At 38.4% G+C, this 576716-nt stretch overlaps 5 protein-coding genes and 1 long non-coding RNA gene across 17 annotated transcripts; 2 read left to right on the top strand and 4 right to left on the bottom strand.

The window, feature by feature from the left end:
• Window positions 1–10053: 10053 nt before the first annotated feature.
• On the top strand, window positions 10054–394052 carry LOC131682531 (probable nuclear hormone receptor HR38). 4 transcript variants are annotated; one of them, XM_058964072.1, is made up of 5 exons: window positions 10054–11749; window positions 374866–375113; window positions 391316–392227; window positions 392288–393386; window positions 393459–394052. In XM_058964072.1, the coding sequence occupies exons 1-5, from the start codon at window positions 11470–11472 to the stop codon at window positions 393713–393715; spliced, it is 2796 nt and encodes a 931-aa protein (XP_058820055.1). In that variant the 5' UTR covers window positions 10054–11469; the 3' UTR covers window positions 393716–394052. The 4 variants fall into 4 exon arrangements, with proteins under 4 accessions (XP_058820055.1, XP_058820053.1, XP_058820057.1 ...); XM_058964070.1 differs by having other exon boundaries at window positions 391316–393386; XM_058964074.1 differs by having other exon boundaries at window positions 10054–11118; window positions 391316–393386.
• Window positions 394053–406960: 12908 nt separating this feature from the next.
• Window positions 406961–470083, bottom strand: LOC131682533 (carcinine transporter). Of its 2 annotated transcripts, none has more exons than XM_058964076.1 (6): window positions 470065–470083; window positions 445697–445921; window positions 443363–443536; window positions 432235–433085; window positions 431947–432166; window positions 406961–408645 (listed from the first exon to the last, which is right to left on the bottom strand). In XM_058964076.1, the coding sequence occupies exons 1-6, from the start codon at window positions 470065–470067 to the stop codon at window positions 408226–408228; spliced, it is 1893 nt and encodes a 630-aa protein (XP_058820059.1). In that variant the 5' UTR covers window positions 470068–470083; the 3' UTR covers window positions 406961–408225. The 2 variants fall into 2 exon arrangements, with proteins under 2 accessions (XP_058820059.1, XP_058820058.1); XM_058964075.1 differs by lacking the exon at window positions 470065–470083 and adding an exon at window positions 469356–469959.
• A 19364-nt stretch (window positions 470084–489447) lies between these two features.
• Window positions 489448–490429, top strand: LOC131682534 (uncharacterized). The gene is made up of 2 exons (XR_009304098.1): window positions 489448–489654; window positions 489710–490429. It is a non-coding gene; the product is annotated as an uncharacterized LOC131682534 (long non-coding RNA).
• A 10355-nt stretch (window positions 490430–500784) lies between these two features.
• On the bottom strand, window positions 500785–526891 carry LOC131682535 (importin subunit beta). 3 transcript variants are annotated; one of them, XM_058964078.1, is made up of 6 exons: window positions 526514–526890; window positions 526388–526448; window positions 517723–517964; window positions 516630–517658; window positions 515243–516567; window positions 500785–506741 (listed from the first exon to the last, which is right to left on the bottom strand). In XM_058964078.1, exons 2-6 carry the CDS (start codon window positions 526425–526427, stop codon window positions 506675–506677), a joined length of 2703 nt encoding a protein of 900 aa, XP_058820061.1. In that variant the 5' UTR covers window positions 526428–526448; window positions 526514–526890; the 3' UTR covers window positions 500785–506674. The 3 variants fall into 3 exon arrangements, with proteins under 3 accessions (XP_058820061.1, XP_058820063.1, XP_058820062.1); XM_058964080.1 differs by having other exon boundaries at window positions 500785–506752; window positions 526388–526891; XM_058964079.1 differs by lacking the exon at window positions 500785–506741 and adding an exon at window positions 514918–515075 and having other exon boundaries at window positions 526388–526891.
• A 15083-nt stretch (window positions 526892–541974) lies between these two features.
• On the bottom strand, window positions 541975–543812 carry LOC131682536 (methyltransferase-like 26). 6 transcript variants are annotated; one of them, XM_058964086.1, is made up of 4 exons: window positions 543341–543678; window positions 542965–543040; window positions 542781–542815; window positions 541975–542724 (listed from the first exon to the last, which is right to left on the bottom strand). In XM_058964086.1, the coding sequence occupies exons 3-4, from the start codon at window positions 542786–542788 to the stop codon at window positions 542061–542063; spliced, it is 672 nt and encodes a 223-aa protein (XP_058820069.1). In that variant the 5' UTR covers window positions 542789–542815; window positions 542965–543040; window positions 543341–543678; the 3' UTR covers window positions 541975–542060. The 6 variants fall into 6 exon arrangements, with proteins under 6 accessions (XP_058820069.1, XP_058820065.1, XP_058820067.1 ...); XM_058964082.1 differs by having other exon boundaries at window positions 542876–542970; window positions 543263–543678; XM_058964084.1 differs by lacking the exons at window positions 542965–543040; window positions 543341–543678 and adding an exon at window positions 543745–543812.
• A 4663-nt stretch (window positions 543813–548475) lies between these two features.
• LOC131679963 (uncharacterized) lies at window positions 548476–550080 on the bottom strand. Its single transcript, XM_058960705.1, has 3 exons — window positions 549360–550080; window positions 548672–549295; window positions 548476–548614 (listed from the first exon to the last, which is right to left on the bottom strand). The coding sequence occupies exons 1-3, from the start codon at window positions 550010–550012 to the stop codon at window positions 548476–548478; spliced, it is 1416 nt and encodes a 471-aa protein (XP_058816688.1). The 5' UTR covers window positions 550013–550080.
• Between the last annotated feature and the right edge of the window lie 26636 nt (window positions 550081–576716).

Consider the following 576716-nt stretch of genomic DNA (forward strand, 5'->3'; position numbering starts at 1 on the left):
AAAATTATTCGATCATTGAGGAACAATTAAATTTTATCTTAAATCCAATTTAAAAATGCATCATTTTGATTCCACTTGGCAAGCGTGGAATTATGAATCGTTTATTTTTTCACTGCGATATTTTGATAAATTTGAAGTAATTTGAGATGAACTAATGATTCTGAGATGTAAAAGCAACACGAAGAAAGTAATCTAATTTGCAGTAAAGGAGATAAATGTCTGCAAAGTGTCCAAAATATGAAGGGGTCCTATCATTCATTCTTCAACATTGTATTTCTATCTCTTTTGATTATCTGCAATCCATTTTATAAGACTCTTTGTCAAAAACCATGTTACATAACTTTTTTTCGCATATTTCCACTGGAAAGCTGGGAAAATTTTCTACCAAATTAAGTCCTAATAATTTAAACCATTTTGCGACTTTTTTGAAGTAAAGTTATTCAAAGTTAATATTTTTATAAAGCTGTTTTTTTGTTATTCTCAAAGGCCCTCTTCATACCGTTACAAGTGTCAAAGTCAGCTCAGACACCAAATTTCACAAAGCTTTGACAATTTTTGACCCCAGTCCCCTTCAATTGAAGGTTTTGCCATTAGCACTATGGGAAAATAACTAGTGAAATTACATTAAATACGAGAATTTTAGAACTAGCCTTTAGAAAATTGAAGTTCATACATTTTGCAAAGGGAAGAATCTTAGTATTTCAATATGAGAACACATCCGTTACTTGAAAAATACGGAAGTTAGGGTTTTGGGATTTCTGTTCTTAAAACCCCCTTTTTGCCTTTCTCATATAAAGAAAGGCTATGCAATCACTGTAAAAATCGACTTCTTAACCGAGGCACGTCAAGATCGGAAAACGTCTGTATGTGTGTATGTCACGGTGTCTCTGGTAGAAAATATTTAAATAAAAAAATCAGTATCGCTAAACTTCTCACTAATCGAAAGCTTAGATACTCCACTTACGTCTGAGCATAACTTTGAAATGTTCTATCGGGGGGTATAGAACTTTTTTATACTATTTTGATGATCAATTTTTTTGGTAACAGATATCTCCCTTTTAGGAGGTTTACTCAGTGAACACACACTGTCAATGGAACGGACCTGAAACGTTAATGTACACCTTCGAAGACATTATTCAGCCAGTTTCGCGTTGGTGATTAGGAATCTGGAAATTCGCAAAACAAAACGTTTCCTTCTATTTAGTTTTCTTAGAAATATATTTTTGCTCGGGGTTGCTATGTAACTAATGATACATTCAAAATTCTAGCCTTATTCTATAAATCTTTGAACAATTTTATCTCAATTAGATTTGTTTTTATTTTTTTTTGTTTCGTTGAAGATTACGAGTTTAAACACGATCGAAAGATTATCCCTTTAGAAACACATAAGATCAATGGTCCACATTTTTGTAGAAAATTATATTTTCCGCAAAACCATTTCATGTTCTATTTTGTAGTCAGCGAGAAAATGTTTGGAAGCAGCAGGGTTTTATCTGTTTTTAGAGATTGTGTATTTGTTCAAAGTAGCAATCCTATTATAGGAACTATAAGAAAGTTGAAATTTTAAAGTGCACTTTATCAAGTATTTCGATTTGATTATTCGGATCTAAATACATCAAAGGTAAAATGGTCTGAGAAATCCGAAAATGACATAATTTTGAATAAGAAAAGGGTTGGAAAAGAATCCAGAGCGAAAAGACTCTAATATCATAAAACATGTTAAGCCGATGAGACACAGCGAAGGCGAAACTTATTTTGGCTTAGCAGGCCAAAGCGAAAGCATATATATTTGTCCCGAAGAAGAAAAAAATGGATTATTTCTCCCACAGGCCAATTTTTTTAGTAAAACCATTATTTGTACGCAAATATTTCTCCCAAAGACGAATTTTTTTTGGTGAAATCACTCTTTGTACGTGAACGGCACAAATCCTAACTTAATAAACGCAACCATTGAATTTATTAAGTTAGGATCTGTGCCCCTCACGTACAAAGAGTGGTTCCACCAATAATTTTCGCCTTTGGAGAAATATTGGTGAATATAGCATAGTAGGGGAACTGTGGGTAAGACGGACAGGTGGGGTAAGACGGACACATGGTTATTTTAGGGATATAACATTAAAACTTCAATTGCATTGTATGTGTACCCTATCATTATGGGTAACCTTGAATTAGGAAACACTTAGTAGGCCTTGAATACTGCTAAACGTGTGCAATTTAAGCAAATATTGATAATCAGTAGTGCAGTTTCTTGCGGATGTAATTTTCAAGTTTCCGATTTTAAGGTTTAGCGATGAAAAAATCAATTCTTTCGCGGATTTTTTCCTTTATTTCGATAAAGTAACTCTTAAGTGACACCTTCGTGGAAAATAGCAGGTAAGTTTAATTATGCGTGAATAAGTACAAACGTTTAAAAAGTATGTGTACTGGTGGGGCAAGACGGACAGTCTTGGTTAATTCTATTGATTCATCCTTTTTATGAATGTCTCGCCCGTAGAAACGAAATTAAAGCAGTCAAACGTGAAGAACCATCAAGTTAGCTGAAGTCTCACATGCAATGGACTGCAGGATATACGTTAATGTGCCCGAGGCTCAATACGGAATTCCTAGAACCTGGTAGACGATTTTGTGCAGGTCCCATACTCTGGCTGTGTGTAATCGAGGAACTAATGTTACCAATTACGCGTTTAATATATAACTTTCCAGTTTTGTATAAGTGATTGTGACTGATCATTGGAACTGATTGTCTAGCTCTCTTTATGACAATGGCAAAAACGATATTAGAAAATACATCATTTGCTTCAACTCTAAATCGAACCCTAAAACGTCATTTTTCACCTCGAATTGAACATATATATTAAGAAGAACCACAATCTATTCTAAACATCCGCAAGAAACAGTAAATTTTAATATTTTGCATTGTGATCATCCTTTCTGCAGCATGTCCGTCTTACCCCCACCATGTGTCCGTTTCACCCGCAGTATGGAAAAAGTGCAGATATTTATTCGTTTTCCAGTTCTTTAAAAAATGCTACTTATGGATTTTTGTAATATAATTCCTCTGGGCACTCCAAAGCCAACATATGGAGCTACAACATAGAGTATTACATGTTGACAAAAACATGCTCTTACTATGTTATATTTCAGTATATGCTTAATATGTCCGTCTTACCCCCAGTTCCCCTACATTAGCGATCCATTTGAAAATATTTTTTAAGTATCAGATTTCAGATATATCTCGCACATGAATTTACTTGATAGACTAATTAATTGATAGAGAATAATACAATTATTCGGACATCGCATAACGACCGACCAATTACCGTAAAGATGCGAGTATGGATTTTTCTTGCTTAAATTCCAGCTTTACTTTCTCGGAAATCATTAATTGATTACGAGAAACACTTGTGTGAGGGCAGAAGATCATTCAACTGACAAATACAACTTAATGACGTCATTGATGTGGGAGTGAAGCCACACGGAATCACTCAAGCTCAAAGTAGACGAAAAAGAGCAGGAAAATTCTCGTTCGCCTACCCTGGTTCTCATTGCCAAGGCCTTTCGTCCCGCCAGGATTTTTTGTCCCAACCTACACATCGCCACCAGGCCGGTCAACATTTTCAAGTTCAATGCGGCGACGAGCGGGTACAGACGGGCGCTGAACCCATGTGGAGTGGCATGGTTGCTATTACCGAGGAAAGCTTGACGAATTGATCGATATTTCTCTTCTAACTGCTGATGCTTCCATAAAACTGCTGGAAAGGGAATGTGGGTTTGACGGTTCCATGAAAAACTTAACTGCTGCCGAATGCGCATGCTTACGTTGGCAACAGGAATGAATGAAATTGCTTGTACGCGAGCTTACAATCATTGATTGCGGTAGAAATGGCAGTGGGCGGCAGGTGGGCGTCAAGAGGCACGAGCACCGAGCATAAAGAAGGGTCTCCCAGGTAAATGTTACACTCTCCGTGAGCACACACGATACCGCTAAAGTCGTGTGCCACAGCGGTGACGTTTCCCGGTACGTTCGGATGCGAAGCGTTGAAAATATAGTGATCTCTCTCGCGCAGGTTTGCTTGGATCGTTCGTTCTTTCTTGCACAGAAGTGACGTCATTGACTGCGAACTGCAAAAGCGTGCTCCGTAATGATATAGAGTCTTTGGTCCCCTGGCACGATAAAAAACATACAGGTAAAAGCGCGAGAAGTGAAATCAGACTGAGAGACCGGAGCATCGCTACGGATTTCAGAGAGTCGACGTCGTCGGTATGGTTGCGAAGAGGATATCGTTTTAAAACCTACTAATTAGATTTGTCTTTTAACACTTCTATGTTCGAGGCTGGTGGCTAATATGTACTCTCTGTGCTCGTGAAAATCGAAGTCTATGAAAAATAGCGCTATCTTTTAGATTGCGTAAGGTTTGAATGTTGGATAAGTACAATTTTGGAAAGACAAATAATACAATGCTGTTGGCTTGTGCCGCAATTTTCAGATTTTTTTGGTGCAATTTGTTTAAATCCACCTAGTGGTGCACGACGGCCACGAACCTGATTAGCTACAATTATGAGTATAAAAATAGCAGCACTGGACCAACATATGATTGACAAAACCATTTTCTGGGACCTTCGGCCCCAAAAAAATTGCTACGGTGCCATTTTCAGCCGACTTTCGATTTTTTTACAGTTCTGGAAAAATGAAAAACATACCTTTCCAATAGTTTGCTGCATTATGCTGTGTTGTAAAAAACACAGTTTGTCACTTTTAGAATGTAATTTGCGATTTTGGTAAAACAATACGAAAATTGAGATTTTTGCGATACGTTCAGGATTATTCCGAAGGCTTGTCCTTGCATCAATAATGACACGAAGGAACATTTAATTCCGCGCCCCATGACATATTAATCGTCAAAATGGGTCGATAAATGGCGTAGTAATCAATTTTTACCAACTTAGGAATTGTCTCCCATAACACTTAAGGGGTTTATGTGGTATTTTCCAACTATGATCAGAGTTGCACCACAGTGGTTGTTTCAAAAATGCATTTTCCGCCCTAGAAGTCCAAATGCGAGAATTCCTAATCAGGGAAAAAAATGCTTAACTCAGCCATTTTCTAACCAATTTTTATTATCAAAAGGCGTGAGAAGCGGAATTGAATGTTCTTTCGAGTTATCGTTAGAACTATGAAAAATGGAAAAATGTTGAACCATTTCCATATTTTGCATGGGAAATTCGCAATAATGTTCATAATGTCGTCCTCAAATGGCACAAACTTCCTTACAAAACTGTAATATAGTGCAGCAAAGGTCTATTTCTTTCTTTTCAGAACTGTTAGAAAATTGAAAATCGGCCAAAAATGACAACGTAGTCAATTTGTTGGCCCAAGAAAATATTGTTTTGCTGGAAATCAGGATTTTAAGCGAATACATCAATTTTCAAACATTGTTTTGATTTGCATTTGAAGAGACCTACAACCTCTACTAGATCACTTGAAACGTACAAAATTACTGCAGCACTCTGAAAAGCCATCGATATGCTCCAACTCTTTTTCATGTTCACTTATAATATCGTCTTGCATATTGCGTTCATACTTCGTGTTGATCACCCCTCACTAGGCATTAGGACCCACCTAAAATACTTTATATCCACTAATTATTCAACTCTCATGTTCAATAAATTTTGATAACTAAAATGGTATGGTTTGATTTATTTCGACTTCTGGATCTAGTAGAAATTACCAAAATGGTGATAAACACAACTGGATAGGTGTCACTGGTAAATTTTGAACGTAATTCATTCAATTTATTATACAACTTTTTCGCATACAAATGTTCTAACTTGTATGCTTGGTCTGTGTGCCAAAAAGAGCACTACATACACCAAAATTCGCTTGGGGTTAATTATTTTCGATCACCTGTGAATTTCGCGTTTTAGACTACGAGTTTTTCCTCATTATTTAATTTATTCGTTTCAAACTATGAATGCGTTCACTGAGCATGTAATTCGAAAATTTTCAACCCCATGTTTCTAAGGTTTTATCCATTTTCAATTCGTGCCACTTTCACCGGAATTTATGTGACCGCCAAAAGACTTCAACGATATTCTTTTAGTCTATCAATGATCGAGGCAGTTATAACCAAAACTGTTATTATAATTAATGGTCCCATTAAATTTATAGTCTACGCACTTTAAATTCGAACTTTTCACGAAATAATGCTATTTTTTGGTCGTCACTTTATTTATTTATTTATTTATTTATTATTATTTTTCATCTGACCTACACGATCTACATGAAACAGAATGAGGAAAAGCCCATTCGAAGTCCGGGTTGAAATATCCTCCAAATGCGCGTAAAAACCTCATTATCTTTTCGCATGTACATATTAAACAATATGTAGTATACACCCCTCTTTGTTAGCTACGGTAAGTTTTCGAAAATGCAATTTCAAACAACTTTGTTGAAGACATGAATACTCCATATATTCAGTAATCATTCAGTACCCTCTGAAACTTACAAAAAAAGTTACGTCGATGAAAACGAGTTTTGAAATTTTTCCCTAAATGTTGTTTTTTTCTCGATATGTTGCATTCAGGTAGCCTTCACATTTTCAACAAAATTGTTTAAAACAACACAACTTTGCTGAAGGCACCAACTCTCTTGCAATTTTTGAAGAGTTCATTCTCCGTAATTATTTATAGGAGATTTAATCACTAAAATTTTTATATAAAAAGACGCGCTGTTTTATGCTGGAAAATTTCTTTAAAGTTGTTAAACTTTCAAAGTTGATTATTTAAAGGTAACATTCTTTGACTTCATTGATATATTATTCAAGAAAATAGTTTTTGAAAACTGTTCCATGTTGATACTCTTGTTTGTAGACTGGAATAATATTTGTTAGTCCTTATGGTTCTGTATTTTCAATAATTTATCAAACTGATATTAAATTTTAGCATTTTTGAAAAATCAAAGATTTTCATCAAACCGCCCCACAAACCAAATTTATCGCTACGCCACGTTTGTATTTTTAAGCTCACATTTACTTAACAAAAAGTCTTTTAAATGTCGAAATAAATAAAAATGGCGAATTGATTCACTCCGTAATTTTTACCTGAAACAAAAAGTGGAAAACTTCCTTATTCGGGAGGCTTTTCTGCTACTATGCACTATGGTCCCAACCCTAGTAACAATTGAGCTTTTATGACACTCTTGAAGTCCTTCTTAAAACTTAGAATGCACATGTAGTATGCTATAAAACCAGAATTTCTACTTAGGAAAGCTGTATTTAGGAAGAAAAATCTGTTTGCGCCCAAACTGTTGGCTTTAGATATAAAGCATCTTCGGAGAACTTTCTTAGAACTTTCTTTATGTCAGTTGAATTAGGGTGGTCCTTGTGTTAAGGGTGTTCCAAGTATCAACTTTTTAGATGTATAAAATTCAGCTACATAATTTTCTTCAAAGTTATAAATAAATCAAATTGAAGTATCTTTTCTGAAGAAACAATAGAGCCAGATGCACATAAAAGGAGCGTCCCAATTGACATAAAATTACATTTAATTACATGTAAAAATGAGAGTTGTTCGGCTTTTTCAGTCCGAGTTTTACTTCAAAAGGGCGACAATATTTAATTTTACATATCATAACATGTAAAATTCTATTATCATACAGAAAAAAACGTCGCTACGTTGTTTACGTCAAATGTAATTTTCAAAGAGTGTATAAATGATTTTTGTTGAAAAATACACCATTTTTAAAATTTCACTATTTTTTTACAGAAATAACGCTCTCGCAGTTTTTTCCACAAAAACCTAGAAATGTTCCGATCTTTCAAATGCAATTAAAAGATTGAAAAATCATTTGCAATCTTGGAAGATATATGGCTTTAAAAAAACATTTTTGTTTTGAAAATCGCCTGTAACTATGCAAACATAAGAGATATAACTTTATTGCTTCGGAAAAAATGTGCATTTATAAAAGTTCTAAAAACTGCTAGAACAAAGTATTTGCGATAAATTAACACATAAAAAGATACCATACCATAAAAACCAATTTTTCAAGAGCCACCCTACCTTAAATATTGCAAAAATTATAACGCATAAACCATTAGAGATAGCCATATAGTTTCTTCAGAAAAATTGCGTCAATTGAATTTAGCACCTCTAAAAAGTTGAAACTTGGAACACCCTAACCACATGGACCACCCTAATTCAACTAATATAAAAAAACCGGTAATAAAGTTCTAAGAAAGTTGTCCGAAGGCACTATATATCTAAAACCAACAGTTTGGGCGCAAACAGTTTTGTTTTTCAATATTTTAGTCATTTTAATAAGTACCGTAAACCGGGGTGACATTGATTACTTTTTGAAGTAATAATCGCATATTTTTAGGCGCAACACATCTTTTTCAAGTTTAATATTTTTAAACCATGTACATGAAAATAAGATTGGATGGTTTTATCTAAAGTTGCCGCATACCACTATTTTTTCAAAAATGATTTTATTTTGAAGTCCGTTTTCGTATTCCGGGGTGACTTTGATAATCTGTATGTTCACCCACATTAAGTTCATGATATCAATGTTTTTCATTCAAACGGTCGTTTAAACTAGTTCTGAAAAGATACTCATTGTTAAATCGGTTAATTGGTATTGTACAAAGTGTTTCTATATACTGTAACATTCGAGTGACCAAAATTCGTATAATTCAAGTCTAACTATAATAAAAGAATCTGAAAATATTTTTTAACTACTAGATTTGTTTTATTTAAGTTGTTTATCAATTATCAAAAAAATTTCATCCATTTTAACACGTTGGAGCATTGAATATAAAAAAATAACTCGAATTAAAGCTTGAAATAATTTGAAATTATTGCGAACTAGTTTCACAAAGAAATGTTATTAAAATAAGCAAGCTTTTAAAAATCAATTTGGCACATCCGATTCTAAAGAAAAATTAACACTCTCTTGGAATGTATTACTCTTTTTGTACCCAAAAATCGATCAATACATTAAATAAATATATCAAATCAGTACTATTTAAGTTTAAAGTGAAACTAATTCCAAATTTAAAGTGCCATAGTAACATTATAAAATGAGATCTTTGATACATTTTTTAGTTCAGTCTGGACACATTTAAATTATCTAAAAAAAACAGTGTTCTACTTGTATAAATAGCATTTAATTTTTTTTAGTAAACTTGCACGGAATTTTGAAAATAATGGTTCTCATAAAATGGGCTTTGAAAATTTTAGCAAGCAAGAAATCAAATTAAAAGAAACTTATCGACATGAAATGTTGGTCAGCTATACTTTGAAACTTTACAGAATTATTTTCTGATAAAAATTCTGACGATTGAAGCGGAACAAATCGATTTTTTGAAGCTGACTGATGTGGCTGACTGAGACCCCTTTAAGTCGCAAAGCTTACCTTTCCGTAATCTGCTGGAATAACTCTGTACTTTAAACAATTTTGAAACGGTAATATCCCTAATAGTAGGTGTTTCGCAGTATAAAATTCTTTTCTGATCACTAATGTTATCAACCGTATTACTTCGCCAGCATCAAAAAGGCACTCAAATCGCTCCAACAACGGCGGTGGAGCTTTTTTGGTTTTCCTTTTTCCGCGTCGCTACGCGATGAGCTTCAAGCAACATACAAGAGCAATACCGTTCGCGCGCGGCATCGGAATCTCACACACTGACACACTTATGCTGCTAGCTTGCTGTCCGTGCCGCACGGGAAGCTACGCTACCGTGTCGGATCAGGAGATTTGTTCTTGTGTAAGGTTAGGTTCGGCGTCACGGAGGAACGTGTGTAACGAACGAATTGGTGTAGGTGCTGGGAGGGAGATTTTGCTTTCAGTCTTCCTCGTCGTTGCTGTTTCCATCTTCACATTTGGGCCGGTTGCTAGACGAGAGTGGGCTGGTGGGTTGCTTGGAGCACCTCGCGGTTTATGACGACAGCATTGGCAGCGAAGAGTATTCGAAAGGAGAGACGAAATTTGTACTCTTTCCAATAATATAGTCTTATGCTGCGAATACGATAAGTTCAGTTGCGTCCGAGACGCCGTGTTGTTTAGGCTACAGGTGTGAGTCTTCGTTTTGCCAGATTTTACTTCCTGTGGCCGGTTTGTTACCCAAAGAATTGGGGTATTGTAGTGCTGTGGTTGTCCTGTAAATCAATGTTAGTGCTCACTTTAGGTTTTCCTGAAGAGAATCTTCAAAATAGTACGAAGGTCTGCCGGCATGGAAAAGTAAGAGTTCTTAATGGACCATAAAGCATGGTAATAGGCTAGTGGTATGAAGTTAGCATCCTTTACTCAGCAATACGATGAAAGGAACCCACTAAGCCGCCAGCTATTGAAGTTTGGGAGCAAACGAAAGCGAAAGTGCAAGTGCAAGTGAACGAATCAATCCAGAGGCGTCCACCCCCGCCGCTGTCTCTGGGAAACGGAGTTGTTTGACGTTAAGCCGTTTGCCTGCTGACCGCCTTGGAAACTTAAACTCTCTTTGGCACCGCCCCGTACTCCCACCAGTGACTTAAGCCACCACCCGTGGTGGAATACACTCTCACGCTCTCCGTCGAGGATAGCCGCCACGCTAGTGCTGCTGCGGTGCCGCTGAAATAACTCTCCGGCCAGTCTGATTGTCTCTCACGTGCGCGATCGGAGTGGTCAACTCTTTGCGGACCCGAGAGGATCGTGAAGATCTGTGGTGCTATCAAAAGCTTTCCGGATGCGAACCGCGAAGCTCCACTTGCGAACGCTACCACGGTTCCATGCTGTGTAGGTTGTGTTTTTGCAGTGTGTATTCAAAAAAAGAAGAATCGAGTCGAACGAAACTGAAAGTGAATATGCCGGGACGGGTTTGAAAGTGAATCTGCTGGTCCTGTGAGTGAACGAACTTTTTGGTGGAATTTAGTGCTCCTGGAAAATGTTGGATTTCTAGAACGCATGATTCTAAAACTAAGTTAGTGGATTTGCTTGGAAAGAGTAGTGAATTCGGTAATAGTGCGCATCCGAAAGTAATCAAACCAAGTGCGAAGTTGTGGATTAGGATTGTGACAACGGTGAAGTGTTTTCCGTGCTGGAGGAGGAACAAGATCAGCACCAGAGGGTCCTAGCACCTTCAACAGGTCTGAGCTATAGTATAATTGTTGTTTTTGATGTTGTGCCGCTTGCTCGCTTTAGTTCTATGAATAGTGCTTGTGTGAAACATTTCTTTTTTTTAGTTCTAAGCCTGACTTTTAGTAATTCCTTATGAGTTGCCTTCAGTTTTTTTTCTTCAACTTTTATCGGTAAACATTTCACGCAATAAACAACTGAAAACTGGGAAAGGATGCTGCTCATCTGTATGTGTCCTGTGAGAGTTCGAATGCAAACCACCTGTTGTTGGCTCGCGATGGATGCTGCGCCAGCCCCGGTGAAATAGTGAGCGTTTCTGTGTTGGACTGAGCGGCAAGTGTTTGAAACGAAAGTTAGAGGACATGCGAACCCGTTTGGCTTCGTTGATTGTCGTGAAGCAGGAACCTTTGTCGGATGCGGGAGACGAATACTACGGAGGTTTCGGTCCGGAATCAGAAAACAGAGCTGCCCCCGGTGACGAACTGAACAATAACAGTACTAACGGTAATGATTATTGTGAACAGCCTGGTGCACCATTTCTCTATGGCCGTGATTTCCCGACGGGGGCCGTTCGTGGTCGTGGTGATCTGAACAACAATCAGTACTCCGGACAGGATTTTCAGTTGTTTGACGAGAAAAAGTGTATGTATTATTTTAATTTTTTTTTGGTTTTGTTTAATGTTATTCCCTTATTAACTTTAGGTTAGCAGTATTATTCATTTTTTATGCTTTCTCGCGAACCTCCTCGCATGAGTTTTGAATGCGTATTGATATATACATAATAAACTGGAAATGGAAAAATTTGCATATTTTTATATGAATATTATTGCTAATCCGCATTACACACTTCACACATTTAGCCGAACGACGGGTTCCGTTTCGGATAACAAAGCACACTACAAAGCCAAGTTCAAAGTAAACGGTGTGTCTAGATCACCTATTGTTATTCAAATGATATGCAAAAAAATGCCAATTTTTAAAGTTCAAACTGTAAAGTGATTCGAAATCGTCCTGATAATTCAAGTTATTTTAATGAATTCTATATTTTTTCGATATAATTAGTTGCAATCTAAATGTAGACCGTAATAAAACACTACGTTGTTCGGAAATGTATTCTGCTTTGTATTTTAGATTATGAGTTAAAAGTTTTGAGCTTAAGTCAATTCGTTTTTGCAGTTCAATACAATTTCACATGCTATTAAAACATCTCGTTTCGGCATTCACTCAATCTGCAAAGAGAATATTGTACGAGCAGCGGAGCGTAGCTAGGAAATGGATCGTGTTGAACCCCGACCAGGAGAAAATTACTGTCCAATAACCCGAGCATACAATTTTCTGGTATCACACCAAAACCTGGTATTAATTGATTATTAATACCTCATTGAGGTATTAAGCAATACCTGCCTCAATGAGGTATAATACTTTATTTTAGTATTATTTATGTATTCCAGTGATTTTTACAAATACCAAATCAATAAGGTATTGAACACCTCCATACAATGAATTTTGTTATTGGAAGGTTGAAAAGGTTTTGTTATTATTCAGGTATTATTTAACTCGTTTCATTATCAACTACATGTCTCAGTTATTATTTTAGGTATTCTACCTTTTATACAAGGCTCCTCAATACCTTATTGTGGTGTTCAAGCATTAGGTACAGTATACCTGAATTTGGTATTCTGAAGTTATTTTCTTCTGCTTCTGGCGAGTGACCCTAATGCTTAAAACCTCTATAATCAGAACAAAAACAAAATTTCACAGATCAACAGGCTACCGTAAACCGGGGTGACTGTGATCATCGTGGTGACTTTGATCACTCGAAACTTTTTTCCTAGATCGCTTATTAAACCAGAATAGTCTACAGAATCATTTCAATTTGAAATGATTTTTACTCTAAACTTATAAAATAATGATTTGTTGTACTTTTTGAGTATATTGTTCTGTTTTTGGGTACAAAACTACAAAAAACCGAAATTTGACTTTACCTTATTTTTACGAAGCTTCGTAAAGTGACTATTTTTATTAAACAAATAAATCTCAGATTTGAGCAAAAGTAATAAATTACAAGCGAGTTTTTATTTTCCTTTAGATTGGGATGTACCAAATTTAGTTTAAAGAGTTTGTTTATTTTAAATACATTTTTTGTGAAACTAGTTTGCAATTATTTCAAATTATTTTAAGCTAAAATTCGCAACATGTTTTTTATTGTTCAATATTCCAACGTGTTAAAATGGATGGAAAATTTTTGTACATTGATAAAACACTGAAATGAAACAATTTTAGCAGTTTTAAAGGTTTTCAGAATCTTTTATTCTAGTTGGACACAAATTATGCGAATTTTGGTTATTCGAATTTTGCAGTATATTGAAATACTTTGTGTAATACGAATTCGTCGCTGTTGTGCTATCTTATGACAAACGCCATTTTAGGGTAAACTGAGTTAGATATGCCACATTACTTTTGAAATTTTGCTTGGTTATTGAAATATATCGAGAAAAGTAATTAGAAATTGAGCGTTTTTTGCTTCAAATCATTATATCTTGGAATTGGCTCAAGTTATTATAAAGTTTTAGTTGCTTTCAAGTGTAAAAATGTCTTAGGAACACAATGACATAATAATTTTCAAAAGAAAAATACATGTATTGGGAGAAAAACGCAGTTTTAGCTTTAAACTGGAAATATTGCCTATTTGGCAACACTGTAACCAAAAATAACTATTTTTTCTAAATTCCCTGACTCATTTCCTTCAAAATGCATCTAACAGATTCTTTATAGACCAAATTAAACCAAAGATATGAATAAACGTTAATAATTGATGCTTTATTTGTATGAAAAAATTTCCATGCACGATTATGACATGTCATACAATTTTTTCATCAATACACACCTATGACACGTGTGAGTGCGACTTTTGTTTACATTTTTAGTGAAAACTCGCAACATAGTCAACCGATCTTCGTAATATTTGAGATATTAATACATAATAGGTATAAGCATCAATTGTCTTCTCTGAATTGTTTCTACCATTTATAAGCTTCATGATATTCAACCTCAAACTTTAAAAATCGTTTTTTCTCGAAATGTGCAAAATGGCGCTTGTCATAAGATAGCACAACAGCGACGAATTAACATCTATTTAACAATGAGTATCTTTCCAGAATTAGTTTAAACAAACAATTGAATGAAAAACATTGACATCAATAACTTAATGTGGGTGAACATGCAGGTTGTCAAAGTCACCTTGGAATACGAAAACGTACTTCAACTTGAAATCATTTTTGGAAAAATAGCTGTAAATCGGACAATTTTAGGTGAAACCATCCAATCTTGTTCTCCATACATCAGTACATGGTTTAAAAATATTAAGCCTGGAAAAAATGTATCATCAATGTCAATGTCACCCCGGTTTACGGTACGTATATTTGAATGAAAGCTGATGTTAGTTGTTTACCCATTCTTATGCACTACTTGCACGTTTACTTGATGATAATTTCATTAGTTATTTTCATCGCGTAACGTCAGTATTACTCGTTAAAGTTTTGAACTGCTGAAAAATGCACACAGGACCGTCTTAAGAGCACTCGGGGCCCCTGGCCACTATAGAACTAAGGGGCCCCTGTCATTAAACAGGTGCAAACAGATGTATTGTAGTATTGTTCTCCATGCCACTCTAAGACTTTTCCAAATTTGAGGCAAGCAGCCCAACAATTAAGTTTGTATGGAAAAAATCATCGGAATATATGAAGAAAAGTCATTGTTTTAGAATACGCCACCAAATGGTATTATACATGCATGATCCCGACACCCTGACATATCCCGGACCCTTTAAAGTTAACATCGAGGCTACACACCAAAAAATAATGAAATTTAAACGACATGTAAATCAATACGAATGTAAACATACAAAGATTGAATCCAAAATTGATTGAAAATTACGTTAAAAGCAATTGAAGCATCAAACAGCACACAATTTTACACTTTCATTCGTGTAATATTACATGTCATTCATTTTACAGTAGTATTCGAGTAAAAATACATTGAAGTGCATCGGTTTTCCGTTTAAAGAAACTGTAATTTTCAATCCACGTGTAAACTTATAATAAAATTCGTTGAAGAAAGCACGACAAGTCGTGTGTATTTGTGGTGGAACTTAATTTTACATTTATATTCATGCTCCAAATATGTGCATGAAAATAAACATAAAATTACAACATATTTTTTTCTGTGTATTCTATGTCAATGGTTACCAAATGTCATTAACATATATGCAAACGTTGCTATTTTAAAGGGTTAAGTAAAGTGTCACACATTTTAATTTAATAAATGCTGACTAAATATAAACACAAGTATTTGTTGTTGATATTGACCGTTGTTCATTTGTATCGCCGTTAAATTTTTGAGAGTTTTTTTCCCATAGCTCTAAAGTTATAAGAATGTTAAATAGAATGACAGGAAAAAAATAACCCCTATCGGCCCATCCCTGAGTTGATTGCTAGTCCCACCAGGAGTACTTGCTCCAAATTTGAAGCAAATCGGACAAGTCTAGCTACCGGACCAACGTCTCTGAAGTTTGAATGGGATTTTTCGACAATTTGCATGGAGAAAACCCACTAGCTTGCATTTTCGCCGCTAGGTGGCACTGTATACATCGTATTAGTGAAAATAGGAAAGATAATTTAATTTCATACAACTTTGTTGAAGATTGCTAATGAATCCGGCCTTGTTGAAAGAAGTTATTAAACTTTTAACGAAGTGATGTCTGAGTCAGTTTTGAATGGGGCCTAACACCGCATGGTTGTGTATCAGTACTCGATTCGCACAAACTAAACATTTTGGTTTTGGTTAGAAATTTTAGTTACACCTGTGACCGCATAGAGGGCGCCAACTCTAACTTTTCAATGGAAACAGATTCGAATTCGAATGCTCTTCCTCTTGCTACGCGATGAAACTCCAGAAAGCATACATTTGGGCTTGAGCGTGTGCGACCACACCCCTGGTCGCTACCCTATTATCGATCTGGACTAGCTCAAGTTGCACAGGGAATCAGTAGATAAATATGCTTGGGAATAGCGAAACATCTTTCAATGTGCAACTCCTAATAATCCTAGTGTTTTATTGATCAATACCGGCGCCGACCAAGCCCGAACGTAGATCGCGGAGGGAAAGGGAAGGAATGTTAATCCGATACTTACTTTTGCTAGAGGCTGTATATACTACTGCGCACTCAACAAATATCACGGGAGGAGGAGATATTTGTTAGTAAGTATAGATGTTGGATTTTACATCTTCTTTACCGACGCCAGAGAGGTGACTTCACTATCTGGACTAGATATCGATCCATCAACTCATGGACCGGGGACCAACGGTTTTACTTCCCTTACGAAGGAAGACGTGAACACAGATTTATTCACCTCAGAAAAATCTCAACGAGCTCGGTTGGGATTGAACTCAAACCAACTGGAATGAGTGGCGGTCACGCTTACCACTCAACCACCGGCGCCGTCGAAACTCTAGAAAGCATGCACTTGCATCACACATACTCTTAAACACGTAATTACACTATATCACACATACACAACACATTTTTAATTGAAAAAATGGACAAAAAGACAGTTAAAAAGGATGCCGCTCTTGCCCCTTTGGGATGTCGGTCTTATCCGCAGCGTTTTCAAAATGTCATTTTTCTCTATTTTATGGAAACCAATAATTTGCTAATGAATCCAATTTTTTGAAACGCTGAAAAAATTATATCTTGTTAAGAACGATCCAAACAAGGATTTTGAATAAAATATACGATTTTAGGAGCTTTGTGAAATTTTAGAAAAATGATTGCGCTTAAGGTGTCGGACTTGCCCTCGGTTCCCCTAGATTGAACATTTGACTGCTCAAAAAAATGAATTTTTGAATACTCAATCGGCCCACCCCTGAGTCGATTCCTAGTACCACCAGGAGTACTTGCACCAAATTTGAAGCAAATCGGACAAATCTAGTTACCGGACCAACGCGCCCGTCCCGGGCTTTCGAGGGCCCCCACTTTGGGTGTATATTGAATCGTACTGAAGGCTATATTCCGAAAAATAGTAGCACTCAATTGTTTATAACTCTTCAGCGTGAAGGTAAGAATGGATCAGTTGCTCGGATTCACACATTGCATCTTATCCCTTGTGACGTTTAAAGAGCATCAGATAATCAAGCGGCGTGATGGTAGCGGTAACTAGGCACTGCATGGCAACGATAGTATTGGACCAATTCAAACGTCAATCCAACATTTCGATTCAAGCTTCAATTAATTTTAAGAAAAAAACAATGAAATATTTTCTACAACACGTATAGAAAGTTCGAAAGGCACCAAGCAGGAGCAGCAATTAATAGGGTTGTAAAATTTGCACATGGAAGCTGTACAGAGTGTGGAAGAAGATGTCGAAATTCGCTACACAACCCTTGTTTGGCAAGCGATCCGCGCATGTGGCAAATTTTCATTTCTTCGTCACATCAGGGATTCTACATATACACAAACACCTTTAAAAACATCTCCTGGACTTCTTGAGTTCTCACGATACTTTCGCGGCCATATTAGGCATTTTCCACTATGCCGTCGTAGTCTGGTACAGAACTAATTATGTTATTTTTGTCCGACACTCCGCTTTACCAAAAATATTTTAGGCCGTCAGAATCAGGAATCGGAATATACTGGTTCAAATGGAACGTATCCCGTGCGTAGTCAAGGATTTGTGCCTCACGGCAGCGTGTATTCGATGTGTTTCTTATTTCGATTGTTTTATATGACTGGTATTGAAATGAATTTTTTTTAACTTAAATTTTTAATCATTTGTGTTTGAATTCACATGTTGCATAATATTGTAGTTTAAGTGATATAGCATTTGCTTTTCGCCTTTGGTGAGCTTCGTTGGTAGATGGTTGCATTTCTGTTTGGGGCCGATTATGAATGCTTTTCTAATAGTTGTGAATTATTGAAATGAATTGTGTAGCTCATATTAATAGGTGCGAGTAATTTCGATGTTTATTTGTTTACGTATCAATGAAGGTATTGATTTTGTATATCAGTACTTTCGAAAGGTGAAAAGGCTAATTATTGTTGTTATTTTTTCCCTTCGGTCTCTTTCTGCACTGAGTGCCTATCACCGACACCAGAGAGGCAACTTTACCATCAAAACCTTAGACTTGCCATTTAACCCTCCGGCACTCGCGCCGTTGTATTTTGTACAGCACATTTCGAAACTCTAGCGAAATCTTCTTCCAGCACCAACGGCTGCTCACTCGGGGAGTTATTTGCGGGAGTGCCGGAGGGTTAAATACCGGGACCGTCGTTGAAATACTAATTCGTTGAAGAAGAAACATGTTAATATTACTTATAATGTACTTGTTCGCTATAATTCTGTCCGAATATATAACAAAAATCTACCTCCCAAACAATTTGTGCATGAAGAGACACTATTTCCAAGAATCGTTATATTCCTGCAGCGAAAAATGCGAGTATATAAAATGAATGAATATAGAATCACGCATTTAGATTCGACATAATATCGATTGATTTCAATGACTGAAATAGTCAATATTGTCATCTGTAAATATAGTTAAACTACGATTGAAAAAATGTAGCTTTTTGTAAAGCTGGCAATTGACTTTTTCCAGCTGCATCATAACAGGAACAGTAAGAAATTGAGAACGACATTGTATGAATCAATGTAGCTTTTGTAAATCGCATATTCGTCATCTATTAAAAAGTTGAATTTTATTGGCATATTGCTAAATCTTTTTCCTAGATTGTTATAGTGTAAGAACAATTGTTGAATGAATTGTCGACATTGAAGTGTTGACGTTGAACCCGCCTTATTCCATCATTCTTCATTATTGACGGAGGCACTCTTCATCCTCAAACGGCGTCTTACAACTATCAAGTTCAGATTATATCATATGGGGGTATAGAGCAGCTGGTAAGCCCATTACACTGTACGCAGCTCACCTTGAACTTTCACAATCGCATACAGTTAGTGTGTTAGGCTCTTTGTCACTTTCGATCAGATTGGTCAGAAATGCTAATATCTTTTTAAGATCTATCAAAATCATCTTCCGTTATTCGACGGTACCAGGACATTCACAATGCCACCTATAATGGTGGAAATCTAAATCTCTTTCTCCATATATTTTGATTTCTACAGTATTTTTAATACTCTCACATGGTTGAATGATTTGGCTTAAATTTGAAAAATAAATCTCAAGGTGATATAGATGACTTCCTGATGCTGGGGATCATTTCTTGACAATCCTACTCTACAGCAGTTTATGCCTGTTCAATTATAGGGGTCCCTCAGCTCAATTGTGCCCAGGGACCCCGAGTGGTCTTAGACGGCCCTGACTTACCCCAACAGTGCACATTTTTGTTAAATGCTAAATTAACGGTTTCGAAATACTCAAATTTATCTTACACACACACACACACACACACACACACACACACACACACACACACACACACACACACACACACACACACACACACACACAATAATGATATGGAGAAGAGATTAGAATGTGCGACAAAGAAACTAGTAACTTTCAAAGCTTTTGTGCTGTTAGAACCTTAAAAAGAATCAACAAAAAATAGCATCCAAGTGCGCCTTTACTTTGCTTTCGCATCTTTTGCTTATTTTGTTGCCGTCTGATGAACTATATGGCAACCTCGAAATGCTCAAAATAATAGTACTGTCCTGTCATTATTGTACGATTTAAAATTTGATATCTCGGAAAAGTTGTGGAATGTTGGGCTTACCCACGGTGTCGGGGTTACCACCAGTTCCCCTATAAGAAATGATGTATTTCGCTTCGAACAGAGATAACTGAAATCCGAAATGTATTTGTCAAGGATTCCTTTCAGTACGCCCTTTGACCGTGCGTGGTAAGTTGAGTTTAACCAAATCATTGGGAAAGCGGGAAAATAGCCCATAAAATAGTCGGATAAACTAATTATTACTAATGCTCTGTTAATAACATATCTAAGTTCTTCAATGTCATTAGATCTATCTCTGTGCTCGACATCACTTCGGTTAGATTGCACGTGGAAGGTTGTACCTGATCCTCACGGTAGCGATCATTTGCCAATCGTTGTTTCAATTAACAGTGAATTAGGCCTTACGAATTCAATCAATGTCCCTTATGACTTGACACGAAATATTGATTGGAAAACATACGAAACATTAATTTCCACTTCTCTTGCTTCGACAGAAGAGCTACCCCCTACCGAAGAATATGAATTCCTAGCGGGTTTAATTATTGAAGCAGCAGAACAAGCCCAAACGAAATGCAATCCTGGAATGACAATAAATAGACGGCCCCCTAATCCTTGGTGGGACAAAGAGTGCTCTGATGCATATGAAGCTAAACAAGTTGCCTACAAAGAAATTATGAAACAGAAAGGGGGTATACGTGAGAACTTTGAAAATTATTTCATTTTGCAAAACAAATTTGACAGTATACGTCGTGCCAAAAAATCTAGTTATTGGAGACACTTCGTTAATGGCTTGTCAAGAGAAACATCAATGAGTACTCTTTGGAACACAGCCAGAAGAATGAGAAATCGAAACGTGACTAATGAAAGCGAAGATTTTTCGAATCGTTGGATATTTAATTTTGCCAAGAAAATTTGTCCCGATTCTGCTCCTGCGCAGAAAATCACTCGCGATGCTCCCACAAGTAACGATTTCATAGATTCGCCTTTGACAATGATGGAATTCTCAATTGCACTCCTCTCATGCAACAATAATGCTCCGGGACTAGACAGAATTAAATTCAACTTGGTGAAGAATCTGCCTGACCTAGCAAAAAGACGCTTGTTGAATTTATTCAATAAGCTTCTTGAGCAGAACATTGTCCCGCACGACTGGAGACAAGTGAGAGTTATCGCTATTCCAAAACCGGGAAAACCAGCCTCCGATCATAACTCGTATCGACCGATTGCAATGTTATCCTGCATCAGGAAATTGTTGGAAAAAATTATCCTACGACGTCTCGACAATTGGGTTGAGGCGAACGGCTTGCTATCAGATACCCAGTTTGGTTTTCGGAGGGGAAAGGGAACGAATGATTGTCTGGCGCTACTTTCGTCAGAAATCCAACTAGCTTACGCAAAAAAAGAACAAATGGCGTCTGTGTTCTTAGACATAAAAGGAGCATTCGACTCTGTTTCCATTGATGTTCTCTCAGAGAAACTACATCAATGTGGTCTTTCACCAATATTAAATAATTATTTATACAACTTATTGTCAGAAAAGCACATGCATTTTTCATATGGCTATTTGGCAACATTCAGAATAAGTTACATGGGCCTCCCACAAGGTTCTTGTTTAAGCCCCCTTCTCTACAATTTTTACGTGAATGATATTGATAATTGTATTGTCAGCCCATGCACTCTAAGGCAACTTGCAGATGATGGCGTGGTTTCTGTTACAGGACCAAAAGCCTTAAATTTACAACAACCACTGCAAGATAGTTTGGATAATTTATCAAGTTGGGCTTTGAAGTTAGGCATCGATTTCTCTACGGAGAAAACAGAGTTGGTTGTTTTTTCAAGGAAGCGTGATCCAGCTCAGCTTCAGCTTCAGTTGGTTGGTAGAACGATAGCCCAAGTCCTGACTTTTAAATACCTTGGAATTTGGTTCGATTCTAAAGGCACATGGGGAGGCCACATTAGGTATCTAATAACGAAATGCCAACAAAGGATAAATTTTCTGCGAACAATAACTGGATCATGGTGGGGTTCTCATCCAAGTGACATGATAAGATTGTATCAAACAACAATACTTTCAGTAATGGAATATGGGTGCATCTGTTTCCGTTCAGCTGCGAACACTCACATTATTAAACTGGAACGGATACAGTATCGCTGTTTACGAATTGCCTTAGGTTGCATGCAGTCGACCCATACGATGAGTCTTGAAGTACTAGCGGGAGTTCTTCCTTTAAAAGACCGATTCTGGGATCTCTCTTCTCGTTTACTTATTCGATGTGAGGTTATGAACCCACTGGTAATTGAAAATTTTGAAAGACTTGTCGAGCTTCAACCCCAAACCAGATTCATGACAGTGTATTTCAATCACATGTCACAAGAAATAACGCCTGCTAGGTATGTTCCCACATACGTCAATATACTAGATATTCCTGAATCCACTTTATTCTTCGATACGTCCATGCAAGCAGAGATTCGTGGAATTCCGGATCATCTACGCTCGCGGGAGATCCCTAAAATATTCACAAGTAAATATCAACACATAGACTGCCTTAAAATGTTTTACACTGATGGGTCACGAATCAGTGAGGCCACTGGTTTCGGTATTTTCAACAATAATTTTTCAATTTCTCTCAAACTTGCAGAACCCGCCTCTGTTTATATAGCGGAACTAGCAGCAGTTCACTATAGTTTGCAAATAATTAATACTTTACCCCCGAACCATTACTTTATCCTCACTGATAGTCTCAGCACAATTGCAGCTCTACGCTCAAAGAGGATTGATAATCACGATCCATTCTTTTTGGGGAAGATACGAGAATCTCTGAGTAACCTGACAAGAAAATGTTATAAATTTACCCTAGTGTGGCTCCCCGCCCATTGCTCTATTGCGGGCAATGAGAAAGCTGATAATTTAGCCAAGATTGGTGCACTAGATGGTGAAATATATGAAAGACCCATCGCTTACAATGAATTTTATAGCGCTTCTCGACAGAGGACACTTGCTAGTTGGCAAACATCTTGGGACAATGGAGATATGGGACGATGGCTACACTCAATTACCCCTAAAGTATCAACGAAGGCATGGTTCAAAGGATTGGATGTAAGTCGGGACTTCATCCGTGTGATGTCTAGGCTCATGTCCAATCATTATACTTTAGATGCGCATCTCCGTCGTATTGGGCTCGCTGAGGGTAATCATTGTGCTTGTGGAGAAGGTTACCATGACATTGAGCATGTTGTTTGGTCCTGCACTGAATATCGTGAAGCCAGATCACAAGTAGTAGATTCTTTACAAGTCCGAGGAAGACCAATCCATGTTCCTGTTAGAGACATCCTGGCGTATCGCGATCCTCTATACATGGAACTTATCTATCATTTTCTAAAAACAGCGTCTGTCAAAATTTAATTAAATTCATCTCCTCATACTCTCATCCAAGGCTAATCATTCACCAATTAAAGGAACCTAGAATATTTAGTTTTTAAATTTAGACAATAACAGAAAAAAAAGTAAATAAATACACCCGAAAATACTAGATCAGTATGAAATACAACAATGTAAGGAAAAAAGCAAACAATAAAGTGATTTCAGTGTTAGTTTTAGACAAAGTACTAGTATAGTTAAAATTAGTCTTAAGGATTTTTGTAACGTGCTATGTAAAAAAAGAAACTGGCGTAAAAAGCTATTGCAAATGCCGTGTCAAATAAACGTATGAAAAAAAAAAAAAAGTTCTTCAATCAATACATTGTTTAAGAAACACTGAATTTTCCTAAAGTACTTGGCCAAAAAAATCGATTTTTTTGGATCTATCTAAGTGCATACTCTAAATAGCTTTTCTTCCAATTTTCAACCTGACTAAGAACTAAAAACTGAAATCGCAGGTCTTGATATCACGATACCTCTGAAGTGCATGCGTGCATAGTTAAAACTTTACTTCGATATCGACTTTTTTAAAGTTACATCCTAGTGGTATCTTTGATTTAAATTATTATTATAAGAAATGATGTATTTCGCTTCGAACAGAGATAACTGAAATCCGAAATGTATTTGTCAAGGATTCCTTTCAGTACGCCCTTTGACCGTGCGTGGTAAGTTGAGTTTAACGTTACGAGTTCTTCTAATCACTTTGATCGCGGTATAGAAGTTAAGTCCAACATACACACAATAAAATTCAATGTCACTAATTAATTGATGATAATACCTTGGTGTAACACAACAACTTTCAATGCAACTCCTCCTAACCCCAAGTTGTTTAGGATCAACAGCAGTGCCGGCTAGGCCCGAAAGTAGATCGCAACATGAAAGGGAAGGAATATTATTCCGACACTTGGTTTTGCTAGAGGCCGTATATACTGCTGCATACTGCAGAAGTGTCAAGAGTAGAAGGAGTTTGTCAATAAAGATAGGGATTCGAAATATTGTGCTGGAGTTCGGACGCTATTCAAGATCTGAGCAGACTATGGGCGTGCTACCACTAGGAGACTCTTTAGGTGCTTAAATTCGTTTTAGGAATATCATAATGGCGAATAACGATACAATATCTAGAATTATACTTAATTCAAATATTCTTTTTATAGAAAACAAACTAGCTAAAGAAAAAACAACAAAACATTTCTAATAGAGTAAAAAAATAAGAGTGAAAAACAAGCTGGGACTACAACTAAAACTATCCACAAGGAGATAAAAAAATTTGGCTGCGCAAAATAAGCATTACATTGTTGAAAACCATACTTTTTATGACGAACTTACTAGCAATTTCACGCGCTCGTACTATGTTACTATCCGTACTACTCTACTAGAAAGAGAAACAAATAAATTTAACACTAAATTACTAATTTAGCACGAAAAATAAAAAAATCCAAAAAATGCTGGAAATGAAAGAGAGAGAGAGTTCTGTTTTTGTGGCTTCATACTACATGGTAGCAGGAAAAACGAATTCACTAATTTAAAATAGCAATGTACCAAAATCATAAAATGCAGAAGATGCGAGAAATGAAGAAAAGAACTCCTGGATTTGCAGCCATTCAACACAAAAATCTAACTATAATATAATTATGCTCTCGATGATTTTTTTTTACTTGATGATTAATAATAATTACATAGTGCATATCAGAGCTGCAAATTTTCAACAGTTTGTTTTGAACTTGAAAGAGGAAAAATTCTCAAATCATGCCCTACTATGTTCAATTCGCAGTTGTTCGTTTCCATTATTCATTCAAACAAGTTTGGTTGGTGAATGAAAAAGCATCAATTTGAAATGAAGACGTACGATTCAGTTATGAAAATCCCGCCAACTTGAAAGTGAATGATTGAGGGAGGCTTTGAATTTGAATCATGGTTGGGTTTGATTGAACTGAAAGTTGGCATTTGAAAATGAAAATTTGCACCACTGGTGCATATACCATACAAAAGTATATCAAATTACTCAATATACTGAAAAAAATATGTAATGTTATGTACTAATGTAAAATATATGTAAATTAAATAACTAAAAGCAAACCAATGAACATGATAATAAAACATTAGTTCTTCGGGCTGATATTACTGAAAAATGTTGGTAACTGGTTTTCGTTCGTTCTCGCGAATTGTCCATTGTCAATCCTTGTACATGATTGAAGTCATCATTCCACTCAGATAAGACCATGCGTTTTCCCCACGTATATTTAATAATCTGTGGATTAGCTCCCTACTTGGTTAAATAACCACTAAGCATGCATAGAAATTAGTTTCCTCAGTCCAAAATAAATGTCAGCTCGATTGGCATCACCCGGTAAATACGTGTTCCCTTTCAATGCCAACAAATCAACGAACATACAAAATTACTCACGACCAAATATGTGCTATTTTGAAAATAATAAAATGAAGACTACTACTTTTTTGCAACAAAATGCGAACGAAAAAAAATTGTTGTCCACCGCAGTAAACAAAATGATACATTTTAAATAATAAAACGCTTTTAATCCACCCAACAGTGTGATGAGACATTTCTTATAACTCTTATTACTTTCTGCGGATATTATATCGATTGAGATCATTTAGAACTTGGTGTTTCGCGATATTTTTGATAACACATACTTTATGGGGCAGTAGCAGGACTCAGAGCAACGTTCAAATCAGTATAGTATAACATCAGTGCTATCTCAAATGCTAAACCAAATCAATGGAAAAGTGGGAAAATGGCCCATAAAATAGTCGGATAAACTAATTATTACTAATGCTCTGTTAATAACATATCTAAGTTCTTCAATCTATACATTGTGTAAGGAACACTGAATTTTCCTAAAGCGCTGGCCAAAAAAATCGATTTTTTTGAATCTATCATAGTGCATACTCTAAATAGCATTTCTTCCAATTTTCAACCCGACTGAGAACTAAAAACTGAAATCGCAGGTCTTGATATCACGATACCTCTGAAGTGCATGCGTGCATAATTAAAACTTTACGTCGATATCGACTTTTTTAAGGTGACATCCAAGTGGTATCTTTGATTTAAATTATTGCTAATCCAAATGTCAAAGAACATATTTAAAAACTCTCAAATCTCGATAAAGAAAATCATTATCATTACTGGAACAGTTTTTTCGTGAGAATTGTGAAAATTTGTGTGAGAATTGAACGCTTAGTAGTATGCGTAGAAAAAATCGTGTTCAGCTTTGCCACAGGTTTATCCATATAAAACGTTTTCAAAACTCTAAATGAAGAATATCAGTCGATTTATTAGATCATCACGATTCAAATTATGCCAAATAATTGGTGGAAAAACAATTGATGGATCGGGATGGTGCTTTTGAAAAAGTGGCTGTGACTTTTTCTCACACTACCACACTGGGCTGGGGCACGAACACAACTGCGTGATGAAAAAAAACCACAGCCACTTTTTCAAAAGCACCATCCCGATCGGCCAATTATTTTTCCATAAACTATTTGGCATAATTTGAATCGTGATGATCTAATAAATCGACTGATATTCTTCTTATAAAGTTTTGAAAACGTTTTATATGGATAAACCGGTGGCAAAGCTGAACACATTTTTTCTACGCATACTACTAGGCTTCAAATCTTACACATGCTCCAGAAAGGTTTCTTGAGCCTTAAACGAAATGTTTCGTTAGTTTTACCAGGCATCTGTAGGGTAACCAACCTAATTTGGACATCTACATATTTTGGACCCTGTTAATGTATTTGCCTCCTACACTGCCAAGTTTCTCTGCATTTGCTTGGTTTGACGCAGCAATTACATTCGTTGGGTTGTCTATTAAGTTTCAATATCATTAGTTCATCTCTAATTGTTTAAAATTAAACAGAATCCACAGTTTTCAAAAATATCACCGAAAACGTTTGATGTTTCAACGATAGTCAAGAGGAACCGGTGGAAATGATACATTTTCAAATTGGATTTAAATGTACAATTATAATATTTTTATCGATTTAATTAGTTTGTCTGATTTGGTGTTATGCATTGTCCGTGTTTGAAAAGGTTTCTTCGTAATGTTTTATCTAATTTTTTTTAAATAAATGGTGTCCACAATATGTCCTAAAAAATGATATCAACTTATTTTGGACACCCTTCGATTTTCTTCCTTGACAGCTATTTGTTTATCGAGTTAGAATAATCAAAAAGTGAAAAATTTCGTAACGGTAGGTCGCCTGCTCTTTTTGGTCAAATTATTTAAAAATGTTCAAACCAATGGATGTCGAAAATCAAACAATTGAGGAACATTTCATTGAAGACCATAATATGACCAAAAAGGAGACTTCTGAAATCCATGTTGAAGAACATTTGTAGTTCGAATTGGTTGAATTCGACGAGCTATATGTTGACAAATCTAAGAGACATATCACAGCTAAATAATGATAATAAGAGTGTGCTTGCTGAATTCCTAGAATCGCCTGAAAGACTCACACGAACAGGAACATCACGATTCAAGCGACGTAGTCCTGCTGTTTTAACATTGCGCCGAACAGTTGAATACCACATGGCGAAAACTGAAGAAAAAAGGAAAGTAAAGGAAGAGAAACAAAGAAAAACTGAGCTTAGAAAGAATAACAAGAAAGCACCTCGTAAACAAAAGAATTAATTTATTTATTTATTTATACTGATCTTCGATTTTCTCGTACAGACAGTTCCTTAATTAATAATAATTCTATGTTTAAAGGTAGTCTTAGTAATGTTAAAATCATACTTGTCAGCTACATCATTAAAATTACGACATCATACATTGAACGGATTGTTTTGCGAAAAAAGAGTACGATACATCGGTAACCGAAAGAAATCAGTTCGTCTGGTGGCTCCAGGTGGTACGTTGAATCGGAGCTGGCTCAGCAACTCCGGGCTATCTATATTGTTTCCCAGAAGATCGAACACGAAAAGCCGTTGCAGCATTATCCTCCGACTTGCAAGAGTAGGCAAACATAGAAGATTGCATCGATGTTCATAGGGCGGTAGACGAACAGGATCAGTCCAAGGTTGTAACCGCAGAGCGTAACGAACAAAGTGACGCTGAATTCGTTCGATGCGATTAATTTGAACAGCATGATAGGGTGCCCACACAAGCCCGCCGTACCGAGGATGCTACGCACGAGTGCACAAAATAGCGTTTTTAGGCAATAAATATCGCTGAATTTCTGCGTGTTTCGTTTAATGAACCCCAGCACGGGCCTTGGCTGTAGTCATTGCAATGTGCTGCGCGAAATTTAGTTTGTTATCGATGAGAATGCCTAGGTCCTTTATCGTATTAACTCGGTTGATGCTGCTTTCTGCCATTCTATAATCAAATGTCAGGACGTGCCTGTTTCGACAGAACGATATCACATTGCACTTTTGCACATTTAAAAAATTTCAGATCATCAGCAAACATATACTTAGGAGACTGTATAGCGGAGCACAAATCGTTTACGAATAAAATAAACAGTAGCAGGCCCAAAAATAAATATTTAGTACAAGAAGATTCCTGACGAACTTTGAACCTTGATTTATCATCCACTGTAGGATGTTACTCCATAATACTGCTACAGATGAATTGCTACACGAAATATATTATTGTTAACTCTATTGCATAACATTTAATGCTGCTTTGTTAAGTCTGCGTAACCTAATTGTACCGAAAGTTTTTCTATTTCTCAAAGTGATAGAACTAAAAAAATACTTCGTGCAGTCAGCTTTCCATATAAAGATTAATGTACCATTTTTAATTGGTAGTCACTTATTTGCTTATGTTCTTCTTTCATGCATTAATTATACTGCAAAGAGAACGAGTCAGTAGGTCAGTTTAGTAGAAAAAACTGTTTCCAAAATATATTCAGTCACATTCAGTGTGTCCAAAATATGCTTGGAACACTGTCCAAATTAGTGTGGAAGGGTCCGAAATGTGAAAAATTCATGCTGTGAAGAAATGTCATTTTCGAGTTTATGTCAATGTATAAAACATCCATTGACAGTTTTCTTTCAAGAACAGTAATTTTGGAGCAGACTTGTGCATGTATTGTATTAAAAACGCTTTTAATCCACCTAACAGTGTGATGAGACATTTCTTATAACTCTTATCTTATCTTGATAACACATACTACATGGGAGGACTCAGAGAATCGCTCAAATCAGCATAGGACAACATCAGTGCTAGAAATCTCAAACCAAATCAATGAGAAAGCGAAAAAATGGCCCATAAAATAGACATACAAACGAATTATTGCTAATGCTCTGTTAATAAAATATCTAAATTCCTCAATCAATGCATTGTGGTGGGAAAACTGAATTTTCCTAAAGAGGTAATGTATATTGTACTGAGCCAAAAAATCGATTTTTTTTTAATCGATTTGAAGTTTATACTTTACTCAAATTTCCAACGCGACTGAGAACTAAGAAATCAACGCTTTTTCTTGAAACAAAAGCGATACTAGCAGTGACACCATTCAAAGAAAATCAACAGTGAATATTTCCAGACTTGGTTTTATTTCCTATTTAAGAACTATTGTGTTTTTTACATCCTAGATTGCATGATTCAGTGATCGAAACCCAAAACTTCATGAAGTATTTGAAATTATTAAATTAAAATTCTTGGACGATATACCGTCAAAATTATTTTAATAAATGATGCGCTGTTTAACGTTTGTAAAACTCATCGAAGATACTAAACCTCCGAAATTGGCGGTTTCGAAATGATTCTATCTTCACCTTAAATTGCTGTTTTTAAACATTTGACCTATACATATAATTGGTCATGCAACAAAAATCAAATGCTCATCAAAATCGATCAAAACCTGCTAGAGTCGAATGTAAATCGTCATTTTTCATAAATTTCTCTCTGTTATCCTCGTAATTAATCATATTACGTTTTCGTTTCAACTCGACGCATTCCCAAAATAAAAACCTGTTTTAATCCACCTAGTGGTGCAATTGTGCTTTTCTCATTTGTCCAGACTACGATTCCATGGCTGGTTATGTTCAATACAATGGTGGAAATGAATATTACATGTTCAGTACGATTTGCACATACATTAAGAAATTTTAAACTAGTTTTAATTTTAAAGTAGCAACCCCTCACTGCCTACTCCCTCCGGGCCGGTATGATTGACGATTTTTAGAGTGATTGCATAACCTTCTATATGAGAAAGGTAAAAATGTACCAAAGTCCAAAAAAGTCAATTTTTGTCAAACATCTCAATGTTTCATGCAGTGAAGCCAATTTTCATCAAAATTAACACTCATCACCCAATCAAACCTGATAGTAATCCATGGTTTCGATGCAAGAATATGTGTACAGCCGAAAACCTTCCATGGTAACCTATTTTCAAGTTGCAAACAAATCAGTATCGATGAAATGCGTAACCAAGTTCGCTTGTTTGCATTCTCTCCATTCATTCATTCCGCGTGATCATTTTTCAATCTGAGTATGTTTCACTATGTTCGATTCTTATCCATTCAGAAGTGAGACACGAGATCCATAATATTTTTTGGATTCAATCGAAGTGATTGAGACAGTTTTGATGCTCTTATGTATAAGAGGGGGGCATTTGAAACCTATAGTTACGGGCTTTTATGGTACTAGAGCCTCGGATAGTACTATTGATGCCAAAATATCTTCATTTTCATGCCCAAAAAATTGCAACGAATGCTATTTGATTCATTCATCAAGCATCGAAAGTTTTCGATTGCGATGAGAAAATATCCATATTGGACCGATCTTCACTCAATGCTGAGTTGCCTCTGACAACAGGTAGTACAGCATTTATTGACGAATGAAAAGCTCTATTTGGCGCGTTATATATTTGGATTTTATCGCCTACTACAAATAGGATGACCTGATAAGCAAGGACAATTGGTTCAGTATACAACATTCAACGTTAATATGCATCATTTTAGATCAACAATATTTTCATCATGTGAAATTTTTCATAAATATTTGTTCCCCCTTTTGTGTACCAAACTATATTGTTAGTTTTAAGATAACTGTAAATATTTCCTAAAAAACTATTACTATTGAATTCCTTGTTTTAAAATTTTTCATAAAAAAAATCTTTTGCCCCCTCTCTTATATATAGATTTTTTTTCTAGTCTTAAGATAGCTGTAATTTTTTTCTCTTTTATAAAAAAAAAATATTTCAACATTGTAACCTCCTAGTTTTAAGATATTCAAAATGTAAAAACAAAAGAATTCGGCACCGCCAAGCTAACGCATTTGTGCCTATCAAATAAACGAAATGAAAAAAAAAAACAATATTTTCATCAATCACCATCACTGGTTTCATGCATTTCAAAGACATTTGGCATCAAAAATACAAATTTGATTTTGAAAATTTTTCATTTCAGTTTATATGGGAATTTGCTGTGTGATTGCACTCTTCAACTCGTAACTCCGGAACCGGAAGTCCAATCAATAAAAAATGCAATAGCAGCCGATGGGAAGGTTGTACCTTTCATTTGAGACTAACTTTGTGCAAATCGGTCCAGCCATCTCTGATTAACAGAGGTCACATTTTTTTCCACATACACACATACATACACACACAGACATTTTCCGATCTCGACGAACTCAGTCGATTGGCATATGACACTCGGCCCTCCGGGTCGGGATTAGATAGACGAATTTTAGAGTGAATGAGAAAGGCAAAAACATTTTTAGCAAATGTTGAAAGTTATGCATTTTTTGGTGAGCAGTTCTATGTTTCATAGACATCAAATCAATTTTAACTTCGCTTCCTATTAAATAAAGACCCTTATTACAGTACATTTCTACAAAAGCGAGCTCAATTTGAAAAGAAATCTGAGGATTATGATTTATTACAGAAATCTGACATTTTCTATTGGAATGTTTTCAGGCAGGAATTTGATATTGATGCTATTAGACAACTGTGAAATCAAGACCAATAGATCAGTTACATATCAGGACCCCATTCCGACAATTTATCAAAAGTCCTCCTGATGTTTACAACAACAGGTTATCAATGTACGGATCAGATAATTGTTATTGTAATATTGAATTAAATCAGTCAGCATCAATAAATTTTCAACTTCAATCCAATTTTTTTGGGTGTGGTTGGGAGGGAGTTGTATGGTGTTAAACTCCAAAACCTTCTCTTGGCTACGCCGTTGCTTGGAGATATTTATTTCACTTTTCATTTTCCGATATGTTTCAGATCGATCCGATGGTTATAAGTTAGAAAAATTGCAGTCAGAAGGTTCGCACAAATGAACATTTATGTACTGATAAGTTATCAAGTTCCTTCCAGACAACTTGGAAGTGTTCGGTGATTATTTCTAGCGGTTGTAGATAGTAAAATGAAACACAAAATTCGTTTTATCGAAATAATGTTTAGCTTATTTCAATGGATTATTACTATATTCAACAATAAATAGGCGACAAAGAGTAAACAACAAACAACAAGCCATAACTTTTAAAGTATTCAAAATAGATATTTAAAGTCTTTAGTAAAATATCTCACTCATAGGGGGATTAATCAGCAAAAGCACAATACCAAAAGAAAGGGCATATTACCTCCATCAAATTCTCCGAAGATACTATTGACCTAAAATAAGCCGTTATGGCGTTAATAATAGATTACATGTTTTTGGTCATATTTCTGGCAATGGGAAATGATAAAAATCTTTCGTCCGCATTTGATGTTAAATATCTCTTTTGATAATAGTCCGATTTCAACTATCTATAGCTTGTTCGAAAGGTATTCGTTAAAGCTGTCTAAAAACATATAAATTGTTAATCTATATTTTCAATTTCGACAGATAATTTGAAAAAAAACTGCAAAAAACGCCATTTTTGCGCATTCAAACATTCATATCTTGGAAACTAAACATCAGAATCAAAAACAAATTAATAGCGTTCATACTATTTTTTAGTTCTTTCACTAAAAATTGGTTTGGATAAGATCGGTTCAGCCATTGCTGAGAAACACGAATGAGAATTTGTCCGTTACATACATACACACAGACACACACACACACACAGACATTGTCCCAAATCGTCGAGCTGAGTCGATTGGTATATAAGACTCGGCCCTCCGGGCCTCGGAAAAAATCTTGAAAGTTTGAGCGAATTCTATACATTTCTTTTATAAGAAATGTAAAAACATAGGCAAGCAAATATTTTTTGACGTTCACGTAATTTCACTTCCTCTAGGGGTCCAAAATTGGTTGGTTACCCTATATATATCACGAATGTTTTGTTAGTCGCACAATTTCATTTTTGTTATCCGAACAAAATTTTCGTATATTTTTTCATCCGTATGGTACCGAAAATACCGGTACTTTTTGTATGCACTACCGGTGTTTCGGTACCAAAAATGGGTCGGTATTCCCGTGATTTTCGGTGCCGGTATATAATGATTCGATTAGGGGAGCCCGGGCTAGTTGGCGGTTGGGGTAAGTTGGCGGAATCCCTTTTTCTCTGTTTCTATTAGACATATAGCACTGCCTCTTCTTGTGTACCTCAAGTTATGCGAAACCCGTTATCCATTGTGTTTTGTTGCAAAACGATTTGTTTGGTGGAAGTTGTGGGTGATATTGTGTTTTCGAGCATACCAAGTAATTTTTTTAAATTTTAAATACTTTGCGTTATTTACGGTGATTTTCAATCTATTTCCTGAATGATTATATTTTTCGATAGCGCGTGAAAAGAGCTTTCAGTATCCGTATAGATATTACATCTATCCAAAAACAAAGGTTATTTTTTAAATAGTTTTTAATAAAATATGCGGTTTGGGCAAGTTGGCGGTACTATTTACAGTGCAAAAAAGTCATCAAAAATTTTATTTCTGGAATTCACTCCAAAGTAAGAAAATCTTTTTCTTGTGTATTTCGCCAATGTAGAAGACATTTATTCCGGCCAATTGCATGAAGAATTTCGAAAATTTGCTCTTGAATATAGAGTACGCGTCAAAGTCAAAATGCTGGGGTGTGAATACTGAAATATAATAGCAAATGTCGGTTAATTCTTCAAGTAATTGAATCTCCATTTGATTGCTTAGTTATTGGCGTATCATCACATACCGCGAACTTATCCCGGGGCCAAGTTGGCGGGTTTTCCGCGTCACATATTTTTGTCTCTAAAAATGGAGACAATACATCAAACACTTTAAAAAAATCAGAGATGTTGCCAACAGTCTGCTCTTTCATGCCGCGTGTTCTATTTTGCAAGATCTAGCTACATCAAAGCAGTAAAAATTGAAAACTGAAAACACCGCCAACTAGCCCCGGTCTCTCCTATATCATGCTTAAATAAATCAAATAAAACGCATTACGCTTATAAGCAGATAGGTCACATATTTAAAATTCAACATAAATTGGCCAATTTTCTAAAAAAATACCGTAACCGCACCAACGCTCCACAACAGATTGTATTACCACCTCATTACTGTTTGACGTATATAATTAACACGTCCTTATGTCCATGACTTGGGTTAAGTATCCGAAACTTACTCTTAGCATATTTAAAAGACGATTGAAGAAAAATAGTTGGCTTAGAATGCGACCTTGCAGGACGTCATTTTTTATTTTGACAAGACGTAGCATGTAGAAATACTTGCGCATGTAGTATCGGTAGTAATCTATATGAATTGCGAACACCTACTAACGCTTCTCGATGGTTAGCAACATAGAAGATAACATTCATATTGTAAAACGACTGTTTCCCTCAGGTGAACAATCCTAAATCACGATTGGAATCAATAATCACTACATAGTATATTTTTCAAAGAAGTGGTTTTCTATTTCTACATTCTAGCTTGTCTTGGTCTGCCTATACGCCATGGCTCCATCTCGCACATTCCGGAAAACATGTCCCTGCCAAAATTCATGAATCAGTCCGCTTGTTTGGCCATCTCCTAACTATATTTTAATTACGTTACATGTTCAACACAACTCCTACACTGCCTGTGGTCACCTTCTTAAACCAACAGAGTCTAGCGGATGTGGTAATTAGTTGTCATCGTCACAGGGGGGCAATCCAAAATCAAGAATCATCTCCATCTCACTGCGTTTGCTATGGTAACGCTCCTGTATACCTAGTTGTCGACAAGCGTAGCTAAAGCGCGTAGATTGATCAACGGATGCCAACTGCTGCTGCTGCTACTACTGCTACTCGGCTAGTGCCCGGCGTCAATCTGATTCTGCGGACGCCTGTCAATCTAGCCCACTGACATCGGGCATAATCCATGGGACACCCGAGCGCCAGTTGAAAATATTCCCAGTTCTAGCGGGACGCCAACTTGGTCACTTCCCGTAACAGAATCGGTACAGTATCCCAATCGCCATGCGAGTAAATTTTATCTCTAATTAAGCAGCAAAAATCACATTTATTTCTGGTGATAGGCCACCACTGACTGTGCAGTGATAAACGGCTTTGTAAATAATAGAACGAAGGAATTAAAGCAGAGTCTTGATTCTCAAATATCAGCATGGATGAAAAACGGTGCCAATTAATTAGACTTCTTTTACCCTAATTCTTACAATTATCGGGCGCCTTCCCTAGATTATGTCAGTGTCGGGACAATAAATTTTAATCCTCGATATGCAGAAGAATCAAATATCAACCCATCAGAAAAAGTCCTGACAGTTGGTTTTATATGCTCGTAGTCAAAGAGCAAACCATCCACTGCTACCGGCGGGTAGGGCAGCTGTGAAGCGCCATCCAAATTTATGAATTAACTGCGGTGCAGTGCTAAGACTTAACGAACACCGAGATCGTAGACGCGTCACGCGTGCATGGCTTCAGAGGTGATCCAGACGCTACCGCGTACTGTCACCAGCGACATTATTAAGTTATTTGCTCTTTCGATAAGGTTCTTAATCTCCCTCGGTGTGTGCCTTCATCAAAAAGATCACCTTCTTGGCCGAAACCGAACCGCGCACGACCACGGCAACCTAACAATGACGACCGGTGCTGAACTGGCGCCAGGCGTTTACGGCCCGCATTTCGCTGCACGTAGCCGTCATGCATTGGGGCAAATAGAGCATCAAATTTAATTGCAACGCACCTCCCAGAAACACACGTCGTTTTTCACCAATCGCGTAATTATCAGAATCATTAATGTCATCGAAGCAATCAACGACGCGTTCAGCATTGCTTAGGTGCACTGGTAATGCCAAAGAACTGCCAACGCACGCGTGTTATTTTTTTTTTTTTGAGATCAATCTTCTCGATGGTAGGCAGCAAGTGGCGCCAATGGACATTCGTCATAATTTGCTGTTGATATCTACGCACGGAATGTATTGAAGTCGTTGCGTGCGAACAAGAGGCATTTTCTTCGGCAGGACAAGTGAAAATTAATCCCATTTGGCGTTCGGTACTTTTGTCGGTGTCCGGCGTGAATGCCAGAGGGTAGTCGGCGGCTGCAAGGGTAATGCGACACCCAAGTAGCTAAATAGCGATCGTACCAATGTGAATCGCCATGCAGAAGGCAAATGAAGCAGATCAACAAATTAGAGACGGTAAGCGTTGGAATAAAGTGCAGCTGTTTGGTTCGATAACGGTGGAGTTGTATGTCCAACAAGGTGCCAGAATATGAGGATCAGTTCTATTAAATTGATCAAGATCACCCAGGTTCTGGTTTGTGACGATTTATGGGTTTCGTTTTTTTCAAATATATCCAGTTTGTCCAAACCCAACTTCATGTAGTTTGCGTAACCACATTATTATTAGGTTATTAGGTTTTGCAGACAAAGGAGCTCATTTTTTGAAATCAAACAGAGCGATTTTAACTGTATCATTGAATCTCAATCAATTTTTCATTTCAATTACAAAGGTTTTAACCTTTGTAATGGAAATGGAATGAGTCGTAGTAAGCTTTGACAGTGCACACCAATTTTTTACGTTTTACAATTGTGAATTTTTAATGTTTCGATAGGAGCGCAGTTATTTCCGATTAAGATTGAAAGTAAGCGAAAGAGGAAGTCTATACTACCCAAGTTCGCATATTTGTCCCATTTTCTATGGAATTTCCTATCTCTATGGGACTGATTTGCGATCATAGGCAGTATAAGTCTGCTGAAAGTCAGGCAAGTATCATAATAGCGGTACATAATGACCAAATTGCACTTCCGGAAGTGGCAATAAAGTAGTTTGACGACACAGGATATTGATAGAATTCGTCGTTCTGCACATCATTCATCAAATCGAAGTCGATATTAAGTTTGCTGGTTTTCTCCACAATTGTTGATTTCCGCCTTTTTATGATGGAAGAGTGGGATCGCTTGTGACGATGTTGGATATACGGTAGAGCTATCACCTTCCATGTTCAGTATTAAACATATTTACATATATTTATTTGTTTAACACATATATTTTTAGATTGGGGCAAATAAGTTTTTTCAATAGAAGCTCTGACATCCACTGGAAGATGGCGTGTATACATGCATACACACACTATTGTACCTTTATCACACTCCAACAGATAAATTACACTTATAACTTTCCGGCAGCAATGCTGAGTGCACGTCGCTTTGATACATTTGCTGAGCGTTACTGCGTTTTACAGCTTAAAGGTACCAATGAAAATGAGTATGCAAACATTTTCTAAAAACTACCTGAAAAGAATTTTGCGAAAAACCAAAAAAAATGTATCCAAAAACCTTTCATTCCTTGGCTTCAAGCCAAGAATAGTGTGCGATATATTTGCGACCATGGACTGCTTTGAAAAACAGCACACCAAAACTTTTTCATTTTAAGGGATAGTCTCTATGCATCTTTGCCAAATTTTTTTCAAATAGCTTCGTCTATGAACTTTCGATAGACGACTAAGAATTTGAACAATAAATGAAAGTAATTTTTTTTTCTGAGTTCTGAGTAAGACCCCCTTAACTCGAAATCTTTAACCATTGTATTAAAGTACTTCAAAAATGTAGAAACATATCTAAAGGCGTCAAAGCGCCTTAACTAATAGTTTCGGTGCAAACATCAATGATCGGCTTTTTATTATTTCGTCCATCTTGTTATAAAATTACTTGAAAACAGTTTTGTGCCTCATTATCATCATTGTGGACGAACAATCCAGGTCTTCCGAATCCTGATGGTAGCTATTTTAAATTTCCATCTTACTCGATCTTGGGCCACCATTTTCCACTGAGCTCCAGTGGGATGGACAAGTAGCGCGCATGCCGTATGATGTTACACTCGCTGACTGCGTCCAAGCTTGGGGGTTGCTCTAGACTTCGCACAGTAGTCTTCCGTATTTTATCTGTTTTTCGATGCTCATATGGCCTGCGTTAAGCCAAACCGAGCTAAGCGCCATAACTTTTTCCGTGTATTTTTCGTACCAAAATTAATTTTTCGATAACTTATCATTTACATAGAAAGTTAAAGAACACTGGCTTGCTTTCGTTTGCTATTTGGGTTCCCAAAACATAACAGATATTAGAGTTCCTGGTGCTACACTGGATGCTGGGGCGATTTTAGATAAAGTACCTCAAAATGGCGCTTGGTCCTCTTTGGCTTAACACAGGCCATATATTTGGAATTTTCGATGTTTCAGCATGTAGTTCTTACTTCTGCACCATTATGAATTTTCTACTGTTATACCAGGAATGAAACGCAAAATTTTTCTCTCAAAGACACAAAGTACTCCATAATCGGTTCGCTTTGACGCCCACAATTCCCTTTGACACCCATGCCTCATGGTCGGATGAGGATTATTAGCTATTTGTACGGAACAAGTTTTGGGCGCATTTGTAGGGGCTACGGGATTTTAACCATAACAAGCCATATTGAGCAAGAAGCCTTTTTACCTCGCGGCTAACACCGCTATCACTAGTGTCACTAGTTTTTCTAGATATACAGGGTGTTTGGTTCATGATTAAGAACCTCTGGAGGAGTGATTGACTATCATATTTGGAGAAAAAAATCGTTCAAATCTCAACTGTTACAGAGTTATTGAACTTTTGGTGTAAAAAACTTACTTATCTTAAAATACCGCTAACTGGAAAAGTATATTTCGTATTTTAAATCTTTTAGTTCCATTGGAAAGTTGAGATAATTTTCTATTGAATGGTGTCCTAATATCTTTCAGTTAAATAGTTTTAATCACCTTTTAGTTGTAAAGTAGTTAAAAGTTAGTATTTTTGATGAGGTTTTTGATGATGATTATAGCAATATCTTTTATCCAAAAGCTAGGTTTTAGGACGATTCATAATTTGTTCTTCAACATCATATTTCTATCTCTTCTCGTTTCTTTGTATTTTTATTACTAAACAATTCCTGTAATCGACTTAAAAGTGTTTAAAAGTCTCTAATCTAAAAAATATGCTTCATATCGTTATTTCCAACATTTAATTGGAAAGCTAATAAAATTTTCTTTCGATGTATGTACAAATATCTCTTAGTTAAGTGCACTAAATGACTTTTTGCTAGTAAAATACCTCAAAATTGGTGTAGCTTTGTAATTATTATAATTAATAATCATCTAAATTTATCGTAACTATTGTTCATTTGGTGCCCCTTTACATTCTCTATAACTTGTTATTTGAAACTTTATCCCTATCGCTTTTCATTTCGCTGCAATTTAATAGTTAACACAGCATGACCTCACCGCAAATGTAATGGGTTCGAAATCGTTGCTTTTGCATATGAAAATGATTTTGCGTCGAAAAAAAATAATAATTGAAAGGAGTCAACGTAAGAATTGTAGACCTTGCTGAGATGCATTAATTCCATGATAATAATGGTGATGTTTATTATTTACTGTTTTAAGAAATCTAACGAAAATGCTAATAATAACACTAACTTGAACCTAATTTACCTGTAAAAGAATACTAAATTCACTTAACTGAAAGGTATACATACATTTTTCTCTGCAAAATTTTCCTGGCTTTCGAATAAAAAGAAGAAAATGTACAATAAGGACCATACTTTTTCAATTAGAGCTAGTATTAGTGAAAATAAGATAAAAATATCCACGTACAATAACCCAAATACATGAAATCAAGAAAAGATAAGTGTATTATGTCGTAGAAAGAATTATGCAGTTTTTCAAGACTGACAATCTGAATTATTAAAATGATGGTGTTAATTATTAAGATTTTCAAGAAATGAACGAAAAATCAATCAAAATTGTTAAATTTTAAATAAATTACTTTAAAAAGGATACTTAACCTCATTAGTTGAGACATGTGAGGACATCACTCAATGTGAAATTTTCTCACCTACCCAATGGTTCTAAAAGATACTATAAGTATACTTTTTGAGTTAGAGGTATTTTAAGGTATCTAAGTCTTTAACACAAAAAATTCAATAACTTAGAAACGGTTGAGATTTGATGGTATGTGTAGAACGATTTTTTTCTCCAAAAATGATAGTCAATCACCCTTCGAGAGGTTCTTAACCATGAACCAAACATCCTGTATGATTCGTCGACAATCACGTATTGCATCCCATCGATTTCAATTTCGGAACGTAAATCATTTGGAATGTTTTGCTCTTGTATGTTTTCTTGACAGAGTTTATAGTGAATCAGATTCCCGCCTTTTACAAAAACTCTTCCACTGCTCTGTGATCAACACCAGTGATGTCGGTGTTGTTCGCAAGCTCTAGAGGCATATGGGATCTAGTGATGATGATTTCTTTCGCAACTTCGAACACTATGTTGAACGGTAGATTAGAAAATCCATCACCCCGCTACAATCCATCGAATGTCATAAACGAGTCCGATGTTTCTCCGATTATTGTGACACTTTATTTCGACCAACCCATCGTCATACGAATCAGCCTAATAAATTTTTTTCGGAAATCCATGTTCAAGCATTATACTAGTTTACAAAAAAATAGGTTGCGAGAAAAAGCATGAAAAAGGCTCATTTTAGATAACTAAGCACAAAAACAATATATTTTTTTTAAAGAAGCGTTTAGGAGATTTTTTCGTAAAACTGTTTTGTCGCCTTTTAGTTATTGGTCAATATCTCGAGAGAAAATCATACGATCCATACAAACCAGTTCAAAAATATTGGTATGCCTTTTCCAAAAATATATAATATGTATAGATCACATACACATTTTCGGGGTTACATGTTGCTAAAGTCGAAATAAAAAAATAATTTAAAAAATTGGCAATAATTATATTTGTTAAATTTTGATCGCTTGAAGCCTTATTAAATTTATATTTTTGGTAAGGGTAGATTATTACCTTTCAAACTGTGAGTCTGTTTCGTCGATCGGACGTTTCACGACATATTGACAAATAACTGCAAAGAGAATCCAAAACATGTTTTTCAAAAGAACGCTTCATTGGAGAAGTAAATGGACAATGTTTTGGTGTGTAGCGACGCAAAGTTGGCTTAGAAAACGTCTTATTTCCTAGCTTAACACGATTACCCCTAAATTTGAAAACCACAATTCGTTTGGTTTCACTGAATCCACACACATATGGTGTTACGCATAATGCGAGCACCTCTCTTTTTTACCGTCTTGAAAGTATCAAACGGCTTGCGCTGTCATAATTGTTAGTTTGTGATAAGCATTGGCCGAGATGGACACGTACTAAATGTAAGCCTAAATGTGATAATTTTTCTTGTAACCTAATATAAATACTGTTACAGGAAATTTATAACATCTGTTGTAATAAAAACCTTTATTGTAAAACGGTGTTATAAATGCAGAAATGACATCCCGGTCAGTTGCGAAACGCAACATTATAAATTTCATTTACGGTAAACTAGAATGACGGTAGCTAACAAAGACTAAGCTGGCATGGAGAAGTCAGCGTCAGCTGCGAAACAATAGCTACCGACGGTAGTCCTAGCCATTGTGATTCCATCACTACCATGCATTGTGAAGCGAAAGTGAAATCTTAAACGGGACTTAGAAGTCGTTCAACAAGGGTGGAAGAAACTTCATCGTTGCGAGAGGTCGGCTGGAAGCAACTATAGCTGCTTGGACTATTGAAAACGAACTGGGTACGCTATTGGCGATTCTACGTTGAAACCGCTCACAGATAGCGCTGGAAGCAAAGTGTTGCTGATTTGATTCTGTTCTGTGATAGTGCATATATTTTCTGTAAACATTGTTAAAAAAATAACTTTTAAACACCAAATCACCGATCAATTTGTTGATAGTTGTTTATGAAAATGATGGAAAACCATCATTTTATAAGATGATGAGTAAACATCTTGCGAAAAGGTTGTAAAACATAGTGGTTTCTAATATTATTCGCAGAGCTATATGTGTGCTGTTCCAAAATGTAATTTGTTGAGCATCGTAGCCGCCGCAACATCATTTCCAGTTTCTCCTAAGTTAAGCTAAACCTTCATGAGATGGTGTAAATTCATGCAACTCTCCGGATCACGCGAGGAAAGAATAAATCTGGTTAATAGGAAAGTGTCAGCTTTGTGTCATACACAGCCGATCCTTCTCTCTGATAGTCTTCACTGAATCTCCTACATAGTCCAAAATATGAAGGAGTTTGACATTGGTACTGATTGGGTCTCGGTTTCAAGTTGGAACTTTATTTATGGAACGATTTTTGATAACCACAATAAAACCCCGAATACATTTCGAAGAAATGTATGAGCCAAATAGTTGCAAATGGCTGTAATTTCAGAATAATTGCAAATAAAACTAAATTTCTTACTCGTTTCATTCATATTTTGGCAGTGGTAAGCTTTTTCCGAGAAGAAAATTAAGTTTTTGTTGTAAGCTACGACTCACTTGCGGGTGAAAAAAAGCCAACTGTATCACTTTACCAGTTCATGAGCTGAATCATAGGTGTCACATGACTAATTTTGGTTTTGCCGCAAATCGCCAATAAGTGTACGATTCCAAAATGTATGTGTAGTCTGGAGTAGCACTAAAAGCAACCAGTTTATGCGAAACGCGGATCGGTCCAACAAACGAAATCTTTACCAACTAGGAACATTTGTTTAGATTTAAATAGCCTATATCGCCGCTGTTGTGCTATCTTATGACAAGCGCCATTTTACACATTTCGAGAAAAACGATTTTTAAAGTTTGAGATTGAATATCTTGAAACATATAAATGGTATAAACAATCCAAGGAAGACAATTGATGCTTCCATCTATTCTGCAATAATCTCTCAAATATTACGAAGATCGGTTGACTATGTTGCGAGTTTTTACTATGAATGTAAACAAAAGTCGCACTCACACGTGTCATAGGCGTATATTGATGACAAAATTTGTATGACGTGTCATAATCGTGCATGGAAAATTTTCCATAGAAAAAAATCATAAATTTTTAACTTTTATTCATATCTTTGCGTTCATATGGTCTATAAACAATCGGTGAAATGCATTTTGAAGGAAATGAGTTAGGGAATCTAGAAAAAATTATTATTTTTGATTACAGTGTTGCCAAATATGGTTTATTTCCAGTTTAAAACTAAAACTGTGTTTTTCTCACAGGTCGTGTAAATTTCTTTTGAAAATGTCTATGCCTTTGTGTTCCTCAGATATTTTAACACATAAAAACGTCTAAAACTTCAATATAAATTGAGCAAATACAGTGATTTGAAGCAAAAAACTCACAATTTCTCATCATATTTCTCGCTATATCTAAGTAACCAAGTAAAATCTCAAAATTCTGAAAACGCCACTTTGTAGAGATTTTTCAAACAAGTAATGTGACATATCTAACTCAGTTTACCCCAAAATGGCGTTTGTCATAAGAAAGCACAACAGCGACGATATGTAAGATTTATCACTGTCGAATAAGCATTCAGCGCGTCGCAATCATAGTCGTGAAAAAATCGGTGCAATGAGAGTAAGATGAAGCTCCTCAACTTCATAATACTGGGGGGGAGTGTTACGCATAATGCGAGCACCTCTCTTTTTCACCGTCTTGAAAGTATCAAATGGCTTGCACTGTCATATTTGTTAGTTTGTGATAAGCATTGGCCGAGATGGACACGTACTAAATGTAAGCCTAAATGTGATATTATTTCTTGTAACCTAATATAAATACTGTTACAGGAAATTTATAACATCTGTTGTAATAAAAACCTTTATTGTAAAACGTTGTTATAAATGCAGAAATGACATCCCGGTCAGTTGCGAAACGCAACATATGGTAAACCTGCAAGATGTGTTGCCGGAATTTATTTACTATTTGTTGTAGAATAAACATTTGGTTCGTCGTTGATCGTCCTTCTCGAAACCTGGATCCGGCGAATGGGCGTAGTCTGCTAAACAGAACACGGGAGAGTATAGGAGTACTGAGCATCATTATGCCAAGATATTAATTGAACTCGAGTTTGTGCTCAATCTAGTAAATAAGGTTTATGATGCCATCCTAAACAAAGGCATTTTTTCTTCCTAGATTATTCAGATCACTGTTTTGCAGTTATCGAATAGCCTTTCTCTCTGCGTCTTGAGTAGGTGGATCTGAAGCTTGTTCATCTGAACCTGATTGGTTTGCACCTGCTTTACTTATTTGTCCGTTCAATAGCAACCTAAAGTGTTCCTCTCATCTGGGAGTCACTCCTGTATGATATATAGACAAATTCCCGTCCCGGTCATTAATCATAACCTGCGCTGGGGTATTTTTCCTTATCATGTTATTATTGGTTTTGTTAAACTTTCGAGCGTCGTTTCTGGCAAAACATACCTCTACCTCAACCGTTTCATCGTACCCATGTTTCATTAGCCAGTGCAGTTTTTTTATTGACTCCACTGCAAACATTTGGCTTTTGGACTGGTTTTCATCGTCCGTCGCTCTTTGTCACTCAGAACTGAGCCAGCCATTCCGCTAGTATTACCTCTGTGGTGTCCGTGTATTATACATCCGAGAGCCCCAAAATATGTTTAATGTTTCATTTAGTGTAGAACAGTATCTCAAATTTTAACAGATTTTTTTCTAATGCTGAGATGTTGCCTGCTTTTAGATTAAATTACTTTTTAGCAGCGCTGCTTTTTTCGAAATTGAAGCTGATAGAGACTAGAAACTCTATTTTTAATAATAAAGTAACAGGATATCCTCAGTTTTCTCGATTAGAATTTTATCTCTCTTATCGCCTCTACTAATCCTCGAGTATAATTCAGCGCAATTCACTGCACAGCATCCTAATGCAACAGTACGGTTCTCTTTTGCACTCAATGGCTCCTCCTTTTTGTGCACTCCACGTCTTCTTCCGGGCTACTGCCTTTCCCAATCGTCAATAAATCCCAATGCTCGCAAATTGGAGCGTTGTATGCGGTTGGCATCCCAAATAATTGTGTGTTAAATCGTTGTTCGTTCTGTTACAGGTAAAGATTAAAAAGCAATTCAAAAGCAGATGTGAGCCATAAACTAGTTATGTCGGCACACATCGAATAATAGGAACTAATCGGATTTTCGCTTATGAAGCATTTTGAAAAAGTCATGTTTTCCATTATTTTTCGTTCGTGGTAAATGTTTTGGAATTTAATACAAGTCCGTTGCCATTATTTCCTACCAAATAGTTCAAATGTGGCGTTCAATACGACAGGAGTTATATATAATCATTAAACTTGTCATACAACCTCAATGGTCGATATTTTAAAACAGGTGTCACCTCTTCAGACGCATGTTGTTTTTAAACAACAACGTTTTATATTTCTTATAAAAGAAATGTATAGTATTCGCTCAAACTTTCTAGATTTTTTTCCGAGGCCCGGAAGGCCGAGTCTTATATACCAATCGACTCAGCCCGACGATTTGGGACAGTACCTGTGTGTGTGTCTGTGTGTCTATGTAACGGACAAACTGTCATTCGTGTTTCTCAGCAATGGCTGAACCGATCTTATCCAAACCAATTGCAAATGAAAGATCTATCACCCAGACAGAACGCTATTAAATAGTTTTTGATTCTGATGTTTAGTTTCCAAGATATTAATGTGTGAATATGTAAAAACGGTATTTTTTGCAGTTTTTAAAAATTGTCTGCCGAAACTGACGACACAGATAAACAATTTATATAGTTTTAGACAGCTTAAACATTTAATGCGGGCAAAAGATTTTTATCATTTCCCATAACCAGAAATAAGACCAAAAACATGGAATCTATTAACGCCAAAACGGTTAATGTTAGGTCAATAGTTTTTTCGGATAATTTAATGGATGCAATATGGCCTTTCTTCCGGTATTATGATTTTGCTGATTAATCCCCCTAAGATTGAGATTTTTCCATAAATTTTCTTGGAACTGATTGTATTGAAATGATGCCTTCAGCAAATGCTGGTATTTGATATTACTTTTGCGAATAACTTTACTGAAGACATCAAATGTCTATCTTGAATACTTTAAAAGTTATGGCTTGTTGTTTTTGAATTGCCCTTTGTCGCCAATTTGTTGTTCCATATAGTAATAATTCATTTAAATAGGCAAAATATTATTTAGATAAAACGAATTTCGTGTTTTATTTTTCAATCTACAACCGCTAGAAATAACCACCGTACAATTCCAAGTTGTCTAGATGGAACTTGATCACATCGGTGCAAAACATTTTATTTGCGTGAACCTGATGAACGCAAATTTTTCTAACATATAACCATCGGATCGATCTGGAACATATCTCGGAAAACAAATAACTCCAAGCAATGGCGTAGCGAAGATAAGGCTTTGGGGTTTAACACCACAATGACTTCATTCAATATTACAATAATAATTATTTGATCAGTACATCGATAACCTGTTGTTTTAAACATCATGAGAACTTTTGAAAAATTGTGGGAATGGGATCCAATACTGAAACTGATCGGTCTAATCACATCAATATCAAATACCAGCATAAAAAATTTTCAATAGAAACTCATCCCAGAACTCCGAAATCAATTATAATCTTCAGATTTTCTCTTATATTGAGCTCACTGTTGAAGGAATGTACTGTAATATGGATTAGTGACAGTAAGTTCGATTTTCACCAAACCGAATTTATGATTACGCCGCTGATTTCAAGTAAGTAGAATCAAAGTCGTTCTAAACGCGTCCACAAGTAACTTCTTTGAATACTGTTAATCTATTATAATACATTGAAGATCCGATTTGATCAGCCTCCGATTTTATCAATATCATATAAAAATATGATTGATGGGGTCTAGCAGACGTACAAGGCTGAATTCGAGTAAATTCTTTCTTGAGCATGTTTTCCTTATCTTAAAGATGCCTAATGATTCGCGCTGGAAGACTCCTTTAAAAGAAATTTATATTAAATAATCAGAAATAGCTATCAGACTACAACAAGGAAAGGGAAGAATTTTTTTAACAGCTTCAGTTTATTATACAGAAAGAAAAAAATATGCCCCGATTCAGTCAATGTTCTCATTTTGTCAGCCTAAAATACACCATGGGGCGGATAAAAACGGGCCTTTACTGTATTTATTATTCACCGTTTCCCACATTAATAGTTATTTTCAAGGATACTTTTTTTCAATTACGTCGAACTACACCAATTTTATTTATTTTATCGACTTCTTCGAAAATTTGGAGAACCTATTCCCATTTGTGTGATAGTTTAAGTTACAAGGGTATCCTACATTAATTGGTATACTTAAGGGTTTATATGTTGCGGATTGAGAAAATACAGGGATTTTCAGTTTTTATCTTACACAACATTACAAAAGCTTATTAAAAAACTATCCCTGATAAGGTTGTGAAAATTATAAAGTATTTGGGAATTTTTAATTGCATTATTTTTTTTAATAAACGTAATAATGACCGTCGCTCCACAACGCAGTTTATTTTGAATAGCTAGAGGTGAGCATGATCTCTAGAATTGTTGAACTGAAAAATGTTGAATTGAAGTTTTTAGAATTATTTACAGATTTAACCCGCAGAAAATCGCACAAATTGCTCTGAATATGACTCGCTGGTGCCCTAAGACGATTTCGCTAGATTTACAGAGCAGCGTGCATCCAGTGCACTAACGCAAGTGATGGAAGGTTATCGAAAAGTTTCGTGAAACAGAAAATTCCCGTAATGATAATGCTTTTTCATAGCGGCTTTCGAGAGTGTTTTTTATTTGTTCTTTGGCATTAAGATTAGCGATAATAATTCCAATCAAAGAAAAAGTCGATATCGTAGTAAAGTTTGAACTATGCACGCATGCACTTCAGAGGTAGCGTGATATCAAGAGCTGCAATTTCATTTCTTAGTTCTCAGTCACATTGAAAATTTGAGTATGAGAGTATGAACATCAAATTGATCCAAAAAATTTTTTTTTTGCCTTAGCACTACCCTTAGGAAAATTCAGTTTTCTCTACACAATGCATTGATAGAAGAATTTAAATATATTACTAACAGAGCATTAGCAATAATTCGTTAGTATGTCTCTTTTATGGTCAATTTTTCCGCTTTTCCCTTGATTTGATTTAGCCTGATGTTGTCGTATGCTGTTTTGAGCAATTCTCCGAGTCCTGCCACTATCCCATGTAGTAGGGTAACAACAAGGGTATTTTGGACCGCTTTAGAAAGTCATGAGAAAAAATACGAAACAATACGGTTCGGCTACTTAATCTAGATCATTTAATAGGCTAATATGTACGGCCTTATCTTTATTTGCTATGTAGTGCTCTAAATAGTCAAATAAACGTAAATACTTGGGAAAAAAGATATATAGCGAAGACGCATGTTTCTTATTCTGGACAACCCACCATTATTTTGGACCGTAAACGAAGCATATTTTGAACCATCGATTTTCCTTTATGCCATTGCTGCAAACATACTTTGGACCAATCTTAAAAAAGATGTTTTACCATCTAAATGTTCACATATCTTACTTTGTATGACGAATTTGACAATGATTGACTAAGAAGTGCTTTTCTGGGAAGAAAAGGTGAACTTTTTTTTAATGCAGAGTAGATATGCAAAGAGATGTCAGAGTGAATTGGGAGCATGGCAATAATATGTTGTCTTTTGGACGTAGCTAACAGATTGCGAACATTCTTATAATAATAATTTTAATACATCTGATCGCTTTTTTCAACCAAAATACAAAAACCTAAATCATGTATTTTATAAGCATAATAACGATATTTGCATGTTTGAAATGTATACACTTTAGAAACAATAACTCTTCGATGTTGGTTACAACAATGCCACCTCCTCCTGATTTTAGACCAGTTCAGCTGAAATGTGAAAACACGTTTTAAAATTTTCAATTCACGGCTTCCTATTAAACCATCCCACTCAAAACATAAAGTTATATTGTGAGTGAGATGTGAGTGAGTGCTTTCTATCATGATAATTTCAGTGTTATATGTTATATTTTAAATTATGAAGAGAAATTCATTGAACCAAATTTCCAGTAGGACTGCTCAAAGCTCCCCGAAATGAGCTTTGCCAATCAAAATCAAAAAGCCCGCAATAAAAACCTTGCAAGTTTTGCCATCGAAAAATCGTCCTGAGCTTCAACAAATCATGACTCACGAGCTATGATTCTACAATGCTTTTAGAAAATCTAGTTTCATCGTTAGACCGTAGTTGTTCATGCTTATGAGAGAGCACAGAGTTTCGGCTATTTTGCAACCAACGGTTAAAAACTGCCAGGCGAAGGAACAAATGTTCACATGTGTACTCGCACGGAATATTACCTAAGCGAAATGAGTCAATATGCGACATAGCGACATCCCACCCGACCAAAGCATTCCGTGTCTCTGATGTAAGAGGGAATTTATGGAAATCCTATCTGAAAACCGAATAAATATTAAATTTTCGGAACATTTACATCATTGATTAATAAAATTTTAAAGCCGATAGATCATATAGTGACAGATTCCCATTAATTTGAAGCTAAATTATCCAGATCTGTGAGAAGCGAATCAATTTAGCTTGCGCATCAACCATTCCATCCGAGTGTTGGTAGCAGATTGGTGTTGCGAAAATACTGCCAACTTTCGGCTGATTTGTTTCCGCCTAAATGCTAGCAGTGCAGCTCAAAGTGACGAGTCGGAGCAATAAACTTCGAAGAAGATGAAAATTGCTCGTTCTGAAAAAAAATATATTTTAATACTTGCTCATAGATATCGCCTCCCGTGGTAAGATAAATAATAATAATACATTTTGACACGTCGCCTACCCACCGCACCAACATTCTACGTGACCACGCAAACCACTTAAATTAATCCCAGATCGTTCACGCTCATCTCTTAAGCCCTTTGATCCTCTTGACACAACATTTCAACGCCTCGGTAGCTCATCCGTTGAGATGCCTTTGTCATAATGACCATCGAACGCGTTGAATAACACGACCGATGAGAGCCATGCTCCCCGAAGAGACGAAACCCGCGCACCCGCGTATGCACTGTTGCGTCCATTATTATTATTAGTCATACGCGATACGCACCCGTACGCGTGTGTGAGTCCAATAGTCATTCTTTCAACGCGACCCCCCCCCCCCCCCCCCCCAAACCCCACACCGATAGTGACCAGTGCCCCAGTGACAGTCACAGTCACTCTACGCTTGCAGCACAGATGCGAATTTGATTATGCGTAATGAGCCAAGATTCGGCTCATGTGTTTTGTCTTGTTCCGCCATCTTGAGACGACCGACATCGGCGGCGGTTGTTTTGGGCCACTCTTCAATGTCCGTGATTGTGGCGATTAACTCAACTCTCGCGGTGCTGGCGGCCAACCAGGTCGGCTTTCGAGAGGAACAGCCACGGTGCACAGTGATGTACACAATCGAAATTTTGTCAATGAACAAAACTATATGCAACAGTCACCCAGCAGTTCACAAATTGTTGTCCCCGGGTTCTACGGGATGATTGCGAGTGTCACACTCGACTATATGCGATTCAAGCGAAGAGATTACGCTTTTTGTCATACTTATATGATTTTTAGCGAAGCCTCCCCGGTAGATGACCAGTGACGGAACGAGAGAGGACTGGTGATCGCGTTAAAAGAGGCAAACGTTTCGTAGCACAAGGGTGTGCTGCTTAATTTAAGAATTCAAAGAATTCAATATCTATACAGCGATCATCGGAAATAGTCTAAATTGATAGGTTTTATCATTTTTCAATAATACTGCAAAATAACGAAGATATATGGAAATTAAATTTTACCTCGTCAACGTAAACTGTCCTTTCAGCGCTGCTCCATCGGAACCCAATCAGACTACACTCAGGGTTTTTTACGCGGTTTTTGCGCTGTTTTTACGATGTTTTACGCGGATTCCGCGTAAAAAACCACGTTAATTCCAAAAATCAGTGTAAAAAACGCGTTATTTAAAAATCCGCGTAACAAAAAACCATCAGCAAAAGACATTTTGGAAGTTTTTGTGCACGGCTTTCACAAAAATAGTCCTTTTGAATGCAAAAGACTTTTTCCTAAAAAATTCTAAGTCCTTTTAAATGCAATGAACTTAGAAGAATTTTGGCCGTTCTTTTGCGGATATCGCAATTAACACAGTTTCGAAATGTTCGGAAGAATTACTGAAAAACAACTTTGTAGAACAGTCAAACAACATCAAGTGGGCCTCGAAATTTCCACAAAATTACCGATTTTCATGAAAAAAATTTTTTGTATAGGGAACATGGAGTGTAACTTCTGGCATAAATATTTTTAAAAAAAATGTTCTTTTTTGTTTAAATTATAGGCTTTTAAACTTTTGAAAATAGAGTTCTATGCAAATGATTTCACTCACACTACTTGGGGGTTTGTTTTCCTCCAGCTGTCATATATAAAACTGTCAGCCAATTTAAACATTTGAATTAGCTCTCGTAAAGTATTTATAATGGTGTTGAAATGCTCTATGTCGCTGTACAACTTATTCGTGAGACGTACAATTCCGGTTGGCCATAATCCATCATGAAAATAATCCGACCGAAAAGTTATTTTCGATTTGTTTTCCTCCATCTATGACAGGTGGAGGAAAACAAACCGTTGAACACACCAATACAGTTACAGATTGTCAAGAACTCTATAATTGAAAACGTATTTTTTCTCTTTCCCATTTCTCAAAAACTACTCCAGATAATTGAATGAACACTTACAGAATGATACTTACACTATTATTTAAATATATATTTACGAAATATTCGTTCAAAAGCAGTATTTTACATACCTTTTTAATAAACAATTTAAAATATTTTCGTGTTTTCGGCGCTACCAAAAATCAAATAATATGTCGAATGACGCGAAAAACGTTCACTAGATATTTTTGTCCTTTTGTTCCTGTTCAGAGATATGAAGCGTTTTACCACGCTCCACGCTCTTTTAACATGCGGCGCATTTCGATGATGCCCACGACAACGCACTAGGTACAGCACAAGCGAACTCGATCAACGGGAATGTTCAAACTTGCGTTCAGCACATTGCGGTATCCATCATTTAGCACGCGGCAACTTCTGTTGTATAGCAAATCGTAACTTCTATTGTTTAGAACGCCACTGACTGTAGCCCGGGGGGGGGGGGAGAATTTGGAGTTAAACCCCCCTCCCCCGAAGAAAAAATAATCGGGTTGAAAAAACTGTGATTGATGCTGACTAATTTAGTTAAATATTTTACAAAATATTTTCGGAAGAATATTATCTGATCCCAACATTGAGAACCTATTGTTTTAAGCATCATAACCACTTTTGGAAAATTGTGGAAAGAGAATCTTGTATCTTATCTCTTTGCCGAGATCCCGTAATTGTAAAATTACATCAATATAAAATAAAATAATTGTCTGAATTATTATGAGGTTGCTTTGAAGAGATGTTCCTAAGGATTAGGGAAGATTTTTCGAATGGGAAGCCGAGTTTGAATAGGTTGATTGTCTATTAAACATAAACTTGCTCACCAAAAACGTGCATACATTTCAACATTTGCTTAAAATGTATTTTTTTGATTTTTTGTATTTGCGTAGAGTTGAGATAAAAACTGAATAGGATTAAGAACAAGAATAACAGTCAGAATCGATTTTTATAAGCCTTTGATTGTTATTGTATTATCAATTATATGAATAACCGCTAAGATTGGAGCAGACTTCCCAAATGAACATCGTTCGCTCTAGTTCTGTACTCATCTTAAACCCACATTTCGTGTGCAAACTCGAACGCGCTAATGCGTACCAAAACACGTCCACATGTTCGTCTGCACAACCGAACCCCATGTACGTACGCGGTGTTCGTTCACACAGGTTCTTGACACTAGTTTTCTCTTTCTATCACTCATCATCACTAGCGTCGACTCATTCTGTTTTGTGTGTGCCTTTCTTGTGTGCGCACACGGTGTACGTACACGGTGTTTAAACCTAAGTTTGCACATCGTTCGCTTGGGTTCGGTGTTCGAGGCGAACCTGAACACAAAGGCAAAGATTTGAGGTTGAACGCGTGAACGAAATTTCGTACACAGGTGCAAACTTATCAATGTTCTTGGGAAGACTGGATTGGAGTTAATAAAAATTTAAATATATTAGCACATTTACCCAAAATTCCACGCGACCTTGCCTGATAGAAAAGAACGACCGCGCTTCGTGAAAAACCGCCCCTAGCCAATCTATCATAATATCGCAAATTTGCTTAACGAAGGGCTGAATGAGAACACAACTTGTTCTAAAAATCAGCCCTGCGTTAAGCGTCAACTGCGTTATACGTCAACCTGCGTGCAGGTCGAGTATACCAGATGCAAGTGGTGCCAAATTCTCCACATTGAGTAAAATTCGAAAAAAATTTCAGGTTACATGGTTGATTTGATGGTTGGTACTTATCAATCAAATTCTGTTTTTAAAATTTTCCTTGCTTTCAAACCGAAATGGGAGGCTTATTACTACGCAAATAGCAAATACAAGTATTAGTTACACCAAAAACTTACTGGCAACCTTAGAGTGGTCTTCAGTAAGCAGTTGTTGCGGCGTGTACGTTTTGGTGTATGTCTCAATATTTCAAGTTATTAATGGTGTATATTTGAATGCTGAATTGAATAGCATAATAAACTTTTGTGCACTATATACTAGGGCTCGCTGTCAAGTTGTGAGCTTGAATAGTGAAGAAAAGTAAAATAAATGCTCGATAATATTTTTACGGTCACGATCACTTTGATTCGGAACTGTCAAATTTAGATGTTAAGTATCATTGAAAAATTTAACAATGTAAAACGGCACACTTTCTAATATAATAATTTTGGTGGATAAACTTTCTGGAAGTAATTATAGAGAATTTAATTTTTAAGAAAATTTAGTTCGACACTTAATGTTTTCAATAAAGTTTTCGAAAATGCTATTTCAAACAATTTTGTTGAAGACATCAATACTTTATATGTTTAGAGTATCGAAATATAGTAGACTATATGTAAAAGAAAGCCTTTTAAATAAGTTATGCTGATATTACTGTATTTGATAAATCTCTTCTGCGGTTTACAAACAATAAAGTTTACATTGCATTTAAGGTATGAGTCTCTGAAGTTTACATTTTTCAAGAGGTAATTTCCAACAATTATTTGTAGGATAATTAATCACAGGAATTTGTATATCAAAAGTTGCGCTGTTTTATGTTGGAAAACTTCTTAGAAGTTGTTAAACCTTCTAAGTTGATGATTTCGGAATTATGTGATCTTGACTGTTGAGAAAGATTTCGAAAATTTGTCCCACTTTACAAGTTTACATTCTTTGACTTCATTGACATATTGTACAAGAAAATAATCTATGGTTTGAACAATGATCTTTGTTTGTAGACTGAAATGGCATCTGTTAGACTACTTATGTTTCTGAATTTTCAATACCTGATGAAACAACAATTTTCATTAACCACAGCCCCACCCCAACCCAACCAAAATTTCTGGCTATGCCACTGTCATCAGTTCTATTTTTAATATTTAGTTTAACATGTGTTAATTAAAATTATTGTCATAAGTGAGGTTTTATAGTTGTAAGGAGTACGATACATATACAACATACAGGCACGTAGCTAGAGGGGGGGCTAGGGGGCTAAAGCCCCTCCCGAAATGTTTTGAAAATAAATTTCAAAAACATTATTAGGGAGATATGGGGGAGTTTTGTATTTTGTGATGATGTGTGACGACAGGGGGGTAGGGGGTCATGTCATGCTACGTAGCTTTTTAAAGGGGAATAGGGGTTGACCTGATGTCACGACAATCTTACCCGTTTCATCTAACTAACATCGTTTTTGATTTTATTTAGATCTTTACGGGAACAACGAGGGGGGTGAGGGTTACCTGAAGCTACGTAATTATCAGGGGGGGGGGGGGGGTATATATAATTTTGTGACGAAATGCTACGATGGGGGAGAGGGCTGTTAAAAATCACTCAAAAAATGCTACGTCATTTATGGATCATCCCTTATCAGCGACTTTAGCTTGTAGCTCGTTTGATTTGAGATAAAGTTAGAAGATTGCTGTTTCCAACAACCAAAATCAATGGTTATGAAATTCAGTGTGGTTTATGCTTCTATCCCAGCCTATGGGAAGCGAACGACAAATAAAGTTACTTTTATATTGTGTTCCTTGTCTGAAGAACAAAGGAAACTTCTACTATACTATGCCCTAGTAATCTGTCGAGATGAGTGAGTCGCAGAAGCAAGAAGTGGTGCGCCGGCCAACTTCTGTGATTAGTTATGATTCGTATAAGACAGAGTATTTGTGATGAGGAACATTTTCTGAAAGTGAAAATGGATGCTATACTTACGATAGCCACCTTTATTGAGTTCTACCACCTCAGGTATTCTGCGCTCATAGCGTTTAACAAATTGGATCAGGGAAATCATTGATTTTGAATGATTTAAAACCATTAATTTTTAAAGGTTGTTTGCGACAATGCTGTAATTAAGATCTTCATATAAATGGACGGTGAGAGAATCAATGTTTGGTTACAAGATCGGATACCGCTTACTTGCAGATACATATCACATATGGCAGAAATGCAGTACAAAACATAATGCGATGTACAATTACACACAGTATTCTTTGCACATATCAAATGCAAACTAGTACGTTCCAGTTCTGTGAAAAAACGTCACATTACGATTTATTTACCGCTGAACACAAACAGTTACCAAATATGTGGCATATATTCAGGTAATATTGGCAACGGCCAAAGCTGCGTCAATGTCTCAAAATATACAGCCAGCGCAATTATTGAGGAAATTCACAATCATAAAGGTAACAAGCAAGTATGTTTGCGAACATAAAGGCAGCAACCACGATTATGACACGGAAGTGTTCAATAGCGAGAAAGATTTGAACGACCCCCTATACGCAGTTGGTGAGGAAAAAATATTTCCCTGCTTCATAAACAGGTATCTACGTGCAATGATTAAGAGCTTGCGTGAGATCTGTTGGACAACCAGTAAAACTCATTTTATTATTTTTATTGTTGGAAATAGATATAACTAGATAACAGAACCACTGTTTCGCGTCATTTTAACGCATCATCATTTTCATTGGCACTTAATTTCACTTTCATGCGAGGAGTTCGTTCCGTTCATGCGAGTTCGCAACACTGTTGCGACTAAAATGTTGTGACTGGTTGAATCTATTAGTCCAATAATTTCAATTTTATGTCTTCAGTATATAGCAGTCTCACGATCTGTTTTTTATTCGTATCTAAGAAGCCTCAAGAGCACTTCTTCTATCCTTTCTATGCACTCAGAACGAGTGCTTTTGGAATTTTGCTCTCAATTCGGTTTGAAAAAACGGCATTTTCGAAAACACATTACGTCTTCGTTATCCGCACAACATTCAACGGTAGGGGGAACAACGTTGATTGAAATTGTTTCCTAAATGTTCAGGAATCAGAATATATTGGCTCAAATGGCACGTTCCCCGGACGTAGTCGGGGATTTGTGCCTTCCTAAATGTTGGTAAAACAAACCTGTAATCAAAAAGCATTACAGCTTTCTTCAAGAAGTCATGCATCTTTTCCAATCTTGATGATGATTGTAAAAAAAATGAGCTAATTAAAAACGAACCCATTAATGAGCAGATTGTTCGAATTGACATAGAAAGTGTAACTGCAAGCATCTTCGTAAAACTGCCGCTGACAAACAATTTTGCAAAAGATTCACAGAAATTGGATAAATTACAATAATTTAAAAATATAGAAATCTGAAAGAAAGTCTCTTCGGCACAAGAGAAGCAAGTGATTTGTCGGAAGCAAGTGTGATGCTAAAATTATTTAGCTCACCCATATTTATAGTTTCGAGTAATTCTAGTGGTGTCATCAATGTTATATTCAGTGCTTCGAAATTTCGAAATCAGTTAACTATTTCTGCTTATCGAAACTGACATTCAGATTCAACGCCTCGGTCATTCAACTTTCCAACTGACTTAAATTTCATGCAGAATCGAATGTTTGAGTGCGGAGGAAATATAAATTCCTTCTGCAACCAAAGCATTCATTTGTTATTATGTGGACAGTTCGAGCATTAGTGAGCTGCGTAATCTATGTCTAGCGCATTTTCGCTCAATAATCCCTCACAGAGCTAGCATAGAAACAAAATTCAGTTTGCTTCTGAAACCGAACATATGCGAACCCGAATGCGCTATGTCGGGAGAATGAATGACGAGGGAAACGAATCAAACATATCATTCATCGCGGCCAGAGCCTAAAAAAAGTTACATTTCTGCGTGAGCTTGAAAGAATACGAAATTCAATTCATGCCCGCTGCGATGAATGAAACGTTTGGTTCGTTTCCCTCTTCATTCATTCTCCCGACGCAGCGCATTCAGGTTCGGACGTGTTCGGTTTCAGAAGCAAAGTGAATTTTGTTTTTATGCTGGCTCTGAGAAGGATTATTGAGCAAAAGTGCATCAGATATATATTATGCAGTTCACTTATGCTCGAAAATGTAGAAGATGCCAACTTTTGCCTTCAAACTGTCGACACAATAACAAATGAATGCTTTGGTTGGTGAATGAATTTATATTTCCTCTGCACTCAAGCATTCGATTCTGCATGAAATTTTAGTCAGTTGGAAAGTGAATGAATGAGGGAGGCGTTGAATCTGAATGTCGGTTTCGGTAAATGCAAGCAGAAATAGGTAACTGATTTTGAAATTTCGTGGCGCTGATCGCGGCGGGCAGGAATTGAATTTCGGTTCTCTTTCAAGTTCACGCAGGGATGTCAATTTTTTAATCTCTGGTTACATTTAACAAAATTTACGTTAATTTCAAGATAACAGTAATCAGGGGATTTCCTTTCGATTAGTGAACAGTCCTGTAGTAGATAAAATTCCGGCTAGTTTAATAAATTAATTCATTGAAACATCTCTTTTGTATTGTCCATAAATCCATGAATTCCGAAATGAAACCTGTAAGCTTCGTGTGCTCAAATACAATATTTGATTAATCTAGGTAAATACAGCTATAGTTCTTATTTACGCTTTGTAGAGAAATCAGTAGTATTTTTTGTACACTCTTTACATATCAACAAACAAAATTACTGGTCTGTCTTTTGCCACAGCTTCAAGGATCTAGTAGAAGATTTGCCTAGAAAAATAAGCTTGTCTAATGATATAAAAAGTATCAATTTCCTAAAAGAATAGGATCTGTGAAAAATCTGAAGACTTAAATAGATAAATAATTAGTTGTTCTCACTTGTCTGAAAATAGTCTTTAATGTATTATCATTTAAATTGAAAATTATTATAAATTTGAGTTGAATAGGAGTTGAGCCGTTTCTGCGCATCTACAAATCGCCTGCCTAATCAGAAGATTTGGAGCGAATTTGGGCATTCTCTTGTATTTGTATTTGTATTTGTATTTAAATAATTGAGTCAACTATGCTAAAAAGAAATGACCTAAAGTGGCATGCGCAGAACTAATGACGAAGTCGAAGATGTCGTTATAATCGTTGAAGCGACGGGTCATTTCTAATATCGGTTGTTGGCAGCGTAGTTAGTGTTTTTGCATTTCAGAGTGCAGCAGTGTTCGAGAACAAAGGACCCGGGTTGGTGTGTAGAGGTTAATTTGTGATAGAAGATCGGGAACATCATTTTCAGCCATAAGAAGCTTAGACACGAAGGTAGTTTACGACGCGGGTCTACGATCTTCTAAAGTGTGTAGTCCTAATAATCGACAACGATCTTCGTATGGTTCAGGTTCAGCGGATCGTTCCAAGGCAATTGACGTAACGCATATCGTATGAATCTGCACTGGACAGCCTCACTTCGTTGGCTTCAAGTTGTACATATGATGGGAGCACCCACCAGACCACGTTTGCAAATTCCAACGGTGAAAATGGTTGCTTTTAAATTAATAATAAAACCAAATTCAAAAGCAAGAACTCGTCGATGTACTATACCATTTCTTGTATCAGACAACATATTGTCTATTGTCTTAGTTTTGGAACTGTTTTCACTAAGAAATTGTCAAAATTATATTCAGTTTAAAGAGACTATCTCAAGTCACCAGAATTAACACATTTATGCAACAAGTTTTAAGCCCCTCCCGAAACAAAATGCTGGCTACGGGCCTGACAACATACATAGCTGCTTTAGTGCACTTATTGTAACCTTGAATGTTTCATATTCACGACAAACTTACAAACGCCTTTGCCAATGTACTGTTCGAACTATTCATTCCACCAAGAAGTTACTAAGAATAAATTGCGACTATTGTGAGATATATGTATTCACACATACATACACGCACAATTACACACACAGACAAACTTCTTCCGATCTCGACGAACTGGGTAGAATAGGATATGACACCCGGCTCTCTGGGCCGGGATTAGGTTGACGATTTTCAGATTTTGTTTCTATATGAGAAAGGCAACAAATGAAAATTTTTCACTAATGCAAAGTAGCAAAAACACAATTGATTGTGTTTTCGCATTAGCTGAGAGTTTCTTTTCTTAAACCAAATAATAACCATATTATTAAATTTTATGGTTTAAATTGAACGTGGTTAGATCAAGTTAAATACTTGGATTTGATTTACGATAAAAAACTCACTTTTAAGGATCACATTGAAGGAATCCAAGCGAAATGCAACAAGTATATAAAATGTTTATAACCAGGAATACTCGGCTATAGCTAAAAACAAATTATTAATTTATAAATAAATATTTAGACCGGCAATCCTATATGCAGAGTCCATTCAGAACAAAATTCTGAAAGGGGCGACCGTAGCGTAGTTGGTAAATCGATTGCCTTTTACGCAGATCACCTGGGCTCGTTTCCCAACCTCGCACATAGTGTTAGAGGTTTTTCTAAAAGATTCTTCTAAACTGAAAAAAACGGGGCTAATGACCCTAAAGTTAAAATTTCCATAATCAAATCTGAAAATGGTTTTGAAGCGTCCTACCTGGTATAACACAAACGAATTGCATAGACATGCAAACATAGAATCATTAGGCATTACCACGAACAGTATTATAAGCAATTTCCGACAAAAATCATTAATTGAAGTGAAAGTTCTTTAAAGTTTATAAGTTAGTTTTTAAGATTTTTCTAGCTAGTTTACTAACGTGACAAGTACGCTTAAAAATTCTTAAAAAAATCACATAATTGCGAAAGCTCATTATATCTTAATAATAATTACCCGAATCGTGTAAGCCATAGGGATGAAAAACCCCGTTTGTGGCTGAACCCCCAATATATTGAATTAGAGATGTAATCAGAGCCGTTGTGTGGTCTTTTGGCGCCCTTGGCGGAGTTTCAAGTTTGCGCCCCTTTGACTCTGAATGTAATACAAACTAAACAATATAATTAAATGCAAACACTGGCGCTTAGTCATGAATCAGGATGTCACATTATTTCGTTTAACCCTCAAAAAGGCAAGGGGTCTCAGAGGCCCGGCTGCTTACAGTTCTCTAGTTTCGATGGAATTTTAAATATCAAGTGTTTTCGAGCTTTCGATTCCCTCACTCATAAAACTACAAAAAAGAGACTTTTGATTTCATTGGGTCTTATGGGCGATTCTTTTTGAAGTCACAATTTTAGCTTGTCTTTTTGAGGGTTAAATAGGTATCAGCATTTTTGCATCGTTCCTAAGATGTAGTACAAACAATATGTGGGGGGTGGAGATAGCGTAGTTGTTGAATCGATTGCCTTGTACGTAGCTCACCTGGGTTCAATTCCCAACCCCGCACATAGGGTTAGAGATTTTTATAAAGAGCTCCGATAAAGAGGCGAATGACCCTAAGGTTAAAACCTCTATAATCAAAAACAAAAAAAATACAATCAACAAGCACAAAAATCTGGTCTAGAAAATATAAATTACTCGCGTTTGTACAAAGCGAAAAGTCGAGTACAACTCGTGTGTATTCATCCTACCATTTGAGCTAATGCGTTGAATAAAGATAGCAGATACTGCTCTGACTCGTGTGTTCAAATGGGTGGGATGAATAGAACATGAATTAGATCACCATAACCCTATAAGGTGTTCGGTTATCTGTAATATAGGATTAATTTTCTTATCAACTGTTACAATTTCAGACTCCAAGTACAATGTGATTCAGAATAACAGAGAGACATTTCTATTTACTTATTACAAATATCATAGTACTTTTAATTGATAATTCCATCCGAAATACTTCGAACAGTCTTGACAGTCATTTCTGATGCCAACACCATCAACATTTGCGTCCTTGAATACGAAAGTAGTGCTAACTTCATTGAGTAGAACCAGTCAGCAGCGAAGAGCATTCACGCGTTTCTTAACAAAGTCAATTCCAGGAACTTGATGGCACTGTACGATAAAACAACGGCACTTAGAATAGTACCGTCTTGCACCGAGTATAGTAATGAGGAACGTTCATCTTCGTCGGGGTGGCCGGTGGCGGGTTGTGGTTGGTTGGGAAAATCTGGTACAAATAAGAATGCAGTTATAATCTTGATTCGCGGAGAAAAGCCGCGGCGAGTGGCGTGATCATGGGTGAAAATAAAGCAAGTAAGTGTTAAGATTTATGATACTTGGCTATAAATAGACTAAGAAGATTTGCTGTTTAGTGCGACAGTTACTTACTTGGCCGATCGCCGCTGTCTGAGGGGTTGCGTCTGGCTTCAAGGTGTATTATTCCTGTGCCACACAGTGTAACTACTCAGTCAGTAGCATTCTTATGCCTTTCATTGCGTGTCGAGTTATATCGCACGGCTCGTGCGATTAGTATCATATCTGCGAGACTAATGTGGGGGATGGCTGGGACTAGCGAGGAATGGGATTGATACCTAGCATTACATTTTATGATATGTACTCGCTGATGAGTTCACGAATAACGGCGGTAGCGAATGGGAGTTTGTTCAGATTTTAAGTATGGGCTGTCATTTGACGGATCGTCTCGTGAACCGCCGACACAGACCAAGACCGCACAACAACGACAAGAATGTCTGGATTGGATTTTATTATTAGAAGTTAATTGAAAATTGAATATTTCATTGGGTGGTCTGCTAATCGTAAAGGGAACGGACGACGGCTACTGGTAAAAAAGGGAGTATTAATTTGATTTGCGGTTACTGCAAACAGGAAGTGTTGCGCTTGTGGGCTTGTTAGTCTGGTAGCAGGGTGGAAGAATTTCAAACTACCGATGTCATGTTAATGCTGTTACTGCACGAATAACGAAATAGCGTGCGGCTACAAAAATATGTTTCAATTTGCACCCATCATTTTGTCGGCAGCAACAAACCGGCATAGACACCAACATCGCTCACAAAATACCCGACAAGTGACATGCGTTTGAGAAGCAACCAAAACAAAAGGAAACAATTGCGCCAGCTGCAAGTGCAGAAACCGCCGACGGCACACGCGAATAATAGCTGTCAACTCGTGCTCGGTCAGAAACATGGGCCAGACCTTGTCCGTTGGTAGCGGCTTCTCTACTCGATTCTCCCAGTAAGATGAGAGCTTCTTCAACACTTACTAAGTAATAACAATAACGAGTGTCATTTGACACATTGGGCCTCGTCATTTCTATACGTTTCAACATATGTTGCTTAGAAATTTGTATTGTGTGACACTTGTAACACTCCTCCCCTATCCAATCGTGCGGTTGGGAGTTTTTTTTTCAAACCGGCAGGTGATAATGGTGCTATAGCGAATTGAAAATAATTTAGAACTGAAAGTTAAGAAAAAAATCGCTTATCAACGTATTGCGTTAGTTACCACCTACAACTAATCAATAGAAATTAAGCATTCTTCATCACAGCAATGATTCTAAATAGAATAGAAAGAGGTCAAAATCGATAGTTTGCTTCCATCCTTACGATCGGTAACGGCGCAAGAGTACTTTATTTTGTAGAATACAATATAAAAGAGAGTACACAGATCCGTAGTGTGGTCTTCTGGCACCCTTGGCGAAGTTTCATTTTGCGCCCCTTTGGTGTTTATATTGGCTTTTTTTCGAACAATAATAATAATAATTTAGTGTGTGCCTACATGGAAATGTCACACTTATTTCTACATATTTTATGCGGGAGCTACACCGGTCAACTTCACATAATGTGCCTGTGCTGGTAAAATTAAATTGATGAATGCTTCGGCATTTCGACGCTGTTGTGCTATCTTATGACTAGCGCCATTTAGCACTTTTCGAGAAAAACGATTTTTAAAGTTTGAGATAGAATATCTTGAAGTCTATAAATGTTAGAAGCTTTTCGGATAAGGTGATCGATGCTTCTATCTTTTCTGTAGTAATCTCTCGATTAATGCGAAGATTGGTTGACTATATTGACAGTTTTTGCCCAACATGTGAACCAAAGTCGCTCGCATACGTGTCATAAGTATGTATTGATGATAAAAAAAATGTATAACGTGTCAAAAATATTCACAGCAGGTTTTATATAAAAAGACTCATAACTGATTCGTAAAATTATGCCTTATAGATCACTATGCCCAATGTTATACTTTTCCTTGCGGTAGTAGCAAGTTACAAAATGATGGTATAGAACACCAAATTTTCAGTTCGGGAAAAACAATGAATAAAAATGGTTTCATCATCAATTTAAAGACAATATATATCAAACAAGGCTATTGTTGACAGGTGACTAGACGAAAATAATACTCTTCTAGCATAATCCATCATTACATTTCGGCATACTTTCCAAAACTAGTGGAAATCTTAAAAGGAAATTTGTTCAATAATCTTGTATACACAAGCCAATTCGCAGAAAAAAACTATGGTAGGAAAAGTTTTGCTCCCAAGACAAGAACCTAGCTAATGATTATGGTTGATCTGCATAGGAATTACGTATGTCTTCAGAGACATCTGGTGGCTTGCTAAAAGCTTTTTGGCTTATAGCAAGCCAACACGCCAGGTTTGTTGTCTCTTTTTTTATTGTCACAAGATAGCACAATTCGATCACTCGAGAAATTGGCGCTTGTCATAATCGTGTTTCGCTATATTTCAGTAGAATTTAAAAATTCTGAAAACGCCACATTGTAGAGATCTTAGAGTTAAGTAACTTGGCATATTTAACTCAGTTTACCCCAAAATGGCGTTTGTCACAAGATAGCACAGCAGCGACGGTTTGTTAATGTTAGCAACATTGTCAGGACAAGGACACGTTGAATCTCGACTGAGACAAGTGAGAATTATTTAGAATCCGGACACTTTATTCTATAGCAGCAAATCTAGTGGACGAATTTGGAATGTTTAGACGCGAATTTTTTGGAGTCAGTGGTGAAAATATCGTTTTGATATGATCAGTAATAAGTTGGAACACTTGAATAGAAAATTGATCCTGCACATATCCACGTAGAAAACGAGTTTCTGTAGTCCCTAGGACATAACACCCCCAGCAAATTCAAGTGTGTGCTCGCCGATTTGTCCAGAAACTGATGATCTGGCAAGGAGTTTGCAACTGCGGACTTAAAACCAAGCTTTTTACCCCAAAGAAAGCGATGGACTCGAAGCTGTATATGCAAGATAATGTATACATTCATAAAGGTAATGAAGGTCTGGTTAAATTTTGCAAGCTGTCACCACAGTGGCACCGAGGATTCACCGAGATCTGAAATTCTTTCGCCGTTTTATAAGTATTTGCAAGCGGTATTTAAACGCACCTATTAATATGGCAACAATCTCTTTTTGATGAAACTTGCTCTTTCCGCTAACTTCTTCCAGTCCCCAGTAACTGTATTTCTCAAGTAAACGCAACGTAATTGTGTTTATTGTAAGCATTTTTGCTTATTTTGTTAGTGGGATAGTTATGTGTAGAATTTCAACTATGGGACAAACAGGTTTGGTATTTTTGCAAGTCTTTGAACAAATTGTATGATTTGGATGAGTTTTTTGAAAATATACGTTGAAAGAAAATGTTTAATGAAAAACCTGTTTTAATCCACCTAGCGGTGCAATTGTGCCTTTCTCATTTCTCTAAACTATGGCACGGAGGCTTTTTATGTTCAACATAATTGTGGAAATGTCCATTACATTCTTAGTACACTTTGCACTTATACACAATGGCATGCCAGCCACGAACTTGATGAGCTACGTGTCGACGGTGAAACACTTGAAACAAAAAAATATCATACTCCATTAGCCTAATCATCATTAGATCAATGTTATCTGCTTGCTAACTCATTTCGTCATGCGGGGCTGGGTATGTGAAGAGGGCGAAAGACCCATGAACGAACGACTCCCCAGCTTAAATTGGTATGCTTTGTGATACAGTGGTGGTTTAAAGATGACGGGGTTGAAAGGGAGGGGTATGAGGGCTGGATGGGGTGGTGGTCTGAGGGGTGATTTAAGGAGATTTTTAAAGGAGGGTCGCGAACAGTAGAGGGGGGGGGGGTGTAACCCCTCTCCGTAAACCATCAACTACGCCTCTGTTAAAATCCAGAAACCCTAAACGAGTCGAAAAAAAAATTAGGTTGACGGGATTAGGTTGACGTTTTTCAGAGTGATTGCATAACCTTTCTATATGAGAAAGGCAAAAATGTGCCAAAATCCAAAAAAGTGAATCGTAGTCAAATTTTTTTTTCGAGTTTGCATCAAATCTCGACGTTTCATGCACCTTGAACACATTTAGCATCAAAAATAAAAATTCTATTTTTAATTTTTCCTATAGTTTATATGAGAAATTTCTGTGTGGCCGTACTCTGAAACCCGTAATTCCGGAACCAGAATTCCGATCGATCCAAAATTCAATAGCAGCCGATGGGAAGGTTGCACCTTTCATTTGAGACTAAGTTTGGGCAAATCGGTCCAGCCATCTCTGAGAAAAATGAGTGACATTATTTGACACATACGCACATACATACACACACACACATACACACACATACATACATACACACACACATACAGACTTTTTCCGATCTCGACGAACTGAGTCGAATGGGATATGACACCCGGCCCTCCGGGCCGGGATTAGGTTGACGTTTTTCAGAGTGATTGCATAACCTTTCTATATGAGAAAGGCAAAAATGCTCAAATATTAACAAGGGACAACTATGCGTAGAATGGTAGTATAAATAGGAGACAATTTTTAGGGTTTGTGACCTGGTTGGTAAATTGTTCATTACGGTGCATATCATTAGATTAGAATTACCAGTCCAAGTGCCATTACGACATTTCGAATATGCTTAGGATATTATCCACACATGTTTTGCACATGCGAGTGAAACAAAGATGCTTTTATCATCTGTTTATGATAAAGGTTTTTACACATTCTTTGTGCCCAGTGTTAAGAAACTCGGTAACATCAAGCGAGTAAAGTTAGGTGACACCATGTTTGCTTTACCATTTTCTATGTCGTCTTGTAATCTCCCGTAATTTACGTCTCTTTTAGTGCTGGTGATAATATGGGTGTTGAACCTGATTCGTCATCGAAGACTCCGACTTCGATCGGATCATATCTGCTCTTCTAGTGAATTAGGCTACGTATGCTCACGATCTCGAAAGAACTGACGCAAAAATATTCAGCTATTACAAATATCTCAAAAGTTCTCCCAAGCTTAGATTTGTGATATCCTATCAAAAGCAAGCAAATTACATTACTGGTGACACATCGTATATATAGAATTACCGTACCTTCACACCTGCTCACAAAGTAGAGATCGACGGTATGATTACCGATTCGATGGTTTTGCGTGGATCTACTAAAGCTCGGAATTGGCTGTTTCAAATTTGTATGTAGCTTCAAAACCCGTTTCGAGTGACATGCTTTGCCAAATTACGTCTTGTTTAACACGGTTCGACGCCCTGCTCGGCTGCTTGTATCACGCGTCATGTTTTGCAACAAATACAAGTAAATGGGCTATTGTAGTAATAAAACACGGTGGCAAGTACGTAGAGAATCGTGAGAATATGCTTATTTTTGGGGAGAGTTCTCATGATCTATTACCATTTCCCGCGTAAATGCTTAAAGAATTTGAAGCATTTCCTTGAAAGACACTCTAAGAACTCTTTTGCAGAAAATATAACAGCTCGAGAAAGTGCTGATAGAAATATGAAGCAAACACCTTCAGGTTCTAAACTGTTGAGATGAAACAAGGAGTTTTCGACGCTTCCACAAACATCAAAAATTCCAAGTAGCTAATCACTTCAACCAAGTACTCAACTCATTGCAGAACGGGTTGGGCGACGGTAACTTTGTGATATTTTGGAACTCCTTCGACACCGAGAAGAACCTAAATTCTCACGGTACGGCATGGGATTATCTTCTCGATGATAATCGATCTAGCTTACTCCACGATCTTTGCTACAGCTTTATAGAGGTGGCTTATTGTACTGTCCATGACCAGATTTCTGTCTCATTTGTGTACCAATAAAACTGTTAAAACTAACGATATCATTAACAGAAGACAAAGATTAAGCCCGTACGATATTAAGCCTGTTCTAATGATCCTGCCACTTCTAGTTTTCCGATCTGTTTACTTCACATCCTTGCTCTCACTTGAGTACTATGGCTCTAAGTTTCATAACTTTTCCTACCCAATAATCTCTAGCTAATTGCATGTCGTTAAAATGTAAAAAAGAAAATGTGACTAACATAGTCGAAATAAAAAAAGGGAAAAACAAACGATAAAGTTTGTAATAATTTTCGCTATTTTTATAAGTCTTTGCAGTGTCTTGCAACTCAAAAACGTTCATTCTTTAATCCTTCCTCCACTTGACACTCATTTCCAACTCGACTTTCGAACAATAATTTATCCTGACTTATTTTATGACTTAACCTCACTTATTTTACAAAGAAGATCAAGATTTTAGCGCCCCCTCAGGGATAGCGCGCTTGGCGAAGATTTAATTGGAACCCTAAATCCCTTGCCATATTTTTATTTGTTCCCATGACCAGTTCGGGAAAGTTCGATCAAAAATGCCCATTTTCTTCCAAAAGATGTTATTTTTAAAATTTCCCCGATCGTGTGTTAAACAATTATTTATGCCTAACAGAGTACACCCTCTGGATACAACGAACCGGTTGCCGCTTGCATTCTCCGCAGTGGAACAGCTCTTCGAATTCGGTGAGCCGATCTGGGGACCGTTCATGAATTTCGTAACTCTTTTAAAGGTGGGAGTGGTTGTTCGACAAATTGTGACATGCTTTGACATACGGGGGTGGTGGGGTAAGGGAGAGCATTACTTAATATGGTTTTAATGAAGATTTTTTTTAAAGATTGTGTTATAGTTTGTTACATGGGTGGAGGGGGGAGTCAATTGTCGGGAAATTTTTGCGTTACATTATTTAGGAATGGTCCCTTGTCGCTTCGCCGATAGGATTAGATTATCAATTTCATTTTGATATTATTTTTAATGTTATCTGATAATATATACTAGGACTTCAACTGAATTGAATGACTATTATTTGAGGTTGTTTTTTAATATTTGCGCCTGTCTGAAAATACACTAATGGTAATGGTCCAACTCGGATTAGAATTCTCCCGTCCTGACTGTTCATGTCCGATGTACATAATGATGCAATCGATTAAATTAAATAAGTAAACAAATATTCCAGAGACAAGGTTTCGCCTGAAAGAAGGAACGGTTTTAAAACCGAAATTGTGGCATGTCCAAGTTAATGATTTCGAGTGTTTTCGGGGTATTCCAGGAACCTGGTTCCGTGGGGTCTTTCACTCGGCTCAATGCGTTAGCACGACTGATTTTTTCGATATGTAAAAAATAACTGTCAAAACGAATCAGGTCTTGTTGACGCAGTTTGCTACTGCGTGTTGAGATCCGCTTCCTCGGCAGTGAAACATTAACTGCGCTGTCCGCGCACCAAGTTGGTCATTCTATCTGCCTCCTTGCATCATTCACATCCATGTCGTCGCACAGTGGCACGAAGAGTGACAAGACCACAAAAAATTAATGTCTTGTGATTCATTTGGAATTATTTATTTTATGTTTCTTCTAGCTTAAATAAAAGAATCTCAAAATTTTACCACAATCGGATGAAAACTGAATTTTTCAGATGTCATTAAAGCAGGTGATGTCGAGGATTTCTGTTCTATTCAATTCATTAGAATTGTTCGTACCTTCGAACTTCAAATGGCGATATCTCAAGAACTACACGGCCGATTCGAATTATTTTAAGTTTTTTTGGAAAGAAGAATGAATATTCTAAACTATAAATGTGAGCTTTTTGTGCAACAATGGTTCACGTTTGTTCTGTATCAAGGCAAAGCAATTTAGAAATTCCAAGTCATATCAGTAATTTATCCTTATACGTCTTCCAATTTTTGAGATGGTCTCCCATGGGTTACATATCACCAATCTGACTCAAAATTTGGTGTAGTTTCAAGATGTAAAGGTCTCATCTTGCGCATTTTTGCGCCGAATTTGTTATGTCTATGTTTTCGAAAATACCCATATGGAGACGCGCTGTAGCTCATAAATCTTCTTACTAATTGGTCGCCTAAAGAACATCATATTACTGAAAAATTAGTGATTTTTACTAGTTTTGTTGATTATTTCTGCTATCCGATGTGATTGACTACTATTATTAACGTGTATATTAACCCTTTAAAGTCTAACGCCTTCAAATGGGTTTATATAAAAGTAGTCGAAAAAAAGAATTATGGACTTTCAAAACTGAGAGCAGAAATGGATTCAGCGACCCAAATTTAGTTAAAAACCCGATCTTTAGCCACATAAACCATTTTTTTATAATTTTGTCATAACTTTTTATGAACAGATACCACTGTGCGTCGGTGATGCATTCATGTTGCTAACGGTAGGATTTCATATGTGTTTCTTGTATTTACGGGTCGCTGTTGTAAATCGTTCTTCATCGGCATATGATTCTGGGTTGTGTTGATTATCGGTTTCTATTCGGTCTCCAAAACTGTGGAATCTATCTATCTATCTATTTTTGGTGCCGAAGGTTCCTGAAAACATTTGTTTTTGCTTTCAAGATTTTTAGAGTATGTTAAACTGTTTAAACGTGGTTTTGTGTTATATTTAACGAGACTTACAACCCATACTAATCCACTTGAAAAGTTCATTCTAAGTTTGTTTTTTGTAGAACCGTGTAAAGTGTGATTAGTATGAAAGAAAGAAAATATAGATATGAAAAACTGTTTGCGTTGCCAAATTCAGACTTGTGAATCCCAAAACAAGAAATTTTATCAGAGGATGCAAAAATACATGTTATGTTTATTGGAGAGCTCGATTGGTCATTCGCCCTTGCAAAAATACATATTTGACACCAGAAAATATGACGACTTCAAGCGAATCAAAAGTGAAAAATATTGTTACGGTTAAGGAAACGTTCATTTACTATATTGCAATAAAGTGACTATGTGCGGCGAATAGACATCGGTAAGAAAATGTTGGGTTAATTTGTTTCAAATATGAATGCGAGAATTCTTAATTTGACAAACCCGAAAGTTACAAATTTCAAAAACCCGAACCCAATCCGAATCAGAGTATTTAAAATTTCAAAAATTTTGAAATTTACGGAACAGGTACCAACTCAGGGCCACAAAAAACCCGAAGCTGACCATTTCTAGTCAGAAATTGGACAAAAATCCTCAAAATGTTATCGATTTTGCGTCTCATCAGAATCCAACAATAACTTAGTGGCGGGACTAAGTTTGCTAGCTCCTATTAGCTTAAAAATGAACTTCTTTTATTGTGGGACATCACGCTTGACTAGGAGTTTGCTCAGGAACACGATTAGTGTCTCTGTTTTTTTGGAACTAACGTCAATCCGGCGCGCTAGCGTATTACCGTCACTAAGTTAGTATCAGATTCGGATGAAATGAAGGCGAAACGCAAATTTCCTAATCAATTTAGTTATAGGTTTTGTGCTCTTAACGCGCAAATGTGGTTTAAAACAATTTTCTCCTTAGTTAAGAAAAATTAGTTTTCACCCAAATTTTTCACCTTTAAGGAGAGTGTCTCAAAATGTCCTCCAGTACACTAATTTTGCAAAAGCATGAGTTTGACATATCTCAAAATAAGTTTTAAATGGGGAAAACCATTGTTTATTACTTCTTGGATTTTTCTAGACACTGACTTAACTAATGTGCAACATGTGCCGTGCTTCTTGTATATTGTTCTGCAATTTCTACTTGTGTGGTTTTGCGGATCAATTCCTGAAATAGGGTTCGGAGTTTGAGCTGATACTTTCATTATACTTTATACTTCAGGCTACGTGAGTTTCAGGAAGCCTGGAGCTATGATTAAACGATATAGTTGAATCATATTATGGTTGTATTTACGTAGCTTTCAAATGGTTTACAAGTTCGCCTTGATGTAAAAGGAAAAGTTACAGGAAATTTTTTGGACCTTTTGGAAAACCTATTGTTGTTGATGGGGAAACGCGAATAACTTATTAAAATATCGTAATAAAACAAAATAATTGTGTTGTTAAAACAAAATTTAAAATATCTCGAGAACTACCATATTTCAAAAAAAAATTTTGGGAGAATTTTGATTTGAAATTGCATTTCGAATGATATTCAAAAAGAAAATTGTATTTTTGAATGCAAATAGTATGAATTATGAAATTTGTTAAAAGTAGCTCTCAAGAAAAGTTTTTTATTGAAAGCTTCTCTATGATCCAAATATTCTGAATAAAATTCTTTTACGTGTCTAAAGCGATAAACATTAAATTGTTGATATTTTATGGTGGGGTAACGTGAATAACTTTTAAAAAGGGCATAACTACACGAATTAATTGTTTTTGTTGGCGCAAAATTCCAAATGTCTTAACAAATATTTAAGGGTGCGCGAAACGCGATTCTGGTCTACGCGGTACGAAACGAAACGAATGACTCTTCCGTATTCTCTTAACGATACGAAACGAAACGAAATTGTAATATAAATGTTGTTCGCAACACGAAATTCTATTTTGACGAAAACATTTGCGAACAAAAAAAATGTTTTCAACTCTTGGTAAGCGAGCGGAGATTAAACAAATTTTTCAAAAATGTTTTATTGCATATTTGTAAAAATAGTCACGAAAAGCCATATACATTATTAGAGCAATTATCTCTTTTCTAGTTAGCCCGAGGCTTACTGGGCCACAGAGGCAATCTAGCAAAAGAAAATTATAGCTCATTTATTTTGCATTCTAGCGAATTCTTTATTATTTATTTATTTATTATTTATTATTTATTATTTATTATTTATTATTTATTATTTATTATTTATTATTTATTATTTATTATTTATTATTTATTATTTATTATTTATTATTTATTATTTATTATTTATTATTTATTATTTATTATTTATTATTTATTATTTATTATTTATTATTTATTATTTATTATTTATTATTTATTATTTATTATTTATTATTTATTATTTATTATTTATTATTTATTATTTATTATTTATTATTTATTATTTATTATTTATTATTTATTATTTATTATTTATTATTTATTATTTATTATTTATTATTTATTATTTATTATTTATTATTTATTATTTTTTATTTTTTATTTATTATTTATTATTTATTATTTATTATTTATTATTTATTATTTATTATTTATTATTTATCGCACGCATAAACAGGCCGCACTCGGCCCCAATGATGGAAACTTAAACTAATTACATCTAAAAAACTGCAGGAATCGCTTTCTTAAAGATATCCGAGACAAATGAAAGTCGAACAGGTGCGACACACGATTGAAGAGGCGTTGTAGTCCCGTGATAGCGGCATTAGCTGTTTGAATAGTTCGTCGAAACGGCACTCTCAGAAGAACGTTTCCGCGTAACGTTCTGGACCTTGCTTGGATGTTGACTCGCTCTAGTAAATCTGGGGAATCGATGCGTCCTGACAGAAGGTCAGAGATGAATAAGGCTCTTGCAGTTTCTCTACGACGCTGAAGGGTATAGAGCTGGATGAGTTGACACCGACTCTCGTAGCTTGGTAGACGAACAGGATCGCGAATTCTGAACTGTCACATCTAAGCCTTTTCTATGTTTCGATTATAGAGGTTTAACTTTAGCCATTTGCCTCTTTTACGGGTTTGTTTGATGCTCAAGATTTATTTTTTAAAACGTATGCTTGGCAACCTAAATTTAATGATGGAACAAGTACTCGTTTTCGGGTAATAATTGTTAGATTATAAATAGTAAACTCGAAAAATCTACCTTTTCCGCACATCATAACACCAAATGTTCAAAATAAAATTTCTTAGCATAAAAGGATTAGGTTTGAAGGGCATTTTGTGGAAAATTTCTGCTGGAACTTCTATTACAGTTACAAAACCTAGAAATAGAGGAGATCCAAATTATTTCATCATGTGTTTGTTATTCATATCTTTTCCGAAGACAGCAAATATGTATCATTCATTATAGTAGTATGTTCTAGGTCCATTTTTGGTCACGGAGCAAAAAACAAAATGATTCCGTAATATCCAATTTCATTCTACCTTTGGTTTTTGGTCATTATCTCGTGTGCAAATTGCCCGATCAATAAAATTATTAAACTGTTCAAAGCGCATTCTCTTCCCAATAATATAAAATCACATGTAGAGTTACAAGCGACCACAGTCAAAAGGAAAAAATTAAGAAAGGTAAAAAATTATACTTGTTACAGATTAGTCGCATGAAACCTTGATATATTTAAATTTGATGTACTGCCTATAATCGCAAGTCAGTCCCATGTAGATAGCGAATCCCATAGAACATGGGACTGACTTACGATTATGGGCAGTGTACCCACATTACACGTTTTTGGAAAGGGTAGATCATTACCTTTCGAGCTATGAGTCTGTTTCATCGGATTTTTTTTACGAAATATTGACGAATAAATGCAAAAACTACCCAAAGCTTTTTAAAAAAAAAATCCCGAAACCAACACCCCCTCCCCCCTTTTTTAAAGGAAAACGCGTATTGATTCCATGTTAGGCGAGGTAAACTAAATTAAGACAACTTTTTCCTTAGTTTAGTTTATCCCAAAATTTGTAAAATAGTGTTATTAAATTTGTAAATTAGTCAGCCTATGTTTGAATAGACCGTTACCGCTCGAGATGGAAGGCTTTTCTCTGCGATTAACAAAATGAGTAAGCTGCACTTTGAATAAATTTGTCATTAGTGCACCATACGCATACCCTATCAGGTAAATCGTTGCTCTGATTCGTTATCGGAATCTGTGTAGTCATCGCAAGTCGGCTTTAAGAATTTAGAATAACTGCGGATGCATCGGTTCACCTTTCAATAGATAAATCGTTATAATTTTTGTGTAAAATAGATTTATCCAAGAAACAGTTATACAACTCTAAAATCAGTTGAATGTTGATAAATTTCTAAAAGTTTCGCATACTTTGCGAAACAGGCAAAAAATTCGTTAAATTTCGGCGAAATTTGCGAATTTAATCGAAATTTTTCTTAACGTTTCGTTTCGCAAAGTTTGTGCAAAATTTCGTTTCGTTTCGTTTCGTTCCGACAATTTGCGAAAAAATAAATTTTCGCCCACCCTTACAAATATTGCATTTTGGAAGATCTTTGTTAAATGCATTTGGATTTAAAATAATACTTAGAATCATATTCTGTAATAAAACTACAGTTTCGTATGTCTACTAGTATGAAATTTAAAAACAAGTATAAAGTGATCGTTAGAAAAACTTTTTTACCAATAAGTGCTCCATCGTGCATTCACATTTAAAATGTTTCTTTTCTCATTAAATTTTTTGTCAAAATATAATAAATTAACAAAATAGGTTTACTTGCAATTTAAATTTTTAATATTGTTTTTTGTTTTTGTGAAAAATTTCACAACATTTTTTGCAGTGTATGTATTTTTCGTATCGAAGTATTCATTCTCTGTAACTCGTTCTCACATAGTTTTGCTGTTTAAAATACCATAATCGAACAAAATTTTCTTGAAAGTAATGCAGAAACGTCTACGCCCTTTTGAAAAATTGATCTTGTTTCAAAATATTGCAATTGCCATAGAAAATCATGAAACAAACCGAACACAGCTGCAAAGTTTCGTTCGAATAGGCGATCTACTTCTACTAGAAACCCTCATTATATATTAAAAAAAAAATCGCCAATGGCCAATGCGACTATCTTCATGGTCGACTAATTTCAACGCCTGTCCTGTCGAAAAGATAGGTACCACCAAAAAAACATTCGACTATGCACACCATTGGAATCGTAGGTAATCCCGTCTAGACAGACGATCAAATATCAATTTGGATGCGACAGGTCGCGTGCTTACAATCGCCCTCCCCGAATGTGCCTCACGTGATGCGAACGAAACACTGCAATTTCTTCGGTTTTTAGCTATAAGATCGATCATATGTGAGTTGTGGTGAAACACAACGTATCCCGTGAATTAAGCTGTTTGCGTAAAAATGGCAAAGATTATTTTAAGGCCAGACGAGTTTGCGACCAACTGCTATTAGGTGCTATTTTTCGCTAATTTTAAGGAATCGATCAATCACGGCGTATAGCGATGCTACGCTGTTTTGCGTTTTAGTGATTTTCTGGACATTCACACAGCGATCAGACGTCTTGGACCAACTCAGCAGCTCAGTCATTCATTGGCACCATGGCAGTGGCCAATATAGTTGATGTACGTAGCGAACAAAAAATCAGACGATGATCATTCAGCGTATCGCCGTATCGCGTAATTTCCTGAAATGCACTCCGATGTTAGTCTATGTCAGAATGATTTAGTCTGTCGCTCCGTGGAGCATATTTTTGGCTCCATAGTCAGTGTTGGGGAAAATAGTTCGATTTGTCTATTCATAGCCGTCGGTTTTATTGAACGGAATTTTTGGAATTCAGTGCGCTCGATTTATAGTTAATTGGTAGTTTCGTGGTTGCTGGCGCGATGAGACGAAAACAGTTTCGACTCACCTGTTTCTTCTGTGTGTGCGTTAGATATATCACATGAGTGTATAGGAAATTTCGGATCGATAAATCTGAATTATATTTTCCTAAAGTGGAAATTGTCTGGTAGCATCTTACGGCAATTTTGAAAATAATGTCAATCCATCTTGTTGCATTTCGTCATTTCTTAAAATTTCTGATATTATTCCCGGAATGTTACTTTTTTTCTTATTCTTCTAAAAGATGGGCTTTCGAAAATTTTAAGTTTTATGGTAAGCATTACAACTTTAGAGGAGGATCTTTATATGGAGTTAGAATATATCCATGTATCAGCCGACTGTGACCAATTCTGATTCTAGTTAACATGCTTTGTTTAAATTCCAAATTTTCGAGATCGGGTCGAGTCCGGGTTTTACAAAATTTTCAATCTCGGATTTGGGTTGGGTTCGGGTTTTTCAGTTTTAAAATGGCCGAGCTCGGGTCGGGTTCGAGTTTTTCAAATTTCATAATTTCGGGCTCGAGTCGGGATCGGGTTTTTCAATTTTCAAACGGTTGAGTTCGGGTTCCAAAAAATTGAAACCCCGCCATCTCTAATTGTTACGTCCAACATCCTCGTTACTGTCTCCGATAGCTCATCGGTATTCTGAATTGGAATAAGGGCTGTCAGCACGAAGTGCTTTCACAAAAAGGTCCTTGTCGAAGTCCTTTATTTTCCACTTTCGCTCTTCAGTCTTTATTCTCCGCGTAACGAAACAATTTCGCCGAACAATGGTGTATTGGATTCCTTGATGATCGCTGCTAACTAACTCGCCAATTCTTGTTATCCATCAGCGACGGACTGGAGAATGTTATGTCAATGATGGATACTCGACCGTCTTTACGGAATGCGCTAGCGGAAACTTCGTTGCACAGCTTTACATCCAGCTTCACCAGGGTTTCCAACAAACAGTAACCTCTTACGTTGGTCAGCCTGCTACCGCACTCCACGGCCCCAGCGTAAAAGTTTCCTCGTTTAACAACCGACGTTCTTCAGACTAACGAGTCGTTTCGTGCGTCGTACAATCAGATGCTTTTGTACTGCTCTGGTGTCTAGCGTGGGGAGTATAATAGCTATACATATATGAATACACCGTTGATCCTGGCGATCACGAAGCCTTCGTTTGTGCTATCCACCATCTCTTGGACAGCGAAACTGCCTGTTTCTTGAATTGTCGCCACCCCTGCACTATCCACAACCCAGTTACTGTTATCGGGAGGAACACAATATGGCTCTGTAATAATGGCAACGTCGCACTTCGTTTCTGTTGTCGACTGCTACCACAGATGCTGTACAATGTCGTAATGATTGAGATTAATATGAGTTATCTTCATCATTGTTGGTCTGCCTTCGCCTTTTTGTACTCTGGGCATAGGAAGTCTCTCATATGGTCCTTTCCACCTTCCTTTGCGCAGTCTTTAGTAAAGTGACCCTTTTACCCACATTTTCTGCACACATCAGATCTGTCCGGTCATCTACAGTTTCTTGCCTGATGGCCGAAACCCAGGCACCTGAAACACCTCTCCGTTTGTTTGTGGTTCTAGGGATTAATCATAACGAGCACGCCTTCCTCAACTTGATTGACATTTGCTTTTTCTCCAAGTTACATTGCACTATTAGTGCGTTCCTCATTTCATCTTCCGTTGTGATCTCGTCCAGGTTCCTGCACTGGGTCACCGCTTCCTGAACTAAAGCTCTCATGTTCACTTCTCTTCCCACCGCTTCTGCTACGAGTTCCCGATAGGTCGAGCACCTGATCAGCATTTCACCATCCTGAGTGCGCCTGGTTCTTGCCACGTTCTCCCGTAGCTCTTTCTACTTGGGATCCTCCCTCACCCTCTTGAGGTTCGCAGCGTACGTCACGTCGTCGTTTGCTTTGACGACTAGAGCGTGCCCCCTATACCTCTCCTGGCACGGTCGAAGGTCTTCTTTCTTTTTTCTTTTCATCCTTTTCCTTCTGTTTTTTATCCTGTTCGCCATCAATTCTCCATTTGTCGGCAGTTTCGCTGTCCTTCACCAACTTTTTGGGGTTTCTTCGGGTCCTCCTCCTTTCCTGGTGTTTTCCTTACTCTTTTCACAGAACGGGAACTTCGCTAAATAGATATATAAATAAATAAATAAATAAATAAATAAATAAATAGATAAATAAATAAATAAATAAATAAATAAATAAATAAATGAATAAATAAATATATAAATAAATAAATAAATTAATTAATTAATAAATAGATTTTTTGTGTTGTTTTTGTCTCCTTCCTTGCTTTTTGGTTCTCAACTCCAAGCTCTAAAATCCATAGAAAGTAATCGCCTCTATATGATCCCTTAGTTACCTTTGCAATCAGTTTAGTCACATGCGAGGGTTTCATAGGGTTCCGCGTTCAGAGCCTGATCGGCACTAGTTGGGAACGTTCAACTGAGCCTACTTCCACCGGCTAAGGTGCCGGGTTTCGAACGTACTTGGAGACCTACCAAAGTTTGAACAGGACAGGGGGTAGCCAGTACCATTAGCCCACTCGTCGTTTCGGGGAAGTGTCACCCATCCTTACTAGAGCAGTGGAATGGCGTGGCTATTGGTTCGTTGATCGATTTCGATGAAATCCTTATTCACATCCGTGTTCTGCCGCCAGTACGCCGTAATTATGATCTTACTATCCTACTGTGCCGGTTGGTTCTTCAGTTGGGTTAGGGTGCTTTATGCTAAAGTTTTTGATAAAACCTCACTTCTTCGGAGCTGCTTTTGAATTTATATGGCTTTTTAAAATAGATTAGCAGAGCAAAACATTGCCTTACCCCACAATATCCTATGATAAATGATAAAAAAAGTTAGATTAAACGGCAAGATCCGGCAAAGTTGTTGAAGTTGTATGACAAAACAAGATTCCAGCTACCCAAAAAACATTCGAGCTCTTCCGATCTTGTCCGATCCACAAACTACAAGCGAGATGAAAATATTGAAATTTTTACTAATCTGATATACACCGAAATGCCGTAAGGCTAAATTCTATGTTTGGAAAATAGTATCTATATGAACACGTGCACAGGCGTCCCTTCCCCTCTTGAAATTATTAGTATTCGAGAGGATACAGAAAACTGACCTCTGCACTAGTAGGTGGATAGATGCTAAATTGTTCTAAAAACTAGTTACTGTCTATTTTTATTTCATCTTAAGGAATAATAACAGCAATAGCAGCAGCAAATATTTTTGGCGAAGATTCGATCCCAGTTACACCTCCTGCACATCGTCTGTTTGAACGCAACTTTGCAGTTGTGCTTCGCTTGATTTTCTCTGCCAATTGCAACATTTACGGGCAATAACTTCATTTTTTGTTCGATTGCCGTATTTTAAACAGCAACTCTATCTGAGAATTTTCTTTGTGAATATGATTCTAAATGCCATTTTAAATCAAAATGCTCACAACAGAAATTTGCTGAAATATAGTAGTCTTCGAGATATTTTAAATTTTGTTTTAACAACACTTTTTTTTATTTTGGTGCGACCTTTCCATAAATTATTCGCGTTTCTCCATCAACAACAATAGGTTTTTCAAAAGGCCCATACAATTTCCTGTAGCTTTCCCTTTGACATCAAGGCGATACACAGTGGCTCAAAACAGCGTTTTGAGGTACTTAATTCATTAGAGTCAAAACTGTCCATATTAGCGATTTCACATATTCTACAATGTTTGTGTGTGTAAAAAGCGCCATCTTTTGGTAATATTATTTTTTTGAAAAATTGATCATAGTAGGCTACAGAAAATTTAACTTTTGAACCGAAAGGGATAGCGCTTGGACAAAGTTGTAGAGGAGAGTATTTTTATAAATTTTGCAGAAGACATGTTGTCTCTGTCACTCATATTAATCGAGTTATGATAAGTTCTCTATGGTGAACCCCTTAATTTCCTATTTTTACTTATAACTTTTTATTTCTGATTTTTCGCGTTAACAATGTTTTAAGGTATTTTTTATCATCATAAAACACACAACTTTTCCGAAGAGACCAGATAGCTGTGAATTCTGTGTAAAGACTTATAGCTGATTTTGCTTTAATTTTGGCCTGTTTTTGAACCCGTGTAACTTCACTATCGGCAAAAATTGTAATTATAGGCTATCAATTATTCTGATAACACTAGATTTCACCTACAAAACGAAGGTAAAATTGTTTGTCCATAAGCATCCGTTCAAAAGTTATACACTTTAGAAAACTTTATGTCTGGCCCTCCTGAAGTCGCTTGAATGGCTCACTGAACGAGTAGGCGCTGGTGTTCAAAGACGCTTTCGCTTGATTTCCTGAGTGACGCGCACTCTGTGTACTAGCGCGTCTGCCGGAAGGTTAACACTGATATTGAATGATTTTCCAACGGGTGACATACAATTTCATCTCGGTCCAGATTATCGTATGAATGTTAGCTTCAGGGCAAAAAAGATGATGCATAAAATTGCTGCTTTCACCACAGTCTGAATTATTTGAAAATATCCAGCCGGTTAATGCAGCAATTATATGGAAAATGTGTATCTTTTGCTTCTTTTTGCATATCCTGAAACTAAAATTCATACGGTATAAACCGGACCGAGATGAAATTGTATATCTCCCATTGGAAAATCATTCAATATCAGTGTTAACCTTCCGGTAGACGCACTAGTACACAGAGTGCTCGTCACTCAGAAATCAAGCGAAAGCGTCTTTGAACACCAGCGCCTACTCGTTCAGTGAGCCATTCAAGCGACTTCAGGAGGGCCAGACATAAAGTTTTCAAAAGTGTATAACTTTTGAACAGATGCTTATGGACAAACAATTTTACCTTCGTTTTGTAGGTGAAACCTAGTCTTATCAGAATAATTGATAGTATAATTACAATTTTTGCCGATAGTGAAGTTACACGGGTTCAAAAACAGGCCAAAATTAAATCAAAATCAGCTATAAGTCTTTGCACAGAATTCACAGCTATCTAGTCTCTTCGGAAAAGTTGTGTGTTTTATGATGATAAAAAATACCTTAGAACATTGTTAACGCGAAAAATCAGAAATAAAAAAGTTATAAGTAAAAATAGGAAATTAAGGATGTCACCATAGATAACTTATCATAACTCGATTAATATGAGTGACAGAGACAACATGTCTTCTGCAAAATTTATAAAAATACTCTCCTCTACAACTTTGTCGAAGACAGCCAAGCTATCTCTTTCGGTTCAAAAGTTAAATTTTCTGTAGCCTACTATGATGAATTTTTCAAAAAAAATAATATTACCAAAAGATGGCACTTTTTACACACACAAACATTGTAGAATATGTGAAATCGCTAATATGGACAGTTTTGACTCTAATGAATTAAATACCTCAAAACGCTGTTTTGAGCCACTGTGCGATAGTGTAAATCATTTGAAATCTATAAGAAAACAATCAAAATATTATTCAACCATTCTGATGATTAAACTACCGTAAACCGGGGTGACATTTATCACTTTTCGAAGTAATCATTACATATTTTTAGACGCAAAACGTTTTTTTCAAGTTTAACCTTTTTAAACCATGTACTGAAGTATGGAGAACAAGATTGGATGGTTTTACCTAAAATTGTCCGCTTGCAGCTATTTTTCCAAAAATAATTCCAAATTGAAGTACGTTTTCGTATTCCGGGGTGACTTTGATAACCTACATGTTTACCCACATTAAGTTATTGATGTCAATGTGTTTCATTCAACTGTTTGTTTAAACTGTATCTGGAAAGATACTCATTGTTAAATAGATGTTAATTGGTATTATACAAAGTATGTCAATATACTGTAAAATTCGAGGAACCCAAATTCGTATAATTTGTGTCCAATTAGAATAAAAGATTCTCAAAACCTTTAAAACTTCTAAAATTGTTTTATTTCAGTTCTTTATCAATGTACAAAAAGTTTTATTAATTTTAACACGTTGAAATATTGAACAATAAAAAAATGTTGCGAATTTAAACATGAAAAAAATTGAAATTATTGCCAACTAGTTTCACAAAAAAATTGTATTTAAAATAAGCAAACTTTTAAAAGTAAATTTGGCAGATCTCACTCTAAAGGAAAATAAAAACTTGTAATTTATTACTCTTGCTCAAATCTGAGATTTATTTGTTTTTGTAAAAAATAAACACTTTACGAAGCTTCGTAAAAATAAGGTCAAATTTCGGTTTTTTGTAGTTTTTGTACCCAAAAACCGAACAATATGCTCAAAAAGTATAACAAATCAGTATTTAATAAGTTTAGAGTAAAAATCATTTCAAATTAAAATGATTCGGTAGACTATTCTGGTTTAATAAGCGATCTACGAAAAAAGTTTCGAGTGATCAAAGTCACCCCGATGATCAAAATCACCCCGGTTTAAGGTATATAGTTTCATTATATTTTGGTTGATTTCATACAGCTTTCAAATTGTTTACAATATCACCTTGGTGTCAAAGGGAAAGTTACAAGAAATTGAACTGGTCTTTTGAAAAACCAATTGCAATGTAAGTTGATACAGAAACGCGAATGACTTATGAAAAGATCATATGAAAACAAAATAATTGTGTTGTTAAAACAAAATTTAATATATCTCGAGGACAACCACATTTCAGAAAATTTTTGTTTCAACCATTTTGATTGTAAAAGACGTTTAGAATCATATTCAAAAAGGAAATTATACTTTTGACTGCAAATATAATGAATTATAAAATATGCCAAAAGTCGTTGTTAGGAAAACTTTTTTTACTGAAAGCATCTCCATGATCCAAATACAAAGTGCATAAATACACAAATTGCTTGTTTTTGATGGAGTAAAATTCCAAATATCTTGGCAACTCTCGCATTTGGGAAGATTTTTGTTAAATGCATTTAAATTCGAAAAGATAATTAGAATTATATTCTGTAATAAAATTACAGTTTTGTATGTCAATTAGTATGAAATTCAAAAACATTTTTAAATTTATTGTTAGAAAAACTTAGAACATCATGCAATTACATTCAAAACTATTCTTTTCTTTTTAGGTATTTGTTGAGAGAATCTAAAAATTTTACAAAAATGGTTTTTCTTTGCAATTAAAACTTGTAACATGAATTTTTGTTTTTGTGAAAAATGACACAATATTTTTTTCAGCGCATATTTTTTCGTACAGAAGTATTCATTCCCTGTAACTCGTTCTTAAATAGTTTTGTTGCATAATCGATGTTTTTGAAAGCTCTACAAGTAGAAACTTTTAGGCCGTTTTGAAAAATTGCTCTTGCGTCAAAATAATCTTATTGACTGTGGAAAATGTTCCATGCCGGCGAAACGTGTTAAGTTTCATCGGAATCTAAGATGATCGGTCACTGTTTGAAACATTTTCGGACGGATCATTGTGGAATTCCTCATATCCACATTTCCAGGTTATTAATAGGAAATACATAGTTCTCATAGGCAACTTTACGGTGTAAACTAGGGTTACCAAATGGGCTGAAAGCAAAATAAGGACATCTTGAATTTTGACCGAGACTAACAAATTTTACTCATCTTTGACTAAAATGTGTTTGGTTGAGTGGTGTTAAGAAAAGATTTCAAATATTTTTTTTATAGCAGCGCTTTTTTGTTCTTCCGGGGTCCTAAGAAACTGTGCAGAATATTAGGCCAATTGATTATAGCGTGGCATCCCGTGTTACATCTGAAATTTGTATGGATATTAGTACGAGAAATCTTATTTTTTTCATTTGCATTTCAAAAAATCAAAGTTTTTCCTTAAGTATAGAACTTATTGATTAAAGTCAATGAAGTAACCAAGTAATTTGCCGACTGTGCTAGAAAGTGAAAGCTGATTAAAATTCGATGGTTCGAATTAGAGGACAAATTGTTATTTTCTGTCAACGCTCAACAAGATGAGAAACATGAAAAGTATTAGTTTCTAACTTTTCCTCAAGCAATAAAATTAATCATTGATTTTGAATCATTCATCTGAACATAACAAATCAAAAGACTATAAGGAAGTGAACAACTAAAATGACGACATTTGAAGTAAAATTAAGGACGCTTTCCCAAATCATCGAAATTAAGTACATGTCCTTTAAAATAAGGACGGTTGGTAACCCTATGTAAACCTAAGATAATAAACGAAAAATATAGAACCTAGTTACAAGTTACATTTGGTTCGGACTTAGTATCACAAGAAATTTCATTTAACTTACGATCAATGTGTACAACTTACACATTAAATAGGAAGTTCATACTTTTATCTCAAGCTTTTTCATCAATATGTTATGTTTATTAGAATTACGACATTGCTTAATCCTTGTATTTACGAGTAGCAACATTATTAATTAGGTGTTTCCCGAGATTTACCTCGAACAATCGGCATGATAGATCACACCGCGAACAGTTCAAATTCGAGCATCTCCTGTCGAAACTCAGCCGTGTCATACTTAATCACCTCGAAACCGTACTCACCGTACCTAGATTTGACCGAAAATTATCCAGACTAGACACCCAGACAGAACTGCACCGCTACGGCAGTAGGGCTCATACGTTTCCTACTCCACATGCACGATTTAAACCAATTTGTAAATGACTCTACACTTCAGGTCGCTCGGTCACTAAGGCGGTCGCAGACGGACACATACCTCCCTGCCAACGAACGGTCGACGGCGGAGGGCCCCCGATTTGAACTCTGAAAAGCTGCTGCCCGTTGGTCCAGCCGTGGAGGGGAAAATGGCCAAAATGGACCGTAGTCTGGCTATTTTGTCGTCTGCGAGCCGCATCGCAAGAGACAGTTAGTCTCTCCGGTTGCAGTAGAATGCCGCCGGGTTTACCAGTATGAACCGAAATCGACTACCGCCGGTCTGCGCCATGGCCGTACTTTTGGCCATCGTACATATGCTGGCAACTACGCGAGTCTCGGAGTACCAACACAAAAAAAACAGATCTCCCATAAATACGCGCGCATTCTGTGTTTTTTCCAAGGTGTGGATAGAAAAGTGGTGTCAAACTAGCGTACGTGAATGATGATGCATTTAATAAAATTAAATTTAATTTATTTATGACAATTTATTACAGTTTGCGTTTGGGGGACGGTACGAAAAAGCAGAGCGGTAGATCGTCGTCGAGATCGGATCGTTTCGAACGTCACGCCAGATTCATCACAAGGTTTTCTGCATGCGGAAATTTTTCCCGGATTTGAGTGAGTAGCACCGCAGTGGAGATGCCTTTGGAGAACGAATATCGCGCGCTTCGCTAACACTCGAAAATGCCCCTTACGTAATCACAAATGATCTTTTCCAAGAATACACATGTCACAACACACTGATTGTTACGGTTCGGTGGCATTCAAATTAGTTTGAAATTGGCCCAGCTTTGACTGCTGGCCGCGGTTCATCAAAAGCAACCGCACACAGAAGATAGAAATATAGGCCCTACCGGGTAAGGTGTTGATCTCATTAGGCGTGAATTGCAGGTGAGCCATCATGTACCGAATCATGCACGTCAACTGACCGGGCCTCTGTCACGAAGATTGTTGCCATTTTTCCGCGGTCTCCTACTAAGAAAGGCTGACGTTCGTAAATTAGTCATCGTCCGCAGCGTTCCTCTATGGCCCCGGGCTATTAACATGATGTAAACATGTTTATGCGATGTTTTAGATAACCTAAATTATCACACCACCTTACGCTGGCGATATGGTTCATTGAATGTTTGATGCTCGAAACGTCCAATTACTGAACTGTTTATGTTAAATGTCATTCTTTGAAAAGTTTATATAGTGTTTGTTCGGTGGAATGCAAAGTTTTACTTTTGACGTGATTTATTCCTAAATTCATTAATGGAAGAAAAGTTATAGGCATCACGATTATGGAGATCTGACGTGAACGGTGATATAGCAAAAAATGTCGGATTCAGAAATATCAGTAGACCGATTGGAATCATTCCACTTTTATTCGTTCGCGTGTATATGTTGTCCATTATTAGACCGATTAGAATCTTTCCATTTTTATACATAGAATCGAATAATTCGCAACGACGAAAAGACACAATTAATCATCGTAATTGCATCATACTGTGCGGTTATGAATTTCTACAAAAAAATACACAATTCGTCATGTTCGTGATCATACACTGCAATGCAATTATGTAGAAAAACTTGGTTCAACACAAAATATACAAAAATACATATTTTCCTAATTAAATGCATAACTACTGTAACCATTGCTCAAAATGTATTGAATCTTGGCAAGCCATATTCTTTGATAATCTTTTCAATTCGCGAACGATTGATTCCGTCGCAGAAATGTTGGAAATTCGCGTTCCGAATAAATTATTGTGAAATCTAGTGATAATCACCATTTTGCTTACCGGTGAATCAAACTATTCTTCAGGTGAAAAATATTAAGTTTGTTAATGTACAATTATATTATTCGTTCATATTGTTTTATTATATTTTATTTGATTATATATCTTAGTTACATTTCTAATTCAAGCGGTGGTTTTTTTGATTATTCACTTATGTTCGTATCTTAATTCTCTCCGCATGGTTGAGGGGTTTGATGGTATTGCAAACATCAGGCATATTGCGTGCATCAGCGCTAAAGAACAATTCACGCGTGTTTTTTGAAAAGGGCCAATAAGCATACTGTCAAAATTCACTTTGAAGGGAAATTCCGGACAAACCATTAATCGCAGATTATAGGTCATAGCAGTAGATGACAAAGAAAACTTTTCTCTTTCATAAAATGTTAACATCCATTCTCGGCGAGTTACGGTTTGTCCGGAATTTTCTTTCAAACTGAATTTTGACAGCATGCTTATTGGCCGTTTACAAAAAACACGCGTGAATTGTTTTAAGATGGTTATTGCCTCGATAGTGGCGCATCGAGGAGACCGTCTTATGCGCCTTGTTTATGTTCTATGTATATTCATACTCTGCACCTGCGGATACCGCTTAACCACTGGTCTGTGCGCGGTGATGTGGCCAAATGGCGGGTCGTCGTGCATAGACTTTTGCTGTGTGCCTTGTTTGTAAATATTGTTCCACAATTTGATGGCGGTATTCGTGGACGGGGCTCACAGTGAGAGTCATTGTGTGTCCATTTATCGGTTTAATATTTCATCGTGCATATACTAATTAAATTAATTTAATAATTAAATTAATTTAATAAATAGATAAGTAGAAACCTATTCGATGTCGTTTTGTAATAATTGTAGTCGTATGTATATCTATGTATGTGTTCCTCTGAGTATTTGTGACAGTTGGGTCAGAGAATGGATGCAGAACTGGCGTAAATGATAGAATAGTGGCTAATACTTCTGGTGATCAATTTATGCATTTGATTCTATTCATTCGGAAAAGTCGGATTCGATAAATTAGGGTATATTGAATTTACCGACGCACGTGAGTCATCCATTCCCGACCAGCAAAGCATGATGAAAGTCTAACAGCATGCAATTTTCATTAATGGTAAATATACAACATTCGCTGCATTTAGACGAGTTTGATTGCATGTAACATGTATTTTACTATTCTACTTCGCTGGTCTGTTGATTTTGTGTAACTATTAGCTTGCTTTTCCATTATTGATGTATACCAAAATAATATCGGTCACTTTATACACTTCTAATCAAGCTCTTTAAATCTTTTTCTCTTTATTCGGTATATTATGATTATTTTTATTACTATACGCTATCTATACTCATATAAGTACAAATGCTTGTGGTCTTCGCGATAACACAAACCTGTCCACAAACGCCACCATGCAATTGCAATAATCCACACATACGCCCGCGATTTCGCCTATATGAAAAAAACCCGGTAGTTAAATAAACGTAGCATCTTTAAACATTCAAACGCGGTTCCATGAAACGTTCACCGACGTCACCGGGAACTCTAGTGATATGGAATATCTCACTTTCTTTTAGCATCTGAGCCGTACACCGAAAATACACTATTTGATTCACGGCCCGTGCGCGATTATCCAAGAACACACGCGAATATGCGAAAGGCACACGGTTATAAAATAGAATTTATACACGCAAAGCTACACCTTAACACACGCGACATACAAACCCACACGCGATCGAAGACGTTAACGTACACATGCTCGAGCCCTTCGCGATGATACACGCGATCGCGAGTCCCTACGCCCGCACATACATGAACCGTACAATGAATATCACATTCAGAATCATGGCCAGCTACAATTGGCCTAAAGCAGTGTTTTAGGGGGCGCCATTGCCTGTCTTGTCTGCAAATTGTAGTATGTGATTCTGACGGGGAGCCCTTCCGAGAACATAGCTCTACAGCTCCAGTAGGATAACTCTCGAAAAAAAACTTATGTTCGTATCTTAATTAAAGTATTAGGCGTAGTAAGTTTAACAACCCTGAGTATGACAGTGCAAAATAACCCATAACTATTGTTTCTCTTAAAGGAGGGGGGTGAGGTAATGCAAAGGTTTTCAGCGCAAAAAAAAATAATTTTGTGCTATTTTTTTTTGCAAATTTGGATGAAGCAAATTTATCAAAACTTTTGTAAATTATAATGCATTATTTCAACAACATTCTGCAAATTTTACGATGCAAAAATTTCGATAAGCGACTCGGTGACGAAGCGTTTTGGAGAACGTCTATGGAAAAAACACGATTTGCGGTGTTACCTGCCATTTAAAAACTACTGAACCAGTTCATTTCAAACTGTGCATACATTTTCAAGCAAAAAATACCTAACTCCTACGTTGAGTTTTTGAGATAATTTTTCATGTAGAGTGTTTTTATTCATAAAATGGTAGAAATTTCCGTTCAAATAGCAATTTTTGATTGAAATGGTAATTATATTTTTTCATGAATTTATGAACGGATTTTTTTCCGTGAAGTCTCTTTAAACCGAGAAATCAGCTATTAAGACATTGCATAATTATACCAAAAATAATACAGAATACAGTGATTTAACTGAAATGTATATATACCTACGAGTTTAAACACAGTCGTATACTGCTAACCTCGCTGATAAACCGAATCGTACACAGTAGGCGTAGGACTAACTGATGATATGCTTTTTTTGCTCAGTATATTCTTGCCGATTAGTTGTTTACATCAATCGCTCCAACTATTTTTAATTTTTGACGTGATTTGTAATGTTTTTATCGTTGTTAATCGAATGAGAATTTTGTTTTTACCGTTTTTATTGTGGAGTTTATCTATCTTTTGTGTTGCGAAAAAAACCAGCGAAGAACGCAATCAAATGAACTTTTGTGTCTTAACCATCAAAACTTTCCACCGAACACAGCGCTATCTATATGTCATTGCTCACATTCTCAGATCGGCACGCATTATGGCAAGTACATGCGATCACTGCGCGAAAACCGTCGAATTGAACGACGACTTCATCTAATGCAAAAATGTGGTGCATATGCAATGTGGGAAACAGTTTAACAATCCGTTTTTGAAAAAACTTTATTTTGGATGTGCAATGAATGTGTTAAACTGATGAAGTTCGCTCGCTTTCACACATATGGCCGCAAGGTATACTGATAAGGCAATTTGAGGATAGCCGTATCCAGAGCATTTGGAACCCGCCGACTGATTTTCTTCGGCCTTCAGAAATAGCATGTTCTTCTCTAATGCAAGCCGGCCCATCAATGATCCTGCAGAGGACTCCGCAACGATTGGCAATGCCACTATACAAAGCTACACTGCCATTGTGAAGGAGTTGTTGCTGATCGCATACTGGGACGCAACGCAGTTGGTACTATGGAAGCCCTCGATCCTTCCGCTACAGTCGAGCCCTTGCCGCCAGCGCTCATCAGTCATCCCGTTCCTGTGTGTGGGATGGGTTTCCAACCCGCCACTAGTGGCAAGTTTTTATCTGATCCGAACACTTTAAGTGCTGATGCATTCTTCGTTTCTAGCAATTTGCCTTTTGCTCCGACATCATGTGATCAGATGTCAACCAAGTATCTTGCTAATCGATGATCGCGACGCAATTGATTCGGGATGCCTTGAATCCCCAACACAGTCGATCAAGCGACTGTCATAGAGTTAGAAATTTTTCATAAGAGATTTTTCTGACCCGAAGAGGCGAATGACCTTAAGGTTAAAACCTCTATAATCTAAATAAAAAAAGCGGCGAAAAGAGTCCGGCGTACCATCTTGTATGCCGTTTAATAGAGTTTTAGGTTCCGACACTAAGGAAATTTGCCAACTGTTCTTTGACAAATTTTCAAGCGTTTTTTTCCAGCGGGAGCCTTCCACCACAACAAGTCACTGCCGCCACCAATTGAATTCCTTTTCTAGAACGAACCATCAACCGAATTTGTGTCGATAATGCTGCCATTCTTGCAGCAAATTCCAAGCTGAAAGCATCTAGTTCCCCGAGCCCAGATGGCGTTCCCTCGATTTCTGTGCATCAACGGGCTTCTTGAACCACTTCGATGAATCTTAGTGCAATCACTCACTACTGAAACAATTTCTTTCTGCTGGAAAGCAGCACACGTGTTTCCAGTTCATAAAAAAGGAAACAAATCAAACATTGACAATTAGCGGGGAATATCGTGTTAAATTACTTGAATTGTTTTTTTTTATTTATTAGTTTTAACCTTGAAGGTCATTCACTATTATTAATATAAGAAAATATACATTTCAGTTTTCACTATTTCATTTTTTAAATGTAGCTATATCATTTTACCCAGCTTCATTATTGTATAGTTTCAATCTATATTCGGATTCCCGTGAAGAGACTCGCTGGTTGTTGTGAGATGCAAACATACAGTATTGCAATGAGTCTGGATTGCGGGCTATCTCTCCCACCTAATGATGGTCAGACAGAGGGCCCGCTTGGGTATGGTGTTCTCCGAACGATCAATTGTTGCGCTTCAGTATCCACTTTGTGCTGCTGGTTATACTTTTGCTATTTGTTATCTTATCCCCTAAGTGGGCAATGGGTGACATTCTCAGCATCACTAGTTGGTTGGGTTGAGAGAACATAGTGTACGATTATCTGGGTTTTATCCACTTGCTGCCATAGACGTGTTCTCCAATTTCCACTCGGCGTGCAGCGGTGGGTCCATGATTATATCATTGTGAATAGATTGGCCTCTTTCAGGAAACCTATCAGCTTTTCTTCAGTAGCTGGGTCATTCCCCAAAATGCCTCTAATTGAATATGCTAGGTCATATTTCCTTCTTAATTCATCTAATTCCCTACAGTTAATCAGTATATGCTCAACCGTCATTCTCGTATTGCAGGTTAAGCACTTTGGAGGATCCACCCGAGAGATTGTGTGGGCATGTGTTACACGGGTATGTCCTACGCGAAGTCTGGACAGTACTTTTTGTTCTCTTTTCTTTTCCCTATTTGAATTGGTTGTTTTAGACTCTATTTTCTTTCACTGCAAACACTACATTGCAGACGACCAATAACTAAACGATCGACAACGACCAACTTGCTCTCGCTCACATCATACTCGATGAATTCGCTGACGGATTGCAAACCGATGCTATTTACATGGATCAATTAAAGGTCTTCGACTAAACCAACCATGATATCGCAATGGCGTAGTTGGACAAACTCGGTATTCATGGACAACTTCTGCGCTGGTTTCTCTCCTATCTCGACGGAAGGCAACTCCAAATCAGCATTAAGGGCTGTCTATCTGAACTTTTCTTCGCTGCATCCGGCATCCCATAAGGAAGCCATCTCGGTCCACTAATATTCCTCCTCTACTTTAATGACGTCAATATCAAATTTCAAGGACCACGCCTTTCATTTGCTGACGACATGAACATTTTTCGACAAAAACGGGATAAAAACGACGCGGAGTCTCTTCAGAGTGAACTGGAGAGCTTTAGCACGTGGGGTGAACAGAATGGTTTTAAATCGGAGTAAATGCTCAATCGTTACATTCAAGCAGAAACGCGATCCGATCCAGTTTCACTACCATTTCTTCGACTCGAGCATCTCAAGACACTCTGACGTGAAAGATCTCGGAGTCATCATGGATTCGGCACTAACGTTCAAACCACATACTTCATACATCGTGGATAAGGTATCAAGACAGCTTGGGTTCATCTTACGAATAGCGAAAAACTTTAGAGATGTATACTGTTTAAAATCACTCTATTGCGCTATGGGTCGCCCGACACTAGAATACTGTTCTGCTGCTTGGAATCCGTACTACCAGAACGGCGATAACAGCATCGACGCCCTCCAACGTCGGTTCATACGCTTTGCACTCCGACATCTCCCTTGGCAAAACAGATTTCAGCTGCTGAGCTACAAAAACCGCTGTCGGTTAATACAGCTCGACACTCTAAGCATCGAAGGGACTGCTCTCGAGCCCTGTTTGTCTCAGACTTACTGTCTGCCAGGATGGATTGCCCTATAATCCTCGGACGTCTTCAAGCCCGTGTTCAAGCTCAACACAATAACTCTCTTCTGTGAGTTCCGTTCAGGAGAACCAACTATGGTCGCCATAGCGCTGTAACCGAACTCCAGCAAGCAAAATTTCTACAGTGTGGCGATAGCCTTTGATTTCAACAGGACGAGGAATTCAATAAATGCGAAAATATTAACTATTTTGAAATATAATTAATTTATGTAACCACCATTGGGCCCAAGAGGTCTGTTGGTGAAAGTAATAAACATAAACTGCAAACATAAGCTTTCCATCGGATGTTAATTGATGCTAAACTACATATTAGTCAATCAATCATAAACTTAATGTTGTAACCATCAGCAGTATTTTAGTGGCTTTTGATGGTTTACAATTAATATCTATATAAGTTTGAAAACGATGTGACGATACAGTGAACAGACATGAGTAGGCTACCACGGAGAGCGACTAAAATGTTGTAACTCGTTGAATCTATAAGTCAATAAGTTGGGATTATTGATTCGCTTTCATATTTTCAGTATGTGACAGTCTTTCGTTTTATTTTTGCTCGCTATGAAATAAAATGATAGAGATGACCACAAATCACGGAAAAGAGACAAAAAGAATCAATCAATTGAATCGACTTAAGAGCACTTCTTCTATCGTTTCTATACACCCAACTACGCTCTGACCCTCTCATTTTAGAAAGTCGCTTGCGTCTTCGTTATCTGTAGGACTTTGATGTGTTAGGTGCAAAAGCTTTAATTGAAACTGTTTCTCAAATTGTGGTAAAATGAACCTGTAACCAAACAGACACTACAGCTGTGTTCGAGTAGTCGAAAATTTACTTTTATTAATTACTGAGCAACTTAATTGTTTCACGAAGTGACGAATTGACTTAGGAAGTCTAACCGAAATCGTCATAGCAAATTGGCCTTAGGCCTTACTTACGCTTCCGGAAAGGGGAAGTATCCCCTTCCATGTGTCGGAAGCTGCTGAAATTATTGAGCTTATTCAAATTTTACGTAAACTAAAAGATAATAGTATCAGTGTTAAATGATTTTATTTCGATTTGTGGTTAATTTGCTTTAATAGATTAAGGGTAGTTTCCTCTAGTTGATTAAATCATTGAAATATATAGATTTTAATACTATTGATCTACAAAATCTTTTCTGGCAGCGGCGATGACTTGCCAGGCTGGGGCCAGTCAGAAAATATTTGCATTCAAATAGAATATATCCAAAAAAATTATGTTATCATATGATGCCATAGAGCTTGTAACAGTGGCAAGACGCCAGATTAAGAAAATGGAAGTCACCGTTTCCGTGCATCTATATATCGCCTGCTAAATCAGAAGCTTTAGTGCAGATTTCGCCATTCTCTTCGTTCGAACATTCTAACAATATCTTAGCGGTTTAATTTCGATAATGACACCATATTGTTAACATGAACATCGCACGCACAACTCTTCAATCACATATCATTTCATTACACTAGGTATTGAGGTTAGTTATTTCAATGAGCTGACTGAGAAAACGGGTGGTCAATGTACATATTTGCCCGAGGAACAGAAGCTACAATTCGGTAACGTACTATCTTATCGGCGTCATCAGTATCATTTTCACCTCTAGGGCTAGAGGCATCAGAGCGAAGATAATTATAGTCATTTATAATTTCACTTACGTCCGAGACAAACGCCAACCGGGAAGGATGAGACAATTACCCTCTGTTTCAAGCGCTAATAACTGCAACTATTTCAGCAGGCGATCGGCAGTCGGTGGTCGGGTAATCCCGGTAATTAAAAATAGAAAATCATAAAACGTGAAAATTGTCACACTCACGCTCCTTGCTATATATGCATATTTTACTGACCGTCATCGTAAACACATTACGTATGTTTTGATACTGTGGTACGCTAGCCCGCAGCCCGGTCGGCGAAAGCCGGAAGAGCAGTAGAACTTTTCACGCTAGCATTCCTCGTTTGATATGTGATCCCCAACCTGACCAAGAGAAAGAGGTCTTCATATGACGTTCGTAACTAGTATTCACAGAAAGCGGTGCGCCATGTCACCATCATCGTCCTGAGATGACGTCACAAGCCATGTTTTAGAATTTCCTACGCCGACATATGTACACGGCTCGGGTACGGGAAACAGCTGCAGGCAAGCGTGAGCGTGAGATTGTTTTTCCCACTTCGGCCTCAAACTGAACTGTACGGGGATGAAAAACGGTATCGATTTTCTTCACCTAGCTCTTGAATTTACCTCAGGTCTCCAATCTACACTCTTTCAAATATACCCATCTGTACATCTATCTAGAGATATAGGTATACGTTCACGGTAGGAACACGGAATAACTCGCGCGATTGCAAAGCGGAAATATATGATGTAATGAAATACGAGCGGAAATTGTTGCTTCTAATTTTCTCCCAAGCATTTCCATCGTTCCCGGTCCAACCCTTCTACACCCAACCGGAACAGTCCCCTTTCGTCATGAGTAGAAGAGGCCGGAACAGTTTTTCAACTTTGCGGCGTTTCAAAATTATTTCACTAATACTTAGCGTTTTGTGCGACGGTACATTGCCAGAGACCGCGTCCCTTTCGATATCATCTCCTTGTAGTCATTCTTGTCATGACTGTGCTGTTAAATTAGACCATTTGGAATATATCACTCTTTTGCTGGAAAATTTGTTAGAATCGTATGGAAAATATTAACGGTTAAAATAGTAGCAATATCGTATATGTAATAGTATACAACCAAATTATTAATTACCGCCTCTTATCTCGTTATTCCACCACATCTATATTAAACATAACATTGACACATACCATTATTTTAATTGAATCCGATTATGATGAATTCACTAGTTAAACGATAGGATAGGCCTAGTGTTATAATAGGTCATTTAGAAATACGATGGCTCACATTATCCCCACACTTTTTTCCAATACACTATGACACTCCAAACAAATATTTCACATCCGGCATACATAAACTTGAAAATATATTGTAATGCACCTTCAGGTAAACATAATCGTAACTTGATGAACCTATTGGCACACCCACGTTTAATGTTTCGGGTATATGTGCCACGTCTTTTATCACCAAGGCATCTGACAACATGCTTCTGTAGTTATTTCTAAAACACGGACGGACTCAACTGGATTTGAGTCTACAAAAATGCGGGGATTAATTGGAGATTTCGCTCGGCGAGGAGACTGGGTTATGTTAGAGCAGTTTTACTTTTGATTTATTTTCAAAAAGTTTCGAGATAATCTATAACGTTACTTTGTGGTCAACCCAAAAGTAATGCTATGTGATCAAAAGAAAGCCCTGATTGGTTTTTATCACAGGTTTGCATTATTATTTTATATCGATCGAATTTTTTGAGGCATGTTGAGTATTTTATTTGGGAGTTTCAAAGTAGATTTGGAATGGAAACAATCACTTTTCCAGCATAGCTTTTTGATTTATTATTTTTAACAGTTTTGTTTCGAACAGTATAGTACACGGTGCCTTTTTTCAACAACTTTATGCAAAAAAACATCAGCATCTCTGAAACTTTGGGATTTCCCTTTTCATTTGCATAACAGTTGATTTCGACTTCTTTATCCTAGATTATACGAAATGTATTACTTTTGCAAACAAAATATGATTTGAGTTCGAAGAAAAGCTTGCAGCTTTATTCTCACAAGCATAAAAATCTTCGAATGTATCCCAAAAACATAATTTTAAACCAAAAATTGAAATATTTTTGTTCACTGTCACTTATATTACATTAATTTTCTAAATAGAATGAAGGTTCTTAACCAAGCTTTGCTATGAAATCCGTCAAATATTGCAATGGTGTCAAAAGTTTCATCGAGTTTGTTCAAATAGAAAGGTTGAAGTTCATAACAAGTGAGTTTTTTGCTAAAAAGCTGATACAGAATTTAGAATTATGATTTTTGACTTATAGATGAGACTTTTCGAGCCCTCAAATTCCCCTGAATGTACTGTTCAACTAAACCCAACTATTGGCAAATAAAATATGTTCGTAAAAATTGACTTACAAACCACTAGACCTGACTTTGACATAACATCGTTATAATCTTAACAACATCAAAATAATCCATCGGCGGATCTAGAGAAACTTATTTTTAAAGATTTTTTCGATAAAACATAGGTTTTATACTGGAACTAATTCACATTTCTGCCCTAGATGGTGCTTTAGATATTCGAACAACACTAAAAGTGAGAATCTGATAGATAATTTAATTGTCTACAACTTTGTTAACAACTGGAAAACAATCTGCAATTATTCTGAAAAGTTCTGCACTTCGCAACACCCCCCCCCCCCTTCTCTCACTATCCCCGCTCTCAGACCAACCTCCCTCCTGCATTCCCTTCATCTACCCCGTATACTATAATAAGTTAGACGATTCCCGTTGCATCCTCCCCCTCCCACTAATTATATCCCTTCCCTTCTCCACCATGAAGTTAACATGAATACAACATTGAATTCACCCTGATTAAGCTATATAAATATTATATTTTTGTTTGTTTCAAGTGTGTCAGTATCGACATGTTGCTTATCAGGTTTGTGACAGTCGTGCACTTATATATGTATGTTGTGGAGTGGCTCGACCTACGAGCTTTGATTTAACTCTCGACTCTTCTCTCGCTTCTTGTCTTCATATATTACGTCGACGTTTAGCTTTCGTCCTCGTGACCCGTGTAGGTGCTGCTTCCTTAAGCCATTTAGCTCAAGTTTCCGCGAGTCATTCAGCTCCCGGCCTTATCACGATCTACATGGATAATCTCCAACGGCGAACTTACCTTACTCCGACCGATAGTTCCCCGACGGAGAAATTTCCGCCAACACCGACACTCGCTTCCTTGATCCATTTAGCTCCCGGCTTTATCGAGATCAACTCGGATATTATCCTACTCCGACTGAGAGTTCTGCGACAACGGGATATCTCTCGGTACCAATGTTTGTTTCGTGAGCCAATTAGCTCCCCTTTTCGTCACGATCCTGTCGGATAGTGCACGGTGGCGAAACTACCCTACCGTGAATTCCCAGACGGTAGATTGCTCCCGATACCGATGTACCTTTCTGTGAGCCATTTAGCTCCCCACTTCGTCTACTCAACGGGCCAGCCAGTAGGTGTAGAGATCCGTCCAGCTATTCCACGTGGAGCGTAGCATCCAGGTCACTGGCGCCCCAACGACCCATTGTTAGCTATTCGACACGGTCTACTCGGTCTAATCCCCGGCGGTGGATCTAGCCTACTCACGAGCTACCGGGTAGGGTGTCGAGGTTGGTCCGGCGATTCCGGTTAAGCCTGACGTCCGGTTCACTGGCGCCCCGACGACATAAGTCCGGTGTTATGTCACGTACTACTCAACTGGTCCCCGGCGATGGACCTAGTCCACACCGTCGGAGAGTTCCCCGGTGGCGGAATTTCTCCCAAAACCCGATTTGTGGTTTCCCGGCGGCGTTCTAGCCAATGGCGCTACTTTGTTGCTCCATTCGCCAGTTCCTCTGCAGCTCGAAGAGTATACTCGTAACCACTCTGTTCACAGCGTCCCAGATACGTTCGTCGTGGCACATCTTTTCGACGATATTGTCCACTGTCACACCAGACAACTCCTACGGACTTCTTCGAACCTAGCAAATTCAAATACCACGTGTTTCGGTGTTTCCTGCACGTCCACACACTCCGGACAAAGGGATGACAAAGCATGTCAAACTGATGCAGGTACTTCCGGAAGCATCCGTGCCTGGATAAAAACAGCGTCAAATGGAAGTTCACCTCTCCATGTTTCCTATGTACCCAAGCAGATACATTTGGGATGAGTTGGTGGGTCCACCTTCGTTTCTCCGCGTTGTCCCACTCTTGCTGCTAATTAACCAACGAGTCCGCTTGGGCCAGTTTCCTTGCATTGCGTGTATTTCTCCGCTGGTAGCATTCCACGTCCTCAGCCAGAGTGATGCAGATGAGAATAATCCCGGAAATTACGCAAACCGCCACGAACAGCCATTAAGCGAAACGTGCTTGTTAACTTAGTCCGGTTCCGCTTTGAGTTCAGTGTAACATCCCAGACCGGTACGCCATATCTCAGTATTGAGGATGAGACACCCGCCAGGAGACGTCTCATGCTGCTTCTTGCTCCTCCGTGATTCGGCATGATCCTTGCCAATGCGTTAGTTGTCCTCGCAGTCTTCTCACATGCATAGTCAACATGGTTGTTGCAATTTAACCGTTCGTCGATCATCACACCCAAGTGCTTGGATGGGATGGATTGTCCCCCGACACTGATCTCGACATGCTGGATATTTTTACAGTTGCTGACCAGCACCTCCTCGGTCTTGTAGTGAGCCAGCTGCAACTTGACGTCAGCCATCCAGGTTTCCACGATGTCTATAATCTCTGCCGTCAGGATGTCTATAATCTCGCGGGTTATCGTCAGGACAACATCATCTGTAAAGCCGACGATCTCAACTCCCCTGGGTAGTTCCAGTGTTATACATTATATTCCAGAGCGTTGGGACGAGTATGGAGCCCTGAGATACTCCCGCCGTGACCCTAATCGACCTCTGCCCCATGTTCGTTCCGTAGACCAGTATTCGGTTCTGGAAGTAACATTTCAGAACCTTTCATATATAGCCCGTGGCCCGCATTCTGTGCAGCGCTTCGGCGATGGGCCCCCAGCTAGCACTGTTGAACGCGTTCGTTACGTCTATCGTTACCCCTTCTCTTTTGCTTCAATGCTTTCTCCGCGTTCGCGATGACTGTGCGGATGGCGTGCACCGTCGATATCTCTTTCCGGAACCCAAACTGCTTCTGCGATAGTGCGTTCTCACTTCCAGCGTAGGTCGTCAGCCTGTTGAGGATGACCCTTTCCAGGAGATTACCAAGAGTATCCAGCAGACATATAGGCCGATACGATGCTGGACCTCCTGGTTTTGGCAGCAACACCATGCTGGTTTCCCTGGTTTTGGCAGCAACACCAGCTTTTGGATCTTCCATCTATCCGGAAAATAGCCATCGTCTAGGCATTTCTGTAGGACTATTCTGAACTTGTCTTGAAACGCCAGGATCGCAGTCTTTAGTACCATTTTGGGGATACCATCCGGTCCGGGAGCTTTCTTCGCTTTCAACCATTTTGCCACAATAAGGAGCTCGTCGTTGGAAACTCATTGTCACCAGAATTTCCACCATCTGCATCAACGTATGGTGTAGGCGGCCATGCGGTTGGGTTGTGCTTCGGGAAAAGACCCTCCACGATAATTTTCAGTTTATCGGCGCACATTTCGACTGGCGTCATTGGACCATTCATCCTGACCATAACGACAAGGTAAGCATTGCCCCAGGGGTTGGCGTCTATTTCGCTGCACAGCTCCTTGTAGCAGATGGACTTGCTTAGCACGTCTCGCGTTTAAAAGCGGCCCTGGTCGCCCGGAATGTTACATTACACTCTTCTCTAACTGCCTCAGATCTTGCTCTCTGAACGCGTCTTCTGGCTACTCTGGAGTCCATTTTTTCAGAGATGGCTGAACCGATTTGCACAAAATCAGTTTTGAAAGAACGGTATAACGGTCCCATAAGACGCTATTAATATGTTAAATGATCGGACTTCTGGTTCCGGAGTTACGTGTTGAAGAGTGTGGTCACACAGCAAATTTCCATATAAACTAGTAACCCTATGATATCCGAATGATGTAATACATATTCAAATACGTTCATTACTCGGATTTCCGTGTCTGGATCACTAATGACCAATCAAAGTAGTTTTGACCACATTGGTCACCTTTGACGGATCTTGATGCCCCCTAGGTACTCGCCAAGTTCTCGAGCTAATGTCACACCAATTTTCCAGCAAACTCTTAACCAATGTTTACAAACTTGATTTCAAATGAAAGATATAATACTCCCATTGACTGCTAATGAATTTCATTCAGTTCTGACTTTTGATTCCGGAGTTACAGGTTGGTAATTGCGGTCACATAGGAATTTCTCATATAAACCGGCACAATCGTAATATGTACCTCACAGGTCATAAATCTATTGAAATGAACATCATATTACTTCGATTTGCAGGCCTAGATCACTGATGGTGATTAAAGATTATTGGAATATATTGTCCGCTATCGATAATTCCGGAAGTCACAAGTTCCGGGCATATTCCAGAACTTAAGCCACTTCGGTGAAGACTAAACCAATTTTCACTAACCTAGTCTCAAATGGAAGGTATAATATGCAGTTCGGTGTTGAACCTTCCATCTACTCCTTCCCTTCCGTCGTTTCAACACCCCACTAACCCTCCCCTCCTCTCTAACCAACCTCCCACATGCATTCCCTTAATCCTCCCCGTATACTAAAATAAGTTAGATGATTCCCGACTCATCCTACTCCTTGTAATTATATCCCTTCCCTTCTCCACCATGAAGTTAACATGAAGACAACATTAAATTCACACTGATTAAGCTATATAAATATTATATTTTTGTTTGTTCAACTGTGTCAGTATCGACATGTTGCTTATCAGTTTCGTGACAGTCGTGGACTTATATATGCTCATCAAATGTAATAGGAATGTAATAGACATTTCCACAATGTTATGTTGAACATAACCAGCCATTAAATAATAGTTTGGATAAATGAGAAAGGCACAACAGGCACCACTAGGTGGATTAAAACAGTTTTTTTATGTTGCAACGACATTCAATTAGTGAGGCACTGGAAGGTGTGAAATTATTTTTAACAATATTAAGAAGGAAGAGGAAGGAGTTGAAGGAAGAAAGTTTAGAAACGCGAGCGATAGGGTCATGTGAACAGCTTAGAGTTTACTGGAGACTTAATCCTTTGTCTTCTATGCAGGAGTCACGATATTTCGGCATTTTTAAATGCGAAGCACCTGAGTTAGCGGAATCTAGATGTAACACAGGCTTATTAAGTCTTGTCGCAGCACCAAACTGGTTAAACATTTCATTTTAAATACATTACTTCCCAATGGTAATTTCTATCAGGGCACATAAAGCAAATATTTTCATAATGCCATACCCGGCAGAGTTTGCCTGCTACATATTAACCAAACTTCCCTGCATCAAACTAACCAATCGTCCGGTACCTACACAACACCATTTCACTGTTATTGTGTATGTGTAACAGAATTCTACTTCATTAAAAAATCGAAAATTCGTTTCGCTGCTTAAACAACCCCCCACCTCCTGCTTCCCGCGCCCCTCTGACCATTGTTTACCCGTATGACGTCACTGAACCGAACAGTTTTTCAGCTGATGTGTGCTTGTGTGTGAGAGATCTGGGTCTGCTCACGGCGGCCGGTCGGTTACTCGTTCGATCCTTTTCAGTCCAACGTGTTTATATTGAACGTTCCTTGTCACGCACCGACGCCATCAGCATGTACTCACGCACACACACATATAGGCAGAATAGACGCCCGTGAACGCCAGAACCAACCCCATGCGGCTCAAGGTCATACTCAATCGCAGGCATCACACACGACGGCTGTGGGGCTCCGGTGGGGAATCGATGTCATAAAGTAAGGACCGTACCGCCCGGCAACATTCAGTCTCGCGCGGACAATCGATGATGCAAGGTTTTCCTTCTGATGGTGCGTGGTACCGATTTGTGATAAGGTTAATTAATTAGTAAGCTGTTAGCTAATCTGAGGCAGTCATTCATTTTACGGTTTCTGATTAGTTGTGATCCTCAGTGATTAATGTGAACACAGTATGACGTATCAGTGACTGCAGAACCGCGCTCATATTGGATATTGACCGGAGGACAATTATTAAATACAAATTGAATGATAACAATCAACTTCATACAGAGTGCGCTAAACAACATACATCAAGGTGGGTAAAATCATTATTTCATCTTATCGACACCATCGATGGAGACGAACGGTAGCCGGTGCTACGTAATGAATCAAAATGTCCTTGACAGCCGGCAAGGTAACATTCGTTCGACAGGTTACGCGGTACCATCACCGTGACATCACACCCTGGTGTGGCTTCGTCCGGCTCGTATCCAGGTGGTTGAAGACGCTATTGATTTTTCACCCCCCCCCCCGCAACATGGACAATAGATGAGTAGAGACAGTACAGTACCATCAGCTATGAATGAAAAAAAAACCTTTAGTGTCAGCGGAAAGAGGAGGAGGAGAAAAATGGGGGCTTGTGGGTTGGCTGGAGATAGTGTTTGTAGGAATGTGATTGCTTTCGGTTTTATCAATGAATGTAGTGACGAAGTGTAACCAGGGAGGATATTCTCAGAAGGGAGGATGGATGCTGCTAGCGTTATGACGAAGATAGCTTTTCTGTTTCAAACGCCTACGCGGCTACTGAGTACATAACGAAAAATTCTCAATGCAAGTTTTTAGGGGAGATATTTCTTCACCGGTAAATGAAGAGAAGTTATGTGCATAGGGTTACAGTTTCCTTTTACATTATACGTTTTGTTCCGTATAAAAAAGGCTTATACTTTAGAAAATGTTGTCGCTTTCCTCGTAATAGAACAATCTGATATTATATGAGTGCGTCGAAGACTCTAACTAGGGCCATTAAGTACTAGGGAGGCGTCTTTCCAATTTCCTCCAATGAGCTTGTTTAAGGGGGGGGGGGCGATTGGTATAGTGGGTAAAAAAATTAGTAATAAAAAAACGAAAAAAACCCTCAAACAGCATGGATGCACCTGAACAAACTTGCTAAAAATATTTAAACGCGGTCGTGCGTTCAGCTGAAACAGTGTGTGAACAAATTGGGAAGTATTCTTAATATTTTGAAATCATATCGAAAAAACAATTTAAAACACGTATAGATACAAAAATCGGAAGCTGTACACAATATAGGTTGAACTCTCGTTAACCCATTCATGCCCATGTTGTTTGTGGGCAACAACGTTTATAAACAGCTATAACTTTTGATTGAGGCAAGATTTGCTCACAAAAACAAGTTAGGCTCATTAATATGATTATTGCCTTTAAATTGAGTATTAACAGTTATAAGGATCAGCTCTAGAACTGAAGTTATTGCAATTAGTCTGATTGTATTCCGAGCAGTGCTGCCAGGGACAGTTTACGTTGACGACGGAAAATGATTTTGTCATATATCTTCGTTATTGTGCAATATTATTAAAAACTGATAAAACTTACCAATTTAGACTGTCATTGGCTACGTTTTCCACGTAATTGGACTATTGTAATTATTCTAGGAGAATTGTTTTGAGCATTAGAAGGTAAAAATTGACCAGCTTCTAGCACTGCCATGGAAGCACCAATCTTTATGAAAATAGGCTTTTCGTGTTTCTTGACCCAACCGTTCTCAAAAAAAAAAAATAGTTTTGAAACCCTAAATGCACTAAAAAAAGCTGGGCATGAAAGGGTTAATAATAGCTTCCACTAACAGAAATCATCATGCTACTACCTGTATGGATAAAAACGGAACAGGCTCACCTGGAAATCCGTGGTGTCTGCATATCCTCCGGTGGAACGCATATCATGCTATTTTGTCCATCAAAACAACAAAAGCCGCTTTCACACATTTCTATCTTAAGGTTGGACAGCGAAAGGGTAAAATTCGCAATCGAAAAAAGCAGTTTTTTTCCACACCGTATGTCAGATTTTCATAAAAATCAACCAGCAGTACTCTAACAACATTCTACATACGCTGATTGATTTTTATGAAGATGACATACGGTGTGGAAAAAACTGCTTTTTTCGTTTGCGAATTTTGCGCATTCTCTGTCCAACCTTAATGTCAAGTAAGTCTTCGGTAAATCCATCCTTCCCATGCTGACACTCCCCTACTTCTCCAGGCAGCAGCAGTTTAGTACTAGTACCTGTGCATTTCCTGGCTCCATGTTTCGGTTACACTCACTGACTTCGCGGCGTATTACAGCTTCATATTCCACACATTATGTATAATTTCATACCTACTTCAAATTTCGAAATCAATTTAATAGAAAACTGACGGCAGTGAAAAATTTTCACCTTCATCATCGATGGTTGCTGTGATCGAACATCCTCACTAAAAAGAGTGCTATTTCGCGAAAAACTGAATATCGAAAAAAATCCTACGTACGCCGCTTGTTATTTTTTCGTGCTCTACACTGGTGTAACTCCCTAAATCTTTCACACCCTGTCGAGCCTGTTAGGCCAATGGCAGTTAGTCGAGACTTTGGTCACAACCATAAAAAGAACGATTTCGGAATATTTTACAGCTGCTTCTTCCCTTTTTCGATCAACTGATGTTCGGTTTTGGCAACAAAATTGTTAAAATAGAATCTACCTTTGATTTGAAAAAATTGAATATGTTCAACAAAAATATGCCTAATATTTTAAATGGAATTCTCAAAGTTTCATTTGTAAAAGTTATCTTGTGAGAATATTTCCTTGTAGTGAAAATTGGCGGCAGACCTCGACACCTTCCTGTCGGCTCGTTGTGGAGATTAGCTCATTTGCCGAGGACTACAACGAGCAGTGGTGCAAATCCTCATTTTCAAATGCCAACTTTCAGTTCAATCAAACCCAACCACGATTCAAATTCAAAGCCTCCCTTAATCATTCACTTTCAAGTTGGCGGGATTTTCATAACTGAACCGCACTTCTTCATTTCAAACTGATGCTTTTTCATTCACCAACCAAAGTTGTCATCTGCTCTGTAGAGGCCAGTTTAGGTTAAATGTTGACACATTTTGCGTTTTCAAGCTAACATGAACAGTAAGAAGTATGTTCAGAGTAGTTTTGCTTGAAAAACCTAGTCAATACCCCAGTAGAGAGATATTCACAGGGTCAATGAAATTGAAAATGAATGGAAAATGATTGAACTACTCGGCTGTTTGAATGAATTATGCAAACGAACAAATGCGAATTGAGTATTGAGTTCTACAAGATGACGACACGAATGAACTCATGATGAATGAAGTTCATGTTTGACAATTCTCGGTGGTTTGTTTACTTTGTCAGTTGCGTGAGTGCGAGTGCAACGGGTGCTCATCTGTTACATTCGAACTCACGTAACTTCCATGTAAACAAACCACCGAGAATTGTCAAACGAAGTTCATCCGGCTCATTTTGTAGGGTTATGGCGGTTGGTGTAAAACCTAATAGTAGGGCCTGATTTGAGATTTGTTCTTGCTTCAAGTTCAAAACAACCTGTTGAAAATTTGCAGCTCTGTCAACGAGTAGATCGCGGCGAAGCGGGGAGCTAAATGGCTCCTGGTATCGTGACAAAACTGGGAACTTATTGATTCACGAAACGGATATCTGATGGCGAACATGGACTGGAGAGTGTGCGAGAGGCATCCCCATAGCGACCACCAAGCGATTTGCTAACGCATCGGCCAATGGAACCCTGCTGCGGCACGGAGAAGGATGACCGGCAAGCTAAAATGGAAGACGTCTTTAACAAAAACCTCTTTGTTGAGTCACTTCGGCGAACAGCGGAATCAGGTACGTTGATGCGCCTATGCAGCTTACTGGTTAAATGAGTAGCTTAGTACGCTACACCATGCTTGTCTTAGAGCCAGAAGGCGGGCTCAGAGCGCAAGATCAAAGAGTGAGAGAGGAGCGCAAGCGAGGTTTAGAGACGATCGGGACTCTTTAAAAGGGATATTAAGCTTAGTAAGCCAATTGCCATAAGGGGCTGTGCTGGAAAATAGACGCCCATCCCTGGGGGACGCGTACTGCGTTATGACGACGATGAGAGCCCGTCGACACCAGCTGGAATATGCCCGGGTAAGCTAAAGATAATCGTTGAGGGTCTCTTCCCGAAGCACGATTCAACTACCCGGTCACCGACACCGTACGGCGAAGAAGAAGAAGGTAACACAGCCGAGTGTCAAGCGACTAACGACGAGCTCAAAGAAGCGTCGATTTGACTAAAATCAAAGAAAACCCCCAGTCCGGATGAAATACCAACCGTGGCGCTGAAAGCTGCAACCCTGGCATATCCGGACATATTCAGGATGCTACTGCTGAAATCTTTATTGATGTCAATTTCCCCAAAATGAGGAAGGTACAGAAGCTGATGTTGCTGCCAAAGTAAGGGAAGTCACCAGACCATCCAGCCTCGTATAGACCAATGCCGCAGCACTGCACAGAATAATGAACCAGATCCTGAAGAGCTACTTCCAGAGTAGAGTACTGCTGTACGAGACGAACGAAAGGTAGAAGGCAATGCGAGTCGCAGCGGGCGTTCCTGGACGATGTGTCACTAACGGCGATCCACGTAAGTTTCGTGGACGATGTGTCACTAACGGTGATGAGTGAGACACTTGAAGAAATGGAGGTGTCGGTGACGGAAACAATAGATGCAATCGAGAGCTGGATGAACGGGATCAAGCTGCAAATAGCACACTACAAGACGGATGTGTTGTTTGTCGGCAACTGCAAAGCTGTTCAGCGGATACAGATCACCGTCGAAGGGCATGTGATTGCATCGTAGCGTACACTGAAGCAATTGGGAGTGATAATCGACGACTGGTTGAGCTTCAACAACCATGTCGACTACGCCTGCTAAAAGTCGGCGAAGGCAACGAACGCAATAGTTTAGTTTCGTCATCGATATTCCAATATGGGGTTCCTGTCTGGGGCGCTGCACTGAAAACCAAGCGGAACCGTAAAAATCTGAACAGCACATTCCGGCTGATGGCCGTACGAGTCGCGAGTGCCTACAGTAGGGCATTGCAAAAAAAAACTTTTTTTTGAATTCTCAAAGGCCCCCCCTCTCATATTGTGACAAATGTCAAAGTAAGCTCAGATGCCAAATTTCACATCATTTGGACACAGTGGCGTAGCCAGAAATTTGGTTTGGAGGGGGTTTTGATGAAAATCGCAAATTTTTTGAAAAAATGCTAAAATTTAATATGAGTTTGATAAATTATTGAAAACACAAAAACATAAGTAGTCTAACAGATGTTATTCCAATCTACAAACAAGAAGGATCAACATGGAACAGTTTTCAAACCTCTATAGATTATTTTCTTGTATAATATGTCAATGAAGTCAAAAATTGCAATCTTTTAAAGTGGGATAAATGATCTCTAAAATTTTCAACGTTCGAGATCACCTAATATAATAATCCTTGACTTTGAAGGTTTGACAACTTCGGGAAGTTATCAACATAAAACAGCGCCTGCTTTGATATAGAAATTTTAGTGATTAACTCTCATAGAGGTAATTATGGTGAATTAATTTTTCAAAAATATTAAGAGACATGGTGCCTTCAGCAAAGTTTTTGATAATGTCATTTCAAACAATTTTGTTCAAAATATGAAGGCTACATGAATTCAACATATACGGATTTAAATGGACTGGGCCTGCTATATTTCTCCTTAGTGAAGAAAAATTTAGGTGAAAACTATTTTTTTCTGCGCTACGGATAAAATTGTTTGAAACAATCATTGCGAGTTGAGAACACAAAACCTATAACTGAATTATGGATGGATGGAACTGAAACCTGCGTTTCGACTTCATCTCATCAGAATCCGACACTATCTTGGTGGGCGGACTAAGCCAGCGCCGAATTGATGCTAGCTCCTGAAAATGGAATCACGCTTTGTGTTTTTGAGTCCTTTTAATATCTGGGAATTATTTGTTTTAAATCCAGTTCCCTTATTTTTTTGTATGCTTCAAAGGCACCTTGAACGCAATGTGAATTTATTATTTAATTACCGCAGAAGAGATTTATCAAATACAGTAATTTCAGAATAGCTTGTTGTAAAGGTTTTCTACTAGTATATTTCGATACTCTGAATATGTGAGATATTTATGTCTTTGACAAAGTTGTTTGAAATAGCACTTTCGAAGACTTTGCTGGAGACACCCAAATTTGGTTGAAGAGTAATTCTTGTCTATAATTACTTCTAGGAGGATTAACCGTCAAAATTATTCTATCAGCAGATGAACAGTTTTACGTTTTGAAATTCTTCAATGTTACTTAACATCGAAATTTGGCAGTTTCGAATGAATGTGATCGTGACCGTTAAAAATTTATCGAGCATTAATTTTACTTTTCTTCATTAGTCAACCTCACAACTTGCAGTACTAGTACGTAGCACAAAATATTTTAGTACGCCATTCATTGCATCCTGCTAAGAGGCTATTCATATAGTTGATAATACAACAAAAATCCAATGCTCATGAAACCGATCCTAACCTGCTAGAGACAAAATTACATCAACTTTCAACTAGTTTCTGAAATGTTATTCTTGTTGTTAACCATTGAATTGTTGTCTAAACTCTACACAATCTAAAAAAATACATTTTCAGCAAATGTTGAAATGTATGTTAGTTTTCGGTAAACAAGCTTGTTTTATATGCAATCAACCTATTCAAATTTAGATTCCCATTCGAAAAATTGTCTCTAATCCATATTTTGAAGCATCTTTGAGCTCATAATAATTCAGACAGTTATTTTATTTTACATTGAAGTAATTTGATAACTATGGGATTTTGGCTAAGAGATAAGTTACAAGATCCCCTTCCCACAATTTTCCAAAAGTTCTCATGACGCTTTTAACACAGCTCTCAATGTAGTGATCAGAGAATATTTTTCCAAAAATATTTTGTGGAATATTAAATTAAATTCGTCAGTATCAATTTTTTTTCAATCCAATTAATTTTGGTTTGGGGGGGGGGGGGTTTAACCCCCAAACCCCCCCCCCCTGGCTACGCCACTGTTTGGACAATTTTAGACCCCCGCCCACTTCGCTTGAAATTTTTTGAAACTGGTACTATGGGAAAATAGAGGAAAAATACATTAAATGCTATAACTTTTGAAGTAGCAATCAGAAAATTAAAATTTATACCTCTTTTGGAAGGAAATAATCTTAGTATTTGAATGGAGATATATTTGTTTCTAGAAAAATACGAGAAAGTGGGGTACTGGGTCATTTTGACCCCAAAATCCCCTATTTTTAATGATTTTTCTGCTCCGTGATGAAAATCATACATATTTTGTAGTTTTTCTAATGTAAAAAAATCTCAAAAATCTAACGGAACCCTTTTGACCTTAGTCCGAATACGAGAAGTTGGGGTTAAATGGCCTTTTGACATTAATATTTACCGTCATCATTTTCTCGTGAATATATCTCTATTATTCTTCACTCAATTTTCATAAACTATACCTTGTTGAACGTGGAAAATCCTTAGGATTATAACAAAAATAGATTCGTTACCGGTAAAATTCAGGAACATCAAATTATCTGTCGATTTCACATTTTTATCATAAAATCGCACATATTAACTCCATTTAACAACAAAATTCTTATTTAATTTACTACTTTTAGTGTAAAATATGCTTAGGGATCACATGAGAAAAGTTCCATTCCTGGAAAAATAGGGGAAGTTGAGGTATTATAACAAATAATGAAAAAAATGAGATTTGTAGAGTAAATATCAAAAAGTTTGATGTTTCTGAATTTTACCTTTAACGTTTTTATTTTTGTTTTATTCCTCAGAATTTTACATGTTCAATAAGTTACATTTTATGAAAATTGATTGAAGAATAATAGAGATATATGCATGAGAAAATGATAAAATTTAATATGACTGACAAAAAGCCCTATAACCCCAACTTCTCGTATTCGAACTAAGGTCAAAATGGTTCCGTTCGATTTCTGAGATTTTTTCACATTAGAAAAACTACAAAATATGTATGATTTGCATCACGGAGCAGAAAAATCATTAAAAATAGGGGATTTTGGGGTCAAAATGACTCAGTACCCCACTTTCCCGTATTTTTCAAGAAACAAATATATCTTCATTCAAATACTTAGATTATTTCCATTCAAAAGAGGTATAAATTGTAATTTTCTGATTGCTACTTCAAAAGTTAGAGCATTTAATGTATTTTTCCTCCATATTTTCCCATAGTACCAATTTCAAAAAAATTCAAGCGAAGTGGGCGGGGGTCTAAAATTGTCCAAATGATGTGAAATTTGGCATCTGAGCTTACTTTGACATTTGTTACAATATGAGAGGGGGGGGGCCTTTGAAAATTCAAAAAGTGTTTTTTGCAATGCCCTAGCCTACAGAACAATATTGTCGGAGGCGGTATGCGTTATCACCGGGATGATCCCCATCTGCATCACTGTGGCAGAGAACGCGGAATGCTACCAGCGGAGAAATGCACGTAACGCAAGGAGACTGGTCCAAGCGGACTAATTGGCTAAATGGCAGCAGGAGTGGGACAACCCGAAGAAAGGAAGGTGGACCAACCGACTCATCCCAAACATGTCGGCTTGGGTGCATAGAAAGCATGGAGAGGTGAACTTCGTCACCCCTTTGCCCGGAGTGTACGACAGTGCAGGAGACACTGGAACACGTAGTCTTCGAATACCCTAGGCTCGAAGAAGCTTACAGGGGTATACCTGGTGTGACAGTTTACAATATCGCCGAAGCGATGTATCACGACGAGCATACCTGAAACGCTGTCAACAGAGTAGTTACGTGCATACTCTCCGAGCTGCAGAGGAAGTGGCGAAGGGACCAACAAGAAGCCACATATTGGGTTTCGAGAGAAATTCCGCCATTGGGGAACTCTCCGACTGTGTAGACTAGGTCCACCGCCGTGGACCAGTTGAGTAGTATGCGACGTAGCACCGAGTTTGGGTCGTCAGGGCGCCAGTGAACCGGACGTCCAGCTTCACCGGAATCGCCGAACCGACCTCGACACCCTACCGGGTAGCTCGTGAGCAGGCTAGATCCACCGCCGAGTAGACCGCGTCGCACAGCTAGCAGTGGGTTGTTGGGGCGCTGGTGAACCGGAAGATACACTCCAGCACATACTGGCTGGCCCGTTGAGTAGGCTAGATCCACTGCCGGTGGCATCATCGAATAGATCGGGACGACGCGGAGAGGTAAATGGCTCACGGAAAATTCTTCGAATTCTTCGTCGGAGTAGGCTAAATCCATTGACGGGGACTAGACCGAGTAGTTCGCGAACAAGTAAGAGCGGGAGTTGAATGGCTCATCGGGAAAGTAGAGTGAAATGGAACGAGATGGAGCCAAAGGGCTTAAGAAATTGTGGTGCTAAAACCAAAGAAGAATCGGTATCGGAAGAACTTCCTTCACCGGGGAACTCTCCGTCGGCGTAAGCTAGGTTCACTGCCGGGGACTAGACCGCGACTAGACACCACCAGTCGTGGGTCGTCGGGGTACCAGCGAACCGGACGCCCTGCTTCATTGGAATCGCCGAACTGACCTCGACACCTGGATGGTTGGCTCGGTTTCGGGAGAACTTTTCTCGCCGGGGAATTCTCCATCAGGTCCACCGTCGGGGACTAGACCGAGTAGTTCGTGAACAAGCCGGGAGCTCAACAAGTAAATGGCGCTAAATTGTACGAGAATGTAGTTGCGGTGGTAGTCAAGGGTTCGGTCAATTAGATAATCTGAAGTTTGCCGCCCAGATTGTCTTCGAAGGGGAGGAGCACTAAATCCCGACTCAGAGCTTTCCGATTGACATGCAGAAATTGCCAGTCTGTGTGGATGGTGGAGAACTGGTGGTGTGTCGAGAAGTGGGGCTGTAACCCTACTGAAGGAACTAACTAATAAGTTGTTGAAATAGAGTGGGTGCTATGCACATAAAAACCCCTCCCCGAAATAATGCCGTTAGGTAGTGTTGAGAAGGATTCAGGTTCTGTGCAAGAGCGGTGGTTTTTAGCGGGTGATGGTAGCCCAAACCCGTTCCCTGAGACATTTGGGTTTTTGTACATATTTTCCGTCTCAGGGTTTTCTTAAAAAAATGTATGCTAAAAATAAACAGACATTGTCCGCAATGTTGCTTCAGAATCTTCATCGCGACGAAGCACGGTGAATATGAATCACCTGCATTCGTCCCACATCGTTCTTCGCTGTTATATTCAACTTGCTGTTGATATTCATCCACGAATGAAGCCGACTGCCAATCCGTGTTTATCCGAATGCCTTATCCATACGTTCTTGCCTTGCTACTCATCGAACGACCGAATGAACTGCACGAGGAAGCTATGAAGTGAATGATGAATAAACGAATCAGCAAACCATTCCTCACCATAGCGATGATCGCTTACAACTATTGGCGAAGATGACTTCAATTTTATCTTCGCAGAATGATGGCTCGCGAAGAACTATATTTGTATTCTGATGCGTTGTACTGTTCGGAACAAGCCAATGTGCTACTGGTTCTTCAGTACAAAACTATGGGTTAAATTAACAGCTGAATCAAGGCAATATTTGTTAAATATAGTACAATCTTAATAGAAGCCTTGTGTGTCAAGTATTCAAGGAAGATTGAACCCATGTTTGGTGATAAAACTCGGCATAAGCAAAACAAAATTCTTTTGGATGAAGTTTTGATTTTAATCTGCACATGGTGTTATATCACAATAATTTAACCTATTGCGTATGTTTTGCTAGTATCACGACGAAATCGCTTAATCAGCACGGTTGTTTAAAAATAAATTAGCTGTAGAATGAACAGTGTGTTGTGGGTGGGTGCATGAATGGCTAAATTCAACAAACAACGATGCGAACAAGCAGCGAACAGCAGTCATCAGATTCGGATGTTTTGTTTGTTTGTATTATTCATTTTCGCTGATTCTGTGCTTCCGTGTGACGAACGGCGCAGCGTTATTCGAGGCATGGGTGAATGACACGACGAATATCGCATCGATGATGAACGAATGAACTAGTTCGGCGAAGAATATTTGCAACATTGATTGTCCGATCTCGACGAACTGAGTCGAATGGTATATGACACTCGGACCTTAGGGCCGGCTTTATGTTAACTATTTTTAGAGTGATTGCATAACCTTTCTATATGAGAAAGGCAAAAATATTCAAGCTTGTCGAAGTTATGGTACCTCCCCCGAAGCGTGTTTTTTGGTACAGGTTTGCGGATCGGTTTCCTAATAAAAAAAAATTTCCTGCTAAAAAACACGTTGGCCAAAGAATTTAATTATGTGGTGTTTAAAAATTTAAACAAAAATTCATTGCAAAGAATTGAAAAAATTTTGATGAAAAAGGAACCGTTCAAGTACACGAGAATGTAAATACAAACAATTAAAAAAATATGAAAATTGGATTAATAGTTTTTGAAATATCACGTTCACCGCAACGGTACCTTTCAAAAAACTTAGTTTTGAGATAATTGCGTTTAAAGTTTTTTTTTTTCGATTTTTTGAGTTCCAACTTTATATATAACCCCTCAACAAAATACTTTTTTGGTAGAATAAAGTTTGTGTGAAAGGCCCAATACGACTCATGATATTTTGGCATAGGCATAAATTCTCCAGGATTCGTACTCCGAGCGCTAGAAGTTTTGTTCTCCAGCACCTAGGCCTATTGAGCGGCGTCAATATAAAACATTCCGCAAGTTTTTCAGTTCACAGTGAAAGAAAAAGGTTTTGGTTTACATATTATTTACATTTTAATTTATTTAATTTAATTAATTGATTAATTAATTAATTTATTTGTTTATTTATTTATTTATTTGTTTGTTTATTTATTTAAACCGCTGGAGCTGGACTATGCTTGAACTCTCTCTCCAGCAGGCATACAACCTCCTCATCTTTTATATCAACAGATAACAAACATACAAATGATACAGTTCGACACATATTATTACAATTATACCAAACAGCATAATCTTATTAACTATTAACCTGCACAACACAACAGCTAACAAGAGAATGAGCTCAGAAATGAATTTTTGACAACATTTCGGTACAAATGAAAGTCGAAGACATTGTAATAGTTTGAGCTTGAACTTGAGCTTGTGCGACCACCCCTGGCTGCTACTCCGTTATCGATCTGGACTAGCTGAAGTTGCACAGGGAATCAGTAGATAATTATGCTTGGGAGTAGCGAAACATCTTCCAATGTGCAACTCCTGGTAATCCTAAGGTGTTTATTGATCAATGCCGGCGCCGGTCAGGCCCGAACGTAGATCGCGGAAGGAAAGGGAAGGAATTGTTAGTCCGATACTTGCTTTTGCTAGAGGCCGTATATACTACTGCGCACTCCACAAGTATCACGGGAGGAGGAAATTTGTTAGTAAGTATAGAAGTTGGATTCTACTTCTTCTTTACCGACGCCAAAGAGGTGACTCCACTATCTGGACGAGATATCGATCCATCAAACTCATGGACCGGGGACCAATGGCTTTACTTCCCTTCCGAAGGAAGACGTGACCATAGATTTTTTCACCTCAGAAAAATCTCAACGACCTCGGCTGGAATTGAACCCAGGACAACTGGAATAAGTGGCGTTAACGCTTACCACTCAACCACCGGCGCCGTCATGAAAGTCGAAGACATTGGAACAGCGATTGAAAAGACGACATATACTGACAAAATGGCCGTTATATCAGTGATTTGTTCTGTCTACAGGAATGGAAAAAAGTATGGGTTCGAAGACTACGACGACGAATGTCGATGCTCAAAAGTTCGGAGCAGTCGATTCGAGATTGCAGCAGATCGGCAATGAAATTTGCTTTCACAACAACGCGGCGTACAGCCAGCAGACCGAGTTCAATAAGCTTGCGGCGACCTGTGCTGCTCGGTAAGTTTAGTGGGCCCTTCCATGGGAATCGACGAAGTGCAAAACGAACAAATTTGCGCTAAATTGCTCCAAACGGTTGAATATTGTTTTGGTAATAAGGAGGTCAGGTTACATTGCCGTATTCGAGTGTTTTTTTTTTTCAATGGAGAATGCAATTTACGCACTAACCCAGTACACGTGCAATTAGTAGATACCAAGCTACCACACGGGGTGTACTGGAGTGTCGGGCTCTCATGGTGACACCATGACTAGGTAATACCGACTAATCTCCATTGAGCACCGCCATTGCTCCCCCCAGGGACCACCTCTCGGTATTACTTCTGGAGGGATATTCGAGTGTAGAACGGACCAAAGGCCATTAGTGTGCTTTTAAACAGTGAATATTGCCAAAGTTCTTAGTGACTCTAAAAATGAATCCTAGTAGCTTAGAGGCCTTAGCAATAGTGTATTAAATGTGGTGCTTCAAGTTTAGTTTGCGGTTTAAGTGAGAACGATTTGGAAGATCATGCAGTCGGAATTAACTCTCGAGTGTTTGCGAGTAAACGATATAACAGAAAACTTGGATGCATTTAACATCATTTTATTAACATAGCACTAATTGGTCAATACATCTACCTGCTTCTTTGACATTCCTGTTAAAGTGAACTACTTTAAAGTCGCAGGAAGCGAAAGTTTCATGCTCCTCAGCAGATTTTCTAAGTTGTTTAAATAGAGCAAAAACATACATGATCCGAGATGGCTACCCTGAGGAACTCCCGAGCTGGCGGCAATCGACATCACCTGTCGTGCAGTCTCCAATTTTAACTGCCATTTCTCGTTCGGTTATGTACGAGTGAAACCAATACAGAAAAGAGCCATTAAATCCAAGCCTACTTAGCTTGGAAACTGTTATGATTAATTTTGTCAAATGTGGCGGAGAAGTCGCTGTATATGGTATCTACCCGTAGTCGTGCTTGCAAAAGTGGAAAAAATGGACCCAAAACGCGCTTTTTTTTGAAAAGGTTGAATGTCGTTTACCAGGAAGGTCTGAAAAATTGATTGCTACTATTTACAATGACTGCACGGTAAGCTATCATGCCCGTTTTACCCTAATCCCCCTTTTTGTTTGAGTTTATGTTCAAAACTGAATATATAACTCGGAAGAAAGTTGAAAACGGCTGACAAAAATTAATATTTCTTATGTAAAAAAGTCCAGAGAATCGATTGAAGATAATTAGAATAATCTCACGAAACGTATACACCCATTTTACCCCAATTCTCCGCAAAACTAATGTTTGAAGGGATTCCTGGCTTTATATTTCGGTAAAAGTCTATATGCGGTTGATCAAAAGTGATTACTCGTATGTATAACAATCCAGGTTATCGTTTGAATATAGTTAGACTGGTCGCCCGAAACGTATGAACCCGTTTTACCTCAATTCCTCCCATAACTCAAGTATAATGTTAAACTTGGCTCTATATTTCAGAAAGAGGCTGAATGTGTTTGATCAAAAGTAGTATTTCTTGTGCAAAAAATTCTGGGGAATCGATTGAAGATAGAATGGCTGCACGAAACATGTGTACCCGTTTTACCCCAAATCTTTCCATATCTCAAGTGGAAAGTTAAACCTGGCTGTGCTTCTCGAAAAGAGGCTGAAGGTTGCTGATGAAAAATAGTAATGATTATGTGAAAAAATCTGAGGAATCAGTTGAAGATAGTTGGAATGACCGCACGAAACGTTTGTATCCGTTTTACCCCAATTATTCACATAACACAGGTGTGGTGATACACCTTACTCAATATTTCAAAGAAGCAGAAAGCGGTTGATCAAAAGTAATTTTTATGCTAAATAATCTAGGAAATCGATTGAAGATAGTTCGAAAGACCGGATAAAACACGTGCATCCGTTTTACCCCAAATTTTTCCCATAATTCAAGTGAGAGGTTAAACCTGGCTATACTTCTCGGAACAAGGTTGAATGCCGCGGATGAAAAGTGGTTATTCTTATGTACAAAATTCCGGGAAATCGATTGGTGATAGTTAGAAAAACCGCACGAAACGTGTATATCCGTTTTACTCCAATTCTTCCCATTACTCAAGCGTGCACTTAAACCTAGCTGTTTTTCTTTGAATGAAGCTGAATGTGGCTGATTAAACGTAGCAATTTCTATGTAAAAACTTTCGGGAAATCGACTGAAGATAGTTATAATGACCGTACGAAACGTGTATACCCGTTTTACCCCAATTCTTCACATAACGTGTAATAAAGTTATACCTTACTCATCATTTAAGCAAGAGGCTGAAAGCGGCTCACCAAAGTAGTTTTTCTTATGTAAAACAGTTCAGGGAATCGATTGAAAATACTTTGAAATGACCACACGAAACGTGTTTACCCGTTTCACCCCAATTCTTTCCCTTATACAAGTGTTAACTTATACTTACCCAACATTTCAGAAAGAGGATGAAAGCGGCTGATAAAAAGTAATTTTTTATGTTAAATACTTCAGGTAATCATTTGAACGTAGCTAGAATGTACGCACGAAACATGTGTATCCGTTTTACCGTAAGTTTCTCTCATATCTCAAGTATGAAGTTAAACCTGACTATACTTCTCCGAAAGAGACTGAATGCAACTGATGAGAAATAGTAATTCTTATGTACAAAAAATTCGCGTTCAGCCTCTTGCTGAAATGATGAGTAAGATATAACTTCACACATACATTACGTGAAGAATTGGGGCAAAACAGGTATACACGTTTCGTGCGGTCATACTAGCTATTTCCAATCGATTGCCCGGAATTTTGTACATAAGAATTATTACTTTTCATCAGCCGCATTCAACCTCTTTCCGAGAAGTGCAGACAGGTTTAACTACACACTTGAGTTGTGGGAAGAATTTGGGGTAAAACAGATACACGTGTTTTGTCCGGCCATTCGAACTATCTTCAATCGATTTCATGGTTTATTTGGCATAAACAAATTACTTTTGATTAACCGCTTTCTGCTTTTTTCTGAAATATTGAGTAAGATGTATCACCACACTTGTGTTATGTGAATAATTGGAGTAAAATGGATACAAACGTTTCGTGCGGTCATTCCAACTATCTTCAACCGATTCACCAGATTTTTCTACGTAAGAATTACTATTTTTCATCCACCACCTTCAGTCTCTTTTCGAGAAGCACAGCCAGGTTTAACTTTTCACTTGAGATATGGGAAGATTTGGGGTAAAGCGGGTACACATGTTTCGTGCGGCCATTCTAACTGTCTTCAATCGATTCCCCAGAATTTTTTGCATAAGAAATACTACTGTTGATCAATCGCATTCAGCTTCTTTCTGAAATGTAGAACCAGGTTTAACTTTCTACTTGAGTTATGGAAGGAATTGGGGTAAAACGGATACTATATTCAAACGATAACCTGGATTTTTATACATAAGAATCATCACTTTTGATCAGCCGCATATAGCCTTTTACCGAAGTAGAAAGCCAGGATTAACTCCAAACTTTAGTTTTGCGGAGAATTGGGGTAAAATGGGTGTATACGTTTCGTGAGATTATTCTAATTATCTTCAATCGATTCTCTGGACTTTTTTACATAAGAAATATTAATTTTTGTCAGCCGTTTTCAACTCTCTTCTGAGTTATATATTCAGTTTTGAACATAAACTCAAACGAAAAGGGGAATTGGGGCAAAACGGGCATGATAGCGTACTTTAAGGTCATTTTAAATACTTTCAATAGATTCCCCAGACATTTTTACATAAGAATGCAGGGTATGCATTTTTAATAAAAACACTTAGCCTTCTATCAAGCTATTGAGTAAAGTCGCGTTTTTGATACTTTTTTTCCACAGTGCATTGTCTGATGAATGTAAGATGTGTAGGATACTAAGTTTGTAGTAGTTGCAGTATTATACATACACTAAGTATATGTATAAATGACCAAATTTTAAAGGAAGAGAAAGCGTAAAAGGAAGAATATCTCACCGTTTTTTACATCCTATTGAAAAAATCTCCAGAGTTTTTCTGTGAATTGCTAAAATTTTATTATTCTTTTATTACATATTTTCGACATGCTTGTTATATTATTTGTTATCTTGTTGTCCTCACCTATGTCGCACAGTGCTCGTTCTAAACGATTAACCTAGCTGAACAAAACAATCCAAAGTGAACAGAAATTTCTTCCACTCGACCTTTTTTAGTGAACCTAGTCTATTTTTTTAATGTTTTTGATGAAATATCCACCCACAACATGCAGTCTGTGCAGTCCACGGGAAATTATCATAACTCAAATTGTTTCCTTATTTCCGCTATTTGCCTGAATTACCACGAGCGCTTTACAAAAGCTCCTCCCCCCTCCCATGTTCCGGTTGGAAAATGCAAAACCTAAAATCATTTCGTCCGGAAAATTCATGACGTCAATCTAACGGTTGCTCTTTCTTGCCGCCGATGCCCCTGACCGTGGATACCGGATTCAGCGCGCGGTGAAAATCGATTTTTCGCGCCATATGCCTGCCCCCTATCCAACAACCGCACCGGCATCGGCAGGCACGGCACCAGACCGGGCGAGGAAACCACAAATCAACAATGAGGCTCATGCTTTCTGCTGGTGTTGGTGAAGCCGTTGTCGGTTCGCATGTTTACCAATATGATGTCATGGGCTGACCATGCGTGGTACCATCGTTCGACCGCAGTAGTGATGACGTCAATAGTGACGACATTAAAGTGCGAGCAGGACAACCCCAGTTGGACACTGTTGCGCTCGCCGTCGCGGTTTGGCATCACGAAACAGATGATCTATAAAACTAGCAGAGCCTGAAACGGTTGCCGAATTTTTTGTTTGTAGCAAGTTTGCAACAATTTTCACGTGTGAACTTCATATCAAAAAAGACTGACGGTCACTCTCTCACAAGACCATAAACTGAAACTATCTGTATTGTCAGCCACCGTGTTCAACCAACTTCAGTACGCGAAGGAAAAAAGGTGCGACAGTTACATCTTCATCTCTGCATTTCGCCGGGTAACAATAATAATTAGAAACACAAACTTACCGACGAACATAACTGCCAAACAACAGACATAAAATCCCACGAACACTTTTGCGAATCTGCCGAAAATTGTTACCATAACCGCTGGGCTGGCTCTGGCTCCACATACAGCCAGTTCGGATGAACGCAGCGAATTACTTGGGTGCATTTATTACTTCATAAATCAAGACGTCATCCCGGGAGCCGGCGTGTGCTTCTATCCATTCGGTGTACTCGCAGAGCTAGCCAAATACGGACTTACCAACTGATTGCAGGCTCAATGAGTACACGTTTTATGCCAAACCAATGATCACTACGAAACTGTCATGTGGTTGGTGTCTCCACGCGGATCCCTTGTATGGCGCTGTGTCCGAAGCCAGTCGTTTCGGGATGGATCAGTTGGCTCTGGAAGCGGGTTAATGTAGCTTTGGCGCAATGGCGGCATCTTTCGTGTGACCAGTCCCGATCCTGCGTGAAAATAATTTATTTTCGAGGTTGTGCATCGGTTTGGGTGCGGAGTGACAGCAATATTTCAGAAATGAAAGCATCGCCAATATTTCAAGTTTAAACAATACTTGATTTGATATTTGAATGACTAAGCCAAATTCCTGGTTCATCGCTCATACAAACGAATGAATTTGTACCAACCGCACATCATTTTTTAAAATCAGGACCAAGCAGTTTGGCATCATTGCGGGCACGCGTCGTGCTGGCTCATGTTAAAAATTAACACCACATCATGAATCCCTGGCAGCCACAGTAAATCATTAGCGCCTTTCTGGTACTATAGGCATCAATGCTGAAGCAAACACGTCCAGTTTTTTCATCTTAAAAGTGCTAAGAGTCTCGTAACATTAAATTTGTCTCTCTTTCTCTTTCTTTGTCTTAAAAACATTAGATGGATTTCGGAAATCGCTATGGTTATCTTGCTTTGGCATCCCCTGTCATTTTTAAACCCAAATTGATCGTGGGAATTTGCTGCAAAGATCGTTCAATCGATCGTGTGAGAAGTGAATCAATGCCATTGTCATATCATTGATGTTCTATTTATAAGCTCATTGGAATTCATTTTGAAAAAAAAACATGTGCTGAACTCTTATGGTTTTCAATCACATGTTACTCGCTGTGGTTCATAGTTCCAGGCGCTCCTGCGACAGTGATGCGATGATCGATGGCCAATCGAATATGCAAAAAAGAAACATATAAGCACTGGACAAATCAGCAACTTCCAACGGCGAAGCCGTCTCCAATTCTTACACTTAAGAGACCAACATGTTGGAAACCACAACTACTAGTTAAGATAAAGTTGATCATCTACCAAAAAAAACCGGGAGTCTTCATGGTTAGTGAGTTATTCACTAATAACGTTTTACGAGTAGCACTCACAAGCTAGGTGGTACACCGCTTGTAGATTTGCAAAGATTTCTTCATATAAATAAAACCTCATGCCAACCGCATGAGTGTTACTACATGCTGCTTGGGCGCTTCGAAACCACAAGTGCACTTTGGTTCAAGCAAATCGAACACCGCAAAATACGACGTCTTAGGACCCCCAACTGCGGGCGATTCAGTTTGTGCTAAGTTTGACAATGCCGGAAAAAAGTGGCAGATGAAGATGTTAATTTTGAACAGATAGAATAGCCTAGACAGGCGTTTGATTTAGTGTTTATTTTTGGATTTACACTGACGATTTTTTGTTTGTTTTTCTATTTTCAGGTAAGTGCTGAGTTTTTAAATATCCACCATGCAATAGAATCATTCTGTCTTACACTTTGAAAGTAAGTATATTAAGAATAATACCTAGAAGCACCGACAGAGAAACGGAAATTTGGTATTGTGGCACATATTTTATATTATGCATTGCAACGCATATTAACCCCTTCATGCCCATATTGTTTACAAACAACGTTTTCAAACAGCTATAACTTTTGTTTTAGGCAAAATTTTCTCCCAAAATCAAGTAATGCTAATAAATGTGACTATTACCTTTCTTTTGAGCACCAATAGTTACAAATATTAGCTCAAGAAATGAAGTTATTACAGTTCCATATCAACCTTTGAGTAGGGCTAATAAGATTTGTAAGAAAACTTTTGTTTTGCTGATTTCTCTTAATTTGTTATAATTTTAACACAGAAAACATTTGAAATTTATTCTACCAAGGGTAAAGGTTGAATTGAAATTCAACTCGGCAGCGGAATAGTGAGCGAAATAAGTTTGCTTACAAAAATCTCATTAGCCCTTTTGAATTAATCTGATTGGATTACGATGGAGCAGTGCTGCCAGGGACAGTTTATGTTGACGACGAAAAATGAAATTTTGAGATATCTTCGCTAAGAAGAGGATCTCAACACGCAGCAGCAAACTGCGTCAACAAGACCCGGTGGACAGGCAAAGTGAAAATTAACTTGTATTTTTTGCATATTGTAAAAATCAAAAAAGACCCACGGCTCAGTTATGCGAACGCGTTGAGCCGTGTCAAATAAACAAAAGAACGAAAATCATCCGTTCAATAAAATAGCAATAAAAATAATCAGTTCAAAAGCTGTAAACTTTGTAACGAACAAAAGTTTTGAATCAAGTGCGGTTTTCATGGCTATGGTCCACTAGGAGGTTGATAACAGTCTATTAATCTTTCTCCGGACAAAACCAACCTATAGGCCGTTTGACATCCGGCGGGTTGATGTATTTCAACCAAGAATTGATCCACTGGGTTCCTGTTTCCATGTCGTAAGAGGCGACTGAAAACAGGAGTCCTCAAGTCAAGGTGTTTCTCCGTACCGAGGAATGAATGGCCGGTAGGACTAAAATATGCCAGTCGCGCACGGAGTGTCGTGTGTTACGCGAATCTCTGACACAGTGGACTTTTGTTTCTTCTCAAATCGGTGGATTCTAATGATGGTTATGTCCCTAATACCCATTTCGGGGTTCGCAATAGGCGATTATAAGCCAACGTGTTTGGTATCTTCTAGTAGCTGTATAACAAGTGCTGATGATGAAATGTGTGGTGCTGTAATTGAGTATGGTTAGAGTAGCACAAAATCATCTTCAGCGTAAACGTACAGCAACTATGAATCTATACCGCGTTGTGCAGGAAGGAACAACTTCCATAGCTTTGGTTCAAGAACCGTATTTCCATAAAGGAAACTTCTATGCTGGAAAGCTACTTAACCCCATCTTCGTAGCTTTCAACACAAATAGCAAGTCCACGTGAAATGCCTCGTGCATGAATACTTGCGAATAGCGCTATTGATGCATCGCGATATTTGTGCTGTACCGGTAAATATGGCTGTTATAAACATAAACAAGAAATACGTCTATTGTTAGGCATATTTGATGGAAATGCACACTAATTAATTTATCTATAATAAGATATAAGATATAAGATATCAATTTGAGAGGCATCGAAATAATGGTATACTTAAGTAGTACAAATCTGCACATTCTTAATGCAGGAAACCGCCCAACATTTGCACGAACTGGCAGAGAAAAAGTGTTAGTTGTAACTCTCTGCTCTGACGGTATTACGCATGAGTTGACAAACCGGCTCGTATCAAACGAGCTAGAACCATTTTCTGATCATAAATCCATCGTATTTTATCATTTAAACGTCTCGCTAGATATCGTCACATATTGTAAATTTATATCTACGAACTGGGACCTCTACGAAAAGGGGCTTGGCGACTAGGTTTCATGGGTGTCTTCCGACAATTGAATCTCCAAGTATCTTGAATGAGGTCGTGGATAAAACAAGCTCATTCATAGTAGCAGCATACCAAGAGGCTTGTCCGCTTCGAGTTATGCGTGCTTCTAGAGGTGGTGGAATACCAAACTTGTTCGACTTAAAAAGTTGTGTAGAATAACTTAGAATCGCAGACGCAGGGACGGGTCGGAGGCATTTAAGTTGACTCGCAAAGCATACAGAAATACCCTTCGATCCTCTGAGCGAAGTGGTTGGAAAAGCCTCTGCACAAATGTCTCATGTCTCTACGAGACTAGTAGATTAAATAAGTTACTTTCGAAATCGAAAGACTTTCATGTAAGTACAATTTGAACTGCTAATGGTGAATACTCGTCGGATTTGCACGTAGAATTGTGACAACCGAATCGATCAAATGGGCAATTGGAAGTTTTGCTCCGATAAAGTCTCCGGGACAAAATAGAAATATTCCAGTTCTACTACGAAAAGGATATGAACACGTCAAGCATATTTTGGAAAATGTTCTCACTTGTAATCTTGCAACGGGATACATTCCATAAGCGTGGCGGGAAATAACTGTTAAATTCATTCCCAAAGGTCGCTGCGTCACTTATGAGGAGGCAAAGAGCTTTAGACCGATCAGTCTGATCTCCTTCCTTCTCAAATCAGTGGAAAATTGATTCTACCGCTACGTTCGGGATGTTAGCTTGGGCGAATACCCACTGCATGCAAATCAACATGCATATCAACGGGGGAAGTCTACTACCAACTTGTTACACAATGTTGTCTACAACATTGAAAAGACTTTTTCACAAAAGCAATCCAGTTTAGGAGTTTTTCTCGATATTGAAGGTGCTTTTGTCAACGTGTCTTTCGAATCCATTTCGGAAGCAGTACGAGGTCATGGAGAATCTTCATATATCACGAACTGGATACACGCAATGCTTAGCAGCCGACATCTGTGCTCATCTTTAACCTATTCATGCCCATGTTGTTTGTGGACAACAACGTTTATAAACAGCTATAACTTTTGATTGAGGCAAGATTTGCTCACAAAAACAAGTAAGACTCATTAATGTGATTATTGCCTTTAATTTGTGTAATAACAGTTACAAGGATCAGCTCTAGAACTGAAGTTATTGCAAATAGTCTGATTGGATTCCGATGGAGCAGTGCTGCCAGGGACAGTTTACGTTGACGACGGAAAATGATTTTTTCATATATCTTCGTTATGGTGCAATATTATTGAAAACTGATAAAACTTATCAACTTAGACTGTCGTTGGCTACGTTTTCCACGCTATTGGACTATTGCAATTATTTTAGGAGAATTGTATTGAACATTAGAAGGTAAAAATTGACCAGCTTCTAGCACTGCCATGGAAGCACCTATCTTTATGAAAATTGGCTTTTCGTGTTTCTTGACCCCACCGTTTCCAAGGAAAATTTTTTTTGAAACCCTACATGCGCTAGAAAAAAATTGGGCATGAAAGGGTTATGACAAGTAGAGAAAATGAGTAGCTACGGATGTCCTCAAGGTGGTGTGCTGTCATCACTTCTATGGAACCTTGTCGCTGGTGCGACGTATGGTTTCGCCAATGATTATAATATAATGATCACCGGTATTTCCATTAACACACTTTTTGATTTGATGCAACAAGCCTTATGTGTTGTCGAGCAATGGTGTCCTCATGTTGAACTAGTAGTTAACCCAAATTAAACATCAATGATGCGTTTCAAGCAACGAAGGACTATAACCAGGGTTCGTCCATTGCAGTTCTTTGACTCTGAAATTATTGTCGCTGATACTTAGCTTGGTTTGGGTTAATTCTTCACTCAAAACTTATTTATACAGCTCACATCGATTTAAGGATCAAGAAAACTTCCATGGCCTTCGGCTCATGTAGACACGCTTTCGGCAAATTTTAGGGACTCAAACAAAAGTACATTCAGTGGATCTACCCATCAATTGTTGACCAATACTGGCATACGGGTGCCTTGTTTGCTGACAGAAGGAAGAAGTTATGACAATCCAATCAAAGTTAAACCATCTGTAGAGGATGGTCTTGATGGCGATGATTGGTGCGTTCTCGACAACACGTACTGCTGCTCTAGATGTACCCTTGAACATAAAACCACCACAAGTGTTTCTGAAACAAGAAGCACTTTCTTGTGCATACCGTCGTATGATTACTGGGCTCTGGAACAGTAACCCAATAGATCATGCAGCTAGCCACCCAATACTGTGGCCCCAAATGGTTACTTGGGATGAGTATACACTTGCTCCCGATGACCTTATTCTCACATGTAGTGTTCCTTTAAAAATTTTCAATGTGAAAAGTTCTCCTCACGATGAATGGCTGCCTGTTTGTATGGAGTGACAACTTGAAGAATACGGAGTTTGTTATACTGACGGTTCTTTGTTGGAGTACCGAGACGGTGCTGGTGTCTATTTTCATGAAATGATATTAAACCAATTTTATTCGTTTTGTGGATATTGTACCGTATTCCAAGCAGAAATCTTTGCGACTCTGTGTAGCTTACAATCAGCATTTCAACTGGGAATTTACGGTTATAGAATCTATTTTTGCTCCGACAGTCAGGCTGCCCTGAAAGGACTTAGTTCGGCTGATTTGAGATCGGCCGTTATGGATTACATTAATCACCGACATATCCATAACTACAATACCCATATTATTGCAAGTCATTTTTGTCGCATTTTACTAGTCCTCGAATCAAGATTGAATCGAAAAGTTTCACTATCACTACCACCACCACATTTTTATATTAATTAGCGCATCATCTCTTTTACTTCAACTCAAATTTGTGGATGCTATACTGCCTCCAATCCTGAATTGTAGGTCGAAATTGAAAGTAGACCAGTTCCGTGCACTCATCAGCAGTAAATTGAAACCGAGACCGTATTCTAGGCGACGAACCCACACCGGTCTGCCGCATTTGGCACAGAATTTTGCTGCCGCGATTGTTTTGACTGGCTTGCAGTGGAGTAACTCACCGTACATGTAGGCCGGTGAATTCCTTTCACCAAGTTCATGGTACAGAGAAGCGCGCCGAGACATATGTACCAAGTACGACCGGCTTCTTTCTTGCTTGAAAGTTTTTTTCTGTTTTGGAAACAACCGGCGACACAACCATTTCTTGAGAGCAATTTCAGTTCATATTGTTTAATGTAATGTTGTAGTATTTAAGCTTTTTTATTACTTTGTTTACAAGGGACAAAGCCCAACCACGCGAAAGTGGTGCGCGAATCCTCGAAGGCGGCAGTGACAAACCTGTTCAACTAGGTGGTGAATACTTTTTGCGGTTTATTTGGTCCCATTAACAGCATATAGATGAGTGGCCAATGCCATCCCTCGGGTACCTCCTATGGTGATTGGCTGTACAATGTATGAGAAAGAAGGCACAGACAAGGTTCTAAAATATGGGTTCCGGCTCTGTTGGTCATTCGCAAGCTATGGATATAGTATCCTTGGGTTATTTTAAGCACAGCACAGAATACGAAAAAATAGATCAAGTTTCATCATTCTTTCAGTGCCTTGTACATTCGTGTTTCGAAACCATGATCAGAGTGGGTATTCGGAGGGTTTGCTTTTTGTTTTGAGGCGGTAAATTTTAATTCAATAGGAATACGTGTAAAGGTTTAAAAATGGGAATTCAGTCTCAAACTGTCATAAAGAAATGTTATTCCTGACCTTGACTTTCAAAATGGAATTAACTAATAGCTCCAGAGTCATTTGACTGCAGTCGCGAATTCTAAGACCGCGCCCACAGGAAACCTGTTCTAATGTAAAAAGTCATTTGAATATTCAATCTTCAAATTAGTTCGAAATCATTATCCACCACATCTGTCTTACCGGTTAGCCATTATATAAAATTATTTAACGACTGCCTGCCCTTGAAAGGTAAGATCAAGATGATGGTTATATTGGCAAATTCGGAGCTTCGTGAAATGTTAATGTACGTATTTCACCGACAAGATAAGTTGGATAAGATTGAGGTAGGTAACGATAGATTTTGAGCAATCACTTATAACATCACATAAATACTGGCTTTCTGGTTACGATCCTTCCATCCATCGCCAATTGACGGGAAAGTTGGCCAACTCAGCGGTCTTGAACAAAGTTGCTTGTCCTTTAACTATCAATCTTCCCAGTTTTGATTCGTAAGGATTTTTTTTGTGCGTACTAGTCAAATGATTATTCAAATCTATTAGTTGCAAAAATTTACTACGATCCATCGTTAAATTAACTAGCAGAGATGAGTCAGCCATGTAAGTTTTTTATTGAACATAGCGAATATGTTTTTTGTACTCGAATAGATTCTCAAAGTACCAACACCGTGACATAATGATGAAAGCTTCCATCCATTACGTCTTCTTTGACATTAACGCTCTACGCATAACAGTCCAACGTACATTGAAAATAGAACATGGGACGACTGAGTGTACAACGGCAACACGAGCTTCGTAAAAAAACTAATACAAATCAAGTCCTTAAATAGTATTTGAATATTCAAAGTTCTATTTTGATTTCTCCACAATAAAACTAAAATTACAATCCCATATGGTGAATCCCCCACAAGCAGCTATTTTACATTTCTGGCGAAAATCTACCTCTATAAAGTATCATCCATAAAATTTTCGCATTAATTAATCCTATGTTTGGGACAAAGCCCAGCGATATTGGAATAGGATTGAAGAGCAGAAGATGTTTGCTTATTCTAAATGTTGCCAATAATATTCTGTTAAAACTAGATTTTTGGTTATTCACCTGGTGGGAAGTATAACGATCGGAGGCTGGTAAAAGTGATGATAATCTGACATCTAAAGAAATCAGAACTCGTCCTGATCACGCATACATACTAGTTTTTCGGCTTTGATCTCATCGGCGTATATCAATCAAGCGGCTTTGAATCAGTGTTGAATGATTTAATTCGTTTTAAACAATTACGCGCGATCACAATAAGAATTGTTGTATTCGTACATGAATACCAAAAATGCCTTGGATTGACTATAACCGGCCCTTCTATTCCAGCAGAATCTTAATATTTAAAATGATATTTCTGACATTAGGAAACAATTCTGATTGAAAACTCAAGCTCTCTTGATTGCAGCGGACCAGGACCATAGAGTATGATTTTGAAGTTAAAAAAACGAGTAAAACTTGTTTGTCAACCAGCATTGACGACATTTTGAAGATGCACACCTGACATGCATTTAACCTTGCAGCATACCATTCGTTCAGGCAGAATTAGTCCGTTTTAGAGGACAAAAGCTTATAATTTGAAAATAAGATGGATACAAATGATGTTTTTATCGTATCTTCTACAAAGACATCGGCGGTTTGGGGGTTGAGCCAGAATTTCAAACGAAAAATTGCACATAATATTAAGAGGCTTGTTTTCCTAATAGGTTCCTAGTTTTCTTTTCTTGCATTTTTTGTTTCCAATTTAAGGCGTCGTTATTTTCGAAATCTTGACCTTGATCGCGCGTCCGTCAAACAGTCACACTCGACTTTGTGCCAAACTGTTCCCATCAGGGCCCACTCGATACATGAGGGCTCTATTGAACAGATATATAATTAAACAGGTGTAAACAGATGTAGAGCAACATTCTCGATAAAGTCAAAAGCTATCACAGCACAAAGTATACTGTGTAACCCAAAGTGTCCAAATTGAGACATATTGTAATGACAATTGGAATGATAACCAAATATTGAAAGGTTTTAAATATCTGAGCCGCTTATAAATATTTGCATTTAGCAGTATACTAATATGATTACCACGTGGTAATTCTGTTGGTGACGAAACTCTTGACACTCGATAACCATCTCCGGAAAAAACCTAATTTTCTCTTGAAATAAACAGTAAACACCCACTTTTCTGACAAAGATGGCTTATAGATAATCTGTTGATCACTTGAGTTTCATTTGGTAGGTGTTAAGTCAGACCGGACTAAGTCGCAAAACATCAGTTACTTTCGACTTTTGCCAGATTTGAAATATGTAACAATAAACAAGAATTATGGCAAAAATAAATTTCCAATCATAATGTAAAGGATGCTGCGATTGAAACTTTAAACTCGTTTTTCTCGATATCAATATTTTGTCACTTAGTCCGGTCTGACTTAACACCGACCATTTGTAGTCGATCATAGGGTTCGTTGCTGCAGGAACAGAAATAACGGTTCTTTGTTACGCACTTGAGGCCCCCCTTTTTATCAGTCCCCAATTTCGTCCACCCCCTGTCGGCTTTATGAGCTGAATATGCAAACTATGCAAAAATGAAGAAAAGTTATGGCACCATGTCTAGGGACGAAAGAAAAATTATAGAACCGGTGTATCAAAAAGAAAGCAAAAAGTATGTTACTATTTTGTCAATGTCCTCAATTTATCAGTCTAAAATTCACCAAAGGGTTGATAAAAACAAGTCATCTCTGTAATACATCTTTCTGTACCAAATATTATTTGGTTCTTTGATATTCTTTTACAGAAAGTACAATAATTATAAACTATCATGTAGTATAAGCGATTTTCCCGAATTATCTAAAAAGACGTTAATTATTAGGAATAATAATTTAATTAATTAATTTAACTCCGTAAAATGCACCCATTTAACTAATCGTATTCAAACTTTCAGAAAATGGAATAAAACATATTGTTTACCTTTTTTCCTGTTCGTTTTATTCAATTTCATAGCCATATCCAAACGCATGTACCTTTTTATTAACACGGCTCCGAAGGTCTTGTATTACGTTGGGGTCAACTTTCTGCTTCGATTTCACTTCGTTAGGATGCTTTTGGAGTACCGTCGTGTAAAAAATTGATAAAAAGTGCGCAAAGTCCCTTCTTTGCGCATTTTTTATATCAATTTTTCAATTTTGACGAATTATAACTCCTTTAATAATCGATGGATTTGTATCATATCAGCACAGATTTATTGTCATCGTGTACGTATTATTTATGCCAAATATGACCAGAATTGGTTCACACATAAAAAATTGTTCATATAGCGTTCAAAAATATTTTTTGTGGATTAGCTGGGGGCTACTTTGCATACTTCTTGAATTCGATATAAAATAAAAATTAACCAGTTTTATTTACTTTCATTGAAATATCCTTAATTTATACTAATATCAAAGGTTTTTCAACAATAAAGCATCACGCATTTATCGCATTTTATAAAATAAGGGTTTCATTTTAATTTAACATTTACAACGTTACTTGTCAGAAAAACTTGAGTGGGTTGAGACTGCATATTGTTTTTCGTATACAAAAAAGGAAAATGACGGAAAATGGCAATATCATTTTATTTCTAGTATGTCAGAATAAGTTTTTAAGAGCATTTAAATATTTTTTTGAATTATCAATTATAAAAATAGCCAGGTGGGATTGAAAATTTCGCAAAATAAAAAAAGTGAAATAAGAGGCTATTTATGGCGTAGATTTCAGTGCTAAATTGATGGCGTAATTAGTACACAAAGCCACGTTCTTAAGTTATGCACTTTTTATGTCAAATATTCTGAAATACAGGTTCGAAACCAGTTTTTTCACGGCCAAGATCACATTATTTCGCAACCACCAACTTTGGAGGTTCAATGTCTTCGAAGAAATTATACAACATAATACAGAGCATCTCTTGAAAAAAAAAACAATTTTGGTAATTAATTTTCTTTTTCTTCTTCTTTCCGAAAACAGTATGTGGTCTCGGTACACTTAAGATTTTCTGTTTTGTTGAGCAGTTTTATTTTACGAGCCTCCAATCATTTTTAGCGACCCTTGAAGTGTTTTATTTGTTTTGGTAAACAGTGTTAAGAAAAATGACAAAAGGCATATGTAACATGTTTAGAAGACATGGCTCTACAAATGTCACAGGTATAATCAAAGGTATAATAAAACTAATAAAAGCGCGTCTATTAGTAAATATTGAAAACTTAAACTGTGCAAAGTAGCCCCACATTCGAAGTAGCCCCGCACGACGGTACCTGCTTCACGCAGGCCCACTATTTTTCAATTGGCCGCAATTCCGCGTTCGGGGGATGAAGATCCTTTGGCACAAAATTGTCCTCCTTTACCTTGTATCACTCCTGAACATCTTGTGAGTAATGGCACGAAATATAAATTCTGCCAGGATAGCAAGGTTATCGTGGGACTACGGAAGTAGAAGTAAATGATTTTGGTGGCATTTTTTCAAGTAGTCCTGCCTATCGACCGTTTAGAATGTCACAAAAAGCGGGCTTCGAGTTCCACATGCACAACTTGCCTGCCAAATCATGTGTTTTTGGCAATCTTCTGCTTCCTAACCTCCTCAGGGACGTCGAATGTATGACGGACAGCGAAGAAAATAGCCCAGGAAGCTGCTCGAAATCGTCTTTCACATAAATATGGTCAACGCTTACAAGATAATGTGATTTCCCCCAGTAATAATTGAGGTTTTTCGACGCTTTTGAAGCCCTTCTTAAAACTTATAATGCACTTGTAGTGCGCTATAAACCTAGAAATGTTTCTTAAGCTCGTCAACAGTTGAGTGTAGAGCTTCAAAGCGCGTAACTTCCAACTTGACGACACTGCGCCCACTTCTAGTAGATCTAACCTTTAGTTTACACTTACCGTTTGCAATAGAAGAATCAAAAAGTGAATAAATGAGCTTTATTTTCATTTTCGTCTAAGGAACTTTAATTGTGACAGGTAGAGGGTTAAGTTCAATGATTCGAAATCTGCAAGAATCACAAATTTTCAATAAGATCGATAATGTTTGAAATGCTGAAAAGTGTTATCAAACATCTCGCCTGTCATGATGTTTTTGTACTGCAGTATTGTGCTTGACGTACTCAATTATGTTCATGGCAGTGTGGCCTACTAAATCTTGAAAATAACAGTCGCTGCTGATTACTTTATTCAAATAACTATTTCATTTCAAAAACTGTTAACCTATTACTTTTCAATCTATTTCTATCATTATTGTTATTGCTTATTATGGTGTTAACCTCAAATATCATTCGCTTTTTTCGGAAATAATATACACTTCAAAGAAACAAAAAACTACAATTAATGGAAAGTAAACAAAACATAACCAAACAATATTGCTGCTGTCAATCCTAGATGCATTGCTTTCCGCTCCTTGTGCTGATTTTCTTTCTCGGTAGGCAGCATTGGTCAGGTTTGTTCTCATTCGTGTTCCATGTTGTCGTTGCTAGAGCAGCTTTGGTTTTCACTGTTAGATATTTAGTTGCACTTTTCATGCGCAGCATCAGTATGCCGATCGGAAAAATTGAGGCAGTTATTCAAATGAAAATACTTTTGTATGCGAACTAGCTGATTAAAATTCCAGAATGATTGGTAAATGGGTACCTGAGATATCGTAATCGCACCGAAGGAACTTTTTAAACAAATACTATTCCGAGAAGAGCAAGTTTAACCCTTTCACGCCCAACTTTTTTCTTGCGAATGTTCCAAAACTATTTTCCTTGAAACCATTGTGTCCAAGAAACACGAAAAATCTAAATAGGTGTTTCTCCTGTAGTAAGCTACACAATGTATACCTTCTGATGGTTAATACAATACGATTGTTTTGCGTTATTACCGAGCAAAAAGAGATATTCTTATTACCTACTATAATATACAGTAGATTAGGCACTAATGAGTTAAGAAATATTTTGAGTTATTTCATGTGTTGATATACTAAAAGGATTGCAAAGTTTTTTGCCTTAACAACAAATCCATGGGGCCAAACTAATACAAAACAACTGTCCCTCACCTCACCGCGGTACCAAGCGTGGTACGTGACACCTTAGAGGAGAGTGGGTACACTTGATCCCACTTTTGTTTTTTTTCTCAGAACTATTTAATATAATAAAAATTTTAATTGGAAAATTCGCCATTTTGTAGTAAATTGTAGTAATTGTAAGACCTATGAATAATTTGTAAATCCGAATACTATGCCCTGTCAGTAATATGAACAGTTTCAAAATCACACCAAAACGAGGTTTTCGTAAAAATGTGTGGTAACTGATTCCCTGCCTATTAGGGCTAAAGAAGCAAAGCATACTATGACTAATAGACACGAAAATTGAGCCATTCACCTATACTGACAGACTAATTGATAAGACTACCATTTTATATGTACGACAAACATTAACCATAATAGAAAGTCAAGACAAGTATTTGCGGTAAATCAATGCTATTTAACTGACATTTTCAACCTTCAATCACTTATACCATAATTTGTAGTTTATGAAAATGATGCTTTTCTATTCCTATACATTTCAAAAATGTTTGAAAGAGCTAATGATAAGGATCAAAAATACCCAGTGTTAAAGGGATCAAAGATACCTGTTGTATGAGGTAAATAAAATTTAAATATTTTTTATGTGTTGTGAAACTTTTTATTTGAAAAAGGTATTTTTTCTAGAAAAAAGACCATAGAAGGTCTTTTTTCTAGAGGACTTGAAAATATTCATATATAATTAGTTCGACGATCTCATACAATCGTTCCAAATATTTGCAAAGAGATCAAACATTGTACAACTATTCTAAACCAAATGTATAACATTTGATTTGTTTTCTAGACATCAGAAACGACCAAATATTTCGTTTTCTGTTTATATTGTGATGACTTTTTGTGTATAGATTATAAGATATGACCAGGGAATCAAATATCCCCAAGGATCAAGCGTCCTAACTAGAGTGACAGGAAAAAAATGGGGGGCCACCCCTGAGTCGATTCCTAGTCCCACCAGAAGTACTTGCTCCAAATTTGAAGCAAATCGGACAAGTCTAGCTACCGGACCAACGTGCCTGAAGTTTGTATGGGATTTTTCGACAATTTACGTGGAGAAAACCCACTAACTTGCATTTTCGCCGCTAGGTGGCACTGTATGCATCGTATTATCACTGTAGGTAAAAATAAGAAAGATCATTTAATTGCCTACAACTTTGTCGAAGACTGCTAGTGAATCGGACTTTGTTAAAAGAAGTTATTAAACTTTTAACGAAGTGATGTCTGAGTCAGTTTTGCATGGGGCGTAGCAGTGCATGGTTGTGTATCCGTACTTGATTCACACGAACTAAACATTTTTGTGAGATAATGGTTAGGTTTAGGTCAACAGTATGTTCAGAAGATTTATAGTAAGTAATACGAGTCATGTTTTGGTTAGAAAATTTTAGTTCCACATTCCACCGCATAGAGGGCGCCAACACTAACTTTTCAACGGAAAGAGATAGAGATTAGGTGTCTTCCACAAAGTTGTAGAACAAGCATTTCTAAATAATTCTTCCGAACATCTCGATATTCCACCTCACTTCTATGAAAAGTTAGTGTTGGCGCCCTCTATGTGGTCAGAGGTGGAACTAAACTTTTCTAACCAAAACTTAACTCGTAATATGTACTACAATTCTTCTGAACATACTATTCAGCTAAATCTAATCATTATCTCACAAAAATGTATAGTTGGTGGGAATCGGGTACCGATACACAATCATGCACTGCTACGCCCCATGCAAAACTGACTCAGACATCACTTCGTTAAAAGTTTAATAACTTCTTTTAGCAAAGCCAGATTCACTAGCAATCTTCGACAAAGTTGTAGGCAATTAAATGATCTTTCTTATTTTCCCTTACAGTGATAATACGATGCATACAGTGCCACCTAGCGGCGAAAATGCGAGTTAGTGGGTTTTCTCCATGTAAATTGTCGAAAAATCCCATACAAACTTCAGGCACGTTGGTCCGGTAGCTATACTTGTCCGATTTCAAATTTAGAGCAAGTACTCCTTGTGGCACTAGAAATCGACTCAGGGGAGAGCCGATTGCGTTTTCAAAAATTCATCATTTTTCTGGGCAATCTAGTCCTAACTCTTACCTACTCTATTTTTACTTCAGCCCGGGGCTGAGTCGGGTTCTAGCCTCAACCATATTCACCTTATATATTTTGACAGCGGTTGTGGTTGACGCATGACTCAGTTTTGCTTCGAGTGGAAGCAAATGCTAACGCTTATTTAAGGCCGCTTAAAATTTTTTCATATTCCCTTCACGAATATAATCGGTAGTTTTCCTATTGTTGCTTCAATTTGGTTACTGTTATGGATGCTTTTTTTCGTTCTTTTTTTTAATAGTTTCCCATCTGCGAAAATATTAAAAAAAATCAAATGAGTATGTTTGAACAATTAAGAAATTAAAAATCTCAATGCTCAACCAGAGTTAAATATATTCAAATTCATTAAATGAAAGTTGATCGTATTCAGCCGCATTAATCTTCAATATTCAGTGACGCAGCTGAAAACGTCAAACGAACAAACCGCCCATTCATACATGCAGATTTTGATTCGTCTCCGATTATTACACGAAGCAACCGTGCAGCAAAGAATCAAACGCATCAAAGTAGGCCCTGGCATAATGTAACCGATGATGATTGTTGTTTCATATGCTTTACCGGCATTTGAAAACATTTTCCTAGATAATTAATGATATGAATATATTCTATGATATTCAACTGAATGAATAAGGATAGATATTTGAATGAATATTTTTTTTATTCACCGCGATTCGCGTCAGGTTCATTGTCAGCCATCAAAACAGAGCTTCGATTATTTTTAACTCTGTACTCAACTATTGTACATTAATTCATGAATGTTCATAAAACTTTTAAGTTCAATATTTTTAAGGATTCAACGTAAAAGGCCCTGTGCTCTATTTCTTCCTAAGGAGAAAAATTTAGATAAGAACCAATTTCTCTCCAATAAGAAATTTGTCTAAAACCACATTTGCATGTGAAAGGCATAAAACCTGTAACTAAATTAATTATGGAATTTATTTTTCGACTTCGTCCCACCAGAATCCGACACTAACTTAGGGTCAGGACTAAGCTAACGCCGGATTCACACTATTTGCTTTCCCTGCGTGATATGTCGCAATAAAAGGACTTCTGGTTAAGCTGATGAGAATTGATGAAATCCAAACATGGTTCGGCTAGTCTAGTCTAGTCCAGTCAATAAAATTGTTTTATTTCGTAAGCCATAACCATATTATAATCAATGCTGGAAAGACATCTGCATTTCGTTTTTCGAATTGGAAAGAGACCCTCGCGAAAATCTTTTAACAGATTATCCTTCAGTGTAATCGAAAAGTAACATTTCTCCAGCCTTGCTTCCACTTGATAAGGATTCTGACTGGAATGTTCTATACAATGAGCCGAAATATTGTTCGACAGAGTACCGATTGTGCTTTTTTCTTTGATTTTTATTAAATTTTTACCCATTTCTAAGGCATTGAAAAGCACGCTTATCACAACTGTCAGTATTCAAGCTCGATAATGTGACTTCAATTTTCGATTCACCGAACATCAGAAAAGAAGTGGAAATTATCGTCACGCATCAATGGTTTGATAAAAGAGTGGAAAATTCTAGCAAAGTTCAAACAATTAAATCCAATTTTTTACTATCATTTATTAAAAATTGAATTATTACACAGTAGAAACCTCAAGAGGTCTAACTATACTTCTACATATAGAAGTATAAATGACCAAAGACGATGCACTTATCATCAGCTAACGGCTGTTCGAGCTTATTGGGTACGAATTAGTTTGTAAATTCATGCTTATTACCGTCAGAGCAGAGCGTTACATCTAACACCTCATCTCTGTCAGATCGTGCTAATGTTGTGCGATTTCCTACATTAAGTATATGCAGATTTGTGCTACTTAAGTATTCCATCAATTCGGTGATTCTCAAATTAATATATCCGCTGCACCTATTTCTACCACATCATTATAATACTTTTTTGAATTATCAGAAGGTAATGTTTCATTGTGCGGCAAATATGTCGAGTAATAGACGTATTTCCTTTTTATGTTACGTTTTTTTCGCAAATCATCCTAAAATCACGTTTGAGATTCGGCCTCAGAAGTAGAAGATCCACATAAGCAGACCGTCATTTGTGTCGTTGACCAAATTCTGGGAAAGGTAGAGGTATTTTTACAGATAACTGCACTATGTGTGCAAACTGAGTTATGACTCGTTTATGTTACCTAGACAGGATTATCAATCAGAAAGCGAAGCACAAAATTATTATGTATTCCATGGTGCAAAGTTACCTGAAAGACAGTTGCTGAAGTGGAAAGTGTACAAACCATAGTTTCATGTAATTGGATTGAAATTGAAGAATAAAACCTAAAACTAAATTAGATTTGGAATTTGCGTTTCGACTTCGTCTCATTAGAATCCGATATTAACTTAGTGACAGGACTAAGCTAGCGTCACTAACTAGTGTGTAGTGATTAGACTAAATTAACGCTCGAAAAGGCAGTTAAATTTTTGCAACACTTTGATGACCTCGAGTGTCATGTCTGTGCTTTAAGTGAATGAATATTTGAAAAAAAGATTCCACCAAATTAAAACCTGTTTATGATGATATTATATAAATGAAAACAGCCTTCTTTAAATATTTTTAGTTTCCACAAAAATATCCACTAAACACTGAAATAATATTTTTTGTAAACTATTCTTATTTTCAAAAGACAACAACAGAGAGAAACATTCATTCCACATTAACATTTGAAATGGGCTAAAAAGATTTGTAAACAAACTTTTGTTTTGCTGATTTCTCTTAATTTGTTAGAATTTCAACACAGAAAACGATTGAAATTACTTCCACAAAGGGTTAAGATGTTGATTAATGTGTATTTTTCAGGAAATTTCATTCTGCTGCTGATTAATGAGCAAAACAAGTTTACAAAAATCTCTTTAGCCCTTTTGAAGAATTAATATTGTATTGATACCAGTAAGAGATACAATTGATCTGCGATTATGGAAAACCAGAGAAGTAGGCAGGTAATAAATTCGAGGTTTTTCGCCTACCAGAATTTGCCTTCAGATTCGTTAGAGCAAATCCCGGAAACCGGATTGGCTATGAAAGTCTGTGCAAAAGAAAGGCCGAAAGTTGAAGGTTCCTCTTGTTCGCAACGTACCACAACCAGCAAAACTAAGTCGTTGTCACAAGTCGCTTTCGAGCCTCCACAGACTGCCTCTTCATTGATTATGGAACAAGTGTCTACATTAACGACATAATATTTGAAGCATATGCGAGGCTAAGCTTACTCTCTATTTTTCGCATTTTTGCATCTGCATATCAGTAGCCCGGAATTCATTGGCTAATGCATTTATATTTCTGCGCTAATTTTGGGAACAGAAAGAAACAAGTTTTCGGTGAGCTTCTTTGAAGGTGTTCACTGAATTAACATTTCCAATTTTCTAAAGCTGCCTGTTTATTTTCAGCAAAAATTCAAAATTACACAACAGATCGGAACAAAAAAGTTTTTGCACGAAATTGCCTCGAATCTTAAGAATAGCGAATGAGGAATATTTTAAATTAGGTTTAAATTGAAATTCCGACAAGAACCTTTTGAGCAAAACACTTGAAAATCTTCAGATTTTCACGGTTTCAGTGAGTTAAAAATATATATTTCGTTAAAATATTTCCGAAAGCTATGTTAAAGGGTGAGTCGTTAATTATTGCATCACTTTAGATTGATTGGTAAATTGGCTATAGTTATCGGAATGAAACCAAAGTATTACAGTAGCTCAGTATATATACCCGGATAGAATTTTACAATAGCCTTTACTCTACAAATAATCATAATACAATAAATATTATAATTATTGCTGCTTCAACGTTGTTCGATGCAGAGTTCTCGCAGTAAATTTTCGATAACATTTCTTGTAACAATAAATTTTACTGTTCAGCAAAAAACTGATACAGTAAATTCACAATAAATTTCACTGTTATCGAGAAAAAAATGTATGAAGAAACATCGATTTTTTCAATGCTAAGATACATAACCACCCCCATTTTTTACAGAAAAAGTTTGTTTTACATAGAAATTTGCTGTAAAAACGTTAAAATTTATTGTTTTGCCTTTCTCATATAAAGAAAGGCTATGTAATCACTGTAAAAATCGACTTTTTAACCGAGGCCCGGAGGGCCGAGTGTCATACACCATTCGATTCAGTTCGTCGAGATCGGCAAATGTCTGTGTGTATGTATGTGTGTGTGCGTATGTGTGTGTATGTGTGTGTGTCATTTAAACTCACACAATTTTCTCAGAGATGGCTGAACCGATTTTCGCAAACTTAGTTTCATCTAAAAGGTATAACGCTCCCATAAGCTGCTATTGAATTTTTAGTTGATTCGACTTCTGGTTCCGGAGTTACGGGTTGAAGAGTGCGGTCACACAGCAAATTCCCATACAAACTGGTACCACCATGATGTTCAAATGATGTAAAACATATTAAAATTGATGTAACATTACTCTAGTTTGCGGGTCTGGATCACTAATGATCAATCAAAGCAGCTTTGACCACATTGGCCACCTATGACGGTTCATGACGCCCCCGGGGAGCCCGCCAAGTTCCTAAGCTAATATCACACCCATTCCCCAACGAATTCTCTACCGATTTTTACAAACTTGATTTCAAATGAAAGATACAGTAATACCATTGACTGGTGCTGAATTTCATTCAGTTCTGACTCTTGCTTCCGGAGTTACAGGGGTGTTAGTAAGGATACACTGGAATTTCCCATATAAATCGGTACAATCGTAATACCTCAGAGGCTAAAAACTATTGAAATGGTCACCAAATTACTTCTAATCGCAGATCTAGATAACTGATTGCCAATCAAATATTCTTTGAATATATTGTGCACTATCGACGATTCCGGAAGTCCGGAATTCCGGGCATATTCCACAATTAAAGTCATATCGGTTCTTCGGTGATGACTGAACCGATTTTCTCAAACCAAGTCTCAAATGGAAGGCAAAATATGCAGTTGAGTATTACGTCGCCGCCCCTCCTCCCCCCGCCTTGCCCTTACACCTCCCTCCTTCATCACTCCCCTCCCCTTGGACCACCCTCACGCCCGCATTTCCTTCATCCACCCCGTATACCGAAATAAGATGAACGATTTCTGACGCATCCTCCACTCCCATTCTACTAACCCCCCATTCCCTCCACTTTCAAACCCATTCCACCAACATTTCAAAATGTAATCACATGAAGATAACATTGAACTCATGCTGATTTAGCTAATTAAATATTATTCTTTTGCCATTCTCATATAGAAAGGTTATGCAATTGCTCCAAAAACCGACTTTCTAACCGAGGCCCGGAGGGCCGAGTCTCATGTAACATTCGACTCAGTTCGCCGAGATTGCAAAATATCTGTGTGTATGTATGTGTGTATGTATGTGTGTATGTATGTATGTATGTATGTATGTATGTATATGTGTGTGTATGTGAGGATTTGTTAACAAAATGTTCACATCGGTTTCTCGGAGATGGCTGAACCGATTTTTACAAACTAAGATTCAAATGAATGGTATAATATTCCCATAGGTTGCTATTGAATTTCATTTTCAACCGACATCTTGTTCCGGATTACGAGTTGAAGAGTATGGTTACAAAACAAAATTTGTTGATTTGTCCACATCGGTTTTTCGGAATTTTCTGAACCGATTTTGACAAACTTAATTTTAAATGAAAGGTCCATCAGCTGCTGTTGAATTTTGTGTGGATCCGAGTTCTGGTTCCTGAATTACAGGGTGATACGTACGATCACGCAGCAAATCCCGATTCTAACGAATTCTGCGATGAATGTAAAAAGGTGAAATTTTTTCCAAGGTGTAAACACAACTGTTGAATTTGTATATCTAGGTCACCAACAGTCATTCAAAGTCTCTTTGGCCACACTGGCCACCATCGACGGATCCGGAAGCATCCAAATTCAGAATAACGATTATATTGGTTACTCGAAAATGGCTAGACCGATTTGATCAACTTAGTCTCAAATGAAAGGTGGGAAACTGATATTAAATTCTATCTCCATCCGACTTCGGGCTCCGAAGTTACAGGTTGTGGAGTGCGATCACATAGAAAACTCCGATTCAAACCGATACCGCGATGAATGCAAAAACGTGCTCTTATATATACTTACCAAGTGTAATAAGAATGAAAGACATTTCCATAATGTTATATTGTACGAACCAGCTATTAAATCATAGTTTGGAGAAATGAGAAAGTCACAATTGCACCTCTAGGTGGATTAAAACAGGTTTTTTTCAGTTCAATATTACCGTGGCTCTTTCTTTCTTTTACAAAATTTTAGAACTCGAATAATGATTTCTTTTCTTGTATATTTGTCATGTCATGTATAATAATAAAATGTAACATTTGCATTTGAAAGTTTTTAATGAATATAAACAACACAAACATTCTCGTGTTCATGATTGAGAAAGGCACAATTGCACCGCTAGGTGGATTAAAACAGGTTTTGTATTGTAGCATAACACTAAAACTTACTGTAAATTATTGTAAAATTACTGTATGTTACAGTGAAAATCATGGTTTTGTTACTGTACATTTCCATTCTGGTATTCATCTCAGTTTACATATGTCGGTTAAACTTTATGGTGAGTTTGAGTAAAATACTTGGCATTTGCGATTGGCGCAGTTCACTAGAGCATGCACAGTCGTTTCCGGTACGATTTTCTAAATTTTTTTCACTTCCTCACTAAACTTTTCATCATTGGCCACTGCGTTGTTCTTTCGAAGTTTGCACTTCATCATGGTCCAATAGGTTTCGATCGGACGGAGTTCAGGACAGTTTTTAAATAATGATATGACACCAAATCACTCCAAAACAATGATTGTTGATTGTGCTGTCTCACAAACTACAAAAGTCGTTTTGGAGCAACTCCACAGAAAACTTATCCGTGGAATATTCATGTCCAGGCAACTGCTTAAAACCCACTTTGATGTAGGTCTCGTCATCATTGACGTAGTACCGAGATTTCGTGAGTAGCGTCGTGTGAATTTTTCGGGCACTTTGGTTGAGCTTCTATAAGAGTAGAATGCTTAGTAGTGTGTCTCGGAAAGCTTTATCCTTATGAAGCCGTTATTAAGCTCTCAACGAAGCATATCAGTAGATCAGTTTCATGCATATCTTTGAAGCATGAATATAGATGTAAAGTTAAGTCACACCCGACTTGTCATGCTTTCTTTAACGACTTTTGTTCTAATTTTACACGTTGATTGATTACAGTTTCATTACACGAAAAACAAATTCAATTTAAAGTATTTTTATTCCAATATTGCCGTAAAATAATAAACATCCCACCCATAGGTTGACGGGTTTGATGGTATTGCAAACATCATCAAGCATATTCGTGCATAAGTTTTAAAGAACCTCTGACAGACAACTGCTTTGACATCGTTATTGCATTTCGCCTCGATAGTGGTGCATCGAGGAGAACCGAGAGGGCTTATGGGCCCTTTTATGTTTCGTGTTTTTCATGCTCTGCACCAGCCCTAACTAATAGTTAACTATTAGCCAGTACGGGTTGGCTTGGCCGACTGGCAGGTCGACGTGGATTGCTTTTTCTGTGGGCTGTGTTTTCAGACATTGTTCAACAGCAGGAAGTGTTTGTAGACATGGCTCATTGTGTGCCGATTTATCAGTCGACTTCGTCGTTGTGCACAGGCTAATTAAAAATTTTTTATGTCGTATGTCGTAAGCGTATTTCTATCTGTGTATGTGTTCTTCTGAGTATTTGTGACAGCTAGACCAGGGAATGGATGCAGAACTGGCGTATTTGATAGAATAGTGGGTAATCCTTCTTAGGATTCGTTGATCACTTTTTACCGGTATTTAATTCGCGCATTCGGTTCCATTCATTCAGGAAGATCGGATTGGATAATTACGATTAATTTACCGACGCACGTGAATCGTCCATTCCCGGTCAAACTTGCATGAAAAAATTCTAAGAGAATGCAATTGTCGTTAATGCTAAATACGTATTATTTGCTGGCATTTGGACGATTTCAAATAGTTTAAATGCATGTTACATGTGTTCTTTTCTTTTTCTGCACTAGTCTGTTTTTGTTGTAGTTTTAGTAGTTTGCTTTCCCACTGCTCATGTGTACCAAAAATAATATCGATCAATTTATAGGCTTCGACTTAATTTCTTTTTTTTTCTCTATTCGGCATGTTATTTTTCCTTTTATTTCTATATCATTAATTAGATTAATATTAACACTCACTAACACAATAAATTGCAGATTCTCTCATATAAACTCACAATTTCTCTCATTCCAAAACGTACAAACGCTAGTTTCCTTCGCAATTACACAAACCTAGTCACAAGTGTGCTCGCGCAATTGCGCCCGCGATCTTGCCAACATTGTAACACTCTGGTAATTAAATGAACGTTTTAACTTATAAATCGACACATCGCTCGTGCGATCATGAATCGGTTACGTTTGCAAATCTCTACCCTCGATCCCTGCAGCCTAGACTCATGCCTCTAGTTGGGCCCATGAAAAATGACGCTCATATTCACTAGACAACACAACATGGCGACATGACCGCGAACTCTAGTGAAGCATACAACTTAAAATTAAGTATCAGATTCACGGTCCGCGCGCGATTATTCAAGAGCACGCGAATTTGCGAATGGCCACACATTAACAAGCTCGAGTCCCTCGCGATCTTCTGAATACACATACGCACGCGACCTCGCAAACAGCATAACACTCCGGCGACTAAGTCAACGGCTTAGCACTTGGCAAACGCAGTCTCAAGAGGGAACATACAAATGTTACTTCCGGAAGTCCATATCCTCGGCCCTAATAGCATATGTCCAGTAATGCCATTGACTGGTGCTGAATTTCATTCAGTTCTGACTCTTGCTTCCGGAGTTACAGGGGTGTTAGTAAGGATACACTGGAATTTCCCATATAAATCGGTACAATCGTAATACCTCAGAGGCTAAAAACTATTGAAATGGTCACCAAATTACTTCTAATCGCAGATCTAGATAACTGATTGCCAATCAAATATTCTTTGAATATATTGTGCACTATCGACGATTCCGGAAGTCCGGAATTCCGGGCATATTCCACAATTAAAGTCATATCGGTTCTTCGGTGATGACTGAACCGATTTTCTCAAACCAAGTCTCAAATGGAAGGCAAAATATGCAGTTGAGTATTACGTCGCCGCCCCTCCTCCCCCCGCCTTGCCCTTACACCTCCCTCCTTCATCACTCCCCTCCCCTTGGACCACCCTCACGCCCGCATTTCCTTCATCCACCCCGTATACCGAAATAAGATGAACGATTTCTGACGCATCCTCCACTCCCATTCTACTAACCCCCCATTCCCTCCACTTTCAAACCCATTCCACCAACATTTCAAAATGTAATCACATGAAGATAACATTGAACTCATGCTGATTTAGCTAATTAAATATTATTCTTTTGCCATTCTCATATAGAAAGGTTATGCAATTGCTCCAAAAACCGACTTTCTAACCGAGGCCCGGAGGGCCGAGTCTCATGTAACATTCGACTCAGTTCGCCGAGATTGCAAAATATCTGTGTGTATGTATGTGTGTATGTATGTGTGTATGTATGTATGTATGTATGTATGTATGTATATGTGTGTGTATGTGAGGATTTGTTAACAAAATGTTCACATCGGTTTCTCGGAGATGGCTGAACCGATTTTTACAAACTAAGATTCAAATGAATGGTATAATATTCCCATAGGTTGCTATTGAATTTCATTTTCAACCGACATCTTGTTCCGGATTACGAGTTGAAGAGTATGGTTACAAAACAAAATTTGTTGATTTGTCCACATCGGTTTTTCGGAATTTTCTGAACCGATTTTGACAAACTTAATTTTAAATGAAAGGTCCATCAGCTGCTGTTGAATTTTGTGTGGATCCGAGTTCTGGTTCCTGAATTACAGGGTGATACGTACGATCACGCAGCAAATCCCGATTCTAACGAATTCTGCGATGAATGTAAAAAGGTGAAATTTTTTCCAAGGTGTAAACACAACTGTTGAATTTGTATATCTAGGTCACCAACAGTCATTCAAAGTCTCTTTGGCCACACTGGCCACCATCGACGGATCCGGAAGCATCCAAATTCAGAATAACGATTATATTGGTTACTCGAAAATGGCTAGACCGATTTGATCAACTTAGTCTCAAATGAAAGGTGGGAAACTGATATTAAATTCTATCTCCATCCGACTTCGGGCTCCGAAGTTACAGGTTGTGGAGTGCGATCACATAGAAAACTCCGATTCAAACCGATACCGCGATGAATGCAAAAACGTGCTCTTATATATACTTACCAAGTGTAATAAGAATGAAAGACATTTCCATAATGTTATATTGTACGAACCAGCTATTAAATCATAGTTTGGAGAAATGAGAAAGTCACAATTGCACCTCTAGGTGGATTAAAACAGGTTTTTTTCAGTTCAATATTACCGTGGCTCTTTCTTTCTTTTACAAAATTTTAGAACTCGAATAATGATTTCTTTTCTTGTATATTTGTCATGTCATGTATAATAATAAAATGTAACATTTGCATTTGAAAGTTTTTAATGAATATAAACAACACAAACATTCTCGTGTTCATGATTGAGAAAGGCACAATTGCACCGCTAGGTGGATTAAAACAGGTTTTGTATTGTAGCATAACACTAAAACTTACTGTAAATTATTGTAAAATTACTGTACTGTTACAGTGAAAATCATGGTTTTGTTACTGTACATTTCCATTCTGGTATTCATCTCAGTTTACATATGTCGGTTAAACTTTATGGTGAGTTTGAGTAAAATACTTGGCATTTGCGATTGGCGCAGTTCACTAGAGCATGCACAGTCGTTTCCGGTACGATTTTCTAAATTTTTTTCACTTCCTCACTAAACTTTTCATCATTGGCCACTGCGTTGTTCTTTCGAAGTTTGCACTTCATCATGGTCCAATAGGTTTCGATCGGACGGAGTTCAGGACAGTTTTTAAATAATGATATGACACCAAATCACTCCAAAACAATGATTGTTGATTGTGCTGTCTCACAAACTACAAAAGTCGTTTTGGAGCAACTCCACAGAAAACTTATCCGTGGAATATTCATGTCCAGGCAACTGCTTAAAACCCACTTTGATGTAGGTCTCGTCATCATTGACGTAGTACCGAGATTTCGTGAGTAGCGTCGTGTGAATTTTTCGGGCACTTTGGTTGAGCTTCTATAAGAGTAGAATGCTTAGTAGTGTGTCTCGGAAAGCTTTATCCTTATGAAGCCGTTATTAAGCTCTCAACGAAGCATATCAGTAGATCAGTTTCATGCATATCTTTGAAGCATGAATATAGATGTAAAGTTAAGTCACACCCGACTTGTCATGCTTTCTTTAACGACTTTTGTTCTAATTTTACACGTTGATTGATTACAGTTTCATTACACGAAAAACAAATTCAATTTAAAGTATTTTTATTCCAATATTGCCGTAAAATAATAAACATCCCACCCATAGGTTGACGGGTTTGATGGTATTGCAAACATCATCAAGCATATTCGTGCATAAGTTTTAAAGAACCTCTGACAGACAACTGCTTTGACATCGTTATTGCATTTCGCCTCGATAGTGGTGCATCGAGGAGAACCGAGAGGGCTTATGGGCCCTTTTATGTTTCGTGTTTTTCATGCTCTGCACCAGCCCTAACTAATAGTTAACTATTAGCCAGTACGGGTTGGCTTGGCCGACTGGCAGGTCGACGTGGATTGCTTTTTCTGTGGGCTGTGTTTTCAGACATTGTTCAACAGCAGGAAGTGTTTGTAGACATGCCTCATTGTGTGCCGATTTATCAGTCGACTTCCTCGTTGTGCACAGGCTAATTAAAAATTTTTTATGTCGTATGTCGTAAGCGTATTTCTATCTGTGTATGTGTTCTTCTGAGTATTTGTGACAGCTAGACCAGGGAATGGATGCAGAACTGGCGTATTTGATAGAATAGTGGGTAATCCTTCTTAGGATTCGTTGATCACTTTTTACCGGTATTTAATTCGCGCATTCGGTTCCATTCATTCAGGAAGATCGGATTGGATAATTACGATTAATTTACCGACGCACGTGAATCGTCCATTCCCGGTCAAACTTGCATGAAAAAATTCTAAGAGAATGCAATTGTCGTTAATGCTAAATACGTATTATTTGCTGGCATTTGGACGATTTCAAATAGTTTAAATGCATGTTACATGTGTTCTTTTCTTTTTCTGCACTAGTCTGTTTTTGTTGTAGTTTTAGTAGTTTGCTTTCCCACTGCTCATGTGTACCAAAAATAATATCGATCAATTTATAGGCTTCGACTTAATTTCTTTTTTTTTCTCTATTCGGCATGTTATTTTTCCTTTTATTTCTATATCATTAATTAGATTAATATTAACACTCACTAACACAATAAATTGCAGATTCTCTCATATAAACTCACAATTTCTCTCATTCCAAAACGTACAAACGCTAGTTTCCTTCGCAATTACACAAACCTAGTCACAAGTGTGCTCGCGCAATTGCGCCCGCGATCTTGCCAACATTGTAACACTCTGGTAATTAAATGAACGTTTTAACTTATAAATCGACACATCGCTCGTGCGATCATGAATCGGTTACGTTTGCAAATCTCTACCCTCGATCCCTGCAGCCTAGACTCATGCCTCTAGTTGGGCCCATGAAAAATGACGCTCATATTCACTAGACAACACAACATGGCGACATGACCGCGAACTCTAGTGAAGCATACAACTTAAAATTAAGTATCAGATTCACGGTCCGCGCGCGATTATTCAAGAGCACGCGAATTTGCGAATGGCCACACATTAACAAGCTCGAGTCCCTCGCGATCTTCTGAATACACATACGCACGCGACCTCGCAAACAGCATAACACTCCGGCGACTAAGTCAACGGCTTAGCACTTGGCAAACGCAGTCTCAAGAGGGAACATACAAATGTTACTTCCGGAAGTCCATATCCTCGGCCCTAATAGCATATGTCCAATGCCTCCAGGTAGATCAAACAACAAAATGAATCTCATATCCACTAAACAATATGGTGACAAAAAATCGAATTTATACACGTGACAAGCACGTTAACATACAAATGTTTAAGCCTTTCGCGATCATCCACGCAACTTACACCCACGTTCTTCTAGCAAACACGATAACATCCCGGTGATAAGGTGAACGTAATCAACATAATAAATTTTTATAAATTTTCAAACGCGGTCTTAAGCATGGACCTACAACTCCCGGGCTTACGCGATCATGAGTCAGTTACTCCCGGAAGTCTGATCTCGGTACCAGAAGCCTAGGTCCATGCTTTCAATTGGACCAATGAAAAAAATAAAAGCTATCATATCCACTATACAACACGCTTCATGGTGATATGACCGGAAACTGATATGGGGTAGTTCACTCCTTGTCAGAATCTGAGCCGAATACTAAATATCAGAATGCCGGTCCGCCTCCGTTCAAGAACACACATGAATATGTGAATGGCCACACGGTTACAAAATATAATTTGTACCCTCGATATCACATACACGCGAGCACATGAGACAAACACGTTAACATACGACCGCTTAAGCCCTTCACGATCATCAACGCACACCTACATCCGCGATCGCGCAAACTCGATAACACCCTGGTAATAAGGTGACTCATCGAAAAGTCAACAACACACAAATAGACCGGAATGGAGCTAATTTATCATCGGAACGTTCAACGAGTAGGTTTCAGGGAACAGAATAGATTAACTCAAATGGCACGTTCCCCGTGTGTGGTCGGTAATTTGTGCCTTACCTTGTCTTTTCATCATTTCCCTGATCGGTAGCAAAGGAAAAGGAGGAGGAAGGAAGGAAAAATGACAGAACAAAAACAAACAGCTTGTAAGTTGAACTCACAAGTACTTCAAATCGCTTACGAGAAGGCCTAAAGCTCTTCACTGCCTTGGATTAGGAACTTTCGTTTGTTTTCACAAAAACGAAAATTTATGTTCACAATTAAAATTGTACCAAAAACCTTTTTTAAATTTTTTTATATTTTGCCAACTAAAACCTAAAGAGAAAAGAAATATTTTAAATGTGATTGCATGAAGGAGAACTCATTGGTGAAAAAGTTTTTTTAACAACAACTTTATACATGTTTTTAAATCATTTAAGTTCACATACAACACTGTAATTGTATAACAGAATATAATTTCAAGAATCATTTTAAATTAAAATGCATTTATTAGAAATTTTCCAAAATACGATAGTTTTCGAGATATTTGGAATTTAGCTCCATCATAAACAAATAATTAGTGTAATTATGCCCTTTTTAAAAGTTATTCGCGTTTCCCCATCATAAAATGTCGAAAATATAATGTTTATCGTTCTAAAAACGTAAAAGAATCTCTTTCAGTGCATTTGGATCATGGAGTAACACCAGTTTACCATTTCAGTATTCTCAATAAAATACTAAAGTATTGAAATTCATACTACATAAAGACGCCCGCCGACATTCTCTCATCCGCGCATCCTGATCAAACCATTCAATAATTCTCACCTAGTTACTGTCGAAGTAATTTAAGAACTAATTGCAACAGTTACTGAGATTTAATCATCGAATTAAGTCATTGGCACTGGGCGCTGCAAGCCTTCAAAATCTCTATTTTATTGGAGAGGAAACAAGTAACTAAACTACCGGCATAACATGCAAAACATATGCAAGCAAAGCCTCTCTCTCTATTTTTTGCTTCTTTGCCCACGAACCTGCCTACCTACATGCATCTGCATATCAGCAATCCGAATTCATCGGCGAATTTATCTTTCTGCACCAATTTTGGGAACAGTACGAAACAGGTTTGCCAAGCGCTTCTCCGTCCAAGCTCTTCACCGAAATAGCACTTTCAATTTTCAAAACCTGTCTGCTCATCTTCATCTTGCAATTCGCAACCACCACCACCACTACCAAGCAACCACTGCCGGTGACGATTGTGACGAACTAAAAAAATCGCCAACTCTTCGGCGAAGCAAAAAATTCGGCGCCCCGTTTTCGATTTCGACTGTTTACACTTGTCGACTTCCTTTTCGACCCATCGTCCAGCCAAACCAAGCTCATATTGGCATCGCCATTGGATGCTTTGGGGCGGAAATTTTAACTTTACAGGAAAAGCCTTCGGACAAAACTTTCTAGCGATTTACAATTTTAATGTGATTTATTTATTGAGTCTTCTTCTTTGTTTTGGTATGGACTTTTTCTTGTCTCTATGATGTGCAAAGTGTTTTCGTCTCTTCATTTAGTGATTCGAGTGGGACCATCTTCGATTAGCGTTTGGCGGGAAACTTTCGAAAGTTTTGCATTAGGTTGTGCATTTTTGCGACTAAATAGTATTATGTAACGTTGATTAAAATGTTGAAGCCCCGTTTCTTAAAAAAACGGATCGTAATTGCTGAAAATAAACAATTACAACCTAATATATAACCTAAACCGATAGACGAGTGCTAATCTCTTGTCTATTACGGTGACCTTGCCGTAAACGACGAGCACTTTCAACCCTATCGCTCATCTACACTGAAAAGCTAGGGACAAAAAATAAAGCTCATCAATCAATAAATAAATTACCACCGACTTTCGGAGATCGTCACCTGCAAGCGCAGGTTAAGACATATGAAACTTGCGCAACCGTGCCGAGTAATTCATCTCGTGTGGCACAAATTGCCCATCGAAGAACTCATCTCATCCTCGTGATCAGCTTGGAGAAATGATTAGCCCCAAGTCAACGCCAATGGTCGGTGTATTTATCGCGTAATGAAGATGATCACTCATCGCCTGTCACATCGAACGTTCATCCCTCGCTAGACCTCCGCAAATTATCTGGTTTGCCCCGGTGTGCACAAAATTTAAATCAAACTCTAAAACAGAATTCACCAATTCTTCTACAGAGCTGAGCGGTGAATTACCGAATCCAACCGGTTTCGACGCAGCACATATCAATATCGGACTGAAACATCTCGGCACTAAATAGGCTGAGGCCGCAGCTAGTGAGAGAATCAATCAACTCGAACCGACGACGATGACGATTACCGAATGTGCATGATTAACCATTTGATCACACACACACGCACACGCCGATCACTCCCTTGAAATCATCGGGAACCAGTTTTTAGCTGTCTAGTCAACCAACGTTTCAGTCTCTACGGTGCCGCCAAATCGATCGATTAGCCAAACAGTAGACTTATTGATACTACTGTCGCTTCCAAATTTACCACAATAGTAGGCCTAAAGCTCTTCACTGCCTTGGATTAGGAACTTTCGTTTGTTTTCACAAAAACGAAAATTTATGTTCACAATTAAAATTGTACCAAAAACCTTTTTTAAATTTTTTTATATTTTGCCAACTAAAACCTAAAGAGAAAAGAAATATTTTAAATGTGATTGCATGAAGGAGAACTCATTGGTGAAAAAGTTTTTTTAACAACAACTTTATACATGTTTTTAAATCATTTAAGTTCACATACAACACTGTAATTGTATAACAGAATATAATTTCAAGAATCATTTTAAATTAAAATGCATTTATTAGAAATTTTCCAAAATACGATAGTTTTCGAGATATTTGGAATTTAGCTCCATCATAAACAAATAATTAGTGTAATTATGCCCTTTTTAAAAGTTATTCGCGTTTCCCCATCATAAAATGTCGAAAATATAATGTTTATCGTTCTAAAAACGTAAAAGAATCTCTTTCAGTGCATTTGGATCATGGAGTAACACCAGTTTACCATTTCAGTATTCTCAATAAAATACTAAAGTATTGAAATTCATACTACATAAAGACGCCCGCCGACATTCTCTCATCCGCGCATCCTGATCAAACCATTCAATAATTCTCACCTAGTTACTGTCGAAGTAATTTAAGAACTAATTGCAACAGTTACTGAGATTTAATCATCGAATTAAGTCATTGGCACTGGGCGCTGCAAGCCTTCAAAATCTCTATTTTATTGGAGAGGAAACAAGTAACTAAACTACCGGCATAACATGCAAAACATATGCAAGCAAAGCCTCTCTCTCTATTTTTTGCTTCTTTGCCCACGAACCTGCCTACCTACATGCATCTGCATATCAGCAATCCGAATTCATCGGCGAATTTATCTTTCTGCACCAATTTTGGGAACAGTACGAAACAGGTTTGCCAAGCGCTTCTCCGTCCAAGCTCTTCACCGAAATAGCACTTTCAATTTTCAAAACCTGTCTGCTCATCTTCATCTTGCAATTCGCAACCACCACCACCACTACCAAGCAACCACTGCCGGTGACGATTGTGACGAACTAAAAAAATCGCCAACTCTTCGGCGAAGCAAAAAATTCGGCGCCCCGTTTTCGATTTCGACTGTTTACACTTGTCGACTTCCTTTTCGACCCATCGTCCAGCCAAACCAAGCTCATATTGGCATCGCCATTGGATGCTTTGGGGCGGAAATTTTAACTTTACAGGAAAAGCCTTCGGACAAAACTTTCTAGCGATTTACAATTTTAATGTGATTTATTTATTGAGTCTTCTTCTTTGTTTTGGTATGGACTTTTTCTTGTCTCTATGATGTGCAAAGTGTTTTCGTCTCTTCATTTAGTGATTCGAGTGGGACCATCTTCGATTAGCGTTTGGCGGGAAACTTTCGAAAGTTTTGCATTAGGTTGTGCATTTTTGCGACTAAATAGTATTATGTAACGTTGATTAAAATGTTGAAGCCCCGTTTCTTAAAAAAACGGATCGTAATTGCTGAAAATAAACAATTACAACCTAATATATAACCTAAACCGATAGACGAGTGCTAATCTCTTGTCTATTACGGTGACCTTGCCGTAAACGACGAGCACTTTCAACCCTATCGCTCATCTACACTGAAAAGCTAGGGACAAAAAATAAAGCTCATCAATCAATAAATAAATTACCACCGACTTTCGGAGATCGTCACCTGCAAGCGCAGGTTAAGACATATGAAACTTGCGCAACCGTGCCGAGTAATTCATCTCGTGTGGCACAAATTGCCCATCGAAGAACTCATCTCATCCTCGTGATCAGCTTGGAGAAATGATTAGCCCCAAGTCAACGCCAATGGTCGGTGTATTTATCGCGTAATGAAGATGATCACTCATCGCCTGTCACATCGAACGTTCATCCCTCGCTAGACCTCCGCAAATTATCTGGTTTGCCCCGGTGTGCACAAAATTTAAATCAAACTCTAAAACAGAATTCACCAATTCTTCTACAGAGCTGAGCGGTGAATTACCGAATCCAACCGGTTTCGACGCAGCACATATCAATATCGGACTGAAACATCTCGGCACTAAATAGGCTGAGGCCGCAGCTAGTGAGAGAATCAATCAACTCGAACCGACGACGATGACGATTACCGAATGTGCATGATTAACCATTTGATCACACACACACGCACACGCCGATCACTCCCTTGAAATCATCGGGAACCAGTTTTTAGCTGTCTAGTCAACCAACGTTTCAGTCTCTACGGTGCCGCCAAATCGATCGATTAGCCAAACAGTAGACTTATTGATACTACTGTCGCTTCCAAATTTACCACAATAGTAGTCGTCGATACTTTCAGTTGACTATGCAAATCTTCTTCCAGCGAATGAGAAAAATTGGGAAACTTTTGCAAAATAAATGGCTCCACTGGATCTCGCCGCCGTGCTTGGTTCTTGAATAATATTAACGTAAATTAAGCGAATGGTGTTAGCAACACGATCCATTAGAAATTTTAATAAGTTCTGCGGAAGAATTTACCGAATCACCATAACTGTTTCCTATAGTTGGAGAGTCGAAAATCTTAGTAGCGTTAGATTCAGGGTAGGAAGTGTAAGCGTGCTCGGCTACAGTTGCATGTTTTGCTGCCATTACATAGGAAATGAGTAGATATTAGACCGGTAACAATTTTGACTTTTTCTGAACTCTGTTAAATCCAACCCTCCCGCAACTTGACGTTTAGCCTAAGTTGCATGAAACCACCGTGTTTCGAATGATGTCGCCACCATAGAACGCCGTCCACAAATTGCGATACTGTAAATTTCTATGCGAGAAAATAATGCCGTGGCGTCTTTTACGAACTTGTTTTCTTTATTTACATTCGGAAGCGGTAATCAAGATGATCATTTCAAAACAGCGTAATAATTTAATATCAATATAAACAAGTTAATTCGTCATTTTGGAGTTTCATAAAAGGATTACAAATTGTGCCGAATGTAAAATGCATGATTTGATTTGAGTGCGCTTCTAGTGTGAACTTTTGCTTCTCCCGTCGCCCTTGAAATATCTTTCGCATATAACAATTCTCGAAAGTTTGTCGTTAATCTTAAATACATTTAGTTTTGTGATTATCATTTTTCACTTCGTATTTAACAAAGGCGGGATTGACTTCGATTGTTTATTTCTGACAGCATGCGACATTTACGGTGCAAAGGTTTCCACAAAATTCAGAACTGATGACAGCTCATTTTCTATCGGAGAGGGAGAAAAACAGTCCAGTATCATTGTGTGTGTTGTTTACATTGCAATGCAAATATTACTACCTAATATCTTAAAACTAAATGAAGATGCTCACTAACTAGCATAAGCGCCGCTTGTTTGTATGCTGATGATTCCAAAAAATCATGAATCATTTAAAAATAATGCATCGGAATGAAGATGCATTATTTTTATAATAAAACAACACCAAACCCAAAAAGTCTTCAAAAATGAATTGACCGAAAGGAAAAAAAATCTGACCAAGAAAATTTTCACTGTGGAAAAGTTTACGCTTTTTTTAGAAATTGCTCTTGAATAAAGATTGATCCGCCATTTTAGACCCACAGACCCAAAAAAAGTGGTTTCAACGATTTGTATAGGAGCTGTCAAGTTGTTCCCCCTCTGGTTAAATCAAACGGTAATTGACTTCACATACCATTTGTCAAATATGAACTTTTTCTGAAAACTCTAGTTCACTTACAAGAGTTTTCAAGTATGTATGTACAAATATGTGCAAAATAGGCAAAAGAAACAAATAATTCATTAAAAATGTATTATCATGTGCATTGTTCAATAGTATAGTTCAAGATGTAAGGATCAATATTGCCGAAGATTGCCAATTGATCCGATTTTGCAGTAAAAGATATTCTCATATAAAGTTATGTGTTGCGTCTCTTTCTCGCACATGCTTAGGATAGGCAATTTCAAAAAAATCGGTTGGTCTTCATAGTTAAATAACTCTGTCGGGAAACATCCAATCAATATGCAACCTTCAACAAAGCTGTTAGCTATAAAATAAGCTATAATGCCAAAAATTTTGAGGTATGTTACTGTGAAATTTTTAATTTGATTTTAAGTTTTTATTTCCGAGTTTCCATATATATGACTATAGAAGCTTGAAACCTCTTGTGGGTGAACTAGAGCTATCGGAAAAAGCTCATATTTTGCATATGATATGAATCCAATTACCATTTGAATTAGCAATGCCCCAAAAAAAAAGTCAAAATTGTTGCCGGTAGATATACAGTATGAACTTTTGGGATCAAGAGCAGCGAAGCCAGGTGAGAAGATATGTCTTCAGTTTGAAGACATCTGAAAGGTCGGATGTCTGACTGTTTTTTTTTGCAAAAAAATCTGCAACCGATTCAGAATCCTGGTCGCTGTAGACAAATGAAGACATTTTTTTATGAAATGTGAAGACATTTGAAAAATATACCTGATATCCCTGGTCGAGAGCTACATTTTTGATCAGAATAGTTGTCTCCCCGGCAGAACTAGAAAGGGCCCAAGACTTTTGAAATAAAATACCGGTTTTCAAAACATCTGCTATAAATGATGTTCGATACACACGGAAATCTTTTTAATACGATTTTAGTCGGATGTTTATGTGACTTTTTATATAGATTTTTTAACTTATGAGGTTTTTTATGAGGATCCGTGTATAGTTATATTATCCTCTGTAGCTTTTGCTTTTGCTCCATGACTGTACAACAAGACCGCTATACTGGGAAGATAGTATTTTTAGCTGCACTCTGGTTGTATTGTATCTGTGTTAGCAATAAACTGGAGGTGCAGGATCGAACAGAATGAAATAAAAAATATGCCCAATGAATCCGTGCAGATAACATTTTATGTTAAATTTTCGACAGGCGGTGTTGCCAAAAGAACGAGCCACGTGAGCCGCCATCTGTTGATCGCAAAGTAGTCCAAAGTGTACTCACTGATTACCATAAATAACATACCTAACGAAGAGGATTGAAAATGTGTCATAGTGAGCCATTAGATACGCGAACTACGAGCGTAACAATGAAGATGAACTGTAGCAACGTAGAATCTTTGCTCGCGGACGTTTTTAGCGAAGAGCATTTGAGGTGGCTCACATTAGGAATTTTATCTAATGTTCGAATAATTCTGTTAACAGAGCGAATATAAAAAATCTACAATGGTCGGATAACCAAAAGCTGAAGCTTGCGCGGCTGCCATGGGTTGCAACACCATATTGATCAGGACTTGAACAGAGAATCGATCGATGCGATAATACTTGGGAGTAACAAATCATCATCCAATCCCGAATCAGTAACTTCTGGCTCAAATGGCACGTTCTCCATGTTGATCGGAGATTTGTGCATTGCAATGATTCTTTTTTACATCATTTACCTGATGGGAAGGAATGAGGAAGTGATAGCGTTAGGGGCAGCGATGCCAGATGTGAGGACATGTCTTCATTTTGAAAACATTTGAAAGGTTACGAAGACGGGTTTTTCATTTCGAAGACATTTTTTTCGAATATCTGACTGATTTCTGGCAGAATACTTGCTCAAAATATACAACCGATTCAGAATCCTGGTTGGTGAAGACAATTGACGACATTTTTTTGTGAAATGTGAAGACATTTGAAAATAAACCTGGTATCCCTGGTTAGGGGTGAGGATATTAACGACACAGAACAATTAAAACAGAGCAACAATTGCAATGCTGTCCTGTATTCGGAAGTTGTTCGAAAAAATGATCATGTTTCGCCTCGACAATTGGGTTGAAGCAAATGGCTTACTGTCAGATACACAATTTGGCTTCCGCAAAGGCAAAGGGCGAACGATTGCCTTGCGTTGCTTTGCACAGAAAACCAAATGGCCTATGCTAACAAAGAGCAGATGGCATTAGTCTTCTTGGATATAAAGGGGGCTTTTGACGCAGTTTCTATCAATATTCTGCCAGAGAAGCTGCATCAGCATGGTCTTTCACCAATTTTAAATAACTTTTTGCTAAACCTGTTGTCTGAAAATCACATGCACTTTTCGCATGGCGATTTAACAACATTGCGATTTAGCTACATGGGTCTTCCCCAGAGCTCATGTGTAAGTCCCCTACTCTACAATTTTTACGTGAATGACATTGCACGCTAAGGCAACCTGCAGACGACGGGGTGGTCTTTGTTGCAGGGTCCAATGCTGCCGATTTGCAAGGACCATTGCATGACTTTGGACAATTTGTCTGCTTGGGCTCTCGAGTTCTCCACGGAGAAAACTGAGTTGGTTGTCCTTTCTAGGAAGCGTGACTCGGCGCAACTCCAGCTTCTATTAATGGGTGTAACGATCAATCAGGTCTTCACATTCAAATATCTCGGGGTCTGGTTCGACTCTAAAGGTACCTGGGGATGTCACATTAGGTATCTGAACCATAAATGCCAACAAAGGATCAATTTTCTCCGAACAATAACAGGGACATGGTGGGGTGCCCACCAGGAGACCTGATCAGGTTATACCAAACAACGATATTGTCCGTGATGGAGTACGGGTGTTTCTGTTTCCGCTCCGCTGCGAACATACACTTCATCAAACTAGAAAGAATCTAGTATCGTTGCTTGCGCATTGCCTTGGGTTGCATGCACTCGACGCATACGATGAGTCTCGAAGTGCTGGCGGGCGTTCTCTCGCTAAAAAATAGATTTTGGGAACTCTGATATCGATTGCTCATCCGATGCGACATTTTGAACCCGTTGGTGATTGAAAACTTCGAGAGGCTCGGTGAGCTTAATTCTTAAAGCCGATTTATGTCCTTGTACTTTGACTACATGGCACAGAGCATCAATCATTCTTCGTGCAATCCCAACCGGGTCCGTTTCCAAGATACTTCTAATTCTACTGTGTTCTTCGACACATCCATGAAGGAAGAGATTCGTGGGATCCTGGATCATATACGCCCGCAAGTGATCCCCAATATATTTTATGATAAATTCCGAGAAGTCGACTGCAACAAAATGTTCTACAGTGACGGATCAAATCTCGATGGGTCCACTGGCTTCGGTATCTTCAATAATACTATCACCGCTTCATTCAAGATCAATGATCCCGCTTCAGTTTACATCGCAGAATTAGCTGCTATTTAGTACACCCTTGTCATCATCGAGACTCTGCCCACAGATCACTACTTCATCATTTCAGGCAGCCTCAGCTCTATCGAGGCTCTTCGTGTGGTGAAGCCTTCCCGTATTTTCTGAGGAAGATACGGGAGTCTCTGCGCAAGTTATCTGAAAAATCTTACCAGATTACCTTTGTTTGGGTCCTCTCATTGCTCTATTCCGGGTAATTAAAAGGCCGACTCTTTAGCAAAGGTTAACATTAGAAGATGACATCTACTAAGGGCCAATTTGCTTCAAGGAATTTTTCAGTATTTGTCATCAGAGGACACTCGACAGTTGGCAAAACTCGAGGAGCAATGGGGAACTTGGACGATGGTTACATTCAATAATCCCAAAGGTATCAACGAAGCCTTGGTTCAGGAGGGTGGATGTGGGTCGGGATTTCATACGTGTAATGTCTCGGCTTATGTCCAACCTCTACACATTGGATGCGCATTTGCGGCGTATGGGGCTCACAGAGAGTAGTCGGTGCGCTTGTTGTGAAGGTTATAACGACATCGATCACGTTGTCTGGGTGTGCGCTGGGTATTGTGGCGCCAGATCGCAGTTAAAGGATTCCCTCCGGGCCCGAGGTAGACCACCCGATGTTCCAGTTCGGGATATCCTGGCAAGTCGCGATTTTTCCTATATATCTATATCCTTTATTTCTCGTTTTTAGAAGTTTCCTGTCCTTCCTTTTGGAGCACCAGAGTGCCACATGTGACTCCCGTCACTTTTACCACGCCTGCAAAAATGAAATCAAAGCGAGAGCAGGTCGATGGTCTGATCATGAAGGATTCTCCGCCGTCAACCCGACCTTAGGCATCTGACATCTACCAGCTTGAGGCTGTTCTTTTCTTTGCCTGAAAGTTGCAAGTTTTGTTCTTCTTTCCCCGTCATCGTGCTCGCCCACTCCCCCTGTTCCTGATACAACTCCTGCTGCTGTTACAACCAATTTGTATTATATTCCTAGTTTTAAGATAGCCTTGAACCTTTTATTTTTTTTTTTTTCATTTCCCATCTTTTATATCTAATTGTATTCCTAGTTTTAAGATAGCTGTAAAATTTCTCATAAAAGTTTGTTCCTCTCAATATTAAAAATATTTGTCCATTGTAATCTTTTGGTATTGAGATATTTAAAATGTAAAAAAAAAATAATTTGACACCGCCAAGCTAACGCATTTGTGCCTATTAAATAAACGAACTGAATAAAGAAATGAAAACAGGGCATTCTGCACCCCCGGAAGGATGCTAAACGATCTGCAGGTGCTACAATAGCAACAACAATAAAACTTCCAACCCCCAGAGAAATTTAGAATTTTTAATTAAACAGTGAGCGAACCACGGGATATTGAGACGACACCTCCGAATAGATATTGTCATTCAAATACAGCTTCAACTATAGCTGTTTACGACACGGGGTTAAAAACAATAACATATCCTTGAGTTTTAACTTTCTGTACATAGGTTCATCTATGTATGGAGAACCAAAAATCCTAATACGCAATTGCATTACTAGAGTGCAGTTGCATATCAAATGAATATGTACCGTAATCAGATTTACAAAGATCGCATAAATAATACTCAGCTCGCTGAATAGTAGCCATGTGATAATTGAGTTTGCAATGTCCACTCAGTACCCTGACTAGAAAACTCCAATTGTGCTTGGAAAAATGCAACAAATTTTTTGGCATTTTCGGACTGACATCTGGCAGAAAAGTTTTTGTTTGAACGCAAGTTTGCAACCTACGCCAATTGTTGTAATGTACGGATGAAGCTCACCCGATCAGAAACACATAACAAAAAAGATTTCAAAACTATATCTCGCGTTGTTACTTGTTATAATTTTCTGTTATTTTAACTACTAACGAGACCAAATTTATAACACAATCTGTTACGAAAATTTTATTGTGTTTTAATCTTGTTATTTCATTTTGATCGGGTCTTGTGCTTTATCCAACTTATCGACAGTGGTAGAACTGGTTTTGGACCAACGAAGTCAGTCGCAGCGCCCGCTGTAGCCAATTCATCTGCCCATTCATTTCCATTTGTTTTTAACGGCCCTTTGCACCACCAGGGATGCACAGGAATAAAAGTACGTAGTAAGTATTCATTTCCAGTAATACCGGAATGGTCGGGTACCAATGGAAGGTAGATAGGATTTGAAAAGCAAAGCTCTTCGACTTGAGTTCGACATCCCAAGTAGCACTTGTAACAAGCAACGACAGCGATTGGTTGCATAAGCATAAGCTTTTACACGTGCGCTTTTTTGGTTGCTAAACCAGCTCAATAATCGTTGCCTTACCTTTATGTAACGAATTATGTTGCTAAAATTGCTAGTCGACAACCGGTGTTGCTCGGGATGCGATCACTATTTCAATCTCGAATCTGTCGAACTAAGTGCTTTCAGGGCATCCGGACTGTCAGAGCAAAAATATACGGTACAGTATCTACCAAGCGCATGAGACTGGTTTAATCTCATTTCACGACAATATACACCAGCATCGGCTTGGCCCACCAACAAAAAAACCGTCAGTCTAACAAACTACGTATTCTTCAAGTTGTCGCTCCATCCAACCAGACTACCATTCCCCGCAAGAAGAACTTTTCACATTGAAAGTTTTAAAAGGAAAACTATATGTGAGTGTGAGGTCATGGGGAGCAAGTGTATACTCATCCCAAGTAGTACTTGGGGCCACAGTCTTGTGTGGCTAGTATATTGAGTTACTATTTTAGAGCCCAGTAAGCTTAAGACGGTGTGCACAAGAAAGTGCTACTTGGTTTTATGTTCAAGAGCGTCTCTCGATCAGCAGTAGGTGTTGTCATCGCCATCAAGATTATCCTTTGAAGATGGTTTAACTTTCATTGGATTGTCATGACTCTCCCTTCTTCCACCAAACAAGGCACTCGTAAGCCAGTATTGGTCTAACAATTGTTGTGTAGATCCACTGAATCTACTTGGGTTTGAGTCCCCAAGATTTTCCGAAAGCCCGTCTACATTAGCAGATTGCCATGCAAGCATTCTTGATCCTGAAATCGATGTGAGCAGTCCAATTAAGTTTTGAGTCAAGAATTACCTCAACATACTTAACTTGATCTGCGATAATAATTTCAAAGAACTAGAATGGACGTACTCCGTTTATAATCCTTCGTTGTGTGAAAAGCTCCATGGATGTTTTTTTTGTATTAACTAATAGTCCAACATGAAGACACCATTGCTCATCAACACATAAGGCTTGTTGCATCACATCAAAAATTGTGTTAATGCAAATACCGGTATCTAGAAAATATATTTATTTATATTTTATAATATTTGCAACTATTTGTTTTTTGTAACTTGTAATATTTATAGGAACCAAGGATAGTAAATCACTAAGAAAAAATCAATTGATTGCACATTTTGCAGAAACATTCAGAACTTCTATATAAATCTCCCGATTTCAATTAGCAACCTCAAATTCTATTCGTAATTCCAACAAATCGTTTTTCTAAGTGAAATTTTCAGTCAAACAGAAAAAATCCAATTTGCAGGAAATGTTATTTATTTCATCTAAATGTATAAGTAGTGATCAAACTGTAATTGTGAGCAAAAATGTTATATGAACAATCGATGGACAATGTAGTTACCGACAATTTGGAATGATCGGTAAAGTGGAACTGGAGATATTTGCAATGAAGTGAAGATACATTTTTAAACAAACGAAAAATATTTTTTTTTCTATATTGCAACATTCGCTCAAAATAAAAATGTTTCTACCGCATTTTTCATTTCAGCGAGCCATTTTACTACGAAAATAATATAAAAATGTTCAAAATACAATTTACTCTAAAAACTCAAGTGTTTCTCTCTTTCTATCCGATTTCGATAAAAAAAAAATGGAATCGAAATTAATTCAGTTTGATTTAAATTTCGCTCATTTTCAATGATTCTTCCCGTTTTCATAGGAAGCTAATAATCCCTTCTCAAATTACGACAAACAAACCCTACAAGTGTTGTCGAACCACTAGGTATCTACTAGCGAAAAAAGACCTCTCGTAAACTAAAAGCAATCCCAAACACATTACTCCAAAACACCCGTAACCTCCAAATCAATGCGTTGCAACCAGCTATACTCGTTTTATTTCTCCACTGCATTAACAGAATTGCCACCAACGATGAGACACTGATCGACGCTGACACTTCTAAGCGCTCCCGTGTGCGACAAGAAGATCATTAAAGTGTAAACCTTTTACGGCCTACTCACTCCGACCGTTCCGATTATTATTATTCTTCACGTTCTACAATCGTCGTGCGATCGTAGGACCATCGGGTGCTCGACCAATGGATTAGTCTACGGACATGCACTCTAGCTTACCCCCAGCGGTAACAGATCTTCAAGATCATGTCATGGTAGTTGCCTTCAGCAGCCTTCCCTGGACCCTACGAACGGCCCACCGTCGAACGCCGAAGGATTAGCCTTCTTCGCTGTGTCGCTTTCGATTCACGCTGACGGATTTATAGAATCGTTATTACTTTATAAATCATCCCGCGTCGTTGGCAGCGGTAGTGTGACCACAACAACCGCTGGGAACCGTGTTCTTTGTCAGGCCATAGTAGATCTGATGCACGTCAATTCGGTTCAAACATGCGACGCATCATTTCGCGTCCTATATAGCGTGACTCAGTGATGGAGATCGCGTTTACCAAATGTCTCAATAAGACGCAAACAAGTCGTATTGCGCACCTCGAAGGTCGTTCAAGAATTGCAATCAATTTTTTTTTTCTGTTGAGAATCGAAACTAGCAGCCCTAATGGTACAAATTTGTACCAACACATCAGCCGCGAGGAGCAGCATTGCGCAATCCTTGATGTTCATCCTAAGACAAAGAGACCGCGTAAAGAGGCGACATCAGTCAACACTCCCATCCTCACAGTACCGCATAGCATGCATTGATTGAACTGATGGAATGGATCTCTCGGAATGCTTCCCCTTGCGTTGCATCGTCCGGGTTTCCAGTTGTTCAAGGGCTTGGCTGGTGATGCTGGTTGCCGGTTACTACAGAAGAACGACTAAATTGGTTCGATTGTTTGAAAGTGAATCTGGCCGTGCAAGAATGTGTGACACACTGAGACTGGAACGAACACAAGAATGAGCGAAAAAAGGCGATCTGTAAAAGGCTGGGTCAGTCGGGGGAATTGGGCAATCGTTAATTGGATTTCCAGTTTCGAGCGAAGATCTGCCGTGCGCGTAGAGAAGAAGTGGGTTTGCCGGAAAACCGCCCGCGGCAGGAAAGGGATGGCGGCGTTCTGTAATTATTGGCGATACGTGGATTTGGCTTCGTCACGGTATCGAATTCGAATGCGTTGTAAATGTTTATTGGTGGCATTTGCTATTGACAAGCATATTTAGAAATTTATTGTTTCATGCTAATTTTATGATGACCAACATGGTTTAGCTGATTCTAACATGAAGCTGTATATACGGCCGTTGGAAGCGAAACTTGGACTTTTTTTGGTTTCAGATCAACATGTGATAATGTTTTAATAATCAAAGTTAATGACCACTCGTTCAACCAGCTACAAATAAAAACAACAAAATCTATCAATTTCGCTGAAGTCAATTTATACCTATCGGCCTATACGTATCTTACTACACATCCGTCTTCCCATATCCCAACCCAACCATAAATAATCAACTATTATAGATCGATCAGCAGACTCGATCATTAGACGCTAATAATTGAAACGAACCGGCGAAGGTCACATCAGAAGTCAACATTGCGGTGAAAAAACACAGCTCTCATAACGAGGCGGAACGCCCAGAACATTTCACGTTGCATGCGAAACGGACTAAACTGTGTGTGTGGTATGCTATCAGATTTGTTCCTGAAATCGAATCGAAAGGCCGAAAATGGTTTGACGCACACATCGTACCTAATCAGTGTGCCCGTCTTCACACTTTTCGGAGACATACGACAAAAACAAAGCGGGCCCGACCTTGCCACCAATAACTCGAAAAAATAATGTAAGATAGAGTACACTTATAAAGGTACGAGAAAACAGCTTTTGGTCAACTTCAATGAATTTTTTTTTTGACGACGGTTTCCCGGAAGGAGTAATAAGAGCGTCTAAGTGTAGACCAGAAACTGCGTCAGAATGTCAAAAAATCCAGGAATATTGCGTGTGATTGATTCGTAATATACGGCTTTCGGGAATCATTCTTCAATTGGCGGCTATTTATAAACTGAAGCGAACCCCAAACTGTGAGCCTAATGTTTTGTGGCCGCTAATTTCGCTGACTATGGAGGGTGAAAAGCATGTCAAATTGGATTTCAAAGAGCTTCCCGAACAGACGGTTCATGTTGCCACGGAATCGTTCACAAGCAATATAGGTTTTATTCTAGGGATCAGATTGCCGGTAAGCTGGTGAACTGGCAAGGAATCTGTAGCTGTGGCTGAAAGCTGCATTAAAAATACCTGGTTTTGAATGCTTGGAACAAGTTATTGTGCGCATTTCACTACCAAATTGCTCTCTGTATATTTGTTGTATATCTGCGGCCGAATAGCAGTCCAGACCTATACAATGTCCACTATCCTGCAGTACAACAAATTCTGGATAAAGTTAGTAGTTCAAACAGTGTACTCATTGTAGGTCATAACAACCGTCCCTATCTCAGATGGATATTCGACGATGATCTCAATTGCAACCTACCTGAAAATGCCGCAACCGTACAAGACATAGCTATCACGGAAACGATAGTAGCCGGGGGATTGTATCAAATAAACTCTCTCTCTCTCTCTCTCTCTCTCTCTCTCTCTCTCTAACGCAAATGGTGAAATGAAATTAAGGTAGACGTTCACCATAAACCCTTTGCGCTGAGGTTCAATATGCAAGTTGAAACAGAAGATGCTTTTACCGAATCCGTCGATGGTCTCAATTTTCACTTCAGTCGCTGCAATTTTGATGAAGTATCCGCGGCCTTCGATGCTGTTGACTGGTACGATCTGTTAAGTGCAAACAATCTGGATCATGCTGTTGCAGTGTTCTACACAACTGTATACGAGATACTACGCCGCTTACTTTCTAAGAAACGTATCAACAGAAAGACGTATCCGTGGTGGAATTTTTCGTCGTATACGTAACATTCTCCGAAAACAACGCAAGCGATATTTCCGTCATAAGACCGGCGACAACAAAACTGTTCTTCGCTAAACCGAACTTCAATACGAAATTGCCTGGAATAGTGCATTCGGCGAGTATATAAGTCATGTTCAACCTTCGGAACAATCCCTCGACGATATAGAAGTTTGTAAACCGCTGAAAGCTGGTGGTATGGCAGTAAATGTTTATCTCGGGAATGCCAGCGCGCCGAATCCGTAGATCTTTTTGCAGAATACTTTCGTGGAGTATCCGCCAACCCATCTATCTTTCCGTCAGAAGAGTATATAGACACATTACCATCATACAATATCATTCTCCCTTGTTTGAATATGACCCACGACAAACCTGGAGCGGAGCGTCTGTTCTCCATGTTAGGAGCTGACCACAACAGCGTCTGTTCCCCATTTTGGGGGCGGCTGATCATCGTCCGAATGCTAACGAAGGACTCAAAGCTAAACTATGCACCAAGGTCCCCTGGAAATCTAGGCGGTTGGTGTCAGGCCTTGTAGGCCAGCCATAAAAAAATCAAACAACGAACAATCAACGAGATTATACGAACCGGCACAATCGGCGAAGACTAAGGCAATGAATAAGGACTACCGATTGGAAACACGGGACATGGAACTGTAAACCTCTCAACATCATCCAAAGCACCCGCATACTTTCCGATGCATTGAAGAATCGCGAGTTGGGCGTTACAGGAGGTTTGCTGGAAAGGGTGCAAACGTTTAGAGGTAATCATACCATCTACCAGAGATGCAGCAATACACACGAGCTGGGAACAGCTTTCATCGTGATGGGCAAAATGCTGAAGCGCGTGATCGGGTGGTGGCCCATCAATGAAAGAATGTGCAGGTTGAGGATCAAGCGTCGATTCTTCAACTTTAGCATAATAAACGTACACAGCCTACACTCCGGAATCACTGATGATGATAAGGACGCATTCTACGCGCAGCTCGAGCACGAATACAACAGCTGCCCAAGCCACGACGTCAAAATCATCATAGGAGATTTAAATGCTCAGGTTGGCCAGGAGGATACATTTATACTGACTATTGGGAAGTTTAGCGCACACCAGCTGACGAACAACAACGCCCTACGACTAATTAATTTCGCCGCCTCCAAGAATATGGCCATACGTAGCACCTATTTCCAGCACAACCTTCCATATAAGTATATCTGGAGGTCATCACAACAGGCTGAATCACAAATCGACCATGTTTTTATCGATGGACGGCACTTCTCTGACATTATCGACGTCAGAACCAATCGTGGCGCTAACATTGAATCGGACCACTACCTGCTAATGATAAAACTGCGCCCAAAACTCTCCGTAATTAACAATGTACGATACCGACGCCCGCCACGGTATGATCTTGGGCGACTGAACCAACCAGAAGCCGCTGCAACAAACGCGCAGAATCTGGAAGCAGCGTTACCGGATGAGGGTGCGCTCGATGGGGCCTCTCTTGAGAACTGCTGGAACATTATCAAAGTAGCCATAAACAACACAGCTGAAAGCGTCATCGGGTATGTGGAACGAAGTCAACGAAACAACTGGTTTAGCGAGAAGTGTAGAGAGATAAGAGAAGGACGCAGTGCCAGCATTGGTGCTGCAGCATGGAACGCGGTTGAACGTAGAACGATACCGACTGAAGCGGAAGCAACAGGCCCGCCTATTCCAGAAGAAAAAACGCTGTCTGGAAGAAGTAGAGTGTGAGGAAATGGAACAGTTGTACCGCTCTCAAGAAAATCGAAAATTCTATCAGAAGCTCAACGCATCCCGTAAAGGCTTCGTGCCGTGAGCCGAAATATGTAGAGATAAGGATGGAAACATTCTGACGGATGAACGAGAGGCGACTGAAAGGTGAAAGCAACACTACTTTGAACACTTTAACGGTAATGAAGAAACGGATACAGAAGGCCAAGGCAGCGGAGGAGACTACTACGTCAGTACGGCGGACGATGGAAACCAGCCTATTCCCACGCTGGGGGAAGTTAAAGATGTCATTCAACAGCTCAAAAACAATAAAGCAGCTGGTAAGGATGGTATTGGAGCTGAACTCATTAAAATGTGCCAAGAAAGGCTGGCCATTGGTCTGCACAGACTGATAGTCAGAATCTGGGAATCCGAACAGATACCAGAGGAGTGGAAGCAAGGGGTTATGGAATGTGAGAACTACAGAGTGATCACCATCTTGAATGCCGCCTACAAAGTTTTATTCTTCCGACGCCTATCACCAATTACAAATGAGTTCGTGGGAAATTATCATGCCGGTTTTGTCAACAGGCGCTCGACAACAGACCAGATCTTCACTTTGCGGCAAATCCTCCAGAAATGCCGTGAATACCAGGTCCCAAGGCACCACCTGTTCGTCGATTTCAAGGCGGCATACGATAGCATCAACCGCACTGAGCTATGGAAAATTATGGACAAACACGGCTTCGCCGGGAAGCTCACAAGACTAATCAAAACGACGATGGAGTGGGCGCAAAATTGTGTGAGGTTATCGGGTGAGCTCTCAAGCCCATTCGGATCCTGTCGGGGACTAAGACAAGGTGATGGTTTCTCGTGTCTGTTGTTTAACATTGCACTAGAAGGTGTTATGCGGAGAACCAGGTTTAACAACCGAGGCACGATTTTTACACGATCCAGCCAATTTGTATGCTTTGCGGATGACATGGACCTTATTGGGTGAACATTTGAAACGGTGGCTGAGCTATACACCCGACTGAAACGAGAAGCAGCAAAAGTTGGATTGGTGGTGAACGCGTCTAAAACAAAGTATATGCTGATAGGAGGGACCGAACGGGAAAGATCCCGCCTAGGAAGCAGTGTTACAATCGACGGGGATGTATTCGAGGTTATGGAAGAATTCATATACCTCGGATCTCTGCTAACGGCTGATAATAATTATAGTCGAGAAATCCAAAGATGGCGAAGCGCCTACTATGGGCTCCAAAAGAAATCGTGATCAAAAAAAATCACCCACGCACTACAGAACGCTGATAAGACCGGTGGTCCTCCACGGGCACGAAACCTGGAGCATGCACGAGGAGGACCCTCAAACACTCGGAGTCTTCGGGCGCCGTGTGCTTAGGACTATCTTTGGCGGCGTTCAGGAGAACGGTGTGTGGAGGCAAAGGATGAACCACGAGCTCGCCAGGCTCAACGGCGAACCAAGTATCCAGAAGGTGGCCAAAGCCGGAAGGATGCGATGGGCAGGGCATGTTGCGAGCATGCCAGACAATAACCCTGCTAAAATTGTGTTGTGCTCAAATCCGGCAGGTACAAGACGACGAGGAGCACAGCGGGCTAGGTGGGCTGATCAGATGCAGAAAGATCTAGAGGGTATCTGACGCAGCCGTGGGTGGAGAGAGGCAACCGCGAACCGAGTGTTATGGAGAAGAATTGTTGATCAGATTGTATCAAATTAATTGATGTAACATCATATAAATAAAATAAATAAAACTCACACAATTTTGCTGTTAGAACATTTGATTCAATCTTCTGCAATTTCGTCAATTCCCATTAATTTTTTAGATTTGATAATTAATATGCAAAATGTTTTAGACACAAAATTTAAGAAAATTGAGCTAATTTTGCTTAAAATAAGATATTCTTATAAACTAAAAAAATAAAATTCAGTGGACAAAAATTAAACGAAACATGTTTTGAGGATAACATTCAACTTCAAAGTAGTGCAATACATAGAAAAAAGCCATAATTTTTTGGAATTTGATGCTCCTATGAAATTGCTGGACTAAAACATGGGAAAGCCCACATCGACTCCATGGATAGGCCGATAGGAGTATAGAGATTATCCACGCTTGCCCATAGAGGGAGAAGGGGGGGGGGGGATCGAAAACCAATTAATTTCTGTCCACGTGGTATATGAACAGCCTGTCACAGAAAAAAAGACATTTCAAATCTTCGTAAATTTAAAAATATTAGAACAAAGTTTAAATGGCACTAATTTACTTTGTAATTACACTACTACACTGGTACACTTTTTATATGAACATAATCAGTTCTTCATTTTTTTCATAAACCCACAGCACAAAAATTAATTTTCTCTTCAGAAACGAAAAACGATTCTTCACTACGCTTCCCATCATCGATACATATCCTTGCTCTCTAAGGCAATGTTTGTATGAGTCGAAGCACTATAATCTTCTTTGAGCAAGGAGTTAAGACATTTTTAGAGTAATTCTAAATCCTCTTGACACAATACCACCTTTCGTATGTCTATTGTGAAGAGGGAATTCACTTATGTATGTAACAATGAAATATCACAGTTGTAAAATTTTATTTCTTCAAGACTCCCATCCTCTAATTAAAGCTCTATACTTACTGTTGAAAGGTTTCAAGATATCCAATTGGATGTCAGCGTCTTGTGACGATATCGAAAACATATTTACACCGTTTCACTGACGACGATACATATAGAAGAAACGGAAGACTTACTGGCAGCAATTCGATCCACCTACCTGCTAGGAAATTTGCACTTGATTTACCTCACCAGATGCAGCCAAACCCCTTGTTTCTTACAACAGAATATCCTCACTGCGGGAAATAATCGCAAAGCTACCCTACACCCTCGTCGTATTCGATCGATTCCACAAATATGACCATTGCATAACCGTATCTAAATTTACCGTGTAGAGAAATGGGAAGGTAAGGATTTATATATTTCCGATTGCAATTGACAAGAAATCAAAATAGGTTTATTTGTACTGTCTGCACACTCCCAGGCACGCATATAATCAGCGTGATGACGCATGAGCCCTTCTTTCCTATACGAAAATAAAAAAAAGCTATCCGAAATTAGCTTATTTTGATCCATCCTTGTTTTTTAACAAATATAAATTTGTATTTGTATTTGTATTTGTTTATACTATTGACTTGCTCCGTGTATTATCCATAACCTAGATTTGCTATCACTTCCAGTCAGATTTTCAATCTGTTGACTCGAAATTCTGGGTTTCTCCGGGTTCGGCAGTAATATTTATTCTGCGAAAGAGCAATTTGCCATCAACGCTATGATTGAACAATGTTCATGGGATCTTTAAGAAATGAAACATCCACTGGAGACCCAGCCAAGAGTTTATCTCGTTAGGGGCTTAAGAATAGTCCACAAAAATGATTTAATTCTAATGAATTGCGAACGAAGCTTTGAAAAATAATTATTGAAAGCATTTCCGAAACAAAAATTCTAAAACGAATAAAACAATGGGTAAAGAATACAATGAATTCAAATGCCAACCGAGCATGGTAATACCTAATGTCGCTAGAAAGCACAAAATATTCAAGATATTTTAACAAGGTGTAGACGACTCATCTCAGAAAACTCTACCTACTGTTGCTCTCCAAATCGTGTTCCATCGTTATGAATGACCAAACTTACGACAAGACGGTCGCTAGACACAAGTGTACCAAGATAAACGAATTCTTCGACCACTTCAAATACGTTATCAAGCACTACCTCGGAGCCAACACCACTAGACCTGCCTCTCTCTCTCTTTACCTGCCACCATGCACTTTGTTTTGGCTGAGTTAATGACTAAGCAGGATAGGCTTAGTAGTTTGTCTCCCTCTTGAAAGGCACGAAGGCCTCCTCCACTGATCTACGTTCGATTCCAATTCCTTGTGAGGATAGTTCCGTTCCTTTGCACGCCAGCTCTCCTGATAGCTCCTTCAAGAGGAATATTGAACAGCAAATTTGAAAGTGCATCGGTTTGCTTCAGTCCATCTAAGGTAACAAATGAGGTTGAGATCTCATTCGCAATCTGAATAATTGATTTTGAACCATCCAACTTCGCACGTATCAGTCTAATCAGTTTCCATGGAAAACCATGTTCTGACATAATCTGCCTCAGCTTATTTCTTTTCACTGAGTCGTACGCCGCCTTAAAATCAATGAACATATGGTGGGTCTGCAAGTTGTACTCCCGGAATTTGTCTGAGATCATCCGCAGGCTGAACCTGTGATTCGTCGTTGATCGGTCCTCACAAAAATCAGCCTAGTATTCGCCGACGAAGGAACCCTCAAACGGTCTCAGTATGCTAAACAGGACACGCGACAGTATTTTGTATGCCGTGTTCAGGAGAAATATCCCCCTGTAATTAGCGCTCTTCAGTCTGTGTCCCTTCTTGTAGATGGTGCAAACAGGCTTGTTATTTGCTCACACAATGAGCCACAAAGAGCGAAATACACCGATTGAAAATAGAGCAGCACAAGAACACTGCGATGTGCAGAACGACCGCACAAAGAGACACTTGAAAACGAAAAAGAGTAAGATCTGTGCACCAAGAGCTGCACAATTTCGTTCAAAGAGTCACCTTGAAGAGCCACTCTTTTGTGCCTCCCCTCACTGGAAAGCAGGTCAGAAGGCGAATCAAACTACAATTCAGATAAAGTTTGACCGGAAGAACGTTTTAAAAATGTTTTTTGGTTGCCTTCTCGACTTACGTGCGCGTGGGACCAAGATACACACTAAAGAGCCTCTTTATTTCTACTCTTTGTGGCGTGCAGCCATGGAGTAGAATACATGTGTGGGAGCAACACGCATCGGAGTGAAGAGGTTTATTGTGAAAGAGAAGAGCGGTGGTTCGCATGAAAAGTGCAAAGAGCGTTGGTTTTTTTCTCTTTGTTTGCTCTGAGGTGCATAACATCCAAGGGTGCAAATGAGTCTTCTGAGATTATTTCCTTGTAGTGAAAATTGGTGATGGTCCTCGACACCTACCGGCGGACTCGTTATGGGGGCTATGTCTACCACTGAGGACTACACAGCGTACTTCGCGACGAATCGGGGTGGACATCGTGACAAAACTGGGAGCTAATTGGTTCGCGAACCAGACATAGGGTAGTTTCACCGCCGGGAAATACCCGAGAAGATCGCAACAAAGCGGTGAACTAAATGGCTCACGGAAACCAGAGCTAAATGGCTTGCGATGACTTACCGCTGCGTAATTTCCGAAAGGAATGGAAAACAAAAGTAATTTAAGAAACTAAATGGATGAAATGTCAAGCCATTTCAGGTATTAAGCGAGGCTCACTGTTAACTGCAGAAAACTCTTGGATAAAAGACTTCGTCATCGTCAAAATCAACGGTGCCATCGTGTACAGCGGTTACGCATTTCCAAGGAGCACAGTGGAGCAGTCCAGCTTAATGCTGGAGCAGTTAACTGAACAGTTAATCGACCGAAAGCCGGTAGTCATTGGTGGTGACTTCAATGACCGGGCTGTGGAGTGGAGTAGTAGAATAACTAACACAAGAGGTTGTATCCTGCAGGAAGCTCTAGCGAAGCTGGACGCACGGTTGTACAATTAAGGTTCCGTTAGCACACTTCGAAGAGATGGGAAGGGATTCATCATCAAGGCTTGCCGCGAAAACTGGAGCCACGCAGGACACGGCGTCCAGCTTACTAGCGAAAGAAGAAGTATTCAAACATGAATTATCGGCGAGTGACTAACGATAAACTGCGGATGGAATACCAAGTGTAGTGCTGGGAGCTGCGATCTTGGCATACATGTTCAGGATGGTGCTGCAGAAGTGTCTAGATGAAGGCATGTGGAAATGTGGAAGGTACAGAAGCTGGTGTTGCTGCCAAATCCAGGGGAGCCACTGGGCGATCCGGCCTCGTTTATACCTATATTGCACGGAGGGCGAGCGCGAGCTGCCCAAGATGCAGTTCGGATTCCGCAAAGGAGCATCGACAGTGGATGCTATTCGGAAGAACTCGAGAGTGTTGAGGAGGCATCTAAACAGAAGCGAAGAGGAAATCGATACTGTGCTGTGGTCATGATATATGTGAAGAATGCATTTAACAGCGCCAGCTGGGAAACCATCGCTACCGCACTGCACAGAATGTGGGTCCCTGACTATCCACGCTCTATCCTGAATTGCTACTTCCAGAGCAGAGTGCTGCTGTACGAGGCTAACGAAGTCAATGCGAGTGACAACGGGCGTTCCTCAGGGCTCCATTCACGGTCCAACTCTTTGAAACGGGATGTACGATGGGGTCTTGATACTGCGGTTGCCAAGGAAAGTGAAAATCGTGGGTTTTTCCGACGACGTGTCACTAATGGTGAGGGGTGAGATACTCGACGAAGTGCAGGTGTCGGTGACAGAGACAATAGATGCAATCGAGAACTGCATCAACGGGGTCAAGCTGCAGATAGCTCACCACAAGATGCCAGTATTGTTAGTCAGCAACTGTGAAGCGAATAAAGATCGACGTTGAAGAGCACGTGATTGCATCGTAGCGTCAATGTACGCAAGTGGAAGTAATAATCGACGACCGGTTGAGCTTTAACAACCACGTCGACTACGTCTGCGAAACGTCGGCGAAGGCAGCGATTGCAATGACAAGGAATCATGCCAAACGTTGGCCGACCGGGAAGCAGCACGAGCCGTCTGCTATCTAGTGTTTCGTCATCGATACTGCGATATGAGGTTCCTGCCTGTGGTGCGGCGCTGAAAACTAAGTGGAATAGCGAAAAGCTGAACTGGACGTTCTGGCTGATAGCTGTACAAGTCGCGAGCGCGTACTAAACAATACGTTATCGCCGGGATGATCTCCATCTGCATCACCCTGGCGGAGGATATCGAGTGCTACAATCGGAGAAACACCAGAAACGTGAGGAAGATGGCGAGGATGGATTCGATGGCGACGGGGTAGCATGAATGGGACAATGCGAAGAAGCGAAGGTGGACTAACCGGCTCACTCCAAACCTGTTGACGTGGGTGAATAGAAAGCATGGAGGGATGAACTTCCACCTGACACAGCTCCTGTCGGACCACGGCTACTTCAGCGGTTCAGGCACACAACGAATTGCTCAGCGCTCGAGCACACAACGGAGTGTCAGAACGTCTGGAAGAAACCGGAGCATGTGGTCTTCAAATGTCCGATGTTCGCAGTGACGCGCAAAGATATATTTGATACGAGAGGATCGGATATCAACCCGGATTATGTCGTGTACAGAATGACAAGCGACGTAAACACGTAGAACGCAGTCATCAGAGTGGTGACGCAGATCATGACCGCCTTACAGTGGAAATGGCGTGACGAATAATGAGCAATCACCGCCGGGAAACTCGCTGCCGGAGTAGACTATATCCACCGCCGGGGACTAGTCGAGTAAACAGCAACAGAGCGCCAGGATTGGGTCGACGGGGCACCAGCGAACCGGACATCACGCTCTACCTGGAATCGCCCGACCGACTACAGCACCCTACTGGTTTGCCCGTGAGCAATGACTGGTTGATTCGGTTTCGCGAAAACTTCTCCCGTCGGGGAATTTTCCGTCGGAGTAGGCTAGGCGCATCGTCAGGGACTAGACCGAGTAATTCGCGAACCCGACTTGCTCGATGAGAAAGTATTTCTAAATGGAACAAGGGCTAAGTTATTGGATTGGTGTGTGTGTGTGCTGTGGGAATTAAATGAAAATCAGGTTCCGTGCAAAAGTAGTTGTTTTAGCGGGTCGGTTGGCTGCCTAAACCCCGTCCTTGAGTTGTTGGGTTTTTTACACTTTTGTTCTGCTCAGGGTGTTTTGAACATTTTTTCTGCTCTAAAAATTTTCGAAATCAAGCGCCAACCGCAGATTTAAAGCAGATTTCCGACAATTTCCGGGGCTTCTTCTCTTCACTGCTCAGCATAAGCTTGACGTCCTTGTGGAAGTTAGAAAGCAGAAAATATCTAAGTTTGCCAAAAAATGCATGATTTGACAGGTAATTTAATTGCGTCGAAAGCGAAGCACCTCGTTTGTGAGTATTGGAACGGTCAATGGGTAGGTTATATGAAGGATTCCTTTGACGCATGGAACAGAGCACGTCCCTTTTTGCCTTTCTCAATAGAAAGGTATTGCAATTACTCTGAAAACCGACTTTTTAAACGGAAAAATGCGACCACAACTGCTTCGATTTGTAGTATTAGGTCACTAACACCCATTCAAAATCTCTTTGGCCATATTGGCCACCATCATCGGTTCCAGAAGCCCTGGCGAAAGTATCCAAATTCAGATCACCAGTCACATCGGTTTCTCGGAGATGGCTAGACCGGTTTAACCAAATTTAGTCTCAAATGAAAGGTATTGCGTCCCCGTAAATGACTATTAAATTTCATCACGATCCGATTTTCGGTTCCGGAGTTACAGGTTGTGGCGTGCGGTCACATAGCAAATTCTGATTCAAACCGATACTCCGATGAAAGCAAAAAACAACTTACATTTGCAGTTCTATGTCACCGAAGGCCAACCAAACTTTCGTTGACTACATTGACCACCACAGACGGTTCCGGAAGTGCCCAGGAAAAGCGACCATCTTTCAAAATTAACTCTCATCTGTTTCTCAGAAATGTTTGAGCCGATTTTCACAAACTTAATCCCAAATGATAGCTATAATATCCCACAGTCTATAAAATTTCGTACGGAAGAAATGTTGAATTTTGGAGAATTCTTCTGCTCATCATTCTATAAAATTTCTTCTTCAACTTTTTCTTATGAATTGTTTAGCCCTTAAAGGCGCAAACCCATTTTTTTCAAATTTTGTGAAAATTGTCTCACAGCTTTAATACGTTCCTATGATAATTATGAGGTGGTTTTCGCAATGTTGTTTTAAAACAACATTTCGCATTTAAGAATTAAACTTGACGAAACACATAGACATGAATCTCTGAAGGTGACGGAGAAAGCGATTATTAAAAATAAATTTATTTATCTAGTTAGAAAAGAAAATATCAACGTTATTAAACACATCCAAATCTACACTGCGATTTTTGAAAGGCAAACCATATAGATTGCATGTTATTGGCGTGTTCTATGCAATTTACCATGAAAAGATGGAGATGCTTGTCGCAGTGCGCTTGAATATTTCGTTTTATACCACTGCGATTGCATATTGTTTTGAACATAACACTCGGGGAGAATCGCGTCGACTATTCTTTTTGCTCCTTAACGAGTTATTTAAGGTGGAAGTTACCCCAAAAATATCACAAAATTTGAAATAACTTTTTAAATTTTGACATTTGGAGGCCCCCGCAGCGCTGAATTTAAAATAACATTTAGTTTGAAATATTGAATTGTTACGTTTGCGTGTTGTTGGACTACCTGTTTTGTTATATATTGTTATTGTATATGTTAAATTAATTTAAGTAACAGTCTGTATGGAAGAATTAGCCAAACACGAAGTAATAAATAAATAAATTACTTTTTAAATTCAAGAGATAGGAACTAAATTTGTACAGAAAAAATATGTGTTTCGATACCGCAAATAACTTTGTGGAAGATCCCAAGAAAGTAGGAGAATGTCTAAAAAATTTATCATGAAAAAACTAATTTTAAGAGGTATTCCAAATATTATGTTCCATAACTTTTAAACCATTAAAGCGGTGGTGTCTTCAGCAATTTTTTTTTGTAGTAATATTTGCTACTACTTTGCCGAAGACACAGAGTCTCTATCATAATCAGTTCAGAAAAAAAAATCGTATATCACTTATAGGTGAATTAACCACTGAACGTTATACTCCTGTGGATGCGCAATCATAAGGGTAACAACTTCTCCGAACAAACTATGCTTCTAAAGTTAAAGGTTTATACGCTATTAATTTTGAGCACGAAATCGACGTTTTAAAACACTGATTTGTAGGTTTCACAAAGGAATATACAATATAATTATCTATCAATTAATTTTGCTTTTGGTAGCGAATGACAAACGAAAATCAATTCCTTCATATTCGGAGATTTCAGAGACGCCGATTTTTTCCCCTAAAGTATTTGTGAAAAGATACCGTGTAGTTCCCATACTGTTGGTCATCCTGAAAATTTAAAACAGATCATTGATTCTTAGTGTGCTGCTCCTACAGGTCCAAAAGCCAAGCTAAAGCCATGAGGTACTACACTCCGCCGAAGAACTTGGCCTTCTGTTTCGGCAGACTTCATAGCTGATTCGTAGTATACTTAACACTAAGAATCCGTCTTGACTGGGGTTCGAACATACGAAGACTTATGCAACCATTGCCATACCCTCTACGCCGCCAGACGAGGAGTACTACATTTCCTAAATATTCATTAATTGATTGACGTGATTTTCAATTACAGCCCACGTTTGGGCCACGTGAGATGTCTTTACGATATACCTCTGCCGCTATTACACTAAGAAAGGATCAATCGCCTAGTGTAGATTATAAATAGAAGCTGGCTGGTTGGGGGCGGACAGGCATACCGGCAATGACGTCAACGCGCAATTGAAGCAATTTATTACTTACATGATAACCTCATTGTGCCACCGCCTACCTATTGTCGTGAAGTTAGACTGATCCAGACAGTTCCTGACGCCCTGGAGTGGGGTTTGTTTTCGTCACGAGCGTCTGTTTAGGTTGAATCCTTTGCGGATTCGCTCCCTTCCTTCCGGTATGCGCTGGTACTAGTAGTAGTAGTAGTACATCTGGTATTGATTGCAAGCAGGTGTACCTGAAACAGCCGTGCCTATAGCCAGTTGTATTTTTTCTGAATTTGTCGTGATGTAATTTCACGTGTGGGCGTGCCGCAGTAGCTGCATGTACCCGATAGAAATAGTCGAACTTTACGGATAATTATATTGAGCGTTTAGGGTTGTGGTTTTCTTTTTCTGGATTATATTTATAGTTAATATAAGCATATTGACGTCAGTTGGGATTGCGAAACTTAGTTTGAGCAATGCAGTTTCTGCTCCCTACATGCTAGAAGAACTTAACTATGTGTTCTTTCTATTAATTTAATCAATTTGCTTAAGGTTTTTTTTCCGAAACCTTTACTCAGCCTTAAGTCTCCATCATCTATTATTAAAATTCTCGGCTTCGGATTGGGTTTTAAGAATCAATACCAAAAGATTGTTCTTTCGACGAGTGCTAGAACAATTCTAAAGACATAATAAGGCAGAAGTTTTACTAGAAAATAAACATTTCTTTCGAACTAGCGTTTTAGTACAGCGGTTCAACGAAAGCCGTCTAAAAAGATCGAAGAGGTGCGTGCTTTTCCGTCCCATCCTTGCCAAATATTTTCCAAATGAATTGTATTCAAACAATTGGCTAATTTCTCAATCCATTGAATTATACATCGTAATTTATGACAAGGTAAGGATCGTAAATTGAACTTTGATCTCCTCTGCTTCGGTGCAGTTTGTTCGTCAAGAGATTCAAAACCCCTGATTGTGATTCTATGTGTTAACATTATTCCATCACAATACCGCATAATGGTGCAACCATTCATAACTTGCCTCACCTGCCGCGGCGGTGGGTCTGACGAGTTTTGGGGGTTTTTGTGTCGAGCCACGAGCTAATATTTCATGTTCCTATTCGCTTGTTTTACTATACATAAACGATCGCTTTTTGGCAGTCAAATTCCAGTGTGGGTTGTTCCAGGGGATAAGTCCTCATAAAACATGATATAGTCTTCTAAAAAGACCATGTGCCACGCACATTAGAAGCTTCGGGTTCGGTATCTATCGCTCTATTAGGCCCGAAAGCAAACAGATTAAACCATCCGGTTCGAGGACATTTGATCGCTTGACGAGTTTTATAGTAACTTTGATTGATGACAGACACGAGTTGGTTGTAAACCGTTTTATTGGCGAGACGAAGATGACTCATGGTTTTTAATAATAGACCAAGCCATAAAGATTTTAGTGATCAATAGCTAGTTCAGGAGTCAAGTTCGAGTACAATATTATTTGGGGAGAAGCTTCAAAAATTACATAACAAAATAACGGAGGAAGATTTCATTTGGTAATTTTCGGATACCCACAAGCGCTAGTCTGGGTTTGGTTTTATTCAATGAGTCTGCTCTTCGAAAATGACATTTACAATCAGAGGCCTTGTGGATGCGGTATATGGCAAGGAGAAGGTACATTCCATCACTTTCGGTATTATTAATTGACATATCTGTAAGGAAGAATTTCTTCAGAATTGACTCCTGGCTTTCTTAAAGAGTTGTGTAGGTTCGAATAAGCTAAACAACACAGAGCCAACGATGTCTATTTCGCACCAGAATACACTGAACACAATCTGTTCATATATTCATGAACAAAAAATCGCAATTTCGTGAACTGAGCGATTTGCGAAAAACGTGACCAAATTCCTGTAAATATGGATAATAATACTCGTACTGTGTGTGTTTTTAAATAACTAGTTCGTGCATTGACTTATTTGACGTCTAGGACACCAACACAATTGCAATGTGTATAGACAACATACATATAACGCGATGTTTTCAAATCACCATATAATTTAACCTCATTTGGCGAAAATTCCACCCGATTTAACCTCAATCTCGCACTAACACAACTGCACATGGATTAGTCAATGGCGTACATGGCGTTACATTGCAAGTTTTGGTTGGGTTACTGTGGTTTTTGTTATGTTTCTTGTTCATACTTTGGCTATACATTGGTTGGTAGTATATCATGAGTATGGTCAGGATTTCAGGAGCTTATTCGCGATTTTCGTAATTTCTCATCACGTCACTGTAATGTTTTATTCATGGCTTTGGTATCGGATTCTTCTCGTAGAGTAGCACGATTTATGTTCACGATTCCAGGGTTTTAGTCACAATATTCGTAATTTATATTCCAGTTTTTGTGATATTTTATTCACGAGTTTCGCGTTGAATTTTCCTGGCAGAGTAGTGTGACTTATGTTCATGTTTTCAGAATCTCGCCCACAATTTCTGTTCACGTTATTGTAATATTTTACATGTAGAGTGATTTGTGTTCACAATTTCAGGATCATAGTCACGATTTTTGATATTTTTATCACAAGTAGTGTAATTTATGTTCATGACTTGAGGATCTTAGTCACGCTTTTCGTAATTTATATGCAACTTATCGTGATATTTTATTCTTGAGCTCACGTTCGAATTTGACACGTGCGGCAGTGTGACTACTGTTCATGTTTAATTACTATCGGATTTTGTACTCGTAGTAACGTGACAATATGATTTGTTCAGAAAACCGCAAATGATTCGCGGTATCTTGTTTTGTGAACTACATCACGAACAAGATTCGTAGCTCTATAATATATTTTTGATATGTGCAGTTTTCGTTTTCTGTTCGTTCACATCACCTTATCATATACCTTCAGACATCACCTTATCGAATGAATAATGATGTTCGAGCTCCTTATGGCTTTCTTATATCTGCTGCTCGAACCTCTTACTAAAGGCTGTACATAAATATACGACGTTTCATGACAAACTCCAAATTTTGTAAAATAGTTCACCTGAAAGTTTCAACACTATGTGCAGAGTTGTATGAAATGGAAAATGATTACGAATGTCTTCTAAATATCACAAGCACTCAAGATAGATAGTGAATCGTGTATTACGAGTCATGAACCAGTTCACAAATCCATAAGTAATATTTTATCATTTTTTTAACCATTTCACGGGCACTTATGCTTATGCTAGGAATCATAAACTATTTCACGAACGCATTAACGATATTTTTGATTATGGGAACTATTTCACGGCCGAACATGGTCAGGCGTGACTATTATAGTAGTTATAAATAAGATTTCATGGTTTTGTGAATTATTTCAAGAGAACGAATGGTCAATCACTAGGAATCATAAATCAGTTCACGTATACATGAATAAAATGATTCGATTTTGTGAATTATTCCAGGAGTTCGAATAGTCGTTATTATTATACTAGTAATCAAGAACTAATTCACGAATCAATAAAAATTATTTCATGGTTTTGTGAACTAGCTCATGATCATGAATGGTGAGTTGTGACTAATTCGCTAGAAATCAGGAATCAGTTCAACTATTACTATTTCACGAGCACAAATATTGAATCGTGACTATTATATTTGGAATCATGAACTAGCTCACGATGATTGAAAGGATTCATAAATAATATTCCGGTTTTCGTGAAATATCACGATACAACCTTTGATTTTATAAATGATGTTCATAAAGTTGTGAACTAGTTCACGTACAGAAAATCGTGCCTGAATTTCACAAAGCAAAAAACAAATATCTTTAAAAATAAAAACGTTATTTAGGCGTTACTGACTGAAAGACGGAACATAATTATAAAATACATGATTTTTGTTCATGGTCTTGTTTTTGTAACGCAAAAACGTGATTGTACCAGAATTCACGTTTTTGGGAACAATTTTTTTTTAGGTGTACATTTTCCGACTGAACGGACGGAGGTAGAATTTCTTCGTTTAATCCCTATATGGGAACGTTTGAAACCATCATTTAAGGGGGGTAAGGTTTCAGCGTGAAAAAAACACTTTTATTGTGAATTTTTTAGAACTTTTGTAAATTATTGTGATGATTTTTGTAAATTATAGAGATGATCTCAATAACATACTGTAATTTTTCTATGCAAAAACATCGACAAACGTCTCTGGAACAGACATGAATTGTGGTGTTACCTGCCATTAGGGCATTGCAAAAAATTTTTTTTTTTGAATTCTCTAAGGCTCCCCCTCTTATATTGTGACAAATGCCAAAGTAAGCTCAGATGCCAAATTTCACATCATTTGAACAATTTTAGACCCCCGCCCACTTCGCTTGAAATTTTTTGAAATTGGTACTATGGGAAATATGGAGGAAAAATATATTAAATGCTATAACTTTTGAAGTAGCAATCAGAAAATTACAATTTATACCTCTTTTGGAAGAAAATAATATAAGTATTTGAATGGAGATATTTTTGTTTCTAGGAAAATATGGGAAAGTGAGGTACTGGGTCATTTTGGCCCCAAAATCCCCTATTTTTAATGATTTTTCTGCTCCGTGATGCAAATTATACATATTTTGTAGTTTTTCTAATGTGAAAAAATCTCAAAAATCGATCGAAGCCTTTTTGACCTTTGTCCGAATACGAGAAATTGGGGTTATATGGCCTTTTGTCATTCATGTTAAACTTCATAATTTTATCGTGAATACATCTTTATTTTTCTTCACGCAATTTTCATAAACTATACCTTGTTGAACGTGGAAAATCCTTAGGATTATAACAAAAATAAATTCGTTACCGGTAAAATTCAGGAACATTAAATTATCTGACATATAGTGTCGATTTCACATTTTTATCATAAAATCGCACATATTAACTCCATTTAACAACAAAATTCTTATTTAATTTACTAATTTTAGTGTAAAATATGCTTAGGGATCACATGAGAAAAGTTTCATTCCAGGAAAAATAGGGGAAGTTGAGGTATTAGGACAAATAATGAAAAAAATGAGATTTGTAGAGTAAATATCAAAAAGTTCGATGTTTCTGAATTTTACCTTTGACGTTTTTATTGTTGTTTTATTCCTCAGAATTTTACACGTTCAACAAGTTACATTTTATGAAAATTGATTGACGAATAATAGAGATATATGCATGAGAAAATGATAAAATTTAATGTGAATGACAAAAGGCCATATAACCCCAACTTCTCGTATTCGAACTAAGGTCGAAAAGGTTCCGATCGATTTTTGAGATTTTTTCACATTAGAAAAACTACAAAATATGTATGATTTGCATCACGGAGCAGAAAAATCATTAAAAATATGGGATTTTCGATCCAAAATGACCCAGTACCCCACTTTCCCGTATTTTCCTAGAAACAAAAATGTCTCCATTCAAATACTAAGATTATTTCCTTCCAAAAGAGGAATAAATTGTAATTTTCTGATTGCTACTTCAAAAGTTATAGCATTTAATGTATTTTTCCTCCATATTTTCCCATAGTACCAATTTCAGAAAATTTCAAGCGAAGTGGGCGGGGGTCTAAAATTGTTCAAATGATGTGAAATTTGGTACCTGACCTTACTTTGACATTTGTCACAATATGAGAGGGGGGGCTTTTGAGAATTAAAAAAAAAAAATTTTGCAATACCCTACCTGCCATTCCAAAGCTACTTAGCCGATTTCTTTCAAACTTTGCGCACACATTGTATGTAAAAAATACCTAACCCCTACGTTGAGTTTTTGTAACAATTTTTTTATTAAGGGGGTGTTTACTTATAAAAAGGCGGAATTTTACGTGAAAAATAGATTATTTAAAATGAGCAATTAAATTAAATTAAATTAAATTATGGGGTTTTTTATTCATTTCAAATAAAAATTGCTTTTTTTTCAAAAAATTCCGCCATTTTATGAACAAAAACCCCATGCAAGAAATATGGTTAACGTGACAGTAATACAGTACATTTACTATTTTAAAGCATGTGCAAGTGTTCAATACAATAAGGACCATTAATTTAATTTAATGATGATTTGAAGGACTAGAAGAAAACCAATGAATATAACAATAAAACATTTGTTCTTCGTGCTGATATGATTGCGGAAAATTAGTAATTGCTTTTGAGTTTTTCTTGCGAATAGTTAATTTTTAACCCTCATATTCAAAACTCATCATTCTCTCAGACATGACCATGCGTATTACTCCCGCGTATTAAGTACCCAGTGGATTTGTTTCCTAGTTGGTCAAATAAACACTAAACAAAGAAATTAGTTTGCTCAGTCTAAATAAATGTCAGATCGATTGGCATCAACATACGGATTCGTGTTCCCTTACAATGCACAGTGGTCCAGATCGCTAATTTAGGAGGAATTTTTACTTTCTGACAAACCTGTATAATTTAGCCGTATCATGTCTTAGGATGAAGTTGTGTACTTTTGAAGATGCTTCTTTTTATTGGAATAGTTATTAGGGTGGTTCTAATTTATCTAAAATACGATAATAAACTTTTTACTGATGAAAGATAGAGCTCCACAGTCTTCCACAAAGTTGTAAAGTAACTTATTTTGAATAAGTTTGTTGAATATATTAAAGCTCTATCTCTTTTAGTTTTTGTTATACAAGAAATTAAAAAAAAAAGATTAGGGTGTTCCTGAAAAAACGTTTTTTTAGTATAACTTTCGTATCTTTTACTTTTTGTTAACACAACCTTTGAACAGCTTATTGAAAACTTCAAGCCGAGTATTTTTCTCCAAGACACCGAAGGTCTAACTTTTTTCTTTAAAAAGTTATGGACACTTTTCGTTAAAAAAATAGCCTATTTCAAGGCTCAATATCGCTGATGCGGGCACCTAAAATTGAATTCTGTTTCCACCACATGAAAGACCATACTTATTAGTATATTTGAGCAAAAATTGGCGAATACGATATTTTTTTAAAATTTGCAATTTAGATTTAAAGTTTGTAGTTTTGCAGGTTCAACGCATTAAAGCATTTACACACATATCGTTGTATTATGAAAAAAGCCACTTTCAAATATCATTCTCTCATCGCAGCAAGCTTTGCATAAGTGAAACGACTGTCAAAAAAGGTTTCTGATTTTATTCGTTTTAAATAAAACTAGTAAATATGGATATTAGTCGAAGAGAGTTGGCGAATTTGCTTATTGCTGGTAAAAAGACAGATGAACTGCTTAAGTTCATTCATGTTAGTGCTCGGAAGAAAATAAAAATCTTCATGTTGGAATTTAGAAGGTTGTGGATTCGGAGTAAGCACACGCAAATTCGGTTTGAGCTGGAAAATTTTGTGTGGCTTGAAGGAAAGCTAAGATTCGAAGTCGAAGGTAAAGGTAAAGGCCGAAAGAGGAAACCATTTTCCGAAATATGTCTCAGAGCCAAAATAAAAAGATTAGGAAAGTTGCGCGATAAGTATTCCACGGAAGAACTTGGTTTAGCGTCAGCCGTCAACGCTAATTCTACTGGTTTCCGTTTAGGTGGCAGACAAATCGAACGATTGTCGAAAAGTCCCGTCAGATCTACCGTAGAGAATTTAGGATCTATGGCTGTCCCGATTGCAGAAGCGTTTACTGCGGAGGAGGCACTTAGATTTATTTGTGAAAATGATTTTTCTAAGGCGCAGTACCAAAACATACGCAGCTCAGTTATGCAGAAGGGTTTGGACATTTATCCCGCGTATAATAAAATAGTAGAAGAAAAGAAACTATGCTATCCGATCGGTATGTACTATTCTCAAAGATTCGTCCCTGAATCAACAATTTTTTTCAGGAATTTCTGTTCAGCCTTCTTGTGCGTATGTTCCCCTTCAAGCTCTTGTTAACCATACCGTGGAACGACTCATCTCGTTTCTGAATATTGGAGTTCTACCACTGCATCCTGAGGATAATACGTTTGTTATCTTTAAGTGGGGCTGCGATGGAAGCAGCAACCATTCCCGGTAGGCAACATTATTTTTCTTCTAAACTTTGACTGACAGTCTCTTTTCCACTTGAACATAGATACAAGCAAATGTGCGTTGACGAAGATGAAAATGGAGAACTATTCGAGTATAACGATTCGCATATATTTGCTCTATCTATAGTACCTTTACGTGTAGTTAGTCGCCGGAAAGATGAGTCAAGAGATTGCATTCTTTGGAATAATGATTTTCCATCTTCAGTATCCCTGTGCCGACCAGTAAAATTAATTTTCAAGAAGGAAAATCCTGAACTAACAAAGGATGAAGTTGCCGCGATGAACAAGCAAATCGATGAATTAGTCCCGACTATAGTAAATGTTAATATGCGCAAGATTCCGATTAGTTCAAGCTTCATATTTTCCATGGTTGATACGAAGGTAGTGAATGACGTAACAGGCACACCGTCTCAAGCGTGTTATATATGCAAACGCTCCGGAAAGCGATTGAATGATCCTTTACTGGAAGCCAGCGATCCACCGGATAGTTTATATGTTTTTTCACCTTTACATGCATTAATACGAGCAATGGAGTTACTATTGAATATTGCTTACCGTTTAGCTCTAGCAAAACCGCGTTGGCGCGTAGGCAAAAATACCAGCGAGCTTAAGGAACGACAAATAAAAATTCGACAAGCGTTACGTGACCGTTTAGGTCTTCGTATTAGCGAACCTTTGCCAGGTGGCGGAAATTCTAACGATGGTAACACAGCTCGAAATTTTTTCAGAAACCGAGATGTCGTTGCAGAAGAAACCGGGTTGGACGAAATGTTGCTAGAACGTATGTATGTGCTATTAACAATCATCAACAGCAAATTGGGAATTAACGCGGATGCTTACCGGAGTTACGCCGAAGATACACGATTGCTTTATGTACGCCTGTATGGTTGGTACGCTCTCTCACCAACCGTGCATAAACTCCTGGTCCATGGAGGAAGCATTATTCAACATAACATGCTGCCAGTAGGTATGTGCAGTGAAGAAGTTCAAGAAACCAGGAATAAAAGTATTCGCAGATTCCGAGAATTCCACGCACGCAAATTCGATCGACTCGTCAATCTTGATGACGTTTTCAAGAGACTTCTTGTTTCATCAGATCCTATAATTTCTCTTAAATGTAAACGTCGAATTCAACGAGCACCGCTGGATATACCTGAAAATGCAATGCATCTACTTTTGAATTAATTGGCATTGAATAAATTCTCCTTATATAAATCATAAATTGTTGTCATAGCCAAATTATTTTTAATGAACACATTCTGTATTGTTGATATGTAAGCAAAACAGAAAAGGAAATACAAAGGCTTTAGGCAATTTCTTTTATGTCGCTATGCGATAAAATTTAAAACTTTGGTTAGTAAATTTAAAATTACATGCTTAAAAAAATAATATTTTCCAATTTTTGCTCAAATATACTTAAAAGTATGTTCTTTTCTATGGTTCAATCCGAACTTACTTTTATTTGCCCCAATCAGAGATAATGACATTTGAAAAAGGGCTATTTATGAGCGAAAAGTTTCCATAACTTTTGAAAGAATAAAGTTAGACTTTCAGAGTTATGAAAAAACGTGGATTGAAGTTTTCTAAAAGCTGTTCAAAGGTTGTTTTAACAAAATATAAAATTTCTTTCGAACATTAACAAGTCTCAATTTTACATTTGGATTACTACTTGTAATGAACTTAAGCAGTTCATCTGTCTTTTTACCAGCAATAAGCAAATTCGCCAACTCTCTTCGACTAATATCCATATTTAATAGTTTTATTTAAAACGAATAAAATCAGAAACCTTTTTTGACAGTCGTTTCACTTATGCAAAGCTTGCTGCGATGAGAGAATGATATTTGAAAGTGGCTTTTTTCATAATACAACGATATGTGTGTAAATGCTTTAATGCGTTGAACCTGCAAAACTACAAACTTTAAATCTAAATTGCAAATTTTAAAAAAATATCGTATTCGCCAATTTTTGCTCAAATCTACTAATAAGTATGGTCTTTCATGTGGTGGAAACAGAATTCAATTTTAGGTGCCCGCATCAGCGATATTGAGCCTTGAAATAGGCTATTTTTTTAACGAAAAGTGTCCATAACTTTTTAAAGAAAAAAGTTAGACCTTCGGTGTCTTGGAGAAAAATACTCGGCTTGAAGTTTTCAATAAGCTGTTCAAAGGTTGTGTTAACAAAAAGTAAAAGATACGAAAGTTATACTAAAAAAACGTTTTTTCAGGAACACCCTAATCTTTTTTTTTAAATTTCTTGTATAACAAAAACTAAAAGAGATAGAGCTTTAATATATTCAACAAATTTATTGAAAATAAGTTACTTTACAACTTTGTGGAAGACTAAAGAGCTCCACAGTCTTCCACAAAGTTGTAAAGTGACTTGTAAAGTAACTTTCATCAGTAAAAAGTTTATTTTCGTATTTTAGATAAATTAGAACCACCCTAATAACTATTCCAATAAAAAGAAGCATCTTCTAAAGTACACAAATTCATCCTAAGACATGATACGGCTAAATTATACAGGTTTGTCAGAAAGTAAAAATTCCTCCTAAATTAGCGATCTGGACCACTGTGGCAATGCGATGAAATCAAAGAACCTTCAAAATTGCATACAACAAAATATGTGCAATTCAGAGTATAACGAAATGAAAGCTGCTTAATTATTTACATTACAACAAGATCGAAAGCTAGTTGCATAAGATGGTTCAAAGATAGCACTGCTGATGAATCACTTTATAAAAATACGAACTACGCTTACGAAATCTATTTTTTTAATACGACAAATCAGTTTTCGAAATCACAGAAGATCGTAAGACTTCCTAACTGTCGTACATATGGAAGCGCCATTCTGAATCATTAATTTTGACAGACGAATCTCATGCTGTAGTTTTTTTTTAGAAAAGAGATACAACAAGTTTCATTTTTTCGCCATCCTCAAAACAAAAATCATTTTAATGGTGTAACCGTGATGAAAGCAACCAATAAAAGCGAGAAAAAACAGTTAAGGTGTTTTGGAAAGCGTGAGGCTCCTATTTGATATGATTTGTGTTTGGGTGAAAACACTGATATTTTCATAGGAAAACATAATTCCATTGAAAAAAAAAATTTAAAAAATGACCGTAGGGAGGAAATTGTAAACAGATCGAAAAATATAGAGTTTCACAAATCGTCGCCTAGCGCTGCGATGGAGTGGTTCAAATGAATCGTTGTGGCTCCAAAATGTAGCTGAGGGTCCAAAATAGCAATTAGGACCTTTGATAAAGCTTGAGTTACATCTACCCACCAAAAGGGCGATTTGCTCAGGTAGGTCCGAATAATCCCGGGTTCCACTACTTATAATGTCTCAATAATTTAAGCAAGAGTTTTGATGCATTAAAATAAAATGTTCGGCTTGTAAAACTCTGAAAATCATCTCAAGGATATGTTAATCTATCTTTATAAATAAAGTCAATGTTTGTATGTATATGATTTATGGACTCCAAAACGGCTTGACCGATTTCCGTAAAAAATTATACATAGAAGGCATTTGTTATGGAGCGTGTTTGTGTGCTATTGGTTTGGGATTATCTGCCCGCCAGATGGCTCTTCGGCACAAATTGTGTTTTCCTCCTATTTCTTGAAAGTCGCAGTAACTCGCGATGGGTAGTGCGATGCGCCATGTGATGGCAATGAAATTTAAATATTACAATTCAATGAATGGAGGGCGCCTATATATTGAAACACATCAAAACTATTTTCTTCTTGTGAGGACGGCCATTGCGTTGCCATGCCGGTAGAGGCAGTTGTTACACAGGAAAAAAGTAACTATGGCCATTGTGAGATCACATTCAGATTGACTTCGTAAATAAATAACATCGGCATATTTTGATACTAATGTACACCCGTAAATCATTCGATATGAAACTGTACCGAACGTAATTCATCTCAAAATGGTATGAAGGTAAATATTTTGATGCCGAACGGTATCCACTTACCATGCATTTCCGCAGTATCTCCAAAATATTACCAATTACTTAAACTATCATCAGCTTCCTCACAGGCAGAAGCCGGTGTATCAAGTGCCAACGATACACCTCTGCTCGGTCATCATCGTCAGTGGCTGTTGAATAAAATTAGCCGAAAATTATCTAACGGTCGATATGCGCCGGGCAAAAGCACGTTGACGAACCACAGCGGGGGAAAGAGTTGTCTCCAGATCTGCGTGTCCGGCTGTGTGATTGTTAAAGTCATGAATATTCATCTCAATTTAGTTGAATACAGGAATATTATTTGTTTGAACTTTCGGCTTTCGGCACAGGTCAGGCTCAAGTATCCGGAGTGTTCATCTTTTTCAATTGTCTATGGTTATTCATTAATCCATGCCTACACCTTGCGGTGTTATAAACACGAACAGATATTTGCTGTCAATGGTAGTCAAAACGAACCACCCTATTTAGGAGTGCGGACGTCAGCCGTTTGTAAACAATGAAAATAGGGGAACTGGTGGTAAAATGAACGCGAAGCAGTATTCATTACTTTCGAAGTTCAAGAAAGCGATTAAATCATCCTAGAACAATCTCAGAGCAAGACATATAGAAAAACTTAATGATTAAATGCCGAAACGAATGAAACTTGTACTAAAAATTCGGGATGGGAATTCGGTAGACTACTACATGTAGTGTTAACTATTACTGGATGATTACTTGAATTATGCTTTTATTTAGGAAAAATTAAATTTTTTCTTAGCGAACGTATAAATACAGGAATAACTTTATTCGCTTAAACTGTCATAACAAACAAACAAAACGCACCAAGGTTTCCAATTTTTAAGAAACATCGTTAATTAGGGTTTAAAATAAACTCAAAATTTGGTACAGTTTGTTTGAATGAAAAAAAGATATTCTGAGAAAATAGAGTGAGCGTACAAAAGTGGGACACAACTTTCATTTGAATTGTCTTAACAAACGAACAAGACGCACCAGAGTTTCCAAAATTTTAGAAACATCGTCTATTAAACTTTAAAACAAGCGCCGAAAATCTGGTGCAGTTTGTTTGAACAGAAGTTATCAAAAAAGTGTAAAGTAAACGTAATATGGGACACCTCTTTTTTAATTTAAACTGCCATAACAAACGAACAAAACGCACCAGGGCTTCTAAATTTCGAGGAACATCGTTGATTAAGCTCTAAATCAAACCTTAAAAATTTGGTGCAGTTTGTTTGAATAGAAAGAAAATATCTTGAAAAATTTGGGTTAACGTATAAATGTGGGACACACTGCAGCAACTTGAGGTTAGCGTTCCGACTAATTTTGAGTTTTGGTAGTTGGAGTGGCAAGATGGTTTATATTACCTTCACTAAAACCTGTTCATTTTACCCCCCAAGACATTTTTTTTTCAAGCAGCCGTTCAGATTTAACCATTTTATCCAGATCCCTACTTATTACGGTGAAATATTTGCGAGAGTTTCAATTACTATGATGTAACACCGTTTTCAGAATAAAAGTAAAATTTCATCTCAAAAGTCCTTATATTATACATGCCGAATTTAACATCAGCGACAGACATGAATGCCGATTTTGGTTTATCGTATTTATTTCACATTTGACATCTTTTAATCAAAAGAAATGATTTCAATATCCTTTGAATACTTGGCAGGTCAGGTTTGGGTGAAGTGTGTTCTAATATTATAAACATTGATTTGATTTGGCTGCCATTTTACCCCCCTCCTTGTTTGTTTTACCCATAATTCCCCTATAAGTTTGACCGAACATGCTACATTTTGTCCACTGAATCTTATAGGGTTTTCGAGATAGATTCATTACACCCAAGTTTGAATGAATGTAGCACCGACTACAACGGTCTAGTGTACTGTCAAAAACGAAAATGCCATTAACTTGTTAATCCTTCGCCGAGATCTGAACAGCTGAGATTTCAGCAAACATTTTTTTTCCTTAAACATCAGTAAAAGCACAGAGAACAGACATATAACCTAGAACAAACTTTCCTGAAAAACCTGTGTAAGCATTTAAATGATAATAGGGTGATGAGCCCATTATCGCTTTCTATTATCACGCTACCCATTAGAAGCCGTTGGTTAGAGCAGTGTGTTCCATCTTTGTTTAACGCATTGAGTCAAATGGTATCACAACAATAGGGTCGATTCGTGTTTTCGTTTCGCTCAAACACGAGAATTTCACTGTTTTCAGCGCATGTATGTTATTATCTTGGTACTTAACAACGCAGCAAATCTGTTGATGCCAATTTGTACGCAATTTGTTTAATGGCCGAGTAATTAATGAATCAGTGAGGCGCCCTTCTTAGTATGGTGAAAATAGGCACTTCACCCTACGTTGAAAATCACCATCGCATACAGGTTCGCTTGCACGAATCTTCTTTATATCCAAGTTTGCACGCAACGCTCGTATAGTGTTTGCTTACCGATCCACAGTGGGACGAGCCCGGACTTAAGTCCATATATGAATGTTATGCGATATTCTCGCTAATATTTTTCTCCTATCAGCTGAACCATCAGATACATTTTTTTTGCGAGATTTTAAGTGATTTGAACGTAAAATGAATTTTTGGCAGCTTTTTAAGGGCATATTTCAGGTGTTTTTTGCATAATTTGACCATAGGAACTACATCTGGATATTTTCGTTTTTCCAAAAATGGTTGATTTTATGCATTGCATTACTTCAGCAAAATTATCTGTGTGATAAAATTACATCATAAAATGGCCAAAAATAAGTCACTAGTTGGTTTAGTTAGTGTTTAGATAACCGTTTGTCATAAATTTTTTATTGAATTCGAACTTCTAATGCGATAACAACAACGACGCCCATGAATGCTCGCGATCACACTATACTCATTCGAAAGCTTTTAATTTTCTCTTTAAAATGAGTATATGCTAGTTTTGCGAAAACTTGCGATAAGCAGTCAAAATTTAAAAAAACTGTGAATGGAGACGCATGGTTATTACTGATATTGAATTTGAATAATCACTTTATAGCTAGAATAATGACACGAATACATGCACAACTTTCAAATAGTATTGAGAGCATGATGAACAAGGGTTTTACTAGAGATCAAGAGTAAGGAGCCGAGTGGGAAGTATGTTTTTTAAATGGTAGAGGCATTAAGAATGTTTGAAAATCAGTAAAAAATTTCAACCATCTGAAATAGGTTATAAAATGTTTCTGGAACTATTTTTTGCTAACTTGCGCAATAAATGTCAAATAAAGTGCATACAGTTGAGCTCTAGTCGTTTGGTGAGAGTATTTTGATCCGAATTTGTATAGCACTGGGTAAGCGATATTATCCAAATGAAATAACACCATTTTTAAATATGGTGTATATGGTTCACCCGAAAAAAAGGTTTGGGATTAATTTTCATTTAAGATATGAAATAAGCAATCTAAGTAACTTAGAACACACCTACGAAAAAAAATCGTTGACCATCTTGTTGATTAGTGAATGCAATAAAACATTCCTCTAAGACGCTCAAAATGATTGTTTTAAAATGATAGAAAATGTAGCTTTCATATCAAGTAACCCACTAATGAATTAAATGTTCCAAAATTAGTCGAACACATCTTATTTGAACTGTAAAAACAAAATAGTCATTTCTGAAGCCCCATAATATGTCCATTAATTCGTTTTAATTTGGAAAAAAAAATCCAAAATAACTATTGAAAAAAATATTATAAAAGACAAAATACTTACTTTTGAGCCACTCCAATAAGTAGTAAAGTTAATTTCTATTTTTATAATTAAAATAGAAATTCAGCACACAAAAACTTCTTTAAACAAATTTTTGAACCTTCACAACAAAATAATTTTTGAGCCACCCTAACGTATAATGAATTATTTTTTACAGTTGTAATATCAGAAACGATTTAGCACACGAAAATGAATATACACAAATTTTATTTACGATTTCGAAAAAAAAATATTTTTGAGACACCCTAATGATTAGTAAACGCTTATTTTTGAAATGTTTTAGTATCAAAAACGAATTCAGTGTACCAAAATTACATAAAATCGTCCTATTTGAACCGATGCCGCAAAATTTGGGCTTTAGTCCACCTTTTGTTCTAAGTCGTGCCACTGTGCGATCGTAGCGCCGGCTAGTGGCAAGTTGTTCCTTGCTAGTGACATTTCAAAACGACGGTTTTATTTCTTACACATAATGACTTGTATGTCAGTTCTTAGTAGTAAAGGTGACGTTTATTAGCTGAACCTCGAAGAATATCTCAGTAAATATCAGTAAACAGTGTGCCTCGTAATTCTTCGTAGTTTAAATTTGTTCTTGTTTATTTTCTTTGTTAACTTCACAATTCTTTGATTATTGACATCATTTACATGTTGAATTTTAAAACTTTCTAGTAGCCATAGATGCTGATGTGAATTTGTTCTAAAAGAAATAATTTTGGAACTGTCAAAACAGGATTATTGACTTTTGTTAGCTTTTTACGCTTTTTAGAGACTTGTGTAAAATATTTTGAATTCGTGTTTCGAAATGCGTAGATTTAAAAAGAGAAAAGTTCTAAAACTACTCAAAAATAGTACTTGTGAAATTAAACTGAAACACTAACGATTGCTTTGTTTTAGTAGTGGTTTTTAACTATAGCTTCCTACATAAAATTGAATAGCGATGCAAAAAGCTTTTTTACTCTCATGGTTCTCAAGTAAATATGTAATCAAACCACAGAAAGCAAAAACTACTTGCACAGCAAAACGTCCAATCACTAGTGACACATTCGTCCACCGAAATATTTGCTGTACTCAAGCGCTAAGTTCCCCGAACCGAGCCCCAAAAATGGCACCCTAAATCGCATGATAGCCGACGCAATCCCAACAATGTTTATGGTCGATAATTTGTCAAAGGCCGTTCCGTTTGATGTGGAATCCGCCACTTTTTTGAGCGGCTGCTGAGGCAGACGAATGCGACAATACCGTTACGTACGTCCAGAGTTACTCAGTGACACATCTTTGATTATTTTTTTTCGCATCACGCGTGCGCGTAAACCCGTCGAAAGAGGATTTTTCAGCGGTATTCGCATACATGCCAATCTCTTGCGATGGATTTCGGCAGCAAACCGGCTTTAAATTAAAATCGAATTAATTTTCAAATTGTGGCCCGTCCCCTCTTATCTTGCCGGTTACCAGCGCGGTTCCATACCTTGCGGGTTTCGGACGACCAGCCTCCGGCCTTGTCGTCGTCGTCGTTGTCGTCGTCGTCGTCTTCGCCGGTGTCGTCCAGGTCAGACCATAAATGGTCAGAACGAAACGAAACGAAATAAATTCAATTAAACGAGTGAAATTTTTCACCAGCATCGCCCGGGCATAAAGTACGAGCTGACGAGTTGAAAATGAGATTTCCTTGGCGAAACAAGCAGATAACCCTCTTTTACGATTTTTTTTTGGCCGGTCGGTTCTCCCTTTGCGCTCTCTGATGGGAGGTAGCTGGCCAGCACAGAAGGTTGCGCGGTATGTTACAATGTGCGTAACCTCGTGGCGGTTAATCGCCTCTCTTGCAACTGTCCGCTGATCGCGCACGGTGGCACATTTTCGAAGCTATATTTTTTCTGGAGAATCTCTGGAAATGCTTGATTGTGTAACCAAGGGTCCTCTTGCTTCATTTTTTAATTCGATTCATGCGGTTTCAGGCCCCTTTAATGCATGAGATTGCCTCGAGAATGTCAAACATCCTCAACATCAGCATCGGTGCGTTTTTTGTATGGACTGTGAAATTTTCGCGGGACTGTTATTGCATTTTAATTTTTACTGCGGTTTCTTCTTTTTCGGCCATAATCGGTTCCAGACTTGACTCGGCAGGAGGGCTCTTCAAATCAATTTCTTAGTGTGATCGGTGCCAAACATCCTCTGTCATATAATAAATTAATTGCATGTCGTTGGGCGCGTAACGTGGTGCTTCAGGATAGGGTCCAAATTTGTGTCAAGTGGTGTGTTTAACGATTTTCATCAGGAGTGAACTGTGTGATGAGCTGTAGTTTCAAATTCAAATGCTTCTGCTTACGCCACCAGACTACTGAATTCAGTTTATCTTTCACACTCACGCAACACAATCTAGATCAATTCAGAAGCTGTGCAAAAACCGCGCATTTTGTTTTGGAACTGTTCGTTTTGTAAAAACTACTCTCTGTGTACCGGAGCTGTTTGCCAAGCCGATGATTGATAGATATTTATAACTTTTTAAACTATTTATAAGAATAGATAATGACAAAAAAGCGTATCCATCGGTGTAGATTTGTCAGTTAAGCGTGTCTTAAATTGATTAATTGCTGTCCCGGGTTGTCAGATAACACTAAATGGATCACGCCTGGATCGAATGGAAGATTGGAATCGAATTCGTTCAGTTCAGTTTTTCAGCCCAGTCTGGACTCCAGTAGCTAACCCGGAAGAGCAAGAACGAAACTTTTGGTTAACTCGTTTTACCATATCATCGTTCCTTGCACGGAGAAGTCAGTCGTCGTTTGAGATCAGGTATTTAACCCTTCCATGCCCAACTTTTTGCTGGCGCATTTAAGGTAAAATATTATTTCTCCTTAAATCTGTTGAGGCCAAGCAAAACGAAAAACCTATTTTGATCAAAATAGGAGCTTCTCTTACCAGAAGTTACACACCAAAAAAAATCTGGATTTTATCGTTGAAGTGATTTCAAACTATAGCCATAATCTAAAAACCATAATTGACGAAATGACGAAATTTAACCGTGTTCTGCTTAATTTTACATGGAAGAAGTACTTTCCATGCGCAGTGTCATAAAATTATACCCTTCAGCATTTTAAACAAACGCCAGTGAATCGCTAAATTCAACAACATGTAGAATTAAAATCAAACTTAAAACTAAGTAACTTTTGATTCTCGTATATGTCATGGTCAGGAGATCTAAATTTACACGATTTTGTGTACCCAATCGTTAGCAAGAATATCCACAATAGAATAATTGACTTGAATGACAAAGGCAGTCGACAATACTCTAAATGGTTTTAATTGTTTTCATCAATGTTCCAAAATATTTTAGTCAACGTAGATTCTATTTTCAGCGTTTTTTGAAAAAGTGCTTGGCAGCACTGCTCTGGCGGAATCCTATCAGCCTAATTGAAAGAACTTCCGTTCAGCGAATAATACTGTATAAAACAAAATCTATAGCTGTTTGAAAATAATATACACGGACGGAGGTTTTAGTGGGATGTACGTAACACTTTACATAGGTTTTCTACCGTTTAGTTCCACTATGTTTAGTTATAGTTAAAAGCACTTGCACTTCACTATTTAACACTATTTTTTCAATCTATATAAAAAAAAAAACGAAAACGTTTTTGCTTATAAACGACATGGACATGAAAGGGTTAAGTTATCGTTGCACTTTTCGCCTTTACTGTCACGATTGGTATGTTTAATCTTCGGTGGTCATTTTTCCTGCCAAAACGACTCGAGTCGGAAAGGTGCATATTGGCATGGTTAATTAGATAGATAGTTAGATAGTGCACGATACAAATATTTGCATAATGCATGGGGTGAACCAAGTTCCAGTTTTTATGTGCTTCAAAACTGGCGTAAGACAAAAAGGATTTCGCCGACTGTTGCGAACCAGTTCTGGATTATTAAAACGCCAGATAATAGACGGTCTTAGGTAATTGTCTTATACCGTGTCGGTGAGGATTTAGCAAAATAATTGGCAATGAAGCAGAACCAAGTCGATGGTTGACGAATGAAGTCAACTTCCGTGATTTCATGAGCAATCGTTTGTACAACAGCTTGTTGCCAGTTGAGCTAATACGTCGATCCGGATAGAGCCCTCATTAAAATTTGGATATATTGAGATCAGAAGCGATGCTAAACTAGTACAGGTGCAGTCATTTCCAAAATAGACAGTACACTTGTGATAAAAATTTTTTGTCTATTATTTTGGGTGGAAATCGTTTTCATATAATAAAAATTTTTATATAGTGTTATAACTTATTTATTCGATTAGCTATGACAGCACAGAAGAAGTTTACTAGAAGTTTTCATTTCAAATAAATCCTATTCAACGAACAACTGAAAAACCCGATCCATAACTGAAGAATCAGAATCAAGTAACTTAAGGTGCCATTCAATAAATTAAAAAGCGACGATTTCTCGAGAACTCAGTATTTAAATGTTGATAAGTCTACATCGGTCCGTACAGTCCGGTAAACGGTACAGGGCCCATGGAGTGACCTCAAAGCGTAGATTTTCTGGGATATTTAAATTCGTGGCGAGAGTGCAGGTTGATGAGGAGTCCAGGTAGGAGCTGTGTATCCTAATATACTTCTTTCAAATGAACAAAAGTTTGTCTTAAGTATATAGATATTATTGAAATGTAACGTGCTACGCTGGATGAGTCCCAATATCGAATAAATCTTGGCTATATATTCTCAGTGAAGCGTCTTTAATTGGCATATTTTACTGCAAGGCAAATCGCAGACGTTTGACATGCGCCAGTATATGATCATGCAGAGTATATTCATAATTGAAGTGAATGGGATTGCTTTGCATTTCTTAATGTTCACCTTCGGTACGAATTGATTTAAATATTTTTTTGGTCATCTGTTTATAGTACTTTGCCGCAGTTTAAATGAAGTCATACGGTCCCAGTAAACTACATTGTGAGACACAAGCGGTTAGTTGAAAAAATATGGAGGTTGACGTATTCAGCTAAATTAACGTATCGCTGCTATAGATACATTGAACTAGAATCGGTTGGGAATCAATTTCAGTTAGATTTGATCGATGATTCAGTGATTTTACTATTTCTTAATTAAACAATACATGCATTATGAAGGCAAGTCTATCAACTTATCTTTTGCTTCTGTAAAACTGTTTCGTGTAATAATGACCCTATTCCAAATATAAAAATTGCAAGCTCCGGCAAAGTGACTAAACACCACAATTCGTTGAGTGAAACTGATAAAATACTATTCATTCAAATCTAATCTGTTCAACACGGGCAAAGGCTACACATTTCAATCCCACCTGAGTGCGCGTGGAGATGAATTGAAGCGATCATCAGTTTTCTCGTAGACTACGGCGTACGCATCCCCTCCGGCTATACTGAACACATGATCCGGGCAGTGTTGACTGGTCATTGCAAAACAACTCACCAAAGAGGAACTGACGTAAACCACACAACCGTGAGCTACCTTGACAAGAATGTCTGCAGGGGGGGAAAGAATCAACAAACGACCCTGTCGACTGCAGCCGTTGCTTTGAGCTTTGAGTCGGAACGAATCACATTTCAGGCGGTGCTGCCCCTTCAACCACCCATAATTGCCTTCTAACACTGTTCATATTCGGCATCCGGGCGTAAACAACAACGGCGACTCAATCGTCGTCGCCACCGTCTCCGTGATGCAGCACTTTCGTTTTCGTTGTTATCCAAAACTGACGCCACTAGCACACAGCATCCGAGCCACGCCAGATTAGATTTCCAGTTCTTGGTCCAATTCTCACTAAAACCGGTTTGCCGGCCGGTTCGCACTCTAGAACCGGATCATCACATACGTGTGTAAGTTTGGATCGCTACTCGTCGCCCATACCCCATACTGGCCCGGGAAGGATCTGACATTTTCGCAGGCGACTTGCTTGCTGATCGGCTAACCGTGATAATTGGATCAGCGAACTGAACCGCTCAAGGACGCAAACTGTCCAACGGAACCCAGGAATAAAGGAGCGCACAAAGAAGGAAACTCGTTACGGACCCCACCCATGCACCCAACCAACCACAGCCTAACGAAGGCTCCAAGTAGCAATTTTACGATCCAGTAACGATTGAACAGCAGGTAGTAAAATCGTGAAGTGACACCAAAGCCAACGAGATCATCGGGGCAACAAACAGATTGAACATGTTTCCGTAGTATCATGCGTAAAAAACGAATTGAAATATACGAGTTGTACGTCTGTTTGTCACGGCGTCTAATAACTTTTTTGTCGATGGCCATATTTCGGAACAGATCAAATATTAAAACAGATAAAAAATGCACACAAGAATGCATATAATTAGCTTGATACAAATAGCCATGGTTTCAACAAAACTTGCTCAAATTTCGATGCTGAAAACTCCCCGGTCCGAGACGTTTTTGATAGCATATGATTGGGGTGAAACGTACAAATCAGGTTATAATTTATCTACATAATTAATCTTTTTGAGTTTACTAACTAGGCAACAGATTCTTTCCTGGTCTTTCTACGAAACTAGGTTGTGAGGATCTAGTTTCAAATTAAGCTGAATATCGGGTGGCTGAGGAACATCCTACCTGGTTTATTCTGCTTTATCCGCGTATCTTGAATATATACACTAGGGTGGGACAAAAATTAGATTCCTGCTCCGGGCAACTCTTTAGGTTCCATTTGGGACCTAGAACAACTGCGCAAATTCTTAGCTCGATCAGTGAAACTTTATTTTTGCGACCACTGTTTACAGTTTACATGGGATTTTGTAAGGGGAAATTAACTTTTACAAAATAATTCCTTCAGGAGTCGCCTATTGCTTCCTAAAAATAAATCTTCATATTGCTTTTATGAGACATTTAACAAAGAAAGTCTCAAAGACTACAAAACGATTTGACGCTTGAGAAAAAAGTTATTAAGTAGAAATCGAGTGGTGCTCTGACGATTGATAAAATATTCATTTTTTCTAGCACCACTGCTGTGGGTTGTCCAATTATATGCAATTTTTTTTATCTTCTCTGAATGTGTCCAAATCAATTATCTGTACTTCACAAGAGTTTTGAGGAATAAATTGAGGCTTTTTTTTTCCATAAAAAGAGAAAGATAATATTTTTGTATATAATTCAACCATCAGCAGCTGTGATGCCACGAAAAGTGAAATCCATCATCGGTTTTTGCTTAATAACTTTTTCCACAAGCATCAAATTATTTTGCGGTCTTCAAGACTTTGTTTCATTGACAAATTTCCTATAAAAATCAGATATCTGTATATTTTTGGGAGGTAACGGGCGACTCTTGGAAGAATTATTTTGCAAAAGACGATTTCCAAACACGAAATCCCATGTAAACTTTAAACCGCAGGCGCAAAAATATAGTTTTACCGATCGAGCTTAAAATTTGCAGAATTCTTCTGGGAGCTAAAAGCGACACAAAAAGTTACTCGGAGCAAAAATTATTTTTTTTTCATATAGCCGTATCCCACTCTATACACTCGAAATTATTATAGTTAGGGGCCGTACACTAATTACGTAAGGCTTTTTTAGAGCTTTTCAACCTCCCCCCCCACCAGATAAGAGTTCGTAAGATTTTGGTGAACTCCCCCTCCCCCTACATAAGATCTTTTCATGATTATCGTAATTAAAAAATCAAATAATAAGATAGCGAAACCGATATGTACAGAATTATTACAAGAAAACTCATGACAAAATTTAACTGTAATCATCTGCAGAATTTTAATTGCATGCCAATATCGCCCAGTAGAAAGAATAACTGTTGTAAGATATTCAGTAACTCCAATTTGGTCCACATGATCTGCTTTGCTATATTCCACTTCCTTTGAATCTCTTTTCTTGTGATGTAGAATTTAAAAGAGTTTATAACCTCTTCTGGCATGAATTTATTCTGAGTTCCAGCTGATACGCTTATCGTACGCGTAGCTCCGAGTTAATCATCTTCGAATTTTCTTGAATTAAAATACAGTTCACACTCTGGAAATATTCGACATTCAAGATCTTTGATAATCGCATGTTAGAGCATTTTCCAGATACCTTGCGGGTTTGAATCGAACGTTTGAAAAGAACAAAGTCGGTCTAACAACACGAAGGGTATCAACACTTCTTAAATTGTAAGGCATATTGTGACTCCAGTTCCCGAACAGAATAATGTACAACCAAGAGCCAAAAAATTACTCATATTGTTTGATATACAAGGATTATATGGTACAAATGAAAACAGTTCCCTTTTCTTATTAAAAAGAATATTTTCCTTATGGATTTAATTTTTTAAACTTGTTTTATGACATTACGTAAGAAAGGACAAACCCTCCCTCCCCTTCAGATAAGAATTTGTAAGATATTTTGAAACTTCTCCTCCCCCCATATGCCCTTACGTAATTAGTGTATGGCCCCTTAAATTATCGTAATTCTCACTATGTGGTACCATGCGGACAAATTCTAGGGTAGTTGGTATATCGATTGCCATTGTACGCAGCTCACCTGGGTTCGATTACCAACCCGAGGTTACTGATTTCCTGAAAAAAGGGACAAAACCCTAATGCTAAAAGCTCCATAATCGACAATAAATAAAAGTAGTATCATTCTTTTCTCAAAATTCATCGAACGTAAATATTTCCCATCATTCAACGTTTCATAGATATATGAATTTTCTCTGAGTATATCCTACCGTTGCACGTGGTTCACATTCAAGACAAAAGCTAAATACGCCCTTTGCGTATGTGAAGCAGGGGCATCTAACTTTTAACGTTATCCAACGGTAGCACCATGGGCCACAAATCGATTTTTTTGGTCGAAAATCCAGAACTTATAAACCGTTAGTACTAGACTTTCAGTGTCTTTGGAACAAATTCTCTACAATAAGTGTTCTTTATTTTAGGGAAAACAAAATTAGGGTGGCCCTCTCGATTTTTGAAATAAAAAAATTATCTCCTGAATGAAAAAAGATAGGAAAATATGACCTTCCAAAGAAATGTAGAGAACTCAATTTTGAGTAACTTTGCTGAAGACGTCGAAACTCTATCTTCAACGATTTTTATTTTACAGCGATTTCCCTTGTTCCGTTTAGGGTGGCTCTTAAAAATTCAGTTTTGTTAATATATCTTCTTTGAAGTTGGTTTCTCGTAAATGTCGACTTCAGACAAAAGTTAGCTCTCACAAATGCGCATATTTCTTCTTCAGAGGCCAACTCATTAACTTTTATATAAACAGAGTTATTGACGATTTTATGCTCAAAATTCGACATTTTCTAAGCTAAATAACTCCGAAGGTGGCAAAAAGTGGCAATCAATGTTATTACCATCTGATAGTACTTTAAAAACACTACAAAATAAGGGGTACATGGTTTGTCTCCTAGCGACTATTCATGTGAAATGTTTGCTTATAAACTACCTCTGTTATAGAGAATGTATGCGGAATTCATCTAAATTCGTACTTAAAATATATATTAATCATATTCGCCGTTCTTATATACACATATCCGGATCTCCGATGCAAATCAAATTTAATGGTACTCTCGAAAAATGTTATTCTAAACTTGTTTCGTGGAGTGAAATTGTACATAAAACATGTGGTTTTCGGACAACGGTTTATAAAATGAATGTTTGGAGTATTTGCATGGCATACGTTTTATTCGCATGGCAAAAAAGAAATTATTATCAACGTATTACAATATATTGAAAGCTCAGGTCAGGGGCGGCGAAACTTTTTACGCCCGAGTGGGTAGAAAGCATAGGATGAGGGGTCCTTTAGTAATGATTTTTTTCCCTTTTCGCAATGCACACTCTTACATTACATTCACATTAAGTCACGTTCGTTTATGCAATTGGAATTGTGGTACATCGATGTTTTCAAATGTGTGTAGTGCGAGATACTTGCGTTGCACATCTAAATTTTTTGAAATGGTTCAAAATTTCGAGTGGGTAATTACCCACTCGGTTATTTTCGAGTGGGTAGTACTACCCATACTACCCAGGCTTTCCGCCGGCCCTGGCTCAGATTTACCGTAAAGGAAGCACCCTTTGTTTAGCATTAATGATTTATTTGTCTTTTATTAATTATATCACCTCCTCTGTTTCAGCTCACTGTAATTTGCTCTAATAGTTTCCCAAAATACAATTTTTGTCTTTGGAAAGTAACAAAAAAAATTCCACGTGAATGTACGTTGGGGGACAAGCTGTTCAGCTCTCATTATTAGTATTTTTTACTATTATCAAACGGATAGATTGACAGCCTCCTACTTCAGAGTTATTTTCCATACGCGGCAAAAAAAACTTTATCAATGATGTCAATATAAATTTCGTATTTTCGGAAGTGATTCGAGCTGTCAATTGTGGGTACTTTTCTGCTTCTAACAATGAGTGCTTCTAATTCATTTCATAATAACTCGATGAGGTTATAGCGATGGATTTATTGATGCTAATAATGGGTGCTTTGTGAATTACTTCAAGCGAGATAACCTACATATTAAAAACGGAAGTTTAGACTACTAAGGATGGTGCAAATATGCGATAATTCAACAATTTCGACTGCTCTGGAAGATTCAGGGATTCTGTCAAGTGACAGTTTTTATGTTGATTTTAGGCTTTTAGGATAGAGATTCTATCAGGATTCTTAAACTTTTCACCGAGGGAAATAATGTAAAACTGGTGTTGTATAATATAAATTTTCAGTATTTTTCATTCTGGGACGATTTTCAATGGGTATTTTTTACGTATTTCGTTGTAAGTTTTCCACAAGAAACAATAGGTAAAACGTAACCAGGTTGACGTACAAGCTCTTTACCCATTAAGTGGGTTATTCTACTTTTATTCAAAATGGGCAGTTTTCTATGCATTAAAAGGTATTTTAATTTATCAGAGTAGAAATTGTTGAAACGCGCAGAAAAAAAATTAACGCTAAGAAAATCATTATAGGGACGATCCATAAATGACGTAGCATTTTTTAGTGATTTCTAACACCCCCCTCCCCCATCGTAGCATTTCGTCACAAACCTCTAAATACCCCCTGGTAATTACGTAGCTTGGCGGTAATTCTCCCCCCCCCCCCTTGTCCACGAAAAATATAAAAATGAAAAACGATGTTAGTTAGTCCCCTTTAAAAAAGCTACGCAGCACGACGTGACCCCCTACCCCTCTGTAGTCACACATCATCGCAAAATACAATACTCCCCTCCCCCATATAATGCTACGTCATTTATGGATGATCCCATATTAGTTTTTTAAACTAATAAGTTGGTCTCCAAAGAAAAAATATCCTTATCAGAACGAAATTTCAAATTTTTTGGAAAATTGACTTCAAAAGTATTTTACTGAAACACTATTTTTTTAAAGGTCAAGCTAAACCAAATAATGGAAAATACCGTAAAATAAATGCCTCTGACGATATTACTTAAACATGATTATTTTTTAATTTTCAGTAGGTCTTTATACTTCTATTGTTATTATTCAGGAGAAATTATTTTCATTCCAAAAAGCAAGAAAACCACCCTGTTTTTTACACCGAAATGAAGCGCACTTATTGTGAAGAAATTCTTTTGAAGACACTGAATGTCTAGCACTTACGGGATATAAGAACTGGATTTTCAACAAAAAAAAACGATTTTTGGCTCATGGAACAGAGGTAGTTTATAAGCAAACATTTCACATGAATAGTCACTAGGAGACAAACCATGTACCCCTTATTTTGTAGTGTTTTTAAAGTACTATCAGATGGTAATAACATTGATTGCCACTTTTTGCCACCTTCGGAGTTATTTAGCTTAGAAAATGTCGAATTTTGAGCATAAAATCGTCAATAACTCTGTTTATATAAAAGTTAATGAGTTGGCCTCTGAAGAAGAAATGTGCGCATTTGTAAGAGCTAACTTTTGTCTGAAGTCGACATTTACGAGAAATCAACTTCAAAGAAGATATATTAAAAAAACTGAATTTTTAAGAGCCACCCTAAACGGAACAAGGGAAATCGCTGTAAAATAAAAATCGTTGAAGATAGAGTTTCGACGTCTTCAGCAAAGTTACTCAAAATTGAGTTCTCTACATTTCTTTGGAAGGTCATATTCTCCTATCTTTTTTCATTCAGGAGATATTTTTTTTATTTCAAAAATCGAGAGGGCCACCCTAATTTTGTTTTCCCTAAAATAAAGAGCACTTATTGTAGAGAATTTGTTCCAAAGACACTGAAAGTCTAGTACTAACGGTTTATAAGTTCTGGATTTTCGACCAAAAAAATCGATTTGTGGCCCATGGTGGGTAGGTCGGATTGTCTTGCAGTCTTCGATAAACTTTTTCGGTATACTTTCGAAAGCTTAAGGCCTTCATAATTACATGTTCTGATGTTTACAGCGACCTCTAGTGGAGATTTTGTGAACTGCGAGTGTTTCTCCAAGGCGAAACATTCCTTAGAAAGATTAAGCTCTTGTGAAGCGGGGCTAGGAAAGACCTGCTTCGCTTAAATTTGTAATTTAAATAATATCTGTAATATTGGCACAGTTATTAGGAGATCATTTTAGTATTGTTAGGTAGGATACCGCTCTTTTTCGTTAAATGATTGGCCTACAATCGATGCGATTAAATCAGAACAGTCATTATTGAAAAGCATCCTGGAAAACACCGCAGTTATTTTTTAATGTTTTTTTGTCAACATTAGTATTTGAAACATATTATAATACGTCGCAAATATTAAAACGGCTCGGCCTACTGTGCTGAGTTGGGTTTGAAAATGTTTCAATATTATACGGCAATTGAATTATTCATTTAATGAACAATTCAACCAACGAGTAATTTTGAAACTTGAATGAGGAAGAAACGAGGACAACCGTACCGGCCGTTTCAGTTTATAGGTGGTTAGGATGAAACGTTGGGAGTGACTTTGCTAAGAAGGTTAATGCCACTCATTTGGGATGGGACAGAGGTGTTTACACCTTACTCTGGCTCATCAAGCCTAGGTTAGAGCGTTTTTACTCGCGCATTTCACGTCGTTTTCAGCTTTCCGGGGTATGGGAAAAATAAGAATGATTTTTTTTTTGCCCAATTATCAGAAAATGTCCGTTTGGTACACTGCTAATAAGAATGCAATTAACAAAGCCGGATTCCCTAGCAGTCTTCGACAAAGTTGTAGATAACTAGCGGCAAAAATGCTAGTTAGTAGGTTTTCTCAATGTAAATTGTCGAAAAATCTCATACAAACTTCAGGCACGTTGGTCCGGTAGCTAAACTTGTCCGATTTGCTTCAAAGTTGGTGCAAGTGCTCCTGGTGGGACTATGAATCGAATCAAGGGTGGGCCGATTGAGTTTTCAAATTCATTATTTTTCTGGGCAGTCTAGTGGGCACTCTGGAATGATTAGTAAGTGATGCAACTTGCTGATAACGGCATCAGAAGGCGGTAGGAAGGATAAATACCGGAATTCATGTTAAACCCTTCATTGATTCATTCAACATATTGCGAATCTTTTCTAAAATCCGTATCGAGACATTTCAGCCATGCACCATCAATCACCGGTAGCCGAATTACGCGCATGTTCACTTTGCATTAGTGCAAGCGAAAAAACGGTTCGACGTTTATTTTTGTTTCGTTCGCACTCATGCGTGTCAAATATAGCAACAAATCGACGAAACGCTAGTTTATCTCGGGATAGACAATACACATCTGAATGCGAACAAATTATTCCTAGCAGCGACTGCTATCACTGTTCGTCGCATTGACTCAAATGGTTGTATAAAAAAGAGGTGCTTGATTCGGTGCGCATTGACAAATTGCACTCGCACAATTCAATGGACCGTATTGTTGAATGAACGAAATGTAAAAGTTTCCTGGTGATATGCGGTTTGTTATAGTTTTCAAAAAGTCCAGGTCGTGTACAACATTGAAATCCTCGCCAGAACTACATTCATTTCCATAATTTGGATATCATTGAAAAAATATTCCCACAAATATGCATATGTTGGGGGCTATAAGGCTTGGAATCAATCAGATCAAAAACCGAATATCCGAAACGCAGTACGGATTTGTAAAGGATCAATTATCACAAAGTTATTATAATTTGTCAGCTATTCCCTGATTGTAATGGTCAAGGGCACGTTGAAGCTCATTTTTTAACAAGTCGTTTGATCGATTTGACACACCCATGCTATTGTTTAAGTTTCAAAAACAGAGGATCTAGTCAAATGGATTGAATCTTATTTAACTTATCGCCAACAAAGGGTTAAATTCATAGCATATCCTATTTAAGTCACCTCAGCCATCCGCCAAGATTTTCACTTAAGCCCTCTCATGTTCACCTGATACGTAAATGACATTTACTTTTTCTAAAAAGATAATAACAACGGTTACATCAAGACGTTCCAAGATGAAATACAGAATTTCTACGTTTGGTGCGACAAAAAGCTCTCATAACTAGCTTTACTAGGCTCTACTAGGAAACGAAACATAGCACTGAACATCATCACTTTAGGAAATCATTACTTCACTTCTCCGACGTAGGAAAGATACAGATGTTGACGCTACTGTAGAAACCACGTTAACCACCTGAGGAGTCCATAGTTATCTAGCTCAATATGTTAGCTGGATACATTCGGGAAACTCTTTGAGAGGATTTCCACCCTCAGGTTGGCTACATTTATCGATCACGGTCCTTCGAAGAACCAGTTCGGATTCCAGAAAGGCAAGTTTATGGAAAAGCAGAGCTTTCACCATTCATTCAAGTTCAATCCGAACGGACTACAATACAGTTCAGTATAACGCTTGCCTTCGCCCCAACCGAATGAATTGCCGCTATTGGTATCGAAGCAACAACACGAGGAAACAGAAACAGGAACGAATATATCCACACATACTTGCATAAGCACGTGTCATTATAACAATGAACAGTTGTGAGTATCATTGAGAGAGCATATCAGTATTCTCTTCTCTCTTGAATAGTTGCTTGGTTGGTTATTTAGTAGATGTTGTTCACGAACATTCAAATTCATTGTGCAATGCTGAATATGAATATAAAATTCATCTGAACATAATAGCGGTTTTCAGCGTATTTTGCTACATCCAGATTGCACCCACCCAATTTTTGCACAAGCAAATGAAAGAAAAACGCTTTTATGATCTATTGCTGATTAAGTATTTTACATATTCTTCGTTCCAGTTACTAATAAAATAGGTTGAATCCAGCCATATATCGTGTGAAGATAGATGACCACGTTATTCCTTCACTATAAAATTCAGATTATTCTTCAAATTGTATCGCCAATGATTTCTGTTTCTTCCTTCCTATTCTTCAGTTTTAACTTTGCGTTTGGCTCTAGGTCCGTGCATAAATAAAATCTGCTGAATTAACCAAAATGATTCTAAAAGGGACGTCGAACAAGATTCGTCGCCAAAGACTCCCAGTTTCCATTTAAAATCAAACACATTGAACTGGGTTCGTCTATATCCTTTCTTCTTTCGGATCAGAGATACAGGGTTGCCACATATACGGATTATTCTGTATTTTTTTCTGACGGTTGTGCGACTATTCTGTATATACAGATTACAGATTTTTGCTCAAAATACAGATTTCACAGATTTTTCTAAATTATGAAAAAAACAAATGTTAAAATGTAATGTATATGGTACCTAAACTGAACATTTAAATGTACTGTACTTATCGCTGAATAGTAAACTATATAAAGTATCAACTCAACTTAATGTTCTAAGAAGTTCCGCATTAAAAGCTGCATGAATTGCTGTTAGAAGTTTACACTAAATACGGAAGTTGGAAAGTTCGCATGAGAACTGATTAGAATGCTGTTGTATCCATCCGGATGTCGCGCAGTGCTTGAGTGCACATCGTTATAAAATTCAGACGAAAACGTTTTAGAGTTTCAGACGGTCGCCTAAATGTGGATAATGACGCGACTGCCGAAGAGTTGAAGCCCTTTCATATCATCATTTGAAACGAGAAGCTTCAGATGTCTCGAAGTGTCTCACAACACTGTTTTTGATAATTTTTCTCTTGTATTGCTTAGGCTTTTAAACATAAAATAGTAGACGAGATAACCAAATAAACTTTTTTTCACTTATCTCTAATAGCTAACTGAAATATCTGGTTGTGATTTTTCTATGGTTGGTCTTTATTCAGATATGACAAGTTTATTACTCGTAGTCTTTATGTGTCAAAATAATTTTTTTGTAAAACTTCTAGTTAAACTTCGAATTCAGATTTTTTCACTGCCATACAGATTTACAGATTTTTTTTTGCAGTAAATACAGATTTCAATATTGCAACCCTGCATGCCACAGCGAAGAAAATACATGATGCGCCAATCGACTCACTATGACTAACCAGATTAAGTTGTTATAACGCAATTTATTTATTTTTTGCTTCTTAAGGAGTTTCTTCAATAAATATTTCGTAGGTATACATAATTCCATTGTACAAAATAAAAGTCTGAATTGCCCTGTAAGGAAGTCCGAATTACCCGTTCATTGTAAAAGGATGGAAATCGCAGTGTTTTGCAAATTGCCGCCTAGCGCTGACATGGAGTGGTGCAAATGAACATTTATAGGCCCAAAATGTAGATGAGGTTTCAAACTAATAATTAGTATCTTTGACCGAAAAATTCTTTCACATCTATCCACCTAAAAGGGCGATTTACTTAGGTAGGTCCGAATAGGGGTACTCCTTGGTTAATTAACAATCTTGAGAAAACTCGCAGTTTTGATACCCAAATCCAAAGTTAAAAGTAGCCATTTTTTGAAATTTTATTTCTTACACTCCAAACTCAGTCAACGCTCGTTACAGATAAAGCAATCTGCAATGTGGCAACACTGATAGAAAGACATCAATCATACAAGCGACGAATGCTGGGATTGTGCTCGCACAAAGTTTAGAGGTTTTGGATCTATTAAAACAAATGGCTATCGGATCACTGCTGCTGTAAATTATCTTCTTTTCGTGTCTGTTGATTTAACGAATCTAGAAAGTGTTCAACCTAATGACACTTAAGCCAAAATAAACATTAAAAAATCTCCCACTCTTTTTCCGACGCTCGATCGTACACAATGAAATCCACGTTATCCTAAATGGGCGGCATCGATCACACGCAACCGCGCTTCACGACTTATTCGAGTATTGTCGATCGCAGTGAAATGGAGAATGATTCTGCTGCGCTGAGTTGTGCGCTGATCAGAACTGTAAAAGCCAATTTTACCTCATCAAAGGGATCGTTAATTGGTTCGCGTTCGAATACTTGAATACTGGGGTTGGTATCTATAGCGGTTTTTGGAAATTATTTAGCAACGGATTCTATCATAACACCGTATAACACATGACAGAAACAACTTAACCGATTTCTCTTCACAAAAAACAACAATACTTTTTAACTATTCATTCACACTTGTCTTGTTCTGTCAACCGCGAAGACGCTTTTGTCTCCCACGAAACCGCACACGCTTTACGAGCCGGTAATGCGAATCACACGCAAAACAGCTCCGTTTAATCGCCTCTTAGCCGGTTCGCACTCTCTTCGATGAAGAAAAAAGCAACCCTATAAACACTGCCAATAATTCACCGTAGATTATTGAGGAAAACTCGTACCCGGTTGGAAGATGCGAATTGATTTACCTGTACCCCCAGATTCACACCGTTAACCTGCTCGCACACATGCGCTGGGCGGGCGGCTTGCGCTGTCGAGAACATCTGCTTGGCGTGGCTATCACCGCTCGCTCTGCTGGTGAAGAACTCTATGAACCTTCGCAAATACACGCATAATTATTTTATAATTATTCGATTAGGTTGATTAATTTATAATTGAACAATGATACGTTTGGTAGAGCTACGAAGAGAAGAAATGGATGAGCTTAAGCACTAAGTGCTAAAACGGAGTACTTTTTCTGACATTTAACTTTTAACTTTCTCATATAATAAATGGCAATCTTAAAGAAATTCCACTTTTTGTCGAGAACCGGTAGATATTTTTATTTTTAAATATTATCTAGGTTAGGAAGTCTTAACTAGAAGATTAACTAGATGACTTTTAATGATACTAAATTGAACTGAGTCAAAGGTATGTAATTGCTTCAATAAGTATTGCAGCACCCATATTGAATATGAAAACATCTCGAAACAACTATCATCATCTAAAATGAGAAAATTCATTACGTTTTACCTTCACACCTGGCTATCTGGAAAATTGCTCTCTTCAGCAAAATTACTTTGAAGGCCATTGGTATCCGGATGTTTGGTATTCTGTCAGTAAGTGACGCTAAACTGCATATGAAATAATGTTGTTTAATTTGTTCTATCTAAAAGATCAAGTTGTAAAACTGGGTGATTTAGATGGTCACTGCCAAGCTTGCGACTATATGATACAAAGAATCATGTATCTAGAATCCATGTCCTGTACCTATACATGCTATTCTTTTCGATAATAAAGTTCGTCGTAAATATTCATTGAGCAGATATCACGAAAAATGATAAAATTTAAATGAGAAATAATCTTTCATATAATATTGAAAAAATATTCATATATACACGGAAAATCGATTCATCGCAGCTTCAAACAAAAATTGGTTGATTTTTTGCACTATACCACCTATGATCGCATATTTGTCCCCTTTTCTATGGGATTTCCTATCTTTATGGGACTGATTTTTGATCATAGGCAGGATATTGTGATTAAACCTAAAATTAACATAAAATATGTCTTATTCAATAGTTTATATTTCTGCGGAATAGTAAGTTTACGGAACCCATTACAATACACCGTAGGCATAAAAACATATCGAATAGCTTAAATTATTGAATTAAATGCCAGCCTACTCGACAGGTAGGCAACCGCTAACATACTTCTTTTCGGCAGATGGAAGGCCATACCACTTCATATACCCCTATACATATTCTTCAACGTATGATTGTCACAACACTTGTTCGAGCTAAAAAAATGCTTGCCACATGAGTCAAGTGAACCCCCTGAATATCATCAACTTTCGAACGTCAGAATCCGCTGAATTCACCAGCAGAAACCGCCGTAAGTCTTTCACTTCATAAAGTAGAATCAGTGCTAATGATTAGTATAAGTAATTTTATAGTGATCCTAACGAACATCCGCATTGCACTTTGCGTAGACTCGCCAGCAACACGGCATCTTCATTGTTTATTTCTTTTTGCATAAAATGTCGATTTATAATATACGACACCTCGAGATCAGCGATACCTTATTCGCTCTGGCCGGCAACCCGGGTGTTAGATCATCATGAGTTATCACGTCTGCTGAAATGAACCAAAACTGACGCTACCACAGTCCGAGTCAGACTTGGTTGGATCCCTGCCCGGTAGACATCGCGACACACGTCAAAGAATATTCACACGACGAAACCTACCACACAAATCAATTTGTTTCATTGGAACCTCTGCCAACGCCACGGCAGTCGATTCGACTCGGTCGACTCCAAATCCCACAAAGAATCAATAAGCTCGAAGTTTATGTCTATTTGATTATCGTACATAAAAGTGGCTCTTACGGGCTCGAGGCTCGTTAAACTGCAACCCAAATAAATGCAACGAATAGCATAATTTTTGTTATTATTTTTACGCGTTCATCGATATTCGTTCGGGCTATGCACACAGAGACGCCGACCGGTTAGTCCAACAGAGATTGTATGCAAGTCAGTCCCGCCAACGCCACCGGCTTAGTCGAATGTTTTAATTTTTTTTCTGTGTCACCGGTGCGGTGTCATCTTCTGGACCGACCGCAACTTGTTTTCGGTTGCCTCATGTTCGATGGTGCAAAAGCAGGAGCCAGTTTTTGGTGCAAGTTTTTTCTCTTTCTCATTTTCTCACCGGGTAGTTTGATAACCATTGAAAGTTACTCATTAGAGTTTATGGGACACCTAATAAATTGTGCGTATGTTTTGATTAGCCGGCAAAGTTAATTCTGTAATAGTAAAGCAGTAGTATTACGATACGATTTGCTGCAAATAGTTGGTGCAGATCGAGAATGTATGTAAAGCAGTCCTGGTTCCGATTTCACGATGCAGACGATCGTGTATTTCAAGTTGCACAAGAATACACAAGAATTAAAAATCGGCACTCGCCAAATACATAACATGTTGCCAAACTGGTTCACAAATATGGTAACATTCCAGTTCCTGTTTTGATAGAATACAATGAACAGCATGCATAGGGAAATTTTTTCATTCCACGCTGACATTTAATGTTTCACAAAAAATGCTCTACAAATGATCAAAAGCCTAACCTTAACGTCTAAAAATAACTTCGCTTTAATTGGCTAGTAAACTCCTATAGATTCCCGCTGAGATGTCCAAAAATATAACTCAAAATCGACCCGGTCCAGATGCTTATTATTCGGATCTTTGGATAGCGTATGATATTGGACCCACGTTAGACGATTCATTTCCTAGGGGGTTGTAACTTTAAAAATTCAGCGGTTCGTTCTAAGCAATTCACGTTGTGAAAACTAAAGAGCAGGTGAACGTCTTGAGAGAACCCAATGAGCGACCTGACTGTAGTAGTGAGCTTTAAGTTAGCCTTCCTAAAACTAAGGCTATGACAATGGTGTACATGATTACGGAAAACCCGTTAAGTCATTGATCCACAGAGAAAAATATTCCTTAAACCAAGATGATGAGATAGGTGGGAACATTTGACACTTTTGAGTGTATTAGTTTTAAGCTTGCAAAATAAAACATGGTTTCCGAGGCCCTTGAAGTAAACATAAACACCCGAACGAGCATCCTGATTTTTGACGCACAATGAAAAGAGAGAAAAGGCCGAGCTTCACCTCGGATCTATCGATTCGAACACTAAAGTACACTTTTTACCTCGACAATACCAATTGAAAATAATGATGAACGGACCGAAACAAAACTTATGGAAACAGAAAAGCCCACAACGTCATTTGTTTATGCTTTTCTTCTTCATATCCTCTTGTTTTAATTATCAGATTCATCGAAGAAAACTTACAACCGCTCTTATACATACAAAAAAATGTGCCCACCTGTACACGTCTTGACTTTAAACTACAGGTATACCTGGATAGTACGTACATTTTGGTATGGAAATACGTATTTTTTGTGTTTGATTTTGAGGTTTTTGAAGATTCTGTGGATATCGTTTTCTACAAAAACAAAAATTTATAATAAAAATTTAAATTGCGAAAGAACCCATTTTTTAAATTTTATTTTATTTTGTCAACAAAAATATAAGGAGAAAAGAAACATTTTGATTGTGATTATCGTTGCGTCACGTAAACACGGTATACTTCATAGATTGCAGACTGATGACTCTCATTTCCAGCCAGGCTACTTGAGGAGCCTTGTTTGGGAATAACAATTGATCCAGTCCATTGCGGGCCACGACCATCTTTTCCGTAACTTGGGATATGAGAAAGAAAGTGTTTATGTGGTACTTATTTAACGGAAGGCCTCGACTCAGCAACACTCCCATAATTACCACTGATTGGGTAGTGGGTGGGTTGTTAGTCAGGATTCGCCGCAAGCAAGCGATGCGACTGACTGCATAAGAAGTTTGAATAGTTTATTGACAGTAGGATATGTAAAATTTACATTGTAAATGTTTTAGATGTTATGGTGTTTAAACTCTGGGTAACCGTTTATAAAGAGTTTGTTTCTTTGACAACAACTTGAACTCCGGGCAGCCGGCTGTAAGGAGTGTTGTCGACAATATAAAATAGACCATAAACAATAAGTTTAAACGGATGCGTTAGTCTTTATAAATTTCAGCAAATTGGAAAAGTGGTATTGTGGACCAATCATAAATTATGTCACACAAAGATTGTCCAATACTAACTCTCTCTCTCATATTACCACGTTCTTTATCCACTTGGTCTAATACGACCCAAATGATTTCAGTTTTCCCTTTTTTGTAGGAAAACATTACTGCCGCTACACGCTAAAGTGTCTATGTTCTATGGAATTTCCTTTATACATGGTAAAATCGTGCACAAAACGGCCGAATGCGTCAAAGCACATGACGTGCTCCTCCATCCTATTTATGATTTTTTATATCCTTCGATGGCCCACCTCGCACACCTTTTGTAGTGCGGAAGATTTCCGAGCAGATATCTTTCGATAATAGTATTCACTCATGAGTGATTCCTGCAATCTTACTTCACTTCCGTGTATCCTTCTCTCATATAAATCCAAAGGCTTCTACTTCACAAATATTTTGCAGGCCTGCTTAAACTCTCTTAAGTTATTAGTCCGCTTGGCGTATTCTGGTGATGCGTTGAACAAATTGTAGGCTTTAGGGATCATCCATAAATGACGTAGCATTTTTGAGTGATTTTTAACACCCCCCTCCCCCATCGTAGCATTTCGTCACAAACCTCAAAATACCCTCTCCCCTCTGTTAATTACGTAGCTTGACGGTAACTCTTCCCCCTTGTCCTCGCATTTTTTTTAATGAAAAACGATGTTAGTTATTCCCCTGCAAAAAAGCTACGTAGCATGTCATGACCCCCTACCCCATATCGTCACACATCATCACAAAATACAAAACATCCCTCGTCCCCCATATAATGCTACGTCATTTATGGATGGTCCCTTATACAATAAGGAGTTTTGCATATAAGATTTCTTAGAGCTCAACAATCTCAGATTGTCTGCTTGTCTGGTTTCATACCGGTGCACATCCTTTCCGTACACAACAGTGTTACACAGGTACTGCGGCGTCATTCCATTTATTACTCTGAAGATGCAAACAAATGTGTTATATTCAATACGTTGCTGAACAAACATCCATTGTAAACAATTCAGCATCAAATGTCGCGGCGTTAGTCTGTTACATCAGTCAACATTACTTTGTTTTGTAAGATCTGCATTCGCTTATGCTGTTTCTTAGATGTTAAGAACAGAATAGAAGCACAGTAATCAAAATGGGGAGCTATTATGGTCTTGTAAACAGTCTTTGAGTCAAATGAGAGAAACCTATTAATCCTCCAAAGAACGCCAAACTTCCTGGCAGTTTTCCGGATTGTATAGTTCACGTGCTCATTAAAACTTAGTGATCCCAAGATATTTGATAGTTGCAACTCGTTTAACTAACTCTCCATCTATTTCTGTTGCAGTACTTTCATTCATCTGCCGCGTAGTCACAGTCATAAATTTGATCTTGGAAATGTTCAGTTTGAACTCTTCGTCAAACTTCGTTAGCTCAAGGTTCATTAGCCTGATGCACTCATCGAAACTATTACCGATGATAAACAAAACTGTGTCATCGGCAAACCGGATTATTTCCGCATTTTCCAAAATGTTTCTCATGTCGTTAATGTATAGGATAAACAAAAGTGGTCCTAGTCCTATACCATGTATAGGATAAACAAAAGTGGTTCTACTACCCTGTGGTACACCAGAATTAATTTCGGCTTCCGATGATGTGGAGCAGTTGTACCTTATGTCACAATCTGTCGTTGCTCTTCCCCCTAATAGCGTGGCAGAATTTGTAAATGGTCCTTTACAGATATTATCACAAGCATATTGAGATCCCGCGACTTGAAATTTTCCAGCTCGTTCGAGTAATCCTTGCAATATTACTATGAAGACGCGAATTAGAAAAAAAAATGTCGATGCTGCGTTCCTAAAGAATATTAATATCATGAACGAATCAAACACCCCGCCTCCAAATAGTGCGTATTTATTCTTAGCTCAGCATAATTAATTGACGATTTAATGAACTAAAAGTAAACCATTAAATATAACAATAAAACATATGTTCCTCGTACTGAAATGACTGCCGTAAATTGGTAATTGGTTTTGAACTGTTCTTGCGAATTGCCAATTCTCAACCACTCAGACAAGACCATGCGTATTTCCTACGAGCATTACAGACCCAGTGGATTCGTTTCCTAGTTAGTCAAATAAATACTAAACAAACAAATAAATTAGTTTGCTCAGTCCAAAGATATATAAGCTCGATTGGCATCAATGTGTTCTCTTACAATGCCATCAAATGGAAGAACATTTAAAATTACATGCGACAAAATATGTGCAATTCAGAATATAACGAAATGAGGACTGCTTATTATTTGCAAAAAAATAAAAAAATCAAAAAAAATGGTTGAAGGTGGTTCATTTTCAAAGATAGCACTGCTGATGAATCACTTTATAAAAAATAGGTGATAAGGGACACGGACGAAAATAGCTGACCACCGCCAATTTCGGGATGGAAAAATATTTATATTTACTTTGAAGTTCAGAATGTGTGAAAATAAAAAAAAATTGAGGATCAATTCACTTTTGCTCGATATGGCCATCTTTTACCTTGACTACGGCCATGAGACGATAAAAAAAACGAATCGCAAGCTGCCCGAATGTGACTTGCCGGTATTTTGGCCCTCTGGCGGACAATGGCTTTCTTCCGAGTCTGGAGGCTATTGTATTTTTACTTCGAACCTTGCTTCCCTTTTTAAAAGTCCATTGTCTGCGACCGCAATGTTTAACTGCCCACAGCTTCAAAGCAGATTCTAGAACACTTTTCCGATAATAGTTATGTCGCATTTACTTTGACGTCAGGCTCGATGAAAACAATTGGATAGCGCTCATCTGCGGTTAAAGCGTCCCAAATCATTATTTGTGGTGGCCAAACCATGACTCAAATTCTCATACGGTGGGTCAAGTAAACCCTATCGTTTTGAGTGTTTACGGATTCCTCAATTTAAAAATAAATCGTTCGAAAACATGATGTTCGGAATTTGTTCGCTGCTTCATGAGCCTTTTCGAACTCGTAAGGCTTGACCTTGAGCTCATTTTTACATATGCGTCGGATGCTGTGGTCGAATATTTTAAGTTCTTTAGCCATTTGATTGTAACTTCATCGTGGACACTTCGACGGTTACTTCGACAGGTTGATGGATTGGAGCCTGTGAAGATCGGCTAGGATCTGTGGTCGTATACTGACAGGGAAGGGGAACAAACGACGCGCGCGTGAAACTGTTAGTGTATCCGTAATGCAGAGTGAATCTTTCGGTACAGTTAATGGTTATTTTGGCCAGCTCAAAATTATTTCTTGGTTTTCTTTTGTAGTGTCGGTTTGTATACAACCCTCGAATAATATTTTCTCTCTTTTGCTAGTTTTCCTTCCGTAAAAAATATTTGAAAAAATAGAAATCAAGCACGCGTTAGGACCAATAACTCACTCCGAATAGCCGACTGTTCGTAGTATGTATTTTTTTTTCTCCTCGTAAAAATAAATGAATAGATACCCCAATTATATTTTCTAATGGCCTTGTGTATCTCGGAGTCTGTGTCTCGCACGTACATTTTACAAAATCTATGACATTATCCTTATATGTAACGCTTCGCGGAAAAATAATTACTAGAATGTGTATTCGAACGGCATTCATACTTCTACTGAAGGTCGCACACCTGAAAACTTTGATTTAAATTAAATTGCCAAATGAGTTAAATCATAATATGTACCAAGATATATCCAGATTCATTTCCCAACCAATTAACATCAATCCTCTCCTGCGACACTTGTGGATGATCCCAAAATTGACCTGTATGGTCGTGGCCATCTACGTTATTGATCATACATAATCTTAGTGTCTTTAGGTTGCAAGTTGAGTATGATGTACTACTCCCAAGTATCATACAATTGATTCAATATGCAATTCAACAGGCTTTGATCAATCACGGGAAACTCACGAGCGGTCAACTAAGCTAAGCATTTCACGCGACGTTGTAGTCTTTGGATACCCACCTCCATGGCGTTTTGTGCCGCCAGTAGCATCATTATAACGAGGTATGGTGTGATAAATAAAAAAAATCATTCACATTAAGGTGTTTGCGCTCACAAACAATTGCTGGTTGTGTTTTCCAGCTAAATACAAAGCAATAACACTATTGCGTTTAAATTCCATCGCTGTTCATTATTTTTGGGTTCACTTCTGGAAAAATTCTTTTGCATGCTTGTAAACAATACTCCGAACTGTCATTCTGCCAATTTATAGACAGCTGATGCAAGTGCGACACCTGGGTAATCTGATGTTGGTTACACTTTCAGTGCCGGACTTGAATGCGTTGTCAAAAAAGCAGGGACCATTTAAGGGGGGCGTCTGATGTAGTGGAATAAATCGACTTCTTTTTTATCCGCTTAATCGTTAGTATTAACCATAGAACGTTGCACTTACGTTTTCCACCCTAGAACGTACCCCACGCGTTTGATCGCAATTTTCGCAGGTAAAGATGCATACAAAAGAAATGTATAATACATCATTTTCTTTGTTTTTTTTTTTTTAATTTCTTATACAGATGTATAAATGAAAATACGTAATTTATTGAATAAATGATACATAAATTGGTTTGAACAAAAAAAAAAGAAGTGAAAAATCGCGGGTTTGACTTTTTTCACAAAAACTGCTATAACATTGCGAATTTTAAACCGATTTGAAAAAATCAAATGATTCTGAAAGTTCAAAGAATGGTCTAGAAACATTATAAAATGGAGTTCCGATATTATTGTAAAAGCGCAATTATTTGGTGGGGTGAAATTTCAAAGTTGGGTTTTGGAAAATTCCACGAAATGGGATGGAAATTGAAATGAAATAAAATATTTCTGACCGGTAATACATAGGTAACACGCAACGTTACTGTCACAGCAGTTACTGTGCGGAAATTATACTTGAAGAAATATAAAAAAAAAATAAATATCAGCAAAAATGAGAACGATTTTGTTCTACTTCAAAATAAAATTAAATTAATTGAATAAATGATTAAAAACGATTATATAATGCTAATTGTTACTTACGTAGTAAAACAATCAGTATTTAAACTGGTATTGTTACGAGTCATATTTCCACTGACAGCACGAAACCTGACAAAACGCAAACGGCAACCGTACACTGGGGTACAAATGTACCCCACGCCAACTTTGACACCTGCTTCCACGAAGGCTATAAGCAAACTGGCTATACCACCTTTACCTACTCTTACTATGAACTCTAAATTGAATTATGGTTAGGGTTCCAGGTCGGTAAATGCCGAATTCTCGTCTTCACGCGGGTCCAAAGAAGACGTGGGGGTACATTCGTACCCCAGTGCAACGTTCTAGGGTTAAATCTCTAGAATAGTCTCCCGCAATCTCGGTGGCCACGCTGAACTTTTATAGTTTTAAAGAGCCATGCATTCCTCGTGCGTATTTGCTATACCACACGCAGATTTCAATCTGCCAGGAAACAATTTCCGAAAAACTGACAGCGATAAAAATACAGTGTAAAGAATACGCTCTAAACTACTTCTAGCCAAATTTTCTAGAGAAAATAACCAATGGGTTATTTTCTACAGTGTTTTTTCCGTGATGTTATTTGATGTGCGACACCCTTTAATAGCGTTTTTCTCGAAAGTTTTTCAAATTGGCTAAAATCAATGAATTGACTTAATTTTTTTTATAAGAATTCACAATATGTGCTATCAAAAAAAAATCCCTATATTATGAAGAAAAATGAGCGAATTTTACAATAAAATATGTGATTTTTCGGTTTTCATGAAGCCATTTTCCGAAACTCGAACTTTTTACTATTTATTTTTGGTTTGTCGAGTAACTACAAGTCTAAGTTTTACAAATCTTATTAAATTTTCTGTGTCAGACAATTTCATCAAGAGTTATTGTGTTCGCCGCGGCGCTCCTCAACGTGGAAATGGTTGGACGTCTATTCTTGGAACGCTCGTATGTGTGGCTCTGCGTAACTGAAAATATTTAACTCCTTAAATATTGTAATTACGGTCCCCTTAAAATGTAATTACGGTCAGTATAAAATATTATTTAAAAAAACGAAGCCCACAGATTCGAATACCTTGCTTCAAATAGTCCAATACGCACTTTTGCCCCACCTTACGCTGCATACCTCATTAATCTGACCAACTCTTGCAAAGCTCAAGCGACCCCTTCTATGGCCTTGACAGGGGGTGAGCAGTACAAGGTAGTGCTAGTCAAGAAGAGTAGAAGATACGCAGTTGTTTTTTTGTGCCGGAAACCACACTGATTCGTTACCCCGGGGCAGACGATGGGGGCAATGATAAAATGCCTGAATGATAAATGGTGATGACAATATTTTCTACACATTTCTTTTGTGACATGCCAATTTGAAATTGAGAGTTAGGAGCATCGCTCGCTAACTCAGACTAAGGTGTTGGCACTAATGGTATTGTGACGATTGGGATTTAAAGTTATCAAAAAGCCTATTTTGGACTTTGTATTGGTGGTATTATAGTATTTCATCAATTACGTGTTCTACAACCGATGAAATGCGTTTAAAATAGTATCAGCATCCTTGCCTTATTCTTAAGATCCAATACAATAACAAAAATTAGCTGAGAATGGTAAAATCCATCATCGCACTATCATTTAAGCCAAAAATGGCAGACACTGTTCTAAGCAACGGCCTCAAGTGGGTAGCGTGTTAAAAGAAACAGTGCTCACTACACTATTTTAAATTTGGCGCAAATGAATCGAATATCTTGATACCGATTAATTCACAATTCATCTGAAGTATAGGCCAATAATTGACGATCTTTGGGCTAAATAGCACCTTAGTTTTAATTTTTCGCAAAATTCATTATTTATATTAATTTTGAAGTTCGAAAAATATGTTTTTCAATAAATCGTTTATGGAGGTCTCCCACACAAATACCAATATCATAATCACATCATTCCAATTGAATCGTCATACTATCCCCGTAGGATATTTCGAACTGTTCATCAGATATTGCAATTCTTATACGAGAACACGCAATTGTAATACTGCTATCATAGAGCCGAACTTTGGACTTAGCAGCAAAACAGCATGCCGATTTAGCAAATCATTAATCTCTAACAATGTGTTTCGCTGATAGCAATTCGCTGTCTCTAGGTTGCCAAACTTTGCGCGCCAATTGACACCAAATCGGCACAAACTTAACGTTCGGGTTTCAATTCCTTTTCTTTATTATTCGGAAGATCTTAAGAGCTTCCTGAGTTGAGCGGCTTCACAAACGAATATGAATACCACTCAGAGTAGAGAGAAAAAAAACAACCATCGACCTGACATCAGTAGGTCTTTCGTAAGATTGGGCTGATTCGCGAGTTACGCTGCCTCCAGCCGCCAGCGTATTTTAAAATTCAAACAAAGACGAGCTGTTGTAGCTTGTTGCTAATATTAATACCGGGTGACGACGTAAATCATTACCCCCATCATCTGCCCCAGGGTAACGAATCAGTGTGGTTTCCGGTGAAGAAGAAAAAAAACTACGGCGCGACTTCTACACTCTTCACGGCCGGGGCTTGCACCACTCGCCACCCGTCAAGGCCATTGCTGGGCCGCTTGTGGAGGACCAGAGTTGACGTCTTAGTAGCGTGTATATATTTTGATAATCGTCAACTGTTGAGGATTGATTGAGAAATGAAAATGAAAACCGATTTAGCCAACACTGAGATAAATTTTTTCCTATGTCACTAGTGGCCAGCTCGAAAGTAGATGAGGGAGGAATTTGAATCTTGGTTGAGGGAGAATCAACTGAAAGATGGCATTTGAAAATGAAAATTCACATCACGAGAATTTATTATCTTTTTCGCGGTTGGGTAGATATGAAAATTCATCATATCTACTTAATCGCGATAAAAATTATGAAATTTACAAATTTCTGAACATTCGACAGCAATAAGCTACGATACATTGGTAATTTGTCGTTCAATATCATTTTTGTATGATTTTGTATGGATTTTTGTATGATCTTCAGATTCAAAATTAAACTAAGAAATCATGCTCCTTTAAGCGAGTTCCTAATGTCCTTTTAAACTGTTCAATATACTATTCATAGCAATGATATTATCTAATGGATCTTCTGTTATAGGTTTTCATAAAACCCACAATACTTTTTAAATTCGAAGTAAACATTGTAACACTGTTAAAAATTAGTGTTGCCATTATTTTGAAGAAAATACAAGCCATGGACACCGAGATCTTCCTTGTTTGCACACAACCAGCAAATGCGGGGTCTCTTTCCGATTCGCTGCTGGTCGTATACTGACAGGGAATAGGAGAATCGGAGAGTGTCTGTTCCATTTTAGGAGCAATTCGAAACAGCGTCTGTTCCGCAGCGGATGGCTGAAGGAGAAATGCAACGCTACGACACCTACATGATCAATCACAAACCTAGAAACATAAAAATGAAGATATAGCTCGATAGTTTGTTGACGAAGTATCTTCAATTTTACAGAACTTTGGTGAAAAAATTAAAAAACAAACCACAAAATATGCCTTCAACAGACCCCGATTCTCAAAAGTGAAACATTTTCTGTAGTGTTTAATTATTGATTATAATTTTCAAACGACTTATCATAACAACATGTTTCATTGTTGCTGTATGTTTACCAATATTGAAGAATTATGTACTCTAAATTCAAGACAGTTTTAACTAATTTGAAAATTTGTCTAACATTTGCATTGACTGGATCCATCATACAATTCAAAGATTCAACACGAATATCCCGATGTTTACGTTCGATTCATAAATATGTCAAACTTTTGGAAAGGTATGCTGAAAAAAGTGCCGCACGCCTATGAGACTCAAGATAGCATGGTATGCGGATTAGATTTGTGGATACTGATAAACCGCCTGGCCCAAAGTCGTCACATAAATTAATAGATTTAACGCTTCAGCAGCCGAAGAACTCGGGAAAGAGATTGATACTAATTGATTTAAAGTATATTCTGAATGACTTCATCCGGTCGCTCGAGTGTTTTAGTATATATACAGGCGGGATTTAAATTGGCCACCCAAAGAAGTAGTTTAGCCGCAAATGAACAAGCATTTAAATTATTGCTTTGATTTTATAACATCACAAATTCGACGCATTATACCACTATGTAAATCGATCCAATTTCAAAGAGTTTTAAACACGGGTAATAATTAGATTTTCATAACTTTCTGCCGTGGAAATTAGCATGGTATTAGAATGTTCGTCCTATTGCGAAAGTAAATAAATTACATTTTTACTCTTCGCCCACCAGTCACTCTGTCTAGCCTCGAACATTCTCCCTCAATCCAATTCGCTATAGCAGAATCAGCTATCGCTCGTTGATACCCGGTAGCCACTACAATGTAGTGCTTCTTCGACGTTTCCTCACACTAATCAATTACAAATGATACTCGATTTAATGTGATTATCTATCCTACCTAATGACAGACAATATTTCTCCGCTTTGTTTTAATGCACCACCAAGCATCTAACGCAGAACGCTCCAACGTTCATCAGGCTTTGAAGATTCCAACGGCTAGTTGACACCCCAGTAGTGGTTGAACATTCATAAAACATCTCCGCCACCCGGAGCAACGCGTTCCATCCAGTATGATGCTGAGAAGTAATCAAAATAAAAAAGATTTTAATCAACTCTTTTGCCGTCGTCGTCGTATCGCGCACTGCAGCGAATGTTGTCCTATTAGTTATTTCGAAAAATCAAATAAATTCCACTTTATGAGTGCTTTTGCAGTTGCAACTCCAACTCTAACGGCGGCGGCCCTCATCAGCATCTACCAACTGGCGGTACCGAGTTGTACGCTTGTAACATCCAAAGATGCACTAGAGCCACGATCGAGACGCATCTAGTTGGGACCGTTTTTTCCCTTTAGGGGATCTAATTGACACTGCAAAATGTGTACTAAGAATGGGAGCGTTCCACCTTCGCATGAAGTCGGAGTGTCAGAGACGAATGCCTTATGTACGGTCGCGATGGCATACTCGTTCGAGAGACCTTGACTGTGCTTACGAAACTAGCTAAAGGCAAAATAGAAAAAAGTTTTACAGGACGCTGCACATCTCCCTTCGTCCTAACGGTTGCGATGCTTCACCGCGATCAACCGTTGTGAAATATGTTGTGGAATGGCCATTCAGTTTGGATTAGTATGAGGTACGCTCGCGTTCCATAGAGATGTCGATACGGTGTTCAATTTGCCTCACACTGTCAGAAAATATAGAACGAAGCAATTTATTGTTTCAGCTTCAAATTTAAGTCAAGATGAAAAGTAACATTGAGACTTACAGGTTAACCAGAAATACAGCATAATTTATAACTTCGAAAACATAAGAGCTAATATTTAAAATTTAATGTAGTCAGTCGAATGAGTATCTCTCATTCTCTCAGAGAAATATTTGAGCTCTACAACAAATGGTTATTACCCGACATTTATTACAGGTGAAAACAGCAAGAACATCCCAAATGAATCAAATTACTATTCAATTTAGTTCGATGCAAATATTGGCGCAGATTTTTTTGAAAACTAAATATACATGAAAAGATGGCTTTGGACAGAAATATAGATTTTCTTTTGACATTCCTGGTAAGATTTTTGGAACAAGAACAAATTTTGTCCATGAGAACACAAAAAAAAGTTTGGTGTTTTAATGTTTCAATTTCTCCTCATCAGTAACTGAAACCAACTTAATGCTAGTTAGATAAGTCCAAACCAGCATCAAGTTGTCGCCAATTAGACACTAAAATCCAAAAACTTGGTGCTGGTTTAGACTTATCTAATTAGCATTAAGTTAGTGTTTGTTACTGACGAAGAGAATTCAAAACTTCAACAAACCAAATCTCGCTACCAAAAGAGGATGAGATGAATAAAAGAGGGAATAATATTTCCATTAAATTGAAAAAATCATTTTGACTATTATTGGTATACTCTTTGCTCGGCTGTTCAGGTCTATTTCCATCACATATTTATCAAGTAAAGGAATTTTGAAAATTAAATTTCATGCCGTTCAAGTGCGAAGCCAATATAAGAGAAGTAAACAAAAACTCTGAAATCACAGCCGATGCTGGATCAAAATGAATCAAGTGGCTTATAGATTTTCCCATATAACCACTAAAAACGATATAGTTTATTAATAGTTTGGCGGCGGTGCAAAAATATCTTAATAGCTGAACCCAGCGTGAAACGCCACATGCTAATAAATATTCAGTAGCTCGCGGAAACAACTTAGAAATGATTAATGTGGATGCGGGCATCGACAAGGCCATTCCTAAGCTCAATTCAATGAAATATCTTCATAATGCAGTTGAATCCAAACCACAATTTGCAATTGGTCACCAAATCATTGCCATAAAGGGAATAATAAGCATGTCAGTTGCTGTCTAAACAATGTTTACCTTGATTTTTACTCATAAACAGTTGAAGCAAAGATGTATATTGATTGATAGTGTATGACAGTCGAGGAACTCCATTACAAAGTGGCCGACCATCAAACATGACCATCGCCGAAAAAACTATTAACAGTGCAATATATTTTCGGTTTATAAATGTTTTCCTCGGGGAATTAGACCATTTTGACACAAACGAATTTTTTCAAAAGGGCGCAGAATTTTTTTTTTATTTATTTTAATTATAGAGGTTTTAACTTTAGGGTCATTCGCCTCTTCAGGTTAGAAAAATCCATTATTCCTTTTTTCAGACTTATCTTTCAAATTATACCCCATGATCTCTATCTCTTCCTTCATATCCTACAGTTTTCACTTTGCATCTGACTAGGCCTGCGCATAAATGAACACTCCTAAAATGACCCAAATTATCCTAAAATGGTTGTCGAACAAGATTCGTCATCAAAGACTCCGAGTTTCCATTTCAAATCAAACACATTGAACTAAGTTTGACCGTATCCGATCTTCTTTCGGATCAAAGATAGTCCGCTAAGTATTGTTATATTCCGCAAGACGCAATAATATTTAGCTGTACCTGATATCTCGAAAGTTCGCTTAGATATGCTCAGAATTGTGATATTTTGTCTATAGCAAATAAATGGCGTTACTGGCGACAAGACTTTTATGAAGAACTAACGCGTTTACATACCCGCTCACAAAGTTGAGATCGTTGGTGTAGTTACCCGATCAGAAACACATAACAGAAATACTTCAAAGCTATATCTCGCATTGTAACTTGTTATAAATTCTTGTTATTTTAACTACTAACGAGACCTAATTTATAACACAATATGTTACAAAAATTATGTTATAATCTTGTTATTTCATTCTGATCGGGTATAAATCCAACTTGGCATGCGCGTATTTGTTAAAGAATGGGGCTGGCTGTTTCAAAGAGCCCTTGCTCCAGTAAGCGAAGATTTTTAATGACCCTGGACGGGACAAAATGGGGTGTTCTAGTATCAGTTGACCTTTGGCGAGACTGTTTTGCATCTTCTTCGACAAGGATCGTCTGCATAATCGGTTGTTTATGCAGCGCGTCATGCATGAAGTATTGCACAAATGACAAGCAAATGGGTCTTTGTAGCTATTTGTTTATTTGTATATGAAGCATTCATCTGACATATATTGTCTTATGTCGTTTTCGATTGAGAACCTAGAAACTAACCCAGGTTAGTTGCTTCAAACGAACGTTTTTAATGAAACTGAGTTGGGTTCTCGGCAAACAGCGGTGGTGTGAGCGAACCCGAAATATATTTCAGGTTGGAACCCAACTCGGTTTTCAGTTCAGTGGCGCATAACCTAGGTTGGAAACTGGCTTCAAACAAACGGTTTGACAGCAGTTAGGTCCGAAACTGAGTTAGTTTCTGCTTCAAGCGAAAACGACATTAATGAATAAAAAACTTAAAATTAATTGTCACGAACAATATTAAAAAGGTCAAGTAGTCGCTGATGAAAGACCTTGGACGATACATTAAAATCGAATAGTTCTGCAAATTCGTTGGACCTCGTGCAAGCAAATCGAAGCAGATCATGCTTACCATATTGCGTGTTGCGTGGTTCCAGGAACAGCAGATTACGGCGACAAAGAGGTCTCTCAGGAGCGTACACATTCAGCTGAGTCAACAAAGCAGAGCAGTCGATGTCGCCCGTGAGTAGTTTTGCGACAAATGATGCTTGTGAAGTGATCCGTCTTATGTGCAGTGGCTCGATTCTTAGCAACCGACAGCGGAATTCGTATGGCGGTAAATTGATTGGGTCACGCCACGGCAGAAACCGCTGAGCATACCTTATAAATTTATGTTGAACACTCTCAAACCTCGCGATCCAATTAGCATGGTAAGGACACCATACAACAGCGTTATATTCCAGCAATGAGCGTACAAGTGAACAGTACAATGATCGTAAGCATAGAGGGTCTCGAAATTCTGCTGCAATTTTGAAGATAAACCCCAATTGTCGGTTTGCTTTTGACAGGATATCGTCGTAGTGAAGTCTAAAAGTCATTTCACGGTCCAGAGTGACGCCAAGATCTTTAATGTGCTCTACTCATGTAAGGGGGCTTCCGCCAACTTCATAATCGTACACGATTGGCAAACTTTTCCGATGGAAAGAAATAATGCTGCATTTTGTGATACTTAAACACATAAAGTTCTTTTTGCACCATACCTCGAACATATGCAGCATATTCTGTAGCTCCAAGCAGTCTGAAAGGCACTTGATGATTTTGAACATTTTCGTGTCATCCGCATAAAAGAAGCGACAGCCCGGTGGAATATAGCTATATTTTTTTCTCTCTTGAAAGGCCGTCAATATACCAGCAAGAGGAAGCTCTGTCAGAAATCCGAAGCAGTCTTAGACATTTGAGAAAAATAAGGAGTTTCCAATGCTTCCAGAAACGGAAATCTAATGTGATATTTCAATCAGAGATTCAACTTAGTGCAGGATTGGTTCGACCTAGGTTGGGACCCAGCAACTTTGTTATATTACGGAACTCCTCCCGACATCGAGGAGACTTCAATTTTTACGGTACGGTGTAGGGTTATCTTGTCGATGATAATTAATCTAGCTTACTCAACGATCTTTGCTACAGCTTTAAAAAGGTGGCCTGTTTTACTGTCCATGACCACATCTCCGTTCCCGTTGTTTCTATGAAACTGAGACAACAAGCGGAAAAAGTTTGCAATTATTTTAGCTATTTTTGTTGAAATTAGAAGTCTTTGTCTTGTTCGTTGTTTATTCTGGACTAACAGGACCCTAGCGAAGTCTTCTGGCACTTTTGATAGATTCTCAGTTATGCGCCTTTTTGCAGTCTACTTTGGCTCTCTTTATCAGTTCGACTTTCAAACAATAATTTGTATGTACATGGGAATGATACTCCTATCCTGACCTATTTTATGACTTAACCTCTCTTATTTTATAAAACAGACCAAGGTTTAGAGCCCTCGTAAGGTTGGGACCCTTGGCGTGGGCCAACCTGGCCAACCGCACGCTGCGGCTCTGTATATCGAAACAAAATTTCGACAAATAAACGAGCAGTGGCTGGTGCTCAAAGTCTATTTCGCTAAATTATTACTAAAACCAAGGGGTTTCCAACAGCATTGATTACATGTCACTACCGAAAAAAATTACCTAGATTAATTAAAGGTTATAAAGATTACTAATTCGAAAAACGATTATTAATTAATTACTCGATTACTGTAAAATTCCTCGATTACTCTGGATTACTTCGAAGCAAAGCGAGATCCTGTTGGAATTACTTTGGATTATTCAATTATTTTAAGCTGGAACTGTTCATGCTTAGCAAATTTATCGCCATTTCATTAGATACAGTCTAGTTCTGCTGGATGATTCTCACTGCAAGAATCCCAATGCATGTGAGCCGACAAAAAAATTCAAAACGACGATTCAGATAAATAGAAAGATTTCTTGTTCTTTTTTTTATCATTTCACACAATTTTTATGATATTAAAAAGGCAAGCGGCATGCGTCTTCCGCAGGGTTCATCTCTTAGCCCCCTTTTGTACATTTTGCTTGTAAAAGACATTTATGAATATCTTGTAAATTTTAACACGCTAAGGCAACTTTCAGATGATGGAAAGGTCTCCGTAATAGGATTCAAAGCCAGCGATCTGCAAGGTACTTTAGATAGTTTGTCTGCTTGGACTTATCAACCGGGTATAAGGTTTTCCATAAACAAAACAAAGCTAGTCGTATTTTCAATAAAACGTGATTCAGAACGAGTAAAGCTTCTTTTAACGGGTCAAACTATCGCTCAAGTCTCAACAGTAAAATATATTGTCATCTGGTTCGACTCGACAACCACATTAGAAATCTGAAGTAGAAGTGGCAACATAGGATCAATTTTCCAATTTTCTTCAATTCAATAACCAGAATATGGTGGGGCGCTCTGTCTCATCAAAACTCGTTGAGTCTCCTGGCTTCGGCACATTCAATCAAAATTTCACCGCTTTCCACCAACTGCTTCAGTTTATGTCTCAGAATTAGCCGTTATATAGGATATCCTTGGGATCGTTGACACCCTGCCTGTAGACCATTATTTCATCGTTACGGATAGTATAAGTTGTATAGAGTCTCTCCGTTCGATGGAGCGTGGAAAGCACTCTTCGTATTTTCTGGGGGAAACACGGAAACTCCTGAGTGTTTTATCTGAGAATTCATACCAGATTACCTTCCAATTGCTCCATTCCGGGTAATGAGGCGCAAACTCTAGCTAAGGCGAGCGCATTAGAACGCCTGCTTTAAGGGGATGGGTTGTAATTTAATTCGGGTAATGTCCATGTCAAATCATTATATGTTGGATGCGCATTCCCGGTATACTGGGCTTGTGGAGGACGGTTTTTGAACTTGTGGCTAGGGATTATCACGACATCGAACATGTTGTCTGGTCATGAGACAAGTATTGTGGCGCCAGATCTCAGATAAACAATTTCTTTTGGGTTCTGGATGTGCTGGCGATGAATATCCACACATAAGTTATTTCTTCTCTTTTTCTATCATTCTCTGATCTCTACTACAAGACTAGCAGAAAATCTATTGCTGCACTATTAAAAACGGTATGAAAATAATAGACGGGAAGTCGGGCTCCTAAAAAAAGACCAGCCGAGTTGTCTTCCGTGTGCCATAATGGTGCAAGTTTGTGTTCGTCTTGTTTCTGTCATCGTTGTCCGCTATCTATTGGCTGTCCCTAATATGCTCTCTACTACTAAATTCCCCGTATGTCGCTCTTATGAATGACTCCGTTGTGAATGTATTTCCAAAGAATTGATCCCCGATGTGAATGTCTTTCCAAAGAATACTTTGCACGCCTACCAAATGCCGAAAAGTTTTTCTCCTAATTTTAATTGTTAAATCAAAGTGGCTTTCTTGTGCTAGGATGTATTCAATTGTTTATGATTGCCTCCCTAATTTTTAAATAAAATCAGTAGATTATGTATATTACCGTTATTCTTAGTTTTAGAATGGCCATTCTATTAACATAAAAAAATTAAATTCCAAAAATATTTGGAGCTGAAACGTACTAGATTTAAAAATATTGAATTGTAAAACAACAAAATTGTTGGCACGGACTTTTTAACGTAAACGTGCCAGTTGAATGGAGCACTCAAATAAACACTTCATATGCGTCAGGGGACATGCTATCGATTGTGTTCATTGTTGCGTTGTTCCCAAATGCATTGCCAAAAGTTGTAATTATCTAGAAAAAAATAATAATAGCTTGAAATTCTAAATACACCGTATTGTATATACGTATATGTTGTTTTGGGGTTTTTAAAACACAAACATCTTTCAGTTTGAAATTTTATTAGCATCAGTTACTATGTTGATGCAATATGATCTAAAATTACGGTTGGTGTACAATTTGCGAGAACTGCATCAATCGATGAGTCGAATTTGCTATTTAATCATAAGCTGTTCGTCTTAGGTACAGTTCCTCTAAGTCGCAAGTAAGAGGTATTGTGAAATTCATATGTGGAATACCAAAAAAATATTTAAAAAATGAAAGCAAAAATGTAAAAATCAAAATAGAATTGATCTTGTAGTAATGAATTACTTTGCGACTACTTTATGATTAATTGATTACATTGTATTTATGGTTGATTACGCGAATTACTTTAAGAATACATACAATTACCATGCTTATTATTGATTACCAATGTAATCGACGGATTACCGAATTATTTCGAAAATCGAAGTAATTCTTGGTTAAGTGTCACTATTTTGGCTTGATGGAAACCCCTTGACTAAAATGTGAATTTCAGTGTTATTTTATGAAAATCGCTATAACTTTGTTACTTATAGATTTATTACTTATATATCTTCGACAACTTATCATAGTTTTAAACGTTCTAAAATTTTGCCGAAGTCTCCACATCCCTAACATGCAAAATTAGAAAGTTAGCATCACAGCTTCACGTATTCAGTGAAAATCCAAACTAATTTACATCATCAAAAGAAGGATTCCAGATAAAACAAAGATACTTTACTAAAGACAACTTTTCACAAAATTGCCTATCGAAAGCATTTTGTCTTGCTAATTTCTCAGTGTGCATGGCAATGGACAGACGCATATGAAATAATGCCTCCAAAAGCATCTACTTCCACTTCTGAGGTCTCGCGACAGCGCTACCGTTTTTCTGACCGAATTGAGCCTCGTACCATTACTCGACAGAAATTCTGAAGTGGTACAAGGCTCTGGTCAATTTCGTGCCAAAGGACCTTTATATACAATACTGCATTATGATGCAGGTACTCCGAAAGCACTATAAAAAAAGTGCAATCTGAAGCAGAAATGAGGAAAAAATGGATTTCCGTGCAAAAACCAGTTGGACCAAACACGCAAAAGCTTTACCTATTTTTTCTCTTAATGGAGAAACATTTATTTTCAGCTAAATTTTGCTTCTTAGGAAGAAATATAGCATAATGCATACTACATTGGCTTGCCAAGCCAAACCAACATTAGATTTCACTAGTCCTCATCAGCTTGATTCGACCACCCTTGCGAGATATCACGTTTGAACACAAACTATGCCTCCGCTTTGGAGCTCTGACATTAAGTTAGTGTCGGAATCTAATAAGACGAAGTCGTTTTCGAACACCTTTATATCCCTTGCCTCAAAATGACGGTAAGGTATATATTTCAAAATTAATTATTTTCACAAAATCATTACATCAGGTTGCACTGCACGTTTCCTATACTCATACAGACACCACAATGAAAACTTGCTGAGGGTGAGCATAAAAATATGTTGATCTAAGTATGGTTATATTTATAGATAGATTGATAGAACTATCACAACAATATAACATTGTTTATGGGTATTCAAGGAAATATGACCTTTACCATGCAATAAAAAAAAATCACTGTACGATTTTATAATTGTTGTATTATATTGCATACTTGCTTTGGACAATGAAATCATATTAACCAATTTTTCTTTTTAATTTTCAGGTACGTAATCAACCATGCTACCATGCAGAGAGTTTCAATCATATTTCACATTTTCTGAATCATAATCAACTTAAAAAAGTAAGTCAATTAGGGTATCGTGGGGATGGACCGTATCATTCATTTATAGTCGATGCAATCTTGATAACATCTTTACAAATTTATGAAACTGACACAAGATAATGTTATGACTTAAGGTTCAATAAAGTTATCGAAAGAACAGTTTTCCCCCCACCGTTAGCTAAATTTGTATGTGTATCACTCAGCAGCACTCCCAATATGTCGTGAATATGCTAATACTTTTAGTGGATATTTCGTTTTACAAGATGGCCGCTTTTTGTCTGTTTCTTGAGTTGAGCCTTAAGACAAATTTGCTGCTGTGTACATCTGCTGAAAATTGGAACCCCTGCCGAAATAGTCGTAAATTCTTTAATCGAATAATTATCGCACGCGAGCATCATAATCCTACTTTAAAGCAGGCAGCTCAATCCCAAATGAATGCGCATAATGCAAATTTATTCGATAAATATTCAACAGGTCACCTGCTCTGTTCACCCACAATCAGCCGCCGAATATGTTCAGGATTACAAACCAAACGAATCAATACGACTGCATCGGAGCCCAATTTTGGCATACATTATTTATATTTTATCTTAAAAGTATCGTGAACTCTGACTTGAACGGTACAAGTGTAGCTCATTGTTCACCTCACCTCGAGAATTATGACACCTTGTTGGAATTGTGCGCCTTGAGAAACGGCATTCTTTTTTATGTTCCATAATTACATTTCTGTCGTTGGCAAACTCGTCTCATTTGTACAAAACAGAAACAATTAAGACGAAAAATAGACTTTTCAGTTTTTTTCCAACATCAATCGACTGGACAGGTCGATCAGTCGAGGCAAGGCAATGATGTACGCCGTATAAAGCGGTCAATCTCCAATAACAACTCGCATCACTCGCACCCGATTGCCGAAAGCATTGATTGCCAGAGTGAGTTTGGTTTGGATCTTCATTAGCAAGGCCGGTTTTTTTGTCGCTCCGGAGGAACAATAATCATGCGGGTACCGTAAAGACCGATGAGATGCAAGTCAAGTCTGAATGTTTCTTTTATTCTCCTCATCGCCTCATCACCATGTGTATTAAATTAAGCAGCAGAGCCAGGGATACCTATAAATAATAATCACATACGAGGTGTCCACGAGGCAACCAAACAACCCCCGACGACGCACAGTTGCTATTCAATTCGTTTCGACAACGTGGTCATTATCAATCCGGAGGCTGGTCGAACCCATTACTCGTCCGATTTGCCAATTACACGCTCGTAATGGCATTGAAAATCAATGGCTTGAAGCAATCGGAATCGGACCGATCAGTTCTGGATCACATGGTCTGTACTTTAACTAGCAGTTTTGCTGCTTGCTGTTACCGGACCAATAAAGTTTCCCATTTCATTCGTCACTTAATCAGCGGATTGATTGGACCACCAGCATAAATAAAGTCTTATGGCCTACTCAGATACTACTTGATAAAGGGTATCGTTGTTGAGCTAGTTGCACCACAAATTATGGTCTACAGGAAGGCCGGAGATTTTGTGTTGAAATAACCAAAAAATACATTTATATAATAATATTTTCTCTACTTACTATCTCGTCCAGAGAAACATAATTAAATGGATGATTTGATGCGACACGAAAAGCTGGCTTCCATTGTAATTTTGTTATACGATTAGAACGAGTATTAGGGTGTCTGATTCTTTTGACATTAAAAATGTCTTACTCCACTATCTGGGGCTAGGTGTCATTCTAAAATCTAAACTATCTCCCATGTAACGAAACTATGTAAGGTTTGCACGCTTATAACTCCGATATTACTAGATGGATTTTAATCATTCATACACCAACCGATTCAGAAACACCTAACTTAAATATTGGTAATAATTTAATATCTCCCCAATAAAAGTACTTTTGGAAATTGGTAAAATTAAAAAGTTCACAAAAAACGGGAAAAATACCATTCGTGAGGCAGATTTCTCAGACACAGCCGTCAAAAGAGGGCAGCATAGTTGCTCAATGAAACACGAAAAGTCATAAATAGAAGCAACGCATGTCCGTTTAAATCAGTTGTTGCTCTTATCCCACACGAGCAACGTCGTCTCCGGGCGATGCAATAAGCGCTATCGATTTTCGGTAACGTTAGCATTTGCACACACTCGCACCGCAGTGCGGTAAAATATCAATTTCAAACGAAAATAATCGTTTCAAGTGAAACTTCGAGCCTTTCACTGTAAACATACCACCACTATATCAGTTGAGTTCGGCAGCCGTCTTCATTTGAGTCACTCAAAGTTCACTGTCAATTGAATAACAGGTTCTAGTCATTTGACGTTTTTGCCTGTTTAGTTTCTATTGAACACCAACCTCACATTAGCACGGTCTCAGCTAATGGAAGTGAACCATTCCAATGAACCACTCACACATGAATATGAAGGAACACTCACTGACATAAAAATAACTCCGACCAAGATAATAAATAATATAGGGTAAAGGCTATGATAAGACGAGGCAACTCAAGACGGATACAGGTACGAGCATTTTTTCTAAGGAGTAAGGTTGTATTTTTTTTTCGATGAAGCTGATAAATCAGGAGGATATGAAAAAGAAAAGAATAAAACAAATGACGTAGTGGGCTTTTCTGCTTAACAAACATAAAACAAGTTCACTCAAAAATGACAAATGTTCCGAACCTTTCTTTCTCTTCTTCTTGGAGAGTTTTCTTTCCTTTCTTGTGCCCTGGTGAATAATTGTTGACAGATGACTGTATGCAACTAGCGAGGTTGGCAGTGCAGCCAATTTCTTTGTCATATTTAGATATGTTGCTATAATACACATAATAATGACTGTTTTATTAACTCACATTTCGCCAAAATATATCTGGAACTAATCAATCCAAGATTTTTATCATATACTACATGTTTCTAGCAAATTTGGTCAGCATAACAGCCTATTCATCAGAATCAAATTTGCCACAAACTTTGAAATAGAGATGGACGTACTACCAAAATACAGAAATATACAGAAATCGTATTACTAGTTGCTTTATCTTGTCTTAGGTGTAAACGGGCGAACTCGTTAAAGGTCCAAGATGATAGATAACGGAAATCGATGGTTAGTCATTTTAAATGAAGGCGTAGTTGGTTGAGTGGTAAGCGTGACAGCCACCCATCCCAGTTAGTCTGGGTGCAATCCCAGCCGAGGTCGCTGAGATTTTTCTGAGGTGTAAAATCTTCCTTCGGAAGGGAAGTAAAGCCGTTGCCTAGCAAAAGCAAGTATCGGACTAACGTTCCTTCTGCGACCTACGTTCGGGCCAAGCCGGCGCCGGTTTTGTTCAATAAACACTTTAGGATTACCAGGAGTTGCACATTGAAAGATGTTTCCCTAATCCCAAGCACTACTACTGATTCCCTGTGCAACTTCAGCTAGTCTAGATCGATAACGGAGTAGCAGCTACGGGTGGTCGTACAAGGTCAAGCTAAAGCTCAAGCTCGATGGTTAAAGTCATTTTTAAATCAGAGATGAGGGCAACATGGATACCATTTGAAAGGAGGTTAGGCCATTTTGAAATCCAAGATTGCGGCCTATAGTGACCAAGAAACTGTGAAAACAACTATCAATATGGGTATCATTTAAAATAATCATGCAATGATGGTCACTAGATGACGGAAACTGATGATTGAGGACATTTTGCAATCAATCAATCCAATATGGCGCCTTTTGGTTACCTCAAATCAATAAACCCACCTTCGATATGACCTATTAATAGCATTCATATCGAGCAGAACCTTTTCGAATTCTTTCTGAAAAAAAAAGATTCTCGTAGACTATAGACTGTGCTCGTAATGTGTTCCTATATAACCAGTGTGGAAATGTTTTTTGAGGTGCAAATAAATAGCTGAATTACATATTTGATTTTAGCAATGAATTTGACAGCTTCGTACAATTATGATAGCATACTGCGGCTATCATATTTCTTTTTCAAATTTTCTTAAATTCGCAGTGTTCAGACGAAAATAATGAATCTACTAATAACAGCTTATTGAAACTGGTTGCAATGAAAAATGTTATTTGGTAGTACGTTCATCTCTATAATATTTTTGTTGCAAATTTGATTCTGATAAATAGGCTGTTATGCTGGCCAAATTTGCTAGAAACATGTAGTATGTGATAAAAATGTTGGATTGATTAGTACCAGATAAATGCGAAATGTGTGTCAATAAAACGGTCATTATTATGTGTATTAGAGCAACATATCTAAATATGACAAAGAAATTGGCTGCACTGCCAACCACGCTAGCTGCATACACTCATCTGTCATCTGGCACAAGAAAGGCATGATAACCAAAAATACGAAGCCAGTTGTCTCTTTTTGTCTTAGGTTTACCCGGATCTCATTTGACTGGTGCTCACTGGGGAAATTGAAAGCTGATCTATTCATTTGAGAGGATCAAACGAAGGAGGTTGAATATGAATTGCGACTCATTTGAAAGCAGCAGTGAGTGAAGTGCCATGAGCCCAGCTTCAGATTAACAACAACTGATGCGTTAAATGAATGTGAATGCTACTGCAGACGACTGATTGACTGCGTTCATTCAGTTTCGATTGAATGAAATGAAATTTTACTGCACTGCTCGCACCTAAGTGACTAAACCATATACGGTTAGTTTATAAATAGAGGTGACGTGTACCCCAGAGATGCCAGATTTGCAGACAAGTCTGCAAATTCGCAGACTTTTAATTTAAGCTGCAGATTTTTTCGATGACGCAGATATTTGCAGATTTTTCCGTTTGGTTGCAGATATTTGCAGATTTATTAGTTTGGTTGCAGATATTTGCAGATTTTTGAATATAAAGGCTTTTGGTTACACTAGCTTGCCGCACATTTTTTGTACTTCCCAGACTTTTAAAATTATTATTGCAGACATTTGAAAAAAGTACCTGGCATCTCTGGTGTACCCGTTTGAATCAGTTTTTGTTCTTATGTCGAACGGCTAAGATCATGGCAGCAGCGTCTGGGCACTACAATAAGCGGTAGACGCTATGCATTTTCGGCAGCGGTGGCCGTGTGCGGATTTGTCGGGTACCAGCATGGTGTCACAGAATGATTTGCAAAGTGGGTGGGCGGGGTGGTTTGGATTTAATTCAATACGGTGTGTGCTGCTTAAGAGTGTTGCGTTTGAAAAAAATATATTTATTTTTATGCATGCGTGTGCGTTGTAACTTGTTAATCCATGTTTACGGCGCTTTGTAGCTGCGTAGGGTAAAGAGCCAATTGGTTTTCATGTTTCATATTTCGGTTTTGTTTTTTATCAGTAAGGCATCTGACAACGTGCTTCTGTAGTTATTGCACTGTTCAGCAGCGTAGTATTTTATATACTGCCCTTGTATGCAAAAGTGACGTAAGCGCCACTTTGGTCAAATTTCATTTTTTCATATTTCTAAATTCTCCACAAAAATCCACGTCTTTCAGTGTAATTGTCTTTAAAAAATTATGCAAAATGGCCTTTTAATACGAGAAAAACAAAGTGACGTAGACGCCATTTTTTACCAAAGTGACGTACCGGTGCAATATAGTATTGAAGGTATATTTAACAAGGCAAAACAATTTATTCTTAAGCTGTTGTATCATAAGTAATGTTGAGAGCTAGATAAGCACCATTTTGTGATGAAAATGGCTAGGGTGGTGTTATATTTATGCTAGGGTGGTATTCAAATTAGTTCTTTTAGCACGATAAATTTTTTTTAACTATTTATATTTTATAAAGAAGTCTCCTGTGCAAGTTCGAATGCTTCTTTAAAGCAGCAAGCTTAGTCTTTTTCAACATGTATTTTTCATACCACAATAATGTACGAATGTATCTTATTGAAAACTTTTGTTCAAAACCTTGACCGCTGTTGTTCTATATTTCATCATTGTAGTGCGCAATTGGTACCCAACCAATTAATTTCAAAACCAATTCCAACCAAAACACCTGCAAATGAAATAGAATTTATTCAAGTCTCATAAACCGTGAGTTGAACTGTTCACATATCCGGCTCCAAATTTGCACGAAAATTTCATGGGGTCAGTCCGAGGCAATGTTAAGCTAGTTTCATTAATTTTTCAAAGTATAGCATGAAAACTGGTATTAATATAACATGAACATTAATAAATTGTATATATAAAGGCTCTAAACTAATTTTGAAACCATCTGAGAGACTTTGTGGACTCAAAATGAGTAACCCATACCTGTGAAACGTTTGTACCTGAATACACCTGTTATTCGACACGCTTGATCCACTAAAAATGCAATCAACTCCAGAATAACCGTGTACTAGGAAGACTTCAAATGTGCTTGAATATTTTATAGACAACCTACATGATGTATTTTGATGTGCCGTGTAACAGGAATATTCACTAAAAAATTACCAAAGAAGCGGGAAACCGGAATTACCGGGATCAGTCGTTAAGTGGAACACTGTATCCAAATGTCTTCAAATATGATAGTATTTTTCACAGATCACAGAATTTGATGTGCCGCATGTCAGAAATAATTACTAGAATTGTTTGGTCCGAACTTCCATATTCCAGAATTGTTAATAAAGTGTCCCTAGTTGGCATTGAATTTGCATTGTCCATAAATTATAGAGTTGATATTATTTGATATGTCGCATGACAGAAATGTTTAACAAAAACGTTTCATCCCGGATGACTTTACTTGCTATCACATTGTTCGTAGAAAACCAAGCTGGTGCACCTTGATGTACCGCGTAACAGGAATATTCACTTAAAAATGTGTCCGTTGAAAAGGAATCCGGAATCACCGAATGGGCTGTAAAGTTTCTCCGTGTTTTCGGATGACTACATGTCTGCAGATCATCGTTAATGTGCCGCATGGCAGGTATCTTCAAGTATAAATGTTTCACAATCATGGGTAGCGCATTCCATATTCACTAAGACTTCCAGCCCAGAACTGCTTCCACGTTGCTTGAAAGAGGCCTACATGATACCAAAATGAAGTTATAGTGTTCAAATGTAGGATAAAATATACAATACATTTTATAATAATGCCTGACTTGCAGCTAAACTTTGGAAAATTAATGAAAATGTACTGAATGGCCCTCGGACATAACCCACGGAACATCCGTATAGATCCAAAGCCGACCATCTGACCAGGCCACCACATATAGCCTCGGAAACTTGAAGGAAGTAATAATCATTTGCAGATAATTCAGTTGAAACGGTTGATAATATACGACACGTTTTACCCGGTACTTTTGGTTTGTATACGTACGTCAGAATTGCATAAAAACAGTGAAATGAAATCGCTATTTTTTTGCAAAAGTGACGTTAGCTAAAATTTACAAGGTTTTTGCCAAAAATTGAAAATTTAAGCAATTGGCTATTATCTACGATGGATTGTACACATTTTGTACAGAACAGATAGTTGAAACATTATTCGTGCTTTTGGAAACATCACGAAACACAAAAATTGGTTTCCTGAAAAATATTCCTATTGGCGCTAACGTCAGAATTGCATAAAAGGGCAGTATAGGAGAGTACACTCAGGTTTTTTACGCGGATTTTGAAATTTACGCGGTTTTCATTAACGCGTTTTTTTTAAATTCACGCGGTTTTCATTTACACGGCCTGTATACCCTGCGTGAAAAATCTGAGTGTAATTGCATCGGAAACAATCACATTCCCAGCAGAATTTTTTGTTTTCTAATTTCAAACACTTTTGTTTCGTACTGCACACAACGGAAAATTTTAAAACAGAACTTACCGTCCCAGCAGCAGTTGAAGCGGGTGTTCTTTTTCGATTCAAATTCAAGCCATGTCTTAAGCGTTACTGGACTTAAAATTGTTTTCCCAGTTTAACCAGTCAGAATATCTGTCCTACCCTATGTATTTAAAACACAGTTCTAATTGCGTTTTAAGGTATACAACAAATACGGTTGGGTATACTAATTTAAATTTTAAAATAAATCTGTTTTAAATTATGAAACAAACCGCTGTACTGAAGATATAATTATGTCAGTCCTATTACCACATAAAACACCTATATAACATAAAACGCTGCAGAATTGGTTTAATAATACAATGTTTACACTACAGAGTAATAACACGTTTTAATAATTAGCAACAAGAAAAATGTCACCAAGATAGCATAAAAACCCGTTTTAACTGGTAGTGCGAACGTTGCATAACAATGTAATTTATCAAATAATTTCATTTTTCCACCACTAATCGATCAAGAAATACTTACACTTAAGATTGTTTACTTAAGTTCATTAGTACATTATTGAAAATTCAAATGGAAAATGAAATTTCATATTTTATGGAGAATCTGTATATTTCCGTTCGCGGGCGTGGGTTTTCTCATCACAGCTCTCAATATGGAACTATTCTTTCGAATATATTTTCTGGACAGACCAGCCTATTTTTACTAGATGGATCAGCCAAATAATGACAATCACCTAGTGAGATACTTGATTAATTAATAGATTACCGTTAAAAGACCTTCAATAAATTATGTTTTAATGGGGAGGGTATATAGCAAATTGTAACATATGAAAACAGGCGAGTGAACAAGAACGTGTGTCGATATGTGTGATAGATAAAAAAGCTATATTTTTAATGTCACCGTGGTCGTGTCCTGTACACAACCCTTTAATTTTTTTATTAAATTTTGAATCTTTTGACTATGGATATGATTCTAGTACTCAAAACTTTTTGTTTTGTTAATGAACTTATTAACTTCTCTTAAATTTGAGTATCAAAGCGGAAAATTGCCAGTGAGAATATCTACATAGCCATAACATAAGTCATTGATGTACGGAATGCATACCGATGGTAAGCAGGCCTAACCCCTGGTGCGACAAAGAGTATTCTGAAACTCATGCAAAACAGTTTGAAGCACACAAAGAATCTCGTATGCGTGATGGTTGATCATCAAACATATTCGAGCGGTATGCGGTTTCAGACATCATTTCGTGTACAGAAAAGTGATTAAGCGAGATAAAGTGTATTGGCTAAACAGAAAGTGGTTGTCTATTCAATTTCCATACAAAAATGCAACATTTGAACAACATTCTCCTAAATTTTCGTTGTAAAATGTTAAAATTTGGGTAAGTGACAGTGAATCTTCAGGAGGTACCTTGCAAAAATGCGGTGTACATCATAACTCAAACTCTATAAGTCGTACATAAATCTTGTACAGTTCTTCTTTACGTCATTTCCCATGTAGCTGAAAGAGCTTTTCACATACAGGGGAGTAGCATTATGAATCTCGATTCGATCAAAATTCTGTCGAATCGACCTTGTTTTGCATTATGGATTTCGATCAGAGCTCGAAGGTTAATTTTCGTTCGAGTTCACTCGGGGAAGTACTAGATGATCATACTTCTCGATCATTATGCATTATGAAACCAAAACAATCGAACACGAGAACGAATCGAGTCGAACGTAATTGCTCGATAGTTTTATTGTTGTCGACTGTCGTTCGAGATTATGATTTGTGTATTTATTTTATGTCATTACTTAAATAATTGTTTTGGTTAACAATCGGAATACTTAGAGGATACAAAGTTACCAAAAGCTACTCGATTTTATATCTATTTTCATAATCAGTAGCAAACTTTCTATTTAAAAAGTAATACTAAATAGTGACAATAAATTTCCCTACACCAAGTAATAATAAAAAGGGTTAAAACAAATCGATGTAGGAAAGTGGGGACACTTTGACTGCCTAATCGCTCTTTGCAGAACTTATAGTCCAAAAAATTTTAATTCTATAATAATTCTTGATTTCAAAGCGGTAAACTACACATTTTAAACTCTAATTGATGCATTTGTCCCCGGCTATATTTTCCGGAAGAGCTAAATTTTGTATGCTTTCAATTGTTTTAATTTTCACAAAACTGTAGCCTTGAATTAGATACCATTTTTCCGGTAAGCTTATGCAATGCAACTTTTTTTATTTAGTTTTTTCCATACATTGAATACTGTCCGATTTATCAGTGATTGAATAATGTTCAATTTTATCATCTTCCAAAATTCAACGCTTAACTTGAAAAAAAAATATTATATTCAGCTAAAACAAAAAAAGTCATTTGCCACACGCATTTCTAGCTAAAGAAGGCAAGAAAAAATGGAATGAATTGAAATGTTGATTGTAAATGTGACATGAAATGGCTAGTACGTTGCCTGAAAGTTATCGTCGATGAAGAAACTATTTTTCGTGAATGAAACAAAATGATTCGTTCTTTTACCAATTGTTTTATATAAAAGATGTTTTTGGAAAGTGTGAATTTATTTTTCGTATATTAAACGAAAACAAAATTTCGTGCTTCTACATAATATCGAAGGGAACGTCTATTCAGAATAATTGTTATAATCCGTTCAGTTCCAATTCTGCACAAATTCTGACCAATTTGATGTAACTGGCAACTCCGCCTGCTCTATGTTCGAATTTATCAATAATTCTGACAACAAAATTTATGTTTTCGTTTAGATTTATTCCTGCAGTTATGCAGCTGGAAATGACTTATTTGAATTTTATCGATTACTGAAGCTGTCAAAACGTGCATTTCGAGCAATTCTATTTTTTGAACAAGCATTTCAAACCATTCTCAGCCATTCCAAACGTTTCTCAAGCAATATTGGAAAGGCGAATGCATTCCAAAGTAGCCAATATCAATCTTCATCAATCCGCTCAGATTTATAAATTATAAGCCCATTTCATCAACCAATCACGAAGTGACGTTCTCCTCGCATGGATAGATGTTTGACAACATCAATTTTATTTCAATTGGGTCATCAAGCCATATGCTCTTTTCGACTTTTTCCGATGCAACTGACGTTAATCGCAATTTCAATCGAACTTTTTCACTTTTTTGTACGCAAAATTATAAAAAAAATATTTTACAAGATTGAATTATCACTACCACACCTTCCATTGACCTACCTTGATCCCTATCCTTTTGCTGGGATAACTGTCAAAAATGCTAAACCCTGTGGCTAAGTTTACTGTCAAGAAAGATCGATAGTGTCAAACGAGGACGTGTTTACATTTTTTAGAAAATCAATTAAACATCATTCTGAAGTTTTAAAAGTTGAACATGTATATTGTTATATTTAGCAAGATGAGCTCTATTGGTTTACACACTCAATTCGGCTCGGTAATTTCCCAACAGCTGTGTAATCAGCAAATTTAGAAACTGATATCTCAGTAAAGTCAGATTAGCTTGCCTATGTTCGGTGAAATATTTTCCGAGTCGCAGCACTCAAAACGTCACTTTTACTGAGATCTCAGCAAAAAATAATGTTGAGATTTCGGCAAAAGGTGCAAAAAAGCTGAGGTTCGGCAGAAACAAATTAAGTGTGTATGAAATAAAAGGCGAATTTTATTCTTCATTCAATGACCAAATTAAAGAGATCGATCTGGCAAAATCGATTTTATTGCAAAGTTCCTCTATTGAGACCTAGAAAAAAAACCTATATTTGCGAACATTATTCGCATATATGTAAATAATTCTTATATTTTACGAAAGTTGGTTTTATGAACCTACATTGAAAAAATAAAGACGTTAACATAATGTGAAAAACTACTGAATTCAATCCTCAAACACATGAAATGCACATTTTTTTATATCTAATCGGTTGTCAAATGGAATTCATGCGATCATCGTGTGAAAAGCATACCAACATCATAAGAAATACCACTGTCTAACATTTCCAAATGAATTACACGTAGATGTCACTTGGTTTTACTTACAGATTTAATTGGTAGAATAAAAGGCGAAATCAATTAAGTTTTACATGTTTACGAAATGCACTACATGTTTTTCACGCGAAAATCATGTGGAAAGTTCATACTTTGCGACTCAATATCATGGCATTTAATGGAAAAATATTTCATACTAACGTAGATTTTTTTTAAATATAATTTGAAACACCACATGAAATACGTTTTAATTGATTTTCAAATTAAATTCAAAGGGAAATCATATTTTTAATTTTTAACATGAAAATGAACATGAAATTGATGTTTAATTGCATATAGTTTTGCCGTTTAAAATATTTTCATTGTATTCGTAGCAGATTTACGAATATATTCTCTCAGTGTATACTCTTATTTGACAGTTTGCGCTCGAACAGTTGGTCGAAATCTAGTACCGTAATCTAACAAGTTCGAACGCTTGGTCGAATGCGATACGTAATGCCGCTATTTAGTCGAAACGACTTCAAAACGATGCGAAATGCTACCCAGGTATTCTTAGTTTTCAAATGACATATTTAATAGAAATACGAAAGGTTAAAAAAAACTTACGTTCAACGCTCCTTTGTGAAATGTTCAACCATTTAAGTCAATTTTTATTCTGAGATGTCGTAAGATTTTCTTAAAAGAGTGTATATAAACAAATAGTACAGAATTGAATTAAATTGGAGTTGATATAGTTTTTTTTTTATTTCGATTATAGAGGTTTCAACCTGAAGATCATTCGCCTTTTCGGGTTAGAAAAATCTCTTATGAAAAATTTCTAACCTTATGTGCGGGGTCGGCGTACAAGGCAATCGATTTACTAAATACGCTATACCCACCCCCTGATATAGTTTTTTGGTCACATGCCTTCCCCTAGTGCAACGTTTCGAAAGGATTCGCTTCATCTTCACGAAAAACAGGGTTTGAACATTAACTAGTTATAGCTTTCTCATAATACAAACACTTACAAAAATATTTTTGACTTCCTAAACCTTGGACATTAAATTTTTTTCAGATTAGTAGAAGTTCTTATGATACAACTTAGAAAAGAATGAAGAAATAGCAAGATAGATGTGAATCGTGACAGTCACCACGAACTCGAAGATAGAAGGAGAGAAGAGCGGGGGGACGAATAATGGTAGCTGATGGTTAATGCCGTGACATTATTTTTTTATATTATACGATATTTTGATTCCTTACATCCTTATTATAAATAACACATTTGTTAATCGCCATGGCCAGTATGAATCCTGCAAAAGAAGTTAAATTTTCGCTAGAATTTTGGGCTTCAAATATAGGGGAGAGTGAGGACACTTGATCCTTGGCGATATTTGATTCCCTGGCCATATCTCATAATCTATACGAATAAAGTTATCACAATATAAAAAGAAAATGAAGTATTTGCTCGTTTATGATGTTTAAAAAACAAATCTGATGTATTACATTTGGTTTGGAAAAGTTGTGATATATTTTAGAAAATATGTGTTTAAATCCATCTCGAAGATCTTTTTACAAATTTTTTGAGCGGTTGCATGACATAGTCGAACTAATTATTTATGAATATTTTCATTTATGATTACTTTCTAAGGGCTTATGTCTAGAAAAACACGTTTTGCCTTTCTCAATATTTGAATATAAAATTTCACAACGGATACTAAAAAAATTAAATTTTGTTCACCTTATACAACAGGTATCTTTGATCCCTATAACACTGGGTATTCTTGATCCCTATTATTAGTTCTCGCAAACACTTTCGAAATGTATAGAAATAGAAAAACATCATTTTCATAAAGTACCGGGCACTATTAATTGATCTAAAATGTTTTTTCCGTGAACAAATCATGGTATAAGTTATTGAAAGTTGGAAAAGCCAGTTAAACAGCACTGATTTACCGTAAATACTTGTCTTAACTTTCTACTGTGGTTAAAGCATTTCGGGCATCTAAAGAGATAGTATCATTAGTTAATTCGTCAGGACAGGTGGTTAGCTGAACTTTCGTGTCTACAGGTCATAGTTTGCTTTGTTTCTTTAGCCCTAGTTGGCGGGGGATCAAATTACCACACGTTTTCACAAAAACTTCGTTTTGACATGATTTTCAAAACTGTTCAGATCTACCACATACAACGGCTTGCTCAAAAAACTAAACTCGATAGGAAAACACTCACGTCTCACAACAGCTGTTCAGGGAGAGGCAGCAGATTTAGAGTAGTCAGAAAAGCAACCCAATGGGGAATAGAGGGTAGAATAGCTAGGTGTGCTAAGTGACTGTAAACTATTGTGATGAAAATTGTAATTATGCTTATTTTTTATACTTTTTTGCATAGTAAATTTCTGATGATGGCTGAAAAGAAACAGTAGGCCGAAACGTAAAACAATTAACCTCTTTCCGTTCATTTTCACCGAAAAATATCAATTAAAATCCGCCAAAAAAACTGTTCATATTACTGACAGGATATAATATTCGGATTTACACATTATTCATAGCTCTTATAAATCGAATTGACTACATGATGGCGAATTTTGCAATTAAAATTTTTATTTCGTTGAAAAGTTATTAGAAAAACCAAAAGTGGGATCAAGCGTACCCACTCTCCCCTACAGTTACTCTCGGTTTACAGCATAAAATGAATATAAATCTTTGAGAAATCTATTAGTAGCGAGGAGCGGGTTAACCACTACTTAGGTGCTTGTTTGCCCGGCGGACCCTCGGATTTTCGGCAAACAAGCAAACAAAATGAACTTTTACTGTTTTATTCTATTCCAATTCTTCTCACTGCACCATACACTCTTCAACGATATGCTGCTGATGATGGGCGGAAAGACGACGGGTTCGTCTGACTGGCCGCGACAGCAACCGCCGAGTTCTATTACTCACGTTGACTGTTCCGGCAGCAGTCCTTGGCTTTTAGCTAGGGAGGTGAGCAAGGAATCATTTGTTGGAACCACCCTAGCGACTATGGTGACGAATCACCGAATTATTTGCTCCTCGTAAATAATCCCGGAAGACACCGCAGGGTTCTTGCTAAGGGGAACTGTTGTCCACCCTGCTTCGCTCTCTTTGGCTGCTATGCTCGTTTGGCTTATCCTTCCCAGCGAGCGCGGACTGGTGCGTTTGGATTCTTGTTGATTAGCTTCCCCTGACGGCGATCCAGCACCCCCAAAATATTGACCGATTCATTGGCCTGCACTTTCGACTGGAATCTCTTCCTCACACACGCGCGATTCACTTTCAGCTAATGTGGTGGAGAACGTCCCAAAACAATTGATACTTTTGTCAGGACGTCTGACTATCACCGTATTTCATCACTTTCTGTATTTTCACTCGATGGCCCCCTTCTTCACCCATATACGTTTATCCATTGCTGAGATAATTACATTGACATTAATGTACACACATACACAAAATGACATTGTTCCAATTTGTCGAGCTGAGTCGATTGGTATATGAGACTTTGCTATGTCATTAGTTGCTCTCAGCCATCCGTGAGTGCAGAACTAAAAAATATAAGTAGTTCAATCACAATAGTATCTGCACGGCATCGATAGCTTGGTGACGATTGACTGCATACGCACACGGTTTGATACTAGCAGAAGAAGAACAAGGATCACGTGATCGTTTCTAGGCGAGGAGTTGTAAATTTTTTTTGTCGGCGTCGTTGGTAAAACATGATGCTCTATCACTGACCTTGCGGCGTATTTGGATGTAACACCCAACGCCTACCAACAGAAGGCAAAATATTGTTCACATTTCCTTTCGATCATGTCCGTATGGGCCTGCCTAGTCCTAGTTTTCCGTTCTAAGTTATAACTGATTTGCTGCAGAATACCTATCCGTCTTTCAATTTCATAGCTTTCGTTTCTCTTAGTCTTCAGCATTTATCAATTCAGACATGTTTTGAGTAACATTTTCATACATATAGGAGACTGCATATGGTGGAGAGTATAGATTGAATTGTTAAGAAAAAAAGTGAATTTTTGAAAACTGAATCGGCTCACCCATGAGTTGATTCCCAGACCCACCATGAGTACTTGCACCAAATTTGAAGCAAATCGGACAAGTCTGGCTACCGGACCAACATACCAGAAGTTTGTATGGAATTTTTCGACAATTTAAATGGAGAAAACCCTCTAGCTCGCATTTTTGCCGCTAGGTGGCACTGTATTCATCGTAATACCACTCTAAGTGAAAATATGAAAGATAATTTAACTGTCCACAACTTTGTCGAAGAACTCTGCTTGCTCTGTCTTTGTAAAAAGACGTTATTGAACTTATAACGAAGTGATGTCTGAGTCAGTTTTATATGGGGCCTAGTACTGCATGGTTGTGTATCAGTACTCGATTCTCATGAACTACACATTTTGTGAAATACTAGATAGATTTTGCTCAATAGTATTTTCAAAAGAATTGTAGTACATAATACGTTATGTTCTGGATAGAAACTTTTAATTGGCATTAAAATGAGTCTGCCACATGTCCGGACAAGCGTAAAGTCACTTAGTGACTCATGCTGTCGGAACCGATGTTAATTTGGACCAAATATTAAATTAGTTAAATGCTAATTCTAGCTACATATTACAATTTATTTCTATTTTGAGTTATAAATCCAATGACTCAAGTGTAGTTTCATTACCAGAACCATTGTTATTCATTGCATACAACGCTACAAAATGTCAACCAACCGACATCATCTAAACTTCCACGAACACCCTTGTCTGACTCGTTCGTGCTTCAGTCCACGAAGCAATTATATAACTTAAAGGATTAATGTCACTGCAGCATTAATTTCGATAACATATCGATAGTCTGTATGTATTGTGATAAGCAGATTGAATTGCCATAACAGTATGATGACTACTTATGAACATGTTAACGTCTGATCTCACTATCGAAAGCCCAAAAAAACCATAGCCTTTATTTTACCCCGAAGCAGTGGCCATCAGAAGCACTTCTCCAGCAGCACCGCCGCGGCGAAGTGCAGGAGATGGATCGTGTTATATTTTGCAGATTAATTGATTTGTTACATGTCTACCTTCGCACGTCATGTCACTCGAGTGCACATTCGAAGCATAAGCATTAAGCGATGCATCGTCGCGTGGGACGCAGAACCCGTTGCAAGTTTACCGCGCTGCAGAAGAACGCGTATAATGCGTGCGTTGTCGACCTTCGCTTCGGCGGGGGCAAATTTTGCGGTTTCGGATGCGCATTATAATTGGACCGAATTCGAAGAGTTGTCGGTAATCAGATTGACCGACCAACAGCCGCAAAATCGATCTTCTTGATGGAGACGTGTTGTGACACTGCGGCGAGCTTCGAAGCCTCGGGGTGACGGACCAAAAAGGGATTAATATTCATACCCTTCGTTGAAGGCAGCTGGAATGCCGAAAAAAGTGACACCATTCATGCCGCATTCGCGTGAAATTTTCACCAACCTCAGATACTCTGCAGAAAAAGTTGCATGAATTGTACAGGAGTGTCGTATGTTATGATGAATATGCGGTCGAAAGTGTGGTTGCTGTGCGCTGGATAGTGCCTCTTCTTTATTAGCAAGAGCGTTGGAAGGGCCGAAAATTGATTTCATTTTGACCACAGTATGACAGGTTGAATGCACACCAGGAGTGTTGTGACAGCGAGAAATTTTGCACTTGTAAGGAGTGAATGGGATCACACCCGACCTTACAATTGTACTTTTGGTACTTGTTGTGATTTGCTTTAAAACGTTTCGTTGTGTTTTTGGAATCGAACGTCCATCAGCTTACCAATGCGATTTTTTACTATTAAAGTGGAAACAGCTAACGAAGAAACAATTGAAACAAATGACTCTTAGCTTCAACGGCCTTCGCCCCTTAAAATTTTCACATCGTGCCACTAATCTACTCCGCGCAAAATTTATTAGCTTGTGGTCGAACTTGAACTTTTTCGTAATACCCGATGATCGTGAAAATCGCCCAAACCAACGCCGTGTAACATGCACACATTTCTCAAAACAGGGAGTGCCAACAAAGTGCCGTCTCTGTTTAAGCGCATTGGGCTTAAAATAACCCCAACATTTCGAAATAGCTACAAATTTCGCAATAATACCCACTAAGCCACCAAAACCAGAGCTCTCAGCTGGCGGACAGTATAGGCATATCAAGCGTCCAACATGCTGCAGCAGTCATACCAAGCAGCAAAAAAGTGTTTGCATGTTTATTAGCTTATTACCGATTTCCAGCAAAGCAAAATTAAATTGAATCGTGATGAATGGTTAAGGAAGAAGAAAAATTACCATCCATGCCTGGGTACAGAAAAAATCCAAATACCAGATCTTTAAAGCATGAGTGGAGCCAAAACAAAAACTCAATTCTCGTTTGAAAGCACATAAACTGCCACAGCGTCCTCTGTCTTTGGTTAGCGGATCGGCCGGGTGAACCGAACGAAACGACGCGACCAGAGGAAGTTGAAGGTCTCCAATCTTGAATCCGGCAGACTGAATGGGCTGAATGGTTGAACTTTGAGTGAGAGACGAAAGGGAAATTTAATTTACTATGATTAATCACCACTTTCCGTTTGCTGCTACTGGTTTTGATCGTGCGTCTCCATCGGGGTCTAGCGCTTAGCCAAGACTAAACTAGTTTTGTCGCATTCAATACGAAGATAGAGATTGAAAATGGAAATAAAATGGATAAACGGAGCAAGAGCGCTCAATAGAACACTAAATTATGGCGAAAGTTGTTATTTGTTGATCTTAATAGTAACAAACAATAAAAAAATAATTGAAACCAATATATAAGTTGGGCAAAGAAACATAGAAAAAGAAAAATATAGACCAAAATATATAACAAAAATGTAAAAAAGAATAAATGGAGAAAGTAGAAAGAGCAAAAACCTGTATGAAATGAAAAAAAAACAATTAAAAAGGGAGAAAATGAAAGTATGAAACAATAGAAAAAGAAAATTAGAAACAATAGAATTATATGAAGAAAATAAAATGTCTCCGACGAAAAGCCAAAAAATGGAAAATTTATTTTGGAGTTATTCATAATTGGTTTCTTGAGTCCTATTTGACCAATTGAGTGCTTTAAAAGATTACTGAGTTTTCTTCTTCTTTTTTATAGTTACTTGTATGATTAATTTTGCAGTTACGACGGACTAAAATAAGTGGAAAGAGAAATCCTATCGTCATGAAAAGATAAGAAATCGCAATTGGACTATTAAATCCATTCGTATATCATAAGCAACAAATAAACCACTGTTTTCTGAAACCCATCCACAGATTGCATTGCTCCAAATTATTTAGAAAAATTCGAATCAAAATACGAATCCAAATCACTTTTTCAATAGGTCGGAACTCAAAAACACTTAAAAAATTTAAATAGTCGGAATAAATGAAAAATAAACCTCAGTCTTTCAATAAACGATAGTTTAGCATAGCATGAATACCTGCACAAATCGTAGGTGGAGTTCTAGAATTCAGCATATCTATTGTCATATCAGTTTTCGACACGAACTTCAATGACGTAGACCTGCTTATTTTTACACATCTGGCTACGTCCTTACAAGCATTTTTATTTTGATAATAGTCCGATCATCTACTTATTGAAAACGCTCGGAGCCGAAACACTTTTCATAGATGACGGAGATAACAAAATGGCGAAACGAATGTATATAAAGCTATATTGGAAGTTATATTCATACTAATGAATACTAATACTAATTACTAATGCATACACAATTCTACTGAAAACAATATAATTGAAATAATATGGAAAAATCCCACCGAGAACTCCCTGGTGCCTTCATAACTTCCGGCGGAATGCTGGTCTCCCAATAGTCCAACTTGGGGCTATGGAATACGCTCAGGAATTTGCTTCCTGTACATAAGCTAAGTTCAGCTCCGATAGCATCTTTAATGGATAGATGTATGGTGAAAGTAAGAAGAGATTGCTCGTTTCCTTGTTGATCCTTAACTGCGCGTAGCACCAGGGTTTGCTAGTCGATTGTCGCTAGTGTTTAGGTATGGTGGGAGCGTTTGACTAAGTGGTGATCCTGAAGGTGTGCAGGTCCATGTTGGCGTCGGGAAAGGAATCAGTCGGTTGCTGGTATAGATGATGCTGGCAATATTGATGCGCCAATCTTCTTAAAACGACGCCGAAAATACTCTCTTATGGAAAGGGATTTTGTCCGGAAATTTTCTTCAAGAGTGCTACAAACTGAACAGTATTTATTGGCAACTACCGTAGTTATAGCGAACCTGCATCGAATGACGATGGCCCGTGTCGCTGGGGAAAATTTTCTTCAACAAATTTTCGCTGTTTATGTTTGTTGAGGAATACGCCGGGAAATACGATATTTACACTTCTTCACTCTTAGTGTCACTGGTTTTCACGCATATATGGCAAGTGTAATGAAGAAGAAAACTGTTAGATGAAGACCTACCTTACACCAGCTAGGAATAACGTAAAATCTTTCCAAAGCAAATTTTCACTCATTGCAATCTCTTTAGTACTTCGAATTTATTGTATATGCATATGACCCTGATAGAGAAGAACTAGCATAAATTTGCCTCGAAATTCGCCGACCATTATCTCAACTTTACTTCTCAGTACCACTGAAAGTATAAAAATTGACGCTGATTTCATCAGAGATAAGCACTTCATGCACAATGAGAAACCATTTTTAAGGAATCCATGAAAATAAATAATTAATTTGAAGCGAAGATCGTATCGAATAAGCTAATTGCAAGACTTTTTTTTAACTCCTTCATGTCCATGTTGTTTATAAACAACAACGATTTTGAACAGCTATAACTTGTGGTGAGTTCAAGATCTGCTCACCAAAACATATAATGCTAATAAATGTGACTATTAACTTTCATTTAAACAACAATAGTAATGAGTATTATGCGTAGAACTGTAGTCTGATTGGTTTACGCTAGAGCAGTGCTGCCAGAAGCATAGAACGTTATCGGCGAAAAATGAAATTACTCTATGCTCGTTGTCTTTCAATAGTATTGAAAAATGATAAAACCTGTCAATTTAGACTGTCTACATTTTTCGCGCAATTGGTTTGTAAATATTCTACGAGAATTACATTGAGCATGGGAAAGTAAAAGTCAAGCAGCTTCTATCAATACGAGAGAAACACATATCTTCATGAAAAAAATGTTTTTTTTTGTGATTCTCGACCCCAGCAGTGTTATGGAATAATTGTTATAAAACTCTATATGTACTAAATAAAAGTTTGGTATGAAATGGTTAATTTTAATTATATAGTCATTCGCCTCCTTTTTCGATCTAGAGCAATTTCCAATTCTATATGCGGAGTTTGTTAATAGAGCCTGGATGACAATCGATCTGCCAGCTACGCAATTCTCACTGCGAAAAAAAAATAAATTTATCTTTTGTTCACGTCTTTGGAAAATAATGCAAAGATGTTACACAAACACCTCAAATCTCACCCAAAAACTTAACAAACTTTGAGTGTTAGAAAAAAATGGCACAAATGGATAGAAACAGCAACAAATCAGCGCAGGCTCGGCCCCACCATGCAGCCAATATCGGCCGTGTACGATCTTCGATGAGCCCAGACAGCTCGTCGATCTGATCGTTCATTGCCTCCCATAGACCCCGATCTTGTCATCGTTTTTCCCATGCTCCGATTTCTCGACCAAAGCGGTGCGCGGCGTGGCCGCCTGACTTCTGCTGACATCATCGCCCCTGTCTGACGATGCGCGCGGCGATGGTACAACAACATGTCAAAGAACAGGCAGGCAGCTGAATCAAATTTAAATTATAATTCATACCGTCCGTCTCTTTCCCGCCGAATAGCAATTTGTTTTTTGGGTTGTTTGCTTTCGAACCGGAGGTACCGCAAAGATGCGTGGCTGTGGGTCCCTTCGACAGACTATGATCACGATCTGGCGAGGCAACAGCAGCCCCCAGTCAGGGTGCTTACGTAGTTTGTATAGGTCATAAAAGCTGCTTTGCTTTGTGGCATGCGTTTACGGATCGATTTCAACGGGAGGTCTTATCGAGTGATTTCGATCTATCTGTGACGCCCCATCCGTCCTCGTCGCTCGGCCCGTTCCCGGGCTGAAGATCCGTTGAAATGCAATCTATTAGTGACTGAAGTGTTGTGAAATGAAGGACAGAAAGTGTTTTTCGGCTGGAACGTACCGCCAACCGATCGATCGTGATTGGTGATTGTGTTTTGCGCAAACTTTTTTTTTGGGTGAGATACAGTTTTGAGAATCGTTCCTTTCGGGTAAGTGATCAATGCGGATCTCATGGGGTCGTTAGATGTTTCGATTGGAGGGGTTGTAGGCTGATGTCATTGCTAAGCTGGTGAGGCATAATCGATACTAAACAACTCGTTACAAAAAATTTCACAAAATTGGAAACAGTCGCAGCGAAAGGTTGAAATTTAAAGCTACACGATTTTGCCGTTCCACGCTCTAAATTGATTTCAACGCACCCTTTAAACTTCAGTTAGATTTAGCAATAGATGTGGAAGAATCTGGCTCCCACAGCGAACTTCAAACGAGCGGCGCGCCATTCTCATTGATCATAAACTACTTAGCGTTCTGTTTACCAACCACGCTATGTCAGTGGGTCAATTGAAACCTTCCGAAGTTTCATAATAAAAGTGATGAGATCATTAATTAATAATAAAGAGATTCACCTTGTTTAAAATGAGTCAACGATTTATAGAGTAATACAATAAAAATTGTCGATTGAAGTTTGGAAAACGAAACGTGTTACTATGTTTTAATTGCCGCAAGGTTCTAGTGTATCGATTTTGTTGGCTATTTTCTGCAAATTTGAGACTAAGAGAAACGAAAGCAATGGAATTGAAAGACGGATAGGTATTCTAGAGCGAATCAGTTATAAACTTATAACGGAAAACTAGGACTAGGCAGGCTCATATGGACATGATCGAAAGGAAATGTGAAGAATTCTTTGCCTTCTGCTAAGTAGTAGTTGGGCGTTGCACTCAAGTCTACCGCATGGTCTATGGAAGAACATAACTCATCATTATGTTTTACCGCCGACGCCTTTCGATCATGTCCATATGAGCCTGCCTAGTCCTAGTTTTCCGTTATAAGTTTATAACTGATTCGCTCTAGAATACCTATCCGTCTTTCAATTTCATTGCTTTCGTTTCTCTTAGTCTCAAATTTGCCGAAAAAGCCAACAAAATCGATACAGTAAAACGAAACGTATAAATACAAATAATGACTCTACAAATGTTCGCCTTTACCAATTTCTTTTCCGGGAACGAATACACCTAACCACGAACCACAGACATTTCTAAATGATCACTTTCCGACCTGTTTGTAGGAATCAGAATAAACAGACCAATCACGATGTTAATCGGAGACCTTGTCGTCTCTTAATTTTCATGATGGTAAGAGAAGAAAATAAAAGTAAGGAAATGGAACTTGAGACCTCATCATACAATACATAGTGTTAAAAAAGAATGAGGTCTCCCCTGATGAAGCCTATAGCTCTTTACCACGTTAGGTTAGAAACATCGATAACGTCAGGTTTAAAGTCCTGCTACTAGTAGACATGTTCATCTGGATATAGCAAATGTACTTCATCCATTTAATCGTCAATGGTTGGTCTGGTTCTGGAATTTGATGTGATTCCTAGTTCTGATCATGAAACTGCCGAATTAGTTGGTTTTAAGGCTATCTGATTATCAGAGCAAACATACATTGTTAAAAAGTGGCGATTGTATACTAAACAGAATTGCGAGAACTAACGATTGGGATATTGTGCCATTTTCACCAAGGTAAGAGGATTGGCCTAATCTCGCTGCATGACAGTAGACATTAGTTTCGTTAGTCTTATTTTCACTGCGGTTCGAGAAGTATGAAAATCAAAACCAACATATGTCATCCGTCACAAGTGGTAGTTAGTGAACCATACGGAATTACCTTATTCAGTTTCATCGTTCAAGAAATGCGGGATTGATTTAATCAGAATATTCGCTAGTACTGAAACGATCATTTGTCAAAGCAATTTGAAACATTACAAATGAGACTTGTTAGATTTTTCCGGGTATTGTAGTGGCCGTTTAAACGACACGAATGAAAATTTTTGAGTGTAGCTTTTAGTCGCAGCCTTCCTAGATATCAATTAATATGGCAACGCACACCGCTGCGTAGGGTTCGTCGCGGTGCGGATGTGGGCGGTAAATGGATAGTCCGCACCGCAACCGCAAAAAAATAATAAAACCGCACCGCTTACCGCAACCGCACTTTATTTACCGCACCGCACCGCGCGGCAATGCGGTAAATGCTGTAAAATTTTTATATTTTTAAAAAATAGTGTTGGAAAATTGTTCATTTGTGTAACAGTATATAATAAAATGTTATTTTTATTCACACGAAATTTAACTTTAAGAGACTCCTCAGAATGTATTGTTCATGAAAAAATCAACTTTTTCATTTTCTATTAATAAAATTCCGTTCATTTTAAGGCAAACATTATACATTCAAAAACGTTCTACTGCAGTAATAGGAAAACTTTTATTTTAGCAACCCTTCAGTTAATTGAAAAAGGGGAATAAAAATGTAATAAGAAATGAAGTTGCATATTTTTTTCTTTAAATTTTCATATTTTCAATGCTTTTGACATATGAAAATAAAATGTATGATTTTCGCATTTTCGTAGTAAAATCACCTTTCATTCTTAACCTTTACAGTACCAAGCTAAAATTTTTCTGAAAATTTTGTTTAAATTTTGCTCTCATTTCGTCAATTTTTGACCGAATTGGATGGAACCGGCTTCAAAAGATCTGGAATTTAGTCCAGTTTCTATATACCGAGTAGTGTTCAAATTCGTTGACCGGTTCCGGAATTAATCCGAATTCCCTTGGGGTATATCCGGCATCCCAGTGGGGTGACGGACGAGTTTTGAAGAAACATCCCATAAATTTAAGTAATTGTATTTTGAAATGTGCTGGTTTTCAAAATGGCGTCAATCATCAATTCCCGTCTTCTACTGATCACCCCGTTTCAAATGCCACCCATACTGACAATGGTTTTCATTGTTTCCTTGGAACAGGAAGCCACCATCTTGGTTTTCAAAATGGCGTAAACAACCAATTTTCGTCTTTTGCTGACCACCCGCTTTACAATGACACCATTATTGACGGTGGTTTTCACTGCCTTGTGGAAACCGGAAGCCGCTTTCTTTGCTTCGAAAATGGCGAAAAAATCAATTTCTGTCTTCTATTGACCCCCCCCCCCCTTTTGAATGACACTCATATTGACAATACTTTTGACTGTTGTGGTAACCGGAAACCGCCATCTTGGTTTTGAAAATGGCTTCAATTATAAATTTCCTCCTTCAAATAACACCCATATTGATGGTTGTTTTCACTGTTTTGTGGTAACCGGAAGCTACCATCTTGGTTTTCAAGTGACCATCTCTTTTCTAATGACACCCATATCGATGACGGTTTTCACTGTTTCTTTGGAACAGGAACCCGCCATTTTGGTTTTCGAATTGACGTCAAAAATCATTTTCCGGCTTTTGCCGATCGCTAGCGCTTTACAATGACGCCATTATTGGTGGTGGTTTGCACTGCACTGTGATAACCGGAAACCGCCATCTTGGAAAATGGCGTCAAAATTAATTTCTGTCTTCTATTGACCACTCCCTTTCGAATGACACCCATATTGATGATGCTTTTCACTGTTTTGTGGTAACCGGAAATCGCCATTTTGCTTTTCAAAATGGCGTCAACTATCAATTTCCGGCTTTTGCTGGCCGTTCTCTTTCAAATAACACCCATATTGATGGTGGTTTTCACTGTTTTGTGGTAACCGGAAGCCGCCATCTTGGTTTTTAAAAATGGCGTCAAATGTCCATCCGTACGGAACCGGTGCCGGAATGGCCTTGAGGGAGCTGTAGAACCGTATGATTGGAAGAACTTCGCATTTCGTATAAAGCTATGAACCCAAATCGCTGGAGTGATAGAAAAATATATACATTTTCTTAGGTTCTCCCGGAACAGTTCTCCGGTGGCCAAGATTGGTCCAATTCATGTCTATTGTGAAGGATCAATGGGAAATAGTCATATGTAGCACATTTCAAAATACAATTACTTAAATTTATGGGATGTTTCTTCAAAACTCGTCCCTCACCCCACTGGGATGCCGGATATACCCCAAGGGAATTCGGATTAATTCCGGAACCGGTCCACGAATTTGAACACTACTCGGTATATAGAAACTAAATTCCAGATCTTTTAAAGCCGGTTCCATCCATTTCGGTCAAAAATTGACGAAATGAGAGCAAAATTTAAACAAAATTTTCAGAAAAATTTTAGCTTGGTACTGTAAAGGTTAAAGGAATTTCACCAATAAAAATACCAGTATTTCTATATAGTAGCGCATATATTCCAATACAGTGAAATAAAAACATATTGTATTTCATCAATAAAAACGGCGCCATATTTGACGAAAAAATTGTTCTATACATTACATCTAATCAGGTGTCCGGTCTCAACGGGTACAGAATTATTGAACATTAGAAAAACTGCAAAAAATGTATGATTTGTAGCATACAGCAGAAATGATTTTTAAAAATAGGGGGTTTTACGGACAATATATCTCAAAACTCTAACTTCCGCATTCTTCAAGAAACAGATGTATTCTCATTCAACAACTAAGATTGCTCCCTTTGAAAATGTATGAAGTGTAATTTTCCTAAGGCTAGTTCGAAAGTTCTAGCATTTAATGTATTTTCCTCTAATATTTTGCCAATAAGCCAAAGGCAAAAACTTCAATTGCAGTGAACGGGAGTCAAACTATGTGGTATTTGGCAAAAAAAGCTACAAAATAGTCTCAACTGAAAAATATTAGGACTTAATTTGGTAGAAAATTATAGTAAATTTGAATGGAAGTACACGAAAAGAAGTTATGTAGCATACTTTTTGAGAAAGACTCCATTAAAATTGACTGTAGAAAAATTCACATTGAATTTACACAGCAATCAAAGAAGATAGAAATACGATGCTGATGAACGAATGATAGAATAATCATCCAAATTTGGACCCCTCCTTATTTTGGACGCTTTCATACATTTGTATCCTTCCAATTATTGCAAATTCGTTTGGTTTGACAAAGATAATTATATTCTTTGGGTTGTGTTTAAGTCTCAGCATAATACGTTCATCTCTAATTCCTTTAAATTAGTCAAAATTCGCAATTGAAAAATTGATAGCGAAAACGATTCACAATTCCACGATTACCAACAGAAATCGGGAGAAGTAATGCACTTTTAAATTGGATTTAAGAGTACAAATTTATTGTTTTTAAATGATCTAATAATTTTGTCTCTATTTGGATCTTGCATTTTATGTATTTGAAATGGTTAGTTTGTGAATTTTTACTTAGAAGTATCAAATAACTAGTCCAAAATATGTCGTAAAAATAATAGCGTCAAAATATTTGGGGCACAGCTAGATTTTCTTTTGTAATAGCAGTCTTTTTATCAATTTAGAATAATCAAAATTATCACTTTACCAATTTTTTTTTGCGGTGCGGTTGCGGTAAAACCGCGCGGTAAAAGCTCTTTCCCGCACCGCATCTGCGGGAAAAAGAGTCTCACCACACCGCAGATTTTGCGGTGCGGGTGCGGTAAATACCGCGCGGTTGCGGTAATTACCGCAACCGCGACGAACCCTACCGCTGCGCCACGTCAGTGGAATAAACGCAACGCAAACAAAGCGCACGAAAGGGTGAAAAATTCTACCTGTGTTGGAGGATGAAACGCATTAGGAATGTCACGACATGTAGTCGAAGATAAACTATTTGCGTTCATTCAAGCAAAGATTTAGTTATGTTATTAGACGAAAATACATTATTAAAACAACACACAAGTGTTTATATCCGGTTTTCGAATTACGTGGCGGAAATTTCGCGTAGTTCGTCGGCTCGCCTATATTTATACAGTTACAGTTCACTCTCGTACATAATTTGGTCCATCGAATCGAATCTAAGGTTGTTAAGTGCTCCGACTGTTACGGAACCGGAAGAAAATCAGCATCGTGAAAAGTGGTTACGTAAATATTCGAATACGGGGTTTGTAAAAGGGCCGCCACATTGGAATAGTACCACCGCCATTTTATTGTGAGCTTGAAGCGGGTGTGCGGTCGCCATTTAAAGTATTGAGTTTTTTTTGAGTGTTGAAAAAAGCGAGCATTAGGCGCTCCGGGAAACGCAGTGGACTTCTTTGACCATCTGCGTGAGCATAGACTTGGCCGTGTTCCCAACCATCGTCGATCGTAGGGCTTGACTTGATGTGGTGTTTACGGTGGCATGTCGAAAAAAGTGATCCAAAGCATAAACAGGCAACGAAATTTGGAGCTAGTTCTGCAATTGGGCAGTCTATGCTAGATTCTTCGACCCCTCGCATGAAGAAGAACAAGAAGAAGGTTAAGTTGATGGAGAAGTTGCCTTCCGGAGAAAACGTGGATAAGCTCGTCCAACGCCGTGGCGTAGCCGAAGGTAAGGTTACTCGTATCACCCATACTATATGCCCCGATGAACAGAAAGTCGCTGACAGTGGCTGAGATTAAGGTTTATCTGCGGAAATTAGACGCGGCTCAAAAGGATTACAACGATGTTCTCGAGCAAATAATGGAACTAACGACGGTCGAGGACTGCCAACAATTTGACAAGCAGTATGAAGAATTCGATATCCTGTACGATAATGAAAATAACCGAGTGGGTAATTACCCACTCGAAATTTTGAACCATTTTAAAGAATTTAGATGCGCAACGCATGTATCTTGTACTACACACATTTGAAAACATCGATGTACTACAATTCCATTTGCATAAACGAATGTGATTTAATGTGAATGTAATGTAAGTGTGTGCATTGCGAAAAGGGAAACAATCCTTACAAATGGACCCCTCACCCTATGCTTTCTACCCACTCGGGCGTAAAGTGTTTCGCCGCCCCTGTCACCAGGATCAACGCAGCAACGGCGGCTGCTGCTGCCACAGCGCTCGCAAGAAATGGCAATAACAACGCACCCTTTAAACTTCAGCAAGCACCAGTTGTAATTCATCAACCACTTCGCATGCCGATTCCTACATTCGATGGTCGGTACGGGAGCTGGCCAAAATTCAAGAACAAGTTCAAGGATATCGTCGACAGAGGTCCAGATCCACCAGCAGTAAAACTATACCATCTGTAGAAAGCTCTGATCGCTGGTGCAGCTAATCTGAGCTAATCGATGCAAAAATAATGAGGGCAACTATGCCCATGTATGGCAAATCCTGGAAGAGCGGTACGAGAACAAGCGTCATGCTACCGATTCTCACATTCACGGTCTGCTGAATCTTAAGCGCATGACTAAAAAGAGTCATTTGGAGCTACGCAATCTGATGGATGAATGCAGCAAACATGTTGAGGGTCTGAACTTTTTGGACAGTTCTAAGGTGTTGGAAAGGATTTCGTGATCCAGCTATTAGCCGCAGCGTTACACTCTGACGTGCGTCATCTGTGGGAGTCATCGGTTAATCATGGAGAGCTCCCTGATTACAAATAAAAATGCTGGCGTTCCTGAAGGAACTGTCTTGAAATCAGCTTGAAGCAGGCGCGGATCCAGAAAAAAATTTCGGGAGGGGTCCGAAATATCGATTTTAAAATGAAGATTGTATAATTCGTAATACGTAATGATGTTATGTAATGAACATCAGTTTTGTTGGTCAAATTTGGTTTGAAATGATTTTGGATTTGAAACTAATATAAAATTGAAACTCATTTACAATTTCTCAACAAATAAAATAATTTTGGAGGGAGTCCGAACCCTCAGGACCCTCTCCCTGCATCCGCCACTGGCCAGAAGCATGCATTTCCCGTTAAATCCACGTATGCACCTAGCAAATCATCGGGGCAAAAGGTACATGTAACGGTTTCATCGAGCAATACCGAAATAAAGTGCAATTTCTGCGAAAAAGTACTTGCAAATCACAACTACGCTGATTTCAAAGCTCTACCAGTTCCGCAAAGGTTCGTGAGAGAAGCGTTTGCTTCAGTGGCGTAGCCAGGGGGGGGGGGGGTTGAGGGTTAAACCCCCCCCCCAAACCAAAATTAATTGGATTGAAAAAAAAATTGATGCTGACGAATTTAATTTAATATTCCACAAAATATTTTTGGAAAAATATTCTCTGATCACTACATTGAGAACTGTGTTTAAAGCGTCAACTGTTGGAAAATTATGGGAAGGGGATCTTGTAACTTATCTCTTAGCCAAAAGCCCATAGTTGTCAAATTACTTCAATGTAAAATAAAATAACTGTCTGAATTATTATGAGCTCATTTTTGGAAAGATGCTTCAAAATATGGATTAGAGACAATTTTTCGAATGGAAATCTAAATTTGAATAGGTTGATTGCATATAAAACATAAGCTTGTTTACCGAAAACTTACATACATTTCAACATTTGCTGAAAATGTATTTTTTTAGATTGTGTAGAGTTTAGACAACAATTCAATATGGTTAACAACAAGAATAACATTTCAGAAACTAGTTGAAAGCTGATGTAATTTTGTCTCTAGCAGGTCAGGATCGGTTTTATGAGCATTGGATTTTTGTTGTATTATCAACTATATGAATAGCCTCTTAGCAGGATGCAATGAATGGCGTACTAAAATTTTGTGTGCTACGTACTAGTACTGCAAGTTGTGAGGTTGACTAATGAAGAAAAGAAAAATAATGCTCGATAAATTTTTAACGGTCACGATCACATTCATTCGAAACTGCCAAATTTCGATGTTAAGTAACATTGAAGAATTTCAAAACGTAAAACTGTTCATCTGCTGATAGAATAATTTTGACGGTTAATCCTCCAAGAAGTAATTATAGACAAGAATTACTCTTCAACCAAATTTGGGTCGAGACTTAATGTCTCCAGCAAAGTTTTCGAAAGTGCTATTTCAAACAACTTTGTCAAAGACATAAATATCCCACATATTCAGAGTATCGAAATATAGTAGTAGAAAACCTTTACAACAAGCTATTCTGAAATTACTGTATTTGATAAATCTCTTCTGCTGTAATTAAATAATAAATTCACATTGCGTTCAAGGTGCCTTTGAAGCTTACAAAAAAAATAAGGGAACTGGATATAAAACAAATAATTCCCAGATATTAAAAGGACTCAAAAACACAAAGAGTGATTCCATTTTCAGGAGCTAGCATCAATTCGGCGCAAGCTTAGTCCGCCCACCAAGTTAGTGTCGGATTCTGATGAGATGAAGTCGAAACGCAAGTTTCAGTTCCATCCATCCATAATTTAGTTATAGGTTTTGTGTTCTCAACTCGCAATGATTGTTTCAAACAATTTTATCCGTAGCGCAGAAAAAAATAGTTTTCACCTAATTTTTTCTTCACTAAGAAGAAATATAGCAGGCCCAGTCCATTTAAATCCCTATATGTTGAATTCATGTAGCCTTCATATTTTCAACAAAATTGTTTGAAATGACATTATCAAAAACTTTGCTGAAGGCACCATGTCTCTTAATATTTTTGAAAAATTAATTCACCATAATTACCTCTATGAGAGTTAATAACTAAAATTTCTATATCAAAGCAGGCGCTGTTTTATGTTGATAACTTCCCGAAGTTGTCAAACCTTCAAAGTCAAGGATTATTATATTAGGTGATCTTGAACGTTGAACATTTTTTAGATCACTTATCCCACTTTAAAAGATCGCAATTTTTGACTTCATTGACATATTATACAAGAAAATAATCTATAGAGGTATGAAAACTGTTTCATGTTGATCCTTCTTGTTTGTAGACTGGAATGACATCTGTTAGACTACTTATGTTTTTGAGTTTTCAATAATTTATCAAACTCATATTAAATTTTAGCATTTTTTCAAAAAAAATGCTATTTTCATCAAAACCCCCTCCAAACCAAATTTCTGGCTACGCCACTGGTTTGCTTCAACTGCCTAAGAGAGGTATTGACTGTTTGTCGGACAAATCGTACCAGAAGTGTAAACGTCGGCACTATAGCCTGTTGCACGCAGAGGAAAAACCTAAGGTGGCTCCGGAACCACCTGTAATAGAGCAAGAGAATGCACCGTCAGCGACGGTTCCGACAGTAGCAACATGCACCAATTTGGCCACTCATTCGCAGTAAGTGCTGCTGCTAACGGCGGTAGTGGATGTTTTCGATAAAAACTACAAGCCCCACCTGTGTAGAATATTATTGGACAGTGGTTCCCAAGTAAAGTTGATTTCATGTTCAGTGGCTGATCTGCTGGGATTGACGCTAAATGCTTCAAAGGTCACGTTGTTCGGAGTCAATAGCGCGAAAATAGAATCTGCCAGTTATTGTGTAGTGCATGTGTCGCTGATTTCCACGCAAAAATCAAATGCCTTGTCACCAATAAGGTCACAGCAGCCTACGTCGGCTATGAACATGAGTGTATTGGAGATTCCCGTTGGTGTTCAATTAGCTGACACGAAGTTCTTCCATCCTAGCAATGTGGATATGGTCCTGGGTAACGCATGGTTCCTGAAGTTGTTGCTGCTTGGCGAGATTATGTTGACTAATGATCTACCCATTTTGCGCGAGAACCAATTTGGCTGGGTTGTTGGTGTCGTGAATAATGATGGGGCGGTACTAGATAGAGCAGTTCCCTCGCATACAATCACGATGGACGATTTAAGCCAATTCAACAGTTTTGGGAAGTCGAAGATGTTGCTAGTGCTGATAAATCGTCCAATGATTAGGATGAGTGTGAGGAGCATTTTAAGGCTACCAATCGTAGAGATGCGTCCAGGCGGTACATAGTCCAGCTGAAGAAGTCCGTCAGCGAGCTGGGAGATTCTAGGTAGACAGCATTAAAAAGGTTCCATGGATTGGAATGGAAATTTTTACGGTATTCGGACTTGATGAAGCAGTACCAGGACTTTATGGATGAGTACGAGAGTCTTGATCACTGGAAGTGGATGTAAACAAGGATCAAGTAGACATCATTAAGTGGTACTTACCACACTATGCTATTTTACGACCTTGTAGTGTTCGATGCATCCGCTAAGGTATCTGGTCGATCGCTCAACGACGTAATGAAGATTGGTGCTGTCATCCAGAACGATTTGCAGTCCATTTCACTTCGATTCCGTATTCTGCTTCATTTGTTGATTACTGATGTTGCCAAAATGTACAGGCAAGTCTTAGTCGATCGGCGGCATACGCCGCAATCTCGTATATTCTGGAGGAAAAATCCTTCCGATCCGATTCGTGTCCTAGAGCTGACAACTGTCACCTACGGCACGGCTTCTACCGTATTTTTGGAAACGCCGACTCTCTTGTAGTTGGCTATAGGCGATGGCTTCAGATACCCGCTAGCTGCCGATATAGTGAAGAACAGTTTTTATATCGATAACGCATTGTTCGGATTCAACGAGTTAGATGAAACAAGTGAAGTTCAGGTGCAGTTGATTCATCTCCTTCAGGCTGGTGCATTTACACAAATGGGCATCAAACAATCCTGTACTGCTGGAGCGTATTCCGGAAAAAGACCGGGACGAACTGGTCAGTATTGATAAAAGCGGAACAAGTGAATTGATCAAAACATTAGGGCTAATGTGTAGCCCTGATTTGGACGTTCTCCAGTACATCTCCCTTCCAGTAGTGAGTGAAAAGAGTGTAAACAAGCGTCAAGCGTTATCACTGGTATCGAGAATGTTTGATTCGCTGGGTGTTGGGGCACCTTTCCTCGTTATCGTCAAACTTCTAATGAAGAATATCTGGAAGGAAGAAGTGAAATGGCAGGAAGACTTCACGGGTAATTTGAGGAAGAAATTTGATTATTTTCTGATTGCATTGTCTGATATTACACGCCTTCGTATCCCTCGTCGTGTGATGGTAATTGGAGCTGCTGCTTTTGAGCTTCATGGATTTGGTGATGCAAGTATGGAGGCATACGGAGCTTGCGTGTATATCAGGTCAATTGTGCTTGGTCAAGCTACGGTAGTACGGCGTGCCAAGTCGAAGATTAATCCGAAGACAGTGTTGACCATACCAAGAAAGAAGCTACTAGCAGCACTTTTCCTGCACAGATTGGATAAAGCAGTGATTCCAGCATTAGAACTGTCTTTTCGAGACATTATACAATAGCCGGGTAGACAAGTTGTGCTAGCATGGCTAGCTAAGAATCCGGAACATTTAGAAGTGTTTGTACGCAATCGAATTGGTGAAATTACCGCTACCGGAATGAAATTCAAATGGAAATATGTTCACACGCTGGATAATCCGGTCGATATAGTTTTGCGCGGTTAAACTGCTGATGGTCTTGAGAACAACTACCTTTGGTGGAATGGCCCGTTGTTCCTACGCAATGAAGAATATCAGGTTGTGGTTCCAGAACCGCTGTCCGATGACGATGTTTCGTACTGCGTACTGAGCTACTGATTTAACCAGTAAGCTGCACGCCGTCTACTCCCAAGTAACAATGGAAGTTTTATAGCACGCTACAAGTGCAATCTAAGTTTTATCAGTGACTATAAAACTACCATAAAACCTCAATTGTTACTAGGGCTTGCTTCCGCTGTTCGCCGAAGTGGCTCAACAAAGAGGTTTTTGTTAAAGACTTTCATTTTCCGCTTTAGTTTGCCGGTCGTCCTTTTCCATGCTGCAGCTGGGTTTCATTGGCCGATGCGGTAGAGAATTACCCGGTAGTCGCTATTCGGATACTTCTCGCACACGCTGCAGTCCTTGTTCGCCGTCAGTCAAGGACTACAGAAAATGGCGGAATTTCTCTCGGTACCGATGTCCGTTTCGTGAACCAATAAGCTCCCAGTTTTGTCACGATACCAGGATCCATTTAGCTTGCATCTGCGCCGCGATCTACTCGTTCTAGTCCTCGGCGATAGACCTAGCCTCCACAATGAGCCGACCGGTAGGTGTCGAGGTCTGTCACCAATTTTCACTACAAGGATATATTCTCACAAGATAAATTTGCAAATGAAACTTTGAGAATTCCATTTAAAATATAAAGCATATTTTTGTTGAACATATTCATTTTTTTTAATTCTTCGAAATATTTCGGGGAGGGGGGAGGGTTTGTCCCCAAATACCCCCCCCCCCTCCACCCCTCGCTACTACGCCACTAGCATTTTTGACCGATTTGGTCATTTTGGATTCAGGAACTCATCTATTTTTAGACTTTGTGAAAAATAGCCGAATGAGTTCATCTGGTTTCCAGAAATTCAGATTTTCGGAGATATGTTCCAGTCTGGGATAAATTGTGTGAATTTCAATGAAATGCTGGCAATATGGGTATTAAAATTCTTGGTTATTGGATCCGTAACAATAATTGTTCATGAGCAATCAAGTCAAGGAATCTAGGAAAAAAATTGAATTTTAATTACAGGGTTGCCAAAATTCTGAAAACGCCGATTTGAAGAGATTTATCAGGCAAGTAATGTGGCAAACTTAGTTTAGCCCGAAATTGCGTTTGTCATAGAATAGCACGACCGCGATGACCAAGTCACGGAACATCTTAACACAAAGATGTTGAAACTCTTGAATGAGCTTTTGTTTTTGTTTATTTTTATTAACGTGGCTTTAAATTTGTTTTCATTCGTCACGCGAAGTTTTAAATGAGCTATTTTTCACACCTCACTTAGCAAATGTGTTTTATTTGATCAACAATTATATGTGCCTATGCATTATCAGCATTTTTAGTGCACATAGGGTTTCAAAACTATTTTATCTTGAAAACTGTGGAGTAAAGAAACACGAAAAATCTTTTTCATAAAGATAGGTGCAACCCTCGCAGTGCTAGAAGTTTTTTTTCAATTTTTTTCTTACTGAATGCAAATCTCCTAGCATATTTACAATGATACAATCACGCGAAAAACGTAATTGAAGACATTCTAAATTGATAGGTTTTATCACTTTTAAAAATAACGAAGATAGATGAAAATTTCATTTTTTGTCGTCAACGTAAACTGCTCCTGGCAGCACTGCTCTGGAGTTGACACTTGTAACTATTAGTGCTCAAATGACAGTTGATAGTCACATTAATTAGCGTTACTTGTTTTTGTGAGTAAATCCTGCATAAATCAAAAGTTATAGCTGTTTAAAAACGTTTTTGTTTATAAACAACATGGGCATGAAGGGGTTAAGGAGGCATTACCAACTAACGAGCCAAAACTTTAAAAATATTGAACAATACATAATAAAAATGATATTATTAATTCCTCAAACATGCAATCAGTCCCATAGACATAGGAAATCGCATATAAATTAAGGCAAATATGCGATCATAGGACAGTTTAGTTCCGAAAAAATATTGGTGTCGAATTATATGGATTCAGAATTGTTTAGCATTGTTCCTTCATTATAATAATATCAAATAACTATGTTTTTATATAACTTCAAAAGAAGAAATCATAATGTTACTTTTTTCTTTCGGTGCAATAAATATATTGGTTTTGACTTAGTCCTTTAAAAACTTGTTGTGATTTACTACATTGGGACGGCTTACTAACTGCAACCAAATGGATCAATTCTTGACCGAGATACTTCAATTCTTCGGACGCCACACGGCCTTTAGACTGGTTTTTCTCAGAAAAAGATAATATACAGTTATCAACCTCCGCAGCCTACTCATGAAGAAATTTACCTAGTTGAAAATAAGTTTACGATTTGAGGAAAAAAAATCAATAAAAATAGACGATTGGGGTTTAGTCTTGTTGATAGACGGTATAAACGAATCAAACAAATAATAAAAATAATGACTCAACAAATGTTCGCTTTTGCCTAATCTTCTTTCCGGGAAAGAATACACCCAAACCGGGAACCACAGGCCCGCTCTCGTCAATAAATTTAATTATGTTATCACGAACCGATCTGTTTGTAGTACCTAATAGTCCAACCTAACCTTTGGTGGGTCCGTCCCATGACCGAACACCACCGTTGCCGCCCATTCATAACAACCTTCGACAGGAAAGTGAAATGAAAAGGAATTCCCTTCATCTCATTAAAACGGCATAAAAGGAAGAAAATAGCGCTCAACATCCTAACCTGGATTCATCGATGGCTGACCGGGAAGGCTCGTTAAGCGAAGCCACCACACCAGTTTGTCCCAGGCTTAGCGAAAGGCGTTGAAAAATATGAGTAATCACTAATCAAATCGTGCGCACCGAAAACGCGAAATTCATCCGCGAATGCCGTCTCATGGGAGAATATTGTACGCCGTTGCTGCAACTATCCGAGGAAATATTCAACGAGCAGCACTTATAATTGGTTTTATTTAACTAATCGTGTACGCGATCTCGTGGAGAAGAGGTTTCCGCAAACACAGTTGGATCTGGTTATCAAACTGACTTGTATGAAAACTAACAACTGATATCCTCTGAGATTTTGGATATAAATCAAGTCTAAAATATTTCATTACGTAAGAAAGCACTGTACATAAAACTTGATAGACCTTCGCAACGAGCAATAGTGGGACATTGAACAATAATATCAAACATATATGCACGAATACGATACACATCTAAGAAACCAAGAACAAAAAATTGAATATCTATTAGAAGTTTATTATACTCGAATTACAATTTCGCTGAAATACCGATGCTTTAACCTTAAATCGGATAACGCGCGACTTGTTCTACAAATTAAATTGCACTACAACCAGCATTGGTATATAAAAAAAACCACCGCTAACGCCAACCATGGGAAATATTCGATATATTTTTGCAAGGCCTGAAGAGAAAATAATCATAATTTAATGTTTTAATTAAAATATTATTGCTTAATTGCCACGATATTTTAGTCTGTCAGAGATATCCCACACCCGGTTATCCATCCACCACCAGTCCACCGGGCTTCGCACCACTCCAATCTGACTCCGATCCTTCGCGAGAAAGACCCCAACAACTCGCCACTTTTGGTCATTTCAAGTTTTCCTCCACATGGATGGTATCAATTTCCCATATAACCTCTCAGCACGTATACATTTTTGTTTTAATTTTGCTGGCTCTTCTTTTTTTCCGGAGGAGCTCACGATTGATTGAGCGCACGGTTGTCGGCCATAAAATTGTGCGCATCATCTTTTGAAGTTAGGTTCATGCGAACTTGGTGCTGCGGCGAGTGCAACTTCGCTTTTGCGGATGCCTTCGGAATGACCCAAACTATGAGGAAAATATGCGAGGAAAGTGTTTAATTAAAAATTTACTCTCAAAATTGGCAAGAGGACGGACTGCTGGACAAGTTTGACGCCCCTTATAAATACGCTACAGAGGCGAACTTGGGCAAAATCTATCAACACATGTTTACGAATTGATTTTAAGTAATGACATATGAAAATGGCTTGCAGTTATTGACCATAAAAATGAAAAAAAATCCAACAGTTATAAATCACCTTGGAATCGATTGTTCCTAGCATCTGTTTCAGCCCTGCCTTTCCTTGCTATAATTTTCCGCCAGAGTGATCGGTGGCTGCTGTAGCAAGTAAAAAATTAAACCATTTTTCGCGACACTCTTTTCAGGAGTATCAGAAATGGATTCGAAGCCGCCAAAAAGGGGCATCCGGGAGGGTCGGATGAAATGATGGTCAATCTGGCGATAAGATCTTTAATTTTCGTACGCACTGTGCCACTCATAATGATCTACTTGATTGATTTGCGAAGCAATGAGGCCAGTGGCCTCCGGGGTGAGCGAATTGAACTGCAACCTTGAACGCAGTTTCAAAAATGGACTTTCACATTACTTGAGAATTAAAAAACGGCGGAGACTCGATTGGATGTATTTTCGCGGAAATATGTTCAGCTGTGCATTGAAACAAAACATGTTGAATGGGATTGAGCCGTTTCTGGGATTATTCCAAATGCATAAACAAATTGATCGGAAATATACGAGAACCTCGGAAGAAAATTACTGACTTGAAAACATTTAGCTTCACCCCGATTATAACCCATTATATCCTAGCGTATGTAATGTCCTACGCAGAACCATACATCGTTTCATGTGTATTTACTGTAGAATCTCTTTGTGTAGAGGACAGCTATCGATTTTTATTATTTTATTTTTGTTTTTGAACCGGGTATAGCTGAGGAAAACGGTAGGTGATGAAGGTGGGGAATGTAAGGGCAAGGAGGAGGGGTGGGGGTGGTGACGTAATACAAGCGGTTTCACTGTCCAAGAGGTGGTGGATAACACACACGAAGGCTTGGTGATCGCTAGGATCAACAGTGTATTTTTCTGTAGCTGCTATGCTTCCCCGAGATGGACACCAGAGCGGTACAATTGGATGCTGGACGCACTAACCGACTCGTTAGTCGGACGAACGCTGGTTGTTATAGGAGGAGACTTTAACGCTTGAGTCGTGGAGTGGGGTAGCAGGCTGACCACTATAACAGGTTACAGCTTGCTAGAAGCCTTGGCGAAGCTGGATGTGAGACAGTGCAACAAAGGTTCCGCTACTACATTCGGTAAAGACGGTCGGGAGTCAATCATTCACACAACATTCTGCGGCCCTTCGCTGATGGATAACATGAATTGGCGAGTTAGTGAGCAGTACACACATATTGACCACCAAGCGATCCACTACACCATTGGTCGGCGAAATTGTAAGGTAACACCGAGAGTGAAGACTGGAAAATAAAGGACTTCGACAGGGATCTTTTTGTGGAAGCACTTTGTGCTGACAGCGTCATTCCAATTCCGAGTGCCGATGAGCTGTCGGAAACAATAGCGAGGGCATGTATTGAACAATGCCGAGGAACTACTGGTGCCCGGCGTACTAGTGGAGCAATAGGCTCAGAATCCTCCGGGCTGTCTGCCTAAAAGTCAGAAGACACGTTCAGAGAGCAAGATCTGAGGCAGTCAGAGAAGAGTATAAGGTAACATTCCGGGCAGCCAGGGTCGCTTTTAAACTCGAGATAGTGCTAAGCAAGTCCATCTGCTACAAGAAATTGTGCAGAGAAGTAGACGCCAACCTCTGGGGCAAAGCTTACCGTGTCGTTATGACCAGAATCAAGGGTCCAATGACGCCAGTCGAAATGTGCACCGGCAAACTGAGTACGTTGGTCGCATTTTCTCTCTGCATTATCGCTTTGCTTTCAGCGTGTATGCATACCAAGGCTGCTAATTTCCTATAAGCTATGTGGTTTTGATGACTTTTACGATCGCCTAAAATCACGAATCGCTCCATTCGAAGCAGTTCACCAACTCTAAAATTGTAAGCTACTAAATCGCAAACCAAATACAGCCATGACTTAGGCCACACTCTTATTACATTAGTCATATCCCTAGTGGGGAGTTGTGTTATCACCCCTGCTCTAGTCGCTAGTGGTTGACGATCTTCTCAATGATCTGACTGAAATGGGCTTCGAGATTGTTGGATATGCAGATGACATTGTCCTAAGTGTGAGGGGAAAACATGAATATGTACTAAGCGATCGGATTCAATTAGCCCTGGACTTCATCATGACATGGTGTTTCAAAGAGGGACTCAACGTGAACCGTGTACCGTTTTTCAATAGGGAAAAACTAAAGTTGATTCCCGCAACTCTCAGTGGAACTACTATCAACTACGCAGAGGAAGCGAAACATCTAGGTGTTATCCTAGATAAAAAATTGAATTGGAACTCGCACCTGACATACGCCGTTAATAAAGCAACAACAGCACTGTGGGCGTATAGTAAACTTGGGGTCTCAAACCGAGGTTGGCTAATTGATCCTATACGACCATCGCTAAACCACGATTAACTTATTCCTTCATTGAGTGGTGGACCGAAGTTAAACAAAAGACCGCCCAAGCTAAACAAACTAAAGTTCAGAGGCTAGCCTGCCTCTCTATTACATGCGCTATGAAGTCAACACCCACTACAGCTATGGAAGCCATGCTTCATCTACCTTCATGGCATAAACATGTTATGGGGAAGGCGACCCTAGTAACAATTGTGGTTTTATTATAGTCTTATAACCACTCATAAGATTTACATTGCAGTTGTAGCGTGCTATAAAACTTCAATTGTTACTTGGGCAGACTTTTTTTTTTACAATGGAGAAGACCTTTATGTCCTAGCCCAGTACACGTGCTATTGGTAGGGTCCAATCTACCGCACGGGGTGCACTGGGGGCGTGTCGGACTCAAATGGTGACCAGCCATTAATACCGACCAAACTCCATTGGGCTCCGCCATCATTCCTCCCAGGAACTACCTCTCGGTATTACTTCTGGGGGGATGGCTGTACTAAATGTACTCATTCACTCTCACTCACGCGTTCATACATCCCGTATGAGGCTTACTTGGGTGCTCTCTCAATCGCACTTTGATTCACTCTCAAACACTCCCACATGAGGCTGACTTTTGTGCTCACCTTTTACGTTCCATGCGAGGCTGACTTGTGTGCTCACCTTACTCATTCCTTGCTAGGCTTACTTTTGTGCTCGCCCTACCCATACCATGTGAGGCTGACTTGGGTGCTCACCCTATCACCTGATTCACTCTCAATCGTGCCACTCTATTGTACCTTTGTCACTCCCTCTGGCATCCCATGTGGGACATTTTTCTTAGGCCCCACTTCTGACATACCATGCGAGGCTGACTTTTGTGCTCACCTTTTTCATTCCTTGCTAGGCTGACTTTTGTGCTAGCCTCTACCAACCTGTGAGGCTGACTTTTATGCTCACCCTTAACATGCAGTGTGAGACTGACTTGGATGCTCACCCTTTCACTCCTCTGCCACGCCATGAGGCATCGATAGCTTAGTTCCAACATACTACGCTACGACCCTTCCGTCTTGGCATGAGGCAGTCCACTTATACGCCTATACACTCACTCTTCTGTCTTGCTTCGGGGTGGCTGGGTTTACCCCTTACGCGGTTGCCATTCGCTGCGCCAACCTACCTCGGCATGAACAGACCATTCACTCTCTTATTTTGCGCTTGGCCTTTTTCGCTCCAGCTAACCAATCACTAGTTAGCCGTGCCCGCCGTCTGTTGCTCGGTTCGCCAGATTACCTGTAGCCTACTGGCAATCTGGATGGTAGCAGCCGAGACTGCGTTCCACTTCTACATCGATTGACACATCCGCTGAATAAGGGTATCAGGGGTTGTGTCCCAGCCACAGACGTCAAGCATTGCTCTTCTTTCGACGTCGACCCGATGACATATGAACAGTATGTGTTCGGCAGTTTCATCTACACCTGGGCAGTCCGGGCAGACTGGGACCTCCGCGTGCCCGAACCTGTGGAGGTACTGACGGAAACAGCCATGGCCTGACAGAAATTGTGTCAGGTGGAAGTGAACTTCCCCATGGGGTCTTCCCACCCAGCTCGATATGCTAGGTATCAGCCGGTGAGTCCACCTACCTTTCGAGGAGTTGTCCCCCTCACGCTGCCATCTGGCGACTGAGGTCACCCTGGTGCGCTCGCGGGCTCCCCTATTTCCACGTAGCTCAAAGCACTCCTCATCTTCCCGAATGACCAGCCCGACTGACATCATGCTCGCTATCACGCAGGATGCATCGTGTGATACCGTGCGGTAGGCAGATATCACTCTGAGGCACATCACGCGGTAGGTGCTCTCCAGTTTCTGTAGGTAACTGGTTACCCTCAGTGCTCTTGACCATGACGGGCCGCCGTACCTGAGGATAGATACGGCAACGCCTGCCAGTAACCTACGTCTACTGGCGCACACCTTTGAGCTGTTGGACATCATTCTCGATAGTGCCGCAACAGCAGTCGACGCTCTTTTGCACGTATAGTCGACATGGCTGCCGAAGGTCAGCTTGTCGTCTATAATGACTCCGAGAGACTTCAGACTTCGCTGTGAAGTGATCGCGACTTCTCCCACATGGATAACTGCATGTTGTGCCGACTTGCGGTTGTTGACGATAACTACCTCCGTCTTATGATGAGCGAGCTCCAGGCCTCTCGCGCTCATCCATTCCTCCACCGTGCTAATCGCGTGTTCTGCGGTTAGTTCTACCTCAGGAATTGACTCCCCGTAGACCTCCAAGGTTACGTCGTCGGCAAAGCCGACGATCTTGACCCCAGGAGGGAACTTCAGTCTCAGAACCCCGTCATACATGAGGTTCCATAGCACCGGGCCTAGGATCGAGCCCTGCGGGACTCCGGCGGTAATCGGAACCCTTTCCTGACCGGCATCGGTCTCGTATAGCAGTACGCGGTTTTGGAAGAAACTTTCCAGGATCCGGTACAGACCCACCGGTAGGCTAAGCCGGTGTAACGAGAGCGCGATGGCATCCCAGCTTGCGCTGTTGAATGCGTTCTTCACGTCAAGTGTCACTAACGCACAGTATCGAATACCTCGCCTTTTTCGTTGGATCGCTATCTCGGCAGTATCTATCACTGAGTTGAGAGCGTCCACTGTGGACTTACCCATCCGAAAGCCAAACTGGTTGCTTGACAGACCGTCCGTACCTTCCGCGTACGGGGTGAGCCTGTTGAGGATTATCCTCTCAAGCAGTTTGCCAGTCGTGTCTATCAGACAGATTGGTTTGTACGCCGATGGGTCGCCAGGCGGCTTCCCGGACTTCGGCAACAGCACCAGTTTCTGCCTTTCCATCTATCGGGGAAACGGCACTCGTCAAGGCATCTCTGCATAGCTAGCCTGAACATGTTCGAGTTCGCTATGATCGCTGCCTTGAGAGCGTTGTTTGGAACTCCATCCGGCCCTGGAGCTTTGTTCATTGCTAGGGATTTAGCCACTGCGAGTAGTTCTTCATTCGTCACTGGAGCCACCATTTCGACCGTGCCCGCACTGTCTCGTAGTGCAGGTGGCCAGGGGCTTGTGGCTCGAGACGGGAAGAGTACTTCGATAATCGTTGCCAACCGGTCCGGAGACCGTTCTGGGGGTGAGGAGCCCCCTTTGGTCTTGGCCATCACAATCCGGTAGGCGTCACCCCACGGATTCGCGTTGGCACTCTCACACAGGTTGTCGAAACACGCTCTCTTGCTGCTTTTAATAGCTTTGTTAAGGGCTAATTTCGCAGCTCGAAACACTTCACGGTGGTTCGCTCTTGCATCCTCGGTGCGAGCTCTTTGCATCCTACGTCTAGCTCTGAGACAGGCTGACCGTAGAGCTGCAATCTCGGCACTCCACCAGTATACCGGGCATCTACCGTTTCTTGGCAGTGTTTTTCTCGGCATAGTGGCGTCGCACGCGCGTGATAGAATAGCTACCAGCGCATCCCCGCTTAGACTGTCGGTGTTGGCCTCCAGTCCCAGGGCCGCGGTGAAAGCTTCGCTGTCGAAGTGATTAGACTTCCACCCGCGTACCTGACAGGGATCTCCCGCCCTCGGATGCTGCACACCATAGTTGATCTTAAAGCGGATTGCTAAATGATCGCTATGAGTGTAGCCTTCGTCTACCCTCCATTCCATGCCTGGAGCCAGACTCGGGCTGGCAAAGGTCACATCAATCCACGCCTCCACTCCGTTTCTACGGAATGTACTAGCGGAGCCATCATTAGCTAGCACAGTATCGAGTTTCGCAAGCGCTTCCATTAGCGCTTGACCCCTGCTATTTGTACAGCGGCTGCCCTACTCCACTGCCCAAGCGTTAAAGTCTCCCGCTATTACTACCGGTTTCCGGCCCACTAGGTCCGACGAGAGCCTGTCGATCATCTGGTAGAACTGTTCTATTGGACACCTTGGTGGGGCGTAGCAGCTGCAATAGAACACACCATTGATCTTGGCAATCGTCACACCCTCGGCGGAGGGGTGTATTACCTCTTGAACCGGGAACCGTCCCGTTGTACAGATTGCCACCATTCCAGACCCGTCCGACACCCAATTGCCGTTGCCGGCAGGGATGCTGTACGGGTCTGATAAGAGGGCGACATCTGTCCTCGACTCCGAGACCGACTGCCACAGCAGCTGTTGGGCTGCTGCACAATGGTTAAGATTTAGCTGTGTGACTCTCAAGGCTTCTTCTTATTTAACTCACCGAAGGGACACGAAGGTCCGCCCATAGCATGTTTATGGGTTTGCTTCTTAGCGGTGCAGATAAGGCACTTATATGCCTTAGTGCACCCCCGCTCTTTATGTCCCTCCTCGCCGCAGCGACGACATAGTTTACTCCTATCTATGCCTTTGCATTCGTATGCTTTGTGGCCGGATTCAAGGCACCGATAGCACCTATCCACTGAAGGCGGCTGGGGTATACTAATAGGGCATACCGACCAGCCGATCTTCAGCTTCCCTTTCTCGGTTACCTTTTTGGCATCCGCCTTCAGTAGCCTGAGGTAGGCTACTTGGGTGCCAGAGGGTCCATCTCTCAATCGCACAGAGGCCCGCTCGATTGTGACGTCGCAGTGCTCCTTGACGGCTGCGACGACGTCTTCTGCGGTCGTGAACTCGTCCAAGTGCTTGCACTGGAGAGTTGTTTCCGCACCTAGCGACATGATTTGGGCGCCCTCACCAAGGACCTCTTGGGCCAAGGCCTTGTATACTGCACTTGATTGTGCGCCTCGCTTCAGCACCAGGAGCATCTCTCCCGTGTTGGTGCGTCTTACGTTACGCACATCCTGCCCAAGGGCCGAGAGGCTTTCGGCCGCCTTCATCGATTTAAGGACATCGGCGTATTTGTCCTTGTCGGTTTTTAACCACAAGGCTTCGCCTCTGTCCTTGGCCTTCCTCGCAGGCCGCGGTACCTCCGGTTTCGGTGCCGGCTTTTTCTTGGTGACCAGCGTCCAGGGGTTTGAGCCCCCTGCCCCGGTCGTGCCGGGTTGCTGGTACCATCGCTCTCCACAGCGAGGTCACTCTCGCCCTCGCTTACCTCACCCAGGCGGCGTTTGACCTTGACGGTTGCACGCCGAGTGGTGTCGGTTTTGGCACCCTCGCCTGGCGACTTCCTAGGGCGCTTCGCATTCGATGCCGTCTTGCGATTGCCCTTTCCTTTTCCCTTCGAGGGGAACTCGGTCGCCGCTCCGATCGACGTGGCTGCTCCGTAGAAGGTAAAGGCCACTGTCTGTGAACCTCTATCGACCTTCTCTCTTTCCTCCCTATTGGAGGCCACTGTCTGAGTTTCTCTGTCGGGCCTCTCCCGACATTCCACCCTCTCAACAGATGCCTGCTGTTCCTGTCTTGCGACACGAACAGCTTTCCGGAGCTCCAGGAGGCTCAACTTCAACTCCTTGGCTATATTCTGCTTTGCGCTAGCGAAGTCGATTATAGAATCGATTTGCTTCGCTACTTTGCGCATCGCAGATATTGGCCCCTCCGATACATTGGTAGGGCTATTGCCTACCGCCGCTGGGGGGTCACTGGTGCTTTCGGATGCAGCACTCATCGCTCCACTACTCTCCCCACGGGGGGGAGACCTCGCCAAACCACCTCTAGCGAAGGGGTTGGGCACCTCCGTTTGTTTTGTATATTTATTTTTGCTCTCCATATCAAATCCCACGAGTCGCGCGAGAAATAAATGTCCGCCACGCCAGAGCTCCGCATTAGCGTGGTAAGGGACGCTTACTGTGGGGGTTGCCCAGGTACCCCACAGGCTCCGTTAACGATCGAGCATCTTTTTCACCCCCTCGATCACTCATCCCTCGGCACGGGTCGCTTCACGCCTTGGAATTGGGGTTATGCCCTACCTTGCTTTACGTGGTGATCTCGGCCCGGATCATCACAACCATCCTCCTTTACCAGGGCTTTGGACCTGTAGCTCTGGTTCTCAATAGTTCCATGTACGTATGTTATTACAGACATGCTACTATTGAGATCCGTCATTCGCTAGCGGAGTTACTTGGGCAGACTTGAGAGTACTAAAGGGTAAACCACTATTTGATTAGGATTTAAATAACCACCTGAGTATAATATTGGAACTGAAACGAAATCCTGTCTTGACTACAGAAGATAAAATGGAGGCTAAACCAAACTTCCATGTCTCATATGAGGTCCACATAGCGGATCGTCAGATATGGGATGGGGTCTCATACTACCTCAAGGTAATTATATCATTCTACAAGGATGGTTCTAAAACGGGAGAGCTGACTGGCTTGGAAGCCTACGGGCCAAGAATTAAAGAAGCGATATCAATGGGAAAGTGACCTACAATTTTTTCAGGCAGGGGTATATGCAGTATACACCTGCTTGAAGGTCTGTAGGAAACGAAACTACAGACATGCGAAAATCGCAATCTTCTCGGACCGTCAAGCAGCACTGTTGGCATTAAGGTCGTCAATATGTGAGTCCAAACTGGTATGGGAGTGCATCACATCTTTACAAAAACTGACAACGCGGAATAAAGTAATGATATTCTGGGTACCAGGTTACTAAGGAATCGATGGTAACGAAGTGGCCGACGAATTAGCCAGGCGTGGTTCATCAAATATTAAACTACACTGATAGAATATATTCGTAAATCGCTGCGAATTAGATTCGTACAGACAATTTTCATAAAATATACGAATTTTTCGTACATATGATGAATCATTCGTAGTCCAATTGAAACTCTTATATTTTTTCTTACGAAATTTTCGTGAAAACCACGAAACGACTTTCGTTGGCTTATTACGAAACGACTTCATTAGGCAAACGAATTGTTCACTGCTATATACGAAAGTCTTCGTAATATTTACGAGCATCATTCGTCAAACCGTCAACGTCAAAAGAGAGGTAGAATGGGTCAATAATTGTTGATCATCACGACGATCTCGGTCTGACTATTTACCGTATAACCGTATCCGTATCCTCCGGTTTCAGGAAGATTTCCTGAACCAGTTGATCCATAATCCGGAGCAGTACGGATCCAGTTGAGCCATCGCGAACTGCTCGTTGGTTTTGTATGAAGAAGTTTGAGTTTTTCTCTGCTGGAGCAATGTAAATATAATATGCTATTAAATACGAAAACTCTTCTAAGATGAACGAAATGAATTCGTGCGACCAACAAAATCGTTCGTAATATACACAACCGTTTATTAAAATAAACGAAACATTTCGTTTCATTCCGGAAAAATATTGCCGTTTTCAACAATAACATTCGTGCAATGTACACTAAATATGTAAAATTTACGAAAACTTTCGTACATCAAGTGGCCATTACTTCACACCACAATCTTTCTAGCAGGTTGAAATAAAATCGATTTCGTCAGTTAAAAAAATAACAAAATCGTTGTTGTTATGGATCATTGTTGTGATCCTACAAGAACGATTGAAAAAAAATAGGGTAATAAATGCGAAAACTTTTCTAAGATAAACGAAATGAATTCGTGCAACCAACAAAATCGTCCCTATTTTACGCAAACATTTATTAAAATAAACGAATCATTTCGTTTCATTTACCAAAATGATGTCGTTATCAACGTCAACAATCGTGCAATGTACACTAAATAAGTACATATTACGAAAACTGTCGTTCATCAAGCGGCCATTTCTTCATACCACAATAAAATCGATTTTGCCAGATCGGTTTTTTAAATAAAAAAATCGGTGTTGTCAAATATCGATCCCAAAAGATCCAATGAAAAAAATAATATGCTAATAAATCCGAAAACTTTTCTATGATGAACGAAATGAATTCGTGAAACCAACGAAATCGTTCGTAATATACACAAACGTTTATTAAAATAAACAAAACATTTCGTTTCATTCACGAAAAATAATGTCGTTATCAACGATAACATTCGTGCAGTGTACACTAAATACGAAAAATTTAAGAAAACTTTCGTTCATCAAGCGGCCATTTCTTTACACCACAATCTTTCTAGTCCTCAATATTGATGAGCAGGTTGAAATAAAATCGATGTTACGAGATCGATCCCTTTATTTAAAAAAAATCGGTACTATCAAACATCGATCCTAAAAGATTGAATGCGACCAACGAAATCGTTCGTGATATTCACAACCGTTTATTAAAATAAACGAAACATTTCGTTTCGTTCCCGAATCATAACATCGTTTTCAACAATAACATTCGTGCAACGTACACTGAATATGTAAAATTTACGAAAACTTTCGTTCATCAAGCGGCCATTACTTCACACCACAAACTTTCTAGTCCTCTATAGAGGCGAACAGGTTGAAATAAAATCGATTTTGCCAGATCGATCCTTTTAGTTTAAAAAATCGTTGTTGTCATAAATCGATCCTAAAAAAATCCTGAAAAAAAATAATATTCCAATGAATACGAAAACTTTTCTAAGATGAACCAAATGAATTCGTGTGACCAACGAAATCGTTCGTAATATACATAAACGAAACTATTCGCTTCATTCACGAAAAATAATGTCGCTATCAACGATAGCATTCGTTCAATGTACACCAAAATAGTAACATTTACGAAAACTTTCGTTCATCAAACGACCATTTCTTCATACCACAATAAAATCGATTAGGCTAGATCGATTTTTTTTAAATTAAAAAAAATCGGTGTTGTCAAACATCGACCCCAAAAAATCGAATGAAAAAATAATATGCTAATCAAAACGAAAACTTTTCTATGATGAACGAAATGAATTCGTGAAACCAACGAAATCGTTCGTAATATACACAAACGTTTATTAAAATAAACAAAACATTTCGTTTCATTCACGAAAAGTAATGTCGATATCAATAATAACATTCGTGCAGTTTATACCAAATATGTAGAATTTACGAAAGCTTTCGTTCACCAAGCGGCCATTCTTGTTCATGAAATGAACGAAACCTACTATTTACAATGCACAAAAATACTTCGTTGCAGAAAACGACGAATGAATTCGTGTATTTCATGATCAATTTCATAATATTTACGAATTTATATTATCAGTGTATATAGACTCAAGGCGGGACGGAGTGTTCTAGCAAAAGTCTACGTTTGTCTACGAGGGGGCGGTTCCGACAGCATGCAGTACAAAGTTTCTTTACGCTCGTCCGGACATGCCACAGACTCAGTTGATTCGCATTTCTAATGCCAAATGATCCTGCGGTAGCAGATAAAGGGTTAAGCCGCCGGGAAAATCTAAACTTGCTCATATGACCCTATTTCACGCTTTTCTAAACTTTCTTCCTTCAACTCCTTTCTCTCCTTTGACTACTATGGCTCTTAATATGGAAAAATTTACTTAACCTTCTTCCAGTCCCTTGCTAATTAAATGCCGTTGCAACAGTTAACAAATTGACTCAATAGGTCGTTAACCTTCCGGAAGTCGCGCTAGTGCACTGAGCGCACGCTGCTCTGAAATTCTTGCGAAAGGGACAATAATACTTCTCGTATTATCTGTATCATACATGGGGCTAGTTGGCGGTGTTTTCAGTATTCATTTTTTACCGCTTTGATTTTGGTTGATCTTGCGAAATAGAACACGTTGCATGAAAGGGCAAACTGTTGGCAACATTTCTGCATAAACTATTTAATACATTGTCTCCATTTCTAGAGACAAAAATATGTGCCGAGGAAAGCTGCCAACTGACCCCAGCCCCGGAGTAAGTTGGCGGTATGTATGGGGTAAGTTGGCGGAATGCCAGAAAATCAGCAATCAATTGAAAATTCAATTACATCAGTGGTCTTTACAAGGGGTGAGTCGCTTAGCACAAATCGAATTGTGCGTATGTGTGTATAAAATCCATTTCCCACTGTCCGGCAGTGCTTTTATGGAAGAAACTTGTCTGCATCTATGTAATGATATATTTGTTTTCATCGATAGATGTACACATGTTTGGCCCTGGAAATGAAAGGTGATAGCTCTATTGTACATCCAACGACCCATTTCAAGAATGCCTGTTCCTAGACGTACATTTTGAGGCAGCCTTCATATACAATAAGCCCCGCGCGAATATATCCACGTATCAATTAGATATTTTCAATATATTCGCACTTCCAGAATGAAGAATATTTTTGATTCTGGCACGTATTTACAAAAAGGAACAAGTATTGAAAAAATTACATGAAACGATCTCACCAGCTCTGAATTAATAAACTCATGAGATTTCTGTGAAGAATTTTCCTCCATCCGTGAAATTGTTGCATCAGCTATTCAGGTCTAGGAGGCACTGCAGGCGCTATTCGGAACGAACGGGCGTATTTTTCGCGTCTTGCTTCACATACTTCAATGACAAAGTTGTGACGACAAACAACTTAACAGGAGCAACTGCCTACTAAACGATGGACTTCGTTTTCCTGTTGAATATATTGTATATCACTGAAAAACTTTGAAAAATATTGGACGTTAACGACTAAACGTCCAGTGCTGCCACTTCCATTCTCGCTTAGCACAAATCGGATTGTGCTCACAAATAAACAGTGTGGTAGCTTGTGTCGCAATGTTCCACGATGTGCCATGGTGTTCAGTAAAACAAAAGCAATGGTTGCTATGATTATTTAACTACACTATGTTGACAGTTTTTGAGTTGTCAGAAGTGTGCCTCAATGTGCAACACATTGTGGTAACGAGTGAAATGATCGTGTATTACTGTGAATCGTAATCTTGTATCGTGTTATTGTAGGTGATACACTGTGTATTGCACAAGCGACTCACCCTTTGGGTCCTTATGAAATGTGGCGATTGTCTTTTCCATAAAACTGTATATTATTCGACAATTTCTAATATATTTCCGTCTCAATGCCCCGGCATTTTGTCTTCGACACTGTGAAATCCTAATCGGTACTGCAAACCACCCAGCTGGCTATGTTTCCGCACGTCTTACCTGCTTAAATGTTGGATGGTGAAAGAGGATGCGATAATGGCGGACTTTAAGATGAGCTTGGTGGGGTGCACTCAGTATGAGTGCACACGCACAGTGTTGCCGGTTTATGTTCAGCATGCGTTACACTGTCTTTAAGCATCTCAACTCGTACCACACAGACGCCTACTCCATATTCAAAAGCAAATTCTCGAAATTCTTCTGGCGATTGGCCTAAGCTAATGTTCCCTGCGTTGACGAGAAACAGAAGAAAAAGATTCACTTGCTTTGGAGTGAATTTCTGAAATGAAAATATTTGATGATTATTTTTGCACTGTAAATCAAACCGCTAACTTGCCTCGCGTGCGTCACCGCCAACTTACCCCAACCACATATTTTCTAAAAAAGTATTTAAAAAATAACTTTTGTTTGTGGATAGGTGTAATCTCTATATGAATACTGAAAGCTATGATCATTCTTGAAATAGATTTGAAAACACCTTAAATAACACAAAATGTTTAAAATTATGAAATTTTACAAGGTATGCTCAAAAACACAACAAAATGTTTTGCAACAAAGACACATTGGATAATTTGTTTCACATGACTTGAGGCAAACGACGAGAGGCGGCACTTTATGTCTAATAGAAACAGTGAAAAGGAGATTCCGCCAACTTACTCCAATCACCAACTAGCCCAGGGTTCCCCTAGTGTATTTAAACTTCTACAACAAAGTTTTTACTCGAGTTAATCAGTTTGAAATTCAAAACTGTAAATACCCGTTAAATTTCATGTGTTGATCCGGTGCAATTCCGTGCAAACCGGTTCTTTTACATTTATCTCCGGAAATATTCGGAGGTATGCTTCGCTACTTTGAGAAAATACTTGCAGGTGATATGACTATTAATTACATAAGAAAAATACATATTACATACCTTATTACATCAAAAAAACTTTAATTTCAGTCTACGTGGTTTATGAATGGTTTCTTTTTACAAAACCAAGTTATATACCCATGTGTAGACTACGAAATCTTGGCGAGCTAGATACACAACCCGCTGGAATTCACACTGCTGACATTGTAATCACACGTGTTCCAAGATATATGATCTCTCTTATAACCTCGAACCAACACCATTAGCTAGCAACTGTTATTTTTTACTTATTTCACTTATTTGAAGAAAATTAATCATTAAACATGGAAAATTAATACGCTGTACCAAATTCTCTACATATGTATTAGGTAACAAATTTCATTTGATGTTTTTATTTGTTTTCTTTTAGGTAAGTAAATGTTCAACAACAAACGAGGGAGATACAAAACAGTAAGTTACCATAAAACAGTAGATTTATTTGAATTTCAACTAACCAAAAACCATACCAGTTGACAAATTCCAAACGCATAACATTCAGTTTCATCGGCTTATATCATTATGTAAAAGCTTGCCAATTTCGTCATCTAAACTCGAAACTAACATTCCGCCTTGCCGCACAAAGAGCACCGAAACCTCCTGATCCTCAAAAAAAAAAAGCACAACAATCCAACCTACCACACAATGCTTTTAGCGCATTTTAGGTGCATCCCATCTATGAGCTCAATATGCAAATTGCATTTATTTCGCACAACAACAATTTCCTACAACTTCGCGGCTGGCTGCACCCTTGAAGGATGCTCGCCGAAACGACAGTGCGCGTACCGCCATTCCGGAGGCGCGGAGAGCGAGAGGGCACTCGAAGTCAAAAGCCGTAAATCATGCTGCATAATGAATTTCGATTCGACGTCTCCTCCCCCAGCACGACTGTGGCCACCACCATACAGTGTTCATCGATGGAACCGCTAATGGCAGCAGATCTTACCCTGCCACTCTCCGACCAGGGCGACAAAAATCGTCGGAAAATTTGCTCTCCCCCACCCGGACCAATCTGCCAAACTGCGATGGCGCATAGGGAGTAGACATCAGCAACATGACGTTATTGTACCACACCTCATGCCGACGTTGGTGAGCAGCTACACGGCGGGCAGTTGATGTTCAACAAGTGGTTGTAGAAGTCGGAGTTTTTCTCACGTGGCGTTTGAAGGGAAAGATTAACGACTTTTGGACTTTTTGTAGCAGTTGTGGGGCATTCGGCTGCTCAGAGTACAATTAAGGCATTCGATTATTGCTATCACTGCAATTAGTTATTTTTAATTTATCGACATACACTCGTCAGACATTGTGAATAAGTTTTGAACAAACTTTCGAAGAATTACAAATTCCCACTCATAAGTGAAATTGTTTTTTTTTTTGGAATACTGTCATTGAATCATAAATTTCACATACCGTCGAAGTGAAATGAGCACAACTTCACCACTGTGACACATTGAGCAACACCCCCCTACAAGCCTTAGCTGATGTTATTTTCCACACTTTTCAGCCATTCCGCATCCGCGGCTCGCCGACAGGCAGTCACAAAATGCGTGGGCGTCAACTTGAGCTAGTGCTTACCCACCGTTGACTCGTCGCAGCCGTCACCGGCCGCCATCATCGCAACACGATAGAAACATCAACTTGGCACATGTTTGCTTGGCTGCCGATGCTCGTCGAGCTCGAAATTGTGGCACACCAACCGAGCAAGCTGAACGACTTCAATGCGCGTGTATCTACAATCATTCAGAGCAGCAATGGTTCACACGAATATATACACGACATCAACCAAAGGCGTCTACCGCGTGGGTACTGTGTAATAAGGCGCCTTTGGTTTGTTTTGGTTTCAAAACTTAATTCGATTGGCTTATGTGCTGCAATTTTCGATCTCGACTTAAGGTTGGACAGAAAATGGGTAAAAATCGAAAACGAAAAAAAACCATTTTTTCCACACCGTGTGTTAGATTGTCATAAAAATCCATCAGCTTATCTAGAATGTTGTAACAGTACTGCTGATGGATTTTTATGAAGATCTAACACACGGTGTGGAAAAAAATTGCTTTTATCGTTTTCGATTTTTGCCCGTTCTCTGTTCAACGTTAAAATAAAAGATTTCGAGTCGACGGTGTAAGCTTCTTCTCGACAAGACAAATTCACACCTTTGTACGGCTTACGCATAATGGGTTACCTTAGCTTAAAAGCTGAGAAAGCAACCCCACCTCATGTTGACTTCAGCTGTCTGGCAGAGTGTCTGAACCACTTTATAATTCATTAATTTTTATTCATGTAAACACACATGGGAAAAAACGTCATAAATGGGGATTAGGTGAGATGGCATCAGATTCATAGCACTGCTGCAAGTAAAATAGTTATATCCGATATCTGCGAGGAGTTAAAGGTAAACTATAATTTTGTTCGAAAGATGTAATTGGCTCATTTCTTTCTTTTCACGGAAAACCGAAACAATTGGTGTTTTATGGCATTTTTACTGTTACCGCCAAGGGTACCGCAAATAGTCGATTTCTAGGAAACCGGACACATTCGGTTGACCGCAATCGTCAAGTTATTGACCTCTTAGTCAACCAATTATTGTCTTCAAACATAGGAACGCCTCCAATTCATTCACACCTTCTTCATCAAAAACAATTAACTCGAAGAGAAACAGTAATGTACCGTACCCAACGAGGACCATTAAGATTAAAGCCACAATTCATTCGACGAAAGCAGCCCACTGACTTGTGGCACATTATTTTACTTTAAATGAAGCCATTAACTACTATCTCAAATGGCCTTCACGCCCACGGGCTATTTCGGACTCTTTATTTTTTCACGCCTATATTTCGGTCGTTTTATTTTTCTTTCTGCCTTTTTTTTAACTGCGCAAATACCAATAAATCATTTCACATTTATTTCAGTGCACTTTACCTGGCGTGGAAGGGACATTGCAGTCGGTCTTAAAAATAAATCCTAAAACAACTGAAGAATCTTGATTTTTTCGCGGCTTCATGACGCACATCTGTTGCTGGCGATCACGCGACCTTTGTATTTGTATAGTAGATGCGCAGAGTAAATAATTACCGCACGGGCTCAATTCATCCAGAAAACTACCGACACACGTTCATTGAAGTGATGGCAATGTGAACAGCTTTCAAGCCGCACGCCAATGTTTCGTCAACCCATCAGATGCGTGTGATTAACATTTATTAGATAATAATAGATCGCTTGCCAAAAATCTAGATTGAATAAAGGCCTTCTCGAAATCTCTTGCCAACAACTTCGGGGTGTTATTTGATTTTATTTGCTATAAAGCATACTGCCTAACCTTTCCATTGTGACCGGGTGTTCCTATATATGTAAATGGGCCTAGATATGTCACTATTATGGATAGCTGTCACACTAACCTTTATGGTAGCGAATTGCTAGGTGAAATTGATATATGTACAGTTGTGCAAGGGGTTTGAGCTCACTACGATTTTCCGGATTCAAGATAATGAAAATTTCGAAGGTGAATTGTTCGATAACCTATATTAATTCATAAATTTTGCATTCTTTGTTTGAAACGGGTTGAGTGATGTATCCTAGAGAGGGGTAGGGTAATCAAGTCTACGCTTTGTAATATCACGGAATCCTTACTGGCACCGCGGCTAGTTCTAGGAGACTTTAACTCGCACGGTACGGTATGTAACATTAATCCAAGATCTTTGCGACAATTTCAACATGACCATCTTAAACACAGGAGAAATGACGCGGATTCCTACACCACCAGCACGCGCGAGCGCGTTGGATTTATCACTATGCTCGACATCGCTACAGTTAGATTGCATGTGGAAGGTGATCCCTGATCCCCACGATAGCGATCATTTGCCTATCGTAATTTCAATTGCTAACGGTTCAAGACCATCGGAAACAATCAATGTCTCGTATGACCTCACACGGAACATTGATTGGAAGAGTTACGCGACTGCGATATCCGTTAAAATCGAATTCACTCAAGAGCTTCCTCCGGAGGAAGAGTACAGGTTTTTGGCTGGCTTGATTCTCGACTGTGCGAATCAAGCTCAGACTAAACCAGTACCCAGCGCGAATACCCATGGACGGTCTCCCACCCTGTGGTGGGATAAAGAGTGCTCAGAGCTGTACGTGAAGAAGTCCACTGCATAAAGCCTTCCGGAAAGACGGGTTACCCGCTAGCTATCAGCAGCACGCGTCGCTAGAAAGCCAAATGAAGAGTTTAATGAAAGCCAAAAAACGCAGTTATTGGCGCCGGTTCGCCGACGGGTTAACGAGAGAAACAGCGATGAGCACTCTTTGGGGTACGGCTCGACGTATGAGTAACCGAAACAGTACCAACGAGAACGTGAAATATTCAAACCGCTGGATATTTGCTTTCGCCAAGAAGATCTGTCCGGGCTCTGTCCCGGTACAGAAAACGTACCGCGCCGCGTCTCCTCACGATACCGTGAACGAAACACCGTTTTCGATGGTGGAGTTCTCACTTGCTCTCTTATCATGCAACAATAACGCCCCAGGGTTGGACAGAATCAAATTCAACTTGCTGAAGAATCAGCCTGACACTGCAAAAAGGCGCTTGCTGAACTTATTTAACAAGTTTCTTGAGGGTAATATTGTCCCTCATGACTGGAGGCAAGTGAAGATCATCGCCATCCAAAAACCAGGAAAACCAGCCTCCGACCACAACTCGTATCGGCCGATTGCAATGCTGTCCTGTATTCGGAAGTTGTTCGAGAAAATGATCTTGTTTCACGTCGACAATTGGGTTGAAGCAAATGGCTTACTGTCAGATACACAATTTGGCTTCCGCAAAGGCAAAGGGACGAACGATTGCCTTGCGTTGCTTTCTACAGAAATCCAAATGGCCTATGCTAACAAAGAGCAGATGGTATCAGTCTTCTTGGATATTAAGGGGGCTCTTGATTCAGTTTCTATCAATATTCTGTCAGAGAAGCTGCACCAGCATGGTCTTTCACCAATTTAAATAACTTTTTGCTAAACCTGTTGTCTGAAAAGCACATGCACTTTTCGCATGGCGATTTAACAACATTGCCATTTAGCTACATGGGTCTTCCCCAGGGCTCATGTCTAAGTCCCCTACTCTACAATTTCTACGTGAATGACATTGACGATTGTCTTGCCAATTCATGCACGCTAAGGCAACTTGCAGACAACGGGGTGGTCTCTGTAACAGGGCCCAAAGCTACCGACTTGCAAGGACCATTACAAGATACCTTGGACAATTTGTCTGCTTGAACTCTTCAGCTGGGTATCGAGTTCTCTACGGAGAAAACTGAGTTAATTGTTTTTCTAGGAAGCGTGAGCCGGCGCAACTCGAGCTTCTATTAATGGGTGAAACGATCAATCAGGTCTTCACATTGTAACCCTTGGTTCCAGTTTGTGGTCTTGATGACTTTGCCACAAGATGCGTTTTACCCCTTTTATCCCATGTATGCCAAACGAGTGTAAGGGACTCACCCACACCTAGAGTGACTACCCGTAGCCAGTCAGGTACTCACTACGGTTGGTCTTTATTTACAGCGGTTTGAGCTGGGAAAAAAATAACACTCCCGATTTCGAGGTTGGTAACCAGTTAATAAATAGGTCAACAGGAAAGAGGGGTGCCAGCCAAACGGGAGAAATGTCACAATTCGGTACGATTCGGCTTCGTTTCAGCCTCCTTCTCACAACATTCGCATATTAGCTCGGCGTATCGCTTTTTTCTTTCTTTTCTATTCTGGACAACGCGAGGGAGTAGAAGTGCGCGTCGGTATTTAAATATTTCGGTTCAAATTGAAGTAAAGTTGTGCAATTTAAAGTGGTTACGATTCTGTAGGAGATAGTTTGAAAGGAGCGCGGAAGAAGAAAAGATAATGCGTTAGTGGTAAAGATTAGTAAGCGTTGAATGATTAAAACGGAATATGTGGTAAAAAGATACAGCTAGTACGGATTAGTGCCAGAAAACCACACAGATAAAGGTCGAGCGGACCTTTTTTGTCGGGTCTGGAACCATTTCCAGACACCACCTCTTTCTCAGGTCGGCTACACGTGACCAGTCGGTCAAGAGCAGAATAAAAGCTATTCCCGATCACTTCACTCCAGCTTGCTTCGTCCGAAAGGTCCCGAACAGAAAATTACAGGAAAGCTACTGATCAGGTTATACCAAACAACGATATTGTTGGTGATGGAGTACGGGTGTTTCTGTTTCCGCTCCGCTGCGAACATACACTTCATCAAACTGGAGGGAATCCAGTATCGTTGCTTGCGCATTGCCTTGGGTTGCATGCACTCGACCCATACGATGAGTCTCGGGCGTTCTTCCGCTAAAAATCGATTTTGGGAACTCTCATATCGATTGCTCATCCGATGCGACATTCTGAACCCGTTGGTGATTCAAAATTTCGAGAGGCTCGTCGAGCTTAATTCTCAAACCCGATTTATGTCCTTGTACTTCGACTACATGGTACAGAGCATTAATCCTTCTTCGTATACTCCCAACCGTGTTCGTTTCCTAGATACTTCTGATTCTACTGTATTCTTCGACACATCCATATACGCCCGCAAGTGAGGACCATATACGCCCGCAAGTGATCCCCAATATATTTTATAATAAATTCCGAGAAGTCGACTGTGACAAAATGTTTCACACTGATGGATCAAATCTCGATGGGTCAACTGGCTTCGGTATCTTCAACAATACAATCACCGCTTCATTCAAGCTCAATGATCCCGCTTCAGTTTACGTCGCAGAGTTAGCTGCAATTCAGTGCACCCTTGGGATCATCTCTGCCCACAGATCACTCTTTCATCATTTCGGACAGCCTCAGCTCTATCGAGGCTCTTCGTGCGGTGAAGCCTAAAAAGCCTATTTTCTGGGGAAGATACGGGAGTCCTTGTGTACGTTATCTGAAAAATCTTATCAGATTACCTTTGTTTGGGTCCCCTCTCATTGCTCTATCCCGGACAATGAAAAGGCCGACTCATTAGCAAACGAATTTTTTAGTATTTGTCGTCAGAGGACACTCAACAGTTGGCAAACCTCGTGGAGCAATGGTGAACTTGGACTATGACTACATTCGATTATCCCAAAGGTATCAACGAAGCCTTGGATGGATGTGGGTCGGGATTTTATTCGTGAAATGTCGCGACTTATGTCCAATCACTACACCTTGGATGCGCATTTGCGGCGTATTGGGCTTGCGGAGAGTAGTCTGTGCGCTTGTGACGAGGGCTATCACGACATCGAGCACGTTGTCTGGGTGTGCGCCGGGTATTTGGACGCCAAGTCTCAGTTAAAGGGTTTCCTTCGGGCCCGAGGTAGACCACCCAATGTACCAGTCCGAGATATGCTGGCAACTCGTGATTTCCCTATATGTCCCTTATTTATACTTTCATAAAAACGATAATTATCCCAATTTAGCCCCTCTCTTTTATTTCTCGTTTTTAGAAGTTTCCTCCTGCCTTGTGGAATCGATCAGCTCCAGAGTGCCACTATGTAACCGCCGTCGCCCTTACCACTATGCCTGCATAGAAGGAAACTGAGGCAAGAGCGACTCGAGGTCCGATGGCTTTTGAAGGATTCCTCGCGGGTCCAAAGAATACCATCCGTCAATCCGGTACTCGACGACTTACTAGACTGAGGCGCAAATTTGTTTCACTGATCTCCCGTTTGAGCGAAATTTGCAAGTTTTGTTCTTCTTTCCCTGTCACCATACGCCTTCTCTCCCCTGTCCTTGACACAACTGCTGCTACACTGATGTGGAAATAAGCCCCCTATGAATATCTTGACCAAGCATAAGTTTTCGTTAAAAAAAAATCAAATTTATATTCTGTATTCTTAATTTTAAGATAGCTGTAATTTTTACTTTTTATTGAAACTCTTGTCCTCCATCTTGTAAATAGAATCCCTAGTTGTAAGATATCTGTGAAATTTCTCATAAATATTTGTTCACCCTTTTATGTACTAAACTATACTGTTAGTTTTAAGATAACTGTAAAATATGTCGTAAAATACTATTACTCCCCCTCTTGTATATCAAACTGAATCACTTGTTTTAAAAATTTTCATAGAAAAAATCTTTTGGCCCTCTCTTGTATATTGAATCTTATTTCTAGTCTTAAGATAGCTGTGAACTTTCTTTTCTTTCGTAAAAAAAATATTTCAACATTGTAACCTCCTAGTTTTAAGGTTGGCGCCGCCAAGCTAACGCATTTGTGCCTATCAAATAAACGAAAGTAATAAAAAAATGATAAGCAAATACAACACAAAGAATTCGTGTATTTCCAACAAATGGTTAGGGTGTATTCCCATTCACCTACAAAAGACAACAAGAAAGTCACTTACATGAAAATACCTTACCTCACATATGGTACGTCCTTCTATACTCGATTTGCACTGTTCCACGCTTTCAACAACCGCGCAACAGTAGGTAGTTACACCCGACCGCGCACCGCGGGAAAAGATCTTCCGATTGATCAATCTTGAAATTGAAAACAACACTACGAACGATTTAGCCGTTTCCTGTCGGGTGTAGCACGTCTGCACCGCGGATCATTGCCAAGACCATCGAGCCGAGCGATGTATCAAATGTTGTTCCGTTGCAATGCGATTGCAGTCGTAAGTACACCTTAATCCGCCGGTTGTGGTAAAATGGATTAATCCTCCGACCGCCAGTTCGTTGCTGTCGTTGTCGTCGTCGTCGTCGTCGTCGTCATTCCGCAGAACCAACTAGCACAAGTGATATTGAATCTACACTCGGATTTACGAATATCAATTCCAGGGCTCCGGAGGCGGGCGGTTGGTTGATACTTTTATTACCTTCTGGTATCTTAATCTCGATTTGTCTCTCGGGTACGTCCTGCACGCATTCGATCTAAATCCACGTGCGAGGGGGTGTGGGAACCGAGCGTTCTTTACAACTGAACCCATATGGTAGCAAATGTCTGTGAAGTCTGCAGTGCTGAGGAGGTAGCATTATTGTTTATTTTTATGGAAATAAGTTCACCGTTTGTCCGTTTTGAATCGTAACCAAAACGTATCGACTACTGAGCAGGCAGTGGAAGCGAGAGGGTATCTGTGGAAGCATAGAAACTGAAATCTGAGAGAGTTATTTATTTCATATGCATTGGAGACACATGCGCGTCGTGGAACATAATAGGTCTCTGCTCATTCAGCCATTCCGCAAGTAGCGTCCTTCTTTCGGAGCTCACATTTAATCAATTACTATTCAAAATGTGAATGATCGTATCAGTTAATTTCGTTTCTCCAACCAAGGGGGACCACCCCCGGGGTCTGCGATTGTTTTACGAGCCAAGGGGAACCATTCTCATGACGGCTTTCGCAAATTGTGTCAAAGTTGAAAGTTTGCCTTTTCGTTCGACTCAAATCGATATTGTTCCACCTCCGTGCGCTGGCGTTCGATGGACCGACCGAAAAAAGGCAATTCCTCCTTTAAACTAATGCGATTCATTTGAATTTCAATTGAATCGAGAAACTGGAAGGCACTTGGAGGATTTTCCGGACAAGCACAGGCAAATCAGGCCCGGTTTGAATAAATTTGAAAGTAAAATATCGCAAACAACAGACCTATTGCACCGCTTTCGAGCATGGCGTATCGACGTTTTCAATACAACATTGTTTCGGCTGTTCATGGGGACCTCCAGCTCTTATCAAGATGCAGCAGCGTGGTGAATTATTGCCAATATGGCAAATGGTCCCATGAGTCTGATTCAATGTATACTTATGGCTGTAATCTGATTCATCCTTCAACCTATTGTTTTCCTCAAACTACCTAGAAGTTGTATTCGCATTTCGGACCAGCTGCCCGGGTAAATTAAACTTATCACATCTGATAAATACATTTTCGAAGAAGTTGTCAAACTGCGTTAGCTCTGAGGTGATGGAATCGGATCTAATCGATAACGATGTGTGTCCATTCCAAGTGAAAACACCTGAGCTTATAAAAAACCTGACGCGTTGACTCTGCCCTCGTCGACACGATTGTATATATAAATAGATTACATTTCTTGATTGAATCTCTCTACTATGACCCAGACTAGAGTCAGGGGCTACCAGTTGGAGGTTCGTCGCTTGCACACGCGATCACTCTCCGAACAGATCTGTTAACACTCAACTAATTAACGTTGTCCACAACGAAATCAGCGCCACTGCGTTTGTTGACACGTGTCGGCGAACAAGTGAGATGTGAGAATAGCCAGTTAAGAGATTTTTTAAAGAGAAATAATCATTTGTACAGTGAGGATACAAACACTTTTTGGTATTAACTGCTACATAACCAACGGTGAGAGGTTTGGCTTGGTTATTTTGGCTTATCAGTCGTAGATTAAACATCGAAAACAATATTATAGTTTTCGATGTCTAATCTACGACTGATAAACCGTAACCACCCGGGACATTCGTCTTTTTTCGGGTTCTATGTACGTGAATTGAGAATCGAAATCAGGCGAGTTCGTAGCTCCTTATTCTTATTAATAGAGAAAATGCAAATAAAATGGCCAGTATATTCAGTTTTAGTAGTGACTGTCTTTTATGTCGAGACCAACTGAATTTAAACCCACGAAGCTCTGCTTCTAAGCTACCAATCAGCTATTATTAATCTGGTGCAAATTCATGCTGCACATTTATCTCCAGCCGACTGTAAGCCAAACCACATCGCACCATACTCTTACACTGAATCATCCATTTTAATCGTAATAACGAGGCATTTTCCTATCACTGAATTTATTATACCTGTCAAGCCGTTTGTGATTCCACGCCGGCCGAACGAAGCAGATCAATCAGCACCCACTATCCAAGAGCGACTGAGAAGTATTCCCCCCAGTTAAGCGCCTTTCCCGACACGCAAACCCCAAGCATGCAGCAGTGAGTAATGATCTTCCGATACCCACACATCGTCGCATCATCATCATCGTTGAGCCGCACTATTTTGATTGATACTTGGGGTCTGATCGATGATGGTCGTCGGAATCCAAGCCACTGAAACCACAAGGGCTTTATAGCACCATCCGCCCGTCCCGTGCGTTGGGGCTCACATGAGCAGCCGCATGCAGTTGTAGTAGGTCAATGGACAAATGAACGCGTGCTTTGTATGTCGCGTCATGTACACAAAGCAGATCATCAGCTGACTGACTGACTGATGGTCGACGTTGCACCGGCCAGGAAGTTATGTGGATTTTTAGCTAGGATCGAATAAATTGCACGTTCCGCCTGTTGCGGTTGTTTGTTCGTGCTACGTACGAACAAGCTGCTGTGAATCGCTGCTGATGCCGCTGGCGATCAATTGGCCTGATGGTGAGTTATGATCGCGGCAACTTGCTATCTATTTTCATACGAAAGTAAAGTTCGTTATTTTTTAGACGAAGGGTCATTTGTTTGCTTTGGGTTATCGGTTTTCAGACATGACTGTCGAAACATTGGCGGATGCATTCTAAGCGATTGGGATGTGACTGGTAAACGAATGGCTAATCTCGCCGTATCAATTGTTGCCAGATGAGCGGTCTCTATATACACGGATAGCCAATTAGTAGACAAAACATACAACCCTCATGTTTTTCACCTTAGACGGATTATCCCTGTCGACCTCGTCTTAATGCAGATTATAAAACTCAACATTGTAGAGGGTTGGTATTCGACATTCCGACTAGAGAGGAAACTTTACCACTGCGACCACTATTCAGGTTATCTTTTGTGACTGCCCCTGTTTGCTCTACATGTTACAAATTACCCCAATACAATGTAGTTGGAAGCGCGTTGTTTGTTTATCCGCATGTGTCGTCCAAACAGGATAGTACATTATTAATGTAGCTGATGATCCGTTTGGGACAGGTATGCCATACCTCGTGAGGTGTCATAAGATGCCTTCCGAAGTATCGCTCCCTTCGAAGAAATAGTACTGCACAATGCCAGAGAATATGTTCCGAGTTCTCGGGCTTGTAGTTACAGAATCGACAAAAGCCATCTTGACTTTTGCCAATTTTTTTCAGATGATACTTAGCAGGACAAAACATGATTGTAAATAAACCTGTGATTATACGTAAATCTTTTCGTTTTTAGATCCATTAGTTTTTTTTGGCTCTAGTTATATCCGGATGTATGAATTTCTTGGCTTGTCGAGCACCCACTAGGTTACGCCAGTTGTTTAGTAGTTGATCTCTTACCCAAGCCGAAAGGTCTAGTTTGATGGCACAGGTAAATATGCCTAGAGATTGTCCAGGAATCAGCAATCAGAATATATTGGCTTAAATAGCACGTTCCCCGTATGTAGTCGGGGATATGTACCCTGCCGTGTATTTTCATCATTTCCTGAGCGGAAGGAAAGGAAAAGGAAGTGTGGGGAAGTAGAATTGGAAGGGTGGGAAAAATAACAGCGCAAAAACAAAAACAAACAGCAGGTAAGTTTATCTCACAAGTACTTCAATTCGCCTGCGAGCAAGCCTAAGCTCTTTACCACATTAGATTAGAAACTTTGGTATGTCTCTGAGTTTCGTCCAAACATGGCTTCGTCGGCCGAAAACTCGAAATCGCAATTGTGCTACTGCTGGACAGTTGCATATCAGCTGATATCAGGTTCCGTAGTCGGATTCACAAAGATCACATGAAAAAGACTCAGCGCGCTGAATAGTTGCCATGTAGTAATTGAGTTTGCAGTGGCCGGTTAAAGCCCTGGTCAGCATGCCGCAGTGGAGTTTCGAAAAATGTAGGAGATTTTTTGAAATCACTGGGCACGGTTGATATAGAAACGCCTCTGATTGGCTACACGTTTGTAGATTTCTCCAATAATTGCGGTGCTCGGACAAAGCCCAGGACCGTATTTTTTCCCTTATCCAACTTGTCGAAATTGGCAGGGTGGGCTCAGGACCAACAAAGTCAATCGCTGAACCAGCCCTGGCCAATTCGTCAGCCCTTTCATTTCCAGTAATACCAGAATGTCCGGGCACCCAGACAAGTGCTGACAAGGCTTAGTTCTTCGATTTGGACTCGGCACGCGATCATTAGCTTGGACCGTGATTTATCGGAGCTAAGGGCCTTGAACGCAGCCTGACTATCGGAGCAGAAGTTTATAACTTAACCGGAAAAACTCAGTTGAAGGGCCGATTGTACCCCGCACATAAACGCAAAGATTTCTGCTTGGAATACAGTACAGTATCTATCTAGTGAGTTAGATTTTTCCAATCTCATTTCACGACAGTAGACACCAGCACCAGCACGTCCCACCATCAGAGAACCGTCAGTGTAACAGACCACTTGCGTATGTTGTCGTCTTTCCATATAGCCAGACAACCACTCCTCTCGAGAGGGAATCTTCACATGGAATGTCCTGTAAGGAAAACTACATGTGAATGTAATATCGCTGGGAGCAAGAATATCTTCACCCCATGTAACCATTTGTGACCACAATCGTCTATGACTGGTTGCAAGATCAACATGGTTACTGTTCCAAAACCCAGTAACCTACAGTCTGTATGCACATGATAGTGTTTCTTGCTTGAGGTGTATGTGAATGTTCGGCGAAGACCGCCCCCCCCTTTAACAGGCGTATTCTAGCCTTTCCGAATATATAGTTCAGGGGGCGGCAATAGCGTAGTTGGTAAATCGATTGCCTTGTACGCAGCTCACCTGGATTCGAGTTCTAACCCCGCACATAGGGTTAGAGATTTTTCCTAAAGAAGTTTTTCTAACCCGAAGAGAGGCGAATAACCCCAAGGTTAAAAACACCTATAATCAACCGCAGTTCTCTTCACGACCCTCCAGCATTCTGTGCAGAAATTGTCGTTCTGATTCTGCATCAGGCGGTGGATGTTCCCATCGGACCTTTCAATGCTGTCGGGGAAATACCCAATATAAAGCGGTTATTTAGGAATCTGCGAAGCTTCAACCGCTTCCAATGAAGTCCCTTCCCAGGGCTTGATCGCAGCTGTGGCATCCTGCAGCCACTTAGCTGAATCTTGGTCTACACAGGCGATTTCGAGATACCCTTGTTTGTAGGTGCGCTTCCTAAACTTAGGTCTCGTATTGTTTAAGCTCTGCTACATGACGCTATCGATCAGCGCGCATCTAGTAGTATTCAGCTGATTCAGCTGAGGGTATTCGTTGGGTACCCAACCGGAATGAAAACCATCGAGTACGACATGACCATTTCGTTGAAGGTTGGGCGCTGCTGCTCAGTTTTTGTTGTCTGTCTAGGATCCTGACCCTTGATCTTTTTCGGTTGCAGTTCCTTCCTGCATCCGTTATTGTCCGACACCTATAGCGTATCTTCGCCGCTCCGCTTAATAGACGAGTTCTTCCTGTTCCTCTTGTTTTATACTCGGAGCCACCGGTCCCTCCGTCGAGCTGGTCTTTGTCCTCCCTGGTCACTGTCCGATCCTCGTCTCTATCTGGAGAGTTGAGAATGGACAAAGTGCAGGACACAACATCCTCCAACGAGCCACTATTCAGCAGTTTACTTTCCACGCAATCCTTGTCCTCTTCCTCCTCCATCGTCGCAATCTCCTCCAAACTCATGTTTACAGTATTCTTAGTGTTTTCCGGTTTGGTTCCCACGAATAGCTAGGGAAGGAAAGTCAACTCTGTCAAAGCCGTGCTTGACAGGGTAAGGGTAAAAATACTGTGGGGTGCGCCCCGTGCGCGGTTGGGGTTCGAAGTGTTGATGCCCCCCCCCCCATCCCCAAATTAATACCTCGGCACGGGTCGCGTCACATCTTGGATTGGGGCATAAATTTTACGGAACGGGTTTCGAGGCCTATCCGTCGGTACCCTCCCATTCCGACGATACAGCAGAACGCTGATAGCACCCAGCCGACGCCGGTCTACCGACCAAATATCATCGATAGACTCACGCTGACATATAGCAAAGCACCGGCCCGCCAAGCCAAGACAAGCCTCGGCCTCATTGCGTCCTATCGGCACAAAGAGAACCTCCGCTCTGACGAGACACCACGCCCGACCAGTCGTCCGACCGAAACGCAAAGTGTGTCCTCGCTCGAGGGATCCAGCGTCAAGCCAGCGCCAATCCAATCCGACAATAAGCCAGCGCTGGTCTTCGATGAGACGAAGTCGAAACGCACCCATGACTCCACTAAGTCAGGCCCTGCGCCCCTCACGCACAAAGACTGGTTTCACCAAAAACCCTCGCCCTAGTGAGAAGCCTTGGTGCTTACCCGATTACCCCTCTTTAGGGTGAAATATAACATAGTGCAAACAACATGTTTATTATACGTAATAAATATAATAAACACAACAACAAGGGCTCTTGATCCATCGGCGGCCCAGAAGAAGAATATATAGGAGAAGAACAATACTGGCAAAGACCGACTATCATATGAGCGGTTCAAACTCAAAATAGTGACGTAATGTACTGCACTGGATGATTTTGAAGAAAGGGCCAGGAGCACAATTTTACGATGTTTTGGATTTCGATGGCCCAACATTTTCTGCCAGAGTGGAGTTCTGGAATGTTGAAATGGAAAAGCAAAAGTGTGTTTAGTGTTTAGGAAAGCAAAAGTAGTACAGAGCTAGTTTCGAAATCATCATCAGCTAATGACAGACCTTCATGAGACCTCAAGAAAGCACTTTTGGAGGTATTTGTCAATGTAAATTTGTCGGTAGACGGTTCCAGATTTAATAAAAAAATAGCTTGTTTTTCCACATCTACAGATCGCTTGCCACACAAAAAACTTTTTGTGCAATTCGACAGCTTCATCTTAGGGAAATTCAATTAAATTCCTACACACAGCAAATTAACATTTTTGCCTTTCTCCTATAGAAAGGTTATGCAATCACTCTGAACATCGTCAACCTAATTCCGGCCATTTTTTTTGACTTACATAGGTTTTCTGTATTTTAACAGTATCGTAGTTAGGGGGATACGGTGAGGGGCACCCCCCACATCATTCACCACCCTTCCCTAAACCGCCCTTCCCTCATCAAGTACCTCTCTACGCGAATAAAATTTTCTAATTCCTCTAGAATAAACTTTCCTACTAGGTCTGAAAAATCAGTGAAAAGTTTGGTTTTAAATGATTTTGAGTTGAGAGACTAATTTAGAATATCTTAAAAAGTTGAAAATTTTTGGCGGGGTCCAAACCCCAAACCCTCCTCCTGGATCCGCCGCTGGTTTCAAGTGTTTCAGCGTCGACACATAGCATCTCAAGTTCGTAGCTGTCGATTCATTGTACGTATGTGTAAATCGCACTGAATATCTAATAGACAGTTCCACCATTAACACTGTAGACTGCCCAGAAAAATAATGAATTTTTGAAAACTCAATCGGCCCACCCCTGAGTCGATTTCTAGTCCCACCAGGAGTATTTGCTCCAAATTTGAAGCAAATCGGACAAGTCTAGCTACCGGACCAACGTTATTGAAGTTTGTATGGGATTTTTCGACAATTTACATGGAGAAAACCCTCTTGCTCACATTTTCGCCCCTAGGTGGCACTGTATACATCAGATTATCACCAAAAGTGAAACTTAAAAAGATAATTTTATTATCTACAACTTTGTTGAAGACTGCAAAGCGATCCGACTCCAATGGGAAAAGTTATTAAACTTTTAACGAAGTGATGTCTGAGTCAGTTTTGCATGGGGTCTAGCAGTGCATGATAGTGTATCAGTACTAGGTTCTAACAAACTAAACATTTTTATGGAATAATGGTTAGATTTAGCTGAATAGTATATTCGGAAGAATTGCAGTACATACTACGAGTTATGTTTTGGTTAGAAAATTTTAGTTCAATCTGTGACCGCATAGATGGCGCCAACACTAACTTTTCAACGGAGAGAGATAGAATATCGAGATGTTTGGAAGAATTACTGCAATATTCTTGTTCTACAACTTTGTAGAAGACACCTAATTTCTATCTCTCTTCGTTAAAAAGTTAGTGTTGGCGCCATCTATGCGGTCAGATCTGGAACTACAATTTTCTAACCAAAACATAACTCGTATTATGTACTACAATTCTTCCGAACATATTATTCAGCTAAATCTAACCATTATTCCATAAAAATGTTTAGTTTGTTAGAATCTAGTACTGATACACTACCATGCACTGCTAGGCCCCATGCAAAACTGACTCAGACATCACTTCGTTAAAAGTTTAATAACTTTTCCTATTGGAGTCGGATCACTTTGCAGTCTTCAACAAAGTTGTAGATAATAAAATTATCTTCTTAAGTTTCACTTTTGGTGATAATCTGATGTATACAGTGCCACCTAGCGGCGAAAATGTGAGCAAGTGGGTTTTCTCCATGTAAATTGTCGAAAAATCCCATACAAACTTCAAGCACGTTGGTCCGGTAGCTAGACTTGTTCGATTTGGCTCAAATTTGGAGCAGACACTCCTGGTGGGACTAGGAATCGGCTCAGGGGTGGGCCGATGGGGGTCATTTTTTTCTGTCACTCTATTAAACAGCCATGGAATCGTAGTTTGAGAAAGGCACAATTGCACCACTAGGTGGATTAAAACGGGGTTTTTTTGAATATGTTTGTATTGTAATTAAAATGTCTTATTCATTCTGATGAGTTCGACTTTTAAGCTGAGGTATTGTATCTGTCGTGTACAAAATGATTTAATCCAACTTTTTCCTTAACAGTTATGTGTCCAACAAAAAAAACACCTTTAACAGGCCAACTATGGCATCCTTTAACCGATTTGGACATTTTTAGATGTTTTGGATTCAGGAACTCGTCTACTTTTTGATTCTGTACAGTAGAACCGAAGTAATGAATCTAGTTTTTGGTAATCCGGATTTTCCGGTGTACTGTTTCAGTACTAGGATATGATTTGTAAATTTTAATAATGTCCTAGCAATATTGGTATCAAATCTCGGAAGCCTGTTTTTTATTGTTACGGGACCCTATGGCAATTTGAATAATGGAATTGGAATGGAATGGCCACTCATGGCCCCACGGGAACCTGCTCCGGAATGTCCGTTCCGGGGTCAAATCACCAGATGGTACCAAAACCACGAGATACAGCCTACTGATGCAATTCCAAGAATTTTGATACCTATATTGCTAATATTCCATTGATGTTCGCAAATAGTACCCCAGCACTGGAACCTGCTTCCGGAAACCCGGATTCCCGGAAACCGAATGAAGTAACTCGATTTATTTTCGCCAAGTCCAAAAATGGATGAGTTCCTGAATCCAAAACGGCCAAAAGTATCGAAATCGGTTGGATATTACCTTAGTTACGGGCATTTAAGTTTTGTGGGTACCCGGGTCCCACGTCGGCCTGTTACGAAGTAAAAAAATTCAGGAGCCCCTCCTCACTCCCACCCTTACTTTATCAACAATATTATTAACCCAAAAGCTTGACTTAGTGCAGTTCTAAGATGTCACAAAGTTTCAATTTCCAGCTATGGATAAAACATAGGAATTTAATAAATTGAAACTTAAAAAGGTACCCGGGTACCGCGTCGGACACACAACGGTTAAGGAGAACTATAGCGCTACAATGGCTCGATTTGGTTGTTTTTTTCTGCAAGTAGAACTGCTGTGCTTACAAAACTTCGTGACTAGTCGTTTGCTCATGAATTCAAGTAGTGTTCTCTTTTTGAATTCTGCGATTATCTGACGGACAGGTTGGTCTACCAAGATAAAGATGACACAAAATAGAAACACAAATTTTCTTACTTACTAAAATTAGGCATTGTGCTCTTCATCCACACAATGGTTAAACCAACTTTGAAAATTTTGCGACGAACTTTATAAAATCAATATCTGTTAGAATTGGCGAATACTTGGCAAGGTTAAGATAAATATGTTGTTTATGTTCAGAAGAGCAATCTAATTGTTTAATTGTGAATATGTGGTTTCTATGTTACTGTTAGGTAAATACAATCAGTAATATCCTCGTAAATATTTCGTGTGACGAATAAAAAAATAATTCTATTCGAAAACAAATATTTCTTTTGTGTTTCGATTTTACATAAAATTCGATTTAACATACATGATTGAATCGGAAAATGTATGTTAAATCGAGGTATACCTGTATATAGTTTTAAAAGGTTATAAGAGCTAAATAAAAAAATATTACAAATGTAATCCAAAGCTGAGAATTGTAGCATCAATGTTCACTTAGCTATATGAGAAGAGAACAACTTGCGGATATTGAGTAACGTATCAGTTATGTTCCAGTTAACATATTCCTAGTCAACTCATCAAATCCCAATCATCATGGATTGTAAAATGAATCACTTCTACCAGACAGATGGTTCAATGCTATTTGCACTGCTAATTCTCATTTTCTGATTCAGAAACTGTTGAAGCTTGCTTCAATTCTTCTTACTGTGCTCTTTCTCACCATATATGAAATTTACAAATATTTGATATTCTTTTTGAACGATGAGTAACTATTTGCTAATTATGATTAATAATCATTTCAAAAGACAGCCGACTGGATGGAGGGATTTTTTTTTTCAGCATTAATTTAAGGTCAATCCATTGCGCATTCATTCCGCATACGAGTTTTGATTCTTTCTTTAAAATGCACCACAAAAATAGCTATGCATAAAATAATTATATTATCTGGGACGATTTATTGTTCAAATGATTGTTTAATTAAATTCGAAATTCCAAAGCATCGGGATCAATCTAAAACACTTAACCCAAGATAAATCAACTCCTTCCGCGTCGCTAAGTGCGAACTAATAAACCAAGGCGCGTTGAAAAATGAACCACTTTATACAGCTACACAGATTTAATTAAGATAACAATTTTAATGATGGCATGTTTTGAGTTTAATTTTCCCCTTTTGTTTTCCACCTGGAGTGCGGATGTTGTACTCCCATAAAAGGGCATGAAATCGGAGCCATCGATACCCCCAAATTAAAGAAACATCCACCCCGAAAAATAACATAAATCGAGGAAAAGCGTAAAATTGGTTTTGGTCAACGCGAACAGAAAAAAATACGCAACAATACCAAAACTTGGATGACTGAAAAATAAATATATTCCCGTGTGTTGCGTTAAAAGAACCTCGCTCGCTCAAAAAAATACTCTGTCCCATTGGATTACACTCCAGCATTGGAGCAGACGGACGAGTAAAAGAAGAAATTAAAGTTAAGAAGCCTGCTTTCCGCCAGTCGGCTAGGCTGGTATCGTGTTTAAAGCAAATTATATAATTAACAATTAATCATATCAGCGTTTTCTCCCTGGTTTGATACCAGTAACAGAGGGTCCACCTCTGACGCTGAGTAGTTCGAAATTTTCAAGATTTACAATGTTTTTTGTTGTTTCAGCAATTATCGGATATTTTAATTTGATATTATTGTTTGTTTTGCCTTGATGTTAAATATATTGCATATATAGCTGCTATTTATCCTTAAATGCGCAATGTTGTTTTAAAACAACATTGCGAAAACCAATTATTATAGTAACGTATTAAAGCTGTGAGACAATTTCCGTAAAAATTGAAAAAATATGGTTTGCGCCTTTAAGGGTTAAGCATATCGCTCGGATGCATCCCTGAGCAATTTCTCCAATACATACAGCAATTTGTCGACGAAAAGATGTTGTCAAATTTGGCCATCCTATCTGGGCAGGGTAACTCTTCCACCGTTCTTCCCCTCAAGTCACAAAAATGATTCGAATAATATTTCTTCATCGCTTGTAATACTACATTCGGCAGTTTCAGCTCACTCCATGACATCGCGTCTCGGATTATCAACAACAACGGTATCAGCGTCAGCAGTCAGCCACCATCGGTCAGCAAGATTCCTCCCGGTTTGCTTCGCACGACGCCGCAACGACGCCGACGTAGGACTCGGACATGCGCTTTCCTTGGTCCGCCCGATGCGATGATGGTCACGCTGGGCAATAATGGAAATTTATCTCACGGTGATTAATAACTACACCATCTTATGCCGTCTTTGGGGACGATAAACAGTCTACATTACGCATATGCGTAATTAATTTCACTACCAATCCGGCAGCAGCAGTAGTATCAGCAACGCATCGGCAGCAGTTAAAATTACACAAAAATCCTTGAAACACGCAGCCGCCAATCCGGTGATTGATTATCGTTCACGCTTTTTGTTTGTTCGACCAAAGTTGCTGCCCATGAAGGAGAAATTTTCTCTTGCACTTTTTTGACAAAGACGATGCACTAAATTTTCAACTTTTGACAGGCTGTCAGGTCCGTTGCTGGCAAAGATATATAAATATGTTATTCCTACATATCAGTGACCAGCAATTTTTGTTCGAAAGTCTCGAAATTATCGTCGATAAATTTTCTTCCCTTTGGCCCAATCCGGCTTACCATGGCGAACTGGTCGCGAAACTGGGCCCAAGTCACAAATTAGATGAAGATTTATTGGCCCTTTGTTCTTCCCATGAATGTCGGTCGTCCGTCCGCTAGTCCAAATGGTAGAGTACTCCCGCTTCAAGGCGACAATCTCAATCTTCGGTTTCGAGGTCCAATTGGTCCGATGGCTGCAGACTACAAATTACTAATCTAGCTCGTTACATTCAATGTTGGGGTCGATCATCCTAGAGCTCTCGACTTCACAAGCGGCCATAATTCACGATTGATTAGAGTAGCCCACCCGGAGAGGGGGTGAATAGGAATCGCTGAAAGCTACCTCACCAATTGTTACTTAAATAATTACAGTGTCAGTGGCAGCAGAAGCACAACAGTTTCGCTTCGGTGGCAGTGGGGGGCTCGGAATTCCGCATCTTGGCGAAGGTCGAGTTCAGAGGCTAGGGGCGGTTTGCAGCGATGACACACGAAAGTCGGGGCCATCTCGGCTCGAAGATATTAATCAGTGGTCGCCTAGTGATTGAAGGTAAAATTTTAATGATAATAAGTGAGACTCACGCTGTTGGACGCAGCTTGGTTTTGGGGTTGAGTGCCTCAAGTGACTTCAATTACCGATGCTCTTCCAAGGCGATGAACTCTGTAACCTAGGCGATTAGTGATGAGTGATTTATTCTCACCGGGTGTCGTCTCATCGCTATTGACGGTGACAGAGGAATGTTTGATTTTTTTTATGTACTAAATGTTTCCGTGAGTGCATAATCTGCACTGTTAACTGTTTCGAAACTCGTGAGTGTGTCGACATGGTAAATTCTTTTTTTGGTAATGTACAGGATACGATACATTCAAAGATTTTCGTTTAAAAAAAAAATAAACTTGAAAATGAATTAGTTTTATATGGAAATAAAGTATATATAAGTTATTGGAAAGCAACGGTTAGCAACCTTTTCCGTGCTATGGACCCCTTAGGAACTCCAGGGTAGTTGTAGCGGACCCTCGCAGTTAAACAACAATATTGTGCATTATCAACAAATTATTTTCAGTCTGTTACAAAACAAAGCCTGAAATTTCAATATCCATCCAGAAAACAAAAATGGTCCGCGGATCCTCAACCAATCACTGGACTAAAAATGTTGCATATGTGTTGATTTAGCTGTGACGCGGTACCAGTTTAGTTGTAAAATGTTATCTGGAGCATATTTTTATTTCCATCTGACTGATTTCGACACGTTGACAATATTCCTTCACGAGTAAACCATAATGAACTTCAACACAAGTCAACACGATACGCAAGGAATGTCGAATTGTCGACTGTTCCAAGGTCTCTTGACACTAATTGGCTGCTCGTTATATCGGTAAAAATACACGAAAGGGACCCAGTAAGTTAATTATGTTTGGCGATTTTTTTCTGCTAAGGACCAGCAACGATTACCGGTTGAGAAAAAAAAACGCACCGAAACGATACGGCAAATTACATGCACACGTTGATGTCTTTTTTCGCACCTCATCAAAAAAGGATTACGGCGCGGACCTTCACAGTGATCCAAAGTGACAACAGTCCCAACAGAAATCGATACCCAATTGGAAGATATGAGAACACGCTGACTACCTGTGACGGCACGACAAAAAACAGCCTCAGTCGTAGGGAAGTCGAACGGAGATGCGTATGACCAATCGAAACCTCAAACCACCTTCATTTCACCTGTCAGTGCATGATTGATGTTGGATCAGTAGGTTATTTATTTTCCGCATCCGCTATAGGCAAGACTTGAAAACCGATATAAACAAGATAGGGTCAATTTATGCAAATGTTGGATATTTAATAATAGGTTTAGATTGATAATAACCAGGTGCACATTATGAAGCAAATCGACAATAAAACAAATTTGATGTAATAACATATCTCACCCTAATAGTATTCCGAGGCCTTGACAGAGGTTCGTTTTAAAACGATAATCATCGAATAATGGACCATCGTCGAGAATAACTTTTCATCAGAATTGAAGAATGTTGGGGAAAAAGGGGTAAAACGCACCCCCGGGGTAAAATGCACCTTTTGTTTATATCGAAAACTGCTGTAAATTTTTAGAAAAGGGTAACATTAGCCGGAAGTCCATCATAGTTAACTTAAGTTTGATAACCGTACATCAATAGCAACTCGAGAAATAAAAAACAAAAACGTGCTCTTCTCCTGTAATTATTGTAGCTCGTGCAACAAGGATTTTCAGCTCTTATAAATGCTATTTTACTTTATATTTTGATAAATTTATATCTCTGTTCCATCGGGGGCAAAATGCCCTCTTTTTTGATTTTGCTGATTTTTTAATCGGGAACTGAAAAAACGTTCTGAAAATATGCTAATTGCATAACCTAAGGCTATTTAATGGCACACTTTTGTGAAATCCCGTCAGAAAACTAAACTACTTGCTTGTTCACCCAGCATTCTGCCTCATTGTTACGGTGCATTATACCCCGCTGTTGTGTTGCATTTTTCCCCGCTTATTTTTGAAAAGGTTATTTTCAATGATTTCGAAAAGTTGAATATTTTTCACGTTTTTGAATACTTTGCAAAGCATTATGATTGTGATTACAGAGGAAAATGTTGGCTAGACGATATCATTAATTAAATTCTCCCAATTGATGATCTATAGCTGAGTTATGATCATATTTCCTTAGGGGGTGCGTTTTACCCCATCTTCCCCTATGTATTGGTATGGTAGTTTTATAAGCATTCAAATGAATCATTCGCAAATAAGTTCGTAATAGCCGATGAAACCTATTGCACATTAACTCAAATTCTGTTAATTTTCTCTTGGAAAAGCAAATTCCCTATTCTTCGTTTGAGTACTAGAGTACTATTAGGAAAATTTTACTTGAAATCACCTCCCCCCCACCACTCTCGTGTGTGAGGAACAATCAAATATGAATCTTCTCAGCACTGATAACTTGGCGTCAAATGAACGCACCCAGTACCAGGAATAGTGTTCGTATGATTGTCTCTGGGCGACAATTTGTGAAGATTCTTTTACCAGCGTTGCACAGTGAGACAGAATTTAAAAAAAGTCGGACATTGATATTTGCGACGAAACTATTGGTTATGGCACTTTGATGTCTTCGGAAAGGTTTTTTTATTTTTTAAGTAGTTTAACATAATGTTGGAAAATTTTGATTTAAGGGGCTATACTGCCCATAAAAGCATAAGAGTCCCATATTGAAAAACATGCGTCTTGCATCGTTATTCCATTATAGAACGATTGCTTTCCCGTTGTTCGTTCGACTGCTGCTTTATCCGCCACTTCATTTCCATGTATCCCCTGGTGACTAGGAATCCATTGTATTATGATGTATGATCTTCCCATGCTCTGTATATCTTTGTATATCTGCCACGCAATGTAATTTTCCTGCAAGCTTTTTCCGTTGGTTAAAATTTCACACGCGCTTCTCGAGTCCGTGAAACTAACTGCTTTCTTGTAATTTTTCCTGCTGCATAACTCTATCGCTTGTTGTATTGCCAGTATTTCTGCATTGGTGATTGTAAAATTTCCGTTTATTTTCTCTGTAATCGTTTTGTCCTCCGTTTCGTCATAAACTGCAGTAGCGACCCCTGACGCCTTCTTTGACGCATCAGTGAAGAATTTATGGTATCCCGCATATCTGGTTTGTTCTGTTTCTTTAAAAAGTTGTTGCCACACAGCATTACTTTTATCATCGTCTATTCTATCATTGCTCATACCTGTCTCAAAGTTTATTATTTTATTTAGTTCGGAAGAGATTTCAATCAGCAGGTGATCCGTTTCAATTTCAGTGCGCGGTTTTTGCAGTATGCACCTCATTTTATTACGAAGTTCGATAATTGGAGTGAGCCAAGACTGTGCATGCAGACTATTCAGAAAATCTCTCCTTAGCTGCGCAACAAAAACCTCAAAATCGGTTGCTTTGTGCTTGTTCACTTGTAAGGGTGTTCTTTCTCTCGCTGCCTTGACAGTTGACTCGACTACTGTTTCCAAGACATGATCTTCTCTAGCGCCCCTTCTTTGCGTTGGTCTCCTCCAGCCTCTTACGCTTCCTGCATTCTCTTCGTGTGAATGTTGCGAATCGTAGCCAGGCAACGATGGGAACTCTTCGGCGTCTTCCAAAAGGCTAAAACGATTTTGGGTACTCACGCTTTTTTCCGCTTCCGGATACGTGACTCGATCCCTTGCCATGGTTTACATTATTTTCGCTCTCTTTTTCCGCTCGGGACAATCCTTCGTCGCTGCACCATGATTTTCTTTGCAGTTTACACAGCGTGCTTCCTTCTGACAACTACCTTGCATTTCATGTAGCTCTCCGCAATTTTGGCATCGTTTCTTTCCTTTACAAACGTTTTGCTTGTGCCCATACTTCCAGCAAGCGTAGCACTGCTTCACTGGGAAAATATATAGCTGTGGTCGGAAGCTGCAACCAAAAATTTTGATGGTTCTTGGAACTACTTTTCCTTGCACCGTCAACTTTAAATTGAGCGTTTCAACCAATTCTTTGTTTTTCCCTTTCTTCTTTATACGTTCTACTTTTAGTATAGGAACCTCGGCCTCTGCGTATTTTTTCAATTCATCTTCTTCAAATCCTACGGGAACATTTGGTACAAAACATATCGTCTCTCTGTGCGACGCCGGGAGAAATATACGTAATTTTTTCTTGTCCAGAGGTATTTTCTGTAGTTCAGTAAAATCTTCTCTTTTGTCCATTTCCAATTTATATCTGAATTTTCCTACTTTTGTTATTTCCTTGCATTTTTTAAATCCCACCTCATATAGGAGCTTGCCCATAGCTACTGGGTACTTGGGAATCTCCTTTTCAAAGTCAATTGGTTCAATATATGCAACTTCGGATAAAAAGACCGAATGCGTCGGCTGTGATTTATTTCCTTTGATCATATTTTTGTTCGTAGTGGTCATTTGACTTATTTCCTGTGAGTTGTTTATTGATTGTGAGCGTGTGCGCACTGAACTTATGGGGATTAGTGAACGCGATCCGTTTTTTGCTAAAGCTGCCATTTTGTCTACTTCTTTTCCTTACTTCCGTTCACTTTTCCAGAAGGATCAATTTTTCAGCATGGCAACTCGCGCCTAAGAAAAACTTTCAAATCACCCCCTTGAACAGGCCAATATCGATATTATTCGCGGCTTTCCTGCCAGAATCCACCGTTTAAACCGAACAAAAAAACCGAAAAGGCTCCGTCTTTCGGGTACCGCACTATGGCCGAACAATGGTCTTTCAAACTTCGCCAAACCGTTCAAAAGGATTTAGCTTCTGCAAAATCTCCTTTTCGCGACCAACTCGTTCAAACACGACCTTCACTCCAACAATCTATCGACCCGAATCGTAAAAAAAAACTCGCCAAAAACTATAACCGCTCTGCGGACAAAAATTTAAAACCGTTCGCACGCTTTCGCTACACTTCCCGGAATGTCCAGGAAACACAATTTGTAAAAAATATCTTTTTTTAAATAATAGATAAAGAAATTATTTGATTGGCCAGAAAGCTTTTTTTGCACACACCTACAAATTATAACTATGTCATTGATTTTATATATGGGTCATTCCACGTAAGATTTACAACCAAAATTTTAGTCCCTTCCATTTTTTTAAAAATGTTTTTTGTTTTTTGTTTTGGCAGAATATGATATTTTATTCAGGTTATTAATTTTTTTAACTTTTGAAGTTCAATAAATTGAACATTTTTTAATCACTGATAACTCGAAAAGGATTCGACATATGGAAAAAATATTAAATAAAAAAGTTACGTTTTCAAATAAGCTTACCGAAAAAATTTCACAAAATTTTTTTTTATGTAGCTTAAGAAATTTGCAATTCTTTGAAACAAATTGATTTTTTTTTTAGAGAAGGACCAATTTTTTACGAGTTATTTCAATTATCACAGGCTTATCACTAGACGTTTAGTGTAAAATTGCGTTGTTTTAAGTTTATAATTGTAATATCTCGCAAAGTATTATGATATCCCAAATTTTCACACAAACTTTTTAACATGATTCTTAATATTCACAGAAAATTATTAGTAAAAAAAACTTCCAATTCCAAATTTAATTTGTTTCAAATAATTGCAAATTTCATAAGTTACATAACAAAAAATATTTTTTTGTGATTTTTTTGTGGTAAGCTTATTTGAAAACGTATCTTTTATTATTTGATATTTTTTCCATATATCGAATCGTTTCCAAGTGATTGAAAAATGTTCAATTTTATTAAATTCAAAAGCTCAAAAACTAATAACTTGAAAAAATATCATATTCAGCCAAAACAAAAAATACGTGCAAATTATTTTTTGCTGAAGAATGCAAGAAAAATTTTTGGAAGGAATGGTTGTAAATCTGACGTGGAATGACCCATATGATATTAGTTAGGGTAAAGTGCCTATTTTCACCATACTAAGCAGAGTGCCTCTCTAATTCATTAATTTCTTTGACTACAATCAATGGAATGCGAAAAAATTTACATCAACAGCTTTGCTTCGTCGGTTAGAAGAAATATACTAACACAAATGCGCTGAAAACAGGGAAATTCTCGTGTTTGCGCACAACGAAAACTCAAATCGAGTGTCCCTATTGTTGCACTACCATTTGACTCAATGCGTTGAACAAAGATGGCAGATACTGCCCTAAACAACGGTGCAAACAAATTCTTCAATAATTCCGGCAAGTTTTTATAATCAAATGATCCTATGTGCACTGCTTGCAGGGTACCGTATCATAACGTCCAAGGTCATAACATCCGAAGGATAATGCGTCATAGCGTCTGGGACATTATGACGCATCAGACTGTATCATAACATCCGAAAACGAACAACGAAAACGCATCCCTTGTGTGTCATAATGTTCGATTTCGGATCTTACGTCGCAGTCGATATCCTGGACACTGTATTGCACTTTATTTCCCAGGTCATATCGTCCCCAGGTCATTATTTCCCAGGTCATATCGTCCCAAAATAATGTGCGTCATAACGTCCGGGACATTGTGACGCACGAGGGTGCATCATAAAGTCCGGAAATAAATGTACATCATAAAGTCAGCAATTAATCAAGTGTAACAGCGTCTGAAATCCGTACTGCGTCATTATAACTAGGATTATATTACGCACATGATACTGGGATGCTATTTCAAAAAGTCCAGGATTCAATTACACACCCACAGTTTCGGACATTATGACGCATAAGAACTGCGTAATAACGTCCAAGGTCATGAAGTCCCAAAGAAGGACGTGTCATAATGTCTGGGACAGTATGACGCACCAAGCTGCGTCGTAATAACCAAAAAAGGGTGTGCGTCATAAGTTCCCGGATTTTATACCGTACATTTGTTATCGGATCTTATGACACTCCCCTTGTGCGTCACAATGTCCCGGATGTTAAGACGCATGGTGGCATTTGGATTTTATGTCACAGTCGATTTCATGGACATTGTGACGCCCTTATAGTTTCGAGTATTATGACGCATGAGAACTGGGCCATAATGTCCCGATTCTGTCTGACCTGGGACCTGGGACCACAACGAGTGCGTCATAACATCCGAAAACGGATATGCGTCATAAGGTGACACACTTTATGACACACACTCATTTTCGGATTCTGTGACGCACCCTCTGTGCGTCAAAATGTCCCAGACGGTATGTCTCACCCCTTTTGGGATCTTGTTACTTCGGACGTTATGACGCAGTGTCTATGCGTCATAATATCTGAAACTATGAGTGCGTCATATAATCCTGGGATTTATGACGCAATATCTCTGCATCATAATATCCCAATCTCAGGGTGCGTCATAAGATCCCGGACATTTTGACGCACCTCTTTCGGGAGTTGTTACACAAGTATTATTTCGGATCTTTTGACGCATTATTAGTTTCGGATGTAATGACACACCCATTATTAGTTTCGGATGTAATGACACACCCTCGTGCGTCATAATGTCCCGGACGTTATGACGCACCACCCTTCGGACGTTATGACACGGTGCCTGCTTGCCGTTTATCATGTTATTGGACGTTTTAAACAATATGTCGAATCTAAAGATGGCACTATTTTCTATACAGCTCAAAATATGTAAATCTATTGAGTAATTAATATTTCGAAGCATTAAATCAACATTTTCATTAACCAGATATCCAACCGTCAAATTGAACGAACCAAAAATCTGAGGTTCGTGAATAGCGTTCACTTGTTCAGAAATTGTTCCACGATTTAATGATTTTACATACATTACATCGTGAACTTCGGCACGATTCCCGCCGACATGCGTTTGTACTGAAATCGCGTTTTGATATACCGGAAAAAACGACCCAAATATAATTCATAAACCACTGGTTCTTCGTGCTCAATAAATAGTATTTACATAAAAATAAATCTTCCATGACAAATAGAAACTATTATTATCCTTAGACTCCCCTTCAATTTCCAGTACTCTAGTAGAAATGCATGTGTTGCGCATGATTCCCTTGGGCATTATTCCAACCTTGTCGGAACCCATGTGTGGAGTCTTCTTCCCAACTGCTTTCTCCATTCAATCGCGCGAAGTCAAACCGGGCCGTACGACACGAACCCGATGATTTTCTGATCATGCTTTTTATTCAGGTATTTGGAAGAAGCGCCCCGAACCATCCAAGAAACACGACCATCGCCTAATAATTGTATTAATGTTCCAACATTATCATGAAGTAGTGATATTGCGGGGAGAAAAAAACCCCTTAAGGCATTTCAGTACTGTTTGATTTGCACCATCATTCCCGGTTACGATGCCGTGGATTACTGGAATTTGTGTTCGAAAGGCATCCACCATGGTTTTTTACACATCCAAAGCTGGTGGATAAACCGCGCGCACCGTATTGATGACATGTTTCATGTTTGTTTTCGCTCTAATCTGGGTTGTCCCATCAGGTTCCACAAACACCCCCGTTAGTCTGGTGGACTCCAAGACGTCTGACACACGGTTCGGTAGCTCATAAATCAACAGCATTTACTGTGGTCATCGGTCGGTGTAGTGTAGCAAACTTACTGATCTATGAGTCGCCTCTTCAGCAGCAGACCTGGTCCAATCCAGCACTTCAACACACTCGTTGGGTAGAATGGCGTAAAACGCATCATTCAACCACCGCCTTAATCAGAGTATTGGTGAATTAAATTTTTTTAACTCTGGATTGTAATTTTCATCACTATCTGACCCCAAATCATTAGATTTATCTGGAAGCACATTTTACGCCTACATATTACTCAGCTCCACTTTGTTTGCGTACACGATCAAACATTTTGGCGGTTGAATGGGAGTACTTGTGTACTCGGTTGGCTCATCATCGCGTCGCAGGGAATCACCGTGATTCCAATTATGGAATTCGTCGAAGTGCCACCTAACACACCACATCACACTGACTAACGTGAATAGCAGCGATCTGCTTACTCCTGAATAATGAACCAATCACCTTGGGTAGCAGCCGTTTGCAGAAATTTTCATAATAGCTACGATGACGGTGAAGTGGAATCCGCAAAAAATAGTTTAAACGGCACATCTAACGCCTGTGGCCTAGGGAAGTGCCAGTCAATCTCGATGCAATTAATTTCATCTTCATACGCACCCATTTGTGGTTATGAAACTTGTTTTTGTTGATTGTCAGCCCAATGACAATAGATTGAATTGGGTGCCGTCCGTTTTATTGAAGATACCGACTTCGGCTACCAGATTGAGGTCTGTCCCTGTCCGTTAAATTAGGTTGACTGTGTTTGCTGATTTATAAGCCTGAAAAAAACTTCGCACATTAGAATGATGGATTGTCGCTAATGGCCTAACTACAAACATACAAGTGACCTCCTATAGTGGCAAGTTGGCTTCTGGTTTAAATCTTTTTAAATTGTGAAACTTCATCAGGGATAATCTTCCATTAATTTTTGGGACACAATTTTATTGTGATCTATCACATTGCCGTTGGTCGTCATGTGAAACTTTCGTTGTTCATGTCACGCGACACATTCTTTCACCTCTACCCAGACCTCGATTTCGATGATGGCATGCTTGTCCCCACCCATCCAACTCCGATCCGAAGATGTTTGATTAGCTTTTCATTGATGTTGCGTGTGTAAAATAAATAAAATTATTGTAATACTTATCGTTTGTCTTCTTGTGTTTTTTTTTCCTTTCGGTGGCACTCTTCGCTTCATTATCACCTTCTCGCGCGCGCCGGTTTTCCGGACGGTCCCCAAACATGGTGTTAATTAATTTGAACGCTTCTCTTTCGAAAGCATCGGAGATTGGTGCATAATGCAACAACATGAAAAGTCAACAATCAACGCTCTTCCATCCCACGCAAAAGCGCAGCAGCAGTGGAGGTCTCCGGTTTACCATGTGCTTCCTCACGTTCCTAGCTACAGACAGAGTTATGTTATCATGCTGGCATCGGAACATGAGAGAAACCCAATGCGTGAACACAAGTTTCGTTCCCAGTCCCTGCTGGTCGGTGGCTAGCGATAATGGGCCAATTTGTAGCTTGTTACGCGTGAGTTCACCATATCGGAGAAGAATTCTCATTTGGCTGATTGGTTCGTATGATGGCATTTGATGAATGGAATCTTATTAAGCTATTTGTTTGCGCATTTTAAAGCCGTGAGAGACTTTATGCTTGGTGTGTGACTGAATTCCCCGATCATAGAATATTGAATTATGTAAAGATATCCACAATTCAGGACGGAATATATAAAGGAGGTATATTTGGTGAAAAAAGATGTAACATGTAATCACTGGCGCGCATAGGAGTATTTGATTGAAAAACCTGGCCGAAATTATTTAAATATTTGTTTTAAGCAGGAATTAACAATCAACTTCAAATCAATGTTTGTATGTATGTGATTTATCGACTCCCAAACGGCTTAACCGATTGCCGTAAAAATTTATACATAGTAGGCATTTGTTATGGAGCTTTGTGTGCTATTGGTTAGGGTTTATCTTCCCGCCAGCTGGCGCTTCGCAACAAATTGTGTTTTCCTCCTATTTCGTTGAAAATCGCTGCAATTCGCGGTGGGTTATAGTTATGTATAAAATCAATGATTTAGTAAGAATTTGTAGGTTTGTGTTCATATACAAGCACAAAAAAGCTTTCTAGCCAAACAAAGCCTTTCCCTATCCATTCACAGTGTCTCTGGTAGAACAATATTTATACAAAAAATCAGTATCGCTGAAATACCCACTAATCGAACACTTAGATACTCCTCTTCCATTTGAGACTAAATTTTAAATGTTCTATCGGGGGATCCAGAACATTTTTTTTAACGTTTTAATGATTATTTTTGAAGATTACCTTTCCTTAGCGGGATGGATTTTTAGACAAACGGTATCAGAAGAAAGGGATTGTTACCTTAACCCTTTCATGCCCAACTTTTTTCTAGTGCATGTAGAGTTTCAAAACTATTTTTCCTTGAAAACGGTGAGATCAAAAAACCCGAAAAGTCTTTTTCATAAAGATAGGTGCTTCACTTACAGTGCTAGAAGCTGCCCAATTTTTACCTTCCAATGCTCAATTCAATTCTCCAAAAATATTTACAATAGTCTAATTGCATGGAAAACGTAGCCAAAGACAGTCTAATTTGATATGCTTTATCGGTTTTCAAAAATATTGCACCGTAAACTTTTTTATTGAAGGCTTCTCCATGATCCAAATACAATAAAAAAACTCGACGAACTGAATCGAATGGTATATGTCACTCGGCCCTCCGGGCCTCCGTTAAAAAGTCGGTTTTCAGAGCAATTGCAATACCTTTCTATTGAGAAAGGCAAAAAGTTTCTTTTACATCTATAAAATGATAAACATTAGATTTTTGACATTTCATGATAGGGAAACGCGAATAACTTTTAAAAAGGGCATTACACGAATTAATTGTTTTTGTTGGAGCAAAATTTTTCGGGAGCCTTTGAGAAATCAATAGACCCTAGGTATTTAAGGACGACAGACGGAGAATTGCTCCGGAAGACTGTATGTCTGTACATATCTGTTTATTGAGCTGACATTTTTTTAGGGAATTCGACCCGTCACTGCGGTTCAACCCTACAACATTGATGATTGAAAGCTTGTATGTGTGCACCAACAACTATTTGAATATTAAAAAGATTCGTATTTTGATGCAAAATGGCTTAGATGGTCAAAAAACGTCAAGTTATAGCATCATCTCGAAAAAAAATTTTGTGGATTGCGTTTACGGGACTTGGAAAATATTGGAGCTTGGAAAGGTAGCTTTTAATTTCTTTTTGATGCAAAAAGCATTAGAAATGTATGAAATGTCAGATCTTGTATCATCTCGTGATTTTTGTAAGTCTTCTGCTCTGAAACTTTTGAATTTTAAAAAAAAAAAATCAAAATTATTTTTTTTTCGAGTTGTCGCCAGATTTCGACGTTTCACTCATATCTAAGACATGCAAAATATTAAAAGCTGCATTTCCAAAGTCATGTCGTATCTGAAATAAAAAACTTCAATGTCGCAGTAAAGCATTTTTTTTTCGAAATTACTCCAGATCTCGATATCTAATGACATTATAGGACATTTTTTTCCGAGTGATAGGGACTTTTTTCGATGTGCTATATCTGTATATCAAGACCAATACGTTGAAAATACTATTTTTAGGAACTGTGACCTGGTTTGTAAATTGGTCATTACGGTGCATATCATTACATTCGAATCATCAGTCCAAGTGCCATCACGACATTCTGGTTATGTCCTAGACATTATCCACCCATCTTTTTGCTTATGCAAGTAAAACAAAGCTACGACTTATTCAGCGGTAACAGATAATCTCAGAATTGTAATATTCTCTCTTGTATGAATGACTACCACGTCTACATGCCTGCTCACAAAGTTGAAATCGACAGTGTAGTCACTGATTCGAGCTTGTCATGCGTGGATCTACTGAAGCACGGGGTAGTTTCAAACACCCCTTAATCCAGTGAGCACAGATTTTGAATGACAGTTGCACTGGATGGGAGAAAATGGTGTGTCCTCGTGTCAGGTAACCTTTGGCAGAAGAGTCCTCATCCCCGCGTACAAAAAGCGTCCGACTAACGTGAACCATTCGCTTAAAAATGCTCTTAGTATTCTTTTACAGAAATACTAAAAAGAACTACGCCACTCACGACCACAAATCATTATGGTCACATGACTCAGCCCAAGTTACAATTGTGATTTTCAGGCCTCAGCCTCTTAAAACTTAGATTGCACTTGTAGCATGCTATAAAACTTTAAATGTTACTTGGGAGGGGCGTGACTCTGATTATCTACATGTGTGGGCATCTTTAACTGTTCCTAAAACTATAGGCAGGTGAGATTACTTATAAAGGTTTAAATTTTTCTACTGAAAGGTCGTCAAATATACCAGATCGAGGAAGCCCTGATACAAAGTCTTGGAGACAGACTTCTCAGTGCGATAAACATGAACGTTCGCCCTCGCGCCCTTCGCAATAATTTATTCCTCCGATTACCTCTTCGCCGGACTAACTATGGAGTAAACGGTGCCATCATTGGTTTGCAGCGGACCTTCAACAGAGTTTCATCCGAGTTCGATCTTCACATTCCACGTAGCAGATTACAATTTGACTTTTCAAATAGATTAAGAAATTATCATTAGGACCACACTGTGTCTGTTGATATTAATTAATTATAATTAAACTCGTCTGGATGTTAGATTTAATTGGTATATTTTATGGTTTTAACCAAACACAAGCTTTCCAAATCATCAATTTTTAAATTCACACCTAGAACAAAAATCTGAGGTGACCCATGTATATTTCAAAACTTTTTCAAAATGTGGAGAGGTCTAACCCCGGTAGATCGTTGATGATCAGAAGGTGCGTAAGGATTTCTTGGAAATATCCATGCCAAGAAATAATCCTATAGCATTAAATACTCATGTTTATAACACTACGCTTTCGAACTCTCTTCGCCTCACTACATGATTAAAATACAAAAAGCACATATTAGCACCACACATACTCACACTTTATTACTCAGGCAAATATCACATGTTTAACATAAAAACTTTAATAAAATGGAGAGAAATCAATTCAAGGGGGAGTCGATCTTACCTCTACGGGGTGTCGGTTTTACCCGCCTTGCCTAGAAGAAGTTACTTTGTTTTCCAACCAATAATTTTTAATGAAAGTTTTGCAACCAATAATTTTTAATTAAATAAAATTTTTAAGCGCTGACAAAATTGAGCTTTCTGCGATGAAAAGGAAAAAAATCAGAGAATTTTGCGACTCATCCCGGAAATGTTGGACATCGGATAAGCTCCTACTCGCATGAGAGAGAGAGAATTACCATCCCTGTTACGAATGCATTATTTAGCAAGTGTGATATCCAAAAATAAACATTTATGATGCATACAAATGGATATTAGCCTGAAATTTGTGTTTTTGTGAAAAATAATAGGTTCAAAAAATTGGTTAAAACCCCAAAAATAGTTTTGAAAAATAGCCATTTTTGGAACTTTTTCGCCATTGTGCTTTGTGATTACAAACTAAGTTTAATTAAACAAGTCAAATATTACTTCGTTTTTCGATATATTTTATCGAATTGAAATATTTTTAATTCATTGAAACTGTGAAAATTGTTATATTTTCAAATGCCATCTGCAAGTCGTTCCAGTTGGAATTTAAATGTAAACAAAAGCTTAATTATGTTGTTTTTGCTTAAATTTCAAAATCCGGACGGAGCATTAAAAAACTTTGTTAGACCGCTCTATTGCTAATTCGTTGCAGGCTTGTTGATTTTGTTGTAGTATGTGATTATAATTTTCCATGTAACCTTCTATTGCAAACGTAATCTAGAAATATTTGTCTTCAACCGTTTCTATGTGCATAGGAATTCGTGAACACACTAAACTCAATTAAGTGTATCCTTCTACTCTAGAATTACATTGACTTCAACAATAAATGTAAAAGTGATCACTTCTTGGGCAGATTAAATAGTTGTACGAAACTAGGGTTTTAGTTTCTAGTATTTATAATTTCTGAGACTACCAGGATTGCTGAATATATTTTTTCTTAATTTTAAACAATATCCGAACAATCAATACTATAAGTAAACCTTAAACTTTTAGTGATTAATTTGATAACTCATTCCGTTATGAAACATGATTCCGAAAACTCTGTACACTACAACGGTCTTACTTATGAGAAGAATTCAAATTGTCTACAATACCTTTAATGTGGAAGTAAATCAGGAATACATAGGATTATATGAAAGTTAAATGAACTGATGGGAGGGATTTGATTGAGTGTTCGGCAAAAACTGAGAACATCTGAGGTTTACTTGATGTGAACAAAGCGCCTTAAATCATAGTAATCTGTACTGGTCAATGACCTACTAACACCAGTTAACGCAAGTGGCACCATACAACACGCAAAAAAACTATATATTTACCAATCCCGACATGATAATTATGAAGCCACTTGTTTAAACAAGTTTACCTTACTGCAGACACGTTTCGTACCCGGTTTCAACGACGACTCGTAGTTCACATAGGTCCATGCTTCCAGCAGTGGGTCAGTGGCCAAGCAGGTCTTATTGGACAACAACTAAAAGATGTGAAGACGCTGCAACAAAGTAGCATCTGCATTTGGTGTTTCTAGCAAACAGTTAGGTTAATTATGGCATAACGCCCCGAAAATCCTTCCTATAGTGTTCTTCTAAGTTCATTTTATTTATGGTACCTACGCGTGCGAGTCGTGGTATTCATAGATCCCGGGTATGTTACACTGAAGGCACATGCCTCTGAAAGGAGCAACAGATTGAATTAACTAATTTTAAAATTAATTAGTTCTTAAATAGTAGGTCATTTTACGATGGCTAATGAAACCACTTTTGACGACTTTGAAAAAAAGCATTTTCATTTCCTTAAACTCGAAAATCGCGAATCACTGCGCCAATGCGTCGTGTGACTCGGCTCGAGCAATCCAGTATACCGAAAATTAAAAGCATCACCATAAACGAAATCCCCAACGATGTCGAAGCACGGCGACAGGCCTGAAGAAAAGCATCATCATCATCCTCATCGGCATCGCATCTTCGCCAGCCTAAAAAAACTGCTCCACCTATCAGCCAGCCTGAAGATGGCATACGCAAGCACGATCCGAGGCCGTAGGGGAAAAAATGGGTGAAAGTATTGACCCCAAAAAAGCATAAAGTTATTTTCCAATAATTTCGCATCTTTTTTGTACCCCGGCTCTTCAGCTACTACTACCTATAAAGTGGGACCGGGTTGTTTCGACAGTTTTCGAGCAAGCTGTTCGGAGTTCACAGGTTGCAGCACGCGCAAAAACTGTCATATCCCGATCGGAAGATCATAACAGACGGTTACCGATTCGGCAACGTTTGTTGAAATATGTATAAGGGACCGTTCATAAACCACGTAGACCGAAATTTGACAATTTTTGAACCCCCCTCCCCCCTAGTAGACCTTAGTAGACTTTTACCAACCCCCCCCCCCCCCCCCCCCACGTCAAAAGTCTACGTAGACTTTTAATTTTTTTTATTCGCGGGATATGTAAAATTAGCAAGAAGCACATTATAATGTTCAATTAAAAATTAGTGTTCAAATTTATTGCAAGCTTTTTAAATATTAAAGAAATGTTTTTACATTGGTTTTTGTCTATGATTGATCAAATCAATTAATACCAATTCAAGGTGCTTTCCAACGTTTGTGTAGCGGAATACTTCTTTTCAAGATTAGTAACTCAAGTATATGTAAAAAGATATATTGCTATAACTAGTTCAAATTTTGACCGAAGTGCTACCTACATCAACAATGCAGAATTTATAAACACTTTTTGAGACTTAATAGTGCATTAAAAATTGTTAAATTATGAGAAACAATTACAAAATAATACTGTAGGTGTGTACTACCATCTAGACTAAAATAATAAACTAAAAATGCACACAAATTTCAATTTTCGTGAACAAATTTCAATATTTCTAAGATAATAAGATAATCTAAATTGTCTTATTTGATTAAGGGAACGAAGCTATTTAAATCTTTCCAAAAATATTTATTTTTCTTATGTAATTAATAGCCGTATCACCTAAGAGTATTATCGCAAAGTATCAAAGTTTAACTTCGAATATTTTCTAAGATATTTTTAGAACCGATTTGCGCGGAGTTGCGTATGGTTAAGACGCAAAATTTAACGGGTGTTTAAAGATTTTGAAATCAGTGTAAATAATTGCAAGAGAAACTGATTAACTCGAGTAAACACTTTGTTGTAGAATTTTAATTACACTACTGCTTTAACCACCGATATCAATAAATGAAAAATAAAAAAATAATTCCACTTAATCCTAACTGAATAGACCGATACTTTGAATACAACTCTTTTTAAATCTCATTTATAATTAGTAATACGAGAATAACAAAAAAATAAAAGTCTACGTAGACTTTTTAAAAGACCCCCCCCTCCCCCCTCGTAGACAAACGTGGACTTTTTCTAGACCCCCCGTCCCCCCTATGAGTCTACGTGGTTTATGAACAGCCCCTAACAAAGTTTTATTATTATGTGAACTGCCGAGAGCAGATTTATTGCACAATTTGTTTCTAAGATTGCTTTGTGTCATAATCTAGTTATTTTCTTGTGGTCGGGATGTGCTTGAGTGGAGATTTTCAGCTTATCAAGAAGAGCTATGTCAGAAAGTAAACATTGTTATGAGTTGCGCTTAAAGATTTACACTTGCAGTATGTGTATCCCATGTGAATCGATTAGGGTAGAGTTACAAGTAATCGACCGGGGCGTAATTCATCGACACCATTATCCTTTAAACAGCCATTTAGTTATTCAAGGAGGTTGTCCTGTTCAATGGCCCACACATGCGCTAGTAAGTATCAAACAGAAGTACTGCAACACAAAATCCAAAACCTCTCAAGAATCATATCGCGAAGAGCAGCCACCCAGCAACGACAGGACGGTTGTCGATGTTCAAATATAGATATTTAAAGAAAACATCAACAAAGAAAATGGGGAGCCCTGTCCGACGCGGTTACCGTCCGGTCAATAATTGTAGCTACCTGAGAAGAACCTTGCGCGCAACACACACGCGCTCGGATTGCTCTCTGGTGGTACACTGGAAGCTGCCTGGTGGTTGTTTGCATGAGCATCAAGTGCTATCTCTCGATCACACTCTTCGTTTGGTGGTACCATAGACTTGGGCAGTCACTCGACGATGACGACGGTCAAAGGATCGGGTCGGGAAGTTGGAACGGCGAGGTGGCGCGCATAGATATGATATGTGAATGGAGCAACCTCATCAACATCGCAATCCCATTTCGGAACCGGAGGCCTCTGCTGGCAAAGTTTGTTCACACGAAAAGTGGGGTAAATCAAACGATCTTTGGAACCTGAATGAATGAAGTTCGTATCGATTGAGTTGTTACTCTCCGCTGACCGTGGTTGTCGTGTTTAAACTGCTGATGGCATACTGCCTGTTGAGAGCTGTTGTAAATGAGATTTTTTTTTCTCTCGGCAATCGATTCCACTTGGCTACTGTTTTCATTTTGGTTTGTTTGTGGATCAAATATTTAAGCTTAGACGTGAAGTTTTGTTCGACAAGTCCGGTGGACGGTTATTGGGGCTACTGTTGTTTAGCCTTTCAGCATTCAATTGATACACTACAAAAGTAACACAGACGTGACAACTTTGGACAGTTGACTTTCGGTGTGAAAAAGTATGTTCACAATTGTTAATAATGTATGAATTAGAATATCTTTCGTTTCTATTTAAATAATTGAGAGTTGAGGCTAAAAGAGGAGCAGTCGCTTAGAAGAATAAAAATGTGCAGATGTAATGTATGAGGACATTTATTAATAGATCTTTCTATTTTGGGTGTGAGAGAACAAGTGTAAAAAATTTCAATCATGCAAAAATCATTGAAATGTAATGCGGAAGTCTTTTTTTTTCCTCTGAAAGTTGCACTGCAATTTTGTCTCCCCTGAAAAACGGCTGTAATCAGCTATCGTTCTCGTTTCTTATCAACTATTTGTGTACGATAGTTCGTCAACACGAACAACCTTTGTTATGTGACTAATTCATTCCGACCTTATTTTATTTCAAATAAACAGCAATCTTCAGCTATATTTTTCAAAATTGCACATTTTTGCCTTTCTCATATACAGCTCCAGGCTATATTATAATACTTTAACTAAGATGTAGAACCATCACTTTCTACTTGTCGTTTTATTGTGTTATTTCTCGACAGAACTCCTATTTTTTCTACACCTCGAAATATTTTTTGTATTTTTATGAAGATTCGCCATGTACAATAGGGTGACAAGAAAAAAATGACCCCTATAATTGGCCCACCCCTGAGTCGATTCCTTGTCCCACCAGAAGTACTGGCTCCAAATTTAAAACAAATCGGACAAGTCTAGCTATCGCACTAAAGTACCTGAAGTTTGTATGGGATTTTTCGACAATTTACATGGAGAAAACTCACTAGTTCGTACTTTCGCCGCTAGGTGGCACTGTATGCATCATATTATCATTTTAAATGAAAATAAGAAAAATAATTTAATTGTCTACAACTTTGTCGAAGACTGATAGTCAATCCGGCTTCGTTAAAAGAAGTTAACATTGGTTAGGTGGAACATTGTAATTAAACAGCATTCATTAACCCATTCATACCCATGTTGTTTGTGGACAACAACGTTTTTAAACAGCTACAGTGGCGAGCAAAACTGGATACAAAAATTAAAAATTTATGAACTTTCATTGTAATTCTTTTATTTTACCACATTTTCAAAACATGTTTATTTTTTTGTCATCTTTATGATGAAAGATCCTGAGGATTGAAAAAAAATCGCATATAATTCAATTCTATTAGTAAAAAACAATATTAATCCTTTTAAGGTCAATTTATCCACTTTTGCCCGATTGTTATAAATAGCTTTTTTCGCTCTCCTAGTATTTAGTCCAAAGTCCTTTATTTTTTATTACACTTTTACACGCTTTGGGAGGCTCTCGACAAAAGTTTCGATTGTATGGTTTGGAATTCTACGCTATTCCTCTTCAACTCAGGACCACAGCTCGTTTATATTCTTTGGAGGTGCCTCGTATTGCGAAAGTTTTCTTTTCACAATTGCCCACAAATTTTCTATCAGGTTCAAATCAGGACTTTGTGCTGGCCATTGCAATACATAGAAATTTTGTTCTTGTAGCCAAGCTTTGACTATTTTAGGCGTGTGCTTTGGATCACCATCCTGCTGGAAAATGATCTCGTATTCGGGATATGCACATTCTTCGATAAAGTCAGGTAAATTATTTTTCAATATGTTTAGGTAATCTTCCTTTTTCATAATCCCCTCTATTCGCACTAGAGGTGTTGGACCTCCATGTAAAGCAGCCACATACCATCAAACTCCCTCCTCCATGTTTAACGGTTTGCTTCACTTGGTGTTTTTTTGGAAGGCTTTCATTCGGTCGGTGCCAAAAGTATTCCTTACCGTCCGATTGAAATCTATTAATTTTGGTCTCATCGGACCAGATAACTCGCTTCCAGTCGTCTTCGGTCCAGTTTTTATGTTCCTTGCAGAGTTTTAATCGTGCTTTTACGTTTTTATCCGACAGCGCCGGTTTCTTTTGTTTGATTGCCGATACTAGCCCTATGTTTCGTAGAGCTCTCCGCGCAGTCCATTCGCTTACGTTTTTATTTATTGCTTTGGCAGCTTTCTTTGGTGTTTTTGTCTTCTTCTCTCTCATTAAACGTTCCATCAATCGAGCATCGCCATCCGTCAACAATTTTGGTCGGCCACCGCAGTTTCGATTCATTGTGATATTACTTCTTTTTGCGACCAACAAAACTGTTCTGTGGCAGACGTTTACCATGCTGGCAATCGTACATGCAGATAAACCCTTTTCAAAAAGAACCACAATCCTATTTTCCAGATCTTTTGATATTTTTCTCATATTTCGCTACGAGTAATATTATCGATTAGAATACACAAAGAATTGCTGAGAGATTCTTCAAACCACTTATGAAAACGATTATTCCTTCATAAAAGATCTTAAACGAGTATAAAACAACGAAAAAACTCGGATTACAATGACAGTTGCTGAAATTTGTGCTAACCGAGGGTGACTTTTGAAAAGGAGCAAAAGTGGATACATGACAACATAGGGATGCAAAGTTTTTCAACAACCGTATAGGGCGACCAAAGCTACACACTACTTTCCAAAAGTCGGAGCATACACTCAGTTTAATAATAAGTATAATAGTTTCTTAATACGTGCTAGTATTTCACATATAATATCAAAAAGTACGAAATATTTAAAACATGTATCCAGTTTTGCTCGCCACTGTATAACTTTTGATTGAGGCAAGATGTCCTCAAAAACAAGTAAGGCTAATAAATGTGACTATCGCCTTTTATTTGAGTACTAACAGTTACAAGGATCAGCTCTAGAACTGAAGCTATTGCAATAAGTCGGATTGGATTTCGATGGAGCAGTGCTGCCAGGGACAGTTTACAGAGGTCCTGTTTCAAAAAAATCTACAGAGAAGTTTTTTCAGTTTTTAATTGCAAATAACTTCCGTTCTACTGAACGAAATCGCAATAGTTCTGCATTATCTGATCGGAAATATGTGTACGTGTTTTGTATAAAATTTCGCAAAATGTGCTAATATAAATAAAGCAAAAACGGGCTTTTACAAAAATTTTCGAAAACGACAAAGAAAATGCTAATTTACAAGCCTATATCAGACAGAACAGGAGCGTCTAAGCGTTTCATCATATACGGTAAGGTTATTTATACAGGTCACGCGGGCACGATTTGTATAAGTCGATGTTCAGTTGCCAAATGAGCAACATATGGACTGTATAGTCCAGCCGCACAAAGGAATAACTAGAACAAATTCCTGGCCAATATCCAAAACCTTTTTACAGTTCCTATAAAAGAAAAATAGAACTCGCTCAAACTTTTAAGATTTTTTCCGAGGCCCGGAGGGCCGAGTCTTATAAACCAATCAACTCAGCTCAACGATTTGGGACAATATCTGTTATTTTTTTTGAGAGCATTTAAAAACTTTCAAGAAAGTTATGGGACGGGAAAAAATGTACCAAAATCCAAATATCTCAGGGAACGGGTATGAGCTGTTATCACCCGACCCGCTAAAACTACTGCTCTTGCCAAGAACCTGATTCCTCCTCGGCACTACCTTGCGGCATTACTTCGGGGAGGAGTTTTTATGTGCATAGCACCCACTCTAATTCAACTACTTAGTAGTTATTTCCTTCAGTAGGGTTAAAGCCCGACTCCTCGACACACCACTAGTTCTCCACCATCCACACAGACTGGCAATTTCTGCATGGCAGTCAGAAAGCTGGTTGCGACTCGAGACTTAGTGCTCCTCCCCTACGAAGACAATCTGGGCGGCAATCTTCAGATAGTCTAATCACCAAACCCTTGGGCTCCCTTATGCCATTCAGCACCATGACTCGGCTCTCTTGTACACCGTAACTCCCTTCTCGTACAATTCAGCGCCATTCACTAGTTGAGCTTCCGACTTGTTCGCAAACTACTCGGTCTAGTCCCCGACGGTGGACTTAGCCTACTTCGACGGAGTATTTCCCGGCGAGAGAAGTTCTCCCGAAGTTCGGCGATTCCGGTGGAGCAGGGCGTCCGGTTCGATAGTGCCCAGCGACTCTTGACTGGTGGTGTCTAGTCGCGGTCTACTCAGTCTAGTCCCCGGCGGTGAATCTAGCTTACGCCGACGTAGAGTTCCCTGGCGAAGGAAGTTCTCCCGATACCGATTCATCTTTGGTTTTAGCACCACAATTTCTTGATGAGCCACAAACTTTTCCAATGAGCCATTCAGCTCCCGCCCTTAATTGTTTGCGAACTACTCAGTCTAGTCCCCGACCATGGATCTAGCCTACTCCGACAGAGACTTCCCCGGCGAAAGAGGCTCTCCCGAAGGCGAGCCATTTAGCTCCTCGCTTCGTCCCGACCTACTCGATCTAGTCGCTGGCGGAGGATCTAGCCTACTCAATGAGCCAGCCAGTAGATGCTGAGCTCCATCCTGCGATTCTGGGTGGAGCGTAGATTCCCGTTCACTGGCGCCCCAGCGACCCGCTGCTAACTATTCGACGCGGTCTACTCCGTCTAATCCTCGGCGGTGGATCTAGGCTACTCACGAGCTACCCGGTAGGGTGTCGAGGTCGGTCCGGCGATCCCGGTGAAACCTGACGTCCGAACCTGGTGCTACGTCGCGTACTACTTAACTGTCTGTGTGTGTGTGTGTTTTTTTTACTTGGTAATAAAGCTTTTACGCCGACCCAGCACACGTTTCAGTAGTTAGACCAAACTACCGATTTCGTCAATCGTGTGACAGTGAGGGACTCTGAACAGAGAAGATAACTCTGAACCCTACCCCTCTAAACTCCACCAAGGAGTCCGACATTTGCCTGATCCCCCGGATTCCATTTGGAATGACTACTTCGGGGGGAGAAGTGCTAATGCACTTCGCTTCATTCCTGGTCTAGCTGGTCGTGCTAGATTTCGTTGGTCTCATAGCCGCCATATCAGTCCTGCACGGCATGATATTCTACATGCGCTCCTCTCTACGTTGACCAGTTGGATGGATGGAGAATTTCCCGACGTTGAAATTTCTCTCGAAATCGTTATCTCGATGCTGGTCGGTTAGGTGCCGAGCTCTTTCCGTCAATTCCGGGGGGAGTATGACTTCCGGTTCTCAGGTGCTCGGACGACCTACCCTCGGCGATGCGTGCGCTCAGTCTAGTCCCCGGCAGTGGATCTAGCCTACTCCGGTAGCCCGGTGGTCTACTTTATCTCTCTTCCTCTGACTGACTTGTCAATAGCCATGGTCGTTCCGGCGATTCCTGTTGGAGTGTAACTTCCGGTTCATCGGTGCCTCGACGACCCGAGTCCATGTATTGCTACGTTGCTGGTCATTGCTCCTCTCACTAGCTTTGTTGCAACGCTGACATGATCTGAACGACTGTTCTGTTCACCCCGTCCCATTTTTCTTTGCCCACGCAAATTCTTTGGACAATATTTTTCGTGTTAACGTTTTCACCGACAATGGTTCTCATTTCGTTTTGCTCGGGCTCGAATCGCGGGCATTCGAGGACCACGTGCTCAGGCGTTTCCTCTGCTTCACCGCACGCGATGCAGAACGGCGAACTCGCGTGGCCAAGCCTGTTCAGATACTTTTTGAAGCAGCCATGACCAGACAAGAACTGCGTCATGTGGAAGTTCACCTCACCGTGCGCTCTGTTCTTTCACACCAACAGGCATGGAATCAGTCGATGGGTCCATCTACCGTTTACAGCGTTATCCCACTGATGCGGCCACTTGATTAAGGTGTTAGCTCGAGCTCGTTTATGGACTCCTCTCGTGCCTCGATTCCTATAACACTCGCTATCAACTTCGAGTAGAAGGTTTATGGGAATCGTTCCAGCTATCACGTAGGCTGCCTCTAACGAGATATTTCGATACGCGCTAGACACCCGCATGGCCAACAACCTGAACGTGCTGTTCAGCCGAGATGTCTGCAATGCCGTCACCCAAACTGGTCCTGCGTATCTGAGCACCGATGTGGAGACACTCGCTGGTAGTCGCTTTTTTCTGCTGCTGATCGCCGAATTGTTGCGTGTATGAATGTATGTATGTTTATATGTATGTATGTGCGCAACCAAATAGAATATACATTGAAAGCTACTAAATTTCAAATTGATTCTAATTCCTGTTCCGGAGTTGCTGGTTGATAAGTCATATAATAAGATTTCACCAATCTAATTAAAAGGTAAGATTGTTTTTATAACGTTGTTTATGTGTATTTGTGTGTAAAAGCGCCATTTTTTAGCATTCTTATTTTTTGATAAAATGATCGTTTTACTTTAGAACCAAAAGAGATAGCGCTTGGCCGTCCTCGACAAAGTTGTAGAGGAGAGTATTTTAATAAATTTTCCAGAAGACATGTTGTCCCTGTCACTCATAGTAATCGAGTAATAAGACGTTTGGTATGACGAACTCCTAAAATTCTTATTATTACTTAAACTTTTTTGATTCGGATTTTTCGCGTTTACAATGTTCGAAGGTAGTTTTTTATCATTACAAAACGTGCAAGAAGAGACGAAGAAGAGACCAAATAACTGTGAATAATTTGTAAACAGCTATGGCTTTTTTTATTTTATTGTAGCTTATTATTGGACCCGTATAACTTCAATATGGGCAAATAATGTTATAAATAATGCTGATAGGTAACGTAGGTAAACCCGTTTGTCCCTAAGCACCTGTTCAGAAATTAAACACTGTTGAAATCTTTATTTTTGGCCCTCCTAAAGTCGCGTGAATAGCTCACTGAACGAGTAGGCACTGGTGTCCAAAGGCGCTTACGCTTGGTTTTCTAAGTGGCGCGCACTCTGTGCACTAACGCGTCTGCCGGAAGGTTAACACCCATATTGAATGATTTTCTAACGTGTGATTTACAATTTCATCTCGGTCCGGTTTATCTTATGAATTTTTCTTTCAGAAATGGAATAAGAAGAGAAAAATGCACATTTTTCGTATGATTGCTGTATTAACCGGCAGGATATTTTCAAGTATTTCATACTGCAGTGAATGCAGTAATTTTATGTATCTTTTTCATTCACTATTAAACTAGGGAAAAGTGTTCGGTTGCCGGCACTGGCCGGTTGTTGGCACCCCTATGTAGTTTTTGACAGAAACCAGGCATGGACATTCTGATAAATATTATGTGTGTGTTATATTAGCACGATCTTTTTGTGCCGATTGCTGAAGCAAACAGCAATCGGCACAAAAAGAAGAAAATTCTGTTCTAAACCCAAACAACTGAAACTTTACTTAATTTTTTTTTGATGATTTTCTTAGTGTTATAGAAAGAAGTTAATCGATCAAAAAAGTATGCGCATTGAATATTTACGATGGGAATTTATTCTATTTTGTGATTCAACAATGAATGGCATCGAAATGTTCGCCACAAATTTTTTTTGATCAGTTTTCAAAAAGGTTAAATTTAAATTCAGTTGTCGGCACCCAAACAGGGTCGGTTGTAGGCACCCATTTTTTGTGGCAAATGGTCTTAATAACCTAATCAATATGGGTATTTTGGAACGGGATTTACTACTAGATACCAGAGATCGATCTTTGGCACCATTCTGAAAACCAGGAAGGCGACTTCCGGTTTAGCGTTTTACATTTACATGAATAAAGCTCACCTGGTCGTGTTTTCACCGCTAGGTAGTACTGTATATACCAGATTGTCACGACCAGACAACTTGGGGGGGGGGGGTTACCCAGTAGCCCCCTCTTCCTTTAGCTGACTTCTATCGGATCTATCTGAAGCTTTGGTAAAAAAATGAACTGCCTGAAACTAACTCAATTACAGTGATTTCTATCCGTGAGTGCATTAGCAAGTGAGTAATATTCGAACTAGTTTTTCACATATACATATTACGGTTCTGACGAAGAATGATGTTCATAATGCCTTTGATGGTTGTTGAAATGAATAAATTTCCTTTTCTCTTTGAATCTTGATGATTATCATTCATATTTTTCCATTTTTAGTCAATTTTCTTAGGGTGCCGACAACCGACCACATTTTTCAAAATGGTAAAAAATTAGTATTTTACTGAATTGTTAATAATTTTTTTCAAGTTGACAGAATAAATTAAATTCTTTCATAAGTAATTAGTTAAGGCATCTAGCTTTCCATTGGTATGCTTATTCCCATATATTGTTCGATTGGAGTAATGTTGTGAGCCAAAAACAAAAGTGTGCCGGCAACCGAACACATCCCCCTACATAACTTGAGAACGAAACCTTGTATTACGCCATTCAATTCAGTACTCAAATGCACATATAAATAGGCACTAACTTGACAATTTTTTTATTTTTACTTTATTTTCACTTTATTTGGAATCCCGCTTATGGGCTATTGATAATATTTAAATAATTAATTAAACTAGTCAGCATCAATAATTTTTTTTTCATCAATTCAATCAACTTTGTTTGGGGGAGGGCTTTAAGCTCCAAAAAACAAACCCATCAACCAAACCCCTGGCTATGACATTGATGCTGACATTGGAATGCTGATAGCATTAAAGTTGACTTGACATGTAGCGCAAATGTCAGAAGAAAGATCAGCAAAAGTTATACTGGACAGAGAACCTAGAGTAAAGGTCATTGACATCTACTTCGAGTCAGTTCGCGCACTCGCTGGCTGTGCATTAGAGTTGCTCGAAAATGACATTTTTCAGCACAGCACTTTTTGAGTTCCTTTTGTAGTCTCAAATGCCTGTGCAAAGTTTGGGAGCGGTCGGTTGCTTCCCGGATTTGCGCATTGCGTTCAAAGTTTGTATGGGATTTTATATGGGGAAATCAATTATTTTGGAATTACGTTAATAAAGATCGCTATTTCACTCAATATGAAAAACCAGCTTTATAAAACGATAATTCAAACCTTGGTTAACAACTTTGTCGAAGACGGTAACTAGCTACGAGTTTTCAAAAAATAGTTATAACGATTTTAAAACTTATGGTTCAATCCAAATACAGATATTCATTATTTCTTCCAACACTGTCAGTACACCACGACACTTTAAATTTAAAATGGTACAGCGGTTTATAAGTTTTACATATTTTAAACCCCTATTTCTTGGCCGTTCAGAGTCAAAATTTAAAAAAAATGCATATCCTTAGATTCCTTGAAGTCTCGGAATTGTTTCTATTGACGTTTTCGTTTGAGAATCTAGGAACGATACCAGGATAGTTATCTCAAACAAGCGTTTTTTGATGAAATTGAGTTAAGTTGTTCGCGCAAAACAGAGGTCATGATGGCGAACCAGAAATATACTTCAGGTTAGAACCCAACGCGATTTCCAGACCTGAGTTAGTTTTTGCCCCAAGCAAAAACAACATATAAATTTGTAGGTGTAAATTCTAAATATTGTAAATTGTTATTTCCCACAACAAAGATTGTAGTATGATTCATATTTGGGTCTATCAAAATATTAAGAAAGTTCAGTCGTTGACATTTTCAAGGAAGTAATGATTCTTTGTCTTATACAAAACAATCAAAAAAGGGACTGGGGAGTACACATGCCCCCCCCCCTCTTCTTTTCATTTTCTGACAACGTCTATGATATTCAGAAATTCATTCTGAACATTTCATTCGAAGGTACCAAGTCTCTGCGATGAATATCTTCTCATTTATTTACGTTTTTAATGTCGATGTCGGTGGTGCACCGGCAGTGTTGGAAAAAGTAATCAATTTCTGCATTTGAATTTTACCATAAGTTTTAAAATTGTTATAACTATTTTTTGAAAACTCGTTGCTTGTTACGGTCTTCGACAAAGTTGTTAACCAAGGTTTGAACTATAGTTTTATAAAGCTGGTTTTTCATATTCAATGAAATAGCGATCTTTATTAACGTAAATGAAAAATAATTGATTTCCCATATAAAATCCCATGAAAACTTTGAAGTCAATGCGCAAACCCGGGAAGCAACCAATTGCTACCAAATTTTGCACAGGCATTTGGGACCATAAAAGGAACTCAAAAAGTGCTGTGCCCGCTAGTTTAAATCATTTTGAAGTTTTCCCATACAACCGCGAGCCACTCTACTGTGCATAACTGAGGAAAATACTCGTGCGGCGGGCGTTCAAAGAGACTAAAGACTGGCGGCCCAAGATCGAGTAACTTGGCAATCATAAATACAATCGATCATGATTCGGAGTACCCGGATTTTCTGACCATTTACAATTATTTGGGTAATCTGGTAAAAGCAATCCGGTTCATATGGTAATCACACAATATGGATGTGTTAATAGTAAATTGTTTATCACGGGATGGGCAAGCTGCTCAGTTGATGGACACTTGTTGAAATCTAGTTAAGCATACGTTAAACTGCATAACCTTTGAGTATACATTTTACAGCTACTCGTTCGGGTCCAGATACAAACGACACAGAGAGAAAGGGTACAGCTAGGCGAAAAAATCGTGCTTTCGCCCTCGAATGATCGGTTGATCCTACTCCGGCTTACTTCAATGTTGGATCTATCTGAGAAATATTAGCCAGTTAAAAAGTGGAAATCGTGGCAGCTGGCACAGGGCTTGTACACAACCACATGTAGATGATACTGGATGATGAAATAGTACAAAAAGTCACGAGAGGCAGGTTTAGGTTGCAGTTGCAAATGAAAGAAGAAGAAAAAAACGACTGCAGCAGGTAGTGCACCGTCTGATATCGTCATCAAACATAAGCGCGACACAGCGAAATACAAGACAACTTCTATTAGACAGGACTCCTGAGCTAACAGAGTCGCAAGAGGAACACTCTGTACCGGCGGCGTGGCACTGGGGCTAATGATGATGATGATGGGAGTTATCACGCCAGCTTGTTGTGGGAGAGTAACACAGTATGGTTCGCTTTCTTCGACCTGGCAGGGAGCAGTGGTCTACCACGAACAGGTCGTGATGGATCTTTCTACGTGATTCTATTGCGATGTTTTTGTTATGCTCATATTTTTTAAATATTTTTTCATCAAAACTATAGGATCAAATGGGATTGATTTGAATTGATTCAGTAATTAGTAATACCAACATACGGGGTAGATTCAAACGTGTTATACAGGAAGAACAAATTAAATCTATAGTATAAAATGTAACAGATTTTCCAGACTTTTGTCAGCAGCTTGAAGAAGGTGTATATTACAATGTAAACCCTATTAGGTTGTGTAGTTCATTATGTTACACATACACAGTGAATTCCTTTTGTTGAATCCTAATTTTAGAGCTAGTAAGATTTTGCATCCTATTCAACTACTATCAACAAACTATACCGTCTGCCTGAGAACAAAGAAGGCTAGTTGTACGATTGAGAATCAATTACCTTCGATCATCGATATTGTTTCGAACGGTTTTTGTTACCTTATCACCCACCTCTAACCGCCAGCAGCTCTCATCAGTCAGTTTATAATCTTTAACTACACCCTTCATTAATCACCTCTAACAAGTGAATGATACTTTCCTTAATGCGGTTGTTCAACGTCCGATGATTTGCTTGGCTCTATGAATATTCATGAAACTTTTGGGGCGCCTGATTAAAATCAACCGCAATTTTTTCCCACTGTTCGCGAAAGGCCGTCGCTCTACCATTTATCTTGTTTTATCAACGAAAGACAAAACAACTCGACGCAACGCAGCTTCTTCACATACTACACAGCTCGTTACGTAAGTTTAAAACGAAATCAAACAGATCACCGTCCGGCTGGCCGTCAGGTTTGAAGTTTTCGACAAGAAAAAAAACCAACCGCAGAAGTGTCCGCACGTCTTCACTTTCGCTTTTGTAAGACACACATTGTTATACCTTCTGCTCGTTCAGCCTACTCTTCTAATCTGTTCCACCGGAACCCCGTATGCGAAAGTGACCACGGTCAGAAACCGCCGGACTATTGGAGGCAATTTTTCTCACACACGCGTGGTTGTAAGAAATGCTGCTACCCTAGCTTCGGCGCTTGGAAGGGAAGGTCACAACAAAGCACAAAGGAAAACTAATTCGAACCGATTCAAAACGGCTGATGATCAGCTTGTGAGAAAATCGCAGTAAGTCGTCCATTTGTGCCGAATCTAACGAACGAGAGGGTGATGGGAGCATCCAGTAGTGACCCGCGTAGATCTAATCGTTCATTGGATGCATGGTTTTAGGGTCCCATATCTTCGAGCAACAACCTGGGTTCAGTGAATGGTGCGTGTTTAGTAAAACTGTGAGTATACTACGCCAATGGGACCTAGCGAGCCGAGTATTTTTCTCAGAGGTTGATAGGTAGATGACCCTTTCAATTTGATCTTGATTTGTGTACAGGTCTATGTTAAGGACTACCTCTTGCGTTGTCTGGGGCATAGACGTAAGCTACTACAGAAAAAACTTATGTAAAAATGGGACAGGTTCAGTACGGGAAAGGGAAGTTGTATTTGCCTATCCTTCTTATCGAATTTGGTTATGACGAACGGCTCACAAAAGTTGTGAGATCAGAAGGAAATAGCTGCCTATTTTTTCTTTTCGTTGGTCTATGTTTATGTCATGACTATTACAAAAAATATTAAAGAAAGTGTGAAAACATCACATATTGCAGTAGAAAAACTTTAAGTAAATCATGGTCACTACAATAGTATAGTGGAATTTTCGCCATCTATTACAACAGATTTCTCAATCGATTCTGAGCATACAAGACAATTGCAGTTCTAGAACTACGATCATATAGAAACCCTTAGACATTGCGGCATAAATCTGTGGATTTCGTTATCGGATATACGCTAGTTTGTGCAATTGTATTTCTATGGCTTTTCATATAAAAAATCTTGACTCTATCGCTATCAAAGTATTTTTGTTGTTACGTAAAAACTACGTCGATTCAATTACAGAATTCTATCAGTGTTTATTTCTCCGTTCGATTAGTACGTCTACGGTAACTGTTATAATCGGTAGCTGAAGATAATCTATCAGAAAGTACGGTTTTGCTTCATTTTCGAAGTCGGTATTACGTAGTCGCCATAAATGTTCACCTCATCCAATAATATGTTTAATCGATTCTGTAGAGTGTTATTAATTAATTTAAAGTAATCGTATAATGCGAAATTTGCTTCTGTCATGATTCATAAATCAGCAGTTTTACCTTTGGTTCCATGTTTGAGGTACGTGACACACCGAAAAAATATACTCTTATGTAGAAACCGTTGAAAGCACATTCGCACGATTTGAAACATGTAAACTCTTTAGGGACCATTCATAAATTACGTAACGCTTTTAGGGGGGGGAGGGGGTACGACAAGTTGTGACAAGTTGTGACATAGGGGGGAGGGGGTGTTAACTAGATCGTTACGTAACATGTTTTCATTGAAGAAAAAAAATTTTTTTTTGGAATTAGTTACGTAACAGGGGAGGGGGGGATGGAAAAATTTGTGACAATTTGTTACATAGGGGGAAGGGGAGTCAATTTTGGGCAATTTTTGCGTTACGTAATTTATGAATGGTCCCTTATGTGAAAGAAGTCAATCGCTCTACTCGTTTTATTATTTAAATTCGAATCACGCAAAAAAAGTTTTAAAACATATTTTCTACTTGTCAGAAAAAATGCTTTCGAAAAATGTAGCGATATTTTCGTGGCACAGTTGTATCACTGAGAACCGACATACAAGTAAAGTTTTGAACTTGTGTAAGAAATAAAACTGTCGCTTTGAAATGACAACAGCGAGTAGCAACTTGTCACTGGTCGGCGCTTCGATCGGCCAGCAATCGCTATACCGAACATGTGTGCAAACTTGGATACAATAGTGATTCACGTATGCGAACATGTATGCGATGGTGATTTTCAACGTATTTTCATTTAAATGTTTACACAGGTTTTTCGAGAAAGTTTGTTTTAGCTTATATCCCTAGTAACAATTGAGGTAGGTTGTAACATGCTATAACACTTCAATTGTTACTTGGGATGTCTGTTCTCTGTGGTTGTATTGCACATGACGAAAAAGCTCTGCTCAGTATTCAGATAAGTTGACAGCTTTTCCAGCAACCTTTTTGCTTGAGGTTGACTTCTCGTCGCCTCCCTAGATAGAAATATTTCGGTGGGGGTGGGCGTAGCGTATTGGTAAATCGATTGCCTTGTACGCAGCGCACTTGGGTTCAAGTCCCGACCCCGCACATAGGGTTAGAAATTTTTCATAAGAGATTTTTCTAACCCGAAGAGGCGAATGACCTTAAACCTCTATAATCGAAAAAAAAAAAAAATATTTCGGTGTTAAGTCTAAGTTTACACTTCCAGTTCGAATGATTCAAATGTCCAATTTTGATAAGAAATACCTAATCCTGTAGCCAATTTCCCTATGATGAAATTAATGAGATTCTGGGACAATAAAAGACACGATATACAAGAGTGTCTTTAGAAGCGGCTCATTTTCTAATTCGTTTATCTGACATAGGTCAATGCACAGTGGCGGATTTCCCTAAAAACCTGGCCAAAAGTCGAAAATGGTTTCGATTCACCTGCAAAGGTACATACCACGGTTTTTTTGGGGCGTAGATTACGATTTTGATGTCAGATTTTCAAAATTCATAATGGAGGCTACAAAATGGCCGACATTTTAATCTAAATATAAGTAAATTTTCATGAATGAAGATTTAGTGGTTCCAATGTATGCCAATAACGTTTATAATGCATCGAATTTTAAATTGTGTGTAGTTAAATGATAGAATTTGTAGATTTGCACGCATTAAGATGTTTGGGTATCTAGATGATGTAGCTATTGTGAAAATTGATTTTATTAGTCTTTTCAAACTATGTATTTTGAAATATTATATAACATAGTTACAAAACTTTTAAACTCTCTGTACGATTATTATTCAATTACTGTCCGATGCACATATTTCTCAAAGAACGAAAAATAGTATTTTTCTAAATTATAGAAAATAAGTCGATTCTGCGACGAAATGTTGGAATGAAAATTGACAACAAGTTTGCATGCAAATTGCAGTGACTAAAAAATTAATATATAACTAAAATATAAAAACAAGTGAAATTCAGATTTATAGTTTTATTTCAATTTTTAGACCGAGGTTTTGTCCAAAGTCCATTACTACGATGAAGCATCTATATAAATTCATGTGTTATACTTGGTCAGAACATGCTTGTACTGCTTCCTGGTATAGTTTTGAGCAATCACGTTTTTTGTTATGCTTGCTGACATACTACGACTGACAACCTTCTCACAAACAAATTCGCCAAGCTGGAGTGTACGCCAAAGTGAACTTTATGGCCAAACCACGGCCGAAGATCCCAGTATTCTTTTGTACTACTTTACTGATTTTCGTTCGTAGTATCCAGTCATATATTTCACCTCTAGATTTGTTTTGCTTTGCATGATCAAACGTCATAGTTTCCCGGTAACGTTTAGGCATGATATTCATAATCGATTTTTGGAATTTGTAACATTTGGCGATCACCTCTGTTGACCTCGTTGGTTTTCAATAAGATCGACCAAAATTATTTACGGCTTTTGCGTGCCACTTTTGATAACTTTTGAACATGTTTATGAAACTCGAGGAAATTTTTCCCACTAAATATACAGTTCTTCCTGATCAAAATGCAGTATTGTGCGACTCGCTATGACAACCGGAAGTGCAGCAGTAATAAAAATCGCGAATCCAAATTTTAAACTGAAAATCTTAAAATCCGACCTCGTCCCACTTAATTAAAGATTACTCAAAAACGGGCAAATTCGGGCAAGAATTCTATAATGTTCCTAATAGAGAATCGTTCAAGGAACACAAATTGCCTTGAAACATAGTGGACATACGTGAACAAAAAAAGTATTTCAATAATTTGTCAAAAATGTGTGTTGAAAACGATTGCTACAAAAGCGTGAAAGTTATTGACATTTTCTATAAACAAACAAAATAATATCTTTTGACATCAATACATATAAATAAAGTCCATACTGTCAGCATAACTTTCCATTATTCTATAATCGAAATAGGCGCTTTTATCAAAATGCAGCTCAACTTGAATAACATTGATATTTTGAGCGCTTGATAAAAAGCTGTTTGGATGTGCCAACACCTCAAATATGGGAATTTTGGAGCATTGCACTTAAAATAGCATGCGGCAGCAACATCTGAAGGACAATATATGTTCTAGAACCCAAAGTACGACAATAAAATTTTTGACTTTTGGCCAGGTTTTTGGGCAAATCCGCCACTGTGCAATGTGCCAGATAAATGGAACCGTGAGTCTTTTATATAAAGGGTTAATTATTGTGTCACTTTTAAACTTGCGTAACTTTTTTCACACTTGACCGATTTGAACCAAATTTTACCCAGTTTCTTTTTGGAGTGTATTGTTTACATCCGCTAAGTTGTCAGTGAGATTCCGGTCATAATGGAAGAAAATTCGTTCACGAAAGAATTTTGCTTACCAACATGTAAAATTCTGGGTTGTCGCCTCGTGCCTTGGGAAAACTGATGGATATACATTAGACCTCTCCACATTTTGAAAAAGTTTTGAAATATACATCGGTCAGCTCAAATTTTTGTTCTAGGTGTGAATTTAAGAACTTTCGCCAAAAATAGTTTAATTTGGACATGATTTAGAGGTGTCTCCAATCAAAAATCGTGTTTTTGCTATGTTTCCATAGGAAGATCACTTACACTCTGATTTGACAAGCTCTACATGCCCACATATCGTCAAAGGTTGTTCTTTAGACATATCTTAACATGTTTTAACAGGTGAAGATAGCTCTAATCGCAATAGAAAATTTGATAACTGGATTTTTGTATAGAAAAGAATACCAAAACCAAGAAAAAATACCACTAATTTTTCTTGTTTTTGATATACTTTTCTATATAAAAATCCAGTTAACAAATTTTCTATTGTGATTAGAGCTATGTTCACCTGTTAAAACATGTTAAGATATGTCTAAAGAACAACCTTTGACGATATGTGGGCATGTAGAGCTTGTCAAATCAGAGTGTAAGTGATCTTCCTATGGAAACATAGCAAAAACACAATTTTTGATTGGAGACACCCCTAAATCATGTCCAAATTAAGCCATTTTTGGCGAAAGTTCTTAAATTCACACCTAGAACGAAAATTTAAGCTGACCGATGTATATTTCAAAACTTTTTCAAAATATGGCGAGGTCTAATATACATAATTTTACCGTCCTAAAAGTCCTCTAAAGTAGACCTGTGCGCCGCCGCGCCACGTCGCCGCCGCCGGTAAATTTCAACAAACGCCGACGCCGAAAGGTAAACCGCCGACGCTTTTTTCTCACGCCGACAATTCGCGAACTCGAAAATCATTGACTCATAATTTTATCTACAAATCTATGAACATTGTCTACGGTCCGAATATACGACGTTAACTGATTCCTGATTTACCACATATTGATCTTTATTTGGTATTAGTGGTTGTGAATAAGATCACAAAATTAACAAAGTCTTCTTGATATTTTCTCGAAAATCATTACACGACACTCGGAATATAATTCATGGATCCATTCTTGCTTCGTCAACTGGTTATGATTGCGAGCATATAAGTTACATTTCACCATTCGTGGAATGGGCCATAAATTAAAAAAAATCCACTTTAAAGATATAGTTGATTCCTAATATGTTAGACACGATTCACCAGTCGAGCTCGTGAAACTGTTCATGATATAGTTCATAAAGTAATAAATCTTTCACATAATCTTAATATACTTACGTAAATAATTACAAGGAACTCAGACAATTATTCATGGATTATCGGTCTACTCTTTGGTTTTGAAATTTTTATGTGAGCTATTGTGTACAACTGCTAGCAACCAGTCTCATAGGCGCGAGCATTAGATACAAGGAAACTACTAGGACATGTAACCCTGTTATTCTTTTGTTAAGATTCAGTGTAATTTTCGAAATTAAATGAAACTGCGCTGAGCACCAAAAATACATTACCTAGCCATAATTCATGTCCGTGAGATAAAGAAGAAAACTATAAGACACGTGACTCTGTGTAAAAAATCCGACGGTAAGATCAAGACTAAAATATCACGATAACACGACGAGAATTTACGAAAATAGTTGCACATCCTAGGGGCAGATCACTCTAGAAATGTATAACAAATTTGAATCAAATTAGAAAAAATGCCTTTAATATTCATTTTTGCATCAACTTTGCACTCCCTCGCAGAAAAGTTTGTTTAACAAACGTCCTACGCTGATTCACTTTGCTCGACGTTTTGTTGAATGTAGGGCTAATTTTTTGTAGGGTTTTGACGTCTTACACGCAACGCAAAGTACATTATGAATCTCTATTTTGATGGAAAGAAATGCATTTAATTTAGCTGATTTTTAAAAATGCATCACAAGTGATGTGATCTGCCCCTAGTGCACATCGTTCAATTCTTGACTTTTTTAGTCAATAAAGTTAATATAAATCAATGTATCATCAAGTTATGAACTAGAATCATAAAAATATTAAACATATTCAGATACAACCACATACTAAACATTTGAGTATAATGGAATCTTTTTTTTTGCGTGAACTAGTTTTGTCAAAATGCAAAAAATATTTTCAATACGAGGTTTATTTATCATTGATTGAATCGTGACTTATTTTGAATTTTTTTTCTTGAAGAATAGTTGGGCAGAGTGATCTTGACTTTTCGCGACGTTGGTGCACTGATGTAGCGATGCAGAGGGCACGATTTCTGGTCTCATAAATTATTCATCGTATCACAGACAAATAGGACGTAACACGAGATGAATTTTCATCACTCGTAGGAAAAGCGGTCGATTTAAATTACAAAAATGCGCCATATCAGCGAGCGTGGCGTTACTGAAAAGATTTTGACACAGAGCTAAATGCGTTACTTAGTTTCTGCACCCAGGAATCAGAATATATTGGCTCAAATGGCACGTTCTGCACCCACCCGAAAACGTTACCGTCTTTTTAATCTCACGCAAACCAAAACAAACAAAATGGGCCAGAAATGTGAAATTCATTCTTGTCGAAGTGCCCAAGGCGGGAGTTGTTTACAATCATTTCTTAAGTTACAACACGATTCCGATGTGTGAGTAAGCACATAATAGGATGTTAGTAAATTAATTGATTCGGTGTATCGAATCTAACTAGATGTATGCAATGGATTAGAATTTGTTGATCCCCGGAACTGCTGGAAATTGGCGGTGTGCAGGTGCAACGAAAACTAGAGATACGCTCACACCATTTTCAATCAGACTTGTTTAGTGATCTGTTTTAACCCAACAGGGGCTAAAACATCAAGTCGTGGAATTATTATGAATGATAGTAACTGTATATTTAGGTTTCGTCAGGGTGTAGATCTGTACGATTCCAGCACATCGAGCATACTTTGCATTCAAGATAGAAGCAAATCTTACGTTGATAGAAAATGTAGTGCCATGGAATCGTATATACTTTATCATCGCGGCGATTTTGTACTTACAAGAAGTAAAAGTAAACGCCAGCCTGGAATATGAAGTAATCCCAGTGAAGTTCAGCCGGAATTGAACTGAAAATCTGGCTGGTTCCAGTTCGTACACGGGATCCAGTGGCACAACCGATTCTAACTAGAATCGGTTGTGTTACTGGAGCAGGAATACGAACTGGAACCAGCCAGAATTCCGGTTCATTTTCGGCTGAGCATAACTGGGATGTGTCTACCTTGAAAGGTCAGTAATGCCATTAATAACGCCTCGTGTTAGGGTACCTGATATCTGCGGGATTCTAAAAGAGCGACGGTAAAGAAGACTAAATAGAAACAAAAAACAATGAAACGACAACAAGAATTAATTTCCTCAAACAAAACAAAATCTGTTTAACCGTTGCTTAATTTCCCAAATATAGAACAATAAATAATTATTATGGTCATTGAAATACAGTCGTTACTATGCATTCTTCAAATTTGTCCATTGCAATCATTATTTCATGCGAAGTCGTAGTATGCGACATCGTCAATTTTTCTATTTCGTTCTTCAAATTTTACAACTGTAAAAATAGTTCCACCTTTCATTTATTATCTTGCATTTCGCAAGCAGAGTGGGCACTATTAGAGCTTCAGTTAAAAAAAATTGATGTGGTTACGAGAATTGCATTTTGTGCAATGTGTTCAACAGATGTACTAATACATTGTGGGCGATGATTTTTTTAGAATTTTCTTCAAGCTGTAACGTCTGTTTGTATGTGCCTGTTACAATAAAAACCGAATATTTGGGAAAGGAATTGTACTGCCAAGAATTTTTTTAGTTACATAGGAGTCAATATTCGTCACGCCGATACACGCCGGCGCGCCGCTGCCGATGGGGTCCAACGGCGTGACGCCGCCAACGCCGCCGCCGCCGGCCAAATATGTCGCTTACGCCGCCGCCGATTAAAAATGCATCGGCGCACACCTCTACTCTAAAGATTCCAGGAACGGATGACAGTGGACCACAAGTCAGAAGCTGGACGAAACAACTAGTAAAGAGGTGTTCAATAAAAAAAATGAGAATTTTTTCAGTCATCTAGTTAAAAAACAAACAATTTTTTAATATTTTTTTTTTCTTAAAAACATTTTTTATTCTTCAAAAAAAAAGGTCAAACAATATTGGTCAGCCGTATGTCGCAACTTAGTCACGATGCTCTTACAAGAGCGTTGGACGGCACTGACGTCCATCTTCTGGATACAATTTCGGATCCAGCTGGTCAACTGCTTCGTATCCTTGGCCCGCCAATTATTTTTGTACGCTAGGGCACTGAGGTAGCCGAAAAAATCCTCAATGGGACGGCACTGGGGCAAGTTTGTCGGTTTCATTTCTTTCGGCACGTACCTTTCTGCTCCAGATACTCCAGCGTCTTCTTGGCATAATGGGAAGACGCCTTGACCGGCAAGAAGACGTGCTTCTCATCCGCGCTGTGCTCCTTTAAGAACGCCAGAAGAATTTTTTTCAAGACACTCCTCCTGGTACACTTGTTGATTGATGGCCAGACCACTCGGCTTGAACCACGGCTTTGAAATCCCTCTATCCGATATAGCAATATACAGCATAACTTTTTTTAATTTATGCTTAAGCTTATGTTTTACTTTAGGAGGTGTGGTTGACTAGTAGCTGGCATTTCCTGGAATGTAGGTCTTCAAGAGCGGAAAGTAACTTTGGTTGTTCTTCGTCATCCTCCGGCACTGCTATTTCATGATCGCTATTTGCTTGTTCGTGTACTCGGGGGACCAAGTCTTTTTCCGACGAATGATATCGTCCATCTTCTTTCTTCGTCTTCGTCATTATCTTCGCCGGACGGCCGCTACCGGCATTCAGCTCCACGCTCAGGAATGCCAGGATCCGGTAAACTATACTAAAGGGCACGTTTTCGTCTCGAAAGTGGTCTACTGTAAGCAATTCCAAATAACACGCTCGCAGAGTGCTTACTGTTTAGACGCCATCTTCGAATGAACTGACAGCACCCGAGCGAAAAGAAACTTGCCACCCATTTCTAGGGAGTCCAGAGAGCAATGCTTTTGGAGGTGAAAAATTTTATGCTCCTTACTTTAATTACAGAAAGGTATTGAAATAATTCTCATTTTTTGTTGAAAACCCGTTAAAAGCAGACAGAACGCTGCTTGCTGATTTCAAGTGGAATCCGAACATTTCGGCGTGGAACCTGGCCAAAAAATTTGATGTTTAACCATCCGGATTGAAAACGTACAAGGTGCAGAACTTTCCAAATTGGGACGAACACCAGCAGAGTGTTACCAAAAGGCACGCCATTAATGATGAGCCCTAGACCACTGCGAATTTCAAGCAGTTGGCGTGACAGGCATATTTCATGCATACCTAGAAAAAATCGTGAAAATTTGGGTCTCCTGATCCTGACATATACGAACATCAAAAATGACTTAATTTTACGTTTGACTTGGCGGTGAATTTCGTAAATCTCGTAATTTTACTGCACATATAGTGTTTGTTCTGATTGGTAAAAAGTGAAATTTTATGTCATTGCGCATGTAAAGTATACGTTTCATGTAAAATTAAACGGAACACGGTAATGTTTCGTCGGTTCGTGAATATTCTAAACGTTTCTGGAAACTTTCTAAGGTTCTTAAGAAATCTCAGAAATCAATTCAAGCTATGAAAGAAGGTCGAAAAGTTGCTCAGCAGTTTGAGAGCGACCATAATTTTAATCTCAACGTTTATAGTTTTTTTTTGAAAGCCGAAGTCTTGCAAAAATATGAGAATGTTTCAAATAATTGTGGAAACATTGTGTATCATTTCATTTTCCAATTTACATAATAAAGATAATTAAAAATTACTTTACCGATCGTACCCTACAAGTATCTCGTCAGAGTTGTAAATCTTATGGGCTACCCATTATAGCAGGCGTCCCTCAAGGGTCAGGCGTCGCTTCAACCACATACTAGATTTTTACCTCAGATCTTTCAAATCTACCCGCTGTAAAAAGTCCCTTTTCTGTGATGATACCAGCATCCCTGCTTCAGGTAGGAGTCTTAAAATTATCTGAAATCAACAGCAACGAAGATTGAATATTTTCAATGATTATCTGTAAAAATGGAAAATTACCACTAATGCGACAAAAACACAATTTTCCGCATAATCCGAGAGCTTCTTCTCTTAAACCAAGTAATAACCATATTATTAATTTAAATGGTTTCAATTTAACCCGGTCAGATCAAGTTAAATACTTGGGTTTGATTTACGACAAAAAACTTACTTTTAAGGATCACATTGAAGGAATCCAAGCAAAATGCAACAAATATATGAAATGTTTATGCAGGAATTCTAAGCTCTACCTAAAGAACAAACTATTAATTTATAAACAAATATTTAGACTGGTAATGCTATAGGCAGTGCCAATAGGGTCAAGTTATTGTGCTACCAGGAAGAAAAAGCTTCAAAAGATTCAGAACAAAATTTTGAAAATGATTTATAAGCGTCCTCCCTAGTTTAGCACAAACGAATTGCACAGACTCGCAAACATAGAACCATTAGAAATTATGACGAACAGTACTATAAGCAATTTCCGACAAAAAACGTTGTAATCATCAGTTGCAGTTGCTCTCTTTATACTCCATATTCACATGACAAGTAGGATGAAAAAAGGGGGCACTGTTCCTCCATAATCATTACATTACATTTATATGGATCAGATCCGTTTCCGAAGATCATCCTGACGAAACGATGTCGAACTCTGACGTAAGCTGATGTATGAATTGCTTAATTCGTTTTTCTATGAGATGCATTACGTCCTGTGCTCTAAAAAGTATAACAGTCTCCCTGAGATTTGCAATAAGAGGATATTTACAAAATTCAATTATTATTATTATAATTTATTGCATTACATTTAGTGAAATATAATAAATAACACAGCAAGTATTATTGTTTCCAAATTTCAAATGATGTATTAAATCACGACGCAACGCGGGTACTGCAATATACCGTTTCATTTCCCCGAAGAACCATACTGTGCCACCCAATCGCTATATCGCTCAGATCTTACCCATAAAGTCAACTTTCCTCCGGGCATGACGATAATTTTCCCATTTCGGCATTTTTACGACTTTTTAATGCATTCGTTATCTCATTTAATTGCCTACGGCCGGCTCGCAGTCGTCGCAGTTTTTTCTTCTTCTTCTTTTCAAGTGACCTCTCGCGAGCAACTATGATGGTTGCACCTGAGCATCAAAGTGCACAATTTTGCCTTATTTGGCTGCTTCATGTCCTAGCCTGTCGATAAAGTTGTATATGAAAGCTCACTGCAATTATCCGCTCTGGTTAATGAATTTTCGAAGGAGTAATTTTATTCACCGGGCGTCGTGGGACGGGACTGGCTCTATATGGTCCGAAGAGCCTCAAGCTAAACGGTCTGACAATTTTATCGGAAAGCACTGCAAGCCACTTTGAAGAATGGAAATCAGTCATTAGGCTTGTATCTGGCCTCAGATTAGAAGTAGTCTCGAAGAAGCAACACAATTTTTTACTACCGTTTCCATACTACGTACAATTAAGTATATTTCAATTCCCACCCGTCGGTCCTTGTTCACCCAAAATGATCCACTTAAAATTAACACAAATTATGCAGTGTTGAACGGAGCAGTTTATCTGCTGTCGGTTTGCGCGGTACCTTTTCTCGATGCTAGAACAGAGTTCAAAGTTATTACCACGATGCAATAGTAACGTCAAGTCCAGGACCTTGCGCCCATTTCCCGGCATTACCAGGGTCGGAGGTCACTCAAATCATCAATGCAATGCACGTAATCTTGTGCCGTCGAATAGATGCTGCAGCAACAGTTAAATAACAACCCAGTCTACGTGCCGGATAAGTTTTCTGCTATAATTGTAAGCGTCGATCTTGAAATTAGCCGGAATTAAAAGGCATCAGACACCAGAAATTATATCGGCAAACAAAACAGAACAGTGGAGGTTAGCCACTCGCAATCGAATCGGCCGTCTAATACAGCTTAGCCTGACTAAGGCTCCAGGGGCTGAGCGCTATTTAAAGAAGCTAGACTGATTGTGAAGTAATGGTGGGAATTTTTCTCATTTTGGATAGTTTGACGTTGGCTGCCGACGACTGGCTGACGACTGGCCGTCGGTAGAAGATCTAGGCCGGTGCTGCTTGCTACCATCAGTTGGGGGTGTGCCTTCTGCGGCACGGAAAGTGGCATCGTGGAAAACAGAGGCTAATAATTAAATTAAAATCAAATAAAGATAAACGGGCGGTTGAAGATAGGCATTCATTTAAAGTTGCTTTTGCGGAGGAAGGTAATTTGAACATCAAGTTCGGGGTTTGTGTTTTGATGTTTTGGTGGGCAAGGTCGGCATAGATGATGCCTTTGTAGGTCGTGAGAAGAGAAACGAATGAATTTTCTTTTTGTGTTTAGAGCTTCTATAAACGGTCCGTTTGACAAAAGAAAATAATTTATGAACGGCCTTCGGTTTCGTAGCTTCGAGCCGCGTTCAAGTCATTCGGGCGCTTTCCGGCGTAAAGCGTTTTTTATTGAACGATCTATTATCTGGCGCTAAATACGTCTGTCCATATTCTATCATTAAAATCGAGTCGGTGAAACTAAACGTTGAAGTAAATCGAAACCAAACTATTCAAACTCGTTTCGTATAGTGGATGTTTTTAAAATTTGGTTTCTCAAAGTAAAACAGCAAAGGGGTGCCTTAGTCCTTAGATTTTATCTCCCCCCGATTTTTACAGCCTATAGAATTTAACTGTTTTCGTTGGTCTTAAAATATTGAGGATCCTGATTTATTGAAATTTGTGTGATCATGGACTGTTTCTTTGATTCCAAAGAGGTGTTTGACATTCGATATGGTTTACGATATATAACAATATACATTTTTGACAAAGTTTGCAGCAAAAATCAAATCTATTCAAACCAAACGAAAACGTGTATTATCACTTACAAAAGCGTTAAAAGTTACCAAACTGATACAATTAATAACTCAATACAAGTTACACCTCTGTGGATGAACGGGGAATTTCCAGAAGGTGAAAGTACCTCAACATTAACAAAAGGTGATCAAAGTAATATCAATTTCGAATTCCTGAAAAAAGTAAAACTTCTGCCAACTAAACTAGATTGATATTGCACTCTTCTTAGTTACTAAAAATATCTTTCTTATTTTTACTATCTCTTCTTACTTCTACTGTATACAGTGTCACCTAGTGGGAGAATGCGGGTTTCGCCATGCGAATTCTCGAAAAATCCCATACAAACTTCAAGGACAGTGAGTCGATAGCTATCCTTGTCCGAATTGGTTCAAATTAGGTTCAAATTTGGAACTCCTAGTTGGAATATGATTCAACTCAGAGGTGGGCCGAGGAGGATAATTTTCTTTTTGTCACTCTACAGTACATGACTTGAAAATGTAGCAAATATCATGTAACTAATTTCACGAAAGCTTTTCACAAATATTTTCAAAATAGTATAAATGTTCCCCCGTTTTACGGTTTGCTCGGGGTATACGTAAGAGACTTAGCAACATAATAGCAAGTTTCGACATATGGAATTGCAATTTATGATGCATCGTTTTAATAACTCTGAAAAACTTTTTTTGAAAAAAAAAATTAATTTACGGTGGAATATAAGCAAGCAAATTACTAAATGATTCTCGATCCAGTGAAATTTTTTACTCGGGTTTTTATTACCGCTATTCTGTTCGTTCATTGTTCGATCTGTTTCTCTGCTACATTGCTTTAGTCATACTGGTTGTACACATATGCTAAGTTCTGACAAATGAGTCTACAATCATGTGAAATGGTAGTTCCAACATACCAAAGAATACTGCGTGTACCACGTATCAATCACATGAGGATCAGTTTTGTTTAAACAATTTCGAACTTCGATGTGCATTTTTCTCAGAAATCACACTCTTAAAATTATTGCCGCTGCTACCGAAGAAAAAGGTAACTGTGTACAAAACAAAAGCTAGCATCCATCCATCGGTAATTGTTTGCGCACCTTGACAGCGGTCTTCTGAGGATGTTGCTGTACCGTTTCGCATGAACAACACAACACAAAAATCGATGCTTCTACATAATGGGAATGGGGCGCTATTTCTCTGCGCCACGCGCCACTCCCTTCGAGACGCTGTCGGTCAACTGGCGTCCGTTCAAATGGTAATCACGGCACACATGGGGAGCTACGCTCTTGTTAACACTTGACAAGCTTGTTAAATTGTTATTAAAATTAAGCGGAGTCGAAACAATAACCACAGCGTACGTAAACATCCAGTGGTCGTGTCAAGTACGAAGTCCGGCAAGTCATAAATTAATCATAACTCTGTTGTTGTATCGGACTGGTGCAACTTTTTGTGTGTTTTGCGGTTGCGTTGTAACTTGGCCGTTTTTTTCGTTTCCTTTTCCATGCTAATTTTTAGTGGGAGTTAATTCCTTTTTCTTCACACACGAAAAGAGTTGGTCATCAAAATTGCTAACAAAACGCTTTTAATCCACCTAACAGATGTGATGAGGCATTTTTTATAGCTCTTATCACTCTCTGCGGGCATTATATCGATTGAGAACATTTAGAACTTGATGTTTCACGATGCTTTTGATAACACATACTATGTGGGACAGTGGCAGGGCTCAGAAAAACGCTGAAATCAGCATAGGACAACATCAGTGCTAGAAATCTCAATGGCTTAACCAAATCAATGGAAAAGCGGGAAAATGACCCATAAAATAGACATACAAACGAACTATTGCTAATACTGCTAATAACATATCTAAATTCTTCAATCAATGCATTGTGTGGGGACAACTGAATTTTTTTATGTGCTGTGCTGGCCCAAAAAAATCGAAACATTTTTTTTTTGATCTATTTGAAGTACATACTTTCAATAGCGTTTACTCAAATTTCCAACGCGACTGAGAACTAAGAGCTGAAATGGCAGCTCTTGATATCATGATACCTCTAAAGTGCTGGCGTGCATAGTTCAAACTTTACTTCGATATTGATTTTTTTCTAAAAGTGTCTTCCTAGCAGATCTGCAAATTTTCACAAGGTTGCTTTGAACTTGAAAGAAGAACACATCTCAAATCATGCCCTACTATGTTCAATTCGCAGTTTTTTCTTTTCATCATTCATTCAAACAGCCGAGCTGCTCAATCATTTTCCATTCATTTTCGATTTCATTGACCTGGTGAATATCTCTGTACTGGTATATTGACTAGGTTTTTTCAGCAAAACTACTCTGAACATACTTCTTACTGCTCATGTAAGCTTGAAATCCCAAAATATGTCAACATTTAACCTAGACTGGCTTCTACAAAGCAGATGACAACTTTGGTTGGTGAATGAAAAAGCATCAATTTGAAATGAAGACGTACGGTTTGGTTATGAAAATCCCGTCAACTTGAAAGTGAATGATTAAGGGAGGCATTGAATTTGAATCTTGGTTGGGTTTGATTGAGCTGAAAGTTGGCATTTGAAAATAAAAATTTGCACCACTGCTTCCTAGTAGTATCTTTGATTTGCATTATCATCGCTAATCCTAATGTAAAAGAACAAATAAAAAACTCTCGAAACCCGTTAAGAAAAATTATCATCATTACTGGAATTTTCCTTTTGGCGAAACTTTTCGATAACCTTCCATCACTTGCGTTACTGCACTGAGTGTACACTACTTTGAAAATCTAGCGAAATCGTCAGCTGGTCTCATTCAGAGCCATTTGTGCGATTTTCGACGAGTTAAATCTGTAAAGAATACTAAAAACTAACTTCTTTTCCATAATTTTCAGCCCCGCAATTCGAGAGATAACCAAGCCTTTCATTTGAAATTGGTTTGGATAAGATCGGTTCAGCCATTGCTGAGAAACACAAATAAGAGTTTGTTCACTACACACACACACGCGCAACAGACACACACAGACATTGCCCCAAATCATCGAGCTGAGTTGATTGGTATATAAGACTCAGCCCTCCGGGCCTCGCAAAAATCTTGAAAATTTTAGCGAATTCCATACATTTCATTTATAAGAAATGTAAAAAGTAATGTATTACTTACTCGTGCTAATCATCCTATTGCATTCACTATATTTCACTTCGAGGAAAAGAAATGTAAATCCTAAAATTGTTGCTAATTGATGTTACTTGTACTGAGTAGGTTTTTGCTTGTACCATCACCATCGTCGCTTCTTCCCGACAGACACAAAAAGATGCTGCGCGGCTTTTACGTAACGACTATGTGTATATACTTACGTTCCGAAAATCAGAGCCATTGAGACGGTGATAGTTTACGGCCAAGTATTTGGCAAGCAGGGGAAAAGCTTTCCAAAAATGGCAAATCGGCAAACATCTGCACCACCGGAGCCTCGGTTAAGTTAAGTACAAGAAATTGATCCCTCACAAAATTGGGCCCCAAAACAAACAACCGAGCATAAAACAGCGACAACGAGTCCCAAACGAGACGACGCGACAATGATGACAAACCACTTTGACAGGGAAGATGAAATCGCGTGAAATTGCTGGAAAGCTCCGCGGTCTTCACCGCCATCCCCTGGGGCCCCCAACAGCACCAGGGAGGGGAACTCTCTCGTGAAATAATGTTAAGTCAGTTCAAGTCAAGTCAAAGGTAAACTGAAACGGGATTTGCCCAGATGAGGGGAAAACACATAGTTAAAATAAACTAAAATGACAACAGAAACATGATCGGCACAATTACAACGACAAAAACTTTGGGTGGTGAAGAGTAAAAACCGGCGACGCTCGAAAAGGAGACACAAAAAGCATCAGAACATGAAGAAAATATGTCCGTGCAGCAGTTATGCTTCGGTTGTAATGCGATTATGGAACATAAATTTATTTTTGCATAAATTGACTACGCTGGGAAGGTCGGCACAGAGCTGAGCATTGGCTTGATGATATGCGCTCCAGTGTTGTGCAAAAGTGTCGATGGTTTTTACCACACCATCGTTTTAAGCCACGAACTACGTGTTGGAGACGGCTGGTGCTACAGAAACTTAACTGAACTGACTTTGTAATCGAAGCCGGAAGTTTTCAATCGGTTCCGGAATTCCATCGATTCGACTGATTCGTTCAACTCTACGTGATTGCCACAAGGAATGCCGAGATTCACCAGGAATTAATAAACTTGACCATTTTTATACCAACCAAGAGCCTTTATCATTGACAAGTTTTAGTTCATTCTGGATTCTGCATTGTTTGATAGAGAACAGTGGTTCTCAACCTTTTTCGTACCACGGATCCCTTAGAAATCGCCTGAGCTGTTGCGGACCCCCACGAATAAACATCGATTTGTACGCTATCAATATGTTATTTTCAGTTTCTTAGGAAACTAGACTTGAAATTTCAATCTGCGCTAGGAAAATATATTTTTCTATATTTATTCAGCTATAAGCTATTTTATTCTTTAGGGCTACCCGAATCTAATCAAAACCCGCGAACCCCCATGCATAATAATAATGTCATCAGGTCGAAAGCTATTAGGCCAAATAGATCATAATATCGAATGGGTCGTTAGGTCGAATGGGTATTAGGCCAATATATCAAATGTCTTTAACCTTTGGCTATACAACGTCCGTTTCAACACTGGAGGTTAGGCTCACCCACCGTATTTCGACGACCAAAAACTTTTATTGCAAATAAACAAAATAATTTGTAGGAAAAACTTGGAAACTATGGAAATGTTTTCAAAATTTGACATTTTTATTTCAAATGGCTATTGTAGATGTACAAAAGTTATAAAATGAAATATGTTTGCAGAAAATCCGAAGTTAAGGAGTTAAACTTTTAAATTTTTGATTTGGTTTTATCATATCTTCCAAAAAGTATATAAATTCAATAACCGAAAGTGAAAGAATTTCTGGTGTCTCATGAGTACTAGGGTGGCACAAATTTTAGAATTCAGTGGAACCGATCTAAAACTACTCGCTAAACGACCTCATTCCACCATGCAAAATGTTGATTTGATACGTTGCACTATATTTTAGCACAATTTATTTTAGTTTAAAGTTTGTATGTGATTTAACATGGATAAACGATCCACATTATTCAATATTTCGTAGGTACGAGTACCGTGTACAACTTCCCCGAATAGTGTAATAGGCTACAATCTGCTGGTTCAAAAGTTATTCTTTACACAATGCTTAAGTGTCTACGTCGTTGGTGGAAATTGAATTTATCTGGATACTCTGGCTGATACTTCAACCAAGTTAACCGTGATATGCCAGTCATACCGAATTAGGCAGCTATCAACATAGGCGGTTTTATAGTTCAGATGCGAGCGTTAGAAATAGATAATCCGAAGGACATGAGTTCGATTCTTAATTTTTTTGATATTTTAATTTTTTTACTGCCTGTAAAGCGGGAACGTTATTATGTCGAATTGTTAGTTTCAAATAAAGTAATAAGGGAGATCATGACCATTATTTCTGACGTGTTATTGTAATCTTAATCCCTGGATGATTCGTTCAAAAGTTTTGGTCAAAATCAAATCGTGCTTCATGGCCGGAGACACTCTTGCTGGCGTATAGTGACAGATATTGGCCACTTAATTAACCCGCCTTCAGTTCACGGGCCACTCTATAACAGTTCCAGCTCCACAGGGATATGATGAACATCAGTTGAGCTTCAAAATAACGGGAATCTTTCCCGCTTCAGTCTCGTCTCAATTTTAATTTGCTCAACGTATATTATTGTACACAAAAATACATAAAAATGATTCTGTTACAATTCGATCCCAAGCCCTTTAGATCACATGTGTCAGATGATACCATCTGGACTATATTTCCGCTTATCGCCAACGGTACAACTGGTGACCACAACAAATACGTCAAGGTTCACTTGATTGAAGCTTCAGCTCGCCGGGTAGCCAGAGACAGCACTATTTTCATAACTTTCAGGGCAACGAAAGTTTAATTTTGCAATAACTCATGAACCAGTTGTCATAGCTATGAACTGTCTTTAGAAGAAGTTGTTCTACGTGACTGAATCTATAGAATGTAGCATACAATATGTTTTTCAGGGGTACCACGCGGCATATTTATGAATTCAATGAAAATGTATTATTTTCTCATAGTAAACTCCATACAAACTTAGAATCATTTGTGCTAAAACATGCTCCATCAGATATGATTCAGATTTGGCGTAGGAGTTCGTTGAAGAAATACGAATTTTTCTAACTTGGTTCTGCGGTATTCCATTTTTTTCATACATCCTCGTGTCACCCTAATGAGTACATGATATTAACAAAATGCCCGATTTGTCTGCCAAAATCAATTGTGTAAACAGTGTACATTAGAGTGGGACATGGTTATATGAAAAAAATAAAATCTGGCTCCGAGTAACTTTTTGGGTCCCATTTAACTCCCAAAACAACTCTGCAAATTTTTAGCTCGATCGGTGAAACTATATTTTTGCGCCCACTGTTTAAAGTTTACATGGGATTTCGTATGGGGAAATTGTCTTTTGCAAATTAAATCTTCCAAGTGTCGCCCGTTACCTCCTAAAAATAAATCGATGTCTGATTTTTATAGGAAATTTATCAAGGAAACAAAGTCTAGAAGACTGCAAAACGATCTGATACTTGTGGAAAAAGTTATTAAGCAAAAACTGATTGATGCCCTGAAGATTGATGAAAATTTCACTTTTCATAGCATCACTGCTTTTGACGGTCTAATTATACACACAATTTTTAACTTTCTCTTATTATGTACAAAAGAAGCCTCAATTTATCTCTCAAAACCTTGCGAAGTGGCCAAACAGTATAGATAAACGATTTAGAGACATTAAGAGACGATTAAAACAAAATTGCGTATAATTGGACAACCAACAGCAGTGGTGCTAGAAAAAATGAATATTATATCAATCGTCAGAGCATAAATCGGTTTCTGCTTAATAACTTTTTTCTCAAGCGTCAGATCGTTTCGTGGTTTTCGAGACTTTGTTTCTTTGTTAAATTTCCTATAAAAGTCAGGTAACGATTTATTTTTAGGAAGTAATGGGCGACTTCTAGAGGAATTATTTTGTGAAAGTTCATTTTCCCATACAAAATCCCATGTAAACTTTAAACAGTGGGCGCAAAAATATAGTTTCACCGATCGAGCTAAGAATTTGCACAGTTGTTCTAGGACCCAAATGATACCTAAAAAGTTGCTCGGAGCTGGAATCTAATTTTTGTCCCACCCTAGTGTACATATTCAAAATTTTCATAAAATATCACGTATAAATGTTATAGTAATCATAAATATCTAAAAATATATTGGTTATTTATAGATATTGATTTATTAATCATTAAAATATTATCAATTATGAAAGACGAAACAATTTCTTTTATTAAATTTGATGGAATATAAAATGTTGAACAAATAGTAGTGAACCCCACATTTTTATGTAAAATAATCAAACGCAAGCCCCACGCACTTTCGCCGTGTGCTCTTTACACATCGGTTTGTTGCATATAAGATATTTAAAAAACGTTTTTCTGTCCCAAGTGGGCAGTGCACAACCCGCACCGCTTTTGCTTATCCATTTTGTTATTAGCTAGAAGATTTTCTACATCTTCAGACCTAACTTAAATTAAGTTTGATTTTTGTGTTTCGAATTCATCTCGTCAGTAACTAGCACCAACTGGGAATCTAGTTAGACAATGTATCTAAACTAGTACCAAAATTAGCACTAGTTAGACATAAAAGAATCCAAACACTTCGCACGACTCATGTGAACATTCTTCTACATCCACATTTGCTCTAAAATCTACCCAGCCACCGCCCGCCCGATCCAAATAGCCGATTCTCCAATATCCTACAAAAATAAATCGATTGTCCTAAAGTCACACTGGACCGAAAAATTTCTTTTGTCCCCCACTTTCGGAGGGTGAAGACCGAATGCGCCAACCGCAAAAGACTAGTACAAACCATATGTGCCCGGTACCCGAAGTGCAATAGGAACACCGCACTTCAAATAAGTGAAGCACTGATCCATAGCCGGATATATTATGGAATCGAGATCACCGGAAAGAATACAAAAGGGGTTAACTACATATTGGCCCCACTCTATGACGGGTCCACCTGGGCGGCATCGAAGTTCCTGCCCAGCACACCAGTGGAAAGCGCCTGCGTAGAGGTCGGATTCCTACCATTCCGCTGGAAAATGGTCCTTGTAATCCTCCGGCGTGCTCTGAACATCCTAGAACAAATATAGGGGGCAGTCGGCAACGATGAAAACAACTCGAAAGTATAAGCGGACTTCGCAGGATCGGTCCTACCCCCACTCACCAGGCTTTAGGTCACTAGAGCGAAGATCATTCGATCAAATGGATAATTCCCATTAATCCTAACTATTAATAGAAAGGAGAGAAGCTAAGGCTTATTATTCTTACTGTTTTATTGACAAGTGAAAATATTATTTTTTAATATTTTTTTTTCGAATGCATACTGCATGTGTAATTTTCTGAGCAATGTTAATAAACTTACTGAACCATCGGTTTTGCACTGCTCTAATGTATACGGCGAAGCGCTAGTGATGCGTAGTCCACCGGCTAAGGTGGCCGCCAAACTGTCGCACAGTGATCACCCTCCACACAAAAATCGGACAAGACCTCAAAATTTGCATGAGTTTCATGAAAGCGCCACCTTAGAGTCATTTTGTGATGTTGAATTCATATTTGATAGGGGCGAGCATAGCGTAGTTGGTAAATTGATTGCCTTGTATGCAGCTCACCTGGGTTCAAATCCCAACCCCGCACATAGGGTTAGAGATTTTTCTTAAGAGATTTTTCCAACCCGAAAAAGAAGCGCGGGTTAAAACCTCTATAACCTTGTTTGATGGTCATATTTTATTTTAGCACTTAGGATGATTCAAAAATTCAAAATTCACGAATAAAAATTGCACTATATCTAAAGATTCATTTTCAAAAAATTAACCCTTCGGCACTCATGCCTAATTTCGTAACATGAGCATTCGCGCGTTGTGCTTTGTACAACACAGATAGCCTTTACAATATCTCGTGATACATAATTCTTGAAGCTACATACTTCTGTAAACTTGGACAGTAGATTATGACATTTTGGATGGGAGAATGAATGTGCCACCAGGCGGCGCTAGTGAGCATTATTTTTTTCGATCTACTGTATCTAAAGTTTCGGATTTTTCAGTAGATACGTGTCTTCGGTAATGTTGTTCTGTAGATCAAAACCTATGTTATGCAAAATAGTGTTGTGATTCTGCCACTAGGTGGCGCTTATAAACTGCCATTTTTTACCTACGGTATCTCGAGTTCCTGGTTTAATAGCAGGACGATGTCTTCGATATAGTTGCACAAGAGATGTGAAACACTGAATAGTTTAGGATTCTGTCACTAGATTGCGCTAGCGAATATACACATTTATGATTTCTGAATCTCAAGATTGCGACTGTTTAGAAGTGCAGTGTATTTACCAGAGTTGTTGATTCAAAGAGTTTGAAATTCTGGCACAGGCATAACCTGTGACAAAACGTACGATGCGGAAAAAGTAAATATCACCGCGAAACGGACCATTCTTAACAATTTTCATTAACTACACAGACCTAGAATCCTGACTACATCCAAGGCGTCTTATGAAAATATTTTTAACATTTTTTTTCAAATGTATTCAGCAACCAAATAAGTAAAAGGTATGGATACACGTAAAATTGTTTCATTCTATGTAAAGGTTATAATCAATATTGTTCTACACAGTATGATAGAATAATTCGTGTCATTAGTGCGTTATACGATTTTCGAATGAAAACAGTACGTGGAACAAATTGAAAAACTATTGTGTTGTTTAGTATAATTCTGTATTTTGGAAGGTGTCAGTATTTCTGTGCTTATTGTAAGTATGTAGCTCCTTTTACCGATCACCATCGTGAGTGGTGTTACACAAATGGTGCAAAGGAGTTTTACGACTTCCAAATCCAAATTTACCTGAGTGCATGTTCCAAAATCATGAATAAATATAATTTCATGAACATTGTATCAGCATTAAAAAAATTGTTTAGTTGAGTAAGAAAGAAGAACGTCATCTGACAATTTAGTAAGCTTATTTTTGGAATATCATCGATTTATTCTTTCCCTTAGAGACACTCACCATGTTGTTTTAGTTCGAAGAAAAATGAAAACGACCTTCCAAAGAGTCAGAAATTTGAGATACAGTAGGTCTAAAAAATGACATGCTCATGTTCGCTAGCGCCTCCTAGTGGAAGAATCTCATACTATTCGATATACTACCTCGAATGTTTTGATTTCGTGAGCAACTTTGCCAAAAGCTCTGACCCGCTAAAAAATCAGGAAATTGAGATACATTAGTTCCAACAACTGACCTGCTCACTAGCGCCGCCTGATGGAAGTATTCCGACACATTCGCTATATGAGCTCATAGGTTTTGATTTTCTTAACAGTTTCGTCGAAGACACATACTTTCTAAAAAATCTGGATCTTGAGATACAGCAAGCTTAAAAAATAACATGCTCACTGGCGCTACCTAGCGGCAGAATTTTATTTCAAACTATTTGATCTTCTATAGGCTAACGCTTCTCCCGAACAAGTTTGCTGAAGAAAGTAACCCAGGATCACGAAATATGTTGAACGCAAAGTTGTTTTGTCGAACTGCCCATATCGCGCGTTTAACTGATCTGGTTTTAACAAACAATTTCAGATTTTATTGTTGCACTTGGTATATATCAGTATACAGCAATAATTATTTCTTGCCCAGAACATGTTAACTGTGGGATACATCGTGGTTTAGCATTCCCAAGTAGCATTTCTAGTTTTATAGCACACTACAAGTGCATTCTAAGTTTTAAGAAAGGCTTCAAGTGTGTCATAAAACCTCAATTGATGACTGCAACAAAATGATAACGAAAATTCCAAAGTGTTGCACAACGTACAACAGCATTAGTGCTCGAAGATTTAGTGTAGTGACATGTTTAAAAACAAAGTACAACCACATTGAACATGATGACTTTAATTTAATGCATGATTTATTATTTACTCTGCATGTCTGAACTAGAAGAAAGGCTTCTATGGACTACATCAAACTATAAATATAAACCCAAAGAATAACCTTTCAAGTAAAACTAATTTGACTCTAATTGAAATCTTAACTAAAAGATATATATTCATTTGAATAACAGTAGTTTTAATGAATTTTTTTCTAGTATTCATCATCTATCTATTGAGTTTCAGCAAAAAATCTAACTTTTATCCTCAAAACTTAATATTTTAAGAAAACTCTATTCAACCTGTTTACAGAAATAGAACAGTGTTAATTTCTGTGAAATCAAAAATAAAATTTTGAGGTTTTGCCCAGCTAGGTGACACTGTATGGCGTAGGAAGCGGCGGCCCCTCGCAAGCAAACCTGTGATCTACTCGTTTGCACAGTTACTTAAAAATAGGGCTTTAACGGACGGCGGAGCGGGAGCGATGACATCAATGTTATTTTTTATTCCATTACGTCAATAAATATGTAAAGAGAAAGATGATGGGTGTATGCTAGAGTTATTATTAAAAAAATGTCTTAAATCCACTCTTCATTCAAAACTGATCATTCGCGTAAACATGTTTCTCAGCTCCAACCGCCCTACCCATCAATTGGCCTTGTGTCCTTCACACTTATGGCAGTTCAATCAAATGATCATTCGGCCTTATGACAATTCGGCCTAATGTCCTTCAGCCGAATGACCTTCGGCCTTACGGCCTAATGTTCAAGCATCATCGGAAAGCTTTCGTCCGCCTGTCTTCTTTAATAAATTTTCGCTTAAATGCAAGAACTAGCTAGAATTTTAGCTATTCTAATAACCTATTCGGTCTAATAATGCATGCAGCCTAGTAACCCATTCAACCTATTGTTTGTTTGTCTGTTTATTAATCACACTTCACACCTTTAGGTGATGCATTCCTATCAAGGAAATATATGATTTACATTTCATTCGATTCGACTACATCAATGTTCAAATTCGTACGTAAAGTTCCATCTGTTGTATATAGTTTAGTATCTTCGATTTAATGCTTTCCTCGCCAATCAGTGCATCTCTCAAACTAGTTGTGCAGATGCCATGCTGTTGTCTCTCCTTGATGTATCTCCTGCAATGCAATATCACATGCAGTGCATCTACTACTACTCCACAGCATTCTCAATTCGGTGGTGCCCAATGGCATTTAACCGAATTCGGCCTAACGGCTTTTGGCCAAACGGTTTTCGGCCTATTGACTCAGCTCTGAAAGAAAATATGTAGATGGGTAAAACATTGAATTTTTATGCCTCGTCCGTCCCGAAGTGACTAACCGTGTGTAATCCAAACCAGGAAAAAAACATTCACACTACAAGTACAGCTGAACACGCATCTTTACTTTACGTTCAATAAATATTGATTGATTGGATGAGTTTAGTCAGCTTTCTAAATTAAAATCGATTTTGAAAACCGAAGAAAAAATGATCACTCCAAAATGTCAATATCAATTTTGTCTTCTAACACACCAATTAGAAAAAAAAAATAGATAGTAATCAAAACTCGTATATGTCGTTTAGCATTTTTTTGGTAAAAAGTGAAAGAGCCACAACATTAAATTATAGCGTTTTTGATTTTACATAGCCCTACACCGATGCAGTGTAGTTTGAATGAGTCTAGCACCAACCCCATCGGTGTAGCACAATATCAAAAAACACGAAAACACCAATAGTTTTACGTTCGAACAGGATCGGAACCACTCAAGAACGTCACATATGTATGTGCAACTATATTGCGGGTCTACTTGATGTACTCTTTGAGCACATCTAGCGGATGCCGCCGCCAACTAACCACTAATTGCGATCATGATTGATGATTCGGTTGCAGTGTAAAACAGCGAAAGGCTTCTAGAAAAGGTACCGCACTACACGGCTCTCTGATTGATTGTTTGTGGTGCGCCAAGAATCGCGCTCCCACAAGGGACTCATCACTGCATATTGCATTTGACCACGGTTGCATTTCATTGGTAGATGATTCGGGCTCAGACCGTTCGTTCACCAGTACGCTGAAAGCCGCGAGTGGTAATCCGTACATAGGGAGTTGATTAAAATTATCATAACTAATGCCCTTGCGCTGGGTGGTGTTCGGACAGGAAAAGCCAACCGCGAATATTCGTGTCCTACCTTCGGAAGTGATTCAGCCAAACGTGGGGATTTGATTGGAATACTGATTCCTAACGGTGCATTTGTAGAATTAATTGCATCACGATTTTTTTTTGTTTTCACGCAGATGTAAAAATATCACAATAATGATATGGACTAGTTCTCGATTGTCGTTTCCAAAACTGACCTTGGTGTCAGATAGACAAACACTTCTCTTTTCCCTTTTCCCAGTTGCCAGTGAAAGGACTGATCATCCCACGATTGTTCGATTGCCAATGTCATGTAGGATCAATTTTATTATTATACTTTGCTATGTCTCCATGGTGTCCATTACGTTTTCGGTTGAAACCCACTCTGATGCTAATGTCTACAATTTTTTTCTAGTTGGTAACAGGCTCGAGATGCTCTCTGTAGCTGTGTTGGCTACTGCTTTTCCCGAAGCTCCTGCGCCGATGGTACTACTATAGCGCAGATGCTGACGAAGGAGAATTAAATCTTCGCAGCCACCTCTCTATAATTATTTATAATTCGTTTATCTTATTAATAGCGAGATATATAATGGCGCTCATCAGCGGTAGCACTAGTAGTGTGATGCTTCTCTGCCTCTTCTTGGAACAGCCTGAAACGGAAATTAAATAATTTTAGACCAGCAGAAAGATGTGTTTATCTTGGAGGCGTGCGACCTTTTGGGGTGAAATTTTTGAAGGAATGCAGTTTTTTTGGCGGATTTAGCTGAAATCATCAATTAGCTGCGGCTTGATGACAGGGTTGCAAGTATGTCAATTCACTTTCTTCCTAAATGGATTATGGGAAAAACGTACCATAAAAACTTTGATCCGTAAATATTGCCAAAAGATCACATAGCATCTAAATTACTAATTGTACTTCTGAAATCGATTATCTAAAATTTGGTGCAACTAAAGGATTATTGATTTTTTTAAATTATCAGGTTGGATTTTGTGTTAACAAAACCATGATTGAAACAACTAATGTGTCAAGTTGAAAATTGATGCTGACAGCTAATTTAGATGCATGCGTTTTGCATTTGACCACGTTTACTCAGCTCATCGAAAGACATCATGTCATTTATTTCAAGATTGGTACGTTGCAAATTAAAACCAAGATGGAAGTTTTGGTAAATTATTTTTAGAGTTTATTCTAAATCAGTAGTAACAGTTTATGAACTTGTCAATTGAATATTTGAACTTTACAAATAAAAAGCTAAATTTTAGTAAAATTTAATTATTGCTTGAATTCTCTCTTTCTATAATTCTCTGCTTGAGGGGTTAGAAAGCACATATGATCTTATCCCATTCGATTGCATTCGATTAGAGCTCTATACATGAAAATTATAACATTATGTTTGAAAGTTTTTATTTATGATTTCTGTTATGGAGGCGGAGGAGCACAGAGAGTGTTAGTTTCAGTACTTAGCTCCATCACGGTACTGATGGCAAGCCCGCTAGACAAAAGAGAAGTTAGCGGTTAGCAGTCAAAACAGTAAGCGATGCTTATTGAGTTACGGTTCTCACTCCAAAGAATTGACAACAGTAAGGCGGATCTCTTCTGAATCTCTCGCTCATTGCAAACATTAGTGAGAGGAATTGAAAATAACCATCATTTTATTTACAATATAAAATCGGGTAAGACGGTCATCTTATTACAAACAACGAGCTAGTATTAACAGACTGGCGGTTTCACTCCAATAGCTTTGCATAATAGTAACAGAAAGGTGGAGTAAATATCAACAAAGTACCGTATGCTGCCTGAATACAATACACTGATAATATTTCGTTTACCATACCAATGCAAAATAAAAGGTGCTCAATCTATCTCATTCACTTCAATGCGCCCTCTCTCGCACGGCTTCTGTGAGAGATAATTGAAACACTAAACGAGGAAAATGGAAATGAAATAGCAATCATTTTTATGGTGACACGTTCTCTTCATATTTACCGTCACAATTCAAACACCATCGTGAGATTGCACAGCACTGGTCACGGAGTATTTATTAGAACAACTTTATGCAAAAAAATCAGCAACTCTGAAACTTCGAGTATGAAAGAATGGACTTTCCCCTTCCTTTCATTTGAAACTAAGATCAAAATTATCCGTCGGGGTTCAGAGCAACTTTTTTTTGAAGTTTTTTTTGTAACAATATTGGTTTTACTACTCGAGCTAGTTCATATTTCTGTTCCTAGATGGTGCTTTAGACATTCGAAAAACACTAAATGTGAGAATTTGATAGAAAATTTAATTGTCTACAAGTTTGTTGACAACTAAAAATTGATCTGAAATCACCCAGAAAAGTTGTTTAAGATTTTAACGAAGTTATATCTAAGATAGTTTCGCACGAGGTCTAGTGGTTTGGAAATATATTTTCTCGCACTTATTTCATTACCAAAAAATAATTAGGATGTTTGACAGGGACAGAAAACTATTTGTGCTTTTGGTTCAAGTTTGTAATCTTTCCCGATAGGTTTGAATGAACTACCATTCATCGGAAGGTATTACCTGGTTACAAGGGTTTGCTTACATTTATGTTTTAGAAAGGACCATACGTCGCATAATTTAGGTTATGATCGTTTAAGTCAGCTATTATAATTCTGCTCAAGACGAAATGTTGGGACACACAGTTTATAATTGAACGCAAACCACAGAAGTAATTGTCCAAATTAGTGGTTAGCGTGAAACGATTTATTCAAATTTTTTCCGCAAAGTATATTGTGGCAGTTGGATTTTACGGCCATTTCCTATCAATTATGCGAGAAATCGTTAATAAATTGATCCTAGATTATGCGAAATGTATTACTTTTGAAAACAAAATATTATTTGAGTACAAGAAAAACCTTATATACTTACAAATCCACGAATATATCCAAAAAAAATATCTTGATCCAAAAACTCAAAGTTTTTTTTCACTGTTTGTCACATTGAGTTAATTTTGAAAAAGATAATCAGCGTTTTTAACCAAGCATTGCAATGAAATTCGCGAAATATTGCAATGGTGTTAACAGTTTCATTGAGTTTGTTCAAATATAAAGGTTGAAGTTCAGGACAAGTGAATTTTATACGAAGATGCTAACAAAGTGGGAGGTTCATGCAAGAATAGTTATCAGTCATCCCCGAGAACAATCGAAAAAATGAAAAAGAAGGCATACATCATTGAAAAAGCTGTTTCTGCGGGAGGAATCACTCACCATCGTGGAAAAGAATATTAATATCATACTAGTTTGGTCAACACTTATCTAAGACTTTTCATCCCAAAAATATTAATGGAATCTGGAATTATAATTTTCAGCTAAAAGATGAGACTTTTCAAGCTCTCAAATTCCACTGTTTCTTAAATTTTTAATTTTTTCGCAGCACTTTGAAGCCCTATTATTATAAAAATTGTAATAATAATAAAGGGTGTCCCACATAAAATTACATTACGGAAAAAACGCTGTAGAAAGTAACCCATATTTTCTCTTGAACATTTGGGTAAAATAATTGTTTACAGAATTGTTTACACAGGAACAGGAATGGGAGGGACTGAATACGTACAAAGTGCAGAAGGCTCCAAATCGTGACGAACGGCAAGAGATAGCCACGGGCCTGGAAACTGTACACCTAGATGCTGACGAAGTCTCATTGCCTCATCATGGATGATAAGACTTACGTCAAGACGGACTTCCGGCAGCTTCCGGGGCTACTGTTCTCCACCGCCCAGCACAAGTTTTTGCCAATAAATAGATAATTTGGCAAGCGTACGCCGTTCGTGATTACCGGTACTGTAAACGGTGAGATCTACCTCAAGGAGTGTCTACAGATGTATCTGCTTCCTCTGTTTAAGTAACACGAAGGCCTTACGATCTTCTGGTCAGATATAGTTTCATGCCAATCTTCAAATGTTGTCCGTACGTGTGTTACGAAGCCAACGGGGTCACCTTCGTACCCAAGGATATGAAGCACCCCCCCCCCCCCCCCCACGCACCGCAACTAAAGCGCATCGAAAAATACTGGGCAATTATGAAGCAGGCACTACAGAAGCATCCCAATGAGGTCAAATCTGAGGAAGACATGAAGAAAAAGTGGATTTCTGTACAAAAGAAGCTGCAGTCAGATGTTGTGGAGTTAAGCATAAGGTGAGAGCGTGCGGTTTTGGTATTAAAATTGAATGAAAAAAGTATGCCAAAAGCTTACTAATGAGATATATTTTATCGACCGAAAGTTTGAAAAGGATCGGTCCACTAGGTAATTTTCTACAGCGTTTTTTCAGTGATGCAATTTGATGTGGGACACCCTTTAATTATATCAAAAGCTTTGTTGCCTCGGAATGATGTGAAGAAAAGCTGTGCAAAATTTCAAAACTAATGCTCAAATGCGTTATTATATGGTAATTGACTGAATAGACTCTGAATTGTCCATTTTTTGTTTTGTTTTCTTTCACAACCATCTATTCAGGTTTAGCTTACTCTCCTGCTCCCATATATTACAACTTGCTATACACCCTTCCCATTAAAACATAATTTATTGAAGGCCATTTATCAGTAACAAAATTTTAAAACCACGTACAACATCATGCTCCCTGCTATTGAAATATTCTATTATTTGAATTAATCAATTATCTCACTAGCTGATTGGCATTATTTAGCTGATCCATATAGCAAAAATAGGCTGGTCAATCCAAAAAATATATTCAAAACGAGTAACTCCTTATTGAGGACTGTGGTGAGGATGCTTACGCTCGCCAAAGTAAATAATCAGTTCTTCCACGAAATATGAAAATTCATTTTCTATTTTTTGACATTTTCGATGATGTACTAATGGAAATTATTTAGTAAATCACAGTATTATTAAACCGGTTGCAGTTTGAATTCAAAACAATGAACTTAGTGTATGTTCTGTAACGTTTTATTTTATATGTGTTTCAATGTGGAAATAAAACTGAAACAATAACATCCCCAGTACAACGGTGGGTTTAATAATTTAAAACAGGTTTGTTTTGAAATTCAAATCGGGGTAGTCTTTCTAATAGTTACTTAATTTAAAACAGGTTTAGAACTGTGTTTTAAATACATAGAGCAGGAAAGACACTCAGACTGAAGTAACTGGGGGAACATAATTTTTAATCCAGTAACGCTTAAGACCTGGCGTGAATTTAAAACATAAATTTAAGACTAAAAAGAAAACCGGCTCAAACTGCTGTTGGGAGAGTAAGTTCTAGTTTTCAAATTTGTAGTTTCATATCATGGAACTGTTAAAATTGTGAATCTAGAACTGAACCACTCCCGAACGTGTCCTTTGGTCGTTCCTTGTCTCGAAATTATTTTACCGAATCTATCGAACCAGAGTGTATGTGCTGAATATTATTTATTTACAGTTCTTAACGTATATCAAATAAAGCTACAAAGAGAACGGCGACATATACCAGTTATACAGTTCGAAATAATAAAACCAAATGTTCTGCGGGGGATGTGATTGTTTCCGTTCCAATTTCTCTTTGAAACTCCCATATAAAATACTACGCTGCTGAACATGCCCTAAGCATTCCAATCGATATAAAATAATAATGCAAACCTGTGCCAAAAACTAATCAGTGCTTTCTCTGAGTCAGATGGCATTACTTTCAGGTTGACTACCAAGAATTGCCATAGCTCCTTCCGCTACTTTTTAAAAACAAATCAAAAACAAAACTGCTCTAATATAACTCACTCTCCTATCCCAGCAAAATCTCTAACTAACTCCTGCCTTTCTGTAGGCGCGAGTCCAGTCCGCCCGTGCTTTAGAAATCACTACAGAAGCATGTTGTCAGATGCCTTAGTGATAAAAAACGTCTCACATAAATCCGTAATATGAAACTTGTGCGCCAGTAGGCTCATCACCCTACAACGCCTATTTTTGAACTGTGAGCTGCTGTATTGGTCTGTCAGCTGAGTTTACAGGTGCGAACCAGAAATTTTGTGGGACAGGCAACGTTCTGGTCGGATTCCAGCATAGCCCTACAATTTACGTCGCCTTGTTGATGGTGAAGGCGGTACACCTCGAAGTCGTGGCGGATCTGACATCCGTCGCGTGAACAGTTCATCGACGTCGCAGTCGCGTTGTAAACTTGATCTGCGATAATCCAACCGCCCACGTCGGTGCGGATCGCGAACTTAACCAGCTGCGCCAGCAATATCTTCAACAATTCTCCACTGAAATGTGGAATGGTTACTGTCTGGAAAATGGGATAACTTTTCGCTTCATCACTTCTCGCTCTCCCCATCATGGTGGCTTATGGGAAGCAGGAGTAAAATCCTTCAAGTTCCATCTTCGCAGAATTATTGGAAGCCGATTTTTCACTCTTGAAGAATTGAACACAACCGTGGCTCAGATTGAAAGCATACTAAATTATTGTCCTCTCTCACCATTATCTAGCCATCCACAAGATCCAGGAAGTCTAATTCTCGGCCACTTTCTGGTGGAAGAGCCACTCTATTCCATTCCAGAGCCCGACTATACCATGCATCTCGTAGGTCGGCTCACTCGTTACCAAGAGATGAAACGTAGCATACAGTACTTCTGGAAGCCCTGGTCAAAAGAATACGTTAGCGAATTCCATGAACGCTCAAAGTGGCAACGTGTACGCGAAGAGGTGAAGGTGGGATCGCTCGTCCTACTGAAAGAAGATAGTCTTCCTCCCTGGGAGTGGAATTTGCATGTCATCGTTACTGTCATGTTCGGGTCGTTGAAGTCCATAGAGCCAGAGGGTTGTATGTATGACTGAAGTTTATCTGCTTCCCACCGAGGTGCCGATCATGAAGAAAGAATAATAAAACTTTTATTCTAAATCAATCGTCACACGAGTAGGATCTATTTTATCTCGATCCCACAAAAGTCCATAGCTATAGAATAAAAGGGTTCTATTTGGCCGAAGAATAAGTCCCAGTACCGTCCGCGTTGTCGGAAGTCAATCTGTGGACCAAATTTGTGACTACCAGCTCTACAAAACATAGATCAAACACGCTAGTGCTCGACGAGAAGTTACGCCTACAGAGCTACTTTTTAAATCTTTTTAATTTTCAATTTCATATTCGCGTTATTATGTGATTTTAAAATACCTTAACTTGATTGTACAAATTCCAGATTTTGCTTTTTTATCTCGAGAGAACATTTCTTTATAAGAATTCGTAGTGGTAGTATGTTTGTCTCTTCTAAACCTTCTACAGAATTGATTTCTCTAACGATTAGCTATTGAACTGTTGAGAACTGTATTTTATTTTTTTTCTTGGCGTTTGCTTATTAGAACTAGTATTGAAACTCGTACAGTAGGAACCAATAATACCTATCGGTATGAACATAGGAATAAATATTTTTAAGAGTAAAGAAAAGAATACATAATTTAAACTTACAATCAACGACCATGAACTCACTCCAAGGCGAAAACCACTGCTGTACACCATATAATCCACAGAACTTTTTAGTGACATCATCGATTCCCTTTATCTGATGATTTTTGAATTTATTTGAATTCTTGAATTTTCTTCTATTGCCACTCTCGTTGTAAAAAAATAATAAAAATCACATTCAACGTGGATTTATGTATTTTTATAACTGGGAGCATATTATTAGGATTGTTGGTTTCTATTGTATTATTTTTCGAATTGTTTTAACTAATCACTTTACAACATTTCAATTAGTGGTTATATCAAATCATCAAAGCTAATTTATTTCTGCATAACTTTTTAATCCCTTGCCGGAGCAAAATCCTAGTTGTTGTCCTGGGAAGAATAGCTGGTTAAAGTTTGATGATATATCCGAGAGGTTTGTTCTCATTCGAGCATCAGTCACGAAATGGAATTTATTATCCGCCAAATGAATTAGACTCAAATAAACTTCGATAAAAATACATATACCACATCAAATTGTGAAAAACAATATTTGTTACGAAACTGTTTTATCACTCATTACTTTCAAAACAAACTGACGGATCCTTTTGAACTAACAAAATAGTTATATTAGCAAGTGTTACTTCTTTCTTTCCAAGTATCTGAAAGATTGCAAAACAATCAGCTTTTTCAGCCAACTAGTGACGCGAAAAATTACAAAACAAGCTTCAAATCATTTTTGTTGAAATCTTAAAGACCAAAATCGATGACAGCAATATTTTCCATATATAGTCTGAAAGCATACACACCAAAAATAATGAAAATTAAAAGACATGTAAATCAATACGAATGTAAACATACAAAGCTGGAATCAAAAATTTGATTGAAAATTAAGTTGAATTCGATGCACTCAATCGGAGCATCAAATAGCATAAGACTTTACACTTTCCTTCGTGTAACATTACATGTCATTTATTTTACAGCAATATTGGATTAAAAATACATAAAAGTGCATTTGTATCCCGTTTAATTAAACTGCAATCTTCAATCAACGTGTAAAATTATAACAAATTTCGTTGAAGAAAGCGCGACAAGTTGTGTGTATTTGTAGTGGAACTAAATTTTACATTTATATTCATGCTCCAAATATGTACATTAAAATAAATTTCAAATTTTAAATCACAAAATATTTTTTTCTGTGTACCCAATAAAACTTAATGCAATTTCATCATTACGCAGTTCCGATTATATTGTCAGAATGTTGGTTACGTTCCTTTCGCCCTACAGCAGTACATATGTCTCTACAACTCTCAAAGGTATATAGCTTCCAACAAACCAGTACAGAAACCCGTACAACCGAAGCGTCTATTAAACAACTTGAACGAGGATTGCTCCTAATGAACTTGCTAAATATCACTGATTTTATAGTCCCAAAGAGACGCAACCACGGGGTACCTCATTCTATATCTATGCTCGGCGATAACGATCAGCACACCCATTTATCAAAACACAACCAGACATAGTGAACAAAACCTTCCTGGCTGCTCACAGCATAAGTACAGCAGCAGGAGCGTGAAAATTGAATGTATCTCACCCCAAATTGTTGCCCCGCTGTAAATTATTCACCTGCCAACTTCCCATGTTACAGTATGTAAATTCTTGAAATAAAAAATATGGCGAAGAACCAGATACGTGATGCGCCAGTCCCAGTCGGATTGTGAGCCACTCCCATCGAATAATCTGTTCGGCCGCCTCGGGCCGACCAAAGTGACAATAGTGATCTTATTCAAATTTTGTCCGCGCGCGAAGTGACAGCCGCTGCTTTGCCAATCGCCTGTTACATATTAGTATTCGAGAAAGTGATTAAACAGCAATAAAATATGAATACATACTTGATCTCTGGTGGTCTCTCGTGTGTTAATCCTAAATTTAAATACGTGATAAAATATTAAATCCTAGTGCAGAACTCCATCCAAATAATCTGGACCTCGGCAGATTGATTTTGTATACAATCTCCGCGATTAGATGAATCGATTAGAATTCGCTTCCTGCGTAACGCCAATGTGAAACTATGGTACATCACGGTACTTTGCAAATCCAGCTCACTGTTGTCCGAAAAAAACTAGTTTTAGGTCATTAATATCCATTTTTTCTCTACGATTTTCGCAGGTGCTCCACAACTTCTGTCGCAAGTTGTAACCTCCCCGCTATCAAGTGCTGTTCAATCGCCACCGGTTCCAGCAAAGACGACAGCCGCAGCGATCCTCACTTCTGTGCCATCCACATCCAGCGTAACCAAGGGCCTGGTCAGTTCTGTTTCGGGTGCTCATCTCAGTGGGTCCGTGCGGAAAACTACCGGTGATACCAGCTCCGGCGGCAGTGGTGGTAACAACAGTATGTTACTATTGCAAACTCAGGTGAGTGATCAATGATTGCTGCGTTGCATGTGTTTTTACCATAATTGTGGGGGATAAATGAGCGACCAAAAATAAAAGTCGCAAGGACAGAACATGCTTTTTAAAACCCGTTTCAAATATATTAGAATATAAAAACCGGATATAAACTTTAAGCATAAAAATCGGACTGGGGCATTCCACTGTAAGAGTCGGATAAAAAAAACTTTCAGTAAGAAAACCGGAAAGACATAATCCGATTCTCACAAAGTAGTTTTTGTTAGCCGACTTTTAATCTTGAACATCAAGATATACGGATGCTCCTACGAGCGATTTATTTATTTTTAAACGATTTTTATACTGGAAGTTGACCCTTGCCGAGTTTTACGGGTGAGAAATTTTTAAGCGATTCTTGTGGTGAAGGATTTCTGTCCGATTTTTATGTTTGAAGTTTATTTCCGATTTTTATATTCTAATATGTTTGAAACGGGTTTTGCGAAGCATGATATATCGTTGCGACTTTTAATTTCGGTCACTAAAATAATTCATGCGAAAACGGCCATCTGTACAATTACGATGTCTTCCGGAGTGTCTATGTATGATCCCAGATTTTTGTTCTGGTGATATAGTTACATCTTCTTTGGAGAGTTTTTGACATTTGTCAGTGGGTCCAACTAGCGAATTAAATTCGTTAGTTGGACAAGGCTGTGGCCCAACCAGCGAATCACGACTGTATACTACCCAAGATCGCTTATTTGCCCCGTTTTCTATGGGATTTCCTATCTGACTTGCAATCATAGGCAGTATAGTGAAATGCATGAACGTGAATGCACTTGGAATTCAATTCACTTAGTCTGTAAATAAGGGGAGGGCGGGAGTAGACAGGGTTGGGTGGTTGTACTTAACTTATAAAAATGATATTTTTAATACATTTCAACATTTCTAATATTGTTCTTAGAAACAGTAACACGAAATGTTAATTAACTTTATAATTTATTGTTGGACAATGAAATTGCTTGTTTCAAGACGTTTATTATAAATTTACTAGAAGTATTCCGCGTCGAACAATGTGGAAATGTCCTATAATTCTAGAATAGCCACTTTTGTTAATTCGTTGCAATAGTTTTTGACTTACTCCGACAATTTTAGGCAAACTGTGGATACATGAATGTGGATTTGATGACGAATTTGGTGAGCAGTGAAATTTGGCACTACCCCGCAGGACCGTTGTTTTAAAGCAAGATTCCGTGTTATGTCATTTGCCATACTGATAAATTGGAATCAAATTTATAATTTTTGAGCAATAACTCATTATTTGATTCCATCTTTAGAATTACCGTATCGACGACAAAATGTTGAATTCAGTTAATATATATCTGTATTAACTTGCCACAAATTTGTGTGTACCAATTTGCTCCAGGGTACGCACTTAATGTTTATTTCTTGAAGTAGATGTAGTTGTAGTTTGTATTTCAGCTCTAGCGATACAACGGATTGTAATTAGAATTAGTTGTGTTATTGGCGCCGGAATACTACACAGTTAAGCTTTTTCGGGAAATCGGCCGGAATATGAATTACGAATACGAATTAGAACCAACCAGAATTTCCGATTGTACTTTTCTTTACCCATAGGTGCACGCAAAGTTCATATATCGATTACTGGAAGCCTATTGGCCGATAGTAGCGCCGGCTAGCGGCTACTTGTTGCCAAAGGCCTTGTTAATGTTATAAAGGCTCGCACAGAGTGAACCCAAATCTACCTATCGAACAGTCAGATGGCTACCTATCGTGCAAAGTAAACAAATATTCTTCTTTCGGAGAACATGCAAGAAATGTATTAGTTAGTTAATATCATCGCGAAATATTTCAATCGTCGAAACAAGACACTGTATTCAGTTTATTATGCTTTTTTTTGTAACAATGTAAAATAAATTAAGTATCAAGAATAAAGTGCTATAAGCCACAAAACAGTGGGCTTTCAATTCACTCCATATTAATTTATTGTGTAACTCGGTTGAAGTCACTCAAAATTACAGCAAAAATTATGGGTGCCAGAAACAAAGAAGATGACATCATTTTAGGCAGCGTTGTGTATTCCTTTGTACGGGACTTTATAATACCACAGACACTAATTGTTGTTTGCTTAAAAATGATAGTTATATGTTTTACATACAATCTGAATTGGATGTCATTTATTAATAGCAAAAGTAAAATTACTTTTGGTATGGGTCAAAATCCACATTGAGGGGAAATTCCGGAGTAACTATTGTTGGTTCAGGGCAATTCACAGCAGTCACGAAAGAGTTGACGATACTCCTTTTGTTCACGAGCACTAGATGTATTTGGTGAACATTGGTTTGGAACTTCCTCTCAACGTGAATTTTGATAATTGTCTTTTAAGCACAAATCTCCGATCAACATGGGGAACGTGCTATTTGAACCAGTCGCTACTGATTCTAGTTCTAGGTTATATTGCGCACTTCCCACCAACCTGGACTCCGCACTTTCGAAGTGCGAGTGATCAAAATGCTACTGAAAACTGCGAGCTGTCAAATCACATGTATTTGAAGTGATAGAGATGGTATTTTCATGGACAGACCAGTCGAGCTAACCAGTCTATGAGAAGAAATCAATAGAATAATAGTAAGTGCGCAGTGTGGTTGGAATCCAGTTTTTACTGCCACAAGCAATAGTTAGATGAGATATGATTACTATAACAACGTGCTCCGTGTATCAACCTAGGAAAACAACGCATTTTACGCAGGTTAATATTAATATTGAAGCCACACATAAAATACTATCACTTAATTATTTTTTTTACTGTATACTGTTCTGCCCAAGTTGTACAGTAATGTTTTCATTTCGAATGGTTATAGTCCAGCGTACCAAGTATTCATGAATAAGCCCACTATTCTGCGATTCAAAATTGCCTTTGAATATACTTAAAACCCAGATATGTTTACCCGGCTATGCTGTCTACAATATGACCACAGCTGATGGACATTTGGGCTACAAAATTTATGTAAAAATCAGTGTAAACGTCTATTACCTGGGGTATGGCAGTATTCTCACATACATTAACGCGCAATTCTTCTCCCATCCGAATATATTTGACTGCAGAGTCTGAAGCACGTACGTCAGATGGCTTCCGTATAATTTGGTAAAACCCAACTTTCTCTGACTTTTCAATATAGTATTAGCTCCTCTTCAAAGGATTCGAAATACATAAAAACGAAAGCGTATTCGAAACTGATCGTATAAACTGTTTCCGCAAAACAATCGTTGAGTGGTCGTAAAGGTTCCTTCTCCGCAAGTTTGTTTGTAATATCTAGCATGAGATCCTTTTCATTACACTCCTGATTCAGAGCGGCCGTAGTATGTGCTTCAGACAATAACTTCTGAGTAAACATTAGTTATTAGAATTCGTTGTCCGTTCCGAACCCATAACATTTCTAAGAATTTTTATTACATAGAGAATTTTAGCATATTTGAACAAAAAAATGTCTTATTCAATTCAATAATACAATGTTTATTGCTTCAAACGGCAAAATTAATGGTATGAGCATTTTTTCATTGAAACAATAATTAACTTTTAATCTCAATAAACATTTCCAGTTTGAATAATTTTACAATCATTGCAATAAAATATTTTTAGAAAAGAGAACGATGTTTGTTACTGAAATGGTTTTATTGAATTCGATAAATAAATGTATTTTCTTTCTAGCAATATTTTTTTCACTGAATAAAGTCCATATCATTAAAAAAAACTATTATTTTATTGCATGACTGCAGAAAAGTGTAACGTAACTATAATAACAACTACCGGTGTAAAAACAGATTATTATTTTGGCAACCTATTTACCAACGATCGGTGCGAAAACGGGTGTCTAAATAAAATATTATCGTTTAGCGTAATCAAAATACACACGCATTTGCTTACGCACCGGTGCTGATAGTCTAAGGGGTGGTCAATTGAATATAAATTCTATAAATACACTTTGGCTTTTGTTTTCAGAAATTTCAATTTAAGGAAAGGGAAGCAGATTCAGATTCGCTTGTAGTTCATAGAAAGGGAAACAGATTCAAATTCAGTTTCTTATTTGCTCCAGAACGACATTTTCAGGGGGGGGGGGGGGTGGAGTTGGTTTCAACATCGGAGTAACAGCAATATCAGATACACGGGAGAGGTCAACGGTGACAGAAAAGAGAAGAACATCAAGCTTGCAGTTTGTGGTAAATCGTCATCGGTAACGACAATTTTCGAACGCCAAGTCAGCACACAGCGGTACGTTGGGTGATCCTCGTAGAACTGGTAAGGAATCCTCCAGATGGGTCGAAACTTCGGGTCGTTCTCGGCTCTAGTTTTAGTTTATGCAAGCAGATTGGTGAGCGAAGACAATCTGGTGTGAGTTGGCCCCACAAAAGCAGTACAGGAAACTTCTTCATAGTGATTGACGTTAGGAAAAATAGATGCGGGACCTATGATGGGGATCGTGACTTGCCATAACATCTTTAACTGGGATGTTGAGTGGTATTCCTCGGGCCCAAAGGGTATCCAATAGCTGAGACCTGTCGAAACTATACAGTGCATGCCCAGATAATGTGTTCGATGTCGTGATAACCGCTACCACAAACGCAGACACCACTATCACCGAGCCCAATACACCGAAGATGTGCATTCAGCTTGTAATGATTCGCCATGAGTCGGGACATCACACGAATGAAGTCACGACTCACATCCATCCCCTTGAACCAGGGTTCTCCAATGAGTAATACTGAAAAATTCGTTGTGCAGATTGGTATTTCAAAAGCGTCACCTTCTAGAGCCGAGTTCGGTTTAATAGCCCAAGTAGGTCAAGGTCTTATTCGCGATAGCCTTCTCCGCGAACACGTCTTAGCACTATTTGTACCAGCATGGGAAAACATTGAAGTAATCGCAAATTGAAGTTAGCGCAAAGATCATGAATTAAGCAAGACCGGTTATCATCATAGAGGCAACCGCATGCTGTACCGTGACAGTTAAAGTCTCCTAAAACTAGTCGCACTACAGGTAGGAATTCTATGACGTCGTGTAGCCATCAGTGCTCAACCGCGGTTTTAGGGGGAATATATATGGAAGCTATGCAAAGGTCTTTGCCTTTGGTTTTACTTGACAAGCAACAACTTCAATACCTGTTATCGATAGAAGGTTAATTCTGTAGAAGGAATCTTAACTTGCTTCGGTATGGTTGCAGCACTCCCAAGAGATGTCACTTTCGCATTCCCGTCAAGGGACATATTCTCTACCCATGATCGCACATCAGTTCCGTAGAGATAGGAAATCCCATAGAAAATGGGACAAATATGCGATCCTGGGCAGTTCTGGCCTTTACAAGAAAGTTTAGGAGAGAAAATTGTCTTCCTATTCCTATAACTTCTAGGCACTCTTGTGGATCATCAACTTCGCCCTCGTTAGAAGACAAGAGAACATAGAGGTTTGTTTAGGATGAGGCGTAACTAATAAGGCGTAACTTAGCATTTCTGCGAAAGAACGTTTAGCGCGTTCCTCAAGGGAACATTTCAGTTTATCCCCGCGTAGTTTGTACGCGAGACATGACAAGATATCATGCAGACTCTCGCACAGTAAGGACACTTCTCACTATTCTTACTGCATAAATCATCTAGATGATTATCACCGCATTTTCCACAGTGGGCCTTATTGCTACAATGAGTGGCTGTGACCCAATTGGTTACACTTTGTGCAATTCATGGCCCGCGGTACAAATAGACGGGCAAGAGGATGTAGTTCAATAAAGCGGGACTAGCGAAAGTCACTCGATACGAGTTTGATTAGGGGTACGTTTTTGCCCGCAAACTACTACTGAGTACAAACGCTTGCACAGAATTATTTTCACTGGATGACGTAAGCGGTCTCTAAAACAGCCAACCCCGTACTTGAACAGATTCTCACATGTCGAACTCTCATCAATGACGACGCCTTCTGTCTCTACCCTTACCGCTGGAATATATACATTGTAATCCCGCGTTTAGTGCTCACAATAAGCGATATCGCTTGCCTACTTTGAGTTGGCTAGCAAAACCCTTATCTTGTCCGAGCGCACCTTTAAAATTTTGGTCACAGCCAAGAACCGTTCTGTCACTATAGTTGAAATACTAGCATCTGTTAACTGATGGTGAAAAAATTATTATTATTATAGTGGAATTAAATGGAAGACATCTTTCTTAAGAGGGTTAATTGAGACATTCCACTAAGTCCCTCAAAATGTTTTGATTTTGTAGAAAAAATGTAGAACTCGTCTTTGTTGGACTAATGTAATTATTGGGCCAAGAGCTTTTCTATAGTATAACCCTTTGCTCATGGTGCAAATTCACCCCCACTGTATGGTGTTTTGGTAGTATTTGAAATTCGGATCAACCCATGAGAACAACATCACCATGGTCCAGTAGATCTCATTTAAAAACCTTATTTTGGTGTATTTATGGGTTATTGAGATAATTTTATGATGTTTTAATGGTTATAAAATTCGGCATAGAGTCTTTTTAAGGAGCTATATGGTGTTCGAGGCCATCATCATAAATTTGCTTGGATAGTGGAAGTCTTCTTGCATACTTGCAGCGCTATTTTCTTCCAAGCTTTTTGATTTCAATTATAGAGGTTTTAACCTTAGGGCCATTTGAATCTTTTTCCAAGTTAGAAAAATTTCTAATCCAATGCGCGGAGTTGGGAATCGAATCCAGGTGATCTGCGTACACGGCAAACGATTTGCCATCTACGCTATGCCCGCGCCCCTCTTTTAAGTTTGTTTGGTGTACGTTAAATATACGTAAATTTCTACATTATGCCTGTAGTCTTTATCGTCAGAGAATGTAAATTCTTCCGAAAGTTAGGTTGAAAAAAGTTCATGATGCTTACAGATCGCAATATATAGTGCGGAATTCTGCCAAATAGAAAAAATATGTAAATCAACCTATCAAACTTTATTCATCCAAATTATATGAACTACAACTATTGTCACGGCTTTAAATTCAATCAAATCAGATAAGCATAAAGGTGAGTTACGAGTTTGCCACGATTATAGCATGGCACTGCATGATTTCGCTTCGAGCTTAGAAGGCTTTTGGTCGTGTGAAAGCACGATCATCTCCGCCGCGACGGGATGTTACACTCTATTCAAATGGTGCCAATCAAGGGGTGGTGGTTGTAGTGTTGGCAAGCTCCAAAATATGAAGGCAAAGTTTTATGTATCGAAATGCAAATCTAGACCCACGCGACTTTTTGACAGTTCCTTTGTAGCACAAAACAAGACAGGCAAAAAAAACGCCTGCCTAGCTTTCGAACTTATTTAATTTCTGATTAGGCTGGAAGCTGTGCGAATCATATTTCAAGCCTCTTCCAAATTTAATGCTCATTTTATGACATTTTTATTGTAAACATATTTTTGCAGGCCTGTTTACTTTGGTCTACATTGTTACCGTTCAACTCAACAGAGCAGAGGACCATGTCGGTAAAATTTACCATCAAACCACACCAAACCAACAAAGCAGTCAGTGATGGGTCGATAATTGCCGCATGTCTTCCTCCAGCCAACGAACACGTTTAGTGGCGAAAGTGTCTTCGGTCTACATTGAAAGGATGACTATGCGATTGCGCGCGAATTTGTTAATCGAGGAAGATCGATTTCCGCGTTACAGCGACTGTCGTTGCCTTGCCCCGAATGCGTGGGAGAATTAATTGAGCGTTGAATCGGAGTAGGACCCACGTGGATGAGCAGTTCAGCGAAAGAGGCACCCGATGCGCACAGGTTTTGTATACATGCTGATTAAAATGGGTAAAAGCTTTGATAAACTGCTGCTCATAGACGAACTATGTTGCGACCTTTCCTCGTCGTTTAGTTCCTGTTCCCCAGCCAAGACCGTGGTTTGATGCTCCTCGATCAGCGATGATTGACGTATACGGTGAAGGCGAAGATAAATTTTGCAGTCACGAGAATTGATGCGCATATGGAAATAACGATTTTATAAGTTTTTAAGTGATGCTCTTTTATGCACATTTATTTACTACGATCGAATTGACTGATTGACTACTCAGTGTGGCAGACAGGTCGCGACTGATAAAACTTCCACGCGGGAGGTTGCGAATCGTCTTTTGTACATCTGGTGAAATATGTTCATAATCAGCTAATTTTGGCAAAGCTATCCTAATGAAGTGGTTCTCGCATGGTGGTAAGATAAGCCGGTAACTACGGATCTCCACATTTCTCATAAAATCGCAGCACCAAAGTAAACGTTGTTAATGATCTTCGCCGCTGTGTAAGATATGAAAGCTTGATAGCTAGCTCATCTTTCCGCATATCGTGTGTCAGATAGGTGTCAAAACTTTCAATTTCAAAAAACGCGGTATGAGTATCTGGTAAGAGGTAATCGAAAGTATCAGTAGCTTGTAGTATTTTAAATAATTCAAACGATTGCGAGTATCGGTAGCTAGTGATGGTGAGATAACACAAAAGTAGCCGTACTGCCTGTCACATAAAGACGGCGCTTCGAATGCAGTGGATTATGTTCTATGCTTATTTTTAGTAATTTTCATCTAACGTATTGTCAATTTATCGCCAACAGATACGTAAAGCTCACCACATTTAAACAGTTTTTGCTTATTTTACAAGACTCGTGGCATCAGCTTAACGGAGCTGGCCTGCGCAAGGGGGCTGTAGCCACGTATAATGTTTTGCAACATAGATCTTAAATTTTAATAAATATGAATTTTAAAGTCATGCGAGTAACATAAAATTTACGCACTGTAAATCTAATATTGATTTAGCAGATCTTATAAAATAGGCTTTGGGCAACTTTCAAATTATTTCATATCATTTAAAAATTTTCAGATAAGTTTTCTTAGAAAATATGTATTTGGATTTTATCTCTGGATATCTTTAAAGAAATAAAAGCCTCCACATCAATCAGCACGAACGCTTTTTAAGTGATTATTAAATTAGGGTAATTTGGGAGCAATGCCGCACATTTCTAAAAATCTAAAAATTAAAATTTCCACGAACATTTCAAAAAAGGTCATTGCGGGAGGAATGACGCATATGCGGGTGAGACGCCGCACCGTGGTCCTAAACTAAAATGGTGAACAAAAGTATTTTTTAACTCTCTTTGTTGATTACCTGATTAGCCCCATCCTTGTCATGTTGTTTGTGGATAAAAACTTTTTAAAAAAGCTATAACTTTTGATTAAGACAAGATCTGCTCACAAAAACAAGTAAGGCTAATAAATGTGAACTGAAGTTATTGCTATTAGTCTAATTTAATTCCGATGGAGCAGTGCTGCCAGGGACAATTTACGTTGACGACGGAAAATGATTTTTTTCAAATATCTTTATTATGTTGCAATATTATTGAAAACTGATCAAACTTATCAACTTAGACAGTCTTTGGTTATGTTTCCTACGTAATCGGACTATTATAAATATTCTAGGAGAATTGTATTGAGCATAAAAGGTGAAAATTGAGCAGTTTATAGCACTACGAGGGAAGCACCTATCTTTATGAAAAAAAGTTTTACGTGTTTCTTGACCCCACCGTTTTCAAGCAAAAATTGATTTGAAACCTTACATGCACTAGAAAAAAGTTGGGCATGAAAGGGTTAAGTTAGGTTTTGTGCCCTTAATGCGCAAATTGGTTTAATCCCACTTTCCTATCTAGCAAAATAGGTTTAATTTCAGCAAGATTGATAAGTAAAAATAGGACGTTAATCTGTACTCCAACCCAGGTTGGTCACCACCAATGTTTTGCTAATCATTTAAATTTTTTTCTAGTAGCTTCAATTGCCTTTTTTGACTACATATTTCAGCTTACTGTAACGCAGCGTAATGATAAATGGTAATGCTAATAGCAACAGTATCCTTTTTCAGTCCAATTAAACTGGTTGAATAAAAGCAATAATATGGGTGAGGGATTCCATGAGAAACCGGCCGACCACAAAATATGACCATCGTCGATGCGAACGAAACTTTGCAGTTGTGTTCGGTTTATGGATCTCCATGATTTTTTTCTGGTAATTGCAATAGTTTTATATAAGGGCCATTTTTTAAAAGAGCGTAGACGTTTTTACATGCATTAATTTCCAAATTTTGTTGGTCGTATAAACCTATTTTCACAGCTAAAATGTCTGAGAACGAGCTACAGGGAATGAATACTTCTATAAAAAAAATATACACTAAAAAAAATGTGCGATTTTTCACAAAAATAAAAATAAAATTTATGTTAATAATTTAATTTGCAAAAAAACTTTTTTTTTAATTTTTCATATTTTGTCAAAATCTAAAGAGAAAAGAAACATTTTGAATGTGATCCATCAACAGATGGAAAACTTATCGGTAAAATAGTTTTTCTACCAATAACTTTATACGTCTTATCAAATTTCAAACTAATTGACATGCAAAATTGTAATTTTACGAAAACAATTAATTCGAATAACTATGCCCTTTTTAAAAGTTATTCGCGTTACCCCAGCATAAAATGTCAACAATCTAATGTTTATCGCTTTAAAGACGTAAAATAAACCTTTTCAGTGTATTTGAATTATGGAAAAGTTTCAATAAAAAAGTTTTCCTAACAACAACTTTTGACATATTTTTTTATAATTCAAACTATTTGTAGTCAAAAATTCAATTTTAAGAGAAGAGTTACAGGAAATGTTATGGGTCTTTTGAACAACCTGTTATTATTGATGGAGAAACGCGATAAGTTCTCCATCGGATGATGGATCTCATTCAAAATATTTCTTTTCTCTTTAGATTTTGGCAAAATATGAAAAATTAAAAAAAAAGTTTTTTGCAAATTAAACTATTAACATCAATTTTATTTTTATTTTGGTGAAAAATTGCACAGCATTTTTTTCGGTGTATGTTTTTTCGTATAGAAGTATTCATTCCCTGTAGCTCGTTCTCAGATATTTTTGCGGTGAAAATAGGTTTATATAACCAAAAATTTTTGGAAATTATTGCACGTAGAAATGTCTACGCCCTTTTAAAAAATGGCCCTTATATAAAACTATTGCAATTACCAGAAACCTGAGTCGAAACGCGAATGAAGAGGTGATAATAAAACAAAACAATTGTGTTGCTAAAAACAAAATTTAAAATGGCGTTAAGAATCATATTAAAAAATAAAATTGTATTTTTAACTGCAAACAGTATGAACTATAAAAAATATGTCAAAAGTTGTTGTTAGGAATTCTTTTTTATTGAAAGCTTCTCCATAATTCAAATACACTGAAAAAGTTTCTTTTACGTCTTTAACCCGAGTTTTTTCATTGTTAATACTGTAAATTTTAGCTTTATTTAAGTTTTCGAGTCGCTAAATCTAATTCTGACGTCGAAAATGTAAAATTCGAAATGCGGATCCAATATGGCGGCTATGCTTGGCTAAATTTCATGCTTTTTATACTGGCCTATAACGTCTTACAAAGGGGTTTTCGGGGTCGCTGATTCTGATTCTGACATCAGAATCGTAATCAACGACCCCACAAACTCTCGTAAATCTTATTTGTAACAAAATTCGAAAAAATCCGCAAAAAATGGCTTCCATTTTGTAGCCGCCATTTTGAATTTTCAAATTTTGTTATCAGAATCATTATCAGCAACCTCAAAATCCTCATAATCTCTAGTTGTGAAGTGATCCCTGTCTCTCAGATTTTTTATAGACCAACATAACAACAAACTCCACTTTTGCATATTTTGGTAATTTTTTTCGAAAAAACTGACCTACGAAAAATTTGGCAAAAAATATATTATTTAGTTCAATATTTAAGATACTTGCAAAAAAATAATAAGGTGAAATTTTCGAGTTTTAAATGTTTATAACTAATAAGTAATTAACAAATTCACATAATTTTTTGGTACTAGTTGTACTCCTTACATCCCTAAGATTTGATTGAAAGAAAGAATTCATATTTGTATGTCAACCAGGCATTGTAATTCTCTCTCACTCACGCGAGAAGAAGCTTATCCGAGGTTCAACTTTTCCGAGATAAGACGAGTCGCAAAATTCTCCGTCTCCACAAATAGCGTGAGAATGATTTTCCGGATAAAATTTATTTGACTTTTTCCTTCTCACCGGAGAAGGTGATAAAATTTTAATTTCGTAGAAATCAATAAAAACTTAAAAAAAATACACTTAATTACAAAGAAAAGCGGCAAAGAAATATGATAGACTTGTTTTTTCGTGTTTTGGAATAACGACAAGAAAGCAAAGAGCGAAAAAAGAATACCGTGATAAACTCATTCTTTCATTCTCCGGCTTTCTTATTTATCCGGAGAAATAACACGTTGTATTTATCCGGAGAAGTTGTGTGAGTGCCAATAACTTTTCGTGTGAAAATGTGAGTTTTTATTGTCGCAGTAGCAAACTATCCGGGCGCATTTACTCATATGAGCGATAAATGCAATGCCTGATGTCAACACTAACTAGAAATCCAATAAAAACTTAGGAGAAGTAGGTGGGACGTATACGTCCCACTGTGTCGCAAAGGGATAAAACAATAAACATCAGATTGTTGAAATTTTATGATGAGGTAACGCGAATAACTTTTAAAAAGGACACAATTGCACGAATTAATTGTTTTCGTTGGAGCAAAATTTCAAATATCTCTAAAACCGTCGCATTTGGGAAGATGTTTGTTAAATGCATTTATCTAAAATGATACTTAGAATTACATATTGTAGTAAAATTACAGTGCGTGTCAATTAGTATGAAATTTTAAAACAAGTATAGAGTTATTGTTAGAAACACTGTTTTTACCGATAAGTTCTCCATCATGCGATCACATTCAAAATGTTTCTTTTCTCTTACAGTTTTTGTTCACTAAATATAAAAAAATTCTAAAAATGGCTTTTTTTGCAATTGAAATTATTAACATAGATTTTAGTTTTTGTAAAAAATTACACAACATTTTTTTCAGTGAATGTTTTTCCGTGAAGAAGTATTCATTCCATGTCACTTGTTCTCAAACAGTTTTGCTATACTATATGGAGTAACCAAACAAAAGATTTTGAAATTAATGCGTCTATGCCCTTTTAAAAAAAATGCGCTTCAGTCAAAATAATCTTATTGTCTGTGCAAAATGTTTAGTCTTTCATGCCGTGAAACCGGTGAAGTTGCATCGAAATATAAGATGTTCAGTCACGATTTTGGAGATTTTCGGACGGATCTTCGTGGAATTCCTCAGATACTACTTCCGTTGTTCGTTGTAATGTTCTGACTAGTTACGGCAGATGAATACCGGAGTATAGAAAGGCTGAATATTTGTTTTATTAATTTTATTGTTAATCAGTTGTTGTTAGATATTATTTGAGCTCGTTGAAACCTGATATGATTGGTATATGAGGCTCAGGGTTCAGAAAGTCGAAAAAATTCTTCTAAATTTCAATTGTTCTTATAACCATTCGCATGGGCATGAGCATGGTGACGGTGCAATTCGTAGTTGCTAGTCCGTGATTGATCAGAATAAGCAAAATTGCACAGAGCCAACGAATGGGGCCTGAGAGCAGCTATTGCTTCTTAATGTGCACGTCTCGAGAATTTTATATTTTGATGAAATACCAATAACGGCGCCGGCCACGTCCGTACAGTCATCGGGAAAGGAAAGGAATGTTAGTGTAACTGGAATACAAAAATACTGAATATTTTTTTATTGATTTAATAATTCAACAGGTGTTGTTGGGTATCGTCTGGATTCATTGAAAGCATTTATTGGTACATATATAAGGCTCAGGTCAAAAAAAATCTTTTAAATTTAATTTTTAAATTGTTTTTATAACCTCACATGATGAGAAACCACTTTACAACAAAATTTTTCAACGGAACTTACACACGATAATCTCGATTCATTATTTTTTCAAGAATTAGCTCCAATGTGTAGGATCAATCTGGAGCTAAATTATGTGTGGTAAAGTGAAAAACGTAGTCAACTTTTTCTATTCAATTAGCTTCACTCGGGTATCTACAAGAAATGTAGTAGTTTTGCAAATCTTAGAAGCATTCAGTAAGAAGTAAATATTTATTTTTATGCCTATCCACCGCGCAAACCTTTCGCACAAACAAAGCATAATAAAATGTGAGTACTTTTCGCCGAGTTAATTCATTCAATATTTGCCAGTTGTTATTCAAATTTAATAGCACCGTAAAAGCCCAACCGCCGCAGGAATCATGCAAAACAATCAACTCTCTCGATCCGCGGCATAGGGTAGCAGCAATCCGTTCCACCATGTTATCTTTGCTATCGATCTCCGCTCTATTAGATTGTATTATTCTCCCTTCGTTCGGTTTATGTGCCCACGTCCAATCTCCTTGCGCTCGGGGACTACGGCGAGACAACCCCTATTGACAGCGGCAGCAGCATTTTCCGGCAGCATTCACCTGCTGCCACTCGTCGAAGATGTTACCCCAATCAGGAATCGAACTCAACCATAGCGAACTGATCGCACCCAGTCAGGTCACAATTCATAATAAAAAAAAAACAGCAAACAAACTCAGCGGGAGGGCCCGACTCGGTCCGAATAGGCACAATTTATCCATGCCGAATTGAACAGTTCACAGTCGCTTTCGGTAGATGCCCGGTAATAATAGCTGGTTTCCGGCTGTGCAGCCGGAGATCGCTAAAGATTTATGCACTGTACGATGGCATCTTCCGATGAGGGACTCTACTGGGTCTTCGAGAAACTTTCAATCTTAACCCCATACTTGGCCACGAAATTTACGCGCCTAAACGAAATACCGAACGTTTATTAACAAATTATGCTTCACATCGACTCGAATCGTCTCAACGAGAAACACTTGCGCTGAAGACCTCCGCCCGGTCGAAAATCCACGGTCGTGTGATCAGTTGTTCGGATCCAAAAAGCTATCTGCTCTAGTTAAAGCGAATTTGCAGTCATTTCCTTCCAAAAACACTTGCCCAAGAGGTTTCGATTCACCTACGGACAGTTGAAATTTTAATTTCACCGTTCGGAAAAAATAAGCATCAGGTGGGTTGATGTAATGCGTGCAACACTATTCCAAACACATGCTAGGTCTAGAGGGTACACGATGAGATTGTCCAGTCGCTAACCGAAAGGGAAATGATATGAGGCGATTTAGGTTAAGATGAATAATGACGCACATTTAAGCTTAATCACGATCTCAATTGCTTTCTTTATTGTCGAGGGAATGTAAGTTACCATCGCTTTGATTCGTACTCACAGAGTAAACAGAGTGCACGTAACATCACTTCACTAATTTGGTGGTTATTCAGAGAATATCGCATAAGATGAGAAGATATAGTGGTACATAGTTGAATTTTGTGCTCAAGAGCAACATAACAAAACGAAGAAGTAAGTATATTATGGGACAAGCAGAGTCACGAAAAAAATCTCTGATTTGGTTGATGAACCATTTTTGATCCTTTTAGGGATGGGGTTTCAATTGAGCGCACAAGATCTCACAATTCCTTTAGGACAGCTTTGGTAATCAACAGCTTCGGACTGGTAGAGTTATAATAGAAATAGGGTGGAAATGATTACAAAGCCTTCTGATGCTTTGGAACACACCAAAGAAACGCAAAAAAAGTCAAATGGCAAATGAAATACTGGTGAATAAACTATATCCTGCTAAACTTATAGTATCAACTGTGAAACATAAAAAGAGACATGTACCCGATAATAATAATAATCTACCCTGGTACCGTGAACGTCATTAAATCTACTCATCCAGTCAAAAGCAATTATCACGAAATATCGATCGGATTTTGTCGCCCATAGCGGTATAGCACAATCCCTTAATTTCGTTTTGGTCGATAAATAATTCACACTTACATGCACTGGCAATTTCTCCACCCACCACTATTTTCTATTTTACTTCGCGCGTCACGCATTCGTGATTTCCTCCAATCAAAAACTGACTGAACGTTATCGTACCGGTGTCGGCAATGGCGCTAACCAATATGCTCTCATTCGATTGTATGAAGAACTTCAACGAAGCAACGGCAGTTAGTTTACATGTTTCCTCCTTCTGAAATTCCAACGGACCTGGCGTTACGCCAAGGCACACTTTGCTCTCGCCAGATTTTTGCTTTAGATTTTCGCGCGATAAACAGTACGGTGCGCGCACACTCACCAAACCACGCCCCTTCAATTCAAATTCAATGATTATTAATTCCACCCCTCTTCTCTACTCTCTGCTTACAGGCCTCTTCCTTTAGTTCAGTTTCTTCGTTTGATTATTTACTATCGCAACAGCAGAACCATCCCGAGCAGTCATACCATCAGTTAGGCTCATTCGGTCCTACTCACCAACAATCGCAACATCAAGAGCAGCAAATTGCAGCAGAACTTGTGCCGACCGCAAATCAACTCGACAAATTTGTAGATTTTTTCGGTTCGTCACAATCACAAACACAAGCGGAATCAATATCCACTGAATCGTATATAGATCAAACACAGCATTCGAACAGCTCCAGCGACACACTAGTTGGACTTGAAGAAAATCCCTCCACGTTCGGTGAATCTAGTGATAGTATCTCAGTGGCCTTACTGAAGGCCGCTTATAAGGAAGATAACTTAACAGAACTTCGAGACCCATTCAGTACTGGTCCTCCTCGCACACAGACTACCGGACCCGAACAAGATCTCCTCCTCGATACATCCTCTACTGAAGAACTCGGACTGTTAACACTACGTTCCAGCAGTGACCCAGTTCTAGCTAGCAGTGCACGTCAACAACAACCCCAAGCTCACCATCATTTAATACAACAACAACAACAACCGCAACGACCCGGGCCAAGACAAATCCCCTCGACAGAAGTGGCTGGCGGCACTAGTGGAGTCAACCCAATTCTGCCCAGCTTCCAAGAAACCTATCCAATCAAATACAATCAGTTGGCTAACTTCGGTTTAAAGATGGACGAAGATTGCTTCAAAATTGCAGCTTCACCACACCTTCAAAACGTTAGCTACGGCCATCAAAGCTACGGGCATCACACCGCCGTCCAGCAAGCACACTATGAGTTCCAGCAGCACACCGCAGCTCCCAACGCGCAATATACTAATCCAACGTCCGGTGGAAGCTTCTACTCGCCCGCATATGAACAGCACGCAGCGGTAAGTCACAATCCCAATCCGCCAGCAACAGGCAGTTTGATAACTGTTTCCCTCCCACAGAGCTACGGTGCCGTAACACCACAAGACTCGTACTCCCTCCCTCCATTCCCTACAATTGCCGAGCTACATGTATCGACGACCTGCTATCGACGTGCTTCGCTACCGCTGCAGCGCTCGGAATCCACCTCCAGCAGCGAAAGTCCAAAACCTCCTCGAGTGGGCATTTACAAGTACACCGCTCTACCAAGCGCATCCAGTTCAGCATCCAGCTCCCCAGGCTACATCAACAATAACAATCCGAATACGGTGAACAACAATGAGGTAGCGGCTGCTGCTGCGGCTGCTGCAGCTGTTGGTATATCAACTCCAGTTCCTCGTGGGACGACACCACAAAGCCCTTCGCAGCTATGCGCTGTATGTGGCGATACTGCTGCCTGTCAGCACTACGGTGTACGGACGTGTGAAGGTTGCAAGGGCTTTTTCAAGCGAACAGTACAAAAAGGCTCCAAATATGTATGCCTAGCGGACAAGGCTTGCCCTGTGGATAAACGACGAAGAAATCGCTGTCAATTCTGTCGATTCCAAAAATGCTTAACAGTCGGTATGGTCAAGGAAGTGGTACGAACTGACTCTCTGAAAGGACGCCGAGGTCGGTTACCATCAAAACCCAAATCCCCACAGGAATCGCCTCCGAGTCCACCTGTTTCAATGATTACTGCCTTGGTGCGAGCTCACGTCGACACCACTCCCGATCTCGCTAGCCTAGACTACGGTCAGTACCGGGAACCTGGCCAGAATGAACCAATTATCTCCGAAGCGGAGAAAGTGCAACAATTCTACAACCTCCTAACGACTTCTGTCGATGTGATCAAGCAGTTTGCCGACAAGCTACCCGGTTTCAGTGATCTCAGTCCCGATGATCAGGAACTTCTGTTCCAGTCAGCTTCCCTCGAGCTGTTTGTACTGCGGCTGTCCTACCGAGCTCGAATCGACGACACCAAGATGACTTTCTGCAACGGAGTCGTTCTACACAAACACCAATGCCAGCGCTCGTTTGGCGATTGGCTCAATGCCATTCTGGAATTCAGCAAAAGTTTACACTCGATGGAGATTGACATCTCGGCGTTTGCCTGTTTATGCGCTCTCACCCTCGTGACAGGTACTATCATCAGTAGGCCACAAAAAACACTCGCTTCAAACTGTTTCTTGTTTCTTCTATTTTCATTTACAGAACGATATGGTTTACGGGAACCGAAGAAAGTCGAACTGCTTCAGATGAAGATCATTAGCAGCCTGCGGGATCACGTGACATACAATTCGGAAGCCCAGCGGAAGCCGCACTATTTCAATCGGCTACTGGGGAAGCTTCCGGAATTGAGATCACTCAGCGTCCAGGGATTGCAACGGATATTCTATCTGAAACTAGAGGATCTCGTACCGGCACCGCCACTGATCGAGAACATGTTTCTTGCCAGTTTGCCGTTCTAAGCCTGCTGCTACAGCAACCAGCATGGCAGCGTGAATCTCGTAACATTTGAAAGACTCTACTGGAGAAAGCGAACCGAGCTTGATGAGTGAAGACTTGCAAGTTTTAGATTACTCCTAGACTTACCTATTATTTTTACAAGTGCAGCAGTCTTTGTGTTTCAGCTGGGAGTGTGGGCGCGTGTGATTACTAAGCGATGAACCGAAATTAGATATACCTTTCACAATAAATGTGCAAATCACAATCGGCTACGGTTAGGTTAGGTGTTACCTATCCAGGTGTACTTTTCCCTTTAGGTGTATGTACAAACAGGGTATACTATCCCACGGATCAGTGTTGTTTAACCCTTTCATGCCCAACTTTTTTCTAGTACATGTAGGGTTTCAAAACTATTTTTTCTTGAGAACGGTGAGGTCAAGAAACACGAAAAACCTTTTTTCATAAAGGTAGGTCTTTCCATGACAGTGCTAGAAGCTGCTCAATTTTTACCTTCCAATGCTCAATACAATTCTCCTAGAATATTTCCAATAGTCCAACTGCGTGGAAAACGTAGCCAAAAATAATCTAAATTGATAAGTTTTATCAGTTTTCACTAATATTGCAACTTAACAAAGTTATATGAAAAATTCATTTTCCGTCGTCAACGTAAACTGTCCCTGGCAGCACTGCTCCATCGGAGTTCAATCAGACTAATTGCAATAACTTCAGTTTTAGAGCTGATCCTTGTAACTGTTCACACTCAAATGAAAGCCAATAGTCACATTTATTAGTCTTACTTGTTTTTGTGAGCAAATCTTGCCTAAATCAAAAGTTATAGCTGCTTAAAAACGTTGTTGTCCACAAACAACATGGGCATGAATGGGTTAACGATGGCACAATTATGTGAACATGTGACGACTGATGGTTGTTTAGTGTACGGGAATGTACTTCATTATTATATCCAACATAAAGGGTTTATGTAGCGTCGTTTTTGTTACCTCCGTGACACAGGACATGACACTTCCTGTAGTCCTTTGACAGACGACCATGTTTTATATTCAACGTGCTGGTTTTTCATGACGTTTGTCTCAACATTTAGATCTTTCTCAGTAGCGTCTTGTGCACTTACATTCTTTTAACCGAGCAATGGAAGCTTGTCATCTGTCGTATTCGAGACCATAACTTAACATTTTTAGTTGAAATTTTCGTCAATTTTAAATATCTCCAACGATTTTATTAAACACGTCCGTCCCTGCCAAATTCCGCTCCCCTCCTTTATTGCCTACACTGGGTTTCGAGTTACTTCCGGGATCGTGTATGCGTTCATACGCGTTTTTAAACTCTCATTGCTACCTACATTAGATTTACCGTGTATTTTGATAAACTAACTGGGCCACCTAGGTTTCATTGGAAATTTTTCCTCATTGACGGCGGCACAGACCTGTTCATTCAGTTTTGGTGGAAATATTTCAAGATGTTTTAATTCTGTTTTCTTATTTACTTTCTGTCAACTACCTTCGTCCTGTCATAGTCGCTTTCATTCTGTCAGCATTATTTACTTGTGCTTTTCGTGACCTACTTTTCGTTTTGCTGTGTCTATTTACTACAGCATCCATTTTTATTTAATGGTTATTTAGCAACTGTTGAGCGATTTTTCTGCCATGGATAATGTTTTGCGTTTCCTAAAATAAAAGCTCCTTTGTTACAGATTCTATTGTCTGCCATAGGTAATGTATATCAGTAGGAATTCAAATCATCATGCTGCATAGAGTTCGACACAGTTAAAAAAAACTCGATCCTTGACATGCTACATCATGTTCATTTCTTCTGTTTACTCAAATCGCTTGCCAGATCATATATTTTACGGATCTTGAATTTTTCTGCATCGTTAGCTCTTCTATACAACACGTTCAGTGCATTTGATTTTCACCTGATCTACATTATGTTTAGTTATCTACATAATTTTAATCGAGAAGTTATTGAGCAATCATTTATTTTTGAAACATGTTACATTTGGCGGTGAATAATAATTGATGCTACATTTCCAGCTCAAAGGAATGTGCCATAGACAGACCATTTTCAAACGTAGTAATCTCATTTTTCTATTTCTATCGCTCTATTTTCTTTTAAACAATTTTTGATCATTTATTCCTGCGTAAGGTTGAAAATCAATTGGACAACTTATTTTCGTTGCACATCAAATTTTCACAATCACACAAAGTTCACATCTCTAGAGTAATTTATTAGAAGGGTCAGAACTGCTATGCTATCTTATGACAAACGCCATTTTAGGGTGAACTGAGTTAGACATGTCATGGTATTGAATTTTCAAATCACTACTAATTTTCTTGGTAATTGAGATATAGTGTAAAATGATGCGAGAAATTCTGAGTTTTGCTTCTAGTCGCGGTATCTTGCGAATGTCTCAAACAAGTGTTTTATGCAGAAATATCTGAGAAACATGATGGCATCAGAATTTTCAAAATTTCAATACAGGTATTGTGAGAAAAATGCACTTTTGTGTTAAATGTCGTATATTTGGCAACACTGCCACAAAAAGTTTTTGACATGAGATTTTGACGTTCAGATGCTTTTTAGTTGGACAATGGTCCAACTAGCGGAAGTCCAACTAAAAAGCGGTCCAGTTAAAAAGTGTCCAATCAGCGAATCACGACTGTATATGGGGATCGTGATTTTAACCCTAGAACGTTGCGCAGGGGTACAAATGTACCCCACGCCTTCTTTGGAGCCATGTGAAGACGAGAATTCGGCATTTATCAACCTGGAACCCTAACCATAATTCAATTTTGAGTTCCTAGTAAGAGTAGGAAAAGGTGGTACAGCCAATTGGTTTGGTTTTGTGCGGTTAGTGGAAATGTGGCTCGTGATAATACCAGTTTAAAAACTAGTTGTTTTACTACGTAAGTAACAATTAGAATTATAAAATCGTTTTTAATCATTTAATCAATTAATTTAGTTTAATTTTGAAGTAGAAAAAATCGTTCTTATTTTTGCTGATTTTTATTGTTGTAGTTTTTATTTTTGGTAGTTTTTCAAAATAAAGGCTCGCAAGTATAATGCGCACAGTAACCGCTTTAACAGTAACGTTGCGTGTTGCCAATGTATTACTGGTCAGAAATATGTTTTTTTTTCATTTCAATTTCCACCCCATTTCGTGGTATTTTCGAAAACCCCGATTTTTAAACTTTCACTCTTTCAAACAATTGCTCTTTTTCAAAAACAAAATCGAAATTCCATTTTATACCGTTTCTAAACCATTCTTTCAATTTTTAGAATCATTTGATTTTTTTCAAATCGGTTGAAAATTCGCAAAGTAATAGTAATTTTTATGACCAAAGTCAAAGCCGCGATTTTTTCACTCTTTTTTGTTCGAACCAATTTATATATCATTGATTCAATAAATTTCGTACTTTCAGTTACACAGCTGCTTTCGCAATTAAAAAACGAAAAAAATGACGTACTATACATTTCTTTTGATTGCATTTTTTTAACTGCGAAAATTGCGATCAAAGCGAGGGGTACATTTGTACCGCACTGCAACGTTCTAGGGTAGAAAACGCAAGTGCCCCGTTCTAGGGTTAATATTGTCACGAACAAACACTCGTTTTAAGTTGTTTTGCGAATCTTTTCGCCTGAATCTATTTATTGAACGTTATCAGCACCGATTGCCTGACAAGCTCAAGATGGATGACGGTGACTTCCGGAAACCGAAGCTACATTTTAACTTTCAGCAAATGTACCACAAACCGAATACAGTCTTATGGGAAAAAACGGAGTTCAATAGCCACCATATTTGCATGAATAATCATGTTTTATTGGAGAGACTCTTGATAGATCACCACACAAGAATGAAAGTAACGGTAGGGGAGCCCGGGGCTAGTTGGCGGTTGGGGTAAGTTGGCGGAATCCCTTTTTTTCTTGTGTACCTCAAGCTATGTGAAACTCGTTATCCAATGTGGTTTTGTTGCAAAACGATTAAATACTTTGCGTTATTTAGGGTGATTTTCAATCTATTTCGCTAATTATTATATTTTTCGATAGCGCGTGAAAAGAACTTTCAGTATCCGTATAGATATTACATCTACCCACAAACAAAAGTTATTTTTTAAATAGTTTTAAATAACATGTGCGGTTGGGGTAAGTTGGCGGTGATGCACGCGAGGTAAGTTGGCGGTACTATTTACAGTGCAAAAAAGTCATCAAACTGGTATTCACTCCAAAGTAAGAAAATCTTTTTCTTGTGTGTTTCGCCAATGTATGTGAATAAATGTCGGCCAATTGTATGAAGAATTTCGAAAGTTTGCTTTGAATAGGGAGTACGCGTCAAAGTAAAAATGCCGGGGTATTGAAACTGAAATATAATAGTACATGTCGGTTAACATACAGTTTTTTTCGAAAAGACATTCAACACGTTCCAAAAGGACCCTTGAAGTAATTGAATCTTCATTTGATTGCAACATACCGTCAACTTACCCCGGGGCCAGATAAGTTGACGGTTTTCCGCGTCACATACTTTTGGCTCTAAAAATGGAGACAATGCATCAAACACTTTAAAAAAATCAGAGATGTTGCCAACAGACTGCTCTTTTATGCCGCGTGTTCTATTTTGCAAGATCTTCCTACATCAAAGCGATAAAAATTGAAAGCACCACCAACTAGCCTCGGTCTCCCCTATCCTTTGTTCGTCAAAAACAAGATAAAAATATTTGTTTTTTCGTTCGTTTAACACGGACAGACGCAGAAGCACAGTATCGTGACTGATATCTCTGTTTTTGAGTAATGGTTCATCCGGAATTACCCTTCTATATTTAGCAGAGTTCCTGGTTAATTTCATGACCTGAAAGTGCTCTTCTGCCCTAGGTAAATCGTTCAATAACATTTTACCGCTAAACAAATGCTCTTAGTAAGATTCTTGAGTACCACAATATTTGTGTTTTTTTATTATAGAAGTTTTAAACTAATGCTCATTCGCCTCTTTTTCTTGGGTTAGAAATTTTTTTGTACTAAGCTGTGTACAAGGCTTACCAACTATGCTATAACCTCCTCCATGGATTTACAAAAAGCCGCACCAATTTTTTCACCAATCTGATTACAAGCTTTCCATCTATCGTTAGATTATACAAGGTGGTTTATATGTTTATTTGTTTATTTGGGGAGCAGGGAAAAGTCCACTGGAGCTGAGTTTTGAACTCTCTCCAGCAGGCATCAAACCACCTCATCTTTTATATCAACAGATAACATACATCCAAATGATACATTTCGACACTAGACTACAGCTAACAAGATAATGATCTTAGAAACGATTTCTTGACAGTATTACGGGACAAATGGAAGTCGAAGACATTGGAACAGCGATTGAAAATACGACACATACCGAGGAAAGGTCCGTATTAATTTATTCTGGCTACCGGGATGCGAAAGAAAGAATGGGTTCGAAGACTACGACGACGAATGTCGATGTCCAAAAGTTGTGAAAGTTTGGATCAGTCGATTCGAGATTGCAGGAGATCGGCAATGAAAACGGCCTTCAATGCATCGCGGCGTACAGACAGGAGATCGAGGTCAATAAGATTACAATGATCTCGGTAGGTTCAATGGATGTTCGAAACGAACAAATTTGCGCTGAATAACTTCAATGCGTTGAATATCATTTTGGTAATAAGATGCCCAGACTACATTGTCATATTCGTATGTATGTTGGTCTTTGGCATTCCTGATAAGTTTCATGCACTTCAGCAAATGGTTTAGGTCGCTTAAATAGAACAAAATGTCCGATATGACTGTCCAGAGGAACCCCCGAGCTGGCAGCAAATGGTAATGTCGTGCATTCTCCAATTTTCACTGCCGATTCACGTTCGGTTAGGTACGAGCAAAGCCAATCCAGAAAAGAGCCACTAAATCCAAGTCATTTATTTAATTTGGAAACAGTTATTTGAGCTATCTGAGCCTTTTTTCGTGGTTCAAAGGTTCACGCGGAAGCATTGAACTTGCACTAATAAAACCGTTGCAAAGGAAGCTATTTACCTTCAGATCGTCATCAAACGGCGTATAGATGTTGAACGATTATGACATTTCGCTTGAAAAAGGCCAAAGCCAGTGGTCTTAACGTCGAACAACTTAAAATAACCGTTTTGATAAAATAGACCACCAAATTAACACAACCCTTGAATTTACCGATAACAATAATCGTTAATTAAACAATGAGCGTGTAACGAAAGTTGCAACGCGATAAAGTTGGATTTATCGTAACATCATTAAGTCTAGCTCTATGTTTCTCCATCAAAGTAGCAGCTCGCCAGAACATCCCATGGTAATGAGTTACATTAGTTAGTTTCTATAATTACAAATCGCTTGCCAGATCATTCAAGTCCGTGTAAATTTTTTAAATGTTTTGCCTGAGACTGCGTACGTTCATTGTATCGACAAAAACAAGCATTATTGGTACCTTACCACGTACAATTTACGATCGCCTGTTTTATTCACTAGGTTCTGCTTCAGCGTTATATTTGATTGCTTGCAGATACAAAAATAATGGTAATATTCTCCTAGGCGGTACTGCGGCTAATTCCTTAATTTTTGGCAATGTCCCGAGCCGAGAGAACTATTAAGGTCGATTCACATTCGACCGAAACAAATCCATGCGACACGACCGTGTGCTGTTTAAATTAGTTTTTTTGTTTGTTTGTACTTAAGTGGCTTTAAATAAAGTTTCATTCGTCACGTCATTTAAATTCGTAAGAATTGCAGATGCATCCAGGTGTAAAGTAGTTTGTCCCATACATAAAAAGGTCGAGTCAAAGGTGCACTCTACTTCGACAAGTTGTTCGTCCATTTCTAGTTTTAATAAATCGTCAGTAATGTCAATTTGGACAAACCAACTCTTCATCCACAAGTTTCACAACTCTCACCTACCCTGCTCATTTATGTTCTCGTTTCAAACTTTAAACGTCAAACTTGAAATTTGTTAGTTTGATTTCAAACCTTTTTCTCGTTGCTATCAATTTCTTCGATTATCCAAACCCAATCGATTGTTCTATCAATCGCGGACACGCGGTAGTATTGAAAAAATTGAAAATAATCGTATAATGTATCGAGCAAAGCATTCTTGAGTTTCATTTGTGATACAAATGACTGCAAATTTTGTGAGCAATTGGTTGCTCCCCGGATTTGGCGCCGTTTCGTTCAACCTGAAAAACCAATGCAATCAAAGAGTAATCAAGAATTCGGTTAACAAGTTTGCCAAAAACAGTAACCAACTAAGATTTTATATAAAATTTTTTTTACGATTTTAGCATAGAGGGTTCACGTTAATCGCAGAAATTTATTGCTTCTTTCAACACTGGAAACTAGTACGGTACGCACGTTTCAAACCTAAATATCTCAGAATATGTTCATCGCAGAGACTTGGAATCTTTGAGTGAATTTTTCGAAATGATCTTCTGGTTTGCATAAACCATTCTAATATTATTTATCACATGCGTTTTTTAATTTGCTTCATCAATTACCAAAATATGGTTATACAAGTCTCATAAATAAGCCGTTATTTATTCGAGATCTTATCAGAAATTATTTTTAATATCAGTAGAAGCATTATATTAACCTTGAAATGACCCAAGCTTCGTTTGGAATCAATCTGCGAAGCGAAAATGTTGTGCAGGTAAAACATACTTCCAACTAATTTTTGTGCAGGAACCTAAAAAGGCTAATAGCTCTCATGCAAAATTTAAATCCTTGTACTAATTCAAAAAATGCTTTCTGATCGGGATTCAAATGAGTAACTTCTTATTTATGTGTTTTGTTCGCCAGTCAATGGCAAATGATTATTAAAATGCAAAACGCATATGTGCTAAACGAAAATTCTAAGAAAACATCTGCATCCAACGACCTATTCATCATAAAACTCGCTTGAAAAATGGCAGAGTTGTTAATTTAATCCAAACTAGAAACTTGCTCGAATGAACGTTTGGGGACGCTCTCATCTAAATTTAAAAAAATTGCTCCATTACATATACATTTGAAAGTATCTTTAAAGTTACAATTAGAAAAATAACATTTTTTAATAAAAAATCTTGACAAGTTACAGTTTTCGACAAAGTCGTTACCTTACATTGTGGACTAACTTTTTCTTGGATTGTTTTTTTAAGTAGAATACTTCTAACGTTTCAATACAAGGTTACCGTTTCAAAAATGTCTACTGAAATAGTTTCCTAGTCTCTAAAGATGAATAACTTTCGTAGTACTAAACGAAAACACTTTTTTCAATTTGTTTGCAAAGCGCCCTGGACGTACGGACGAACAAAATAGTGTCCCATATTAATTTCCTTACGCCTGAAATAGAATGCGGAAAATGAATATGGAATTGAATATGACGAGAACCTCTAGTGTCCAGAGCCGTGCGCAGAAAATTCTCATGGGGGGGTGGGGGTGGGTTTTTAATTTTTTTTACGTTTATTTTAAAAGAAGCGTACATAAACCCTCAAACTTTGAAGATTTTTTCAGAGGCCTGGACCTAGTCGTGTGAACCAAACGACTCTGCTTAAAAAATTGGGTAAATGTTTGTTATCGAGAAAAAGTTCATCAAAAGACGCCGCTGTATAGTGGTCGGAAACCCCAAAAACGCGATCTTAATTCACTGGAGGCCAAACCATCGAATATATTCACAGGGTATCTTTGGACGAATTGTTCGTAAGAATATTCCCCACAACCTGATAAAAATTAAAATTAGGCATGGCTTACTACGATCAAATTTAAAAAAATGAACTTTTTATGCTGACGAGGTAGAAAGTTGGTGTCTTCGACAAAGTTTTAGATATGCTCGTAATAAAGAATTTTGTTGAACTAGTTAAACTTGTAGGATTTAATGTTATCGATTTGTAAAGCGTTTTCTATGGCAACACCCTCAAATTTAGTTTTTTTAATATAACTTTTTCTACTGTGACTTTTCGTACAAACCGTGCTCTAGACAAATATGGAGGCATTAAACCATATCTATTTACCATTTACCATAATATTGTTGAACACTGTAAGTAAAAATACCCAAGTAAAAACATTACAAAATGAGCTTAAAACCTTCTTACCTTTATTATGCGTAGTCCGGACATTGAAAATAGTGCCTGCTCGTCCATTTTGGTTTGCACCTTTCTCTCTTATACGCAGTTGAAGTTGGTGTAAAAAAATTAAAATTCAATAACTCTAAAACGAATGAGTATTTTTACAAGATGTGTGCGCGGCACCGCCGATTTCAGGTAAAAAATTTATATTCAGTATTCAACAATATTTTTACATGCAGACTTCAACAATAATTTAATTTTTACATGCGGTCTTCAACAACATTATGTGGTGTTAATACCTCAACATTTGTCTGGAACATCGTTTGCACGAAAAGTCACAGCTAAAAAGCTATATTAAATGGTTTGCCTTAGAAAACGCTTTAAAAATCGATAGCATTAAGTCCTACAAGCTCAAGTTGTTCAACAAAATTCTTCATTATGAGAATTCCTAAAACTTTGTCGAAGACACCAACTTTCTACCTCGTCATTAAAAAAGTTAATTTTTCTTTTTTACATTTTAACGACATTCAAGTAGCTAGATTACTGGGTAGGGAAAGTTATGAAAATTAGAGCCACAGTACTCAAGTGAGAGCAAGGATGTGAAGTGAACAGGTCGGAAAACTAGAAGTGGCAGGGTCATTAGAACAGGCTTAATATCGCGCGGGCTTAATATTTCTAGAGAAAATTTTCAATAGGACGTAAGTAACATTGAGAGCCGCTCTTTGTTTACTTTCTCTTTCGTTTATTACGACGTCATTACAACACTTTGTACTAATTTTCCAGTACATATCGAAAGCCGACGGTTTTTACTACAATATTATGCAAAGAGTAGAGTAGTAAATGTTGAAATGGCTGAGTAATGAACAGAAGAGAAAGACCCCAAAGAGAATCTCTCATTGTTACTTACGTCCTATTGAAAATTTTCTCTAGATTTGTCTTCTGTTGATGAGGGTCGAGCTTAGGTAGTATATCTACCAATCACCCGAGTTCACTAACATGTGCCCTGGTAATGATAGACGTGTCCATCTTTACCGTGACAACCGACCCAATTTTCTTATAATGTTTAAAATCAAACCAAAATGTTAGGGTAAAGATACCCTATGAATATATTCAATAATTTGGCCTCTAGTGACGTTTTTGGCATTTCCGACCACTGTGCGTTGAATGCTGGTTCGTGGTGGATTCGGATTGGTTTGTAGTAGTTGTTAAGCCAACCGACTAAACTTTAACCTCTTGTATCTCGTAATCCTCATCCATCCGGGGCAACCGTTAAGTACTGCTTTAGTAAGGATTGTGTTCTTGCTTATTTTGTTTTGTGTGAATCGTCATGTTTTTATCCATAGCTACTTTTCCTTACTTGCTGTCAAATCTTCGCGATATATCTCATCTGCTCAGGTCTGCTGCAAATATCGTACCCTGTTGAGACATGAACCGGTCCGGGGGTGTCGACCATAAGGATTTACGTCTGTTTACAACCACCTTCACCGGGTTTCTTATCCTTCTTGGTGCTAGTCGTTCCTATTTATCTGCTAGCTAGTGCTGAGAACTTCTTGGCGGCAGTATTTCACCCTATACCGATGCCAATTTTCGCGATCCATTACGCTACCACTCTAACGGAATAATCAACGGCGGTAAAAAATTTCTAGACAACGATATCCCGATTTTCTTCAACTTCGTGTTTTTTCTCCTTAACTGCCGTTGCTAACCCTCTTACTACTCACTACTCACTACTTTTGCTAATATCGAAGCTTGTCGATACGTTAACCGATCCTTCAGAGAGAAGCCGTCCAACTTGACATACATCCGTTTCCAGCCACCCTTGCAAAGTTTCGTCCTTGATTTCTTCATTGACTTGTTTCTGAAGTGATCGAACACAAATGACATTTTATATTTATTTTCCTGGACAGGAAGATAATAATTTTTTAAAGGTAATTCAAAACGATCGTGGGGGGTTTGAACCCCACACCCCGCCCCGCGCGCTGGCGTGTTAGTGTACATCTTACATGGAGTGTTCATAACCGCGTATTTTCCCCTACCTCATCGCAAAAACATGCAAATTATGATTGAAAGAATTGTGTGTCATTTGGCCCTAGTCTCCCAACATATTTATATCCAGCCGTGCTGCTGGAATTGTGCATTGCTCAGTTTTTTCTATGCGAAGCATAAGTCTGAAGTTCTGAAAAAAAGAAATTAATATATTCAAATTGGAAACCTTTGTTCCGGCCGTACACAAACCTGTAAATTAGAATGTCGCATCGTTCTCTCTTCACACGACTTCAATTGTCACTTGTTTACAGTAAAATAGAAACAGATAAATTTCAAACAGCATTAATACACAGCAACTAAACTAGTAAGATAGGTAATTATCATGCCCTTGATATAAAAATAGAAAGTAAGACCATATGACGGTCTTCACAACTCTTGATTAAACTCACAAACCATTCTCCGGATAAGTCTCCGATAATAACTGATAAAAGATAATCATTAGTATTTTGATTTTCCAACTATAAATATAGGTGTCTCCCGAATCTGATCCACTAGTTGAAATAGAATACCGATAAAATGAATATTCCTAATGTTTTACATTGTATAAAGTAGTTCTAAGTGGCATGAATAAAATTAATATTTATAAAAAAACGTATCATACAAAAGAGTACATGTGAGAAGTGGCATAGATTTTATATCAGACGTGAGAACAAACTTACTAAAAGACACAGTTCACATTGATTTGATCTTTATTTACCGGTTGGAAAAATAAAACCTGTACGAGTGTAGGTATTTAACAATCGATCAAATACTTACCGAGGCAACGAATTGTGACGAAAAGAGCGGATCAAGAAGTGGTAGTACAAATTTTACCTGTTACACAAACGGAAAAAATTGAAGAAGAAAAACATACAAACCAATACCGTACAATTCTCAATGACAGATTAGGTTAGATGCAATACACGTCGAATACTCGTTTTAAATCTCCCTACAAATGATGCGTGTATTCTCGTTTTCAATCCTTATCCACATCGATTGTGAATGTGGGCGTTAGAAAACTAGAAACAAGAAAACAATGCGATATTTTTATGCTAGTCCATTATATTAAACTTTCAATTTGGAATTACTGCTCCAGTGAATATGTTTGGTTAATTTAGTTCATAAGCTTCCCTCAATTGGATTCGAAAACAACAACTTATCTCCAGTGAATCAGATAAGATAAATACTCATACAAGAGAGCACAAACTTTATCCTTGCCAGTTAGTCGCTAAGTTTGTCTTACTTAGTTTACGAGAACAACTTATATAACAATTTTACGTTACCAGAACTTGCCATTGATCTTATTTTGTTGAACAACACTATTACGTTTTTGTTGTATTTGATTTTAACTACTAATCGCATAGTTTAGACTAAATGTACACAATCGCATAACTTAGTTACATACGAAACAATATAAACCAAAACGACGACCAGATTGGACAGTTATATTTAGTGAACAAAACTGCCATTTCAATCAACAACAAAAAAAGTCTAACTTCTTTAGCGCACTATCCCATTCTAACAATAGCTACACATATATAATAGAATGAATGTCACCTGTGCCTGTTGAATTCTTGAACAAATAAACAAACCGATCAAGAAATGCGATTTCTATGCAGATCCTTCAGATTCTCGACATTCGTGACGACGACGCATCATTTTCTCAACAATTTCGGAAAAACTCCTACTGACCCTATCCTCCGTGTCCTGTTTCCGATATACAGATACCTAAAAGTGCCATTTAAAACCCGAAACAAAACTTAACACTGAATTCGGCTAATACGAAAACAAAACGTCTAAGACAAGGGAATGAGCAGGAAAACAGTACGAACTGGATGCCTTTTATTAGTGTAGAATGTTGCAAACAAATCAGTCATTCAAAATGAAAAATATTTATACTTCGCAGCAGCCACTTTTCGGGTACAAATTTTGGATCAGATTTTTTCTAATAAAAAATAAACGAAAAATGTGGACTAAAATAATTAAAAAAGGAACAAATTAAGTTATTGTGAAAAGATCAGTTATTTATGGTAACAAAACACCTAGTGATAACACTTTCCTTTTTGATGTAGGTAACATTTGTGATGTATTGATAGAAATTCGGTTTCAGATTTTTATGTTGTCCTGGACTAATTAAGCTGTGATTTTACTACATTACAAAACAACACAAAATTCAATCTATGCATGTGTTTATTTCGAAAAATTAACAATCTGCTATTTACACGTAAAATTGTTCGTATAGGAATTTGCGATAACGATACTATACACTGATGACTTAAACAAACCAGTTTGACTTTTCAACTATTTACTCTACAAATTTTACATTTTTGTGTATCACAGAACGGCCAATCGAAAGAAATTTCTAAAAGCTATCTAAAAACTAACGCAGGAGTAACTCATAAAAAGTATGAAAACATTGATCGCCAAATATGTTCAACATACATTTTACATACTTTGAACAACACGAAAAGGCCAATTTTAATTTTTAGATGTTGTCTGATATTTTTCCTTAAATATAACATTGTGAAAATTTTGATTTACACGAAATTAATGAAACAACAAAATATACCCACTCGCCGTCCCATCTCACGTAAAAGACTATTTTGATCAACTTGACAACAAATGAATCGTGTAATGAGAGAAATTAATTGAGCTTCGGCTATTCTATACCTATATCGTTCGTTTTCACTTAACGAATTGCTGCAACCAATTCTGTATAATAATTAATTATATTATTTCTGGATACACTATCTAATGAATCTTTTCGTATTTGTTCTTAAACACCAAGAGAGTTACTTATCATATAATGTAATCTGACGCATTAGTACAAAGTAGATGAGCGAGTTTAAGTTGAAGCCACTGGTTTTCTGTTCGATCGCCCCAATCTTTCGTCAGCTAAGGCAACCTGTTCTATTAGTGAATGTACTATAAAACCAGCAGAAAACATATCCTGAAATTGCCTATACCACAACCTTAGCAGAATCATGTTAGGTCCCGATAATAAATCGATCCAACGGCTACGAACAAAGTATGTTAAATAGTGTAAGTTTTATTTTTATATAGTTTATCGCCCAAAAATCAGTGACGAATATTAAAACAGAAAAATGAAATCTGTGTGAAACATCCAGCAAAACATTTTTTTTAAATCTTGATTACCATGAAAATGCGTTACAAGAAAATAGTTCTAAAGGCAACCCAAGCGTAAATTCAAGATGCATGACAATTGTAAAAGTAAAAATTCTCATAACATATATGTTAAAGTAAAAGATGGAAATTTAATTTTAACAAGTGAATGTTGTCAGAGCACATTACGATTATAAGGAATCAGAGAAACCGAAATATACATATACGTATTTCTTTATTGTTAAAATATGTTCAAAAACCCTAATTCGTTTTAATTTACACCCTGATCACTCTTCCTTTCGAATGTATAATGGTTAGAACCAATAGGTTAACTGTATAGCTCCATCTGCCGATTTCTGCGTGTCGACGGTACTAGACTGGCGAACCAGTCGCCTCATGGATTGCCTCCGCAATCGAGCGATCTCCAACGGAGTCTTTTCGGTTGAAGTTGTTGGCTCGTGCGAACTGGCATTAATCGGTACGCCGGTGTTCAACTCCAGGGCCGTATCGGACGCCTCATGAGAGAGACTTTCGTACGAGTTGACGGGTGATTTTTTAGTCGGCACACACCGGAAGCAGTCATCGAATGTCCAATCCTTACCGAAGAGCTCACCATCTTCGAGGGTTTGCGGCAAACGATGGTGTAGCGTTTCCGGTAAGCGCAGTCCAGTGAACCCGCCGGCTACTGAAACGCAGCCCATGATCACCAAGGGGAGAATAAGGTTTTCTTTGCCCTGAAAAAAGTGAATGAAAACAAAAATAGTTACTCGCTGCTATATTGTATGGAAGTACTCTAAAAAATCTTTCCCAATAAAGTACCTAATCCTAAATTAGTAATGGAATATGAGTTTCAACACCGTCTCATCAGAATCCGACACTAACTTAGTGTCAGGACTAAGCTAGCACCGGAATGACACTAGCTCCGAAAAACGGAGATTATAAGATGAATCCAGATTCTATAATATTAGATTTGTAATAATATAAATGAGACTTGTGCAGCAATTTCCCACGGCGCTTTTTTCGGCCGCAATTTTTGACCTAGAACCAAAAACCAAAGTATTCTTAATTTTAAGGAACATTAGCAAGCGACGCGTCGTACGTGAGATTATTACAAAAAGATGGAAGACAAAAGGTCATAGAGACAAACAGTCGAAAGACAAATGGTCGAAAACACAAAAAATCGAAAGGGCAAAAGGTCGAAAGACAAATGGTCGGCGATACTAAAAAAATTTGTTTTCGCGCAGGGGTGCACTTTGCAAATTAGGCAAAAACCGTAACGAAAAGTAGTAAGTTATAGTAATTTTTGTGAAAAAAACCGCACATTTTTTTGTTCAAACCAATTTATGTATCATTGATTCAATAAATTCCGTACTTTCACAGCTGTTTTCGCAATGATGGATGATATATTATACATTTCTATTGTTTGCAATCCCAGTTCGTAGATTTGGGATTACGACATGTGACGAAAAAATTATCAAAGAAGATATGCTTATGGTAAGGTAACGACGGTTTGAGTTCGTTGGTTACGAGCCAGTTGACCAACTCAAGCGTAACACCGTCAGAGCAGAGAGTTAGCAGAGCAGAGAGTTAGATAACACTTCTTCTCGCTCAGCTCATGCAAATGTTAGGCGATTTCCTACATTGAGTATATGCAGATTTGAGCTACTTAAGTATTCCATCAATTCAGTGCCTCTCAAATTGATATTTGATCATGCCCATATGAGCCTGCCTAGTTCTAGCTTTCCGTTCTAAGTTTATAACTGATGCGCTCTAGAATACCTATCCGTCCTTCAATTTCATTGCTTTCGTTTCTCTTAGACTCAAATTTGCCAAAAATAGCCAACAAAGTCGATACAGTAAAATAAAGATTGTACAATCCGTAATACGTAAAAACCTCATTAAATGTTAATCAGTATTGGTGGTCAAATTTGGTTTGAAAAGATTTTGAATTTGAAATAATATAAAATACAAACTAATTTAAAATTTCTCAACAAGTTGAAAATTTTCGGGAGAGGTCCGGACCTCCATGACCAACCGCCACTAAACTCGCCCGAAAATTTTCTACAGAGTGGCGCATTCAGAATTTTGAAATTTTGCTTTGCTACTGAAATATAGCGAGTAACGTGATGAGAAATTGTGAGTTTTTTGCTTCAAATCACTATATCTTGGGATTGGCTCAAGTTATAATGAAGTTTCAGATGTTTTTATGTGTAAAAATGTATAGTAATTTTACATGAATACATGTTTTGCGCGAAAAATGCAGTTTTACTTTTAAACTAAAAATATTGCATGTTTGGCAACACTGCAAACAAAAATTACCATTTTTCTAGATTCCTTGACCAGTTTCCTTGAAAATGCATCTCACCGATTGTTTCCAAATTAAGGCAACGATAAGCATAAGCATAAGCATAAGAGATCGCCCGTAGTTGCTACTCCGTTATTGACCAGAACCAAATTAGGTTGCAAAATGTTCATTGGAACAACATGCTTGGGAATAACATGATGAGCCACATTGTACAATCTATTCTGATCCCTGCATGCTGATCAATACCGACGCCGGCCACGTCCGAATGCAGATCTTCTGGGAAAGGAAGGAATGTTAGTCCGATACATGTTGCTACTAGAGACCGAGGAATCCTCTGCATCTCCACATGTATCACGGGAATGGGAGAGTTGTTAGTAAGTGTGCCAGTAGCGTTATCATGTAATAATTGCTCTGGGCAGCCGGCTGCCGAGAATGTGGGAAATTTATCATTTGTTGTATTAATACGATTAGCAAAATAAGCAACTTGAACTCCGGAAAGCCGGCTATAAGGAGCACTGCTTATATTTCTTAATAATATTCAATCACGTGACGAATTTTTTCGTGGTTTCTATCGTGTCGGTGCTGATTTTACCCGGTGATCGTTTGAATAAAATGAGGAATCTTATATAGAAGGTTCATCACACTCTTCCATAGGTGTCGCGAAGTTGGTGTTCTAGGATTCGCTCCATGCAAGCGATGCGACCTGTACATAGTTCATTAGGTAGTTAGTTTTTTTTAGTTTCTTTTTAAACACTGGGTAGCCGGCTACCGAGAGTATCTTATGTTTTCTAAACAAAAGCAATTTCAACTCCACACAGCCGATCGTGGGAGTATTGCCTAGAAAAGCTAATCTTATCTGCATAATAGGCCGGATCACTATTTATTGCACTAATTTCGCTATACCTTCTCCACAATATATTTTTTGGGTTGCAAACTACCGAGTGATAACACGTTATACACAGAGTTATGATAGCTCGAGATGTTATAAATCAACGAAAGTATTTCCTATTTCTAATATCGGATTGTTTGCGAAATACACGTATACGAACGATTATATCGAACATTAAAGGGAAATACAGAGGCTCGTTAACCTGATGCACGGGCTTGCCACCAATAACGGAACTTGAAATTAGATTCATTAAAACAGACGCGGCGAATTTTCAGTACGTATTGACCCGCGATCATCGATACTAGTCAAATTAAAGTCTTATTGGAGCGGATATCCCAACAACTATTCATTTGGACGTTATTGTTTTCTCCGCTAGATCTGTTCGCACCCTCTCATTCTGCTACTATTGGCAGAAGGCTGATAGCACCCAGTCGTCGCCGGTCTAAGGACCAAATGCCATTAATAAACTTAGACTCGCGTGGAGGCATGAGATAGAATTGAAAGCTGAATGAACATGACAGCAAAACACTTATTCTTCGTGCTGACATAACTGAAAGTAATTGCTTACCGGTCCCCGATTCCTCTCGCGAATTGTCAATTCTCAAACCTTATACATGATTGAAGTCATCATTCTACTCAAATAAGGCCATGTGTTTTCCCTAAGCACATTGAATGCTCTTTGGATCAGTTGGTAAAACAAACCCTAAAGAAACATAGAAATTAGTTTGCTCAGTCCAAAGAAAAGTTTGTCGACCGGCAGATACGTGTTCCCGAATATTAAAAAATCAAAACCTCTCCTCATACGCAATAAAATAAGAAAGTTAAAAAAAAAAAAAAACAGTTGAATATCCAAGGCGGCTCATTTCCAAAGATAGCATCGCCTATGAAACACCCAATAAAACATAGGTGACAAGGGACGCGGACTGAAATTAGCTGAGCTGGAGTGGCTGGTTTGCCACCTATTTTTCGGGTAAAGAATTTTGGGGCGACACCTGGTAGTCGCTAGTCGCTGGTGAAACGCCAATTATTTGAATATGCTAATTTTTCTTATTACCGTATCTTTTTTCACTTTTCGGATTGAATTTTTTTTCTCTGAAAAACCATTTTTCACTATTTTTAGAATATACACTGTGTTTCTAGATGTTTTCTGTGTACTTTTATTGTCCTTGCATCGGGAATCGACGGCCCGTAATGCGAGGAAAAGATATTTTTTCATTTGCCGGAATTCGATTTTCACAAACTGTCACCACTCGCGTCACTCAAAAATATGCCGAAAATGCTTTTATAAGCCACTTAACTTTGTATAATCGTTAAATTGCACCCTTATTGACACTTTCTATAACCGGGAGGCAGTAAACTGCGCCGAAAATAATGAAAATTAACCGACTCGAAGGGAGCTCTACAAGAGTCAACCGCTCGCGACAAAGATACACACTCCGTTAATACATTTTGGTTTCAAACTTAAATGAAACAAAGTATATACTTTATTTGCGTATCTATAAACAATCGATTTAATATATTGAGAAAATCTGACAAAATTAACTCAATACTCACAGCATACGACACGATTATACCTGTCTGTACTGTTAAAAATTGGCGCCCTGTTTCCAAATTAAGGCAACGATATGAATAAAAGTTAATAGTTGATGCTTTATTTGTATTGAAAGTTTGCCATTCACAATGTCATTAAAATGATGTCATCAATACATAAAAATCAGCGATCTTTCACAAGGACGTGTTCGTCGAATATTTTGAATTTCATGGCATCTTCTTCAACCTAAATGCGAACGAGTTCACGGGACTACTATCAAGGGCGTCTAATGCGACCATACCAAGGAATAGGAAACCGAGAAACGGTAGCCGGGTGAAACACGACAATTATCGATCAACGTAAAAGTTGCCTTCGAGCTTGGAGAAGAAGTCAGAGATCAGTTCGGTTTCTCATCTCGCTCACTTCAGAAGCAAGAAATCGCTCAGCTGCTATAGCAGGGCAAGTAATCGAATTTACCCGCGCGACGCTTGGTCTATTTGCAAAGGGAAAAATTGATTCCTTCTACCTAGTGTGTGAAACAAGAACAAACAATGAGTGACAATGCAAAGCAAGAGTATAGCCCATTGCGGGCAAAATGTGTTGCTGTTGACTACTCGAAATGTCCGGTAAGATCATCAATTCATGATGTAGAGCAAATGATGAAGGTGAACATGAAGCTCAACGTAGCAGAAGTTAAGGCGGTGCAATTCCATCATTTACGTCATGCGGTACTGATTATGTTCAAAAACATTAGTCAAGCAGAACAACATGAAACACGTCATCGAATGTAATGACATTTTATACAGTATCCCAACGTTTGATGTTGACAGTATTGAAATAAAGATACATGATCTGGCACCACGTACTAGTTCCTCCGCTATTAAACAAATCATGTCAAAATACGGAGAGGAAAATTGTTATGTTTGCACATAATGGGTAAGATAATGTGCATATTGAATTAAATTATAAAATTAAATTATGGTTCATTGAGGTAATTATGATAAGCGTGCACGGCATACCCGACAGAAGAAGGTGTGCAAGTAAAACACTCGCTTGAAAAAAACAAATTTTTGTCTGGCAACAAAAACCGGAGTTATCAGTAGTCGCCGGGAACACCTACGATACCGTTAACACCGAAGACACCACTCTCGCATCCGTACCATCATAGGCAGGAGATAAATAAAACATCCCCATCGTCACGAGGTGTGAGTATAAAATAGTGCCGCAAGGGTCAACGCCGGCAGTGAATATAAGAGCAAACCACGCAGCCGTGCGGATGCTATGTTCCAACGAGTTCGCCAGTAAAATCAAGATAAAAACCGATTTAATCCACCTAGCAGTGAGATGAGACATTTCTTACACATTTCACTATTGGATTAGTTTGCAGAACTCACGAGAAGTAGGCACCCAACTAGAGGTGGGATGAAAACAGTTTCTAGTCTTGCACGAATAAAATCTCGAATAAACTGAATAAATTATAGAAATCAACAAAACGACCGAAATAAAAAAGTAAAGCAAAAAATGAAACAATAGGTTTTTAAATTCATAAAATGAGTAGAAAAATTAATGGAAATCAAAATTATAATATACACGAATCAAATTAGATTAAGTTATTAAATAAAAATTAAGATTATATTTAGAAATAGTTATAAGATTAATAGAATAAATTGACTCATACTAACAAATTGAATGAAATGAAACGAATGACTGAACATGAAATGCATAAAATTAAAGATATGAATAAAATGAATCAGATAAATCAAATGAATCAAATGAATCAAATGAATCAAATGAATCAAATGAATCAAATGAATCAAATGAATCAAATGAATCAAATTAATCAAATTAATCAAATTAATCAAATGAATCAAATGAATCAAATGAATCAAATGAATCAAATGAATCAAATGAATCAAATTAATCAAATGAATCAAATGAATCAAATGAATCAAATCAATCAAATGAATCAAATCAATCAAATAAATCAAATGAATCAAATGAATCACATGAATCACATGAATCAAATTAATTAAATGAATCAAATGAATTAAATGAATCAAATTGATTTAATTCATCCAGTGAATACAATGAATCAAATTAATGAAATGGATCAAATGAATAAAAAGAATGGATGAACAAAATGAATAAAGTAAAAAATAAATGAAATGCATAAATAAAACAAACGAATCAAATATACAAAATGAGCTGAAGTGATAAAATGAATAAAAAGAAGAAAATGAGCAGAATTAAATGCATTTATTAAAATGAAAAATTGAACAACAGTAAAAGGTTATAAATTAATATAAAGAAATAAATTGAATCAAATAAATTATTTGGATGAAATGATTAAAACTGAAAAAGTAGTCAAATTATTAAAATGGAGAAACTGAACAAAATGAATAAACTGGAAAAAATTAATAAAATGCATACAATGAAAACAATGAATGATATGAGTAAAATGCACAAAAAGAATAAACTGATCAGAGTGAATCCAAAGAATGAAACGAATAAAATAAGTAAAATGAACGCAGATGAACAAAATGAATAAATGCGGAATGAATTAATTAATTAAAATGAAATGGTCATATATTTGAAGCCAAAAACATTTTTGAATAAAGAAAAAGAATAAACCGGATTGTACGAATTTGAAAACCATTGCATCAGAAAGTTATGAAATGTTTTTGAAAATCCCATCTTTTGAGAAAAGGCTAATAAATATGCAATGGACTTTCTAGGGCTTCCATCTTTTTTTGGTTTTATTCTTTTTGTTTTCATGCTTCTTTACTTGACGAATTCGAAGTTTACTTTTTGGTCACATATTCCCGAAAAAAGATTTATGTGCAGAACATAATTTACTGGTCCAGTATTTTAACGCGCAATTGAATATAGTAAAGTGAGACAAGGTCACATCTGCTTTCAAGCCCCTTGAACAGAGAACGACAGAGGGAGAATACGATTCGTGAATGAGACAGGTAGATATTTCAAAGTTTTTATTTGAAGTAAATAGTGTGAAATGTCTAGGCTATGTCGATTGCATAAAAGCCGTGTTTGTATTGTTTCGTTCGGAATTCTCGTGCAGGAAATATGGATAAAGAAGTCCTATACAGACCAATATTGTGAAAAAGAAATGGTTCAAACTACTCAGTATATCCAAATATGGACGACGATAAGTTAGAAGACACATTGTAGTTGCATCCCCCATCGAGAGTGGGTACTTTGGGAGACTTCTTTTCCTGGATCTAATTTATGGATATTTTTGGTCTTTGATCCGTTATTTTTCATGAAAGTTCCTACCAATATAACGAATGTGCAGCTGATACAACTCATGGTTTATTCGCCTCTGCCACGTTCCGTCTTCCATCTGCACGCCACCATAGATGGTACGCAACACCTTTCGTTCGAAAACTCCAAGGGCGCGTTGGTCCTCCACGAGCATAGTCCAGATCTCGTGGCCGTAGAGGACTACCGATCTAATCAGCGTCTTGTAGATAATCAGCTTCGTGCGCCGGCGAATTTTGTTCGACCGGAGCGTCCTCCGGAGTCCAAAGTAGGCACGATTTCCCGCCAAGATCCGTCTCTGAATTTCTCTGCTGTTATCATTGTCGGTTACCATTGAACCCAAATACATGAATTCGTCGACCATCTCGATTTCTTCACCGTCAATCCGAACTCGGGTGGTTCACATTGTCGTCTCTAGAACCTCTTCCTCTCAATTATTTTGTCTTCGAAACGTTGATGGCAAGTCCAATCCTGCTGGCTTCAGCTTTCAGTCTTTGAGCATATATTTCATTAAAAATTCAATAGAGATACGAATAGTTTAAATATCGCACGTGGAATGTCTCTTTTGGAAATTTTCATCGTCAAACGTCAATTGAATTAAAGTTGGGTTGATGTAGCCGTAGACAAAAAATAGTTTTGCTTTCTCAAACCTTCGCAATTACAATTAATAAATATTTCAGATTGGCAAAAGATCTTATCACACAACTTAGAAATGGATACAGAAATAGCTAGATAGATGCGATAGAAGAGAGAGACAGAGAGAGAAAGAGAGAGAGATGGGGGGGGGGGGTTTGTGAGGAATGACAAATGATGGTTAATGCAGTGACATTATTTTTATAGATATATTATTATGATATATTGATTCTTACATTCTTATCATAAATAATGTAAGTAGTAATTTTTGCGCCATAACCAGTATAATCTAAATCTTGCAAAAGAGCTAAATTTTCGCTAGATTTTTGGGCTTCAAACATACAGTTGCTTTCGGTGACGCCACAAGCATAATTATATTAGAAATCTTTTATCCCACTACTAGGTGAATTACTTGTTGATCTGTGTATTGATATACCATCCAACATTTACCTCATAATTGAACGCAATGCCTAATCCAAGGAATAAATACTAGAACTCACTATTTCTTTATCAACACATTATTTTGTCTTTGAAGTGAACTTATATATTGATTTTTGAGAAATAGTTAATTTATTATAAAGGTAATTCACAAAATGTTCTCAACATCGAATTCCTTGAATCACGTAGATGTATTTTCATACCCCGATATTCAAAATCGCTTTAGTTTTGCCCCTAAAACACCAGTACAGCAATACTTTGTATGAAACAATCTCATTTTTAGTTGGTGGAAATTGCTCAATATCTCCGCCGCTCGTGCACGGATTTGGACAATCTATGGCTTGTTAGAAAGGTATTTTTACAAGCTTTCAATTTATGTGCTGTGTGGCACAATACCGTATTGTTCGAAAATTATTCGCGAAAAACCTGCTGTGTTTTGACAAAATCGCCCATATCTCAGAAAGTAAACAACATATCGAAAATCAAGAATAATAGTGTCAAATGGCAAGGTTAGGCCTTTCATTTGAAACTAATTTCATTAGGATCGGTTCAGCCATTGCTGAGATAATTACATGACATTTTGTACATACACACACACACACACACATACAGACATTGTCTCAATTTGTCGAGCTGAGTCGATTGGTATATGAGACTCGGCCCTCCGGGCCTCGGAAAAAGTTGTCAAAGTTTGAGCGAATCCTATACATTTCTTTTGTAAGAAATGTAAAACGGCAACAACTATTCGGGAGCATCCAATAATCATCCCTCGGCGACGTCGCACAGTGGGGCGAAACTGAAAAACCTGTTTTAATTCACCTATAGGTGCAATTGTGCCTTTCTCATTTCTCCAAATTATGATTTAATAACTGGTTCGTACAATATAACATTATGGAAATGTCTTTCATTCTTATTACACTTGGTAAGAGCACCTTTTTGCATTCATCGAGGTATCGGTTTGAATCGGAGTTTTCTGTGTGATCGCACTCCACAACCCGTAACTCCGGAGCTGGAAGTCGGATGGAGATGGAATTTAATATCAGTTTCCGGGGACGCAACACCTTTCATTTGAGACTAAGTTGATCAAATCGTTCTAGCCATTTTCGAAAAACCAATATAACCGTTATTCTGAATTTGGATGCTTCCGGATCCGTCGATGGTGGCCAGTGTGGCCAAAGAGACTTTGAATGACTGTTGGTGACCTAGATCTACAAATTCAACAGTTGTGTTTACATTTTGGAAAAAAATTCACCTTTTTACATTGATCGCAGAATTCGTTAGAATCGGGATCTGCTGCGTGATCGTACGTATCACCCTGTAATTCAGGAACCAGAACTCGGATCCACACAAAATTCAACAGCAGCTGATGGACCTTTCATTTAAAATCAAGTTTGTCAAAATCGGTTCAGAAAATTCCGAGAAACCGATGTGGACAAATCAACAAATTTTGTTTTGTAACCATACTCTTCAACTCGTAATCCGGAACAAGATGTCGGTTGAAAATGAAATTCAATAGCAACCTATGGGAATATTATACCTTTCATTTGAATCTTAGTTTGTAAAAATCGGTTCAGCCATCTCCAAGAAACCGATGTGGACATTTTGTTAACAAATCCGCACATACACACATACACACATACATACATACATAAATACATACATACATACATACATACATACATACATACATACATAAATACATACATACATACATACATACATACATACATACATACATACATACATACATACATACATACATACATACATACATACATACATACATACATACATACATACATACATACATACGCTACCGTATCGGCCAACGGAACCCCGCGGCAGTACAGAGAAGGGTGACCGGCGAACGAAAGTGGAAGACGAAAGCCTTCAACAAAGACCTCTTTGTTGAGGCACTTCGGCCGAACGGCGGGACCGAGAACGTGGATGCGGCTGACCTAACAAGAAGGATTGTGGCGGCTTGTGACGCCACAATGCCGCGAAAACTGGAACCACGCAACAAACGGCGTCCAGCTTACTGGTGGAACGAGACGCTTAGTACGTTACGCGCTGCTTGTCTCAGAGCCAGAAGGCGGGCCCAAAGAGCAAGGTCGGAACCAGATAGAGAAGAGCATAAGGCATCGTTTCGGGAAGCTAGGGCCGCTCTAAAACGGGAGATCAGACTTAGCAAGTCAGAGTGCCACAAGGAGCTATGCCGAAAAGTAGACGCCAATCCCTGGGGTGACGCATACCGAGTCGTGATGGCGAAAATGAAGGGTCCAACGACGCCAGTCGAAATGTGTCCGAGCAAGCTGAAGATAATCGTCGAGGGTCTTTTCCCGAAGCACGATCCAACTATATGGCCACCGTCACCGCACGGCGAGGAAGAAGGAACAAACATGGATCGGCAAGTGACTAACGACGAGCTAGTAGAAGCATCGAAGCGCCTAAAACCAAAGAAAGCCCCTGGTCCGGATGGAATACCAAACGTGGTACTGAAAGCTGCGATCCTGGCATATCCGGACATGTTCAGGATAGTGATGCAGAAGTGCCTAAATGAAGGCAACTTCCCCGAAATGTGGAAGGTCCAGAAGCTGGTGTTGCTGCCGAAGCCAGGGAAGCCACCTGGCGACCCGACCTCGTACAGACCCATATGCCTGCTGGATACACTCGGAAAACTCCTGGAAAGGATCATTCTTAACAGGTTGACGAAATTCACGGAAGGTGAGCGCGGACTGTCCAAGATGCAGTTTGGTTTCCGCAAAGGAGCATCGACAGTGGATGCAATTCGGATAGTGCTCGAGAGTGCCGAGAAGTCATCTAAACAGAAGCGAAGAGGAGATCGATACTGCGCTGTGGTCACGATAGATGTGAAGAACGCGTTCAACAGTGCCAGCTGGGAAGCCATCGCTGCAGCGCTGCATAGAATGAGGGTTCCCGACTATCTGTGCCAGATCCTGAAGAGCTACTTTCAGAGCAGAGTGCTACTGTACGAGACGAGCGAAGGACAGAAGTCATTGCGTGTCACAGCGGGCGTTCCTCAGGGCTCCATTCTCGGTCCAACCCTTTGGAACGGGATGTACGATGGGGTGTTAACGCTGCAGCTGCCTAGGAAAGTGAAAATCGTAGGTTTCGCGGACGACGTGTCACTAACGGTGATGGGTGAGACACTTGAAGAAGTGGAGGTGTCGGTGACGGAGACAATAGACGCGATCGAGAGCTGGATGAACGGGGTTAAGCTGCAAATAGCTCGCCACAAGACGGAGGTGTTGTTGGTCAGTAACTGCAGATCGGTCCAACGGATGCAGATCGACGTCGGAGGGCACGTGATTGCATCGAAACGTGCATTGAAGCAATTGGGAGTTATAATCGACGACCGGTTGAGCTTCAACAACCACGTTGATTACGCCTGTGGAAAGTCGGCGAAGGCAACGAACGCAATAGCGAGAATCATGCCAAACGTCGGCGGTCCGAGAAGCAGCACGAGACGTCTGCTATCTACTGTTTCGTCATCGATACTCCGATATGGGGTTCCTGCCTGGAGTGCTGCGCTGAAAACCAAGCGGAACCGTGAAAAGCTAAACAGGACATTCCGACTGATGGCCGTACGAGTCGCGAGTGCCTACAGAACAATATCGTCGGAGGCAGTATGCGTTATCGCCGGGATGATCCCCATCTGCATTACCCTGGCGGAGGACGTGGAATGCTATCAGCGGAGAAATGCACGTAACGCTAGGACACAGGTTCGAGCGGACTCGTTGGCTAAATGGCAACAGGAGTGGGACAACGCGGAGAAAGGAAGGTGGACCCACCGACTCATCCCAAATGTATCGGCCTGGGTACATAGGAAGCATGGAGAGGTGAACTTCCATTTGACGCAGTTTTTGTCCGGGCACGGATGCTTCCGGAAGTACTTGCATCGGTTTGGACATGCTTCGTCACCCCTTTGCCCGGGTTGTGCGACCGTGCAGGAGACACCGGAACACGTGGTCTTCGAATGCCCTAGATTCGAAGAAGTTCGTAGGGGTATACCTGGTATGACAGCGGACAATATCGTCGAAGAGATGTGCCGTGACGAACATACCTGGGACGCTGTCAACAGAGTGGTCTCGAGCATACTCTCCGAGTTGCAGAGGAAGTGGCGTAGAGACCAACAAGAAACCGCAAATCGGGTTTCGAGAGAAATTCCGCCGCCGGGGAACTCTCCAACTGTGTAGACTAGGTCCACCGCCGGGGACCAGTTGAGTAGTGCGTGATGTAGCACCGAGTTGGGTCGTCGGGGCGCCTGGGAACCGGACGTCAAGCTTCACCGGAATCGCTGAACCGACGTCGACATCCTTCCGGGTAGCTCGTGAGTAGGCTATATCCACCGCCGGGGATTGGACCGAGTAGACCGCGTCGCAGAGCTAGCAGTGGGTCGTTGGGGCGCCGGTGAACCGGAAGTTACGCTCCAACCGGAATCGCCGGATAGACCTCAGCACCTACTGTATGGCCCGTTGAGTAGGCTAGATCCACCGCCGGGGACTAGATCGAGTAGATCGGGCGAAACGGAACGAGAGGAAGCCAAAGAGCTCATGAAATTGTGGTGCTAAAACAAAAGAAGAATCGGTACCGGGGGAGCCTCCTTCGCCGGGGAACTCTCCGTCGGCGTAAGCTAGATCCACCGCCGGGGACTAGACTGAGTAGACCGCGACGAAATACCACCAGTCGCAGGTCGTCGGGGCATCAGCGAACCGGACGCTCTGCTCCACCGGAATCGCCGAACTGACCTCGACATCTGGTTGGTTGGCTCGGTTTCGGGAGAACTTCTCTCGCCGGGGAATTCTCCGTCGGAGTAGGCTAGGTCCATCGTCGGGGACTAGACCGAGTAGTTCGCGAACAAGTCTGGTGCTCAAAGAGTAAACGGCGTTGAATGGTGCGAGAAGGGAGTTGCGGTGCTAACCGGCACAAGCGAGCCGCAGGGCTCAGTGAATTAGACAGTCAGAAGTTTGCCGCTCAGACTGTACTCGTAGGGGAGGAGTACTAAGCCTCGACTCACAGCCAGCTTTCCGACTGCCATGCAGAGCTTGCCAGTCTGTGTGGATGGTAGAGAATTGGTGGTGTGTAGAGGAGTGGGGCTGTAACCCTACGGAAGAAACGAACTAGGAAGTAGTTGAATTAGAGTGCGTGCTATGCACATAAAAACCCCTCCCGAAGTAATGCCGTAAGGTAGTGCCGGGGAGGAATCAGGTTCTGGGCAAGAGCAGTGGTTTTTAGCGGGTCGGGTGATGGCAGCCCAAACCCGTTCCCTGACAATGGGGTTTTTGTACATTTTTCCTCACTCAGGGTTTTTCTGAAAATTTTTTTACTGCTCTCAAAAAAAAAAAAAAAAAAAACATACATACATACATACATACATACATACATACATACATACATACATACATACATACATACATACATACATACATACATACATACATACATACATACATACATACATACATACATACATACATACATACATACATACATACATACATACATACATACATACATACATACATACATACATACATACATACATACATACATACATACATACATACATACATACATACATACATACATACACACATACATACATACATACATACATACATACATACATACATACATACATACATACATACATACATACATACATACATACATACATACATACATACATACATACATACATACATACATACATACATACATACATACATACATACATACATACATACATACATACATACATACATACATACATACATACATACATACATACATACATACATACATACATACATACATACATACATACATACATACATACATACATACATACATACATACATACATACATACATACATACATACATACATACATACATAAATACATACATACATACATACATACATACATACATACATACATACATACATACATACATACATACATACATACATACATACATACATACATACATACATACATACATACATACATACATACATACATACACACATACATACATACATACATACATACATACATACATACATACATACGTACATACATACATACATACATACATACATACATACATACATACATACATACATACATACATACATACATACATACATACATACATACATACATACATACATACATACATACATACATACATACATACATACATACACATACATACACACAGATATTTTGCGATCTCGGCGAACTGAGTCGAATGTTATATGAGACTCGGCCCTCCGGGCCTCGGTTAGAAAATCGGTTTTTGAAGCAATTGCATAACCTTTCTATATGAGAAAGGCAAAAGAATAATATTTAATTAGCTTAATAAGCATGACTTCAATGTTATCTTCATGTGATTATAATTTGGAAAGGTTGGTGGAATGGGTTTGAACGTGTAGGGAATGGGGGGTTAGTAGAGTGGGAGTGGAGGATGCGTCAGAAATCCTTCATCTTATTTCGGTATACGGGATGGATGAAAGAAATGCGGGCGTGAGGGTGGTCCAAGAGGAGGGGAGTGATGAAGGAGGGATGTGTAAGGGCAAGGCGGGGGGGGGGGGGGAAGGGCGGCGACGCAATACTCAACTGCATATTTTGCCTTCCATTTGAGACTTGGTTTGAGAAAATCGGTTCAGTCATCACCGATGAACCGATGTGACTTTAATTGTGGAATATGCGCGGAATTCCGGACTTCCGGAATCGTCGATAGTGGACAATATATTCAAAGAATGTTTGATTGGCAATCAGTGATCTAGATCTGCGGTTAGAAGTAATTTGGTGACCATTTCAATAGTTTCTAGCCTCTGAGGTATTACGATTGTACCGATTTATATGGGAAATTCCAGTGTATCCTTACTAACACCCCTGTAACTCCGGAAGCAAGAGTCAGAACCGAATGAAATTCAGCAGCAGTCAATGGCATTACTGTATCTTTCATTTGAAATCAAGTTTGTAAAAATCGGTAGAGAATTCGTTGGGGAATGGGTGTGATATTAGCTTAGGAACTTGGCGGGTTCCCCGGGGGCGTCATGAACCGTCATAGGTGGCCAATGTGGTCAAAGCTACTTTGATTGATCATTAGTGATCCAGACCTGCAAACTAGAGTAATGTTACATCAATTTTAATATGTTTTACATCATTTGAACATCATGGTGGTACCAGTTTATATGGGAATTTGCTGTGTTACCGCACTCTTCAACCCGTAACTCCGGAACCGGAAGTCCGATCAACTAAAAATTCAATAGCAGCTTATGGGAGCGTTATACCTTTCAGATGAAACTAAGTTTGCGAAAATCGGTTCAGCCATCTCTGAGAAAATTGTGTGAGTTTAAATGACACACACACACATACACACACACATACACACACACACATACATACACACACACAGACATTTGCCGATCTCGACGAACTGAATCGAATGGTGTATGAAACTCGGCCCTCCGGGCCTCGATTAAAAAGTCGATTTTTACAGTGATTGCATAGCCTTTCTTTATATGAGAAAGGCAAAAAGGTGCGAAATCGGCAGTCCCAAAAAGTCGATTTTCATAAAAAAAAATTTTTTCGAGATAACATAAAATCTCGACGTTTCATGCATTTTAAAGATGTTTGGCATCAAAAATACGAATTCGATTTCTGAAATTTCATGAGGTCCCCCCTTTGAAAAAAAATTTGAGTTCCGGCTTATATGGGAATTTCATATGTGACCGGACGGTTTAGTCTATATTTCCGGAACCATATAAGCGATCCGTACGAAATTTTATAGACATCTATGGGGATATTATAGCTATCATTTGGGACTAAGTTTGTGAAAATTGGCCCAACCATTTCCGGGAAACTGATGTGAGTTCGTAAATTTTGAAAGATGGCCGCTTTTCCCGGGCACTTCCGGAACCGTCTATGGTGGTTAATGTAGTCAACGAAAGTTTGGTTGGCCGTCGGTGACCTAGAACAGCAAATTTAAGTTGTTTGAGAGACATTTTAGCGAAATTTTTACCTTTTTTGCTTTCATCGGAGTATCGGTTTGAATCACAATTTGCTATGTGATCGCACGCCACAACCTGTAACTCCGGAACCGGAAGTCGGATCGGGATGAAATTAAATAGCCATTTACGGGAACGCAATACCTTTCATTTGAGGCCAAGTTTAGTCGAATCGGTCTAGCCATCTCCGAGAAACCGATGTGACTGTTATTCTGAATTTAGATACTTCCGCCGGGGCTTCCGGAACCGAGGATGGTGGCCAATGTGGCCAAATAGACTTTGAATGGATGTTAGTGACCTAATACTACAAATCGAAGCAGTTGTGGTCATATTTTGGAAAACTTTTCACCTTTATACATTCATTGCAGAATTTATTAAAATCGACATTTTCTGCGTGTTCGTACTTATCACCCTGTAATTCCGGAACCGGAAGTCGGATCCATTAGAAATTCAATAGCAGCCTATGAGAACGTTGCACCTTTCATTTGAGACTAAGTTTGTCAAAATCGGTTCAGCCATCTCTGAGAAAAATGAGTGACATTTTTGGTCACATACACACACACATACACACACACATACATACATACACACATACATACACACACACAGACATTTGCCGAACTCGACGAACTGAATCGAATGGTATATGTCACTCGGCCCTCCGGGCCTCCGTTAAAAAGTCGGTTTTCAGAGCAATTGCAATACCTTTCTATTGAGAAAGGCAAAAAGGTGCGAAATCGGCAAAGTCCCAAAAAGTCGATTTTTATAAAAAAAAATGTTTTTCGAGATAACATAAAATCTCGACGTTTCATGCATTTTAAAGATGTTTGGCATCAAAAATACGAATTCGATTTCTGAAATTTCATGGGGTCCCCCCTTTGAAAAAAAATATGAGTTCAGGCTTATATGGGAATTTCATGTGTGACCGGACCGTTCAGTCTATATTTCCGGAACCATACAAGCGATCCGTGCGAAATTCTATAGACATCTGTGGGGATAATATAGCTATCATTTGGGACTAAGTTTGTGAAAATCGACCCAACCATTTCCGAGAAACTGATATGAGTTTGCTAGTTATGAAAGATGGCCGCTTTTCCCGGGCACTTCCGGAACCGTCTATGGTGGTTAATGTAGTCAACGAAAGTTTGGTTGGCCGTCGGTGACCTAGAACAGCAAATTTAAGTTGTTTGAGAGACATTTTAGCGAAATTTTTACCTTTTTTGCTTTCATCGGAGTATCGGTTTGAATCACAATTTGCTATGTGATCGCACGCCACAACCTGCAACTCCGGAACCGGAAGTCGGATCGGGATGAAATTAAATAGCCATTTACGGGGACGCAATACCTTTCATTTGAGACCAAGTTTAGTCGAATCGGTCTAGCCATCTCCGAGAAACCGATGTGACTGTTATTCTGAATTTAGATACTTCCGCCGGGGCTTCCGGAACCGAGGATGGTGGCCAATGTGGCCAAATAGACTTTGAATGGATGTTAGTGACCTAATACTACAAATCGAAGCAGTTGTGGTCATATTTTGGAAAACTTTTCACCTTTATACATTCATTGCAGAATTTATTAAAATCGACATTTTCTGCGTGTTCGTACTTATCACCCTGTAATTCCGGAACCGGAAGTCGGATCCATTATAAATTCAATAGCAGCCTATGGGAACGTTGCACCTTTCATTTGGGACTAAGTTTGTAAAAATAGGTTCATCCATCTCTGAGAAAAGTGAGTGAGATTGTGTTCGCGTACACACACACAGACGCACATACACACACACATACATACACACACACATACATGCACACACACAGACATTTGCCGAACTCGACGAACTGAATCGAATGGTATATGTCACTCGGCCCTCCGGGCCTCCGTTAAAAAGTCGGTTTTCAGAGCAATTGCAATACCTTTCTATTGAGAAAGGCAAAAAGGTGCAAAATCGGCAAAGTCCCAAAAAGTCGATTTTTATAAAAAAAAATTTTTCGAGATAACATAAAATCTCGACGTTTCATGCATTTTAAAGATGTTTGGCATCAAAAATACGAATTCGATTTCTGAAATTTCATGAGGTCCCCCCTTTGAAAAAAAAAATTTAATTCCGGCTTATATGGGAATTTCATATGTGACCGGACGGTTTAGTCTATATTTCCGGAACCATATAAGCGATCCGTACGAAATTTTATAGACATCTATGGGGATATTATAGCTATCATTTGGGACTAAGTTTGTGAAAATCGGCCCAACCATTTCCGGGAAACTGATGTGAGTTCGTAAATTTTGAAAGATGGCCGCTTTTCCCGGGCACTTCCGGAACCGTTTATGGTGGTCAATGTAGTCAACGAAAGTTTGGTTGGCCGTCGGTGACCTAGAACAGCAAATTTAAGTTGTTTGAGAGACATTTTAGCGAAATTTTTACCTTTTTTGCTTTCATCGGAGTATCGGTTTGAATCACAATTTGCTATGTGATCGCACGCCACAACCTGTAACTCCGGAACCGGAAGTCGTATCGGGATGAAATTAAATAGCCATTTACGGGGACGCAACACCTTTCATTTGAGGCCAAGTTTAGTCGAATCGGTCTAGCCATCTCCGAGAAACCGATGTGACTGTTATTCTGAATTTAGATACTTCCGCCGGGGCTTCCGGAACCGAGGATGGTGGCCAATGTGGCCAAATAGACTTTGAATGGATGTTAGTGACCTAATACTACAAATCGAAGCAGTTGTGGTCATATTTTGGAAAAATTTTCACCTTTATACATTCATTGCAGAATTTATTAAAATCGACATTTTCTGCGTGTTCGTACTTATCACCCTGTAAATCCGGAACCGGAAGTCGGATCCATTAGAAATTCAATAGCAGCCTATGGGAATGTTGCACCTTTCATTTGAGACTAAGTTTGTCAAAATCGGTTCAGCCATCTCCGAGAAAAATGAGTGACATTTTTGGTCACATACACACACACATACACACACACATACATACATACACACATACATACACACACAGACATTTGCCGAACTCGACGAACTGAATCGAATGGTATATGTCACTCGGCCCTCCGGGCCTCCGTTAAAAAGTCGGTTTTCAGAGCAATTGCAATACCTTTCTATTGAGAAAGGCAAAAAGACGGTCAAAAGTCTTTCCTGAGTTTCACAGATGTTTTCATACTTTGATGTCTTCAGGAAAGTTTCCTAGGACTACATTCTACATCTTTAAGGATAAGCACCTTAATTTTTCTTAAGGTGCAAGTGTCAGTTAAAAAAAAAAATTTTGGCTCGGCCACCAAAAAAAATTTTTTGCGCGGAATCTTGTAGAACAATTTATTTTGAACAATTTTGATGAACATATCTGCCATCTATATATTTTTCCTTAAAAGATATGTACGTTGCACCTTAAAATCAGTTTTTCAACTCTCCCTTCTACAACTTAATTTTTTCTACATTCGTATATTCTATAAAGTTTTAGATATCGTCGAAACACATAACTTTTCTGAAGACTCCAATGATGTATGATATGTGTATCGGTTTATAAATCGATTTTTCTTTAAAAAATACTCTTTTTCATAACAAAATTTTTCAAAATTGTGAAACTTTGTGAACCAAAACTCAGCATGATTAGATTCGCCATGTTATGTAGTATATGTAAACGAAGTATAAGAATCCGGACTTTTAGGGTTTTTCAGTTTTCCTACATTTTTATACTGTATAATGTATGGATATTTCGCAGAATCTATAGAACGGGCGTTAGTAAATCAACACGTCATAATACAGAATACTAAACTCAATGCAAAATATATCATCTATTAACATCTATAATCTATTAACAACACAAAAACAAAATATATCATCTATTAACAACACCGGTTTGGTCCACCGAGTACGTGATCAAGTTTCCGAACAAGGCGATCGAAACCTGTACAGCGGATTCGGATCTGCAAAGAAGACAGCATTACAGATCTCAATTGTTCAGACTGCTCGGGAAAGCAACCACAGCGCGGGTGGAAAACGGTGGGAAAAACAACCGCCACTACCAATGCAACGGCAAAGCAGCAGATTCATTTGCGGCACCAGAGCGGTTATTGTGAAATTTGTCGGATCGAATATGTTGTATCGGCGAACCATCTAGTCGCGGAAGAGCGCTGTGTATTTGTGAGGAATGACTAATTCGCTTAGGATAAATAAACCAGTGACGGTGGTCTGGAATAGGCAGCTCTCAAGCAATTCCCGGGGTCACATGATGACGACGGCCAACATCATTAAGGTGAGTGCACCTCTTTTTACCTCCTTCTAAGAACCATATGTGTTTTGGGGCAATTTTGGGAAACGATTTGGGTACAGTCAACTTTAATTTTACAAAATAGTGTTAAGGAAGATACTTGGAGGAACTTCTTCCCAAGACTCCGCAACGGCGTTCATGTGGTGAGAATGCGTCCGACAATACATATTTCCTATTACTTGACTTTCACATGCAAATCACCTCATGGTGTTGAATATTCTCAACAAACACTATTCTCGTACCCAGGAAAGATTCCTACATGTCAATACTGTGATCAGCCGCTACACCACGGGAAACCTTACGCAGAGACTTCTAAGGAAATTCCACCTGATGCGACCAAAACCGGTATACAATCATCGTATGCTAAACCACAACCGGTTGGTAAACCAACGACAGCGGACCAAGCATTCACGCGAAAGCAGACGGACCGAATGACCCCTAAAGTGCGGCAGACAACGCACCTAATATTTCACCAGCAAGGAAGACGATCTCAATACGCAGCAGTAAGATGCGTCAACAAGACCCGACGAACACGTTGCAACAATTTTTTTTTCTATTTTACATATTGTAAAGACACAAAAGATCGCATTGAACCGTGTCAAATATATTAAAAATAAAAAAAATATCCAGAGGATTCGTAATGACACCGAAAGAGGGAAACGAGCTGCAAGAACCGCTCTCAACAAAGCAGTCAAGCTGAACAAGAAAGCCTGCATTGAAGAGCTTTGTCACAAAGCCAACGCGTATTCTCGAGGAGACACCGACAGAATAACTGAAACTGGATAACTGGAAACGACAAAAGCTGATGTTGCTTCCGATGCCGGGAAAACATGAAAATTTTTCGGCGTAGTCAATATATCCCTTGGTAATGTTAGATAGAGTAATTCTGAACCAGCTAGTACGCGGACCGTGAGAACGGCATGTCATGCAATTCGGCTTCCTTATAGGCAGGTCTACAGTGAATTCCATCCGAATGGTTGTGGGAGCTGTGGAGACAGCAGAGATAAGGATATCACTATTGTGTGGTGGTTACCTTAGACGTGAAGAATGCTTCAATAGTACTAGCTGGGAAGCAATCGCCCATTCGCTGTACAGCATGAGTAACTCTGCAGGATATTATAGAGCTACTTTCAGTACCGAATACTGATCTACGAGACAGACGAAGGAGAATCACAACTACGACTGACGTTCCTCGGGTCGACGCAGTGGAACGCAGTGTACGATGGAGCATTGAAGCTGAACCTTCTCAGAGATGTAACGATTTTCGGTTTCGCGGATGATGTGGTGTTCCAAGTAATCGGACAATCACTAGAAGAGGTGGAGACACTCGACACGGAGACGATTGCTCATCATAAAACAGAGTTGGTGATGACTAGCAGCCGAAAGACAGCAACAGACAAAAATCGCGGTCGGAGAATATATCATCGACTTGAACTTTCAAAGTAACGACGATTAGACTAAAGGGAAGGCTGTGAGAGGAACCACTGCTTTGCTTGAGGCGCCAGTGTACTGGGTACCACGAACCATCTGGAATCGCCGGACCGAAGCATGTGAACAGACTAGTTTAACCGTCAGGGACAAGATCAAGTTGGTCGAGTGAAGCGCCAGCGGTGGGTCATCGAGTTTTCAGCGAACCGGAAGCAGCGAACCAGAAGCTACGCTCCATGCGATATTGCCGAACCGATCTCGCCAAGTACTGGTTGGCCCTTTGAGTAGGATTTATGGACTATCCGAGTAGATAGCGACAAAACTGGGAGCTAAATGACTCACGCAACGGGCTTCGGTGTAGGGTGTAATTCCGCCGAGAAATAAATGGCTCATTGAGATGGCTCGCGAAAACAGGAACTAAATGGTTCACAGACACGGGAGCCAAATGGTTAACACAGAAGTTTACCACTGCGATTAGCCGAATAAGTGTTCGGAGGTAAACGGCTCTAATGTCTAATGTATCATTTTGTCTCCAGACCGAATCAGCCTCCTCACGATATAACGCTTCGATGTAGTCTCGTGGGACAAGAGGAAGGAAGAAGAAGAAGGACTGTTAGTAGTGGTTAGACACAAAAGTGAGTCCCGCCTAGCCCCAATGCACTTTTGCAGCTATTTAACCATACTATAAAACATACAGACATTTTAAGATATCGACAAACTGAATCTAGTGGTATAAGGCACTCGACACTCCGAGCCTTGCTTTAAATGTCGAATTTCAGAGTGATTGCATAGCCTTCCTTATATGAAAAAGGCAAAAATGAACTGATAATCTATACGTTTTATGAATGCGTACGACTATCAAATGAATTTCTCTGATGTGGCTACCTACTGAACAACCAGATGGGGGAAAATGCAAAGATTTTGAAGACGAACGCGGAACAGAGCCGAATTACTATCACATGTCACGATATGACACCACATTTAAGGTACCATTCATCAGACCGTCCAAATTTAGCAACCTTTTACAGACCCTGTTCGGCTGTTGATACCGAAATCTCGGTTCGTTTTTTTTGTAAATGTTTGAAAGGAAACTGATGTTGGTAATATGGCACAGTAATGCACTTTCAAGTTACTCCATAATACTTTTCCCAGCTTATTTTACTACAACATTTATATCAATCCCACATTTGAAACGAAGTACTTACCAAATAAGTGATGAACGGTATCACAATCAATCCCAGACCTCCAATATAACTGGAAGTTCCTATTCCTACTCCACGCACCTGTGTAGGATACAGCTCTCCGGCAAAGGGATAAATAATAAGAAATGACGCCGATATCATCGATTTTGAAAGAAGATACAGAATCAACGTTTCTGTTACAGCATCTTCGGGTAGTACCACTGTGGCAACGCAACTTATTCCTCTGAAATATAATAACATCATCAACCATCACATCATAATTATTATTACAGAAGCGTCGACGTGTATTACCCCAAGATCATCAGCATACACATTGGCCACCGTCGGCCCCAGCGATCCATAGCGATCCAACATATCACATAGCTAGGAATCTCCACCAGTGACGATAGAAAAAAGCTCAAATACTGATTCTCTCCCAGCGAAGGGCCGTAATAGCTTAACCCTAGATAAACTGTCTCGTTGACGAACCAATTCAACGTGATCAGTATTGTTTTCAGTCTCATGTTTGGCGTCCGGCAAAGATCAAACGCCCCGATCGAAACTTCCTCCTTTTTAACGGTCCTACTTTTCTCCATCAAAACCCGTTCCTCGAGTTTGTTCTTAAATGCAGCCGGAAACTGTTTGCCATTGACTTTCGCCATTTTTTCAAGAATTTTCAACGCTTCCTCCAGTTTTCCCTTCATAAGCAGCCACCTAGGCGACTCCGGCATTACGATCAAATACAAAAAATATACCAGGAACGGAACCGAAGTGCACAGAGTCAATTGTACCCAATCCCTAATCAGGTATGTGACCCCGGACAGCATCATCAGGCCAAAGGTATAGAACGTGCAGGTCATCACAGTGACGAACGACCGATAACCCGGTCCTACCAACTCCAGTGCTATGATAAATGGGATTTGATAAACTGCAGGGATTGTGAGACCCACGATAACTCGGCTGAATGCCCACATGCCAAAATCTGTGCTGGCGGCGGTGATAAAACTTCCCAACAGTAGGGTAGCCAGGCAAGAGAAGTACGATATCCGTCGACCGGCGCGATCGTTGAGCAGTCCGAAAAGGTACACTCCCACGGGTCCACCCGTGTTGAGTGCAACCAATCCCAAGGTGGGGTAGATGTCGTACTCGCACACAAGATCAAACTGGAAGTGGAAGATAGAAAATATTAGTATTTATTCGGCATAAATTTATTTTTCGTCCTAACTTATTCTAACTGGTGGGTGTGGTAAAATGGGACAGTAAGCTCGAGAATAAAGCATCACCAAAAGCAAAAACAAGCCCACAAATCGTGAAGAAGCTCATTTAATCACAAATATGTGATATTTTATTCATGATAGTACATTCAAGAATAAAATATCACGAGACGGCGTTTTTCCTCTCTCAACATTATTCATAAATGAACGACATTCCGTAGCACAGTGGCCGTTGAGCTCACACATCGAGTCATGTCAAATAAACGAATGGGAAAAATCACCATTGTTCAACAGTTATTCGAATAAATTAGGAAAAATGCATCAAGAGATTTGTTTTCAATTCGGTTATTCGACATGCGTAGGTGAAGTGTTATCGGAGCCCTTGATTTGTTATATTTACAGCGAATAAATAAAAAAGAATAGTAACAGGGTGATTGGATTTAGCGTGCGACATGTTGGCAGTGCGCATTGTCCAATAGCGCCTTCGCGGTTCTTCAGTAGTCATCAATGCGTTAGTTTTGTGGTCGGTTGTAGTGTACAGAATCTGATGACAGGAGTTAAATGAAATATCCGGCAATTCAGATGCTGTCAGCCGGAAGCTTAGCTTGGCTGATCGACTATTCAGCCACTGCGAGGGCTGCCCTGAAGTCGGCGACCTCTTCCAAACACTCTGCTGCGAATAACTTTAGTGTCTACTTCGGCATTCGCACCACATGTCCAACCCAATGTAGTATGTCATGTTTTATCAGCCTTCCAATATTAACATATGTTACACATTCTTCTCCCAAACACACTGGACACTCCATAGCCTGCTTCCTTTAATGCTTATGGCCATACAGAGACTGGGACAGACAGGAAGCATCAGTGATTTGTATAGAGAACGTTCTGTGCGCGTCTGTAGGCTACAGGCATTTACCTCACTACGTAAAATAACAGAAAGTCCTCTTCGGAGCCTCAACACGCCTTTTTGCTACGCGGCTAACATCGTTTTCACATGTCACTAGTGTGCCGAGATATATGAATTCGTCGACGAACTGGTACTCATCGGTTTGCTCCTCGGAACCAACACCGTTCGGACTGCCTCGTTCTCCACCAGCTACCACGTACTTTGTCTTGTCATAATTTATAGTCAGTCCGATTCTCGCAGGCAAAAATATCTCTTCCGCTGCTCCGAGATCAATGTCAATGATAGCGATGTCGTCAGCGAAGCCTTCGAGCGCTTTATTCAACAATATATTAGAGAGTGCATCATGCTACTTCAATCCATCTAATGTTACAAACGAGTCGGATGTCTCTTCGTTAAGCATGATTTTAATCCATCCAGCGTCCTATGAATCAGCTTAATCACTTTTGTCAAAAAGCATGTTTAAGCATCATCTGCCACAGTTCGTTTCGTTTCACTGAATCGTACGGCGCATACAAATTCACAAACGGGTGGTGAGTCCGCAAGTTGTATTCCCGAAATTTATCCAGAATTTGTCGCAAGGTCCGCCGTTGATCGTTTTTTTTTTTTGAGAACCACTTTTGTATGTACATGGGGCTCATGAAGGCGTTATTGAGGATCGTTGTACCTCGATAGTTATTACACTCGAGTTTTTTGCCAGTTACCCATTTAAAACCGTTGGTTAGAGCAGTGTCTGCCATCTTTGTTCAACGCATTGAGTCAGATGGTAGCGCAACAATAGGGAGACTCGATTCGAGTTTTCGTTGCGCTCAAACACGAGAATTTCACTGTTTTCAGCGCATTTGTGTTATTATATTGGTTCTTAACAACGAAGCAAAGCTGTTGATGTCAATTTTTTTGCATTCCATTGATTGTAGGCCAAGAAATTAATGAATTAGTGAGGCACCTTGCTTAGTATGGTGAAAATAGGCACTTTACCCTAGTACATATTCATTATATATTCTTCAATATTTTCTACGTCGTGTACCATTACAATTATAACTAATAACGGTGTCTTAACTTCTTGACACACTGTCTAATATCATTAAGAATATACACCCATTTTTCGTTCTAAAGCTGGTAATAGAAAACAGTCTCTACAAATAGTCACAATTTATTTAAAAATTTCATGACATGTAAATGCAAAATAACGTATAGAACAGTAGTAAATAATTCGGTCAGCTTTTCGAGTAAGTTACCCCAGTATGCTGTTAGTATTTCCTCTCAGTGTGATAGGCCCACAATAGCAAATTACGCTTATAAGATCCGGCGTTAGCTACTTGCTTGTATTGACCGATTAGTATTGCTGCTAGTACTCGAGAAAAAGTGGACTAATTGATTGCGTGACAGTAAATGATTAAACCAATGGTCCTCACCAAGTGGTCACTAGAGTGACAGGAAAAAATGACATCTATCGGCTGGTCGATTCCTAGTCTTGCCAGGAGTACGTGCTCCAAATTTGAAGCGAATCGGGCAAGTCTAGCTACCGGACCAACGTGCCTGAGGTTTGTATAGGATTTTTCGACAATTGACATGGAGAAAACTCATTAGCTCGCATTTTCGTCGCTAGGTGGCACTGTATGCATCGTATTATCACTGTAAGTGAAAATAAGAAAGATAATTGTTGAGCAATTGTCTACAACTTTGCCGAAGAGAAAAGTTCTAGTGAATCCGGCTTCGTTAAAATAAGTTATTAAACTTTTAACCGAGTGATGTCTGAATCTGTTTTACATGGGACCTAGCAGTGCATGGTTGTGTATCAGTACTCGATTCGCACAAACCAAACATTTTTGTGAAATAATCGCTAGGTTTAGCTCAATAATATTGCGTTGCGTAAGCACGGTTTAATTCGTAGATTGCAGACTGAAGACTCTCACTTCCAGCCAGACTACTTGAGGAGCATTGTTTGGGAATAACAATTGATCCAGTCCAAGCGAGTCACGACCATCTTTACCGTAGCTTGGGGTATGAGAAAGGAAGTGTTGATGTGGTACTTACTTAACGGAAGGCACCGACTCAGTGACACTCCCATAAGTACCACGGATTGGGTAGTGGGTGTGTTGTTAGTCAGGATTCGCCTCAAGCAAGCGATGCGACTGAGAATTTATTTTCGTGCATAAGAAGTTTGAATAGTTTATTGACTAGGATACGTAAATGTTCGCGATGCGAAGGTGTTTTACCTCTGGATAACCGTTTATCGAGAGTTTGTTTCATCGAAAATAACTTGAACTCCGGACAGCCGGCTGCCGGGAGTGTTGTCGACAATATAAAATGGACCATAAATTATTGATTTAATTTAATTGATTCGTTGGCTTAAAAGTGAGCCAATGAATATGACAATAAAACGTATGTTCTTCGTGCTGATATAACTGCTGCGAATTGGTAGCTGGCTTGATTCTTCTCGAGAAACTATCCCATTCCTATTCAATTTTTTTTTTCACTCAGACAATACCATGCGTATTCCTCACGCACATTAAATGCCCAGTGGAGTAGTACCCTATTTGATCAAATAAACACTAAACAAACAAATAAATTAGTTTGCTCAGTCCTAAGAGATGTCAGCTAGATTGGCATCAACCGGCGGATACGTGTTCCTTTGTAATGCCATCAAATCAAAGAACATGCAATTCTGAATATAATGAATAATAATAATATAATTATTTTCAATAAAACAAGATCCAAAAAATTAGTTGAATAACCAAGGTAGTTCATTTTCGAAGATAGCACTGTTGATGAATCACCTTACAAAATAGGTGATAAGGGACGCGGACGAAAATAGCTGACCACCGCCCTAGGTTTAGCTCAATAATATTCATTCATTTATTTAGTTCAACGTCAATTTCATAATAACACTGAATCAACAATTTTCCTCCACAATACTCGATTTGTAGCTGCAGCTCTCCAACGTCGGTTACGTCCAACACTCGCCAAATCACGTTCCATCTGGTCCACCCATCGTGCTCTCTGCGCTCCTCGCCTTCTTGTGCCAACCGGATCATTAGCGAACACCATCTTTGCAGGATTGTTGTCCGGTATTCTTGCAACATGCCCTGCCCACCGTAACCTTCCAGCTTTGGCCGCCTGGGATACTGGGTTCGCCATAGAGTGCAACGAGCTCGTGGTTCATCCTTCGCCGCCACACACCGTTCTCCTGCACACCGCCGAAGATCGTCCTTAGCACCCGTCGTTCGAAAACTCCTAGCGCTTGCAGGTCCTCCTCGAGCATGGTCCAAGTCTGGTGCCCGTAGAGAACCACCGGTCTTATAAGCGTTTTGTGCATTTGGTGCAGGGGTGAATCTTTCTTGACCGCAGTTTCTTCTGGAGCCCATAGTAGGTCAGACTTCCACTAATGATGCGTCTTCGAATTTCACGGCTCACGTTATTATCAGCCGTTAATAAGGATCCTAGGTAGACGAAATCCTCCACTACCTCGAAGGTATCCCCGTCAATCGTAACGCTGTTTCCTAGCCGGATCCCTACCAGCATATACTTTGTTTGGGACGCATTTACCACCAGCTCGACCTTCGCTGCTTCGCGTTTCAGGCGGATGTACAGGTCTGTCACCGTTCCAAATGTTCGGGCGATAATGTCCATGTCATCCGCGAAGCATACAAATTGGCCGGATTTCGTGAAGATCGGCTCCGGCTATTGAGCCCTGTTCGTCGCATCACACCTTCCAGAGCGATGTTGAATAGTAGACACAAGAGTCCATCACCTTGTCTCAGTCCCCGTCGAGATTCGAATGGACTGGAAAGTTCACCCGAAATCCTTAAGCTGTTTTGTACACCGTCCACCGTCAGTCGAGTCAGCTTTCCGGGAAAGCTGTTTTCGTCCATGATTTTCCATAGCTCTACGCGATCGATACTGTCGTATGCCGCCTTGAAGTCGATGAACAGTTGATGCGTTGGGACCTGGTATTCACGGCATTTCTGGAGGATTTGTCGTACGGTGAAGATCTGGTCCGTTGTCGACCGGCCATCGATGAAGCCGGCTTGATAACTTCCCACGAACTCATTTACTTTAGGTGATATACGACGGAAGATGATCTGGGATAGCACTTTGTAGGCGGCATTCAAAATGGTGATCGCTCGGAAGTTCTCACACTCCAAATGGTCGCCTTTCTTGTGAATGGGGCAGATCACTCCTTCTTTCCACTCCTCCGGTAGCTGTTCGGTTTCCCAGATCCTGACTACTAACCTGTGCAGACAAGTGGCCAACTTTTCCGGGCCCAACTTGATGAGTTCTGCTACGATACCATCTTTGCCAGCTACTTTATTGTTCTTGTAGCTCAATAATATGTTCAGATGAGTTATAGTCATACGTGTCATGCGTTGGATAGAACATTTTAGTTCCACATTATACTGCATAGAGTTCGCCAAGAGAGTAGGTGCCCTCCACAAAGTTGTAAAACAAGCATTTTGCAATAATTCTTCCGAACATTTCGATATTCTATATCTCTTCTATGAAAAGTTAGTGTTTGCGCCAAATTCTTTAAATTTTCTGAATTCAACCTAAATGTATTTTGTCCTAATTCTTGAGTGTATTTTTAAATCGTATGTTTTGAGTCACCCTAATCTAAATGTAAAGTATCATTGTGTATCCTAGTAATGTAAGCAAAATCAGTACTAATAAAGAATCCAACGGGAAGCAAGCAAAAGGCAACAACCGCGAAACCGGCAGATTAGTTCGATACCGAAATAGTGTATATATCTTTCTCTCCGAAGACCCGTGATCCCGCTATCAGTTTCTCGATCCATGTAGCTTATAGAGTGGTGAAGGTGCTGTAAAATCCGCGAAAAGTGTTGACACCTGTGTAAATACTTTGTTGCCCAAGTGAACCATAGCTCTGATTCGCTGCAAGCTATAGGCACTAAGAAAAACCTTTGGGAAACCGGCAATATTAAGATCCAGCGCGATCATTTGGTCCTTCGAGCCGGATGCCAAGGATATCCTGAGTCAGAGTTGTGAGTGTGTATTTGGCGTATCAATCGATAAACAGATTGATTGTTACACTGCATTGCTTTGGGACAAAACTGAACGGTGCTCCTATGATAAAAGACGGCATCTTTCTGTGCAACAAGTACGTGTGATAGTTGAACAGCAACGTTCCCTAGTGCGAAGCGGCAAAGTGTAGAAGATAACGCAAATTATCTGTGTGTGATGTGCTCCAGTCGATTAGGCAGTAAAACGTGCTAGTGTTGAGATGATTCATGAGATATAATTGCGGTGAGTGAATGCACGTTTGGATAAATCGCGAAGCAAGTGGTCAAAATATAATCTTCCGTTCATGAAAGCCAGTTGAATCATCGGTGAGGTTTGTGACAAGTGTTGCATCTGCGTCGTGTTTGTTTTTCGACCCAGTACTTAATCAGAATGTCCAAAGGCGAGAAAATTGTAGTCGGAAGAGTTATACAACGCAAAGGTTGTTATGTCACGTGTGAGTTGGTGGAGAAATTTATCAACGAGTACGTAGATGATCGAGACCAGGTCCAGATCTCAGTGCGCATCGATGTTCTGGACCGCGCATATCAAAATTTCTTGGAGGCTCAGGCCGAAATAGAGAAAAATGAAAAACAAGAATCGTTGGACGCCCGCTTCATGGAACGTATAGATTTCGAAGAACGATATTGTGTTGCCAAAGCGTTTCTTCTGTCGAAACGTTCTGTTGATGCTCATGAGTTAGCACTCAACAGTTCTGCAAATTCCAATACCGTACCACCTGCTGCAAATCATCACTTACGTCTACCGAAGATTGATCTCCCAAAATTTAATGGTGACTTTTCCCGTTGGATGACCTACCGAGACACGTTCCAATCGATGATACACGTTAATGCTGAGATTCCCGCAGTTGTCAAGCTCCAGTACTTACTGCAATCATTAGAAGGAGAAGCTAAAAAGCCATTCGAGAGCACTGATGTTATAGCCGATAACTATGGTATAGCTTGGGAGACGCTCCTGAGAAGATACGACAATCGCAGATTGTTAAAGCGCCAACTGTTTCGCGCTTTGTACGATCTTCCCTCCTTGCATTCGGAGTCTGCACAAGACCTGCATACATTGGCTGATGACTTTCATCGACATGTCAAGGCACTTGCTAAGCTAGGCGAACCCGTTAATCAGTGGGACACTCCACTCACTAGCATTTTGTCCTACAAACTGGATTCCACAACCCTGCAGTGTTTTGAAGAGAAAATGTGCAATAAAGAAAAGGTGACGTATGAAGAGCTCGTAGAATTCTTATACCAACGAGTCCGAATTTTGGAATCTGTCGCTTCAGATATGCACCACCGTATTCAGTCCTGTTCAACGGGGGCTGGCAAAGTGCAAATTTCAAAAATGGCTTCAAATGCTGCTGTTTCCATCCAACCAGCTCTTGTAAGTGGTCAAGACACGCAGAATAATGATGTAGGATGTGTCGTCTGCTCCGAACGACATTCTATCTACCAATGCTCAGCGTTTTATCAAATGCCCGTTGCTCAGCGTTGCGAATTGGTGTCCACACGAAGACTATGCTGGAACTGTCTGTCTCCGGGACATATAAGCAGAAGGTGTAATTCCAAGTTTTCTTGTCGCCATTGTAACGAAAGGCACCACTCACTGCTCCATACTTCCGATACCGACCTCGTTGCTTCTGTTGAAGGATCATCTGAGATACACCCTCAACCATCCACATCCTCTGGACTGAGCAGCGTGGATCCCCGCAGAAACGGTTGCATTTTCCTAGAAACTGTTACCCTTCACGTTGTTGATCATTTCGGAAAGGTACATATCGCACGGGCTCTGCTGGACTCAGGATCAACATCGAACTTTATGTCCTACAGCCTAGCAGACCGACTGGGACCAAGCTCCCCTATAGAAATTGCTGTTGCAGGAGTTGGGCATGTAATTAATATCAACCGACAGCTTACCGCAACAATAAAAGCCGTTTCATTGCCGTTCTCCACGACACTCAATTTTTTGCTTGTTGCACAACCAAGTTTGAAGTTGCCCAGCGTTCCGGTAGACGTCGCAGCATGGAAGATTCCAGAAGTAACATTAGCAGACCCGCAATTCCATACACCTGGTGGAATCGATCTCATAATTGGTGGTGAACTATACCAGAGTTTGCACACAGGACGGAGACTGTCCTTAGGAGACGGTCTTCCAATGCTCGTCGAAACTTTGCTTGGATGGACTGTTTCTGGAGGAATGAACAACGCAGTCGCTGAAAATAATCCAGTATGTTTAGTATCTGCGACGAACACTTCTATGCAAATATCTCTCCAGGAATATGATACGATTGCTAACACCGATACTGCTCGTACTGTCGTACCACTATTCGTTCCGTTATGCTCCACCACCACTGCGTACGTTCCGCCTCTTTCGTGTCATCCACATACCGTTAGGTCGAAGGTTAAAGAGTATCGAATACCACACAGTGTCCTTTGCAACCACGAAATGCTTTTCAATCGTCCTCACCGAGAAAATGTCATAACCTACTATTCACCAATGGAATCGCCTCCAAGTCTTCGATACAACAATTTCTCTGAAAGCACCCTCCAACACCCCATGTAGAGCAGCATTCCAACTGCTCGATGCTCAATAGGAAAGGAAAAAGCTATCAGCTGTACTACCGTTCCTGGTGCAACGATATAATCATCTACAACAGTATATATGTGGTTTTACTCGTTGCCAAGGAGGAATCGGTGATCGTCGAGATGATGAAGATTCGTTGAAACAACTGTTTCAAGGTGGCCGGAATGTTTGCGCCAAATTCTTTAAATTTTCTGAATTCAACCTAAATGTATTTTGTCCTAATTCTTGAATGTATTTTTAAATCGTATGTTTTGAGTCACCCTAATCTAAATGTAAAGTATCATTGTGTATCCTAGTAATGTAAGCAAAATCAGTACTAATAAAGAATCCAACGGGAAGCAAGCAAAAGGCAACAACCGCGAAACCGGCAGATTAGTTCGATACCGAAATAGTGTATATATCTTTCTCTCCGAAGACCCGTGATCCCGCTATCAGTTTCTCGATCCATGTAGCTTATAGAGTGGTGAAGGTGCTGTAAAATCCGCGAAAAGTGTTGACACCTGTGTAAATACTTTGTTGCCCAAGTGAACCATAGCTCTGATTCGCTGCAAGCTATAGGCACTAAGAAAAACCTTTGGGAAACCGGCAATATTAAGATCCAGCGCGATCAGTTAGTATTGGCGCCCCCTATGCGGTCACAGCTGGAACTAAAATTTTCTAACCAAAACATAACTCGTATTATGTACTATAATTCTTATGAACATACTATTGAGCTAAATCCAACCATAATTTCACAAAAATGATTAGTTCATGCGAATCGAGTTCTGATGCACAACCCTGCACTGCTAGGCCCCATGCAAAACTGAGTCAGACATCACTTCGTTAAAAGTTTAATAACTTCTTTTGACAAAGCCGGATTGACTAGCAGTCTTCGACAATGTTGTAGACAATTAAATTATCTTTCTAATTTTCACTTACGGTTATAATACAATGCATACAGTGCCACCTAGCGGTGAAAATGCGAGCTAGTGGGGTTTTTCCATGTAAATTGTCGAAAAATCTTATATAAACTTCAGATACGTTGGTCCGGTAGCTAGACATGTCCGATTTGCTTCAAATTTGGAGCTTGTACTCCTGGTGGGACAGTAAATCGACTCAGGGGTGGGCCGATCAAGTTTTCAAAAAATCATTATTTTCCTAGACAGTCTAGTGGTCACCCTAAGTGGGGTACAAATCGCTTGCACAAGAAACGACGAATACCAATAACATAAGCGTTGTGAATATATAAAACTCTCTAGGCCCAGTCAAGCTAACGTGTTAAATCCACGAAAAAATTAAAAATTTATTTTAGAAAAATGCTATTTCAATAGCATCTAGAAATAACCTACGTTGATGACCCAAATGATGCTACGTGATATCAAATTTGTGGAAAATCCTACTTTACACAAACCGAACATTCGTTCCAATTCTTTTTAAAGCTCATCTATGCTAGTGTTCGATTTTAATACGCTTTTGCTAATTTCTTATGCCGTAACTAGCTAAATGCAACAACGCTATGTTCCAGAAAGTATTGCACCACTAATCCCACTGCAATACCCGGCGTTTCATGCAGCATGTTGAAGTATCAGTTAACATTGACCCTTTCACCTTTTTCTAGTTTATAGCAAGAGCAGTCGCATTTCTGATAAATCCCTACAATAGAGTAAATAGATTACCCTTGAATTTAGCTAAGCCGATCAAGGTATGGGAAAATACGAGCTGTACTCACATCAATCACTATCGATGACTTCACCTCGGTGGTATTATATTCCCAGCCATCGCGGCAATGCTCGACTGGCCACGTGCTATTAGGAATAACCACCGCATGATCATTGCTGGCAAAGATTTCGTTCCAGTCCACTGCATACCGGGTGCACTTACTGAATTCTTCGACGCCATCATGCTGAAAAAAATGTGAATAAAATTAGTGAAATTTCATCAGATCGTTTTTTTATGTTTTACACATTTAGCCTCAACTGTAATCAAATTCATTTGTTATTCCTAGCTCAGATTTGTTTCGTACTTGGTGTCACTCTCTTTTCTACTAAAAGAAGTGATTGTTGTTAGTTCGAGAATACTATTGTTATTTTCGTTTACCGACACTCACGAGGCGGCAAGCGCGCAATTGAACCTGTTCTCGGCAACTTGCTAAGAATCCAAATAGCCGGTGTGGAATATATACAAGCATGAACGAAATAGAATGTCTGTTCGATTATAATTTCACACACACACATGCTAGCGGTAAACCTCAAAACGTTACATAATGAACATTCTGATTCCTACTTCCAGTAAGGAAAGGAAAAACGCGAACTAGCTTTGAAACTTAATCTTAGCCACCCACACTCGCAGTATAATAAATTTGCCATCTTTGTTTAAATCTTGCATAAACTGCCCAAGACAAAATATTGTTGATTTGAAACCAATATATTGGTATAAAAACTCAATTTATTTTATTGTTTATTGCTTTAAATTTTAAAATATGCTCTAAAATATTTTTCATTCGACAATAATATCTCTTTCACGCGTTGTAGAATTCCCATCTTACGCGTTTTCCTAACTATGCAGTTAAATTTTCTTACAATTTTGCTAAAAAGTATCTAATAACATAAATTAACACGAGCATTACCTAAATTTGCCTCATTCAAAGAACTCAATTTCAGATATGCGTGTATCAAACATACTCTCTCAAGAGCACAGTTCTCAGTATACAGAAATGTATAAATTATAAAAGTCATGCACCCAGAGCAGATTCCTACATGGCAATTTTGCAGTAAGACATTGCACCTCGGAAAGCCTTGCGCGAAAACAGCTGAGGAAAGTCCACCTACTGCAATCCACAACACCACACAATTATCCTTTTCCAAACCCTAATGTAGGGTTGACATTAGTGCCATCTGCTGGTGCCATCATGCTGGCAACCAGCACACTAGCATCATAGTGTAAACGCGCTGATACCAGCTGCTGGTAAGCGTTTACATTATGCTGGTAGCGTGCTGGTTGCCAGCATACTGGCACCAGCAGATGGCAGCCAGCACCAATGTAAACTGCGCATAAACGGCTACAAAACCAATATCTACGTATCTGACAGGAACCAATATTCATTCAGCAACAATCGCACCCTATGCCTCCAAACCAAAAATCTGTTCCACCAACAAAGATGCGAACACCGAAGAGGGCAGATACACAATAGCAATCAATAAATTCAAGAACTTCCGACAAGGGGTGAGTCGCTTAGCACCAATCGAATTGTGAACAGTGTGATGGCCTGTGCCACGATGTGCCATGGTGATCAACAAAACAAAAACACGGGATGCTATGATTATTTCACTGCACTTTGTTGACTGTTTTTGAGTTAGCAGAAGTGTGCCTCAATGTTCCACACATTGTGGTAACGAGTGAAATGATTGTGTATTACTGTGGATCGTTTACTTATATCCTAGCTGATATAGGGTGTATGGCACATTGTTCTAGCAACTAACCCCTTGACTTTCAACCATTACAGCAAGAAAGCAGCACCGTTAACGAAAAGGATGTGAACGACAACGCAAGAGAAAACTGACTAATTGATATCCAGTGCTGTGCAGTAAACAATACAGCTTCACCGCCAAGAAATAAAACTCAACACGCCGCAGCAAACTGCGCCAGTAAGACTCGACGAGAGCTGTATTTTTCCTTTGATTTATTTCATGTTGTTGAAACATGTATGACTCACGGCTCAGTTATGCTAATGCATTGAGCCATTTGTCCGTGTCAAAAAAACACCAAGGTCCACTGGCTACGTAATGATTTTAGGTTGTCTTCATAAGATTTAAGGGATTACACCACTGTAGATTTTATTTAAAATGGCCTAAAATGTGTTTTGGAGTCTTGCCAATGTTATGCCAAAATATGGAAATTAAAGAATTTTTTGAATATATTGTCCACTATCGACAACATTTTTCGTTTTGATAATTATTAAATCTGTAGTGTGAACATAGTATAATTCTTACAGTACCTTGCCATTAACTAGCAAACCATTTTAAAAGCGATTGTATTGCCTATTGTCAGCAACATAGATAATTACCTGGATCACTGGGATGCCGTACTGTTTCCTCTCCTCAACGCTATAGTTCTGCAGGTCTGGTATCTTGCACCAATAATCGCCTGGAACGTCGGTCATGAACAGCTGGTTGAAGGCACAAAATCCACATGGAATGCAAGCCGGAAGACAGATAAGCCACAGCAGCAGCTTTTGATAACGTCCAAATTCTCCTATTACCGGTAAAAGTTCATCCAAATCGAACGGTTCCTGAGGATGGCATTTCAAAGTTAGAAGTTAAGTCGTATTCAAAGAGATGAACAGATTTTCGATAAAACAATCAACATGCATTTTGCATTGAGAGTCAGGCGCTGTGAATTTCCATTTCCGAATTTGTTACTTATACGTTGTATCATCATATAATGCAATTTAGAAAATCTTCAACTTCAACGAAGACAACGAACTTTACCAATAGATTTGTTATCAAAAATCGAATTATAATATGACTTGTATCAATCAATAAGCTTCCTCATGAAGTTAGCATGCGGAAGTAGTGCGCGTACCCAAACCAATCTCTTAGTGTAATGCTGAACTTAGCAAATTTAAAAATAAAAGCGAATTAACAATTTATTAACCCTCTTAAGACAGATGACAGGTGGATAATTTCATTGTCTAAAACTCTGTAAAAAAACTACAAACTGATCAAAAATCGCCCGAGAAAATTTAAATTGGCACGGGGCCTACTGGTTAAGAAGTCGATCTCCAAAAATACATTCATTCGTAAAAAATGGTTTACTATAACTATGTGTTCAGAAAAATTTGTGTGCTGACAACGTCCTTTTAAGCGGAAAAACATAATCCCAGATTCCGTCGGTTCATTCGCACCAATGATATCTTATGAACAAGAAGATTTATAGTAGAAAAAAGTTGTGCAAATAGGTAGTCTTTTCAAAGATACTAAGTAATATATAATTAAAAGAAAAAAATGAAAATCGGTTGAGTAGTTTTCGGCAATCGCTATCGTGGAAAAGTCATTTTTGGAAAAACGACATTTCGAGATAATCGAGATTAAAATTTCAAGTTATCACTGCTCTTGGTCTACGAAGCGCACTTCGAAGCGTTGTAACTTTCGATCTAAGGCTTGGATATCTATGAAAATTTGGCAAAATTTTCTCAAGGACTTGTACCTACTTTCAGATAAAGTAATAAACACTTTTTCGAATTTTTTTAAAAATAAAAAGGCATGGATTCGGCAGAAAATCAAAAAAATAATTTAGACTTGATATGATTTAAACGTAATATGATTATTAACGAGGATAACACTTTCCGAAAGTAGAGGCAAATTTATGACAAATGGCGTTTTCCGTTCGACTTTAGCAGGTCCTGGTCCTGAAATATTCGAATACAGTAATTTAAGGTCAAGATCACATCATTTTCAAACCGCCAATTTCGGATTCGATGAATTTTACAAGCGTTAAACAGCACATCATCTGGTAAAATTTTTTTAGAAAAAATAGATTAAGGGACATTTCGTAAATATCATTTTATAACTCGGTATACATATATACTCCCTACACGTAGTATTCAGGCTGCGATAAAGTTGATTTAAATGATAGTCTCAACAAATTCGCTAAAGACACGAACTCTGTTACTATTTTTCAGAACTATGCCATTTGGACAGTAAGTTCGATTTTCACCAAACCGAATTTCTGGCTACGCCGCTGACTCTAAGTAGGTAGAAACAAAGTCGTTCTACACTCGGCCACAAGAAACTTCTTCGAATACTGCCTATATTTTTTTCAATTGCATCGAACTATCGATTTATCGACTTCTTGCAAAATTTGGCGAACCTATTCCAATTCGTGAGTTAGTTTATGTTAAAAGGGCATCCTAAATTAATTGGTATATTTAAGGGTTTATATGTTGCAAATAGAGAAAATACAGAAATTTTCAGTTTTTTTCCTACACAATATTACAAAAGCTTATTAAACAACAATAATGTTGTAAAAATTATAAAGCTTTAAACATTTTTAAAAGATTTTCAGAGCAGCGTGCACCCAGTGCACTAACGCAAGTGACAGAAGGTTATCGAAAAGTTTCGTGAAAAAGAAAATTCCAGTAATGATGATTTTCCCTAACGGGTTTAGAGAGTTTTTTATTTGTTCTTTGGATTAGCGATACTAATTCAAATCAAAGAAGTCGCTTTTAGGAAAAGTCGATATCGAAGTAAAGTTTGAACTATGCACGCATTCACTTCAGAGATAGCGTAATATCGATGGCTGCAATTTCAGTTCTTAGTTCTCAGTCGTGTTAGAAATTGGAGTAAATGCTATGTTATTAACAGAGCATTAGCAATAAATCGTTTGTATGTCTATTTTATGGAACATTTTCCCGCTTTTCCATTCATTTGGTTTAGCCTTTGAGATTTCTAGCACGGATGCTAGCCTATGCTGATTTGAGCGATTTTCTGAGTCCTGCCACTGTCCCATGTATTATGTGTTATCAAAAACGTCGCGAAGCATCATGTTCTAAATTCTCAATCGATATAATATCCGAAGAGAGTGATAAGAGTTATAAAAAATGTCTCATCACACTGTTAGGTGGATTAAAAGTGTTTTTTTACGTCTATAAAACTGGTTTATTTTTCATCAAAATTTATTGAAATTAGGAATAAGTCATAGGAATTTTTTTCTGTTTTAATAAATTATATACATTTATCACTTCGGTTTACTACAAGAGGCCCTGCACTTGAAGCAGTAGAACGACGTTTTCTGCGCAGAGGTCAACGAGATCCGCCATTTTGAATTTTCGAAAAAATAATCATTTTTTAGTTATTGATAAATAACGAATAAAAGCAAAAGTTCACATGTCTTTTCGTTTTTTCACAGAACATTCTCAAATGTTGCTTGATTTCCCGCCGAATCCAGGAGAAGGTCTCCTTAACCTTCCGGCAGTCGCGCTGGTGTACTGAGTACACGCTACTCTGAAAAGCTAGCGAAGTCGTCTTAGAGCATCAGCAGGTGCTCGTTCAGTGGGTCATATGCGCGACTTCCGGAGGGTTAAATTTAACACCTCGAAAAAATCGTGTAAAACCCTGACATATACGAGCATCAAAAGTAATTTGTGATTGTAATTTTACATGGGGTTGAATTTCGTGAATCGCGTAATTTTTCTAGGCATATGGCATTTGGTATAAATGTTGATGAGTTAAAAATTTTATGGTACTATGCATGTAAAGTACATTTTCATGTAAAATTAAACGGAACAGGGTTATATCTCGTTATTTCGTGAATTACGGTTTGTTAAATTGTATCACGTTAGGAATTACGTCAACTGTAGAATTAATATTTTTGGTCTGTTTTATTTAAACAAACTCGATTAGATAGTCATTTGACTTTATTTCGATTAAGAATTTTGATCAACAGTTTCAAAATTAATGTATAGATGATGTTTAGGTTCAAATTTGTTAACTTTTTGGATAAATTCGAGTACTTCTGTTCATCGGACGCTATAGCTGCAAGGTTTCCCTTTAACTCAAATCACACTTCGATTTCAAACGCAACAAATTTCACATAACCTAGAAGAAAGGTGTCAAAACCTACGCGCCAAAAAATATGAATTTCATCGTTGACGTAATTGCAAACATGACACAATTTAACAAACCGTAATTCACGAAATGACGAAACATAACCGTGTCCCGTTTAATTTTACATGAATATGTCCATGCGCAATGACATACAGTTACACTTATTACCATTCAGAACAAACGTGTTTAGAGTAAAATTGCATAATATATGAAATTCAACGTCATATAAAAAAAGTAAAACTAAGTCATTTTTGATGCTCGATTATGTCAGGGTTAGAAGACGTAAATTTACAAGATTTTTGCTGGGCATCGCAAAAAAATTTTTTTTTGAATTCTCTAAGGCCCCCCTCTCATATTGTGACAAATGTCAAAGTAAGGTCAGATGCCAAATTTCACATCATTTGGACAATTTTAGACCCCCGCCCACTTCGCTTGAAATTTTCTGAAATTGGTACTATGGGAAAATATGGAGGAAAAATACATTAAATGCTATAACTTTTGAAGTAGCAATCAGAAAATTACAATTTATACCTCTTTTGGAAGAAAATAATCTTAGTATTTGAATGGAGTTATTTTTTGTTTCTAGGAAAATACGGGAAAGTGGGGTACTGGGTCATTTTGGATCAAAAATCCCATATTTTTAATGATTTTTCTGCTCCGTGATGCAAATCATACATATTTTGTAGTTTTTCTAATGTGAAAAAATCTCAAAAATCGATCGGAACCTTTTTGACCTTAGTTCGAATACGAGAAGTTGGGGTTATAGGGCCTTTTGTCATTCACATTAAATTTTATCATTTTCTCATGCATATATCTCTATTATTCTTCAATCAATTTTCATAAAATGTAACTTGTTGAACGTGTAAAATTCTGAGGAATAAAACAACAATAAAAACGTTAAAGATAAAATTCAGAAACATCGAACTTTTTGATATTTACTCTACAAATCTCATTTTTTTCATTATTTGTACTAATACCTCAACTTCCCCTATTTTTCCTGGAATGAAACTTTTCTCATGTGATCTCTAAGCATATTTTACACTAAAATTAGTAAATTAAATAAGAATTTTGTTGTTAAATGGAGTTAATATGATATTTTATGATAAAAATGTGAAATCGACACTATATGTCAAATAATTTGATGTTCCTGAATTTTACTGGTAACGAATCTATTTTTGTTATAATCCTAAGGATTTTCTACGTTCAACAAGGTATAGTTTATGAAAATTGAGTGAAGAAAAATAAAGATATATTCACGATAAAATTATGAAGTTTAACATGAATGACAAAAGGTCATATATCCCCAATTTCTCGTATTCGGACAAAGGTCAAAAAGGCTTCGATCGATTTTTGAGATTTTTTCACATTAGAAAAACTACAAAATATGTATGATTTGCATCACGGAGCAGAAAAATCATTAAAAATAGGGGATTCTGGTGCCAAAATGACCCAGTACCCCACTTTCCCGTATTTTCATAGAAACAAAAATATCTCCATTCAAATACTTATACTATTTTCTTCCAAAAGAGGTATAAATTGTAATTTTCTGATTGCTACTTCAAAAGTTATAGCATTTAATATATTTTTCCTCCATATTTTCTCATAGCACCAATTTTAAAAAATTTCAAGCGAAGTGGGCGGGGGTCTAAAATTGTCCAAATGATGTGAAATTTGGCATCTGAGCTTACTTTAGCATTTGTCACAATATAAGAGGGGGGGGCCTTAGAGAATTCAAAAAAAAATTTTTTTTTGCAATGCCCTAGTGTGTACTGTCATAATTCTCTTTGATAAAAAATTCTGGAATCGCTTTATGCGGAAAAGAAATCGCAATAGTGAGTGAAAAATAATGATTTTGTCTATTGTACGAAGATAGGGAACTCAATATAATAGTAGATAAAGAAAGTATCACCTTTATCCGACAGAGCTGTTGCTCACAGTTCTAATAAAACCAATAAATTTACATTTACTTGAGTGTAACAAATGTGCTACATTACCATACATTTATATGTGATTTGTAATTTACACAATTTTTATTTAAATAAAACATAAATTTACATGCATTATTAAATTACATGTGATTGGATATTTCTATGACGCATGAATAATATTTAAACTATTGACTGAGATATGCAGTAGCTTTGTGTTATGAGTGATGTAATTTTTGTTTATGTTAATTTGAATGGAAATTGCATTAGATTAAGTGTTACGTCAATATTTATTGAGTTAATTTACAAATTGCTTTATAATTAATATTCATGAATTTTTACTGTGGTTACTGAGGAATTCCATGAGAAACCGGCTGACCGCAAAATATGACCATCGTCGATTCGAACGAAATTTTGCAGTTGTGTTCGGTGTATGAATCTTTATGATTTTCTCTGGCAATTGTAACAATTTAATACAAGAGCAACTTTTCAAAAGGACCGAAAAATATGTTGTGTCATTTTTCACAACAATAAAAAATTTAAATTGCAAAAAAAATCCATTTTTATTATTTTTTATATATCGTCAACAAAAACCTAAAGAGAAAAGAAACATTTTGAATTTTACTGTATGGTGGAAAACTTATCGGTAATAATAACTTGTTTTGATTTTAAATGTCATACTAATTACCATACAATACTTGTTCATATTTCATGTAGCTTTCATATGTTTTACAATATCAACTGGATGTCAAAGAGGCACAGACAATATTATGGACCTTTTGAAAAACCTATGTTTGTTGATGAAGAAACGCGAATAACTCATGAAAAGTTCGTAATAAAACAAAATAATTGTGTCGTTAAAACAAAATTTAAAATATCTCGAGAACTACATTATTTCAGACTTTTTTGTCATGAGCATTTTAATTTCAAATGCGTTAAAAATCATATTCAAAAAGAAAAATGTATTTTTGACTGCAAATAGTAAGAATTTTAATATCCATTCGAGTGTGGAAAATATGGTTTTCAAGCCGAATTCATACGAACATCGTGTGAAAAGCACATCAACATCATAAGAAATGCCATTGACTAAAATTTCAAAATATCACTTTGTTTTGCTTATAGATTTAATTGGCAGAAGAATAGGTGAAATCAATTGATTTACATGTAGAAATGCACTACATGTTTCTCAGGCGAAAGTCATGTGAAAAGTTCATACTTTACGACTCAATAGCATGGCAATCAACATGCAAAAGAAACATATGTCATATTCACGTTAAATTTATTTGAATATAATTGCAAAGACCACATGAAATGCGTTTTAATGGAATTCCATGTGAAATTCAAAGGAAAATCATTCGTTTTGCTTTTTAACGTGAAACGAACACGAAAGTGATGTTTAATTTCTTATGGTTTCATCGTGTAGATTATTTTCAGTGCACCCTGAAAAAGTTACTTTTACGCCTTTAAAGCGATAAACATTGGATTTTTGACATTTTATGCTGGAATAACGCGAATAGCCTTTAACAGGGGCATAATTACACAATTAATTGTTTTTATTGGAGCAAACTTCCAAATATCTCGCAATATCGTTTTGATAGATTTGTGGGGTATCCGGCGGGTTGAAATCTCGCGAAGTATTTCATCCGATAATCAACCCACTGGTTCCATGTCGTAATAGGCGACTAACAACAGATGTGGTTGTGGCCCACTAGGAGGTTGATAACAGTCTATTATCTTTCACCTGACTAAACCAGCCTTGAAACCGTGTGGCATCCGGCGGGTTGAAGTATCTCAGCCGAGAATTGGTCCACTGGGTTCCAGATCCCATGTCGCAAGAGGCTACTGAAAACAGGAGTGCTCGAGGTGAAGTGTTTCTCCATGCCGAAGGCTGAATGGCTGGCATGATTAAAATATGCCAGTCGTGCACAGAGCGTCGTGGGTATTGTCCTTGCTGCGTTAAGCGAATCGCTTGCACAGTGGACGTTTGTTTCTTCGCAAATCGTGAGATTCAAATGATGGTCATGTCACTAATGTCCATTTCGGGGTTCGCTATAGGCGATTATAAGCCAACGTGTTTGGTATCTTCTAGTAGCTGCTCAATAACTGCCGGTGATGAAATGTGCAACGCTTCGACCGACCGTGATTCGAGTAGCCAAAATTATTCTTCAGTATAGACGTACAGCAACTATCAATCTATTTTACAGGAAGCAAAAGCTTTCATAGATTGAAGAACCGTATTTCCATGAAGGAAACTTCAATGTTGGAAAGCTACTTAACCCCGTCTTCGTAGCTTACAACAAAATGGTATGACAAATCCACGCTGAATACCTCGTGCATGTAAACTTGTGAATAGTGCTATCGACGCATATCATTTATCCGACCTCAAACTCATGATATTTGTGCTGTCGCAGTCAATGTGACTGTTGATAACATAAACAGGAAATACGTCTATTGTTCAACATATACGTCGCATAAGGAATCATCACCTTCTGATGATTTCAAATACCCACCACTTAATTTGCGGCAGCTCAGATATCAATTTGAGAAGCTCCGAATTGATGGACTGTTTAAGCAGCACAAATGTGTATATACTTAATGTAGCAAATAACCCAACATTTGTATTACGCATAACAATACATCCAAAAAAATGTCAACCTTTTGTTATCAACTAGAAGATACCAAACACGTTGGCTTATAGTCGCCTAGAGCGAACCCCGAGATGGGTATTAGGGACATGACCATCATTTGAATCTCACGATTTGTCTAGAAACAAACGTCCACTGTGTCAGAAAATGGACACAGCAAGCATAAGTCCCATGATATTCCGTGCACGACTGGCATATTTTAGTGCCACCAGCCATTCAGTCCTCGGTACGAAGAAACACCTTGACTTGAGGAATCCTGCCTCTTACGACATGGGAGCAAGACTCAGTGGATCAATTCTTAACTAATATACCTCAAGCTGCCAGATGCCATAGATCTCTAGGCTGGTTTTGTTCGGAGAAAGACAATAGACTGTTATCATCCTGCTAGTGGACTACAGCCATTCGCTCGACAGGTGATCATTGTGGATCACAAAGTAGGCCGAACTTACAGATTAACCATGAAAAACGCATTATGCCAACTTTGAATAAAGCGCATTAAGCCAACTTTGAATAGCGCCAACTTTGAATAAAGCATCCTTCGTTAAGAGGAGCGGGCATAGCGTAGTTAGTAAATCGATTACCTTGTATGCAGCTCACATGGGTTTGAATCCCAAACCCCGCACATAGGGTTGGAGAACTTTCTATTGATTCAATTGACGAAAGTTCTCTAACCCGAAAAAGAGGTGAATGAACCAAACGTTAAAACTTCTATAATCGAAATATTAAAAAAAAAACCGTTGCGGATAGCTTTGTGAAGCCCTAGTAGGTATTGGATCTACTAGAGTTCTTTACGCTTCAGCTGTTTGCTACGCGTTGTTTTATGTTTCGAACATCTATAAGTATCTGCTATTTATTAAACGATAGATGATTTTCCTAATATTTATTGTATTGCGCGAATATTAAAATGATACAACTGTTTAATGAAAACCCATTATAATGCGCAAGCGAATATTGGGACGGTACAGAACAAAAGAGCAATTGATTTGCTTTTTCATTTGCTGGTACCACACACCAAAAAAATATGAATTTTATTGGTGACATAAATCCAAATATGACGCATATTTAACAACACGTAATTCGCGAAATGACTTAATTCTATGTGCAATAAGACCTATCAGAAAAAAACCATTTCAATTACTGAAATGTACGTCATTAAGTTTAAATTGTTTCCGCCTCCCATGTAATTTTACATGAATGATATCAAAAATACAGCCAGCATATTTTTTTCAGTGCTCAGCAACATAGAATTACTCCTTCCTGTACATAAAAAACGTTAACATGCACCGAAAGCTGATGTTCACCCAAATGTCGTCTGCTACTTGCGCCATTAGAACTCGCAAAGTGAAAGTCTCGGTAAATATGGCGATTGTGTGCAAAATCTGCGGTATTGCGACCGAAAATACGGAGTTTCATATAAAACACGTTCGATTACACAAGAAAAACAACTGTTTTGAGTGTGCGATGGATAGTTGTGCATTGATTTTCAAGAACTTTCGAAGTTACGTTACCCATCTTCGTCAGCGCCATATAGGAAGGAAGAAGGATTTGCAGATGGAATGTCCACTTTTGACCTGTGAATTCGAATCCTCGGACTTTAAAACAATGACCAAACATATGACTCGCCATATTTCAGAAGGACATCCGGTATTTTGTCCTTTGAAATGCCGGACTAACAAACCATTTGCCACATCGAACACTCTCAGGATTCATAACATGTATTATCATCGGATGACAACCCTAAAGCACCTAACCAGGAAACAACATTCCCCTCCCGAACATGAACTACTTGCATTCGAGCAGATCCCTCAGTTCCCGTTGGATGTGGAAATAGAAACCGAGGAAACAGAGGAAACCCTCGAAGAAAAATTAAATGACGTCCTACGAAGTATTGAAGTAGTCTTTGGGACATTATTTTTGAAGCTAATTTCAAAAAATCATGTTACTGACGTTGTTATTCAGGAAATAGTGGATTCTATGCAGGAAGCTGTTACGGTTGGAAGAAAATATTCGGAGTTAAAATATGAAGAGCTGGTTAAGGAAACTGATCTCTCTGTGAATGCGAAAGGGAAGATCAAACAATCTATGTGTTCCAATAACTTGTTTGATCACCTCTTTGGGAATGGGGGGAAGTTTCGTACCTCACATATTCGGAAAAAATTTTTTGAAAAGAATTTTTCGTACATTTCTCCTGTCCAAGTGTCGCTCCAAAGGAATAATGACCATAACAATTGCTTTTACTACTATATTCCGATCTTGGGAACTCTAACGGCAATGTTGAATGACAAAAAAATTTACAACGCAGTGTTCCGTGAAAAGCATTCTGTTCCTGGTTACATAAAAGATTACACAGATGGTCTTAAATACAAAACCAGCGGCTTTTTTAGTCAGAAAACTTTGAACTTATTCATCTACCAAGACGCAACTGAAGTTGTTGTGAATGCAATCGGGAATGCAGCAGGTCGCCATAAGCTTGAATGTGTATACATGGTTATTGGAAACTTAGATCCATACTTGCGCAATCTTACAGAAAACGTCCATTTAGTGTTACTATGCAAATCGAAAGATTTTGCTTATTTTGGCACAGAAAAAATCTTCAGAAGACTGGTTGAAGATATAAAAAGCCTTGAAGAGAATGGAATTCTTGTAAATGGTGGGGGCTATGAAGAGAGAATTTACGGTTCGGTTTTCACGACAATGAACGATAATTTAGGAGCCCACCAACTGGCAGGCCTAACGGAGAATTTTTCAAGGAGTGCATTTTTTTGTCGTTTCTGCTATATTGAGCATCAAGCTTTCACAAATGACTGTTTTACAATCGCTGAGTCAAGAACACCCCAAAGCAACACACAGGACGTGTCCAGGATCATTAGTATGCCGTCTGAAATACCGTATCGAGGTGTAAAAGGAAGTTGCGTCCTCAATGAACTAAATTATTTTCAGATGTTTCATTATGGAGCGCCACCTTGTGTTGCTCATGATCTTTTCGAAGGATGGGCTAACAGTGATTTGTTTTTAATTTTTAAACGTCTGGTGAAAGAGAAAACCCTCTCCAGTAACTTTTTACAAGCAAAAATTAATAGCATTTGCAAGCAACTTAAATTGAAAACTAAAATAACTTTAGATTTTTCTAGAAAAATGAAAAATATCAAATCTAAGGCCTGTGACACTTGGCATCTAATTCAGATACTACCATTTATATTTGTTGATAAAGCAATAGATTTCAATAACCCGCTAGTGGTAATGCTATTCTTAATCAAACAGTTAACAGATATTATTACATCGCCAGTGATTTCAAAAGAACAAGTTAACTTACTCTCATCACTTATAAGGGAATATCTCGAGCTAAGGACGCAAGAGTTTGATGCACCCTTAAAACCAAAGCACCATTTCACTATTCATTACCCTCAACTCATAGTTTGGATGGGGCCATTAATGTCATATTGTACACTCTTTTGCGAGCGCAAGCATTGTTTCTTCAAAAGAGCATTGCGAAGTACGTTGAACTTCAAAAACGTTGTTAAGTTCTGCAGCGAGCAACATCAATATTACCAAGGCTTGCTAAACATGAAAAACATGCGATTCGATCAAGCTTTGTTAGTAGAAAAGTTCGTAGAGTCTATAGAGTATTTGCCAGACTCGGTCAAATATCATTTGAACAGGTTTAACCTTTTGGACGATCAAAATGTGTATTCTGAAGATTCTGCCTATTGTGGTTACAGCTACAAGAAGGGTCAATATGTTTTTCTGGAGCATGACCAATATGGAGAATACTTTTTTATTATAGAAATTCAGTTTTTGATTTATCAAAAGAAAACAAACAATATTTTCATGTATGGTAAACGCAAGGCTGTTTTGAACATTCACGAGAAAGGACTATATTTAATTCAAAAGGAATCTTTATCAATTGAGATCAAAAACATTAATGATCTAATTGATCGAGCTCCATTGAATTTTTATATTGAAGGCAACAATGAGTATTTGTTCACTAAGCATGCAATTCCACTTATGAACTAGCGAATCTCTGTTAAACCCATCTCTATCTTGATACACGTTGAAAATGGACTCTCTGATAGTGTTTAGAATCTGCGACTCCACACGATTACATCGCTATGCTATTCCAGCGTTTGGTAGTACAGCAAGTTTACTGGGTGAAGGTAAGCCATATTCAACAATTCAAAATTCATAAGCTATATCAAATATTTCGAGTTTCAGGATCGACTGCGTTGGGAAAAAATGTTACACAAATACTAACTGAACATGATGGGTGCCGCATAACTTCCGACTTAGTACTTCAAGTATTTAAAAATAAGTTGCTGATGCTTCTAGAATCAAACGAAACGTGGGTTTCTCTAGATACAACGATTCATCCGTTCGAAGAAACCTGTGCACAGTCCGATGGTATGTATATATATATATTTTATTTCACTTATTTATTAATTTTTTACCCAAGATATTTACACATTGTAGTTTGTTTGAACAGATTACTTTTATTCAATTATAATTATAAAGCCAATCACATGCACTAATCGCATTTCACAAGCTTCATTAAACTTCAAAACGCCTAGCACCCTCATCTTGCAATACCGCCGCCTGTGCCACATTTTCCTAATTCCAAATAGTTTTTAATGTTGGCTTTATTATTACATAACCTACGACTAAATAGAAAGACCACTGATAAAAATCTTAAGAAAAACACATTACCTCACCTCACGTTACTAGCATGCGGGCCTTTCTAGCTTGCTGAAAAATTATATCACATTTCGATCCTTTCCATATTTTTATGATCCTCTTCTCGTTACATTAAATGACGGTCTTTTTGCATTAGCTCGTTAGCAATAACGGTGATTCCCAATATCTCCTATACTCCTTAAGTGATCCTAAATGCATTTTCTATAAGATATCAAAATAGTGGTTTTTTATAACTTATTGAATATTTTCATATAGTACTAACCGTGAATAGAAGATTTGTAATTTTACTTTAATCTAGATTTGCAACTTAAATTTAATTAAATTCATAATTCGCTTTATAGCAAAATAAATCTCCTAAGCAAATACAGATAGATTTCCTAAACAAAATACATTGCTATGACAAATTTCACGATGCTTACTACCCAATGTTTTGTTTGACGGTAATGACTAAAGATACTAGAATTAAAGAGGTAACAATTCTATTAGCCTGGTGCACGCTGACGAAGTCGACATAGTTTGACCTTTATTGTGAGCCGTGTTTACAAACATTGCTTCACAGCATAATCGTATTGGTGGTAAATACGGTTCACAGTAAAAGTCATATTATGTCGACTTAGGTAAATGTACAGGTAACATTGCTACGACGCTCGCAAAACTATAAAACTAGCAAACTTATTGAAAAGGTCCTATGTGCCAGAGTGAATAGGAAGAGAGACGAATAGTGTGAAGCCAAAAATACCATATGGAGCAGACCAATCTAAGGGTGCTTACAGAGTGGCGGCGAGAAGCTGAGCTGGCGCTGATGCTGACATTAGAATGCGAGATGCGAGAAACCTGCTTGCTGCAAACCAAAGGGATGATGTCAGAGTGAAAGCTGAGCGGATCGGCGCCGACTGCCTGCTTTTACTCTGACAGGTTCCATTTGATATGCTGCAAGCAGGTTTCTCGCATTTTAATGTCAATGCCAGCTCCTGGTCAGCTTCTCGCGGCCACTCTGTAAGCACCCTAACAAAGTAAATAAACGTTACTCATGCCTGATTTGGAAGACATAAGTATTGTACATTTATCAAAAAATAAACTTTAAATTTCGTCAGAATTTAGAGCATGTTCAGGAGTGTTTCATTTCTAGATTCATAATTTTGACAGTTCTATAATATAAAACTGAGAATTATAAAACTAGAACTTGCTGTCCCCAGCAGCAGTTTTAGCGGTTGTTCTATTCAATTTAAAATTCATGTCATGCCTTCAGCGTTACTGCATTCAAATGTATTTTTCCCCAATCTATCGGGTCTAAGTGTCTGTGCTGAAAACTTTGAATGTATTTAAAACAAGTTCTAAACGTGTTTTAAATCAGCATCAAATAGAACGGCGTCGTAGGGTTTCATCGTGCAAAAACACAAAACTAGACATAAAATAGCGAAATTCTCGTGAAAAATAGCATTTCCGCCATTTTATGAGTAAAAAACCCCCTTAATTAGGAAATCATCTTAAAAATCTAACGAAGGGTTAGATGTTTGCGCTAGAATGAGGATAAAGTACGATTCAGACGTTATATTTACAGAACGTCAACGAAGCAAGAAATTCATCTTTTATTTATTGTTCAAAGGTTCTAAACATATTTTCTTCATCAAAGTTATTTTTCATTAGGAGAAAAGACCTGTAATTCAAATTAGTATATTAATTAAGTTAGGAAAATTAAAAAGATGGGTGGGTAATGTCTGCGACATAACCGGAGAGATGTAGAATACATAAGGAACACGTTCTTCAAATATGTTGATATTCATTGGAATTTTCGGACAAAAGGTGATTTGGGCGAGGAATATTTCAAATTATTCTTTACAAAAATGATGGTGGTCCTGACAAGGACCGTTTTTGTTGGCGTTGTTGGCCTTGGTGGGGAGATGCGCTGGCTTCGATTTTCGTTGGATGTTTCTGACTTCTTACTATTTCCGGGCTTAGCTGTTGTCCAGGAGGTGATTCTGACATGATTGGTGTAGGTGTAGGTCGTCAACCGGTTATAATTTTTCAAGCGTTGTTTACATTTGAAATTAAACCACTGGATCAATTAAAAAAAGTATTGGTCTGTGATATGAAAAGTACGAAATATATCTTCGGGTTTCTGCATTGACGTTTTTGACAAATACAAGATCAATGCATGTGCCTGCAAGTGTAGTTGCTTGTGATGGATCAGAGATCAAACGAAGCTTGAAACATTCATTCATAAAATAAACAAATTTCAAATTCTCTTGTTTTGAAACATCTATGTTGAAGTCGCCTGAAACGACCATTGGAACATTCTGATTTCTAGACTAAATATTCTACATTAAAAGATGGGTGGGTAATGTCTGCGACATAACTGGAGTGTCGTAACTACACTTGTGACGTTAATCCAAATCTAATGATATGCAACGAAATTACGTTTGCATGTGAAATTTTCAAATGATTCGTTATAATTATGGTTAAAAATTCTAATTGGGAATTCTTTTCCATCACCAACTATTTTTCTTTTTTTCGAATCTACAGCATTCTTTGAAAATATTGTTGAAATGTTATTGATGAAAAACTGAAAATGCGTTTGGCAACACTGCTCACTAAATGGATGGTGGGAAGACGCACATTCGTTTTGATTATGCTAGTATTAGTAGCAGGAAAGAATGAAAAGGAACATAGCCCGAAAACGAGCAAGCGAGAGAGCGATAGTAATTCGTATTCGCTCTACTAAACTAAAAAAAGATGGGTGGGTAATGTCTGTGACATAACCGGAGCATCGTGACTTCACTTCGAGACGTTAATTTAAATCTAATGATTTATGCAGTTAATCAAAGGAGGCTGCCAAAAAGTTCGAATAAAAGCACGCGACTAGTGTACTTTGCACGTTCTATATTTTATCAACACTAGAGAGAATCGAAAAAATAATTCAAAGTGTAATAGCAACATGCAATTGTGGCAACACTGGCCATGGGATGGTGGGGAACACGCACATTCGTTTAATTTATGATGTATTAGCAGCAGAAAGGAATGGAAAAGCAGTGCGCGAAAACGAGCGAGGATAATTTAAATTCTCTTTCTATCCACATATCGTATTTCTAACCTACTTGCTGAAAATTGTTAAACACCTCAAATGGATATTTCAGTTTAACTCTTATTAGAACACAATTAATTGGTCCTGAAAAGAACCGTTTATTGTTTTATTGCGGGAGCATAATTCAGACGCACTCCCCGCGACACGGTGAGCCAGTTTAATATATTTGGCCTGAAAGTTATGCGTTTGGTGCAGTATTTTGCATTCTCGAACAAACCAGGCGCACTATTTTGCATTCTCGAACCAGTAGGCATCGTTGGCTTCTCGGGGCATCATTACGACTGAGGTTTGTAAGCGTAGCTCGACTTTGCAGTCCTGTACAATCTCACGAACCAGACGCTGGAACGATAGCCTACAGATTAGTTGCCCTTTAGTTGGGGCGAAATTCTTGCAGGGCGACAGTTCCGATGAGTCACCAGTAGCTGGGGCACTGTTTCCGTCCATCGCCATTGCCAACTGCTTTCCTTCGGTGGACTGGCTGCTTGCTAGTGCTTGAACGAATACGAATGATGAGAAAAACCGACTGACCAATATTCATATATAAACACACGAGAAAGCACTACTATCGCTCTCTCGCTCGTTTTCGTTCCATTCCTGCGCCTTTCCTTTCCGTTCGGCTACCAATACTAGCATAACCAAAACGAATATTCTGTCTTTCCATCGCCTTCAATGTAGTGGCCAGTGCTAGCAAACTTGCATGTTCAGTTTTTCAATAACAACATTCAAACAATATTTTCAAAGAATGTTACAGATTTGAAAAGAAGGAAGGAAAATATTTTCACAAATTTAAATTCTTTTGTGTTATTTGTTAGCGCTGATAAAGGCTATTTAGTTTGCTACTAGCAAGGAGCTGCACAAACAAATCGATTTATGCAGTTAATCAACGGAGGCTGCCAAAAAGTTCGAATAAAAGCATGCGACTAGTGTACTTTGCACGTTCTATATTTTATCAATACTAGAGAGGATCGATAAAATAATTCAAAGTGTAATAGCAACATGCAATTGTGGCAACACTGGCCATGAGATGGTGGGGGAACATGCACATTCGTTTAAGTTATGATGGTATTAGCAGCAGAAAGGAATGGAAAAGCAGTGCACGAAAACGAGCGAGAGAGGATAATTTAAATTCTCTTTCTTTCGTTCCACACATCGTATTTCTTATATAGACGCTGGAACGATAGCCTACAGATTAGTTGCCCTTTAGTTGGGGCGAAATTCTTGCAGGGCGACAGTTCCGATGAGTCACCAGTAGCTGGGGCACTTTTTCGGACCGTCGTCATTGCCAACTGCTTTACTTCGGTGGACTGGCTGCTTGCTAGTACTTGAACGAATACGAATGAGAAAAACCGACCGACAGATATTTATATAATCGCGCTAATATGCACTACTATCGCTTTCTCGCTCGTTCTCGTGCCGTGCGTGAGCCTTTCCTTTCCGTCCGGCTTCTAATGGCCTAACCAAAGGAGTATGCCGTCTTTCCCCCACTAACTGCTCTCGTCAAGCAACCAAATACGAATAATCATAAAACAAACATGTAGTGGACCTATATATAAACTTTTCATTATTTTATTGTTCGGTTGGTCCACCATTTTGACGGCTCTGTGCGGGATGGGCTGAAAATTTTCACTTTTCCGAGTCGTTTTCGAAAGATTTTTCAAAACACATTTTTTTGTTATTAGTGCATGTTATACATACTTAAAATTTTAATACAGCATAGAGGAACATATTTGCAACAAATTGGTCTAAAAATCAAATCATTCTGTTAAGTATGATAAAAGTTATTAACGTTCAAAATCTGACGCGGCGCCGCAGCCGATATTTTGAAACGGGACCCCTATATTGAAACCTTAAATGTATTCTACATTAAAATTTACATTTCTATGTGTTTTGGTGGATTTAAATTAAAACATTATCATTGCACTCTCGTGGCATCTGACGGCCGACATCCAGCGTTAAATCGCGAATTAAGTGGTGCTAGTTTTCTTTTGCGCATTTGCGTAACTCTTTTATTATTCACTCTGTATGCTTCGATTCTATGGTCAACTGTCAATCCTGTCAATATAGCACTGATTGTTTTGCTGTAAGAAGGAAATTTGTTTTGAGAATTTTAATCGCAGCTTAACAGCATCTATAACGTTGATTGTGTTCGATTTGTCGTTATTTCCTGTTCGGTGTTTAATCTTACCACCAGTGTTTGGGCTGATTTTGATTCAATGATCATGCTCTTGATGGATCATCTCTGATTAATCGTACTCTCGATAAATAGTCCATGATCCCATCCAGCAAATATCCGTGGCGACCACTTTGTATACTTCGTCCAAAGCGCTGAGAAAAGCTTCGTTATATATACGGTAGGTGAGGATAAATAGTACCGTGTGTAAAGCTGCATCGAACTTGAAAATCCGCTTGAGTTCCGATAGTCCCCATATTTCCTCGTTTTTCATGGTCAAATCATACATGTTATACAAGCGATTTACCATGGCAAGTAGTTTGTGTTGACACCAATATGTAATATATGTTTCCCACTACCACTACTATTGATTTCTATGAAAGATTTACTTGATTTTACTTATATAGTTTCGATGCTTTAAATATTAACTGATACCGAAGTATGAAGTATGACCATACAATTCGTAGTTGCCGCTTCGCAATTAACCGAAAAAAGTAAAAAAATTCAATAAACTAGATCAAGAGAATGGAAATGAAAATAAATTAAGCAAGTACTTCTGTTTTTATCACTACCTGCATCAGAGACCCAGCAGATCAATTTATATTTCAGTCGCTGGGTGCCACACATCTACACTATTTTTTTCTGAAGAGAGATATCCTTCCCATAATCGCATGTCAGTCCCAAGTGCTATGGGATTCACTAACTACATGGACTTATCAGCGATTATAGGCAGTATAGTGTCAATTCTCTTAGCACTAAAACTTGAACTCAACCTACCTTCCCGGTCTTTGAAACGCTTTTTATGATCCTTAAAGCTTGGCCAAGCATATTCTCTCCTCCTTAAGGCTACTGTAAACCTCGAGAATCTGATCGCGGGATTTTGTTCCCCGTGTGTTTCAAATGGATGGATTTTCATTTTCCGAGACGGAAAAATTAAAATTCGTCATAAAAGGTAAAACCCAACCGCGGAAAACGTCACGGATTTTAAAAATTCTCCACATAAAAAAATCGGTCGGAAACAATGTAACATTAATTGTTTCCGGCAGGAAAAATTATGTTTTCATGAGGTTTGGTATTTTTTGGAAGCAGCAAAACTTTTGGCTTGACAGTTTGGAAAGATTACGGCGGAAAATTTGCCCTGATCGAAATCCCGTCCTAAAATCCACGAGGTGTACTGAAACCTTCTGACTGACCTCTCATCTGCATCAGCGTAGTAATTCCCGAAGTGTATAGTAACCTTTACGGCCACGTATGAATAGCCCTTAAATAGGAATTTCTCAGAGAAACCATGCCATAACATTCGATTAGTAAGAGTATGACGCACAAGGATACGCAATAAATTCCGAAAGTAAGTTCGAAACTTTATGACGGACATTTGTTTTCGTATCTAATGGTGAATTATGTTGTTCTGGATATTATGATGCATGCTACTATCGGATATTATATGGCAATCGACATCTTGCGCTTTGTGATGCCCAAACCCAAGCGAATTCTATGGCATGCCTCTTAAGCGCCACAATACTTTAATGACGCATCTTCTTTGGTGCTTCTTATCCTGAAACCGTATGAACCAGTTTTTATGTGTCACAATAGCCAAAATTAGGAGTGCTTAATTTTATCCTGGACTAGCGACGCAAAACAAGACCTATACTTATGGCGAAGCCATGTGCGTCATAACGTCCAGAATGTTGTGACGCATCCCAGAAGCTATGCCATCGGATATTATGATACCATTTCGCAAGACAGCTATACTACCGCTATACGCATAACTGCCCATGTGCTATTAGATTCCCTATATACATGGGACGATTACGCTTTGAGCGGCGGTATAGGGGTCTTTGGAAAATACAACATTTCACGTTTCATAATAATTGTGAATAGCCGATGCATGCCTGGAGCATGACTGGAAAAGCAATCATGAACATGTGTAAAAATGCTCTCATTTGCTCATTCCACAAAATATATGTCTTCTTCGTTAATCAAATATTAATCTTAACTTACAGTCGACTCAACTTACAGTCAGCAACTGACCGGCAGCTCTCATGACGAACGAGCAACAGTTATGGATATCGATGCTTTTCTGCAAGTTTCTACACCTCCGAACATCATATCCATTGTTCCCAGCTCCAGCACAACTGCAGATCAACAGTGCTCATTTCAAGGAATATCAGTTGCAAAGTTGGATCCAGGAGCAGTTTCAGAGGAAGAAATCAGCGATTCGTCCGTGCAGGAAGACAACCCTTGGCCAGGCAGTGATGAAAATAATTTGGACGTTGATGTAGACTGTGTAGATGAAAATTCGAATCCGAACAGCGCTGAGAAACGAACACATGAAGAAGTTACACTCTTGAAAGGTTCCAAGAAGCACGCTACAAGTGAAATGAAATTCAATTCTTTTAAAATAAATTGGAAGAAGATAAGTGACGGTACTCTCGATCGTTTGCAAAAAATGCAAAACTTTCGCAACATGAATTCAACCCTACCAGTGCCTAGATCTTTGCAAATTTCAAAAACCGATTTAAGTGGTCTAGCTAACTCTGTTGTTGACCAGTTAAGATGTATTGATAACATCATTCGAGCGGACGTGATGGAAAAAGCTGCACGAGAAATCTTCAACGTGTTTCCGTGTCTGAACTTCGTTGATGACGACGGATTTGGAAAAGAAACGGATTATGTATGGTTGAAACACAAGATGATAAACCGCAATACTTATCTCAACCGTTACAAAGAACCAAACCAACCAAAAGCTTCTTCATCGGATATCAGACGATACCGGAACTTGCGAGCTGGGACAATCAAGGAGTACTGGCAAAAGTCTTCTCAAGATTGCCCCAAGAATGTCCTCTCGGCACTGTCCAGAAATGAACCGGAACTCCTAACAAGAGATTTTCTACAAACTTCTCAGTCGTATGTTAGATACTGTTTGGATGAGAATATACCACTGAAAGATGTGTTGGCGAAACATCCAGTATTAAGGCGTCGAAGTCTATTAAATTACCACTTTGAATGCGCCACGGGCGTGAAAGCGGAATCATTGGAACAATATTTCTCAGCCAAGCGGTCGAAAATCATCGATTTCTCGAAGAGTAATCGCAAATTTCTTCTCCTAGATGCCCATGCTTCGGATTACGACATTTTCAAATTTTTGTGCCGTTCCTTGGGAGAAAATATTGATGACGTCATTATACTGAAAGAGGTTATATAAGTGAAACGTGAAGGTGTCATAAATTTATTTCATCATATATTTCTTACAGATGGGAACTAAAATTGATAGCATTACAACCGATTGTTCAGGTCCAGTTCTCGTAGCAATAGGTGAGTAAAATAGCTAACCGAAATTAAAACTGTAAGTGTTGTTCCATACGACGCGACGGTACAAGATGAGCGGCCATCTTAGAAGACTGCTTCGATTGTTTTCTTACACAAAGTATCACAACTATCATTGTGTTGTGTAAATATCTCATTCAAAATCGAATGAGAGCTTACTGACTGTATGAAGATAACGATATTTATTTATTTATTTATATGAAATTGATAACTATATTTATTATCATTTTCAGATTGTGGAAATAACAGACAGATGTATTATGTGTTTGCTGAACAAATACGTTTGAGTGAGGGTACCGAAAGCGTGGTGCAGTCCATTACGGATTTGATGTGTGTTCATTACGTGCATAATTTTATGTACATGAAGCAAGCATCTAAGTTCATGGAGTTCATTCAGGAGTACTTATTCAAAATACTCCCGACAACCGGATCTAAATCGAATGCTACACGCAAAGGACAGCAGCAACGTGTGGTCAAACGATTCATCGAGGCACTTTCTAATCACATTCCTAACTCCTAAATGCCATGAATATACAACCAGCAGCCCAATCATCGAAATTCTGATACTGCAATGATAGATGCCAACTACTTTTGAATTTATATTTCTATGTACTTTGATCGATATGTATAGAGAAAAGATAACTAAAACTGGCCATGTTTGATGATTGCTCACATGTGGATTTTCCGTTAATAAATTCAATGAACATGTACTACGTATTAAAATTCGCCTTAGAAGAATAAACAGAAAGAATCACAGAAAGAGTTTTTATAATAACAATATGAATCCATTGCGAAATACCTATTCATTGCTCAAAAAGTAATTCTACGTGCTTTCATATAAAATTACGTCATATTTTAATTTTACATGGCAGGTACCATTATGGAGTAAAATTACAAGTTCAGGAAATTACACGCCGTGTAAAATTAAAAGCAAACGTAAAAATGTGTTATTTTTGATGCTCGTATATGTCACTTTCAGGACACCTAAATTTACACGATATTTTCTAAGTGTGCAGGTTGCTATGCTTCAATTTCCAAAAAACACAATGCATCACAATTGACGAAAGTTTTCTTGTGAATGGTGAACGAACGGTTTGTGATGCAATTTTTCCCAAGCTTGGTTGCGCAATCAATAAAAACTTAAAGTGCTCGTTCCACCCGGTTACCAATGCTATACCATCTTTCAACTGATACCCGTCCCGGTCGTAAATCATAACCGGTGCAGGGGCCTATTTCGTTCTCATGTTGTTAATCGTCTACTACACTGTCATTCCCAGCGCAAGTGTTTTTGTCCTATCACCGTTTTGTAACACCGGTGACATTTTCTCTCGCCTGTTCTCAGGTTACTGTTATCATTCCCCGTCGCTACTAGCATTCGTGGCTTATCCGGCATTTTCTCGTTTTTCCTTTGTGTAGAACAAACCAGATCGCTGATTTTCTCGTGTCACTTCTGTGGTCTTTATACTGACTGCTGTCAAGCAGTATTCAGCATAATTCTAGTTAGTTGTTCTTTGATTCGTTCTCCGCTCTTCTGGGCATAGTTCTCGGTAACACCCTGAGCCAACAGTCACTGTATAGTCAGTCACATAGCTTATTCAAACCTGGAACCACTGACGCAGGAAAATCTATCGCGAATCTTACATTAAGATGTTTAAACCGTATCTATTATCACTATTATTATGTTTAAATTCTTCATATCCATTATATTCATTAGCTGTACTACCATCATTAAATTTATCAAATACACTTCATTTACATATTTTCAGCGGTTCAGAATGCCAAAAGGAGGAACATCCAAACCATTTTTTGGAATGTTCAAAAATGATACTTCTCACCTTACTTCAAACGTAAGATAAACAGAAAACGCACATGCATAGTATCACATAACATCCCAAAATATTGTTATCACAAAATCACTTGCGCAATTTACATATTACCAACATTTCTCGACAATCTCAATCACTACACTCCTTTGAATAAACACATGCGTTAAATGCTGATTCACTTATCCTGAGATCTTCATTGAATCACGTTTCATTGCCTTCGGGGAAGTCTTGTTTCCACTATGAATTGCAATCTGTTAATTTCCACTCCGAATCACCATACTCAAGTGATTTATCGTGAGCCTTAGCCCAGATTCACACCGATTTTTTGTTGTATCTTATTTGTTTTTCTTTTCTTTTAAAAACATAAACTCCGGCACCCTGGGCAATTTTCATTATTCGATAAAACCCTTTGTATTTCCACAGGTAAATCTGTTGTATAAACCACACTGCTTACTTCAGACTCGTTTTTATCGCGTTCCTCCTTCAAGGGTTCACTTTGGGCGTCCATTTTCGCTCTCCTCCAACAACTTCCACTAGACGCCCGACCGGACCGAGTGCAATTATTCAATTAAAACGTTGCGACACGATGTACCCTTTTCGTGCCTTCCCGTTGGCTACTTCGGTATCGATTGAAAATAAATTCTAAATGGAAGTTCCCCAGGAAAAGTCCACCTCTTAGATCAAGAACATCCGCGCACACTTTGTTGATCATCTGGTAGATTTGGTTTGAGCTTGCGTCACCCAACTGGAATCCTCACAAGGGGAATCAACTATCGTTACAAATCAAAATGAAACACGTTACGCAATGCGAACTGCATCGAATGGGAACCATTTTTGTTCTTCACCGTCACCCACATGGTCAAATTGGAAACCGCGCTCCGCTGAGGTGTTGTACGACTGCCTGGCACTGCTCAACTAACATCCTGGGACGATAACCTGGATACCTGACATAGTTCTACAATTCTCACACTGAACCGACCATGAACGATGGCCATCGAATGGATCGGAAAACGGGAAGCCGAAGGGCTAATCCAATTATCCCGATCATAACAAAAATATAAACAACGTGCGTTATGAGACAAAAAGTGTACTCCCGTGCTGCAGTTTTCCACAACTACAACGCGAACAGAGTTATACTAAGTAGGTATGCAAATCAATCGTACCATCAACGCCCGTTGATTTGTTGGCTCTGAATCGGGCGCGAAAACGCAACAAACACTACTCGTGATGGTTGATTCACTAACTGCCCGCACTCAGAAAAATGTAAATGTGCGATTCCGCAGTACCTAGTGCAACAGGTTTGCACAAAGGGGTAGGCAGAGACGAATTAGTTCGTGTTAAGTACTAACTGACCTACAGAAGGGTGAGAAAAATATATTTCGATGAGACCGCCAATAATTAGCAACAATAGAGTGCGTGAGGAGGCTGGAAAGTATTTACGCGTTCGATATTGGGAAAGCAAGCCGTACAGTATCAATATTTTAATAGATTAGTGTAAAAAGCAATGCAACTACGCAAATTGCTGAGTCTAGTCAGTCATAAACGGATATCATTGTAAACGGCTGTGGGAAAACTCACAACAGGTTTTCATCTCAAACTAAAATTATTCACACCACGACTAGTTTCTGTCTTTAAATAAGAGACGTCTAAACTCACGTTATCATCAATAGATAGATTGGTGTAAATATTTTCATTCGATATTTTATGCATTGTCTATTGAATAGGTAACAAAAATCATACTCGAGACATTAGTATTTTAATTTCATGCAGTCATGTTGCGACATTAAATTCTATAACTGATGGTGGTTTAAGCAAATACAAATATGTATTTGGTTTAAGTCTCGCTGTCGCACATTTCTAATCATTTTTATTTTGGAAACCATATATGCAGTGTGCCATTTCTTCATACACAAAATTCTAGAATCGAATGAAATAAAATTCATTCTGAAAAGAGGGGAAGGTCACTCTACTAATGTGTAGTAAATTTACATCGAATTTGAGAAAATGCATTTCATATATCCATTTTAGTTATGGAGATGCGTTTCGAGTTCCTCTTATCCGAATCAGACACGAAGTTTTCTTGATTGTTGTATCTTTTCGTTCCATGCGTGATGTGTGTGAGGTAAATAAGCATGTAGAGTGCGCACCTAACAGTTTTCGTAAAATAACTATTAGTAGAAAAGCACTAGAAAATCGGCATGATTACAAATTAATAATCTCATCACACATCTTCAAAACGTAATACTAGATATGTCTTGGTTTTGCTTGTAATCCGAGAAATAATTATTTTCTTATGAATACTCAAATGCGCACTTTTGCCCCATGGTTGGGGCAAGAGTGGGCATAGCACGGGGCAAAAGTGCGTACTGATTAAATAGCCGATTTATTACCGCCCATAAATTAAACTAATCAATTTTAGGATATCCATCCCCTCTTACTCTTCCTTCATAACTGAAAAGTACTCCTCCCTTTACCTCGGTTGATGTTGTTCAGTTTTCCATTATGTTGAAAAAACTTGGATGTTTCATCTTTTAGACAATGTCGTTCATGATCAAACTGTCATCCCTCGTAACATCATTATTTGTGATAGTTGGGTAGACCACTACAAGAATTCTTGCGAATATGCTATTTATATTGGAAATACATCTTTATTTACATACTCATAGTTTTTTTAATTACTCTGAGCTTTCGTCACTCTATATTTTTCCTTGGAGCCAGTTGTGCTGATGCCTCTGTTCCTAAACTGCTCATATCAGTCGTAATTTGACCGGTGAGCTCACAGTTATTGAAGATGCTGGTCCCTTCTTTAGATCATAGAAGAATTAGTTAAATTTTTATATAAAAAGTTTAATTCGCGTCTTTTTATTGGGGAGGATATGCTATGCGCACTTTTACCCCACCGTCAGTTTTTTTAACTTAATAAATTGTTACGAAAATTATTGAATTTTTTTCATCAAATCAAATATATCTCGCAACGAACCATATGTTGAAGATTTTTAGGGTACTGTAGTTTTATAGATCCTGATTTATTCAAACAGCCAATTTATGATTCCCATGGTCCTTCCCCCTTAATTTCAAGCCACTATATTCAAACCTTTCATGCTTGTATGTGCGATTAGCTGACTTAATGATATACTAAATCCATACAGAGTTGCCAGGGTCTAGCGCTTGTGTGCTTCTAAAAGTCCTATGCGCACTTTTGCCCCACGCGCACTTTTACCCCACCTTACTCTAGTGTTCGAGTGTTTGCTCCTTACTAATCATTGGCTTTTGCTTAATTTTCATGTTTCGGAATTTTTGTGAGTTTATCATCGTGAACCTGGTCGCTTCCTCCATCGTTACCTATTCGAGTTCAAGCAATTTCGAATGTCTATCGTGACGATTTTCGCAAAAGTTGATCGCAAATTTCTGCTTATTGTGGAAAACAATGGACAGCGCTATGTTATGTCACTCTTGCACCACTGATGTGAAAAATGAGGATGGTATTCGTGATCTAACGCTAGATGTCGACCGCCAGAGGGCACGGAAGTTCAATGATGATGTTTTTATTTTCTGTCAAAACGCATTGGAAAGTAAATTCTGAATTTTTTAAATTCAATCAATATTATAATTAAACGTTATTTCTTCTAATGAAAAGTAATATTGGTGAAGAAAATATGTTTCCTACCTCTGAAAAATATCCAGATGGTAAATTTCTTGTTACTTCACTCACATTTGTTCTTCCGGTTTCAATTTATACTAAAATGAAATTCAGAGATTGAAATTTCGATAGAAAACACGAAGGTGGGCAAAAATCACTGGATTAAAGAGTGTAGTTGTTGGTAGTCGAGGTTATCCACTGATAGGTCCAATTTCTAGATAAACATTTTCCATATCTAAAACAACCAACCTAACCTCAACAATACAAAAATAATTCCGGATCTCAATAATTCGTAATAAAATATTGAGTTCAACTGAATGTTTTGGTGTCAAACGAAAGAACGAGTGTTTTCTTATCACCTGTAATCAAACTTTTTGTGAAACTATGTGATATTTATTTTAAAACAATTAAAATAGAACAACCATCCTATACCATCAATGCAAAGAAAATGTTTTCATCATCATTTGACTAGTACCGAAAATGAAATCCAGTTGGCGCATCGAGCGAAAAAGTTTCACGTTTGAGAGCCAATTGTCTGCAAAGGTTTTTGCCGTTCCTCTTTCCATCTGAAGTGCGCTAAACTCACGGTGCCTGAGCGTGATATGATTACCAGTAAGTCCAACCTGTTCTGGATGTGTTATGCGTGCACAAAAATGATGGCATATGCCACCTTTCGGATTGTAATATCATCCACTAACACGGCACAGCAGCTGATAAACGATGAACAAATCAAGGCATTGCAAGAGCTGAAGAGAAAGAAACAAAACACAGCAAAAATAAACACAATTTTTAATTGACCAAGTATCAACGAAATAACTCCACATAGTTCGAACCTCAAGTACCAATTGAAGTTTTTTAGCACGCTACAAGTGCTATCTAAGTTTAAGTTTTTACCTCAATTGTCACTAGGGACAACACCAACGCCGGTCAAGGTTTAAGGAAAAAGCGGCGACTTTTGGAGGATAACAGTTCAAATGCACACCGCGAGTCTGTGGGAACCAAAGAATTGGCACCAAGCATCACAGTGGCACTTGCTGCGTAACTGACAGAGAGTGAACACATTTGGCTGTACCCTTCTGGTTTTGCTCCTGAAGCGACCACCCAGCAGGTTGCCGATCTAGTGAAGTAGAATCTCAGCACCGATAAAACTGTACACGTTACCAAGTTCGTTACGAAAAGCAAAAGTCTCGATGAGTTAACTTTCGTTTCGTTTAATGTTGCAATCGGATTAAACCACAGAGATTATGCGTTATCCAAGGCGACCTGGCAAGAAGGTATACGTTCGGTAATTCGATTTTGATCGCAATGACAGACGCACTCCGTTTCGTTTTCAACGGACCAATTCGAACATCCTTTACCAATAGAACCGATTTGCGAAGAAACTCGAGTGATGTTATCCAAACCGCCAGTAAACCGTCATCCACTCCTGCCCCATACTCGCTCACAATATATTATCAGAACGTAAGAGGACTTCGAACCAAAACAAATGATCCGCATTTGGTATTCTCGCTGTGCGATTAAGACATCGTGGTTATGACGGAAACTTGGTTGAACGGAAATATTTTGAACAGTGAGCTCACCTACAACTACTGCTTGAACCGTTTGGATCGAAACCCTGACACCAGCGATGCCAGATTTACAGACATGTCTGTATTTTACAGACTTTTGATGGTCTCCTACAGACGTAATCAGAAATCTACAGACTTTTAAAAGATTAACAGTGTTTAACAAAATTTCACTAGAATAATTTGATCCGAATATGAGTGATTCCTTCACAATAGTTTATTAATTTCAAGCTACTTTTAAAGTAATAACCTAGTGTAAATAGGATTTACAAACAATCTACAGACTTTTACAGACATTTTAATTGTTCTTCTACAGACATTTCACAAAGACATGTGGCATCGCTGCCTGACACCAGCACATTCTTACGTGGCGGCGGAGTACTTGTCGGAGTGAGAAAAATACTGAATAGTATTTCAGTCACATTAGCAACAGCAAACAGCTAGAACAAGTGATCGTTCGGATTAAACTACAATCTTTCTCTCTTTTCGCCTGCTCTATTTAACTCCCGCCAAACTCAAATGCGTCACTGTACGACGCACACTCGTCTTGCGTACAGCAGATTTTTGAGCAATCTGATGAAAGCGATCTCATTATAGTAATGGGTGACAATAATTTGCCTCACTTAAACTGGCAACTTGATGAGGATACTAATTTGCTGCTACCAATTAATGCATCGTCAGAACAAGAAATCTTGAGCGTTTTTTCAAAACGTCATATCTGCAATGAGTTACTCTCTTTGTTTACTTTCTCTTTCGATGTTTAAGGCGTCACTATAACACTTTTCACTTATTTTACAGTACAGATCGAAAGACGGTGGTTTTAACTAGCATATTATGCAAAGAGCTGAGGGATAAATGTTAAAGTGACCGAATTATTAACAGAAGAGAGAGTAAACAAAGAGAGTAACTCATTGCAGATATGACGTTTTGAAAAAACGCTCAAGAAATCACTTTTGTGGAAAAGTTGATGTCGATCGGAATGCGACAGATAAATCTTGAGCGTTTTTTCAAAACGTCATATCTGCAATGAGTTACTCTCTGTTTATACTTTCTCTTTCGATTTTTACGGCGTCACTATAACACTTTTCACTTATTTTACAGTACAGATCGAAAGACGGTGGTTTTAACTAGCATATTATGCAAAGAGCTGAGGGATAAATGTTAAAGTAACCGAATTATTAACAGAAGAGAAAGTAAACAAAGAGAGTAACTCATTGCAGATATGACGTTTTGAAAAAACGCTCAAGAAATAATTTCGAGAATTTAAACAGACGGTTACTGGATCTCACTCTCACGAACGAGCCAGATATTTCTTGAGCGTTTTTTCAAAACGTCATATCTGCAATGAGTTACTCTCTTTGTTTACTTTCTCTTCTGTTAATAATTCGGTCACTTTAACATTTATACCTCAACTCTTTGCATAATATGCTAGTTAAAACCACCGTCTTTCGATCTGTACTGTAAAATAAGTGAAAAGTGTTATAGTGACGCCGTAAAAATCGAAAGAGAAAGTAAACAAAGAGAGTAACTCATTGCAGATATGACGTTTTGAAAAAACGCTCAAGATTTTCGATTTGCTTGAACCCCCAATGCCTCTGATGAAAGTTAGTCAACACCATAAACCTCTTTTGTTCCACTTGCAAGCAACAACAGCTTGCGTATCAGATGCAAATGAAACGATATTTGACTACAATCTTGCCGACTTTTCAGGCATGAATGAATTAATTTCTGAGGTTGAATGGAATGAAATTATTCGCGGATATACGACAGACGATGTTGTCGTTCTATGCGAAGCTGTATGACATTATACGGATCAATGCACCAAATAAACAACGCTATCGTTAAAGTAAATTCAAACAGCCTTGGTGGATTGGTCAATTGAAACATTTGTGGAACCGTTTGTGGAAGACAAGGAACCGATATTTCAAAACTAAAAGCACAGGGCATAAAGCTGAGTCACGTGCTGCATCGAGAGCAGCATAAAAAACGACCCTAACTCATTTTGGAACTACATCGTCAATCGCAAAGAACGAAAGGAATACCCATAAACGTTCGCTACAACGGTGCCTCTGCTGAGACAACTTTGGACACCGCAAACTTGTACTCGTCATTCTTTCAAAATGTGCTAAGTAATAACTCACCACCCTTGTCAGAATCGCACCTGAACGGATTGCCCCATTATAGCCTCAACATTTCACGCATAGTTTTCACCCAATAAGAAGTCACCAAAAAACTCTCAACCATCGACGCTTCAAAAGGTGCTGGCACGGACAGACCACCTCTTCTCTTCGTCAAAAACTGCGCAGCCTCCCTTGCCTCTCCGATCACAATCACCTTCAACCTATCGCTCGACGACTGTGTCTTTCCGAGTGTATGGAAAACTGCCACAATAACTCCGATTCATGAGAATGATAGTATTCACGACGTAAGTAATTACAGTTCCATTTCGATTCTCAGCTGTTTGCCGAAAATGCTCGAAAACATGTTGCACGATGCATTATACGAGTCCATGCATCACATCATCGCGGAAGAACAATACGGTTTTGCTAGAAAACGTTCTACCACAACGAATCTAATGTGCTACTTCTCCAATCTAATTGAGCATATGGCGAAAAGGCAGCAAGTGGATGCTATATACGTTTACTTGTCCAAAGCCTTCGACAAAGTTCCTCATCGTCTTGCTGTAGACGAAGAAAAGGCTTGGGTTCCCGGACTGGTTGACACGGTGGATTTGGACGTATTTGACCGTGCTTTTGTACGAATTGGAGATGCGCAATCTTCTTTTTTCGATATCTCTTCAGGAGTTCCCCTAGTAAGTCACTTGAGACCGCTGATATTTAGTTTATTTGTTAACGACCTCTGCAGAGTGATTAAATTTCCTAAGCTACTATTCGCGGACGATTTGAAGTTTCCCGATGCATAAAATCTCTCCTGAATTGTAGTTCACTTCAGTCCGACATTGATACGCTTACTTCATGGTGTGATATCAACGGCATGCAAGTCAATATACGCAAATGAAATATTATAACATTTTGTCGAGCACATTCTTCCACTGTTTTTGATTACAATATATGGTCAACCAATATTGAACGAGTCACCGCCATAAAAGATCTTGACGTCTATTTGTATCAAAAACTAAAATTCTCCGAACACGTGGCACTAACCACACCGAAGGCTTTCTCGATGCTGGGATTTATTCGTCGGAACACCCAATCTTTCGTAGATGTGCGCTGCCTCAAAAAGCTTTACTGCTCAATCGTTCGTAGCATCTTGGAGTACGCTTCTCCAGTATGAACACCGTACCACATCGTTCATATCAACAGAATTGAAAGCGGGTAAAAGTGTTTCATACGCTACGCTCTTCGTCTGCTACCTTGATCAGTTCCGCTCTCGTGATAATCAAAATACTTGATACATTTTGTAGAATGTTTAAAAAAGTAATATGGCGACCTGTTCAAACTGTTGAAAAATTAATATTTGTGCGTATGCTGCAAAAAAATATTAATATTTCAAAATGGTCTAAACCAACTAAACTTTTCAAGTGGAAAAGAAAATTGATAAGTAAATAGTAATCGCTGAAAATTTACATATCTCGGCTGGCATTATAGTCTGCTGATACAATATAAATATGTGTTTAGATAATGCTTGAACCAGTTAAAAACTTTAATGCAAAAATATTGATTAATTTTCTTTAACCAAATTTGGAAATAAATGTGTTTTAAAAAAACATAAAATATTCTAGAATTCGTCACATCGAAGAATCAACATTTTTAGCATGAGCATAAGCATGATGACCGTACAATTCGTAGTTGCTATTCCGTGATTGACCAGAACAAGCGAAATCGCACAAAGAATTAACGAATGGGGCCTGGGAGTAGCTATCCATTCTCAATGTGCACGTTTCGAGAGTTCTATACTTTGAAATGTCAATAACAGCGACGGCCACGTCCTTACAGTCATCGGGGAAGGAAAGTGTGACAAAAGTTGTTATGGAGACCGTGTATACCTTTGCATCTCCATGTTTGCCACGGAAAGGAGGTTGTGTTAGTAGGGCGGGGTAATGAGTTTGACAAAATCTGGATTCACCTTGATAAGTGATACTATCTATGTCACTCTCACACTCTTGTCATGTATTTATTGCTCTGGGCAGCCGACTGCCGAGAATATATGATAGAATAATCGATTTTGAATTAATTCGGAAATGCTCGGTTTGTAATAAGTGCTATTTCAACTCAATCCCCCTGGCAGACAGCAGAGCTAGTTCAGCTAAAACCGCGTAACTGCTTGTCGCTGAGAAATCATTATGTCAGACTCAATCAAGATTTAAAAAAACTGAATAGTTTTTAGTTTTCAAACTATCAACAAAAATGCAACGTAAGCTTAAGTCGGATCCTAAATCGTTTTGGAGATTCGTCAATGAGCAGCGGAAAGAAACCAGTTTGTCTTTTACCTTTTACATTGTTTTGAATGGTGAAGTTGGGAATAATTCACAAGATATTTTGTAACCCGTAAGGGCAACAATTTAGCACTGGGTGGAAATATACCCTTTTTGTGTATACACTCCGTAGAGTGTATTTGTTTACTTAAAGTTATGCTGACCGCTGTTCCATACTGTTCACATTTATGGCGTTTTCGCTTGAAGCGAAACTGAGTCAGTTTTTTTTTCCATACCTTTATTTGACACGGCATTTGCAAAAGCTTTTTACGCCAGTTTCTTTTTTTTTACATAGCACGTTACAAAAATCCTTAAGACTAATTTTAATTATACTAGTACTTTGTCTAAAACTAACACTGAAATCACTTTATTGTTTGCTTTTTTCCTTACATTGTTGTATTTCATAATGATCTAGTATTTTCGGGTGTATTTATTTACTTTTTTTCTGTTATTGTCTAAATTTAAAAACTAAATATTCTAGGACACTTTAATTGGTGAATGATTAGCCTTGGATGAGAGTATGAGGAGATGAATTTAATTAAATTTTGACAGACGCTGTTTTTAGAAAATGATAGATAAGTTCCATGTATAGAGGATCGCGATACGCCAGGATGTCTCTAACAGGAACATGGATTGGTCTTCCTCGGACTTGTAAAGAATCTACTAATTGTGATCTGGCTTCACGATATTCAGTGCAGGACCAAACAACATGCTCAATGTCATGGTAACCTTCTCCACAAGCACAATGATTACCCTCAGCGAGCCCAATACGACGGAGATGCGCATCTAAAGTATAATGATTGGACATGAGCCTAGACATCACACGGATGAAGTCCCGACTTACATCCAATCCTTTGAACCATGCCTTCGTTGATACTTTAGGCATAATTGAGTGTAGCCATCGTCCCATATCTCCATTGTCCCAAGATGTTTGCCAACTAGCAACTGTCCTCTGTCGAGAAGCGCTATAAAATTCATTGTAAGCGATGGGTCTTTCATATATTTCACCATCTAGTGCACCAATCTTGGCTAAATTATCAGCTTTCTCATTTCCCGCAATAGAGCAATGGGCGGGGAGCCACACTAGGGTAAATTTATAACATTTTCTTGTTAGGTTACTCAGAGATTCTCGTATCTTCCCCAAAAAGAATGGATCGTGATTATCAATCCTCTTTGAGCGTAGAGCTGCAATTGTGTTGAGACTATCAGTGAGGATAAAGTAATGGTTCGAGGGTAAAGTATTAATTATTTGCAAACTATAGTGAACTGCTGCTAGTTCCGCTATATAAACAGAGGCGGGTTCTGCAAGTTTGAGATAAATTGAAAAATTATTGTTGAAAATACCGAAACCAGTGGCCTCACTGATTCGTGACCCATCAGTGTAAAACATTTTAAGGCAGTCTATATGTTGATATTTACTTGTGAATATTTTAGGGATCTCCCGCGAGCGTAGATGATCCGGAATTCCACGAATCTCTGCTTGCATGGACGTGTCGAAGAATAAAGTGGATTCAGGAATATCTAGTATATTGACGTATGTGGGAACATACCTAGCAGGCGTTATTTCTTGTGACATGTGATTGAAATACACTGTCATGAATCTGGTTTGGGGTTGAAGCTCGACAAGTCTTTCAAAATTTTCAATTACCAGTGGGTTCATAACCTCACATCGAATAAGTAAACGAGTAGAGAGATCCCAGAATCGGTCTTTTAAAGGAAGAACTCCCGCTAGTACTTCAAGACTCATCGTATGAGTCGACTGCATGCAACCTAAGGCAATTCGTAAACAACGATACTGTATCCGTTCCAGTTTAATAATGTGAGTGTTCGCAGCTGAACGGAAACAGATGCACCCATATTCCATTACTGAAAGTATTGTTGTTTGATACAATCTTATCATGTCACTTGGATGAGAACCCCACCATGATCCAGTTATTGTTCGCAGAAAATTTATCCTTTGTTGGCATTTCGTTATTAGATACCTAATGTGGCCTCCCCATGTGCCTTTAGAATCGAACCAAATTCCAAGGTATTTAAATGTCAGGACTTGGGCTATCGTTCTACCAACCAACTGAAGCTGAAGCTGAGCTGGATCACGCTTCCTTGAGAAAACGACCAACTCTGTTTTCTCCGTAGAGAAATCGATGCCCAGCTTTAAAGCCCAAATTGATAAATTATCCAAGCTATCTTGCAATGGTTGTTGTAAATTTATAGCTTTTGGTCCTGTGGCAGAAACCACCCTATCATCTGCAAGTTGTCTTAAAGTGCATGGGCTGACAATACAATTATCAATGTCATTCACGTAAAAATTATAGAGAAGGGGGCTTAGACAAGAGCCTTGTGGGAGGCCCATGTAACTTATTCTGAGTGTCGCCAAATCGCCATATGAAAAATGCATGTGCTTTTCTGACAATAAATTGTATAAATAATTATTTAATATCGGTGAAAGACCACATTGATGTACACACTTAATTTGAATTACTGGGTACAGTAAAATTTTGCTGGGGTTTTGAACAGCAAACCGTTCGGTAATCAATTCAGTAAAACAATTCGGTTACCGAACTCTCCGCAATCCGTTCTCTCCAAACGTAAAAAATACTGGTCAGTCAGCAGTTTCCTCTGAAAATGGCGACTTGACAGATGATTTGCTGTACCTGTTTTGTAAGTTTTTGACGAGGTTCGGTAATGTTGGTACAATTTTGCCGAACAATCAGTCGGTATTTTACTGGATAATGTTTATGTACCGAAAAAAACAGAAGTACTGATAAATTCAGTGAAAAATATTGCGGGTTTCAGCAAATTATTCGAAAAATTACTGAAAATCGCTAAAAAGTGAAAACTTTACCGCAATTTTTTAAACAACTTGCTGATAGCTCCGTAAAAATATCACTTTACTGTTCATGTCGTCAAAAGAAATTACTGAACAACTTTTGGCTGGTTTAGTGTGTAGCTTCTCCGAGAGAACATCAATGGAGACTGAGTCGAATGCTCCTTTTATGTCTAAGAACACAGACGCCATTTGTTCTTTTTTTGCGTAAGCGAGTTGGATTTCTGACGAAAGTAGCGCCAGACAATCATTCGTTCCCTTTCCCCTCCGAAAACCAAACTGGGTATCTGATAGCAAGCCGTTCGCCTCAACCCAATTGTCGAGACGTCGTAGGATAATTTTTTCCAACAATTTCCTGATGCAGGATAGCATTGCAATCGGTCGATACGAGTTATGATCGGAGGCTGGCTTTCCCGGTTTTGGAATAGCGATAACTCTCACTTGTCTCCAGTCGTGCGGGACAATGTTCTGCTCAAGAAACTTGTTGAATAAATTCAACAAGCGTCTTTTTGCTAGGTCAGGCAGATTCTTCACCAAGTTGAATTTAATTCTGTCTAGTCCCGGAGCATTATTGTTGCATGAGAGGAGTGCAATTGAGAATTCCATCATTGTCAAAGGCGAATCTATGAAATCGTTACTTGTGGGAGCATCGCGAGTGATTTTCTGCGCAGGAGCAGAATCGGGACAAATTTTCTTGGCAAAATTAAATATCCAACGATTCGAAAAATCTTCGCTTTCATTAGTCACGTTTCGATTCCTCAGTCTTCTGGCTGTGTTCCAAAGAGTACTCATTGATGTTTCTCTTGACAAGCCATTAACGAAGTGTCTCCAATAACTAGATTTTTTGGCACGACGTATACTGTCAAATTTGTTTTGCAAAATGAAATAATTTTCAAAGTTCTCACGTATACCCCCTTTCTGTTTCATAATTTCTTTGTAGGCAACTTGTTTAGCTTCATATGCATCAGAGCACTCTTTGTCCCACCAAGGATTAGGGGGCCGTCTATTTATTGTCATTCCAGGATTGCATTTCGTTTGGGCTTGTTCTGCTGCTTCAATAATTAAACCCGCTAAGAATTCATATTCTTCGGTAGGGGGTAGCTCTTCTGTCGAAGCAAGAGAAGTGGAAATTAATGTTTCGTATGTTTTCCAATCAATATTTCGTGTTAAGTCATAAGGAACATTGATTGAATTCGTAAGGCCTAATTCACTGTTAATTGAAACAACGATTGGCAAATGATCGCTACCGTGAGGATCAGGTACAACCTTCCACGTGCAATCTAACCGAAGTGATGTCGAGCACAGAGATAGATCTAATGCACTTGGACGTGCAGGAGGTCTGGGGATGCGTGTTGTTTCGCCAGTATTTAAAACTGTCATATTAAATTCGTCACAAACATTGTATATTAAAGAGGATCGATTATCATTGTAGAGGGAACCCCACAATACTCCGTGCGAGTTGAAGTCTCCCAGTATCAGACGCGGAGCAGCCATGGATTCCACTACCTCAAAAATTTGACGTTGTCCAATTTGAACTTTGGGAGGTATATATATAGAAGCGATAGACATGTCTTTGCCTTTAATGTTCGTTTGGACAGCTACAGCCTCAATGCCCGCAAACAAGGGGATGTTAATTCTATAGAAAGAATAGCACTTTTTAATTCCTAGAAGCACTCCTCCATACGGGGTGTCTCGGTCTAGGCGAATAATGTTGAAATCATTTAAGTTGAAATTAATGTTTGAGGTAAGCCATGTTTCACATAGAGCAAAAGCATCGCATTTTAAATTATGCAGTAAAATTTTTAAGGAATCAATTTTAGATATGATACTTCTGCAATTCCACTGAAAAACAGTGATGGAATCTTTCATTGGAGGAGGTGAATTACCCATTGAAAGATACAATCGCTGCAAGGATGGGCCATTGAGCAATCAGCTGCTCTAAAAATGTTCTAATTGTTGGGAGGAAAGCTGAAAGTATACTCTTTAGTGGTTCAGAAATATTGAATGCTTTAAAAATCCAATCAACAATTTCAGAAAATTTCAATAATCCTACCCCCGGCTGAGGCTCAGAGGAAGTCGAAATTTTATTATTTCCAGTAATGGTGTTCTGTTTGGATTGTACGTTCCCAAAACCGGGCGGAATTGATTTCGGTTTTGAATCGGAATTTTTCGGTTTTGGGCGCAGTTTATCTATTGGTGGAGAAATTTAAGGGCCCTTGCTTGGCAGCTTGGGAAAAGAAGACTGTTTTCTTTTTCTGGAATTTCCGGGTAAAACAAATGATGTACCTTCGCACGCTCCGTCAGAGTCAGACTGTTCCGAAAATAGAGATGTGTAAGATGTGTAAGAAGATGGGTTTAGGGGTAGCATTTTTCAACATTTCTGCATAGGAGCGCTTAGACCTCTCCTTCAAGGATCGTTTAATTTTATCCTCGCGCAATTTATAAATGGGGCATGCAGGGAGCTCATGCGAGTTTTCTCCGCACATTATACATTTTTCTGAATTTTCATTGCATATATCCTCTTGATGAGAACCCCCACATTTGCCACACCGTGCCTTATTGGAACAGTAAGTGGCTGTGTGGCCAAGCTGTTTGCAATTAAGGCAATTCATTACACGAGGGATAAAAAGGCGAACAGGGAGACGAATCTGATCGATAATGACATAGTTGGGCAGCGCAGACCCAGCGAAAGTCACTCGAAATGAGTCAGACAGTCGATAAACTTTTTTATCTCCTTCGTGTGATACTGAATGCAATTGCTTGCATTCAAGTATCTTTACGTCTTTAAGTATGGTGTCTTTGAAACGACCAACCCCATGCTTAATTATGTCATCAACAGTCAAACTCGATTCTGTGATGACCCCATCAATTTCAATTTCCTTTGAAGGAATATACGCTCTATACTCACGCGTAAAAAGCTCGCAAGAAGCAATTGCATTGGCTTGTTTGAGACTACCAACGACAATGCGTATTTTATCTTTATTAACTTTGACGATCTCTTTTACATCCGAGAATCGCGAAGTCAAATCTTTAGAAATTTGAATAATATTTAGCGCCTTTACTTTACGCCTAATAAATACAATCCATGGTCCCGTTGACGACTCTGGGTAAATTTTAATTCTAGTCGGATTTACATTTTCAGCATAAGGCTTAGGGGGAGGGTCTGTTACTCGTTCTCCCATCTCTTCATCCATTTTACCTAGCAAGAAAAACTATCACAAAAAGGAATGAAAAATATACCTGTTATACCTGTAGAACACACCTCATGTGTTACGTTGTAAACTCGGTGCCCGTTGTTTGACAATGTGACACTTGATGTCCTTCTTCGTCGCGTTGCTTCTTCAGTAGAGAAATAGGCCTACCTGCAACACTTCAAAACTCTCTCCGGTTAAGCTGCTCATCGGTATCACCACCACAAGCGCGCTCTCTCCGTTTCCACCGCCGCGGTAAACAAATGTGGCTACCTGTGGCTTGCTGCGAAAATCCCACTGTCGATGCGGCACTTTTCGGTGCCACTTGTTTTCCTTATTCGTCGTACCACTTCTGCGGTAGACGAATAGAGCAAATGGGTCTACCTGTGACGCTTCCCCTCTCGTCGATTAGAATTGCCCGACGACACCAATACAATATATTTTTTCTGTGTGTACAGGCACGATCACTGTCGATTTCTGCCACCGCGGTAGACAAATTCGTCTACCCGCGGTTTGCTGTCAAAACACCGAGGATGCCGTTGACCACGCCTCCGACGTATCAACTGTCGACTCACACTTAACAAACTGGTCTCTCTCTCTCTCCCACAAAAACGCATACAGCGTCTCGCACTCCGTCACTCTCTCGAGAACAAAACCTTCCACCTGGAGGCACAACCGTCTCGGCCGGTTGCAAAAACTGTTATGGAACTGAGTCAGTTAGAAACTGACTCAGTTTCGCTTCAAGCAAAAATGGCATTAGTTTGTAAAATTTTGTGTAGTTTCGCGTTTGTGAACGATTTTGTGCGTGCAGATAGGTTAGATAATTTTTGTTGCGTGAATTTGTATAATTAACATAGGGTTTAGATAGGTTACCACTATCTCCTCTTGCCGTCAAAAGTGTGCTGATTATGCTGTGCATCGGCGTTGACAGCTATGTGGCGGTGCGGTTGGAGGTTTGTTTTGGTCGAGTGCAAAAGGCAGCCATCGTGAAAGAACATAAAGCGAACAAGTTTTTTCGGGACGGTTTCCCGCCACGTTTAACCGGTGAGGTGAAGTGCGCGCGTGCGATAGATAAAATCCCTGTCGAAAAGTGCCGGCTCGTGGTTCGGGCACTCGTGTGTGTGGTGTTGGCTCGCTATAAAGGAAAAGCTAACCGCAAAGGAGCGATCTCGCTTCCTCGGCTAAACGATAAGGAGCGAACCGACCGTTCTCACTGTGGAGGATCAGTCGAACGAGTTTAGCTTTCCTCCACAGTTAAGGACGATTCAGACGATACATCAGCTTCCGTCAACGTCAACGGAACGTCACCGTTCCGTCAGAATAAGTTACATGCAGTTAAATGGAGGCATTCACACACAACATCAACGGCACGGAACGTTTTGACGTACGGCACGTGTGAACGGGCGCAAGAGAAAAGTATTTAACTTATCCTGACGGAACGGTGACGTTCCGTTGACGTTGACGGAAGCTGATGTATCGTCTGAGTCGCGCTTTAATCGCCAAGGAGAACGAAGCAGGGCGGACAAAGGATCTCTCTGGGAAGATCACTGCTGTGACACGCGGGATCGTTTACGTCGAGTAAACGATCCGGTGACCTATCATCACCGTCGCTAGAAAGGTTCCAACAAAGGAGCAAAGCTCACCACCCTAGCTAATTGTTAAGGACCGCTTCCGGAGCAGCCTAAGATACGACCGAAGAAGAACGCGGCCGTAGTTGACCCGGCCAGTCGGAAGATACCGCTCCTCGCCAGTAGCAGCAATTCGAGTAGCAGCGTGTAAAGCAGTGAAGGGAGAGTGGATCGTAGGTAAATAAATACGGTAAAAACAGTATATTTGTTTTTCCCTTTTTTGTGATGTTTACATACGAAAATCCGAAATTTTTGTAGAGGCACCTAGGCCGCGCTGATGAAAAGGGTCCGCCGGGCAATCAGAACCCGAGTAGTGCAATTTGAAAATTGTTCGCTACTAAGTTTGCAAGTGTGTGTGAGACGCTGTCCTCGTAGCAGATAGATGTTGCTGCTAGCGGCGTGACCCCACTTGAACGGTCAGTGAGTGAGATGCGCGTGTAACATTCGGATATTGCATCAACAGCATCTAAGCCTAAAGCATCGTCTTCTCCCGGGCCAGATGGTGTCCCTTCTGTGTTTTTGAAAAAGTGTATTTCCGGTTTGGTGGCACCACTCTGTCTACTGTTCAAAATGTCACAGACAACCGCAAATTTCCTCAACTGTGGAAAACAGCTTTCATCTTTCCAGTTCACAAAAAATATAATAAGAATATAGACAATTATCTAGGAATTTCTGCTCTTTGTGCCGTTTCCAAACTCTTAGATTTAGTCGTGATGGAGTCAGTGTTTTTTCACTGTAAGGAATATAATATATTCTAAAGATGGATTCATGCCGAGCCGATCGACGACGACGAATTTGTTATCCCTAACCTCTTTTGTGTCTGAAGGGTTTGAGACGAATCAACAAACTGATGTTATATATACTGACCTATCTGCAGCGCTCGGCAAAACCAACCACGATATCGCAATCGCCAAATTGACAAAACTTGGTTTTAGTGGATCACTCCTCCGATGGTTCCAATCGTATCTCTCTCGCCGTCAACTCAGTGTGAACATAGGTGATGCCTACTCCAAACTGCTCTCCGCTTCGCTCCGATCCCATTGAGTTTGAATACAACTTATCGGGAGCTCTTGTTCCTCGGGTGAGCTGCGTCAAGGAGCTAGGAGTAATGTTAGATATGAAACTTACATTTAAGAATCACATTTCGTATGTTGTTGGTAAAGCATCGTGAAGCCTGGGCTTCATTTTCCGTTCGGCCAAATTCTTTAAAGATATTTATTGTCTCAAAAGCCTCTACTGCTCTCTAGTGTACTTCACGCTGGAGTATTGTTCAACTGTCTGGAATCTGAGTTACACGAACAACAGCAATCGAATTGAAGGTATCCAGCGCAAATTTATACAGTATGCTTTTCGACGCCTTCCCTGACGCGATCCTTTTCGTTTTCCAAGCTACAAGAGTCGGTGTCAACTCATCCAGCTCGATACCCTTCAGCATCGTAGAGAAACTGCAAGAGCCCTATTCATCTATGACCTTCTATCAGGACGCATCGATTCCCCAGCTTTACTAGAACGCGTCAACATTCAAGCAAGATCTAGAATGCTACGCGGAATCGTTCTTCTGAGAGTGCCTTTTCGATGAACTAATCACACCCCTAATGCCGCTCTCACGGGAATTGACGAGTGTGTGGAATATAATGCTAACATTATACATCAGTCCAAAAAAGCGTCGCTGGTTCACGCAGAAAACTTCTCCATCAAACTCAGAACACCCATGTTAAAAGCGCTAGATCCACAATAACAACAACCAGCGTCATATATTCATAATAACAATTAGCCATGCAATCATTTGACAGAGCTATAGAAAGCTTTTGCTGCATGAAATCTTTGCTTCCAAACGAAAAGCGCCTTTAGGTATGCTAATTTTTCGTATATTCTATCCTTAGACATGTACACTAAAATTGTTAATATTATACAATAGGTAATACAAGCTATATTGGCCGTGGGAGAACCTAACAAAATTTGTTATAATGCTGATAGAAGCCTATCACAGGTTGTCACATTTTTATAGAGGAATTTCTATTATATTTTTTTGTTATTTTACCTACTAACTAGACCAGAGTTATAACACAATTTGTAACGAAAAATCATCATAAAAAGGTAACAGTCTGCAATAATTTTGATATTTCTTTCTGATCGGGTATCTTGAATCTTGATTATCATGAGAACTAGCTAGCTCAATATTTTTTAGAAGAAACTAAGCACTATCGAACACAGCGAAAACATTAGAACATATGCGCACTCAAACCACTTGTTAGTTCAACCGTAAAATATCACACTTATCTCACGTGGAACGAAAAGATACAACAAGAATACTTTTACTAAACGCAGCAAAGTAAATTGATAAGCTGGATGCGCCAAAATCCTTATCTAAGGGATGACAGTAATACTGACGTTTATGCTGTTATCCGTAACGCGTACGGTAAGTGCAATCCTGATAGAGAGACGACTGTGAGGTTTTCCTGGGTGCCTAATAGAAAGTTGGCGGTCTCTTATCCATTTTGTCATCGAGCGGGCATGTCCAGATTTGTGCGCGGTGTTACTTGCTGAAAATAGCAAAATTCGATACAGCGCAAATTCGTTAGTTGGGGGTTCGCTAGTTGAACTGTTCGTTAGTTGGGTGTTCGCTAGTTGGGGCATGCCCCAGCTAAAAGACACTCTTATGTCAAAACTGAAAGTAAAAAACTGATTGACGTTTGACCCCCACGACATATGCGTGTTTAAATTTTAAGCGGTCGTTAATCAATTGAAATTTTCATCCTTCGCTCGCCCCAATATAGTTCAGAATAACTGTTGGGAGATATCCAGTAACTCCGATTATATCCACATAATCTGCTTCGGTATATTCCACTTCCAATAAATCTTTTTCTGTGTGATAAAGAACTCAAAAAAATATAACTACAGACACTTTATATAACAGACTTGCGGAGAGGAAAACAGTAAAACTATCAACCATGAATGTAAACTGGCTTCACGAAAGCTTCCATAAGCTTCGCATGGGCTTCCTCTTGTACTTCCTCTCTCAAAACCCTCATGCTCGTTTGGCTGCACTTTTTGACAGTCCGTTTTTTGACACTTCGCTAGTCTGTGTATAAAGTGTCTGTATTTATAATCTCTTCTGGCCGACACGTGAAGTCAGATTGCTCGCAGCAGCATACGCCCTCTAGAGATAATTACTTACATAATCCCGCCTTGTCGCGCCACTCGCCGGAAAATAGATGGCAACCCTATCGTCGATAGTAACTCAGTTGATAGTAACTCACTCTCCGATTTGAGGATATTTTAACGGCTTCGTCGAAATGCCAAGAATGATTAAAAGGCCTGGTGCTGTTTTGTATTCTAGAAAGGCAAAGTGAAATTTGTAAAGTGCCAACACAATAACCAAACAAATTATATTGTGATTAGACAGACCCTTAAAACTGAAGGAAGCTTTTCTCATAAAAGCGAATTTCTCTAGCGCACATTGTGTGGTTGGTAATTATATTTGACAAGTTTTTTTTTTGTTATTCATTTGTGTCACTTTAGTCTCTAGCGCGCGATTTTTCTGCTTCACCACCGCGCGAATCACGGCCGACAGATGCGCTATGAAAATGGTGCTTGCTCTAGTTTTAAGCGCGATCGCAGTGTATACCATCTACAAAATATTACTACTATTCGGAACAATAGCAACCGCACCATTAATCACTTTGGCGAACGTCGTATACAGGATCTACAATCCTCCAAACTTTCCCATCTCGTACTACATTTTTGGCAATGGACTGCTCAGCTTGCTTACCTTTCCGTTTGAGTACATAGCATGGATTCTTTATAAGGTGATAACCTTCGTTCTGCTGCTCCCGTTCCAATGCTTGGCGTTCGTTATCAATCTGCTGCTTGCGGTCTTCAGCCTGCTCAACATGGTGATGCTTTCAGCGATAGTAGTAAAGTTGGTGCTGTCGGTGATTAGTGTATACTACTTCCGAGATTTAGTATTCAAATATATTCCTTTGGATCTGTCGCTGGAACGGGCTGGAGCGTTGCTTACTGCTTGGAACTGACGGTGATATTACCGATTATAATAATCGAGAATTATTCTTCCTAATGAATTTACTACCATCTAAGATTTGTTTTGACCTGATGCAAAGTTGTACTAGCGGGCTACCATGTTTGAATCAAAGCATCGTTATTTGTTATGCTGTGATATGCAATTGATTTTGGTAACATTAAAACACAGTGTTATATAAATAAAAATAATAGTAATCGAAATTCTGTTTGTAATTGTTTGGTGAGAGATCATGCTTAACACGGTTTACCGTTGATTTAACTGAAAGTGAAAGGTTTTTTAGGGAGCTGTTCACTAGGTGGATATCACTATTATCTTGCTCTGAACAAACCCAGCTTAGAGGCCCTGTGGCATCCGGCAGAAGAAGCATAGAATTGATCCACTCTGTTCCGGCTCCAACGTCGTAAGACGCAGCAAAAAAAACTATTATTTTCATGTCTTGTATGTTCTTGACTTTATTTTTTGTAACAAATTCATAAATAATAACTTACTCTTGTTATCTATTTAAGATAAATATCTTTTTAGTAATTGGAATAATAATCGGGATCGCGCGTGAAATTGCTAATATGCTCAAATGCAAACTATGGGACTAGTGTGCGTATTTTAGGCTGTTAACCATTTGGCGATTTTTTTAACCTTTAGTTAAAATATGACAGTTCGAAAGTTATTTTCTCTTGAATGGAAAAATTGAACCGAGAGATGGAACCATTTCAAAAGTTGACATGTGGATAGTTAATAAGTATTTAAATAGTTTTACATGTTATTTAAAGGTCGCCTTTGGCAAAATATGCCACTTTACAGTATATACTAATGCTTGATGGTTACTTGGGAAGGTTTATGGGACATGATTTCTTGATTTTAATGACTAAAACAGGTATTTATATTTGATGCTCTAAGTTAATTGTATTACACAAATCTCATAAGGCCATTGAACGATTATGGTGGTCATTGAACCCACAACCTGATTCAAATTTACTGAATCCTGTTAAAATTAAACTATGCAATTTTCAGTTTAATATGTAAATGATTGAGTATCAAACCGAAGCACAACCGTTGGTACCCCCACTAGATCATAAATCCGGTACGTTTTCGTAAATCGGAAATCAATTTGGGAGCCCCACAAGTCTGCCGTTTTCCGATATACGATAAATATCATCGTAGTTGAAATAGAGCTGAAAATATTGTCAGCTATGCATAAAATGGTTCCAAAATATCCAAAATGTCTTAAGCTGCAAATCCTGCAATTATCAGAAACGATGAATTCATCTGGGAGCTTACAGAAAGCAATCAACTTCAGCCTTAAATCCTTTTTCGGTGGATATCGAAAAAACTTATATTCCGAATACCCATGAATTGATTTCTACAAAAACTCGCGACACACTTCATTTTAATTATCACCGAAAACAAAATTATTATCGATCACAACACGATGCGAATTCAAAATAAAATTGAAGTCATTTAAAATTATAGCTGGGGAAGCGGTTGCCGAACATTATGCATTGAAATCATAACAAAGAGAGTGTTGCCGTTTTGGCTGGATTTCACTCTTCGTCTCTTTCCCTATTCTCTTTGGGACGGGACTTGCCGATAGATGTTTTGTTTTTTCTGTTCATTCCCTCGTTCGTCTCGCATAGCCTCTCTTTTTGCCTTACATAGATTAAATGGACTGGCTGCATTGACAGTAGAGTAAAAGGATATAATACGCCCCACCGGAGCAAAATGCCCTTTTTTCCAATAGCATTACAACCAATTAGAAACTCAGTCTCAAACTGAGGTGGCTTGCCTCGTCCTCCACGGTAAGTGCGCTGCATTTGCTGCCTAGACTATATTGCACATGTTCGATTCAAACGAAATATGCCGAATATAATCTTCAAGAAGAGTTGCGTAACAAATAAACCCACGGCATTACAATAGCATTATATAGGCTTTTTATTTGCTCTATAATGGCACTAAATGCACTTGTAAAGCTTACATGCTTTAAAGATCCTTGAAGCATGTACGCGTTATATCAGCTTTATATACGCATATAGAGCAAGCGATAATGCTATATGTCGGCTGTGCACTTATGCATTATTGATGCTAATATAGACCTTCATTGCATTGTTAATGCTGTAATGGAGTTTCAATGCAACATTAGTTCAAATATAGAGCAAATATAGTGCAATGGCTTAATGCTTACGGTTACTTGGGTACTCACCGATTGCTGTGAGGCATACCATCCTCTTGTTGTGGGTCATATTACACTGTAACCGGGGGCATTTTGCCCTGGGTGAAAGAAAAAACTAGAATTTAGGCATCTTTTAAAAATGTTTATTAATACTTGTGTCAGGATGTTCTAAATAAAAAATGAAACGGCTACTAATTCCTAACTAATACATATAACAAAAATATAGCTATTTTGCTTAAGGAAGACGTATTAGACCTGTTTACCCTAGCTCCTGACTGCATTTGACGTTCAATTTTTTACTATCTGCATGTCTCGTCTCGGATTCATCATTCAGAGATTCAGCGTCTTACTTGTGTTTTTGGTGATTCTTTGCAAAAAATGAAGGTTACGACGCGAAAACAGTTTGACAAACTTGTTTTTGCATGGGCAAAAACAAACGAAGTTTCCGAAGGCGCAAAATTTGCTTCGGATAAAATAGCATCGAAACTAAACAGCCTGACCCCTGGGTGCGCCAATAAGTACGAAGGAATGACAAAAGGTAGATAATTGTCTTCTGATTCAAATATCATAAATGTTCCTCAAATTATCAAAATAAATTATATTGTGATTCCCAATATAATGCATTCGATTGAAGTTCAGCCACAGACTAACAGACATAACACTATGAGGGAATTCCCTCAAAAACATCGATCCGACAATTTTCCCAGAACACTAGCTCCACCTTTTATTCACAGTCCCAAACACTTATTTACTGGTGGGTTACCCCTCAGGTTTAGGAATAATTTTTCACTAGTGGTCTATCCCCCATATGCTTGTTGGTCACTTCACAGTGACGTCATGCATTAAATGTGACAAGTAGTGGTCCTGTTGATTACATTTTGAACTTAGAAATTATTCGTATTTTCGAAATGATATAGTGGGAAGCATATATAATATATTGGGAATAATGTTTTTAGAAGTATAAATGTTCTCTAGAACGCCTTACAATTAAATTGTGCCTTTCTCTACTGTGGGAAAATGTATATGAAAGACCTAATAAGTGAGCTAATTATTTGTTTATGAATTACTTCTACTGTTCTCTGAATCGGTAAATAGTTTTGCGGTAAAATTTGTTGGGAATTAATTATTAGCACTAAGCTTATTTTAACAACAGGACCAGCACTTGTCAAATTTGTGAGGTTAAGGCATTTCATACAATGGTCAGTTCATATGTCAGTGGCGCCATAATTTCAAATGTGGCCACAGTCCCAACTACAAATATATTTAAAATGACCGTTAAAGCGGGCGAAACTTTGTTTTTGAGTGTTATGTCTGTTAGTCTGTGGTTCAGCCGAGAAAGCTAGGAAAGGCGGTCATCTTGGAAAACGGAAAAAGCAGTTTTTTCTCACACCGTTGGAAAAACTTTCATGAAAATAAATCAGTAATACTCTACCAATGCCCCGCGTACATTGATTCATTTTCATGAAGATTTTTTCAACAGTACGAGAAAAAACTCCTTTTTTCGTTTTCCTATATAAACAGTATTGAGACGCTCTCAAGAATTATTCTCGAGACACATGAGGAGCACGAACAGCGTGTGTTACTATTAGTAGCTGATTGAAAAAATTATTGTTATTTGCTATATTGTTTAATAAACAAATTTAATATGTGTGAAACTATTTTTTGGTCTGGAAAGATTTGAAATTGGATATGAAGAAGATGGCTCGTAATAAAAAAGGTCCATGCCACATGTCGTGGTCTAAATAAGATGCTCCATCTTTCTCCCCCGAAAGAATCAATTTCGGAGGTGCTATCGTTGAGGCGAACTGTAGCCAACACAGGTAACGTTTTCCATTTTTTATATCTTTTTCTGTTCAAAATTATGAAAAAGCATGGCTTGATACTAATAGCAGCATAACCTTTTTCTCTTTTCTCTTCATAGGTCCAGTCTTTGGAGTAGGAGAAATGGACGAAGAAAAGAAATCGGATGAGAAAAATGAAGAAATTGAACCGATTGAACCTTTGCAGAAGGAATCTGGAATGGATGATTATTTGGAGCCAAGTTACCCGATAGACGTTGAAAATGTAGATGACGAGGTAAATGTACTTAGAGATAAACATTGTAAGCGCAAAGTCGTACTGTAGACGCTTATCGAAAAACTGTTGAATGAACCAACGATGCAATTAAAAGAAATTGTCGAAAATGTTAAAGATTTCAAAATCTTATTACGTAAAAGAAAAGATGCTTGAGCTAGAGGAAAGAAAACTGCAGAAAGACAAATACAAAGAGATGCAAAGATGTAAAATCCAAGAATTGGAAATTAAGCTGAAGCTCGTAGAATTGAAACGCCAAAAACTTTAATTCGAGACGAATACTAAATGACTTTTTTTATTATACTTGTGAATGTAAATGAAATGAAATTAAACACCATCTTGAAATGTTAATTCATCCGTCTATCAAAACTATTTGACTCTTACATAAATGAGTTCAGTAGGTCATCTCTCATTTGGTTAGCGTTTCTATCATCATCATTTTTAACTGCCTCGTCCAAGTTAATATTGAACTTGATTCATAAATGGTGTAATGCACATATAACATTTACAATCTGAGCTTTTTCTGGTCCATAGCACAGCTCTCGTGCACCCAATGTGCATTGAAATGTTGCCGCTATGCACATCGAAATTTTCGTCGCTATGCACACCGACATCAGACGCGTCACATTGAACGTAGAATTTGGACACGCGAGCGAGCGGGCAGAGCAAAGCGCACTCTTTGGCTCCATGAAAGCATCATTCGCCGATTACGTCCAAACTTTTTCTTCGGTTGCTTGAGAAGTTCTGTCACTGGTGCAATAATCGTAGAAAAATTTTTAATAAACCGACAATACCAATTAACCAATCCAATCAGTCGACGTACATCTTTAACGGTCAATGGGGGATGAAAATCAACGATAGCCTTGACCTTATCGTGGTCCGTGCGTATGCTCTCAAGATCTTTTACGAAACCTAATGAAGAAATTCACCTATAACATCATCTAATAACTTTTCTTGTTGATGTGTACAAGAGGATAACTTGGGATCAGATTCCTTCTTCTAATTTCACGGCATTAATCTCGCTCACCGATGTTGGTGTAATTCCAAACAAATTCCAGAAATCAATTCCGAGCACTAGGGGATTTGAAACGGCATTAGAAAGAACCGTAAGCACTATTTCAGTTTTTCCCTTGAAGGTATACGGAATATAAGCACAGTGCGATATCTCATGAACGAAACCGTCGCCTGTGGAAATTGAAGAATTTATGTTGAATAAGGTTAGTTCTAGTTGTTTCGCTATATCATAGCAACCTTTTCCAAGAATGGATAAAGAAGCTCCTGAATCAAGTAATCCTACATACGGTTTACCAAAAATTTTCCACTCTTGCGAAAGTGCGATTATTATTTGGCTGGTACTCTATTTCATGATTGAAGGTTGCAGAGGTTTAAGAAATTTTCCGAAGCCAGAACTCTCCTTACGTGCTTGGCTCCGCATGCTCGTATTCCGTAAAATTGGGAAACGATGTCATAATTTATCCGTCCATGCCGCAACGATAACAAAACATTCTCTTTGGATTCGAACAGTATCTCCACTTGTCTTGCAATTATAACACGATCCTCGAAAAATTCTAATGGTTGCACATTTTTAGGTACACAAGAAGTACCTGGAGATGACAAAGAAGCCTGATTCGCATTTTGGTACAATGAAGAATGTGCGTGATAATCGGGACGATGCATTTCGAAATTGTTTGAACGAGGCGCCCAGTAACATGGGCTACTAGAAGACTGATTCGAAGTTTTCCGAAGGTGTTGGCAAAAGAGAGGTTGAAGTATAAAAGCAGCCTTGTGGTTGGAAGAATCTACCTTCCCAGGCCGCCTGATTACTACATGGCTGGGACTGAGTGTTCCGAGCATCGTCGAACGGGTACATGTACTGGTTCATTCTCGCGTACGGTTCAAGGGGTTCTCAATTTCGCTGCACGGAATATTTTCGTAAAAGTTCTGGATTTTCCTCCTTCTCGAATTGAAGTGGTTCTAATTTTGGATCTGTACTACGTTACACGGCCTGTAAAGCCGGCTCGGCCAGCGGATATTGATTCATTTTCCTTCTCTTGAGTATATTCCTACTAGTTTCGTTCAGAACGTTGTAGACAGAACTACCAAGGTTTGTGAAGGTTTACTTCACAAAACCTTGGTAGTGCTGTCGTCGTTTTTCAAACAATAGCTCCATACATACATAATAAATTTCAAAACTTACTCCCGGCAACTGCAATCGATTTTGCAACTGCCTCTAAACGCTTTGTACCATTGAAGGATTACCGTCTAGCAATTCACCAAAATTTGTGTACAATTCCGCATGTGACACACTATAAAAGTTCGCTTTTTGATCCACGGACTCGATAAAATCACTAACACTATTAAAGGAACGTATCGCGGTTGCCTATAACCCTGTGGGGTCGATCTCTCCACACCCGTATCATAAAAACCAATATCATTTATCAAGCTGTCCACTGTTCTACTATTTTGCTTGGCGCCACTTGTAACGTTCTCCCGGTGGAAACGCAACATTCAACAACAATTATTCAGTGAACTCTGAAACCAAACACTCTGCTAAAATCGGGCTTAAGCGCCAAATCCGGAAGGGATTTGCCAAATTTCCACCGTTATACTTTGCCCAGCTACTCGTCGGCCGTTGCAGGTTCGACCCTCTCAGTTTATCAAGGTTTGTTCAGATCTACACCAAAAGAACCGCTCTATCATTTCATCACGTTTATATTCACCGCGAAATTCCTTCGCCCGCACACTATATTCGTTTTCATTGGCCAATCATCGAATCATTTTAACATTACTAAACCAACAATTACTTTGTATCATCCGAACTTTTAAGCTTGTGGTCATTTTCTTCACACGTGAGCCTTCTAAATTTCTAGAGTGCACTCTACTGCGGCTAGGAGTATAATTGTCCCATGTGTATAGGGATTCACATAGTACATGGGACAGTTATGCTTCTAGCGTAAGTCTAGCCTGGCACCCCGTCTCCCATCGCCGCCGTTCTCTTTCGTTGCTGTCGAAATTATCAGCCCGGAAAAACCGAACGTTGAAAACGCTGTATTAAAATCACAATATTACTGCCATGCACTAATTTGGCCATGGAATTATTTCACTTACGTCGGTTGGCTTGGTTGATCGTACGCCGTTGCGTCGAAAGGAAAATATTCTAATTAATTCTTTTTATATTGTTGCAATAAAAATTGGAAGATTTGCATGATCCGTCTCCGTACCCTAGACCGATGATGCTGAACGCGTCTGTCTAAGCCGGCTCGCTCTCGATAAAAGCGGTATTGCTGTCTGATCGATCGTTACCGTGCCTCGAACCAATGGTGCTGAGTCGAAATGCTGAGCACGTCTGAAGTCGGTTGGCTCTCTATATCAGCGGTGTAGCGTGCTGCTGGCTGACTGCTGTGTTATTGTAGCCGTACACTGCGTCACCCGACCGATAATCGTCTTCCTTCCTCAGCTTCCTTTAGCTGGCTGCTTGGCTGACTGCTGAGGATCGTTGATCGTCCGGTGGTGTGGGTAGAAATGACACCCATAATGCGCAACCTCTTTTTATAGGTACCATATCTACATATCGTCTGTCGTGGGCACGAGAATATTTGACAATGATGGATTTGCAGGATCGAGTAAGCTAAAAGGGTATGTAACGAAAAGTGGTCCAATTTTAAACGCATATAATTCAGCCATCTCACGATAAATTTTCAAATTTTTTGCGCATATCGCCCCGAAATAGTTCTAAGAATAGATTCCAATAGATAAACCCAAAGATTTTTGATATCATGGCATTAAAAATTTAAATAATGAACAACCTAGTCAAAATATCGCGCATTTACACACAGAAGATAGCGCTTCCCTAGTCCAGCACGACAGATTTGTGTACCTAGCGCGCTACGCTTATTATAGTTTATTATTTACGTTCGATCAATTCATTGATTCATTTCCCCTTCACGTGATTCATTTCCACTCAGCCTATTTCCCCTTCACGTGATTCATTCCCTTCACGTGATTCATTTCCACTCAGCCTATTTCCCCTTCACGTGATTCATTTCCACTCAGCCTATAGTATTTTGATTCTATTAATAGGTACATACTACAAAGCCTATTTATGAATGAAACTTGAAAAACCGTTACAAAAACGCATCTTGTCCATATATAGAATTGTTTTCGATTCTTGTATATTTATAGTTTCGATATATGATTAAGACCACTACATTCTGCTTATTTGTATGCGTACTTTAGGAAAGTTACAATAATGGCAAAATATAACTAGACCAAGCATTCTGGTCTATACATGAAATGTGATTATATTATCTAAAATTTGATCTTTCTTCACTGATCCGGGTTTTTTACCACACACAATCGAAAAGTTTTTACAAGCTAATCTTATGCTATAAAGATTTAGTTCCAGATATTAGTTCGGTCACAGTTTTCTGTCTTCTTTCTTCAGATATGTGATTAAACCATACGTAAGAAATATGTTTTATTTATTATTACTATAAATGTACTAAGAAAACAAATATTTTACATTAAGTAGTATAGTCCTACGTCTACAGTTCGTGCAACCCCATAGGGCTGCCCCTTGTAGTTTTTTCCTTATAAATTTTTCGGATGGAAGGTCGGTTTACAACAAACACGATTTTTAGTATTTTGTGATAACCGGAAGCCTCCATCTTGGATTTTCAAATGGCGCCAACCATTAATTTTCGCCTTCTACTAATTACTACCTGTCAAATGACACTCACATTGATGGTGGTTTACAGTGTTCCATGGTAGCCGGAAGCCGCCATCCTGAATTTCAAAATGACGCCAATCATCAATTTTCGCCATCTAGTAATCAAAACCTTTCAAATGACACCCTTATTGCAGTGGGTTTTAATTGTTTTGTGGTAACCAGAACCAAACCGCCATCTTAGATTTCAAAATGGTGCCAATCGCGAATTTTTTACCTTTCAAATTAGGGACCATTCATAAATTACGTAACGCTTTTAGGGGGGGGGGAGGGGGTACGACAAGTTGTGACATAGGGGGGAGGGGGTGTTAACTAGATCGTTACGTAACATGTTTTCATCGAAGAAAAAAAAAATTTTCTTGGAATTTGTTACGTAACAGGGGAGGGGGGGATGGAAAAATTTGTGACACTTTGTTACATAGGGAGAGGGGGGGGTCAATTTTGGGCAATTTTTGCGTTACGTAATTTATGAATGGTCCCTTACATCCATATTGATATGGGTTTGATGCGTTGTATGGTAACCGGAAGCCGCCATCATGGATTTCAAATTTTTCGCTCTCTAGTAATCAATACATACCTGAGTATTAGGCAATCCATTAGACGTTTGTTTGACAATTCAGCGGTGGGTTCTGTCAACAAGTCTACTCCTGCGAACAGAAAAACTCGTCCGACAAACAACTTTGTTAGTCCGATTCGTTTGATGTTGGATCGAATCAACGATATTGTCGGACGTCGCACCCCTCGGAGTAACGTCAGAATAAGTAAACAAGAAATAATCAGCTGATCAGAAACGTCTCATGGATTGCCTAATTCCAGGTTTTCCAGGGTCTTGTGAAAAAAAAATTATAGAACCATAAAGAAAGAAAATTTCATCCAAAACATAATTTCTTTTCTATTTTTCGTGTTTACTATGAATGATTCACATTGCTGTTCTTATATCTTGTAACGACATTTAGGCAAGGGACTGGATGATATGAAACGTCAAGCTGCAAAGTCCTGAAACTTGGTAATCAAGTGTGTAGGTTTATATCACCAAGCTCGCAACTGTTTAACAATTTTACCATTTTCGCTTGCGGCGAGTGATCAAACCGGTTTAACAATCGGTTGGTACTTTCCATTTTGCGGAGGGTCTGCGACGAGGTCGGAAATATGACAGAGAGAACGGTCTGATCTACATTCGCTATTATGTGATAGAATTTCGTTTCGTCTCACGTGACGCCGGCTGAGACGAATTGAGCTTCGGCTTGGGCAAACCACATTGCCGGATCGGTCTTCCAGAAATCTGGTAATTTGACCGCTAGGTAGGCAGCTGTTTGATGGTTTTCCTTCATTGCTCGGTAGACGCTCAGCAGTGCAAACAAGATGACGAATGAGCGAGTCGCTGGCGAAAATATTTCGATTCGGCCTCCCTTTTTTTTCTTGATGAAAACATTAGAGGAGATCACGGTGCTTGTTGTATACGTGATGACGAAATTTTGCTGTGAATGTCAACGTATGCGTGGAAGCTATAAACAAATGGGATTATTAATTTTATTAACTATGTACTACGTTATCTTCCACTCAAGAGGTAAAAAGGTCAATAAAATCAACAGTTCGTTTTCCTCGTTTATTTCCATTTCATACAAAAATTGTTACTTATTTGTCTCTTGATTGAAACAAGTCTCCACCAAACAAAAAAATACCCGCACATCGCATTGAATAGAAAAGAACATCACAATTGGTGTGATACCTTATTATTCTGACTCCTAATCATAATTTTTGCCTCACTTCTCACTTACTGATATACGAAAAAATAAATAAGACAAGATGATGTTTTTGGCAGTCATGTAATTTTTATTCAGTCACCAAGCATCAACTATACAGACAAACTTACTTACAAAGAGACCTACACTCGCTTATCATTTAAACACGCGGCTACCACTAGGAATCGCTCTCCAGTCTCGCAACACAGCCTCTCACATTTACATACTGCTTTTTCATTTTTATGGCTATTGTTTTCTCACAAGATTCTTCGGATTTTTTAATGCAGACATTCAGGAAATAAACAAAGCTTCCTCGTATTTTTCCTATCACAAACTAAACATGCAAGCGATCGTATGAAAAACAGACATACTTTTATCACATTCGCTCTTATCAATAACCGTTAAATATTCATTTTTCCTAGAAACTCACGATTTGTTTTTGTATGGCCAATTCTAAGGGTGTGTCAGTCCGTAATTCAAATGTCCTTCTTACGCATACGCATCTTGCATAACTCCCGAGCAGTTATTTCGCTTATTTATTTGTTGCACACTGTTACAAAAATATTCATTTCGGTATGTATTTGTTGGAATTCTATACAGTCAGTCAAAATTCTCTTTTATTCGGACGCACTATGAAATCAGTTGTTCTGAAACCTCCAAAGTTTCAATCTAGTTTACTTTGCGCGATTAGCCTAATTTTGTTGGTTTTGTTTCATACACATTTCTTCTATTAATTAAAATGTATATTATACGAAGATGATAATTCTGTTTGATATATTGCTAACACAGTTTTCCCCCTTTGGAGGCTTCCTTATCAATGATGAGATGGGGTCGATCGCTACTTATGATAAAAGATACAGCTATTTCGCACTCACACATTGAAACACGATTACACAGTGGTTTCGTAGGGTGAATAAAGTTTCAAAGAAATGAATCATAGGTTTCAAACATCTGAACGAAACATGTAACTATATCGAGCATTTTAGGAGCATACACATACATTCAGTTGGAATTCGTACAACATTCGTTCTTTACAAAGTTGGTATTACGTTAAGGTTCGTTTAAAATCAGTCATTCATTTCTTGAGAAAGCTTTTCCCGCTTTGTTTTGCTGCAATTCATGATTTATTGCATGAATGCATGATTTGTAAATTTCAATTCATTAATTATATTCGGGAATTTTAAAAACTTTTTTTCGATTACGCTTTAAGCCTTTCGATTGGTAATTTCCCCCACTAACGGTTGTATGATTGTGACTGAAAAGCTTTCTCAAATCACAGTTGTTTTCATTTTTATTATTTCATAGTTCAACTTAATTCATTTGCGTCTAGGTATGTCAGTATGTATAGTTCATCGTAATTTCAATTAATTCCTACTTAAATTCTAGTGGATTTTTTAATGTTTCCAGTTCATCGATTATTTCATTGGTTCCGCTAGATTCAGCTAAAATTCTGATTTCTTTATTATTTCTGAGCTTAGTTCAATTTTCTCTGCAGGAAATAAATATCCGCGTCGAGAGCGTATAAACAAGTTTTACTTCCGATTTCTCACATTCATTGTTCGTCTAGCTAAACAGGAGTAACTGAAATTCTAATACCATTTGTTGTTCACCCCTTATAGTATAAATATATGACTTTATGGAACAATCATCACCAAAAGACAGTTCCCTCAAGTACCCTCGCTTAGTTCTTTTTCACAAACACGCTAACTAACTCACATTTTGCACTTTTCATTCGTTATGTTTTGCAAGAAGGAAAAATGTTACATCAAACTTCTTTTATTGTTTTCTGTCTTAAGTTTTCCCACACTTCGCCTATTTTAGATTGAGAGTTCACTGTTTGTAAGTCTTTGTATTTTGTTTTGTATGTAGGTATTTGTTTGTATGTTTGTTTTTTTGTTGCTGTATGTACCTGAGCAATGTTCGCTTGTTTTATTTTTTTGTTTCGTAAATTATTTTTCACTGAATCCCAAAGTCTGTAATTTATCGTCGAAAGTCTCTCTATTTCCTACTTGTGTATTATAGAAAAAATCACGTAAAATTGCTTCGACTGGGAACGATGAATTTGTATGTTTCTTTGTAGTATTTGTATTTGTGTGTTACGTAACCGTTAAGTCTTCCTTTTGTTGTTGGTAAAGCAGCTTATTTTTCAAGCTGATTTTTCGTTCTTGCGGTTTATGTATGTTTTGTAATGCTAAAATTTGTTAAGGATACTCCTTTACATTTGCGTCGATATTTTACATTCGATGGAATGATACAGATTTTTACATTCACCCAGGCATTTGTCTCTTCACAAACACTCCCGAGTTTTTTGTTTTTTACCTTATTACTTCCATTTCTAACGGCATTCATTCTGATTTGTTGTTTAACTGGAACAAAAACAAACTTGAAACAGCCTTCTTTTTGTAGTCGAACAACTGGGTGCAAGTATCATATAGTTTGGCTCTGGATTAACTTTTTGTGTTGCAGGATTTCCATCTTTAATTGGCATAATTCTTCAACGCGCACTAAAAGAAGTAGTCATTCCTATCAAATGAATGCAATTTTAATGTTTCCGTTGTAACGTTAAACGCCAAGCAACAAAAAATACGAATTTGTTTCGTCCAAGCGGCTACCACACCATTACTGAATCTCCTATAATCGCGAGTTAGTCCTATGTTCTATAGGATTACCTATCTACATGGGACTGACCAACGATTATAGGCAATGAAGACGTATCATATTCTTGTTTGTACTTGCTTTCACAGATCAACAATGGAGTGTGAATTTGTCCAAATTAAAAAAAAATGCTATATCCAACTTTGGAAACAGTATTTATCAATGCGTGGCTTGCTTTGGACCATATTGAAAGAGGCTCAGGGTATTCAAAAAATGAGTTTCAGGGGCCGTCACGCAGTTTTAGGGTAAAACATATTTAATGCAACGAAAAAGAATAAAATAGGGTTTTCCGAAAATCTTAAAACATTAAGTATTATTCTGCATGTTTGGAGCCAGATATAAAAGCATTAGAACACCACACGGACACCAACATATTTTGGTTCATAGTTCTATCTAATTGTAGCCGCCAAAAATAACTATTTTGATTTTTTCCAAATGCCTACCGTGACCGCCCTAGACTGAGATTTAATGTCATTAACAACATAACATTCAATTGTATATTCGTTTGTAGTCCATTTTTTACCTGTCGAATGAAGTCAGTCTAAAGAAAGCATCCTACAAAAACCTAGATTTCAACCTGTTGTAGGTCTCCTAAGAGAGTGAACAAAATCATTCAAAAAGCAATCAAATATGCAAAAACTTAATTGCTATCACATACCGATGATTTTTTTCTTAAAACAACAAGAGATGCTATAGTCTGACAAAAAAAATCTATAATTATGAGGCGATAAATATAAGGATCACGCGAGGCCAACGCCATTGAGGCACTTTTAGTATGATTGTATTTTGGAACAAATACTTAGAACATAATCAGATAACTGAATATAATTAAGTTTAAACTAAGAACTGCCGTAATAAAATATTAAGCCATTAAACATGCTTCATTGCCATGTTTTCATTTGATAAGATCTCGTTTGCACATCACACTCATACACATTCTCAAAAAAGGTCACTCTTCATTCTAGCTACAGTTGAATTATGGTGAAATAAGGTTTTTAGCTTCATACACATACATACTGCGTTTCACGCGACGATCGACAGAAATAAACAACATAACAATTGAAATAATCACATTTTTACGCTTTCAGGCACACGCAGCACATTCCAGTATCTTTAGTATCGTCTATTGGTATGGATTCTTCTTACTGTTCAGTCAAATTTCAGTCGGTCTGGTCGGTACGTCAATTTATAACAATTACAGGTTTCTGCTGTTTCAATGATTTAAAGATAACTTCAAAGTTTGTGCGTCTTAAATTATACGAAACTATTGATTTCAGGAAATAAACAAACTGTCCCCAATTGACAAAATATCAAATGCAGCTTTTTATCTAAACAAAGCTGCCCAGTAAAAACTTGACCGAATAAATCCATATTGCAAGAATTTTACGCCTAGATTATTTTCTGTGAATTAATTGCCAAAGTTGGCCCAGGCAAATTTCGAACAATACTCATTAAAATAAACGCGAAAACAAACGATTTCATACCCAGCATTCCCTGTATCACACGCCACCGCACCATTCTTCATTCCTTCTCGATTCTTTCGTCTTAACTAATGAGGATACATAAATTTGTCGCTTCTGTTTTCATCCTACCGCAACAAGCGATCGAAAAAAAGAGACAGCAAATCCGGAATCGCACATCCTATTTTCCGTACTAACGTCATCCTACTTTCGTGTAATTGCATGACTTTACCTTGTTTTTTTCATTTTTTTTTTTTGTTTTTTTCCTCTAATCCTAAAAGATTTTATATTGTTGAACCATAAACTACATCTTAAGCTTCTTTGTTTCCTTCTTGTAATGTGATCATATGTATATTAAACGCTTGTTTTCCTTTTTTTCCTCTTGCCTTTATCTTTATTTGTAGAACAATTGCTAATCTCCTCGATATTGGGCCTAGAAAAGAAGGATCCAGGTCAACGAAATATTTCTTTCCTCTAAAATATTACAGCAAATTTTAGCTTTTTTTGCGCAAATGTAAACAGCCAGAACACTGGCACACCTTAAAAATATATATTAGATCAAATTTCTAAAAAACTCGAAAGTTTTGTCCCCGAACCAACCGCTAGAAATTAGTCCACTTCGCCTCACAGAGACTTAAAAAAGGAAAGATTTAAACGCGAGCTGGCCAATTGTTATTCTGTAATATTTATCGAATCAGAAGTATTTCGTTCCCCTTTCATTTGCCGGTGGATATTTTATATTCCTTAGCAATTTTAACTGTAGTTAAATATGTTTCCCGCTAAACCTAGTTATTCCTATGGGTATCTGTGTGGGATTGAATTTAATGCAGCTTAAGTTTTTGACATACTTTTAGATTAAACGAGAGAAAAACGAGTGCCACGGTGAAAAAATGTACAACGTACGAATAACAATTTTATTTGTCAACAAATTTACAATCGGAAAAACGATGTCCAACATTTCACATCCTATGCTGGCCACCCTTCGAATTTCACTATGGCACACGTTTCATCTATTAGATCGAAAGATTTCACTTGTAAAGAAGACTTTATGTGTGTGCCTATGACTATGTGTTTGTATATGTGTGTATGTGAGTCTCGTAGACCCTGCTGGCTACGTTTGGATAATAATTGGTTTGATTTAGTTGGCTTACAGTGTAATCATCTACGTTTTCTATTACTAGAACTACTACACACTGTTATTTAGCTGTACACACAGTTCCGGCTTTGGAGACAAATTATATTTATCTGGAGCGACCAGCGACAACAGGTGGAATCATGCGGAATCACAATTCGTCTCCTCTCCCAATGCTCACCCCGTCGATTATTCGATTCTCAAGCTCCGCTTCGATAGACAGTTCAGCATAATAGAAGAGAGATGGTAAGGGACTTACTTGTCGTAGAGCGAAGGCGCTGTAATTGAGGCCGCTAGATCAGCATCATAGTTTAAAAAGTGAGAATGAACTCAAATTTGCAGCGACATATCGAAGCAGAGATGTTCGCTGTAACTGAAATTACAATTGAACAGTTCATCCTGGTTAGTAAAACTAGCAGCATTTTGGGGAATAGACGAAGCATTCGATGATGACGGAGAGCAACAGGAGATACCGAACGGCTCGATAGTGGAATTACATTGCTGGAACTGTGCTGGTGGTGCCATTGGCTGCTGTGTAGTTGAGCGTGTTGCCATTAATGCTGGATTAAATCTGGAAGTAGTGGAGAATCAATTACGATTGAATAGGGTGGATGAGGGTCCGCATGCGTGATGTGGTCTGAAAATTATTCAATTCTTTCTGTATTTAGAACTAAAATAGGTAATGATGGATGATTTTTATGGCATTCCCTACAGACATTGGGTAATTAGACGTAGAACAAAAATAAACTGGTAAGCTTTTTTAATATTCAAAACACAAAGCAGAAAAATTTATTTGGATTTATGTTGCCTTAACAGTATGAAAAACACCAAAGCAGCTCCGGTAAGTACCAACGCCTTATGTAGATAATGACGCGACTGCCAGAAGGTTAAACAATTAATAAGTTAAAAAACAAACAATTTCAACGGTTAAACCGAAACGAGCAAACTACAAAATCTGCTTGGAATCGTGTTCGCTCGATAGGTAATGTTACACAATATAACATTGTCTTAAACACATTCTTTTAAACATGAGCTAAACTAAAGCAATAAATATTAATTTTATATATCGTTCAGGTTACTAAGCAGGCAATTTAGCTTCAAGAAAAATGTAGAAATATTTTTGACATTCTGGAGTTTTTCTATGATCCTAGTTCCAACACCAACCGGCAACTTAGTCTTTTGAGAACATACTAATTTACTAAATGCGTGCTCCTGTATCTGGGTTCTTTCAGACAGAAATCTGCTGGTCGGTCTATTATTTCCTATTGGCTACCTTTTGCGAAATTGCTCTTGTTTTGAAATATTCTGTAAATCATGGACATTGATAAAACATTCTCATGGAATCCCTTATATGTAACTTCATTCTTTTTCGCTAATAGCATATACACCAACGTAACGAAAGGACGACCAATTTCTTCGCAAACACCTACGTGGTAAAGAGCTGCGCCAATTGACATGGAACTGGTTCTCCGTCCAAAGGCTTAGTCTAACGTTTATCGATGTGATTCATCGTTATGTCGCCAACCTTGAATAATGCTGCGTTGTGCGTGTTTACTTTACTGATTGTTGACTGAACCTACAATCATTTGGCATACAAAATTATATAATGGTTTGTGTGCCATTTGGCATAAGACCATTAGCATAAATGTAGACAGCCCGGGGCTATTAAGACCGTGGGGGTAATTCGTAACCCATAGATTTCTCAGAAAATTGTAAGACTTTCTGCCTGTCGTACATATTTGTGAAACCGCTATTTTAAAAACAATTATTTTGACAGATGGTTCTAATTCTTTGATTTTTTTAGAAAGGAGACACGTGTTTTATTTTTTGCCATCCTAAAAATACAAATCATTATAATGGTAAATCGTTATTAAATTAATAAATAAAAATTAAAAAAATAGCAGGTATGTGATTTGGAAAGCTTGAAAATCCTATTTTATTGCTATTCGGACCCCCTATTCCATCAACCACCGTTCAGCGTACAGTGATTTGAAACGCGAAAAACGTGATCGTTTCCAATAGCTACGAAATGGTTAGTTATTGCGAAATACTATCTTTGAAAGAATTTATGACAATGAGACGCCCTATCTTTTTAAGTCGAAATTTTGATGATTAATCCTCCTATAAGTGAGATTCAAAATTTGTTTCTCGTATAATTAGAAATAGCGAGTTGGTGTATTCTGCAAAGTTGTAGTAAATTCTTCTACAAGAAACTTTACTGAAGGTGGTAATAGTATATATTTAATAATCTTTGAGATATAGAGCATTAATAGAGAAAATACCGCAAAAATATTTTGTTTTTAGTTTTTGACACTAGGTCAAACATTACAGGAGATAGATTTCGGGCCCGGATTACAAAACCGTGCTGGCGGGAAAATGCTGAACAAATTACTTGAAATTAATTTTTTGTGCTGCATAGGTCGTATTATGAGTCTCATTTTTGCGATCTTGATTCATCTCCTTATTATGCAAAATCTGGTAAATGCTAATGCCGTGCTCTAGAATGGTGTAAATTCTTAACGATCAATTTAGAACGCCTGGAAATGCGGCCATCTTCGAAATTGAAAAGGCAGTGTTTTCAACAACGTTGGAAACATTTTTATGATAATCACTAGTACTCTAAAATGCCCTGAATGCGTTGATTGATTGTCATAAAGATTAGGTGAAAGGTATCGAAAAAATATAAACATTTCCTAAAATTTAGTTATGTTAGTCTGGAATCTTTGAAATTTTACAGATTGTGAATGTATTTGTCTGAGATGCAGCCTTCTTACAAATATGCATTCTTCTTTGACATTTTTTGGAGAATGTTATTTTAATCTATATGAAGCTATTCTAAATTTTTTTTACAGTACCAGTGCATTGAAAACGCCTTCAGTTATTTTAAATTTCATTTCATATTAAAAATTTCTATGTGAATTGGCCTTCTTTGGAAAGAGAGCAAATCAATGGAAATAATTTTAGAATTTCATTGATTCAAATACAATAAATACAATGAAATGGATTTGCCTTCTTTAACCCTTTCATGCCCAACTTTTTTCTAGTGCACGTAGGATTTCAAAACTATTTTTCCTTGAAAACGGTGGGGTCACGAAACATGAAAAGCCTTTTTTCATATAGATTGGTGCTTCCCTCACAGTGCTAGAAGCTGCTCAATTTTTACCTTTCAATGCTCAATGCAATTCTCCTAGAATATTTACAATAGTCCACTTACGTGGGAAACGTAGCCAAAGACACTCTAATTTGATAAGTTTTATCAGTTTTCAATAATATTAAACAATAACGAAGATATATGAAAAAATCATTTTTCGTTGTCAACGTAAACTGGCCCTGGCAGCACTGCTCCATTGGAATCCAACAAACAAATCGCAATAACTTCAGTTCTAGAGCTGATCCTGGTAATTGTTAGTACTAAAATGAAAGGCAATAGTCAGGTTTATTAGCCTTACTTGGTTTTGTGAACAAATCTTGCCTCAATCAAAAGTTATAGCTGTTTAAAAACGTTGTTGTCCACAAACAACATGGGCATGAATGGGTTAAAATTTTCGTAGCATATTTTTGAAATGTTATTAATTTTAAATTAAATTACGATCTTCTTTGATATCGCCTTCTTTTTAGCATAAGCTGTTTTCTGGACCTTCGATTGACTGATAGATTTCGAATAAAATTACTTATGCATGCGAATTAGTTTTTTTATAATCATTAACATGATCAGCGAGCAAAGACAAGCTGTGAAGGGAACCAAACAAATATTTGGAAAACAACATAGTTCTAAATACAAATGTTCTCAAAATACTTCAAATTTTGATAGTTATTGTTATTTATCAGTGTGCAATCGGACTGTCTCAACAAACTGTTTCCACAACCTATGTGCATTAACTGTACACCTACCGTCTCACCGTTGCACTTGTCAGTATGTGCAGTGCAACACCTATGACCGCGCACCCGGCTACCCGTGAGCGTTTTGACGGCTCAGAGGCTGTCCTCCCATGTTGCTCAGGGAGACAATGCTCCTATACACAATACACATCCATGCATATAGGCTTATATTCATACATACATACATACATACATACTATTTGGTACAAGTTTGAAGCGTGTAACGCCGTGTCATCTAGTCTGTGTCATCCTATGTAAAATCATCCTACCATCGCCTTGGGGTCTACGTCATATTGGCGAATTTTGCATTGAATCTGCTTCTGTCTCTTACTAATCTCCTTTTACGTATTCTTTTTTTTGCGGGCTGATAGGATAGTCTAGTCCAAGTTATCCTGCTCCTAGCAACGCGTGCTAAGTCGTCAGTGATGCAATTAAAACTTCGCATTGATTCCGCTTCTGTCCGCTTCCTCCTGATCTTCTCTTGGGTCCCCTAGGTCTAAAGCGGATCACTCAACTATTAAGTAAATCAGAGAGCGCTTTCAACTGTAATGTCCACGAATACTAAATTCCCTCCAGCTATTATACCAGTTATTCTTTCTGTTCTAGTTGCCTAAATGATTGCTTAAATGATTGTTGCATCAGATTGAATTATCCTGTTGTAACACCACTGTGTTTATTTAATATAGTGGATATTGTTAGGTGTGATCCACCTCATCAGACGTCCTCTCGTCCTCGCTCCTAGTTTTCCTAACCTTGTTAAATGCCTCTCCCGTCGGCTATACTATCTGCTTATTCGATTCATCATTCGTCATCATATTGGCATAATGCAGTATAATTGTGAGCCACTTGGGCATCTATTGTGTGGTCCACTGTCAATTCAGAAAAACTCACGCACTAAATGAAACAACGGCAGAACCATTACATTTTCTTTGAATGTAATTTTTTTTTACCTTTTACGTTTACGCTGTACGTCTGTTCTCGATGCTTAAATAGATGTTGCTTCTCAATTTAGCACGAACCGGAGGGAACTTGGCCTTAATCCCACTGCTCTGACATCGATGTTACGTGATACTCGTTATAAAATATTGTTTGTTTGGGGGCCATTCATAAACAATGTCTCGTAAAAAAAGGAAATTATCTAAAATACCTTTCCCCTTAAAGCACAAAGCACAGACAATCCAATGCAAAATAGGATTGACAGGATTTTATTGCGCTTTTAGCGCCTTTTGTCACATCGTCATGTTTGTTATACATACTAAGAATACCAAATCATGTGATGTGATGTTAGATTAGATATGCCGAGTTAGATATCCCGAGCAAAGTCGAACATCAAAATTACAACAAGTAGAAATCATATTTTGATAGTAGCATCAAATTGAAATCTTATTTTACTATCAGTTTTAGATTTTTTAAATATGACATCAAATTTTGATCTCATTTTGCTATACTTGTTTCTTAGAAGAATGTTCTATGTTTATATTTCTTTGTTGAAACATCAAAGTGAATACATATTATGTTATCAAAAAAAAAAAAAAATCAACATCTCAATGAGCTTTCAATTTACTCTCACTGATAGCAGAATTAGTTTTCTGTTTGATGTCATAGGACAGTTTTGCTGCACTCCATTTTGATCATTTAACCGTTAAAACGACCAAAACGACAACAACCTGTGTAATCATTTGCCGAACATCACAACATCAAGTTTAGTTATCAATTTGTTGTCAGACTCTGCTCGGGATGCCACATCACTTGTCTAAAAAATCTCTACAAAGTGGCGCTTTCAGAATTTTGACATTCTGTTTGGTTACTGAGATATAGTAAGAAACGTGATGAGAAATTTTTATTTTTTTTTTTTTGCTTCGACTGACTGTATCTGAGGATTGGTTCAAGTTATCTTGATGTATAAGATGTTTTTATGTGTAAAACTATCTGAGAAACGCAATGGCATAATCATTTCCAAAACAATAATACACGAATTGTTTGAAAATGGGCAGTGTAAGTTTTAAACTGGAAATATAGAATATTTGGCAACAATGTAACCTAAAATAATTGTTTTTTCTAGTTTCCCTAACTCATATCCTTAAAAATGCATCTCAAAGGTTGTTTATAGACCAAATGAAGCCGAAGATATGACTAAAAATTAATAATTGATGCTTTTTCTATATAAAATTTTCCATTCACGATTACAGTTTTGTCATCAAAACACACCTACGACACGTGTGAGTGCGACTTTTCTTTACATTTTCAGTAAATACTCGCAATGTAGTTGACCGATCTTCGTAATATTTTTTTACCGGGCTGATAAGACGAATTAGGAACTGTCTGCCAAGTTAACCGGTCCTCGGGAGGAGAACTAAATTTTGCGCCTGCTTGTCTCGAAGTGTGTAACGTTAAGTCCTCTATTTTGTCTAGTCCAATGTATCAATGTACTCCTAACAACGCATGTTAAATCGTCAGTGATGCAATTAAATGTTGGCATTGATTTAAAATACTTGTTTTATCATTTGAACAAATATTTGCTAGGCCATTACGACCACCATATATCCCATAATTATCACGATCACTTGGATAGCAATTCAGTAACACTTGCGCACTAAACATAATGACCACCTTTCAGTCTACTTTCTACTTCTGCCCAAGTCAGACGTACAATCGAACCAAGTGAACAACAACTAGCAACCTCTGCATTGTCTCGAGAACAAAGGAAACTTTTAATTTATTCTTGCCATCATGAGTAAAGTTGACGAAAAATCTCTGCTCCGACCCAACACAGCGGTCGTTGACTTTAAATTCTATTCAATAAGATTAAGTTTTCGTGAAGTGGAATAACTGCAGAAGGTGAAGATGCAGTTAAAGCTCAAGGAGGTTATGTATCTACAGTATCATCATCTTCGCAATGTAGTGCTCATAACATTCAACACGTTAGCACAAGCCGAACGTTTCGTTTTGCAGAACAATTTGAAGCACGTGGCTGAAAGTGATAAAGTTGGAATTAAGATTCCCGTGTATATAGAAAAAGACTATGTAGATGTAAAATTACATGACCTATCACCACGTACCCCTCCTGATCTAATCGCAAAATGCATGTCGCAATACGGAGAAGTAGAATCCGTTACACGTGATACGTGGAGAAATTTCTTCCCGGGTATACCTAACGGGAAATTATGTTGCTTCTCAGTTTTGCACGACCCAGGAGAACTTGGCCTTGATCCCACTGCTCTGCCCTTTATGATACGCGATATTCGTTATGAAATATTGTTTGTTTGGGTTCCATTCATAAACAATGTCTCGCAGAGAAAAAATCTAGGAATTGTTGTTGGTTTTATTAACCCCGTTCCACTAGTGCGTCTCAAATTTTTAGTTTTTCTCGGTAATTCATGGCTTTTCCCCAACTTTCAATACGCGACATCATTTATGAACGGCCCTTGGTAATATCTTTAGAGCAAACAATTCAATGAAAAATAGGATTGACAGGATTTTTGTGCGTTTTTAGAACCTCGTTTCACATCTTTATGTTTGTTATACATATTAAGAATATCAAATCATGTAATGTGATGGCCGGAAGAAGCAACCCCCTCCCCCTCCTTCTTCCTCTCAACCGATCTTCGTAATATTGGAGAGATTCATACAGAGTAGAAGAAAGCATCAATTGTCTTCTTTGAATTGTTTACACCATTTATAAATTTCAAGATATTCAATCTCAAATTTTTAAAATCGTTTTTCTGGAAATGTGCTAAATGGCGCTTGTCATAAGGTAGCACACCAGACGATATGTCATGTGACTGCTTGGGTACGGTGTCTAACTAGTGCTAATTTGGGTACTAGTTAAAAACACCGTCTCACTATGCCCCAACTTAGTGCTAGTCACTGACGAGATGAATTCGAAACACACAAATCCAACTTAGTTTTATTACTAATCGATAGTCAATGTTTTGGTCATACATTTCAAGAGATCATACACATCATTAAGATTCACTAGAGAGTTCTACAAGGGGCGAGCATAGCGTAATTGGTAAATCGATTGTCCTGTACTCAGCTCACCTGGGTGCAATCCCCAACCCTGCACATAAGTTAGATATTTTTCTAAAGAGATTTCTCTAAAACGAAAAAGAGGCGAATGACCCTAAGGATAGAACCATTATAAAAAAAATTAAGTTCTACGAAAATTAAAAATGAACTATTTTCTTCAATCAGATTGCCATTTTTTACGAAGTTCAATCAGTAAATACTGCTAAATAATTCTAGTCGTGAATCGGAGCACCTGTCTTCTAAAACCAAGCCTCTGTACAACCAGACCAAGACGATGTATACATCGTTTCCCAATAATCGATTTAAAGCATAGTTGATGCCTGACAAAAATCGTGCCAGGTAATATGATGAGCTACAAAATTATACAAACACGATAAAATACACAAGAAACACTTAGTTACATGTATTATAATAGTAGAAAGTATTGGATTAAAAATTGTCAACCACACACACCTGAGTTAAGGAACAATTCATAAACTAAGTCACGCAATTTATGAAAAACAAATTGACATGTGGGCGAGTGGAGGTAAACTAGGTTACGTAACATGTTTTTACTAAATAATAATTTACTAAATTTGGTACGTACTAGGACGGGTGAGAAAAAATTGAGTTTGAGAGAGGTCGAGAGAGGTGTGAGGGTGGGGGTCAATTTTGCGTGACAGTTTATGAAGTCCCTAAAGTTTTTAGCAATGATTATTGAAAAATAGCATTTAAACAATAATGTTTACTCAACAACAAAACAAAAGCAGATATTAGCGAATGGAAATAAACGGTTGCTATTACCTTCGACCAATACTCCCAGAAAGGAACTAGCATTGCACGACAGATATTCTAGTTTATAATCATTGTTTTAGCTACATCTCCTAGTAGAACACCATCAGCAGCACCATCACTTCACAAACATTTGTTTCGTTCAATCATTTTCCAATCACGCGGTACAATTTGATAAATGTCTTTGGTCCTAACTAACATTTCATTTATGTCGCCTAATACCAAAAATGCATAATAAATGAAAGAAAGAAACAGGAAAAGAGAAAAATAGGGTTTACACAAGTTTCAAAATAAAGCAAAATCTATTGGAAAGAATCGAAAGAAAATTTCATCCCACAAAGCGACAGCTAACCACTTATCCGATCTCATTACACACACTTACCAACTCGCATCGTTCGCCGGTTGTTTCAGTTTTTTTATTTCCTTCAGAGCCCAATTGGCCAGCGTTTTGGTACGGGTGGTGCGCGAATTCTTCCCATCGTTCAGTAGCTGCTGGATTTGAGTATCTTCCACTAGTGGCAACAAATCAGGCCCAAAGGCAGAGCACATATCTCCGAGCAAACCGGACGCGATGGCAATGTTTCCATCCGACAGCTCCGTGTCCTTCGCTATTGAGATAATGTAGTTTACGATGAAGACCACATGCGGCTGCAGAAGGTTGACATCGTCATTTGGGCTTTTATCGACACCCTTCAGTCCCTGCACGATTCCAGTGTAGGCTTCAAGGACGCTTTCACGCAGCTCGTTAAGATAATCAATCATGTCGTAATCGGTCGGATCAACCTGTACTTGTGTCGCATGTGTCAACATTTGCAGCACAATGGTTAAATATTTCTTGAAGTCGGCGCCAATGCTCAAGGCCATATCACCAAACACAGATAGGATTTGTGGTTTGACGCTCCGATGGATCGAAGGGTTACTGAGGTTCTCCAGTAGTAGGGTCATGATTTCGTCACAGTACGGGAGGATTTTGTTTTTCAAACCTCGACAAATGTCCCCGGCAAGACCAACTGCAGTGCAGCAAACCTGGTACTCTTGGTGGTTCTTTAAGCCCATGTACAGATACTCTCTGAAGGCATCCATGTATTTGATGAATTGTTCTCCAAGTAGATCAACCAGTGTTGATACTGCCATCAGTGCATCTTCCTGAACACCACCAACTTTGCCGGAACTTGAGCTGAACATGGTCAATAGAGCCGTCATAATGGCATCAGATATCTGAGGAGCGTCTTTCGCGTCAACCTTGCGCAAAACTGATTGAAGCGTGGCGCAAAGAAGTGACTGTAAATCGTTGAACTGATGGCGATCGTTATGAGTGGAAATGTGTGATTCCATCTGCAGGACTTGGTTAAGCCGTTCTAAAATTACCATTGTCGTTTTCTGTACCGAAACATAACAATCTTGCGGTGAGTTCTTGATCATTTCCATCAAAGCTTCGTAAGCGGAAGAACGTAAGTTTGCCTGAGCTCCATCCGGGCGATCTGTCGTTTCCAACAGGCTGTTGATAATGAAATCGAAATAATGCGACAGACAGTAAGTCTGTGGGGGATCTTCATCGACATTTGCAGCGTCGTATGCTGCTTCTGACAGACCGGTAAAGGCCCAACAAACGTTCGTAGCAACACGTGGTTCTGCCTTCAACCCGTTAAGCAGAGCTTTAAGCAAAGGTTCCAAATACTGTTCATTGATGGCAGCTTCGGGAATGACCTGTTATAACAAAGATTAGTGGTTAGAATAAGAATTTTGAAACATTCAATACAAAACTATACCTCACAAATTCGTCCAAAAGTCCACGCACAAGTATCCCTTACAATTACACTTTGGTCGTACATCAGCTCAATTAAAGTGGGCATAGCTTGTTCCACAAGCGGTTTAAGCGTGTTAACCTCCAAACCACTCAGAATTGAGCCAAACACCATCAACGCGGCATCCCGGAAACGCCAGTTCGTTGACTTTATGTTGTTGTTAACAAAGGGAAGGACATGCGGAACAATCTCATCTTCACAGCAAGTGGCCAAAAGCATCAGACACACTCCAGCAGACTTCGACGGGTTCCAATCATCTTCGTCATCGAACTCTTCTTGTCGTGTCAATTTCTCCATCAATACTGGAGCTAGGTATTGGAGCGCCCCTCGGGCGTAGTGCCGTGACACACGATTTGGAGGCCGTCCTGCTTCCATTGCTTCCTGTGCTTCGATCGCCAGATCGATTTCCTCATCGCTAACATTGGACCAGAACTCTATGCCTTGTAGAGCTATCTGTTCATTGTCGCTTTTCATTGCTTCAAGTGTGATGGGAAACAAAGCCTGAGCCATGTATGCTTCCATATGTTGGTAATAAAGTGTAAGAATTTTCACCAGGCATTGAAGAGCGGCCACACAGATTTGGGTATCGGTACTTTGAGTCGCTTCACACACAACTTCCATGATATAGTTTCTCTCTGCCGCTTCTTCAAAGTTAGCTTTAGTGAACTCAAGGGAGTTTAGCAGAGCATTAGTAGCCGCTAATCGGACATGATTGGAAGGTTCTGATTTACGCATTCCATGAATTATGGCCGTTAAAATCTGATTCGATTGGTGTTCAAGAATTTCCGAATTGATGTCTTGACAAATATAACCAATGGCTTCCAGAGTGGCTTCCCGTTCCATTTCAGTAGATTTGTCGTTAACCACATTATCCACCAACTTCTGCATCAAATTCGGCCACTGACCAACTGGGAGCTCAGCAACGGCAACGTAGGCAACACATTGTGCCGCTGACGAAGGTCGCGTGCTTTCGGTACCCAGAGAAGCGACGATCTGCAAAACAAGCAAAAAACATTCGTCCTTTTCCACTTTGAATATACAATCCAATGCAACTTACATTCTTTTTCACGTATTCTCGCATATCTTCCGGAAATGATAACCATCGCTCCTGGGATTGATACTTAACGCCGACATCTTTGCTGGTAAGTTGATTCTTTAATTGCAAACCGGCGGCCATTCGAGCCACCGGCGAATTCCCAGGAAACACCAGCACCTCGGACAACGCTCGAAGGAAGTTGGGCAGATTGGATGCTGCCGCCTGCTCAAGGAAATTCTTTGCCGCAAGCAGCTCATCCTTATCTGTAAATTTAAGTATTAGTTGTAATGTTAGGTTAAAAAATCAGCGACATTCGATATGAAATGCTGTATGTTGATGCCCAAGTGTTTTCAGTCTCTTATTTTGTGTACTCTTACTTATTTTTAATTTTTCCGTCTATGGCTTAAATTCCTAGTTTTAAATTCTTCGTAACTAATTTGCCGTATCCCTAATGGGGGCACTGGTTTAGCTAGTAAAAAATCGACTTTTACGTCATTCGCTTAGGGGCCATCCATATACCACGTGGACAATTTAGGAATGGGTAGCAGTCACGAGAAAGTACAAGCGTGGAGGAATTAGGGGTATGGAGAATGTCAACGTGGACTTCGCATTTCATTATTAATATTGTTTATTAAGGCTTTAACCTCGATGGGTCATTCGCCCAAACAGTATTTTGCATTTATAATTTGTATAGTAATTGGCAGAATTCCCATGAACATGTACAATTTTGTACATGCATTCAACTTCAAACATGCTTCGTCTCCATGTACAAGTTCGCCTCGAACATAGAACTCTAGCGAACGATGTACAAACTCTAGTTCAAACATACGTGTACGTACACCGGGTGCGTACACGAGAACGATTCGCACATGGCAAAGAGTCAGCGCTAATGATAAGAGTGAGAAAGAGAAAACTGGTGCCACGAACCGATGTGTACGCACAGGGGGGTTCAGTTGTGCAGGCGAACATGTGCACGTGTTTAGGTACGAAATAGCTTGTTTGAGTTCGTACACAAAATGTGGGTTTAATATGAGCACAGAACCAGAGCGATCATTATGTGCGATGTGCATATGGGAAGACTGGTAATTGGTGTAAGCGTTGGATTACATTCAAATTTTTTCAAGATTTTGGAATTTATAATAGCATAGTGTGGCATTTATGTAAATTGAAAACGTCGATGACAACTATCATTCCACTATTTTTGGATTTGAAGCTTGTTAAAATTACGAGCCAACCCAATAATCTGTCAATCTATCGTTATCAACTTTGTGTTATTATGATGAATCTTTAAAACGTAAATCTAATATTTGTATTTAAAAATTTATGTTCAACTGACAAGTCTCAATGAACTAGTAGATCATAACGTTGTGCAGAAGTAAGACATTTTTATGGAAATTTCTCAAAGAGATGCTATGATATTCTGTAGTTAAAGTTTGAACGATTTGCATTAAGTCGATATCTCTAACGCATTGTAAAATTTTCTCCTAGAAGTGAAAACCCATTTTATTTCAGAAAGCACTAAAAACAAAATTTTGGAAAGTCCACATGGAAATCGTGGGGTGGGGGGTAGGGGTACAGGAATTGTCCACACTTGTCCACGGAGGGGGAGGAGGGAGTCATAAATGCAGATTTTTTTTGTCCGCGTGGTATATGAAGGGCCCGTTAATTGTTAATTATCCGCAGGAAAATCTAACAAAGTAATGAGAAAAACAAAATACGCTAGATATTGTAGGCATGTCGAGATATGCATTTACTGTTGAATTGATGTGAATACTTTTCTTTTGTAAGGACAACATTGACAGTTGCAAGATGGGACTATTTCTATGGATGTTGAAACAACGGGAACGAGATCGAAGCACTAGAATTCAAATAACAGACATTTGCAGCGAGCTGGTTTTTTCCACGAATGAAGTTAACACAAAATTTTAAACGCAATTATCTCGGAATTTTTTTTTAAAGTACCGTTGCGGTGAGCGTGATAACTCAAAAATTATTCATCCGATCTTCATAAAAAAATTTAAATTGTTTGTATGTACATTCTCGTGTACTTGAACGGTTCCTTTTTCATCAAAAAAAGATTCGATTCTTCGCAATTAAAAATTTGGAAAACCAAAAAATTTAGTTTTTTGGTCAACGTGTTTTTTGCAAGAAAAAATTTTCGATTGGGAAAACGTTCCGTATACACCACAATACATTTTTCTTCAATAATCTTTTTAGTTTTTGAATTTCAGTTGAGCGGTTCGACTTGGAGAGCGTTCACCGCAAACCTCTGTCAAAAAATACGCCTCGGGGGATGGACCATAACTCCGACAACCTTGAATATTCTTTTTAATTCAACTTGTTTTTTCTATCTTCGATAGTTCTACCAACGAACTGTACTTCGCTTTTTCAAATAAAATTTGCATTAAACGCTTCAAAAAATCACGAACTTAGCTCACTTTTTCGCCACAACTTTGTATATAACCCCTTAAATGTGGCTTATGCCGCTTCCGTTCATGTCGCATTCCCCTACGTAATTGCCACATAAACAAATAACCGAGAACTGTCAAACAAAATTCAGCCGATTCATTTGTTGCTAAAAAAATTCCCCCTGCGGTTGAGTATACCGCGGGAAAACGAGATGACGTCCCGTATAAATACAGCGCAAATTCGTTAGTTGGGGCATGCCCCAACTAAAAGACACTCTTATGTCAAAACTGAAAGTCAAAAACTGATTGACGTTTGAATGTCATTGATTTCAAGGGGCCCATTGGTTGATTTCTTTGGCGATCTAGGAAAAAGCATACTTTGAAATTCAATGGAATTTTATTTTTTGAATTCATATTCCGGAATGTTTTTAGTGGAATAAATGTGTTAAATATTTTGCTTCTTCCATTCAGCATCAATTAGTTTGTGTCGCAGACAGGTTAGTTTACTAACTTTTGAAGGTCATATCTGATGTCAATCACATGATCCAATGATTTTAGCTAGTGGCAACGTAGTATGTTTGTGATTTATTGGCTTTTTTCAGACGGTGTATTCATTTCCTGTTTTATGTGAAGGAATTTTTCAAAAAATAATTGATGGCAAAAAGAACACTAATGACATACTTTGTCACAAAAAACAACTTTAAACTTTAAATCGTATCCCTTGGGTAATTTTTGTCAGCTGTCAGTTGCCCCAATTAACGGATACGATTCGCTAGTTGGGGCGCAGTCGTGACCCAACTAACGAATTTGCGCTGTACCATAGACTTTTCAGCGGCTCATATACGTACACGTCACATGACACAAATAATACATCACTAGCTGGTGGAAAACAATAAACAATTCCAGAAAAGTTTTGCACTATTTCCAAACTATTCATATTCTACGCACATTCAGACGATTTGCACCAGTACTGCCTCTTCAAGTACGTCTCAAACTAGTCCAAGCGGTAGTAATGCCCGTATTCACTTACTGTGACGTAGTGTACTATCCTGGCCTTTCGGCAGAGCATAAAGAAAGACTGCACAGATGCTTTAAATCGTCGATTAGATTTGTCTTTAAAATGACAAGATTCGAAACAACAGCCAACGTGCGAAACGCGATTTTCGGCCATGATCTTCCCGACAACTACCGTCACCGAATATGCTGTTTTTTTCGCCAGGCGTGGGACGATAAACTTCCACAATACATCATGCAACATCTCCAGCGAGGGCTGATGGAACGTACAAGAACGTTCCTGATTCCGCAACACTCATCCAGCAGAAAAAAGAGCCTACTGATATACGGAGTTCCGCTGTGGAACAGGCTACCCACCGATATCAAAATCAAGCCAACACTGTCCTCCTTCAAACTAGCACTTAAATCAAACTAGCACAAAACTAAGACAGTATGTACTATTGTTGTTAAATTAATCTTCCTATGTATAACTTCTATTTAAAATAATTCCTTGACCTGATTTATAGTAATAAACTGACAGGCTATCGTACGATTAATAATAAACAATAAACAATAATACTCACCATATTGCGAATACTACTGATATAATCCATCATTATCAATCAACTAATAAATTACCGTACTAATTTTAGTTACCGTTTGCAATAGCTTCCATGTTTCCCATATTGAAGAATTCAACATTGTACTTTTGTGCCAGAGGTTAATACTGCTCTGGTGTAGAGGTGTGCGCCGATGCATTTTTAATCGGCGGCGGCGTAAGCAAGATATTTGGCCGGCGGCGGCGACGGCGGCGTTGTCGGCGTCACGCCGTTGGACCCTAACGGCGGCGGCGCGCCGGCGTGTGTCGGCGTGGCGAAAATTGACGCCAATGTACCTGAAAAAATCCTGCAGTACAATTCCTTTCCCAAATTGTCGGTTTCTCTTGTAACAGACTTCGCAGCACATACAAACAGACGTTACAACTTGAAGAAAATTCTAAAAAAAATCATCGCCCACGCTGTACTACCGACATCTGTTGAAAACATTGCACAAAATGTAATTCTTGCAACCAGATCTATTTTTTTTATTTTTCTGACAGGAATTGTGTCAGATGGAAGTGAACTTCCCCATGGGGTCTGCCCACCCAGCTCGATATGTTAGGTATCAGCCGGTGGGTCCACCTACCTTTCGAGGAGTTATCCCACTCACACTGCCATCTGACGACCGAGATCACCCTGGTGCGCTCGCGGGCTCCTCTATTTCCACGTAGTTCGAAGCACTCCCCATCTTCCCGGATGACCAGCCCGACTGGCATCATGCTCGCTATCACGCAGGATGCATCGTGTGATACCGTGCGGTAAGCAGATATCACTCTGAGGCACATCACGCGGTAGGTGCTCTCCAGTTTCTATAGGTAACTGGTTACCCTCAGTGCTCTTGATCATGAAGGGCCGCCGTACCTGCGGATAGATACGGCAACGCCTGCCAGTAACCTACGTCTACTGGCGCACACCTTTGAGCTGTTGGATATCATCCTCGATAGTGCCGCAACAGTAGTCGACGCTTTCTTGCATGTATAGTCGACGTGGCTGCCGAAGGTCAGCTTATCGTCTATAATGACTCGGAGAGAATTCAGACTCCGCTGTGAGGTGATCACGACTTCTCCAGCATGGATGTTGTGCCGACTTGCGGTTGTTGACGATAACTACCTCCGTCTTATGCTGAGCGAGCTCCAGGGTTCTTGCGCTCATCCATTCCTCCACCGTCTTGATCGCGTGTTCTGCAGTTAGTTCTACCTCAGGGATTGACTCCCCGTAGACCTCCAAGGTGACGTCTTTGGCAAAGCCGACGATCTTGACCCCAGGAGGGAATTTCAGTCTCAGAACAGTATAACAGTACGCGGTTCTGGAAGTAGCTTTCCAGGATCCGGTACAGACCCACCGGTAGGTTAAGCCGGTGTAGCGAGAGCGCGATGGTATCCGTTCTTGCGCTGTTGAATGCGTTTTTCACGTCAAGTGTCACTAACGCACAGTATCGAATGCCTCCCCTTTTTCGTTGGATCGCTTTCTCGGCAGTCTTTATCACTGAGTTGATAGAGTCCACCGTGGACTTACCCTCCCGAAAGCCAAACTGGTTGCTTGACAGGCCGTCCGTACCTTCTGAGTACGGGGTTAGCCTGTTGAGGATGATCCTCTCAAGCAATTTGCCAGTCTTGTCGATCAGACAGATTGGTCTGTACGCCGATGGGTCGCCTGGCGGCTTCCCGGGCTTCGGCAACAGCACCAATTTCTGCCTTTTCCATCTATCGCGGAAGCGGTATTCGTCAAGGCATCTCAGCATAGCTAGCCTGAACATGTTCAGGTTCGCTATGATCGCTGCCTTGAGAGCGCTGTTTGGAACTCCATCCGGCCCTGGAACTTTGTTCATTGCTAGGGAATGAGCCACTGCGCGTAGTTCTTCATTCGTCACCGGAGCCACCATTTCGGCCGCGCTCGCACTGTCTCCTGGTGCAGGTGGCCAGGGGCTTGTGGCTCGAGACGGGAAGAGTGCTTTGACAATCGTCACCAACCGGTTCGGAGACCGTTCTGGGGGTGAAGAGCCCCCTTTGGTCTTGGCCATCACGATTCTGTAGGCGTCACCCCACGGATTCGCATTGGCACTCTCACACAGGTTGAAGAAACACGCTCTCTTGCTGCTTTTAATGGCCTTGTTAAGGGCCTCTTACCCTCTGCATCGCCACATCAGTACACCAGCATCGCGAAAAGTCAAGATCACTGCCCAACTATTCTTCGAGAAAAAAAAATCAAAATAGGCCACTAGTCAATCAATGATAAATAAACCTCGTATTGAAAATATTTTTTGTGTTTTCACAAAACTAGTTCACGCAAAAAAGATGGCATTATACTCAAATGTTTAGTCGGTGGTTGTGTCTGAGTATGTTTAATATGTTTATGATAACTTGTTTTAACTTTATTGACTAAAAAAGTCAAGAATTAAACGATGTGCAACGATTTTCGTAAATTCTCTTCGTGTTATCGTAATATTTTAGTCTTGAGCTTACCGTCGGATTTTTTACACAGAGTCAAGTGTCTTATAGTCTTCTTAATTATTTCACGGACATGAATTGTGGCAATGTAATGTATTTTTGTTCCTCAGTGCAGTTTCAATTGATTTCAAACATTACACTGAATCTTAGCAAAAGAATAACAGGGTTACAGATCCTAGTAGTTTCCTTGTATCTAATGCTCGCGCCTATGAGACTGGTTGCTAGCAATTGTGCACAATAGCTCACATAGAAATTTCAAAACCAAAGAGCAGAGCGAATAATCCATGAATAATAGTCTGAGTTCCTTATAATTGTTTGCAAAGCAAGAGTGGATCCATGAATTAGATTCCGAATGTCGTGTAATGATTTTCGAGAAAATATCAAGAATTTGTTAATTTTGTGATCTAATTCACAACCACTAATACCAAATAAAGATCAATATGTGATAAATCATGAATCAGTTAATGTCGTATATTTGGACCATAGACAATGTTCCTAGATTTGTAGATAAAATTATGAGTCAATGATTTTCGAGTTCGCGAATTGTCGGCGTGAGAAAAATGCGTCGGCGGCGCGCCGCCGGTTTACCGTTCGGCGTCGGCGTTTGTTAAAATTTACCGGCGGCGGCGGCGTGGCGCGGCGGCGCACAGGTCTACTCTGGTGGTCTTTGTTATTCGTATATTTCTTTAAGTACGATTCAGACGATACATCAGCTTCCGTCAACGTCAACGGAACGTCACCGTTCCGTCAGGATAAGTTACATGCAGTTAAATGGAGGCATTCACACACAACATCAACGGCACGGAACGTTTTGACGTACGGCATATGTGAACGGGCGCAAGAGAAAAGTATTAAACTTATCCTGACGGAACGGTGACGTTCCGTTGACGTTGACGGAAGCTGATGTATCGTCTGAATCGTACTTTACCCTGCTCCAAAAACCTGTAGATTAACATGATCAAAAACCTCGCATTATAATGTAACGGCGATAGCTCAATTGGATAAAGTGGCAGTCCATTTGTGTCAACGAAGTTTTATTTAGAAACTAACTTGTAACAAAATCAAACTTCCTGAACTTCCTCAATCGATGCGCATGTCACCATAAACTGTATGGTTTTTGAATGGTATGTCACCATAAACTGTATGGTTTTGAATGTATATAGAAAAAAGCATATTCTGGTATGGAAATCGTTCTTAACAATTGTGTAATCGAGTATGGAAAAGCGATAATGCTTATGTTCGATATCATTCCAGACAATGGTTATTCTATCGTTGAACGAATCATATTGAAAATGGTTTTTGAACGTCTGATAAAATGGTTCGCATACGCATCCTTTGACGCATTCTCTTTAGAATGCTTGAGATTCTTATATCAGTTTCCTTACAGAATAACTTCAACATTGCGAACAGCATAATTCTGAATTCAAAAATACTCGAGTAAAGGATTGGAAAGTCAATGGAAATTGCCTTCGAAGCGTTATCTTGGTTTTTGCGCCCTAATCACGTTCAACACATTATGTAGAGTTAGCCTGTTTTGCATATAGGACGTTTTCAATAGGTATGCTCGAAATGAGTTTGCCCATCACCTTTATGTATTATTTTGCGCTTTATGACGTTGACGTCGAAATCATACTGAAATAAAATCGGCATTACACAAATAGCTCACAGAATCTTTTCAGCCGCCCCCTGTCACTTTCAATCGCTCACTATCACATGTACATTTTGCGTTTACACCGTTTACACTCAACAGCGTTGCCACATGTTCAAATTATTCGTTATTTTACACATTAAATTGAAATTTTCATTGATGAATTTAAAATCAAAACGCGGTATAGACTAACATAAACTGCAGATTTCAAACACACGCGATTGAAAATTAATGAAAGTAATATTAATCAATATTATATAAATCCGTTTCAAAACGACCGCGTTCTAAAAATATCAAAATTCTGTTTCTTTAAATACAGATTTTCCGTCGTTGTTTTGCCTTGGAATATTTTTCGCGAAAAAATCCAAATTTAAACGTGGCAACCCTGCTTATACCTCCACGGTTCGAAAGACGTAATTTCAAGGAATTTTGTAGGAAACTATTCAGCATAAGGGTACTTCAATATACTGAAATCACTCCTGCTCTTCAGGATGCGATGTGTATACATGAAACATACCCCAAGGTAAAAATATAAATCAATTTTCTCCAGCAGCACACAGTCTGCATCCAAAAATCCCCCACATTACTCACCTGGTGATATAGTTTTCTCGAGTACTTGCACGATTTGCATAGTTCTTACGATTTCCGCAGACTTCAAAGAATAAAAGAATATTATGTTATTCGTTTGCAAAACCTAGTCCACAAGACCACACGCACAGCGCGATGAACTATTCCGCTTCGGTTTTTTATCGCTACTCCGCTGTCTTTCTTTCCAGACAAATCCACAAGAAGCACACTCGTGTGGAAAAAAGGATTTCCACCTGGGATTTCCTTCCTTTTGGCGCTGCGAAAACAATCCACGATCACGAGAAAACGTCACTCCTAACCTACTTGATATTTTCCGCCACTTTTATTTCGTGAATATGTGACACACGGACAGATTTTCGAACAAAAATTATCCACTCACTTTATTGGAACTTGGCAAAATCGAGTTTTTTCTTCTGTATGGCCGGCTCCTCTCTCTAAAGTAGCTGCTGCTGGCTGCTAATGCGAAGCAATGTGCCAAAAAAGAGTGTTCTCGATCTCGACCTCTCACGTAAACGAATGCCCGCCGTTAACAAGAAATTATGCGCAAATGTGAACTCTTTCTGCAACTGTCAAAATTTGAACGCGATCCAAGATGAAGAGAAAAAAGGTGGGTACTTTTGGCATTTTCGAGTGCACGGTTAAAACAAAGTACCCATTAATTGGTACGAGAAGTACCCAGTTTTCCGTCCAATTCTAGCCTCAAAAAATGTTAACGTTATGCCTATTGATTTTACACATAGATTTTTGCAATTAACGGAGGCATATAGATACTATTTGCTGGTACATAGACCCAATGTGTGCATTTATAAGAAATATTAATCTTACATTCACATTTCATAACATAAAACCCCATTCTATAACAATATGTACATATAACTTATGTGTTTGCATACATATGGCGATTTCGCTTGAACCTGAAACTGAGTCAGGTTCTAACCCCAACCGCTGTCAGTTCATACGTTTTGACAGCAGTTGGGGTTAGGAACTGACTCAGTTTCGCCTCAAACAAAAACCACAATAGTTTATACAGTTGACACATAGAAGGTATGTGTGCGCGTGATAATAATAGCATTTCTTCTTCATATGAATTTTAAGCTGTTTGAAGCAAATAGAATTAACGTTTGGATTTTTTCAGTGTACCGCTCTGAGGGCATGCTTTCCGACTTCCTTTTCGACGCCATTTTTCTCGGAACATCTGTTTCCGCTTAAACGAATTTTAAACACGTCCGTTCGCAAATGAATTATTTTCCGAAAAAAAATTATTCCCGGAGGAAGGACGGTGAATCAAATTTTTGAATTGGGTCATTAAATTAGGAAAAAAAATCTTTTTTATTACATACATCGATAAAGCTGATTTTCGTGATTGCAACAATGTTTTTTCCAACTCAGGAAACATGAAAATAATATAAATATTTAAAATAAAGAAATATGTTGACAGTCTGGATTTGACAATATCAGAAGCATTTGACATATCGAATTTCACGACAAATGATGCCCTGTCAGAAAAAAATTAATACATGCTTTCCCGGTTTTCCCGCACACACCATCCAATGCATATAGCTTTTTTTTCATTTTGGGTATTCCCAGTTAAACTCCTATGTTATGGGATATAGTAACCATTAGAGGAGATATTTTTGTATTGTTCCGACAATATGAACTTAGATTTTATTAAATGAATATAACAATAGTGTAGTAGATAAGACCTGCATAGAAAAAATATATAAATTGAGCATACAAAAATATATTTTCATTTAATATGGCTGGCAAAAAAAAGAAAATAGTCATCTCTATTATTTGTAAACGACACGATTCGAGCATAAAGTACGAAGATGCCACCAGAATAGAACTTCAAGACGTTGTCCCGTTGTAATGTGTGTGCTTTGTAAAGCGTAATTTCGAAGCTTTGGAAACGAGAGGGAGAAACTGAGCGATAAAACGACAGAGCGATAGGTGTGCGACGGTGTGGGTTGCAGTTGAACATATTTACCTAAGCGAGCTGTCCCGTGAGTAAGAGTGTGTGGCTGACGGTTTGAAATCTTATGGGAAACGAGAGGGAGAAACCGAGAGAAAAATAAAGATTGATGGATGCGAGACTGGTGGAGTGGTGGCGTGCTTTATATTGTCAACTGAGCGAAAGCTTTGTCGACGTATATGTTTTTAGTTGTGAGAGTTGGAAATGAGAGAAGGGAATAGTAAATCCTACGGTTTTGTGAGCAAGTGTGAGTGTATTGAATGTGGCAAAGAAAGTAGGCACGCGATTATTAGGCAGTTTTTCGAGTACAGTTGGTGGGTCAAGACGTTTTGGCCGGCGGTTGCAGAGAAATGATTCGCAAGGAATGCGACAATGGCGCAGTGGCTCCCCGTGACCGGTATGTACTTCTAACAGTAGATTCTTTTTAAGAAAGTGATGTGTCAGTAGAGTGATGTTGCGAGATTTATATTTTTTTGTGTTTAAGTAAATCGATGGCACTTTCTTTATTCGTATTTAGCGGTGCATTGCTTTACGGAGATTTTGCAGCGGCCATGTTGGTCTTTATAGAGGAATGCGTAGAGGGTTGCAGATGACAGTGATTGCTTGTGTGGTACTGCTGGAGACTGCGCTCACATTTCGTGTGGTGCTTGAGAGGATCAACTGGCATATGGTAGGGAGATAGTGCTGTTTGTTGTGTTGTTTTTTTTGGCTTTCGTGTCAAGTTGTGATAAAAAAAAACTTTAAATGTTTTAGTGTTTCTAAATTGATTCGCGCGGGAGGTCGTGAATTTTATTGAAAATTGTAGATTCGTACGAGAGGACGCGAATCGGTTCGTATTTGTTTGGATTCGTGCGAGAGGACGCGAATCGGGTTGTATTTGTTTGGATTCGTGCGAGAGGACGCGAATCAGGTTTTTGACTCGTGCGAGAGGACGCGAGTCGGGTAGTATTTGTTGAGATTCGTGCGAGAGGACACGAATCTGGTTCTGTTTTGACTTGTGCGAGAGGACGCGAGTCGGGCGGTATTTGTTGAGATTCGTGCGAGAGGACGCGAATCAGGTTTTTGACTCGTGCGAGAGGACGCGAGTCGGGTAGTATTTGTTGAGATTCGTGCGAGAGGACACGAATTAAGTTTGTTTTGACTTGTGCGAGAGGACGCGAGTCGGGCGGTTTTTGTTGAGATTCGTGCGAGAGGACGCGAATCGGGTTGTATTTGTTTGGATTCGTGCGAGAGGACGCGAATCAGGTTTTTGACTCGTGCGAGAGGACGCGAGTCAAGTGGTATTTGTTGAGATTCGTGCGAGAGGACGCGAATCAGGCTTGTTTTGACTTGTGCGAGAGGACGCGAGTCGGGTAGTATTTGTTGAGATTCGTGCGAGAGGACACGAATCAGGTTTGTTTTGACTTGTGCGAGAGGACGCGAGTCGGGCGGTTTTTGTTGAGATTCGTGCGAGAGGACGCGAATCGGGTTGTATTTGTTTGGATTCGTGCGAGAGGACGCGAATCAGGTTTTTGACTCGTGCGAGAGGACGCGAGTCGAGTGGTATTTGTTGAGATTCGTGCGAGAAGACGCGAATCAGGCTTGTTTTGACTTGTGCGAGAGGACGCGAGGCGGGCGATATTTATTGAGATTCGTGCGAGAGAACGCGAATCTGGTGTGTGTATATATCAATAGAGTGGAGGTACGAAAGGATGTAGTAGATAAGACCTGCATAGAAAAAATATATAAATTGAGCATACAAAAATATATTTTCATTTAATATGGCTGGCAAAAAAAAGAAAATAGTCATCTCTATTATTTGTAAACGACACGATTCGAGCATAAAGTACGAAGATGCCACCAGAATAGAACTTCAAGACGTTGTCCCGTTGTAATGTGTGTGCTTTGTAAAGCGTAATTTCGAAGCTTTGGAAACGAGAGGGAGAAACTGAGCGATAAAACGACAGAGCGATAGGTGTGCGACGGTGTGGGTTGCAGTTGAACATATTTACCTAAGCGAGCTGTCCCGTGAGTAAGAGTGTGTGGCTGACGGTTTGAAATCTTATGGGAAACGAGAGGGAGAAACCGAGAGAAAAATAAAGATTGATGGATGCGAGACTGGTGGAGTGGTGGCGTGCTTTATATTGTCAACTGAGCGAAAGCTTTGTCGACGTATATGTTTTTAGTTGTGAGAGTTGGAAATGAGAGAAGGGAATAGTAAATCCTACGGTTTTGTGAGCAAGTGTGAGTGTATTGAATGTGGCAAAGAAAGTAGGCACGCGATTATTAGGCAGTTTTTCGAGCACAGTTGGTGGGTCAAGACGTTTTGGCCGGCGGTTGCAGAGAAATGATTCGCAAGGAATGCGACAAATAGTTCTACAATATCCCCAATAATAACGAAGAATGGAGTGGTTAAACTATAGTGAAACCAGAGTGTATGTAAGGAGAGTGAAGACAGCTGCCATGATTATCTGTCAGTGATATTCCAAACGGACAAACGACCTCTCAAAATACATGGATTTGATTCGTTTGGAATGACACTGACAAATAATCATTGTTCCAATTTTTACAGTGTCGTCACTCTCCTTATATGCACTCAGAGTGAAACAATATCCAGTGCTGTAACCATATGTGATATTGTATATGTTGATAGCCATGTCAATTGTTCGAATGTTAAACAAACAATATCTGATATGGTTTCGCTAGTGAACAAAACAGTAAATAGACATTATGTGAGATTGTTGAAATATAGTAAAATGTACTAAAGTAAACTAAATGATTGTTGAAATATAGTAAAATGTACTAGGTAAATGCAACGTTGGTAAATGTAAAATGTCCAACCAGCGAATCACGACTGTAGTCCACGAAAAAAAATGTTCGAACAAAATCGTCGTTTTGGTATTGTAACATAACCTAACGCCATATTCCCCCAATTGTTATCCTGACGAGACAGCCTCGGTTCGGTCGGTCTTCTGCTTGACGACATGTTTATATGTGTATGTGAGCATCGTGTTAGTTATGGTCCGATGTGCAATACATTCTGCGTCGTTTGGAGATTCACTTGACGACTTTTGCCACGGACGGTTGTGAAAAGCAAGGCAGAGGAATTGGCATCCTAAGCAAGGTCACCACAAAGGAAGTCGGAAAGCATGCCCTCAGTGCTGTACGACAACTATAGGTTTGTTCCAGTACACGGAAGTCACTGCCTGTTGCTCCGGAGCAAGAAATTCTTGCTCCTTTTCACTCCGATTTGCTACCAGTAGAAGAAAAAGAAAAGAAGATAATACAGGAACGATTTTCTCCCTGTTTGCTCCGGAGCACGGCTCACAGAAAGGAGGCTTGCTATTCCGCGAATTGACAGTTTTCGGTGACGTCAGAGAAATCGTTGAGATAAACAAACGGATTTCTCGAAAGTTGTTAATTGACAATATTTGAGCTCTTACGGTGGAAAAAATAGTGTGCAATGGATTTTTGACGTAAATTACGCCATAATTACACTAGACACAGTGGATAATCAGTGCATCTATGTGATTATTAGCGTAAATCGGGAATTTGGAAGCATGCCATAGAAAACATATCCCACCGTAATTTTCTGATCATAGCAAAGGTTTTGGACATCCGCATAGCTTCCTTGTGATTTACCAGGTGCCGATCATTCGTTAGCAGCAAACAATATATAAATTTCATGTAATTGTTTTCGCCGACGATTTCTATGACGCGCTCTCGTCAAATGTTTACACTCTAACGAGCTAGCCTAGTATATGTAAGCCGTGCTCCGGAGTACTTCCAGTTTCTCCTGGTACTGGAACAAACCTTATATGTACAGTAAACGGCAACCTACGGCGGGCAACCAAAGTTTCAATAGCTTACCGATCGCCAGCATCTAGTTTAACCTGCCTAGCCGCCCTTTCGTTTACTGGGAGCAGTCACAAATTGGGTACTAGTTTTAATTAGAAGTTGAGTAAAATTTTACCCATCGCAGTACTACACTGCAAATAATCTACACCTTTTTTTAAAGAGATTTGACACATGAATTTTAAGGTTCCATTAAAGAGATTATAACTACTAGAGAGAGCAAAGCGCTACTGTCTCCATGTATTCACGGACTGAAACATGGGGTCTCGCCCTAGCATATTGTATCCCATTACTTTGACATGTGTGTACCCGGGGCAATATGTGTCAAACTAATGGGCCTAGCATATGTAAGAGCGAGAAGATAAATTTTCAGTGTTAATAGCGACATGCGACCTCTAGTAGTTATAATCTCTTTTGTTTCTATCCACACTGCGAATTCAAGAGCTTCCACATTTCCCTTTAATAAAATTACACATAAAAATAAAGTGAGCCACCCGATGATATGATCGACTGTCATCACATTTAAATGTGTCGGCGTATTAATTCCGAGATTAATTCATAAATGTTTTGCCCATGGAATTCATGATTTTGACAAATGCGCCAACATTAAGTGTCATAGCAACTAAATGTTAAAAGTCGATGTATTGAATTATAAATGTTCTGCTTATGACTATAAATATTGTACACTTTCTTTTTGACACATACGATTTAAGTTTAAAAAAAATGTCGCCTTGAAGCAAAAATAGCAAATTGCAAAGTAAAATTTCTCAAATGTAAGCCTTCTTGTTCGTATGAAGGGTGGAATCAAACATTTTGAGACATTTTTTGAATCTGCACTTTTTAACAAAACATTAACATTTTTTTTCCAAAACTTGGTTAAGTGTTGTTTCAATATTTGCAGAAAATATTACCGAATGCTCTTTTTTAATAGAATTCATGGGGCGCATTTATTTTGCGTTGCTCTTTCATGATGCTTTACCATAAATCCTTAACGGCATGCCTTCAAACACGCATGAATGTGTTATGAACGATAATAAAGTTCGTTTATTCACTATTCTGAAAAAATGTATACCTTACAATATGGCATTTTGTTCGATGATTGGCATCATGCGATGTCAAGGAATAAAACCACGATAAAATTTTATTGAATACAACTAATCAGTGAAAAAATTTAGGTTAAAACTGAAAGTTCTAACATGGATAGCATAAGAAGTTTTATCACTGAGAACTGACATACAAGTAAAGTTTTCAACTTGTGTAAGAAATAAAACTGTCGCTTTGAAATGACAACAGCTAGTAGCAACTTGCCACTGGCTGGCGCTTCGATCGGCCAGCAATCGCTATACGGGACTTGTGTGCGAACTTGGATAGAATGGTGACTCACGCATGCGAACCTGTATGCGATGATGATTTTCAACGTATTTTTATTTAAATGTTTACGCAGGCTTTTCGGGAAAGTTTGTTCTAGCTTATATGTCTGTTCTCTGTGGTTTTATGGACTTCTTCAGGAAGACTTTACCCAGTTTTATGATGGTTTAATAGCACTCATATAGTGGTTTTCCACACTGCTAGATCAGGAGACCATAAAACCGGTGTTGATTTAATATCACACCTAAAGAATATAATAGAACTGTAATAAAACTATTACTCCCACGATAGTTTGCATAACAAGTTCTACTGATTACAATAAAACTGGGCCAATTTGTCATAACATCGGTTTATAGCAGCCTGTAGGAAGTATATAAGATCATAAGGTTAGCATGGGAGGTTTTAAATATTAGTTTTATTTAACGCTATAAAACTTCAATATAACCAAAATTGTTACTTGGGATGTCGCTGTTCTCTGTGGTAGTATTGTTTGTGGCACTAAAAACTGGATTCTAACCGCACTGCGCACTTACCACTCTTTCATTAAATTCTTCTCATAGGCTGGTTAGTTCGACTGGTCTGTCTATGAAAGTACCATCTATATCACTGGAAATACATGTGTTTTGATAGCTCGCAGTTTTCAGATCACTCGCACTTTGAAAGTGCGGAGTCCAGGTTGGTGGGAAGTGCGCAATAATTGGATACAGCCCTGCAGAAATGCACCCGCCACTCAAAAATCTTGAGCGTTATTTTAAAAAGTCATATCTGCAATGAGTTACTCTCTTTGTTTACTTTCTCTTTCGATTTTTACGACGTCACTATAACACTTTTCACTTATTTTATAGTACAGATCGAAAGACAGTGGTTTTAACTAGCATATTATGCAAAGAGTTGAGGAATAAATGTTAAAGTGACCGAATTATTAACAGAAGAGAAAGTAAACAAAGAGAGTAACTCATTGCAGATATGACGTTTTGAAAAAACGCTCAAGAAATGTCTGCGTTTTGTGACATTTCCGAATAGTCCGGTCTGTCATTTTGGCAGCTCTGCGTTTCGTCTATTGAGCATTGCATGAAAATGTATAACCTCACTTTTCTGACAGCTCAGAGAGCTTGTTTACATGGACTTAGAAAATTTTTGGTTTAACCCAGTACAAGAAACTCGGTTCGAATTCTAACACCATGTAAACAAGCTCGCTGAACTGTCATTTTTTCGAGCATTTTTACTCATATTACGTCACCTTGCAATGTCCTATATGCGTTTTCTGTCATCTGGTTAACTTCCGTATAACCAAATACAAATTTGTATTTGGTATAACTCACTCTCAATTATACCACAGACTAACAGACACTACCCTCGAAAACAATCCTTCGCCCGCTTTAGCAGTAATTTTAAATATATTTGCAGTTGGGACTGTGGCCAAATTTGCAATTATGGTGCCACTGACATACGAAAAAGCAGTGAAAAATTGTTCCCAAACCTGAGGGGTAACCCACCAGCAAGAGTGTTTGGGACCATGAATAAAAGGTGGAGCTGGTGTTCTGGGAAAATTGCCGGATCGAAGTTATTGAGGGAATTCCCTCATAGTGTTATGTCTGTTAGTCTGTGATTATACTTCCACAGAGGAACGAATAAATATAGTTTCACTAAAAAAGGAACACGTTTTTTCGGAAGCGCCATCCGAACGTTCGCAAAGCTACGACAGGTAAAATCAGAAGTGGGGTCTATCCACGACTTTCCAGCAAATACAGTACGCGATGCGAGTGGAAGAAAGCGAAAATTACGGTAAAAACCGTAGGATTCTGTCACGTATTTACACACTAAGCCAGCCAAAAAATGTTCAGTAATTTCTTTTGACGACTTGAACAGTAAAGTGATATTTTTACGTCGCTACCAGCAAATTGTTTAAAAAATTGCGGTAAAGTTTTAATTTTTTAGCGATTTTCAGTAATTTTTCCAATATTTTTCACTGAATTTATCAGCACTTTTGTTTTTTTCGGTACAGTAAAATAAATATCCAGTAAAATACTGACAGATTGTTCGGCAAAATTGTACCAACATTACCGACCCTCGTCAAAAACTTACAAAACAGGTACAGCAAATCATCTGTCAAGTCGCCATTTTCAGAGGAAACTGCTGACTGATTAGTATTTTTTGACGTTTGGAGAGAACGGATTGCGGAGAGTTCGGTAACCGAATTGTCTTACTGAATTGATTACCGAACGACGGTTTGCTGTTCAAAACCCCAGCAAAATATTACTGTACCCAGTAATTCAAATTAAATGTGTAAGAATCCGCCGACGTGAACTCCTGCTATAAATGGGTGGCGGAGCATCTGGAGATAGTGATGAGTTTTATTCTCTCAGCGAATTCGAGGCAATCGTAATAATGCAACAAAAACAAGCGCAGATCCCGACATCAAGATGATTCGGAAAAGGAAGAAAATGAGCAGAAACCTGTAGTTGAGCGAATATTTCATCCGGAAGAATTGAAGCAGCTGATTCCCCTAGTGCTAGTGATAAATATTTAGTAGGTATGAATAATTCTAAAGTTGATATTGTAGGAGCGTACTCGGCAAAAATTATTATTGATTTTAACGTTCATTTCACAGTGGTTACAGGTACCACAATGAGGGCATGTTCAACAGCTTTTTATTTTTATAGGAGTTTCGAAGTAGAACAAACTGAAACAACTATATCCCCAACAAAACGTTTCAGTTCTATAATTTCGAGCAGTTTAGTTTCAAAATTTAAAACTGATATACGCTGCCGATCTATTTGTTCCCACTTTGAAACACGTATAGAACTGTGTTTTAAAAACAGGAAGAGTGTATTAATGCGCGCCAAGTGAAAAAATCAGCAATATTACAAAATGGCTGCTCGAAGAGGGAAAATTTTTGCTAAATTGGAGGACCGGCAGATATGCGTAACCTGGGTTCATATTTCGGAGGATTCGATACGTGGTACTGACCAAAATATTGCTTCTTTCTGGAGTGCAGTGCACCAGCACGCTGCTTCACGCAATAACAAGGAACTCGTACATCGGAAGCGATACGGCAGCGCTTCGGAATAACAAGTCGGAGGTTTTCAAAATATATAGACTGTGTAAAGGCCGTGGAGTGGAGCGCTTGAATGAGAGCGGAACAAACAACGAGGACGGATTAAATAAGTCCTAGCATCTCTTCAAGCAAGAGCAAAAAGAAACATTTAAATTTTTGGAGTGCTGGGAAGTATTTAAAAAGTACCCGAAATTTAAACAGGAGGAATTAAATTCGCTTGGAGGTAATGCATGCTAAAAAGTAAATTACGAGAAACATATCCGACTTAAACTACACAAAAAAGTGTGATCTAAATGGGGGATGTTTGAGAACCTTTTTTTATCATTTTAGCTAATTTCACTTGAGAAAGAAATTTGGTTTGTTCCAGTGCCAGGAGACGCTAAAAGTACTCCAGAGCAAACAGGGAAAAGGTCGTTCTTGTATTGTCTTCCCTTGTCTCTTCTGGTAGCCGATCACCACGGGTTTTCGTTCCCCACGTACTTCAAATGGGTGACGGAAAAAGTACACAAAAGATCGAATTTCCCGAAGTGTAAATTAAGTCACAGAAAACGTCATAGATTTGGCACAAAATTCGGCGACAATATTCGTAATTGAAATCCCCTGGTGTACAACCGTCTTAAACACGAGCAAGTTTTTTTGCTTCGAAGAAACGAAACAAGAATTAAGTTACACGGGTGCGTTTCGGCTTCGCCTCATCAGAAACCGACACTAACTTTATGTCGGAATAGATTAGCGCCGGCTTGACGCGAATCCCTTAAAACTAAAACACACTTTGTGTTTCAATCGAACGACTGATGTAACGTGATGTCCCGCCCGAGCAGAAGTTCTGTTTATGCCAATAAGACAGAGTTTTAAGGGATTTGCGTCAAGCTGGCGCTAATCTATTCCGACATAAAGTTAGTGTCGGTTTCTGATGAGGCGAAGCCGAAACGCACCCGTGTAACAAATAAGGATTTGTGCCATTCAAGTGCAAAGACTGGTTTTACCAAAAAAATTCGCCCTTGTTAAGAACTTTGGTGTTTACCCAATTTTCCTCCTTAGGGTGAAATATAGCATAGTGCTTTCGCATAGGCCTGCTACGCCAAGACAAGTTTCGGCTTCACTGTGTTTCATTGGCATAAACAGAACTTCTGCTCAGACGGGACATCACGTTTGATCAGCCGTTCGATTGAAACACAAAGTGTGTTTTAGTTTTAAGGGATTTGCGTCAAGCCGGTGCTAATCTAATCCGACATAAAGTTAGTGTCGGTTTCTGATGACGCGAAGCCGAAACGCACCCGTGTAACAAATAAGGATTTGTGCCCTTCAAGTGCAAAGACTGGTTTTACCAAAAAAATTTCAACCTGGTGAGAAATTTTGGTGTTTACCTAATTGTCCTCCTTAGGGTGACATATAGCATAGTAAGAATTAAGTGCTGGATCAATCCTATTAGATATGCTCTAGCACATTCTTTTCGGGCTGAGTTTTTTTATTAGTGTCAAATAGAGACAAACGAATACATAAACAACTTTCTCCCTTTTGCTCCGGAGTACTCAGTTTCCTCTGGGATCGAATCAAACCTATTCTTGTGTTAATTAAATATTCCCCAATCATCCACGATACCTTTTCATAGATTTTTCAAAACAAAAAACCTGATGAAAATTATAAAACGATTTCCACATATATCACAGGCTAAAGGTTAGTTAGCGGCCAGTTCTGATACCCAATGAAAGTTTGTGAGTTTGTAGAAAAGGATTTTAGAGGTTTTGCCCCGGACCCTCAGAATTGAAGTTATAACAATAATGGTGAGCTAGGATTTTAATGTTACATCGAGCATTTATTCAAAACATCGGTTTCCAAATATATCGTGTGAGTAACGGTGAACTGAGTGCACTGTAAAAAATTGTCCCGTCTAATCCAAATGTTTAAGCACTTGAATCAGTTTCCATGCCTCACTACGAATTGCAGTGATTTAGTATTGATTTTCTAGTGATTTACGATTCGTACAAAAGTACTATATCTTTGAAAATTATTCAATAGAAATTATCTTCAAACTAAAATTTGTATCTGTTGCATTAGTACTACTGTCCATATCTATTGGATTTTAATGTTTCAACCTTTGTTCACAAATGTCAAAATAACTCAAGCGCATAAAAGATGAACACTTGGAGCAAAAGTTGTTTAAGCAGAAGTCCTACGTTTCAAACTGATACGTTTTAGTCAGTGTCAGTGTTTTTGTCAGTGTCCAATTTAAAGTGCAATTCTGTCGGTTTCAGTTCGCGAACTGGAGAACCTGGGCGGGACGTTTCATGAATGAACCGGATGCACCTGGCACTCAAAATATTCAAATTGAGGATCACGACGTTTATAGGTTTATTTAAATTGAAATAAGTTAAATATAAATAATTTAAATTTAATAAGCGCATATTTAAGCAATAGCCAATTCAACAATAAATAATTTTAACTTGATGTGATGGTTCGGTAATATCAATATGGTAAACAATCAAAATTAAAGTCTGGCACATCCAAAACGGTGTGCAAGGCAATGCAATTTTAAGTGATATTGCTGTTGATTCGATTGTGTTTCGATACGAACATTCCCAATAGACTTACACTTCGTTTTGAACTGTTTGACAAGTAGTGCGAATTCAACAGCAAATGACTTTATATCAACGTGATTACTTTTACCGTGTGTATATGCATGTGTGTGTTTGTATATATGGGATCAACAATCGCCTATCGATTGCTCGGATATGAGCGAAATGATTTTCTTAATCTTACCCCATCAAACCCCCTCAGATCCCTCTCCCTAACACTCCTCTTAGACTACTACTCCCTCCCGCCACCAACAGACACTAAAAATGCAATCTAAATCTTACCTAAATTTCTTATTCTCATCGTCTTCACTCACCAGGCATACCAAAATAAACCCAGGGTGATAGCTCTGGGTTGCAAGTTTTTCATCCTCCTGATATTTTTTTTGTTTCAAGTATTTTAGCGTCGACACGCCCTAATAAACATCTTATCATTCACGAGCCTAACGACCTGTCCAGGGTATCATCCAAACAATATGTGGAATCGTTGGACTATATGGATTAAAATTCGTGTATATTTTTTTATTGAGCGTAGCTCAACAAGTTCGTGGATGGCGAGCCATTGTATAAAGGTGTTCTAAAAATGTAATAGGTGTATGACCACTTACGGTTTGTCTGGAATTTCCTTTCAAAGAGAATTTTGACAGTTGGCTTGTAAGCCGTAATCGTATGTTTGTCGTACGAGTTTTTAAGCCTGTCAATCTACCATACGACTTGACCGGGTCGCATTGCCATTCGTACGACATAGGGTGATGTGCCTATTATGGCAGTAGAGCCTATTGTGACCCTATTTCGTACCCCTTGGTTTCGAATCAAGCATATGAGATAATGACACTATCGATTTGGCTAAAGCAGGTGAGAAAAAATAAGCTCAAGTTATATTCTTTATTTGTTGTGCACATATGTATTTAGAACTATCCTCTAAATCCAACTTTTAATTAAAACAAAATCACCTTATTGAAATATCTACTATTCCGCCTCACTCACGTAGTGGACCGAAACTGGATGCAACGGCGCTTAGCAAAATAAACACTTACGAGCCAGCATTTACCGCCTCATATCTCGTTATTCCAGCACAAATATACTAAACATTGCACTGATACATACCTTTATTTTAGCTGGAGAAGCTTTTTACAATAATTTCACTTTAAAATCACTCGTCAAACACTAGAATAGGCCTAGTGTTATAATAGGATAAAACTAAATACGGGGGTTCCTATTATTGGCATGTTTTGCTGATACACTACCACAATCAAAACCAACTTTTTGTATCCATCATACAGAAAAGAATCACCAGTGCGGCCAAACCAAAACATGAACTTGTAAATATAATGTAATGCAATTTCAGGTATAAGTAATCAATTACTTCAAGTTATTCAACTAATTGTTGATTGCAGATATTTTATTTTCATCTGCACATACAATTCGGATCGGGAGAAAGCAATGTGATGTGAAACTTGTCATTGCAGTTGCTAACCTTCGAATGGTTTTTTTCTGCGTGCGCAATTCTGGGCGCTCTTCTACTAACAGCTGATGAGTTTCATTGATGTGCGTGATGTTTACGTTTGTTTTGATCGGCTGAAAAAAGCAGAATGATTCGTTTTACAAATCACACGTTGGCGTCCATGATCTGGATACCTAGTTAGAATCGACGCAAATGGAATATGAGGCATTGCGTTTCAACTAGATTGTTTTTCGATGAGGTGGAAATTGGCACACCCATGAGGCGATAATTGGATCGTTGAGGTGGGAATAGATGCACAGAATGGAACATTTATTTTCATTTATGCTGAAAATTGAGGCAATTCTGCTAAATAAGCATTATATAGATGCTTAAGAAACAGTACACTGATACTTTATGCTGAGAAAGGTTATAGATAATATGGCTTCTTTTAAAATTGTTCAAAAAATAGTGCGACCCTCTCCCTAATGGTGCCAAAATAGGCTCATCACCCTAGTCACACATTGCGGTAATCATTCAAATGGTCGTTTCGATTTAAGATTCCGCGTGTGGGCGATTAATTAGATTCCGCGTGCGGGCGATTAATTAGATTTTGTCGTGGCTCACGATTATCGTTTCAATATAGGCGCCCTTTTCCAAAATCCGGTAGAAATAGAAGGTAGAGTTTTTGAATGCTAGTAACACGTGTTGTCCTGTATGGAATTACACCATATTTGCACCAATCGGGCGGAAAAATGTACATCAATTTTGTATGAAATTCTGAAATATGCTTGATTTTTATAAATGCAAAATCTAATTTACGCCTTGCCTTTCGAAGTCGACGGGGGAAAACAAAATTTTGCTGCCTAGTTCAGTCGTCAATATAGGGGACCCAATCAAAGACAGCGACCCTATAAATATAGGTTCAGCTGGTTCTTTTTCTACTATTCGCTGCTTGAATTATGAACAAGCAACACATGGGCATCCATATTTGGGCACGTTTCCTAGTTATGTGCAAAGTTCATCGGGCGCTCTTCACAATGCTGTGAAAAGTTGAACTTTGCACACACGAATGATACTTTGATTGATCTAGTTGTTTCATTGGTAATCTGTAATGTACAAAGCATGGTAAAATTATAACCGGTTGATGACCTACACCAATCATGCCAGAATCGCATTCATGAATCTCCCATTAAAATGTAATTCCGTTAATTATCATTAAATTTGATTTAGCAGGCCGAAGAGTAGTCATGACACTCCGGTTATGTTCGATATAACCCGCCAATCTTTTTAGTTTGAGAATGGTCCAACTAAAAGTGTTCAATAAGTTAAAAAGGGAAACAGTTTGATTTTAACCGTATATTTTTTACATATTGTATAATTCAATTTGGGGTCTTTAACGATCATATGCAATAGTGAACAACTTACGGTTATATGTCCTTCAGTTCGTTAATCTTTTCCCAGATCAAGCATTTATTATTAGATGGTAAATCGAACGATTGCTTAAGTGCAATTCCATTTGCTGTAGAGAGTTTTTCCAGTGCTGTCGTATCGCGAACGCCCCAAGCGGGGTTACGACTCCGCAAAGAGGCATCAAACTGAACATTACTTTCAGGAGTAAGTGTTCCATTTACCGCATACGGTCCATAGGTTATCAGCAAACCGCCTTTCTTCAACAGTCTGGAAGCATTCCAGAACAATCCTTGACTGCACTCAATCGGAGAAATGTGGATCATGTTGATGTTAAGTATGTAATCGAAGCTTTCTGCCGAAGTTGCAAAATTAATTTGGTGATCATTGTTCCACTCGGTACATGGCCGAGAGATGTCGATCGCAATAGGCGATTGTAGGTTCGGTACGTTGGCCTCGTGTCGATAGGCTTCGATGCTGCCGAAGAGAGAGGTATCGTACTCTGACGGTTGAAAACGAATGCTGGGGAAATGAGGAGCGAAAAACGCCGCATGCAATCCCACGCCAGAGGAGATTTCCAGCAATTTCTTACCCGGTTGGCTTTTGTCAAGATACTTATTGAGCACCTCGAGGATAGGTCTCTTATTGCGCTCTCCCGCCGGATTGCTAAGCTTACGAATGTGACTGAAATAATTGAGTGAATTTAATTTTAACATTTGATTCTCTATTGAATTTTTCACCTAATCATTTTCGTGTATTACTGCGATTAGTTCACCTGTATTAAAATGGAAGTCGTATAAAGGTATTCTGTTTAAATCAATTGTTATTGGGATACTTGTCGTTTAGCGGCATTAGTGAGAGGTTTATGATGCTGTTTTTTGCGAGTGACGAACTTTTATCAATTAATAGCATTTTCGTTTTTATCTGGCGCTAGAAAGGTGTAGTTTAAAAAGGGATTGATTACACACTAGTTTGAACTAGAAAAACTCTAGTAAGAGAACTGCGGAGAGAAAAACAGCATTTTTGGCAACGTATGCCCCAGCATTGTATGGCAACACGTCCAACGTTATTAGGATAGGCAATGTTCGATTGGATTCGTTTTTTGACAGCTAAACGCGAATCCAATCGATCCAAAATGGAGTCTCCGCAGTTCTCTTTCTAGAGTTTTTCTAGTTTGAACGAGTGTAGCACCGACTACACCGGTGTAGTGCTGGGACGGGACCTGTGGATAGATGTTTTCTTTTTCATTTTTTCTGTTCATTTTATCTTTCGTCTCGCATAGTCACTCTTTTGGTCTCACAAATTTTCGATGGACTGGCTGCACATAACGGTAGGTTTTTTCGTATCCGCAAGTTCTCTTCCAGGTGTAGTGCACTGTCAAAAACGAAAATGCCGCAATTGAGTTCTTGTCGGCCGGTCTCACGAGCACTAATGCAGTTTCTTGGTTGAAAACAATCCCATTTGCTTTTGCCGTCTTTGTTTATTATTTTCCACCAGCTAGTGATGTAGCATTTGTGTCATGTGACGGGTACGTGCATGAGCTGTAGAAAAGTCTATGCTAAACTAGTAACCTGACTTAGGTTACGCGGCGAAAACAATAAAAAGCAGTAGCTTTAAAAGCATTATGTTTGTCTTTAGATTTATTTTACGAGCTAAAATGATGCTGAAAATGCATATCATTTTAATTTCATTATACCTACTTACACTCTATACTTTATCATGAGGAAATATGTACAAGTATTAACTAACACAGACCGTAAACAAATAATATTTCTTGAGCGTTTTTTCAAAACGTCATATCTGCAATGATTTACTCTCTGTTTATACTTTCTCTTTCGATTTTTACGGCGTCACTATAACACTTTTCACTTATTTTACAGTACAGATCGAAAGACGGTGGTTTTAACTAGCATATTATGCAAAGAGCTGAGGGATAAATGTTAAAGTGACCGAATTATTAACAGAACAGAAAGTAAACAAAGAGAGTAACTCATTGCAGATATGACGTTTTGAAAAAACGCTCAAGATCTATTCCATATCAACATTAGAATAGGGCTAATAAGATTTGTAAACAAACTTTTGTTTTGCTGATTTCTCTTAATTTGTTATATTTTCAACCCAGAAGACATTTGAAATTGATTCTACCAAGGGTAAAGATGTTGATTCATGTGTATCTTTCATGAAATTTGACTCGACAGCGGAATAATGAGCGAAATAAGTTTGTTTATAAAAATCTTATTAGCCCTTTTGAAGAATTGATATTGTATTATATAGCATTCTGTCAACACTCCACTGGTATTGAGCAAAACAAGCAGTATTACATGGCGTTACATTTTCGAACAGCTGATATTATGTTCAGTGTTGCTACTATTTTTCAAAGAAAATCATACAGTTCAACCAAAAATGCCTGGCAAAATCTGGCACGTGACAGCGACCTCAAAGTCATCGATATTTGACATATATTTTAGTTTCATAGAATGTGCGTCAATCCATTTTTGTAAAATTTGGGACATTATTACACAAATTTCCATAATGTGTATGTAGCAGCTTCTAAAACTTAAAAATCTGGCAGAATGATAGATTTATCTTTTTGTCTGGAAGCTGTCAAAACCTATAATTGTTCCAGATAAATCTGGCATAATGGCATCTCTGGTTATGCTGTGTTCTTTATGGATTTTTTGTTAGTGGACAGTTTATGTGTAGGATTTCAACAATCGGACAAAGACTTGGTTTGTAAGGAGTCTTCGAACAATTGTGTTTTCTGAAAATTATACACGAAAAAGGAACTGTTTGATGAGACGTTCAACAGACGTTCATCGTAGGACCCGTGTTGGACGATTTTGATACAATTTGTTTGATCGGCATCTGGGCTAGAACGGCAACAGTAGACAAAGAGCGGAATATAGTTCTCTAGAAATCATTTCACAAACTTTTTTTTGTAGGAGACGTCCCACTGCGACCAGTATTTAGATCTATTGTGGTATTTCACACACACTACTTAGGAGTTTATTTTTCTCCACACTGATACTGTTACATATTGGGTAGTACTCTTATAAATGTCATTCCAGTTGAACTGGGGCTCGAAAAAGTAACGCTGTGTGGTATTTTGATTTGCTCAACTAATCGACCACGCTGCAATCATGGCCAGGTTCAGAGATGCCAGATTTGAAGATTTGTCTTCATTTTGAAGACATTTAAAATGTTGTGAAGACGTGTTTTTCATTTTGAAGACAAATTTATTCGTATATCTAACTGATTTCCGGCAGAATTCTGGCTCAAAATCAATAACCGATTCAGAATCCTGGCCGTTGAAAACAAATGAAGACATTTTTTATAAAATGTGAAGACATTTGAAAAAGATGCCTGGTATCCCTGGCCGGGTTGATGTCTACGCTATATAACAGCTGTATAACTTTGGGTTATTTGATTTACACCACACAAATATTAAGCAAAATAATGTGTTACTTCCCGAGACCCAGCTCGACCAGGTTGACAATTTGCTTTGCTCTTTGCATACTCTTGCTCATCAGTGGTTTACAAGTTTTCAAAAAAAAGTTGATCAGCAACAATAAACAAAGAGCGCAACGAAAATGTTATACCGATCAAGCTGGGACTCAAAAAGTAACGTTACGTAACAGTGAGTTTCTCCGCATGAAGTGTTAAATAGCGTTACTTTGCCAGTCACAGCCAGGAATGCCATTATGCCAGATTTATCTGGCACAGCCAGAGTTTTTTGCAGCTTCCAGACAAAAAGACAAACCTCTCATTCTGGCAGATTTTTAAATTATAGAAGTGTTTGCACACGCATTTTGGAAATTTGGGGCATAATTTCCCAAATTTATCAAAAATCGATTGATAAATTTTGATGACATTGAGGTCGCTGTTAAGTAGCAAACCTGGTCCCAGCTCGACCGAAATACCAGTTTTCGTCGAATTAGTTTAGGATGTTTGCCAATCACGATGATAACAGTATCATCAGCGTAGAATTTGAAGATACCTTTCAGTAGATTAGCAAAGATCGAATTCATCGCGATCGAGAATAATGTTAATAATGTAGTATCGAGGCTTGCGGTACTTGTTTCTTCTGCGAACAATCTAGAGTATGTGTTGCCTTCAATAATTGCGAGGCCTACGTGTAGATTTTTGGAGAGGGCGTCGTCAGTTATCTGACAAAGATTCCGAATACGATCCTGTTCCTCTACCTTTCTGGAATGCATGCTGTGTTTTGTCTGATAATTCGCTTTTGGAGTGCGGTAGTGAGGCGTCTGTTCTTTATACGTTTCATGACCTTCGTGGCATAGCTGGTAAGCACGATAGGTCGGTAATCGTTTGGGTCAGTTGAACCGATTTTCTCTTTTGGTATTGGTATAATCAGGTCATGACCCCATACTTTGTTCACAAAATACCGTTGGTCCATATGATTGAGACTGTCAAGGAAGGATACTTTCACTCGAAGCGGGAGGCGTGATAAACGGACTATTCTATAATAGCAAGTCAGTCCCATGTAGATATGGGATCCCATAGAACATGGGACTGACTTGCGATTATGGGCAGTATCGATGGTGAAGTTTTCCAAATCATCTGGTGATTAGGGTGTCTCAAAATGATATCATGTTTAAAAAAATCATTGGGCTCACTTTTTAAATGAAAGGTTAGTGTATTAGGATCATTTTCTTCTTCGAAGTGAATTTGCCAAAACGCTCCCTACTGGTGGAGGCTTCTGAGTTTTTGAAAAAATGGGCCAATTTTGGATAAAAATTCAAATTTATGCCCGTTGAAATGCTCCAGAACTGTTTTTACAGCATTTTTTTTTATTTTTCTAGAGATCCAAATGGGCGTTTGACAAGTTAGTCCATGCAACTTTTGGCAGGGCCATTAAGACTTAATAAAAAGTGTTATCTTTGGTGTTTGACCTCAAGCTGGTAAGTCAAATGACCTACAACAGGCGTAAAGCCAAACGGCACTACAATGGAAATTGATACTTTCAAAAATAAATTAAATCAAATAAAACATCTGGCACAGTATAGCCAAACGTAACTTGAGTCGGTTCCGACAGCATGAAGTAACAAGTTACTTTACGCTTGTCCGGACATGACGTAGACTCAGGTGATTCGCATTTTTAATGCCCAACGATCTTAACTCCTACAGTAGCAGACAAAAAGTTAAGTCGCCGGTAAGCTCTAAGCTTGCATATATGATCCTTCCACGCTTTTCTGTACTTTCTCCCTTCAACTCCTTGCTCTCCTTTGAGTACTATGGCTTTTAATATTGAAAAATATATTTTACCTTCCAGTCCCTTGCTAATTAAATGCCGTAACAACTGTTGACAAATTGACTCAATAGGTTGTTAATTAATAAAAAAGGTAAACAAAAATGGTAAAAATAAAATATATGTGCTGAGAAAAAAAAGTTTTAATGTTAAACTGAAAAGAATGCACAGTTGGCAGCACTACCGCCAAAAAAATAATATTTTTGCTAGACTCCTTGAACAATTTTCTTCAAAAACCATCTTGCGGTTTGATTCTAGACTCCATAGAACCGGAGATATGATCAAAAGAAAATCAAGGGTTTTGACAATTTATATATTGGCCCTAGATGAACTATTCCTCAAAATTTAAATCCGTGAAGGTCGATTTCAAGTTTGCATCTTTTTTTATCACTTCGTGTGGAATGACCCATATGCTATCAGTTTGAAAGTGAATGAATGAGAGGAGCTTTATAACTTAAGGGGTCATACGTAAAATTTTTCAAAATTATATTTCCAAAATATGGAAGGCGGTAATAATGTATAAATGTTCAAATTTTCAATTCTGCCGTAACGTCTCTTATGTATATCCTGAGCGTACTGAAATCTTTAACTGCCTGTTTCTCGAACTACTGTTTTTGCACTAGGCGGAAATGTAACTCGATCAAATGATTTTTGATCCGTTTTGAAATTATTACAGCATATTCAAATTATTTTATTTTTCATTGAGTAATTTGCTATTTTGTATCGATTTTGAACACATTTTCCATGTTCTTCTATTAAAAAGTGTGTCATTTCACGAAAAATCAAAAAACCTACGTACGTCGCTTGTTGTTATCGTTCCAAGAAATCAAAAAAATTAACTTTTGGCTCTAGGTCAAAAATTACGGGAGAAAGATTTCCGACCGTGAAGTTTCCAAAAAAATACTCGCGGGCGGGAAAATTCTGCACAGCCGCCATCTTGTGATGAAATAACTCGTAAACATTATATTTTTTGCATCACAATTAGTATTTTATTTTTTTTCAAAATATCTGGATTCATTTTTTCATTGCGTCAAGAAAAGTAATTTCACACTAATCATCGAGGTATCACGAATTCGTTTAGTTGCACATTAATTATAATAATGTGCGTATAAATACGTTATTAAAATTTCAAGAACCTGTTTTTTTTTAATCATAAACAGTTTTATTCAGCATTTCTCAAAGTCTTTTTCTTTCGCTCGTATATATTTCAGAGTTATACCATTCACCAGAAGATTGATCTCTGATTCTGAATGTTCAATATTAAACAATTCTGATATGTCAGAGTCGGGTGATCTCGATGAAGACCTGTAACATATAAAGAGAATTTATTCACATTCCATAGCCTCAAATGTGTCTCCTTACTTTTCCAGTTGCAGATCAAATGTTGATATATAGGTTTCATCTTTAGACATATCTTCCGTGGCTATAATACAGTTTACAATTTCCCTCGTGAAGTCATCATCGATCGTTAAAGACTCTACTGTATGGATTTGAGACTGACTAGCTTGCTCTACTGATTTCCAAGTCAGCATAGAAATGGGAGCTAATTGATTGCGAATTCTTGAATCGCATTGTCCAAAAATTCTTTCGTCACTACTAAATGATTCTAATTGAGATGTAAAAGTTTCGCTTTGAGTAGAACTGTTCGCGATACTGTAAACAGGACTTGGCCCTGGTGTCATGAGACAGGCCTCTATTACAAATATGTCATCGTCTTCCAGAAATTCGTTCGGTCCTTCGAAACCTTGGCTTATGGCGATAGATTCAGAAAAAATATCACTAGGTGGCTCTACCATGACAAAAGAAGTTTGACATGCTATTTCCTGATTGCTGATGCGTCTGCAAAGTTCGGTCCACCGAGAACATATTTGTTGGGATAGCTCCGTCAACTTCCGGCAAGCTTGCTGGTTCCGAAGACTTCGGATCAGTTCCTCGTAGCGTAAACACATTTGCTGCATAGCTCTTGTATCGATATCTTTCTGTTTTCTGAAATGTGTGTAATACCTCTAACTGATCATATGGTTGATAATATCAAGCATCATATCCTTACTCAATTGCTGTTTGAACGAATTCAGTAACTTGATCAGCCATTCGTTGAACTTCGTTGTTAACCCTTGTAGACACTTCTTGTTCCAAATGAATTCTGTATTGCTGTGCTACGTTGCCAATCAGATACCGAGCTTGTCTACGTATATTTATACACATGAATCGGGCCATTTCTCTTCTTCCGCGCAGATAGTCTTCTCCAAGCTCTAGTTTCATTATCCTAAACTTCTCTTCCAATGCCTGTTTAGCTTCCGACAACTGCTCCTGCATTCGCTTCCGTTCTTCGTCGCGCGCAATCTCGATTTTCTGCCGACATTCGAACTTAATGAAATCAATTTCTTCGCTGAGATCTTTCTTTTTGACCACTCGTCTTCGCCTCCGTTCCAGTCTGTTTTCCGTTTCCTTTCCCAGTTTCAAAATATGTTCGTGAATATTAGCTTTGAGCTCATCATTGTCCACGCAGTAAACTGACGGGCCAAGTAGCTTTCGGTCAACGCCCATCCACTTTTGACAGGCAGGACTCATCAGTTCCAAAACTACGTTGGCCAAATCCGATCCTAGCTCACTGCGCATCTGTGATTGGGTGGGAACGGATCCATGCTGAAGAAAGATAGAGCGTCTGCGTAATTTACCAGGTTTAGTACATGCTATATTCATTTTGGGTTAACAGATCTGTAATTATTTAAGAAGTTTTCAATTTAGACAAAGCTTTATACCGTGTAAATTTCAACGATTACTGCGATTAAATGCGAAATGACTTGGTTTAATTTTGATGAGTAATGCCTATTTCGGTTTTACATTCGGGTTGGTCTAGGTTCGCTCTAATCTTTACAAAATTCATATAAAAATGACAGTTTCGACTCTGATCTAAAAACGAAATCTGCATAAGATACACTGTTTTGGAAGATGTCTGACTAATGGTGACGATTGGCTCGAATTGTATGATTTCCCAGATATCTTCTCAACCTTTCGATGACGTAGATATGGCACATGACTTTGATACGAATGGTGGAGACCAACATACGACTGAAGAAAAGCGGATGGTGTGTCAAAGACCCACTAGCGAATGCCGACACCAGCAGAAATATAACGACGTATTTTGGAAAGTAATCGTGTGCTTAGAAATATTTTTTTTTTGAGAGTTGTCCTACTGGAGCTGTAGAAATAGTTTCTCAGAAGGGCTCCCGGTCAGAATCACACACTACAATTGCAGACGAGACGGGCAATGTCGCCCACTAAAACACTGTTTAAGGGACCATCCATAAATGACGTAGCATTATATGGGGGAGGGGGAAGTTTTATTATTTGTGATGTGTCACGACAGGGGGTAGGGGGTCATGTCATGCTATGTAGCTTTTTTAAAGGGGGGTAACTAACATCGTTTTTTTATTTTATTTTTTAATGTTACGGGGACAAGGGGAGGGGGAGAATTACCGTCAAGCTACGTTATTACCAGAGGGTATTTAGAGGCTTGTGACGAAATGCTAGGATGGGGGAGGGGGGTGTTAAGAAATGCTCAAAAAATGCTACGTCATTTATAAATCGTCCTTAAGGCCAATTTTATAACCGTGTGCCTTTTGCGTATTCGCGTGTGTTCTTGGATGATCGCGCTCGGACCGTACATATAATACTTAATTTTTTATGTGCGGCTCAGATGCTAAAACAAAGTGAGTTTCGTAAATTTCACTAGAGTTCCCGGTCGTTTCGCCATGGAAGGTATTGCCCAGAGTCGTAGCGTGCGGTTGGCCCCCGCCAAGGGTGCCAACCTTAGAGGGCGCTTTTTAATTTTTGTGAGGATAAATCATGAAATAAGAAGAATGTAAACACCAAAGGATTGTAAAACTATAATGCAGTTTATGCTCGAGGAGAAACTAAGACAAGTTCTAACTTCAACTGCCACATAGGGATCATCAGAGTGATACTCTTCCAAAAGAGCATAATGATTTGTCGTGGTGAGTGGTGTAGCTCTTTTTAGTTTTGCTGCAATAGATCGTCTTTAAAGGAAACGCTTTAGATTCTTACGATCCTAGATCATATCTCTCATAATAGGCATACCTATTTTTTTAGCATTCTCAACGCAATAGTCTGCCCATGATCGCATATTTGTCCCGTTTAGTAAGAGATTTCCTACCTTCATGGGACTGATTTGCGATCATGAGCAGTAGTGATCCTCATGATTCTCAGTGCAACAGCCGAACAGGCAAACGATTTTTGTCGAAGAAGACGTAATTAAACACCAAATTTCACCCGATACGAGTTTGAAGAGACACACATTTTTGTTTCATCCAGTGTGATTTCCATTCAAAAAACCCAATGATGCAAGGGACCTTGAAATAGCCAACCCCATGCTTCAGTAGATCCACGCACAATTTCGAATCGGTGACCCCATCCTCGATTTTCACCGAAATCGTTCTTGTCGTCATGACGGTTTGTCGGTGGGTTAACTATCAACTCTGACGTCAAAATCAAATCGGCAGAAAATAGGATCAAGTCTCGATAAACATACGATTACGGCTTAAAAGCCAACTGTCAAAATTCTCTTTGAAAGGAAATTCCGGACAAACCGTTACTCGTCAATCACAGATGTTGGTAGTAAACAAAAGAGAAAAGTTTTCTCTTTCATTAACTGCTGTGAACCGTGTTCGACCAGTAACAGTTTGCCCGGAATTTCCTTTCAAAGAGAATTTCGACAGTAGGCTTTTAAGCCGTAATCATATGTATATCGAGAAGTGCACGACCGAGAAAATTATACAGAAAACTTTTCTGCGCAATGTCCCAAAATTCCACACCGTCCTACAATGTACCCACCACACACAAAAACTACGTCATCAGTTGAACTTTTTTCACACAGTTCCTGTATAAAAACAATGTGCGCATTACCCACATTCAAGTCCTGACTTCGATCTGGTGGTATATAAACGGCACATATCTTTTCGTTCATATTTTTTATCATCATTGAGACAGAAACTTGGTCCAAATTTTGTATGTTCTTCATGTGTATGATTGTACTGGTATATTTTTTTTTTTTTTTTTTCATACGTTTATTTGACACGGCATTTGCAATAGCTTTTTACGCCAGTTTCTTTTTTTACATAGCACGTTACAAAAATCCTTAAGACTAATTTTAACTATACTAGTACTTTGTCTAAAACTAACACTGAAATCACTTTATTGTTTGCTTTTTTCCTTACATTGTTGTATTTCATACTGATCTAGTATTTTCGGGTGTATTTATTTAATTTTTTTTCTGTTATTGTCTAAATTTAAAAACTAAATATTCTAGGTTCCTTTAATTGGTGAATGATTAGCCTTGGATGAGAGTATGAGGAGATGAATTTAATTAAATTTTGACAGACGCTGTTTTTAGAAAATGATAGATAAGTTCCATGTATAGAGGATCGCGATACGCCAGGATGTCTCTAACAGGAACATGGATTGGTCTTCCTCGGACTTGTAAAGAATCTACTAATTGTGATCTGGCTTCACGATATTCAGTGCAGGACCAAACAACATGCTCAATGTCATGGTAACCTTCTCCACAAGCACAATGATTACCCTCAGCGAGCCCAATACGACGGAGATGCGCATCTAAAGTATAATGATTGGACATGAGCCTAGACATCACACGGATGAAGTCCCGACTTACATCCAATCCTTTGAACCATGCCTTCGTTGATACTTTAGGGGTAATTGAGTGTAGCCATCGTCCCATATCTCCATTGTCCCAAGATGTTTGCCAACTAGCAAGTGTCCTCTGTCGAGAAGCGCTATAAAATTCATTGTAAGCGATGGGTCTTTCATATATTTCACCATCTAGTGCACCAATCTTGGCTAAATTATCAGCTTTCTCATTGCCCGCAATAGAGCAATGGGCGGGGAGCCACACTAGGGTAAATTTATAACATTTTCTTGTCAGGTTACTCAGAGATTCTCGTATCTTCCCCAAAAAGAATGGATCGTGATTATCAATCCTCTTTGAGCGTAGAGCTGCAATTGTGCTGAGACTATCAGTGAGGATAAAGTAATGGTTCGGGGGTAAAGTATTAATTATTTGCAAACTATAGTGAACTGCTGCTAGTTCCGCTATATAAACAGAGGCGGGTTCTGCAAGTTTGAGAGAAATTGAAAAATTATTGTTGAAAATACCGAAACCAGTGGCCTCACTGATTCGTGACCCATCAGTGTAAAACATTTTAAGGCAGTCTATGTGTTGATATTTACTTGTGAATATTTTAGGGATCTCCCGCGAGCGTAGATGATCCGGAATTCCACGAATCTCTGCTTGCATGGACGTGTCGAAGAATAAAGTGGATTCAGGAATATCTAGTATATTGACGTATGTGGGAACATACCTAGCAGGCGTTATTTCTTGTGACATGTGATTGAAATACACTGTCATGAATCTGGTTTGGGGTTGAAGCTCGACAAGTCTTTCAAAATTTTCAATTACCAGTGGGTTCATAACCTCACATCGAATAAGTAAACGAGAAGAAAGATCCCAGAATCGGTCTTTTAAAGGAAGAACTCCCGCTAGTACTTCAAGACTCATCGTATGGGTCGACTGCATGCAACCTAAGGCAATTCGTAAACAGCGATACTGTATCCGTTCCAGTTTAATAATGTGAGTGTTCGCAGCTGAACGGAAACAGATGCACCCATATTCCATTACTGAAAGTATTGTTGTTTGATACAATCTTATCATGTCACTTGGATGAGAACCCCACCATGATCCAGTTATTGTTCGCAGAAAATTTATCCTTTGTTGGCATTTCGTTATTAGATACCTAATGTGGCCTCCCCATGTGCCTTTAGAATCGAACCAAATTCCAAGGTATTTAAAAGTCAGGACTTGGGCTATCGTTCTACCAACCAACTGAAGCTGAAGCTGAGCTGGATCACGCTTCCTTGAAAAAACAACCAACTCTGTTTTCTCCGTAGAGAAATCGATGCCTAACTTCAAAGCCCAACTTGATAAATTATCCAAACTATCTTGCAGTGGTTGTTGTAAATTTAAGGCTTTTGGTCCTGTAACAGAAACCACGCCATCATCTGCAAGTTGTCTTAGAGTGCATGGGCTGACAATACAATTATCAATATCATTCACGTAAAAATTGTAGAGAAGGGGGCTTAAACAAGAACCTTGTGGGAGGCCCATGTAACTTATTCTGAATGTTGCCAAATCGCCATATGAAAAATGCATGTGCTTTTCTGACAATAAGTTGTATAAATAATTATTTAATATTGGTGAAAGACCACATTGATGTAGTTTCTCTGAGAGAACATCAATGGAAACAGAGTCGAATGCTCCTTTTATGTCTAAGAACACAGACGCCATTTGTTCTTTTTTTGCATAAGCTAGTTGGATTTCTGACGAAAGTAGCGCCAGACAATCATTCGTTCCCTTTCCCCTCCGAAAACCAAACTGGGTATCTGATAGCAAGCCGTTCGCCTCAACCCAATTGTCGAGACGTCGTAGGATAATTTTTTCCAACAATTTCCTGATGCAGGATAACATTGCAATCGGTCGATACGAGTTATGATCGGAGGCTGGTTTTCCCGGTTTTGGAATAGCGATAACTCTCACTTGTCTCCAGTCGTGCGGGACAATGTTCTGCTCAAGAAGCTTATTGAATAAATTCAACAAGCGTCTTTTTGCTAGGTCAGGCAGATTCTTCACCAAGTTGAATTTAATTCTGTCTAGTCCCGGAGCATTATTGTTGCATGAGAGGAGTGCAATTGAGAATTCCATCATTGTCAAAGGCGAATCTATGAAATCGTTACTTGTGGGAGCATCGCGAGTGATTTTCTGCGCAGGAGCAGAATCGGGACAAATTTTCTTGGCAAAATTAAATATCCAACGATTCGAAAAATCTTCGCTTTCATTAGTCACGTTTCGATTCCTCATTCTTCTGGCTGTGTTCCAAAGAGTACTCATTGATGTTTCTCTTGACAAGCCATTAACGAAGTGTCTCCAATAACTAGATTTTTTGGCACGACGTATACTGTCAAATTTGTTTTGCAAAATGAAATAATTTTCAAAGTTCTCACGTATACCCCCTTTCTGTTTCATAATTTCTTTGTAGGCAACTTGTTTAGCTTCATATGCATCAGAGCACTCTTTGTCCCACCAAGGATTAGGGGGCCGTCTATTTATTGTCATTCCAGGATTGCATTTCGTTTGGGCTTGTTCTGCTGCTTCAATAATTAAACCCGCTAGGAATTCATATTCTTCGGTAGGGGGTAGCTCTTCTGTCGAAGCAAGAGAAGTGGAAATTAATGTTTCGTATGTTTTCCAATCAATATTTCGTGTTAAGTCATAAGGAACATTGATTGAATTCGTAAGGCCTAATTCACTGTTAATTGAAACAACGATTGGCAAATGATCGCTACCGTGAGGATCAGGTACAACCTTCCACGTGCAGTCTAACCGAAGTGATGTCGAGCACAGAGATAGATCTAATGCACTTGGACGTGCAGGAGGTCTGGGGATGCGTGTTGTTTCGCCAGTATTTAAAACTGTCATATTAAATTCGTCACAAACATTGTAAATCAAAGAGGATCGATTATCATTGTAGAGGGAACCCCACAATACTCCGTGCGAGTTGAAGTCTCCCAGTATCAGACGCGGAGCAGCCATGGATTCCACTACCTCAAAAATTTGACGTTGTCCAATTTGAACTTTGGGAGGTATATATATAGAAGCGATAGACATGTCTTTGCCTTTAATGTTCGTTTGGACAGCTACAGCCTCAATGCCCGCAAACAAGGGGATGTTAATTCTATAGAAAGAATAGCACTTTTTAATTCCTAGAAGCACTCCTCCATACGGGGTGTCTCGGTCTAGGCGAATAATGTTGAAATCATTTAAGTTGAAATTAATGTTTGAGGTAAGCCATGTTTCACATAGAGCAAAAGCATCGCATTTTAAATTATGCAGTAAAATTTTTAAGGAATCAATTTTAGGTATGATACTTCTGCAATTCCACTGTAAAACAGTGATGGAATCTTTCATTGGAGGAGGTGAATTACCCATTGAAAGATACAATCGCTGCAAGGATGGGCCATTGAGCAATCAGCTGCTCTAAAAAATGTACTGGTATATTGTTGACCCATCGCGACTAGTACACCCCCTCTCCAAACCTAGATTTTCTGCTGTTTCTAGCGCAACGATCGTTGTCAGCTGTACCAAATAGCAACAGTGAGGTGATACAGTCATCAAGTCGCCCTAGGTTCGTTCTAATGTCTAAAACGAAATCAGCATTAGTCGTAACAACCACGTCAAAATCGCAATCTGCATACTTCAGGAACAAATCATTTTCGTCCTCAATCCTCTTAGATTTTGATAAAAGAATGAAATACTGCTATCGCGATCGGATATTTGATGCAAAATATAACGATTAGATTAAGGTGAAGGGGGCTCCCAATGTCCACAGAAAACCGCATTGCATTCAAATTATTGTCATTGGAAATGATTGTTCCTGCGTTGGGGTTGCTGCTGGTTGTTTCCGGGTGAAAATAAACGGTCGTCTCATCGTATTATTGGGAAGCTCCACAAACTCTCTAGACATCAAAACGGCGGACCAACGCGTAGAGCTGGATCAAGGCCAATTTTATATGAGACGTTGTTCATGTTGGTGACGTCTTTTCCCTTACGTACAAGATGAGTGACATCAAACGGGTTAGCTAAATCTAGGCAGCTAGAAATATTTTTTTGCACTTCATCATTACTGATCAATAGTTGGAAGCCCAATAAATAAAACCAAAATCTGCGTGGGGGAGCAACTGGTGTGATAAAAGCGACAGAGAGGTCACCAAAACCGATTGAATTAGTGCCGCATTCGACAGCTGGACGAGCCGATTGGCTATTTTTAATGCGACGACGCTTTAAACTTTGAGTTGAGTTGAGTTTGCAATGCAGTCCACTTTTTTGCCTAGCACTTCGACAATACCAGATAGTTGTATTTGTTTACTGATATTGAGATATATCGTTTCGATTTGGATCAGGAATGAAGATTATACACTTCACAGAACGAAGAAACGATTGGCAGTGGCTGGTGCTAGCAGTTGATGCTTCGCAAAAAAAACAGCATAAACTGACTCGATAAAATAGCAATGAATCAGAAAACTATTGGCGATTTGCGGAAAAAAACCAAAATTAGTCATGCGACACCTATGATTCAGCTCATGAACTGGCAAAGTGATACAGTTTGCTTTTTTTCACCCGCAAGTGAGCCGTAGCTTACTACTAAAACTTCATTTTCTTTTCGGAAAAAGCTTACCCCTGCCAAAATATGAATGAAACGAGTAAGAAATTTAGTTTTATTTGCAACTATTCTGAAATAACAGCCATTTGCAACTATTTGGCTTATACATTTCTTCGAAATGTAATCGGGGTATTATTGTGGTTATAAAAAAATCGTTCTGTAAATAGAGTTCCAACTCGAAACCGAGACCCAATCAGTTCCAATGCCAAACTCCTTCATATTTTGGACTACGTAGGAGATTCAGTGAAGACTATCAGAGAGAAGGATCGGCTGTGTATGATACAAAGCTCCTATTAGCCGGATATATTTTTCCTCGTGTGATCTGGAGAGTTTCATGAATTTACACCATATCATAAAGGTTTAGCTTAACTTAAGAGGAACGGGAAATGATGTTGCGGCGGCTACGGTGCTCAACAAATTACATTTCGGAACAGCACACATATAGCTTTGTGAATAATATTAGAAATCACCATGTTTTACACTCTTTTCGCAAGATGTTTACTCTTCATCTTATAAAATGATGGTTTTCCTTCATTTTCATAAACAATTATCAACAAATTGTTCGGTGATTTGGTGTTTAAAAGTTATTTTTTACCAATGTTTACAGAAAATATATGCACTATGACAGAACAGAATGAAATCAGCAACACTTTGCTTCCTGCGCTATCTGTGAGGGTTGTACGTCATTTCGCGGAATACCATTTCCCGGTATACCATTTCCGGAAAACCATATCCCAGAATGTACTATTTCCCGGAAAACCATTTCCCGGAATGTACCATTTCCCAGAAAACCATTTCTCGGAATGTACCATTTCCCGGAAAAACTATTTCCCAGATTGTTCCATTTCCCGGAAAACCATTTCCCGGAATACCATTTCCCGGAAAATAAATTAAACCACGTACCTTGCCACCACTCATTTTGATTACACTTGCTACGCAGCAAATGTCAAACAAACTACTAAATTCTCTCTACTTTAGAACATAAAAAGTAGTTTGGAAATATGTTTGGAATTTTATTGATTTTAAATGTAAGTTAGAATAACATATCAACAATGCTTCAGATATATTTATTTTGGGATTTTTATGGAATATGCTTCTAACAAATCTGCGGTTTTTCTTTCTTATACATGCATGCTTCCTTGTCGTTATTTTTGGTATGTTTTTGATTTATATGTACTTTCTATTTCTATGTAGTTTCACATTCTTTTAAGTACTCTTTCAAAATATTCTTGGTGTTTTATTGGATTTAAGTACTAGTGGTCCTAGCATACCTTCCCCATAGAAAATTTGACAGTTCATAAATTTCACAGTCGACCGACGAAAACGGGTGCTTCGAGGTCGACAGAATAATTAAACGACCAAGTTGGGTTTCGTCGGTGGACAATTTTCGTCACCATATTAATCGGCAGATTTAATCTGTGTGAATCTGGTTCCAGCTTTAAACTATCAACTAATCAATCGATTTAATTGGATGAAATAGACCGATTTCAACAGATTTCGTCTGTCATATTTAATCGGTTGTCGCGTCGGCTGACGTCCATGTTAAACCCCCATGAGAGTCGGTGCAACAATCGATCGATTAATTGGTGGCATAGTCGGCTGATTGTGCCGACGCAAGCCGATTTAGTCGATCCCGGGAAAACCGGGAGGATTTTCTATAAGGTTATAACTTTTTGAATTATAATTGTTATTCTATGAGCTTATTCGCCTTCTTTTGGAGATGAGCATGAAAAATATTTTTGAATTTGTCTTCTTTAAAATTTGAGTACTTTTTTTAAAAATTAATAATTCATAACAATCTTCTTTGAGACTTTGCCTTTTTTAAGCATAATCTGTTTTCTGGTACTTTATTGGTTTATGAGAGCTTGTTTTTCATTAATATGATCATAGAGCAAAGATAAGGTGTCAAGCGAACCAAACAAAAACTTGGAATGCAGAAGAATGTCATCATGTTTTATTCCAGCACAGTCAATCAATATCTATAAAGCTTATCATATCGTGATTGTAAATTTTATTTGTGGCGGAATAATGTGAAATAAAGAATAGAGGAGTATAGGTTACTTTAGTTTAAAAGTTGATATCTCTCGGTGTTCCATCTAAATATACGTAAATGGAATGACTCATACATAGTCAATATAGCTCTGGATTTGTTCATAAAGTTCAAATTACATGTTTACTTTAGATTTCAATAGTATAAATTAATTATTTATACTATTGAAATCTAAAGTAAACATACGAGAAAAAGTACATTCCGGGTAATGGTATTCCGGGAAATGGTACATTCCGGGGAATAGTATTCCGGGAAATGGTACATTCTGGGAAATGATATTCTGGGAGATGGTACATTCCGGGAAATGGTTTTCCGGGAAATGGTACATTCCGGGAAATGGTTTTCTGGGAAATGACATTCCGGAAAATTGTTTTCCGGGAAATGGTAAACCGGGAATCGACGTACAATCATCTGTGAGCTGTTTCAACGTAGAATCGCCAATCGCAAATCATATCGTATATCGGTACAAACCTTAGTGCTGTGCAGGAATACGGATACATCCGGGTACGATTAATGTTGAACGGAAACGTTATGTCGAAAATAGCACTTTAGAAAACGTAAAATAAGCTAACAAAAAACTATGTTATATGGCCAAAATAGGTTCTTTACCCTATATGGAAAGGTGCTTACACTGTATTTGGGAAACTTGTTGCACAAGCTTTGACCTTTAAAACAGATGAACAGTTTAATTGCTTGTGACGCTTGTTTTCGTGTGTTTACCAATACAGGAAATAAATCAATTCAATCAAAATGATAATGTGAATAATAGTGTACACCTTGAAAAAAATTGTAGGTTCAATAAAATTATGCATTAAATTCAATGAATTAAATTTTTGCTCGGGAGAAAATAAATTTATTTGTTGAATTCAATAAAATTTAATGATTGTTACAATAAAAAAATGTATCGCTTCGTTTTTTAATAATTATTTTATTGAAATTTTATTGAAATTAAAAGAAAATTATTGATACTAAAAATGTATTTATTGAAAGCAAAAATAAGTTGTTGTTTTAATAAAAAAATATTTTCAAACCTATAAGTTTGTTTGTTAAAGTGATAAACAATAAATGATTGGATTCGATAACATATATTTTTGACTTAAATATGCTAAATTTTTCTGCCAGTAAAATTATTTTGTTGATGTCATATCATGTCATGTCAATGTACATGATTGGTATAATAACATTGGATAAATAAGAAAAATGCAATTGTCCAATAGAGTGGATTTTACTTATTTTAAAAATTAGCGTCATTCACCTCCTGTTAAATTTATTTTTCATCCTATGCGTGGGATTGAGAATCGAACACAGGTGAGCTCCTTAATTGCAAAAATGAGCTCATTATTCATTTATTTATTTCAATTAAATTCATCTCTGTAATGCTCTGGAAAATTCTTTTGAAGATATTTTAACTCTATTCCATTTTCTGACATGTTGACATATTGTTCAGCGCAATTATGGCATTCCCAAGTGCTCCATCGTCAATCGAAAAGCATTATCTATCAAATCATCAAGTACAAAAAAGAAATTTCTCGCATTCACACGCTCAGTACTTCAGCTCTGAGCAGCCATCAGCAGTAGGTAAGTCAAATTGCGCCAAAGACTGTTCACTTTCCAAGTTCCACATTGCACAACTCATGTTTTTCTCTACTCGGCTGCGCGCCAAAATTTGTATCGATAAAGACAAATAAAATGCTCGACTGAAACATAATGTAGGGTTACTGTGCCCTAATTCAGCTTAGTTCCTGTATTCATCTTACCCATTTAAATAATTCGTTAGAGGAGTGTCTGCTTAGGTCAAATGGTAGGAAGAATAAGGGTGCGTTGTACTCGAGTTTTTATTCCGCTCGAACGCGAGTATTTTACATTTTTCAAATGAGATCTTATATGTTCTTGCTTCTTAGAAACGAAGCAAGGCTACTGATATACCTATTTTAGCGCAATCCAATCACTGTAAGCCGAGTTACAATCAAAATAGTGTAACATCCTGACTAATGAGATGAATAAGGGCTCGTCTACCCTACCATCAGAATCGCACTTCGAACGGGACAGACCGTAAGCGCTACGGTTTGGGGAATTGTGAATGTTTAATGAATTGTGAAAATCTCCGAACAAAATACGAGCTCATATTTTTCTTGGTTTCGCGTCGAACTCCATGTGGCAAAGTTATTGTCCTATAACTGGTGACAGTCGAGAATGAAATGGGGCTTTAAATTCGCTATATGTATAAGAGCTGAGCCAAAATTTTCGACGATGGAATGTACGCCCGGGGTGGGCGTTTTAAGATTGGCTAAATAACTTTCTATTATTTTCCCGGTCGGTAAGCTATTGTACTAATTACTTTTATAGATATCGAGATCCTTTGAGTTCACCAGCTTGCAAGTTTATAACTAGTTATGCGCTATTGCTGTTTTTTTTCTTGAATCGAAAGTAAACTGAAAAAGTATGCTAAATATTGTGACTGTTCCGGTTAGATGGAAAAGTGACCATACTATACTACGAGAACAGTAATGGGCTGATGGTGTGAGAGACTAACATATTGATGTTTGCAGTTCGGTTTGGCTTTGTTTTCGACGCCATACAGCGAATGGTGATTGCAACACTCATTTGAAGTAATACCACAAACCGGAAATAAAGCAGCACCGTCACTGTGAAAATGCAACGCGATCTAGTTCAGCATAGGGCGAGGAAGGTGAACATTGTGTAAACATGCTCCCACCCGATGAACGTAAAACCAACAAAACAGTGGTCATCCAGCCAACAAGCGTCAGTCTGGTCCTTTTGTAAATGCGTCTCTTCACACGGTGCAGGAGGGCGGATGGGTTGTCGTGTATAAAATTTAATTGCCCAAAATTCAACAGGATGGAAAACTGGCCGAACGTATCGTGCACGATGAGTTGCAGCCAAGTGAATAACGGGTAGAGGAATGTTCATTTTCTGCAAATTGGATGTTGCTGGCTGAGTTTTGATCATAGTCGGTGGCTTAGTTGAAGAAGACAAGGTACAATGCTAGCTTTCATACCTGTGATTGAGTGAATGATTATGGACGATCCACAGAAGTAAAACGTGTTTCTTCTGTGGGCCAATTCTATTGGCTTAAGCAAGGCCGTATTCAATCATATATATTATTCAAGGGTCATTCCAAATTAGATTTACACCAAATGTTTAATTCCATAAAAAAAAACAATTAATAGAGAATAATGCCGACGCACAGTGAGACAAAGTCATAAAAACTATCGATTTTGTTGGCTATTTTCGGTAAATTTTAGGCTAAGAGAAACGAAAGCAATGAAATTGAAAGACGGAGAGGTATTCTAGAGCGAATCAGTTATAAACTTAGAACGGAAAACTAGGAGCAGGCAGGCTCTTATGGACGTGATCGAAAGGAAATGTGAAATATCCTTCGTCTTCTGCTGGTAGGAGTTGGGCTTTCATGTTTTCTTTCGTTTCTCTTAGTCTAAAATTTTCCGAAAATAGTCAACAAAATCGATAGAGTAGAACCTTGCGGCAATTAAAACACTGCGGTGAAACTATTGGTTGTCATCACATCAAACACATCAATTTTTCGAAATCACTGGGCATCGTTGTTCTAGAAACGCCTTTGTTTGGCGACATGTTTGTAGATTTCTCAAATAATTGTGGTGGTCGGACGAATGCTAGGACTGTATTTTTTCTCCTATACAACTTGTCGAAATTGGCAGAGTGGGCTCTGGACCAATTAAGTCAATCGCTGCACTTGCCCTGTCCAATTCGTCAACCCATTCATTTCCAGTCATACGACACCTTAAACGGCTTAGGGTGCTTACAGAGTGGCGGCGAGAAGCTGAGCTGGCGCTGATGCTGACATTAGAATGCGAGATGCGAGAAACCTGCATGCTGCAAACCAAAGGGATGATGTCAGAGTGAAAGCTGAGCGGATCGGCGCCGACTGCCTGCTTTTACTCTGACAGGCTCCATTTGATATGCTGCGAGCAGGTTTCTCGCATCTCGCACTCTAATGTCAGTACCAGCCCCAGCTCAGCTTCTCGCGGCCACTCTGTAAGCACCCTTAGATCTAAGGCATTTCGCTTGTATTGCCGAACACGCTGTCGTTTCTCCAAATATCGTTTTGCGCTAGCGAGTAATAATTATCGGTTCTATAACATTGTCTTGAACAAACGCTACTCCATTCGAAAACAGGTAAAGCGCAATAATCCCCAACAGGTTTTGGAAATTCGTGAACTCCCAACAGAAGGAGAACGGATTAATTACTGATATGATTTTGAAAGATCAGACTGCTAGTCTGACTTCGGAGAAATGTGACTTATTCGTCACTCATTTCAAAAACGTATTTAGTGATACTACTCAGAGTTAAAAATATTCAATTTCATTGAATGAAAATTGATCATATTCAGCCGCATTCATTTTCAATATTCAGTGACGCAGCTGAAAACGTCAAACGAACAAACCGCCCATTCATCCATGCAGATTTTCATTCGTCTCCGATTATTACACGAAGCAGCCGTGCAGCACCGAATCGAACGCATCAAAGTAGGCCCTGGCAAAATGTAAGCGATGATGATCATTGTTTCATATGCTTTACCGGCATTTGAAAACATTTTCCTATATAATTAGTGAAATGAATATATTGTACGATATTCAACTGAATGAATAACATAGATATTTGAATGAATATTTTTTCTATTCACCGCGAGTCGCATCAGGTTCATTTTCAACCGTCAACAAAGAGCTTCGATTATTTTTAACTCTGATACTACTCCATCTGCTAATCAAATTGCGCGCACTTGCAGAGACACAGCAATAAAAAATCTGTCCTCTGAGAAGATTCATGATCACAGAGCAGCAGTTTATATCAGCAGTCAGCGAGCTAAAATATTCAGTCACTCCTGGGCTTGACGGCATGTGTTCTCAAGAAGTGTGCTAACGTATTAATTGCTCCGTTGACAGTTCTCTTAGACAGTGTTGTTATCCCTCCAGTTGGAAAAGCCAATTATGTTTCCTGTGTTTCAAAAAGGAGTTCGACGAAATGTTGAAAATTATCCAGGAATTACATCGTTGTGCGCTTGTTCCAAAGTATTCGAGATCGTAGTGAATGATGTATTCGTTGTATCCAGTCAACGCCACATTTCCCCTCACCAACCTGGATTCACCCCAAAAAGATCAACCTCTACGAATCTCGTTCAATTAGTCTCATTCTGCCTGCGAAATGTGAACGTTGGTGCTCAGATCGGTATATATTGACTTGGAATCAGCGTTTAACAGAGTTGACTACGGAATACTTTTGGAAAGATTGAAATTAAAAGGTGTTTCTATTGGTCTGATTCGTTGGGTTGAATCGTATCTGAGTGATCGTCAACATATAGTGAAAATTGGAGGCGCTTCTTCCACCCCGTTTTCAAACAAATCAGGTCTTCCTCAAGTAAGCAATTTGGGCCCATTCTTGTTTACACTATTTATTAATGATCTAGCTACAATATGAGTGTCGCGTATTTTATGCTGATGACGTCAAATTATACATGGTGGCTAAGTGCGAGATTGCTTACCTTTACAACAGCTCTTGGACAGATTCGATGACTGGTGTTCCATAAACTTGCTAACAATCAGTACTCACAAATGCACTGTAATATCGTATCACCACAGGCATAAGTCAATTTCGTACCACTACTGTATTGGAGATCAGAACCTTAGGTGTGTTCTACAAGTGCGCGGCTTTGCAAGTAATGAGTATTTTTTACATACAGTTTTTTGAATATTGTGTAGTTTTGATACCTACACATTTATCTTGAACATAGTTTGCACGAGAAGTCACAATGAAAAAAGTTATATTAAAAAAAACTAGATTTACGGGGATTGCCATAGAAAACACCTTATAAATCGATAACCTTTAGTCCTACAAGCTCAAGTTCTTCAACAAAATTTTTCACTATGAGCATTTCTAAAACTTTGTCGAAGACACCAACTTTCTACCTCGTCAGTATAAAAAGTTAATTTTTTTAGTTCGATCATAGTAAGCCACGCCTAATTTGAATTGCTATCAGATTGTGGGGAATATTCATACGAACAATTCCTCCAAAGACACACTGTGAGTATATTCGATCGGTTTGGCCTCTAGTGAATTAAGTTCACGTTTTTGGCGTTGCCCAAAAGGACACATTCCAGCGTTAGGGGACAACGTTTGCACGCATCAAGCAACTGTCGTTTGAAAAATCCTACGGTGTACGCTCAAAAAATTGAATTTAAAACTTTAAAGGTTCTAACACAACGTTAATGTTATGGATTCGTTGTTTTTCAGGTTGTCATTTCATTCTGAAAGGTGAAAATGTCGCGTTAGGGGACAACAGAGCAAAATATTGATTTTTCAACCGACACTTGTATTTATCAAAAAACCTGTTCTATCTCAAACTTTAGAGCATCCATTTGTTCTAGGAATTTGATCATTGATAGTCACAGAACAATACTGTATGCTTAGATTCTCGATTTTTCATGAAATTTTTTCCACGACTGATGCAAACGCTGCGTTAGGGGACAACACCAAAATGAACACAAACGTTCGCACATGAAGTGTTGTCCCCTAACGTGACTGAAGTGTTTGTTGAAGCTCAAACAAAGCGATGTATATTACCTCTAAACCTGTAAATAACTCAAAATAAAGATTTGAAATGCCAAACTAGCTGTATTTCTAGTTTTACCTTCATGTGTATTTGACAAATGATATTTAGAAATAAAATTACATAATATTGATTGAGAACAGGACACACCGCATACCACAGTGTAGCCCGGTATAGAAGAGATGGTAGACCACAATCGCCACTTGGTTCGAAAAAGGTGGTTTCACGTAGTTTTGGTAAGTTGAATACATTATTGACATCGGAAAATATATGAAATAAAATTAACTGTTTATTAGGGAGACTCAACAAATTTTTATCGTTGTTGACCAAATAAGTTTTTTCAAGTAATTTTGGTGCGCTGGTTTTGTTTTTTGACATTATAAAATCTTGAAAATAAAATTGACAGTTGATTAGGGTAGATCAAAAAATCGTCATTAGGGTGGTTCAATATTTATTTTTTTGTTGCATTAAAAATAGACAAATGTGACAAACTCAACAAAGCTGTCAAACGATTATTCACAGTCAAGCAGTTATTATATTTACATCTTATATATAATGTTGTCGCAAAATACCTGTAATACGGTTGAAGCAAACATTTCGAAAGAAAACCCGAGCAGAGTCTGATATCAAATTGAGAACTAAGCTTGATGTTGTGATGTAGTAGGTAATGATTGCTCGGGTTGTTACCGTTTACGCTATCACTGAAAGCAAATTGAAAACTCAAAGAGATGTTGAAATATTCCATTGATAACAAAATAAGTAATCAATTTGATGTTTGCCAAAGAAATAAAAACCAATCAATTCGAAAGAATATTAAAGGAGAACAAGTGAGTGGCATTCCCTAAGACCAAATTCGTCCGTGCGCTCTCATACCCATCCACCGATAGGCCTCCATTTACCGATCAATTTGATGGCGAAATTGTTTTGACTCGAATATTGCACGGAATTTAGAAATTATAAATAAAGTGAAATATGGAAATAGTACGTAGAACATCAATATAATATACACTTTCATTATTCGTCTTTATATATTTTTCCAAATAATTATATTTGAATGCTGTATTAAATCCGTTGCCATTTTACCGCTTTTTTCTCTTAACTCAAAGCCAACTGTTAATAAAACTGTGTAAGGACAATATTTCTAAGTGAATTATACACAAACCGAATGAAAAAAGTCTGCAACACATGTTTGGACCTAATTTGTCGGTAATAAAAAATTATAAACCTATAATTTTCGGCAAATGGATATCTATTACTTGTAGTGATCGGTGAATGGTACTTTAGAATTGTTGGGCTTTTCGGCTATTTTGCACTGTCTGCCAATTCATTTCCAAACTTGCGTATTTTTTCTTGGTAGTTGATTAAATATTCTAGTTGAAAACGAAGATCGAATTGAAATGCCTTTTAATATTGTTTTTTAAAGAGCGTTGGAAGTAGAAATCGCTGTTAATTGATCGGTGGATGGGTCTTGCACGGTACTTGTTTGGCATTCTAATGCGTCTCATTCTATATCTTTGAAATCACTTTCAACTCTGTTTTAAATTATTGATTTATCCTTAGATAGTTTATCTATTGATAAATTAATTAAAGGTAGGCCTCCCCCTTAATGGCATACCTACCCCCCCTCTCCGCCCCTTAGGCCCTGCCACTCGTACCACTGCATGGCTGCGCTATTGCTGAAATAGGTTGCTTTTATCTTTAATGTCTATATCCTGTTCTGTAGGCTCTCAAAGTAACTGCAGAAGGATTCATCGTACTGTAAAAGAAAGCGTTAGGGGACAACCAGTGATGAACCAAATCGGGTTTTTATAATTTTGGGGAAAAAACCCAAGGTTTTTTTTCCCGGTTAAAACGGTTTTTACGCGGGAAAATTGGGTTTTTTGAAATTTTGTGGTATTTTAGTAATTGAACATTAATGTATTGTTATCCAAACATTTTTATTTTATTTATGAGCATTATTGTCATAAAGTTTTGCATGTAGATGAATTCTGAATGGTTTTTCTCGATTGAATCATTGCTATAGCGGTGATCCAACATTTCTTTACAAATATTGTGGTTAAATAAGTGATAAAACTTTTCAACACGTTTTGGGCTAAGTCGATTGCGTTTCTTACTGTGAATCCACCTAAACGTACTAAACATTTTTCTACTGTTGCTGATGTAGTTGATGTCGAAAGAATTCGGATTGCGATTTGTGAGAATTCTGATTACGGTTCATACTAATGACGAATGTCAAGGCCACTCGCTTTCTGCATATTACTCGCTTTTACTTTTCACCGAACTAAATAGGTATTTTCTAAATTTTGTGTGCATACCTAGCTCATTTAGCTAAAAGTATAGCAACCCCTAAAATGAGTAACAAGCAGAATAAAAGTAGTTTGGGCATCACACGATTATTCTAATTTTCACTAGTTAGAGTAACAATGACTATTATTCCCAGCATTATATGAAACAAGTTGGAAAATGGAATGGACCGGAATTAAAGTCGCAGGAACAGAAAATGCTTCATAAAACCCGTTATAAATATTAGAATGTGAAAATTGGATTTAAACTTCATGTTTCAAAATCGGACAGGAGCTTTTTGATTATGTTCTACAGAATAAAAACTGTAAAAAAGTATACCATGTTCTTACAAAGGACTTTTCTTTATATAACTTTTAATCTTGAATGACACGTTGTACGGAATTTCCTGTGAGCGAATTATACTGGAGGTTCATCCTTGTCGACTTTTTCGGGTGAGAATATTCTAACGGCCGATTTCTTCACTGGATGAAAACCGGTTTTCACTGAAAACCAGTTTTCGGTTGCTGTTGGTGACCAATTAGCTGAAGACTGGTTTTCATCGAAAACCGGTTTTCATTTAAGTGAAGAAATTGGCCGTAAGCGATTCTCGTGCTCAAGGATCTCTATCAGATTTTTACGCTTGATGTTTATATTCGATTTTTACATGCTAAGATATCTGGAGAGGGTTCTACAAAATATTTTTATCCTTGCTACTTTTATTTTCGGTCTCTCAAATGTAAATTCATAGATAGTCTACTTTGTTTTCGTGAAAAATTGAAAAAACCTGATTTTTGCGTTAGGGAACAACGCCAAAATCGTCAATTTTTGCCCCCATTTTATCCGGCGATTCATTTACTCAATAAATCTGCGTCCAAAGATAAAATCTTTGTACAATATGTAAACAATAAAATGGCATTCGAGATTATTCCAAATTATTTTTTTACAAACCTACCGGTGTGGTACGGAAATAACAGTTCAATTATTAAAAATGAGTCATAAATGCATTACTGGTTTTCATTGACGACCGTCATAAAATTCTTTTAAAAAATTTCTATACATCTATGATGTGGGAGCCTAAAACCTATACAACATATTTCAGAACAACTTTTACTTATATTAGCAGATTTATTTTCATGAGGTAAGCGATACAAGTGCGTGGAATGTGTCAAATACTTCTTGGTGAGGCAGATTCTTCGGAGGTATTGAGCCAGTCAACTACACATATATGTACCCGAACGTGTGCTTCGTCAACGAAGTTTCAAAATTCATCATCTGTGGCCACCGCTGCGGCGAAAATAAACTTGATCGTCCCTACTACAGGAACACACATGCACTCTGCCAAAAGAACACCACACAAAACATAGGAAAGCAGCATGTGTGAAATGTTGCAGCGGAGATAATTGTTTTAAAATTTTCACTTTTTGAATTTTCACTTTCCTGTTTCATTCCAGCTACTGTTGGTGCTAAATGGGGCTCTGACCAAGGCACGCCGGGCCATGGAGAATGGCACAGAATGAAAAAATAATAATAAAATAATAATTGATTTACGTGCCGCAGCAAAACTAGCCCCCGCGCATCATTCGAGGAAAGCCAGCAACAATGCTCGACATGAAAACAAAAATGTAGGAACGAATCAAACCGGCACCTTCGGATAGGATGGGACAGATGCCAGCGGAAAGGTAGCAATAATACGCTTTTAATTGTAAGTGTTTCCACTTTAAAGCTTTTGTGTGTCATTATGGGTGATAAAATTTACACCGAATAAAAACATAGTGCCACACGAGCGACGCACGTGAGCAGAAGGTTCACACTAGGGAGTCGTGAAAATGATGGAAGAACTCTCTGACACCCTACCTTCGGGAGTTGGAGGAAAATTTGTATGAATAATAAATTACGGGCATTAAATTTATTCAGCTTCGGCAGCAGCCACGGTGAAAATTGACAAGAAAGCTTTTAGATGATGTGAATATTGCTACGCCGAGAAAAGGTAATCGTTGCAAAAAAAATAAAATAGCATAAATATGTTAATCAAAATTTGCTCGATAAGTAGTAAGATCAACTGAGGTGATTTCATAATTGCCTGAACTTTAGAAGAATAATACAAAGACAACTCAACTAGACAGCGTTTCCCGAATGTGGATTGTATTCATGCTTAACATTTGTAATCATCATTACATACACAATTCATAGTATAACACATCATGTCGAACAAGACAAGCAAGAAAAAATGTGTAATTTTTCTTCTCCTCCCCGCTTCCCCAGACTGTAGCCTGCAGCGCAATTTTTATGCAAATTTAATAATAAATCTCTCCCTGGATAGACCGGCAAAAAATACTCAAGCCGCATGTCCCTACAGGCGTAAGCTCAACAAGCACTTTGGCCGTAGACGGCAACTCATTTCATTTGGCTCATATGTCACCATTGCGATGTTCGGCATGATAGCTCCGGGCGGGAAAACTTGTGACAGAAAACAAGCAGCGGGCTTCCGAAAACGTTTTTCTCCATTCTTGGCTTCTTCCGTCCCCGGCGATGATTATATGTTAGTGTAGTAGATAGGTACTGATATGCTATCAATCTCAATTCCTCGCTAGGGTGACACTTCGCGTGGAAGGCGATGAAGAATACCTACTCACGCAGGACCAAACGCTGGAAGAGTAAGATCGTTCAGGGGTAATAAAATCTGATAAAAATGAACAAGATGAATTTTGCATACTAATTCGTGCCTTCAATCTAATAATCACGATGAATTGAGACGCTCGAGCGGATGGCTTAGGCAATGATATTTCTGTTGCTTTCCCATTAGGTTGAAGAAATCTGCAAGCTGTTGGATATGATTTCTTTTCCACAGAAGTTCTATTTTATAATTAATTTCTTATAATTTCATAGATTTTCTTTTCATATTTTTAACATGGGAAAACAACTTGATAGAGATCAAATTCAGAATCACAATATTATCAGTAGCACTCACTAAAATATATAATTATGACATATCTTGAGCGTTTTTTCAAAAAGAGATCTACAATGAGTGACTCCCTTTGTTTACTTTCTCGTTTTGTTTCGATTTTCGGCGTCACTATAGCACTTTTCATTTATTTTACCGTACAGATCGAAAGACGGTAATCTTGACTAGCATATTATGCAAAGAGTTGAGGGATAAACGTTAAAGCGACCGAATTATTAACAGAAGAGAAAGTAAACAAAGAGAGTCACTCATTGTAGATATGTCGTTTTGAATAAAAGGTCTAGATTTGTCATGAATAAGCTGAGAAACTCTGACGAAAAAATCCGTACGCTGCGCGAACTGTTTGCCTGAGCATGGTGAACGATCACGCTTCATTGCGGTATGGTGTACGGATTTTTTCGTTAGAGTTGGCCAGCTTAGTCGTGGACCACATCGCATTATATGTTTAGGTTTGATCATAGACTTTTATATGTTTTCACATGCAAAATTATGGCCCATAAAACCGTGAGAATCTGGTAACACTCGGGCGAAGTTTAGGTGGGCTAATGATTTGGCACTATTAGGGAGATGACCCCTAAAGCTTTTAAATGAAACTATAACCTTTCTCAGAGTAAAACATCAGTGTACTGTTTCTTAACGGGAAGGGTCTCATTCAAAATTTTCAAAAATTTGATTTTTTTTCTTTGCATTTTTGAAAGGTCAATGTGTCTACTATATTGTGTTAAACGGGGTTTTTTGATGAGCGCATTAAAAAAGTTTCAACAGACCATTGTTTGAAGTAGTGTCCTGGCCGCCATGGGACGCTCTCAGCTCGAGACGCACGCCTCAGGTAAAAACCTTTTCATGGCATTATGCACGTTCCCAGAATGGTTCGCGTTGCACTGTACATATGTACAGATCTCGAGAACGTATTTCACGGCATGATCTGTAGAGGCATCGCAGACTAATTGTGAGTTATCAAATAATCACAGAAAACGGTGAAAAGCGAAAAATTTCGGTCGAAATTGTTGAAGTCACATGCTAGTTCGCTATACTGAAATTACGATTTTATTTTTGTTTGATTTTGATACATATTAACTCAAATTCATGTTCATAAATCACAAAACATTTTTTCTCGACTTTGGCTGAAACGCTATTTTTTGTGGGGTCCTCCATATTGGATTGGTTATTTTGAATTTCGAAAAACTGACTTCAGATTCGTAATCCGCGATGTCCAAAACCCATACATTTAAGTTCCATGACAGTGTTACAAAATATTGACATTCTACCACGAATAATTCATCGAGAGTGTTCTCTGAACTTTAAACGCGTTTGTCTCAAAATATGATTTTTCAAAACGGCGTATAATTTTATTTGAAAACGTTTGAATTTAAATACTTCATCTTTTGACCTCTCGAAAGAAAACTTCTTTCATTGGGAGGATGACCTATAAAATCTACAAATTTCTTGTGTTCATTATATTTAGTAAAGCCTTAAAGTGGAAAAAAGGGGGACGGTCATAGCGTAGTTGGTAAATCGATTGCCTTGTAATCAGCTCACCTGGGTACGATTTCCAACCCCGCACATAGAGTTAGAGATTTCTCTAACCCTAAAAGAGGTGACTGACTCTAAGGTTAAAACCTCTATAATCAAAATATTAAAAAAATAAAGTGAAAAAAGGCACCATAACGTCAAAATGACTAGTTTCACATCAAAAATTGCATTGTCCCGAGCTTAATTTTAGGTCCGGATGAAAATAAAATCTCTGCAATAGTAATCAGTTGAATAATTTGAAATGCTTGAAATTGAAATTGTATTGTAATATATTTTCACGTTTATGTTTCAGTTTGGCCGTACTGTTGATTATTTCCTGTGTGCTGGATGCAATTAGTTTGTTTTGATTGTGGTAGTGTATCGGAAAAAAACCTATTTTAATCCACCTAGCGGTGCAATTGTGCCTTTCTCAATCATGAATCACGAGAATGTGTGCGTTGTTTATATTCATTGAAAGCTTTTAAATGCATATATTACATTTTATTATTATACATCACATGACACATATACAGGAAAATAAATCATTATTCGAGTTCTAAAATTTTGAAAAAGAAAAAACAGCCACGGTAATATTGAACTGAAAAAAGGTGCAAAATCGGCAGTCCCAAAAAGTCGATTTTTATAAAAAAAAATTTTTCGAGATAACATAAAATCTCGACGTTTCATGCATTTTAAAGATGTTTGGCATCAAAAATACGAATTCGATTTCTGAAATTTCATGGGGTCCCCCCTTTGAAAAAAAAAATTTGAGTTCCGGCTTATACGGGAATTTCATATGTGACCGGACGATTTAGTCTATATTTCCGGACCCATATAAGCGATCCGTACGAAATTTTATAGACATCTGTGGGGATATTATAGCTATCATTTGGGACTAAGTTTGTGAAAATCGACCTAACCATTTCCGGGAAACTGATGCGAGTTCGTAAATTTTGAAAGATGGCCGCTTTTCCCGAGCACTTCCGGAACCGTCTATGGTGGTCAATGTAGTCAACGAAAGTTTGGTTGGCCGTCGGTGACCTAGAACAGCAAACGTTGCATCTTTCATTTGAGACTAAGTTTGTCAAAATCGGTTCAGCCATCTCTGAGAAAAATGAGTGACATTTTTGGTCACATACACACACACACACACACACATACATACATACACACATACATACACACACACAGACATTTGCCGAACTCGACGAACTGAATCGAATGGTATATGTCACTCGGCCCTCCGGGCCTCCGTTAAAACATCGGTTTTCAGAGCAATTGCAATACCTTTCTATTGAGAAAGGCAAAAAGGTGCGAAATCGGCAGTCCCAAAAAGTCGATTTTTATAAAAAAATTTTTTTTTCGAGATAACATAAAATCTCGACGTTTCATGCATTTTAAAGATGTTTGGCATCAAAAATACGAATTCGATTTCTGAAATTTCATGGGGTCCCCCCCTTGAAAAAAAAAATTGAGTTCCGGCTTATATGGGAATTTCATATGTGACCGGACGATTTAGTCTATATTTCCGGACCCATATAAGCGATCCGTACGAAATTTTATAGACATCTGTGGGGATATTATAGCTATCATTTGGGACTAAGTTTGTGAAAATCGGCCTAACCATTTCCGGGAAACTGATGCGAGTTCGTAAATTTTGAAAGATGGCCGCTTTTCCCGGGCACTTCCGGAACCGTCTATGGTGGTCAATGTAGTCAACGAAAGTTTGGTTGGCCGTCGGTGACCTAGAACAGCAAATTTAAGTTGTTTGAGAGACATTTTAGCGAAATTTTTACCTTTTTTGCTTTCATCGGAGTATCGGATTGAATCACAATTTGCTATGTGATCGCACGCCACAATCTGTAACTCCGGAACCGGAAGTCGGATCGGGATGAAATTAAATAGCCATTTACGGGGACGCAATACCTTTCATTTGAGGCCAAGTTTAGTCGAATCGGTGTAGCCATCTCCGAGAAACCGATGTGACTGTTATTCTGAATTTAGATACTTCCGCCGGGGCTTCCGGAACCGAGGATGGTGGCCAATGTGGCCAAATAGACTTTGAATGGATGTTAGTGACCTAATACTACAAATCGAAGCAGTTGTGGTCATATTTTGGAAAAATTTTCACCTTTATACATTCATTGCAGAATTTATTAAAATCGACATTTTCTGCGTGTTCGTACTTATCACCCTGTAATTCCGGAACCGGAAGTCGGATCCATTAGAAATTCAATAGCAGCCTATGGGAACGTTGCATCTTTCATTTGAGACTAAGTTTGTTAAAATCGGTTCAGCCATCTCTGAGAAAAATGAGTGACATTTTTGGTCACATACACACACACATACACACACACATACATACATACACACATACATACACACACAGACATTTGCCGAACTCGACGAACTGAATCGAATGGTATATGTCACTCGGCCCTCCGGGCCTCCGTTAAAAAGTCGGTTTTCAGAGCAATTGCAATACCTTTCTATTGAGAAAGGCAAAAACGTGGCGATAATGTGTACCATTTCTGAATAACGTATTATAGCACTCCAAATAAACGAATTGAATAAAAACATTTTATAGCACTAGACCTATCCTACGTTTAACGAGAGCTTTTAAAGTTAATCAATCATAAAAGGATTCTCCAGCTAAAATAAAGATAGGTATGTATCAGCGCAATGTTAAATATAGTTGTGGCTAAATAAGATATGATGCGGTAATGGGCGGCACATAGTTTTATTAAGCGCCGCACAGTGACGTAACTACTACCAAAACCTGGCCAAAATAGCAAAAAATGATTTTTTGTATTTTTACCCATTGTTTTACATTTTTTTTTGTTTTTCAATCCACACTCTTATAAATGACTTAAGAAATAGAGTTTTGAATTGATATTTTTTTTAATTGTAAGTATTTGAAAATGGTAAAATTTTAAACGGATTTTTTAATTTTGAATTACATTATACCATATTTTTCATTCGTTATCGAGCACTCAGTCGAGATAGAAGTCTTTTGTCATCGGTCCGTACACTCTATAGCGACAAATAGTGTTAATCCGCGTTCAAGGTTATTTGCACACTCTACGCCTAGTTGAGGTTTCAGTATTTTTTCCCTTCTTTTGTGTTTCTGTTTCTGTACCGTTAGCCGGTCAGTGAAGTGAAGCAGTGTTCTTCTAGTAAGCCGTCTGGATACCGTTACCTACACAAGCTAAGTATTAGTTTTCGTTTCCCCTTCTTGGTTGTCTTAATAACGTGCACTGGGCAATAGGCCCGTGCAAAAATGACTTCCCCTGACGGCGGTTCATCTCAAGGTGAGATGGACGTCGAAATAAAATCGGCTCCCCGGCTCAAAGTATATCCGAGCTCGGCCACCGGGCCATTTGTGATCTTCTTTCGGACCAAAGAAAAAAAGTGTTTGAATCTGTTGCAGATTTCTCGCGTTCTGACAGACCGGTATTCGGCCGTGACAGAAATATCGAAAATTCGCCCTGATAAGCTTCGGGTGGTTGTTAACAGTTCAACTCAGGCAAATGATATTGCTGGCTACGAGCCCTTTACGAGAGAGTACAGGGTGTATATTCCAGCTAGCAGGGTTGAAGTCAGTGGGGTCGTTTCCGATTCGAGTCTGAATTGCGAGGACCTGCTAAAATATGGGACTGGCTGTTTCAAAGACCCCATGCTTAAG

This window comes from Topomyia yanbarensis, chromosome 2, assembly GCF_030247195.1.
Source record: "Topomyia yanbarensis strain Yona2022 chromosome 2, ASM3024719v1, whole genome shotgun sequence".
NCBI classification, from domain to species: Eukaryota; Metazoa; Arthropoda; class Insecta; order Diptera; family Culicidae; genus Topomyia; species Topomyia yanbarensis.

Bases quoted from the DNA above. Each gene is read 5' to 3' on its own strand.
- LOC131682531 (XM_058964070.1), top strand. From the start codon at position 11,470: ATGCGAACCCGTTTGGCTTCGTTGATTGTCGTGAAGCAGGAACCTTTG. The intron at 375,114-391,315 runs GTGAGTGATCAA...CTCTGCTTACAG, and splicing joins TGTTACTATTGCAAACTCAG to GCCTCTTCCTTTAGTTCAGT. The intron at 393,387-393,458 runs GTACTATCATCA...TTTCATTTACAG, and splicing joins CGCTCTCACCCTCGTGACAG to AACGATATGGTTTACGGGAA.
- LOC131682533 (XM_058964075.1), bottom strand. From the start codon at position 469,409: ATGGACGCCCAAAGTGAACCCTTGAAGGAGGAACGCGATAAAAACGAG. The intron at 443,537-445,696 runs GTAATTATCTAT...CATTTTTTTCAG, and splicing joins ACGGCATCCCAGTGATCCAG to CATGATGGCGTCGAAGAATT. The intron at 432,167-432,234 runs GTAATACACGTC...ATTATATTTCAG, and splicing joins TGTATGCTGATGATCTTGGG to AGGAATAAGTTGCGTTGCCA.
- LOC131682535 (XM_058964078.1), bottom strand. From the start codon at position 526,427: ATGCAAATCGTGCAAGTACTCGAGAAAACTATATCACCAG. The intron at 517,659-517,722 runs GTAAGTTGCATT...CTTGTTTTGCAG, and splicing joins GAGAATACGTGAAAAAGAAT to ATCGTCGCTTCTCTGGGTAC. The intron at 516,568-516,629 runs GTATAGTTTTGT...TTGTTATAACAG, and splicing joins CTTTTGGACGAATTTGTGAG to GTCATTCCCGAAGCTGCCAT.
- LOC131679963 (XM_058960705.1), bottom strand. From the start codon at position 550,012: ATGAATATAGCATGTACTAAACCTGGTAAATTACGCAGACGCTCTATC. The intron at 549,296-549,359 runs GTAAGGATATGA...CACACATTTCAG, and splicing joins TTCGTTCAAACAGCAATTGA to AAAACAGAAAGATATCGATA. The intron at 548,615-548,671 runs GTAAGGAGACAC...TATATGTTACAG, and splicing joins TTTGATCTGCAACTGGAAAA to GTCTTCATCGAGATCACCCG.